This window comes from Hippopotamus amphibius, chromosome 11, assembly GCF_030028045.1.
Source record: "Hippopotamus amphibius kiboko isolate mHipAmp2 chromosome 11, mHipAmp2.hap2, whole genome shotgun sequence".
NCBI lineage: Eukaryota > Metazoa > Chordata > Mammalia > Artiodactyla > Hippopotamidae > Hippopotamus > Hippopotamus amphibius.
In genome coordinates, this window is record NC_080196.1 from 37,922,957 (window position 1) to 38,390,132 (window position 467,176).

The window sequence follows — 467,176 nt, forward strand, 5'->3', positions numbered from 1 at the left end:
AACGAAGACCCAACGCAGCCAAAAACAAAAAAAAAGGGGGAGACCCTCTTGGCAATACTAGGTCTGGTAACTTGACCAGGCAGGGCTACTGGAGGGGTTGGGATCCAGACTAAGCCTGCAAGGATTGTATCGCTGAGCAAAAACACCGTTGACACACAGGATACTGTGCCTGATTGAAGCCAACACAGGAAGGAGTCTAAGGCCTTCCAGAAATTCCCCGCCCCCAGTGCAGGGGAGGAGGTGACTTCACACAGGATGTCCAGGGTCCCAGTCAAAAGTGGATGCTGCTGCAGAGGTCCAGTGCCCCCCCAGCCCCACCCCAGAATCCGCCCAGCAGCAGTCCTCAGTGAGCCAGCCGTGGGCTGGCCCCGCTGTGAGCCGCATATGGGGCTGTTCCTCTGACAGCCACCACTTGCTCTGTGCTGGGACTTGACAAGGGGACCCGGGGAAAAGGCTCCTCTTCCTTTGTTTGATTCCATACCCATCCTCGGGGTGTGTGTTGGCGACAGGAGGTGGAAGGAGAGTCAGTAGGGTTGGAGTGAGGGGGTCCACCATGACCCACATGGAACTGCCACGTGTTAGTCCAGGTTCTTCAAGAAGCAGATACCACGGCTGGATTAAGCCAGAAAGGACTATGTTAGGGGAAACATCTGTGAGAGGCTGGAAGCACCATCTGACCAAGATGCAAGTCCCATCCTGAGTGGCTGAGAGGGAGGCGAGGTTGGGTGAAGCCAGCTAGACTGCCCTGCAGGCTGTGGGAGGTTAGGCGAGGCTCGGGTGAGTCCCAGGTCTCCAGGGCATGGACCCACCTCGCTACCCTGCTCTGCTCAGGCACTGGCTGGAGCAGCCCATGGTCTGGGCACAGACTCGGTGAAGGATTTCAGAGGCAGCAGCTGGGGTCATTGGTCAATTACCTCCCTGTAGTTGGAGGTCCGCGGGCGCACTTTCAAAGCCGCCACCACAATTATGGGGGAGCAGAACGTATGCTCACACAGAAGTTAAACAGCAGAGCGCGGAGAATGGAGCAGCTGCACAGAGGAAGGCAGAGGGGCGTGTGTGTCGGGGTGTGGTGTGTGTGGTGTGTGTGTGGTGTGGGCGTGTGTAACATGAAGTCAGACAGAGACAGAGGAAAAGGGACTGAGGGGAACACAAACAATTAGACACAGAAAGAGAAGAATGAACACTGCGGAGAAGACAGCTTTCTAGCCCCCAGTTCCAGACTCTCTATAAGGAAAGCTGGTCCTACCTCTGGATCCCCTTGCTGAATCCTGACCACAGACTTCTCTCTCCATGAGCTAGCTAAAGTGGTCTCTGGTTCTTACCATGTAACATTCGCAATTCTCAACTCCAGACACCCTGACCTGCCATCCCAGGAGAAGCACCCCAAGGTGGCAGTTAATGAGAAGTCACTTCTTCACACCCCTCCACCCCTGGCTGGCCTGGTTCTACGCTAACCTTCCAGAAAGATTCTCTTAGCAGTCCCTGCCTCTCCCAGGTTTTCTGCTCTGCTCTTCTCCACCTGGCAGGTAACTTCACATTTGTGGCTGTTGGCTGTTTTCTAGATTTTTCACAGGTGTCTGTCCCATCTTCCGGATGAGAGGGCAGGGTAGGGTCTGCTTTGGGGCTGCCTCAAATTCCAGGCTCAGCCCTCTCCTAGCTGCGTGACTTTGGGCAAGTCACGTAACCCGTCTGGGCCTCTGTTGTTTCTCAGGAAAGCTGGGAACTATAACCTGCCTCAAAGGTTAGCAGGTGGGGCCTGGGGCCCCCTCCACGTTACTGTCTGTAGGGGTGGCAGGTATGTCATTGTCCTTCTGTTTGTCCCAGGAAACGGCTTGACCATGACTCGCTGAAGTTCCAGGGAGAACTTTGGACAGCTGCCATTTTCCAGGGTAGAACCTGGCAATGTAGTGCCTCCTCTCTACAGCTCCCTCTGGGTGGTGTTAGGCAGTGATAACCTGAGATCTACCTGAGATTAGGCCTCCTGTGAATAATTGTTTATTTACATTCCAACTATTTGTCTCCCTTAATCCTCTCATCAGCCTAGCAAGGAGAACTCTAAATTCCTGGGGGTTTTTGGTTTTTTTGTTTTTTATTTATTTTTAAAGCTCTTTATTGGAGTATAATTGCTTTACACTGTTGTGCCAGTTTTTGCTGTACAACAAAGGGAATCAGCTGTGTTTATACATATATCCCCATATCCCCTCCCTCCGATGACTTCTTCTCACCCTCCCTATCCCACCCCCCTAAATCACCACCAATCCTCAGTTGATCTCCCTGTGTTATACAGCAGCTTCCCACTAGCTGTCTATTTTACATTTGGTGGTGTATATATGTCAGTGCTACTCTCTTACTTCATCCCAGCTTCCCCTTCGCCCCCCACCCCATGTCCTCAAGTCTGTTCTCTACATCTACAAATTCCTGTTTTGCATGGAAAATCTTGTGGTTCATTGACTTGCCCAAGGTCATAGAGCTGGGCTGGTCTTCGGATTCCCCAAGATTTCATCCCCACCAGATTCCCCAAGATTTCATCCCCACCAGGGGGTGGCCCTCCAGCCTCTGGGGCCCCACAGTAGCAGTAAGTACCAAGTGAGTCAGAGGATCCAGCTTGGTCTGTCTCCAATGGACCACTCCTGAGATTCCTCCTTGACTGGCAGTGACCCTCCCTGCAGTGTCTTTCTGTCCCTGGTTCTGTGCAAACTCTTTGAGTCCCACTGGAGCTCCCCAGTGCCCCCAAACCCACCTCTCAACTCAGAATAGAATGTTAGAACTGAAGGGAATTCATTCCTTTAGGGAGACTCTATTGAGCACCTATTGTAAGCCAAGTACCATTTTAGCCATTGAATATTAGTGATAATCTAATGATTAGATTCTAATCCATTGGCTCTCAACCCTGGTTGTATAGTAGAATCGCTGGGGCCCATTCAAAGTATGTTACCCAGATCTTACTCCAACCAATGAAATCAGAATCTCTGTGGAGGGACTTCCGTGGAGGCACAGTGGTTAAGAATCTGCCTGCCAATGCAGGGGACACGGGTTTGATCCCTGGTCCAGGAAGATCCCACATGCCGCGGAGCAACTAAGCCCGTGTGCCACAACTACTGAAGCCTGAGCACCTAGAGCCCGTGCCCCGTAACAAGAGAAGCCACTGCAATGAGAAGCCTGCACACTGTAATGAGGAGTAGCCCTCACTTGCCATGTGTGCAGCAACGAAGACCCAACGCAGCCAATAAATAAATTAATTTAAAAAAAAGAATCTTTGTGGAGGGAGGGAGGGAGGTGAGGCCAACTATCAGAATTTTATTTAAAAACTCTCCAGATGATTATAATGTTCTCCCAGGGTTGAGAACCTCTGATCTAGTTGAAACATAGCCCCCCCTCATGTTACAGAGGAGGGAACTGAGACCCGTAGATGGGCAGTGCTTTGCCCAAAGTCACAAATCTGAGCCTGGTCCCTCTGCCTTCAACCCCCTAGTGCTCTTTTCTGAAGGTAATTGGTAAGAATCTGCTGAAGGCATCCTTGGATGAATGTGGAGTGGGACGGAGAGAAAGGTGGTGAGCGTATTGGATACATTTGAGATGTCTTCCCCACCCACTGTTCTTCCTGAAGATGGACAGCCCAGGTAGCCATCTTTGAACATGTGATTCACCTTGGTAAAGCTGATTGGACTAGGAGAGGAAACCTGAACTGAGATGAACTGATGAGATGGCCTAGCTAGGCATTTGAAATCAGGATATCAAAGGACTAAGACAGTGAGCTATGGGGAGCTGAACCTGGAAGTCAGGGAGGCTTGGGAGTGGTGGCAGGCATTGGGGTCACTTGTGAGCCAGACCGTAGGGAGAGGAAGGAGGTGTACAGAGAGAAGTAGAAGGATAGAGCAGACATCTGGGAGAGAGGCAGAGATAGGGACTGGGCAGGTTCTGTTTCCTCTGAGAGCTGTATCCTTTTACTAAACCTCACCTTTTATAACTAGTGGGTTCTTTGACACTCAAAGGGCCTTGACCAATGTAAGCATGGGGAATGGCTCACGCAAAAGCCTAGAGGCACCAAAGACCCCTATATGCCCCTTATTTTGCCCCCAACCTTTAACAGTGTCCCTCTGAAGCACTGAGTTTCCTTGTCATTCAAAGTATTCAGACCAAGGGTCAATGTCCACCTCTGGGTGATGTTGGCAGGTTGATCTCATATGTCCTACTCAACCACATGATTCTGAATTTCCGAAATGGGTAGGCAGAGAGGTATTTTAAGATTGTTTTCTCTCCTTCTTGGCACCCAGTGCCCCTTGCCTGACACCTGGTCCCTGGCAAGGAAGCCTGTACCCCTGGGGATGGGGGTGGGGCACACAGTAAACAAAGAGCACAAGAAATTTCCTTCGGTCCCCGCCCCCCACATCGGGCGCACACAACCCCCTGGCGGGAGAGTGGCAGGGGTGTGGAAACAATGGGAGCCTATGAGTCATGGGGGTAGGCAGGATAATGTTTCTCCAAAAAGGCTCCCTCTAGCCATGTCCGGAGTTGCTGACGTAGGCAGCTGCCAGGCAGTGACACCTGGAATGACCTTCAGTTCTGGGCAGTCACTTGCCCTGCCCTGCATGACCTGGATTTTCTTTTTATCTTTTAATTCAACTTTTATTTTTAGCAAAGTGATAGATGTATATAAATACTTTTAAAAAGTCAAATAATACTACACAGACTGATGGAAAATAGCAATTGCCTGCCTCACCCTTCCCCATTCCCATTCCCCAGAGGCAACTTCTTTTAGACTTTCCAGCTATTTCTTCTACTTCTTTAAATAACATATAGCTATTTTTTAAAATCCCATTATTATTTTTGTTATCCTACTTAAAAAAATTTATTTATTATTTATTTGTTTATTTATATTTTGGCTGCGTGGTGTCTTTGTTGCTGTGCACAGGCTTTCTCTAGTTGCGGCAAGTGGGGGCTACTCTTCATTGCAGTGGCTTCTTTTGTTGTGGAGCACCAGCTCTAAGCTCACAGGCTTCAGTAGTTGCAGCCCACAGGTTCAGCAGTTGTGGTGCACAGGCTTAGTTGCTGCAAGGCATGTGGGATCTTCCCGGACCAGGGATCAAACCCATGTCCCCTGAATTGGCAGGTGATTCTTAACCACTGTGCCACCAGGGAAGTCCTGTTATCCTACTTTAGTTGGTATAGATTACCATCCTACTAAAAAGATGAGAATTAGCTCCATTCCATCCTCAACACACATACTTCTTTCCCTACCACCCAAAATAGTTAGATCTTAACTCAATGTTAACACTATTATAACTATGTAAATATTCATAATGTACTTGGGTACACTTTTTTCCTTGCATGACATTTTGTTTTTCATGTTTTTTGTTTGCTTGACTTTGTATGTTCCTGTCACTAATTAACTCCCAAACTCCCTGCTATAATTGTAAAACTTTGCTCAGAAGAATAATCTATCAGCCCCATTTGTCTTCCTCTTGCTGAACTGCTTTCAGAGCCAAACATTTTCTGCTCCTGGCTGGATGGTTGCTCTCTAGGACAGCTCACATCCTGAAGTGTCATCATCACAAACTGTTGATTAGGAATTCCCTTTGCCATCTTCTTACATCAGACCCTGTTTTCTGAATCCAATGCCTTCTGTCTTTCTTTGTTTACTTCCTTGGTTGATGGAGCACATCCTTCAATAGCCCTCTGAGAAATGGTGCAAAGGGCAGTAAAAAATGTGAGGCCTTGTATGTCTAAAAATATCTTTATTCTACCTTTATCTTGATTGATAGTTTGGCTGGGTATCTAATTCTAGGGCTGAAATTTTTTTCCTTCAGAATTTTGAGTTTTTCCCCTTTGTCTTCTAGCTTTGGGTGGTTGTGGAGAAGTGTAGTGATATTTTAATTCCTGGGACTCTATATGTGACTGGTATTTTTTTTTTTTTCCCCTCTCTGGAAACTTTTTAGAATCTCTTTATTCCCCAGAGGATTGGTTGGTGTATTTTTTCATTCACAGTGCTGAGTCGTCAGGCTCCCCTTTAATCTAAGGCTCATGCCCTTTGGATCCTCTCTGGGCTTTTTATGTTCTATCTTTTTGAATTAGGCCTCTTGGATTGGTTCTCTGATTTTCTAATCTTTACTTTTGTCACATCCTGCTTTTAAAAGGATTTTTTAAACTTTATCTCCAACCCTCCTATTGATTGAAAAGAAAGTCTCTATTTTTATTTCGTTTCTTTTTCTCCCTAACTTTTTATTAAGAGAATTGCAAGTATACAGAAAAGTTGAAAAAACAGTATACTTAACATTCTTTTCCCTACCGTCTAGGTCAGTGCTGTTCAATAGAAATATAATGTGAGCCACGTATGTAATTTTAAAGTTTATAGTAGCTGCATTAAAATGGTTAAAAGAAACAGGTAAAATTAACTTTAATATTTTACTTATTTCGAAATATCAACTCTACATGCAATCAATATCAAAATTATTGAGACGTTGTTCATTCTTTTTTTTACTAAGTCTTTGAAATTCAGTGTGTATTTTATACTCACAGTATATCTCAATCCAGATGATGTCAAGTGCTTAGAAGCTACATGTGAAAAGTAGCTACTGTATTAGATAGCATAGGATTAGACTGAACAATTGTTATTATATATCTATCTATGAACTGCCTGTATATTTTGGCAGAACTATTTGAAAGAAATTTGTAGACCATATTATACTTGAGTTTTAAATACTTTAGCCTGAAGAGTCTAAAATTAAGGACATTCTGTTACATAATCACACCACCATTATCACACCTAAGAAAATTAATATTAATCCCTCTTTAATATCCTGTGCATATTCAGATTTCCCCAGTTGTGCCCAATTTTTCATTTATAGCTAGTATATGTGAACTAGGATCCTATCTTAACTTTCTTTGGTTGGTAGGTCTCCGTAGTGTTTTTTGTTTTGCTTTTTTTCTTGGCCATGCCGTATGGCTTGCAGGAACTTAGCTCCCTGACCACGGATTGAACCTAGGTCCTTGGCAGTGAAAGTGCTGAGTCCTAACCACTGGACTGCCAGGGAGTTTCCTCCTTAGTCTTTTTAACATCTATAACAGCTTTATCTTTTTGTTTCTCCTACAACATTGACATTTTAAGGATGTAGGCAAGTTGTCTTGTTGAATGCCCTACATTCTGTGTTTGTTTGCTTGTTTCCTCATGATGTCATTTACTTTCATCCTTCTTCCCGCTATATTTACTGGAGACTGGAAGTTAGATCATGGTAAAATTCAGGTTAAATATTTTTTGCAAGGATGCTACATAGGTTGCTATCATATTTCTAATTTTTAAGAGCTATTTCTTATTCTGTGACTGTTACTTTCTTATAGCATCCTATTCTTGTTTCAAAGTTTACACTATTTTTCTTATCTCTGAGAATATTAATTACCTCAAATAGAATATTAATTACCTCAAAAAAAATTCTGCTTTATGCATCATCTCTGAGTTATTTTTTTTATTTTCTTCTTATTTGCTTATTCTGGGTTCTCTTTCTCATAGTGACTCCTCTCTTGCAATCCCCTGTGATCGTTGGTTGTCTATTCATGTTTAAGACTAAGACTCTGATTATATGAGCAGAGCTTGTGCCTAAAGGATTTGGTGACAAGCTGACTTTTTCATTGAGAAACCTTTAAATGCCAGTATCTGTAGGACTCTTCTCTTGGGACAATTTCCCTAAAGAGAATCCCTGGAATTTGCTGGGGGCTATAAACCTGTTTCCAATGTTCTGATGCTGAATGGCGAAGGGCTCATGGAAACTTACCGCTTGGTGTTCAAACTTGCACTTAATCCTCTGCCTCAGCTGTATAATCCTCTCTATTGGTAAACCAGCCAATATTCTGCCAGGGTGGGGAAGGCAGTGTCCAGCTGTGCAAGAACTGAGAGGAGATCTGGTGGTATCACTGCTTCTTAACCCATTTCCAACCAGTGCTCTTTAGCCCCACCCCCAACACCACGCCCCCTTAGAGGGATCAGGCATTTCTAAGCACTGAGATGTTCAAGGCACTCACAGCTTAAAGCAGCCTGCGTTCTGCCCATCCTCCTACCCTAGGCAGTTAAGGTGCAGCTTCTGCCAGGCTAAGTAACTGTTCATCCCTTTTCAGCTTCCAGAATCTTGCTGACTCCTCTACGCCTTCACTCTTCTTGTCCTTGTGGGCTGTGCTTCATCATGACTGTCTTGGTGGGGTTTAGGAGATCGCAGAGATAAAACGTGGTCAGTCCTTCATGCTTTCTCATCGGCAATGGCCCATTCTCTAGAGGTAAAAATGGAGGCTTAGAGAAACTTTAAGGACATCCCACATCCAAATTCCAACCCCATTAAGAAAGCAGCATGGCCAGAGACCTGGGAGAAGCTTGACCCTTAAAAGCTCTGCTCTGTGGTCTGGCTCCTAGGGAGCAGGGAAGCCAGGACCTCGATTTTTACCGATTCGGACATGGCCCCTTTACCCAGTTACATCCAGCACTGTCCTGGGGGTCTGCCTGCCTCCTTCTCGCCCTGCCTTCCAGGGCGTGTCTCTCACTCTGTCTCTCTAAATGTCCCTCTTTTGCTCCTTTTACTTTTTTTTTTTCTGGCCGTTGCCTCATGGCATGCAGGATCTTAGTTCCCCAACCAGGGATGGAACCCATGCCCCCTGCAGTGGAAGTGCAGAGTCCTAACCACTAGACTGCCAGGGAAGTCCCGCTCCTTTTATTTCTTTTCTCTTTTTATCTCATTTTCTTATTCTCAGTATCTCTTCTTCCTTCTTTTTCCCCTTCTCACCCTGTCTCTGTCTTTTCTTTTCCCCCCATTCTTTCTCTCTCCCTCACTCTCCCCATCCATTCCTGACTTCTTCCTTTAGTAAATCAGGGCCTTTTTAATCTACACCAGTGATTAGCAACCAGCGCTGAATTTTACCTGCTCCCCAGGAAACATCTGCAGCTGGGGAGGAGGTTTGTGCTACTGACACCTAGTGAGTAGAGGCCAGGGATGCTACCAAGCATCCTGCGATGTGCAGGGCAGCTCCCACGACGAAGAGTCATCCAGCCCAAAATGCCAGTAGTGCCGAGGCTGAGACATCCCAGTCTCCTCTGACCCCTACTCTACATACCATCTCTAGTTCCTCTCAGAAAAGACAAGAGTGGAGACCAGAGGCCCAGAGGGGGAGCCATTGCCAGCAGCCGGCTGTGCTGTATAGCCCAGGCAGTGGGCGGGATGCAGCTTCAGGAATCTGCTGGTGTTGGTTTTGGCCTTTTTAGGGTCAGACAGTATGGTGGGAAAGCTGTCCTTAGCCACTCTAGCTGCTGCTGCCAGCTGTTTACCTGGCTGTGGGACCATCCCTGGTCCTGGCTCAAGAGCAGTAGTGAAAACACAGCTGGCCTCTCCCACTTCTTCAAGGGCAGAAGGAGTAGACTCCTACATGTGGGAGCAGTGGAAACCTCCCACTTCCTGAGCCTATCCTACCAGTCTGCCAGCAGCCCTCCTAGAATCAGTGTGCCGTGTGATGGGAGGCCAGGCAAGGGCTGGCCCACCTTCCATGCCTGTAACCCTACACTACCAAAGCACCCCCAGGCTGCATGGATTTCCTGAAGTTGGTAGAAATGGGGGAGAATTGTGGGGCAGAATGGAGCCTGGCCTTGATGAACTCAGTGAAGGAGGCCAGGACAGCTCAAGGTCAAGAGGAGAACCCTGGAGAGACTTGGCTGGGTTCCCTGGCTCCAAGTCTATCTTTAGACTCTGGGTCACCCTCTGTGGCCCCTCAATATTCCTTCTCCCATTATTACACAGTAACAGAATTTTTACCCAGGCACATGGCTGCCTAGCCAAAGACTACATTTCCCAGACTCTCTTGCAGCTAGGTGTGGCTACATGGCTAATTTCTGCCCAGTGAGATGTGAGCCAAACATCCTGGTGCAACATCTGGGTCATGCCTTTAAAAGAAGTGTGCAAATGTGATGGCAGGTGCTGGAGCATCCATTTTGGACCATTTGAAGCTATATGTTGATGGTGGCAGAATACCAAGGTAGAAGATGCCTGACTTTCCACCACCGCTGAGCTGCCATGTTAACTCTATATCATCTACTCAGACTTTTACATGAGAGAGAAATGATATCATTTCTTGTTTAAGACACTATATTTTGGGATCTCTTTTTAAGAGCAGCCTAACATGTGTCCTAACTAAAGTAAGTCCTCAGAGAAGTCTTATGTGAGCTACTTCCAGCCTAGGCACCCCAACACTTTTCAGATGAGAAACCCATGATCCAAGTTCACATTTATAGTTAATTTATGATGGAGCTGAGGCTTGAAGCCAGGTTCCAGCACTGGCCTGGATGAAGCCCAAGGTTCTTTCCATTTCTGACATTCTAGGATTCTCTGAAACCATCAAGGGGTATGACAGGCACCAAGGAACTCTGGCTTACCAGAGACTTTTACACCCAGTCTTATCTGATGCAGTGGTCTTTCCCACCCTGTGCCCTCTCCAGCCATACTGATCTTTTTTTTAATTTTTATTTATTTATTTTAGTTTTATTTATCAGCTGTGTTGGGTCTTCGTTACTGCTTGCAGGCTTTCTCTACTTGTAGAGAGCAGGGGCTACTCTTTATTATCATGAGTGGGCTTCTCATTGTGGTGGCTTCTCTTGTTGTGGAGCATGGGCTCTAGGCGTGTAGGCTTCAGTAGTTGCAGCACATGGGCTCATTAGTTGTGGCTCATGGGCTCTAGAGCACAGGCTCAGTAGTTGCGGCACACAGGCTTAGTTGCTCCACAGCATGTGGGATCTTCCCAGACGAGGGCTTGAACCCGTGTCCCCTGCATTGGCAGGCGGATTCTTAACCACTGAGCCACCAGGGATGCCCAGCCATACTGACCTTTAGTTCCTCTAACCAGTCATGCTCCATCTTAACTCAGGGCCTTTGCTTGTGCTATTCCCTCTGCCTGGAATAGGTTTCTCTCCCCTTTTCACCAAGGTCACCTCTTTAAAGCACAAGCGACACTCTTTCAGAAAAGCCTTATCTGTCAGTCCCGCAAGCCTAAAAATTTCAAGAGAGCAGGGACCATGTCTGTTTTTTGCTTATTATCATATCTCAAATGCCTAGCATGGTGCCACAGGAAACAAATGTGAAATGAATGGATAAATCCTTCTGGGAGACTGTAGGTATAGCCATTCCTGTAGTCTGGGAGCCGCCTGCGCTGACCTCACGAGGTGCCTTGCAGACTAAGGAGTGGAATCCACTAAGAGTGATGCTGTCACACATGCTGTGTCTACAAGGAAACCCCCAACTAGGGTCCAGGAAGCTTCTAGAGAAAGGCATCCAGAACTTGAATGTGTAAATAGATGACCAGGCTCTGATTCAGTAGGTCTGGGTTGGACCCAAGATTCTGCATTTCTGAGAAGCCCCCAAGTCATACTTTTGTCCATAAACCACACTTTGAGTGGCAAGGCCCTTGGGGGGGAGGGGGAGAGGTCTCAGCCTCCCTCTAGGAGTCCATCTGTCCATCTGTCCACTCTCCTATTCTATCTCTTCATGGGGCCCCAGAACCTGGCTTCTTCGTCGAGGGAGGCAGGTCCTTTGTCCTTGCAGCCTCCCAAGACAGCATCCAAGATCAAGGCCTTGTCTGTTCACCCCAGAGGTGCCACATCACAGACCTGGCCACCTCACCCTGCAGGCCCTTGTCCTTGCCGTCAGCCACCACCTCCTTCTGTCTCTGGGCCGATTCTCCCTCCTGGCATTGGTGGCTGCTGTGACACCCTTGGACTAGAGCCACCTCTTTAACTCTGTGTTTTGCCAGGGTTAATTGACTTTAAAACACAAAGGCTCTGTGTGTTTGTGTGTGTGTGTGTGTGTGTGTGTGTGTGTGTGTGTGTGTGTGCGCGCGCGCGCATGTGTGTGTGTTTAAGAAGATTAAATCAGAAAAGTGAACACAGCCTTGTCCACAGGGGTCCCCTTGTTGTATGGTGTGTGTATGTGTGTGTGTCCGTCTGTATGTCCTCGGGTCCTTTGGTGCTGATGTCCTGGGCCCATGACTCTAGTGCAGTGCTCTGCATGTGTGGAGTCAGAAGGGGAAGGCAGGAAGGAAAGGCCAGGGCACCAGCAGCTTCATCCCTGGGCCTCCTCCTCTTTCTCCTCCACTGAATAAACATCTTGTTTGTGCACCAGACAGTAGCCCCGGGGCTTACACTCCTCCTCCTGCCCTCCCCAGGGCTCAGGACTGACTAGACCTGCACAGGAAATCTGGCTGAACCATAATCCGGCATGGAAAGTGCCCAGGAGGAAGGCGCCATGCCAGGTCTGTTGACGGACCCGGCAATGCCAAGGCCAGATGTACCTTCATCGCACAGGCTCAGAACGCAGCCTCCCTCCTCCCCACGCCACACCCACCTCCCTGGCGCCACCCAGAGCACAATGGGGCCATTTCAGAGCAAAATCTCATCCCTGAAATCTGTCTTCCCAGTGGAGTTCCCAGACTCAGCCAGGAAGTCTCGGGGGCTCCGAGTAAAATGAAACTCAGTTCCGGTGCCCCATCTTCTTCTTTGCCGGGGCCTGAAATGATCAGGTGCAGGGTGGGGGACCCAGCACCTCACCATCCAAATCCCCTCGCATCAGAGGCATCTAGCAAACGGAAGGGCAAAAGAGAGTAACCTTTGGCTGGGAGATGGGTAGTCTTGCCACTTTGAGCAGCTGGGGTTATAGATGTCAAACTCTTTGTCCCGCTGCCTCCAGGCTAGCTGAACAGAAAGAATACAGGTTTAAAGAGTGCTGAGTTTAAAGAGTCCTAGAAAAGTCACCTTCACAGCCTCTCTGCGTCCCCAGATCACTGGGGACTTCCTCTCCTCCATCTCTCATTTGAACAATGTTAATTCCCAGGCGTACCCTCTAGTTTCCAGGTTTATGAACGAATTCGGGGTGGCCCATTTCTCCGGACAGAAAGTGACTAAGATCGTGCAAGTGAAGAAGAGTGTTTTCCAAATATTATTGTAATTGAACCCCATTCAGGGTCCCTTCCTGCCCACCTCTGGGCCCTCCCTAGCATGGAGACCCAAACAAGGGCCATGGGACACATCCCCGGAAGATGGCAAGGCCTATACTCGCTCCCCTGGGCTCTGGGAGTCAAGGCAGGTGTGTGTGTTGGGGGCTTCTCGGCCTGGTGTCCCGTGGAGAGCTTGGACAGCTGGCGGTCAGCCCCGCTTCTCCCCTCCCACCCTGTCCCTCCGGTGTCTCCCATCACTGTACGGGCTCCTAGGCCTCCCAGGTCCTGCTTCCTCAGCAGCCAGACTGTGTCTCAGGACATGTGAGGCTGGGAAGAGACAGCATCAAGGGAGTGGGGTCACCCCCATCCTGGTCACCACGGAGGACGCCTCCCCCGGTGAGGCTGCCACGCTCAAAGCCTCAGAGGACACAGTGGGATCCAAGGCCCCTGAGTTCCTGCGAGGTCTGGAGCCTCAGCCTCGGCAGCTCCACTGCAGGATTTTCTCCAACTCATCTCTGAGTCTGGGTCTCCACGGCCCTTGGAGTCTGGACTGTGTACTTGGCATTTATTGAGATTTGGTCTTGAGTGTTTTTAAGGCTTCTTCTGAATGCATGGGGGAGTACATGTGTGTTTCTGCATGTGCACACACACGAGAGAGGGAGAAAAATGCAGAGAGGGAGGAAAAGGAGTAGAGGCAGCAAGGCAGTGGCAGGGAGACAGAGGGATGACCTAGCAGAGACCCTTGGAGACCAGAAACTGTTTCTCCCTTCAGACTCCATCCCTCCCCTGAGCAGGGCTGTGTCTCCCCTCAGACCGGGGCTCCCCGAGGGCGGGGCTGTGTCTCCCCTCACACTGGGGCTCCCTGAGAAGCTGACCCGCCTGGAATGAGGAACCACAAGTACTCCCTGTGTGTGTGCCATGAGTGGGGGTGAGGCTCCTTTCTCTAGGTCTTCAGAGGCTTCTGTAGACATGCCCAGGGAATGCCTCTGTTTCTGGCTGGAGTGTAGGGAGCTCCAGCCCGGGGGTCCTCATGGACAGAGACGATGTGGATGCCCTGGTAGGCCTGGGACTCCCCACAGGGCTGCCTGGCCCCCGCCGCTGACTCCTGCCCCGACTCCTATGCCTTCGCTCTGCCCCTCCATCTGCTATGGGCAGAGAGGGTTGGAGTCCGAGATCTGCAGCTCAAGGCAGCCCCTGACCGAGCAGTTCTTCTCCTAGGGTGTCGGCAAACCCAGCTCACAGGCACCGGCGATGGGCCGAGTGGTGGCCTGCTCCAGGCTTGGCACACCCGGACCTCCAGCTTCCTCCCTTCCCAGCCGGCCAGCCTCGTGAGTAGCCCTCTCTGTGTCCATCCCTTGGGCCTGCGTGGATGCAGAAGGGCAGGCCCCTTCTTCCTGCCATGAGGCCTCTTTGCTAGAGGATGAAGAAGACGGATCGGGAACGAAGAAAGACATGAAGGAGAAAGAAAAGGGGTATGAAGAAAACAGAAACAAATCATGACAAGAGTGGTATGCAGGCACAGCAACTATAAAATTGGATGAGATGGGGCGGGTTTGCCATTTTTGCTTTATCGCAGGACAAACAGAGCTCCCACTAGAATTTAAGCTTCTTCATGGCTGGGGTTTTGTTGACAGTTGCATCCTGTGGATCTAGATGCCTGGCACATAGGAGGTGCTCCGTTAATATTTGTTGCCTGAGTGACAGATTCTCAGCCGGTGTGGTTTCATGGACTTTGGGCCCTTATATCGTATATCTGAGGCTCACAAGAGTTTCCTCTGTGCTCCACTCCCACTCCACTCACACATCCCAGGCACCCATGGGGGGCTGTGTCGGGTGGGCCTGGCGGTCAGGAGACCTGGGTTCCAGGGTTGACTCTGCTTCTTTTGAGGTGTGTGATCAGGTAAACCTCTGCTCCCAGGTCTCATTTTTTCCATCTGTGAAATGAGGAGAAGGGTTTAGGTTAGTGGAGGGGACGTCAGTGTGGATTTCATTGTAACCCAATCCCCAGGGAGGCAGGAGTGAGGGGCTCCAGTGATGCTGAGTTGGGGCTGAAGCGGGTGCTTGTGGTGGGAGACGGGGCCCAACATCAAGCCCAGCCCCAGCTCAGGAAACCCTGGAACAACCAATCTGAGTCAAAGTTATGTACCCTGAAAGCCAGTGAGCCTCTCCATGGAGGAGGGAGACTGGGAAGGACCCTGGCAGCAGGGAGCTCTGAGAAGGCAGGGGGGGAAGCACAGCCCCCTCCCCGCCTCTGCAGACCTCAAGAGCAACCTGCCAGCAGAGTATCACTCAGGCGCCACTGCCCCCTTGTGGTCACACCCACAGCACAGCTGAAGAGTCTCTCTCTTGAGATGCTCCAATTACCTGAGGGATGAAGACCTCCTCAAAGCCAGATTCTCTCAGGCCTGGGGAACTCAGGGTATCTCTGCCTCTGGCTTCACTTTCTGCTTCAGGGCAAGCTCCCAGAACAGGAAACACCAGAAACCAAAGCCATGTGGTATGATGTACCCAGCTCTGGGCTAGGAGTCTAGAGATGAAACAGGGGGCTTGAATACTGCTGCATCCAACATGCTGTGTGTCCTGGGGAAGTCAAATAACCTCTCTGAGCCTCCGCATCCTCATTTATAAAATGAGAATGATGACAGGTCCTGTCCTGCCAGCCTCAGGAGCTGTTGCGAGGGCTTGTGAAACACCCTTTGCATAAAGCCCTGGTCAGGTACAAAAGGTCCAGGAGACAACCATGATCAGGAAAGTGGGAGGGGGGAACTCACCCGGGGGTCCCCAGAGACAGGCCTCCAGGATTCCCCACCCCTTTGCCTTCAAGAAACTCATCTTGTCTGCAGAGCCCCTCATACCCCCCGAGTCCCGCCAGGACCCATGGCCTGTCCCTCCAGCCCTCCCCGGGGGAGCCTCATGCTGACCCCACAGCAGGACACCATCATGGGGCCTCTGAGCCCTCATGTTTGCTGAACAATTGATGCAAGGGACCATTGTGCTTATCCTCCCCAGCCATGAGGTACAGAAAACAAGGACCGCCTTTCCTCCAATTTCCAATGACATGTTCTTCATTTCTGTCTGACACCTCACCTTGAACTTTCATCTTCCTAGCAACAGTCTCTTTCACAGCAATCTAGGCTTTTTCTATCATGCACATTCAGACTCTTCCAGCCTCTACCCATTCGTTATCCAGTTCTGAAGCCCTGTCCACATTTTTGGGTACTTGTTCCAGCAGGACCGCAGAACCATCAGAAGTGAGGAGAGAGGCACAGACAGATTCTCCCTCCCAGCCCTCAACCCTGCCCACACTTGCACTTAGACTCCTGGTCTCCAGAACTGTGAGACAATACAGTTCTGTCGTTTGAAGCCAGCCGTTCATGGTTACTGTGTTACGGAAGCCCTAGCAGATGAACACAAACCATCTCATCCTCTACCCGGTTCTGCTCCCGCCCCCAGGACGCCCCTCCTCGAAGGCCTGCCCCTATCCTCTTCTTCTAGCTCTCCAGCTGTCCCATCTACTCCTCTGACCACCATCCTTGCATCTCTGCAGTGGTCCTAAATAGATTCTCAGTCTCCTCAAAGTTCCTTGTGTCAGGTCCCCACTGGTCTCTCTCTCTCTCTTTAATTAATTAATTAATTAATTAATTAATTTTTTATTGGCTGCATTGGGGCTTCATTGCTGCATGCGGGCTCTCTCTAGCTGTGGCAAGCAGGAGCTACTCTTCGTTGTGGTGCATGGACTTCTCATTGCGGTGGCTTCTCTTGTTGTGGAGCACAGGGTCTAGGCGCACAGGCTTCAGTAGTTGTGGTGCATGGGCTTAGCTGCTCGGCAGCATGTGGGATCTTCCCGAACCAGGGCTCGAACCCGTGTCCCCTGCACTGGCAGGCGGATTCTTAACCACTGCACCACCAGGGAAGTCCTGCCACTGGTCTCTTGACAATAATTGTCATAGTTAACATTTCCTGCCCTTATCATGTGCCAGGCTCAGGGGTAGGTGCTTTACTTGCACTCTCTCATTGAATCCTTATGTGAGGTGAGTGCCAACATTTTCCCAGTTTCCAAGGGGAGACTGAGGAAAGACTGTCTTTTTGATCACAGCCATTTTAACAGGTGTGACGTGGTATCTCATTGTGGTTTTGATTTGCATTTCCCTGAAGATTAGTGATGTTGAGTACATTTTCATGTGCCTGTTGGCCATCTGTATGTCTTCTTTGGAATAATGTCTATTTAGATCCTTTGCTCATTTTTTAATTGAATTGTTTGTTTTTTGCTAGTTATGAGTTCTTTATATATTTTTGGGTATTAACCCCTTATCAGATATAAGATTTGCAGATATGTTCTCCCATTCAGTGGGTTGCCTTTTCATTTTGTTGATGGTTTCCTTTGCTGTGAGGAAGCTTTTTATTATTTTTATTTTAATTTAGTTTAATTTAATTTAATTATTTTTTTTTTGGCCACAGTGTGCAGTCTGCAAAATCTTAGTTCCCCCTGAGTGGAAGCGTGGAGTCTTTTTTTCTTTATTTTATAAATTTATTTATTTATTTATGTATTTATTTATTTATTGGCTGTGTTGGGTCTTTGTTGCTGCACACGGGCTTTCTCTAGTTGTGGCGAGCGGGGGCTACTCTGTTGCAGTGCATGGGCTTCTCATTGCTGTGGCCTCTCTTGTTGAGGAGTACGGGCTCTAGGTGCGTGGGCTTCAGTAGTTGCGGCACATGGGCTCAATAGTTGTGGCTCATGGGCTCTAAAGCGCAGGCTCAATAGTTATGGCACACGGGCTTAGTTGCTCTGCAGTATATGGTATCTTCCTGGGGCAGGGCTCGAACCCATGTCCCCTGCATTGGCAGGCAGATTCTTAACCACTGAGCCACCTAGGAAGCCGAAGCGTGGAGTCTTAACCACTGGACCACCAGGGAATTCCCTGCGGGAGCTTTTTAGTTTGATATAGTCCTGCTTGTTTATTTTTGCTTTTACTACCTTGGCTTTTGGTGTCAAATCCAAAAAAATCATCATATTGATATCAAGGAGCTTACCACCTATGGTTTTCTTCTAGGAGTTTTATGATTTCAGGTCTTACATTCAAGTCTTTAACCCAAAGGATCCTCCCACGTCCCAGTCTTCTGTCTTCCTCCACCCTTGTGACACCTTCTTCCTGGTTACACTGGGAGGAGTCACCGTCTCCCATGAGGGCCGGAAGGTTTCCTACTTGGGGTCCTTGTACTTGCTCAGCATGCCTGCCCCCTTGCCCCCACGACTCTCCTCTGATACTTCATATCCTGCCGACTAGTATGTCCAACCAATGTTACTCCCTGAGCATTTTACTAAAGATGCCTGGCAGATGGAAACACATCCTGCAGGACATGATAGGTACACAGGTAGCTGAAATGCTAGGTAATTTATGATAAAGGCCAAGTCATAAGGACTTGGGGATTCAGAGAAGGAAAGACAAATACTTTGGGAGATAATCAGAGAAAGTTTCCTTCAAGGTCTAAGCCGAACTCAACTTTCTCACAGAAGCAGACCTACCCCTGCAAGCAGCCTAAAGAATGATTGTGTGAATGAACTTATTGACGAAACAGAAACAGACTCGCAGACATAGAGGACAAACCTGTGGTTACCAAGGGGAAGGGGGGTGGAGGAGGGAAGGACTGGGAGTTTGGAATTAGCAGATGCAAACTATTATATAGATAATGAATGAACAACAAGGTCCTATGGTATAGTGCAGGGAACTATTCAATATCCTGTGATAAACCATAATGGAAAAGAATATGAAAAAGAATGCGTATATATATGTATAACTGAATCACTTTGCTGTATAGCAAAAATTAACACAGCATTGTAAATCAACTATACTTTAATAAAATAAGTTAGAAAAAAGGAATGAGTGTGTGTGTGTGTGTGTGTGTGTGTGTTGGAGGTAGGTGGGCAGGGTGCATCTAGGAACAACACCTTTAGGTTATGAAGAGAGCTTAGTGAACTCTTTGGTGACTAGTAATGCTTCTTCATCTGTACAATATTTAGCTGGCTTAATAAATAATTATTGTTTTGTTATTCAGATAAAAGGAACTGAACATCATCTCAGAGTTTAAGAAATTCAGGGAGAAAAAAAATGCCAGGAATAGACCAAAAAGTTTTTGTGAAATTAAAGGGAAAGGTAATATAGGTAATCACTAATTGACTCTGAAAGGAAAAATGGTTGAAAGAGTTTCAGGAATGAAAATCTAGCCCCACAATGGCCAATTATTGCTGGGGAAAGTAAAAATAGTAAAACATAGACTCTGATATATCTTCTTTATCTTTGCACCCCCAATACATAGACCAGCAGTAGGCACTTGAGAAGCGAGTATTTGGCTATCTGTATTTGCTCTTGAATTATCAAAAAAGTTGAAAATTATTGATTTCATTTTGGAACATAGAAATATGCACACACGAGCTGACTTGGAAGAGCTATATGACCTCAGTACTGCCACCTTGTGGCAATACCGATAAATTACAAGCTAAACTTCCACAAAGACGTAACTTCCTATAAATCTATTTATATATTTATTTACTGGCTGCATTGGGTCTTCATCGCTTTGTGCGGGCTTTCTCTAGTTGTGGGAGAGTAGGGCCTACTCTTCATTGCCGTGTGTGGGCTTCTCATTGCAGTGGCTTCTTTTGTTGTGGAGCACAGCCTCTAGGCACATGGGCTTCAGTAGTTGTGGCACTTGGGCTCAATAGTTGTGGCTTGTGGGCTCTAGAGCACAGGCTCAGTAGCTGTGGCGCACGGGCTTAGTTGCTCTGCGGCATGTGGGATCTTCACGGACCAGGGCTCAAACCCTGCATTGGCAGGTGGATTCTTAACCACTGTGCCACCAGGGAAGTCCAGGACATAACTTCTTGGATGCTAACGTGTCTTTACAAAGATTTTTTTTTTTTTTTGGCTTCATTGGGTCTTCATTGCTGCACTTAGGCTTTCTCTAATTGTGGTGAGTGGGGACTACTCTTCACTGCAGTGTGTGGGCTTCTGAGTGCAGTGGCTTCTCTTGTTGCACGGGCTCTAGGCGCACGGGCTTCAGTAGCTGTGGGCTCAGTAGTTGTGGCACACAGGCTCTAGAGCGCAGGCCCAGTAGTTGTGGTGCATGGGCTTGGTTGCTCTGCATCATGTGAGATCTTCCCAGACCCAGGATCAAGCCTGTGTCGCCTGCATTGGCAGGTGGATTCTCAACCACTGCACCACCAGGGAAGTCCTGTGTCCTTACAAAGATTGTGCTAGCACTTCCCTGCCACTTTCTTCCCTTCTCCTCAAAGCATCAGTTAGCAGGGCCCCGAATATATCCTCTAAGATGAACCATTTCCAAGCTGTTCCTCAGAATGCAATTGAGGTCTTCAGACTCATTAAAATGCAAAACGGACAGCATTAGGTTTATCATTTAAGTGTCTAGGGTCCTATATAAAATGATTTGCCTTCAAGGCTCTAAAATAGGTGTTTTAAACTTGAGATCCAAGGATGGACTTCAGGGGATGCATGAATCCTTTGAAATTGTTTGTCAAAGTGTGTAAGCATGTGCACATGTGCGTCTTTTCTGAAGGGGGGTCTATATCCTTTGACCAGATTTTCCATAGGATCTGTGACTCCAGAAAGATTACAAAATACCTACTCTGGGGTGACACAGGCCAAGGTGGTTTGTTTGTTTGTTTGTTTTTTTAAAGGCTATTTATTAATTTTAAGGATTTTATTTATTTATTTATTTGGGTCTTCGTTGCTGCGCGCGGGCCTTCTCTAGTTGTGGAGAGCGGGGGCTATTCTTTGTTGCAGTGCTCTGGCTCTCATTGCAGTGGCTTCTCTTGATGCAGAGCACAGGCTTTAGTACTTGCAGCGTGTGGGCTCAATGGTTGTGGTGCATGGGCCTAGTTGCTCTGTGGCATGTGGGATCTTCCCAGACCAGGGATTGAACCCGTGTCCCCTGCATTGGCAGGTGGATTCTTAACCACTGCCCCACCAAGGAAGTCCAGCCAAGGTAATCTTAAAAGGAGGATAGAGACTTGTCTAAATAAATGAGACAGAGAAAGAAGACACTGTTGAATTACTGAACATAGTGAAAGATTTGATCCCTCTTTCTTGTCTCCAACTCTGCTCTTGACACCCCCCAGAACACTCCTTTCTACACCCCACCATGGGGAGTAAGGAGGGGGTTCAAACTTCATGTGCAGATGAGTGACCATCTGTCCTTCCAGAGGTTTATGGAGGAAAGGAAGAATTTTATAGCCTCCTGGGGGGATAGATTAATCCAAACTAGCTCAAGGCAAAGGAATCAGGCTATTCAAGATAACAACATTACAAAAAAAAAAAAAAAGACCAAAACAATTCCCCTATTTGTCTCCAGATCAGGTGCCTGAGCTCTGCACAGGAAGTTGATAAATGATTTAGTTATGTTTTCCGTTTGGGGAAAGCGCCTGCTTTTATCTCTGTGATTGCTTCTTTATTTGGCAAATCACAAACTTATCTGTTTTCCCTAATATAATTGCTTGGCCCCTCTCAGCAGCTTGCAGTAATGTCAGCAGGGCTCTTTTTCCGTTTTCCTCTGGAGTTTAATATTGTTTAAGCAAACTAATTGGACTCTATTTCACTTTGCTTTATTCTCCTGTGCTAGATGTAGCAATTGGCTGTTTGGGTTTTACTTGTTTTGCTCCTTCACCAAGTTTCGCTTGTGAGGTTCCCAAGGATATCGGCATTGCTCCTTCCCCCCTCCTCCATCCTTTCCTTATGTAAACATTTCTCTTCCTCCTGTACTGGGACAGGCACAGCTCTAGATGGGGCAGGATTTACAGAGGTAAATAAGTCTCAGGTCCTGTCCTCAGGGACAAACTTTGCACTTCCCTAGCCAGAGCCGCCAGTGAGAATCATTAAGGTTGTTCACTGGACGAGGGTGCCCAGCCCAGGCGTCAGCAGAGGCTGAAATCTAGCTGCTGCTCTGCTTGCCAAGCCATGTGCCCTGGAGCAGAGCTGCGTCCACGGCGAGGAAGGGACGCCTTTTCTTATACACAAAAAGGTACCATGCGGGCCAGAAGCAGCCCTTCCTTTAGTCTGTGTATTACTTACTAGAGTGAAGGTATATTAACATCCTGGACATCCACTTAGAAGTCTAGAAACCCAGGTTTGGTCCTTCTCTCTGAGCCTCAATTTCCTCATCTGTATAATGAGGGTATTGGACTCAAAGATCTGTGGGGGCCCTTTCACCTAACACTAGTACTTGTCAGATTTAACTAAAATGATTCCATCCATCTGTCCATCCATCTGCTCCATCCATTTCAAGAATACGAGCATCCAGGGGGAAGGATGGGGTTAAGGCATGGTAGGAAAGAAATGTGACCTGGTGAGATCTTTTCCAGCAAAGTGGACTCTCGTGATCTCGAGGGCGAATGATCCTTTCCTTCCCACCTGAGAGTCAAGGTATTTACATGTCCCGCTGCAGCGAGCAGCCGTCATGTCATCATAGATGCAACCAATACAAGCAGCACCTGCAGTCAGCCAAGCAGCGTGGAGAGGCCGGAGTGTGCATGGGTCCATCCACCCACTGCGCCCACCTGAAACATTACCACAGCCGTGGAGGCTAGTGAACATCTCCCTCCCAGCCTGACCCTATGAGGGGTGGTGGGTGATTTTACAATTAAAGCGCCAGCAGCCCAAATGAGAGGCAACAAACAATGATAAATATTGGATCAAATTGAACTTGGGTGCCTGGGGAGGGCACGGAGCCAAGCCAAGCATTATAGCAGGAGCGCGCGGGTGGGGTGCTGAGACAGGACGTGAGAGATGATGGCTCATGGGGGGAGGAGTCAGTCTTCTGGAGGCCCCACCTTGGGTACTAAAAGCAGGCTGCTCCATTGGAACCCCTCCCTTCCATCTGCCTGATTTATTTTCTCTTTTAAACCCAACCCTCTGCCAAAGAGGATTTGCAATGGCTACCAATGAAGACACCTAAAAGTAAACTTAAAATGAGCCAGAGAGCTTTAAAACCTCACTGTAGGGAGTCCTCATTCATTCATTCAGTGGTCCACTTGCTGAGATAACAATTCCCTACATCACAGCCAGCACTGTGCTGGATACTCAGTTTGATTCATATGGTCCTTGTCAGGTAGGAGTTTAGAAGGAGATTGAGGCTCAAGATGTATGTTAAGAAACTGAGGGAACCAGGCACCCTGGTGTAGGGAATCAGGATGGGTGTTAGTCCTCACTCCACTGCTTCTGACTTAGGCAACCTCAGAGCCTCAGCTTCCTCAGCTGTAAAATGGGTAGTGGGACTAGGTGGCCAGTGATTTTTTTTAACCTTCAGTGGGTGTTAGAATTCTCTAGGGAACTTGTTAACGCTGCAGATGCCTGAGATTCACAGAGATTCTGCTTTGAAATAGCTGCAGAGGAGGCTGGAGTCTGTACTTTAATAGTTCCTGGATCCCCATTCTGGGGGGATTCTGGTGTTGGGGGTCTCTGGAAGTATTTTGAAAAACTCTGGGTCAAATATTCTAAACGAAGGTTAGTCTGTGGGGGGGGGGGGGCAGAATTTAATAGTCCAAAGGTAGGCAGAGGATAATGAGAGGGAAAAATAAAAGAGCCAAAGAAGATCCGGTAAGTCAGTGCGTGGGGGCTCCTTAGAGGAGCTGAGGCTCAAACCCCCCTTGTAAGATGTTTGAGGCTCGGCTGCTGCCCATTCGCCTTCCTTCCTTCCATTCCCCAAGGGGAGGAGCTGTGCTTTTTAGCTACTGGTGCCACCTCAAAGAGCAGGTACAGCGTGAACAGTGGACAGATGTTTGGGGGTTGTTATTTGGATTCATCAATAAAGTCATCTTTTACTGTTAGGATGGGCCCGGGGTTTTTTAGAATTTGGAAAATAAAGAGTATTTCAACATATTATATTTTGATAACATTTAAGATTACCCGAACTACAGAAACTAAAACTAAAACAGGTATGTAGCAGGATAATACTTAAGCAATCTTTAGTTGAATAAATACAATTTTTTTTCCCCAGTTACAAAACTGAGGGTTGACTTGCTTGGTGAGGTTAAGGCAAAAAAGAAAAGAACTGGACTTCCCTGGTGGCACCGTGGTTAAGAATCTGCCTGCCAATGAAGGGGACACGGGTTCGATCCCTGGTCTGGGAAGATCTCACATGTCGAGGAGCAACTAAGCCTGTGCACCACAACCACTGAGCCTGCACTCTAGGGCCCGCAAGCCACAACTACTGAGCCCATGTGCTGTAACTACTGAAGCCTGCACGCTTAGAGCCCGTGCTCCACAACAAGAGAAGCCACCACAATGAGAAGCCCAAGCACCACAACAAAGAGTAGCCCCCACTCTCCACAACTAGAGAAAGCCAGCACAGCAACAAAGACCCAATGCAGCCAATAATAAGTAAATAAATAAACTTATTTTAAAAAAAAGAAAACTTTCAAAATGGAAAGCACAAGTTCAATATTCAAAGTAAATGCATATTGCATTTTCAGGCATATGAAATATTCCCCACATTCCATTCAATGACTCAGGCTGGAAGTCCAAGAGCAGCCCCTGGATCGTCCCGGGTATGACACCGAAGGCAAGTGTGTGCACATGTGAGGCCGTGCACGTGGGAACTGTGGAGGCCACTCACTGCACAGCAGTGGGGGCATGAGGGATAGATGAGCACCGGAAGGAATGTTTGATTTTATGCCAAGAAACTAAGGCTCTAGAAGATGGATATCTGTGAACTACTCGAAGGACTTTTATTCTTCATGACAGTCTAGGGAATCCTCTCCTGGTCTGGAATCTGACAAGGAAAATGGGTGCAGGCCCCTATGGTGGCTGGCCACAGGTTAGGAGGTGGTCCAGTAGCCCAGGGCAGTGGCGTCCTCCTACTGGTGAGATTGTGCTGGCACTCCTGGGACAGCATCACCTATGTCATCCATCATGGTTGAAGGAGTGAGGCTTCTAGAACTGGGCAGAGGCTGACTGACAGTCACAAGCTCCCTTCTAGATCCAGATCTCAAGGAAAGAAGGATTCACTCAGGAAGTAAATCGTGACTTGGGAGACAGAGTCCAGACTGACTTTGTGGGCAGGAAAGCTGTGCAGTTGTACAGAGCCTAATGCCCAGACAGGCCGCAGGCTTGCTTTAATGATCTGCTGTTGCCGTCTTGAAATTCTTAAATTGGGACTTCCTAAGTGGCGCAGTGGTTAAGAATCCACCTGCCAATGCAGGGGAAACGGGTTCAATCCCTGCTCCAGGAAGATCCCACATGCTGCAAAGCAACTAAGGCCCTGTGCCACAACTATTGAGCCCAGACGCCACAAGTACTGAAGCCCACGCGCCTGTGCTCTGCAACAGGAAAAGCCACCACAATGAGAAGCCTGTGCACCACAAAGAAGAGTAGCCCCCACTCACTGCAACTAGAGAATGCCCCTATGCAGCAACAAAGACCCAACGCAGCCAACACATACATACATACATATATACATAAATTTATTAAAAACTAATAATAATAAAAAAGAAATTCTTAAATCATTTTCTCTTTGAACTTGGGTTTTGGCTTCATGAGCACAGAATTCCAGTGGATCCATGGTGTGTAGGAGTTAAGTGGCATGAAGTAATACGAGATAAGTGGCTGCTGACAGCCTGGAGAGGCCACACTTTCCATGAGAACCAGAGCTTGCTTTGAACGCAGAAAGAAGGCAATGATGTCCTAAGAACCATGAATGACCAAGGAGCTCCATCAAACCTCTATTCACTCATGCTATGTCCCTGTATTCGCCAACCACTTGCACTGACATAGAAGGAAGGGGAAGAGTGCATAACTCAATAGTGCCTTTTCCCATCAGTCTTTCCTTACTCATAAGTAAGCCAAAGGCAGGGAGTGTTGGTAGAATGAATCAAGAAGCAAAAAGCGTGTGGTTAGTTTTGTGTGGCATTTCCATGTTCTACTAAGAACTACATACACATACATGCATAACCTGCAAGATAAAAATTGTGTAATTTTGGTGATGCTGCCTATGAGATAAATGCTCTCATATTTGCTTTTAAAATTTATTTATTTATTTATTTGTTGGCTGCATTGGGTCTTCATTGCAGTGCACAGGCTTCTCATCATGGTGGCTTCTCTTGTGGAACATGGGCTCTAGGCGTGCAGGCTTCAGTAGTTGTGGCACATGGGCTTAGTTGCTCCTCGGCATGTGGAATCTTCCCAGACCAGGGATCGAACTCATGTCCCCTGCATCGGCAGGCATATTCTTTTTTTTTTTTTTTTTTTTCCAGATTTTTAATTGAATTGAAGAGTTGAAAAAGTAGGGTGCTATTTGCTCTCTTATTCCTCTCCAGATCTACTCTTGGCTTTTCTCTTTCTTGCTGTAAAAGGTTGACCACTTTGGCTGCATCATCTGGGTTCTCTTGTCTCCTGGCTTTCAGCTGGGTTCCATCAACTAGATGAGGTGTTACTGAGATGTCAAGATTCATCCAGGACCGGAGGTTGTGGGGAGGGAAGACAGGGAGAGGGAGGAGGTAATGTCAGGAATTGTTCCCTTGCAGCTGGTATTACTTCGTGACAACTGTTCCTAATGTGGACTCATTTAATAGGAGAGGAAGCATCCAACCTGAAGTCGACCGCCAGCCACCTACACTGGAAGACAGCAGGAAGCATCCACGGACCACATATTTATTGAATGTACTCGTATCCCTCCAACTTGGACACAAGCACAACCTGAGTTGAGACTCCTCGTAATACTTACAGGGCCCTACCTTCCCTAGCACCATCCAAATAGCATAAATGCAAAGCAGAGAACCCTTCATTGCAGTCTTACTTTGCAATAACATGGACATCAGCACTGGGGTTTGTCAGACTGTTCCTAGTGGCAGGCAGATTCTTAACCACTGCACCACCAGGGAAGTCCCTATATTTGCTTTTAAAACTGCCATAGGATAATGTAAATGAACAGTTTGAATGAATTTGTAAAAAAAAAAATGAAAGGTTAAATTCATGCCAATAGTGAAAAATTTTAATTTTTCTTTGCTAAGATTGACATTAAATAACAAATAAAAAACACTATGCCAAGTCAAGTGACCCCAGAAGAAAGGAAAGAAGTATGTATGTGAGTACCTTTAATGGCATTTTTTCCCCTGCTTTTTGATCAAGGGGGCTGAATTTTCACTTTGCGCTGAACCCAGCAAATTATGTAGTCGGCCCTGGGTAGATAACACCTCCACTTCTGGCAGGTGGGCCAGAAGAGCAACTGGGCTCAGACGACCTCTCTGTAGTAAGATTTGATGAGTGTGTCTTCCTGGAGTTATGGTCACTGGTGTTTGAAGCACTGGTGTCTTGGTTTTACTTATATTAATTTCTGTTTCAAGCTGGCAGCTTGCCTCTTCTCTCCAACAAGAGCTCTTTCTCCAGCACCAGTGATGCACCTGCTATCACAGACTTTCTGATCAAAAAGAGCAATTCTGGTTTTATTACATCTTGTTCCCCCTGCCTGACCCTCATAATTCATGTGCTTAAACTCTCTGCTTATAAGCTTTCACTTCCTCTGCAACCGAGGTCCCTCGCTCTCCCTCTCCCCATTCATCCTCCTGCAGAGCCGTGCCTCTGCCTGTCCAGGTCATTAAAGACTTGGGCTTCAGCTGCAAGGCTGTGCATCCATCTTCCGGGTGCACTTTGATGGAACGCTGTGTCCAAGGGTCAGTGTCCAACTTCTTGGTGCTTCCAGCTTAGGCCTAGCTGACACCTTATCGCTCAGTTTGGATTGGAAATGGACTCTGTTTCCTAGCCATTCTTCATTTTGTCCAAGAGGCAGCTGTCGTCTGTCCTCTCTGACATTTTTATTGTCACACTGTGGTCGTCAGTCCAGTGCAATTATTCAAAACGAGAGTTTCATCTGGTTTGTGCACTGGAGATTCTTCTTGGGGCTTCCTGAAAGTTCTGATAGGATTTGATTCATTTACTAAGCTCAGTATTTGATACATTCCAATCTTCTCCTGCTCAAGCAATAATAGTTCCCTGCCAACTGAAGTCTGGAATTCTTTTTCTAGAATGTAATAGTGTACAGGCATCATCTTCTCTTTATCTAAATCATCTTTATTTAATAGGGATTTGTTCCCTCCTCTGAAAGTTTATATAAAATTAGTAGTAAAAATGTATGACCTTTCCATAGAGGTCCAGGTTTCCAATGAATTTTTCATATTCTTCTCTTTCTCAGTTCCCAAAACAGCAAGCACATTTCCTGTGCATTTGAGTTGTAAAGATACAAGTCATCTGATTGTATCTTTAAGGCCAGATACTTCCTTAGGGAGGTGTTTTTTGAGGGTAGGGAGGTCTTGATTTCTCTAAACAATAATCTTTGCTGTTTTGATGTTCAGTTCTTAATTGGATAATTTTTATTTTGGAAAATTCACAACTATAGAAAAATTGAGAGATTAGTGTACTGAACCACCTGTGTACTCCTCACTGAGATTCACTAACTGTTAACATATTGCCGTATTTTTCTTTATGCATGATATAAACTTTTTTTTTGCTCAATAATTTGGAAGCAAATCACAGATATGACACTCCATTCCTAAATATTTGAGCATGTGTCTCCTATGAATAAAAATACTTTCGTACATTAGCCATAATACCGTGCTCACATCTCATAAAATTAATAATTCCGAAATTTAAAATACAGCTTACATTAAGATCTCCTTATTTCTCCCCAAAATGAATCTGATAACTTTAAAATCATTCCCTTTAACTCTACCAAGATCATTTGAAACTACGGTGTAATCTGTTATTCAATCACTTGACATCTTCTACTCTTCATGGAAAGGAGTGTTTCTCCCCAAAGAAACTGTCAAATGCACCACTCTCAAGAAGGCAGTAAAAACACATGCTCCCAGGGCATGTTATAAAATCTAGCTTGGCTGAAGTTCCCCAGGCAGAGTGGCCAGTAGCATTTTGGCATCGCAGCTTAGGGATTCTTCATTTTCATTGCTGTCAGACATGGCTCCTTTTCTACATTTGATTCTTGGTCGTATTCTGAGTCACCAGTGCTTCCAAGCTCAAGTTCCCAGACTCTTTCCACACATAAGTCCTTTTCAGGCACTTCCATTCTAACCGTGGACTCAGTTTCTCTATCACGCAATGCTCCTCGTCTAATTTCTCATTATCTTCCATCCTGGGCGTCATTTGGGTTGTAGATGATCCTCTGGTAGTTTCTTCAGGAAGAGTTCATAGGAATGATCTTCTCTAAATTCTGCATGTCCAAAAAGGTTTGACTTTATATTTTTCAAATATGAAGCTGGGTATAACAATTTTAGATCACATTTTCTTTCTTTTTGAGGAAATTTAGGATTTGTTCCACTGTCTCCTAGCATTGAATGTTGACTTAAGTCTGAAGTCAGTAAGTCAATTATTTTGGTCTTCTTGCTTGACTGCCCCCAAGAATCTTTCTCTCTGAAGCCCAGTAATTTTGCTAGGATATGTCTTAGTGATGAGAATCCTAATTAATTTTTCCTGGAATCAGCTGTCCCTTTTTAATAACTAAATTCAAGTCTTCCTTGATTTCTGAAGTTTTAATGAATTTGTATCTTTAAATATTTGTTCAATTAATTGTTTGATTTGCTCAAAATTAAAAATTTGTGCAGTTTCCTTGGCTTTTCTTGTCTTTTATCTTTTTGGTAGTATTTTTTTGGTAGTATTTCTTGTCTTTTATTTTTTTGTATTTTTTATTGAGGTATAATTATATACAAGAAACTGCACAGGGACTTTCCTGGTGGCACGGTGGTTAAGAATCCCCCTGCCAATGCAGGGGACATGGGTTCGATCCCTGGGCTGGGAAGACCCCACAAGCCGAGGAGCAACTAAGCTCGTGAGCCACAACTGCTGAGCCCATGTGCCACAACTACTGAAGCCCGAGCACCTAGAGCCCATGCTCCTCAACAAGAGAAGCCACTGCAGTGAGAAGCCCACACACTGCAATGAAGAGTAGCCCTTGCTCACCACAGCTAGAGAAAGTCCATATACAGCAATGAAGACCCAACGCAGCCAAAAATCAATTAATTAATTAATTAAACTGCACAGATTTAAGTACATGATTTGATGGTTAAGTTTTGTTTTTTTTTTTTTTTTGATGGTTAAGTTTTAACGTATCTATACACTCGTGAAACCATTGCCACAATTATATACTGAATATATTTATCACCCTCAAAAGTCTCCCTGTACCCTTTATAATCCATCCCTATGTCCTTTCTCGCTGCTTTCCCCATTCCCATGTACCACTGGCTTTTAACTCAGTATGATTATTGAAATTCATCCACGCTGTGGCATGGGTCAGTAGAGGTGGGGAGAGCAGACATCCTTGTCTGATCTTCAGTGGGAATTTTTTCTCGAATCCTTTAGGGGGTTCTTCCTCCATCCCCCACCCCCTCCCTTGGCCTTTCTGGTAGTTTCCTCGCATGCACTTCTCATTCAGCTGAAGACTTGAGAGGGTCCTCGACACATCCCTGGAGCCCTCGCTCTGAAGCTCGTTTCTTCCTGAAAGTTTTCCCTGAAAACTCTGTACCCCTTAGCCTCTCAGGTTTTCCAGCTCCTTCTACTGAAATGAGTCCACCAGGCTCTGACTGGGTACCCCCACCCCCGCCCCGCCCTTGCCGTGATCTAAAAACCCTTTCTAAGCAGTAACCTGGGATAATTGTAGGGCTTGCACATTTATTTCCTGTCTCTCAGGGACCACTGAACATCATTGAAAGATACTCAATATTTTGAACATCTTTGCTTCAAATGCTTTGTCTGCATTTTCAGGGTTTTGTTTTGTTTTGTTGTCTTCAGACGGAGGGTAGATCTGGTCCCTGCTTTTCCATCTTGTTCAGAAGCAGAAGTCACTGTTAACTTAGAATTTTGATGAATAAACTTTGGGTGAGGAGTGTTTTTCCTTAACACTTGCAGGAGTTTCTGCAGGAAGTTAGGTCCCAAAGCAGCAGGAATTTTCCTTATCACCCAGGAATGTAAGTGTGAGTCTTTCCTTGTCTTCAGACAATCAACACAGAAGCCAAGGCCTGGTACTAAAGTAAACCTCTCCTCTTCTCACGTGCACATGGAGGGTTTCCTGCCACATGGCTTGACTGTGTGACTTTTTTTTGTTTTTAGTAAATATAACAGCAAGGTTTTATTTCTATAGCCATTGTGATGTGTTGATTATATATAACTATACACATAGCTTAGAACCACAAACATTCTAGAGCCATTGATTGTCAACATATTTATTGCATTTGATATCTCAATTTATAACTGATATATTACAGAATTAATGTTTTCCTTATACTTTATTTATTTTTACAATAAACTGCATATATTTAAAGTGTATAATTTGATATTTTTTTCTTATTAGTAATGTATATATGGCAATCCCAGTCTCCAAATTCATCCCACCCCAATGTGTGACTTCTTATACCACCCCTACTCCTTCCTCCCTCAGGACCAAACTAGATCCAGGGAAGCTCTGGTTCCTGATCTGGGCACCCAATTCTCACTCTTACAAAGATTTAGGTTTTAAAACTTACAGTGTGGGCATTCCCTAGCGGTCCAGTGGTTAGGACTCTGCGCTTTCACTGCTAGGGGCCTGGGTTTGATCCCTAGTCTGGGAACTAAGATCCCACAAGCTGCGCAGCATGGCAAAAATACAAGCAAACAAACGCTTAAGGTGTGCCCCTCATTTTGGATAAATGTACTTTGCAAACTCTCTGAGATCTGCTGCCTCTATACTCTCTCCTCTTCCCGCCCTTGCTCCTGATCGATTTCTACATCTTTTGACATCTTTCCACCTATTTAGGTTTTTTTTTAAAAGAGTTGTTAAAAATTTTTTTAATTTATTGGCTGCGTTGGGTCTTTGTTGCTGCACATGGGCTTTCTCTAGTTGCACTGAGCAGAGGCCATTCTTTGTTGCGGTGCATGGGCTTCTCACTGCAGTGGCCTCTCTTGTTGTGGAGCACAGGCTCTAGGCTCATGGGCTTCAGTAGTTGTTGTACGTGGGCTCCATACTTGTGGCTCGCGGGATCTAGAGCACAGGTTCGGTAGTTGTGGCTGATGGGCTTAGTTGCTCTGCAGCAGGTGGGATCTTCCCAGACCAGGGCTCTAACCCGTGTCCCCTGCATTGGCAGGTAGATTCTTAACCACTGCACCACCAGGGAAGTCCCTCCATCTATTTAGTTTTAACTGTCTTATAATTTTAACAAAGTTAGAGCTGAATTTCTGTTTCTTATTCTTTTAGGTAATTTCCAGGAGAAGAACAGGGAAACATGAACTTGAGACCATCATCTTCAAAGTGGAAGGTAGGGACTCTGCAGTTACTGTTGCTGTTTTGAATATAATTTCTGCATCCTCACTAAGCCTGACACAGTCTCTGATCTCTCATACTCTATAAATGTTTGAAGAATGGCTATTAAATACAGCAATTCCCCGTAACCTGGGTCTACATATTGAGGCAGGCCATGGCTTCCTTTCCACCTGGGATGCCTGGACATCCTTCCCCTATTGAGTCTGGAGCTCCCCAAGCACTGATAGAGCTGATGAAAGTCCAAGCACATGAGGCTGTCTGAAGTCTGTCTTCCAAGAGCCTGGGCTTGTGAGCTGGACAAACCTGAGCTTGAAACTCAGCTATAACATTTACTATTTGTTGGACCTTGTATTCACCAGCATTCTCCAGAGAAATAGAACCAATAGGATGGATATAGTTAGTGAGATAGATAAGTGATAGATACTAGATACAGATAGATATGGAGACAGATAAGATATAGATGCTATTTATCTAACTATATCAATTCTCTATCTATATTATCTATTATCTATCTATCTATCTATCTATCTATCTATCTATCTATCATCTATTAGGAGAGGGATTTTAAGGAGTTGGCTCATGTGATCATGAAGCCTGGCAAGTCCAAAATCTTTTGGTTTTTAAAGCTATTTATTTATTTATTTATTTATTTATTTATTTATTTATTTATTGGCTGTGTTGGGTCTTTGTTGCTGCACACAGGCTTCTCATTGCAATTGCTTCTCTTGCTGCCGAGCACGGGCTCTAGGTGTGTGGTGCGTGGGCTTAGTTGCTCCGAGGCATGTGGAATCTTCCCGGACCAGGGATTGAACCCATGTCCCCTGCATTGGCAAGCAGATTCTTAACCACTGTGCCACCAGGGAAGTCCAAGTCCAAAATCTTTAGGGCAGGCCAGCAGCTGGAAATTCAGGCAGGAACTGATGTTGCCATCTTGAGCCTGAAGGCAATCAAGAGGCAGAATCCTTCTTCCTGGTGGTGGTGGGAGGGAGGGAGGGAGAAGATAGACCTCAGTCTTTTCTCTTAGGCTTTCAGCTGATTGGATGAGGCCCAACCACATTATGCTGGGCAATCATCTTTACTCAAAGTCTGTTGATTTAAATGCTAATCACATCTAAAATATACCTTCATGGTGGCTTCTAGACTGGTGTTTGACTAAACAACTGGGCAGCAAAGCCTAGCCAAGTTGATATATAAAATTAACCAGCACAGACCTTGAGTAACATATTCAATCTCATTGAGTCTCAGTTCTCTCATCTATAAAATGGGGCTGTTATTATGCCTTTCTCAGAGGACTGTTGTGAAAATAAAACTGAATATGTAAACCACCTAACATAGCGTCTGGCAAATTGTAGGCACTTAAGTAAATGAAAGATACTCTTGTTTTGTCTAGAAGATATGCCTGATGTGGTCTTTTGGAATCTAGTCCACTCTCTTCCACGTCCTCTCACCTCCGTCTGTATTATAAGGAAGTTTCAAAAACCACTTTGCTAGGCTCCCTTGCTGCTAGAGAGTTTAGGCTGAGATAAACTCAAGAAAGATCTGGAAGGAGGAAGCAAGCAGGATTGGGCCGATGTGCCAGCAGCTGCCAGATGCCAAGCTCCAGTTATTGGTCACCAACTTCATGGGTTCACACCATGGTGACAGCCACAGCAATGACAGCAATTGCCTGACCTCTGGCCTGCAGCTATGGAGGTATGACCTTGAACCGTTAGCCTTCAGGTGACCCCGACCCCTATCCTGAAAGCATCTAATTGCTTATATTAGGTCTAATTGCTTTGGGCTTGAAACACCTAGAGTGGTTTCTGTTTCTGCCCTGAGTCCTGACTGCTGCAGAACACTTCACTGAAAGTCACTTCCTCATGCCCTCCTTTCTGCATCCTGGAGGCTCTGCAGGCCAGCACTCTACCCACCAGGTTCAAGAAGGTTCCCTGGCGCCTCCTCAGCAGGCCACATCAGAGAGAGACCAGGCCCTGTAATCAGAGCTGTCATGGTGATATAAGAAATCAGGAAAAGCATGAGCAGCAGCTAGCCCAACCCTGGGCATTTTATTAGCTGCACCGGTGCCCTTGCTTTGCTTTAAGATTTCAGTGTAGAACAGGCAGTTCCACTAACTGGAATCTTCCATTAATATGATGATCTGGCCCTGGATATCGCTCAGCCCAGGGCTGGGCATCTGTCCTCAGCAGCCAGATTTTATTGCATTGTAGTATTTATAGCTATAAACACGTGGGCATATTTAAAGAAATATCACCTTCAAACAAACAAACAAACAAAAAATACAACCAACCCACATTTCCCAAATAAGGACACAGACCACAGACCCTTCATCACTGGTAGCAAAAGGGGCCTCTTAACCTCCCCTGCCCTACTCCCCACTGCAGCTCAGTTTCAGGGGGGTGATATGAAAGAGTAATTTATAAAACAACCCCTAGCATGCTGGGTGAGGACTGCAGAGACATTGTGGGCTAGTGGGTGCTGACTTCATAAATGAGCCCAAAGTTGAGGGTTAAGAAAATAGGGTGAGACAGAGGGCCAGGGAACATGAAGACTGACAGGTTCTGAGGGCAGGAAGGGCTTACAGAGGGGAAATATTTCCTTAAGATTTTTAATAAAAAGAGCTTTTACCTTTATCAAATGCCTACTCTGTACATTCCACTTATGATCTTAGTTAATCCTCACACTCCTATGAGGTAGGATTATTAATCCCATTTTTTTTTTTTTTTTTAGGAATCCCATTTTACTTATGAAAAAACTAAGGTTTAGAGAGATGAAGAGACTTCCTCCAGGACCCCGGTGGAAGCATGATTCAAACCTCAAGTCTGAGCCCAGAGCAAGGCTTATAAATACTATGCTACACTATTGACTCTGAGGATGCTCAGGGAAAGGGATTGAGACCAGTTAGGAAAATAACAAGTTTAGGAAGTTCTCAGTTAACCAGAACAAAATAGGCTGGATGTTTTGTCTGTTTTTATCACAGGACTTATCAGAGCCTTTAACATGCTACTGTAACTGATGGAGAAATAGACCATTAAGAGATGGCCAGGGAGGAAGAAGAAAGAGTCTTGTTTTCGCACATGATTCATAGATAGATCAATATAATTTGCAATTACCTGAAAAAGTATTCTACATCCAAACCCAGACACAATACCAAGCAACTGAAATGGAAAGAAATATGTGTGGACAGCTTTTCAGTGCAGGCAAGAATAAATATGTACACACAGTGACCAGACCACACACTGGGGAGCGACGTCTTGACTAAAGTGGTTATCATTAGGTGAGTTATGCCAATGTGCTTGCAATTTGTGTTTATTTTTATTTTCTATCCTTATGATAGACACATCTGCTGTTTTTATACTGCTGCAGACAGAGCTGGCTACAAAATTTGCGGGCCCTAAAGCAAAATGAAAACGCAGGGCTCCTTGTTCAAAAAGCAGGGAAAAAAATGCTGGTAAATGTACAAAAATAGAGAGTCTTTTTCTTTCTTCTGCGGTTTCTCAACTAATCATGGTGGGTTTTATTTGCTATTTAAAGTCCTCCTAAGTAAAGAAAACTTAAGGTTTTAAATTATGAGCATGAATTTTTACCATTCTTTATATTGTGCAATGCCAGGTTTAAATGCAGTCTATGAAACCAAGAGCAGGGCTCTTCTGAGTACAGGACTCTGTGACTGTACAAGTCATGTGTCCATGAAGCCAGCCTCGGCTGCTAAACAAGAAGAAACGCTTTTGTTTTACAATTTTCAAGCCACTGATTTTATGCACCTAGAGAAAGTACTGTCAGGTTTCTGACATTTACAGTGTTTCTCCTGTGGGAAGTTATGGCACGTTTTTGACCGACAGAGTCTGCCTTTGAAAGACAACAATGACCGCTTCATTGGGGGGGGGGTCAGCAAGAAAAATGTTTCCCTTGCACTTCTCGAAGCTGTAAATGTCACTGCTCATTGTAAGGAAATGCTCCCAGGGCCAGGGCTGATAAACCAATCAGGCGGCCTCAGGTGAAAGCATTTCATAAACATGTTTGGAACTTGCTGGGCAGCTTCAGGGTTGAATGGACTACAGGAGAGGCTGAGAAATGGTTCCCCTGGGAAAGATCTTACAAACTAGGGGGTGGGGGAGGCAGGAGAACTGGACATCACCCGGGAGAGCCTGGTCTTTCTAGAGGCTGCACTGGGGCAAAGTTAAGGCTGCTTGTCCATCACTTCTTGGAGGGATGAGATGCTGGGCTATGTTTACTAAACCTGTGGGTTCCAGCCCCTCAAGCCCAGCTCCAGTCTCATTAGCTGGTGACACCGAGTTGACTACCCTCCAGCACCTGAGCATTCATGGAGGGCGCTCTGGGTCCCGCGTGGCACGAGTTGTTTCTTCCACTTGGTGTTCTCTGCTGGCCACTCTTTCTGCTGCCTCCACTTGGATCTGTTTTTGGTACGAAGATCCCTGCTGCCCGCTGGGGCTGTGGGCTGTCTGCCAATGCCTGCTCCCCCAAGATCTTTCATTTCTCCTGTCCGTAACTGTGGTGGAGACGGTAGCACCAAAGCCTCTCTATCTGGTGAAGGATCTCTTGCTGTTTCTGTCTGTCTCCATCCCTCCGTGGCTGATGACCCAGAGTCCTCTGATGACAGTATTCTCCTTTAAAAAAAAAAATTGAAAAATATCTTGTGTTTTGAAAACCCCCTTGGGGGAATTCCCTGCTGGTTCAGAGGTTAGGACTCTGCGCTCTCACTGCCAGGGGCCCAGGTTCAATCCTTGGTTGGGGAACTAAGATATGATAACACAAGCCAATTGGCATGGCCATAAAAAAAACCCCAAACAAACAAACCAAAAGGCAAAATAAAAAAAATGAAAAAACAAAAACCCCTTGGAACCAGAGGGCCTCAGAAGGGCTCATGTGACTAAAAATCTCATGTGGGCAGCCAAGTTGCTCTATTGTTTGAGCTTTTCTAAGTGTCTCTGCAGAAACTTCTGGATGTCTGCATCACGCTGTTTCACCAGGCGGTTCACCAGGGGCTTTCGTATCATTTCTTGGTCAACTGTTCAGTATGGTCTGGAAAGGCTATCCACAGGGCCATCACTGATAGGGCTGTGCTCTGCACCTGGTCCTCGGGCGTCACCAGGTCCACCACGCCCACCTGGAGGACCTCCACTGGTAGGAACTGCATCTTTCCCTGCCACACAGGATATGGTGCAAGTATGTCGATGTCTTATGCCTTACCTAGAACGAACGTTCCCACCCACTGGTGTCTCTTTTTTGCTTGTTCACAAAGCTAGCACTTATGATCCTCATAACATCTTGTCGATGAAAAAAACTAATCAATAGTCAATCTAATAAAGAAATGGAAAATTTTGTTCAAGCCATCCTGAGGATTATAACCAAAGAGAGAGTCTTTCAGAGAGCTCTGGGGACTGTTCTGCCTGTTAGAGGTCAAAGCACAGTTCTATAAGTTTTTGAGACAAAGGTTATACATCCAAGTAACACACTGACAGTTTACACAGTCCAACAAGGCAAGTAGTAGGCCATCATGACCCTTTACAGGATTGAGAAAGGAATATTATTACCTGAGGAGTTACCTTGTTGGCACCAGGAGAAAATTTCTTCTTCTTCTTCTTCTTCCTCTTCTTCCTCTTCTTCTTCCCCTTCTTCTTCTTCTTCCTCTTCCTCTTCCCCTTCCCCTTCCCCTTCCCCTTCTCCTTCTCCTCCTTCCCCTCCTCCTACTCCTCCTACCCTCCCCCTCCTCCTCCTTCTTTCTTTTTCTTCTTCTCCTCCCCCCTCCCCCTCCTCCTCCTCTTCGTCTTCTTCTTCTTCTTCTCCTTCTTCTTCTCTTCCTTCTCCTTCTTCTTCTTCTTCTTCCTCTTCCTCTTCTTTTTCTTCTTCTTCCTCTTCTTCTTCTCCTTTTTTTTTTACAGGCAAGCATTCCTGTATCTTCTAAGAGGATCTAGTTAATGTATAATACAGATGCACAATGCACACTAAAGGGGAGGGGTAGTGGCTCAAATGTCAGAGATAATTTTAGTTAAATTTTTCTTCTCTTGACTTAAAAATAACTTTACTTCATCAGTCTTTAGGATGCTTAAGTTACTTTCCCCATGTTCCTGGTGAATGAATTTGAAAGGATGATGTGGTTGACACGGGTCACCCAGCCAGAGTGGGCTTCCCTGAGCCTGGAGGCCAGGACTGGCTGGCTTCAAAGTGTGTCCTTGCCCTCAGTATTTCCCTGCCTCTGGGTATCACCTGAGCCCTGGCTTTCTGAAACCAGATACTGGTCCAGCACCACAGTGTTGGCTACAGGTCTATCTGCTGGTCTCCCCGGGGTTGAGGGTTTTACTAAATATCATGTGTATACACACACATTCATATACACACATATAAGCATAGTATATAGTCTGAAGAGAAATCTTTAGAATCTGAGTGCATCCCTTTGAATATCCCTCATGGTAGCAGATCTCTACCTCTGAAAGTATATTTGATTTTTGGAAATGGAAGAAAATCATTTGGAGTCTGTGATATTGTGATGCATAATAAAAAATATGTATTTGGTCCCATCCCCAGTCCCTGACACAGGGCTCCTAAAACCCTTGTAAGTTCCTAAGTGATAAAAGCACTAGGAGCTCTTTTATTCTAATGAGGTGATTGTGGATGGGCTCCTGGGCGGCTGATCACCAAAAAGACCAAGCCATGATTAGAAGCTTGGAAATTTCAGCCCCCCCCCCCTTCTCTAGAGAGGGGAGAGGGGCTAGAAGTGGAGTTCATAATTGATCATGCCTATGTGAGGAACCCGCCATAAAATCCCAATAGTATGGGATTCAGAGAGCTTCCAGGTACGTGAACACATTCACGTACCGGAAGGGTCATGCACCCCAAGTCCATGGAAACAAAAGTTCCTGCGCTTGGGACCTTTCCAGACTTCGCCCTGTGTATCTCTTCCTCTGGCTGCTCATCTGTATCCTTTATCATATACTTTTTTTTAATAACTTTTTGATTATTTATTTATTCTTGGCTGTGTTGGGTCTTCGTTACTGTGCGCAGGCTTTCTCTAGTTGCGGCAAGCGGGAAGTGGGAGGTAGATTTCCTTGCGGTGCACGAGCTCCTCATTGCAGTGGCTTCTTTTGTTGTGGAGCACGGGCTCTAGAGCACAGGCTCAGTAGTTGCGGTGCACAGGCTTAGTTGCTCTGTGGCATGTGGGATCTTCCTGGACCAGGGATCGAACCTGTGTCCCCTGCATTGGCAGGCAGATTCTTAACCACTGCGCCACCAGGGAAGTCTCCTTTATCATATACTTTAATGAACTGGTAAATGTAAGAAAATGTTTCCCTGAGTTCTGTGACCTGCTCTAGCAAACTAATCGAACCCAAGGAGGGGTCATGGGAACCTCTGATTTGTAGCCAACTTGGAGAGGAGTTGTGGGTAACCTGGGGACCTACTACTTGTGATTGGCATCTGAAGTGTGGGGCAGTCTGGTAGGACTGAGCCCTTAATCTATGCAATCTGAAGCAATCTCCAGGCAGATAGTATCAGAATCGAGTTAAACTGTAAAACAGTCAGCTGGTGTCAGAGAATTGCTTGGTGTGGGGAAAACCCCCACACATTTGGTGACCAGAAGTGTCAAAAGTGGAGTAGTCTGTGTGAAAGTAAAGGAGAAAGACATAGGAAGAGAAAGACTCAGATATCTTCAATATAGAGCATGCTGGTTTAGTGGGCTATGAATTTATTTGGTGGATAAACTGGTAAAGTGGGTAGTGATGGTGGGGAAGGAATAACAGACTGAAGGCATGCATGTATGGATGTATTAATATATTCTACTGCCCACCTTAAGCCCAGCATCCTGCCTGGTACTGCCGTCCTGGTGCTTAGCTCATTTACGGACGCGCTTGGATACAATCATCACCATTTTCCAGGGGAGGAAACCAAGGTCAGAAGAGATAAAAAAATCTTCCACGAGTTAATGGAAAAACTGGAACTGGAATCTAATGAGAGTTTCTTGGGGTTAAAATTAAAAGAAACAGAAAGAAAGAAGAATATCATGGCTACAAAGCAATGAGATGATTTTCTAATTTGACTCTAAGAACTGGCTCTGCAGATAATTTTAAACTAATGAATCTGAAAATGTTTTGAGGAATGGCAGCAGCATCATAATAAAACTAAAGTTCCCAAGGAGACCAGCATGATGGGAACAAACACCTCCCTTGCCTGCCTCTGCATTATTTTTGTTTGAAGTCAGAGAACTTCCTAGTCACATCTCCGATACAGTCCTTTAGAACACAGGATCTTGGCACCAGAATGAAGCCCAGAGACCTTCGTCAGCACCCTCATTCCAGGCAAGTGAAGCTCGGCTCCAGAAATGGGGAGTTACTTGCTCAAGTTCACACGATGAATTTGGGCAGAGCTTTGACTAACACCCAGGTGCTTGACAATGCAGTGCTGTCTCCCCACAGCACACTGCTTCCTCCCCACTGTGCCAACCCCTCTGATACATCTCCCTGACAACAATAGTTAACATTAAAAAAAGAAAAAACCAACTTTCTGTGTCAGATACTGAAAGTACATTATCTTATTAAGCCTTCAAGGAAAACTGATACATGAGAAGTATCATTCCCATTTCACAGATAGTAAAACCAAGACCCAAAGAAATTGAATAATAGGGTCAAGTTACAGAATTAGGAAATAGAGGCCCCAGGATTTGAACCCAGGTTTTCCCACCTCCAGGCCCCATGCATTTAACAACACTGGCTCCTTTTGTCCCAGTTCCTTCTCCCTCTTCCTCTGGTGTCCCTCAGGAGCCCAGGATAAGGCACGTTCCACTTAAACTCACCCTCCCTCTGGCTAGTCACTTCCCTTCTTTTCGTGTTTATCAACACAAATAGCCAGTCCTCCTTGCACGTTTGTTTTGTTGGAGGCCTGCCTTGTTCCCTGGGAACCCGGAGGAACAATGAGCTGTGGCCCAAGCCCTCCAGGGCCCCACCCCCATCCTGGACCGCTTCCTCAACTTCCCCTGCTCACGTGTGACCCCAGCAGAGACTGCGTGGAGGCCCCTCCAGCTTGTCTACCAAGTGCGTCAATCACTTGTTTACTTGCTTTTCCTGCCTGGCCCTGGGGGTTCCGCTGGCTATTTCTTCCCTCTGGAGGTTCTCCTGAGGTGAGCTTTGATCTTCAGAGGGGAAGGGACAACAGGAAGATGGTGAGAGATGCTAGGAGTCTGTCAGCATCTGACTCATTCTGTGAAGAAAAAAACCCCCTCTTTTAAAGCAACTTGGAGGATGCTGATGAGAACTGTGCATCCCTGCCAGTGCCTGGATGGAGGTCTTCCTTTTCTCTGGGACAGAGTTGGAAAAGGGATGAAAATTCCACAACTCAGAAGCAAATTCCCTCAGGCCTTTCTATACTTAGCTAGCAGTATAATTCACTGAATAGGAAACTAGTGTGCAACCTTTCCACAAAAAGCCACAGCTGCAGAACCTCCCATTGGAGGGAGATGTTTTTAGGTGTGTATCTTTCCTTAGACAAGTCTGCTTGTAAAAACAACCCATGACACAGTCTAATTTGAGAGCTGGCATGGAAATTCTGCTAGAATACTGCCTGAGACACAAACTATTAGACAGCTACTTATTTGGGCTTTGGAGGGCTTTTTTGGTCCTCAAAATCCATATTAATATGAAAATATCCCACTGGGCAGGGATGTCTAAATATTAAAATATCAGTCAGGGTCCCAGCACAGAAGGGACACTCAAAAAAGTTTAACTGAAGGTTACCAGTTAACTGAAGGTACATTGCTTTGCAGGGTAGCTTTGATGGCTATGTAAATTTTTACCATCAAGTATTTTGTATGCATAGAAGAGTATTTTAAGTATATGTAGAGTTGAAAATATAGTACATTTAACCTATGCACTTACCACAAAAACTGAGAAATAGAACATTAACTGATACCTTACACATTCTCCAAATGCTCCTCTCTAAATAAAACCTCAAACCTCTTCCTCAGACGTAACCACCACGTTGAATTTTGTGCTAATCATTCTCTTGATTTTCGTCATAGTTTTTACTACCTAGGCATATATTCCTAAACAATGTGTATTGAGTAGAAACACAAATCTAGCTAAGGATGACAGCGCAACGTTGCCCCTGTTTGATGAAGTGGTCTGGGAGAGAGATAAACTAAACAGAGTCTCTGGGTCAGTCTGGTTTCCGTTTCTCCAAGAGTTTACAAGAGTCCCTTCTGGGGAAGTAGGTGGACAAGGTCATGAGTGGGTCTTGGGAAACCAGAGTTGGGCATCTGCAGACATCTGGTAGGGCTGCAGTGGAGACCAGGCACCAGGTACCCAGAAGAAATGTGGTCCAAAGCGTGGATTGCTCCGGGTTTTCTGTTTCATTATAGCCTACCTTCAGTTCCTGAAATAGACTAAAGCAGAGCACTTCCATGGGGTGAAATGAGCATTCTTGGTTGATCCAGGAAACAGGATATGCTGCAGGAAAAGCACCAACCTCATCAGAAGTGATTAAGGCAAGTCAAGAACTGATCATCTCAGCGAGACTCACCTGGGAATTCTGTCCTCAAGTTTGAAAAACAAAAAAAGGAACAATAGCAGTGGGGATCTTGATGACAACTCTCAACATATCTATTTCTGAGGCATTCTATTCTAATCTGGACTGGTTGTCCTCTATGCCTGGTACATAACTGTCAATCTGAGATCACTGTTTACCATCCTCTTGGATATTTCTTTCACCCTTCTCAGGTGTTGGAGCTCATGTTTCCTGTATTTAATGCCTTTCTCTTTATTGGCTTACTATCTATTTTTTTTTTGTGGTGCATATACTCTAGTAATTCCCTGAGGAAGGATGCATAGGGACAGAAATTTGTTGAGACTGTACAGGTATAGAAATGTTTTTATTCTATAGTACTTGATTTATAGTTGAGCTAGGTATAGAATTCCAGATGGGAGATAATTTTTCCTTCAGTATTTTGAGGGCACTTCTTCATTGTCTTCTTGCTTCACATATTACTATTGGGAAATCTAAATCCATTCTGATTCCAGATCCGTGGTGTATAAGGGGAATTATTGAAGGTTTGTCTCTTTTTTCCTTCATTTTGGAACTGAGTAAACAATGATCCCTGAGGATTAAATTACCTGACCTGAGGTCAGACAGCTATTAAGTTGCAGAGTTAGGATTCACACCCCAGTCTTTTAATTCCAAAGCTCTTTATTATTTTATTTTAAATGATATTTTTCAGAGTAAATAAATACATGCTATCATAGGTATATTAGAAAACATACAGAATTACAAATAAATTTTAAAAAAAAGATAAGGTCACCAAAACTCTGTGTCCTGTTCATAGGGACTCACCCAAACTTATACTTTATAATAATTTATCATTCATTTATCTGTCTCTTAATTTGAATCATTTGGGTTGGTACACCCATTCTCTTTACACCACATGGCATCAGCCAGAGGCAGCAGGAATGGGCAGGAGTTAGGGTCTGGAAGGAGCAGGGTTCTAAGCAGATCCCTAGGTAGAGAGTTGCTGTTCAGATTGATATGGTTCAGTACCCTGGAGAGCTCCATAGCAGTACTGTGAATTGGAGACTCAGCAGAACAATGGCTTGGAGTTCTTCAGGGTTTTGAACTCCTTTCCAAGAATGGAATGTTATGAGACCATACACAGCTGTGACAGAGGTGCGGGGAGGTGGTCTCTTTGTCTGGTTCATCCTCACATCCCTCCAGTTCAATGAGTTTTGTGAAAGTAAGTCATTATTCTCACCACTATGCCTTTTCTCAGGCTGTCTCCCCAGCTGGGAATGCCTGGCTAATTTCTACTCATCCTTTAATGGTCCATTTAATCATTAATTTCTCCAAAAAGCTTTTTGAGCTCCCTCTGCCTTCTCCCTCAAAACATGTCCCCCCTTTCTTCCTCTGCATCTCTTTTGGCCATTACATATGCCACTCTAGATTATAATTGTCTTTCCTTCTAACTAGCCTATGAGTTCCTTGAGGACAGGCACTGTGTCTCAGTTATCTTTGGTTTTAGTAAACACTCAATAAATAATATTAAATATGTAATAAATGAGTGCATGTTCTGTTGGCAATAGGGAGCTATTGACGGTGGTTCTCAACAATTTCGTGCCCCCCTCCCCCCGCCCCTGCCAAAGAACATTTAGCAATGTCTGAAAATAACTTTTGTTGTTGCAACTTGGTAGCAGAGTGGGGGGGGGGTGCTACTGGCACATAATAGGTAGAGACAGTGATGCTTCCCAACATCCTAGTATGCACAGGACAGCCCCCACAACAAAGAATAATCTGGCCCAAAATGTTATTCGTGCTGAGGTTGGGAAACCCTGTTTTAGAATAATGAAATGGATCTAATCAAACTCTTCTTTAATCAATTTAAGAGTCTTCAGAGAGCAGTGAGTCCAACTGGCTCATTTTACAGATGAAAAACTGAGCTAGTTGGTTGTAGGGTAGGGCAATAACTTGTACAATGGCACCCTTTACACACGGTTACACCTGGCTAATGTTACTTTTTAGCCATCCAGTACTCTGAGTGATGAAGGGATAGAATGGCTTTCTTAATGCATATTATTTGGGACTCATCAGTTAGGTCTGGGGGACAAGGATGAGACTGTTCAGACTGGAGAAAAATTTTTGGCATCACAGAACAGGCCCAGCCAGCCTCTTTTTTCTAGAAAGATGTGCCACAAATCTAGGGCTGAATGAGACGAGTTCTCTCAATGGCTCATTTCTGAACAATTCAGTCTGTTCCAGGAAATGAGAGATTAGTCTGTGGAGGAGTGAATTATTTTTAGCCACTCTACATTAGAACCAATTAAAGCTCTGGAGGTCCCAGCCTGCGACATGAGAATTCAATCTAATTGCTACAAACCAAGGGGATCCAGTATAATTTTCCTCCCATCAGTAAATAATAGCATTTGGGGAGATGAACTCAATCTCCGAGGAAAGCTTTGAATCAAATATGATGGTTATCTCCCTCTTCAAGTGCCTCAGATTTAGAATGCTCTTGATCCCAAAGAGCGCCCCGATTGTACCTCTCAGGAGGCAAATCTGCCATTTTCCCAGCAGTAATCAGAATGCCTGGATTTCTCCCATTCAGCTCTGTTGACTTAGAAAAGCCAAGTGGTTCAGATACAATACACGGTGAATCAGCAAAGGAAGGAAATGTAGAAAAAAAGAATCCATGTGTCATCTTGAATAAAAGTGCCTTCCAATAAATTTGGTGAATTGTCTTCAAGGGAATCAGCTGAATGTGTTAATCATTTATTGTATATCGTAACTGTCTGGCGCATATGTGATTAGCTAGAAATGATATTTATGGGTCCACCGAGGCTCTGAAATGATGCAGCGCGGTAGTTTGTTTCTGTAGAAACAGCTCAACTTTCTTTGCTAAAGTTTGCCTTGGAGCATCAAAGGCTGTTCCGGTGTTTACATGAAAATGTGAAGGGGGGTGGGGACAGAAAAGGACAATAAAGAGCAGGTTCCAACAAGAAAAATCTGTCTCTCCACCTCTATTCCTTCTTCTCTTCCTCTTTCCTGCCCCCCACCATACATGAACACCACAGGGAGGAGTAGTTCAGTAATTCAGAATTTAGACTCAAATAGATCTAAGTTTGAATTCCAGTTCTACTTCTTTTCTGAGGCTTAGATTCTTCACCTATAAATTGGAACTAAGAATGCTAATATACCCAGCTTGTCAAGGGGGTTTACGTGAGATGATGTACATAAAGCATATGGCTCATGAAGGCACTAAAGAAGTGTTCTATTATCATTATTGGGTTCCGTCTCTGTCTGGGTAATTTTCTAAAGACAGAAAGTTTGGTCCAGAAGGCTACTGAGATGAGACTAATGGGATATGGATGGTCAAATGTAAGAAAAAAATCTCTATCAGGGAGCCACTGGAAGTTTTGAGGTCTAATGATTTTCCAAACCTCTTTACAGGATGTAAAATGGTTGGATTTGTGGTTAACCAAACTATTGTGTTTTTAAAAAAATATTTATTATTTTGTTTAATTTCAACTAACCACACCTTTGAATTGCTCAGCTCTGTGTTTAAGTTTCTAGAGAATACATTTGGCACTGAGCAGGCTTGGGGAGTCCAAAACCTTTTGGACATTGCAATAACATAGAGTTTAGAGTTCAGAAAGAATGCCAAACGAGAATCACCCTGCCATGGGTCCAAAGAGAGATCAACGCTTCTACCATGAAAGAAAAAGGGGTTCCACTGGTGAATCTGCAGTTAGTGTAAATATAGAGTGGTGATGGATCTCTTAAGTACAGAGTGGCCACAAGCAGCTCATCATCAGAATAACTAGGAGAATATAGAGATTCCTGAGCCCACTCTGGAGAGTCAAGGGCCATGAAGGGGCTCAGGATCCTGTTTCTTTTCAGTTAAAGTGCCAAGATGATTCTGATGATCAGTCAGCTTTGGAAGCGGCTCAGAAGGTAGATGGGTTAGGCCCGTGGACTCCTGCTTTAGAAGTGGCTCACTTAGTATTAGCATCTCTCCTCCATTTACCTTTGTAAAGATCTGATCCATGTCTCTTCAAAATGATGTAAGAAAGGTTTAGGAGAGTCTGAAGAGGTGCTTGGAGCTGATTCCTATTTCAGAGGCAGTGGTTGTGGACTGTGTGCCTGAGAAATGACACCATCTGACAACAATCATCAGATGTGTTTTGATTCAAGACTAGCATTATAAGACCCAACCTTCAAGATATCAACTCCCAGGACTTCCCTGGTAGTCCAGTGGTTAAGGCCATGCACTCCCAATGCAGGGGCCCAGGTTTGATCCATGGTCAGGAAACTAGATCCCTGACCGATGGTGCAACTAATAGATTCTGCATGCCATAACTAAAGATCCTGTGTGCCACAACTAAAGATCCCACATTGTGGCAACAAAGATCCCGTGTATCACAACTAAGACCTGGAACAGTCAAACAAACAAACAAACAAACAAACATACAAATAAATAAATAAATATTTTAAAAAGGTATCAACTCTCATCAGTCCCCACCAGGCACTCAAAGTGTCTCCCAATACACCTTGGACTTGAAATTTGCTAACTTCTTCATACCCTCCTCTCCCAATCAGCAATGAGCTCAGTTCCACTAATAGATGCAATATGACCTGGTGGTTAAGAGGGTGACTTTGGATTTAAGGCAGGCTGGAATTCTAGTGTGGCTGTGAAGCAACTTGCACTGTGCTGATCAACACCCCAGGGATGCAGAGCAACAAGATAGAAGGGGCCTGGGTCACTGCCCAATGGCACTCTTCAGTGATGCCTACAAGGAAAAGATAAACTTCTATTTTGCTCAAGCCACTAGTATTTTTGGTCATTATTCAAAAATCTGAAACTACATCCTACCAACTTGTAAACCAGCCACTGTAACATAGACAATAAGGGTTGCTAGAGGAGATGCACTTGGTGCTTCGAGAGCATACCTGAGGGAACCAAACCCTACCTGGGAGGCAAAGCCTAAGAGCCTTCCTAGCGAAGGAGATATTTAAGTCAAGTATGTAAGAGGAGTGGCACTTAGGTAGGTGAGGAAGGGAGGAAAGGATGCCCCAGACAAAGAGAAAAAGTGTGAGCACAGTTACAGAGGCAGGAAACGATATGGGATGTCTGGAAAATTGTATTTTAGCATAGCAAAGAATAGGGTTTGAATGGGCAGTGGGAAGTAATGAGGCTGGGACTTGGGAGTGGATTTTGTATGGGAAAAGAAGATGGTGTGGTGACATGATGAAAACTCCAATCAGAGAACCCCTCACCATGGAATCTCTCTCTGTATTTAGCAGCTCCTGGTGAGAAAGGAGACTGAAAGCCAAAGGTAAGTACTATATTGTTTCCCCTGTTATTAACTTCCTAATGGACAGCCCAGATTCACAGAGGGGCTCAGTCCATTGTTCCTACCAGCTGGAATCCCCAGTGTCTCCTACAAACAGACTGTGGGAGGCTGGCTGATTGACGGGCAGGTCAATACCACCTCGAAGCAACCTCAAAGGTCAATGCGTGAGTAAATTTAACCCAAGCCTATCAAGGTAATGGGAGAAAGAGGTTCAAACAAGCTCTGGAGAGTGACCAGAATCAGGAAGAAGGCAGGAGCAAAACTTGTATGTCAGTCTTTTGATATGGAAACAATTTCAATTCAGACCATCTCAGATAAATAGTATCTTCCTTAGTCTAAGAACCTATCAGGGTACCAACTCTCCACATGTATTCCAATTTGTCTGGGTTAGGAAGATCTTCTTTCCTTTCTCTGCTTCTTCCCAGGTCTTCGGTTACCTACCAAGTATGGACCATGCTGGTTTCATATTCTGTTTCCCATGTTAGCTAAGGATCTAGGGTGAGCCAGATACTAGTAGGCACTTCCTATTGGCTCATCTCATCCTGATATCTGCCTGTGAAATATTACCCCTATTTATAGATGAAGAAACAGGGGGACAAGTGCCTTGCTCAAGGCGAAATAAAAATCAGAAGCTGGGGGGTTTTGTTTGTTTTACTTCTGTAGCTCAATGTATTATCACAGCAATCACTCATGGAACCACCACTAAAGTCAAGAGAGAACTTTGTCAACATCCTTTCCCCCTCAAATCACTACCTACTCCTTCCCTACTTCTCTGAAGCCTCTTCTGGTTCCAAACTTCTGCTTTCTCTCTGACTCCATACCCCCTCCCTTAGCCTCCTGGAGCAATAAAGAAAACGAGGGACTTCCCTGTGATTGCACAGGTGTCAGAGCTGGGACTTGAATCTGTGTGTTTGGAGTCCTCTGTAGCCTGGTTGATTTCCTCCTCTCAGCTTACCTAAGTGCTTCCCACCTTTCAAGGCTGATCATGGAGGCTTTTAGAACACCCTTGTCCTCACTGATCTTTTCCTCTACCTGGTGAGTTCCTGACTGTTCCACTGATAGGACACTTAGCAGACAGTGTCTGGCGTTACTCAGCATTTCACATTCTTGTTTCATCTTCCCTGTGAGTTTATAAGCCTTTTTGGAGGCCAGGGGTCACAACTTATACCTGTTTGTATTCATAGAACCTTGAAAGTGGTCTGCACAGAGAAGGAGGCAGAATAAGTGGATTCCTGCGCTCTGGAGTCAGACTCAGGTTCAAATCCTGGTCCTGTTCCTGGCTTGCTGTGTAACATTGAATTAATCTCCATCCACATGCCTTCCTGAAGGGTTGTTGAGAAAATTAAAGTACATAATGATTTTCAGGGTGTAGCATAGTGCCTGGCACACATTAATCATTCTGCAAAGGTCAACTATTAAATGGAACCCAACAAGTATTTACTATTGATAGTGAATTACTCAACTGGTCTTCAGGGTTAAAAAAAGTTTTTTTAAAGAAAGAACTAAGTTAGAACATCTCTTTTCCATAGGATACAAGTCTAGAAAAGCAATACACAAGTTGGAAGGAGGCTGGCTCTTGGGTAGGAATAGCCTCACTTCTCCTCCATCATGTTCACCTTACTACGGAAGCAATAATGGCTCCCTAGTGTGCAGAGCAATGAAATGACTAACGGCTGAGCCGGTGACCGCTAGGCAGAGTCAGGGGCCCTGGCTGTGTTCCTGCTGCTAAGTCATGCAGAAGACGCCAGCTTTACCTCCAAGCCTCAGCAGCAGCTAATGCTGTTAGGATGAAAGATGGGTCCATTTGGGCCCTAAACTTTGGTGTTCAGGTACTCTAGAAGGTCAATGGCTGGAGAGTAAATACAAGGGCTGAAGCAGGAGTTTCCAGGCAAGAGGCTGAGCAGCTGTCAACAATCAGGAAATATACCACTCTGGGTGCATGTGCATGCTTTAACCAAACAGTCCATTTCTTCAAAGGACTTTAAAGGGCAAAAGCTTGCCTTCCTTCCAACTTTACTCCCATACATAACTGCACAGGAGAAAGCTCACCTGAAACACAGCACCTATTGCTTTCTTTATGCCCATTCTCAACTTGCAAAGACATTCTTCTTTAAACACTTTCAGAAAAAAATTAAGGAGAGTTTTGGGATGGGATTTACATAGAGATTATCTTTTCTGTAATTCCGTGAGCTATGTCTGATCACCTGTCCTGCAAGTCATAGGAGGCATTTCTCTGCGCATCACTGCTAAGCACAATAGAACTCAAAACAGAACAAAGTAAGGCACGTCAGTTGGGTGACAAACTGTTATAACCTGAGACTTTGGAAGCTAAGAGGAGTTAAGGAGATGCAGAAGAGGGTAATGAGGAAGCTTCAGATAATGGGATCAGGCAGGACTGACTGAAAAAACAGCAGTGACTGCTGGGCTCTTTTGGACACAAGACCCCTGTAATTGGGTAGGGGGGTGGGGGCACAAGAAGGCAAAACTCAAACCAGCAGTAGATGTCAGGCCAAAGCAAGTTGTGACCATCAAGCCAGGAGTGGGTGGGGCAAAGGGGTCATGTGGCAATACTTTCCAAAGCAAATGCAAAAGATAGTGCTATAAGGAAATGAACTATCACCAGAAATATTTATTTTCTACAGCAATGCCCAGGAATTATACCTCATTGATGTATAAACCTCATCAGCTTACCTCCTCTGGCCTCAGTTTCCCCATATTTAAATCTGAAGAAATCGTACTACTCCCCAGTCTGAGTTAGTGACCCTCATCTGCTCCCTCAGACCTCCATGCGTAGTTGTCTATTAATGAGTCTGCCTCCCCAACTAGGCCTTAAACTCCTAAGGGTAGGTACTGTATTTTATTCCTCTCTGCATCCTTAAAGCCTGGCACAGGGCCTGGCTTATAGCAGGTGTTCAATCAACATTTATCGACTGAACGGTCTCTAAAGTCCTTGGAAGAAAGAATCATAGAATGACTGGATCAGTTGTTCTGATTCTGTCCTCCACAGAGCTCAACATAAAGTATGGGCCAAATCACCTCCCCAGGAGCTGTCCTGGTCAGGCTGCTTCAGTTGAAGCACAGTGGCCTCCCCTCCCCTTCCTTTCTCTTTTTTTAACTTCTTTATTCCCATCTTCAAATGTCATCCTCCTTGGACTGTACCACTCTAAAGCCCTTGTGCTTGCTTCAAACCTCAATACTGGAGGTCTCATAAATGTGAAATGCCAACTAGCCCTCTCATTTACTTGTCTTTCTGCAACCAAGTCCATAGACCTTGCTAAGGTCTTACGTAGTCTGACCTTAGATTCTCTTGAAAGCAGATCCTGAGATAATGATTTGAAAGGAAGAGGCTTACTGGGGAAGTGATTCCAGGGAGCGCTGATAGTGGAGCAGGGAAGTGAGACAGGAAAGGGAAGAAAGGTGACATAGGATGCTTTAATGAGCAGGTACTGCTTGGGCAACTGAGGCTCACTCCTCCTGAAGACCCCTGGAAACTCTGTGGAACGTACCTCAAGTCATGCCTATGAGGAGTGGGGGAGCTGGGGTATTTATCCACCAACTCCCATGCAAAATTGATTGATGGCTGTTTGAGGGTTGGGGGGATTAACCCCCCCCCCCACTGCTAGTGTGCCTCATGCACTAGTTAAACACACTCCTGCAGGCAGAGAAAGCCCCCAGGGGCTTGTAGAAGCAAGTCCTCGGCATGTACAGCAATGGATCTGGCCAGGAGCACCAACACCTTACGCGACACCTTCTAGTCTGATGCCCCAAAGTCTCCCATCTGCTCATGCCAGTTTGCTCTACTTGGAGTAAAACAAAGTTCTCCAGGTGGAAGAGACTTGGTAATCTTCTACATTAACCAAATCCCTCTTCAATGCAGAGTCCTCTCTACAACATTCCTGACAAGTTGTTTGTCAGCCTTGGCTTGAATGCTGCTAGTGTCAGGGAACTCACTGCACTGAAATTATTCCAGCAACTCACTATTTCTGGAATAACTGAGTTGCTGAAAAATCCTCCCTCCCCCCTCCTTTTTTTTTTTTAAAGATTCCACATTTGTCACCTTGTAATTTCCAACTGTTGGCCTTAGTTCTGCCTTTTGTAGCCACACAAAGTGATTCTGCTCCTCCATTCACAATAGCCCTTTTAAGAGTTTCTAAAACTAACTGGTATGTTTTCACTATGACTCTCCTTCTCCAGCCCATATCATCCACTGCCTTTACTACTCTTACTAAAATATGGTCTTGGGACTTCCCTGATGGCGCAGTGATTAAGAACCCACCTGCCAATGTAGGGGATACGAGTTCGATCCCTGGTCTGAGAAGATCCTACATGCCACGGAGCAACTAAGCCCGTGTGCCACAATTACTGAGCCTGAGCTCTATAGCCCTCGAACCACAACTACTAAGCCCAAGTGCTACTACTGAAGCCCGTGCACCTAGAGCCTTTGCCCTGCAACAAGAGAAGCCACCGCAATGAGAAGCCCGTGCACCGCAACAAAGAGTAGCCCCCCGCTCGCTGCAACTAAAGAAAGCCCATGCACAGCAACAAAGACCCAATGCAGCCAAAAAATAATAATAATAATTAATTAATTAAAAAGAATAATAAAATAAAATATGGTTTTTAGACCAGTCATTCTCAACCAGGAGCAAATTTGCCTCCAGTGGGGGGGGGGGGGGGCATTTGGCACTGTCTGGAGACATTTTTGGCTGTTATAACTACCAAGGAGCACTATTCACAAGTACAGGTTGGGGCCAGGGATGTTGCTAAGAATCCTACAAGATACAGGACAGCCCCCACAACAAAGCATTACCTAGCCCAAAATGTCTAAAATACCAAGGCCAAGAAACCCTGCTCTAGAAACATCATTACCCAGGCCACTCTCCTCTGGACATTGCTATGGCTTGTCATATAAAGCACAGTGCTCAGAACTTGACATGTCATACCTGCAGAGACAGAACCAAAGAATGCATGAGAGCATGGGGGTCCTCTCTCACTCTGACAATGGGATTGACTATAGCAGCTGAAGCATCCACTACATATGCCCCTCCTCCCCAGTCTGGGGTCAGGGAAAAGCTCCAAGTCGTATTGAAACAAACTGCTCTCAAGCCAACAATTAGGAAATAAAAACAAAGACATAAAAACATAAATGCAAATCTAGGAGGTAGCGTTTCCTCTGAGCATTTACACAACCCTTTAATCACAACAAGTTGAATCAAATTCGTTTTAGTTTATTTTCTCACCCTAAAGATATAATTGTAGATTTTTCTATAAAATTTTTGTTACCTGAAAATATGATAAATTGTCTTTTATATTTTCATCCATGATGCTCCTAAAAACATCAGACAGGACAGACTGATGATCCATTTCTTTATTCTTTTTGGGTAAGGCTGTGTTGACCAGCTATGAAGTCACTTAATTGTAGCTTACATTTATTTATTTGATCTAAGAAAACACCAGATCTAGATGGTTTTACTACTAAGTCTTATCAAACATTCAAGAACCAGTTAATTCCTATTTTATTCAAACTGTTCTAAAAAATGGGGAGTGTGGGGGAGATGGAGGCTACAGCTTATTTCATAAAGCTAGTATAATCCTAAAACCAAAACCTTTTAAGAAGTGTGTGAAAAAAAACCTATAGGAAAATCTCATCAATGCATGTAGATACAAAATTCCTTAAAGATTACCAAACTGGATCTAGCTTTGAATTTTATATTTTATAAAGTGGCTGAGTTTTGTTTATTCCAGGAATGTAGGATTGTTTAACAGGAAGTCTATTAACATAACTTACTACATTAATAGATTGAAGAGGTGGGGGAGGAGTCAGGAATGAACCACAGGCACACAGAGAAACTTTCTTTTCTTTTCTTTTTTTTTTAAAAGTAGCTCTTTCTGTGTAATAAAACCCACAACATTTCTGTGATATGAAATAAACATTTAGTTTTCATACATCTTGGGTAAGCCGGGGGCAGCTATTTTGGGCTGGGCTCAGCTGGTCAGTGAGTGAGCTGGGTGACCATATCCACAAAACTCTCATTATTCTTGGACCAGCTGGCTAGTTGTTGCAAGTTCATCTCATGGCAGTGCAGAGTATTAAGAGGGCACACTCAATAGGACAAACACATTTCAAGCCCCCCTACTTGTATAATACCTGCCAACACCCATTTGGCAAAAACAACTTACATGGTTGAGTTCAAACTCAAAGAATGGGGACATATACTCTCCATGTCATGAATACTAGGAGGGCATGTGGGTATTTTGGGGGGTATATTTGTAAACTTATAATTTACAAATATGATATATATATACACACATTACATGTATGTTTATTATGTGTCCTATTTATATATATTATACTTGGTATATGCAAAGTATTTCATAATAAAACTCAAATTCACACATTAAGTACACTTCGGGACCCTTCTTACTTACTAGTGTCATAATCTTATCCAAAAAGGAAAAGGAGTTAGTTTGGCAGGAGGCGTTCTTCATGATCATCTCTTTCACCTTCACTTTTTCCCATTCTTTCAGCCTCTTTCGAAAAAGTTTAAAGAGGTTTACAAAGCACTGAGGCAAAATAAATTTATAATCAGAATACAAAGCAAGGGGAAAATAAGGTTACTGAAGCAAGATGGAGCTAAAAATGCCATTAGCACTTGGCTGGATATTCTGTTTGCTCCTTTTATCCTCTTCCCACCCTTCTAACTGTTTAAGGGCTCCTTCATCTCGGGCTTCTCCTACAGCTATAGGTCTCACTGATCTGATGACCACTCTGTTCTCTTGCTGCTTGAGGCCCAGAGGCTGGTAACACTTCCTGTGAACTTCCTGCCTGGCTCCCTTAATCTCGCCACCTCTTTGTAACACAAAGCTCTCCTTACTTAACCTTTTTAAAGTTGCCATATTTCCTGCCAGAGACCCTGATATCAATAGCCCACAAATCCTATGCCTGAAGTCTAAATGCCTACCAGAAGTAGATGACAAATACAGCTCTAAGGTCTCAGTGTGATTATCAAGTGGGAAATACAATCCATGAGTCACCAGTCCCTTCAGTGAAGCAGATCTACTCTGGACACCATGATGGGCAAGAAATGTCTTGTGGCTTCTCAATGTCAGGTCATTGTGGTATAACATCTGCCGAGACCAGCTCGGCGACTCGAGGTGAGTGACGGGTGCTGCAAGCTTGAAGAAGACACAGACACAGACTGAAAAGAAAAGTGGGACCGGGGGTCTCAAGACCTCTCGGATCAAGAGCCCCGCTGACTCATCCCAGGCTGCTTTTATTGAGTTCGTGGGCTAACATTCTCAGGTTACACTCATAAACAATCAAAGGCCTCACATGACTGAGGCAATTATCTTTGTTTACTTCCTGGGTCCGAGTTGAGCAGGTGTGGATTTGAGCTGGGGGTGGAGAGCAAAACAGCCCTGGGGGCAGGAGACCTCTCTCAGATATTGGGGGTCTGTGCCCCACCCGTGTTGGCCCCTCTGCGACTGTGCCTGTCTTAGGTTGTTCCTCCCTTGAGGAATCTTACCCGTCTCTGGCTAACCAGTCATCCTCCAGGGCCAAACACGGTGATATAAGGAAGGTTCTATGCACCACCCCTGTTGGCCCCTCTGCGGCTGTGCCTGTCTTAGGTTGTTCCTCCTCTGAGGAATCTTACCCGTCTTTGGCTAACCAGCCATCCCTCATGACCAAACAGGGTGATATTAGTCTCCACGCCCCGCACCCTCAGCTCCTCCACTGCTCAAGCAGGACATTCTGAATCCCATCGCTCGGCCCACATCAAAAAGGTTCCCGAATGTCTTCCCACAAACATCCCCATCTTTTCTGTCTCACAGACCATCTCTAATTATTCAGGGCTCAGACCTCATATATCTTCTTATCCACATTCACTCCCTAGTTGATCTCATGGCTTTAAATATCACACACATGCTGATGACTCCCAATATGTATCTCCAGTTCTGAATTCCAGTTTTCACTATCCAGTTGCCTACAGTTTGTCCAATAGGCATCTCAAACTCTTGGCATGTCCAAAACAGAACTCGCCAAGTTTGTCAAATAATCCTCTCTTCCTAGTCTTCCTCCATCTCAGTAGAGGACCTTGGCATCTTTCACTTGGTTTGCTCAGGTGTGTGGATTGCTGGGGAGAGGGGCTGGCAGAAATCCATCATCCTTGATTCTGTTTTCTCACACTCCACATCCAATCCAGCTGCACATCATGTTGGCTCAGATATTAAAAAATATGTTCAGAATCTGACCAATTTTCACCACCTCCATCATACCCACTCTAGTTCCAACTGCCCAGACTCTCTTATACTACTGTATTTGCTCCTAACTGGTTTCCCTCCTTCTATACTTGCCTTCTTCCAGGGCCCCACCTCCAGCAGCCAGTGTGATCCTTTAAAAAACATCAGGTCATGTCATCTCCTACTCAGAATCCTCCAGTTGCTTACCATCATGCTCAAAATGCAGTACAAAGTCTCCACCATGGCCTGTATGGCCTTATATGATCTGACCCTTGATGTTCTCTGAGCAGGTCAAGCAAAGTACTTGTGGTCTCAGGACCTTTGCACTTGCTGATTCCTCTGATTGAAACACTCTTCTCCAGATATCTACATACCTCCACCACTCATCTCATTTAGGTCTCTGCTCATATGGCAACTCCTCAGAGAAGCCTTCCCTGGTCATTGGCTCAAAACAGCCCCACCATCCTTATTCCGTACTTTACTTTCCTTCACAGCACAAATCAGTACCTGACATTACATTAAATATAAATATGTAATTTTGCATTTGTCTTCCTATTTAGAACGTTAAGCGCTAGGAAAACAAGGGTTTCTTTCCTTCACCCCAGCATCCCTGGTACGATACTTGACACATAGAGGGCTCTCGATAAATATTTTCTAAGTGAATGAAAGACTCCATTCTAGTTTATCTGGTTTCTTGACTCACACTCAGCAAGATCCACGAAATATCTGTCTCAATTACGTGAGTGGCACTTAGCTAGATGCTTAGAACTTTAAAAACCTAACAGTCCATGACCTGAACTGTGACCTTTTGGGTGAGTAGTGATTGGGAGAAGGCACAAGGGAGCCCTCAGGGTACTAGAATACCCTGAGGTATTGTGTTGCATTTTTCATCTGGGTAGTAGTTATATAGGTGTACACCTAAGTATAGACCTGTTGGGCCAAACACTTCAGATTTGTGTATTTTAAGTTGCACCCCAATAAAGTATTTGTTTTGCTTTGAGTTTCTGGCCTATCTAGACACATCAACAGGTCGTTTCCAACGCGGTAGACCTATGAGAGGTCTGCACAGCCTGCCTGCCATGTGAGCAGTGAGAAAACCACCCTCCAAAGTGCTAAGATTGGCAAACCCGCTACAAGGAAAAGGGTAGGCTGTATCCTGCCTTTCTTCTGACACCAGAACATCCCACGGATCACGGGTCTTCTTTAATGTCCTGGGGCCACTTTCTCAATCTGGTGCTCAAATGCTAGAGGATGCTCCACCAGTTATGGACCAGATCCCTGAAGTGAGATGGAGCACAGCAGAGCTTAGCCCAGGGCAAGAGAGGGGAACAGTGAGGCAGCCTTTATGCTTTAGATTCTTAACCACACAGCTCGAGGGAGTGAACACCGCGTCCACGCGTTTGGAGGGAACACTAACTGTACGCGCAGCCCACAGAACCTCACAAATCCCACGCACGCCCGGCAGGGGGCCCGTGCCCGCATTGCGCACGCGCAGCAAAGAGCCGCCACTACGCAGGCGCACAGCAGCACGGCGCCGGGCAAACGGGGGACTGGGCCCTGCGAGCGGGCGCGCGCCATGGAGCAGCGGTTAGCTGAGTATCGGGCGGCCCGGAAGCGAGCCGGGCAGGCGACTGAACCTGGCACTTCGAGCCAGCGTGCACAAACCTCGAGGGCGAAGGCGGAAGCAGATGAGACGCCAAAGGCGGCCCCAGGCTGGCTAAAACGGTTCCTGGTGTGGAACCCGAGGCCCGCGAGTGGCCAGGCCCAGCCCAGCCTCGTTCAGGTGAGAGGAGGGAGGCCTCGCCCCCGCGTACCCGGCTTCAAAGCTGCCGACGTGGCCTCCCGGGCAATTCCGCTGAGGCCCCGCCCCGCCGCCACGTGGGGGCACGCACCCTCTTCGCCCCCTGCTGCGTCCAGGCGCGGCCGGGCCCGCAGGCCACGCCCCCGCCGCTGGGTCCCCGCGGGGCCTTCGCTGGCGGGGCGGGGCGGGGCTGTGGCTCCTCCCGCCGGCTCGGGGGCGGGGCCGCGCATCTCCTGCCCCGCCTGTGGGCCCTGATAAGCGGCTGCGACGTTTTCCCTCCAGCCAGAGACCCACGCAGCTCCCGCTCCAGGCTTGAAGCGGGGGTCTAGGGTCCTGGAAGAAAGCACCTCCGCCCTTGTATTCTTCACAGCTGGTTGAGTTATTGCTGTGCCCCGGTGGCTTTGGGAAACCTCTCCACAACCGTGTGGGGCCACAGCCCTCTGCTAATGGAGGGTAAAAGGTCTAATTGGATAGTGATAAAAATGGCAGTAATTAAGGCTTCATTTGATTTCGCACCTGGGCCACATGCAGCCAGTCCCCCAAATAGCCCGTGCTTTAGAAATGGCATTTGAATACAAAACTCACGAAAGTGTGGTAGCTGTAACTGCCCGTGGTGGCATGTACTTGTATATCGCTACTGAACTAGCGAAGCACTATTCAAGTTTAACAATGAACGTTCAAGGCGAAAACAATATATAGATTATTATGATAGCCTTTTCACCCTATGAGTCTTCGATAATTTCTTATTCACGCCTCAGTATCTTCGTTTTCACTCATGAGTAAAGTGGCAAGGTGACTTGAGTGTGAGATTGGAGCATCTATGTGGGAATACAGCACAAAACATCGAGGGAATATTTGTGCTGTGAGGCGATCTGTGACATGGCTTTTGTCCCTCCTAAGTGCAATAAGAGCCAAAAATCGCTTTTGAAAATTAAAATGTACCTCACTCCTCTTAAAATTACTTAATTTCATCTATCATTGAACCACATCTGGTTTTAAGGAATTTTTTTTTTAATCAAGGAGAACTTACCATTGCTCAATTTGGATTAGATATGCTGCATGGCCCCCAGGGTTCCAACTGACTTGCAGAAAGAGAGTGCAGCAGGTTCAAACAGTCCATTTCCTTGCACACAGTTTGCCTCAGGATTTTATTGTTGATTAGACCTCACTTAGCACAATTGCTTAGGATTTTAGAATCCATTTCCTCTACCCATTTTCCTTCTCACAGTTACAAAACAGTATCTGGCCCACACAATGAGTTTTTGACTGTGTATCTCATTTCCAAAGGAATATGAGATCATTGAGTTGGATCTAGAGAAGCTGAACTTGGAGAAAGTTTTCATTATTAAAAACCCAAAAGCTAATGGCCTGACAAAGGGATGAGAGGACATGCTGGATCTCCAGTGCTTCTTATTAATTACTCAGTTTTTCATAAGGGACTTTGAAGCTCATTTTCATTGACTCAGTTATCACTCCTGGGTTTGCTCTGGGGTGAAATTCTCATTAAATTGTTTTTTTCTCCCCTAATTTATAATTTATCTCTACCTAATAATTTTGGTGACACACAGTGGCTTGTCAGAGATTTCTTTAGGCTTCTATTTGTAATTACTTCTTTTTGCTGGCCATTGATAAGGAAGCATCTGCCTCCTCTTTCCCTCACTCTCGACTTTAGCTTGGGGAAAAGCAGTCCCCCCAAATAAAATATTTCTTTCTGTGACAAGCATCTACCACATTAGGACAGAAATGCCCATAACTTTTAAAAAATCCTGCCCAGCCCCCCACCCTTCCCCCCTCTCCCTCTCCAGGTCCCCAGTGCACATCTGGCCCCAAGGTCCATTGCCCACACTCATCCTGCAATTCCTACCCTCCAAGTCTTCGCTCAGGTTGGCCCCCTGCTCAAATGCTCTCCGTCTTCGGCGTCACCTGGCCAAGCACAGCCTTTGCATCAACCCCCTCAAATCCAAAAGTCATCTTCTCCCTTTCCAAAGGGAGCATTTGTTCATGTAGTATAATCTCATCATGTGCCCACTATGTTCTAGCTACTTTCCTGTGTCCCAGGAGACAGTGCGATAAAGACAAAGCCCTGCTGTCAGGCCTTGCCTTTGAGTTGAAAGAACAGAATGATGAATGCTACAAAACGGGGGTGGGAACCCAGGGTGCTGTGATAGTGAATCGGGGGTGAGGAATGCAGAGTGCCACTTTAAATTGGGTGGGCAGGGAGGACCTCACTGAGGAGGTGACCTCACCATTTTTGTAAGAAGGAGCCACTCTTGCAGAAACCTGGGACAAGGCCAAGGGCCCATGTGGTGATGTTTTGCTGAGGTTTGTAGAAGAAGCCAGCCAGGGCTTTCCTCTCAGAGGGAACCACAAGTGCAAAGGCCCTGAGGTGGGAAGCAGCTTGGTATTTGAGGAACGGAAGTCCCTTCCCTAAACTGCACCATATGTGTTGTGGTAATGGTGGTGACCACAAATGCTTCCACACACAGCTTTTACAACAGAAGGCATACTGGTTCTAAAACAAATGCCAGATGAGGCAGAGGAATTTCCCTATCCCCCTTCTTCTTTGTTTGTTCCCTTTGCCAGTTCATTTAACACCCCTACCCCACCTCATCTCCTTCTAGCTCTCTAACCCTTCCCCTTACCATCCCCCATAAAGGCTTTGATTTAGTAAAAAGGGCTTTGGAGGGAGCTCATCCTAGGATCCTAGACCAATCTCATCTCTACCTGTCACCAGCTGTGTGACTTTAGGGGAGTTGCTTACATCTCAGCATTTTCTTATCAGTAAATTGGGAATAATACTACTTGCATGCTGGATTACAGGAGCTCAGGCATCTTGAAGGCACTCAGTGGGCATAGCATTATTCTTGTTATACTCCTTCAATAATAAAATAAATTCAGTTTACTGCGAGTTGCCAGTCATACACATTTAAGATGTATTCTGTATCCATCAGTCCATCATTTCTCTCCAACTTCCATGTCACCATCCTAATCTCTGCCTGGTCCTCTCTTGCTGAGCCTCCTGCGTGAGCTACTAACAATTTCCTTTCTTCTACTCTTGCAGTCCATTTTCTGCCTGGCAGTCAGGATAGTCTTAAATATTAATTGGATTATATTAGTTCCCTGCTAAGACCTTCAGTGATTTTCCTATTGTGCACACTGGTTAAATCTGATAGGGACATTTATTTATTAAATAAATGTGTGTGGGGGGGTGTTGATTATATCTTAAGGACCTTTCCAATCTAGTTGAAAAGGTAATAATTACAATATTGATACTAAAAATGAAAGGTTTCATAATATAGAATTTCTGATGCAACATGGATCATATGACCTATATTTTTTATCGAGACCACATAATATTTGTGATCCCTTTTAAATTGCCCCGTGAAGCATAAGGGATATAATTGAAAAAATGAGCTACAAGTCTGCTACGTATTGAGAACTTATGTGTGGGGTACCGTGTTTGGCTCTGGAGACCCCGAAAGATAATAAGTGGTAGCATGGGGCCTCGTGCAACAATCTAGGGACACGTGTGACCTATATTGAAAGAGACACTTGAATGACAAATGGTTCGCTGCTCAGTAAGAAAGAGAGCCATTAGAGCTCTAGGAGGCAGAGGGGGCACCCTCCCTGATGGCCAAGGAGTTCAGGGCATATACAGTTCACCAGCCATGTTTGCCTGGGGGAAGCAAGCTGCCAAGGAATGGAGAGGAAGCCGAGGCTGTTCCTGGCCACAGACGGGCAATGTCTTTGGGTCGTAAGACCGGCTGAACTGGAGTAGAGGGATCATTTATAGAGCAATAGATTGTGGATCATGTTGTTCGGGAAACTTTTTAGACCACCGTTTTACAAACTGTAAGTCATGACTCATTAGTGGGTGGTGAAATCAATTTAGGGGATCTAGTCCTCTGTTAAAACTAAATTTAAAAAATTGAATAGAAAATCAAAGCTTCATATGTAATGAAGGTATTTGTTGATTTCTGATCTCCCCCCCCAGCCCCGAGATATATCTATATAGATATATAGATATATATATATGCTGGGTTGCAGTACAAAATGTATTTCTTATTGTGAGTCATACCCAAAAAAAGTTGGGGAAACACTGGACTGGAGATCAAGCTCCCTAAAGCTCCTTAAACACCTGTGTCTCCCATTAGCACCCAGCGCAGGGGCCTCTGTACTGGCATTTCTGTCCGTTGAGTGAATGCAAGGCCTTGGATTCCAGCCCAAGGAGTTTAAATTTTAACCTGTAGGCAATAAAAATTTGTCAAAGGTTTGTGAGCAGGAGGTTGATGGGTGTTTAGCAGATCCAGTTAGCAGCTGTACATAGGATGGTTTGGGGAGGGAAGAGTTAGGTGGGGAGAACAGGAGATCCTGGGGGCGTGTAGGGTGGTCACAGGGGATGGAAGGTGACAGTGACTTTCTTTTTAATGTGTGGAAGGGATTTTTGTTTCCTGTTTCTGGTATAGTCCTCATTTTAGAATCATGTCACTCAACACAATTTCAGCTTGTCTAGTCAAATCAAACATACATTGATTCTGTGTGCAAAGCATGTGCCTAGCTACTGCCTTATCAATTACGGGGGAGTTTCTGTTCGGAGCCCAGATTAACTCCTGTTAGCAGCAGACTAATCTGAGGAAATGTCTGCCTCAGATGGGAATCCTTCTGAACGCTGTAAGGGTTTCATCGGGTCACATCTCACTGATCGGTTTTGATTCTGTTGGAGTGGCACGTAGAGGGGCTCTATGGAGATGGTTGTCTTGGAGACCCCGGCAAGAAAATAGATGCCAATGAGCCGGAAGCCTTTCCCGAGCAAGGACAGCTGTCTCTCCAGATCGGTGTTGATCCTCCCGGTCCCGCTGCCTTTTGTTCTTACTCTGGTTTGTTTGTGTGTCCTAGGGAGCGGCTCGGCCTGGGGGCCGCGTGTCACAGCCACGGCGGATTCCAGCCGAGCCCCCGCCCGCGCGGCCCCTGCCGCCCCCACCCCCAAGGAACCGGTCTTTCCTGAGCAACATCACCTTCTTGAAGGTGCTCCTCTGGTTGGTCCTGCTGGGGCTGTTTGTGGAACTGGAATTTGGCCTGGCCTATTTTGTCCTGTCCCTCTTCTACTGGATGTACGTGGGGACACGAGGCCCCGAGGAGAAGACGGAGGGGGAGAAGAGCGCGTACTCCGTGTTCAACCCGGGCTGCGAGGCCATCAAGGGCACCCTGACTGCCGAGCAGCTGGAGCGCGAGCTGCACCTGAGACCCCAGCAGGGGAGATAGGACCAGCCCTGCGGTCGGCTGGCCTCCCAGGGTCCTAACCCCTGAGGTGCCAACTTGTGGGCTTGACTGAGGACAGCTTGCGGGTCAGTTCTGTGACCACGCAGCACCACACTCTTTCCCCGATCGCCTGCTGCAGTTTTATATTAGGACTTCTTTTTGGTTTTGGTGAAACTCCCAGAAAGACACTCACTGTGGGTCTGATGCAATTTATAAAAATTACACACTCAAGAAAGGAGACCTGTTTGTCTCTTTGAGAGAGGTGATTTTTTTAGAACACCAGGAGGGCATTGGGGAGATAACTGTTTGAAATATCCAACTGTTCGAAGTAATGGTTTCATACATCAGGACTGTATAAAATAAATATTCTTTTTAAGTCTTTTTTTTAATTATTTTTCGTTGAAATATAGTTGATTTACAATGTTGTGTAGTTTCAGGTGTACAGCAAAGTGATTCAGTTATATATATATATATATATATATTTGTTTTTTTTTCTTCTTCTTCTTCAGATTCTTTTCCCATATAGGTTACTACAAAATATTGAGTAAGTTCCCTGTGCTATACAGTAAGTCCTTGTTGTTTTTCTATTTTATATACAGTAGTATGTATCTGCTAATTCCAAATTCCTAATTTATCCCTCCCCTGCTACCTTTCCCCTTCCATAACCATAAATTTGTTTTCTATGTCTGTGAGACTGTTTCTGTTTTGTAAATAAGTTCATTTGTATCATTTTTTAGATTCCACATATAAGTGATATCATATGGTATTAGTCTTTCTCTTTCTGATTTACTTCACTTAGTGTGATAATCTCTAGGTCCATCCATGTTGCTGCAAATGGCATTCTTTCATTCTTTTTTAATGGGTGAGTGGTATTCTATTATATATATACCACAACTTCTTTATCCAGTCCTCTGTCAGTGGACATTTAGGTTGCTTCCCTGTCTTGGCTATTGTAAATAGTGCTACAATGAAGAGGAGTGGGGTACATGTATCTTTTTGAATTATGGTTTTCTCCAGGTATATGCCCAGGAGTGGGATTGCTGGATCATATTGCATCTCTATTTTTAGGTCTTTGAGGAACCTCCATACTGTTTTAGATAGTGGCTGCACCAGTTTACATTCCCAGCAACAGTGTAGGAGGGTTCCCTTTCCTCTACACCCTCTCCAGCATTTATTATTTGTAGACTTTTTAATGATGGCCATTTTGACTGTTGTGAGGCCATACATCATTGTAGTCTTTTTTTTTTTTTTTTAATAAATTTATTTATTTATTTTATTGGCTGTGCTGGGTCTTTTTTGCTGTGCGCGGGCTTTCTTTTAGTTGTGGTGAATGGGGGCTACTCTTCGTTGTGGTGCGCGGGCTCCTCATTGCCGTGGCTTCTTTTGTTGCAGAGCACGGGCTCTAGGCATGTGGGCTTCAGTAGCTGCAGCACATGGGCTCAGTAGTTGTGGCTCACGGGCTCTAAAGCGCAGGCTCAGTAGTTGTGGCGCACGGGCTTAGTTTCTCCGCGGCATGTGGGATCTTCCTGGAGGAGGGACCAAACCCATGTCCCCTGCGTTGGCAGGCAGATTCTCAACCACTGCGCCACCTAGGAAGCCCCTCATTGTAGTCTTGATTTGTATTTCTCTAATAATTAGCAATGTTGAGCATCTCTTCATGTGCCTTTTGGCCATCTGTGTGTCTTCTCTGGAGAAATGTCTTTTTAGATCTTCAGCCCATTTTTTGATTGGATTGTTTGTTTTTTTGATATTGAGCTGTTTGAGCTGTTTGTAAATTTTGGAGATTAATCCCTTGTCAGTTGCATCATTTGCAAATATTTTCTCCCATTATGAAGGTTGTCTTTTTGTTTTGTTTATAGTTTCCTTTGCTGTGTGAAAGCTTTTAAGTTTAATTAGGTCCTATTTGTTTATTTTTGTTTTCATTTGCATTACTCTAGGAGACATCCGAAAAGATATTGCTACGATTTATGTCAAAGAGTGTCCTGCCTATATTTTCCTCTAGGAGTTTATAGTATCTGGTCTTACATTTAGGTCTTTAATCCATTTTGAGTTTATTTTTGTGTATGGTGTCAGACAGTGTTTTAATTTCACTCTTTTACAAGTAGTTGTCCAGTTTTCCCGGCACCACTTATTGAAGAAACTGTCTATTTTCTGTTGTATATTCTTGTCTTCTTTGTTATAGGTTAATTGACCGTAGGTGTATGGGTTTATTTTGGGGCTATCTATCCTGTTCCATAAAGCTATATTTCTGTTTTTGTGCCACTACCATCCTGTTTTGGTTACCATAGCTGTGTAGTATAGTCTGAAGTCAGGGAGCCTGATTCCTCCAGATTTGTTTTTCTTTCTCAAGATAGCTTTGGTTATTCGGGGTCTTTTGTGTTTGCATACAAGTTTTAAATTTTTTTGCTCTAGTTCTGTGAAAAATGCCATTGGTGATTTGATAGGGATTGCAGTGAATCTGTAGATTGTCATGGGTAGTATGGTCATTTTGACAATATTGATTCTTCCAATCCAAGAACATGGTATATCTTTCCATTTGCTTGTGTCATGTTTGATTTCTTTCTTCAGTGTCTTATAGTTTTCAGAGTACAGGTCTTTTGTCTCATTGGATAGGTTTATTCCTAGATATTTTATTCTTTTTAATGCAATGGTAAATGGAATTGTTTCTTTAATTTCTCTTTCTGATCTTTTGTTGTTAGGGTATAGAAATGCAACAGATTTCTGTGTATTAATTTTGTATCCTGCAACTTTACCAAACTAATTGATGAGCTCTAGTAGTTTTCTGGTAGTGTCTTTAGGATTTTCTGTGTATAGTATCATGTCATCTGCAAACAGTGACAGTTTTACTTCTTCTTTTCTAATTTGGATTCTTTTTATTTCTTTTTATTCTCTGATTGCTCTGGCTAGGACTTCCAGTACTATCTTGAACAAAAGTGGCAAGAGTGGGCATCCTTGTCTTTTTCCTGATCTTAGAGGAAATGCTTTCAGCTTTTCATTGTTGAGTATGATGTTAGCTGTGGGTTTGTCATATATGACCTTTATTATCTTGAGGTAGGTTCCCTCTATGCCTACTATCTGGAGAGTTTTTTTTTTTTTTTTTTTATCATAAATGGATGTTAAATTTTGTCAAAAGCTTTTTCTGCATCTATTGAGATGATCATATGGTATTTATTCTTCAGTTTGTTAATGTGTATAACACTGATTTGCAAATATTGAAAAATCCTTGCATCTCTGGGATAAATCCCGTTTGATTGTGGTGTATGATCCTTTTAATGTATCCTTGGACTTAGTTTGCTACTATTTTGTTGAGGATTTTTGCATCTATGTTTATCAGTGATATTGGCCTGTATTTTCTTTTTTTGTGGTATCTTTGGTTTTGATATCAGGATGATGGTGGCCTCATAGAATGAGTTTGGAAGTGTTCCTTTCTCTGCAGTTTTTTTGAATAGTTCCAGAAGGATAGGTATTAACATTTCTCTAAATGTTTTGTAGAATTCTCCTGTGAAGCCATCTGGTCCTGGACTTTTGTTTGTTGGGAATTTTTAAATCACAGATTCAACTTCAGTACTTGTAATTGGTCTGTTCATATTTTCTGTTTCTTCCTGATTCAGTCTTAACAGATTGTACCTTTCTAAGAATTTGTCCATTTCTTCTAGGTTGTCCATTTTATTGGCATATAGTTGCCTGTAATAGTCTCTTATGGTCCTTTGTGTTTCTGTGGTGTTGGTTGTAACTTCTTTTTCATTTCTAATTTTATTGATTTGGGCCCTCTCCCTTTTTTTCTTGATAAGTCTTGCTAAAGGTTTATCAATTTTGTTTATCTTTTCAAAGAACCATCTTTTAGTTTCATTGATCTTTTCTGTTGTTTTTTTAGACTCTGTTTCATTTATATCTGCTCTGATCTTTATGATTCATTTCCCTATACTAACTTTGGGTTTTGTTTGTTCTTTCCCTAGTTGCTTTAGGTGTAAGGTTAGGTTGTTTATTTGAGACTTTTCTTGTTTCCTGAGGTAAGCTCTATAAACTTCCCTCTTAGAACTGCTTCTGCTGCGTCCCATAGGTTTTGGGTTGTTGTGTTTTCATTTTCATTTGTCTCTAGGTATTTTTTGATTTCCTTTTTGATTTCTTCTGTGATCCATTGGTTGTTTAGTAGCATATTTTTTAGCTTCCACGTGTTTGTGTTTATTGCAGGGTTTTTTTGTGTTTTTTTTTTTGTAGTTGATTTCTAATTTCATAGCACTGTAGTTGAAAAAGATGCTTGATATGACTTCAGTTTTCTTAAATTGACCAAGGCTTACTTTGTGGCCCAGCATGTGATCTATCCTCAAGATGTTCCGTGTGCACTTGAAAAGAATGTGTATTCTGCTGCTTTCAGATGGAACGCTACGTACATATCAATTAAGTCCATCTGACCTAATATGTCATTTAAGGCCTGTGTTTCCGTAATGATTTTATGCCTCGATGATCTATCCATCGATGTAAGTGGGGTGTTAAAGTCTCCCAGGATTTTTCCTTTTATATGTTAAGATTTGCCTTATATATTGAGGTGCTTCTATGTTGGGTGCATATATATTTACAATTGTTATATCTTCTTCTTGGATTGATCCCTTTATCATTATGTAGAGTCCTCTGTCTCTTGTAACAGTCTTTATTTTGAAGTCTTTTTTGTCTGTTATGAGTATTGCTACTTCAGCTTTCTTTTGATTTCCATTTGCATGGAATACCTTTTTCCATCCTGTCACTTTCAGTCTGTGTGTATTTCTAGATCTGAAGTGGGTGTCTTGTAAACAGCATATATACGGGTCTTGTTTTTGTATCCATTCAGCCAGTCTGTCTTTTGGTTGGAGCATTTAATCTGTTTACGTTTAAGGTAATTACTGATATGTATGTTCTTATTGCCATTTTGTTAATTGTCTTGGATTTGTTTTTGTAGGTCTTTTTTCTCCCTTTCCTCTTTTGTTCTCTTCTCTTGTGATTTGATAATTTTTTTTAGTGTTATGTTTGGATTCCTTTTTTGTGTGTATATTATAGATTTTTTGGTTTGCAGTTACCATGAGGTTTTGATATAGAAGTCTCTATAAATAAATGATTGTTTTAAATTGCTCATCTCTTAATTTCAAATATCCTGCATTTGTACTCTCTTCCTCTCATGATTACTGGCTTTGATATCATATTTGCTTGTGAATGATTTCCTGCCTTTACTGTGTGTTTCCCTTTACCAGTGAGCTTTCCCATTTCATAATTTTCTTGTTTCCAGTTGTGGCCTTTTGTTTTCTACCTAGAGAATTTCCTTTAGCATTTGTTGTAAAGCCAGTTTGGTGGTGCTGATTAGCTTTTGCTTGTCTGTAAAGCTCTGAATGAGAGCCTTGCTGGGTAGGGTATTCTTGGTTGTAGGGTTTTTCTTTTTATCACTTTAAATGTATTGTGCCACATCCTTCTGACCTGCAGAGTTTTTGCAGAAAAATTGGCTAATAACCTCATGGGGATTCCTTTGTATGTTATTTGTTGCTTTTCCCTTATTGCTTTTAGTATTTTTTCTTTGTCTAATTTTCATCAGTTTGATTACTGTGTGTCTCAGCATGTTCCTCCTTGGGTTAATCCAGTCTTGGACTCTCTGCACTTCCTGGACTTGGGTGACTGTTTCTTTTCCCTTGTTAGGGAAGTTTTCAGCTCTTATCTAATCAAATATTTTCTCAGGCCCTTTCTCTCTCTCTTCTCCTTCTGGGACCCCTATAACGCGAATGTTGGTACATTTAATGTTATCTCAGAGGTCTCTTAAACTGTCCTCATTTCTTTTCATTCTTTTTACTTTCTTCTGTTCTGTAACAATGATTTCCCCCATTTAGTCTTCCAGCTCACTTATCTGTTCTTCTGCCTCATTTATTCTGACATTGATTCCTTCTAGTATATTTTTCATTTCAGTAATTGTATTCTTCAACTCTGGTTGTACTTTATATTTTCTAATTCTTTGTTAAAATTTTCTTGTAATTTCTCACACTGTACATACATTCTTTTTCCAGGGTCTTGGGTCATTTTTATGATCATGACTCTGAAGTCTTTCTCTGATAGATTGCCTATCTCTACTTCACTTAGTTGTTTTTCTGGGGTTTTATCTTCCTCTCTCACCTGGAACATATTTCTTTGCCATCTCATTTGTTTAAATTTCTGTGTTTGTGGACTCAGTTCAACAAGCTGCCAGATTATAGTATTCTTGCTTCCAGTGTCTGCCCCCTGGTGGGTGAGGCTGGTTTAGCAGCTTGTGCAAGCTTTATGATGGAAGGGGCCGGTGCCTACCCACTGCTGGCTGGAGCTGGGTCTTGGCCCTCTGGGGAGCAGGGCCATGTCAAGGGGAGTGTCTAGATGTGGCTGTGGGTTCAGGAAGTCTTTAGTCAGCCTGTCTGCTGATAGGTGGAGCTGTGTTCCTGCCTTGTTGGTTGTTTGGCCTGAGGTGTCTCAGCCCTGGAGCCTACAGGCTGTTGAGTGGGGCCAGGCCTTGGTGCCAAAATGGTGGCTTCTAGGAGAGCTCACACTAATGAATATTCCCTGGTACCTCTGCCACCAGTGTCCTTGTTCCCACAGTAAGCCACAGCTGCACCCTCCTACCCCATTTCCCCAGGAGACCCTCCAAGACCAGCAGGTAGGTCTGGCCCAGGCTCCTATGAAGTTACTGCCTTTACGCTGGGACCCAGTACGATGAGACCTTGTGTGCACCCTCTAAGAGTGGAGTCTCTGTTTCCCGCAGTCCTGTGGAGGTCCTGCATTCAAGCCCCACTGGCCTTCAAAGCCAAATGCTCTGGGGGCTCCTCCTCCCAATGTTTGACCTTTAGGCTGTAGAACCTGGTGTGGGGCTCAGAGCTCTCACTCCTACTGGAGAACTTCCATGATATAATTATTCTCTAGTCTGTGGGTCACCCACCTGGGTGGTATGGGATTTGATTATATCATGAGGGCACCCTTCCTACCATCTCGTGGTTTCTTCTTTATGTCTTTGGATGTAGAATATCTTTTTTTGGTAGATTCCAGTCTTTTTTATTGATAGTTGTTCAGCAGTTAGTTGTGATTTTGCTGTGCTTGTGAGAGGAGGTAAGCTCAAAGTCCTTCTACTCTGCCATCTTGTCTCTCTCTCTAAGTCTTTTCACATCATATTTGTAGCATTTTTTTTCCTAAAAAGTTTAAGTTGCAAGTTTGGGGAGTTTTTGTTTTGGGGAGTTTTTTTTTCCCTTTCTGTCTTAAGTCTTGCTTTTTTAGTCATTAACACTATTGAAACATCTCAAAAACAGACCCCCATTGCCCATCACCATTTCCCATGCTCCTCAGTTATTCTGCCCCCACGCAGTGAAGGATTAGAGAAGGCAGTGTTCTAAGTGACAGGTGGGGAGAGATTTCACAGAGTCAATATTGGTAGATTTGATAAGTGGCTATTAATGATGAATTCAGCAAGGAAAAAATTCTTGAGTATCTACAAAGGGGAGCTCTGGAAGTAGAACTCCAGACTTACTGACTGCTTGGGTTGTTTCTTATATTCTAAAGATTTTAGAATAAGTAGCGCCTTTGACTGTGGGCCTCTGGTGAGAAATTATGTAAATAGTGGTAATCAGCCATGCTTTGTGTCCTGCCTCTTCCAGTGCGAAGTTAGAGTTTGGGCTCATTAAAATTGGGCAAAGCAAACCACTGAATACTTTTTTTTTTTTTTTTACACTAATCATACTGATTAGTAAGAGGACTAAAACTTTAAAGCAATAGTTTTTCCAGACTTCAGATTTTAAGCAATTAATGACTCCTCAGTAGGTTTTCAACTTCAGAATTCAGTTATGAATTCTTATATTGTAAAAGTAACTTTACTACCTAGGAAATGTTACTAAATAACGGAGGTCTATTTTCTTTTTTTTTCTTGGCTGATTTACTTATAGTAAAATCTTTTTTCTTATTTATTTATTTATTGGCTGCGTTGGGTGTTTGTTGTTGTGGGGCCTTTTTCCAGTTGCGGTGAGAGGGGTCTCTTCTTCGTTGCAGTGCATGGGCTTCTCATTGTGGTGGCTTCTCTTGTTGCAGAGCCTGGGCTCTATGTGCACAGGCTTCAGTAGTTGTGGTGCACAGGCTTAGTTGCTCCATGGCACATAGGATCTTCCCGGACCAGGGATCGAACCCATGCCCCCTGCATTGGCAGGCTGATTCTTAACCACTGTGCCACCAGGAAAGTCCAGTAAAATCTTAATCTAAATTTAACTTTTATTCATTGAATACCAACACTCTACTAGGTGCTTGAGATATAATAATGAAAAAAGCAGGTATTTTCCCAGTTCTTGGAGCATACAGTATAACTGGGAATGGGGTGGTAGACAAAACAAAACAAGCAATGCCAATAATCAAGTGAGATAAGTTTTAGCTGTAGGAGTGCAGAGCAGATGTTCTCATGAATCACACCTTGTAGACAACTAACCCCATGTGTTTCAGCCCATGTTGAAAATTGACATGCATTGCTCCTCTCTCTAGTCCCTTGCCGATTGGGAGTTTGTCCTTCAGAGTCATCCCTTGAGCAGCAGGTTCCTTTAGCTCATAAAGAAGTCTTTTCTTCTGTGACTCCTGTCTGAACCAGACCTATAGAAAGTATGGGAAACAGATGAATCCTTATTAAACATGCAAGTTCCTGTTATATTTAAGATACATGATTTTGTCCCCCGATTTATTTAAGGAAGGCCTTCTTCATCTCTTTGATATTTTACTTGGGCCTTTCCACGTCATAAAAGCCGAATACCAAGAAGAAAAATCCTTCCCTGATCAAAGGTGCCCTGTAAAGTCCCGGACAATAAACATTGTTCTAGGAAAGAATTAATTTGTGTTTTAAAAAATGTATAGTTCAAACTTTTACTTAAAACAAAGTGCCTGTAACTCTGAATTAGGAACATTTGGTCCAATTCGTAATCCCAGCAAAGTAGAAACTTCTCTTAAGCACAGACAAGACTCAATTTAGGAGCAGATGTCATCAGCATTCTTTGAAAATAGCCATTTATAACAAGGCGGAGCCTGGATTGCCTTAAGCACACCTTTCGTGGAATTTCCACTGAGTGTGATTTGTCAACTTTCCTTCCTCACCTCTTCCCAAAGTTTGCACATAATGACAGCATTAACTTCTAGGAAAAGTGGGGTGTGAGCCAATTAAACACTGACAGGGAAGAGAGAAAAGAATGGTATGTATTTGCTGTTCTCATCAGCCCATTAAGCTTTAGGTGCAGTCTCGATTTCCTGAATTTAGAAAGGCCTATTGATCTCAGAATTTCCACTCAGGGCCTGACCATTAGCCCAGCAAGCAACTTCCATTTAAGGCTGCTTCTCTCATCAGGGAACTTGAAATCCCAGAGATATGTTCAGTCCCTGTGATAGCTGTGTGCACGGATGAGGTTGTCTCTGTCCGAGTCTTGTAAGTAAATGTTTTTGCTTTTATTCACATTATCTCATCTTCCCTATTCACAGGGACTGTTAAATGAGCCTCTAACTTATAGGGCTAGAAGAGCCCCCAAAATACCATCAAATGCACCCCCCCCCAACCTTGGGCAGGGCTGCATTTATTGCTGACTAAAATTATTTTCCCTAGTGATCCCTAAAGAAGAATCCAGATACAAGGTTTAGATACTTCTTAGGAAGTTCTTTACTGAAAGAACTTGAGCTGCCCCAGGTTATTTTTTCTTATTCTAATTTCAGTGGGCACAGAGCATCCTTCAGACTGGTAAATCATTACTCAATTCTCTCTTAGTCCTCTCTGTTCTTCGGGCTAAATCATCCAATCGTATCTTTGGGACAGTCACTTTCAGGCTAGCCCTGACCCATTCTACAGGTGCAGGGTCTGGGTGGTGGTGAATGTCCCAGTTGGTGGGTGCAGTGACTTTTCCCAAAATCTCTGGTTTTTTACCTGTGGTGATTTAGGCATGTATGTTTTGTGCTATTAGGATTGTGCTTCGAGTCTAGTGTTTTCCACATTTTCCTTTTGACAGATCTGTGCATTAGGATTAGGCTCACAGGGATTTCCCTGGTGGCACAGTGGTTAAGAATCCCCCTACCAATGCAGGGGACACAGATTCAATCCCTGGGCTGGGAACATCCCACATGCCATGGAGCAACTAAGCCCATGAGCCACAACTACTGAGCCCACAACTACTGAAGCCTGCGCACCTAGAGCCCAGGCTCTGCAACAAGAGAAGCCACCACAATGAGAACCCTGCACATCACAACGAAGAGTAGCCACCATTCACCACAACTAGAGAAAGCCCGAGTGCAGCAAGGAAGACCCAACATAGTCAAAAAAAAAAAAAAAAAGATTAGGCTCACAAAGCTCTGTGCTAAAAAACAAAACAAAACAAAACCTAGGAAGTTACACAATTGGCAGAATCCTCAGTTGGGCAGAAGAAAGTAAAATTCTAACTATGTTTTTGTACCCTGCCACTCACACTGTTAACCTATTTACCAGCAAATATTTGTAGGCGCTCCAAGCCTGGTGCTGCTGGGGACACGTAAATGAGCCTCGCCAGTCTGTGTCCACTTTAAGAGCCAGGGTGCAGGGTGGGGCTGGGATGCCATGGAGCATCATGCCACCAGGGGGTAGCATAGAGCTACCGCTCTAAGTCCTGGGTCCCTTTACCTCACAATTCATGTAATGTACAAAACCCATTGGGATGTTTATCTGAACCACTTGCACTGCTTTTTCAGACTTTCTTTTCACTTTAAGATTCACAGAGGAAAGGGCTCATCAGAGGTCCTGGGAAAGGCACAGAAAGCTACCAGAGTGATTTATACACATACTTTAAAATAAAACATCCGCCCTGTACACTTAGCAGGCAGCATTGCAGTTGAGGTGGTCAGTGCTGTGCTTGTCCACATCTGAGCTTTGTACGGGGAGAAAGACTAGGAACTTATACAGCTAGCAGAGAAACTTGATCCCTAAGCCAAAGGAAGTCAAATTTGAACTGTATGCTTTGGTTTCTGTTACCCATACATTTATTTCACATTGGAGCATTGGGTCGATAAAGACTTGGATCTCACTCTCAAAAAGCTGGAGGGAAGACAAGGGAGTGCACAAAGAACCTCATTATAAGGCATATAATAATAATATATATTTATATATATATTCTCACATGTATGTGTTGCAGGTTTTATCACATGTACTGTATGTATTACATACAGTACATGTGTATAAACACATGTATATGTATTACATATATGTATTATTATATATCACATTATTATTAGTACATAATACAGATGTTTATAAAGGTATAAGTATGTGTGCATGTGTGTTGGGGGAACAGTCATCAGAAGGAGAGACCACTTTCAAATGTGACTTCTACACTACATAGGATTGTCACTTTTATATGAAAAATACTCTGTTTCTTCAAGTCATGAATGAATGTTTTGGAAAGTGTGGTCTGTGGACCACCTGCACTGGAATCTCCTGTGGTAATGTTTTTTGTTGTTGTTGTTTTTGTTTTATTTATTTATTTATTTATTTATTTATTTTATTGGCTGTGTTGGGTCTTTTTTGCTGTGCACAGGCTTTCTTTAGTTGCAGTGAGTGGGGGCTACTCTTCGTTGTGGTGCCTGGGCTCCTCGTTGCCGTGACTTCTCTTGTTGAGGAGCACGGGCTCTAGGTGTGTGGGCTTCAGTAGTTGCAGCACATGGGCTCAATAGTTGTGGCTCACAGGCTCAATAGTTGTGGCGCTCGGGCTTAGTTGCTCCACAGCATGTGGGATCTTCCTGGAGCAGGGATCGAACCCGTGTCCCCTGCATTGGCAGGCAGATTCTTAAGCACTGTGCCACCTAGGAAGCCCTCCTGTGGTAATGTTAAAATGCAGATTCCAGGGCCCCACCCAGACTCATGACTCAGTGTTGGGGGTAGGACCTCAAGAATTTTTATTTCAAATGCCTCCTTGGGGTTATATCCAGCTCACTAAAGATCAAGAGCCAATGATATCAATCATAAATGTTAAAATAGGAAGAAAACTTAGCGATTATGAGAACTAAGCAAAGACAGATGAGTGTCTATTTTAAAAGGGGGCGACAAGGTTGCCATTTTTCAAACTGTTCATTGGAAAGCAAAGCTAGGGAAAAACACACATATGGCTTTTAAACGATTAGGAATTAACTCCCAAGACTATATAATAATTAAAGGTGCTTTATTTTTTGAATTTTTAAAAACAGCTTTTACAAAATGAAGCATGCTTATTTTAGAACACTTTCGAAATATAAAAAAGAATAAAGTATTTAATTTTTGTACTTATATGCGTGTATTCCAGAATTCAAGAGGTCCACGGGATATACAGTGAGAAAGCCACCCTCCCCCCGGTCATGTTTGTTCTTTCTCAAGCCCACAATTGATAACATACTCTACAAATGATTCTGCCCTTTGCTTTCTTTTTTAGGAGTTTGGGTTTGATTTACATGCATTTGAAGTTTTATGTAAGAGAATGGCATGATCCAATTTCCATTTTTAAAAGGTCAACCAAGCTATCATGTGGAGACAGGATTCTCTGTGCCCTTCATTCATCTGTCCATCTGTCCACCCACTTGTCCATCCATCCATTCATTTACAGGGCACCTAAACTTTTTTTTTCTGTTGGTGAAAACATTTACATATGTTTTATTCAGCCATCTTTTAAGATTTTCATAACAAATATTGACATTAAGGCAAAATTATTGGCTTTTGAAGTATGTTCATACATTCTACTTTTATGTTTAAGTGGAAGATTTTTTTTGAGATACTTTTAATTTTATTTAGATAATTTTTTAAAAATTTCATTGCATTATTTTTTTAAAGTGGAAGATTTAATCGGGGAAAACCAATAATATTAATGGTCACAATAATTAAAAAATTAAAGCATAATATCCTAAAAGTCAACACAACAAAAATTACAGATATTTTAGAAAAGGAAACAAGTAAAATCTGTAACCATTTGTTTCTAGAACAAATACATTTATGCATTCATTAACAGTTTTGGACAGCATTTTACTGAATAATTTTTTTTTCTTACCAAATTCATTCTTTCATCTGTGAAAGAATTACAGTCCATAAATGTGACCAAATCAGGCCTAACAACCTACTAATCAGCACCTGCTTTTCAACTTATATGAATCTATAATATCTCTCCTAATCTATTTATCCATCTGACCACCTACCTTCCATTTAGCTATCTGTCTGTCTTCGGGTCATGATTTCTTATGAAGAGAATCAAAAACCTATCACAGTATCTGCTGTGGACTTTGATGGAACACCTAATTTTTGCAGGCCTGGTGGTGGGCTTGAGCACACAGAGATAATGCAGACAAGTCCCTTTTCTCAAGGAGCTCAGTCAAATGGGGGAGGCAGCCAATAATCAGACAGTTACAGTACTGTGTGGTGAGCCCTTTGAGAGTGTGATATCTGAAGAAGGACCAGGGCATAGGAAAGGGATATCAAGACACTTATGGGGCAGGGAGGGCTTCCTGGAGGTGGTGACATGGTGCTGAATTTGAAGGAGCATCAGGTACTCTGCAGGGAATAAGGGAGGGGAAAGGAGGTAGCATTTCAGTCACAAGAAACCACCTGGGAAAAAGGTGATACTCATGAAGGAGAATGGCATGCTTGGGAAAAAGTGATGCATCCTGAGGACTTCCACTATTTCTTCCAACTAGTTGTTACATAAGTATGAAAGCTCTTCATTTTGGTGTATTAATTTTGTACCAGCTCTTGCCCTTTACTAAATTTTCTTATTAATTATAATAGTTTTTCAGTTGATTCTCCTGGACTTTCCACATAAATAATTAGATAATTATTTTCTTTTCAGATAATGAAAACTTTAACTCCTCTTTTCCCAGTTTTTTATACTTCTTGTTTTTTCTCTTTGTCTAATGACATTGGCTAGAACATCCAGAAAAATATTAAATGAGAATAATTGTCAGTGATATCTTGTTCTTGACTTTAATGAGTATGGTTTAGTAGTTTCCCATTAAACATGATGCTGACTTTGGGGTAAGTGGATGGATGGATAGACAGACATATATCTCAAGGAATTATTCATCTGTACTTAGGTTGTTAAAAGTTTCTTTCCTTAAAATAAGAATGGGTGTTGGATTTTAAGAAATTCAATATAGTAGAGATTTGATTATGTGATTTTTCTCTTTGATCAATTAATGTAATCAATTATGTTATAGATTTACTCATATTGAACCATCCTTTTATTTCGAGAATAAATGATCCTTGATTATAATGTACTTCTCTTTTAATGTGCTGATAGGATCTGTTTGCTAATATTTTAATTTATATTTTCATGAAATTTTCAATAATTTTTCTGAGATTATAGTATTTTTGACCAATTTTTGAGATTTTTGAGCAGTTTTCCAAAATTCAGATTTTGGAATACATAAAAGTATATTTTTTAGGTCTTGATTACAGATTATCCCCTTTTACCATTATAAAAAGCCATCTTTGTTTTCTTCATTGCTTTTTGTCTTGAATTCACCCTTATCTGATATTGACGGGTCACCTGCTCTTTTGTTTGCATTTGCTAAGTATGCCTCTGTCCATACTTTGGTTTTCAGCCCGAATTATTTTTAGTAGGTGTGTTGCTTGTATATAGAGAATAATTGGGTTTTGCTTTATCATCCACTATGAGAATATTTTTCTTTTAATAGGTGAGTTTAACTCATTTATATTTATTGAAATCTCATCAATCTCACATGTTATGTTATGCTTTCTGTTTATATTCCTTCCTTTACCATATTTCTCTGTTTTGCTTCCTTTTGTGTGTGTGTTTCTTTTGATAATTTGGAGAGTTTAAATATCTGTTCCAAAGTTATCTTTTAATTTTAAATTAATTACTTAATCCTTCATATTTTAGGCTGTATTTATTAATATCCTATAAAAATTGAATGTAATAAATTTATATTTCCACCTCTCCCTACTTCTCTTCATCTCTCAATAATCAATTATACTGACAGATTGATTTATTTTACATCTTCAAATATAATCTATTACTTGATTTAATAACATTAAATGATATATTTTTATCTGTGGTTATGAAAGATGAGGAAATCATCATACCGACACCTCTTTACTCCTGTCCCTTTTCCTTTCTTTAGTTAAAATTTCTACATTTGATTTAGTATTAGTCCTACCTATAATTTTTTTCTTAATGATAAACTATGAACATAGTCTCATGTTGTTCTTCTATAGTATTGATTCTGACAGCTGTGTAATATTTCTGTATAGATAAATGTATCACCATTTATTTAGCCAATCCCCTATTGTTGAATGTGTAAGTTGTATTCAATTTTCACCAATATGAATAGTATAAACCAGGCTAACCTCTTTGAAATTTAAAATTCTGTATTTCCAATTCTCGGAAAAGAGTAATTAGAGGCCAGTTCCTGTCAGGACAGTGGTCTCAGACCTTAGTGACAATGCAAGTCTCCTGGAGATCTTGTTAAATGCAGGTTCAGATTCTGATACTCAGCCAGAGCCTGAGATTCTGCATTTCATACAAGCTCCCAGGTGATGCTGATGCTGTAGATCTTCAGACCACACTCTGAGTCGCAAGGTCTTTGAATATATTTTATATCTGTGGAATATTGCTTGAATGAAAAAAGTGCAAGGAAACATACTCTGTAGCAGAGATTCTCATTGTTCACATACTCTAAAATATTAGGTTCATATCAAAGTAATTTGTAGCTAATTATCATTATTTGTGAGTGTTCATTTGCAATTTTATTAGTTCACCTGCAAGGTTACCCTCACTTGCCTGGGCTTATCATGGATGTGTCCACAGGAGCCTCTCAGATGTGCACATTGCGGTTAACATGGGGAAAAAAAATTGAGAACCTAGGGACCAGCAATTAAGCAGAAGTCAAGTGACCACCCTGGAATGAGTCCATGAAGAGAAGCCTTCAAACCCCAATTTGTCAATGATGTCTGCACTCCTAACCTTTGGAGATGTGTCTTTTGTTTGGTGGATGGTTGTGTAGGTAGATTTATCCTACCAGGCCCTAAGTGACTGGCCCTGCCTGCCTCTCCCAGTTACATTTGCCTCCTTCATATTCATTCTACACGGGGTTTTGGCATACTTTTTCTGTAAAGGGTCAGACAGTAAATAGTCTTTGTTGGCATACCGGTCCCTGTCATGACTACTCAACTTCACCATTGTGCAGCAAAAGCAGCCACAGAACGTATGTGAACAAATGAGTGTGCCAATAAAACTTTATTTATAAAACCAGGTAGTGGGCCATAGTTTGCTGACTTCTGCTCTAACACACCAAATAGGCTTCTACTTTAGGGTCTCTGCTTAGAACTTACTTTCCCAGATGATCCTAGGATTTGTTCCGCTACTCCGTTCAGGTCTCTTAGATGTTATGTCATCAGAAAGGCCTTCCCTAACCACCCAATCTAAAATAGAACTCTGCTCCCATATCTGCATTTCCCCCCCCACCATGGTAAATACTTCATTTAGTTTTTTTTTACTAATAATATTGATCACATTTTGGTAACTCCTACAGAAAAGCATATGAGTTTATAGACAAAATATTTTTTATACATGTAGCAGTCCATTTACAGTGGACAATCTCTATGGACAGAAATAGCTTTGTTATGCAGAGTTTGTTTTTATTGTATTCCTCTAATGACCTCCCCCCTGAGATTTAGACTGAGTTTGGCAGTGCCGAGTGTATCATATGGTGAATTGGCACAGGGCGATATGAAGGAATTGCTTTGTTCTAGATCCCCATCCATGAAAAAAATAATGTCTTTGGCTCTTTTGGCTCTTCATATAGATTTTAACTTCTGCCCCATATGTAATTTTCAAATAATTTTTTATGGAAAGAGGAGAATTTCCTAGACAATTTGCATGTTTCCCAGAAGCAGAGGAAGCCACAAAGCTGATCAAAGGAAGGTGAGTAGGAGAACTGGGAGATGATAAGATAGGAAATTTATGTCAGGATCTGATGGCTTTGGAGGATGCAGCCCCAGGGAGGAGAGAGAGGTCAGATCCTGAAGAGTATACACTGGGTGCCCGTGCCTCCCTGCTGTAGCCTTAGGAAATCTACACTAGTGTACCACTTTGAATATGGCTGAACAAGGTCTCTCCATGCGGGTGGCTGATGTGGGGAGTGTGTGCCACATGTCATGGAGATGACTCCAGTACTGAAATTTGGGTGGCTTGGCATGGCCTCAAGGGATCTACACCAGGGATGCAAAGTATCCCAAGAGCTGTTGCATTTCTAATGTAAAGAGTAACACCAAAACTAACCCAGTGAAGGCACCTGAAAGGCAAGGGGGACCCATCTGGGTCTTTGTTGCTGACTGCAGGCTTTCTCTAGTTGTGGCGAGCAGGGGGCCACTCTTCATTGTGGTGCACGAGCTCCTCATTTTGGTGGCTTCTCTTGTTGCGGAGCACGGGCTCTAGGTGCAAGGGCTTCAGTAGTTGCGGCACACAGGCTCAATAGTTGTGGCTCGAGGGCTCTAGAGCACAGGCTCAGTAGTGGCACACAGGCCTAGTTGCTCCGTGGCAGGTAGGATCTTCCCAGACCAGGGATTGAACCCGTGTCCCCTGCATTGGCAGGTGGATTCCTAACCACTGTGCCACCTAGGAAGTTCCTAAGATGTCTTTTCATCTGTACTTTTTACTGTCTTTCCAAAGGATTCTGTTGGAAGGACACTGATTTAGCTTAACCAGAGTGAGGTGTCTTTACCTGGGTGTGTGTCTCCTGGTTTTGGTTCTCTACTCTCTTGCTTCCCATACCAGGATTTGAGAGATGAAAGACCTTGAGGATAGTTTCATTGTAAAGTGGCCTCAAATCAGTGGGTACCAGTGGGGTTCAATAAAAATGTAAATTCTATTTCCTAGGGATTTTGAAGGTCCTGAAACTTTCTGGAGGGCAAAAATATATGGCATTAAAACACTTGTCTTTTTAAGCCATAAATGTACATAAATGGTTACAGATTGTTGAAGATTGGACCTAAAAGGCAGAGTAGCCATGGCCTTTTTGTTGTAGCTATTAAACTTGTGCAGTTACGTTCCCAAGTCCTGAACTGTGTTTCTTATTGCATCTTAGGTCACTGGCACTGAAAAGGCTTCTGTAAACATTTACTATTTCAAGTCCTTCTTCTTTCGCCCTAGAGATATAGAAAGTTAAAAACAAACAAACAAAAAAACCCACAACTGCTTGCCATTGCCTTCCAGGTGTTACCAGTCTGCTTCAGCCCCAAAGAGCTTCCCATCCCTTGGCATGGGACTGCTCAGTGTTTATAATTCTCAGCTATTGATTTTATTCTTGGAGGTTGTAACACCAGTAAATTCTGAGGTCTATTGGTCCTACATGAGGAAGAGCCATAGTAATTCATTCTAACTGGAGCCCTGTATCAGTGGGGAAAAACAAATTTATTGGATTTGCTCTAGGCTGTGGGTCTTTTTTTCTCTTTCTAAAATCATTATGTTAGTTAAAATGAGCCTTTGTACCAAAGAAAATAATCTATCACAGCTTGGGATTAGAGAACTCTCCAGGGGAAGAGCTCAGATTTATGGAAGACGGAGTTAATAACACTGACTAGAGATGGGCTCCCAAACTTGGCCTGCTATGGTTCACCACTTGTAATTCTCATTCTCTTTTTTACCTCTGCTATTTGCTCCCCTCTTTTACTACAGCTCTTTTTCACATTTAAACAGCCTGCTGGTTTTCGTCATTCACTTTGCTTATGTTCCGGCCCCTTCATCATCTCTTCCCCACCTATCCTTCCCACCTTTGGGGACACTCAGTTTCTACTCCTTCCTTGTCCCCATACTGAATCTATTTTCCCATCTTCTCCATCTCTCCGGCTACATTTGTCACCTATTCCAGTTTGTACTGCTGGGGTTTTTTTCCCCCACTATTTCTGGTAAGGGAGACCTGTTTTCAGTATTTCTCTTTAGAGAAATGTGTGTGTGAGAGAGAGAGAGAGAGAGAGGGAGGGAAGGAAGGAGGGTGGAGAGAGTTTGAAAGATATTGAATAGCACATGTTTATGGCATAGGCTTTTGAAAGGATAGTGACTGAAGATTCTGGGTTGTGGGGAGATTCCCACCCCTTGGAAATGTCGACACACATGGCATATGAGTGCGATCCTTCACAAATTCTGTGTGGAACTGTCATCCCCACTGGTGGGGCACCAGTTCCTAGAATGTAGCTTTATATCGCATGTGAACAGGGGTGGGCCTGGAGGCCAGGAATTCTCATTTATTTCCTCCATGGCTGGCCCTCAGCAGGGCAGGCAGCTCCGCTTACCCTGTCTTCAGGCTGGAGCTAAGCCCTATTAAGCCACAGTGCACCCTTTTCCCTGCGGTCGCATCTATCTGACCCACACGTCATATAAACGGTGGTCGTTACTGGTTTGGGCAGGTGTTTTCCTGGGGGTGGGGAAGGGAGAAGAAACCTCCTGGCTCCGTCCTGTGCTCCTGCTGAGTGGCAGCGTGAGGACCCAGAAAGGCAAGACTGTCAACGGGGGCGTGAACGCAGCTGAAGGCAGGATGGGTACAGACAAACCAAAATGCAGATGTTCTGTCTGCACATCTCAGGAACTGGCTGTATTTGTAGTTTGCTCTAAAGTAAGAATGATGATTCTTATGTCTGAAAGGGACAATTCCCACAGCTTGTCTAAAAAAGAGGTGTGTTTAAGGAGGCATTCAGGTAAGTACAGTGCTCTTCAAGCAGGGGAGACTGCAGTGGTGGAGGGATTAGGGAGAATCTGCGGTTCCGCTGCTCTTCCTTGAGGGTGAGTCGCAAATCCGGAGAGCGTGCGATTATCAAAACTGGGAGAAAGTTCATTTTTCTGAAGATGAATCTCTTAACGGCAGCTCCGTTCAAATTCTGTGGCTGCTTTGCAAACAAAGTTCGTGCTTTTATGGCATTTTTTACAAGATGGATTTAATGGACTGAGTTCATTTAGACAGGAGATCAAATGAATGAGTGGAATTAGAATACACATCCATTTGGCTGCCAGTCATTGTGAAAGCCACTCGACCACCTGACTTCTCTAATTAAATGACAGTGCAGTCCCCGCACAACGGCTGCAATGGATAAATTAGTACTTGGTAAGTGCTTTGAAGATGAAAATCACGATATGAGTAATGAGCAAGGATCCGTCCGTTCCCCCCCCCTCCCCACCCCGGTTGGGCTGGAAACGGCATCTTTTGTGTTTTCCCCCTGCACCATGAGTCACCTGGGTCCACACTGCAGAAACCTCCTTCCCCCAAGGAAGAGGGGGAAGGACACAGTAATGACAGGCTTTTATTTGACTTATGAGGCAAATTAGGAAAGAGCCTGAATCCATTCACATCTGTACAAGGAATTATACACCATGCATACTTGCTACCTATAGATGCAGGTCATATTTTACATGAATTTATACATTAAGAAACCGCATGAAGATGATCCTGTTTAAACATTCATGAAGCACAAACATCCCCCAAGAGCACTGAAGATAGAAATGCAGCCTTGTCCCTCCTGAGAGCTTGGCTCACCTCTCTCTTGGTGCATCTAAGCTCTGCAGCAACCCCCCCCTCCAAAACTCATGTTCAGGTTTATCTGCTCTGAGGGTGTGATTATTTTTAGTGGGAGGAGCTTAGAGGAACTGCAGATTTGGAAGTAAATCGTGAACCATTTGGCAAGATCCAGCGCTGTCTGTCTGTTGGTCTGCTGAGAATCTTGCCCCTTCCTGGCCACCCCCACTGGCTCCCCTGGCACAGACACCTAGACCCTAACTTGTTATATGTTCCAAACTTTGCTGGGAACTCCTTTTTTTTCTTTTTTTCTTTTTTTTCCTGCCAAACCCAAACATTCTCATTTATATATGTTTTTCTTCTCCTGGGCTGCCCTGACACAGAGATAATGAGCCCAGGTTGACTGACAACTGATGGTTTCGACAGGCCTCATCGGAAAGGCTGCATAACCCCAGTGTGAGTTAGGGTCCACGCTGCTGGCTGCAACGCGCCCCCCCACACCAGAGTGTGGCATGTGGGGTGTCACTTCAGCCCTGGCAGCGCCTCACTCTCAGCTGCACCCCAACACTGGTCACAGCCGAGAGCACAGCATTCCCAGCACAGCTGGCAGGGTCACTTCTTACTGAGACAGCCAGGGGAGAAGTGTGGGAAGCCCACCGCAGGGATGGGAGGTGTGAGGGGGTAAACGTGGGGCTGGGAGGAGGTCGGATGTCTCGGGGGGAAAATGCACCCCTGCTAGATAAGATCCCCCAAAAACTGGCTTGAATGGCAGAAGGGGAAGAGAGAGAACTCTCCTCTGATAGAGTCAGATATAGGCCAAGTCCAAAAGACTTTGGGGAGTTAAATGGAAAACATTTATGCTTATCTGCTTCCTGCCAATCTGTATCCACGGACAGAGCAGAAGTAATTATAGATGCTGTGGGCACATGGTGGCATTAAGTGTTTGAAATCATACTGCTTAACAATGCTTCCTTGGTATGGTCCTCGGCGTGGGGCCAGGGAGCTGGTTTGAGGCAGCAGGTAACACTGTAGGGGCACGGTGATGTTGTTTGCAGAAGTTTCTCACATTGTGTCATTCTCCCCACCCCCACCCCAAGAAGATTCGTTGCAGCCGTGAAAAGGGAAAAAACAAGACTAGATACTAATTTGGTTTCTGCTGAATGTTTAGCCTGTCGTTCATATAGCTGTCTTAGCAGAGGAAGCTGACATATTTTTTATAGAGTTTGGCTTCTCGTAAGAGCCAAAAGCAGGGTCAGCGCTGTAGATTAGAATCAATTCAGTGGAGGGAAAATAAACCTTTGGAGTATATTTTGCCTTCCCTGAGCACGTCGCAGGCATTAGCAATAATGGGAGCCCTGTCTGCGCATGAAGAGAAAGCATCTATCGCTCAGGCTCCCACCCATCCTCGCCCCAGGCTGTGCGGTCCCCTGACCTTCACAGTGGGTGGGAGGATTCTGCATTCATCATCTCCTAACTTTATGCTGCTATGCACAGGACAACACACACACACACACACACACACACATATACACACACACATGAGTGTTCTTTGCTTCTGGAAGAAACAGAGGAGGAAATACGGACAGGAGCTGATGAAACACGACCCACACTGATGAGGAGACCAAGCCTTTTGGGACGTGGATGTGAACTGACTCTCTGTCTGCCCTCGGTGGTGGCCGTGCCCTCTTTGCAAAGCTAAAGTTGTCCAGTTTGCTAGTCTTTTCCAGAGGGTCAGGTTTTTAGGTTCTTTTAGTCCACTCTGTGCAGCCATCAGTACTTCTCAAACAAGCACAGATGCATCAGAAAAGCATTAAGCCAACCCATTAAAAGAGCTGGATTTGCTATCCAAAATGGCTCACTTGCTGTTTCTGTGTCTACATGTGCTCTGATGCATTTCATTTCTTAATTTTAAGACAAGGATGAATGAGGTCCCAGAGTAGATAATAAAGCACATCCTCCTCCCCCTCTTCTCAGCGGTATAAATCATTGAGGAGATGGCACCTGTGCCATCTGACTTGTCTATTTTTGCTGCTGTGTTTTCTCTTTAACTGAAACTCCAGATAACACTGCCAGCTTTCACTTAGAGTGTCCTGAATGGTCATTTATATTTTTCACCTGTCCTTTCCTGAGGCTTCACTGGACTGGGAAGCAGAAGTTGGTCTGGGTCTTAGCCCAGCTCAGCCACCATCTAGCACTGTGACCTTGGGCAAATCACCTCTGCAAGCATCCCTCAATTCTCTGGATCAGAGCAGAGAGACCTCCAATATCTTTCCCTGCTCTGAGTCTCTGAGAACTTCATTGCTGTAGTTTTCAGCATAAACTGCACTGAGGCAATTGCAAATCATGCCTGCAAATCAGGAAAGTTTTTTTAAAGGGAAGGCCACTTTGCAGAGTAAGTGGTTTGTCTCAATTCTGTGATTTAGCTGCTCCAAAGATTCACATGAAAAGATAAGTTGACATGATTTAAGCCCCTCACAAGTTCAGAGGGGAGCTGGCCAGAGTGCTGAACTCAGCCTCTGTTCATGACAGTCATGAGACCTGGCTGCACAGCTCACACACACACACCACCTAATCCTGCTGGTCAGTGATAGCACCCCCAGGACAGAGGCAAGCAAGAGTGTTCTCGGCAAGCTCCAGACTTATGGCACCGGGCATGGAAACAGCTAGCGGAATTTCTGAGTACATGCCTTCGATAGTTCCCAGATCTGTTAGAACGCTATATTTAGCTTAGGAGAGTTTGGGAATAGCTTTGGAGGGAGAGCACTGCCACTCGAATGTTAATAGTGTGGGTCTTAGAGCAAAGAAAATATGTCTTCAATTCAGCATCTGTTACGTATCTGAGAAGGAAAATGTTCCTCGGTGTTAAAAGGCTTGGGGGTGTGATGAGCATTCTGAAACCAGGAATCGGCACCAATTGGGAAAAGAACTTACAGTGTAAACCAAATTGTCTGAGCTTCCCAAGTGCCTAACTAAATGCCTTCTCCCCACAACTCTTCCCCTCAAAGATTTATTTCTTGAAGATAATATCAATCTGTCTCTTTCTTTGTTGCTGTGTAGCATATTAATGACTCGCAAAAATCTTCCAGTTTATCCGAAATGGAAACACTTGCATCAGAGCTGTATCCCCCGACACCCCAATCAACCCGCCAGCACTCTTCTCCCCCGACTTGCCACTCCAAAGAGAAAAGCAAATGCACGATGCCTACGGAGTTTTCCCTTATTCTGGGGAGGCAGGACTGTCCCCATTCCTGCCTCTCTACATTTTCTCAGTCAAGGAGGCAGTTGCACAAATCCTTTCCTTAGCCTGAGGTTCAGCTTCCCTATTAACATAAGACACCACCCTCCACTGAAGCCGGAGTGTAAGAAATTTTCTGCTTGGTGTGTTTTATGTCGCATTATTATTTTCCCTGCACATCACATGCCTCTCTGAGGGGCAGAGGAGAATGTGTCTGGCACAAGGCTTTGAGGGAGGGTCCCTGCCACTCACAAAGAAGGAGGGAAAGATCAATTCATAAAGGAATTCATCCGAAGACGCTCCCTCTGCCCTCGCAGAAGGTCTGGACTCCCAAGAGTCTGGATCTGAACTCTGGATCCCAAGAGTCTGGACTCTCCTGATCTGAACTCAATTGCCAACCTCCATGGTATGTCTGTTCCCCTTTTGTCTCGGTCTCTGCAGTGGTGCTATATGTCTGCTATTCCCCCGTGGCTGGGGCAGGATTGAGAGGTTTTCCCCGTCCAGCCTCTCTGATGCTCATTGCTTATGGGATGAGACTGGAGGCAGGGCAAACATTAAATCGCTCAAAGCATGGATGGGTCAAATCAATAACTACCCCACCGCCCCAAACAACATCACAACCACCGCAAGGATTTAATACCTAGTGGGAGAAATCAGAATTGCACATTTGCACATACAGACTGTTCACAGCAAGAGAGAGAAAAATGAGCAAAGCATATACAAGCTCCCAAGTGGGGGAGTTGCAAAGGGAAGACACCAAGGGCAGGGAAGCCTGTCTCCATGGTCATAGTGGGGACTGGTAGAGTCTCCAGAAGAGTCTCTTCTTGGTCACATCCCCTAAAGTTAAGAGGGTGCACCCAAAAACCCATGCAAGATACCTAACCTGTTCACAAGTAAAAAACATTTCCATGGAGAGATGGAAGCAATCTCTCTCTGTCCTCTGGGTTCCCAACAATAAATAGCAAGTCATCTACACCCCCAGCATCGACTTCCGAAAGGCCCCTAGATGAGTCTCATGGGATTCTTGAGCATCTCTAGAAAAGAATTCAGAGCTCCTACCCAGGGCTGGACTCCTCAGCAGTGGGCCTGCCCTGGTTCCCTGGGCGTGATGGGAGCAGGCACCAAAGCAACTCAAATACCCAGGGAAGAAGTGGGGACCAGAAAGGAAACTTTCAGGCACCTTCTCAATGTTCATTCTCAACACTACCCACAGCCATTTCTAGAAATTGCTGCTGGGGGTAGAGGGATGGTGAGATGAGGGGGCCAGATGAGGGAAACAAGCACCCCAGACGTGTGCCCAGCGTCCCTTAAAGAGGCGGCAGATGGGGGTGGTGACCCCGACCGGAGGCAGGCAGAGGTGGCTGGCATTACCCAAGCTCTGTGTTTGGCTGAGGTTATATCCACCACCACAGAACCATGTCCTCTTACAAGCCCCAATCCCACTAATAAGCCATTGACCTTGAGTCTGAGTCTGGGGCTGATTTGCTGCTCTGTCTGGGGGAACCCCAGGGGCCTTGTGACTTAACAGGAAGAAATCCTCCTCGTTTTAGCAGAAATTGTTTTTTCCTCTCCACCCGCCACAGTGATCAAATTAACAGGCTGCTTCTCCTCAGAGAAAATGTGTCCACGGGTCCCAGGAGGCACTGCCCATTTGCCTGTCTGATGGGCTTGGAGAGGGAAAGCAGGGACGTGTGTGTGTGTGTGTGTGTGTGTGTGTGTGTGTGTGTGTGTGTGTGTGTGTGTGCATTTGTAGCTCCCCCTGCCACCCCCCAGCCCCCGGGAGGGCTTCTCCCACCTGGGATGGCCGCCTGGTCAGCAGTGAGACCACAGGGAGGGCAGGTGCCAGAGTCTCAGCTGCAGGAGGTCTGGCAGGAGGCTGTGTACACACTGCTACCCACTGTGCCCCCGCAGCTCAGGCTGCTGGTGGGACACTTGAAGGGCTTCATGCTGCTGTCCCTCTGGACGTGCAGGTGCTCAAGCCGCCAGCGCTCCCAGCTCCTCCGGAACTCCATCTGGACCTTCCATGGGAGAAGGAGGGAAGCAAAAGCCATCATGCAAACCAACTGCCCACACAGTGGCCCCATTATTACATTAGTAGGGAAGGGAAGAAATCCACGGCATTATATTAAGAGACACAAGTCAAGGCCTTCGGGCACCTAAATTAATATCCCAATAAAATCGTTTATTGTTGTTTCCTATTTTCTGCCTCTTCTCGGGAGAGAGTTGGGCTTGATGATCTAATTGGTCTCTTCCATCTCTAAACTCTGTGACTCAGCTAAGTACCGTTTACAATCCATCAGTATTATTTAACAGAAGAGGAGGAGTGACGGAGGTGCGGGGAGACGGAAGATGGGAGAGAGAAGAAAAGAGAATCTGACTTCAGAGCACTCTCCCGATTTCAGTTTGGATGACTGAGAAGAGGGACAGCCTGCCCTGCCCCTCATGGTGTCCACACCAGACCCTTCTAAACTCCCGAGGGCTTTTAGCCAGGCCCCAGTGCCTCATGCGGGAGGAAGAGGAGATGGGGAGAATGAGGCTGGGACTAGTAGCAGCAGTGAAGAGGGGGCTGTGGACAAGGTCTTCTCAGCCTGGATTTGAACTAATCCCATCCAGGAGCTGGGCTCAACCCTCCCCATCAGGAAAAGCCTTCTCAAGAGGGCTGATGCTTGGGGAACAGGTTGTGGGAGCAGAAAGGTACAAATCCAAGTAACACTGCAGAGCCCTTATCACTTGAGGGCTTGTGGCAATGCTGTGGCTCCTTGTGATGGCCCGTGATTCTGGTCCCCCAGACGGGCTGCTGGAACCTGCACAGCCAGCCCAGGGCATCTGGAGCACCCTGCCAGGGGATGTGCCCATATGTTTGCTTTCCAGAGCTTCTCTGATGCCCCCCACACTGGCCACCAGGCCTCCCCACACGAGAGTGTCTGGGGCCTGGCCTCTCCCTCTCAGGCCCCAGCCACCAGGATGGTCAGCTGCCAGCAGCTGTGGGTAAGTGGCTTACTGCCAACGCCCCATCAGTCCCTGTGCAAACACCCCTCTTCTCTTCCTGCAGGGCTGCCATCCATCTAGCTAAGCCCAGCAAGGTGCCTGGCGTGGCTGCATGCCATCCCTTAAAAGAACTTTCTCTGCACTGAGTGAAGCTGAGATGGCCCAGAGCCTGCCTGCCAGGATAGCCCCAGTATCCCAGGCAGCGTCACCAAGCCCAGGCTTGGGTGAGGGAGGGAGGCTGAGCAGACACCACCCATGGCCCCTCCCCCACTCCACACCAGCTCAATACCTGGCTGAGTGTGTGTGACGCTTGTGTTGACAGCTGGGATGAGGACGCCCAAGGCCACCAGTGGCCTCTGCCTTGCAGCAGCAGGAAGGCCAGTCTTGTGGCACATCCCTTAACTTGGGAGGTGGGGAGAGAGACGATAAACTGAGGCACATTCAGGGGAAGCCACCTCAGGGACTGGAGAGGTCTCACGGATTCAGGAAATCGGACAGGACAGGGACTGTGTCCCCTTCTGCCTCCCTCTCCCGCAGCACTTTTCCTGAACCTCTGGTATGGCCCCCATAATGACCACTGTCATTAGAAACCACGGGGAGCTTACTATATGCCCAGCACGTGCCACAGATTATTAACTTTCACAGCAACCCTGTGAGGCAGCTCCTGTCAGTCCCGCTTAAAGGTAGGGAAACTGAGGTACAGAGATTCAAGTATTTCTCCCAGTCTCAGCCAGGATCTGAACCTAGATCTGGGCTGACTCCAAAGCCGCTCTCCTAAGCCTTGGTCTCCTGCTGTCCGTGACATTTTTTTTTGGCCGTGCCCTGTGGCTTGTGGGATCTTAGTTCCCTGACCAGGGATTGAACCTACACCCCCTGCACTGGAAGCACGGAGTCTTAACCCACCGGACCGCAAGGGAGGTCCCCACCTATGACTCTTTCAGCCATGCTTGTTTCTGGCCATGTCTTCTCACCACTTGGTAGGTGCACCATGAGGGCCAGGACCACATCTTCCTTCCTTGCCCTCACACAGCACCCAGCATACAGCAGGTACTTGATACAGGCTTTTTTTAAAATGAGCCGAATGAATAAATGACTAACTAAACAAGCACCTGACATTGGGTGCCTTCTGTTATTGAGCTCTTACAGTGAAACAACAAAGAAGACAACACGAATCCCAGACGCCCGACCTAGCACTCCTGTCAGCGCACTTCCTCACCTACAGTTTACCTTCATTCCTGCCTCTGTGGTCCTCAGCTGGGCACCATGCCAGGCTCTGGGATCTGGGATGAGTTGGTAAAGCTCACTCACCTGCCTTTACACTTGGGGAGAGAAGCAGTGACCGCCTGGGTCACACAGCTGGGTTGGAGCAGACCTGGGATCAGCACTCAGGCTCCTGAGTCACAAGAGCCACAGCAAAGCCTCCCCAGGCCTCCCCTCCCCTGTGCTCACTGCCCGCTCACTGCCCGCCCACTGGAAGCTGGCGCGGGCCTTGGCAGCCACGCAGGACCAATGCCAGGGCCATCTTTTCTCCTCAGGTCACAAGTACCTGGCATTACCATGGCAACCCTGGGTCTGGAGAACAGTTCTTATGGACAGAGGTCTCAGCCCAGGAGCCACATGTGTTTTTGTGCCCCAGAGATGGTGACATGTCTATCCGTGTGCCTGGAGGAGCCAGGGCCTGAGGCGTCTGGGGAGGGTTGAAAGGAACCTGAACAAGTGCACCTGAACAAGGCAGGCTCTCTGGGTGCTCTAAGCCAGGTCTCCTGGACCCCATGGCACAGGCCTGGGAGAGCCCCAGGGGGAGAGGCCAGCAGGGGATCTGCTCAGCAAGAACCCCCTCCTCCCACCGCAGCCACCAGGAAGCCACGGGAGGCAAGCATCCCTTTCCCGTGGTGGGCGGGGCTCTTGCCTGCGCACACAGAAGGGTGCCTTCTCCTTCCAGTCAGAATTCGTTTCAGCCCCGACTCTGCACTATTTCCAGGCTGAACCTGGGGCATGTGTCTGACTCTCTCTGATCTCCAACGTTCACACATGTTGAGAAATGGGGATATCAAAACCAGAATTTCAGCAGGGATGTTTTAGGGGGGAGACAGGGACAAGTAAATGAGATGGTGATTTTTAAAGCCTCAAGTCTGTGACTTGTAACAGTCACCACCACCTGTTCACTCAAGACCCCCTTAAGGTGAGGCTGGGTCTTCCCCAAGCTCAAGTATGGTTAGGGCATCCTGCACACGTACGAGAGTGTGTGTGTGTGTGTGTGTGTGTGTGTGTGTGTGTGAGTGAGAGAGAGAGAGGGAGCTGGAGAGACCCAGGCACAGGAAACTACAGGGACAAGATGCCTCCTCAATTCTAGTGCCTCAGTGGGGCAAGTAGGGATTCCAGCTGAAAAGACTGAACAGCCCCATTGCACAACCCCAGGACAGCCAAGGGCAGCAGCCCACCAGGGTCTTACCTCATTGTTGACAAAGCAGTACAAGATGGCCACCATCAGCCCCTGGAAACAAGAGTCACATCAGCAGGAGGAAGGGGAGGGGGATGTCCTGCAGGCAGGCCTAGTCTGAAGCTCCTTGGTGCTCCAGCCCCAGCATCCCTCTCCTTAGACTGGGCAGTCCAGGCAGGCCCAGAAATGGGGGTGGTAGCTTGCTTCTCCTTTCCTTTCTGGAGGAATGAGAAGGCCCCTTGCTCAGAAACTGCAGAAGTTCTTCAACCAACTGCTCCTGGAGGAGGCCTGAGCTGAGAAAGTACACCTCTGATGACACAGAATTTTCCCTGCCCGGCCCCATTCATTCACTCAGGAGCCCCAGTGCGCCAGACCCATGACCTACCTGTGCGTGTGCACGTGTGTAAGTGCACACGTGTGGGCCCGCGTGCTTGTGGCCATCCCACAAGACATCTGAGGAGCTGGGGCCAGTTTCTTATATTCCTACACCCGCCACTGACATATGCACCCCTCAGCATCATCTAATACTAGCAGAGAGGCTCAATTCTTGGCTTTGGAAGCTACGTGACCTGGCAAATCTCGTTTTAACATCTCTGAGCCTCAGTTTCCTCCTCTGTAAAATGGGATAATCCTGCACACCTCCTGGGATTCTGTGAGGATTAACTGCATGATTTCTGTAAAGCACCTGGAAGAGTACCTGCCACCAGCTAGCAGCCCAGTGGATGGCAGTGGCCATGCCAGGCTGGGTGCCCATGGCGACATCTGGGAAGACTTGTTGTCCAAAGTGCTTATAGAGAAGACTGTCCCGGGTGTCAGGATACCTGGGGACTCTGGCCCTGCTCCAACCATATAACCTGGATGAGGGCCACTTTCCCCGCAGGCCTCAGGCTGCCCATCTGCACGCTGCCAGCTCGTCTCCGCCCCACCCCACCCTGGGCCTTCTCGAGGGAGGGCCCTAGCCCTGAGGGCACCTGGAAGGAGGTGAAGGAGAGCTCTGTGAACAGCTTGATGAAGCGCAGCGTCCCCCGGGCGTGCTCGTCCATCACGAAGGCGAAGATGACCTCGTGGGTCCCCAGCAGAGGGATGAGCGTTAGCGTGGACTTGGCGAGCCTGGGGGCGGGTGGAGACGGCACTCTGGACCCCTCCCAGGGACTCTTCTCCCCTTTCTGTGCCCCGAACCCCCGCCAAGGCCTGGCATCTGGGTCACAGAACCCTCCCCCACCAAATACCCTGGGACAGGCTGGCTGTAGGGGAAGAAGCAGAGGTGGAGACCCCCAGAAGCCCAAGAGCTGCCCAGGTACAGGAGTGAGGGCAAAACTTGGAGTCCCAGGCCAGGCCTCGGTGGAGGAAGAAAGGTCACGTAGGGATCCAAGCTCAGCACCCCATGATCTCTGTCTCTGCCAGAAGAAAGGGCTGAGGGAGCCCAGCAAAGGCAGCTCAGTTACGTCACCTGCACTTGGTGTCCGTCTTGCACATGAGGTTGGCCTTCAGTTTGGACACCACAATGCAGATGACCCGGACAAAGATGAGGAAGTTCACCTGCAGGACAGAGGGGAGGACAGATGGAGGCCCTCTCAAGACGCCCTCTCTCCCCCGTGCTCCCCCCAGCGCCCCCCAGGCCCACAGCAGCTCCCACTCCCACCCCCACGGCATCACTCACCCCAATGGCGAAGAGAATGGGCAGCCGGATGATGAGCCAGTAATTCATGTTGGAGTTCCTGGTCCAGCAGCTGGAGAGGAGACGCGCGCCCGCTGGGCACAGAGCCCCCAGCTCCCAGTGCAGGCACAGGGCACACAAAGACACGGGGGCATGCAAAGTGACACACACGGAGCCACACACACTGCCACTGGGGGCCACCCAACAACCAGTCCCAGGAACCACCCCCTCCCACACACACACAGAGATGCGCACAGCCCCTTCATGAACCTACAGTCACACTCGTGTGTGTACTCAGCACCATACACACGTAACAGAAACATTTCACTCACAGTTATTACAGAAACACCTGCAGGGGCGCACCTCATATCCCACAAAGCCAGCACCCTTTGTCATCATACAATCCGGGGAGGGGCAAGGAGGGGGATTACAGAACTAAATTAATGTTTTTAGCTCCTGGTCCCCTCGGTTTACCCTCCCAACAAGCAGTAGCTGCACACCCTGGGGGCCAAGGAATCCCATGGGGTTCGAGGATGGGGACCTCCGCACACCCCTCACCTCCTCAGAGCAGGACACTCACCCCTCGTCCTCATAGAGGTACTTGACAATGCCCCAGGGGATAACAAACAGCAGGGGAACACCTAAGAGGAGGGAGGGAAAGAGAGAGAGGGGAGAGGGGCTGGCAGGCCAGAGCCACCGCCAGGCACACCCGGAGGCCTCTCCTCCCCGGGCCTCTCCTGCCTCCAGCCCCTCTCCTTGCCTGGCCCCAAGCCACGCTTCCTAGCAGGTATGAAACTAGGCTGGGCTGGTGCTTCGGAGAAGAGGCAGCAGGAACCACCCACCCCAACTCCCTGAACTCTTCCTTAGAGAGAGGTCCCTACCACACTGGGGCTATGTCACAGTCCTCACAGTCCGCCCCCTCCTGTGGGCCAGGCACACGGTCAGGGCTGGGCCCCAGGGTCCTGGCTGACACACAAGGACAGAGACACCCAAGTAGTGAGAGATGGGGCCATGGAGTGGGGAGGAAGCAGGAACAGGCCAACTCTCTGATGCCACCCACCTTCACCTCAGCCCACCTGCCCATCTCAGTCAACTCCTCTAGGCACTGGAAGCCCCTCCAGGCACCTGCTCCTACCCCCATGCACCTGCACATGGCTGGGCGGAAGCCTGGAGCAGAGACAGGAGCCCTGTCCTTGACACCAACAGCCCAACTGACCGTGCACAGAGGCCACAGTAACGACAGCTGCCACAACACTGCCCACGTGGCGGAGGCTGGACAGTGTGGCCGGCAGCCTCTAGGATGGCCTCCAACCACCCCACTCCTGGTATTCACACCCAGGTGTGGTCCACTTGGTATCCAGATTGGTCGGTGTGACTAATAACATATGGCAAAAGTGATGGCATGTCACTTCTGAGATTAGGTTATAAAAGACAGTCTTCAAAGGTTATAAAAGGCATGACTTGGGCTCTTTCTCCCTTAATCTGATCACTTGCCTTGGGGGATACCAGTTGCTGTGTCATGAGGCACTCAGAAAGCCCCCTGTGGCGAGGAATGGAGGCCTCCAGCCAACAGCAAGCCTGGACCTCAGCTTCCTGCCAACAACCTCAAGAGGGAGCTTGGAAGTGGATTCTCCAACCTCTTAAGCCTTGAGAAGACAGCTACCCTGGCTGACAGCTGAAATGCACCTCTCTTACAGATCCTGAGCCCAAGGCACACAGCTCAGTTGAACCCAGAATTCTGACCATAGAAACTATGAGATATAATTGTTGTTTTAAGCAGCTAAGTGTGGGGTCATTTGTTATGCAGCAATAGGTAACTAATACACTGGTTTCCAGTTCCTTGAGGACAGAGCTTCATTCATCTGCAAAGCCTCAGCACCCATCTCACCCTGGGAGCTTAGTATGTGTTTGTTTACTTAAAATTGGATTGTCCATCCTCATGTGACAGATAAGGAGGTGGATGAGCAGCTTTGGAGGACACAGGTGGGACTGGAACACAGGATTGCCATCCCACCACCCTCAATGGCATTCTGCATCAACTCTCTCCATGCCTGTCTCTTTCCGGGCCTTGGGAATGGAGATGTGGGTGTCTGAGAATAGTAAGAGTGGGCATATTAAGGTGTGTGGACACGATGTGTGTGTGGTAGTGGGGGGTCCATGTATATACATGTGTGGCTTCAGGGGTCTCCCCCAGGAGCACATTCCCAGGGCAGAACTCACTTCATCACCTTTCCCGTCACCATCATCCACATCCTCAGTACATGGATGTCCACCCAATAGCAGCTACGGAGCAGCTCGTATGCCTGGAGCTTCTGTGCTTGATGGTGCAGATGGCCAAGGACGGAGCAAGCAGAGCAGCTCATGGATGACCAGCATTGTCATCAGATAGCTCTCCCCTTGGCCATTTATTTTTACACAACCCCAACATCTCAGCAACCATGATGCTTTAGTAATACGCCTTCATGAGACTAGACAAGAGGCACATAGTGCAGAGCCTGCCACATAGAAGATGCCCAGTGAGGACTTCCACGGTCTGGGAAGATCCCACATGCCGTGAAGCAACTAAGCCCGTGCACCACAACTACTGAAGTCTGCACGCCTAGTGTCCATGCTTTGCAACAGAGAAGCCACTGCAATGAGAAGCCCACACACTGCAATGAAGAGTAGCCCCTGCTCGCCACAACTAGAGAAAGCCTGCACACAGCAACGAAGATCCAAATGCAGCCAAAAATAAATAAATAAAAAATAAAGTGCCTTTACAATTAAAAAAAAAAAAAAAGAAGAAGAAGTTGCCCAGTGAGAAGAGAAAGCATGAATGAGCGAGTGAGTCAGTGTATCAATGAGACACGGGAAGCTTTCCGGGCAAGAACATGTCAATGCCCTGAGCCACACACATATCCGGAAGCCTCAGTCTTGGGAATCCCTAGCCACCTCTGGCCTTTCTCTGAGACCCCACTCCAGGACTGGGAGATGCACTCATCTTATCAGCCAGACCTGGTGAACTTCACTCACTCATCAGCATCTCCTTAACAAAGTCTTTAAAAATGCAGGCACAGCTCTGCCACCTGCAAACATGATACACTCCCTGCTGGCTTCATCTTTCTCCCATTTAGAGAATCAGCAAGACAGGCTGGAGAAAAAAGCTTGAATTAAGACACACAGAACCATCTCTGAGAAGTAATGATTCCCTCGTCCATCACTTGCCTCCCTCCTGGGAAGCCTCCTTGTGGTGGGTTATGGGGGCACCCGGCCACCCGTGGACAACAGCAGAAGCTGACATGTCTTTTGGGGACTCCCCCAATGTGTCAGAGTCCTGGTTTTAATTCTTATATTTGCATATGAAGCTAAAAGTTGTTTCCCAAGCATCCCAACTTGCGCCAAGCCTCTTGGCATCACAACAGAGTTCTGGTCTCTCTGTGAATCTCTCTCTGTCCTTCTGTCTTTGTCCCTCTGTCTCTCTCTGTATCTCCCCATCCCAATTCCTCAAGAAAAGGATGTTCTGATTGGGAAGGTGGTGATGGGGTCCCCTGGGTCCTGCCCTTCTGCCTCCTCAGATTCTGAGCCCAGAGCTGGGGCATGAGGTGATGGGAAAGGACTGGTACCCCCTTCCCCACTTCCCAGTCAGAGACCTCCAGGACAATGTGTGTCCCCCCACAACCCTCCACCAACCTCTGTCCCCCCCACACGCTTCGGCACACATCACGCGGTCCCTTTGATTGTTCCGGCCCTCAGGTCACCATGGTGACAGCACTACAGTGCTGATACTATTTCCCAGAATGGACAGACACAGTCCCCAACCCTGAGGACAGCCTTCCCAGCGCTCTCCTCTGTGGCCTAACTCTGCACCCACCTCTAGTTAGCTGCAGGGCTCTCCAGCTGCCCACTTCCTGTTTGATGCCCTAGCAGGATGAAGAGGCTTGGGAGGGGAGGAAGGCCAAGCCAGGAAGGGCTGGGCCCTGGCGGAGGAGGGAGAAAGGGCAGCAGGGAGGTGTGTGCAGAGGCCAGGCCCACCTGCCCACCTGTGCAGAGGCCTGAGCTTCCTCGGTCACGCCCTCAGGGGCTAAAGAGATGGCGTGCAGGCCAGAGAATCTTGCGTGACAGGCAGTGGGGCCCAGGACCTGGGAGTCAGGAGGCCTGGTTCCAATGCCTGCTCTCTCTGTAAGGCCCTGCCCTCAGGACACTGATCACATTAAAGCCCCTTTCATGGTACTCTAAATGGGGCCATACAGAATGAAGTAGCCTAAGAGCATCAGCAACAAGGGATGAAGTGTGAAGACAGAGGCAGGGAGGCTGAGAGGGCCAGACAGAGCGCAAAGCCAGGGGCCAGGCAACCCGAGGCAGCTTCCCGAGGAGGCGGGCTGGACTGGCGCAGCCTTGCAGAGGCTCAGGGCAGGAGCCAGTATGGGAAGGGGGACATGAAGGGAGGAGCGTGGAAGTCCCCGGAGGTCGGGGCAGCCCACAGCAGGCAAGTATAGGAACCAGAGGAGTGAGTGAACGAGTGGCAAGCGGGAGGAGGGCGGGTCCTGTGGTGTGGGAGGCCCAGAGACGGTGCTCCTGGCTCCATCCTGGTGGGCGCCTGTGGGCCCCTCCAGAGGAAGCGCTGTTGCATCTGTTTCCGGGGTAGAGGGTAGAGGTGGGGGGGGGTGGTGCTAGGGTGGGTGCTTCAGCCCCTGCCCCATCCCACCCTGTTCTCACCGGAATCCCATGTGGCGAGAGGCAGAAGCACAACCAGAAATGTTCCAGCAAAAAAAAAGACACAATGGTTCTTGGCAAACTTTTTTGGCTAGAACATTTCCAGCTGGGCTCCAGGCACATCCGGGGTCCACCCTTTCCTCAGCTGGCTTCCGGCTGACCCCCCTGCCTTACTCGGCTCTCCTCTGAGCCCTCCTCTTTATCCTCATGTGACAGAGCCAAGCCCCTCAGCCCCCACCCCCAGGGACCACCTCCCCACCAACCCTGAGGCCCAGGACCCTCCATTTCCCTAAGGGGCTGTGTTGCCCAGCATGGGGTGTGGGGGTCTATCCCCAAAGGGCTCTCTCCCAGATCAGGTGAGAGTCTCCGCTTCCATTAAGGGAGGAGAGTCATGCAAAGGTGGGTGGGGTGGGGGAGGGTAGACAAGCCCCCCTGGCAGCAAGTCCTGTGCCCAGGAAGGGGGTCTCCAGTGGGCCCCACACCTTGGCCCAGCAGTGTGTTCTGAGTACCAAGTTGGCCTCCTGGGGTAGCCTGAAGGCAATTCCAAGTCAGGGTCTCCCATCCGCCATGCTCGGTCAGGGTAGCGGGGTGAGGTGAATGACGGCGGGCCTTACCCCAGCCTATGCTCACGTAGAGCCTGAAGATGCGCTGCTCGGAGAAGACGGAGAGCGCCAGCAGCGTGTACAGGTACACCCCCTCCACCAGGAGCCAGTAGTAGTTGGCCGCCACGCAGTACTGCATGAGCAGGAACACCAGGCGGCAGCTCAGGGAGTCCTGGGGGCAGAGGAAGGGTCCCCAGGGCACATCAGCTCTGCCCTTGCCTCTCTTGATCCCCGTGCCCGGGCCTGCCCTATCTGCTACCCTGCTGTGGAGAATGCAGGGTGACAGAGCTGGCGCCTTCCGGCCAGGGCCGGTGCTAAGAACGTGACCTGCTTTAGCTCATCAGACCCTCACTAGCCTGGATGGAGGAAACTATACTATCCCCGTACAGGTGAGGAAACTGGAGCTCGGAGAAGTTAAATCACTTGCCTAAAAATTAGCTGGTAAGTGGCAGACCTGGAATTCAAACCCAGGTCTGTCTCCAAAAACCATTCCCCTGAGTCAAACAGAACTCCCTAAGGGCAGGGCAGTAACTCCCTCCTTAGACTGGAGGTTCCCCAGGGTGAACTGCCTCTTCCATCAGACTGGGGGCTCCCCAGGGTGGATAGCCTCTCCCATCACACTGAAGGCTCCCTGAGGACCAGGCCTGGGAAGCTCTTGCCTTTCTTTGTACCAGGCCTGGGTGGGGTGGGGGAGACTGTCTTTCATGGACGGTCCACTCCCTCCCCAGGCCCTCCCTGGACACACCACACACCTGGTAGGAGAGGAGCCCATCCCACTGGTGCTGCTGGGCGGCCGTGCTGTACATCCACTTGAGGACCGCGTCCTTGATGAAGACGGACAGTGCTCGGAGGATGAAGGATGCAAACAGGTTCAGGTGAATGTAGTTTCGGGTACAGTGCAGGTGTCTGCAGGGGAAAGCAGGGCCTCCCCTAGCACAAGGGCTGACAGTCGTGCTCCACAACCTCTGGTTCTCAGGCTAAAGCACACCTCAGGCATATGTCCAGCCCTGGGACCGTGCTCCTGTCTTTCTTCCTCTGGATGCCCTTCTTCCCCATAACCTTGAAAATCCTTTGGGTCCAACTCAAGTCCTGCCTGTCCGTTACTGCCACCCCCACCCCCATCCACATCCTATCCTTTTCTCTGCTGCATCTTCTCTTTTACAAAATCATGTGTAACCCAATGGGTTACACTTTCCCCACTGGGGACTTAGTTGGCTTCTTGATAACAGCCCATGTCTAACATGCTTCCAGGCTGCCTTACAGAGGCAGAGTGGGGCTAAGCACGTGGCAGGAATTCAAAAAGCACTGGATACAACTTCACCAACCTTTCACGTAAAAATGCATAGCAAACTGGAAATACAAGGGCATTTCTTAACCCAATAAGGGCTATCTAGCCAAACAAGGAGCAAACATCATTCTTAACTGAGAAATTTTAGAAAGAGTCCCTTTAAAATCGGGAACAAAATAAGGATTATCTAGCTGTAAGATCTACTTACATCACTTCTACTCAACTTTGTACTATAGATCCTAGCCACTGTAAGAAGGCAAGGAGGAAAATGTATAAGAATTGGAAATAAAGACACAAAAATTGTCATTATTTGTAGATGACAGACGATCTTCATAGGAAAGAATCAACCACAAATTATTAGAACTAATCAGTTCATTCAACAAGGCTGCTGCTACGTATGTTTACGTACATCAGCAATAAACAATTAAAAAGTAAATTTAAAAAATTCATTTGCACTATTTTTAATTGGCTACCTAGAAATAAGTCTAACAGAAGATGGCATGATTTCCATGGAGATTACAGTAAAACTTGCTTAAAATTATTAAAGAAGACTCAAATTAATGGAAGATTCACCAGATTCATGGATAGAAAGACTATCTTGAAAGTGTCCATTCTCCTCACAATAACCAATAAATTCAATAAAGCTATAATAAAAATTCCAACAGTTTTTTGATGGAAATTTTAAAAACATAAAGAAGAGCCAAGGGCCAAGAATAGTCCAGACACTCCTAAAGAACCACAGTGTAGGAGCCCTTGCTTTAAGAAAACCAAGATTTTTTTCCCCCCACACTGAGTAGCATGCAGGATCTTAGTTCCTTGACCAGGGATTGAACCCATGCCCCCTGCAGTGGAAGAGCGGAGTCTTAACTACTGGACCACCAGGGAAGTCCCAAGAAAATCAAGATTTCTGATGAATCTATCGTAGTTAAGGCACCATGGCATTGGCCAAGGGACAGATAACTAGACCAATGGAAAACAATCCAGATGACAGAGACCCACCCAGGTGTCGCTGATACTCGCTGCATGGCAGAGCAGGCATTGCAAACCAGGGGGATAGGTGGGCTATCAGAAAGTGGTCTGGATGCAATTAATTATATGTATACATGGAAAAATGAAAGTATCAATAAATCTCTTGTTTTCATTATAGACAAAAATAAATTCCAGGTTCACCAAAGAGCCATGAGGGATGTGCAAAGCTTATGACCCTGTGATAAGGAAAGGTTTCTTAAACAAGACCAGAAAGAAATTTGGCCTTTGGGGGAAAAAAATTGATAATATTTTTTATCAATTGGAAAAATGAATTTTTGTCAATTGATAATACTTACTATTAAATTTTGTTTATCAATAAAATCAGATATGTTGATATATTGTGTTCTATTATAATTAAGGATTTCTGTGCATAAAAGGCACTAGAAAGCGAGTGAAAAAATAAACCACAGGCTGAGAGGATATATCCTGGATTACTATCCAGAATATATAAGCATTGCCTAAAAGAAAAAGAAAAAGCCAAATAAGCCAGTAAAAAAGTAAGCATCCGATATGAACAAGCAATTCACAGAACGAAACAGAAAAAGTATGCTAGATGTCTCTAAGAATCAGTGATATGCAAATTAAGATCCTAATGAGAGATTTCACACACTTCAGATTAGCTGCAATTAGGTCTGCAAATAGGAAATACTGGTGAGGATGTGAAGCCGAGGGAACTCTCATGTATTACCGGTAAGAGGGCAAACTGGCATGACCACTTTGGAGAACAACTTCACAGCACCTAATAAAGTTGCAACAGCACGTCATATTCAGACCAGGCAATTCTACGCAGAGGCACGTGCCCCTGGAGAAAAGCACAAGGGCTCACGGGTAAGAATGTTCATCGTAGCAAGGTTTATAATTCAGAGAAGAAGAAAAAAGGAGAAATACCTCAAATGTCCATTAAAAGGATAACAAATAAACTGATATATCATACAGCAGAGTGACAGTTAAAATGAATGAAACAGAACCACCTGTATCGATGTGAATGAACCTCACAAAAACATAATGTCAGGCCAAAAATAACTGCCGAAGAATACGTCCAACATGCCAGTAAAATATGCAAAGCCCACACTATATATTTTTACAGATACTTAGAAATGTGGTAAAAGTATAGAGAGATGCATGGGAATTATAAGCGGCCCCTCAAGGGTTCCCTCTGGTGGGGCAGGAGGGTTACTCGGGGAAGCTTAACCACGTGGTGGGCTTTAGTTCCTGGGCTGGATGGAGCGTGTGCAGAGCTGATCATAGTATCAGACACTATATTTTCAGATCTCTGAACATTTCATAACAAAAGGGGAGAATATTCTTGACTGAATGCATTTATTGAGCACTGACTGTGTGCCCAGCCCTGACTGTGCCAGAGCCATGGGGACCACAGGAGGAATGTCACCTCTCCTGTTCCTGCTGGCTGGTGTTCTGAGCTCCCTGCCCTCGGAATCCCTCCTGCCCTTGAACCCAGCCCTCCTGGCCCACCGCCATCAGTGCAGAGGGCATGGGAAGAGCCTGGTACTAGGGAAGAAATTTTCCTCATGAGCTGACAAGCTCCAAAGGGAGCAGAATCTCTCACCCCCCTGAGGTCTTGTCTAAACTCATACTGAATTCCTGATTACGTGTTACACATACTCATCACAGGGAACTTCCCCTACACCTGTCATCCACTGTTAAACATGTGCTTTGTGTGTGCGTATACAGTGTTTGTTTTTCCTCTCTTGTAGTACCATACGCACATATTTACACGGTACAGATTAGGCTAAGTATAAAGTGTCGTAGCCTGTGTCCTCAGCCTCACAGCCTATGGCGTGGGCTCTCTGGACATCTCTTAGGAGAGGACACTGGGGCTTAGGTGCTTCGGCTTGGTGCCGCCTCCCCTGTTTGGGGACAGAGCAGTGGGCAGGCTGAAGTGGTCCCCTTACCTGAAGCCCAGGAGGATGGCCGAAGCGACGACCAGTGCGGAGAAGGAGAGTGCGTAGCCCACAGTGTAGATGACGTAAAGGGACAGGAGCTGCTGCTCCGGGGAGCTCTGTGTGCACACAGGGGATAGAGTGTACAAGGGGTGGCCTACAACCCTCCTCTCCCACATTCTTCTTTCCCATGGGACAGGGGCAGAGGTGGGGCGCCAGCTCAGCCCCACTGGGATCCTAGAACTAAGAGAGAACAACCTATGGTGATGGTCCTCAGATTTCTAGGGCACTATTATTCCAAAGCCAGAGAGGTGAACACACACCACCTCTGCCCAGAGAGCATGGTGTACAAAGCCCCAGAGGCAGGGGGATGGGCAGATGGCCACAGACCAACTTGCCAGATGCCCATGTCCCTGCTCCCATGAGGCTGGCACCCTGCTGCCCCCTTGCTCGCCGGCTCAACTCACTCGGTCCCCTCGCTTGGACTCCTCGCACTCGGACAGGTCCCTCCAGGGCAGGCTTGAGTTGTCCTTGTGTAGCCACAGGCCATCGGTGGTGCAGAACCGGTACACGTGACCCTGCAGCACTGGGGCGGGGACACGCGGGAGCTGAGCCTCGGCCCAAGGCCACCTGCCCCTCACCCCGCCTCACCCTGGGGGTCGGCCCTGCTGCCCCAGAACTGACCCCTCTACACACACACACACACACGCACACACTTGGGCCTTCCTCTCCTGCCACATGCCCATTTGGCCCAGGGACACCCTCAGCCTTTCCTCTCGGCCACCTGGGAATGCAGCTTGACGAATTCACACTTTGAGATGAGACCACACTAGCCCATTTCCACGTCCCTTTCTCAAATCGCACTACAGGAAAGGTTTGGTGGCCCCAACAGATCCAGAGCCACCCATTGTGAGTTTTAGTTCTCGGAACTCAGGGCCCACCTTCTTGGGCAGAGCAGACCCCAGGAACAAAGTGGGCATAGAGCTCCTGAGAAAAAGAAAGAGACCCAGCCCCGCCCTCGGGGAGCCCAGTCTGAGGGGAGACCCAGCCCTGCTTTCAGGGAGCCTCAATTTGAGGAGGAGACATTGCCCTGTCCTTAAGAAGTTCTAATCCTCTAGAGGAGACCCAGTCCTAGTCTCAACGATCACCTGATTTAAAAAGAATACATAGTCAATGGCAGAGACACAGCCCTAAAAGACCCTCTGTTCAAAGGCGTGGGGGGGTGGGGGTGGGGGTGGAGACCAGCTCCTCCCTTCAAGTAGCTCAAAGGAGCTGGAGACGGAGACTGTCCTTGGGGAGCCCCCAGCCTGAGAGTGGAGAGACATCCAGCCCCTGCCCTCAAGGAGGCCCCGGTCTGAAAGAGGAAGGAAGCACAGTCCCTGGCTTCAGAGAATCAAGACTCACAGAAAACCAAAAAAACCAAAAAGTGCAGAAAGGAGTAGCACAGATGCAAACCGAGAGAGATCAGACACAGGCCCCGCAGAGCTGGGGGCAGGACGTCCCTGTGCCCACTCATGAACCATCTGGGCACCGGGCACTGAGGCAACCACCCTGCCATGCCTCACTGTCCACCCGCCCAGGGAGGGGGGTGCCTTGTGGCCCCAAGTTTGCAGTGAGGTCGCAAGAGGGGACGGGGCTTACGTGTGTCTGAGAGGAAATATAAGCCTGACCCCAGGGCCAGGAAACCGGGGACGCACGCGGGGAGAGGTTTAGCACAGGGGGATCACGGAGGGGAGCTGAAGCCAGGACGAATTTTAAAAGACCTGAAAATCCTAAAGGACAAAAGATTCTAAAGACCAGCTTCCCCAGCTGTGGGAAGAAGCCTCCGCGTGAGGGAGGGAGGGAACATGGAGACGCCCGAGGCCCTGGCTGGCAGTGGCTTCTCAGAAGTTCCCAAGGGGAGAGGCAGCAGTAAGGACAGGTCTATGGAAGAGGCTCGTTAACTCACGCGCGTGCCTGACGGCAGAGACGCCAGGCCCAGGGCCCACCCCGCCGGGGCCCTGGAGGGACGCGCTGTCTAGGACAGGGCTGTGTTTCACAGGTCACAAACTGTCAACCAGACACCTTCACTTTAGGGGCCAGGGACAGCCTGCACGGTCAGGCACAGGCAGGGCCTGTCATTGGGACCCTTGTCCTCCCTGAGCCGGTCTGCAGCTCCCAGCTCAATCTCTCCTTTCTCCACTCCCTTTCAGAGACCCTGACCCACTTCAGGAGACAGAAGTTATCTGGTAATACCATGGGGTAAGTAAGCTTGCGGCATCACTGCTTCTAGAAGAAGCTGCATTTTAAGAGACTTTCCCAGGAAGAGAAACAAAATCTGGAAAATCTAATGGTGGGACTTCCAGCAGCGGGAGCAGCAGCAGTGTCCCAACAGCCCCCTGGCACACTTATGAACAAAATCAGGAGAGGACAAAAGCAGAGAGGGGGAGGCACCCAGTCTGATTTTAAGCAACTGGAAGGGCCCCCAAATGTCTCTTTTATCTGATACATGGATGCTTGGAATTCTTTACCAGGGGCTGAATCTTCTGATGTAAGAGCAAAACCAGTCTTTAGGGGTAGATGACCCCAGAGCAGTGAAGGGGATCTGGGCTGACTTCATAGAGAGTGAGACTGATGTCAGAACCTTCTCTGGAAGCCCGTTTAGATGGGAGGAAGTGGGGAGAAAAGAGGAGGCAGAGGGGCCAAGGGAAGGAAGAGGACACCGCAATGGGGCCCAAACCATCGAAGCACCATTCACGCAGGACGCAGCCCACAGCAGTGTGACCCTAATAACACCCACTTGCCACAGCTGGCACACAGTCTGGCATTCAGGAGGCATTCAAACTGTTTTCCTTTCTACATGCTCCTTTCAAACCCTCTCTGCAGGCTGCACACCTGCTGTATGCCTGACACCTTTGAACATCACAACCACCTTACAATGTAGGCACAGCAAATCCCATTTTACAGATGAAGAAACTGAGCCTCTGAGAGGCCAAGTGATTTGCCCAAGATCATCGAGACAGGAAGTGGCAGAATCAGATCGCAGCCACCAGCTCTTGGCCTCTAGAGGCCAAAAGTTAGCAGCCAAAGTCACTGGTGACAGTCAACAACGGCCATGTGCCATTTCTCTGCCCTTCCTCCAAGCTGGGACTTGCCAACATTCAGCATCCTCCCAGCAGGTCCTCTTGCCAGTGTGGGCCCCCGGCACCCCGCCACTCCTCGGACCTCTGCTCAGGGCGAGCTGGGAGGGTGGGCAGGCAGCGTGTGCACAGATGTGTGTGTTACTGGCACAGTGTCAAGGGATCACTGCGTCCTTGCGAGGCTCAGTGAGCCTATGCGAGTGCGTCTGTCAATTATCCTTCATTAGCAGCAAATATTAAAAGCCAGGGCTGGTTCCTGGCCGGGCTGTGGTCCCCAGGCGCCCATCTTGGCTGGAGATGGGGTGGGTCTGGGCACAGCCCGGCTTATCAGCCCAGCTTTATCTGGCCCAAGAGCTGCTGGTAAATCAGAGCCAGAGGCTTGGCTCTGGTCTTGTCAACACCAGGAGGCAGCCAGCCGCATGCCAGGAGGCCTAGGGATATTTCATTAAGTCAGACCCTGGTGCTGGAAATAAAACCCCCAATTAAACACTTCCCCTCCCGGAAACCGCAGCGGCGTCTGTAATCAAGCTAACAGCCGCCCTTCCACGTGGATGCGGGCACTCAGGGCTGTGGAGAGCCGCTCATGAATCCATTAACTCCTGCACCCTGGCAACAGCGGCGGCCAGCACGGACTCCTGGGCCCCCATCTCCCGGGCCAGGAAGCCGAGATTCAAAGCGGGCAGTCATGGGCCCTCCCCAGAGTGCTGGAATGAGGGTCAAAGGCAGGACTCGAAATGAAGGCGTCCCCTTGGGGTGGGGGTGAGAGGCAATGCATCACATCACGGCCTAGGAGAAGGAGCTCGGGTTATGAATGACAGACCCAAGGTCAAATCCTGGTTCTGCCCTCAACCAGCTATGGGACCTTGGGCAGACCTCCTGGGTCTCGGTTTCCTCGTCTGTAAAATGGGAACCACGATAACGTCCCAGGTCTGTGGTGTGAGGATTAGAGCATAAAGCATGTGAAGTGCCTGGTACCTGGTTGGCCTTCAAAACAGAGTCACAGTGAAAGCCCTGCTTCTGCCCCACCTCCACCAATTCCTCAAAAAAGCACCCATTCACCGGGGCTGGGCTGGAGCTCAGGACACCACCTCAGCCGGAACTCCTCCAGGACCAAGCTGGGGCCTCAGTTTCCCTCCGGCCACCACGGCCTGCTGTAAAAGCTCCTCAAGGGAGGCACCTGTCAGAGTTTCCAAGAACTGTGAGTTACGGGCTATTTTTAAAGCATTTTATGACTCTCCTATAATTAGAACCAAGCTAACAAGCAGGTAGGGATCAGGAGGGGGTGCAGCTAATGAGACTGGAATGATTTATAGTGAGTAGATCAGCTGTTTGTGGGTAAACAAGGTTGCTGGAGGGCCCTCAGGTGGCAACAGGCTCGCTGAAGCCTCTCCGGCCTTCTGGTTTACGGAGAAAATCTCACGGACACAAGGCATCTCCTTTAACACCTTCCTTCCCTGACTAACCTGCTCCCACCCTCTCCATGCAATCCCCAACTCTGAATTAGGGGGCTCAGAATTCAAGGACTTGGCTGGCTTCCCTGGGACGTTTTATAGCTCTGAGGCCTGGCCTGGTCCCATCCCCGAGCCTGACATCTTCCCTCCCTGGAGGGTCCTCTTTCTCCCTTCTCCATCTGCCTGTTCTTTCAGGCCTGGCCCCAATATCACCTCCCTCTGGAAGCCTTCCTGATGCCACACCCCAGGCAGAAGAGGTGGCTCTGATCTCCCTCAGCACCACTTCCCAAGCCCCTGAGCTAACCTCTTCAGCCCCATGGGGAAGGTCACCCCTTCTCCCCAACCCTCACACACCCCTAAATTCTCACGGACATCCCCAGCTCCTGACACAGACCTGGGTAATTGTTTTGAATTTAAACAATTCCTCTGCCCTGCTCTGTGCCCTAGAAGGCTGACCCCTGTGGACAGTATTGCTTGGGCTCCTGCCTTCTGCTGGGTTTGGCCAATGGGAGGCACCAGCAGAAGGTAGGAGGGTGGAAGGAGAGAGAGGCTGGGGTATTTCTCCCTTGCTGCCTTCTTGCCTCGATTCTGAGGTTCTGGCCATGGCTTTGCCCCTTGGTGGCCAAGGCCCTGCCCTGCTAGTGGCCTCTCCATCACCATTACCTCCAGCTGTTCCTGCCCCACTCAGGTCTAGGGATGCTAAAGCTTCCCACTGTTATGGTCCTTGATGCTTTATGTACCTTATTGGCCCCTTAGCCCTGCCCAGCCTCTGAAGTGGCCCCTCCATTACATTCTTTTCACATTCCCAGCTGAGTGTGTTTTCTGCCAGGACCCTGCCTGAGACCTGTCCCCCTTCCTTCTTCCCATCTCTAACTCCCACTATGGTGTTTTTCTACAGTCTACCCCCTTAATCAGCCCAAGAAAGTTCCAGAACTTCCCCCTCCCTGGGAGGGGGTGAGGGAAGCCCCTAGTGCCAGCGTCTGCCAAGGGGACAGCCAGGACAGGCCGGAGGAGCCCAGAGTGGGTGTCTCTGCAGGTCCCTAACTCAGAGAGGGGGGAGAGGGAAGCAGAGTCTGTGATCCCGAGTGTCAAAAAAGGGAGTGAATTAGCTTGGTGAGTCAGGGGAGGGGGTGGAGGCTGGCAGGGGGCCTGCGCAGTGGCCGTTATCTTCATGGAGAAAGCAATAAAACCGTGTTCGCTCATAAACGGGCACCACCAGGACCTATTTCCTGCTCAAATAAAATTAAAGGTGATGGATGGAGCCGCGAGCGGCAGGCAGAGCTGGGGGCGGCTTAGTGCTGAGTGATGGGCCCTGTCCTGCACCCGGCTCCCTGGGGTCTAGAGGCCCAGCCCTGGCTGGACAGGCAGCCGGTCCCAAACCTTTGGGGAGCAGGGAGGGTATGTATATTGTGAGAAGTGGAGGAGGTAGGTTGGGTAGGTGGAAAAAAATTAACAGCACCCATTTTTCAAGAACCTGCAATCCTCCCAACACCCCCATCACTTGGCTTTATTCCATCCCCCACATGGCAAACTGAGGCACAGAGAGGTCTAGAAATTCACTCAAGCTCACACAGCCACTCAGAACAGCAACAGGCAGGACCATAAGATTGTAGGACTCAATTTTTTCATCTCCAGGGAGAGGGCAGGCGGCTCACTGCCCGCCCTCAGGGTGTGCCCGGCCCACAGAGGCCCAGGCTGCACACGCAGGAACATGCGCATGTGCACATATGTGCCCACACACTGCAGGAAGCCTGGTGCAGCAATGACACACACCTACTCTACGCCAGACTCCTGGACTGATTCCTGGGTCTGCTGCCCACTTGCTGTGTGAGCCTGGAAAAGTCACTTAGCATCTCTGTGCCTCAGTTTCCTCCTCTGTGAAAGGGAAGGGTCATCAGAGTACTTGCCTCGCAGGGTTACTGTGGGGATTAAACGAGCGTAGGTATGTGAAGTGCTTACAGCTGCCCGCAGAAGTGCTGCACGAAGGGCACTGACCGGCTCTGTGTCCTACCCAGGTGCCTGCCTCTTTCCAGGTCCAGGCTCTCCCTGCGCACCTCGGGGCGGGGTGGGTGTTCCAGGAGGGAACAGTAGGAGAGTCTCCTCAGGACTCCTGCCTGGGCTTCATCTGACTTCGGTCCTGTGTTCTGAGGTGAAGCTCACGCCAGACCCCGCCATGTGCCCTGACGTTCCACTAAGGGGCCACCTCCTCCAGGAAGCCCGCTGGCTTCCCATAGTATGTCTCAATCTCACACTTGCTTCTGGGCCAGTTTCTGCTTGGTCCCAGGCCCCTTCAACGCACTGTAATTAAGAGCACAGGCTGGCTTCAAATCCTGGCCCTGCTATTTACCACGTCACCTGGAGTCAGTGGCTTAATCTTTCTGGGGCCTCAGTTTCCCTATCTGTATAAAACAAGCACACCCATGGGGTTGTTGTACCGATTAAACGAATACTCGGCTTTTAGGGCAGGACTGGGCACACAGCAGGCACTCAATCAACATCATTATTATGAGGTAGTGTCTCTTCTCCCTTCCTGAGACGGTGAGCTCTCTGAGGCAAGGGGCCTTGTCTCCTGTTAGCCCCCCTGGTGCCTGGGACAGATGGGTGGGGGTTTCATTACCTCCCCCTCCACTCAGAGATCCCCCTGCAGCCTCTGTACGTTTCTGTACCCCAAAGACCCTCTCACCTACCCAGTCACGCCCTTCCCACCACAGCGTGTCCCCTGCAGGCAGGAGTGAGCTGGGGAGGACCCGGGGGACAACCCACCAAGGCCCTGACCACTGCGCCTGTCTGGGTTCATCTGAGCAGTGAACCCCTGAAGAGTCAGGAGGTGGCTACAGGCCATTACTATGTAGGGGGCACCTATAAACACACATTACACACACACACATCAGAGCAATGACACCTCTGAGTAACCACACTCTGCCCCAAATGCCCAGAAAATGTCCCTACCCGACTCCTTTCCTGACTACTAGATGCAGGGTGGGTGCGGGGTGCTCACGCTTCTTTGTTAAGTCAGACCCCATGCTTTCCCCATAGACCCCACCTGCCAGCACTGGCCTCAGGCTCAGGCTACACCTGATACCACCCCCTACTGCTCCCACCCCCAAGGAAAGACAGGTAGACCACCACGAGGAGGCCTAAAGACTTCCTAAAGGGCTGTGTCTCAGCAGAAAGGAAGCAGCACACACCCCACCCCAACTCCACCCCAACCCCAGCCTCCTGGACACAGGGTGGGGGAGGTCCACGCTGGGGAGGGAACTCACCACTGCTGGCCCAGGGCAGGTACCAGGGGCAGCTGACGTTCACGAAGGAACCCGGAGGCCCATCCGGCCAGCAGGCGTAGTCATCGAAGGTCCGGTTGCAAAACAGACCTGGAGCAGGGGGACGATGGCGTCCGAGTCCCAGCCTGGCCGGGGCACTTCCCCCCACCCGGTTCCCCAGCAGGGAGGCTGCCCAGCAGAAACCTGTGCTCAGCTCACCTCTGCTGAGGCTTCCTACCTGCCCAGCACATTCCCATCCAGCAGGTGCCACGTATCAGCAGTGGGACTTTGAGCAAAGTACTTAAGGTCTCTGTTTTCTCACCTGTAAAATGGGGTTGACCCCCAGCCCACAGGGCTTTGTGGGGACAAACAGCATAGGTAGCATAGATATCTGAGCGTCGTAAGTGCTCAATAAATGATCCTTGTTGGCTTATTCGGAAACTACACACCACAGGTGAGGGGGATGGTAGCTCTCCAGGCTGAGGTAAACCTCAGGTGTCTGGGTCACGACCGCAGGTCAGGACTAGAACACAGGCCCATCTGGCTTCAATCCTCTGCTCTTTAGACCACCCCACACACTCCCCCTAAACGTTTACTACTATAGGTACATGGGTTGGGCTTCCTGCCCTGGCACAGGCTGGGAAGTGCTGAGGACACAGAATGGGAAGGCCAGGTGTCGGCTCCTGCGGGGCCCCGGCCAGGGGCACAGGGAAATAGGGCAGCAAGGCCGCACCCCAAGGCACCCGGTACACGTGGGGTCGCAGAGAGGCAAACGATGCCCAGCCAGGCTTGGGGGCCTCCCAAGGCTCTGGGGAGCTGGTTGGGTGGACGCACCTGTGGCTGGGGGCGGAGCCTCAGTCAGGAAGCGCTGGCACTGTCGCCGGTATTCTCGCCATTTCTGCACTGTCTCCGAGAGGGACACCGTGGCACCCTGGGGAGAAGCAAGGAAAGGGCATCCCTTGGGTACCACCAACCTCTCTTTTACTTCCCACCCCCCCTCCCCCAGTACATTTGATGTCTTGGTTTCCAGGGGACTTTAGAGCCCCAAACCCCACAGGCTTTGGCCATCTCTGAAAGGGCATGGCAACCCAAAGAGAGGCCTCCAGGTGGATGTTTCTACATCTTTATCCCTCCCAGGGCAGAGCTTGAGGTATAGTAAGTGTCCAGCCAGTGGCTACTGAAAGGACGCTGCTGGGGATGAGGGCGGGAAGGGGGAGGGGAGAACGTGTGTCTCACTCATGGTTTCATCTGCTCTCACCCAGCAGACAGAGTGTCCGAGGGCCCTGGGCTTCATGATTGTCGCCGGCTCCTTTCTAGCACCCAGTCAGCCTGCCTACGAGGTTCTCACACGTTCATCCATCATTCTAGAAGGGGACATGCAGGCCCAGAGAGGGAGAAGGACTCAGTCAAGGTCACACAGCACCCCCAAGGAGCAGCGCTAAGGCTAGGACACGGCCCAGATCAGTGACTGTGATGGAGCAGTGGAGGGCACGGGCCCAGGTGGAATTCAATGCTGCAGGCCCTGGTAATGCTTCCTAGCATCACTCCTACAAAATGCAATCCTGTAACCTGGGAGGCCAACGTAACCCTCCACTGTCTCCTTCCAGCATGACAACACAGATCAAGTATTCAGCTCTATGGACTGGAGAAGGAGAAGTCTTGAGGACATGAAGTAAAGGGGCCAGAAAAGTTCCAGCACACAGAGCCGGCAATGGGAGGGGTCCCCCATCTGTGAGTAGGGGGCTCTGAAGCTCCATTTCCAGATGAAGTAACAGAACTAGCTTTTTAGCAAAGACCCAAGCAGATGCACCCAAGTGAGAATTGTCCATTTCCAGGCATTTTAGTGTCCTTCCTTTAGATATGTCTTGGGACTATGTTTCTTTTTTATTTGTATTTTTTTCCTGAACGGGCTTAAGATTATAAATATTCCTCAGTTAGAGGCTGCAAACACATAAATGACCAGGGAGCCCCTTGTATAAAATTTAGGACCTATACATAATTTAAAACAAAATTTCACTTTTTGAAATCACAAAAACATACATGTGTGCTGAAATTAAAACAGCTTCTTTTTGGGAGCTTGCACCCTTGACTGGTGGTACCCTACGCATGCTGGATCTGGTTTCTGGGTAATTATGCCCAGATTTAAGCTGAGTGGTGGTTGGTAAGACACCTCCCATAAAACACAGGTTGTCTTGGGCTCATCCCTGGCGGCACAGGAAGCCCTCGGGAGGGGACCATGCCTGCTTGAGCCCCAGCCACATTCTGGGAGTAAGTGTGCTGGGGCCACCGGTGTTGCTATCTAACAGACAGTGCTCTTCTGAGGGCAAAGGTCAATTGTATTTGATAAACAAACAAACAAACAAGGAATCAAACCCAACAGTGAAGGCAGTGTCACGATTTTAGCTACAACTCAGGGGTTGGCACAGTTTCACCAAAGCCAGTCCTGGTGGATTCACCGCCCGACCTCCACCCCCTTTCCTTCTCCTCCAGCCCCTGAATGCAGCAGCAGCTGGTGGTTGGGGCAGGGAGACTAGAGAGAAATCCCACTTGATCTCTCTTTCTAGGAGGAAAGCAGGTGGGAACCAAGGTCACTGCTGGGAACTGGGGCAGAAGGTGTGTCTGGGGCAGGGAGTAGGGACAAGGAGCTCACGGAAACCAGAAGGCTCAGGTGGGGTGGGGGTGGGGTCAAAGGCTAAGGACAGCACCAGGAAGGCCCGCCTGAACACCCACAGCCCAGGGAGCTCCGGGACAGAGGCAGCCCTGTCACCGGCTCTGAGCAGAGCTTCGGACATGAAACGGTCCTCAGACTGGGGCTCCCTGAGGGCAGGGCTGCGTCCCCCATCAGATAGAGAGCCTCCTGATGATAGGGGTCCGCTGTATTCTTCCTGCACCCGCTGCAGTTCTCCAAATACTTCCCACTGCACCATCCCCCCCACCTCCAAACACAGAAACCACCAGACCTCTGGCTTCTCCCCATCTGGTGTCTATGGAAGTAATATTGTGCCAAGCTCTGGGTGGGGGGGATGGATGGGGGGACACGGGGAACACAAAGATGAAGGACAGAGCCCTGGCCTGAGAGAGTCCCTAGGCTACTCGGGCACGGGTGGGGGCAAATGCTCTTCAGGACACAAGAGAGAAGGCAGTGGTGAAAGTGCTCAGGGAGTGGTTGGGGCAGGGCTTGGTGCAGAATCGAGAGCCCTGGGGGACTCTGGGGGGGTGTGAGCTGGGGTTAAGCAGGGGCTGTGTGGGGAGAGACTGGGCCCAGCAAGGGCAGAGGGTGGGCATTTCAGCAGGAGGGCCCAGCAGGAACCAAGGGGCCGAGGTAGGGACATTAGTGAGCAAGTAGAGGAAAGCCTTGGACTGATGTTCAAGAGAATTTTCTGGGCCAGAGAGAGAACAGTGGGCAGGACCTGGGACAGATGTGAGGCTCTAGTCTGGAACACGCCTGGGGTTGCCTGGTGCAGCAGGGCCCAGGGGCTCAGGGGAGCACAGTGACACGGAGAAGCGTGAACAGCCCTGGCTTTGGCTCAAAGCCAGGCCTGACCCTGGCTCTCCCATAAATTAAGTTTGTGACCTTGTGGAAGAGTTCTAACTTTTAGCCTGCGCTCACACCTGCACAAATTGGGCATAACAATAGTCCCTACCTCCCCGTGAGCATTAAGTGAGTTAATGCTTAGAAGGGCCCCAGCACGTGGAAAACCTGCAGTCAACGGCAGCTGTCCTTGATTTCTGCTGTTTATGGGAGAGGGCAGAGCAGACCGGGCAGCCAGGCGTCCCAGGGAGTCAGGGTCCCACTCCTCCCTCATTTCAAAGATCAACAAACTCCCAGCAAGAGGAAACGAACATATTTGCGTGCCAAGGACCCATCATTCTGCTTAATTTGTAGCATCTTCCAGCTGCAAACACAGCCGGTAGCAAGGCCTCCACGCCCGCCTGAGGGCAAGGCCCTGCCCACCAGCCCCCGCCCCATTTCATCCCCCTGTGACTTGAGTCCCTGCTCCAGGCCTGGTGAGGATGGGCTGGGGGTGCTGGGTGTTGGGGAGGATGCAGTGGTGGAGGCCCCTGCCGCTCACAGGCAGCACAGCTGGCCGGGAGATCAGGGCAGCAGTGGGGGGCCCAATGGACCAGGGTGAGGGCCGGTTGGCAATTTTTAGAATCAGGTCTCACCAGGCACCATGGGAGCTCTCTGAGGGGGTGGTGAAGGCAAATGGGGACAATGCCTGGAGTGGATGTTACAGTAAGGAAGGGATATCTTTCAGATTGAGGAGTTTGGGAAGGAAGCAGGAGGTGAGAAAGAATATACCAGGAGGGAGTGGTGAGCAGGAGTGAGCACTGGACAGTCCCACATGCTTGGTTTAAATCTCAGCTAGGTCTGTTAAAGTGGGACTGATGGGACAAATTTTAATCTTCTGGGACCTCAGTTTTCTCATCTGTAAAATGGGCGTATCATTCTTTTCAAAGAGTTCCTCTATAGATCCAGCATCATAAAGTAGTGAAAACCTTTAGGAATTATCCAGCCCTGTACAAGTGGCCAGTGTTCTAAGGAAGAAGAGCAGGAAGAGAAGGATGTGGAGGGGGTGGCCGCTCTTGAGGTGAGGGGCTTTCCCACACCCTAGGAAGGCACACCTTCTCCAAACACTGGCTGCTAACCTGAAGAATTCCTCCCACAGTTTCATTTCTCAGTGTGAATAGTGCATCAGATTCTTTCCATTTCCGGGAAACTTTTTGATTGAGAGGAAGGAGGAAAGAGAGGCCACTGAGGTGGGAAAAATGGGAGAGGGCCTCCCCAAAGGAAAAAGAGGGTTCCAGTGACAACTCTGGGGTCTCCCAACAGATGCAGCCCTGCATCTTCCCCGCAGCTCCTCCCAGGACCCCTGCCTCCTTTTCTGTGCAACTTCCAGAGCCCAACCATCACTGATGGCCCCCAAGACCTGGAGGGCTGCTGGACCCCGGGCTCTCAGCAACTTTTTTTTCCCCTTATAGACTCCAGATACGTGAGCAGAAGGGCAGGGAAAGGAAGAGCACACACATATTCTCACATGCACAAACCCCTCACATGGATACACTGTCACACACATTATCACGCATGCGTGTGGAGCACATACTTACATACTAAGACATGACATGGAGTCTCTCTCCCACACGTGAACACACAGACTGTCAGGTCCACACACACACACACACAGACCCCTTGACTGACATATACTCAAGTCACACTGTCACACGCGTAGATACAGAGAAACAGCCACACAGCCTATCACAAGCACACTATTTCTCACCCACACACGGACACACACTGGCAGACACCCATTCACACTCTAAGATGTCTCTCTCTCTCTCTCTCTCACACACACACAGACCTTCCCATAGATGCAGGATCACACTTGGAGTCACAAACATACACACTGTCAGACACACAATGACAAGCTGAGACGTTTCATACACAGGGACTCTCAGGCAGGCTGTCACACACACGGTCGTGTACAAGTACAGAGGAGAAATGGGTTCAGAAGCCCACACCCCTCTCCCCCGGTCCCTCTCTCTTTGTGTCTCTCTCTACCTGTCTCTGTCCTGTATCTCTGTATCTCTATATCTCTCTAACTCTCTCACACACACAGGAATCTGCTCAGGGGCAGACTGCAGGTAAGGAGGCACCTTGTTTTTCCTCAGAGCGAGGCATCCGAGGGCAGGATGTGGTTTCTTGGTCACTCCTGCCCTGGCCCCCACCAGACTCCATGCCTGTGAGGGAACCCAGCTCAGAACAAAGTCCACGCTGACTGCCGCGCACCCTGGACTCCATCCGCCCTTCACTAGAACAGAGGCATAGGGCCTCCAACAGCCCCCCTCCCATCCCTATTTCACTGCCCTGGAGAAGGCTTCCAGATTCCCGAGGACAAGCAGGTCAGATCCCCCAAGTGACTAAAGCTGCTATTGCAGGGTGCAAGCGTCCCAATCCTCCTCATAACCCCATGGGGGCAGGTCTTATGATCCCTATTTACAGATGAGGAAACTGAGATTCCGGAAGGTCAGGTGTCCTGCCCAAGATCACTAGCTAACCGCAGACCCGATGTTTGAACCCATTTTTGTCTGGTTCTAATTTTGGGTGTCAAAGCCTTGCCTGTCTCCTCAGTAGACCAGCTCCTTCACAGGGATCTTGGGGAGGAAAGGTATAGGGGTGGGGGTGGTCCTTCCCAGCCACAATGAAGGAGTAGCGTAAGTCTCCTTCTTCAGAGGTCAGCTCAGCCACCCCCTGCCTGCACCCCCTCCAGCCTGGCCAGCCTGACTGTGGGCATCTCACTCTGTTTTCCCTTCGGTCCCACCTGGGTGAGCAGGTATTAGGAACCAGCCCAGCCCCGCACCCCTTTGTCCTCTCTGTTCCTGAACTGCTGGGTTCACCTTACACAGGGAACCCTCCTTTTCTGAGATTTGTCCCCCTAGCAGTGACATGGAGGGAGCGACCTAGTCTTGCTGATCTCAAGAACAGAAAATCGAATGCAAAATTCACCATTGTTACCATTGTTTAGAGTCACATGCGGGCATGAGGTTGTGTCGCAATTACTGCAGTCTGACCTCAAAGCCCGTCGCTCAGATCTCCATGGGCCAGGGATGCTCACAGCAGGATACCCCCCAAAGCTCCCCCTCTCTGCTCAGATCCTGGCTCATCCTGCCCTCCTCTGTCACCCCAGCACTGTTATGGTCCCAGGATATTGGGCTTTTGGCCCAGGGCTGAGGAATGAGGGGTCAGAAGAAAGGGCAGTTTCAAGGAGCCCGACTCCTCTGGGCAAAGGAACTTTGGGGAGAAAACAGGCAGCCTCCAGAACCTCTCCTCTTCCCTTAATCCAAACCGGGTCTGCAAATGGCCTGGAGCAGGATGGGGCCTGGAGCAGGATGGGACCCGGCAGCAGAGCCTTCCACCCCAACCCTGTTCCAGCCAGAGGAGGCTGTAAAGGTGAGAGAGAAGTAGTACATAGTGGGTCTGCAGTCCTGGCTCACAAAAGATCCCATGCACACCAGGGAAGCCAAAGTCTGGTTGAGGGTGGGGGAGACAGTGCCGTGGAGGAAGGTATCTTCTGCAGCTAGCGGCAGTAGTTGGGCTGGGGACAGGGAGAGGGAGTGAATGAGTCTGGAAAAAAAGTGGGGGCTGAAGAAGGGCTGGCACCTTAGCTGGGAGGCACATCTCTCCACATCTGGATTCTCAGCCAGGGGAGGAGTCGGCCCTCACCAAAGACCCCTCCTCCTGCCTCCCACTTGCGCTGGGATAAATTTCAAGGCCTGTGCAAGCCCTCTCCCCAAAGCTCCTCGGTCTGGGGGTAAGAGTGGGAGGTCATGGGAAGAGACCGCTCTCTGGCACAGGACAGGCCACCCAAGACTGCACCTCCTCCTTGCTCAAGCATCTCTGGACAACTCTTCTCTCCTAAAGCAGGCTGACCATGGCCCCCAGCCCAGGAGCGTGGAGGCAGGAAAGGAAGAAAGGGGCTCCAGGGGTCCACTTGTGGTCAGCTCTCCAAGGGCATCCAGGAGGCCAAGGTGTCTCCATGTGTCCCAGTGTGAGCTCTGGCACGTGTTAACCACCAAGGGGTCAAAACGGGGGCATCAAAGCGAGTGTGTGAGAGGGGCCTGCCTGCTTCTAGAGGAGCAGGGAGCCTTCTAGTGTTTGCGGGGTTTGGGGGGTGGGGGTGGCTCTCAAGTTCCATCCCGGAGGTCAGGGGGGAGGACAGCAAGCTGCCACCGCAGGGTTCCTGGCGCTATGAGCCAAAGGCTGTGCTGCGGGGCTGGTGGGGGGTGGGAATGGAGCTGGGGGTCCACACCCTGGCCTCTCTGCCTTCCCAGAGGGTCTCTGAGCGGGGGCGGGTGGGGGCGCAGGCACGGCGGGGAAGGGTCTGGGCACCGTGGGAGAGGGGAGCTCCGGCTGCGGCCACGGGTTTGGGGGGAGACGGAGTTGGGAATGTGGTCGGGGGAGATGCGGCGCAGAAGTCAGCGCAGGGCGGCCGCGGGACATCTGGTGGCCCGGGCGGCCAGGAAGGGGGCGCCTGGCCGGGGCTGGGGATGTCGTCTGCCGTCCGAGCCCCCACCTCCGCCACGCAACCCAGGGCGCCCAACTCTCCAGGCCCCACTCCTCCGGTGCTTGGGTCCCCGCCGCCCGCGGTCGCGGAGTTTCGCTCAAGTCGCGGCAGCTGCTGCCCGGACGCCGCACCCGCAGCAGCCACGCCGCCGCCTCCCCCGCCCCGGGGCCCGCGGGTCTCACCTGGGGGCGGGGGCCGGCCCTGCCCACCGCCCCGAGCAGCAGCAGCGCCAGGCGGAGCGGCCCGGGGGCGCCGGCCATGGCGGGGCGCTCAGGACTGGGCCATCGCTGCCACCTGCGGCACGGCGCGCGCCACTGAGCCCGGGCGGCGCGGGCGCGGGGGAGGAGCCGGCGCGGGGCCGCCCCGCCCGCAGGAGGGGCCGGGCGGGTCCCGGCTCTCCGCCCCGGCCCGCCGAGGCCCCTGGGCCGGCCCGTCTCAGGACGGCCGATCCCGGGCACTGAGCTCCGGGCGCGCACCGCTCGGCTTCGGGCAGCGCAGGAGCCGGGCCGCCCCCACCCCGCACCCGGACTTCCTCTCGCATCCTCCCGCTAAGAAAAGCCGCCCCCCACCCGCAGGCTGTCCGGGGTACCCCGAAGGGAGCTGAGGCGGAGGAGCGCACGGGACTTGGCCAAGGTCACACCGCCCGTCAAACCCCTTCCGGAAAGTGTAACCCCAAGAGCTGTGAGTGGCTACTGAGACAGATCCACCCAGCGGGGTCACCCTGTCCCCAGGTCCTCTCCTCGTTCCCGGGTTCTGTCCCGAAGGCAGCCCTGGGACAACCAAGGTTGGGGGGACGATGACAAATGGATCACTGGAACTCTGCCGGTGGGGAGGGTCTAGCGGTTTCCCCGACTCCCGCAGCCCCCACGGCCCCTGCTCCGAATCACTGGGCTCCTAACCCCTGTGTCCCTGTGATAACGTGCCCAAGGCTGTCCTCTCTGCCTCCGGTGTCTTTGTCTCCCCGCTTCATGGGGACTCTGTATCTTACCTGCCTTTGTATCTCCCCCTCACCCCCCCAACACAGGTCACGGAGCAGGCGCGGGTGACGCACAGATTCACCCTCACCCAGGCTGTGGAAGACGGTGCTAAGAAGACACTGACTTTATGTTCCCTAAAGCCAGTGCGGAGTGCCAGTGGGAAAGGGGAATTACACCCTGTCCCCCAAAAGAACTTTGATGTCACTATTAGGAAGGGGGGCGGCAGCAGCACTCGGCCTTGACCTACCATGGGGCGTGTCTGGACCATTCCAAAGGGAAAGGGAGTCCGCTGGAGCAGCTGCTACTCAGGGAGAGAACTGAACTTCCCACTCCCAGAGGGAGGAGGAGGGGAGGAGGGGAGGAGGGGAGGTGGGGAGGAGGGGGGGAGGGGGGGAGGGGGGAGGGGGGGAGGAGGCCTCCAGTGGGAGGAACCAGGGGCTCCCATCCACCAGGAGAGATCTTCCTCTCCTGCAGGCTCAGCCTCCACTACCTGAGAGTCATTTATTCCCTCTTCTACCCAGAAGTCAGTCTGTCACCCTATGTGCCACTTAAGATTAGCTCGTTGGGCTGCAAGTGACAGAAAACCCCTAAAACAGTGGCATAACCAAGGGCTCTGTTATATAAAGCAAGGCCAGAGGTTCAGCCCAGGGCTGGAGCAAAGGCTCCCTGACCATCAGGGTCTCCAGCTCTTTCAGTTTCCACCATTCTCATGGTTCAGGGCTTCAACCTAATGACCCAAGGTGGCTGCTCCCACTCCTGCCATGATATTCAAATTCCAGCCAGCGGGAAGGAGGGAAGGGAAGATGGGTGCACCTCCACCAGTAAGGACACATCCTGAAAGAGGCAGCTGTCCATCCCACACCCCATGGTCAGCACTCAGACACATGGGCACACTTAGCTTTGAAGGAGGCTGGGAGAGTACCCTTTATTCCAGTCACTGGCAAGCTTAAATATTAGGGCTTTTATTACTCTAGAAGAAGACAAGATATGTAGATACATAGATAGATGATAGATAGATAGATAGATAGATAGATAGATAGATAGATAATAGATAGGCAAACAACTTGTAGGCTCTGCTATATCAGGGTTGGGGGTTGGGGAGAAGAGGAGAGGCAAGAGGAAAATAAGGGGCTAGAGAAAGTATCCAGACAGAACTGAGTCTTTACCATGAACTTATCAACCTTCCATGAGCCACACACTTAACTAGGTCCTAGGCATAAACTGGTGATGCAGTCTGTATCCTCAGAGGGATTATATTCTAGTGCAGGAGGGAGACATTAAATAAGTAATTATTGGATCCATTTACATTAGAAATGTGATTGGCACTCTTGTGAAAAGCAGATGCTATTGAAGTCCTACCTTCAGTACTTGAAAGACCATCTTTTCTCTGCTGGGGCTGGAGGGGGGTGTGAAGGGGGGAGTGGAGAGTGAGGGGATGTGCGGGAGAGGGTAGGATTTTCTCTGGCTGGGAGGAGAGTTTTGTGTTCAGCCAGTGCAGGGTAGGCACTGCTAGGAGCCCAAGCACGGATGGGCAAGAGCGGATGGAGAAATAGCCCAGCGTCTCACCCCTTGGATTCAACAGCTCAGAGGTGTATGCCACATTCTCCCAGAGGTCCCAGTGCGATGGAGCCCCAGCCTCCCAGAGCGGCACCGGTGCTCAATAATGCACCCACTTCCCTGGTCTGTCTCACTTGCCACCAGTAGGGAACTAGTGCTTCCTGAGGGCACTTCCCAAATGAAATAAACTACTTGTCCTTAAATCCTCGCTGGGAGAGCCCAGCTGAAGACAGTGGGCAGATGAGAGTACCCAGGGGTGGGGGGCCAGCCCCCTGAGCCCAAGGGCATTTGGGTGACAGATTACTCACCTCTCCTTTGAAAGACCTCTCCTTTGAAAACCTCTGAGTTTGCTCTGATGCTACCTCTCGTCTCAGCATGTACCACCCTGGATTCTATCTGTCTCTCCAGTAGACGGAGGCTCCGGGAGGGCCATCACGCTGCATTTCAGCACTGGGTTTAAGTGCTCAGCATTGGCAGAACACCCTCTTCCTGCCTCGGAACTGTCTCTGGGTGTGATGGGTGATACCAGGTGCTGCGCCCTGGTGCTTCCATGGGTGTGCCCTGCAGCTGCTGGAAGGTTTTGTATTGGACGCGGGGAGGATTTGTCTCAACTTGTAAGCAAATTTCAGAGTAAGCCCACAGTCGGATTCCCCCTCCCCCTCCCCCCCCCCCGCTTTTTTTTAACAACTTAACTTCTCTCCCTCCCTCCCTCCTTACCCAGTCCCCTAGAGGATTAGCTTTCTCACATCCTTATCTAACCTCATCCCTGAGCCTGTCCATTGGCTCCCCATCACTCAGGACCAAGTCTTCCAACTTGTTAGCATCTAAGAAAGCTGCTTGGATTGCCCTCAGCTTACCTCCCAACTGGACCTCTTTGCTTTCACACAAGCCATCTCTTCTGAAGTGTCCTCACCCACCTTGTGTGCATGGGATCCTACTCACGCTTCAGGACCCAGCTCAGGCAGCCCCCTCTAAGAAACCTCCCCTCATCCCTGCCCCTCAGCACCCCTTTGAGGCAGCATAGATGCTCTTACAAGCAGCAAGAGCCTTGGAAGGCTCCCCAAACATGGTTGTCCTCCAGGATTCCCCAACTTCTGCCCACGCTTACAGCTTCAGTGAAGGAGTCACCCTCACCTGGAAGTTCCATGATCTCCCCCAGTTCCTCGGGGTCCTGTCCCTTGTGCTTGTGGGGGCCCTGAGCATTTTGGAACCCTTTTCAATGTTGCTAGTTAATTTCTTAGTTTCCCCATAGACTCTGAGTCCCTGGAGGGCAGGGGTCTCGTTTCACTCATCTCTACACCCACGGCACCCAGCTCAGTGACTCTGGTTTAAAATAGCACATGAAATGCATTGAAGCACTTACTGTGTTCTGTCACTGTCCTTATTTTGACTTTCCCTCAGTAGGCTGTGAGCTTCTTGAGGGAAAGGATGTTCCCTTGTTCATCTCTGCATATCCAACATCAGCACAGCCCCCGGCACATAGTAGGTGCACAATAATGTTTGTTGCAATTCAAACAAGTCAGTCCAAGTGTCCAGTACATAGTAGGTGCTCGAAAACTTATCATGAGAAGGATGCGCTGGGAGAGAGGGCAGATGATATGCTGGGGAGTACTGCCCTCTCCTCCCACCACACTGTTATCAGGCCCCTTGCTCAGGCTCTGCCATGGGCTGTGTCCCCCACATTCATATGTTGAAATCTTAACCCCCAAGGTGGTGATATTTAGAGGTGGGGCCTTTGGGAGGTGATTAGGTCACGACAGCAGAGCCCTCATGAGTGGCATGACCCCAGAGGACCCCCTTCCCCCTTCCATCCCGTGAGGACACAGAGAAAATGGTCGTCGATGAACCAGGAAGTGGGCTCTCACCAGAGCAAATCCACCAGTGCCATGATCTTGGGCTTCTAGCCTCCAGAACCATGAGAAATAAACGTGGTTTATCAGCCACCACATCTATGACACTTTGTTATAGTACCCCAAATGGACTAAGACAAGCCCTCTAGAACAGAGGGCAGGCTGAGCTCCCTAAGCACAGGGATTGGAAGGGATGGAATACCACTGGCTAGACTAACACTAACCATGAACAAAAGCAATAGCCACCGTGTATTGAGTCCCCACTCTGGGCCAGGCACTGCCAAATGCTTGGTGTGCCCTGATCTCGAGTCTGATGAGCAAGTACTATTATACCCGTTTTATGGATGAGGAGACTGAGGCTCAGGGATGACAAGCGAGCTGCTCAGAGAGCAATGCTGGCATTCCCCCCAGAGCCACCTGCCCCCAAGGCTGGTGCAGGAGAGGGGACAGGCTCCACCTCTGCCAGCCCGTCTTGGGAGCACCTCCCCTGTGGCTCCTTCCTCCTCAGTCCAGAGCTTGGGTCTGGCTCCTAACCCCCACATCCAAAGTTTCTCCCGTGGCCCTAAAGAGGGGTACCCTCAGCTTCCACTAAGAGAACTTGGTTTTCAGATTATCTTTAGAAATGGGGATGGGAGCAACTGATGGGAGCACCTGAAGAAAAGATGCTGAAAGGCCCTGGACCTGTGGAGACAGACTCCAGAGCAGGCCCCCCCACCTCCTTTGTTCCTGGATGAGGGGACCCTCTCCTCAGTGGGAAGACCTGGCCAGTGGGCGGAAAGGAGTCTTTCACTTGGGGGAAATTGAGCAGGGAGGGAGGCGGAAGCAGAGGGGAAAAAGGGGGATAGGGAGAGAAGAAAGAACTGCTAAGGAGGACAGGTGTCTCGTCCATACAGTTCAGGTTCCTTTCCAAGCTCCAGGTCCCTAAGAAGCTTGTTTATTTTCCAAAGCTCAAGACCACATCCCTGTTCTGGTGGACCAGATGAGGAAAGAGCCAACATCGTCTAGCCAAGTATAAATACACGTACACACACACACACACACACACACACACACACATCTTAGGCTCTGTTAGTCCTAGGTTCAAATCCAGCTCAATCACTCACTGAACGTCTCTGAGCCTTGGTCTTTCAGTCTGTAAAATGCGGATAATAATAAAGGCCAACGTTTACTGAGCACTTACTTGAGCCGGGCAGTGTTCCAGAAGGCTTGTGAGTGTTATTCCATTTCATGCTCACGGTCGTCCTCGCCCTGGTCATCACCCCGAGTCTGAAGATCTGCTGCTAGGAGGAGGTAGAGCTGGCAGGAGCGGGCCCAGGAATCTGTCTTCTGCCAGGAGCCAGGGGAATGTGGCTGCCAGCAGCTCCCGGGGGTGAAGGATTATGTCACCAGGGGATGCCAAAGAGGCGAGCGCTCCACCCCTCCACTTCCTGCTTCTCTTCTTGGGACCCTGTCCTCTGCTCCCTGACCTGGCGCTTCTGGGAGAAACTCTGGATTGTGAAGTGGGATCATTTTTATCCCCATTTTACAAAGGAGGACCCCAAAGTGCAAAGCAGTGCAGTAACAAGATAGGTCAAAGAGAGTCTGGATTCAACTCACCCAGACCCCGCACACTGACTGCACAACCACAATCACACCTGGCAGGATTGTTGGACGATCAGAAGCAGCACTTGTCCAGAATCTGGCACTCATAAGTCCTCGGTAAATGGCTGCGTTAACACTGCCACCACTGTTATTCCCCACAGCCCTCCATCTTCCCAGCTGTCACTGCACCAGCTGTGCCAGGTCTCAGCAAGGCAGCAGGTACGGCTGCTAATGCCCAGGGCTCCAGCTCAGTCCATCCCTTCCCGGGCCAGGTGGCTGCAGGCCAAGCCCCCAGGTTTGGGGGAGGGAAGAGGCTGGCTAGACCCCAGAGGCCCTTCCCCTGTGCAGTGCCTCTATCGCTGACCCCCAGCCTCCAATCCAGCCGAGCTTCCCAGGTGCTGGGTCCTCTTCAGCTCTGGGCAGTCAGCTGGGGAGGATTTATAGCCTCTTGAGCTACAGTGATTACTGCTGTCTTGGGTGGAGGCAGCACAAAGCGTCACAGCATCAGTTTCCTAACCGACTCCTCTGTTGAGAGAGAAGTCAGTGTGATCACTCCCACTTTACAGGGAGGGAAACTGAGTCCCACAAGAGTCAGGGGATTTGCTTGAGGTCACTTAGCAAGGTGCGGGCAGGGTTTGTGTACCTGTAGAGCAAGGAAGAGGACAAAAAAATGAGGTAAGAACAGCAAAATTCTCCTCTTCTCCACATGGGGACTCCAGACAGAAATAACCGGGGCTCCCTTTGTCTCCCCTGCAAGGGATTAGTGTCAGCAGTGGGGAGAAGGTGAGAGAAAACCCAGGGGAGGGAGGGAGTTGTAGGGAGATGGGCTTGGTGAGAGTGGTAGAACCAGTAACGGAGGCAGGTGTTGCCCTAAGAGTCATCTGTCCTCTTCCCTTTAACAAGAAGGTTACGTAGCAGAGCTGGCTGAATGCTCCCCAAATCTGGCATGTGTTTGTTTCCTGGGGCTGCTATAACAAAGTACCACAAACTAGGTGGCTTAAACAACAGAAATGTATTCTCACAATTCTGGAGGCTTGAAGTCTGAAATCAAGGTGTCATCAGGGTTGGTTCCTTCTGAGAGTTCAGAGGGAGAACCTGCTACAGACCTCTCTCCCAGCTTCTGGTAGCCTCAGGCATCCTTGGCTTGTAGATGGCATTTTCCTTGTGTCTTCACATAGTCTTCCCTATGTGTACGTCTCTCTGTGTCCAAATTTCCCTTTCATATAAGGATGCCGGTCATATTGGATTAGGGTCTACCTTAATGACCTCATTTTAAATTGATTATCTCTGTAAAGATCCTATTTCCAAACAAGGTCACATTCTAAGGTACTGAGAGTTAGGACTTTAAGATATCTTTCGTGGGAGGACACAATTCAACCTATAACACACAGAGACCACATTTTCCAGTCTCCCTTGATGTTTAGTGTGGCCTCGGCATTGCAGAGGAAAGTGGTACAGGCCCCCTGCAGGCTTGGCGCATAAAACTTCCCACACAATCCTCCACACTCTCTCCTCCATCAACCAGCTGGGCACAGATGATCCAGTGAACTGCAAGGCCCACAAGACAGAAGGATCCCGGGTCCCTGGGTGACGGCATGAAGCAGAGTTTCCTGCTGACCTGCCCTGGATTGCATCGTGTTAAGCCGCTGAGATTGGGGCGCTGTCTGTCCCTGCAGTTAATCTACCCCGACAGACACAGCCGGCATGTGCCCTGGGGGCAGGGCTGGTCAGTCCAGGCAGAGGCCTTCCAGAGGTGCCCTCTGTGTTGCTGCGAGTGGGTGAATGAGACCTCTCACTCTGGGCCTGTCTCCGCCTCCCCTTCGTCAGTAGACAGCAGCGCCGCAAAGGGGATGCTGGACGGTGTGGCCGTGGCTCCCATTTGTCCTCATCCCCCTGGCCCCTCTCTATTCTTCACCCCCAGCCGTTCCCACCTGTTTGCCTTTTCTCTGAAGAAAAGGTGGGGGCGGGGAGCGTTGTGACAGAGCCCACACTGTCCCTTCACAGAATTAAAGCTCTGCAGGAAAAGAGGAAACACGCCAAATTTCACACATTTGGAAATCAAGTGAAAAGGAAGCATCACACGCGAGTTTTCACTGTAGCCTTTCAGTGCCTTGTCCTCATGGCTGAGAAACCCACTGTGACCAAAATGAGAAATGAAACCATCAACCCAGGTCTAAAATAAGAGGTGTCCCCAGACTGACAGGCTAACTAGCCCACCGGCAACAGCTTCTTTCTTAGAAACTCTCCCAGCTGTTCCCCTCCCGTAACATCCTTCAGACCAGCCAGTCATAGGCCTCACAGGCCGGGGCAGGAAATGTTCTGTGGAGGGACCTGCAGGCCCCAGAAGTTCTCTCTGAAAAGAATGGCTCCCAGCTGCGGGTGGGGACGCTGTCACTGACTTTTAGGAGCCAGGATCACCTCCAGGGCTGAGTCAAGGTCACCCTAAAGTCGGCAGAGTCCCCCAAGGCAGGGAAGGAAGAGCAATAGCCTGACTCTTGCCTGGAGCCTTCTGGGTCGCACCCTCTCTGTCACACTCAGTCTGGACAAAATCATCTCCCTTGGTTTTGCATGAAAGGAATGTGGTACCCACCCACTCCCTTCTCCTGAATAATAGAAAGCAAAAGCAAAAAGGGAAAACCCAAAAGTCTCTGGGCCAGCTCCTCCCAGCAACCCACACCACCATGCCTTGACTCTCCAAGTGCAGACTCAGTGAGCCCACCGCCTCGGACCTCACAGGTCACACCTGGGATCTAGCTGAAAGCGGCTGCAGCCATCTCGGCCTGTAGGACTGTAGGACCTCTGACCCTGCAGATGTCTCCTGCACCTCTGCAGGATCACAGCCCAGAAATTTCTGCTCCCATTTCTGGTCGTTTCTCTCAGTTCTGACTAGTGACATGATAACGCTTCAGAATTTGAGACTGGCTCAAACTGGAGTTGGAGGAAGCTCAGAGTCTCCCTTTGTTGTTGTGGCTTGACCTCCAGACCCGGCCTCAAGTGGACCTACAGCTTTGCCCAGCAGGTGACATTTTCTGAGGACCCAGTCAATTTCATTTTTTCCCTCCCAAGGCCAAGAGTCACTTCCTTCCCTGTTCTGAAAGCTCTCACCCTCCGTGCACTCAATGATGCTCTGGTTTCTGGCTCATTTGCCAAACGGGATGGCAAACAAAGCTGATGAGCCTACCTGGCACCTAATGGCTTGGATATCCAATCCTCCACCACCCAGGTGCTCTCAGGGGGAGCTCCACTCCCTCCCCGGGGCGGGGGGGCTCACAGAATTAATGCCAAGCATGGCAGTTTTGCCATATAAAAGGTCACAAACACTTCTCTGAGACAAAAGCTCATGCTGGTGCTGTGGGAGGGGCTGGAGGGCCCAGGGGTCCTGGAAAGGGGGGCCGTGGAGGCTTTGGCAGCAGCTGGGCTGGGGTCTCAGCTATGGTCAACAACAGAGCTGAGGCCCCTAGCCTGTGGCGGCAAATCAAGGACAAGGAGTGTGTCCCCATCATGAAGCCAGGTTGCCTGGGTCCAGGACACAAAGATCAAGTCTCTTCTCTCTGCCCGTCAAGGAGTTTGAGATCATTGACACTTTTCTGGGGATGCCCCTCAAGAACAAGGTTCTAAAGATCATGCTTGTGCAAAAGCAGACCTAGGCTGCCCAGCAGACCAGGTTCAAGGTGACTGTGACCATCAGACACTACAGCAGTCATGTCAGTCTGGATGTCAGGTGGCCCGTGCCATCCACGGCGCCTTCATCCTGACCAGAGTTTTTGCAATCCCGGTGCTCGGGGAATGCTGGGGAACGAGATCAGCACACCCCACACGGTGACATGCAGCCCTGCGGCTCTGTGCTAAGGAACCTCATCCCCACCCCCGCCCCACCCCGCCCCGCCCAGGGCACTGTCTCGGCCCCTGTGCCCAGCAAGCTGCTGCTGATGGCAGCAGGTCTTTGCCAGCTCTTCCAGCTTTGCTGAGGCCACTCCAATATCACATCCAAGACCCCTAGCTGTGACCTCTGGAAAGAGACTGATCCCTACGTCTCCCAATCAGGAACTCGCCTACCCACGCCAGTGTATCTGGGGGTGGCCACCCCCTGGTGATTTTACACAAGAAAAATCAGTGAACTAAACAAATGAAAGTCCCACAAACACAGAGTACGGGTGGGTACTAAGGAGCAAGTTCTCTCACAGGCTGTTAGTACCTGGTTTAGGAGAAAAGCCCTGGTCAGGTGTGGGAAGACCTGGGCTCTCACTCTGGTTCTTTTGCTATTTTCCTTTGCCCCCTAAAGCCAATCACCTCAACTTTCTGAGTCTCAGTTTCCTCATCTGTATAATCACCCCTGCATTGTCTGCCTACATGACTGTTGTGAAGATCAAATGAGAGGATGCATGTGTTAACAGTGTTGGAAACTGCAAAGCCTAGACATGAGGAGAATTCATGGTCATTCCCACAAAGTTCTCGACACCCCCAGTCCTCCCAGCGGTCCCCAAGCGTCCTGTGCTGCAGCCGACCCGGGCTTGTCGTCATGGCTGTTGTCACGTTGTTGACCTGCCTTTATCCACGTCTGGCCTTTGCTCCTGCTGTGCCTTCCCCCTAAAACGCTTTTCTCCTCTAATTTCCTTTGGTCAAATGCCATCCATTCTTCATGGCTCAGCCTAAATTCTACTTCCTCTAAGGGCCTTGCCTGACCCTCGACTTGAAAAGTCCAGTCTCTCTCCTCTGCGCTCCCATGCCCAGTTCATCTTTAACCATGGTCACTCTCTAGCTTGCATCGTGGCTATTCCTGTGTAGAGTTTGTGTTTTCTGCTGCGGCACACGCCTGACAACAGGGGCCCTCTTGCATCTTAGCTGAGGGTTAGTAGCATGGAGCTTGTGCACAAAAGTTACTCAAAATCATCATATTAATTTGCAATGAGTCGAGAAGGACCTCAAGAGGTAACCAATGTCTTTGGGGCCTGGAGGCAGAAGATGAGCAGCCAGGCTCCAGGGAGAAGGTCCATAAACATCTTTTGACAGAAAAGCCCAAATTCAAAGCCTGACAATTTTAGTTTATATTTGCATGGAAGGCCTTTAAAATAGCAAAACTTTAGATTCATGTCTCTGTGAACAGATGTGGAAGGGAAAATCAGTTCCTCATAGGATTGGCTTATTTGGTTTTTTATTTTTATCGCAGTGCTAAATATTATGCACCAAGTGACAAATTAATACATAAATGGACCTAGAGATGCATACTCTAACTCCCTTGGATGAGTATGGAGTGAGGACTTGCAGGACCTCCTCATGGCTGGACGCAGCGGATTATCCGCACATCATGTGTCTGTCAAGTTGGAGTTTCCCAAAAAGATGCTGGAGGCAAAGACGACTCTCATCAAGGCAACTCTAAAAAAGCCCACAGTTTTCCCCAGAAGAGGGGAAATGCTCATATCATTTGTCTCGGGACATGATGTGGAAGGCTGGTGCCACTTGCCATGGGCTCCAGAGCCTTTCTGGGGCTCCTAGAAGATGTCAGGAGAAGAGCTTGCCAGCACCCTGGCTCCTTCCCACCCATGCCCTCCTCCAGGAAGAGAGGAAAAGACAGACGGGAGAGCCATGTCTTCTGGGGCTGGCAGGGGTCTCGTGCCCCAAGCAACCGCCTGCTCTCCCAGGCATGGCCCACGGAGCAGGGACGGTGAGCAGACTGAGTGTGAAGCACCACCTTCCTCCTGAGGGCGGCAGGCCCTGCCCTCCAAGGAGCCTGGGAGGCAAAGCAGACGCGTGAGAGGCAAGGGCAAGGCCAGATGAGGAAATGCATCTGCTCATCCCCCAGGGCCAGCTGTCCCACAGGGTTCCGTGAGCAGGGGAGGGAGCTGGGGTGCTGCGGGATCCGGAATCCACCAGGGAACACCACTGGTTGTGCCAGCTGACTGCCGGCAGCCAAGGGCTGGCTGGGGCTTCTAGAGAAAGCAGACCAGGCAGAAAGAGCAAGTCAATCCTTTAAAATAAATTCCATAAACATGGAAAAAAACTAAAAGTGACTGCTTTCCCCAAGAGAGGGGATGACACATAAGGCAAAGCTTCTGACGTGGTCTAGCTAAATGCCTCACAGTCGGTTTTAACCTCTGGAGAGAAAGGAGGAGAGAGAGAAAGGGAAAAAGAGGGAGGGAGCGAAGGACTATTAGGAGTATTTTCTATTTGTCTGGCAACCTCCCATTCAGGTTCTCATCATGATGGACACTGGACGTCCTTTGAGGGGACAACAGAAGAGGAACTGTAGAAAGAGGGAGGATTTGCAGAACCAGGGAGGAAGACGTGGAAACCACAAATGACAGACGGATGTCCTTACCCCTCAGACCCGGGTTGAAGTCCCCAATCACGTCTGGAGGGGCTGGGGTCCCAGTGACAAAAACACCCGTGAATCTGTCAGTTGGGAGACGGGAAAAGAGCCCCACTCTCATAAACCCCATCTTGAAGAGGCTATGGAGGTGCCAGGAAATTAGAGGGCTTAAGCATCGAATATCTGCACCAGGTCAGATGAGGATTTTGCCTGGAAATGGAGAGGAGGTGCTTCAATTAATCAGTCCCAGCCTGAGTGAAAATGAGAGGAGAGGCAGCTTCTGTCAGGAAAGGCAGGGAGCTGCCAGCGCTACACATGTGTGAAGAGAAGAGGAATTTCCCTGCTCCCCAAGGACACCTGTTCAAGTAAAACTGTTTATAAAGAAACAACTGTAACCCTGTCAGCTTGCCACATCCCACACTCCCAAGAAGCGCGGTTATACAAGCACCAGGGGATGGAGCAGTATGAGTCCTGCTGTTCCCTGACTCCTTTCAGGGTGGGGGGAGAAGGGGAAGGAACAGGTTGGGAGAATCTGCTGTCAACGAACAGCTTCTAAGGAACTGGTATTGATTCAAGGTAGACGCAGAACATTTTCATTTCTTGAGCTTGACTCCAAAGTGTTTATATTCATCTCAGAAGGTTGTATGTAAATCAAGACTTGAGTGTTCAAAGAATACTGTTTCTTTTTGCAGTCAAAGCCGGATGCCAGAAGAGAGAAGCAATGGAGTGGACTTTTATCCACGTGGTTAAGGCACAAAAGTCATCTTTTTCTAAGACCAAATACAGTTCTCTCTTTCAAAAATTCTTAGAAATTTAAGGCTGTGAGCAAAATAGTCATGAAGAATGGATGCTTTCAGTTGTCAGTTGTTTTTGTGTTTTGAGGGTTTTTCAATATCTGTCCGGTGGCTCCACTCAGCCCCTGGGGGGCTCCCTCAGGCAGGGACCCCTCTTCCCCAGCTGCCCAGAAGGGACAGGACTCACACCCCCTCAGGTCTCTTCCGCACCACTCCAGGCCCTCGGAAAGCTCACTGCATTTCAGGGAAGTGGAGTTGGCACGCAGATGTCAGAAATACTCTTGCTGAAGTTGTTAAGATTCTTAGAGAAGAACATAAAGAGGAAACCAGAGAAAACATGTTCATGATTTGTTTTCAAATTAAAGGAGGTGGAGAAAGAGGACAACAGGAGAAAAGCAAGAGTGTGGAAGAAGAAAGGTAGTCCATGGACGCTGTTCGCCTCCCAGGTCCCGCTCAGGTCCCAGGCTCTCCTCCCCCAGCTGCCAAGAATGTGGTCTGCAAATGCTTAATCTGCCCAGTCCCCCTGACCCCCCCCACCCCACCCCCCACCCCGCCACGGGGCCACCTGCAGGGCCATCCCTGCCCCACAGCCCCCGCGGGGTGGCTGAGGTCTTTGCTGTGACTGCATTGCCGCTCAGCTTCTCCCTCTACCCAATCCCGCCTCCTTCCTTCCCCCAACAGATGCTCCCAAGGGCTCTTCCCAGGAAACCTATACTCAGATCTCTAGCTCAGCGTCTGTTTCCAGAGAACCTGACCTAAGACAGGGAGGGAGCAAAATGTTTAGTGTTTCTAATGGGTGGACATGTTTTTATCAAATGCAGAAAAGGCTCATAAAGCCAATGTCTGTACAGCCTTGGATAACCCTTAGTGGATTCCTTATCCATTCAATATGAGGCATGTTTTTGGATGTATGCCACAGGTGCTAACTTTTCCCAGAGTGTTGTCCTGTGACATCTTTTTATATCTAAGGCAGGATCATTTTTTAAAATCTTAAAAAACATTAGAGGTTCTATTAGGCACCTAGGATTAAGTCAGTGAATTACTTCAACTGTGAGTGGCTTTTTGGCTAAAATGGAAAGGATCGCCATAGTTCCCTGTTTAGGATAGTGAATTATATTTCATATTTTGCTCTCTTTCACCCTTTGCTGAACTGTGTCCTTTAAAATAACATCTTATGCTCAACATTGCTAACTATTAGAGAAATGCAAATCAAAACTAGCCTCACACCAGTCAGAATGGCCATGATTAAAAAGCTTATAGATAACAAATGCTGGAGAGAGTGTGGAGAAAAGGGAACCCTCCTACACTGTTGCTGGGAAGCTAAGTTGGTGCAGCCACTATGGAGAACAGTATGGAGTTTCCTCAGAAAACTAAAAACAGAATTACCATATGATCCAGGAATCCCACTCCTGAGCATATATCCAGACAAAACTATAATTCAAAATGATACATGCACCTCTATGTTCACAGCAACACTATTCACGATAGCCAAGACATGGAAACAACCTAAATGTCCATCGACAGGTGAATGGATAAAGAAGACGTGGTACTTATATATATAATGAAATACTACTCAGCCATAAAAAAGAACGAAATAATGCCTTTTGCAGTAACATGGATACAACTAGAGATTATCATACTAAATGAGGTAAGTCAGAAAGAGAAAGACAAATAACATATCACTTATATATGGAATCTAAAATATAACATAAATGTACTTATCTACAAAGCAGAAACAGACTCACAGATGTAGAGAACAGACCTGTGGTTGCCAAGGAGGACGGGAGTGGGGGAGGGATGGACTGGGAGTTTGGGGTTAGTAGATGCAAACTATTACATACAGACTGGATAAAAAACAGGGTCCTACTGGGAACAGGAAACACTATTCAATGTACTGGGATAAACCGTAATGGAAACAAATATAAAGAAGAATGTGCATGTGTATATATGTGTATATATATGTATATACATCTGTGTATATATATGTATATACATCTGTGTATATTTATGTATATACATATGTGTATATTTATGTATATATGTATATATACATAAATATATATCTGAATCACTTTGCTGTACAGCAGAAATTAACACAACATTGTAAATCATCTATTTCTATACTTCAGTAAAAACAAAACAAAATAAAATAAAATAACATCTTACTTTTTCATCTTTTGCATGTGGACAAGGAAGCTGCCCTACAGGGAGCCAGCCTGTGTCCCGGGACCAGACCTTGAGCCTTCTCACTTGGAATCTAGAGCTAATTCCTCTAGCTCCTTCCTGTTAGCAATGCACCTGCTGGTCTAGAGTGCTCAAGAAAGCCCAGAAAGAGCATGTTAAATGAACCTACTAATTCCCTTCAAAATTCCTGAATTTTAAATGTACATTTGCTTGCACACCACACATATGCTGATATTTGCCTAATAATCTCTCTTATATGCACATTATCCTTTCCATCCAATCAAAGCTGCTCAAATTAACAAGTCAGAGAAGCACAGGTGTTCTATTTTCTATGTACAATATGAATTTTAGAGGTTTATGCTTTTAGACTCTGGCTTTTTTTTTTTTTAAATACAATACTGCCTTGCAAAGTTCATTAGAGCATATACTGGAACCATTCAGCCTGGGTTCAAATCCCAGCTCTGTCACTTTACTAGCTGGGAGAATTTGGGCAAATCATTTAGCTTCTCTGGGCCTCAGTTTCCTCATCTGTGAAATGGGGATGATAATATCAGACCTCATAGGGTTGATAAAAAGGTTACATAAGTTAATTTATGTCAAGTGCTTAGACCAGTGCCTGGGACACAGTAGCATGGTGCTATTAAGTCACAGACCTCATCTTGAGCAACGATGAGCACACAGATCTTTGAGTTTTTCTTCAGAGACCCTGGCAGATATTTATAAGCACTTGGCTAGGAAAACAGCTCTTTTTCCCAAATCAGAAGAAACATCCAATCAGACTCTCCAGGCTATAAATGGCTATATCTTTCTTTTTTTTTTCTCCATTATGGTTTATTACAGGAAATATAGTTCCCTGTGCTATACAGTAGGACCTAGTTGTTTATCCAGTCTATATGTAATAGTTTGCATCTGCTAATCCCAAACTCCCTCCCCTGCCCCCCTCCCCATTGGCAATCACAAGTCTGTTCTGTATACCTGTGAGTCTGTTTCTGCTTCGTAGAGAAGTACACTTGTGTCATATTTTAGATTCCACATATAAGTGATATCATATGGTATTTGTCTTTCTCCTCATGACTTACTTCGTTTAGTATGATCATGTCTAGGTCCATCCATGTAGCTGCAAATGGCATCATTTCATTCTTTTTTATGGCTGAGTAATATTCCATTGTATATATGTACCACATCTTTATCCATTCATCTGTCAACAGACTTTTAGGTTTAAACTGCCATATCTTTCAACCATTCCTGCTTACTATTCATGTTATCAGCTTAGTTTCTGAATGCCCCAATTTGGCCTCCATATCATCTTTCACATGACTTGTCTTACTTCCATTCTAGTGGTCTCTCTTGTTCAGTGCTCACTTCACCTTGTTGGGTATAGAGCAACAGCCTCCCCACTGACCTATTCACTTCCATCCCTGTATCAGTCCAGAACCATCAGTGGTTCCCCACTGTCCTTCCATCATATTCCCAACACTCCTCTCCCCCCGCCCCCGACGTGCCCTCCTTCCCCATCGTTTGCCTACACTTACCAGTCAAATGGGTCACTTGCTGTTCATTCCTTCTTGCATTCAGTCAACACTTATTGGGGTGCCAAAACCCCAGATTCTGCTTTCAATAAGCTTGCTATAGAATGAGGAGACAGAGACACATGTTATTAATCCTTAGGGTGAAAAATCCCTAAATTCAGTTGCAATCAGAGTGCAGAAGGAGCAATAAATCCTACCTTGGGGAGTGGACAGGGGTCATGGAGGTCCTCATGGAGGGTGAAGAAAGGATCAAGTGGTATAGGGAGAACTTTTCTTTACAGCTTTATTGAGGTATAATCGAGGTACAATAAACTGCACACGTTCAAAATGTACAATTTGGCACATTTTGACATGTATGAAATCATCATCACAATCAAGAGAATGAACACGTCTCTCACCCCCCCAGAGTTTCCTCCTGATCCTTTGCAATCTCTTTCTCCTGCCTTCCCCCAACTCCCTACCCCATGCAACCGCAGATCTGTTGTCACTATAGATTAGTTTGCATTCTCTAGAATTTTGTATATAAATGGGGCTATACATTATGCACTCTCTTTTGTCTGGCTTTTTCCACTCAGCATAATTATTTTGAGATTCATCCATGTCTATTCATCAATAGCTTGTTCTGTGTTACTGCTGAGCAGTATTCCACAGAATGGGTGTACATAGTCTGTTTATCCATCCAGCTGTCCATGGACATTTGAGTTGTTTCCAGTTGTTGGCTATTACAAATAAAATTTCTATGAACATTCATGGGTAAGTCTTTGTAGGCACAATGCTTTTATTTCTTTTGGGAAAATGTCTAGGAGTGTAATGCCTGGGTCATATGTCCAACTTTTAAGAAACTGTTCAACTGTTTTCCAAAGTGGTTGTGCCATTTTACATTGTCTCTGGCAGTATATGAAAGTTCCGATTGTTCCACATGGAAAGTTTTTCTTGATAAGGGAACAACATGAGGATGAAAATATGTGTGACGTTCAGGGAACATCAAACAGTTCTAATGCAAGGAACTGAGCAAGTAGGGGTGGGTGACAGGCAGAATTTTTATTTTAGCTCTTGGAGGGCTTTGGTGTTTGGAGTATACATTCCAGGAGATGGAAATTTTTTGATGGCTGTTGAGGAGGACTTTATATGGTCTGGTCTCTGTCTCTGTCCAGAGACATTCCATGTAGTTTCCCATCTTTATACTGTTTTTTTCCCTCACACTGTTCCCTTCCTTAGAATATATCCATCTACTGTCTTGGTACCATCTTGGTACCATCTATGGAAAGATCAAGACCCAACTGAAAAGCTACCTTGTCTTCAAGTTCATCCCTCATCCTTGAGTTTAACCACTCCTTTGTACTTCACCCATGGCCCTGAGTCACACCCCTATTACAGGCAATTCCCCTATTAGCCTGCGGGTCTCTTTGAAAGAAGAGAGTGCGGCTTGTTCATGCAACATCGCCCTCAAGACTGGTCCCTCCCACAAGATATATCTTGAGACACTTCTCTTTCTTATTTTTATGCAAAGTCCAAACTAAAATAACATTTTAAATCAACAAAGGTATAAATCTTGTTGCTCATTTTGCCAAGACCAAAATGAAAATATGTGGACTGACTCCAAGGAGGAACAAAAAATTACTTTTTTCTCTCTCCCAGCTTCAGCCGGCTTAACCATCTAGTCCCTGATCCTTTGCTCTTTTATGCTCACCAGGTCTCCCTCACTCAAGTGTGGCAAATTATGTCATTAGTAAAAGAGCAACAATTTTTCGGAGAAAATGGTTATGTGCTTATGCAAGTTCAATGGCTCAAGACATCTACGGAAACCATTTAGCAAGCCTGGAGAAAGCAAGCAGACCTGGGCCCCAGCCAGCTTTGCAGAACTAGGGCGAGCTGAGAGGTACCCACCATGAGGAAGACCATTTTTTGAGGCACCACTTGGAAACCAGGTGCCCATCCCTGAGGAAGCCTCAGCACCCATCTCTCTCCCCTCTGTGTTGACAGGGAACAGAATCATCAGCAATAGTGGAGAGTTCCCAGGAAAGGCTAAGTGCATGGCTTTAAACAGCTGATCCATGATCTTTGCCAGATTCACATCCTTCCCATCTTTTCCCAAATTTTCCATAGGACATTCAAGTCATTAGAAAACATCCAACCTAACTGTTATTCTCTGAAAACCTGCCGTGACATCCAGGGGTTTAGACTCTGCAATTTGCCTTCAATGATTTTGGCAACTGGATGGGGATATGAATGTGTTTTATTTGAGAACCTGTAGTTTGGTTCACTATGGTGTGTTTTGCTTCCACTCTGCTCACCCAGACAGGCAGTTGCTTCCAGATTCTAGCTCCCGTTCAGGACATTCTTTCAGAGGATGCCATCTTTTCCTTTAGTGTGACTGCAGGCTGAGGAAAGTGCCAAAACACTTGGGCCAGGGGCTCAGTTACTTGATTTTCTTTTTCCTTTTTCTTTCTTTCTTTTTTTTTTTTTTTTTTGACTGCACCACACAGCTTGCAGGATCTTAATTCCCCAACCAGGAATTGAACCTGGGCCACCTCAGTGAAAGCACCAAGTCCTAACCACTGGGCAACCAGGGAATTCCCTGGTTCCTTGATTTTTTTTCTTTTTTTTAAACTGCCCTGGAAAGTTCTGTGGCTTTGACATTGAATCAGTATTAGGAGCACACCAGAGGTCATGGCTACAATTTGCATCCTATAATATATTTTCTACTCTTTGAAAGTACACTAGACTGTGGTGGAATTTCTTCTGGGTTCTTCCCTGTACACCTCACCTGGGCTATTGCTCGGCCATCTCTGATTGGGGTGACACAAGGATGAGAGGGGAGCAAGGCAACTTGAAACACCCCCCTCATTCAGAATAGACAGAGGGAATGAAGCTTGTGGATTTAGCTGGAGGCAGGCAAGAGGATTCTGGATGGGAAGACCAGTAGAGACGCTTCTTCACTATACAGAAGCTGCATGAACATTCAATATAAGGCCCCATCTGTTTTGTTAAATTGACAATTTCCTTTAGCAGGAAATAAAGGTTCATATCGGGTTTCAGACTAGCACAGAGTAAGAAATAGCTTCACTTTTTAAAGACTTTGCTTTTTAAGGCATTCAGCATGTAACCTAATTTCATTTGATGGAGTTTGTTTTTCCTTCTCCATTTGCTGCCTAGAAATGTGTGCTTCATTATCTCCCGTGGGGCTGGGGTTGGGAGGGGAGAGCTGGAGACTCAGAGCTCCCTGGGCCTCAAAAGCACTTAAAAAGATAACATTAAGTAAAATTAAAATAAGTTGCAAGAGTAGCTGTCCCAGTGGATTTTCTGTTTCAAATACTTCACAGTACCAGCTATAACTCCTAAGGGGCTTCGGACTGGACCCCTCCAGTTTCCATTTCACGAACAGGGAGAGAAGACCAAGCTCAAATGAGCAAAGAATAACACATTAGCACAAACTCAGACATGGGTTGATTTTATTCAAGGGAAAAGTGGGTTATATTTGAGAGAGACGATTGCATCTACCAGACTCCTTTTAGGATGGAACAAATTAATACTTTTAGTTTTTTAAAATTCAAACTTTCTAAAGTGTTCTAACATGAAGATAGGACTTTATCTTAAAAATAATTATAATGGAATATGATTGCCTGGAATAAAAAACCTTACTTTAGAACTGTCTTTTTAAATATTGATATGAGGCTAAATGGCCATCGACATGTGAATGGATAAAGAAGATGTGGTACATATATACGATGGAATATTATTCAGCCATAAAAAAGAACAAAATTGGGTCATTTGTAGAGATGTGGATGGACCTAGGGTCTGTCATACAGAGTGAAGTAAGTCAGAAAGAGGAAAACAAATATATATTAATGCATATATGTGGAATCTAGAAAAGTGGTACAGATGAACTATCTGCAGGGCAGGAATAGAGACACAGATGTAGAGAATGGACGGGTGGACACAGAGGGAGAAGGGGAGGGTGGGATGAATTGGGAGATTGGGATTGACATACATACACTACTGTGTGTAAAACAGATAGCCAGTGGGAACCTGCTGTATTGCACAGGGAGCTCAGCTCAGTACTCTGTGATGACCTAGATGCGTGGGATGGGGGGGTGGGTGGGAGGGAGGTCCAGGAGGGAGGTCTGGGAGGGAGGTCCAAGTGGGAGAGGATATATGTATACATATAGCTGATTCACTTCATTGTACAGCAGAAACTAACACAACATTGTGAAGCAATTATATTCCAATAAAAATTAATAATAAATAAATAAATAAATAAATAAATAAATAAATAAATAAATAAATAAATACTGATATCAGGGAAAACATACACATACACAAGAAATTGTAGGATATCAACTTTTTAATTTAGAAAGTAATCAAGCAATTATCAGGGAGAAAAGACATGCCTCACCGAGTCTCTCAATAGCACTGGCCGCCCACCTGGCTCCTGTGCTCTCAGCAAGTGGAAATGAACTTACTTGATGTCACACAAAAGGGCCACACCTCTCAGGATCCAGTGATCTGGGGACTGGACTGTTCGCAAATACACCACGGTGATGAAGGTCAAGTCAGTTCGCCTTGGTTTCTTGTAAATAGGACACACGTACAGCTTGGGGTCCTTGGGCGCCGTGGAATTAACGGCAAAGATGTGCAGCACGGGCAGCTGCGTGAAGAGCACCTTGGGGGTGGATTCTGTGAGCTTCCCATTCCGTCTGTCCCAGGCTGCTCCGTCCATGTACAGCCCATAAATATACACACCTTCCTGGAAGACCCAAGTGTAAGGTAACAGGAATTTTTTTTTAAATTAGGTGCTGTGAGATGGGCATCCAATACTGTAATAAAGGTCATCAGTTTGGGAAGAAAAAGTATACCTATCTTAAACGCTACCAAAAGAAGAAAACACCACTGGATGCATTCCGTTAGCAAAGTGCTGAGCCTGGTGTTTCCCTGCAGCTACGAGTGCTGTCAAAATGTTCCTATTGCCGGAGATTTGAGCCTGGGGGTGGCCTGCCAGGGACTGCAGACTTAGCCAGCAGCACCAAATCGCCTCTGCAGGGAGACAAAAGTCTCTGACAAGGGTGGTCTGAGTCGGTGTAGGGTGGGAGCACGGAAGAGGATCAGGAGCTGGGTGCTACCTGGGATATCAGCCTGCACGGGCCAAGCCAACATGTGGCTCTAACTTCATCTTGGCTGCTCAAAGATCTACTGAGACTTGAGCAGCCAGGTCTGATAAGCAGGGGTTCGCACACCCCCAGAGAGTGTGGCAGAGCGAGAGCGGGCGTGATGGCTGGGGGGGCGGGGTAGAATTGGTCCAAGAGTGGCTGACCACATCGTGTGTCTCTGTCATTCACACAGTAGGACCTGCCCTTGAGGTCCTCACCATTAAATCAGGACACAAGACACACACACACACACACACACACAGAACAAAATGTAAAAGCCATGACTTGAATAGCAGCACACAGTGGTTAGAGGGGCTACCTGATGAACAGCACTGACTGAGGCTAAGTGCAGTGACTTGAGGTGAAAGGTCAGTGAGGGCTGGAGTGCTTGGGGACCCTTGCGGAGGAGATGGCATTGAAGGGTGGGCTGCATTTGGAACAATGGAGGAGAGGGGTGGGCATTCCAGGGAGGAGCACTACTACTCAGAAAGGCAGGATAGGCAGGAAAGCCCAAGCATTATAATATTTAGCAGCAGGTTCAATGGTTATAAAAATAAGTTAGGGCTTAACCGTGGAAGAGTGTAGATGCCAGACTGAAGAGCTTGAACTTTATCTTGCAGGCAGCAGGGAGCCATAGAACATGTACTCGGTAATAAAAAAAGTCTAAAGGGAATCACGGTACAGACTCCAATAACCACGTAAGCTCATAATATATACTTATGTAGAAGATGGTGACCATTTTTCCATTTCCAGTGAGGATTGGGTAAGGAGAGGTAGATGTAGATTATAATAAAAGAGAGGGAGATTAGCTGCAAAGTGTTTTCAGGAATCCCTCATGTGGGCTAACAGTATAAGAACCATACTTTTTGAATCAAAACCTGAAGTACATGATTTGACAGTAAAACCATGGGCAATCCCAGAAAATCAGGACACATGATACCATCATTAAATCAGTAGGCGACAACCGCTACATGAAAATACAACCACTTAGGCATCATCCGACGGTAAATTGTACCCTTTTAGGCTCCTTTCAATCTCAGAACTTTACAAAGTCATAGTCAAAAGGTGTTGTGGATTGAATAGTCTCTTGCAAAAACTCATATCCACCTAGAACCTCAGTATGTGACTATTTGGAAATAGAACCTTTGCAGATGTAATTAGTTAAGATCATAGTGGATAAGTACATGACTGGAGTTCTTATAAGAAGAGGAGAGGGTACACAGAGACACACACAGGGAAGGAGGCCATGTGATGAGGAAAGCAGGGGTTGGGGTGACACAGCACCCCAAGGTTTCCCAGCAGCCACCAGAAGCTAGGAAAGGGGCAACAGGCAGATTCTCCCTCAGAGCCTTTAGAAGAAACCAACCTTGCCTTGATTTTGGACTACGGGCCTCCTAAACTCTGAGAAAATAAATTCCTGTTGTTTTAAGTCACCCAGTTTGTGGTACTTTGTTACAACAGCCTTAGGAAACTAATACAGATCTTGGTACCAGGAAATGGGATGCTGCTGTAACAAACATCTGAAAATCTGAAAGTGACTTTGAAACTACATAATAGGAAAAAGCTGGGAGAATTCTGAAGGCATAATTGAAAAAGCCTAGGTTTCCTTGAATCTAGAGATTGTTGGTGGAAATATGGAGGTTAAAGGTGCTTCTTCTGGTGGGATCTCAGACAGAAATAAGGACCATGCTATTGGAAACTGGAAGAATGGTAATCCTTGTTATAAAGTGGCAGAAAGTGCTAGAACTTGGAAATCATCTGGTCCAGACCCCCTGATTTGACAACTGAGTGAATAAAAGTCAGAGAAAGGCAAAAGGGAACTAAGATTTATTGAATATCTATGTGGGGCTGGTACCAAGCCTAAATGATCCCATTGAACTCTCATAGCTAATCTTTACTGAGGTTACATTATCATCCTCATTTTACAGATGAAGTAGTTGAGGCTTAAAAGAGTTAAAGAACTAGCCTGAGTTCAAAAGGCAGGTAAGTGTCCAAGCCGTGGCTCCCAGTGGTGTCTGCTTATCTCAGAGCCCCTGCCCTTCCCCCACCCAGGTGTCCTTCCACCCGGGGTCTGCAGCTAAGCAGGGACACAGCTGGAACTGACCCCAGAGCTCAGGACAGCTAGTCCTATTAGTCTCTACTGCCCTTGACACCCGTCAATTCCGTGAGTACCCCACAGCAATGGATGGAGATGTGTGGGAAATCCTTCTTAGCAAACACAAGTGTAACTTGTAATGACAAAGAAATGCAGTCTGGGGAGTTCCCAGTGCTTGTCATTCATTCCCACTCCCCAAATGCAGGAGGCGTTGGCATTAAGGTCTCCTGGTTATGACTGAGGAAACCCTAGCTGCAAAGCCAAAGGACTCAACGGAGACACTCACAGGTCAGTGCTGACCAGAACTTGAACTTTGAGCCCTGTCTCCAGAACTGTTCCTGCTGTTGCCCATAGGAACCTACCGCAGGGGGTGACGTGATCTCCTCTTTGGTCTGCCGCAGAACTTCGTTGTGGATGGTCACCGAGTCCAGGGCCCAGCCTTTGTGGGCGCGGGTCACTTCTTGTCTCATTGCCGTGAGGAAGCCTTAAAAAAAGAAGAAGAAATGATTTTGATGCCTTGATGCAGTCCACTCTAGAAACAAGAAGGGGGGTCGTGTTGTTAATTGCTTATCCATCTCCAGACGTGTGCAACATCTCCATCCGAGAGAAGTTGAAATCAAACCTCAGGGGGGATATTTCTTTCAGTGTTTTGTTTCAATGAGCTAAATACGTCTTGCTAGCTGACAGCAGGAAAGCAGCACCATCTCTGCCTCAGACAAGGTCTTGGTTTGAAATTCTCCTGGGATTTCAACCACTCAAGTCTTCTAAAGGGTTGTAACCCAGTGCTAGCTTATATTCTCTGTTTGAAGATCCAGTATCTAGGAATAAGACTGGGATGGTAAAATATTCTGAGAACAGCATTCCAATTAAAACTTGAATCAAACCATTATCAAGCATCTATTTGCTATAATGGAACAATTTCATTTAGTCTAAGGAAATAAGGCATAATGCCAAAATAGAAAGCCCGACTTTCAATTTGATCAAACAAAGCAATCACACCGGAAAGGAAAGCTCCATGTTTTAATGTGCGTAATGCAGTTATTTTAAGACAATACGTGGTTCTGTATATTGTGGCCTTTCTTTAAACTTAATATTTGCAATTCATGCCATTCAATTCAATAAGAGAAGTCTTGCATGGAAAGTAGCATTTGATATTTAAAAACTATACCTTAAACTTCAAAATGGACTTCAAAATCTTAGGAAAGTTTATCTGTGACCTATATATTACATTTTGGCCTCTGTGTTAATATTGGAAATCATGAGGCCCTTTACTCATAATCAAGAGTAAGTTTTGGAACGTGTGTATCCCTACTGCTCCTAGATTAGTGAGCTCAGAACTTTAATGCACAAACCAACACATAAGTGATAATATTTCATCAGGTGTGAATGGGAGTGGAAAGAAGAGGAGAAGTTACAAGGCATAATGGTAGGCAGTGAGTTACTATCCCTCGGAATTAGAAAGAAAGAACAGGACCCTAGCCTGCCTAGGGAGAAAGTCAAGTTCTTTCCATTCTCAAGTCCCTCCCTCATTATTAAATTAGACACTTGGGCAGTCACTCCATTCATTCATTCATTCGTTAAATCTCTTAGAAGTGGCCACCATGTACCAGGTACTGCTCTAGGTGAGATGCCCACAACGATGAAGAGGCCCTCCGTGGACCCTGCATTCAAGGAGCTCAGTTTAAAGCGAAAGTAGAGGGAGGCGGGACATACAACACGATGTCATTACAAGTAAAGATGTGAGAACAAAGTGGACCATTCAGGAAGACGGCTCAGGAAAGGCTGAACTGAGAAGATGAAGTTGAAGATGAGTCTTGAAAGGATACATAGGAGTTTTCCAGATGGGACAATTCCAGTTAGAGGAACAGCATGTGCAAAGGCATGGAGGTCTAGGCTAAAAGTGAGGCAACGATGGCAGATGAGGTTAGAACAAAGGTAGAGGCCAAGGTTTTTCAAGGTCAGAGTTTGGACCTGGTGACCTTGTGGATGGTGTGGAATATCTGAAGCAGGTAAATAATTTGGTTGTATCTGCATCTTAGAAAGTTTACTCAGAGCTCTCACCAAAACGGGAATTGGGGTGCTCAAGAAGAACCCTTGCATTAATCCAAAAGAAAAGTTGGTCAATCAACTAGAGTAGCTGATTGAGGACTTTTATTAGTGGTTCTTATGAAGTTGTAGTTTCATAAAACTGACAGGGCCTAGTAGGAAAGAATGATTTTATGGCACAAAATGTTAACTGTAAGGAGTAGAAAACATGGTGGAAGTCTGCCTGGCAGCAAGTGCTGGTCAAGGCCCATCCATACACTACGGGTGGGGTCACTTGAGGCGATCTGATCAGTGTGTGATTATGTCGACTTCCACTATAAATACTGGGGACCCCACTCTTTACTAGTAAACACGTTGTGTGTTTGGTAGTCAGGTATATATGACCACAATAATAAAATCTGATTCTCCCATCTAAGTGACTCCGTGAAAATGTCATTTTCATCACTCAACATTAAGCTTGCATTCATGTGGAGTATCAGACACTGTGTATCCAAGTAGAGGACTTGGAATTAAATTGACCCCATTTTGTGATATTTTAAAATTCATCACTGATCTATGAATCCACAAGGTCCTAATGCACAAGGCATTGAATCTTGGTCTTAACCATCCATCGGCACTAGTTGAATAACTGAATTTTTCTATTATATTTTAAGTTTCAATGATCTATTCCCCATCCCAAGGCAAGCATGAATAAAATTCTCACTGTGTATAAGAATTTGTATTTTAGAGGTGCTTGATCTATCTACAAAGAAAAATTAGGAATTACTTTATTATAAAGTGCTCCTAGAAGTCTTAATTGTGTTTATTTTCAAATATATTGCGAATTTGACCTCACTCCATATAGCACTCAGGACGATGCCATAGGTACCAGGGGAGGGATGAGAGGGATTCTCTTTATGCAACACACTCAAGACAAAGGCTTCAGTCATTGGTGGAGAGCTCTGCAAAACTCTAGTGCAGTTAAGGAGAGACCATCTTCTCTTTTCTCCCTACTGGGGAACATGCATGATGTTGTCTGGCTGACTTCAATAATTAGCCTCCTAATGTTTAGGAAGCACTCTTGGCACACCAGTAGATGAAATCTAGAATACATGTTCCCTTGAGCTATTAAGAAAGGAAAATATTAAATAAATAATTTGAGGCCTGAGAGTGGAGGGTAGGAAACTGTTCCATGGGTCATCCCCACTCAGAACATGGGGAAAATACATTTTTTTTTCAAGTCTTGATAGCTTTTTTTGGCCTCCTAAAAAGAAGAACATGATCTTGCAGAATTCAAACCGTAGTGAATCCACCGAATTGCTCTTTATTGAATTTAAAAAATGAATGACCATCTTTCTTGTAGACTGATATCAAGTCTAATGGAATCAAAATCTCTTGTTTTCTGAAGCCTATATAATTTTAAAAGACTATTGATATATTTTTCTTTATAAAAGCTTGAAAAGTGGTACTTTTGTCTTGGCACTGATTTAATTTTAATAATTCTTAAAGCAAATTTCAATCATCATTGATGGAAAAGTGATTCAGACGTTCATGTGTTTGACTCAGAAGTGAGAAACAAAAACTTGGGGAAAGTCCTCAACAAAAATAACCTATTCTTCATGAGAATTAACCACTCACATGAAAATGGGTAATTTAACTACTCAAACATCTGAGTGACATGGGCTAACTGGGGTGCTTTAAAAATTTTTTTTGCCTTCCAACTCATACAGCGCAATGAATGCTTGTCAAGCTTGTTCTTTTTAAAAAATGCACTTTTAAGCTTGGAAACTCAGGTCTAAAATAACGCTTGTTATATATTAATTCCTATAATAGTCCTGACCCAACATTTCAGCAAACAAATTACTGTTGTTTGACATGTGCAATCAGTTGGCTTGAAGAAAGCCATAGAAAGCTTTCGGTATCAATTCAAACAAGGTCTTGGAAGAGACAAAAGAAATAACTAATCAGGAAGGTTGTTCTCGATTTTACAAGGAGTTAGTAGGTATTTTGTAATGATGGCCCTATAGGCAACGCTTTTTTTTGGGGGGGGGGGTACACCAAGTTCAATCATCTGTTTTTATACACATATCCCCATATTCCCTCCCTCTCTTGACTCCCCCCACCCTCCCTCGAGTCCCCCCCACCCTTCCCATCCCAGTCCTCTAAGGCATCTTCCATCCTCGAGTTGAACGCCCTTTGTTATACAACAACTTCCCACAGGCTATCTATTTTTTCTTTAACAAATGAACCAGTCCTTATGCAATGAGCCTTCGGTTGTCCAGTATTTCCTGTCTTATCAGTTACTAAGCCTCCCGTTAACATCTTGGAAGATGAAGAGAAATGATGTTCCTGCCATAAGTTTATGACAGGCAGTTTTTTCCCCCAAATGAGAAGCAAATGCAGTTCATTGGTAAGTTAAATAAAAGGTCAGAAATCATTAAACAAAGATGGGGATGATCCACCCAGTTGAACAAAAATGCCCCGGGCACCTTTCCTGCCACTTTGCTTGATGCTATAAGGCAGGAACCTTAAATTTGGCTGAAAATGAGAAATACCTGGGAAGCCTTTAAAACTCCCGATTCCCAGGTCCTAGCCCAGATCAATAAAATCAGAATCTCTAGAGGTGGGACCAGGCTTCACTGCTGCTTTAAGGCAGGCTTCTCAAATGTTACTGTCCATAGTTATCACCCGCGGAAGGAACACATTAACATGCTAGTTCTGATTTGGTAGGTAGGTTAAGAGTAGGTCCTGAGGTTCTGCATTTCTATCAAGCTTCCAAGTGATAGCGCTGCTGATAGCCGGTGGACCACATACTGGGAAGATATGGTCTAAGGCCCAGGTTTCTCACACATAAGAACAACCAAAGGAGCTTTTAAAATTAATTGTACAGTCTAGAGGTCTCATCCCCAGAGGTTCCGATGTCATTGGTCTGGGGTTCCAGGGATTAGCATGTATTAAAATCTCCCCAGGTGATTCAACTGTACGGGCAGGGCTGAGGACCTCTGCTCTGTGAAAAAGAACTGCATGACAAGTCAGTGAGAGATCACGGACCCATTTTTGTTTTCAGAACAAGGTTGACAAGTGGGAAGAGAAATGCCCTATGATACAAGCAAAATATTAGGAAGGCTGACAGTAATACCAGCTGACGTTTTCCAGAGTGCCCTGAGATGCGTGTATCCTCTGAAATGTCGTTAATCCAGGGTTGGCTCCAGCAAAACCTGAGTACAAGCCAGAGAGCTGGGCTAACTCTCTCAGCCAGGCTGGGATCAGCTAACCCTGCGGTGTCTCCTATGCCAAAATGTAATTCCCTGCGCCGCTCTGACTTCTCTGTCCCTTCTCTGCTACTTTATGCTTCCTCTCCCTCGACCTCATACCCCTCCCCTCCCTCCCAGCCTTTCCACTGCTCCCTCTGGAGTGATTCTGTGGTTAACAGACTCTCCCATATTTTCTACCTCTTTACAGAACATTCTCTCCATCTTCTTGCCCATACTGGAACCTGGCTCAACTCTGAAGAAACTGTCTTCCCCAACTGTCCCTCCACCCTTGATGAGAATCTCTGCAGCTTTGACGAGCACACCCTCTGGCCATATGCACCTCCCCTCACTGTCCCTGCCAGGTGCCCATCTGCCCCCATTCACTGAGCCTCCTGCTGCCTTCTGGGTCTCTTCAGTATCCCACTCAGCATCTTGACCTCTCAGTTCCCTGACTGCATCATTTCTGAGGAACTTCTCCTCAACTCCACTCCCTTTTCTTCATTTCCTTCCCCATTTAGTCTAGACCCATCCTTTTCATCACTTGCCCGGCAAAACCCCAGTGCTAAATAAATCCAAATGTCCTCCTTCTTATACATATTCCAGGCTACTGAGACCATCACACAGTTGCCACCATGGTTTAGCCATCACCAACATCAAAGGGATTATCAAAGGCACCCAGCAATCCTTTCCTCCTTAGCCCTCTTTCTCAAACTTCTGCCACTCTCCTTAAATCTCTCCTCCAACACCTCCTTGCTCCTGAGATCACTTTGCCTCCTTAGTCAAAGAGAAAAATAGAGAGCATCAGATGGGAATTCCCTCAACTTCTTGCCACCAAACAAACTCACTTGCATCTACGTTCATTCCTTCCTTGTTAGCCTTAGTACAGTGGGTGAGGTGTCCCTCCTCCTGCTTGGATTGTATCTCTCCACTTAGGAGCCATCCCGTCCTGCCTCTTTTACCCCTCTCTGGTATCTTTGTGCTCGCTCTCTCTCTCCTGGCTCCTTCCCACCAGGCTCGAGCCTGTCCTATCATTAAGAAAAGAAGGAAGAAGATGTTTTCTTCTTACAACTGCTCCTCCAACTTGCTTCTCCTCTTCCAAGCCAAATTTCTTGAGAGGATTAGCCATGTTGTCCATCCTTACTCTCTCTCTCCACTTCCTGGTTTTTTACTCACCCTGAAATTCGACTCCTCCACCTCCCCACCCACTCCACTGAGACTTCTCTTGCCAACAGTCTCCTTATTAGATAAAGCCATCTGACCATTTTGGGCTCTATCTTACTTGCCCTCTGGCAGCATCTGTCACTCCTTTCTCCCCTCCCCTCTCATCTTCCACCACACTATGCATTCCTGGTTTCCCTTTTTCAAGCTGTTAGGATGTGAGGGGACTATTTACAAGAGTCAGGGTGATCTGGAGGGTGGTGATGCACAAGCAAATATAGCAGAATCCTGGTGAGGATGGTTTGTGAGGAAGACAAACAGATGGTAGTACTGGTGAGGTTCACAGGAGGATGGAATATTCTATGATGGCAGCTGGAAGTAAGAAGCAGAAGCTAACACTGGGATTTACGATGAGTCAGTCATAAGTAGAGACAAACAGTTGCCTCTGTGAGAATGGCTGAGGTCATCAATGAAGGGACCAAGGCCAAGGGCAGAACTTGCCTGAGAAGAGCCCACAGAGTGGGCTGAGAAGCAGCCTACTGAGAGGTGGGTGGAGAACTGAGGAAGGTGACGGATGGAAGCCAAGGTATGAAGTGAAGTTAGCACTAGAATTGGTGGCATTGGAGAGAGCAGTTTCAGTATAGTGATGAAGCTGGCCAGATTACAACGGACTAAAGGGTAGGTAAGGAAGGTAACCTTTCAGGCAGAGACTAGAATTACAAGGGATGTGGCTGAGACTGAAGCCAGTGCATCTAAGCATCTCCCCCATAAAGGCAAGAAGGATGGGTTGTTATTCACTTGGAGGCATTTCTAAGGTGTCCACAGTTCTCCTCTGGTTCTGGGATTCGGGGTCAGGGTGGTAAGTGCTATCACCCAAACTGAGGTTTGGAACCCTGAGGTCCCTTCACCCAGATTCCGTCAGACATCAGAGGCAGTGCTGGTTCAGCAAAGGGCAGCTCTGGGCCATGCTTAGGATTGTTACGAGATTAGAAGAAAGCCCCAGTCCCTTCCAATCCTAAAGTTCTATCAATAACCCTGGTGCACTCTTCTGCCCTGCAAACATCAGGCTTCTATAACCATCCTCAAGACAAGCATTCAGAATTGCTGGTAGCTGCCGATGCTGCCCTGAAAACAAATACACAGGCAAGAGGTTGTAAGTGATTTTTACATGAACAAAAGATAACAGGTCAAAAATTATCCATTTCCTTGGTTCAGTAAAATCCCCTCTGACTGAAAATCTTGACTTGTAGTAGTGAGTACTAAGTTGTTGCTGATTTCTGCTACCACAGACCGGCATGGCTTGTCAAGACGCTGAGGAACAAACAGAAAAACGAGCGCAGTCTGGCATCCAAATGGCATCAAGCTCCAGACTGAGTTAAACGTTTGGAAAATAATGATACTGCACAGTTGAATCTAACATTGAGATGTGGGACCTCGAGAGCACGTCCAGCCTCTGCCTCCCTTTCATTAGCAGCACCTGGGAGTCATGCTGAACATCGAATGGCAAAGCGACGTTATCAATTAAGAGGTTCTGGAAGGCAGGCAATCCCCTGGCTTGAAGTCAAGCTCATGACCACTCATAATCTTTGAGTTTAAACACATCTCTACCTATGACACAGACACACACAAATAAGAATCTAAATTATGTGTACATAATTTCCATGATGCTCTGGAAAGCTACACCTGTGGGAACAAGGGACCAAATAAATTCTCTGAGAAGCACAGTCTTAAAGCATATGTGAATGTGTGTGCCAGTGACTTCTGGGAAGCCCCAGTGGAGCACAAAGATTCTCCTGGGTCTGAGTAATCTGTTGTGAAGCAAATTCATGCACAGCCCAAAGCTGTGCTATTGAACAAACGTTATAGGGTCATGGGTACAGAGAGCTTGACCACTTTAATAATCAAATCTAGGGACTTCCCTGGTGATGCAGTGGTTGAGAGTCCGCCTGCCAGTGCAGGAGACAACGGTTCGAGTCCTGGTCCAGGGAGATCCCACATGCCGCGGAGCAACTAAGCCCGTGCACCATGACTACCGAGCCTGCACTCTAGAGCCCGTGAGCCACAACTACTGAAGCCCGCGCACCTACTGTGCTCTGCAACAAGAGAAGCCACCACAATAAGGAGCCCATGCACCGCAATGAAGAGTAGCCCTCACTCTCTACAACTACCGAAAGCCTGCGCACACGCACAGCAATGAAGACCCAAAGCAGTCAATAAATAAAAAATTAATTATTAATTAGTTTTAAAAATAATCAAATCTAGCTGCCACCTGGTTGAGCTCATCAATTGCCACAGAAATGATTGTGAAGGGGGCTGAACCCGCCAGATTAGTTCCAGGGTGGCTGGCTGACTCAGCCTCTTCGATATGACAAAATATCAGACCACTAAGGTGACGGAGCAGTGCTACAAATAGTGTGAGCTCAGACACAGGCCTGTCACGTGTCCCTGCAGCGGGTGGGCCTCAAAGTCACGTAGGCCTGAGGGGCACTCACCAGAAGCATGACGGAAAATACACATCAGACAGTATTGGATGCCACATAACATTATAAGAACACAAAACAAATGGTCATAGATGAAGAAAACATTTTCAAATGTTTTATAGTCTAGGTGATTTTGACTATACATATTTGTGTTGAAACTATGGCCTCTTTCCAAACTGCATTGTGTTCTACTTAAACATGGTTTTTTTTAATTAAATAATTTTCTTAAATGTTTTGCACCAAAAAAATTATTCAATAGAAGGGAACTGGGTTAGAAGATACAACACCCAGGAGACACATCATGATGAGAAATCAATCGCTGGTGTCAAACAGTGACCAGAGAGGCTTCTGACTAGAGAGGACTTTATCTGCTTACACACTGCCTGTGAACATGCATGGGGTTGTTATAGTCTCTATGTTTTCCAGATTCAGCCAGGTGATATGGAACAGAAAGGATTTGTCTCTCATGTCAAGAGAAGGGAAAGGGAGCAGAGAAGTGAGTAGTATGCAGGGAAAGTTGACTTCCACTCTTCTGTGCTACAAACAGAATGCAATCACGGATAAGGGTGTGTGTCTGGATGCTCAAGGTAGGATGCTTGAATAAGTCCAAGACTTTCCGAGATATGGAGAGCCATGAGAGAAAGAGTCAAAGTTCACTTAAAAACAGAAATGAAGAAAAAAGAAAGGATTAGTTTTATTAACAAGTAAAGATAAATAAGAAAACTGATTTGTATTTATATTCTTTAAATGTTGCTCTGGTTTGTAATATTTCTTAACAAATAGTAACAAAGATTAGTTCATATTAATATTTTGCTATCGAAAGTCACATTTCTAATGGAAAAAAGCAATCACCCAAAGAGATTGTGTGTTATGATATACGACATCTGTTTCTATGGAAAGCCAGGGAAGAACCAACCCCACTCCCTTGGCTTCTAAATATCAAAAATACACCTAATGATCTCACTTTTTTTTTAAATCACTGATCCTTATCCCTCTGCCTTACCCCAAGTCTGCCAACACATCTCCCCACCTGGCTGTCCCATTAACACAAGCTGACAAATCCAGGGCTCCCTGCCTTTCCTCCCAGCCAGCTCCTCTACCAACGCTCTGCTCCCTGTCTTGTACCTGGTCTTCAGCCTCAGTCATTGCCACTCCTCGCTCTCTCAAAGATCCCCATTTAGTCCCTCCACCAAATCTGCCTCTTCCCCTGCACCTGCTTAAGGTCTCAGACTCTCTCCCTTGGACCCGGTAAAGTCTCATTGCTGTGGATGTCCTTCTTTCAGTCTACACTCTACCTCTACCTGGAGTTAAGATCTTTGGTGACTTCCTGTTGCCTTTATGATGCAGCCCAAACTCCCCCAAAAGACTTCACACCCCAGCCTCATTCCCCAGCACCCCTGCTCCTGGTCTTCCTTCCCTGGACATGTCTTGTCTATGTTCAGGCCTCTGCCTGGGCTGCTCTTGTCTCCAGTCCCTGCCTCTGCAAACTCTGCTCACTGCTTCCTGTGTGAAGCTCTTCTCAAGCCTAACCTCGGCAGAAATGATTTCTGTGTCCTCTGTGCCAGTGTGGCACTTTGTCCTCACTCAGGTGGAGCGTTTATCACATTACGTTAAAGTTGCTAATGTTTCTGTCCTACCAACCAGATTATGGGCTCCTTTAGGGCAGGAATCGGGTCTCAGATTTCTCTCTATTGAAAGCACCTAGCAGAGGGGCTGGCAAACGAAAGGTGGTTGAACAATCCTAATTAAGTTAAATGCTATTTCTTCAGGCTCTCGAGCCAGGAATTACCTGGTGACAACTTACTCAAATTGAGGGTTGGTAAAGAGGAAAGACTCATAAGTAGACACACAAAATCTGAGAACCATAATAAAAAATTTTCCTCCCAAATCTCAATGGAAATTCTGGGAGAAAAATAGATAAGTGAAATCTGGGGGTTGCCCTTCACAAATCTGAAGTCTATTGACATAATAATACACCATGTATAATTTGTTAAGTTCATAAAAACCACCATGGTTAGTGCTTTAAATTTAGAAAATATTAAGGCATTTGAAAATGCATGAAGTGAGTGAAGGTATGTACACAGAGGATGAATTAATGTCTACTATTTATTGAAGTATTATTTATGCAAAGAAAAGTGCGCAAATCATATGTATACAGCTTGATGAATTTTCACCAAGGGAATACAGCCCTGTAACCAAGATCCAGATCAAGAAGCAGAACATTCCCACACCCCCAGAAGCCCCCTTGTGCTCTTTTGCAATCACTGCCCTCTCCCACAAGGGTTACCATTATTCTGACTTTTAAGATCTATTTTGCCTGTTTTGATTCCTTGTGTAAATGGAATCATATATACATACATTACAATGTATACCGCATATATACATTACAATGTGTTCTGTTTGACTTCCTTCACTTAATATTGTTTTATGAGATTCAACCATACTGCCGTGAGTAACAGTAAGACACCCTAAATCTGTAAGTAATGAAAGCTTGTACTAATGGAGCTATAAGGTGGTGAACCGTAAGGAACCCAGCCTTTCTTCTTTCTGGCCAAGGATTACTTGACAAAACTATCACATTGTAATAAGACAAAAAAATTGTTGTGTTTCTGAAATTTTATGAACTCTATGAGATCTAGTCAGAAACTTATTCAGTAAATATTTCTAGAATGAAATGAAGGAATATATGCAGTGGGATCACAAAGCACTTTTTCAGGAGAGAAAAAAATAGCTGAGCAGGGATAGACTCGGGAAGTTCACTGAATAAAACTTTTGCCACATGACGATTTTTAAATCAGTCTAATTTTCTGAACTCTAGGAACATTTTTTGGCATATTTTGGTGCTTCACTTTTGTCATTATCATAAACATTTAAAAACAGGTTTTGGACAAAATTTTTTCACTATTTCACATTGTCCTAACCACAGACTTGCTTGCGGAAGTGGGTGAGGAAAAAAAATGGAGTTTTGCCCCCATATTGTGGAAGCAATATGGTAGAAAGAATTTCAGATTGAATTTGTAAAACAAATATAGCGGGATCATCTGTTGGTCTTCAACTCTGAAAGCATAGGTCCAGCAAGCGGCAAGCTGTGCCTCTATATTGTTTTGTGTGATACACATTTATTGCACAGTGCTAATATACAGCTATCCACAACTTCCAAGTTTGCCTACTCTCTTATGAGCACCTACCTTGGGGGTTAAAGAAACCAGTCATCCAAAACACATTGGGCCTCCCTTCAAATATCCAGGTGGAAAACTGAGCATTTCTTTCCAACAATTCAGTAAACCAGAAGCCCAGTGTGGATGAATCCCAGGACACTCTTTTCCAGATCTGAGGTATACGAGCATCATACATGTTATCCAGAGCATCTCTCAAGTTCTGGAAAAAAGATAAAGTTAAAATCTGAGAATAAGAAAAATCAACAAAAGAGGGAAACAGCTATTGGGATAATAACAGCTCACCTCACTCATAATGATCGTTCCTTCAATGGCCAATTTTAGATCACTCAGGCTACTGTGAAGTATTGAGATGACTTTTTGCATTCTGTCAATTTCTTGTCTAAGAAATATGTTCATTGAATTAAGATGTCCCATCTTCATCAAACGAGCTTTCACCTAACACAAAGCATACAATACAATAACGGAGATTTAAAAAAATTCATCTGCCACTTCTTTTCTAATGACCTCTCCTTTCTCTGTTCTTTTTCTTCCCCTGGATGTATCTCTACAAGCCCAAATGAACTGTAAAATATTTCTTGCAGAACCAAATCTGCCATTAAATTCCCCATTTTCTGGGCTTCAAAAACTACTGTTCAACTAAAATGATTTTTATTTCTAACTGATTGTACTTAGTTGATAATTGGAAATGTACTTTGAAAACCTGAAATAAAATTGTACTTTTTTTCCCCCTTCAAATGATTAAGTACTGTGTCGGTTAAATATTCTTTTGCAATCTAACCTTTATAAGAGCACAGTTTGGAATACTTTTTTCCATAGCACTTGCAGAATCGTTATTAGAAATGTCACAGAAAGTTAATACAGCCAAAATCTTTACAGAACAGTTGCCAATAAATATGATTGGCTGCAGTTTCCTAAGATCATTGTTGCCCTGGCTAGGGCGACCAAAGAGAGCCTTTCCTAATCTAATCAATGAAAATATTTGACTTCGTGGGAGGGCCATTAAGCACCTGTCATTTGTTCCTTCTGGTGTATAATTTATTGGCCATTTTGAAGAGATCAATATAAAAGCATCTGGTTGTGGGAACAATAAAATATAACAGTTATTGAGAAATAAGCCTATATATATATATATACACACACACACACACATATACACATATATATATACACACACACTTCAATTCAGGGACATATGCCCAAGAAAAGATTGACTACGAATACTGGCAAGAACTCATAAAGAGATCTGAACTTTCTACCGGCCACAACTGAAGATATGCCAGAATAGGAGGGGTAAGGATAGATACATGGAGTGGGAAAAAATTTGGAGTGAGGTACCAGTCTACAGAATCACCAGAAAGCCAGTAAACTGCAGCATTCTCTGCTAGAGATGCCCACTGCCTCCTCTTGAGTCATGGAACATGGGCTTCAGGCTTATCTGGGCCATCCTCCTCGTTTTACAGAACGGGTTTTCTGGCATGGTGCTGATGTTTCCTACTTGGCAACAGACACCTCTGTTTAACTGCAGCTGGACCACTTCTAGTGTGTGAGGGATGAGAGGGAAGCAGTGATGTAAAACTGAACACCTGGATGGGACTACCTGCACAGGTAGAGCAAATGATCTAAAAATCCCAGTCAAACATGCCAGTGGAAGCCCCTAACCCAGTTTGCCACACCAACCTTCAGGTTAATTAACAAGCAAACATCTGGGAGGTTCAAGAGGTAGAAAATTATTGCCATCTAAACCGGGGAGTGAATTCATGTGAATGGCCTGCCTTACTATTACCTGGCTGAAAGGACTGAAAGAATGAAAAGTATGGAGGGCAAAAGACTGAAAAAAAGGGCTAAATTTAAATAATGGACAAAGCAGGCTTGGGTAAGAGAGTTGGGGAGAGATTCCCAGCCCAGAGGGTTAAGATATGTGGAGACTCAAAGACAGAGGAAGCTAAAGATGGGAAAAGGGTACAGGAAAGGCAATTGAGAGAGAAAGTGGAGTAGAAAAGAAAAGTGTGGATTGTAATTTTGCAAGATGCTCGAGCAAGGGTGATAAAGAGAAGATCAAAAGGTAAAAAAGAAGGATTGAGCAGAGAGAGGAAGGGACTGAAACATACTGTCCCAGGATGGTGCTCAGCCTTGTGGAACCCAAAGACAGCCCTGTGTGCCAGGGGGAAAGGGTATCTTACCTCGTGTGGAATGTAATCAGGAGGCAGCTTGCTCAGCATATCTTCAGATAACCTGTAAACTATGGCTTCCCGGGTCTCTCCCATGCCGCCTCCACTCTCTTTGGGTTGAATGTTGGTAATTGTTTCAAGAACAGCAGAAGCAGTGTTACTCTGATACCTGACAAAAAGAACTGAACTGTTCAGAATATAACACGGAAATGTACCTTCAGAGATAATTATCAATACAAAATGAAATTATGAATAACTTAAATCAAATCCAGCCAAAAAAAAGGGGGGAAAAGGAAAACTTTACCATCAACCTACAGGAATGAAAAAACTAGAGATCCACTCTACTTCGTTCTATTAGGACATCAAGAACAACACTGAAATGAAACCTCTCCATCTTCAGGGAAAGAGATTCCACAAATGTCCTTAATAATCCAAAGCAGTGCTAGCCAATCTTGCTTGTAGCTAACCTCACGCTGGACAAGGAGCCTGCCTTCTTTTATTTTCCCCTGCTCATGGACTGGTCCTAAGAATCTGCCACTATGTGACAATTTGTTAGCTTCAAGAGCACTTCTCATATTTGTTCACTGAATTATAAATTATTAAAATTTCCTTGGTCTTTTCTGTTTTGTTTGCTTACTTCCCCACTTGCTTTATGATTTCCAAAGTGTTCTATTGGCACCACTTGCCTAAATGCAGCTACCAATCTTTAAAATTCATATATTCAGTAAAGATTTACAACGCACCAGGCACTGAGCTAGGTGTTAGGATGTCCCTTTCTCTATAATACCGTTGTAATAAGTGCTATGGAAAAGAAGAATGGGATGCTTTAAAATAGTATAGTCTGTCTCTCTCTCATTCTCACTCTCTAGCTCTTTTTTTGAATTGACCAGATGCTCTGAGGTGTACAAACTTAGCTTTTGTCCCAAAGTTGCTGGGTTGACCAGCAGTCTGAACACACAGATATGGGGTATGTGTGTGTGTGTGTGTGGCAATTTACTCTAGATGATCGAGGAAGTTCTCTCTTAAAATGTCATATGTAAGCTGAGATCTGATGAATAAGCAGGTCAGCCAGGCAAAATAGAGTGGAAGTGGGAGGCAAGAGAGGACGTTCAGATAAGAGGTAAAGCCTGGAGGTGAGAAGGACTTCACTGCATTTGAGTTAATAGAGACAAGGCCAGAGAGGCTGGAGCCAGTGACCTAGAGGAAGAGATGAGGATGGAGATGAGGCCAGGGCCAGACCATGCAGGGTCACGTGGGCTGCCTTAGGCAACCAGAGAAGACTTCCCAAGCAGGGGTGCAGCATGACCAGATTTAAATTTTTCTGTCTTTCTTGAACTCCTAATTTACCATCTATAAACATCTCACAATTAAACTGTTTTGAGTTACTGTTTTGTTTTGTTTATAAATTTTGTCTCTTGTCCAGATATAAACCACATTTACATTTAGTGGTTTGTTTTTCTATTTCATTTCCTTGGACATAAAATATACCTTTGTAATATGGCTATATGTATAAAAAATTTAATGTGCATACCTTTTATCTAGCAATTCTACATCTAATAATTCATCCTAAAGAGAAAATCAGACATTTTAATTTTTGACAGTACAGTGCAATTGTTACCCTGAACAATTCTCCTGAAAATAGCTAAAAATGCTCGATAAGATATGAAAAACATTACTGAATGTGCAAGAAACTAAGAAATCCTCAGGGTCAAACAAAATATAGAATGAAAGCTGGAACCCAGAAAAAGAAGCCAGATTTTACCTTGGGGGCATCAACGAAGCCCTGGGGTTCTTAAGTGTCTATTGGGATGGTGCAGTGAGAGAAGAAGTAAGCCCTGTGCCCAAGGAAGAAAATCTAAAAGGAAACTCCTACATTAATCTGGGACTTCACAGGGCTAATCACTCAGTATAAGGGTCAACTAGAAATAATCCCCCTGTCAGAAGGGGATGGTAGGTAAATTGTTCTACCTAGCTTGGTGGGAAAAAAAAAAAAAACTTTCCTAAGAATTCTTAATTTGTGATATTAATTAACATTCATTCATGTTACTTGTGTGATTTGAAAAACCTCATACCAGAAATTTATTTTAAGGTGGTCCCAGGAAGTCTCAGGCGGCACCTGGCGGAAGTGAACATAAATATTTCCTAAAACAATATACCTTTGACCCAAGTCTCAAAGAATACAACAGTTGATTTCCAATAAACATGAGCTCACAGTCAGAAGTTAAAAAACTCATGGAGAAACAGGCACTGTGAGCAAGAGCCAACTAAACAAAAGGAAGCAGAACCAGACCTGCAAAGACTTCACATAGTGAATTTTCGGATACACATTATGTTTTTACTATATTGAAGAATAAAAAGGTGATTGGAAATACAAGTATCAAACAGGAAACTATAAATATGAATAGCATATCTGAAAAAGAGCCAACTAGAACTTATGAAAGTTTTAAAAATTAAAAATTAAAACCTGCATTAGTTTTTTTTTATTGCTGCTGTAACGAATTACCACAAAACAAGTGGCTTAAAACAACATAAATGTATTATTTCACAGTTTTGTAGTTAATAAGTCTGATACAGGTCTCACTGGGCTAAAATCAAGGTGAACAAGTTGGGTTCCTGTCTGCAAGCTGTTGGGAAAGATCCAATTCCTTGCTCATCTGAGTCGTTGACAGAATTCACTTTCTTGCAGTTGTAGGACAACGGTACCCAATTCCTTGCTGGCTGTCAGGTGAGGACCCTTCCTAGCTTCTAGGGTCCATCTGCATTCCTTGGTTCATGGGCCCCTTCTCACATTTAATTAATTAATTAATTAATTTAGTTATTATTTTTTATGGCTGCACCAAGCAGCAAGTGAGATCTTAGCTCCCCTACTAGGGATAGAACCTGCACTCCCTGCATTGGAAGCATGGAGTCTTAACCACAGAACCACCAGGGAAGTCCCCCTTTCTACATTTTAAAAGCCAGCAATAGCAGGTTAAGTCCCTCTCTTTGAATCTTTCCTCCTTGTACCATTTCATCTCCCCTCCTTCCACTAAGAGCTCGTGTGGTTAAATTGGGCCCACTTGGATAACTTAGGATAACATCCCCATCTCAAGGTCCTTAACCTTAATAACATCTGTAAAGTCCTATCTGTCATATAAGATAACATATCTGAGGATTAGGATGTGGACATCTTTGGGGAGGTGTCTACCTAGTAGCAGTTAATGATGGCTTAAACAGCAGATTAGACATAGCCAAAGAAGTCATTAGAAAACTGGAAAATAGATCTGAAGACACTATCTAGAATGCTGCAGGGGAGAAAATAAATGGGAAATATAAAGAAGAGGTTAAGAGTCATGTAGTCTAAAGTGGTAAGCTCTAACATACATCTCAAAAACATTTCAGAAAGTTAGAAGAGGGAGAACAAAAAAGAGGTAATAACTGAAAAAAATAATGACTGAAAACTGATGAAAGATTTGAATCCTCAAGTTCAGGAAACAATGCATACTAAATAGGAAAAACAAACAAATAAGTAAATAGAAATCCATATGTAGACATATCACCATGAAACTGTTGAACATCAAAAACAAAGACAGTATCTTAAAAACAGTCAAAGAGAAAAACAAATTATCTAGAAGAAAATGACAATTATACAGACAACCAACTCCTCAACAGCAGCAATGAAAGCCAGAAGAAAACAGAATAGCATATTTTGTGTGCTAGGATGAGATAACTGTAAATCTAGAATTGTATACCAAACAAAATTATCTTTCATGAATTAGGGCAAGGCTAAAGATTTGAATAGACATTTCACCAAATAAGGTAGCTATACTTATGGCCAATTGTATATGAAAAGATGCTCAACCTTATTATTTACTAGGAAAATGCAAACTAAAACCACTATGAGATACCACTTCACATTTACAAGAACGGTTATAATAAAAAAACCAGATAATAACAAGTGTTGACAAGGATGTGGAGAAACCTAAGCCCTCCTACATTGCTGGAGGGTGCTGTAAAATGGTGCAGGCTCTTTGGAAAACAATTTAGCACTTTCCTAAAATGTTAGGGATAGATTAACCATATGACCCAATAATTACATTCCTAGTTATCTATTCAAGAGAAATGAAAAGACATGTCCACACAGAGACTTGTCTGTGAATGTTCTAATAGCATTATTCATAGTAGCCCCAAAGTGGAAACTACCCAAGTATCCATTAACTGGTGAATGGATAAACAAAATATGTTATATTCATATATTGGAATATTATCCAATAATCAAAAGCAATGAAATACTGACACATGCTGCAATATGGATGAACTTCAAAAACATTATGCTAAGTTATAGAATCCATACACAAAAGACCACATAGTATATGACTCAAGGTATAGGAAATGTCCAGAAAAGGCAAATCTATAGAAACAGAAAATAGATTAGTGTTGGCCTGAGGCTGGGGATGGGAGTGTGAGTTGATTACAAATGGGCTCAGGAATTCTTTGGGGGTAACAGAAATATTCTGAAATTAGAGAACTGTATGCTTAATAAAAATGAATTTATGATAGGCAAAGTATACCTCAGTAAAGCTGTTTTTGAAAAAAGGAGGGCAAAATAAGGCATTTTCAGATAAGAACAAAAGCGTTTACAATCAACAGGCCCTCAGTGAAGGAAATGCTAAAGTGTATACTTCAGAAAGGTGGATAATTATTCTGGTGGAAGATTTGAGGTGTAGAAAAGAATGGATCAACGTATGGGTAAACATTATGGGATAAAACAATAATTATATGTCTCATTGTGGGGTTAAAAAGGAAACAAGATAAAATTAAAACCCTGAAATGCCAGGAGAGGTGTAATGTAGTTAAAGTTGCCTAAGAGTTTTGAGAAGAGGGTAAAGATGTTCATTTTGGGTTTAATTAAAAGTGGATGTTAAAATTTCTAGTGGAACTAGTAAAATAACAGAAACATAGTACATAACTTCCAAACTAGCCAAGGGGGAAAATACAATGAGAAAAATTCATTTTCAGCAACAGGTCAAAAAGGAAGAAGAAGAAACAAAACACAGAAACAGCGGTTCAAAAAAGGCAAGGTTTTATATTTATTCTTTGTATTTTATATGTTATAAATGCTCTTGTATTCAACATTTAATAAATCAGTTTAAAAAATAATCAAATATACAAAGATGTATGTACAAGACTGTCCATAACAGTATTTATAATAATAAATCATGAACAAGCTCTATAAAAATCTATACATCCAGTAAAAATGGTAATGTAGCCCTTATTAATTGATAAGGTGGAGTTATTGAATTGAGATTATTCAGAGAAATAGCATGGTGCAAAATCATATGGTATGATCTAATTTTTTGTTGATAATATTGTACGTATAGTCATAGAAAAAAATCTAGAAGAGTATTTTGATTGTGGGATTTTGGTATGATGTGTTTTGGCTGTGATTATTAATTTTTCTTTCTATTTTCTGTATTATTAATTTTTCTCAATGAAAAAGTATGATTTTTATAATAAAGAGCATTAAAACCATTTTCATTTTGAAAACAAGGAAAAAAAAAAAAAAGCCCCCAGACGCAAAGCCCACCACAAGTGTCAAGAACTCAACAGAGATGAATCAGTGAGAAATGTTTTAGGTTCCTTGAAACACATCTTACAAATTCCTAGTAACATTTATGACCCACAAAAAGGCCCCCATTCTGCCTTTTCTTACAGCATATGGAATGAGAGTATTACACCTTTCTCTCTCTTCATCTCTAGGTGTGAATTAAACAAGCTTTTGCGCAAATCACCCTCCTAACAGGCAGAATCTTAGTGAGTTACAGCTAAAATTACCCAGGCTTCTTTGTTTATGAAAAAATTGCATTTTTGTGAAAAAAAGGGAATTATATTCAGCTGGCCTTTAATTTATTTAGGAAACCAGTGGAAGAATGGAGGAAATGCTTCTGTCTTCAGCATTTGTACTGACTGATTGGCAGGCAAAATCATTTTTATTGACTGATTGGCATCAGGACTCAAACCTGCATGTCCAAACAACCTCATCCTTTCCAAAAGTCCTAGCTAAGGTAACAGCAACTGCCAGCAGGATTTACCTGCTGGATTTTGAGTCAGATATGGTGATTATGAGGGTCCTATGTCAGACCAGTAAATGTCTGTAACCCAACCAGAGTTGGGCTATTAACTCCCCATGACCTTTAAACATATGAATTACACAATAAGGGCAATAAAGCAAAAGGTGATTTTTAACAAACGAAAATTGAAATCTAGAAACAATAAATGCTGGAGAGGGTGTGGAGAAAAGGGAACCCTCCTGCACTGTTGGTGGAAATGTAAAGTGATACAGCCACTATGGAAAACAGTATGGAGGTGCCTCAAAAAACTAAAAATAGAACTACCATATGACCCAGCAATTCCACTCCTGGGCATATACCATGAGAAAACCATAATCCAAAAAGAAACATGTACCACAATGTTCATTACAGCACTATTTACAATAGCCAGGACATGGAAGCAACCTAAATGCCTATCAACAGAGGAATGGATAAAGAAGATGTGGCACATATATAGAATGGAATATTACTCAGCCATAAAAAGGAATGAAATTGAGTTATTTGTAGTGAGGTGGATGGACCTAGAGACTGTCATAGAGAGTGAAGTAAGCCAGAAAGAGAAAAACAAATACCGTATGCTAACTCACATATATGGAATCTAAAAAAAATGGTACTGATGAACCCAGTGACAGGGCAAGAATAAAGATGCAGATGTAGAGAAGAGACTTGAGGACATGGGGGGGGGTGGTGGTGAAGGGAAGCTGGGATGAAGTGAGAGAGTAGCGCTGACATATATACACTACCAAATGTAAAATAGATAGCTAGTGGGAAGCTGTTGCATAGCACAGGGAGATCAACTCGATGATGGGTGATGACTTAGAGGGCTGGGACAGGGTGGCTGGGAAGGAGTCTCAGGAGGGAGGGGATGTGGGGATATATGTATAAATACAGCTGATTCACTTTGTTGTACAGCAGAAACAGGCACAACAGTGTAAAGCAATTATATTCCAAAAAAGAGCTTAAAAAAAAAACGACTGAAAATTGATTTTGTGTAATTTTACATATAACTTAAATTTTTAAATTTTGGTGAGTAACCTTTATTCAGATGTTGGGGTTTTATATCCCCAAAGACATTTGTTTTAAAAGTTGAAAAATGAACATGTCAACCACACACACAATTGAACATATGAATAGAGAGCAAAACATTCTGGTAAAATGGCACCAAAGGCACTTTGCAACCCATTCCTGAATTTTGAAGTATGGTGTCATCCCAGTTTTAAAAAGTCATACAAAGTGTAAGAAAAATACAAATAACTCTAAGGGGGGGAAATCCTATGAAAATAGCTGATGGGACAACAAAATTAAGTTGTAAAAAGTGAAGGATCCACATGATATTACATGCATTTTTTCAGAAACCTAAATTTCTATGCGATTCATAATATTCCATGATCTCATTGTAGCTTTAGATACAGTGAAGATAGACTACGTGGGTGAATTGCTGTATTAGACAAGATGTAGATGTCACTGTCACTGACATCTTACTGAGTGTCATGAAATACAACATTAAATCTCTGACTTTATCATGAACTCCACATGCCCACATTTCCATTGACTCCTAGGGCTCTTTGTTTCCTAAGTCAAACAAACCCCAAGCCCAACTCATTGTTTTAATTCTTTCTTTCCCTTCACCTGAACTGTTTCTCCCTTAACAATATTAATGTCTTCACCCATCTGCCCAACCTACAAATTCAGAGATAGCCTCCTCCTGATGTCGTATTCCCCAGTGCTTCTTGGTTTCCAAGTCCTACTTCCAAATCATTTCCAGCATCCATCTAGAAAATTCCAGCATCTTCATTCAGCCTTCAGAACGGCCCCCAAACTCTTTCACATGACACCCAAAAGCCAGTGCCTGTATTTGCATCAGCCTTGAGGTCAGGTGATGCCTCTCTTCAAGCTCCTCCGCCACCATGCTTTAGGCACATTGGACTCGGTTCCCCACACACATCATACACTTTTACATCTTCACACCCTTCCTTGGATTGTCTTTTTGTGTAGGTGCCCTAATCTATGTCTTTTTTTCTCACTGAGCTTCAGTGTTTTGTTTATTTTTAATTGTACATATTGCAGGTGTACAACTTGATGATTCAATATATATATACATCCTTCCTGCTCATTATCCTCCTCTGCCCTTGCACTCTGTCCTTCTTGCTGCCGCCTCGCCTCCACCCACCATACTGCAGTCACTTCCTCCCCACCCCTTCTCTAGCCTGAGAACTTCTGCACATCCTTTAAGGTACAACTCAGATGTGGACGGTCTCACTAGCTTACTTTGGTCCGTAAATTGGAATTTATTGCTCCTTTACCTTTGCTCTCATAGCAAAGGGTAAATACCTCCTGATTTTAGAGTTTACCACATCGCATTACATAACTATTTGTCACTCATCTAGCTTCCCTAATAAACAATGAGCTCCAAGGGCAGGGACTGTGTCTTACTGATCTTTGTATCCCCAAGCTGGCTAGAGAGTATGTTCTCAATAAATATTTCTTTATTGAATTGAAGCCAACTGGCTTGGATTTTATTAAACCTCAGATATAAAGGAAAGCAATTCTCCAATATTTAAAGGGTATGAAAATTTAATTATTTGTTCCTTCTTATGGTAAAAGTATAGTATATTATCATTACTATCCATTTCCTGGCACCTTTCCACATACAAAGGGATATATATATATATATATATATATACATACACACACACATACATACATACACTCCTCAAAACAGAAAAATCAGGTAGATATAATTTAAATACGACTATATCTAAACACAGATCTTTATTAAAGTTTAAAGAGAGGAAAAGGACAGTAAATTTCCATTCATACTAAGAAAATCCTAGATCATTCTTCCTACCTGTTCTAGCTACAAATGAAAAAGGGGAAAGACCCCATCTCTGGGATTCTCAGGAGCTCTCTTGGCTCACCTCCAGCTTGAATCCTTTCTGGAAACACGCTCTGCACCAGTGGCTGGCTGCCAATGGTGCACACCAGCGCCAACACGACCCGCTTGCTTTTGGCTGGCACTGATCATGTTCACCAGCGCTCTGGGGCGGGGGTGCTGATAGGGAAATGCTGCTGCTAGATTTCACGTAAGAAATCACTTTCCTGTGGGTGATTTTATTTTTTTATGAAGTGATCTGAAAACGGTCCTCAAGCTATGGACAGGGGGACGAAGCCCTGAAAAGCTGACCCATCTTGCGTAAGAGCTGGACAATCTCTCCAGATCGTGTCCCCGCCATACATTTTTATTAGGCACAGAATGCCAGGGCTGTACAGCTTACATTTCTTTTTTCCACAAGGTGGTTTTCTGTTTGCAAAGTTAGGAAAGGCAGAAGCCTAGTTAGCTAGCCATAATGGAGAATGGTGAATATCTCCATATGCCTCAAAGCCCAAGGGCTTTCAAGAGAACAGTCCCCATAAATGCTCTCAGATGAAGAATGGGAACTGTAACACTCCATGAGTTTTGGTCCCAAGTTTCTTCCAGAAGGAAATCTCTCTTTGGAGTAAATTTGGGAAGTGGCTCATATTGGACTTGCAGTTTTGTGGTTTTGGGGAGATGTCTAAGTCATCTCTGTTGGATGGGATAGTTGGGGTCATGAATAATAAAATGAAAAATAAAAAACAGAACAGTCTATAAAATAAACAATTAAGCATCTAATGAGATATTAGCACACTATCATATCCAAACCAGCCTAGATTTATATACCTCTTCACACATGAAATATCAGTAAGCATAAATTTTTAGATAAAAATTTGAAGCTCAAAAGTCAGCTAATACTAAAAGGAATACAATTAAATTCATCCTGCATAGAGATGAATATAAAAGTTGTAGTAAGACACTTGCTAAATTTCAGAAGGTAGAAAAATATGCATAACTGCTAATGACTAAAAGTGAAAATAAATAACTGCTTTTGACATTGAGATAGTTGAATGTGCAGAGTCCTTGGTACCTTATAAATCTAGATAATAAAATGTGAATAAACTATGCGTTTTTATGGTTCCTGTCACCAAGGTATCTAAGCTCTTGGGAGAGATTTTACTCATTTTAAAGCATTTATTCAGCTGGATTCCCCCCTTTACTTTAGGGATGCTGCATTCTTAAGTGAGGATCTATAAGGACCTGTGGCCCCCTTCCCCAAATCTCCCTCTTCTCTCAAATTTATGGATGCTAAATTCAGAGTGCAGATTCTGAGCAGCAGGGACAGGGGGTTCTCCACCACAGCCCAGTTACAGCTGGTGGGCCTGTCTGGAAGCCGGAGTGCTGTTGAATGGGGTGGACAGTCAGGAAAATCAATAAGGATTCCTCTAGCCGGGGACATCCACACAGATTTAGCCAGTGAATCTTAAAGAGGTCACCCCCTCTCTGGCTTCATTTGTGTTATCTCTGCACAAATGCACTCAAACCTCTCACCTGGACTCCAGTCCACGTGATACACTCTCTCCCCACTCAGATACATCCCACTGTCTTTCCCAACTCAACGCCCCAAATGGGACTCTGTAATTCCCCCTCAAAGGCACGCCTGTCCCCAACTCCTCCACCATCCCAGCTCCCAGGCAAAGAATAGCAGGGAATTCTTTACTTCTTTCATTTCACACAGAATTTGGAGAGTCACTTCTCCCTGGAGTGGGAAGGGTATAGTTGGGAGGAGACCAGGGGTAGGTTTTCGCTGGGAATGTTCATCCATTATTGCTTACTGCCTCCTGGTGGCCAGTGGGGGAACAGCGAGGTGTTGGAGCACAGCCCTCCAAGAAGGCAGGCTCAACTGCCAGGCAGAGGGAGGCTAGGATTACATATTTGGGAGACCAGAGGAAAGAAGAATCAAACCTAGGACAAAGCTCACTCAGAGGCTAAGAAAATGACCAAATGTGGAGCTTCTGAACAGAGCCTACTACCTGAGCAGGAACCAGAAATGGGCCAACGTCCCTGGAAAGAGGGGGACCCTTTGGAAGACCCTAGGACAGACCAAGGGGGAAGTTAAGAATGAAGAAAGATCAGAGGAGGGTCACAGTTCTTACAGGCCAGCTAGTTATTTCTAGCTGAAGTAATCCTCCGTCTGAGGCAGAGGTACAGCACTTTTTACTTGACCTCACTGGGTGTGATGAGAGAGCACAAGATCCTGACACACTACTTCGGGAAAAGACAGCCTATGGCATCTGTAGCATGCCTACCAGTGATGGCATGTAAGTCTTTGGACAGAGCTGTGAAGAGAGACTTGCCAAAAGACAAAGAAGGCTCACTGTTCCCTCTCTATCCAGCAGGCAGCAACAACAAATAGATGAAAACCACAGCAGATTCTCAGCCATTGCTCTATACTCACTAAAGCCTGTCAGTCCCTTTGTGAGACTGGTCCTGTAGCTTCCGTCTACTCTCTCCACCCCATCATCATCCCTAATCTCTGCCGGTATCAGTGCACAGCTGGGTTTATTCACAAGGTCTCCAAGATGGTCTCTTAGTCCAAACAGCCCTTAAGTATAGGGAAATGTGCTCAATTTCACTTAAAATAAAAGGAAATAAGTTAAAACTATGCCGAGCTGTCATTCCTCACTTGTTATATTGGTGAAAAATAAGCTTCACCAACACTCTGTTGATGAGACGGTGAATCATATTGTTGATTGTGTGACACTGTCCGTGTCACATTGTTGGTGCGAGTGCAAAACAGCACAGCCCTCTGTAAGGGAAATTGGAAATATTCATTAATCCTTGATCTTGCAATCCCAGTCATAGCAATTTACCCTGAAAAATACATCTCCAACAATATGAGAAACCACAAGCATGAGATTATTAGCCAAGGAATTAGTGGAGATAGCAAAATATTGGAACCAACCTACATGCCCATCCACAGGAGAGAGGATGAGTAAACGATGATACACATGAACAATGGAGGAGCATGCAGCTGTAAAACAAAAAAAATTCAGGCATACCTTGTTTCATTGTGCTTTGGTTTTATTGCACTTCAAAGATACTAAAATTTTTACCAATTGAACGTTTATGGCAGCGCTGTGTCAATCAAGTCTATTGGCACCATTTTTTCCAATAGCATTTGCTCATTTCATATCTCGGTGTCCCATTTTGATAATGCTCACATTATTTTTAACTTTATTAGTAGTATTATATTTGTTATGGTGATCTGTGATCCGTGACCTTTGATGTTACTGTTGTGACTCACTGAAGGCTCAGATGGTGGTCAGCATTTTTTGGCAATGAAGTGTTCTAAATTAAGATATGTACCTTTTTTTAGACATGATGATATGGCACACTTAATAAGCCTACAGCATAGTGTAAAAATAACTTTTATATGCACTGGGAAACTAAAAATATCACGTGGATCGCTTTATTGTGATATTCACTTTATGGTGAGCCAGCGATATCTTTGAGGTGTGCCTTTAATGAGGAAGATACCGATACACATATAGATGATTATAGGATACACTGTTAAGTGAAAACATTGAGACACAAAATTATATATACATATAGTATGGAAATTTTGTATCAGAGAGAAAGGATAATAAGAATATATGTGGTACTTATGTATGGGCAAAAAGAAACATAGGGGAGATAAACCGGAGGCTAATGCATTGGGTTGCCTGTAAAAGAAGGGGAAATGGGTTGGGACGGCGTGAGGCTTCTCCAAGAACCTTATTGTCTAGTTGTGGTTTTCGAGCCATGTTCACGGTTCACATATTTAAAGCAATCAACCAAATTTTTAAAAAAATCTAAAATGTAATACAAACAGAAACAAATGAATGTACCTATACATCAACTGATAGCATAACCTCACAGAAAAAAACAATCTGAGTAACTTTTAAACATAGTGCTCTGTACACCCTCAGTGGGATATATTCTAGGGACAAAAAGAACTGCAAAGAAATCTTGACCTCCACTTAGTACATTTGTTGTTGGTCATGGTATTGGTGGTGAAATGGAGCAGGACCCTATGGTCCTTGCCCCCCATGTCCTCAGCCTGTCTTTTGTCTGTGGAAAAACTTTAGCCAAAGAATAAGTTTAATCAGAGCAGTGAGAAAATGCAGAAACAAAGGAAAACAGCCCCAAAAGACTAAATAATAATAGTCAGTAAGCATAGTCAAGGACCTTTAGTTCCTCCTCAAGGGCTGTAGATAATATTTGGAGCAACAGCCTGTGAGCTGTCTTATAGCTACTGCAACCCCCATCAGGTGGAAGAAGTTAACTATATGGTGACCAGACTGTAGCCATGATATAAGCTGCCACAATTCCGAGAATCAGCCTCAAGGAAATGGGAACAAACCGACCCTGGAACTGAAGATTAAGTGTACCTAAAACAATCAAGATGATGCTGGTCAGACAACCGCATGGCCAGTTTCAAGATGACTAACAGAGCTGACTGTGCTGTTTTTGCATGTAGCCCCCTCCCTCCGTCTATAAAAGCTCTTGCCCACTGATTGTCAGTGGTGGGAGTCGGCCTTTGGACAGGAGTCGGCCCTCCCTACGGGTTGCCAGCATCCAGAATAAAGCAAACTTTCCTTTCCACCGACTTGCCTCTTTACTGGCTTTTGAGCGGTGAGCAGCTGGACCCCACGTTCGGTAACAGCAGGGTAATGTGGAGCAAATGAGTAAACATCCTGAAGCTGCTAGGAACCAGATTTCTCCCCGGGGGAGAAAGGAGGTCACACTATGAAATGAGGGAAGACAAGGAAGAGCCTTGAGGTGTACAATTGGTACTGGAGTTACAGTATGAGCTCATGATGTAAAAAAAAAATACGTATTTCCTAGCTCTGTCTGCTCAGAGGGTCTATAAGAACACACACACACACACACACACACACACACACACACACACACACAAATAGCTATAGATGTATAAATATACAGAGATGTAAATATAGAACAAGAAACAGCGAATGGAACAAAATGCTGACAACCAGCGAACCAGGGTAAAGGGTATACGGGTGTTCCCTGTACTTTCAACTCTTCTGAAGGTTTACAATAGTTCAAGATAAAAGTCAACGGAAAAAAAGAGTTTGCCTTTATCATTGCCTCCCATCTGGATTGCAAGTTGGTTGCCCTTCTCTGGACTTTTTCTAGCTCTGGTTTATCTCTCTTGAGAGCCGGTGACCAAAACTGCCTACAGTAACCCAGGCACAGAAACGCCATCCCTGTAAGTCAGGGAGAGATGCTTTCGACCTTGTTTCATATACTCCTTGGTAGGATCCTGTAGTACCTGTCAGGATCAGATTCTCTAGGTACCAGCTATCATGACCCCTCAGGCTCTTGCCAAGGATGGAATTAAAGTTTAGAGCCCTCACATGCGAACCACTGCAATTGCTAATTTACTAGTGTGTTAAAACTTATTGGGCATTTTTCTGCCCACTCGCGTGAACCCATTAGATCTTTCTACAGACTCTCCCCATTTACCAGGTTGGCCACAGCCTAGGAGAATTTAGTATTGCTGATGCATCCACAAATATTCCCTGAGCATCAGGCATTATTTAGCACTGGAGATACAGTAGCGAAAAAGACACATTTCAGACATAATGGAGCTTCTGTTAATGATGTAGATAGACGATAGCAAATAAATAGGGAAAGAGCTGGTGATACAATCGATAGGATAAAAGCAGGCAAGCAGGATGGAGTCTGAGGTTGGGGTTTGGGGGGTGGTTTGCAATTTTTAAATAAGACAGCCAGGGAAGGCGTCATGGAAAAGGTGACATTTAAGCAAAGACTAGAAAAGGTGAAAAGGCAAGCCACAGTGATATCTAGGGGAAGGATGTTCCAGGAAGTGCAGGTGTCCTGTGGTGGGCACCATCTGGCCTGTCTGAGTAACAGGAAGCTGGCGGAAGCTGGAGCTGAGTGGCAAGAGTAAGGGCGAGGGCAGAAGGAGACCAGGCCAAGAGGTGGGGGGCAGATGGTATTACTGGGCCTTGCAGGTCACCTGTAGGTTGTTGTCAGCTTTTGCCCTTGACATGGAGTGACCAGGAGAGAGGCTCAACACACTCTTCTCAGTTGTCACAGCTTAGAATCTGCCACAGGAGTCTTGGTTGCTCCCATTTCCTGAAACCAGCCATTCCACTGGACATAAACTTTGTGGTCTTTGGTCAGTGAACCCAAGGCATGAGCAACAAGAGAGATTCTCAGCTGGGGCTTCTTGGAGCCCTCCCTGTGGAGCTGGGTGGTCTTGTGTTCAGGTAGGGGTCTCTGGAGAGATGAGGGGTGAGATCTCATTCAAAGGTCAGGTCCAAGAAGGGGCCTAGGCCTCGGATGCATGTCATCTCTTCCCTCACTGCCTCTTACCACAGTGACCAGAGCAGGGACATCATGCTGAGCCTTTCCTCCTGGGCTCTGCATCTGTATCCTGTGCTCACTGCATCGTGCCTTCCAGGGGCAGCTATTTACAGAAGGATGCAGGTGAGCAAGTGAGGGAAGAGGAAACATCAAAGAGAGGATCAAGCAGAAATACAGGTCCTCCTGCCCCACCTCTCTCTATCCTACTGGCCCTTTTACATTCTGTTTAGGACCATTATTTGTAATAGATTTTTTTGAGGTAAAAGGCAAAGAACTGGGAGGCTACTGTCCTACCAGACCAATGGCATCAAGAACAATAACACCAACTGGTTTTGTGACACAACAGAGGAGAGGTAATCAATGCATAAATTAGAGCTTAACATTGTCATAAACTCTGGAGCAGCAGGATTTAGTGACAGGTGAGCTGGCCAAGATATGACAAAATTGTAATTGGGAGACAGGAAGTGACGCTGTTTTTCACAGTAAAATAAAAAGAAGGGAAAGGAGAGAGATTAAGAGGGGAAAATGAAATGCACAGCCTTTGCTAGGCTGGGTTACAAACAATCCCTTCAAATTAAAAAATGCCAGGAACTTACGTGATATCGGCATTAGGGTGAAGCCCAAAGACTTCGGGGTTATCTAGGGATGGCAATGATTGGATGTATTCAAAATACTGGTCCAAGGTTTTGCACACAGGGATTTTATAACCGGTATAAAAACAGAACGATGGTTCAAACATCTTCTCACTGAACCAGACCTATATGGGAGAAAAAACGAGAAATAAAATTGATGAACATCTAAATGAAAACCCCAAACTGCCACTATCAAGGAGATAGGGTCACCTTATTTCCATTTTAATCATTTTTTATATAGGGTTTGGAAGTACCTTTACAAAACCACTGATAGTATAATTAGACATAGATTAAGAAAAGAGAGAGGCCACAACATAAAAACAATGAAACCTCGTCTCTGTTTAACACCAAAGAAGATACTTTCTAAGGGTGAGGAGGAGGGAGCTAGCCTTGCAAGCCCATCCTCTGCTGAAGTAATCTGACGACCCTTGAGCTCACTTTAAAGAGGTGTGGGAACGTATTGCAGAAGCAATAACCACACACACCAGAGGGTATCTGGGCATTTTCACTGCCTCCCCTCTCCCCTAAACAGGGCTCATGCCTGGGGGCTATGCTTGTGCTCAGCGTGGCCTTGAGCACTGCGTACAGCCAGAAAAACTTCTTACAAACGTCTCCCCTCCCACCCCGAGCTGGAGCGCTCCCTCCATTAATTAAGTTATGTCCCTGAACCAAATAGATCCAACCCATCTTATTGTTCGCCTTAAGACATCTTTTTCTCATTCCACTGATTATCTGTAAGGTAACAGCGAGAGAACAAATATATACTTGGTGTGAATAGACTTATTCTGAATAGAAAAAAAAAAATGCTAAATGCTTGTGGGCCTGATTTGAGGCAATGACGTCTGTTTCTAACAGAGTGATTTTCCCAGTAAGGAGGTAAATAATGGGATGATGGGAGGAGCATAAATGCAGGCAGGATGTCCGAATCACTCAGAGGACCCCATGTGAAAAGACATGGGGATTGTGCCTTCCTTCGGTTGGTCACACTTTCTCTAGTATCTTCTCTCCATATCCTTCTTCTTCCAGCTTTTTTTAGGTGCAGTAATTGCTCAGAAATACCCTGTGTACTGGTTCTCCCTTTTTTACGCATCACAGTTCTATCCAACTCCTGTCCACAGGCATTGAGCTTAGAACAGGAACAGAGTGCAAAGATGAGACACACACAGTTCTTTCCTTCAAGAAGCTTGTGACCCAGTAGAGACATAAGCCAGTTACATAATAACCACAATACAAAGTGGGCTAAGGTAAGAGACAGGAAATAAAAATAAGCAAAGTACTAAGGAGGCTTAAAGCCAAGAAGAAAGAATAGGCAGATGGATGTCAGGTAAAGCTTTATCTAGGAGGTGATTTTGGCCTTGAAGGATAGGATTTTGACAGAGGAACTTGTGATTGAGGACACCACACATGCAAAAAAAAAAAAAACCCGATGCAACAATGTGAGGCAGGTTGCATAAATGATGAAGTCACTGTATTTACCCTAAGGTAAATATAATGTAGTGGTAAGAGATCGGACAGGAGAAGTGAAGTGAGGTCATATTATGGACGACTATGGATGTCAGGGTGAGGACTAGTGCTTAACTTAAAAAATGGGAAGCAGTTGAAAGTCATTAAAGAAAACAGTGTTGTGATTATGGTCATTATTTAGAAAGATGAGGTTTTTAGTGATGTGGATGACAGTGGTGGTAAAGGCCACAGGGTCTTCAGCATACAGACAACAAATGACCACACCGACTTCTGTGTTGCCAGGTGACATATGTGTATGAAAACAAAATGATGTTTCCTCTTGTTTTTCCACTACTTTATTTATAAAGTACAAAAGTATAAAGTATAAATCCACAAACAACTAGATTCAAAAACACAAAAGTAGTTGAGTTTCATCAAATTTGGAGGACGGTGTTGGTATAATCAAAATACAGAATTTGAAAAACATGGAATTACTCTGGGAGACTCTAGGAGGTACCCTACAAAAATAAGCAGTCATCCTCCAAAGACAATGAATAAGGTTCTACAATTATCCGTTTTAAGGGAGACACGCCATAAGATGCTGAGAACAGAGAAAACAAACAAGAGGTCAAAGATAAGCCCCAAACTGAAAGTCATAGGGACAGAGGATCCAATCTGAGGGCACTGGTTTACGACTGAAGTGATTTTCACTTAGGCAACTCTGGATAACATGGTCAGGGTAAAGTGGCAGCAGAGGACAGGCCTTTTCCTCCCTAGTCATTCCCATTCTATGTCTATTTGAAGAAATTTATTAAGCTGTTTATGTTTTTCTGTATTGGGCTATCATGTATTTTTTTTAAAGTAGGTTAAGAATTTTGTTTAACTTATCAGGCAAATACTAAGGAAAGGTCAATTCCCTTTCCTCCTCTTCCTTGACCTCTCACAGTTGACATTTCTTCTTTCTCAATACATTGAAGTACTCAGGGCCTTAACCCTAGCTGCTTCTTTTTTTTTTCTTCCCTTTCTCTTTTTTTTCCTTCATCTTTCTTCTTAGATGATGATCTCACCTAATATCTTGACTTTAAATGCCATCTATATGAGACAAATTCCAAATCTTTTTCTCCAGCCCTGAGCTCTCTCCTGAGCTCCACGCCTGTAAATCCAACTGCCTTGTTTATCTTCATCCATTCTCTTATTCAACATATATTTATTGAGCGCCTATTATGTGAGAAATTCTTTTCCAGGTGCTGGGAATTTGGCAGTGATGTAAACAGGCAAAGTGCCTGCTGCTATGGAGCTTACAGTCTTAGATAACTGCACTTGGATGTCCAGTAGGCAACTCAAAGGTTACAGCCAACAAAACTCTTTTTCCCTGCAGTTGTTTCCCTTCTATGTAAATGGTCCCATTCTCCATCTAGTTGCTTAGGTCAAAACTAGGAGTGATCCTTGGCCTCCACCCCCACCCCTGCCCAGCCCCGCCGCCTTCCTTCCCCATCAGCATTCTGCTGGTAGTATCGGTTCAATATATCCAGAATCTAACCACTTCTCACAATCTCCCCTGCCAAAACTCCAATTTTAGTGCTTTTGTATAATTATTCAAACACAAAGGTATGCTTATTAAGACATCTTTTTTTTTTTTTTGGGGGGGGGTACACCAGGTTCAATCATCTGTTTTTATACACATATCCCCGTATTCCCTCCCTTCCTTGACTCCCCCACCTCGAGTGCCCCCCACCCTCCCCGCCCCAGTCCTCTAAGGCATCTTCCATCCTCGAGTTGGACTCCCTTTGTTATACAACAACTTCCCACTGACTATTTTACAGTTGGTAGTATATATATGTCTGTGCTACTCTCTCGCTTCGTCTCAGTTTCCCCTTCACCCCCCGCCCCCTCCCATACCCCGAGTTCTCCAGTCCATTCTCTGTATCTGCATCCTTGTTCTTGTCACTGAGTTCATCAGTACCATTTTTAGATTCCGTATATGTGAGTTAGCATACAATATTTGTCCTTCTCTTTCTGACTTACTTCACTATGTATGACAGATTGTAGTTCTAGCCACCTCATGACATATAGCTCCATCTCATCCCTTTTTATAGCTGAGTAATATTCCATTGTATATATATGCCACATCTTCTGTATCCATTCATTTGTTGATGGGCATTTCGGTTGCTTCCATGTCCTGGCTATTGTAAATAGTGCTGCAATAAACATTATGGTACAAGTTTCTTTTGGGATTGTGGTTTTCTTTGGGTATATGCCCAGTAGTGGGGTTACTGGATTTTTTCCTCTTTTGAACCTCAGATACAGAGGTGAGTTTATCATACTCCTGTATTCTATTATTCTCATGACTCTAGACCCTTTTTATTTTAGTTTTTCCCTCTCCAGCACTGATATCCACTCCCAGTCTCCTTCCCTTTGAGAGCTTCTATTTAAATATACTTGATATACATCCTTGAATTCGTGTATTTATTTTAGAAATATACACATATCACCTTACAGATCTCATTTGATTTTTTAAAGCTCTGCACTCAACACTGTGTTCCTAAGATCTATGCATGATGTCATACAGATCATTTCTTCTAAGTGCTGCACTGTATTCCATGATAGGCATCTATAACATTTAACTCATCTATTCCTCTGTGACAGACTCTCAGGTTGCTTTCAACTCCCCACTATCCCAAACAATACTATGAATAATAGAATTCCTCTGGGACATACACTCAGGAGTGGGATTCTGGTTCAGAGGGTAGTCAAATCATATGAGCTTTTTTGTTTTAAATCTTAGTTTGGCCACGCCACGTGGCATGCAGGATCTTAGTTTCCCGACCAGGGATTAAACCTGTGCCCACCCTGCAGTAGAAGTCTTAACCACTGAACTGCCAGGGAAGTCCCCATACATGCTTGATATGACTAAGTGTCACCAGATTGCTCCCTTGAGGGATATGCAATAATATTACATGTGCTCACTCACTACTGCTTATCTATTCTCTTAGGCTTATCCAGCCTCACAGTGATGCACTACCAGATCCTTCTCCAGGACCCAGGCACTTGCTCACCCAGTTGTCTGGAGTACTGGCTACTGAGGGCTCACAACATTGTCCCTCCCAGGAATTGCCCTTGACTAAAGGGAGCGGCCTCAACCAAGGTCACACCCTGGGGGAAGGGAGGACCCACAAGCAGATCTCCAACTCAGAGTCTGTTTCTGGAGAACCCAACCTGTGATGATCGCCTGCAGCTCCACGCACAATATTGCCATGGCGTTTTTACACATATCCATTTGTGGACTTTTTCTAGAAATGTTCTGGGATGCATCTACCTACGATACTTAAGTTCAGTGAGTTTTGCCCAACTGTTTTCCAGGAGATCTGTACCAGATCTGCCTCCACACACCCTTACCAACAATTATCATCCATCTTTCTCCAAATACAGCTTTAAGAAAAACTTGCAAATATTAGTAAGGGTTGAAAAAAAATTCAGATTTCTGGTCAATCTCCAGTTTACCAAAATATCCTCAAAGCTTATGCCTCAAAGCTTAATTTTGTTAAAGGGGGGAAAAATCAAAGAATTAACAACTTCAATCTTAATATAAAGAACTCAGATAACCATAATATACTCCTATATCTGATTTTTTTCTGCTTAGGTAATGTATTTTGCTTCTTTAACATATAAAAGTTTTAGGAATAATTTGAGTCTGGTAGATGTACTTATACTATTCACCCTTGATATGAAAACCAGAATTGCTGAGATAGTATTCACTAGAAAATGTTTACCCACATGATATATGCAAATTTTTACTGGGCACAGAGGAAAAAATGAACACTCCATCATTTTTCAATTGTCTGTCCTAATGGAAAAAGATGAGAAAACTCAAATTTTGACTCATTCTCCAATCACTTATCTTGGGGCTTGAAATTGCCCTGAAGACTTGCAATCAGAGGAAAAGGCAGAGATATTATGTCTAGTATATTTACAGGAGGGGAGGTGGGGAGAGACCCTGGACATGAGCAGCTAATCTTATACAGGAGAAGATTCGTACACCACTGAGAGTTGACCTTTGTTCTGTTCTGGACCACAAGTAGATTGCTAGTTCATTTGATTTTGGTTTTGGTTTTGGTTTGGTTTGGTTGGCTGATTCTTTTCAGTAGCTCTGGTCTGTATTTTTTTTTTCCCCTTTAAGTTTGACTTACCTATTACAAATGAAAAATATTCTTGTTTAATAGGAAGGTGCATTGAGATGTATATACATGCTTTCTTTTTTTTTCTAAATTGACTTACTCTAGCAAAGCAATTAAGCAGACGTTTATCAAAGTCATCGGTGACTCTGCCCCCATATTGTACTTCTCCAATCATGTACCGAACCGTACTCCACGACACGCCCTTTATTAAAAATAGAAAAGAATTATTCATTGTCAACCCAAACAAATAATTCTAAACATTTCGGATCTTTCCCTAAAAGAAAGGTCTGGAAAAGGAAGCACTCGATAGACTGCATTTAAAATTACTCATTATCTTATATTAATAACTCTTTTGCTCTTATATAACTGGAACTGTTATGGTTTGTTCACCAAAGAAAAATCTACAATACTAAACTTTGGTGAATATATTGCTCATTGATTATTTAAAATAGAGGGAAAAGAAGACTGTTTTTCAGTCTGTGGATGTAATTACCTGTAATACTCATTATAGTAATGCCAAGCTGTTAGAGAAGAAAAAAGTCACGTTTAGCGAAGAAAAGAGAAAAATCAAGTAATCTATGCATTCTTAGTAATACATTTTCTGAAACAGTATGAGAACAACTAGAAAATTATTCATACGATTTTTCTACAACGTGATTCTTTCCTGTCTCATTATGTGAGCTATGACTACATCAAAGTATTTATTAATTTCCATAGCAATCTTACACTAGCAATACATTTCAAATATTAATATTTTTTTATTTAAAAAATGTTTCAATACATTTGGGTTAGGAGAAGTAAGGATGCTTGATTTTTATTTACTTTCTCGTGGTTAAAATTTTATTTTTCAGCTTCATTGCCCTTCAAAGCAACTGTTTCAAGGTAACTGTCATTTGTATATACAAAAAGATAAACAATCCCAGAATATGAACCCGTAGGATATAATTTTTCATCAAAATGTCATACTCAATTTGAAATCCCTTTGTAATTTCTAGGAAAAATGATGGTTTGATTCTAGATTTCCCCCCTACTTAGATAATAATTCATCATAGCTCACCATCATCATACTGATACTGCAGAATCTATGATTATCTTCAAGATCTACTATGAGAAGGAAGAGAGGGAGAGACAATAGGAAACTCGTATTTACTGAGCCCATAAAAACTCTTATTTATGCACCATACACTGTGCTTTCACAAACACTAACCCATTTATTCCTTACGGAAACCATGGCCATTTTATCAATGAGGAAAAAGGCTGTGAGAGGCTCATAAACTTCCTTAAGATCATGGAGAAAACAGATTTCCAAATCCTTGCAACACATGTGTGAAAGGACAAACAGGTTTGTGTTCTTAGCTCGATGACCTTGAGGAAGTTCTTTGTCTTCGTTTGTCTAGTGCCTCATCAGTAAAATGGGGGTCATAGTAATGCCTTTGGTATCTTCCTCACCGAGATGTGAAAAAATGAGACCCTGCACGCACGAGCACTTTGAAGACTGTGAAGTGCTATACAATGATCAGTGACCATGATTACAAATCATTGCTATTTATCTGCAAAAGCTTAAGCGTCTGTTAAGATGTGACTTAAGTTGCAAAAGGACTTTCACATGGGCTGGGAAATAACAGTCTCACCTCTGAGGAAGTGTGAGTTAGATAAAGGAAGAAAAGTCTGATTTAAGGTATATGTTCTCTTGAAGTGCACTGTGGCACCTGGATGTGACATGAAGAAGGCTGTGGTGTTTCTCAACACAATGAGTTCCTTCATCAGGGCTCTGCCTTTGTTGTGTATGTGCTCAGCAGAGAGAGGTTGGGGCGGGGGACACAAGTGTGAGATGGAAAGTCCCAGCGTGTTCCTCCTGGGCTCCTAATCTAGGGGTGTGAGTGGAAATGGCTGGACCAGTGAACAGGTGACTGGAATGACTGGTCCCTTTGGGGGGAGCTGGGCAGAATCTCAGCAAGACTGCTGTATACCCCAGACCGGGAATGTCTGTAGAACTTTGACTTAAGGACAGCAATGAAAACAGAAACAAGAAACAATTTCACTTACTTTCTTAATATCGCATTCATCAAGATGATTCTGAATGAACTGAATGCTGGCTGAAAAGTCAGCGGAATTGAATTCATAAGGAATATTCCATCCTAAGGGACCAAATTTGCGTCGCTCCTTAAAAGAAAGAGACAGAATTGAATTCATAAGGAATATTCCATCCTAAGGGACCAAAGAAAAGTAAGTATTGAGTGAGAATTGTAAATTGTATTGCAGCTGATTTCTTGTTTTTATTATTATAACATAAAGTACAGTAAAATTAAGGCATGATATTGAAATAAGTTGATGTTGTAAAAGAACAGTATATGATTTTGGATATAGTAACCATCAGAAATATTATTCCTTGGCTCAGGATATACAATGGAGAAAAGACAGTCTCTTCAATAAGTGGTACTGGGAAAACTGGACGACTACATGCAAAAGAATGAAATTGGAACACTGCCTAACACCATACACAAAAATAAACTCAAAATGGATTAAAGACCTAAATGTGAGGCCAGACACTATAAAACTCTTAGAGGAAAACACAGGCAGAACACTCTATGACATAAATCATAGCAAGATCTTTTTTGACTCACCTCCTAGAGTAATGGAAATAAAAACAAAAATAAGTGGGACCTAATGAAACTTAAAAGTTTTTGCACAGCAAAGGAAACTATAAGCAAGATGAAAAGACAACATTCAGAATGGAAGAAAATATTTGCAAATGAATCAACAGACAAAGGATTAATCTCCAAAATATATAAACAGTTCATGCAGCTCAATATCAAAAAAACAAACAACCCAATCAAAAAATGGGCAGAAGATCTAAATAGGCATTTCTCCAAAGAAGACATACGGATGGCCAAGAGGGACATGAAAAGCTGCCCAACATCACTAATTCTTAGAGAAATGCAAATCAAAACTACTATGAGGTATCACCTCACACTGGTCAGAATGGGCATCATCAGAAAATCGACAAACAGTAAATGCTGGAGAGGGTGTGGAGAAAAGGGAACCCTCTTGCACTGTTGGTGGGAATGTAAATTGATACAGCCACTATGGAGAACAGTATGGAGGGGTTCCTTGAAAAACTAAAAATAGAATTACCATATGACCCAGCAATCCCACTACTGGGCATATACCCAGAGAACACCATAATTCAAAAAGACACATGCACCCCAATATTCACTGCAGCACTATTTACAATAGCCAGGTCATGGAAGCAACCTAAATGTCCATCAACAGACGAATGGATAAAGAAGATGTGGTACATATATACAATGGAATATTACTCAGCCGTAAAAAGGAATGAATTGGGACATTTGTAGAGACATGGATGGACCTAGAGACTGTCATACAGAGTGAAGTAAGTCAGAAAGAGAAAAACAAATATCGTATAATAACACAAAAATGCGGAATCTAGAAAAATGGTACAGATCAACTGGTTTGCAAGGCAGAAATAGAGACACAGATGTAGAGAACACACATATGGACACCAAGTGGGGAAAGCGGGGGTTGGGGGCGTGGGGGTGGGACGAATTGGGAGATTGGGATTGCCATATATACATTACTAATAAGAAAAAAAATCAAATTGTACACTTTAAATACATGCAGCTTATTGTATGTCAATTATATCTCAATAAAAGTTCTTAAAAAAAAGAAATATTATTCCTTGGCTCTAGATAGCTTACATAAGCAAATCTCCAAATATTTGCCAAATTGGAGTTCTTGGGTTTAAAAAGTCTAGGCCTCCACTGTCAACTCAAAAAAGTACAGTAGGTGCTCAATAAATATCTGCTGAATGAATTCATTTATTCTAAATTGGACTCTTGAAAGTTTCAAATGTTAAGTGTAAGGGTTTGAATTCTTTTTTTCAAGTTGAATAACTTAAGCACCTAAGGGCATTTAGACTCCCTGCTAGTTTCACTTTGTAATCTTGCAGTCTCAGATTTTGAAAACTAAACATTTTCTATTGTAAAACATGACATATCTCTCTTAAAACATTCATATTGGGGCTTCCTTAGTGGCACAAAGGTTAAGAATCTGCCTGCCAATGCAGGGGACACGGGTTCAATCCCTGGGCTGGGAAGATCCCACATGCCGCGGAGCAACTAAGCCCATGCACCACAGCTACTGAGCCTGTGCTCAAGGGCCCAAGAGCCACAATTACTAAGCCCATGTGCCGCAACTACTGAAGACTGCATGCCTAGAGCCAGTGCTCTGCAACAAGAGAAGCCACCGCAATGAGAAGCCTGAGAACCTCAACGAAGAGTAGCCCCTGCTTGCCACAACTAGAGAAAGCCTGTGCCCAGCAGTAATGCAGTAAAAAATAAATAAACAAATAAACAAAAACAAATGAATAAAATTGCAGAACTTATTAAAAAATGTTTTAAAAAAACATTCATATTGCCCTCGTTTCTTCTCTCCTGTCAAACAGTGGCTAACCATTTCAAATCCCCAAATTACTTGTAAATAATCAAATGGGACTGGGGTCAAATGACTCAATTGCTTTGATATTCTGGAGACCATTTTAAAGGTATGTGAGTATTAGACCTGATATTTCCAGGCTCTGATCACCTAGCAAACAACACAGATTAACTCGAACATTACCATACCATCAGCTTTCCCTGCCTCAGCACACATTCAGTCTCTCTAGGAAAGGTCCAATTATTTACTCAGGTTAGCTCCTTTGAGCCCAGTGCCTCCCCATGTGGAGAACAGAATCCTGATACATCTATGGGAAGATGTAATTCTACTTCTCTACCTCTAAATGTATACTAACTTTTCTTTCTCTCTTTTGCCTTCCCTAACCCAACACACACACACACACACACACACACACACACACACACACACACATTGTTTTCACAAGCCATTCCAATACTTCTTCCTGCAGCTGTTCCATGCTTTAGATCTGAATTTAAAGGAATCTAAATGAATTGCTGTTTGGACAAATTCATGGACAAGTCAGAGAAGAAACTGAGAAAGTGAGAAGATTTAATTACTGATTTTTAGGATATGCTTCTAAAATATTAAATAAACCATAAAAATTATTAAATTATTTTGGGTTCAGATGTCCTGGTCCTGGGAGATCAGACTGAGGGCAAACATATAAATTTTAAATACATTTAAAAATGTAAACTACTACCATTATTTCTAGAGCTGTTCTTCTCTAGGTTGTCAGGTGTTAGACATTTGTATGGTGTCACTCCCCACTTCTTAGCTAATTAGACCAAAGGTAAACAACCAGCCCAAGAAAAACCAACAATATCCTTTCTCCCAGGAATTTGGACTTAGAGTTCGGAATTGGTATTCGGAGTCTGTCCTAGTCAGAGCTTAAACTAGAGAGGTTTGTAAATGCGGGAGCTGTGAAGCACCGTTCCACCTGGAACACAGAGAAGATGAGGAGGAGCAGCAGGGTCAGGAGGAGGCCTTGACCGGAGGCGACATGTCTCCCATTTTTGTCTCCCCTTTTGCACATGCACCTTGGGAAAAGGGTCATGGTTGTCTGATACACAACCATGTTAGCTGATTGTTATCAGAATGAAAGGCACTCTCTCTCACTCTCCAGAGGGTCAATTAGGAGGCTGACATATAGTTTTGAATTTCTCGAATGGATCTCGAAAAGCACTGAGGTGAGCCTCCTCCAGGTTGCTTTAGGAGCAAGGGTGGCTTGGAGGATCTTTGGGATATTAACACGAAAATGCATTCAGCCAACCCTTGAGTCTCTGGAATGTCTTCCATCTTGAGGACTTCAAAGAGAAGAATGCCAACCACTTACAAATCAAATGCAAATCTTCTTCCATTTTTTAAAAAAGGAGAATCAACTCTAAAATAGTTTTACCCATTTTGACTTATTTTTTAAAATTTACTGTTCAATTAGATAGGAGACTGAATGAAGAACAATTCTTCCTTTCCAATTACTGCAGCTGCTTAAATTGGTTCTGTGGAAACATTCCCATTTACATGCACTGAGCAATTGCAATTGCTCCTTAAAATGTGATCTTTGAAAATTGTTCTAATGCTGAGATTTGCTTCATTTTATGTTACTTACTATCAATTTTTATTTTTAAAAAGTTCACTTTTTAGGTGGCTTCACTGAAGTCACAGACTATTTTAACTCCTCTTGGGGAAAAAAAGACAAAATATAGCGCCTTTTCCTTTACAAATGAGGTCATTTAACTTCCTTGCTATTTTTTTGTACTCACTGATCCCTATAAGTGACAATAAAGAAAAAACAACCCCTAAGTATCGCCTTGGAATAATATCAGGATGAACTCAAACCACTGGGACCTAAGGACTTACTTGGAAGCTCAAAACCAAAGGACTTTGCTAGAATTTGGAATATTTGGAATCTCTCCAATCCAATTAGTATTTTTGAAACTACAGGACGTAATATAATAGAAAAATATTAGAATCAGTGTATTTTCAAGAAGTTTTAATCTAGTTGAGAAAATAAGACCTAAAGACAAGGAAAGGATAACATGGTAGTAAGTATAATTAACTGTCAAAATTTCACAGATGATAAGCTTGAAGAAGACATTCAGTCAAGGGCTCCTGGTAAGAATGAAACTGAAGCTGGTCTTTGAAAAGAAAGGAGAAAAGAATCCTGGGCTTGGCGAAGGTCAGGAGCAAAGGCAGGCGTGCAGATCTCATGATTCATCCAGAAGGAGGCTGCAGCGCTGTGGCACTGTTGCAGCAGAGGACAGTCTCTGGTGAGCAGCTGGAACCACATCCCTACGTGATGATTCAGGGACGAAACGTAGACAGATTTGAATGTCAGGGGAAAGAGCTAAAGCTTGACTCAACAGAAGAGAGCTATTATCCATTACTAAGCTGGAGAGTGATGATTTTAGGAAGACTAGTCTGCTCCCTGCTGAAGTGAACCAATACGGTTCCTTCCTTTTATTCCAAAGAATACATAAAACACAACTACTAGTGAGATATGGAAAATCTGGAATCCTCCTTAGAACACCGAAGAGAAGTTGTTCAATGCAGTCATTACTTTAATGATGTCAAAGCTATTTCCGGTTTTATGTTAGAATCTACCTCAGTCCAATGATTCCCGCCTCCCTCAGTCCAGTGCAGAATCACTTCAGTCCCATTTTCAAAAGTTCTCTTTGGAGCATCACACCCTATTTGTTTAATAACTGGAGCTAACATAAAATGAAAAATACAATCTATATAGGACCATATAAGGGAAACTTCAATAGGTAAAAATAATTAACAGAAATGGTCAGAAACACTACAGAGGAATGTATAAAAGAGCTTTTTAAAAATCTATATCATGTTACTGTAATTATTTTGAAGAGATTTGTATTAAGAACTTTATAATCACGCCTCCTCAAAGTGAGAACTGGTATACAGACTTAAATTTGAAGGGAGTGTCTGTCAAGGCTTAAACCTAAAAAAAAAAGCCAGAGAAGTAAATACTTCTCTGAATGAAGGACTGTTAACAGTGGTACTCCCTGAGCCCCACAGATATGGCCATTTTTATTAAATATTAATAAATATTTATTTTATTAATATTTAAGAGCCATGGTAAAATTTCCAAGTTTGCAACTGCCACTGCAGGCCCTTAGAGCTCCTAATCAAAGCCTCTTGCAGTAAACCTCACAAAGTTGTGTATAAGCCATAAGAAATGTCCCAAATGTGGGCCTCAATGTGGGCGAGCCAAGGGGAGGGGGGGAAATATGAAACCATGAAAAGGACAAAAAGTGATTAGACTCCTCCCTTAAGGGCAGTGACTCTTTGGAAGTTATTCTCCACTCTCATTGCATAATAGAATCACTTGGGAAGTTTTAAAAAGGTCTGAGCACTTGACTCTGATGCCTCCTCCAGGGGACTCTGGGGCCCAGGCGATGGCTGAGGACCACTGCTTAAGAAGTTCACGGGTCCAATGTGCTGCACCACAAGGGGCAGTACACTGACCATCAATAGGAACAAAACAGGAAACATTATTGTGACCTGCAGGAGGTGTTGGGAGGAGACTACAAATGGAATTGTTGAGTTTCAAAAGACCAAGACTTTGGAGGAAGGTATATTTAAAATTAAAATCCTGAAGAGTGAATGGGGCTTGCTCTGAAGCCCACAACAGTGCTACAATGGAGTTTCTGGCAAGATGTTGAGAGAGAATATTGAGGCCAGAAGGAAGTTTCCCTCAAGAGTCATCTTCACGAGGATGCAGAAAGGTTCTCTGGAAGTAGTGGCCAAATAAACAGAGGCATGCACCATGGTGCTGGGGATGAAAGGCTCCCCCAGGGAGGGCAGGAGGGCTGGCTGGCCCAGGCAGAGACATCAGCCAACTGCAGTGAGAGTGGCGCTGCTCCAGTAACCTCCCCCGGCCAATGTGGATGCAAGTTCCTGGAGGAGAGGGGAGGGAAGCCAGGGGAGTGGGGAGCAAGCAGAGCTTAGTGCAGGACTGGCTGGTGCATCTATGCAGGTTCCCAGGGCAGCACCCAGGGCATCTCCTCCTACTGGGTAAGCCTGCTACCATCCTAAGACACCCTCCACCACTCTTCTACCCACAAAAGTTGTCCTTGACCAGCCAAATCTACTTCCCTTCCTTATGATGGATGCTCAGAATGAGGGATGCTTGTTTTGTCCTCTGCAACAAGATTTAGGGTCTGCATAACACACAGTGCCTTTGAGTTGGGGTGAGTTGATAGCATGATGCCAAACCATGACTCGGTAAGAGAAACACACTGGAGGGCAGGCGGGGTTGGCTATTTTACCACTAGGTCCTGCATTCTCATGTATGATGGACTCCAGCATGAACCCCTTGTAACTGAGCAGGACCCTATGAGGCTTTCTCAGAATAGACTCCCCCATGTCCCCTGCCTTCCTTTTGTCTGTAGGAAAACTTTAGTCAAAGAATAAATTTAATCAGAGAGGTGAGAAAATACAAAAAGAAAAAAAAAAGACAATAATAATACGTTAGTCATTAAACAAAGTCAAGGACCTTTAGTTCTTCCTTAAGGACTATAGATAATATTCTGAGCCATGTCCTTTGAGCTGTTTTACAGATACTGAAACACCCACCAGGTGGAAGAAATTAACTGTATACTGCCCACAAGCACATAGACCAGCTGCAACGATTGATGATGTTGACTTTCGATTACCTCACCACCAACCAACCAGAAGAATGTCCATGAGCTGACCATGCCCTGCTCCTTGAACACTATAAGACTCCTCACTACCCCCTCCAGGGTGGTACACATAGTTTTGAGGGCATTAGCCCAGTGTGGTCCCCTCTGCCTGACAAAGCAATAAAGCTATTCATTTCTTCTTCACACAAAACTCTGCATTTCTATTCGGCACCAAGTAGAACAGAGGCCAAGTTTCAGCAAAACCCTCCCCAGCCCAGAAGCTTCAGATTATGTGACATGAACCAGTTCCCTCTTCTTTTTTTCAGTCTCTGCAAGGACAAAAGTATATACATCATGAATGCATAAAGCAAGGGATATATGGGTAAATTTGGAGGAATCAATTCACAGATTAACAAATCAGGTACTTGGCTATTATGTCCAACCCTAGAAAAATATAACCCACAACCTGTCTATTCAGAACAGCCCTTCCTATAACAGTTGTGTCTTAAACTCTACTGTGCACATGAATCACTTGGGCATCTTATCACAATGCAGATTCTGATTCAGCAGGCTTTGGGTGGGGCCTGAGATTCATCTCTTACAAGTTCCTGGGTGATACAGATGTTGCTGACCCAGGACCACAAGCCTCTAAAGAATTCTGGATTTTTCTATCAAGCTGGCTCTATCCTAACCAAGAAAAGAATATGTTTAGGCAATGTCATAGTAAACATTTCTGAAACTGATAAAACTAGAACAGAGGGAAAAATGTGTCAATTATCTACACTCCTTGTATAGTCATAGAACTGGACAACAAAATGTTAGAAACGGAAAAAGTCTTGAAAGATCACCTCCTTCTGCCTCTAAACACACAGATGGGGAAACAGAGGCCCCGGAAGGGACATAACTTGACCAACCTTACATAGCTAATTGATGTTGCAATGAGCTTCAAGTCCAGGCCTCCTGACTCTCCATGAAGTGCTCTTTCTAACACAATATGATTGAATTTTAAGAGATCTTCACAACCTTTTTTTTCATAGACACGCCCTAGCAATGGAGATTTCTTTTTTTCTGTTTTAACCCAAATACAAGTCACTTTAAGTACAAGCACACTTTGGCCCCATGACTGGCCTGTGGTCCTGTTCTTCTTTTCAGCCCTTGGATAATGGCCACTAAAAACACAGGTTACCATGTGGACCATATGGAAAATATTCCCCAATCGTTTGTCTGTGATAAGCACAGTGGAAGAGTTGAATCATCACTACTAGGAAAAGAATCATAAAATTTATTATTTGTGAATTGGGCATTAAATAACAGAGTTTAAAGCAATATTTGCATTAGAGTGTGATAAGGTCTAGCAAACCCAACAATTCCCAGATAAGAATGTATGAAATCGGCTTCAGTGACTTGAAAGATGTAATTTACAATCAATTCAAAGGCCACAATGGAACTTAGTAAAAATAACCACCCTCAAAGTGTTTAACCTGATTTTAACTCTCTCAGGGTTGGGGGACAGATAAACACTAGCTGTCCCCTCTATACAGCCCTCTCTGTCTGTCGGGCAGCATGAAACCCAATAAAATGGTGGGGACAAGGAACCTGTGGGTAAATACGCCCCGTATTTTCTGGGGTGGGCACCAAATTTCCCTCCACCTTTGGGCAGGGTGGAGAGAGATGAGGCCAAGGTCTGCTGGCCACTGTGCGCAGCTGAACCGTGACTCCTGGTTTAAGCCAGTGGATTCATTTTGTCCTCACTCCAACCTTAGGGAAAGAAGAAACGTAGGAAAGAGTTAAAGGAGCCCCTGTATTCCTCTGTGAAATCAAGGAGCGAATCAAGTACATTAAAATTATACAGCTTTCAAATATAGAACAAAATACAAAAGTCAAATATAAAAGAAAATAGCAAAATGAAAAAAAATTACCATAGAGGTGTTGCTGGGCAGCCATAAAATTATTAAATGACTATATAAATACACAGTAAAAGCAAATAACAAACAACCTGGAGAAGAAATGTGACCCCTGTGACTCCTCTTCCCAACACTACTGCCACTGTCACCGGCGGGAGGAGGGTTGAAACGTACTTGCATCCAGGGCAGGCAGCATGGGGTCTGACTCCTAGATCTACCGTTTAGGAAGGAACTTAACCTCTCTGAGTCTCAATTTCCTCATGTTTAAGATGGTGATAAATCCTACCTTGAGAGGTGGTTGCTAGTTTTACATGAGATAGTGTATGTAACATTCCTGGCCAGCATAGGCACTTTCAAGACCTATCACAGTAATCTGTTTGTTCATCCCACAAATATTTATTGAGCTCTGGCAATGCCCCAGCTGCTGCCGTGACGGGGGGGAGACCCAGCAGTTGCAACAGTACAAAGTCACTGCCCTGGAGAATCTTATACTCTAGGTGCCAAGGCAGGGGGTGGAGACAGGAGGACACATAAGTACATAAACAAACATGCATATCCTGTGCCAGGTGGGCAAAAGTGCCACGAAGGAAAAAGAAAGCAAGGTGAGGAGGGCAGACAGTGCAGCAGAGAGGCAAACATAATATCATTAGCATCCTCTAAAGGTGCAAACTGCTCTCAGAAGTTACCTGCACGGTGGAGTGTAAAAATGCTACAGTGTAAAGCATGGGCTTCCACATGGGTAAATTACTGATATCCAGAAGGTCTTGATTAATTCCGGCAAATGTTCTTTTCAAACCTGCACGAACACCTTGGGGTGGCTCATTAGTGAATTTGAGAGAAGTCTGTCATAAAAAGCAAAGAGTAGTTTTGTTTCTATAAATTACTGTGAAGACTAAAATAGAAATTACAACACATCAGACAACAATATGCTGATGGTACATAAATGGGCACCGTGTAAGCTAGCTACACTGATCAGAGCTAAAACCCAATAAATTAATACTGAGTCTTACAATGCTTCTGTGGGAATATTTACCATATAATCTTGATAATTATAGTCAAGATGTTGATGATAATGGCATAAGATTTTGAAATGCAGCCTTTACTGGACCAAAAAGGCCTGTTATGTTTGCCATCTTTCCATAATGACAATTGTGCCATCTTTATTTGTTTAACTCTCAAGGAAAGGACACTCATCTCACAGTCACAAACCTGAAGCAATGTAATGGGAAACCGATTGTGGGGCTCGGTAGTTATCCACACGCGGAAAGTATCATCGCTCGCATCAGTGGTAGTTAATGTCTCTAGCAATTCTTCCATGAATTCCAGGCCAAGGTGACAATTCTGCAGTAATACCCAGCCACCCTGTATTCAAAAAGGATTTCATATTAACTCCTTATAACTTTTTGGCTATGATTTTAATAAAACAAAATATACAAGCAATTTTTAAAAAAAAAACTTTTGCTCAGAGCATGTGAATACTCTGCTTTGAGCACATATATTTTAAAGAAATTATTATATGTCAATACAATCATTTTTTTTTCCTGCTAGTTGTAAAGCTGGTTACTTGGAATCAAGTGGTTCAAAATGACTGTATTCTGCCACCCCTGGTTTAGAAAGGAAACAGAAGTTAAAACTTGAAGTCAGACTTCTTTAAGTACAGTGTGTGCACCATCTAATGGTGGAAATGGGTATTTTGGAATTTGTAACTTAAATTGTCCTGCCTAAGGTAAATCAAAAGGGACCCACCCCCAAACCAAGTTGTCCATTGTCACAAAGACGTGTTACCTCACGAAAGTTGGAGGTGTCGACAAGAATTCATTAACAATCAAGTTAGGAAGAAAAGAGAGAATTTTATTTGAGCCAAACTGAGGATTATAGCCTGGGAGACAGACTCAGAAGCTCTGAGAACTGTCCTGCCTGTTCGAAGTCAAAGGCACAGTCATGTGTTTTCGAGACAAAGGATTCTATGTATCAAAATGACATGCTGTTCACATGAAGTTCACCAATGATACACAGTCCAGCTAAGCACATACAAAGCCATGACCCCCTGCAGAGTTGGAAGAGAATGCTAATCTTTTAAGAAGTTACACAGCTAGCGCCAGAAGAAAGGAAAAAAAGTTGATCTTTGTGTTGGAGCAGGCATTCCCATCTTTGAGGAGGTCTGGTTAATGCATAATGCAGATGCAAACTGTACACTAAAAGGGGAGGGAGGCGGCCCAAACAAGCCTTAAAATACAAATTTTATTTCACCAGAGGCGATACATTTGGTGACATTTGCTACCATAATACTAAACCTTATTCTTTGTCACCACTCCTCCCAGATATTCCTGAAACCACAAAACATACAAGCACTATCTAAATACTTGATAAAACCTTCTTTAACAATATGCTACATAACCAGCACAGTTCCATAAGAGTATAGTTTATTAGCCAGACAATATTCTGATATACTTACATAATGAGATCAGCTAAATACAGCTACAAATTACTGAGCTAAGTATATATATGGTAAGGCTTGTATTATGCCTTCTACTGCAAGAGAAAATAGACCTCAGCCTGGTTTAAGCAGCAAAGGGGACTTGTGGGTCTAGACAACCAGGGTGTCTAGAGGAAGATGGACTTTGTGGTTGGTTTGTGTGATCATGGATCCAGTTACTCTCTGATTCCCTCCTTTGCATTCCATCATATCAGCTTTATCCTCAAACTTTCCTGGCAATGTGGCTGTAGCTATTCATGGGTTATTGTTTGTTTGGTTTTTTTGATAATGCTGTTATTATCAATATTTATCCCACCTTGAGACACAGAACATGGAAGTTATAAAAAGCTAATATTCCAAAGAAGGTTAATGTGAATGCTGTATTCAAATTTAAAAGTTTCTCACTCATGGAAACTAAAGAAATTATTTAAGGCCCAAAGTCAAATTGTCAAATCACTCAATACAATGGATCATTTGACCCGAGTAAAAATAATTATGTATAATTGCTTTGATATATATATTAAATACAATATATTATTGAATTTAATTAAGTGGTAAAGATTAAGGCTTAGGGCACTTGAGAATTAATGACCAGCCTGAAAATTTGATGAACCAAGCAGAGTTTTAGCCCATTAACCCTCTCCAGTCATTAATTCCCCGGGGAAAAGCTGCACCAAAGTTGCTACGGACATTATGAGGTCAAAAGCTTAAAAATAAACCAAGATCTTATTTTACTTTTATAAATGGTGCAATTTCTTATTGCTGCTGAAAGTGCTATCTACCAACCATTTCTACAAAATTAATGTCCTGTGTATTTATTAGGTGTGATGAAAAATATTTCTCAACATTCCATCCAGCTTGCAATTTTCAATAAAAACCATTATCAATATTTAAACATAACACTCGCAAATATTTTTTATTTGCCTGAAACTATCTATTAATGAAAAATGAAAGTCTCACTTTAACTGAAAATTGAAATTTGACTGTCTCAATCTGTCACTTCTTAAGCACTATGTATTAATATTGATCATGACATTCCAAGACTGCTGGAGCTGCATCTTTTAGGAATCAGAAAGTGTGTCTGCCGAATTATCAAAAAATACTTAGTGAAAATAAAATGGAGCGTATACTATAGAAAATGGAACAAGTATTCTGTGGTGATATCAGGAGCAAACTAGCTGGAGGTTTAATAGGTAATCAAAGGTTTACTCTATACACATAAATAAAAATGGAAGATAATGACTGAGCATCATAAGCAGAACACTTTACCCATCACTGTGGTGGTCCTAGGAAGACCAGATGGCCAGAGGAATAATATCAAAAATGTTGCATGAAGAGTAGTTGTTCTTTGCTTACATACCTGCTGCATTGACATCTGAATCAGTTTTCGAGCATGTACTTCTTGTCCTTGTCCCATTGAGATAGTTCTGCATTCTGTAACACAGAAGGATCACTATGATAAAACATAAATTTTATAACAGGATTGGGACAAAATATTAATTTCTGCATGGTCATAGTCTCCCTCCCTCCATGGCTTCTAAGGAGACTTTGTTATTCAAACAAGTCTGGCTTTTGGTTGTATTGATGAGAGAAATGAGTGGAGCAGAAACTGGAAAGAGAAGGACAAGGAGAGAAAGACAAAAGGCACAAAGGCAGGGCTTTTAGAGAGTTCTGGGGTCTTTGGAGATAAAGAGGAGATAGACTGATGGGGGGAGAGGCAGCTATAATGCTATCATAGGCATTCAGAAGGAAAAAGAGTTTTTGAGTTTTGCTCAATTTTTTAAAATTAATTATTATTGGAGTATAGTTGCTTTACAATGTTGTGTTAGTTTCTGCTGTACAGCAAAGTGAATCAGTTATACATATACATATACCCACTCTTTTTTATATTTCCTTCCCATTTAGGTCACCACAGAGCACTGAGTATAGTTCCCTGTTCTATGTTTTGGTTAGAATTTTTTTTCAGTGTTTTAGCAGATGTTTAAGTAAAGATTTAATTGGCTTTTTATTCTTTTAGGATGTAAGCTTGCAGTGTTTTGTCTGTCTGTTTGGGTTTTGTTTGCATATTTCTCCATTTTCCAAGATGGAACTTGTGGCAGCTAAGCCTCTTGAGGGCTACATTCAGGGCTAACTGCTCCTCAGGATTAAATCACCATCTTGGAACTGAGCGTGAAGAAAAAGTGGAGACCACTCCAAGATTAGAGGTGTGATTATAATTCAGCAGAATATACACGATTTAGGCTTAATAGTGAATTTGATGTCTCAGGCAGAGAACCACACTTGTACCTGTCATATGAATTTACTAAATTGCAGAAGTCTCTGGATCATGCTTGTGAAACTAGAATTGGAAATTAATTTTTAAGCAGGTCTTTGTGGACCCAGGTCTTCTTGAATTGTAGAGGCATGATCTCTAGAGGCACAGGGAAAGGAGGTCAGTGGAGACATTGTGAAGCAGAGTATAGTTTTGCCCTACTCTACTGGAGGAGCCTGAATCCTCAGAAAAAAATGGCTGCTATGGTTGGGCAAACAATGAGGCTGATTTGGAAACTGCTGGTAGAAGCTACAGAGGATGAGAGAAATTCATGGGGTGGAGCTTGAAGTACGTCAGGAACCAGAGAAGAAGTTGCCAAGGCACACCATTTAAAATATAGCACCATGGGATTAATGGCCAGAGATTCTATGAGGGTTCACAGGGTGCAGCATTAGGAGTAATTGTGGACTCAGGGTCACAGGGTGAAACTCTGCAGTGGTTGCCTGAGAGAGGATGGCAGAGCCCTGCTTGAAGAACTGGGAACTGCAATTGTCCAAAGGACACTGAACAAAACTGGATTTTCCCACCAAAGCCCTCATGAATGTCTCCTGCTCAAGGGGAACCAGGCACTCTAAAAAGAATCCACACACCCTATAAAAGGAGAAGAAAGGGGAGGTGGAACTTGAGTGGACTCCAAATTGTACAAAGAGATACTGAGCCCCTCTTGTTTCAGAAGAACCCACAAATGTTAGGTAGGTCAATGGAGGAAGGTTTCATAAGGACAAAACGTATTAACACATGAGCATGAGCCACAATCTATCTCCCTTGTCCTTCCAACTCTTCTGAAATACACCTTTTAAAAGGAAGAACTGGTTTTTGTTCAGGTGGCCTGAGTTTCTTATCTTGACCAGGGTAAGTGGTCAAGAGGAGACTTAGACGTATTCCTTCAAAACAGACCCAGAATCTGACCACTTCTGGACATCTACACTTTTATTCCTAGGTCCATCACCTGTTGCCTGTATTCTTACAGTAACCTACTAACTGATTACCTCTCTCTCATTCTTTCCCCTACTAGCTATTCAGCAGACAGAGGAATTCTGTCGATTACTAAATCAGATTACGTCCAACCTCTGCTCAGAAACATCCAATGGCTTCTCATTTCATTCTGCACAAAATTCAGAATCCAATTCAAATTCTTACCTCTAAGACCCTACCCAAGTGGCTCCCACTGCTGCCGCACTCTGCACATACACACACACACACACACACTTTTAGGATCTTACCACCATTCAGTCACTCTTCTCCAGCTGCACTGCCCTCCTCCCTCCTCCCCAGGCACACTCCAGCCTCACCTGTATTCCCTCTGCCTGAAGTGTGTCTCCTCGAGCGCTCCACTGACTTAATTCCTTACATCTCAGGCCTTCCTTACCTTCTAAACAAGGCCTTCCCTGACTGTCTGATCTACTACAGCATACCTACCCCTGTCACTCTGTCCCTTATCCTACTTTTTCTTAGCATATTATATACTTTTTAGCATACTATATATACTCACTTGTTATTAATTATTGTCTGTTTTTCCCCCACACTAGAACATCAGCTCCAAAAGGGACTTGCACCATGGTGGCTTATCCAGCACCTAGATAGTGCATGGCACTCAGCAGATGCTCAATAAATACTTTCTTAAACTTTAAAAATTGAGATATAATTCACATATCATAAAATTTACCCCTTTAAAGTCGACAATTCAATGTCTTTTTTAGAATATTTATGGAGTTGTGGAACTATTACTACTGTCCAATTTCAGATCATTTTCATCAACCCCCAAAGAAACTTCACATCCATTAGCAGTCCCATCACTCCCTCCCACTCTAGCAACCACTAATCTACTTTCTATCTCTATTCTAGACATTTCATATAAATGGAATTACAGAATATGCGACCTTTCGTGTCTGTCTTCTTTTACTTAGCATAATGTTTTCAAGGTTCATCCATACTGCAGCATGTATCACAATTTCATTCCTTTTTGTGGCTGAGAATTTGGCAGTGATGTACAGATATACTATATTTTGTTTATCCATTCATCAGCTGATGGACATTTGGGTTGTTTCCACCTTTTGGCTACTATGAATAAAGCTGCTATGAACATTCACGTATAAGCCTTTGTGTGGATATGTTGTCAATTCTCTTAGACTTAGCAGTAGAATTGCTGGCTCTTATTGCAATTCTATGTTTAACTTTTTGAGGAAATGCCAGGCTGTTTTCCAAAGCAGCTGTACCACTTTACAGTCCCATCAACAACGTATAAAGGTTCTAATTTTTCCACATCCTTGCCAACACTTGCTAATGTCCATCTTTTTCCTTATAGTCATCTTAATGGAAATGAAGTGGTAATTCACTGTAGTTTTGATATCCATTTCCCTAATGACTAATGATGTTGAGTATCTTTTCATGTGCTTATTGGCCATTTGTATATCTTCGTTGGAGAAATGTCTATTCAATTACATGGCTCATTTTTTAATTGGGTTATTTCACTCTTTACTGTTGCATTGTAAGAGTTCTTTACATATGGTGGATACCAGATCCTTATCAGATATATGATTTGCAAATATCTTCTCTCATATTGTATTAATAGGTTGTCTTTTTCACTTTCTTGATGCTTTTCGTTGAAGTGCAAAAGTTTTCAATTTTGTTGAAGTCCAATTTATCTATTTTCTCTTCTCTTTCCCACGTTTTTAGTGTCATATCTAGAAAATTACTGCCTAATCCAAAGTCACAAAGATTTACTCCTACATTTTCCTCTGAGTTTGATAGTTTTAGCTCTTACGCTTATGTCTCTGATAATTTTGAGTTAATTTTTGTATATGGTGTGAAATAAAGCTCAAACTTTATTCTTTTGAAATTATTGATAGGTATTACTTTTTCCAGCACCATTTGTTTAAGAGGCTTTCCTTTCTCCATTGAATAGTCTGGCACCGTTGTTGAGAATCAATTGACCAAAAATGAGGGTTATTTCTGGACCCCCAATTCTATTCCATATATATATGGAATTCCAGATATATATATCTCCTTATGCCAGTACCATTCTGTTTGATTACTGTAGCTTTGTAGTAGGTTTTGAAAATCAGGAAGTGTGAGTCAATTTCCACCAAAAAAAAGGTAGCTGGGATTTTGAGAGGGGTTGCTTTAAACCTGTTAGATCAATTTGGAGAGTATTGTTATCTTACCAGTTTAAAGTCTTCCAGGAATTCCCTGTCAGTCCAGTGGCTAAGACTCAACACTTTCACTGTCCTGCCCCAGGTTCAGTCCCTGGTCAGGGAAATAAGATCCTACAAATCACGTAGCACAGCCATGAAAAACAAAAGAAAAAAAAAAAAGCCTCTTTCTATGCATGAACATGGGATGTCTTTCTATTTTTATTAATATCATCATCATCATTATATCTTTTTAATTTTTTCAACTATGTTTTGTAGTTTTCAACACATGTTTTGCACTTGTTAAATTTATTCCTAAGTATTTTTTATGATATTGTAAATGAAATTACATTCATAATTTAATTTTTGGTTTGTTTTTGCTAGCATGTAGAAAAACAATGGATTTTCAAATGGGTTTTCAAAACTGTGTTCTGCAATCTTGTTGAACTTGTTTATTAGCCCTAGTAGCCTTTTGTTGTACTTCTTAGGATTTTCTATATACAAAATCATGTCATCATCAAACTGAGATAGTTTTACTTCTTCTTTTCTAGTGTGAATGCCATTTATTTCTTCTTCTGGTCTGACTAAAACCTCCAATACAGTGCTGAGTAGAAGTACAAGTAGACATTCTTCTCTTGCTCCTGATGTTTGGGGGAAAATATTCAATCTTTCAACATTAAGTATGATGTTATCTGTGGGTTTTTGTAGTCGCCCTCATCAGATTAAAGAAGTTCCCTTTTACTCCTAGTCTTTTGAGTGCTTTCATCATGAAAGAGTGTTGGATTTCTTCAATGTTTTTTCTGCAACTATTGAGATAACCATGTGGTTTTTGTCCTTTATTAATATGGTGTACTACATTGATTAGTTTTCGTATGTTTAACCAACCTTGCAATCTTGGGATAAATCCACTTGGTCATGGTGTATAATCCTTTTTATATGGTGCTGGATTTGGTTTGATAGTATTTTGTTGAGAATTCTTGCTTTTATATTCAAATAGGATATTGGTTTCAGAGTAATATGGTCTCATAGAATGAGTTGGGAAGTATTCTCTCCTCTTTTATTTTTTGGAAAAATTTGTGAAGAATTGGTGTTATTCATTAAACATTTGGTAGAATTCACCAGTGAAAGCATCTAGTCCTGGTATTTCCTTTGTGGGAAGTTTTTGGTTACTGAATCAATCTTTTTACTTCTTATAGATCTATTCAGGTTATCTATTTCTTCTTGAGTCAGTTTCAGTAGTTGTCTCTTTCTAATAATTTGTCCATTTTATCTAGGTTATATCATTTGTTGGCATGATTGTTCACAGTATTATGTTACAATCTTTTTTATTTTTGTCAGGTCAATAGTGATGTCCCCGATAAAAGAAATTTTCACATATTAAGATACGGGAAAGTCATTCTGGCTTTTAGATGTTTACTTGAATTTTATGCTAACTAAAACAGTCTGTTTGTGGCCTATCAAACATACATTGTACATCTGCTCTAATTATCAGAGAGAAGGACACGTTGACCAGAATTAAAGAATATCTATATTAAAAATAAAGATTTTATAAATGCTTCTCTTCCTGGGATGCCAGTACTCCTTAGATGATAAGACTCCCTTCCCAGGTGCCAAAGCCATACTGACTCATTATGCACTTGCTGATCTGCTTTTCTTGAAACCTTGAAGGAATGTATCCCTGACTTGTTTGATGTTCTCTGTTTTGACAAGACATAAAACTGTGCTGAAAACCATGCTTCCCTGGAGCAATTCCTCTGAGTTATATGAGAGGCTGTCTTCTGGGTTGAGTCCTCAGTTTGGCTCAAATACAACTCTTCTATTCTTATTATAGATTGTTTATTGATTATTTTCATGACACCCCTCTTTCACTTCTGATTTTAGTTATCTTAGTCTTCTCTCCTTTATTCTTGGTCAGTCAAAACAAAAGTTTGCCAATTTTGTTGATCTTTTCAAAGAAGATACTTTTGGTTGGACAACTCTCTATTGTCTTTTAATTCCTCTTGCATTTTTTTCACTCAAATATTTATTTCCCTTTGATTGTTTTGGGTTTGGTTTGCTCTTCTTTTCCTAGTTTCTTAAGGTGGAAGGTTAAGTTATTGATCTGCAATCTTTCTTCATTTTTAATACAGGTTGATAAATATTTGATAAATCTCTGAATAGTCTGGAAACACTAGATTGACTGACATTGGAAAAGTGAGGAAGCTTTGCACTTGAAGAAGGAAAGAATCCCAAAGGACAAAAGCCAGTGAGATAGGAAGCAGTGCAGGCTGAATTTCCAAAGAGGGTGAGGAAAGTTGCCAGAACATCATGATAGGGACTACCAAGAAAAGGAAGGATGCAGAGTGTGTTGCAGGAACTATTTTGCAGGTAATGCAGCATAAGTATTCTTTAGTGGTATGCGATTTTTTTTTTCTGTTTTGGGGTTTTTTTTTTTTTTATTTTTATTTTTTGACTGGTTGGTTGCATTTGAGAGACTTTAATAAGATTTCAACTGCCTTTCTGTATCTTCCCAAAATTAGGCTTGAGTGTCTTTCATTTTTCCTCTTTCTTTTTAAAACTTTAAAAAATCTACTTAAATAACATATGCTTATAGTGAAAGCTTTGTTAAATACAGAAGACTATAGAGAAGGAAATTAAAATCACCAATATCCTTCCATAGAGATCTTCATTCTCATCTTTTTAGTATGCACAATCCACAACCACTTACCCTTTCAGAATTCAAAACACTCTGAAAACTGGCAGTTTTGCCACAAAATCACTTTGGTGGCAAAAGCGGACCAGAATGGGTATGAGCCTATTTATAGTCTTTATTTATCTCTATCTTTATGAATATTAATACTTTCATCTGCAATGTATTATATATGCAATATTACCTTTCTAAATGCTGGAAAATTCTGATTTCTGCAACATATCTGACCCCAAGGGCTTTGAATAAGAGGTTGTAGACCTATCCATATTAAAAATTTTATACACACATAATAATACATATGTCATTTTATATCTCTATTTCTTTAATAATATATTGTATTTTATTGTCATTAAATATTATTGGGAAACAGTTTTTAATGGTGGCACAATGTTCCATCATGCTGATGCATTCTTGTCAATTCAGCCACTACCCTTTTGTATATTTAAGACACTTCCAATTTTTCAATATTATAAAGAGTGCTAGATTAAACATCCTTGTATATGAATGTTGATGTATATCTTTCAGTTTGTTTTTATGATAAATTTGTACATGTAGACTAGTTGGGACAAAGCATACAAGCATTTTAAAAATTCATGATACATATTAAAAAAGGACTGCCAGTGTCTTCAGCTGAAATACAATGCTGTAATTCCCAATCCACATTCCATTTTTTTTTTTTTTGAAACCAAGCAGGGCTTCATAGGGCCCTCCCAGGTACAAAAGTCTTTCCCTGTCCCCCATTTCTTGTCTGTAGGAAAAAGGCTTCAGTCTTCTAGACCTTCCCTGAGTTCCAAAGGGCAAATTCAGTTACTAATTAAGGAAGTGAGAGAATGCAGAAAAAAAAGAAAAGCAGTCAAGAAACAATAGTGCAGTGATAAAGAGTCCTAGTTCTGGGACTTGCCTGGTGGCACAGTGGTTAAGAATCTGCCTGCCAATGCAGGGGACACAGGTTCGATCCCTGGGCTGGAAAGATCCCACTTGCCATGGAGCAACTAAGCCCGTGTGCCACAACTACTGAGCGTGTACTCTAGAGTCCGCGAGGCACAACTACTGAGCCCACGTGCCACAACTACTGAAGCCCATGCACCTAGAGCCCATGCTCTGCAACAAGAGAAGCCACCACAAAAAGAAGACCACTCACCACAACAAAGAGTAGCCCCCACTTGCCACAACTAGAGAAAGCCTGCACGCAGCAACAAAGACCCAACACAGCCAATAAATAAATAAATAAATAAATAAATAAATAAATAAATAAATTTATTTTTAAAACAAAGAGTCCTAGTTCCTCCTAAATGGGTACACATTACACTATATCTTTGAGTTCTTACAGAAACTAATGCCCCTACCAAAGTGAAGGATGTTAACTTCAGGGTGAGCACAACATTCTTGGAACACCACCATGTTACTTCACCACTAACCTATCATAAGTAAGTCCCACATCCTCCAGCCCTCACCCCAAATTTTGCCTTTAAAAACTCTTCCCCCAAAACCATCAGGAAGTTTGGGTCTTTGAGCATGAGCCTCCCATACTCCTCGTTTGGTCCTTGCAATAAACCTTTCTCTGCTCCAAACTCTGACATTTCAGTTTCTTTGGCTTTACTGTGCATTGGGCACACTAACTTGAATTAGACAGCAATTTGTGTTTTAATTTTATTTATGACATACAGAAGTTTTAAAACCTCATCCAGTCAAACTATCTTTTCCTCTGGTTTTGGATTCTGGTATTGTGATTAAGAAAATCTTAGCCACCCCAATAGTATCAATACACTCTTTTTATTCTTTTATAGTTTAAACCATTTAAAACCTTAATCAACTTAGAATGTAGTTTAGAGTTTAATGTGAGGTAAAGTTCTTTCTTTCTTCTGAAGTTAACCTGCTATGCCAACACTTTATTGACTAATTCATTTTTCTTCCACTGATTTAAAATGTGAATCTTATCACAGGCTAAGCTACTGTATATACTAGAGTCTAATTTGGGGCCTTCCATTTTGTTCTATTGATCTGTTTATCTACTCTGAGCCAGTTCTACACTGATTAAATTATTGCCATTTGACAAAGTTTTAAAAATCTGATTGGGCTTGTTCCACATTACTCTTTTTCCTTTTCAAGCTTTCTTGGCTATTGTTGTCCATTTATTGCTCTAGACGATCTAAGATCCCTCTACTATCCAATTAGGGGGAAAATGCTATTGGAATTTCAATTAGACGTACATTCAATTTATAGATTAATTTAGAGACTATTGGCATCTTTACAATATTGAATCTTTATACTGGGAATGTGTTTTAACTCTCCATTTATTCTATTCTACTTTCACGTCTCTAAGAAAGTTTTATAGTTTTCTTCTAATAGGTATTTTAAAGATTATTTCTCAGTTTTTTTATTGAGATAGTAAATAAGATTTTTACATTTTATTTTACAAGAATGCTCCATTGATTTTTTAATATATATTTATTTTGTGACCAGCCACCTTACTGAAATATCCTGTTAAATCTAATAGTTTTCCAGTTGATTTATTTGTGTTCTTTAGACAATTACACTATCTGAGAATAATGATGATTTTTGTCCCTCTTTTCCAGTAGTTACATCTTTTATTTATGATTCTTACATTAGCTATATCCTCCACAGCAATACTAAACCAAAGTGGTGATAGCTTCATCTTGTTTCTGACTTGAATGGGCAAGTCTCTAGCTGTTCACCAAAAGGCATGAAGTTGTTTGAAGTCATATTCATTATCATATTATTATAATATTCTTCTATTCCCATTTTTTAAAAGCCATACAAATGTTGAATTTTTATAAAATGCCTTTTTAGCATTTATTGAGGTAACAATGTGATAGCTTAAGGAAAAGTTGTTCATTTACTGTTGTGATGAGATTTCTTAATACTGTATCTTTCTCAGATTTGTCCATGCATCCTACTAGGTCAAGGCACGTTATCAATTTCTGCATGTTATTTTAATGTTACACAGAATTCTTCCTGCTTGCACTTTGGTTAAGGGCCTTATATTTATACTGATAAGTAGGATCAATCTGTGGTTTTCTTTCTTTTATACAGTGACAATCTTGGTCTGTTTTTGATATCAGGATAATGTTATAAAGAGGAAAATGTACCCTCTTTTTCTGTGTTATGGAATGGAATGCAGCAGTTAAAGTTTTAAAGGACTTGGCAAAAAAATCACCCAAGCCCAGTGTCTTTGCTGAGGTAATAATTTTAAAACTTCTACTTTTTCTCATCTTGATTATTTGTCTATTCAGGTTTTTCAACCTTTCCTGAGAAAACTTTGTAAATTTATATTTTTCTACAAACGTCCATTTTAATGAGATTTTAAAACTTTATTACCATAATTATATACCATTATCTTTTTATTTAACTTTTTTCATCTGTATACTTTGTTATACCCATTTTCTCATCCCTACTTTTGTATATTTGTGGGTTTATATTTTGTTTGTTCTCTTTCACTCACGTTTGGATTCTATTTTCAAATCCATCCTTCACTGGGACCCTTTTCTCCTTCACCCAAGCTCCTAGTAGGATTTTCTCATGCTAAATCCATCTGTATTCTCCCTCTTTCCCTGGCACCTGGTGCTTTTGTGCAGAATTTATCTTCTCTGAATCTCTCACCATAGAGCCTGACAGGTCCCACAGTGAGAAGTTTTCTTTCTTCTCTTTTCTACAAAATTTTATTTGATTTGGTCCCATCCCTTCAAGTTGCTGTCAGGTAACTGGTTAATTAATCCACTAAGGGCAGTGAGAAGGGATAAAAGAGAAAGACCACTAAGTAGGATTTGGAAGCCCTCAGATTAAGTCCTGAATTGAATATGCCACCAACTAGCTCTCTGGCCTTATCTCCAGACCTTACTTTCCCCAGCTGTAAAATAAGGTACTTAGATTTTAGGATTTTCAGAATCCTATTCACCTGGAGCATTCTATGATTACCCATTATCCAGTTATCCAAATAAAATATCTCTAGATGAGACTAGATTAACATGTCATTCTGTCTACATAATAGTTTTCATTTTCACAGCTATGTGGGGGATCTCTTAACCCAAAGCAGTGAACAGTATGATGCTTCCTAACATTCCTAAAACATGAGCAAAGAGTTCTTTATAAAAATCATTGGATCCTTCATTGTCAAAATTAAATCTGGACTTCCTAGGTGGCGCAGTGGTAAAGAATCTGCCTGCCAGTGCAGGGAACACGGATTCGAGCCCTGCTCTGGGAAGATTCCACATGCCACGGAGCAACTAAGCCCGTGCGCCACAACTATTGAGCCTGTGCTCTAGAGCCTGTGAGCCACAACTATTGAGCCCATGTGCCGCAACTACTGACGCCCACGCGCCTAGGGCCCGTGCTCCACAACAAGAGAAGCCACTACAATGAGGAGCCTGCGCACCACAATGAAGAGTAGCCCCCACTCGCAGCAACTAGAGAAAGCCCGTGTGCAGCAACGAAGACCCAATGCAGCCAATTAGTAAATAAATAAATTTATAAAAAAAAAAATTAAATCTACTGTGTTTCCTAACAAAGCAACCAACAGAAGCTTGAACAATTGTTGGAAAAACTAAATTAGTACCAAGAAATGGAATCACCAAATTGCCAAGCAAAGCAGTATGATAACATGTAATAATACTACGTGATAGCACCATTCTGGCCTTATGTATTTATTTAAAGTTATAGTTATAATTTCTCCCAAAGGAGCCCTTTAATAAATTTCTTAATTGCATTCTTAAATCAATTGTAGTGGGAACTGCCCTTTCTTCTAGGAACAATATCCCTTTCTCAGAAATGCCCTCCACTCTAGCTCCATATCTGTGGTTCTTGCTATGAACCCACTTACACAGCAACAGTTCACTGACTGGCCCAGAAAGGAGCACATGACCAAAACAAAACCAATGAACTTCTTCCTTGGATATTTGGATCTGAGACCATGAGAATAAGGGGAATTTCCCAGGTGAAACCAAGCAGGATCCTGCAGGGCCATCCCAGGCACAAAAGCCCCTTTGTGTTCCCTGTTTCCTGAAAAATGCTTTAGTCTCAGGTCTTCCCTGAGTTCCAAAAAGCAGACTCAAGCAGTTACTAATTAGGGAAGGGAGGGAATACAGAAACAAAGCAAAAGCAGTTAAGCAAGAAATGTAATGACAGCTTAAACAACAGTCAGTGATAAAACAAAGCCCTAGGTCCTCCTCAAGGAATATACATAACAATCTGATGCATATCTTTGAGTTGTTAGGAGGAAACTAAGACCCTCGCCCCCACCCCACCCAGATGCAGGATGGTGACTACATGCAGATCGCAAGCTTGGAGACCTCAGACTGGTTGGAACCAGAAAGTTGATGGTTAAGATTCCTGGAACACCACCCTGTTACCTCACTACCAACCAATAAGAAGAAAGTCATGCACCTTCAGTTCTCACCCTAGATGTTGCCTTAAAAACCCTTCCCTCAAAGCCTTTTGAGCATGAACTGTCTATTCTCCTTGTTTGGCACCAGCAATAAACACGGTACTTTCCTTTACCACAGCCTGGGTCAGTAAATTGGCTTTGCTACATGGTGGGTGATTAGACCCAAGTTTGGTTCAGTAATACTGGGAGGGCTGAACTTACCGAGCATATAAGTAGTGAAGCCCATGAGCCACCAGAAGTCCTGAGTTCTGTCACATGGAGATTGGCTTGTGACAAGATAGAAAAAAGGAATCTATATACAGAGAGAAGTGGGGCATAGAAGCAGCTGGAGAAAGAATCCATGGAGGAGCAGATCTCAGAGAGATGTGCAAACCATAAGGCTCTGAGAGAAGCAGCACTCTTAGACTAATGCAGATGACTGGCATGCTGCAGTGAATACCAGAGCAAAACAGCCTACTTTAAAGGGGGTTAATGAGACTTAACCATGAGTACTTGCCAACACAACCTGGGAGCTCTCTGTATTGGGTGTCAGTGTTCAGACAGAAGAAAGCGGCCATTCAAATATGGGATTCATAATCAATCACTTTAATAATCTTTAGAAAGACATAAATGAATAAACCCTACAAGGTATAGTTATAGAGACCTGAACTGGATGATCCCAAATGGTAATTCCAACAACATTCAGATTTTCAGAGTATTAAGAGTAAACCGCCTGCCTATAAACAGCCATCCTAGAAGAGGCTGCCTCAATCATATAAGTAAGATTGCACTCTGCATCATTCAGGTCCTTGTTCTTTAGTCCTGCTGACCCACAATTTACATGTTTATAACTCCTTGCCCTACCTCCTCCCCTCAGGAATAACTTTCCTTCTCTCCTTCACCACCCCCCAATTTTTATCTATTTTTTAGATACTATTCAAAATATCATCAATATGATGCTTTCCTCTACACCCCATGCAGCCTGGGTAGCTCTGGATATTATAATCAGGCATTTCTATATAACTCTGTTACAGCAGTTAGTCACATTGTCTCCTATTACCTATTTATACATCTGTCTTTCCCAGCTATGTTGTATTCATCTCTGTACTCTCTGAATCTAGCACACTGCCTACACTAAGGGGTTACTGAATGAAAGCATGAATGAATGAATCCCTAAATTACTATGCATTACAATAAAATGGTTACATTTTCCAATTTGTGACAAAATAGGTTTTGTTATAAATCTATATAGACATGGCAATAAAATTTGCTCCTGAATGTTCATTCTTGCTAGTCTGCTATCCATGTAGTATAGACATCTGCTTGTAACTTAAAAAAAAAATCAGTGTATGGTAGATGAGTGTGTTCCTCTCTGCACAAAGATATCTATATCACACCCTCACTCCAGGAAATCTGAAAGGGGAGGAAAGAAGGAGTTTAATATTTTTTATAACTCAGTTTTATGAATATATTTATAAGAATTGGCTATAAAATTATGCAAGGCAAAATTTGAGGCAAAAATATGGAGGTTTTGCTAAATTTCATAGATTGCTGATCATACCCAGCTTCAGTTTCTTGGCCAATGCGTCTATTTGAATTGTGGGATCGGATCCCATGGATAGAAAACATATCAGAGGTGTTCGTGTATCACTTTCTTCCCAAGTTTTCTCCAGATTTAAGATAACTGGTTCTGTGTACTTTTCCTCCAAAGAATCTGCAATATACTTTCTTGCTTGAAAAACAGTACGGTCTGGGCACCAAGACCTAGAAATGCACACAGGTTAGAGGAAATAAATTCAGGTTTTTAAAATTCTATCTAATGCTAAGCACAAAAAGAACATATAGTTAATTAGCAAAAGGATAAAGAGCTAATCCTCCTTTATGCAGATATGTGCAAGATGGATGACAAGCTTTTCTATCCTTGGATGATTGCAAGTTTAATTATGTGGTTCTGATGCTGGCATTGGCAAGGAGTAGGGCAGAGCCAGCTCTGTGCTAATCTAGAAGGAAATTTAGAAGTCAACTGATGCAAAAGTCTCATTTTCAGAGGAAGCAGCAGCTACTCTGAAGCTTTAGTTATTTTTTTTTTTTAAAAACACATCAATGATTATCCCTAGTAACGAGGCTCTCAGCTTCAGGTAAGCAATTCCTCATTCATACTAGTATATAGGAACACATTCATTCTTTGACAAATATTTATGGAGTGAATACTATACATCAGGCCCTACTCTTGGTGCCTGAGACTCAGCAGGGATACAGGGGGAGGTGTCCTCTGCCAGCTCTAGTACATGGTGGGGGCCAGCTTGCTGCATACTCAAGGTTCCGCAGTCTTCAGAGGGAGATAACATGTCAATGGTGGCAGAAGTAGCTTGATCAGCAAGCACTTATTTAATACCACCTGTGTAGGCTACACTGTAGCAGATTCTACACACAGTGACACATTAAATAAATGTCATTTGATATTTTTAGATCACAGACAAGCTCTATGGATTCTTACTTGTTAGTAGATTGCATCATTCATTTCACATAGATTCAATTTTAAAATGATGGCTAAAAGATAGACACATCTATTCTAATAAAAACAAATAGCCTTTTTGCAGTCTGCACATCCTGAGGTCACCACTGCTGACAGCTCTAATCACTCTCAAAGAGTGACAACATCCAGGAAACAACTTTTTGTAAGAAAAGTCCAAAATAACCAGACATCTTTTTGTTATTCTTTTGGTGGTTTCATCTCCCCCAGCTCCACTTCTGCCTTGTCCACCACACACACACACACACACACATACACACACACCTTCCAATATAGAATCCTTCTTTGAGCTATTGCATATTGAGAAAACATGAAAAATGAGAAGGAAAAGAAAAGGAAGAATGTTCTTCCTCAACATCAATTTCAAACTTTTGCCTCCATTTTAATAGCCAAAACATCATTTATATGTTTCAATAGCACAACAGTCTTGGTTTTAGCTTAAAAACTAACTGGCTTGTAACTTTGTGAGATCTATTCTTTTACAGAAGTAAATTCAAAAATATATGATTCACTCAATGGTAAATGATGACCAAAGTGAATAGTAAAAACATGTTTCTCATGTATGTTTTGCTAAAAGCACTACCATTAATATGTTGTAATAACATACTTTTCACCATTTTATGTGCCATCCAAAACTTCTGGAAGCACATGCATCTACTACAGTAAATACTGGGACACAGTGAAGTAAACTCACTGAGGTGGGATCTGTAATTTGACACTATGATGAGTGATGCTTCTAAGGTCTGATAATACCTATTTCTCACCTGATAAGTAAAAGTTTGTGGCAGGTATCTAGTGAGTCATTATATCCATCAGGGATGATTTCCTCTTCTGGAGCATCTTTATCAAACCAGCTTTTCCATCCCTTCTCATTACGAGATATCTAAAATAAACAAGCTAATTAGCAAGCCTCAGGAATATATGCAATTAAAATTGAATAACGTAAGAAGGTCATTCTTTACAGGCAGATAACTTTTTAAACATAACCACACTGTTTACATTTTTCTTCAGAGCCCATGATTCAAATAGGTTGGATATATTACTATTCTCTTTCAGTTTTTCCATTACTTTTGTACATTATTCACTAAAATTAGGACCATGTATCAATTACACTAAACGACTGGGCAGGAAAAAACACAGATCAGGGTTTCTCAACCTCAGCATTATGGGTATTTAAGGCCAGATTAATTTAGTGTTGAGAGAAGCTGCCCTGTGCATTGTAGGATGTTTAGTGGCATCCCTGGCTCTACCAGGAGTCACCAGGAGCAACTCTGCCCTAGATTCATGGCAATAAAAAAGGTCTCCAGAATTGTCAAATACGCTCTGGGTGTGGCACCAGGCTGCCCTTGGTAAGAACCACTGACATAGACCACTTTGATACCCAAACCACTACATGCTGACTTCTACTTAAACTAGTGATAGATGACAAAAATCAAAACTTTTATTTTCCTAGTCATCCCCCCACCTTGAGATCTTAAGCCTAAGAATGGATGAAGTCTCTCCAAAAGCTGGTCTCAAACACCTGTCCTTTCAGAAGCATGGAGAGAACTACAGGTTTTCAGAGACATTAAAGGACGTACCCTGAAGTCCGAGTGCTGTCAAAACTAATTACAGAAACTATAGACTGGTGAGCCTGACGCTGCTCCTCAGCAACAATAAGGCAGGATTATTTAGACAGGGTCCGAAGCATGTTTGAAAAGCCATGGTAAGTACTAATAGCAAGTATTTATACAGCAGATACTATGTGCCAGACCCAAGGACAGTACTTTTACTTCTATTATCCCCACTTTTTACTGAGGCACAGAGAGGTTAAATAACAGCCCCAAATCCACACCATACAAGCAATTCATCATCTAAGATACAGACAAGGTGCAAGTTAATAACAAAACAATTGCTCTGTAACTCAGTTGCTCCAACTTTGTCCCTGGGACACTAAAAGATGGAGGAGGGTTTCTGAACGTTTCACAGCTGCCATCTTTCTCTGAAGATTGCAGTGGCTCTCCCTAGTTGGCTGCTGCCAAAAGAATCTGCCTGGCATAGGGCTTGGAGGGCCCCAGTGCTGCTGCAGCCCCACCCTACTGCACTGGTACCTGGGCTCGGCTAGGAAGAGCGCCCCCTGCAGGCCTCCTCCACACTGGCTGCTAAAGAGGAGGAGGCCCAAGAGCAAAGAGGGTGCGTATTTCCAGCCTACTGGCCTTCCATCCGCTCATTTTGACTCTATCATATAGAGCTTCCAGGGCGAGCTGCATCTGTGATGGGATAACTCCCAGTCCCTTGCTCCTCCATTTCCCTTTCCTGGCCCTCCCTGCTAGCAAAACTACCTCCAGGTGTTAAACCGTTTGGCCTGGGATGCCAAGGCAGGGCAGCTGCTATTTGAGGCTATTTTTGTTTCAATTTCTGACACTCACTCAGCTGGGAGATTGATCTCCTATTTCCTCCCTTCCTCCCACAGACAGGACAAACTCTGAACCACCTGATGGCAGATCCCCCTGATGGCAAACTTCTGCAAGTTTCTGGAGAACTCCTCCTCTTCGCTTCTGGCCCATGCAATGGCGTAAAAGAAGTTGGAGAGAAAAAACTCATGATGTCAAAGAAAGAGCATAAGGTCAAATTACAGCTCTGCCATTTATGGGTGACATGACCTTGGGCAAGTGCTTAACCTCTTTGAATCTCAGGTATCTCATCTATAAATCAGGTCAATAATACTCCCCTTGCACGGTTATTATTGCTGCAAAGTAGTTATCCACAGTAAGCAGTAGTAGCCACTAGATTCTACACCAGGCATACTTAAAATCTAATTGACAGAGGCAAATGATAATATGTATCCTTATATTAATATAACTCGTCAGCAGAGGGTGATTTTTTCTAGTGCTCGTAGGCTGCCTTTACCCAGTCTCGGACCAGACCCAGACCATTTTTTTTTCAAAGTATTTGTTTGGGCTTGAAAGACTCAGCTGTGGCTGTACTACAAAACAAAGCTTACTGTCCACCACAGATGTAATCCAAGGACTTTGTCCAACTGACTCTGACCCGACCATGGTGAATGGGTAAAGAGTCTACGTAATATTCCAGAAGTACCACTAAACAGACACACCTAGGGTACTCTCGGGTGGGGGACTGGGTATGTGTGAAGGGGAGGGAATCCCATGGACAGTGAGAGGCTTCTGCCACTACCAATCACCTGCTCTGTCCATCACCAGCAAGCTCAAAAGGAGATGATCATCAGCACTGACACTGGAAAACTGCAGGCCCTCCACTGGTGACACGTAGTTGTAACCAGCAGACCCCGGTGATAAACAACTGTCTTTATTCTGAGTTGCATAATTGTTTTCCCATGAGAGCTGAATCAACAACTAATCCACAATAACCAATTTACGTTTTCAAATAAGAAAAACAACAGGTAAATCAGGGCCTCTTTCACCATGTTCACCATTACAACTTCACAATTTTATAAATATTTTTACCACTGAAATGACTGATTTTTTAAAAAAGGACCTCAACCTCTTGACTTGCACAAATTATTTACTCATAGGCAGAGGAAGTAAAAAAGGTGAAAACATCAAGAGTCTACAATAAAAGGATCCACCCACCCAGAAGAAAAGGGTTCTGATTCCGACAGCAACTCAAGCAGATTATAAATGATCCATGCCCACCACACAGAAGGAAAAGACAGGTGCCTGCACCTGTGAAAAGGTTCCTTGGGATATTCTTCTGTCCACTGCCTACCCACCAGGCCCCCCCAGGAGAGCCACAGTGCCCTAAAACTGCACTACTGTTGTGTCAACTCTTCCAGGTGAAGGGTTTTTCACCAGGAGGCCCCAGTTTAAATGGGCCAGGTGTGTTTGGGTTTACACATCCGTACTTTTTTCCAGCGCTTTATTACCTGGTTCATAATTTCTGCAAATTGGGGAAGTTTACTCAGTTCCACAAGATTCAGCCATGTCATATCAAGGATCCAGCGAAACGGTTTGGGAGGGCAGGCTTTGAGATCCAGAGCTGCTCCCCCTGGGGAAAGGCGTCAGAGGGAATCAGGTCAGCTTGTGCCCCATTCTTTAGAAATTTATTTTCCAAATAATAAAAAACTAGATAATCATATCACACACAAAAATGGGAGAATTGAAAAATAATCACATTACGGAAAATGTGGTTATCTTTTTTGGGTACAGTTCCTTCAAGTCTTAGTGATTTATACCATCTTATACACATAGCAACTCCCCGTCATTTTTCCCTATAAAGAATTTTTCTCAGGTGGTTGCAGATGTTTGCCTTTTTGTTGTTTAACTACCTGAAATTTATAATTTTGATATCAGTGAATAGGTTGATCTTTTCATGTGTGATTTTAAAAATCACTTCTTAGTCATCACTCCTCCAGAACTTTGATATTCAATACTACTGAAATATTTTTTATCAGGTCAAAAAGATGGATAAATGGATAGATGAAGGGAGGAAGGGAAAGAGGAAGAGAGGAGTATGCTACATCTGTGGGTTTTTAAGGGGGTAATTAATGTTCAAATCATTTATTCATTCATTTATTCAACAAATATTCACTGAGCCACCTCTATGTATCCGGCATATTCCAGGCACTGGGGATAAAGCAGAGGAAACCAAAGAAGACTCCTGCTTTCACCAAGTCTAGTGGAGAATGTGAGTGATAGCACTGGATCATACTTTGAAGCAAATCACAAGTCAAATGAGCACATTCAATGTGACAGTCTCCACCAAGATGTGTGATTATACTTGCAGTTTCAAAATTCCTCTAATGCATGTCTTTAGCAGTGTCTTATCATAATAATTTCAGCTCTGTTGTTTAATCCATATGTATGCAAAACAGTGGTTCTTGAACTTTTAAATCCTATAATCCCTCTGAAGAACTCATCAAATCCCTCCACTTCACTTATCAACCTGGGGACAAAAACAGGGGAGGTGGCGAGTGGAGGGGACTACAGGTCTCCGCTCTCCCATCCAGCACCTTCCTGAGAAGGTGAACAAGCTGAAGTACACCTTTCGTGTAAACCCCTTTGCCCCACCGTGGAGTCAGGGGCTCTGAGTGCCACAACACCTTTAGAACCTATAGACCTTCCTCCCACTCCCCTCCTACAGCAACCAGACAGAAGAGAAAAACTTATTCTAGCATCATTTCTGCTAACACTGAGTTTACCATAGCAGAAGCAAGCCCTAGAGAAAGTCATCTGCAGATTTATGGGATTCTCTCCTTTAACATGGAGATAGATGGGCACCTTTTCTTCCTGGCTGTTTCCCCACAAAAAATGATTTCATGTAACCATATACCTCAAAGACATCAGGAGAAGACATTTAAGCTACATCAGTGTTTCCAACATATCACGCACCTACACTAACCCAGAACAATCACAGCCCATCCTATTCCCCCAAATATCCTGGCTCTGCCACTTGCTAGCTGCATAAATTTGGACGAAGAACTCAATTTCCCTCAGTTCTCTCTTCAGTCAAATGAGTGTAATAGTAGAATCCATCAGATTGATTGCTGTAAAGATTAAATAAATTAATGTATGTAGAAAGCTAACAACAGTCGTGGCCCAAAGTAAGCACTGTGCAATCATTAGCTATTATTTTGACATTAACACTCTGTTTTGGAAGGCTCAGGTCCAATCCAACCTGGAAGGCAAGAGAAGACCCCCTAAGGTGTCTTTTTGTCCATGGTTTACAACAGAAGAAAGATGATATCTTTCTAAAGTAACCAGGCAGGGGAAACAGGTATATCAATTACTCTACAATGCAGGATTGCCCCTGGTATCTGTTTCATTTTTCAAAGTGTTCTGACATTCTCGGTTGAAGAAGAAAGTCAAAGGCACTTTCAAATATTGCAGAAAACAAGTAGGATTTAATACAAAGGAACGGTTACTCTTGGGAAATCAAACATTTCTCCTATAATAAATGTCTTTCTTCTTTCCCCCTAAGTATTGACTTCAAAACGATAAAAATATCAATGATCTAAGGGCCATATTTGTTAACTTTGTAAAAAAAAAAACATTAAAAACAAAGTCCTGCCATCTTTTAAAAAATAATTTGGTCAAACTGTAAGCCAGTTCGAAACTAATACAAACTGTACAATCAACCAGTTTTGATTTTTTTTAACTCTTTTTACTGTGCTGTGCTGACTGTACTTCTGACAATCCACCTATCATAAAATCCCAAATTAATCATCTAAAGCATTGTTCTTTTCATGCTACTTCCCTGCTCATAAAACATTTGATGGCTCCCTATCGCCAACTAAACTAAATCCAAACTCCTCGTACTGACTCTCCTGACCCTATACAATCTGGTTCTCCATGAGTCTCTGGTTTTACGAAATGGGGTCACAGATGTGCTCTAACCACAGCTCAGATGTACAGCCTTTTTTATTTTGCTGTGACAAATCAAATCCTCCTCACAAATTCCCTCCCCACTGTGTTGCTGTGTTTCTCGGTCTCCTCTTATTTAAAGACTTTGTCTGGAAGAATCAGGTCTATTTCAGGGAATAGCTCTGGCTTGGCTGGGTGTGCTAGGCAGGGAGAGGTGAGGTGGAGTGGGTTTGTGTCTTGCTGGGGAGGATGCCTCAGAACTACATGCTTCCGCCTGAGTTTCAACTGTCTCAGTTGCAGGCTGGGATCCTCTGAGCCATGACAAGTCCTGTCTGATCGATGGGGGCATGAGGCTGCTGTCCACAGAGGCTGGTAATCTATCGCTAGTTGCAAAGTTCCCTGTCCAGAAACTTCTTGGTTTGAACCCCAGGCCCCCGCTGTGCACCAGCCCTCTCCACTTTTTCACGTCCACATTCCTGCCTGCCAAACCTCAGCTTATCCATCTATCCACTACCTTCCACCAATGCTATGATGCAGCTTCCATGCTGGACGTGGCTCTGGACAGAACGCACTTGCCTGCTGTCTCTGAATTTAGATGTGGCCATGCATCTTACTTTGGCTAATGAAATAGGAGCCTGACACGTGTCACTTGTGGGGTAACCTTTAAAAGCCAGCACACAATTTGCCACATCCCGTCCCTCTTCCATAGTGATTATGGAAGCAATTTGGATTCCTGGGTGACCATGACAACCAGGTCGGATAGAGAGTAAAGGAGAAGTATACTTTTGTTGTGCTGAAATTTGGGGATTGTTTTTATGGCAACAAAACCTGATCTATCCTGACTAAAACTAGGTCCCCAAATCACATTCATTATGCCCTGACTCTGACACTTCTCAAACTAGCTCCTCTTTTAACCATCTAGACCAGAAACCTTTGCACAGAACACAAATCTTAGACTAATTTCTGACCCTCTCTTGGCTCTTACACCCAGTCCTTTGCCATTTTACTTTCATGATCTTTCATATCTGTGTCCTCCTTTATATTCCCACTGTCTTCACCCTAGGATGGGAATGCACTTCCTGTGGTTGGGAAGCTTATAACAGACTCCCTCGAACCACTCTTCTCTAATCCTACACATCTGCCAAGGTAACCTTCCTAAAAAACAATAAAAGGATCACATCACCACCTTACACAACTCTTTATTTCTTACCAGATCAAGAAATCCTTCCTCTAGGAACCAAGGCTCACCAATTTACATACTCCACTCATTTCTTTTCCATCTGTTCTGTCTTAGCATGGAAGTTTTCTTCATTTCTACCTACCATTCAAGGTCCATTTCAAATGCCACTTTCTTCTTTGGGGGGAGAAGGGCAGCCAGAAGATGATTTATTTAACTACTTATAAAGAGCAAAAAAGAAAGAAAGAAAGAAAGAAAGAAAGAGAGAGAGAGAGAGAGGGAGGGAGGGAGGGAGGGAGGGAGGGAGGGAGGGAGGAAGGAAGGAAGGAAGGAAGGAAGGAAGGAAGGAAGGAAGGAGGGAAGGAGGGAAGGAGAAAAGAAAAAGATTGGACCATTTTCCCCATGTATCAAACAACCTGAAAAGTTCATTGCTTAACCTACAAAGGCATATCTTCCAAGGAGGTTTTCTTGATCTCACCAACCACATGTAATCTCTGCCTCTCCCTCCTTTTAGACATAACACTTTGTTTTCAGCTCTCTTATAATACAGATTATTCTGCCTTATTTTGCAGTTTTTTTTAAATTATCTGAATTATGAGACATTTCTTTTAAATCAATATCTGGTTTATCCTTGTATTTCAACCACCAGTATGGCAGGTTTACATAGTATGTGCTCAACAAATACCTGTTTAACTGAATTGAATGAAAGTACCACTCTTTTCTCTCTTTAATTATACTTTTAACATGGAGATAAACAATGAATAGGGTTCACTTCAAATATAAAATACAAGTGTGCTTTTTCTTACAGTCTTAAATGTCATTATAAGCCCTTGCTTAAGGAATTGCTCTCTTGCAGTAGAAAGCTCGTCACCTGAATCACTATCCTCCCCTTTGGCATTTGGGTCGCCTAATCATGAGCAACAATGCTCAGATGTAATGTAATTACATAACTAAGAAATCACAGAGTTAACACAGACCAGAAATAAATCATCTTGAGTAACCAGAGCAAAATGAATGGAAACCGGGGGGTGGGGGTGGGTGGGAGGAGAGGTATAAATAAAGAACTTCACTTCCATTAGAACGTAATTCCTCTGTGTATTATAAGAATAGGTCTACAGGACATCAAAGAGCTTATCTAAAGCAATCTCATTTACATAGCACATCCATATACCAAACCCCTCACCTTTAATGAGAGCCTGAAACTCCCTGTGCTTCACTGTTCCTCTCTGAAGATCGATCTTTAAGGTCATGAGGAGTACAAAGAGGAACTTGTGGTTCTCGTACAAGCCTCTGACAGAATATGTAAAAACTTCATATGTCAGATACTCAATAATATTTGTAATTCTCTTTTGAGGCAGTGGAGACTTCTCAGACCTGTAACAGGTTTTAAAAATCAAAGAAGTAAAAGTCCACTTCTAAGAGAGTAGGAATACACACAAAATTTTGTGGGGAAGGTAGTGAGGCCCCACCTGGCCATGGACTGGTCAAATAACTTCAAGAACTGGGCCAGAGAGGTCTGGTACATGATGTTGACCATGCTCATCTCTGTGATGAGAAAGTAGAGGATGCTGCCGCGGGTGGCCGCGGGCCGGAACTCCTCCTGGGCCGTGTTAATCTTGATCTCTGTTTCCGCCGCCACGTGTAGTTTTTCACTTACTTCAGCGGCTGTCTGCTTGGTGGTGTGGAGGACACCGATGAGAGATTCGTCATCTACCAAGGAACCTAAAAACCAAACAGGAAAGCTGTGGAACACAAGGCAGGAAAACTGCAAAGCAAGATGCATCACTTCTGAAATCACCCCTTAATTTTCAACTTGACTTCTTCAAAGCGCACAGGGTGGAAGGGCAGAATCTTAAGACACTGAAAGCCTTCTAGTCCAACAAGGCACCCATCCGATGCCTGAATCCGTTCTAAACGTTCCTGCCAAGGGGTTATCCCCCACTCTGCCTGAAAACCTTCAAAAGGCGATTCTCAAGATAGCCCACAAGTCTGGTCCTCAAACATCGGAACAAAATTCACATCTTCCTCCATCCCAGTGGTTTCAGCTGTTCCTATGTGACGTGGCTTTCACATCCATTATCATCATGATGCTTCTCCTCCTGGTATCACGGGCTTTTCCTTCCCACTTGTCTCACAGTGCAAATTCACCCGAATGTTACACACCAGCTTGCAGGTGAATCGTACTTTCTCTATTTCTGCTTTAGTTCAACAGTCCTTGACACTGAGAACTCTGGTCCTTCTATGTCTCTAACAAGTTAGGAGACAGCAGAAGTGTCTAACCAGGAATAAAAATCCTAATTTTATTTTTAGTTTTACCCATCATTATTGTTTTTAACAGACATAACATGTCTATGACAGTACACTCAATTTTAAGGTAGAAAGATGCTCTGGAGGTGCTGAGCTAATAGCAAGGTATCTGCCGGGAGCGGTGCTCTGGCCTACCTAGAAGCAGGTGGATGCTACTGGAAGGTGCTGAGTTAGTTGCTCTGATGGGCACGCTAATCTGCTAGGGAAGTCCAAATTGTGACTAACCCCACATTCTTGGCTGGATCGGGGGGGAGCCCTCAGTCAGTCCTCCTTGGTAATATTTACAATGCCTAGAGGTATCCAAATGGCTGGAACAAGTCACGGACCAAGAGACAGACAACTTTGTCAGCAGAGCAGTGCAATTAAGGCAGATAAAAGGCCTTTTCCAGGAGGTCACCTTAAACTGCTAGAGACTGATGTGAGAGTAACACTAAATGTACCTCTGGGAGTTTAAGTTTTGTGAGGTTTTTGTTTGTTTGTTTGTTTTTGTATCCAAGGGTTAAAGTGCTTTTGGGACGCACTCATTATTAGATTGCTAATGGGTGGTACAATTTAGGTTGCTGTAATTTGCCTACTACAGAAAAATATATCCCCAAATCAGGGGGTGGTACAATGATCTGACTGCCCAGAGGAGAACCTATTACTGAGTTCTAAGGGGGAGATCAAGTCAAGGCCAGAGTTGACTAAGCCTTGGCTGTTCAAGTGTCTCTGACAAGATTACACATATCATAACCCATTGTGGCAACTGCATTTCAACACCACATCAAAGAGTCGGTCTAAAAAACAAAAAATAGATTGAGCACATTAGTTTCCTTTGAGCAAGCAAATTAGCCTATTATGAGTTACCTAGCTCTATCGGGAGCCCTTATTTTTCTCAGGAGAGAGCAATTACATCAAGAAAACTGTGTTATTATCAAATGCTCAGATGCCGGTTGGTAACTCAAAAATCAGATTCTCTGCGGTCCCTCTGTAATGTCTAGAAGGAAATTGCCTCGCTTGTTTTTGCACTGATAACTCAACTGTTTCCTAACACCTGTAATCATGAGAGCACTGAAAAGAGAGTACAAGAAATCCTTATTCACAATCCATTATGGGATTATTTCTTAATAACACAACACCTTTTGTAGCACTTAATTTGAAGAGTAGGTTATCCTCAAGTTCCTTCATCTTGCGCTTATTAAAAGTCACATCCTCCAAAAGTTTAACCCTCTCAGACTCTAGCTCCTGTTATTAAAAACAAAAACAAAAAAATAACATCAGAACTGTAATTACAGTTATTATGGCAAATTCAACCTACTAGTGTTTATTATTCATTTTTAAAAGTTTAAACCAAAGCGCCATTCAGATGACACTATTGTTAGTCAAATCTATCTATCTGTATTTTTGTTTCTCTGGACCGTTTAAAAAAAATTACAGCCACTAGCATTGTTTCCATAGCACGTACACTGGCATGCATGAGGTAACCCTGCTAAAATAATTTTGCCCAGCTCTCATCCCAGCTCTAAATTTATTTAAATTAGAATGTCCCATTCGCTTGGCCCCGTTCCCACACACTGCCTTGGTGAGAAATGCGAACTTCTTGATTTGCAGTCAGAAGGGGTAGAAACAAAGAGGCATTAATATCGAGAAATTGAGGGGCTCTTCAAGCCAAATGGAGCTCCTGAGTTGGGACCTGACTGTAGGAACACCAGGTACCTGGCTGGACATAGTCAGTTGCCAATATAAATCCACTTTTCCATTGTTTTGCATCTCCTTCTACCAGAGGAGCTAAACTGGATGTTTGGAAGGTATATTTTTTCCTACATAAATGATGTATTCTCAAAATCATACTTTGAAAAAAATTTCAAACTTTCAGAAAAGTTGTAAGACTGGTACAATGAACTCACATATACCCCTCGCCTAGATTCATCAAATGACATTTTGCTTTACCACTATTTCTCTATATATAATACTTATTATCAGTATTGTTATTATCATTACTGCTGAACTGTTTGCAGGTGTCACGATCCTTTGTAAAAACTTTTAACACATCTCCTGGGCAACAGGACATTCTCTTTATACAACCATAGTGCAATTTTCAACTTCAGAAAATTTATCAATAACATGGATATAATACTCTTGCTAAATGCAGAGTAAGTTAAATACTCTCAAAAGCATTCTTTACAAGATTCTTTTTCGATCTTATACAGAATCACACAGTGCTTAGAACTGTATTTTAAAATGTGTTTTTAAACTAATTATTTGAGAAAGTTTCTTGAAAAACTGCTACAGAAACAGCACCACTTTCAGGAAGTCTTCCTAAACCAATTTGTCAATTAAAACCCACAGCACAACATTCATCTGAACATCTACTATGACTTGCATCACAATCTATGTGTAGGCTATATCCCTCCAACTAGATTCTGTGCATCTACAGGGCAAGAACTTGTCCTATTCATTTTTTAAAATTGAAGTGTAGTTGATTTACAATGTTGTGTTAATTACTGTTGTACAGCAAAGTGATTCAGTTATACATATGTATACATTCTTTTTTATATTCTTTTCCATTATGGTTTATCGTAGGGTATTGAATATAGTTCTCTGCTATACAGTATGACCTTGTTGTTTATCTCCTATTCATTTTTGTATTCTTTTTTAAAAATTATTTATTTATTTATTTGGCTGCATCAGGTCTTAGTTGCGGCATGTGTGATCTTCGTTAAGGCATGCGGGCTCTTCGTTGCGGTGCACAGCCTTCTCTCTAGTTGTGGCGCGAAGGTTTTCTCATCCCTAGTTGTGGCACGTGGCTCCAGGGTGCATGGGCTCTGTAGTTTGCAGCACTCAGGCTCTCTAGTTGAGGTACAAGAGTTCTGTAGTTGTGACCTGCAGGCTTAGTTGTCCCTAGGCATGTGGGATCTTAGTTCCCTGACCAGGGATCAAACCTGTATCCCCTGGATGAAGCTGGATTCCTTACCACTGGACCACCAGGGAAGTCCCATTTTTGTATTCTTTTTTTTTTAATTAATTAATTATTTTTTATTTATTGGCTGCATTAAGTCTTTTTTCTTGGTGCACTAACTTAGTTGCTCCTCAGCATGTGGGATCTTCCTGCAGCAGGGATCAAACCCAAGTCCCTTGCATTGACAGGTGGATTCTTAACCACTGTACCACCTCGGAAGTCCCCATTTTTGTATTCTTGACAGCACTTATCTTGAAGCTTTGCAGAGAAGGGATTCAACCTAATAAATATTTGTTAAATTGAACTGTACTGAATTTAGTTCAACAACTTCATTTTACATCTGGGGAAACAGGACTCAGAACTATTAACTACAAATAACAGCGCAATATAATACACACAGCTAGTTTCTAGCAGAGACGAGACTAATACTCTTGTCCCCCAACTCTAAGACTAGTATACTGCCATTGTACTAGCAGTTTGCAGTATTTGATGGGGTAGTAGTGAAGATCATGACTGTATTTGCAGCAAATAGCTAATGAACTGCCTTCATTAAAACAGTCACCCCTGGGTGGCAGTACAGAAATACGTGGACACAGTGAAATCATGTTAGCATCCTTTTCAGTATGATATGCAAAAACAAGCATCATGGCAGAGTGGACACCTGTGAGTTTTACAGCATGACCTATAGAGCTTATCTGCAAGGCTTGGCAAGATGAAAAGTCCATGTGCTCTTATGGGTTAAGACCTTATTCTCCCTCGTCTCCATTTGTTCATCTGTAAAATGGGGGTGTAAGAGCAGGATTGTTAGGAGGGTTAAAGCAGGATGTCCTCCTGCAGACTAAGTATGCATTTTGTATTCTCCAGCAAGGCTGGTGTTAGCATCCTAGCACATCTCTTGAAGAGGAAGCTAAGGCCTAGAAGAGTGGGCATAGGGCCCATTCGGGGAACGTGGAGTGTACCTTAGATGGTGGTGTGGCCTGCCTTACGGAAGTTAGTGTAGCCTGCATGGGGGATCTAGACCAACGAGTACCATCTCAGAACAGACTAACAGCATCAGGGAGATCAAGTAGGAGGGACTAATTTTTAACGGTTGACACCATGTGGCCCTAAGAGGTGATGGAGGCAGTGAATTGAGGGGTTCATGCTCTCTGCCAGACTGTGGAAGAGAGATGATTCCCTTTCTGGATTGCATAAGAAATCTGGGCAGTTTGCTGAAAACTAAGATCAAACAGCTAATGAGGGTAGAAGCTGGAAATGGGCCCCTTTCACCCCACCAGACTGGCTGCCTTTCAAGGGCCTACCCCAAGTTAGCCATTTCTTATTAACCAGGTAGCATTTTACTTCTTATTTTATTGAGCTCTCTATTTCTTTGGTGTTAGTATCATTTCTCTTTCCTTTTTTGAATCTTTCCTCTGTATTTGTAGCCATCTGTTCATATCTGTTCCTTTCCTCTTTCCTTAAGTCTTCTTCTGCCATTTTTTTTTCTCACCCTCCCATTTTAAGCATCTCTGGTCTTATTATTTCTAACCTTGTCTTTTCCTTGAAATCTTAATACTAAAGTTAATTATATTCTAGCAAATATAAACTTTCTCAGACTTTATGTAAATATACTTTATACAATGCAAATATATAAAATTATATTTTGGGACTTCCCTGGTGGCGCAGTGGTTAAGTCTCCGTGCTCCTAATGCAGGGGGCCCTGGTTCGATCTTTGGTCAGGGAACGAGATCCCACATGCATGCCACAACTAAGAATATGCATGCCACAACTAAGGTGCCCACATGCCGCAATTAAAGAGCCCACCTGCCACAATTAAGACCCGGTGCAACCAAATAAACAAGTTAATTAATTTAAAAAAATAAATAAAATTATATTTTATACATAAAATTTAATGTTTTCTGAGCTTTATCTTAAAACTTAGTTTAATCTTCTATCAGTCTCTAAAAATCTTCTAGCCTTAAGTTTTTCCGTTTTATCAGAAACCTCAATTACACTTAACTTCTCTGCTTCAACGCAAATTTCATTTAATTAAAAGTATGGCTCCCTATATCATTAGCTTATTAAATAGTTGTATTATCAATTATAATCAAGTACTATCAATTACTATTGCAGTGTAGTAGTTGAAACTACTACAGTTGTAATAATATTCATTCAGAGCAATTTCTTTTTTTCCAGGATCATTATTTTATTGACTTTTCCAGGTGTATCCAAGACTATTCATCCATAGGGCTATAGATATAAAAGTCAACATACCCAAAGTTTTAAAGCTAGAATTATAAAGAGTGGTGTGTGTGTGCATGTGTGCTTTTAGGGTTGGAGGAGAGGTGAGTTACATGATTTCTCAATAGGACTTGATACTACAAAACAAATATTTATGCTAACAAAGGTAAATACGATTTGCTTAATTTTTTCTTTTCCATATACTCAACAGTTTCTCAATACATTTAAAACATTTGTTATAATTTATTTTAAGTAGAAGTTCTTTACCTCGAGAATTTATTACCTGTTTCTCTGTTAGAATTACCCTCCTTAGTAACTGGTTCTCAAGTCCTTTCATGGTCACAGTAAAATCAATGACTGACGTTTTAGCATTGATCTCAGGGGTAAAGGCAGGGTTTGGTAACTTTGTCGTAATATAAAGTTTAAATGTATCCATGATATCACATTCCTTATCACCGACTTTCACCTACATCAATTCAAATATTAAATTACAAACAGCTTAAAGAACAAGACAAGGAATTTGGGTTCAGTTTAGGAGAGAATTTACCAAAGGTCAATGCAGTGAAACTTGAACGAATTACAACAATCAGTTGTAAAATTTTAATCACTGATCTTAAATAATAAAGCCTATTTCTTTAGAATAATTTAGACTTGTGGCCCTGCCTAAAAATGTTTTTAGCCATGACACCAAGCAAACTAAATGAAAAATTTATCCAAAATAAATGCTGAAAAAAGGAAAACTCAGACGTGTCTCATAGTTGACTGTTGTTTCCCACCTGAGGAAATTGTTTCCTGCTATGGAAATCTCTTGTGTTTATAAGAAGTGTTATTTATTTTTGCATTTCACAGTCATACCTGAAGCACATTTGACAAGAGAAAGGGTTAATGAAATTTTCAGAGGAAAAAATGCCAACTCCCCCCCCCCAAAATAACACGTCTTAAACACTACAATTTTCAGTATGCTAACTCATATATATGGAATCTTAAAAAAAAAAAAATGGTACTGATGAACCCAGTGACAGGGCAAGAATAAGGATGCAGATGCAGAGAATGGACTGGAGGACATGGGGTTGGGGGGGCGGGGGGCGAAGGGGAAGCTGGGATGAAGTGAGAGTAGCATAGACATATATACACTACCAACTGTAAAACAGATAGCTAGTGGGAAGTTGCTGTGTAACAAAGGGAGATGAACTCGATGATGGGTGATGTCTTAGAGGGCCAGGACAGGGAGAGTGGGAGGGAGTCACGGGAGGGAGGGGATATGGGGATATATGTATAAATACAGCTGATTCACTTTGGTGTACCTCAAAAGCTGGTATAAAAGTGTAAAGCAATTATATTCCAATAAAGAGCTTAAAAAAATAGAAAACAACTGGGGGGACTTCCCTGGTGGTCAAGACTTCACCTTCCAATGCAGTGGGTGTAGGTTCGATCCCTGGTCGGGGAGCTAAGATCCCACATGCCTCATGGCCAAAAAACCAAAACATAAAAAAAACAGAAGCAATACTGTAACAAATTCAATAAAGACTGTAAAAATGGTCATCAAAAAAATCTTAAGAAAAACACAACTGGGTATGCTATCTAAAACTCAGGCGGAAATTATAACATTTTTAAATGACAAATTTTTTAAATAAATTTATTTATTTATTTATTTATTTTTATTTTTGGCTTCGGAGCTTTGTTGCTGCACTCAGGCTTCCTCTAGTTGCCGCTAGTGGGGGCTACTCTCCGTTGCAATGCTCAAGTTTTCTCATTGCGGTAGCTTCTCTTGTTGCAGAGCATGGGCTCCAGCTATGCGGGCTTCAGTAGTTGTGGCACAAGGGCTTCAGTAGCTGTGGCTCGAGGGCTGTAGAGCACAGGCTCAGTAGTTGTGGCGCACGGGCTTAGTTGCTCCATGGCATGTGGGATCTTCCTGGATCAGGGATAGAACCTGTGTCCTCTGCATTGGCAGGCAGATTCTCAACCACTGTGCCACCAGGGAAGTCCCTAAATGACTTAAATTTTTAATTAATCATAACCCTGCATGTGATTGAAAACCATATCACTAAGGCACCAAGGCCTTCACATCGCAGATAAGAATCTGGGTCTTCTAACAGGCCTTCAGGAATGGAGATATGACACAACCTTTGGCATATTAAATATGGCATATAAAGTAATTCACATTGTGAAGAAAATTTTTCTAAATAAATCTCTTTGTTTAAGGAGAAAAGTGGCATTCTTATTCACTGATGTTCATGAAATTAAGTTGTCCAAAGTGAAAAATCTCAATCAGAAATGCTGTCCTTCAATAAAGCCAAAGAAGCCTAAAAGTAAAAAATGAAACCAATTAAAAAAGAAACACTTATATTGAAAACAATTCATGTTATCACTGATGATCGGGAACCGTACTCTACTGCTTCCAGCAAAGTCTGTGAGTTTGGATTGAAAGTTAATAAAGAGAGAAATAAAATCAATGTCCATAGACTTTACTAAAAATGTCATTTTATCCAGTGAGGAAACTCAGGTTTTATTGTATAGATGTATACATGGCTTAAAAACCAGCTTTCTCAGAGCTGTTAAAATGTACATATTTTGTGTGTAACACTAATACATTATTATTTTGATCAGATGCCTTTCCTTAAAATGTTATTTAGTTTCAGATAAATAACAATTGCTACCAAGATACTCTTCTCCCCTTGTATTTTTTTATATACTATTTTTTTTAAAAAAAGGAAACACTGAATATGAGTTTGGAAATAATTTTTTCCAGTGTATCAAATACTACCACCTGAAGGAAAATGTCTTCGCTGCTATGCTCAAAAAGATAAGTAGATGTCACCATTGTTCTTTTATTTTCTTCCGTTTCTTTTTCCTTTTTCTTTTTTTGAAGCTCACCTTGAAAGTGGTGCCTGACTTAATGAAATTCTTTTCTAATACATTATCCAGGGCTGGATCCAGCTCTTCACGAATGTCCTCAATGAGAAGGGGTCGGCCCAAGGAAAGACTGTCCTCCAAGTGTGTGCGGAAATATTTATGGTTCAGAGAGGTTACCTAAAAATAAAGAGTTCATTGCTATATAAATGTTACAAGGAATGTGCCTGTTCCTGAGTGGAAACCAGAGATATGTTGGACAAGTGACTAAGAATTCTAGGGACTGTATAGGAAGCCTTACTTATATATATAAAAAAAGTAGCGAACAAAAATTAATTTTCAAAACTTGGTAGGTCATGACTTTGTAGAAGCCCTGGGTATGTAATGGGGGTCTCTCAGATCAAAAGGGGAGAATCAAGCGGCATTCCTTAGATGGAAGGTCAGAGTTCTGCTCCAGCAGATGGAAGAGAAGTGATCAAGGATTAATCCTTTAAACTTAATAGCCATGATCATTCAGAGAAAGCAAACTAACTTGCGTTTTTGTGATACTCACTTATCTTCTCAGGATCCCTATGAGATGAATAAGTGATTAAAAAATAAGCATAGGAATGTCAGAAATGATATATTGAGTCAAACCAAGGATCTATCCATGTATTGTCTTTAATAGTACAGCATAATGTAATATGATACTTTGCATAAAATCAACCTAAAAGACTATATGTTAACTATTTATATTCTTACATTTTTAAAAAATTAGAATTCTGAATGCTTGGTGGGGTGCCCCAATTTTAGATCAATGTTTGTTATTAGTTAAAACAGACACACTGTCCTCAACTCCCTACTTTCTTATACTCTATTCTCTGAATTCAACTATTGCCTTTATGCTACTGTGAGTGCTGGTCTTAAGACGCAAAGAAGGGAATTCGATGGCAGTCCAGTAGTTAGGACTCTGTGTTTCCATGGCAGGGGACATGGGTTCGATCCCTGGTTAGAGAACTGAGATCCCACAAGCTATGGGACGCGGCCAAAAAAAAAAAAAAAAAAGATGCAAGGAAGATCCACTGGGACAACAAGTGATTAGGAAAGTGAAATTAAATATTATTTCTCACTTGCAAAGAAAAAGATGTGGAATTGAAAAATTAAATAAGTCTATCTTTGTCCTGTTTTGGTTAAAAAGGAGATAACAAAACAAAAAGTCTTGCACATGAAGGAATTTTTTTCCCCGGATTGATAGCTTTATTTATATAAATGATGTGCTGTGAAAGACCTTACTGTGAGTTGATAAGGTAAATGAATCTAAACAAAGAGTTTTAACTAGCTTATTTAAACAAGATGAAACGAAGTCCCAAGAAGACTAGGTGTAATTGTCCTGCTCTATTCCCCAAAAAGCAAACTCTATTTTTGTGATGTCCTTCCCAAGTGTGATGGTTAATTTTTTTTAGATTTATTTTATTCTATTTTTTATCTTTGGCTGTGTTAGGTCTTCGTTGCTGCGCATGGGCTTTCTCTAGTTGCAGAGAGTGGGGGCTATTCTTCGTTGCAGTGCACGGGTTTCTCATTGTGGTGGCTTCTCTTGTTGCAGAGCACTGGCTCTACACACCAGGGTTTCAGTAGTTGTGGCTCACAGGCTCTAGGGCGCAGGCTCAGCAGATGTGGTGCACGGGCTTAGTTGCTCTGCGGCATGTGGGATCTTCCTGGCCCAGGGCTCGAACCTATGTCCCCTGCATTGGCAGGCGGATTCTTAAACACTGTGGCACCAGGGAAGCCCTGTGATGGTTAACTTTATGTGTCAACCTGACTGGACTAAGGGATGACTATATAGATGGCAAACATTATTTTAAGGTGTGTTGGTGAAGTTGTTTCTGGAAGAGATTAGCATTTGAGCCTGTAGACTGAGTAAAGAAGATGACCCTCACCCATATAGGTGGGCATCATCCAACCCACTAAGGACCTGAATAGAACAAAAAGGTGGAGGAAGGACCAATTTCCTCTCTGCTTAGGCTGGGACATTCATCTTCTCCTGCCCTTGGACATCAGCTCCTGACTCTCAGGACTTCAGACTTGGACTGGGACTTACACTGTTGGCTCCCATGGTTCTCAGGCCTCCAGGGTTTGGACTGGAACTATACCACCGGCTTTCCTGGGGCTCCTGCTTGTAGATAGCAGATCTGGGACTTCTCAGCCTCCATAATCCCATGAGCCAATCCCTCATAATACATCTCTTTCTATATGTCTAAGTCTAGATATCCTTTCAGCTCTGTTTCTCTGGAAAACCCTGACTAATACACGTAAAGAAATAATTTTCAATTGTCAACTTATTAAAGATTACCTTTAACCCACCTTCAACATCTTTTGTAAACTTGAAATAATATCTTGGAGTCATAATTTCAGGTTTAATTCACTTGATTTTTCTCATGGAGGAATGCTACATGGTAGCCACCACTAAGCCTACATCACCTGCGCAGATATTCTGAAGCTGGGTCTTTACAAGGTGGTTAGTGAATTCTTTAAGGGGAATTAAGTGAACACTCTTTCTAGAAGTCAGAGCTGTAGGTGCTGGATATGGCATTGAAGATGGCCTTGGTAAAGTTGCCGAGGTGGAATGTAGCCCTGGACATATAAAATACGTTTTTTCATTTGTAAAGCGTTTCGTTTTCATTTTGCCTTCCTCCCTAAGCACAGAAATAACAGTTTTGTTTCATTTTCTCTTCATTTTTGTGGGTCTGTGCATGTGCTTATCCACATATTCAGAAAAACAATGCTTTCTGAGTAAAAAGGATGCAGTTCAATTTGCTTACATCCCAGAAGTTGATGGTTTTTAAAATAAGGAAATGTCTCTGGCATATTTCTGTTACTTCCTCAAGAAGTTTTTGGGGATGGGGTTGCATCAGGAAGGACATGACTGAAGGTTATCAATGAGTTTAATGCCGAAATGGAGAGGTAAAGCCACGATCAGGAAAAATAAGAATAAGATGAGCAGGCAGATCAACAGCCAGGGGAGACAAGAGGAGTGAGGAAGGAAGCAAGGGACAAGTCATAGCTGAGCTGGATCCAGGTTGCTAAGTTCAGGAGCAGGAATGCTCCGGTACACGCCACTCGTGCACCTCTGTGTACATAGCTCCGCAGGAGCTGCGTTCCCGTCAACCCCATATCCCTTCACTCTTCCCCTCCATTTACACTCTCTGATCCTTCCCAGGATTTCTCTGGGTTTTCTAAGTAAACATAGACTGGAGTCTTAATGAGGTGGGAGCATCTTGAGGTGCTCCAGAGCGCTAGGCAGTGTCCACGTGCCTGCAAAGCCCTGATCTCAGAAGGAACTCTTTCAACATTTCACCATTAAATATGGTGTTTCTTGTAGGCTTTTTGTAAGTACTCTTTATCTGATTAAGGAAGATCTCTCCTAATCTTAGTTGGCCGGAAGTTTTATCATGAATAGCTGTTAAGTTTTACCAACTGCTTTTTCTGCATTTATCAAGATGACCGCATGATTTTTCTGGGTTTGTCTGTTTTCCTGTAATGATGACACACTTTGATTAATTCATTTAATTCAATAAATATCAGAATTACTACCCTACATAAAGAGCTGTGCAGAAAATATAAAGATGGTGTAAAACCATAAACTTGGCTAACAAGAAGCTTATTATACAGTAGAGATAAAAGACAAACACGTAAAGAACAATAATTTAAGGCAGACTCCTAGTTCACAACAGAAATACAAGATGTGTGAGGAGTCAGGACAGGCTATATTAAGCTGGGGACTCAGGCAAGTCTGGGTAAAAGTAGCATTGGATGTGGACTTTGAATAATGTTTAAGATTTTCATCTGGGATGGAAGTAAAGTGGGCAGTTGGATGGAGAAGACATTCTGGTTAACAGACACAGTACAAGCAAAACTATGCATCCAGAAGGCTTGGAGCTGAGAACAGTGTCTAGGAAACAATGAATAGTCCATATTGTAATACTGAATTGAAACATCAATGTAACAACATCTCCAAAGGAGCCAGGAATGTTGGAATCCTGCCCTTGTCTACCTGTAGCTTAGGATTAACACCTTGGCAGAATCCAACTCCAACACTGGACTCTAGTATGCTATGTGGTTCTACCAAGTGCCTGAGCTAGGTTGGAGCAAATGGCCTTAAACTGAGGAATCACAAGTCCTACTTTTGTCACCTTCTTACAAGCCCAAACTCAAGGCCCAGAATAAAGGCCACATCCAACACTGGCAAAAGCAATAGAGCCAGAGAAATGGACAGAGAGAAGGAGAGTGAGATCAAGAGAGAGCACAAAAAAGAAAATACTCAGAGCATTTGCCCCAAATCACTGTTACAGAACTCAAGGGTGTTAATCAGCAAACAAGGATCATAGTGATGACAACTTTACGACTGACAGATTCAACTGAAATTGTGGGAAAACATCATGGTTTCAAGATTACTTTCCCATGCACCAAATGGTACATACCTGCAAGTCATTTTCTTTTTCCTTTGATTTAATCCAAGTTTTGCCTTGAGTTTGTGGGTCTATAAGGAGTGGATATCTGGTGGCCTTTGTCACAATGATGCCATTCTGAATTGAGAGGTCATCTCCTGGTAATCCCTGCAGCCCCCACTCACCAATCTGAATAACAGGAAATGGATGTGGCCATTCAAAGGAAAACAAGAAGGCTTTCATTAATTAACAGTGCCACGATATAAAACAATTTAAAATTTGGACACATTTTTTCCATTGAGACTAAGTAACAGGTACCTAGAAAAAAAACCAAGTCTGTAAATGTGAATGGAACGACATCAAATTAAAAGAAACAAATTTATCATCTAATAAATCTTTTCTCTAGTAACCCAGGTTTAGTCCTTTATATTGTGTTTTCATATTTAGGAAATAGTCTAAATTGATTGCATACTAAACCTGATTTGGGGATTTTGAAGCATGGTTGCCGAACCTTCAGGGAACAACAGGGACTTAAAATATGGTGAGACTGGGTGGGTGGTGGCATCCAGGTGGGCTGGAGGTAGCGAAGAGAATAAATACTCTGAGAAGTCAGAGTAGGTAAACCCTAAGGGTGAAGCCTCTGAAACTTCCCCTTGCTGCCCTCTGGTTCTGCTTACATGGGGGAACGGGCATTGCATAGCTGGAGGCAGAGAAATTAGGGGAGATGAAATATTATATTGACAGGAACTCATCAATGACATTTTTCTTAATATTTCCATTCAAAATCAAGAGGGAATTGCCAGCCTGGCTCCACGTGGTCAACAAAATCACCCAAGATCCAATGAGCCAACCAACCTCCACCTTCATTAAATTATCCCAGCTCCTCCAAAGGCCACAATCGATAAAGAATATCCTGGCCCACTTCACCTCGCTGGTGTCCAGTGCACCTCCAATACATTTCTCTTCCCTGGAAGGACCAATTGAATGCTGTTTGAATTGGAAAGGATTATTTTTTTGACTTTTAAATAGAGATAACTTGAAATTAATAGTGTGGCTTCCCTAAGGAAACTGCAACTGGGGAACATATTTACAAAGCAAAAAGCAGCTTGTGAATACAAATTGCCTGGAAAGCACTTAATACCACAGGAGCTCTGCAAGATATACTGAAAATTGACAGGGGCATCAAATTCCCAGCAAGGAAGGGTAGTGCAGCAGTGCAAGCTATTACTCAGTGATGCTAGATCGTGCTATTGTATTACACTGTTGTACATTATGAAAAGATGGTTAACGTTCAAAAGAAAGTTAATAATACCAGTACTTACAGCCTAGCTAACACCTACATTTTCCTAGAATGTGTGTAAGAGAATGTGATTTAATAGGACTGGTATAATGATGGAGGGTTATAAGAAGAGCTCAGTATTAGCAAGCCTAAACTACAAATGATCTTTTCACTCATAGCAGTGCAATTGGTATTAATTTGAAAGCAAGATTTCTTAAAATGCAAAGGAACTTTTCTACCACAAAGAAAAAAAATTGTAACACTTTAGCATTTTCAAAACAATCTTTTCAATTAAATGCAAAAAGAAAAGGTTAGGTGTACCTTGATTTCTTAGTGAGTAGGAAACAAAGTGAAATTCAAATAATGCTATAAGGAAACTAACACTTACTGTTGGAGGATCTACCAACATTGAAATAAGATTCAGGTTTTCAGTGAAAGGAATCTTCCGTGCTTTCAACTCTATCTCCCATTGATCTTTAAGCAAATAGTTCCTAAATATCTGATTGAAAGGACCAAGGTAGGAAAGGAATCCAGTGCACAACAGAATATCACCTACGAGTCTGTTAAGAAAAAACAAAGCGAATCACTAACACATTTTAAGTTCTCTCAGTAAGGACTGTGAAAGGCCACTGGGCAGTTCTGTCACTAGATGAAGTCCTTCTCTGCTCCCTGTTTAACAGTTGGCAGCCAAACATGGAGAGACCATGCAAAAAGGAGCCTAAAGGCCCAAAACACAGTAGGAGTGGCCTCATTCAGGCTAAGTCAGGAAGCAAGAAAGAAGGCTCCTTCCTGAAGCCTACAGGTCCTGAAGCTTGACTTCCAGATAAGGAAAGCATCCTCTTCCCATCCCCTGCCCTGGTCTTCTTCAGACTGTCTTGATTAAACTACTATTTCTTCTTCATCCTCTTTATTTTTTTGCCATTCTCCTACTCTTCTCTCATTCCCTCTCTTTCAGTTTTCAGAAGACATCAGTCCAAGATACCTTTCCATTTAGAACAAACTGTTGATCCACACTTTCAAAACCCTTGAGGTGAAGAGCATAGAACTGGAAACCAGTATCTAGATTGTTCTGGCAAAGCCAGGCAATATTAGAAGCATTCTCACACTGAAAACCCACACTGCTGAACCAAAATTGAGATTAAAAATGTTTCATCAAATTTTCTCCCTCTCGGTTTTACTGAGAGGGTGGGACTCAAGCTCTGAGCACTTTCTTAGATGATGGGATTCTGAGATGGGGATATGGAAACAGAGGAGAAAAGACTTCAAAGAATCTGACTTTATGTTCCTCCATAAAGAGGTGGCCCTTGGGGTGATGACTAAGAAGAACAGCAATTATAGCAAAGACCAAAATTTATACCTATTAATCTGAGCTTTGAACTCTTTGCTTTGCTGAGTCCATCGGACTTTTTCTCCACTCAGTCCATCGATGAGGGTGGAAGCTGCCTGCATCTTTTTCCGGCACATGTCAGCATCATTAAGCAAATCCTACATTCATAAAGGAAGAATGTCTCAAAGAGCTTTTTAAATTGCTTAATCAAACATTCATTACACTCATACATAAAAATATGTGGAGGAATTTCTTAATTTACAAGATAAATATAATCTAAACATAAAGTGTTGGTAAAATTTTACATATTAAGTTCTTGTAATTCATTCATAATATAGTTATTTTACCTTACAAAATTTCAGAAGAGCCATTTTGTAAGAGAGAATCCAAATCACATAAATAGTATTTCTATTGAATATTTTCAAAACATAATCAAATCAATAAAATATACCATTTTAAGTCTTGGATTTAACAATAATTCTGAGTTCTTTGCAGTTTATTAAGGATTTTTTTTCCCCTGAAAAATCCTGTAAGACAGTAGTATGCTGCGGCCAGCATGTATTAGCTCAAAAGAGCCAACTGTTAAATTTTCAGAAAATCTGTGAGCTGGTGTTAAACACAGCCATTATTAAAAATTAAATTACATAAACTTACAATTAAATCATATTAAAGAAAAAGTAATAATCAAAATTCATCAATTCCTAATTATTTACTACATTTTCATATTATCTATACTCTTGAGGTTAAGTTCATTGTGTCTGCAAGGTGGAAATAGTACACAATGGCATGCCGTGTCTTTTCCCATATCTGTGTCGTCTTGTCACATTGATAGCTTAAAATTGACAGTGGTGGGGTGGGGGGTATCTAAACCACAGAAATAAGCAAACACTGCAAATCAAGGCTTTCTTCTCCCCCTGGCCCCTGCTCTCACAAGCTGATTGTTGAATGTTTACCAGACCACCAGTGCTTACAACCTATCCATGAGGTCATACTAGGATCCCCACTTGACAGATAAAGTTAGTCAATCACCTCCAACTGCACAATCCATAAGTGTCTGAACCGGATCTCAAACCCAGCTTTCTAACTCTAAAGTCAGTACTCTTGGAAAGGACATCACAGCTTCTTCTTATAGAAAATAATTACTAAAAACAGAAAAAAGAATGTGGAGTGTTGAAGATCCAAAATAAGGAGGCACAGCCAGTGAGTAAGGGCATTCAGGTAAATATTTTTTCAGTGTAAACATCTACCTGATTTCTAAACACAACACGCACTTGTGTGTAACATTTCAGTACGTTGTAATAGTACTTTCTGTGTATTTAATCTCACCATTTTCTCATTCATTGCGGCATCAAATTTGGCTTGCACTTTATCCAGCTCAGCTTGTTTCTCATCCAGCAGTGCCTGGGCCTTCCCCAGTTCAGCATTCGCAACTGCTAAACGACCCTCCTGTTTGGCCAGGTTAGCCTTAAAAGGAAGAAGATGTGATTAGTGTGGAGGTGTATTAGTGCTACAAAACATTATTTACATTGGTAAATAATAACATAAGTTACTACATAATTTTTGCCCTATTTGGAAGTCATCCATTTTGTTGTCTTCAGCTGGGGAAGCAGAGAAATTTCATTAAAGTTCATTTTTTTCCTTTTAATAATTAATGTTCAATATGGAAAAGGCAGAAATGTATGGGAAGGAGAGAAAAAAAATTACTCATGATTTTACCCAGAATCTGAGTATTGTGTCAAGAACTAGCATTTTGATTTTTTTTTCACTTAGAGTAGTATAATCATCTCCTCACATCCTTAAACACTTTTTCATGAACATTAGTTATATGGCTGCATAATATCCCACAATTTGGATATATCATAATTTTTGCCCTACTTTTAGACATTTCTTTTCCCTCCTCCCCCCCATTTTAAACTGTTATTAAATAATACTGTTATAAGTACTATTGGGTATGTAAACATTTAGGATTGCATTCTTGGTAAAGAATTTTTGGAGTGAAATTACTATAAGAGTAGTTTTTCATCTTTCTCTAAGTCCTACAGCATGATAATTATTTGTTTCTTATAAATTTGAAGTAATTAATGAGTGAAGTAATATAGTGCTACAGCCTTTTGAGGTAGAAGTTCCTTGATAACTTTCTCATTTTCTTTCTCACTATTTGGTTTTTTGAAATTAGCTCTTTTTTCTCAGGAAATTTTCATTTCATTTAGGTTTTCTAATGTATTTACAAATAACTGTAAATTTTTCTTTTTAATTACTTAAATCTACAATCTGCAATTATATGGATTTATCTTTTACATTCATTTCTTTTTGTGCATTTTCTTATTGATTAGATTTTCCATACATATCTCTTATATATTGATATATAGTTTTTGCAAAGCACCAATTCTTTAGTTTTGCTACTTTTTCTAATTTTTAATATTATTTTTATTAGTTCTTTCTACTTTCCTTAAACTGTGTGTGGGTGTGTGTGCGCACGCGGGCACTTACAAGTGAATATATAATGGAGTGCTTAGTTTCTTTGAGTCACTTAAGGGTTAAGAAGGTAGCATTTTGGCCACCTCAAAAAGCTTTCATAACTAGCTTTTTGTCATCATCTTCTAAATAGAAATAACTGGCTTTTTAATTTTTTAAAATGTGTTCTAATTTCATTGCATATAATCAGAGAATGAGGTCTCAGCAATTTTTGCTTTCGGGAATTGAATCAAAGTCTTCTTTTAGAATTGAATATGATCAATTTTTGTAAATGTTTCTTGGACACTAGAAATAACTTCATATTCTTTGTTCATATTGAAGAAAGTTCAATGTAGCTATTCAAACAAAAATAATACAGTGCAAAATCTCTATATATTTATTAATTTATGCCTACTCAGGACTGGCTACATAAAAGTGCAAAATGAAAATGCAGAGCTCCTTGTTTAAAAATTATTAAGGACATCAAGAGGGTGACAGCAGAGCATTAAGCCACCATGGTCCTTTCTTAAGCAGCCCTCTGCCTACCAGACCTGTCGTGGATTGATGGTATATGCCACAGTATCCAATTACAGGATTTTTTTTGTTAAAAAACTCCACTTAAAATATTAATGGATTTTGCCCTATGTAATTTGATGCTATTTTATTTATTGTTTAAGAATTATTACAATTAAGCCTCACTGTGGATCATAATTTTTGTCAACAAAAATAGCTTGTATGTAAAATAGATGGCTAGTGGGAAGCTACTACAGAGCACAGGGAGATCAGCTTGATGCTTTGTGAAGACCTAAAGCGGTGGGATAGAGAGGTTGGGAGGGAGGGCCAGAGGGAGGGGATATGGGGATATATGTATACATGTGGCTGATTCACTTTGTTGTACAGCAGAAACTGACACAATACATAAAACAATTATACTCCAATAAAGATTTTAAAAATAGCTTCTATTATGTTTTTTTTTCTTGAATTCTACGAGGGTGAGTCAACCATCATCCGCACTCTGCTTATATTAAAACTTCTATAAATTCTACACCCAGAGTGCAGATAATGGTTGACTCATCCTCATACATTTATAGTAACATTTCTCTCTTGTTATTTTTTGTTTGGGTGTGTTTGGTATATTTGCTCATCATTTCTCTTTGTTAAAACTTTCTTATTTTTAATTTACTTTCTATTTTTCTCAAAGTTACCTGTGTGCAGAGTTTAAAGAGGCAGCTATTTCTATAAGGCTTATTATGAAAACAGTAACCCCCTGACCACCTACTCACCACTTTCCATTCCACAGAGCAACCACTTCCAACTCTTAGCTTTATGGGACCGGCTGGGGGACAAGGAGTGGGGGTAATGTGTGTCTGGGCGGTATATTTTGTGGATCCTTTGCACTCCTGAGAATGTATTTCTGTTCTCTCAGATGTAAAGGACAATTTGGCCCAGTATAGATGGGTGTGTGTGTGTGTGTGCGCGCGCGCGCGTGTGAGAGACAGAAAATGTGTGTTTATCCCTCAATGCTGAAATCGCATCTTTGAGAATGTCTTTTTGTTCCCTCATATATTAAGGGCAACTTGGTCAGTGACTGAATTCCTGGACACCAGTAATTTCCTCCTCAGTGTTATGCATATATTTTTCCAATATTTTCTAGTATTTAGGGTTGTGGCAAGTCTGTGACATCCTAATTTCTCTTCTTTTGTAAGCAACCTTTTAAATCTTGTTTCTTAGATGCCTATAAGGTTTTCTTCCTGTCTTTGAAATTTAAAGCATTTCTAGGTGTTGATCCTAATTTTTATAAATTTTGTTTCGAATATAGTAATCAAATTCAGTCTCCAAACCTAACCTCCAAACTTTAAAGATATGGCCAGTTTTCTTTCATGATGGCTTATTATTCCCAATAAGTTCACTTCTTGCTTAAGTTAACAAGTTGGCTTTGGTTTCTTGTCTGTGAAACATGTAACAGATATAAAAAGAATGAGAAACTGTGAGAGGACATACAGAGAAAAAGAAAAATTTGGTAACAGAGAAAGCTAAATTAGACTAATTTATTAGTCTAAATTATGCTTTGTCTTTTAATGGCAGTAATATTGATGAATGACTTTATTAAACATTGGTTTACTGGGAGAAGGAGAGAAACTTTTACCTTCAGAGGCAACACTTCTCTGTTGACACCATAAAATGTTGCCATAGCAAGTGTCCAAGACAGCAGACCAGCTACATTCCCACAGACTTTTTTGGCACTTTCGAAAGTGTAATCATCCATGTTAAAATATGGCTGTAGTAACTCAACAGTCTCTTCATTTATTGTGTCCTTGGGAAACTGCTGAAGGCTCCACAGGAATCCTGTTGCACTCATCAACTGAAAAACAGTATTACAACCTATAAGCGCTGGAAGAAAAAACATACTTTCTTCCTGAGTTAGTATGTACCTCTAAATTGAATTTTTTCAAAGAAGTAATAATTGATTTGCTCTAAAGATACAAATCAAGACTATGGCAGTATTCAACCCAAAGCTGTAAATTGCAAGTTGTCTTCCTGTTTCCATGGTGAAGAGCAAAGAAGAAAAACAATGTAAGTTTCCCATCTAGTGAGTGCATCTAAATGCCACCAACCACACAAGCCCACTTTTGGAGACTGGGTTGGGTTGACATCAAGACTGTGCCAATACTAGCTATGGGTTCCGGACAGATTTTATAAAAATAGGTCATTCAGCTTTAAAATCTTTCCCTACTTACATTTTGGGAGATGCAATTCAAGATAAACTCTTCAGTACACAATGATCGATTATTGTCTGCCAGTGTGTCTGGTCTATATTGAGTGTCCTGGGATGTGGACACCTGGTACATCTCACAGGACTTATAGAGACAGATTTTACTTACTTTTAATGACTCTCCCCATGACGGCTTGCAGCAAGGTTTTTCTGGATCCATAGTGACAGGGTCAATTTTCTTTTGAAATAGTAACAGAACACAGTCCATGATTCTCATAATAAGATGAGGGGGCTTTGCAAGTTTCCTGACTGTGGCAATATCATTTGGCTTGATAGTCTGTATTTGGGGTTAGGGATCAGAATATTTTTTGTTTAATATTCCTAGTCATATGGAAATCTCACACTTTAAAATAAAGTGGAAAACTTTAAAACATATTTTCTCCCCAATCCCTGACATTATCTCCTCAAGGGTTTGCATTCCAAGATTCTCACATCATGACCTTTCATTGTTAAGTTGGGATTTCTGTTTCTTTGTTTTCATTTTTTTCCCCTGTAGCCCTCAACAAATTTCTTTAGAAAATCACTACCATTCATTGCCCATCACCCTAGACCCCTGTTAGTAACAAATGTGATTAATGTGTAACATTTAGATAACGTGCATCTTCAAAGCACGGAGTCTATATTACATACGGATGTTAAAAGAGGGGCAAACCTCACCTTCAGTTTTCATTGTGAGGGCTGCCCTGTCCGTGGAAGGGAGAGGAATTACGAGGAGACAAGAAAAGTTATTGTAACATATGGCTCATGAAAATATTTTTGAAAGTTTCTATCTGTGAGCTGGGTTTGACATATGATATTACCTGACATTCAAGTCAAGAAGGATTGGGACATCATATGATCAATAAAAAACTCCTAAGATCACTGTTTGGTTCAGTGATTACTCTCTTGTATGTTATCATAGGATCCACAAAGGGAGTGAGGGTGGAGAATGTGTCCTGGTCATTATCACAATTTTATTATATGATGATCCTAAATCTATTCATTTATTTAACAACTACAGGCATTCTCCCATATAAAACAAAAGCAAAACAAAAATAACACTGTCCTCAGAATCTTCCAAGGAAGAGAGAGAAAACACAATTACCCTAAACTACAATTATCTGCCATGATAGAAGTAGAGGAGCGACAGGAAAATAAAGCAGGTCCAGAAAAATTGAAAACTCTCTGAAAGGTATGAGATCTAAGCTTGGTCTTGAAGATTGACTCTTATCAGTTAGTGAAAGTTAGTAAAAGTAGAAAGCATTCCTGGCAGAGGGAGAGACCCATTTAAAGGTAACAGACCATGATTACTGCAGAAGCCTGTAGGTGCTTCTGTATGGCTGGATCATATTGTGTGCAGGGACAAAATCACATGAGATAAACTTGAAGGGGTAGACAGGAGCCAGGTTATCACAGCAGTAGCACTAATATTTATTGAGTACTTCCTATGTGCCCAGCAAACTATTCATTACTTTTAATGCTTATATTGATCCTTCAAGAATCAATGAAGACTGAGAATCTTGATGGAGACTCAAGAGAGTTAAGTAAATTTTTACTCCAGGTCATCCATCGTGTGGTCATGAGAGGCAAATGGAGATCTGCTTACCTCTGAAGCTGTCCCTTCTTGCCTCACAGCTGTGGATATCTATCTAGTTTGGAACTTTAATCCTAAGAGCAATGGCAACAACAGGGGATTTTTTTAAATGTTAAAGGGTGCATGACATAACCTATTCGGGATGCTGAAGGAACTGAGAAGGCTCTCTATATAATCTGAATCCCTTAGGCTACAGTTTAAGCCAGTAATCACTAGCATTATTCCTCAGTTCTCATGGAAAGCTGATTTGAGGAATGAAAATAAGTTACAGGCAGTAAAGACTTAAAAAAGATAGAACTTAGGAAATGTAAGCAACAGAAACATCTGTTTCAAGACTCAGAGATTATAAATCATATTAAGAATTCAATTCAGTTTTCTGATTACAAAAATCCCACAGTTAATTTCATGTAACAAAACATGGCGCCTGCTAGGACTTGTGTTGTGAGGGATAACAATGCACTGCTCACATTCAGGGCTGCTTCTGCTTCTTCCAGTGCAGGTCTAGCTGCCTCGAGCTTGGTCTCAGCTATTACTTTTTCACTGTCAATTTCATCCACTATTTTTTGGGCTTTGTCTTTTACTTCCTGCACTTCATTTTTTACTTTGGCTGAAGCCTGAGCACTTACTGTGACTTCTGCTAATACCTGTTAAATTGAGGAAACATATGAGGGTAAATAGAAACATTTTCAGCACAATTTACTGATTTGAGTAGTGAGGGAATATTTATTCAATATAATGTAAAACAAGAATAAGAGCAAATTTATTCCCCATCTAAGTTTGTCTATATTTTAAGGTGTATTAAAGTAACTCCTTTGAGCAGTTTTGCAGTCTTCTATTTCCTAAGCTTCTCTCAGGCATGAACTACATAAATAAATATTTTAAGCTTTCAGAAAAATGACATTTCTACTCTAGATAATTTCTAGAAAATTAATTAAAACTATTCAACGTCAATGCAATAGAATATGGTTAGAGACAATATTAAGTCTCATGTAATAATGAAAAATAGCTAATGTTTGTTGAGTGCCTACCATATGTTAGGGTGCTAAGTGCCTACCATATGTCATATACTACATGCCTCTCCTATGCTTTCTCATTTTAGTAACCGGCTAAGGGCCAAGACTTAAGTATCCATTCTTAACTGACTCTCAGTGAGTGGAAGCTAAAAGCAGTCTAAGACTGAGGGGAGGAGTTGTAGATAAAGGAGCAGCACATATATATCTGTATTGCCTTGGGAAGAGTATCTTAAAAAAAAAACTCAACTAACTCTTCTTTTTATCCTTTTCCTTCCTTGATACAAACTTCAGATGGGACTTGGGCTATCCCAGAAACCTAGAGCATGCAGAAACCTTAAAGAGAAGACCAAATATAACTTACAGTCAAGCAGAAATTTCCTAAACAGATGACAGACAACAAGAGAGATGGACAGAGCCAGGGAAGAAAAAATAGTCTTAGACCAAGTAGAGGATGTAATAGGTTAGGTATGTCTTGGTATTACTTAAACAAAAATATCTTATGGTCTTTGTAAACATTATCTTACCAGAAATAGTCTATAGGTTTATACTCTGTTTACTTTTTACAACATTTTTAGACAATTTTTTTTAATATGGAAAAGTATTCCTCACACTAGTGATAAAATAAATGCCAACTCACTTCATCTGCTTTTACGGAAGCCACTGCCAATTCCTTCTCCTTTACTGCAAGATCCTGAGAGAGTTTTGCAACAGATTCACTTGCCTCCATCAGCTTATCAAGGCCTTTACAAATACACACATATACATGTTTGCTGAGTATATGACTATCCCCTCATCATTTATTCAATATTTACTATTTATAAGGCACCATAACATGTACTATAACAAACACAAAATAATTATGGAGAAAATGCTTTAAAAATACACATATTTTAGGAACAACAATACTGACCATATTTCTGAGAGTTTCAGCAGGAAATGCAGAAAATAGCTCTGACTGAAGAATATCATCTAGTTACATTTACGGGAAAGTCACGTTGCTATAATGAGTAAGATGAAGTTAGCCAGGAAACTTACTTGATAAGCTTATGCTCTCCTTGGCTTTGCAAACAGTTTGAAACTATCATTTTTTGCCTTTGAATCATATTGCAGCTGAGATGGCAAATGAGACAGATAATATATTGACATTTTTTTGTGGTTCTCTGCTATAAAAGTGAAAATAACTGCTAAAATCTCTGCAACTGGCTCTGGGACTCTCAGTGTGCTAGAGAAAAATAACTGGTTGAGTGCATTTCTCACATTCCGACTAGGCTCTAGATGGAGGTGTGTTGGTAAATATTCAGCATCTTGGTCTGGGATGAGGGCACTCATTTGTATGGTTTCCAGTTTCTATGGTGTAAATACTCCCACCACGTCTGATTTCAAGTTAGGAAGAGGTTCTCAGTAATATGCCATTACTCTCAATATCTACCACACAGATAGAACAGAAATAATAATGTTCCTCAAGAACATTAATAATAGTAAAATAAAGTCAAAATAACTGAGGTAATGAGTTTTAAGTATTTATTGCCCTCATTTTTTACTTATTAAGTTGTAAGTCTATTAATTTTTAATAAAGGCTGTGTTTAGCAACCAGACCATAAAATTCCTAATTTAACCATTAGTTCTCATGAGCCAGTACAAGTAGCTTCAGCATACCCCTGAGTATACAGCATCACATAGAAAAGCTGCAAGAAGGTGAGCCATTGGAAAGAGAACAGAAGACAGTTTCTCTCATCACCATAACTTCACAGACCCTTACGGTTTGTGACCACATTCTGTGTAGAAGTGAAAAAACAGCATTACAGTGTTTTGGATTATTTGGGTCAAATGCTTTCTGGACATAAAATCTGTTCCCATTTACACTTTTCCTACTTATACTACCTGTACTGGACACTCAGAAAACCATTGCTCACATAAACTCTCTTTTTGTTTTTATTTGTTCATTTTTGTTTCTGTTTTGTCTTTTTCTTTGTTAGAAATTTGAGAGGCATTAACACGGCAAAGTTTACACAAATTGAGGGAAATTGTAATCAAACCAAAAACTGAAATTGTGGTCAGTTCCCAAGAGCTGGCTTTTCCCCATCTGCAAGCAGCAGCTCAATGACTATGGTGACTCACTGGCCAACAAGGAGGACCCAGAATTGAAAAAGCTGGATGAAACAGTTCTGGAAGAAAAACAGGTCACCTCTGTTTAGATTTTTTTCTGCCCAGAGTTTCTTGACAGGCCAAAAGACCCATAAGGTATCCCTCAAAATAATTTATTACTAACAATAAAATCAACATTTCATTTTCAAACACAAAAATATCCACCAAACAAAATACTGGGATCCCTATCAGACAAGCCTTAAAAGATAAGATTCTATTCCACTTACCAATGTTCATACGTTCAGCTTGTTCATTGATATATTTCACTTTTTCAGCATAAATGTTTTTATAACCATTTATAAATGAGAGGTAAGATTTGGGAGTCACGTGTGCTCTTCGGCGGTATCTGAAAGTAGAACAGAAAGATGATCTTCAGCTCTATCATTTTGGTGCACTCTCCTAAAATATCAATAGAGACACTTCTCACTGTGAAATCAGTGTAAGTTCTGGGGAGTGATTCACTAGCAAGAAGGCAGGCATTGTGAATGGAAACTTAGAGGTGAGGCAGAAAGAACACTAAATCTCTGACTGATATTTTGATTTGACCCTTATTTCCATTCTGGGCTTCTGTTTCCTCATCTGGAAAGCTGAGAAAAGGATCACTGACCTACACCTCCCAGGATTTTGTGAAGATCAAAAAATAAAACAGCATATGTAAACACACTTTGTAAACTTTAAGGTTCTCTACAAATATTAGGGATAAGTGGTTGAAATGAATTTGTGCTGAGATCTGTTTTCATTCCCGTTTTTTTTTTTTTTTGCTACACACCTCTTCCCTGCTAGAAACCCAGCTGAGTGGGCTTAAAAAGGTAAAAACCAATCTCTCCTGATTCACTGAATCATCCTTGAAATTAGGGAGCATGCGATTCAAACATTCAACTCACTACGGGCTTTAGTACAATAATTATATTTAAAAATAGAAATAAAAGGAATAATTTTATACAGGAGAGACTTGAGTCAAAGAAGAGAACTTCACATACTATAAAATCATATTTTTTATATTAAATTAAATTTTATGGAAGTTTTCACTTTTGGAGTTCTGAAGATTTTTAACATTAAAAAAAATTTTAAGGACTTTGGCCTATATGTGACTATTTTTAAAGCATTATATAAATATTCCATTTAGAATAAACTTCTACAACCTAAGCGGATATAAAAACTTTGGAAAATACACCAAAATTTTCAAAAATAAAGACATAGGTTTTTGTAGTTGTACAAAGGTAAAAATTCCTCTCCACAGTTGATGGAATAAGGGTGGAGTTCAAGTTAAGCAGAAAGCAAATCTTCCCAATAGAGAGAATTAATACACACGGATTTACCAAGAGAACCTGGGAGATTATCTAGAATTATTTAAGAGGCTGGTGGGGTTTTGTTTGTTTGTTTGTTTTTGGTTGTGGTTTGGTTTTTTTGGTTGCACCAAGTGGCTTGCAGGATCTTAGTGATAGTTCCCTGGCCAGGGATTGAACGCAGGCCCTGGCAGTGAAAGCGCCAAATCCTAATACTGGACCGCCAGGGAATTCCCCCAGGAATGGTTTTAAGTAAAGAAAACAATACAGGATAAACAAACTTTTGTGAGATAGGACACCCTCCCACCTTGAAAATTAATTGAAGTGTCACCCAAACTCTCTATGCAGAAAAATAGGCCTAGTCTTTCTGGGAGGCTCTGCACCCCCTGACCTGGTGCCCAACCATAAACCCTGATGAAGAAGCCCACTGTTCGAGAGACCCATGTTGGCCCACCTTTATTCACAACAATTGTACGCGGTGACTATTATGCTTTGGGAAAAAATGCTGTAATTTTGAACTGTCAACACCAGCTTTCACATCATGAGCACCATTTCTGCTTTTAGGGACTGGACTCTTCTACTGTCAATTAAACTTTAGTTTCATAATTAATTGGCATGAAAACATGGATAAGATTAAGTGATGCAAGTACAAAACCTAAATGCTCGCTTAGCATAAGGCAATAATGAAACTTTAGGACAGTGGACTTCTTTAATCAAAATAAATAATGCACTTGAATAAGAAACTAATTTTAAACAGTTTATAATGAATTAAGTTACTTCCAAAAAAGTAAATAAATAAATTAAGCAAATGAAATAAAATGCTCCATTAAGCATCTGTTACTTTGAGGCCTGGAGGGAAAGAGGTACTTAAGTATGGATACTAGTTAATTTTTAAATCTCACTTATTTATCATCGTTTCAATACATAATCACTAGAAAATCAAAGCAAGGAAAAAATCTAAGTACAGCTGGGATTTCGAGCTCAATCACTATGACAAGTCTCTTTCTGGATGTTACATTTTAATTCCTCTCTGGAGTGAGTGAACTTTGTGTTTCTATAGCTATCACACTTACGCAATGTCACTTACCTTTGGAAATAACTTTCACAGCTCTCTGAAACCATGTCGTGAAAGAGGCCCATTGTTTCCACAACTTGTCTTTTTGTGTCGCCAGAGCAGACGATATTATAGCCTGAAACAAAATAGGTGGCCACGGCAACCAGAGCCTCCTTGGGCCAGCGACTGAACCAGTCCATGGTGCAGCCTGATATCAAACCAGGAAATTTCAAAGAACGGGCACGGAACTTCTCACCAACCTATCGACAGTAAAGTCAAAAAGTATTACAAACACAGAGGGATTCTAAGTCGGGCAGAGAGATGTTTATACATTCTGAGCCAATAGTGTATGACAACACAAATTTTTTTTAGAAACCTGCTGGGCTGCATTAATACGTAAATTAAGTTCCCAGATGAAAGGATGTAATATTTCCACACTCTTCCCTTTCCTAAGACTACTTCTGTTCGATTCTAGGAGCTACTTTTAAGTGGAAACGGACAAACTAAACCTCTTCTAGAGAGCGATGACCAGCACAGTGAAAGGCCCGGACCCTAGGGCAAGTGAGAATAGCAGAAGGAACGGGAGGTGTTTAGTCTGAAAAAGAAATGACTAGGGAGTCTGCAAAAACTTTCTCCAACTATCTGAAGAGCTGTATGTGGGAAAGGGATTGGATTGGCTATTAGACTATTTAAAAATTAAGCAAGTTACCTTATAAGTTAGTGAGACACCTCCCCCACCCTCCGAGAGCAGAGCTGCCCATCTGTGATGATGGAAATGTTCTATATGTGTGCTTTCCAGTATGCGTGCTCAATACCACATGTAGCTACTGAGCACCTGAAATGCAACTAGTGTGACTGAGAAACTGGATTTTTGTGTTTAATTAATTTTAATTCATCAAAATTTAAATGGCCACACATGGCTAATAGTTACTATATTGGATGGCACAGTGGTAGAGCTGGACAAGACTACATCCCCAAATCCCTTACAAATCAAATAATCTCTGTCTCTACGTAATGAAAGTTGTAGGCTATGCAATAATTGCTAATAAGATGAATATTTTAAAATTTCACACTTTGGCATGAGATGTTGGCCAGTGGAGACTGGTGGCAGTAAAGAGTTAATTTTAATTCAATGTAACAAGTGTTCATTTCTGAGCAAATCATCTCATCAGAGAAGGTAAGCTAAGTACATTCAAAGAAATAACTCCTCCTACATAGCAATAGATCAAGTAAAGACTCACTGGAGAAAAGCAGAGAACAACGTGCAAATTCTTCCTGGATCTTGAAATGAAGTACTCATACAGATTATCAAAGGTGGGAGGATGGCGAGGTAGCTCCCTTTTCATCGCCGGTATCAGCCCTTGGGTGATTTCATCCATCTCATCCCGTGCAAACAAACTGGAGATCTTTGAGGAGCAGACGAGCGTGTTCAGTATTGTAAGAGCTCCCACAGCCCGTGCACTGCCAGACTCTGGTGCTTGTGCACCCCCACCCCCCCAACCCCACGTCATTTCTTTCCATATTTTTTCCTGCATCTCCACAATCAAATCCCTAGTTTGCCAGAGATTACAACGGTGCAAATTTTTATTCAGCAGCTTAACCAGGAGCAAATTATATCTCCTTTTGCTCAAATAGTTATCACCAGAAAGCCATCTCCTCTACCATTCCAATCACCACTTTAAATGTGCAGTGATACCCTCTGTTCTGATTCACAGTCAGTCTCAACTCTGGTTCCAAAACAGTTAACCAGATCATGCACCAGTAAGCATCAATACACACCACTGTGAAGGAAAGAGTTCACGTGGAAGGTCTGACCTTGAAAAGGGTGTGCTTGCACGGCTGGCCATTGCCTGGCATCTGGGAACTGGGCTTTGGGAATGTCTCCTCCATTACTAATTGATAAGGTTGTTCCACTGTACCTAGACTATTTACACAAACATTGGGATATATGGCGAACATCTGCTTTCCTTCTGGGTGTCTGGAATTTTGGCAGTTGTGGCTAGTCAGAGAGTGACTACACAACCAGCCCCCAAGAAGACCTTGAATTCTGAGTCTCAAATGGGCTTCCCTGAACAGAAACAGTGCATGTGTCTGCACTTTACTTCATGTGGATGGAAAACACATTCTGTATGGGCCCTTTAGTGAGAACATAGGAAGCACACACATGGATCTCTCCACACTCCCCCGATGTGTCTTTTTCTTTACTGATCCAGCTGTGAATCCTTACTGTGTTGCTGCAATAAATCTCGGCCATAAGTCCAACTATATGCTGAGTCCTGTGTGTCCTTCTAATGAAGTACCAAGCATGTGGGTGGTCACAGAAGTGCTGATATAAGTGGTGTCAGCAGTGGTGACACAAACATCTACTTACAGTTAGTGGAACTCTTTCAACCATTCTATACTCCTGACTATTAGATAGGTAAATGGTAGAGAGAGACAGACAGACAGACAGACAGACAGATAGATAGAGATAAACTTTGCTTCTCCTAAAATAAATTATAGGATCAAACTGAAGATTGAAGAGACAGGTAAGAAATCATATTTAAAATGGAAGAAAGCATATAAAACATCTGGAGGTGAGCAGCATTAATTTCACAGAAGCTTCAAAAAATCTACTGAACCTCATACGTTAATCATCTCTAAAATCAAAAATGTGTGCCAAATGGCCTCACTTCTGAAGGGTTGCTGCTTTTTCTATTCAAATTTACGTTTTTTAAATATAAGCTCTTTCTCTACTTTCGAGACGTACCTCCCCTGAAGAAAGCAGGTTGTTGAGATATTCGAGAAATGCCTCATCTTTTATTTCATTGTCAGTAAAGATAAAAGTGATGCCTTTGCCATCAGCACCAGCAACTTTGTACAAACCTTTTAAATCCTCTGTTAGATTACTCACATTATAAGACCTGAAAATAGAAGTGGCAAAAAGTTTTAAATTAAAAAATATATATAATCATAATTTATCTCAAAACACAATACAATCCATGATAATTAGAGCACAATCTGCACCTGTTCCAATAGATACTAAGTAATAGTGCTGTTAGGAAACAGAGCTGAATAGCTATATGTCACCACTCTAAATAAATAGGTTTTATTTAGCTTGAGAAGTGAGAAGTGGGGAATTTACCAGAAGTGATTCAGCAAGAATAACTGGGAAGAGGAAATGAACTTTTATTTCCTACAATTTGACAGTCCTCAGCAACAGATTTTTTTGCCCAAGTAGTATATGTATAATACTTAAAACTAATCTGAAATGTGGGTGAGCTTGGATTGGTAAGAAAGTAGAGATAAATTATAAATAAAATTAGTGATAAATTACGTATAGTGGTAATTTGCACGTCTTACTAAGTGGCTGGATTCAGAGAAAGCCTTCAGAAAAAGATGCATTATGCCATGTGATATAAATAATAGAAATGTTATAATTATGTGGTTACAGATTATGAAAAGAAGATCTTGGTCGTTTTTTTTGTTTGTTTACTCTGTTTCCTGCTAAAGGTATGTGCTACCGGAAGCGATGTGATGTGTAAAAATAAAGAAGATATTTTCTTAAGTGTTGCATATAAATCCTTGCGGGTAGATCTATGAAAGGGATGACAAAGAAACCCTTATTTGAAGGAGGTTTCACAGTGCAAGTAATAGGGAGTTTCGTGTAAGCCATAGGGTCTAATGGAAAGACTACGGGCATTGAAACCAGAAAAACCAGGGTTCAAATCCCTGCTCTGCAGCTTTAGAAAAGTTCCTTCACGTTTCTCAACTTGTTTCCTCATCTGCAAAATGAAGATAATTATTTATTTGTAAAGGTTGTTTTGGGCATTAGAGATGATGTAGCATAAATACATTTAAATGAATAAATAGCTTATTTTTAAACTAGGAGTGCCAGAGAAGTCCTTCTGGATGGCACTGTGGTTAAAAACCTTGTAGACCTTGGCAAAAGGAATGCCATCAAAAAGAGACCATATGTCCTCTCCAAATAATTCCCAAGGGGGAGAATTCATTTAAAAAGGAAACTGGTAAGTTGGTTTGCTGAGAAGTAGCTGCAACACAGCCCACATACTTCCTCAGAGGTGGTGTGTCCTGCTGCTGTTAGAGTAACCCTCTCACTGACCAATTAAGTCACAAAGCCATTTTGCTCATTTTTAAAAATTAAACTGATTGTTAGGTATTGCTTTTGCAATATATAGACATGGTCACAGCACACCCCTCTCTAGGTCCTGACCTCTCTCGCTTCTTTCTTTCATAGCTAAGCTTCCTGAGGAGTTTCTAAACTTGCTATCTCTGCTTCTTCACTTCCTTAATGCAGTGTGGCTTCGGCCCCCACCCAATGCACTGAAAGTTTTGACACACTAGTCACCACTTTTCATGCTTTAATTTAATCCACATTTTCAGGCTAATTCTCTACCTCCTGGGTTTCTGGAAACCACTCCAGATTTCTCCCTCTGTCTTGTTTCTTCTCACTCCTCCTTGCATGGTTATACCCAGCACTTCTATCTCTAGGAGTATACTCAGATATGTACAAGAATTTTCAATAACAGCTGTATTTGCAAAAGGAAAACCCTACAAATGTTTATCAACAGTACAATGGATAAACAAATTGTGGTAATATGTGATAAAATGAAAGGCTCCTCAGCAATAAAAATGAACAAATTACTGCTACTTGTAGTATTATGGATGAATCACAAACATAGTGCGAGCATCAGAAACTGGACACAAAAGAGTAAATCCCATGTGAATTGATTGACATAAAGCTAAAAAATAGGCAAAATCAGTCAACGGGCTTAGAAGTCAGAATATGATTCCTGCTGGGAGGGTAGTGACTGGGACAAGACCTGAGAGGTACTTCTGGGTGCTAGGGATGTTTAATTTCTTTATCTGTGAGCTAACTACATAGGTGTACTTACTTTTTGACACCCATGATTTGTGTACATTTCTATATGTATGTTATACCCAAATAAAAAGTTTACTTGAAGAAATACACCAAATTGTTGTAATTTTTTAAGTAAACATTTTACTCCAGTGAAACTAACTATAGAGAAACACATATTGGCATGTTTCATTTTATCTTACCTGGTTAATGTTATCTGGAATATTTGATACCCAGCTATAAAAGAGGCCAATCTTGAAAGACTTTGTTTTCCTGAACCACCGACACCCACCAGCAATGCATTTCCGCATGATGTTCGGATTATTCGTGAAATCTGTTTTGAAATAAAATAGTATATATTTGAAAATTGAATTCAACTGTTTACATTTGCTTGTACTACATGGGTCCAAGGATGCTTTTAGACTACATTAGACTTTTTCCTTTAATGCAAAAGGTTTCATATTGATTTATTCAATTCCAATTCTTTCCCTGCCCATCTATATTTACATCATGGAAAAGAGTACAAGTTGGCTTTCCTATCTCCTATTTCAGAACTATTTTCTCTGTGTGTGCATGTGTGTGTGTGTATAATTTTATTATATTCAGACTCAACAGATAATGGAACTGCTCTTCCCAATCTGCAGAAAGAAGTTTAGAATTGTTTGCTTATTATCATCGGTCTAACACACTGACTTATGTAGACACCTAGCTCTACAACAAATACTTCTTCTATCATATCTCTGCCAATGAAAACAATTTTAAAGTATCAAAATTCTACTTAAAATAGGGGCAGGAAGACAGTCATAGAAAGAAAACTTAGGCAAGTAGGCTTTAGCTTTGTGTTGCTTTTCTATGGTTGATTCCCTCAAACTGTGGTTTGACGCGGATGCTGGCCAATTGAAGATGCTGTTAAAAGCTGTCTTTTACATTAATGTCACTGATTAGGAAGGAAGTCGAGACGGGTCACTAAATTCATTACCACCACTGCAGAGAATTTTTTTTTAATTTAGGTTTTACAGATGGCAGACACCTCGACATATATCAATTCCACTACTAAAAATATGTTAACCACTTATGTGGTTTTGCACCTAGAACAGGGTTCCAGGCCCCTGAGACCTACCCACAGTGGGCACTCAATAGTTACTTGTTGAGTAGATGAATGTGAAACAGTTCTAGAGCATCTGGAAATTCACTAGTTTTGCAGAAAACGATTCTATAATAAATACAGAGTTAACTGTCTCCTCTTTATGAAACCTCCCTAACTCCACTTTGTTGGAGAAACGCCTTTTTGATCTATAAATTACACAAATAAATGACTCCTTCTTGATGCCTTTCATACTCAGATCCAAGCCGTGCTCCTTTTTTGGTGATGCCTCTAGTTGGTTTCTATTTTTTTTTATCAGTCCTGTACACCTACACTTACCCTTTCCTCAACAGTTTGCCCGTAATCTGTAAGCCAATCATGAAATTGACATTTTTTAAAGCATCAGCTTTTCCCCCATGGGGAACAGGAGGAAAAGTAATTTGAGGAGGAAATATTTTTTTCACGGGGTTCTCTAGCTTACTGTCTTGGAAGGAAGGTAAAACTCTGGCTCATTGAGTCAAAAGCTCTGAACACAAAACCCATCAGTTTGCCCTTGAAAAACATTTGCCATCCTGCAGGTGGATTCAAATAAGGGGTTCCTGATTAAGCCTTTGTTTTGTGAGACAGTGAACTGACTCAACCTATAGACTCTTTTCTATAAACTACCCGATACCATCTATTCTCTGAAAAAGTTCATCTGTGAAATTTACTAAGCTTTTACATGATATATTTATATCAGTAAAGAGTCAATGGTTAGAACCTTAATAAGATGAGTCATTGCATCTTTAAAAAACACCAAATCAAGAGATGTTCCTCTAATGATTTCATTGAACTGTCTCTGGTAAAACTGGAGTTTTTCAGACAGAAATTCAAAGGACGGTACCTATGAGTGGGGAGAGAGTGAGAAAAATCATATTTAAGATCCAAAATTTAGGAAAGCAACAGTTGTAAAGACATTCAAAAGTAATTCTAAAAAAAAGAAAAATTTTTTAACCTAAGGGATTTCCAAAAATTTGTCGTGGATTAGTCAACTTTTAGTTATTTCAATTTTCAGAGGCCTGAAACCTAACTGGTTGGTTTCCAATGTGAAATCATTCCTGACCCTTTCCTTCAAGAACCCCAGCACCAACTCCTATCCGTGGTAATTAAGGTTATAATATAACAAATTTGTTTCTCAGTTTTTATTTGCATCTTAATATTGCTTATGGAGCTTTAAAAACGTACAGAAGTTTTACATTGTTTATGTAGTCAAATTATTCTGAAGTCAATATTCACGTAGTCGTTTTGTAAATTGTTTCTCTCCTTTTAATTCCTTGACCTACATGCACTTCAGAATTACTGTCTTATGTGACCCTGTTTTAAAAAAAAAATCTCTCTGTAATCTTGCTTCAAGCTTCATTAAAACTATACATTAATTTAGAGAAAACAATGTGCTGCCATGTAACCAAGTAAAGTTTTATCACGTTTATTCCTAGATATTTTACATATTTGTTTCTGTTGAATGAAATACTTTTATGTTGTATTTCCTATCTTGGGACTGTTGGCAAGTGATGGCAATCTTTTTCTGTAAAGGGCAAGACAGTAAATATTTTAGGCTTTGTGACACATGTGGTCATTTAACTCCACCACTGCAGTGCAAAAGCAGTCGTAGACAGTATATAAACAAATGGGCTTGACTGTATTCCAATACAACTCGACTTATGAACACTGAAATTCGAATTCCATATAAATGTCACACGTCACACAATATTAGTATTCTTTTGATTTTTTTCTACCCATTTAAAAATGCAAAAACCTTTCTTAGCTCACAAATATAACAAAAAAACAGGCAGTAGGCTGGATTTCGCCCATTGGCTGTGATTTGCCAACCTCTGATATAGTGGATATTCAGTTTTATATTTATATCACACTTGGTCATCTAACTGAACTCTCAGTAGTTGAAACAGATTTTAAATTCTCTTGGATTATATTAAGAGATAATCATATCATCTGCAAATAATGATACTTTTGTTTTCTGCTACCTGATAATTGCATCTATTTTCTTTTTTGTCATTTTGTTGCACTGCCTAGAACTTTCAAAGCAATATTAAATCACTGTGATAACTGTACACATACTTGTCTTATATCTGACTTTAAGGGGATTCCTGCTAAATTTCATTGAAATTAATATTTTACTTAATATATGATGACATGAATCACAACACACAACTATTGTAGAAGTTATAGCAACTCCAAAGTGGACTCTCTTGCAGGGAGAAATATCTAATTAGGTGAGTGATCCAAAAAGCTGAAAATAAATACCAATTCATAGATTTTGGGCACTTCAAACACAGTGTCTTCAGGTTCATCTCCAGTTGGTTCAGGCATCTCACGGAGAAAATCTACAAAGTATGGTTCAGGAAGAATGTATGATCCCACATCTGGGCTAACATTTTCTTCAACTGCACGAATAAGATGTGCATTAAACCACTGCTCATCATCAGGAGTTATAAATCTGAAAGAAAAATACAGGAGTAAAAATGCAAAATAGGAAGGCATCTTTTCTAACTGAACACGGTTTTAACCCCTCTTCACCTCCTCTCAGCCCTCATCCTGTATCTCCATTACCTCAGAACAGGGAAACAATATGTTTTGCCTTCTGACCAGAAGCAGATGTAACTCCTTCCAAGACAGTTATAACATTGACAGTATTACTTACAGAAAATACTGACAAAGAGTCTCTCCTTGGCCAAACTCAGGCTCCTCTGAATTCTATTCCCAATTAAGCCCAAACTTTTGGACTTCCATGTCTTTCTTTGCACCATCCAATTTTAGTAAGAATCCTTTTGGATCAGTTTAGCTAAAATCCTCCCATACCCTCCTTACTTCCTCTTAGTAATTTCCCATCCACCAAACTCCTCCATCCTGTCCCTCAGTTATGAATTCCCACTTTTTCCTTGTTGTATTCAGAGTTGAGCCCAATTTCTCACCCTTACTGCAAAACCACACTGTACAGACCCTATACCTATCACAATAGCCTTGAATAAAATATGAGAGTCTTACTGTTTTAACAAGTGTCACAATAACTTTTTTCTTTAACAATACAGATGAGTCCCTTGGGTGAAGTCCAGGGTCCATAAAACTTGCAATAGAAGTGCAGAATTGACAGTCAGTAGTGGGTAAGCATCCTCTTACTGGGTTTGTGAGCACACAGGGTACAAAGGTCCTTTTCAGACTTCTAACTTCAGAGGGGGAAGGGAGGAAGGAGTGGGACTAACATCTGACAGATACCACTTACCTGGGACATTGCGGTAGGCCCTTTACAGCTTTGTAAGACCAGCATTACTATCCATGCTTTAGAGGAGGGAACAGAGGCTCAGAAAGATGAATAAGCTTATGTACCAGATGTCACCAAGCAACAGAGCTCTCACTATATAGACCTCAAACTTTTTAGAAACTATACATAACTAAAATTTTCCTTTGAATGTTATCAATGCTCTGATAATGCAGTTATTTTTTAAAATGTCCTGCTGAAATAATACTCAAGGAAATTGGCAGAGCATTTCTTTAAGGTGACCAGCAGGTGGGAAATGACATCCATGCTTTACAAGCCCCAGAGCAATTTAAGATAACACTCCTTACTCTATTTGAGCAGATAATGCAGGAATTAATCTGATAGTATAAACTATTTACACAGTACATTTAAATTCAAGCGCTGTAATATACACCTGTCTGCAATTACTCTGTTGCACTCGTGTTTGAAAAGTGACAGGAGAACGGGAATTGAATCACACTCCTCAGCTTTTATGGTTAACATTCCTTGCCAAATTCTGGAAAGATCTCGCAGATTGAAAATGTAATGAAATTTAGAAGGAGTAGGCAGCATCTTCACCTGGAGTTGGAAAAAAAATGTAATACTCTCAATTTACTTTTCAGATAAAACCAAAAGCACAACTGCTTTTAGAATGATTTTATTTCACAGTTCCTATTTTAAATAAAATAGCTGAGTAAATAAACTAAGATTAAGTTTATATTTCTGTCACAGCACTGATGGAAAAAAAAAACACATCATAAATAGACCAGCACAGAATTTAAAAGACCCTAAGACCTTGAACAGGATGGACTCAAGAATAATGCACTAGATGTAGATTCCAACTCTTGTTCTACCACAAGTTGGCTTTGAACAAGTGACTGTCCCCTGAATTCTTGAAAACGATGTGAATTGTAGGAATAACCATTCCTAATCATTATTAACCTTAGTGTGTATATGGAAATATGTCATAACAAAAAACTGTGTGTGAGCTGGTTGTCATGCAGTTAAGAATAATGAATGTTCACATCTAAAGTCAATAATGATCATCTTCTATAGATGGTTCTGATTCTGAATGCATTTGGATTTCCAGAAATACAATTGTTTATCATAATCTAGTTTTCACTTATGGATCCAAATTCAGTCAACATGCTTTCGTATATATCTGTATATCTTCAACAAACTGGCAGGCAATTCTGACATACTGCTATTACTACTTGGTGGTTTTTGTGAGTTCTGCTTGCCTGAACACTAATTTACTTATTATTTCTACCCACTTTTAGAATTCAAGCAGGCGAAGCTATAACACGACACAGTCCACATTCTTATGCAGAGAGATACCAGTTAAGGGATAAATTTGAGGTGTTAGGTGTGGGAAGAATTGCTGGCCAAGTGTAAAGACTGTAATTGATAGTATCAGCATCATTTTTGAAAGTGAAACAATGATAACTCTGGAGATACAAAGCAGACTCCCTACACGATTAATCGAGGAAAGCAAATGCTTTCTTTAGTACCTATTCATGGAATATGCCCTTTCTACATTGAAAAAGTACCCTATTGAGTTTGTGGAGTAATTTCTACAGGCTAATTCACAGTGGAGGTGAAAACAGCAGGTAGCAAGGGGAGATAGAATACAGAGAAGTGTTATGTTAGCGATCACCTTTCAATTTCCCTCTTTGCTCTCAGTTCCATTCCAAGCTAAAATGTTCATTCTACTCATCAAAATGTAAAGCACGCACTTATATTACAAATATGCAAAACTATAAGGCTATGTGAATACAGCTTTTTTCTTTCCTGTAAAAGACTGCAGCTAAGATGGCAGCTGTTGGCAACTGAAACAATTATTAAGGAGAATTAAAGTCCCTTCTTTCCCCTTTCTTCTCATTTATTAACCTGCTTCTTTCCTTATCTTCCATCATTTCCTTTTAACTTTTGTCATCTTCTTTCTCACCTGCTTGTGCTTTAAAGCTACGTAAAGTAATATAAAGGTAAAGTGATATACAAGGTATGAGTGGATTAAAAGAGTGCTTTGTGAAAATGAGAAATCTGAAGAAAAAATACAAAGAAGGCTGCTTATTTGGGGTTGGGGAAAGGAGGAAGATTCATTCATTTTTGAATGAATGACTGAGCACCTCCCACTACCCTTACCAAGATACCATAGTAAATAGGAGAGCTAAATCTGTTACCAACAGTGACCTTCTATTTAAGTGGGAGGGCCTGACAATAAATAAGAAATAAACATACTGATAAACAAAGAGACAGACAAATAATAATGATAAAAGTCATGGTTAGAAAAAATGAAGTAGAGTCAGCAGACAGATAATGCTTGTGACAGGGTAATGGTTAGTTATTTTAGAAAAAAGGATCTGAGAAAGCCCCTCTGAAGGTAAGAATGGTGAGAATGATGCAAACAAAATATAATGGCTCAGAGGTATGAAAAACTTGGGGGTGTTCAAGGAACAGTGAGAAGGGCAGCATGGCTGAGGCAGAAAGATGGAAGGGAAGAAGGGTAAGCAGGGGTCAACTCAGGTTGAGTTTCAAAGGCCAGAGCTAGGCGATGTGTTGCACTGCAGGTGTAACTGGGAATATACTGATGGTTTTAAGAAGGAATAATGATCTCTGATGTGCTTTTTAAAAAGCATTTTAGGACTGTGTAAAGAACAGATTCTAGGAGGGCAAGAAGAAAGCAAGGAGATTGGTTAGGAAGTCACTGCATCGTCCAGAGGGCAGGTGATGGAAACATCTATCTGGTTGATCAACAGTAAGACGGCAAAAAGTGATCAGCTTCTGGATGTATTTTGAAAGTCTGGTCACTGAGACTTGCTGATGGACTGGATGTAAGGGATGAGAGAGATGAATCAAGGATGGAGCCCCCTATTTTAGCCTGAGAAGCAGGATAATTAAGATACAAAAGTCTGAGGGAGGATCACATCTAAGGACATGTTAACCTTGAGGTGGTTATTAGACATCAAAACAGTGATGTCTACGAAGCTGTTAGAAACAAGTCTGGAGATGGGCAGAGAGGCTTGCGATGGAGGTATTGATTTTGAAGTCATCAGCACAGAGATGGTGTTTAAAGCCATGAAGCTGGATGAGGCTACCTGAGTAAGAATGGAGGTGGAGGTGAGGTTCCAGCGTGGAGATCAGGTGCACTCCAGTATTGAGAGGAGGGGAAAGAGTGGGGACTTAGAAAAAGCAGCCAGTGAGGTAGGAAGAAAACCAAGAGCATGAGGCCCTTCTGAAGCCAAGTGAAGAAAGTGCTTAGAGAGAGCATTTACTTCAAATGCTGCTAAAGAGTCAGGTCAGAGGAAAAAGAAATCAACCTTTGGATTTGGCAAGACTGAGGTCTTTGGTGACCTTGATGAGAGCAGTGGAAATGAAAACTTGTGCAAAACGGGTTAAAGAGGTAAAGAAAGGTGAGGAAGCGGAGCTGATAAATATTCATAAAACAAAAGAAGCTTTGATGGAAGGATACCAGGAAGGCCAAAGCTTTCCAGAAAAATATGCATGTGGGCACATTAAATTGAACAATAGCTCCACTGGAAAATAGATAGACCTTACCACAGAAAATTACCTCAGACACTCAGACCTTCTGAAACTGCATTCTGGAGTTTCTTTAAGAGAAGCAGAACAGTGTGTGCAAAGACCCTGTGTTGGCAAGAAGGCCCCCTGCAAGGAACTGGTTACTGCAGGGGGCTGGAAGGAAGAGCATTTCATAAGAAACACCCCCTTGGAAGTTTGCTGTTAGCTTACTAAAGCACCCAAAAGCACCTTAAAAACAAACAAACAAACACCCAATCCTCTTCTGACAATTCTTTTTTTTTTAATTTACTTTTTGGCTGCATTGGGTCTTCGTTGCTTCTCTTGTGGGCTTTCTCTAGCTGTGGTGAGCAAGGGCTACTCTTCATCGCGGTGCACGGGCTTCTAATTGCGGTGGCTTCTCCTGTTGCAGAGCATGGGCTCTAGGCCCCCGGGGTTCAGTGGTTGTGGCTCGCAGGCTCTAGAGTGCAGGCTCAGTAGTTGTGGCGCACTGACTTATTTGCTCTGCGGCATGTAGGATATTCCCGGACCAAGGATCGAAACTGTCCCCTGCATTGGCAGGCAGATTCTTAACCACTGTGCCACCAGGGAAGTCCCCTCTTCAAACAATTCTGTATCTAGAAATCCCCCAGTCTGTGCAGGAATCTGAAATCCTGGCACACTTCAGGTGTCCCCAGGACATAAGTTTCTGCCCAGATGTGTGTAAGTGGCCAAATGAATGTATATAGCGAACTATGACAATAAATCCTCATCTCCTTCACCACTTTTTTTTTAGCAAATATATCAACCTTGTTTTTTTTTGTTTGTGTGTTTGTCTTGTTTTGTTTTGTTTTTTTCTTCAAATCTCAGACCTATCCTTAATTGCTTTTTCATGATTCTGCCTTCAGACATCTGGTGACAGCCTCAACACTTACGGAGTTTTATTTAGGGCATTGACCTCTGTATTAAAATCTAGACTATTTTGTTGAGTACATTCCAGCCATTTACTAATTCATGCTCCACCTCAGAGAAATCCACAAGTTGGACTTTAAGTCTTGGTTAGCTAAGAATATCTGGAAATCCATGTATTCCCTCAGTCAGTGAACATGTGAGTGTCTGACATAGTTGGGTTTTGGCAGCAGGTAGGGCAGACAGACATACAAAGAATTACAAATCAGAGTAACAAGTGGAAAAGCAGTGTTCTCATTTCAGCAAAACTCTACTTTATCTTGGATGCCGTGTCTGGTTTACAGTAATATCTTATACATATGGAAAGCATCATTCAGTCAGAATATTTGCTCTCTGGAAGGAAAAGGTGTCACAAATCTATTTGAGCACCTAATTTGTCTTTTCCAGAAAAACAGTACTACCATGATGTGATGATAACTTCATAAACCACGAGGTGAGAACTAGGCTGAATAATTGTTGACCTTTTTTTTTCTGATTATTGACAACGGACGATTCTGTACCTTAGTCCACTGCCACAGCACTCTGCTCGCTGAAACCAAATTCACAATCACCTCACATATTTCGGGCTTGAACTTTCTGCAAGGATCAAAATACCCACAGCCAATAACTCCTGAAAAATAAACAAGATTGGAGGTACGAGCTTACTAAAAGATCACAAGGTACATGTTTATCTCAGTGAATAAATCATTACAAGATGACTAAGCTGAGTGATGTGAAGAATTTCTCTCAAGGAATCAGCTAAGACTGGGAGTCAGCAGTGGGGCCAGCAAAGCTTAGTATGCAGGGAAAGCATTTAATATGTATTAACTCCTTTAATCCTCCCAACATCCTATGGGAAAGAATCCAAGGTAGATATTATTATTATCCCATTTTACTTATTTTTCTTTATTAAAGTATAGTCAGCATACAATATTTTGGTATTTTCAGGTGTACAACATAGTGATTCAACATTTAAAACATCACACTGGTCAGGATGGCCATCATCAAAAAGTCTACAAGTAATAAATGCTGGAGAGGGTGTAGAGGAAAAGAAACCCTCTTATACTGTTGGTGGGAATGTAAACTGGTACAGCCACTATGGAGAAATATATGGAGGTTCCATAAAAAACTAAAAAATGGAGTTACCATATGATTCATCATTCCCACTCCTGGGCATATATCCAGGGAAAACCATAATTCAAAAAGATACATGCACCCCAATGTTCATAGCAGGACTATTTATAACAGCCAAGACAAGGAGGCAACCTAAAGGACCATCAACAGAGGAATAGATAAAGAAGATATGGTACATATATACAATGGAATATTACTCAGCCCTTGAAAAGAATGAAATAATGCCATTTGCAGCAACATGGATGGAACTAGAGATTATCATACTAAGTGAAGTAAGCCAGACAAAGACAAAATATATGATATCACTTATATATGGAATCTAAAAAAAAATTATACAAATGAACTTATATACAAAACAGAAATAGACCCACACACATAGAAAACAAACTTAAGGTTACCAGGGGGGAAAAGGGAGAGAAGGATATATTGGGAGACTTGGACTGACATATACACACTATTGTATATAAAACAGATAACTAATAAGGACCTACTGTACAGCATAGGGAACTATACTCAACATTTTGTAATAACCTAAAAGGGAAAAGAAACCGAAAAAAAAAAAGATATATATGTATAACTGAATCACTTTGCTGTACATCTGAAACTAAAACAACATTGCAAATCAACTATACCTCAATTAAAGAAATGATCACCACAGTACGTCTAATGGCCATCTGTCACCATACAAAATTATTACTATATTATTGACTACATTCCTAATTCTGTATATTATATTCCTGTGACTTTTTTATTTTATAACTAGAAATTTATTCCTCTGAATCCCCTTCACCTATTTCACTCAATTTTTCCATTCTCCTCCCCTCTGGCAAACACCAGTTTGCTCTCTGTATCTATGAGTCTGTTTCTATTTTGTTTTGTTTGTTCATTTGTTTTGTTGTCCAGATTCCACGTATAAGTGAAACCACAGATGTTTGCCTTTCTCTGTCTGACATGACTTGCTATTTGTGACAACATGGATGGACCTAGAGGTTACTATCATTCTCATCTTATTATGAGTTTAATAACTTGCCCAAGGTCACCCAGATGTGTGTGGGTGAATCTGAGGTTTGAACCCGGGAAACCTGGCTCTGGAACCTGTAAAACAGCCCTCAGTCTGAAGAGCAGAAGAGCTGGAAAAGAACAATCTCCTTACAGATAAGGACACCGAGCACAGACAAGTAAAGCAAACTATGGAAGGTCACATGGGCTGGTTGTGACAAAAGTGGAATCAAGACCCCCATCTCCTGACCTGCAGTCAGCCAACACCCTGGTCTGGGTGGTGACGTAACGGTTCCTAGGAAATGCCCAGCACAGTGACAATCCGACATAATCACCCTCAGGAACAAAAACAGATTTAACTCTACTTTGTGCCTGTGAGACTACATGTTGAGTGGTATGTTTAGTTCTGAGCCTGGTATTTTCAGAGGAAAATGAATAGGAATATCTGCTCAGAGATGCATAGCAGGTTTATGAAGGGTGGAGCAGCTAAAGAAACTGGGCTTTGTTCATGCAGACCAAATAAGAGCAGCCTTGAGGGAACATGAAATTGTCCAAAGTCATGGTTGGTTGTGCTAGCCGCCTGTAAGGCCTTTTTGCCTCCTGAAATCCCATGATTCTAGACCTCCAGCTTCCTGTGGCACAAATGTGTTATATATGAAGCATGAGACGTGGAATCAGAAAACAGAATCAGCACCACACGTCTGCCATGCACTAGCTATATGGCCTTAATTGGGCAGTTATTTTACTTCTCTGAGGCTCAGTTTCTGGTTTGTTTCCACATCCCATTTTCAATATTAATCATATCAAAGAGTGTACAAAATAGCTTAACAAATAAGCAAACACTCATGTGCAGACCACTGGGCTGAGGAATACAATACTGCCCGAGTATATTAGAAGCTTCTTCTGTCCAATCCCCATTCCCTCCAGAGGTAGCCACGGCTCTGACTTGGTGACAATCAGTAACTCGCTTTTCCAAAGAAAGGCTTTGGCGCTCATGTTGTTGAACTTTACCCTTTTTTGTTGAACTTTAATTTTTGAAATTTAATCTAAAGGAATCATGTTATATGTTCCTTTGTGACTTGCTTTTTTCCCTTAACCTTGTATTTCTGGGCTTCATCCACATGGAAGCATGTAGCTGTGTTTGTTCACATTCACTGTTGCAGAGCATTACAGGTGCACCCACGCTATAATGTATTTATTCGACTTTACTGTCAATACATATTTGGGTTACTTCAAGGTTTCTGCTGTCAGGAATGCTGTTCTATGAACCTTCTTATACAAGTTTTTTGGTGCACATGTTAATCCATCCAACTACACATGCATGAAGGACTCAAAATACGGCAGGCAAAACTATATAACATCTGGAAGGAAACATAGGCAAATACCTGTATGACCTCAGGGTAGGAAAGGACTTCTTAACTGAGACTCATAAAGCACAACCATAAAGGAAGAAAATGGTGAACTGGTAAATACTTGGAAGTGGAACGGTGGTGGGTGTGCACATGTTCTACCACCAGCAATAATGTCCAGTCATTTTCAAGGGATCGTAGCAATTTATACTCCCACCAGCAGGGGAAAAAGTCTCAGTTGCTTCACATTTTCACCAATGCCTGATTTTTTGTCAGAATTTTTCATTTTTGCAAATCTAGTGGTTATAAAATGGGTTTTTTTTCCTGCTGTTTTAAATTTCCATATTCCTGAATTCTGATGTTTAGCACCTTTACATTTATTAGTCATCCAGTTTTCTCTTCTTAAAGTGCCTGGCTTTTGGTCCATTTTTATATTAGGATATTTGCTTTTTAATCTGATTTATTCATAGAATTTCTTCAAGTATTCAGATTACTGAGTTTTTTGCTTTGTTACATGCATTGAAATTTTTTTCTTCCACTTTGGGACTTGTCTTTTTTACACTCTTTTAATATTGCTTTTTATTTTTTATTATTTTTTATTATTTTTTGGGGGGGTACACCAGGTTCAATCATCTGTTTTTATACACATATCCCCGTATTCCCTCCCTTCCTTGACTGCCCCCCCTCGAGTCCCCCCCACCCTCCCTGCCCCTAATATTGCTTTTTAAATGAACAAAAGCTCTTAACTTTTTTTTTTAATTTATTTTATTTTTTGGCTGCATTGTGTTTTCATTACTACATGAGGGCTTTCTCTACTTGTGGCAAGCGGGGGCTACTCTTCATTGCAGTGGGTGGGCTTCTCATTGTGGTGGCTTCTCTTGTTGCAGAGCACAGGCTCTATGCACATGGGCTTCAGTGTTGTGGCACATGGGCTCAGTAGTTGTGGCTCACGGGCTCTAGAGTGCAGGCTCAGTAGTTGTGGTGCACAGGCTTAGTTGTTCTGCGGCATGTGGGATCTTCCAGGACCAGGGCTTGAACCCGTGTCCCCTGCATTGGCAGGCAGATTCTTAACCACTGCACCACCAGGAAAGCCCAAAAGCTCTTAATTTTAATCTAGTCAAATGTATCATTTTCTTCCTTTATGGTCTATGCTTTCTGAGTCTCACTTGAGAAGTTCTTTCTTACCCAGAGATCATTCAAATATTTTCCTATATTTTCTTCCAAATGTTTTATAGCTTTGCCTTCCATATTTAAATCTTTAATTCTTCTGTGTTGATTTTATGCTTGGTGTGAGGTAGGGGTCCAATTTAAATTATTTTCACATAAGAATTACTAAATGTCCCAGTACCATTTATTTAAAGTCTGACTTTTTCTTCTGATCTACAGTACTTGCTATGTCAAATAATTAATGACCATATATGCATGGGTCAGTTTTTCTTATATGTCTTCAGGTACATAATTTTAATGGAATGGTTTATGTGAGTCTAAATTTGGTGTCAAAATATTTTCATTAACATAGTAAAGTGCTACATTTGACTTCGTATATTATATTGTTAGCCTATGATCAATGTGCTATCATTCATTAGCCCAAATTTCTCTCATTAATCGTGTCAAGAAAACCAAAACACAAAGGTTTCCTTACCTCTAAAGCCAACCTGCAACAGGATATTTCTAAATATTCCTGAGTCTTACAATGGGCTACAAACATGAGTCTTCTTAGTATTTAGTCCCTAATTTTTAGCTCTCCATTTTGGATACTTAATCCCTACTTCACACAGAGCCTTTTTATCTCTTAAACTAGGTTTTGCATGGTTTATGTCCATCATGTAATACAATAAAAAATTAAACACCAAGAACAGTCATACCAAAAATTTTGTCTATTGAAGCATTTGAAGGCAATGTGCAATTAAACACAGTAAATTGTCTTTTTAAACGTTGTGGAATATCATTTCGACCGCCTCCAGGGTGAATCATTGCTGCTATGAGCTGTACATCAACAATAGTAGTGAAATCTCCAGGCTTATCCAAGCTGTACATTCCTTCCATTTCCATCATTTGTCGCACAATCTCGTTAGTTACCTGGAATTTTATACAGTAATATTCTAGTAACATATCACTATCATTTTCCTCCAAAGCTCCTATAAAATAGTACAGATGAGATCAGAAGAAAACGCTCAACTCCTATCAATGAAGTGTTTGTGAATATTGCCATCAAGGCAATTTGACTTAAATTGATACCACCCATGAACTCTAAACCGTAAGTTAAATATGCCTGGTGAAAATCCAATGCAATCCTTACCACGCTGACACATTTAGATAGGAGAGTTACAGAATATTTGGTACAATTACAAGAGTTCTCAGAGTTACAAGTTTTACTATAGATATCTTTCACACTCCATATTCAACTCTTCAAAATACCTTAAATCAGAATATTGGATAGTTTTACTTCTGAATGCTTTGGTATTGGATTTTACATCCTCATCTTTCTTCCCTGTAGCCTCTACCACTGCTAACATTCCCCCCGTATTGAAAATTTTTCCTCTTTTGGTTTTAGAGGCTCAATTCTTTCCAGGCTCATCTTGAGACCCTGGATCACTTCCCGAGGCATTCTTTCACCACTTATCCCTCAAATGTAACTGTTCTACAGGGTTCCATCCTTGGCTCTTTTCTATTTCAGGGGATGCCATCTCAACCCTATATCCTAAAGAATCTCAACTCTAACTGTAGCTTCAGATTCTCTTCTAAACTCCACACCTGCATATCCAAATTCCTATTGGACATCTTTGAGCAGATGACACACAAGCCCCTCAAATATGAACTCTTTCGTTCAACAAACATTTAATGAATGGCTACTCTCTGCCTGGATCTGTTGTAACACAGACAAAAATCCCTGTCTTCACAGAGCATATGTTCTTGTAGTGGGAGACAAAATGTTCACGTACATGCCTGTATGTATATATGTATATAAATAAAATGGTATAAGTCCTTTGGAGAAAGAAAAGCAGAGAAAGGAAACAGGCAGTGCTCAGGGATGCAACTGAATATGGAAGCAGGAAATATGGAAGCAGGAAGTTCATCTCACATGACATATAACCAGAGACTTGAAGGAAGTGAGAAAGCAAACAATTCAGATATCTAGGGAGAAAAGCATTCCAGGCAGAGGAAACAGCAAATGAAGAGGCTTTGAGTGAACATTATACCCAGTGTGTACAAAAATCAGTAAATGTGGTTGGAGGAGAATCATGGGGAGATGAGATCAAACGGTGTAGGGTCTTTGGATCACAGGAAGGATTTTGGTGTTTATATGCTACATGTCTCATGGGAGGATTTTGAGCAGAGGAGTGTGTCACCATCGGATACATGTTTTAATTGGTTGCTGATATGAGGATAGATTGAGGGGGCAAGGGAAATGGGGAGACAATTAGGAGGCATGTGTAATGAACAAGAAGAGAGATGGTGGCTCGCACCAGGTGTTAGCAATGGAGTGATGAGCAGTCATTGAACCTTGGATATAGTTTGAAGATGAGCCAGCATGATTTCCTAACAGGCTGAATGAGGAACTGCTATTTCTTGAGATAGAGAAGACTTGCGATGGAGGAGCAGGTTTAGGGAGTAAGAAGAATTTAGTGTTGGACATGTTAAGTTTGAGATCCAACTAGACATCCATAATTGGATTAAAAAAAGTCTGAATTCAGGAACTCTTCATCTTATAGATGATACCTAAATATACCTCCTCTCTCCTCACCTTACAAGAACTGCTGAGAGGTCTATCTGTCCTGGATCCCTACTGAATGGGAGAGGAAAAGGGAAAGAAAAAAGAAAAAGAAGTCTTCCCTGGGAGATTGTAGCCTCAGAATGACACTTGCACAGACTTGTACCATGGGTATGCCTAAGTGGGCCAGAGACTTCCAAATACTAACCCTGCTTTGAGATGATCCAGACTGAATAAGCACTCAAGGATTTGGCAAAAGAAAACTCAAAACCTGTCTGGTTGAGGGTACATTCATCCTAGGCTTTAAGAAACAGCCACAGGTAATTTTTTCAAGGGCAATGACCTGGCAAGCAGTCAAAGATACTTACAGAAAACAAGACAGTTTGAACACGAACAAGAACTATTAAAACAGAGAGCAGAAACAGACTCATATAGACTTCAGATGCTGAAATTAACAGACATAGATTTTAAAACAACTATGCTCAACATGTTTAAAGAAGTAGACAGTGATTTAAAAATATATGCAAGGAATAAAAACTATAAAAATGACAACACATTTGAAAGAAAAAAGAATCAAATAGTAACTGAAATGAAAACTCAGTGGATGAATTTGACAGCAGACTGAACAAAGCAGAGAAGAAAATAAGTGAGATGGATGACAGAAGGGGAGAAATTATCTAGACTGTAAGTATTGGGGAGAGAAAAAGTTGGGAAGTACAGAAAAGGGACAGAAACATAGAGGGCAAAGAAGAAAGTCTAATATACATTTGGAGTCTGATAAGAGGGGGAGAGAGTGAGGCAGAGGCAATATTTGTAGAGATAAGAACTGGGAATGTTCTAGAACTGACAAAAGAGACTAAACCACAGATTCATGAGTCCCAGTGAATCCCAACTAAATAAATACAAATAAATCTACACCAAGGAACATAATTCAAAAAAGAAAAAATTATAGAAAAGTGAGGCAGCAAATGAAAAAAAGCAGATTAACTTCAGAGGTGCAATGATTAAATGGTAGTTGACTTCTCAACAGCAACAAGGAAAACAGAAGACAGGAAGCATATATTGGGCTGGCCAAAAAGTTCGTTCAGGTCTTACATCTTATGGAAAACCCAAATGAACTTTTTGGCCAACCCAATATTTAAAGTGATAAAAGAAAATAACTGCCAACCTACATTTTTATATCCAACAACAATGTCTTTCAAATTAAGAGGACGAAATAAAGACTTCTGCAGAACAAAAAAACAAGCAAAACAAGAGTTTGTCATTAGAAGATTTTCTCCTAAGGAGGTTCTAAAAGCAGAAGAAACATGATACCAGATGGGAGGCCCAAGAAGTAAGAATGAATAAAGAGTAAAAAAAGTGGTAAAGAAGTGTGTAATGCAAACAAAGAGTGAATATATAAAACAGTAAAAATAATGTCTCATGGGAGTTTGCTTTAAAAATAGAGATACAGGGGCTTCCCTGGCAGCGCAGTGGTTAAGAATCCACCTGCCAATGCAGGGGACACAGACGGGTTCGAGCCCTGGTCCTGGAAGATCCAAGCTGCAGAGCAACTAGGCCCACGTGCCACAACTACTGAACCTGTGCTCTAGAGCCCCTGAGCCACAACTACTGAGCCCAAGCGCCACAACTACTGAAGCCTTTGCTCCTAGAGGCCGTGCTCCACAACAAGAGAAGCCACCACAATAAGAAGCCTGCACACTGCAATGAAGAGTAGCCCCCACTCTCCGCAACTACAGAAAGCCCAAACAAGCAGCAATGAAGACCCAAAGCAGCCAATAAATTAATTAATTAATTTTTTAAAATAAATAAAATAAATTAACATTGATGCTTAACATCTTCAACAAAGATGATTACCTTTATAAATAAGTGGGAAAATGGTATCTTTAAAAAATAATAATAAAAAATAGACATATATATGATCAAAATGCACATGAAAAGATGCTCAACATCCCTAATTATTAGAGAAATGCAAACCAAAACTACAGTGAGGCATCATCTCACACCAGTCAGAATGCCCATCATCAAAAAATCTACAAACAATAAATGCTGGAGAGGGTGTGAAGAAAAGGGAACCCTCCTACACTGTTGGTGAGAATATAAACTGGTACACCCAATACGCAGAACAGCACGGAGGTTCCTCAAAAAACTAAAAATAGAGCTACCATATGATCCTGCAATCCCACTCCTGGGCATATATCCCGAGAAAACCATAATTTGAAAAGATACATGCACCCCTATGTTCACTGCAGCGCTGTTTACAATAGCCAGCACATGGAAGCAACCTAAATGTCCATCAACAGAGGAATGCATAAAGAAGATGTGGTACATATATACAAAATGTTACTCAGCCATAAAAGAGAATGAAATAATGCCATTTGCAGCAACATGGATGGACTGAGAGATCATCATGCTGAGTGAAGTCAGAAAGAGAAAGACAAATATATGGTACCACTTCTTTGCAGAATCTAAAAAAAATGATACAAATAGGGGACTTCCATGGTGGTGCAAGGGTTAAGAATCTGCCTGCCAACGCAGAGGACATGGATTTGATCCCTGGGCGGGGAAGATCCCACATGCCACGCAGCAAGTAAGGCTGTGAGCCACAACTACCGACCCTGTGCTCTAGAGCCTGTGAGCCACAACTACTGAGCCCGTGTGTCGCAACTGCTGAAGCCCGAAAGCCTAGAGCCCGTGCTCCACAACAAGAGAAGCCACTGCAATGAGAAACCCTTGCACCACAATGAAGAGTAGCCCCTGCTTGCCACAACTAGAGAAAGCCTGTGTGCAGCAATGAAGACCCAACACAGCCAAAAATAAAATAAATAATAAATAATAATAAAAATGATACAAATGAACTTATTTACAAATCAGAAATAGGGTCACAGATGTAGAAAACAAACTTATGGTTACCAGGGAGAAATGGGGGGGAGGGATAAATTGGGAGATTGGGATTGACATATACACACTACCATATGTAAAATAGATAACTAATAAGGACCTACTGTATAGCACAGGGAACTCTGCTCAATACTCTGTAATGACCTATATAGGATAAGAATCTAAAAAAGAGTGGATGTATGTATATGTATAACTGATTCACTTTGCTGTACACCTGAAACTAACACAACATTGTAAATCAACTATACTCCAATAAAAATTAAAAAAAAATAAAACTGGCATTACACAATATAAAGGTGAGCAATATAATTTATGCTAATAAAAAATAAAAATAAAAATAGCAATATAGACTTAAAGTCTTAAAATAAGTCAACAATAAAATTGTAAGTCAGGAGAAAGATAAAGGAAATTAAAGTGTTCAAAGGTCACTGGATATAAAAAATGGAAAAGAAGGGTTAGATTATCTTTATTTTTGATTATGTATGCAGAATGTACTATCTAGGGTAACCACTAGAACATACAAACTGACTGCAGTAAATGGATAATAAAAAAAATAAAAGGGAAAAAAATCAATGTCCCCATTGGAGTAGGAAGAAGGCTGTAGCACTTAATCGTCAGCTGAGGGCAAGGAAATGAAGGTGTCCAAGGTCTGAGAAAAAGACGGTATGAAAGGAGCCCGAATGTAAATGCAGGACACGAATAGACAGGATGAAGATATATAACACGAAACATGCAGGATAATTGTCGGGCAGCATTAAGAGCTCAGTTGAGGTCCATAATCATGATTTTAAAGTGATTTTAAGCAGTACTGCATGTTTTTCTCCAACCAAGTGTGGCTGTGTAGGTGCAGATGGGTGGTGAGCAGAGAATTAACAAGGATTTAATGTGGTTAAGGCTTTCACAGATGAGTAGAGGGTACATGCTCCCATGATTGTAATGATGGATTATGGAATTTTAGCCAGAAAGGAAGTGAGGAAATGACAAGAAATGAAGGAGAGTTTAATGATGGTAGGAACAATGGCTGGTAGCTCCATCTGGAGCCTGGGTAGTAGAGGGAATGAGCTACAGAGTATGGACATGGTGATCGGAGAATAAATGTTTGAAACTGAGATAATGAAGGGATCACAGTTACCGATAATGACAAGGTGTAGGGTATGACTGCATGAATGAGTAATTCCAATGGAGTGGAAGACATGATCATTGGAGGAGTCAAGGTCAAGGAACTAAGAAGCCAAGATCATGTATGTAGATATTGGTTGGTATCTCTGAGAATTATGACAGGTAGGACTGGCTGCATAATTTGTGGGCTCCACGACAAAATGAAAATCCAAGTTTCTTTGTTCAAAAATCATTATTAGGAATTTCAAGACAGTGATAGAAGAGCATTAAACCATGTGCAAGGTCCTATGGAGTGCAAGACCCTCTGTGAGGACACACTGTACACAGTATGCAGCTGGCCCTGGCGACTGGGGCAGCCCTGGAGAGAGTAACAGCGATCCAGGGAGGGACTGAAACCTTCTGGGGGGGTGGGGGCGGGCAGTGGCTGGGGCTGTGACCCGAGGGTCTGAGATGACTGCAACAACATGGGGGTGTGAGGTCAGAATGATAGGTTTTCAGGGAAGAGGGCAATGAGAACTGAGAAGGCTATCCCCCTCACCTCCAGGTGAGAAGTCTGCAGGGAAAGCAGCATCTTGGGTTTCCATTAGTGCAAGAAGGTGAGGGAAAGCTCAGAGAAGTTGAATTTACAGGGGATTTTGTAGAGGAACCATGGCTTCCAAGGACACACAGAAAGTTTTCAGGAGTGGGGACCGTAGGAGAGGGGGTCAGAGAAGGGTCAAGCAGAACTGATGGGGATTAGTCTCAGGGTGAGCACAGACAGACCTGGGAGTCCTAACCTCCTGGTGATGCCTGAGGTGAACAGGATAAAGAGTGGAAGGGACATGACTGGTCCTGGTGGGCTCTAGGGGGATGGTGTTGATGAGGCAGTGGACAGCAGTGGGAGGAGGTGTTGGGGATCCCACCAGGAACATGCAGAACCCTGGCAGCAACTGTGAGGTCCTCTTAGGCAGGGGTCCCCAACCCCCAGGCCATAGACCAGTACCAGTCTGTGGCCTGTTGGGAACCAGGCCACACAGCAGGAGGTGAGCGGTGGGTGAGCGAGCACTCCCCATCACTGTATTTACAGTTGCTACCCATTGCTCACATTACTGCCTGAGCTCCACCTCCTGTCAACATTATGGTGAGTTGTATAATTATTTCATTATATATTACAATGTACTAATAATAGAAATAAAGTGCAAAATAAATGTAATGAACTTGAATCATCCTGAAACCATCCTCCGCCCCATCCCTGGAAAAATCGTCTTCCACAAAACCGGTCCCTGGTGCCAAAAAGGTTGGGGACCGATGCTCTAAGAGGAGTGAGTCTGGGGTTGACAGACAATCACAAGTAGGACAGTGGTGTATGGCAGAGCTGTTTTTGTTTTTTTAAGTGTTGGGAATTCAATGGTGGTCCAGTGGTTAGGACTCCTCACTTCTACTGCAGCGGGCACGGGTTTGATCCCTGGTCAGGGAACAAAGCTCCTGGATGCTGCATCGGGCAGCCAAAAAAAAAAAGGTATTTTCTAAACATTGGATACTTCTGGGAGAGAGTACGTAGAGTGAGAAATAAGAGAACAAAGATAAAACCCTGGGGAAGGGAAGAAAGAAGCCAGAAAGCACATTGAAATCAAGCAGCCAGAGAGACAGAAGGGAGCGTTGGGGAGAAGCACATAGGGATTTCAAGAAGGAAGAATGTCATCTATAACCAAGAAGTCAAAAAATTGTTAGTAGGCTTAATAAAGTGATGAGTATTGATCTTTTTACATACAACTAAGAATACTGATTAAATATCATCTACGTGAGCTATTTTAGTCATACCTGATCTCCCCATTCATTAATCACGGGCATATTAATATCATCAATAAATATAGTCATTTTTCTGCCTCCAGGTGGCCCATACGTGCTTCCCATACGCTTATCCACATAGCTTTCAATTGTTCTCTAGAGAAAAAGAAATGGTCTGTCTTATGCATTACATTTCAATCCATTTCTAAAAATGGTGAGCATGTTTTTCAGAGTAGAATATAGTTGACTTATTTATTTAATTATGTGTAAATATTATTATTCAAATAAATACTATGAACTTTAAAAAATAAGTTGTTGGAATGTTAATCATTAATTTATATTAAAAGACACTCTAATGTTCAGCTTTAGCCTCAATATTAGCCTCAAATATATGCTATTTGGATTTGGCTTCAATGTCAGTCTTAGGAAGGTTAAATAGCTGAATGCCAACTTCAACATCAATTCTTTTGAGATACATTTACAGTCTGCCCTTAGTATCCATGGCTTCCACATTCTTGGATTCAACCAACCTGCATCAAAAGTATTTGGAAAAAAAATTCCAGCAAGTTCCAAAAAGCAAAACTTGAATTTGCTTCACACTGGAAACTATTTAGATAGCACTTACATTGCACTTACAACTATTTACATAGAATTTACATTGTACTAGGTATTATAAGTAATCTAGAGATTATTTTTGAGTATATGGGAGGATGTGCACAGGTTATATGCAAACACTACCCATTTTCTATAACGGACTAGAGCATCCACAGATTTCGGTACCTGAAGGGGTCCTAGCACTAATCCCCAATGGATACCAAGGGACAACTATATATATATAAAATAAAACATTGATATACAACATTGTATATCAATGTTTTATTTTAATATACATTTTATTGTATCAACCACTTACTATATTTAATATGTTAATGACTACAGCAAATGATGAGTTTTACCTGAAACATCATTGGTTCTGTGGCAGATGAAAAGTTTAGACTTTTAGATAACTGTATTTCGGGGTCATATTTTTTCAAATAGGCCTTAATCATTACAGTTTTTGCAGTTCCCTGCTCCCCTGTGAGTAAAACAGCCTGCAATCGTAGGATAATCATGTTAAAAGCTGTTATAAGATGTTTAGTTTTAAATATATTAAGGTTCTAGTAGCCATTCTTTCATTCTATAAATTAATAAACTAATTTTTAATTACTTTTAAGATTTAGACCAACATCAAAAAAAAATCCTAGTGGAATTAAGACTTAAATGTAAAAATATGCTATAAAAGTGCTGGGAGAAAATGTGGGTGAGCAGTCACGTGACCATGGGAAGGCCTTTGTAAGCAGATACCCACTTCCCTTAGCAAGCTGAAAGTCAGCAGTTCAGAGAAGATTGAGTTAGAGCAAATCTTGGGACCTAGAGTTCATTTGCCCAACAGCTTTCCCTGAAATGACACTGCCTTTAGCCCCTTTTACATTAATTTTTCCACCTATAGTTGTAATTGGTTTGCAATCATCTAAGAAACTGAGAACTAAAATATTACATGCCATATCAGTAAACAAGGATGTTGCAGCCATCAAGCCATTACATTACAACCACTCAGACCGTGCACCCTGAGGAAACTCAGGATGAGAAAACACAGGACACTGGCGCCAGATAGCTGAGGTGCATATCAAAGGGATGATTTAAGTAAGCCCAGACTCATGCATCTTCCCATACACAGAAAAGTGCTAAATTTCTTAACTTTAGACATCTGTTTTTTTTTTTTTTTTCATTAACAGTAATTCTTTGATGTTCCAACTACCTGGTCTTTTGTTGCAAAAACTTCTATATACCCTGGCTTCCCCCACCCCCCTTGCTTCTTTGGAATGTTTTTCTTAGTACTATCTGAGATGCTGTGTCCCAGGCTTGAAGTCCTAAGTCTGCCAAATAAAACATAATTCTCAACTTTTAGATTATGCATTTTTTTTGACAAAACTATCAAACTTACTTTATGCTGTTTTGCAATAGTGTCTATTAAAAAATTTGTTCTAACATTATCAACATTTGGAACCAAAATTGATGAATATTCCGGAACACTGTCAGCTGGATAATAATATGGCTGAAGTTTCTTACTCCAATGCTCCCAATCACCTATACAATAATTAAAACTGTCCTTAATAAAACTTCATTCTTCAAAAGTTATCTTGGAGTACAAAACACAAGTGCTATAAACAATCAACAAAAATATAGAAACATTTAAAACATTTTTGTAAAACACATTAATGTAAGAGGGTTCTATACAAACCCCCTCCCCTAGAAAAGAAAGTCTTTGAGTTTGGGGCCAGAAGCAAGGGTGGGAGAGGCAGCCCCACAGGGTTAGTGCACCATGATCAGGTTGGTTTGGTTTGTCTTTGTGTCTTTTTTTTTTTTTTTTTAAACAATCACCAGTGAGATTTTTTTCAGCCACCAGTGTTGGCCGTGAAGCAGAGGGCTGCAGCCCTTAGTATTTGTAAGATAAGAAGGAATACACAGTGTGGCTGTGGTTGGGTTTTTTTTCCCTCCTTTGAGAATTTCCTTTTGTAAAAGCAAAATTAAATACTTTTTTAAAACTGAAATCTGTGGATGAAATAGAAGCTGGAGCCCTCCTCTTGGAATATTCAGCCTAAGAACCTCATGGGACTATGAATTGACCCAAAATTTTCATTTGCCATCAGGCCGAGCTTTTAAAGAAAACTTGTTCTCTAACCAGGATTGTAACAAAAGTGTAAATACTATTTCAGAGTTGAAAGTTGATGGTGCAAATATGTATATAACGTACTGTATTTTTACAATGATCGTTGCATGACTATCCCGCCCCTTTTTGTACTCCATATCTGTCTTCCAGAAACGTCACCTGCCCTTTCTCCTGTGGCCTCTTCATCCAATAATTGTATTACTGCCATTAAAGGATGCAGTTATTTAAAAAAAAAAAAAACACATTAATGTATCTGCTTATCTAAAGTGTGGTATTTGATAATTTAATTTGTTTTTTGCCTCTTTACAAAGTCAGTTTTAAATTGCTAATTATTTATCTAGAGAGATCTGGCCTGAAATGGAATTATAACCAGTGACATGTTTTATATCTAGTAGGAAAACCATATTAATTAAAAGGATGGGAAAGACCAAAAAAGGAATAATAGATTACTGGACACAGGATGTTTGCCATGAGAAATGGGAAAAAATCAACCTGGCCCTAAAACTAGTGTAACAGAGTGTCCAGATTCTTTACTTATAGTCACTACTAATGTACTCACTGATATTATTGTTATAATAATGATTATAAATGCATTTCATCAATTCTAAGAAAAATATTTTATTTATACTTTAGCACCTCTGGAATGCACCTTTCAATCTATGATGTCAGAATTGCTGCTGGCTATGCAAACTTGGTCAGAGATGTTCAGACTGCTGTCATTTAAATTGAATGACTTGCATTGCTGGTATTGCATTCTTGAATTTAACTGCCATCTTAAAGACCTTCCAAAAGATACCATGATTCAGAATTGTACCAAAAAGTTACTGTGTACACAGAAGGCATGGAAAGAGAGCAGAGGAGCACACGCTTTGATAGTAGCATAACAAATAGGCATCATTGGAGGAATAACCTTGATTTCAACTTTCCTTGCAAATTATGGAGTTCTGTGGTAAGTGCATGTTTAACTTTTAAGAAATTGCCAAAGTGTTTTCCAAAGTGGCCGTATATTGGGTACCACTGTGTAGTTAGCAATGTAAACATACTATTGGATGTGAGACCTCCATTTGTTCCACATTCTTGCCAATATTTGGTATTATTAACCTTTTAATTTTAGCCATTAAATTAATTAGAACTTATTCTAGTGGCTGTGTAATGATATCCCACTGTAATTTTAATTTGCATTTCCCTGATGACCAATCATGTTGAATATCTTTTCATGTGCTTTTTTCACCATTCATAAATCTTCTTTGCTGTAGCAACTATTTAAAATTATTGCCCATTTAAAAAACTTGAATTGGCTGTCCACTTGTTATTATTGAATTGCAAGAGTTCTTTATGTATTCTGGACAAAATTCTTCTATCAGATATATATTTTTCAAACATTTCTTCCCATTCTGTGGTGGGAGGGAAACTTTATTTTCATAGTGACTTTTAAATAGATTTTAATTTTAATGAAATCAGGTTGTATGCATGTTCCAACTTTGTTTTTTAAGAACTGATTTGGTTATTCTAAGTCCTTTGCATTTCCATAAAATTTTATGATTCATTTATAAATTTCAACCAAAAAAAGTCTATTGGGATTTTCACTATGATTGCACTGAATCCACAGATCAATCTGGAGAGAAATAACATCTTAACAATACTGAGTTTTCTGATTTGTAAACATGACTTACCTATTCATTTATTTAGGACTCCTTTAATTTCTCACAGCAGTTTTGTGGTTTTCAGTACACAGATCTTACACATACTTCATTAAATTTATCCCTATGTGTTTCATTTTTTGGATGCCATTTGAAATGGTATATTAGACTTTCAATTTCCAATGTGTTGTGAGCATATAGAAATATAAATTACTATATATTGTTCTTTCATTCTGTGACCTTGCTAAACTCATTTACTAGTTCTATTTTTTTGAGGATGGTTATATTATCTGCAGATAGAGATTTACTTGTTCTTTTCCAATCTGTAGGTATTTCATTTGTTTGTGTTTATTTACTGTCTTACTGCACTGGCTATAACCTCTAGTACAATGTCTAATAGAAGTGGTGAGAAAGAATATTCTTGTCTTGTTCCTGATCTTGGGAAGGAAGTATTCACTCTTTCACCATTAAGCATTATGTTAGCTTTTTTGTACATGTTCTTTATCAGAATGATAAAGTTTCTTTTTTATATATAAATTTATTTATTTTTTTATTTATTTTATTGTCTGTGTTGGGCCTTTTTTGCTGTGCACAGGCTTTTTAGTTGTGGTGAGTGGGGGCTACTCTTCGTTGTGGTGCGCCGGCTCCTCATTGCCATGGCTTCTCTTGTTGCGGAGTATGGGCTCTAGGCACGTGGGCTTCAGTAGTTGCAGCACATGTGGCTCACAGGCTCTAAGGCGCAGGCTCAGTAGTTGTGGTGCACGGGCTTAGTTGCTCCACGGCATGTGGGGTCTTCCTGGAACAGGGCTCGAACCCAAGTCCCCTGCATTGGCAGGCGGATTCTCAGCCACTTCGCCACCTAGGAAGCCCAGAATGATAAAGTTTCTATTCCTAGTGTACTAAGTTTTATCATGGAAGGATGTTAAATTTCATCAAATGTTCTTTCTACATCTATTTAGAGGACTATATAATTTGTTTGGTTTTTAATATGGTGAATTACATTGACTGGTTTTTAAATGTTAATCCAACCTTCCATCCCTAGAATAAATACCCACTGGGACTTAATATTATCCTTTTATACACTATTGAATTTCATTTGCTAAAATTGTAATAAGAAATGTGTGTCAATGTTCCTGAGGGATAATGGTCTACAGTTTTCTTGCAATGTCTTTTTGGGTATCAGGACAACACTTAACAAACCCTAAAAAGTGGGATGGGAAGTGTTTCTTCCTTACATTTTCTACATTTTGGAAGAGTTTATGTAGAATGAACTGGTATCATTTCTTCCTTAAGTATCTAATTTACTTTACCAGCAAAGTCATCTGGGCCTGGAGTTTTCTCTGTGGGAAGCTTTTTAAAATACAAATAAAAAATTTTTAGTAGATAGAGGGATATTTAGGATATCTATTTCTTCTTGATGAGGTTTGACCATTTGTGTCTTTCAAAGAATTTATCCACTTCATCTACATTGTCAAATGTATTTTCATAACATGGTTTCTAATATTCACTTCTTATTTTTTAATGTCTTTAGGGTCTATAGCAATGTTCCCTCTTTCATTCTGGATCATGGTAATTTATGTCTTCTCTTTTTTTCCTGATATCTCTGGTAAGAGATTTACCAATTTTATTGATCTTTTCAAAGAACTATCTTTGGATTGGCTCTGGATTCTAAGTGAATTCATATCTAGATTTAAGGATGCATTTAATTGTTAGTTTCTTTCAGGGAGAGGTGAGCTGGGCCCTGCCACACATGGGAGGCTGGGGGGCTAAGGTGACAGCTCTGGACTTGGCCGAGTCTGCTACGTGTAACTAGGATCCCATCTGCTTGGTTCATTCTCTGCTTATTCTTGTGTTTCTAGCAGAGAAGTTCTAAGACTGATCTGTCATGTGCATTACCATGCTTTGCATATGAAGAATCTGTGTTCTCTATACTGCTGCCCTTCCTCCTGAAGCAAGAGAAAATAGATGCTGTAAGAGGTATTGCTAACTTATTTATGTCAGATTTCACTTAGACCACTGCAAAAGAAGTCGAGAGCCTCTATAACTGTTCCCAGCATGGCCCATATGCAAAATCCTACTATTCCTTACACATATCCCCTTTAAAAATGGTATTAGCAATTATGTTATTCATAATTAGTTTAATATTTCCCCACAGAAAAGTTTATGGAGTTTATCTTTTTTCCATTTAAAAAAGTCATTTCATTTCAGGTATAAGTCACTGTGCTTACCATAATCAGTAACATAAAACTCATACATGGTTTGATTCGTGCCCTTAGGTATTTCTGGTAAGTTTAACTTGCTTTCATGATTTCGTAAAAAGGCTTCAAGCTTGTCTCTGCTTTCCAATTCTAGAAGGGCTCCTAAACTCCACATTAGAGCAAACACAAATAATTTATGAAGATGTTCAACACATGAAATGCCACCTTCTTCTTTGGAGGGAATTAAACCTTCCAGAAGATTGAGAGACTGAAAATATTCAAAATATAATAAAGTTTTATATTTAGATTTTTTAAAATAAACATTTAAAAATGCTAATAAATTTAAAAGAAGGAGAGAAAGAGAGAAGAAAACAAATGTATCTCCAGCTATTGCTTGACCAGTATGCTACGGCCAGCAGCATTTAGAAGAAAGGCCATTCTGCTTTAGGCAGGCTGCATGACCTAGCAGAAAGGACACCAAACTGGGAATTTGGAGGTATGGTTTCTACCCCCAGCTCATGCCACTAAGGTCTCTGAGTCTCAGTTTCCTGATCTGAAAAGCAAAAGGCCTAGACTAGATGTTTCCTTAGGTAGTTTCTAAAGTTTGGTTATTCCAAATTTTATAGATCAAAGGTTTTATTTATTTTTAACATGGGGAAACTGTGGCTCCAGGGACTAGCCACCTGTTTGGCAAATAAAGTTTCACTGAAACACAGTCACACTCATTCACTGTGTCTGGCTGCCTTTGCAATGCAACAGCAGAGCTGAGGGATTGAGATGGAAAGTTGTGCAAAGGGTAAAACACTTACTATTTGCCCCTTTATGAAAAAGTGTGCCAACCCCCATAGGGTATCAGAAAGAAATGTATCTACAGTAGGACATCCTTTGTCTTTCAAGACAAAATTATTTCAAGGTAAGATTTTCGCTTACATTTGGGCCTCCCGTACTATTTCTAAGCTACCCACCCTCCCTGACTGACATCCCTCGCACTAAGAGAGAATCAAAACACTAGAATGGATAATGAGAGATCATCTATGGACTAGAATCAGGAGAGCCTTTGAAAAATTTACGATTACTTCTGTTTCTTCCAAAGACTAATAAGAAAAACTGGGTGGGGGGGGGCATAATTCTACAAACTACTCAGAGAATTGTTTAAAGGTTTTCCCTATCTAGTATACATACTAAATTTGCAAAGCCAAGACCGCCACCCAAATTTTCCTGCATGCCACCAGCTCCTTGTGTGCTTTTCTGTAGAACTGCTAGCTTTATTTATTTAGTCTATTCTCATTTTTGGACACTCTTTCTGGGAAGGTTATACTAAGCTTGACGACGAGAAAGATAGTTCATTCCTCTTCCCCTGACAATACCGCCCTGGAGAGTGAAATGAAGAGATGGCAGTAAGAGCATCAATAAGATCTTTAATAGGAATCAAGCTTCTCAGAGCCTTCACCGCCACACCACAAAAAGATTTTGATGGACTGCGTGAATTTTCCATTTCAGATACCTCTAAACTGCAACTGAGTGGGGTGGGGGGAGGAATCTCAAATCTAAGTAGTGAATGTACAAAAAAAAATCTTACTTGCACAATATAGTTGCACTCTAAGAGTTGCATTTTTGGATTGAGGTTCAGTTTCATAAATGTATGTATATCCTCAAATATTTTATCATACAGAGTCAGGAATACAGAAGCTTCCTGTGTAGTACGCTTCTTCAACCATGCCTGCAGCAAAGAAAGAGAATCTCTGTTTATAAGAGAGTGAGACATGGAAAAACATTGAACGTGTTTTTGTGGGTCTCTCATCCCCACCTGCAGTATTGGCCTCCAGCTGAGAGCAGAGCTGCTGATGTAGACCATGCCCATTCTAGAAACTGTGGCTGGAGAGGCGTTCTCAATATTGTGGACTTCAAACAAAAGCTTACAATTAGGGGCCATGGGGATGCGATCTCCATTAGCCAGCGTGAGGGTTTTATTGTCATCCAACACAGAATTTAAGTTCTCGATCCAAATGGCATCCACTGGGCCATCTAAAACCAGGAAAATGTTTTCACCTGCCAATAATGAAAACAGAAAATCACTTTTCACCTGCAGATAAGCAAAACAGAAAATTAAAACAAATACTGTGCTATTGATAAACTGGCAGTGAGAAAGAATGACCACCAGAAAAGAGTTTATGTGTACCTTTTTTAGCTTTTAATGTTTTTCTCCACAGAGTAGAAAAAATCCCATCTGTCCAGTCATTGGTTGCCGTGTCCAGTCTGCCAAACATCTGAGGAGCCGTAATAGCTTTTGGATTCATTCGCATTTCCCTGTGAGGCCGTCCGCATTCTGTTAGTGCCTTCATTAGGATTGTTATTACGGTTGTCTTCCCAGAACCACTGGGCCCAAGGGTCATCAAACCATGACGTACCAGAGACGTCTCATATAACTGCACAATGAGATAATCAATTGAAAAATGTAACTTATGAGTCTCTTGCTGACATTCATAGAAGTCGTGTGCAGAAATTTAAAAGCTTAAAATAGGCACTTCATTGAAGTAACTCGTTCACTATTAAAAAGATAAGAACATGCCAAAAAATTTTTTTGTTTGTTTTACAAGAGGTGGATAGCAAATGTGCTGCACATTATAAAAAGATATGTGAAAAATAAACTCAAAATGGATTAAAGACCTAAATGTAAGGCTAGACACTACAAAACTCTTAGAGGAAAACATATGCAGAAAACTCTATGACATAAATCACAGTAAGATCCTTTTTGACCCACCTCCTAGAATAATGGAAATAAAATAAAAAATAAACAAATGGGATCTAACGAAACTTAAAAGCTTTTGCACAGCAAAAGAAATCATAAACAAGACAAGAAGACAATCCTCAGAATGGGAGAAAATACTGGCCAATGAAGCAACAGACAAAGGATTAATCTCCAAAATATACAAGTAGCTCATACAGCTTAATATCGAAAAAGCAAATAACCCAATCCAAAAATGGGCAGAAGACCTAAATAGACATTTCTCCAATGAAGACATGCAGATGGCTAACAAACACATGAAAAGATGCTCAACATCACTCATCATTAGAGAAATGCAAGTCAAAGCCACCATGAAGTATCACCTCACACCAGTCAGAATAGCCATCATCAAAAAATCTACAAACAATAAATGCTGGAGAGGGTGTGGAGAAAAGGGAACCCTCCTGCACTGTTGGTGGGAATCGAAATTGGTACAGCCACAATGGAGAACAGTATGGAGGTTCCTCAAAAAACTAAAAATAGAACTACCATATGACCCAGCAATTCCACTCCTGGGCATATACCATGAGAAAACCATAATCCCAAAAGAAACATGTACCACAATGTTCATTACAGCACTATTTACAATAGCCAGGACATGGAAGCAACCTAAATGCCTATCAACAGAGGAATGGATAAAGAAGATGTGGCACATATATAGAATGGAATATTTCTCAGCCATAAAAAGGAATGAAATTGAGTTATTTGTAGTGAGGTGGATGGACCTAGAGTCTGTCATACAGAGCAAAGTGAGTCAGAAAGAGAAAAACAAATATCATATGTTAACACATATATGCAGAATATAGAAAAATGGTACTGATGAACCCAGTGACAGGGGCAAGAATAAAGATGCAGATGTAGAGAACGGACTTGAGGACAAGGGGTGGGGGGTGAGGGGAAGGGGAAGCCGGGACAAAGTGAGAGAGTAGCATTGACGTATATACACTACCGAATGTAAAATAGATAGCTAGTGGGAAGCTGCTGCATAACACAGGGAGATCAATACGATGATGGGTGATGACTTAGAGGGCTAGGATAGGGAAGGTGGGAAGGAATCATGGGAGGGAGGGAATATCGAGATATATGTATAAATACAGCTGATTCACTTTGTTGTACAGCAAAAACTGGCACAACAGTGCAAAGCAATTATATTCCAATAAAGAGCTAAAAAAAAAAGATATGTAAGAAAGTAATGACAATGTGGAACTTTAATTACATTTTGGAAGTAATTAATTCAGAATCTAGTTTTTGCATATCAAACTACCGTTCCTTGTGATTTCAGTTTGCTAATACATAAGGAGCAGCTTTTCCACGAACAAGCTTTGTCTGTATCCAATATGGTGATATCGCCCCCGGGTGGTGGAAGGCAGCAATACAAACCAGCTCAGCCAAGACCCAAGTTACAAATCAGCCTGCTGGTTCCCCAGAAGCACAGCTGGAGGTGAGGATTCCTGTGCAAGCAAGTGCTCATCAGGGAAACTTTTAGTGGATAAGGGAAGCAGTACAGGAATGGAGAGAGGTCAAACAAAGTGTGATTGAGGACAAAATCCTATAGAGGGCAGACTTAAGACTGGCCCTGAGGGGCACTTTGGAACATAAATTACACCTCTGTGTTTGTTCCACCTGGAAGCAGGAGAGCTTGACTTTCCTACTGCATCACCCAAAAGTCCTTAACTAAGGAACCGTTGTTTTGGGAGCGGGGAAGAATAAACTCCCACGCACTGCCTGCATTCTGTGCCGGCCGAAAAAAGTGGCACCAACCTTCCTGCAGGGAGTGGTATATGTGGGATTGGAATCACAGTTCTAGAAGCCGGGAAAGGGGCACATGGATATGGCAAAAGAGAGTCAAGGAGACATACTAAGAACACGGACAGTGTCTGTTACAATAGGGGTCCCCAACCGCGACCTGTTAGGAACTAGGCTGCACAGCAGGAGGTGAGCGGTGGGCGAGTGAGAGAAGCTTCATCTGCCGCTCCCCATTGCTGGCATTACCACCTGAAACATCCCCATTCCCCCACCGTCCATGGAAAAACTGTCTTCCATGAAACCTGTCCCTGGTGCCAAAAAGGTTGGGGACTGCTGTGTTACAATATCCTGTCTATTGTTTTCTTACTGAAAATAATAATTCAATAATAATTCAGCTGATCGGAGGTAAAATTTGAGTTATTCTAACATTTTAGATAGAAATGCATTGCCTCTGTAATCCCTAGTTTAAAAGCAACAGAGGTACTGGCCATATTATATTCAACAGTAATGTGTTTGACATTAAATAAGAACACAATATTCTAGCCCCCACCAGCTGAGATGACTAAGATTTCAGCACTCAGTATATTGTATGTATACTGCATGTAAAATGTTTTCCCAGAAATTTTTTTTTAAAAAATGTTTAATGGTTTCCAATAAATAGATGAGGAAAAATACTTTGATTTGTCCCCCCCATATGCTTCCTTGTAAGATTTGGATCCGTCTCATACACTTGCACTGCTTACCATCTGGCAAGAAGAGTAAGTTAAAAAAAAGAATCGCTATTTTTCAAATGCGATTTTTAACTCTCCACAATTTTGGCTCCTTCATTTTCCAAAAGCCCTGGAAAATACCCCCAACGCATCAAGCTCGTAGGGATTTAATTCAGCATCTCTGCTAGACCTTCTTGGCTCTGCTTGATAAAATCATTGGTAGATTGTCACAAGGATGAAATGTGATGGACAGAAACACATCAAGAGACACAGGCAAAAGATTTAATTTAGGTGTGAACATGCCCACACATAAAGCAGGAGCAAAGTACCACCTCCAGATTCCTCAAGCTCCATGCCCTATGGAGGCCCCTGCCTATGGGTGATGCTGCCTGACTGGCACGAGAGCCAGCTGGGTCATTCCCTTTCCCTGCATTTTTTATAACCTACTATCCCCTCGCAACTATTCTCGAGATTCTGGTTACCACCTAACCTCATCAGGTGTAAGCAACTTCAGTAAATGCTTGATTAATGTGAAGCAGGGTAAATCCACACTAAAACACCTAGGACCAACACCTCTCCCTGAGGACTCTTCATGCAATGATGTGTTTTAATTTAGTCTCCACATTTACATCAAATAAGACTAACATCACAAGTTCTTCTCTTCAAATGACAGTCTTTAACAATACCCATTAATCATCATACTGATAACATTAAAAATGTTTTACCTGCACAAGTTTGAGATTCCAGGGTGGATGATTAATCAAACCTTCCAGGTGAACCTGGTTGGCTACTGCAGCTTGGAGTTCCACATAAGTATTACTATCTAGTTGTAATCCTGGAAACAGGTCATTGATTAAGCTGAGGAACAGGGGTTCATCTTCATCAATCTAAGGTGACACAGAATAAATTTACTGAGTCAGTCAACAATGTAGCTCGAAGCAGAAGCTCATAGCACTTGTCACTTTATGCCCAAAGAACCATTTTATTACTCTCTCAGCCACACTCGTATGCTCTAGTACTTTCTCCCAAACAGCACCACTGAATCCACATTACCTATAGTACTGCACCCAAAGTTCCCTGGCATTCAAGGTCTTCTTCCAATCTATTGCTCAAAGGTTTGATCTCATTTATCACATGAATGTTCTGCTTCCCACAGACAGGTATATGCACTAACCTCAAAAACATACAAGTAACAGTCCCAATCCCATGTGAGTAGAGTATTAATATTTCACTTAAATTAGGAAAATATCTGTAACCCTGTATGACTAGCTCATTCAACATTGGCTGGAAAACTCCATCAGAGCAGTTTTCTTTCTTAAAAGGAGTAGGTTTGAGTAAATGGACTCCAATCCTTATTTACCACATCTTTAATATCTGGCACAAAAGATCACCCCATTCCCAACTGCTAACTCCCTCTAAATATTTCCTTATTCTCCAGGGGGTTCCCCGATGCTTTCTGGAATTCTTGTCTAGAAGTTTCAAGAATACCATTACTAATGGAGGGAGCAGTGTCTCTAGCAGCAGAAAGTCTCGTGGATTTTTGTTCCAGCTTCTCAACTGACTGTGACTGTGAGTGAGTCCCACAAACGTGACTCCCCCATAAGGAAAATGGCGATAAGCACACTGCTATCCATGTCCCCTAGAGTGGTTGTGAGACTCAAACAAGACAACACTCCTGAAAAGATTTTGTAATAGTCATTAACTACACAGATGTTAGTTGTTAGTTTTGTAACTGAATGCCAACTTCCTAAGATCCATTTCTTCCTCAGCCTTGTACTCCCAGGGCATGGACATGATCTGTACCACATAGAAGCCCCTGAATAAAAGCCACATGAACCTGTCCATCAGCCAGTTCAAAACAACCTGGCTGTAACTGTGACAAGCATGAAGGCAGTGAAATAATTATTGTCATCTCCACAACAAACTTTTAATGCATATTTGGAAAATAGAAATGGTGTTGATGTTTTGGGAGAGACATAGCTAAGCTAGTCACATACACAGAAAGCAAAAAACGCTTCCATGGTTCCCTATGAACCCAGATTTTCATGTTTAGAATCTGTGTTACGTTATAATGGACTGACATTTGGGGGCTGGAGCCCACTGATGAAGCCTGAATTATGGCACACAACAGATAAAAGGATATATTTCCAGCCCATGTTGGTCATAAAAAGCCATGGCTTTTATTTGGAGGGGGGTTGCCTCCTTCTGAAATCAGTGGTAACTTCCCTGCAATGTTTGTTTGGTTTTTTTTTTCTTTTCCATGCCTGTGTGGCATGTGGGATCTTAGTTCCCCAACAAGGGGTTCAACCCGGGCCCCCTGCAGTGGAAGCTTGGAGTTCTAACCACTGGAAGCCCCACTTCCCTGCAATTCTTAATGTTAACAGCTTCACATGAGCCAACCCCAGTTGTCAGCCAGGTCAAAATCTTGAAAGAGAAATTAATTCAGAGAAGAAAGATACCAGTTTAGAAAGGTTCATATCTCTCAGTCCTCTCATGACCGTGCTTAATTCACTATCCTCTGGTCTGGCTCTTTTCTGAGATCCAAGTGTCCTCAATACAGATAGAATATTTCTCAACCCAAAGTCATAATGAACCTAAGATGAGAAAAGAAAGAAAAAAGATTATTCAATTGAAAAATTCTAAATGTAGACTCACTATGTATTACATATAGATAGATATTCTGATACTTATATACTGTAGTTTTGGAGTGGCTGAGCGGCAAAGTTTTATTTGCTCAATCTCCCACCTTTCCTTTGACTGAAAAATGATCACTCCACTGGAAAGATCAAGCTGTATGATGCAGCGTTCACCACTTAAATATCTTTTGAGAACAATACAGTCTGATAGTCTGAGTGGCAGTCACTTAAAATGTACGGCCAATAGGTTACATACTATGTGATTCCCTTTATGTCATATTTTTGAAATAACAAAATTATAGAGATGTAGATAAGATTAGGGCTACAAAGGGCTATAGGCATTTGGGAGAGAGGTGGGCGTGGCTATAAACTGGTAGCAGGAGGGAACCTTGTGGTGATAAACAGTTCTGTATGTTGACTGTGGTGGTGGTTACATGCATACACGTTTGCATAGGATTACACACACACACAACACACAAACACACACACACAGAAGCACATGAAAAATTGGGTGAAGTCTTAGTAATCTCTGTTTATTGTACCAATGTCAATCTTCTGATTTTGTTATTGTACTATAAGATGTCAACACTGAGAAGCAGGGTGAAGAGTGCACTTCTTTGCAACTTTCTATGAGTCTAGAATTATTTTAAATTAAGAAAGTTTTAAAAACATAATTAATAGGCCAAATTAATTATAAGTATATTTTAGAAAATAGTCAAGGAATTTTTTAACTCCCTAATTAGCATTTATCAAGGTAAAATTATAAAGTTAAAAACAAGTTTTTAGCTAGGGGAAAAATAGATATACAAAGTTACCTGTTTAGTCAGTTGCTCCTCACAGAGTTTGTAAAGTACATAAAACTTTTGAGCCAAGATAACATTTTCAAGAAAACCACAGCTTGCAAGTTTAACTCGCATAATGATCTGAAAATTAATATAGTGAAATTTTTCAACTTTAGTGAAAAACAAGAACATAAATTGTATTATGTTTTTAAATCCTGATTGCATACCTGTCTATCAGGAACCATCATAGCAACAGTTCTAAACTGAATTTTTAAGTTCTCTGGTAGTTCCTGGCGCCCAGCATATCCAGGGTTCTAAAAATTAAAATTATTTAATTTTAATTGTTGATATAATTTTCATTTCATGAATAAAAATACATTTCAAATCCCTAAGTCAGATTTTAAGAGGGTCCTGAAAAATATTAGATTCATAAAATGTCCCTCTTTTCACAAAAATGTGTATTGGACCATCCATATTTTTTATTAATGTCACATCACTCCCTCTTACATGTTTCCATTTTCATTACACTAATAAAGTCTCACACACACACACAAACACACCACTCTATGTAGCAAAAATTAAGTATCTGTGCACCTATTTATTAAGATAATAGAAAAGAAAATGAAAGAAAACTGAATAAATACTGGGATAATTATGCTCTAAAATATGTTATCGGAAGAGAAAGAAAATTCAGGATTTCATACTAATCAGTTTACTTAGGTAATTTTTATTTCATCTCTTCCATTATCCTTCGCAGTCAGAATTATAGAGTTCTGTGGCTGACAAAGTACCATTAAAAAAAAATGGGGATGAAGGGAAATAAAGATGGGAATGATGAGAAAAACACTGAAAAGCACAAAAGTAGAGGTGGAAAGAAAGCTAATAAGAAGCAAAAGTCTGAGGATAGGTCAGAATCAAAAGTCCCAAGGGAAGGGCTAGGTGGTTCAAAGACAAGTAAGGCAGAGAGGAGGCAGTTATTTTAGTAAAGTGAATGAAGAAAGCTTCAGTCCTTGAGCATTTACCAGGCTCTGTCAATAGGCCAAATAACTTGCTAGGTGCTGGGAATACAAAGGTTGCTGGCTGCCTCTCAATATTCCTTTTTTCATCCTTAGTCACAGAACCCCAGTTGCAAGCTGGGTGCATCACCACCCATATTTAAAACCACATTTCCCAGCCTGTCTTGCAGCTGGTGTGATTAAATTCTACACTGGGAGTCACAAAAGATGCAGTGTATGAAATAAACTTGATGTCTGTCTGAAGACAGTTGATTTAATCAATTGGCTGTAACAGATGCTTCTGTAGCATCTTGGGTTATAAAGTGACCTTGAAGATGGAAACCATGATGGTGCAGCAACACTGAAGGATCTTAAGAGAATACATCCTTAGATGTTAAGCCACTATGTTTCACATCTCAGTTATTCACAGCCTAATACAATATCTAATTGATATTTCCAATATTATCCTTAATTCAAAGGGAACATTAAGCTTCTTTTAAATTCTTCTGAGCCACAGTATCACACTGAGTAAATTTCTTCATCTAATTTCCTGAGTTATAACTGATCACTTCAGGATTATTAATATTTACCCCCAATTGCCTTACTGGTTGTTTGCTTACATTAAAGCTTATCAGAAAATTTTCTGATTTTTCTTCCTCCAATTTATCTCTATCCACTCCGGACACTTAAAACTCAGAGTACTTGTGTTATCTTGTGACTTAGAGACTTAACAGAATACAGATCATTTAAAACCATTAAGTAAAACCGGTTCAACATTAACTTACTTCCCCAATTTATAAACTCCTTTGTTTATTCATGCCTTTGGCTTTCTGTCTTTACTACACTGTATCACAAAGGTCTGCCCTCAATAACATGGTAGCTGAATTTGTTACAATTCTTTGGTATAGGATCTTGCTGACTTATTTTGGAAATTTGAAATCATTTCCATCATCCTTTATTAAGTGTCAGAGAAATGCCAAGTGTAGAGGTTAAGTAGTCAGGTTTGGATGTTAGACAGACAATAACATCTTTCTCTAACTGGCTGTGTGACTTGAGCAAGTTTTTTCTAACTTCCCTAAGCCTTGGGTGTCTTGGTTATAAAATATCCACCATACAAAATACTACAGGACTATACCTCCCTGACCCTTCAAAGTTAGGTGTGGCCACATAAACTGCTTTAACCAATAGTTGTGATTTGTGTCACTTATGGACTGAAACCCTAAGAACCAGAATATAATTCTTCTTGTTCTATTTTTTCCTTTGCTACAACAACCAATAATGACTGAGACAGTGCAACAGTAAGGACATGTAAAGCATCCCCTGCTCTCTCCACCCTGACACCATCAACCCAAAGAGGACAAGGGGCATGAGAGAGTAATAAATCTTTGAGGTTTTTAAACTACTGAAATTTGGAGATTGTTATTGTAGCTTCCCTGTCTGATACAATATATAAAATATTTAGCCCATCACTTTACACAAAATTAGTACTCAGTAAACAGTAGCTATTTTTATCATTAACACATCACTATTTTATCTTCTGCCTGGAGTATTTTTACTACTCAAAAAAAAAATCATATAACAGGGACTATCCTCTGACCCCTGGATTGTCAGTCATTTACCCACATACTTACTTTTATTTAAGTCTATAACAATTAAAACAATAAATTGCATTTCAAACCTATGTTCTTCAATCCCTTTTAAAATCACATCAAAAAGTATAAAATACTTAGGAATAAACCTAACTGAGAAGGTGAAAAGAATGAAATAATGCTGTTTGCAGCAACATGGATGGACCCAGAGATAATCATACTAAGTGAAGTAAATCAGACAAAGACAAATATTATATATCACTTATATGTGGAATCTAAAATATGATAGAAATGAACTTATTTACAAAACAGAAAGAGACTCACACAGACACAGAAAATAAACTTATGGTTACCAAAGGGGAAAGGGAGTGGGGGAGGGATAAATTAGGAGTTTGGGATTAGCAGATACAAACTACTATATATAAAATAGATAAAAACAAGGTCCTAGGATATCACAGGGAACTATATTCAATGTCTTATAATAAGCTATAAGGGAAAAGAATATGAAAAAGAATATATATATCTGAATCATCGTGCTGTACACCAGAAACTAATACAACTTTGTAAATCAACTATGCTACTTCAATTAAAAACTTAAAAATATATAAAACCTATGTTCTCACCATTGTTAAGAAGATTCCAAATTCTGGATTTAAATCAACACAATCACCATCAGAAAAAATGAACTGTTTTTTTCTCTCTTTTCTTGCTGTCAAGACAATGTAAATTTGTTGGGCTGCCACTGATAATACCGGCAATTCAATTCTGTTAAACTCATCAAAACAGCCCCAAGAACCTGACTGTGCAAGACCTGGTGTGTGAAAAACAGTTAATTTGATAAGTTTTACTTTGTAATATACCTTCTTGATAGCAATTATTTCTCCAAAGCACTCTCAAACAATAATATATTGAAATACAACTTATATAAATTTCATATCTGGCTGTTTATAAAGACATATTTAATTCCAGTGATATAGAGAGGTTTAATTATTTGTACATCATCACCAAAACAGTGAAAATAGTACACTGCCAAAATGAAAAGTATAGACACATCATTACACCAGGGATGGTGAAGGGTTTTGATAAAAATATGATTCAGTCTGGATGTGCCACCTCTAGTGGGGATGGAGGTAAAGTAGCCATAATGTTTGGGGAAATTAACAAAATAAGGGATGCTCCATCTGGATCAGATTACTCTGTTCCTTTCTTACTGCAATGAGATAAATGCCAGGAAGCTAGGAGAGACAGAGAATGGTCAAAAGGATGTTTATTTATTCCTTACAAAACCCAGCACAAAGGAAGACCTGGATATTGGGAACATTGCTCCTGTCTAATCTCTAAGGATGAAAACCTTCATTATCTTCAACTGCACAAAATGCTCTTCTTTCTTTTATTATTATTGCTTCCCCCCACCTACCCCCAACTTTTTCTTCTTTATCCTTTGGGAACTTTCATTACATGGATATTGGAACTTATATATCTATCCCTATGGCTCTAAATTTTTCTTTCAAACTTTCTATTTCTTTTTGCAATGTACTCTCCTGGCTAGATATTCCAACTCAAAAGAGGTTTTGTTTTGTTTTTTCAATTTTTATTTTCAATTTCTGATTATTCCAATTGTTATTCCTTTCATAGCAGCCTATTTTTTCTTTAATTGGTTATATGTGACAAATTCTTGAATCTCTCTGAAGCCATTAATTTTAGTTACTTTTGCATTTTCTTTGGTTTCCTCTATTAATCAGTTAAGTGGTCAGCAGGTCTCTTTGCTGTTTGGGCGTGCCTCCTTAATGTCTTCAAATATTTTATGATACTTGGTTATCTCTTCATCTGTGTGTATTTCCTCATTCCAAATGCAAATTCCTGTTTGCAGGATGCATGGCTGCCTCCGGCAATTTGGGGGAAGGGATGAGAGAGGCAGGAGAGCTTACCCTCTGGGTCTGGAACTTGAGATCTGACCTGGTGCAGTGCTTGCCTCTCTGGCACAAGCCTCCACCTGGTGTTGATCTTTGTCAGGACTCCCACTTCAGAGCTTTTACATGGAGGAAAAAATACTGCAGACACCCACTTCCTTTTCTTTTTCTCTGCTTTCTGCTATGGTTTTGGCATTCTAGGATTTACCTAGTGCTCTAGTTTGCTTCTCCCCAACCATCTTCAACCCTTAAGTCACGAGTGATCCACAAAAGAACTTTCTCTTTGATTAAAAAGTGATTCTTTGGGTTTAAAAAAAATTTTAAAGGACAGGCAATTATAATAAACAATACAATGAATACCCACGTACCCACCTATCAAATCTTAACAATTTTGCTTCAGAGTTGATCCTAAAGAATAAACTATTAGAACTATGGTTCAAGTTCATGTATGTCTCTCTTGGATCCACACCCCCTCTCTCTTCAGAGGTAACCTCTATCCTGAATTTGATGTCAGTGGTTCCTATGCATGTTTTGTGTGTGTGTGTGTGTGTGTAACAGTTTATTTTTTTTAAATAAATTTATTTATTTATTGGCTATGTTGGGTTTTCAAAGCTGCACACAGGCTTTCTCTAGTTGTGGTGAGCGAGGGCTATTCTTCATTGTGGTGCATGGGCTCCTCATTGCAGTGGCTTCTCTTGCTGCGGAGCATGGGCTCTAGGCAGGTGGGTCTCAGTAGTTGTGGCACACAGGCTCAATAGTTGTGGCTCACGGGCTCAGTTGCTCTGTGGTATGTGGGATCTTCCTGGAGGGATCGAACCCCTGTCCCCTGCATTGGCAGGCGGGTTCTTAACCACTATGCAACCTAGGAAGTCCCCTTATGCATGTTTTTAAACTACTGCTCTTATGCATGTATTCACAAACACTACATACTCTGCTTGTTCAAAATTTGTTGTGTGTATATCTATTTTTCTATATATCTATAAAATACTGTACATATACAGTATAAATACATACAGTATATAATCAAATTAATATATAATTAAATTTATTTGCTGTTCTCTGAAGCAGTGGTATCCACTTACACACACAGAAGAAGTACTAAGAGTTACAGTTTCTATACACCCTTACCAACAGTGATTTGTCAGACTTTTCCATTCTTACCAATTGGCAAGATTGAGAATGGTATCCCATTATTGTTTTGTATTTAATAATGATTTGAAGAAAATCTTTCTTTTTTTTCTTCTGGCACCATGGCATGTGGGATCTTAGTTCCTCAGCCAGGGATCAAACCCGTGCCCTCTGCAGTGGAAGCACAGAGTCTTAACTACTGGACCACCAGTGAAGTCTGAGGAAAATCTTTCTTAATGATGGATATTAATCTTTTGTCAGCTGTACATGTTCAAATATCTTCTCCCAGTCCTTATTTTTTTCCTCCTTCTTAAATGGAGACATACCACAAAAGACTATAAAATTACACACACACACACACAGACATGACCCTTGAATAATGCAGGGGTTAAGGGCGTGGACACTACACGCAGTTGAAAATCCATATATAACTTTGCAGTCAGCCCTCCCTTATCCACAGTTCCACATCTAGGGATTCAACCAACCTGAGATCATGTAGTACTGTAATAGGCATTTAGTTTTTAAAAAATCTGTGTATAAGTGGACCTGCACAGTTCAAACCTGAGTTGTTCAATGTATATATTTCCAACAGCAAGGTAACTAAAGATAAAGAGCTGGATGAGCAATCCCATAGTATCTATTACAGGGATATTCTCTTACCCCAGTTAAATGTATCAATTTTTTTTTATGGCCTGTGATTTTTGTATTAAAAAGTCCCTTTCTACTCTGAGAACAAAGATATTTGCCTTTATTACCTTCTAAAAGCTATACAGGTTTTGCCTACCACATTCACGCATTTAATCCCCAGAACTGATTTTTACACGTTATAGGGATCCAATTTCCCTTGTTAAATATTAATCATCTATTGTACCAGAATAATTAATAACAAAGTCTATCTCTTCATCACTGATTTTCTTTTATATAGTCTTTTTTAAAATATTTATTTTATTTTATTTATTTATTTTGGCTGCATCGGGTCTTAGTTGCCGCACACGGGATCTTTGTTGTGGCGAGCGGGCTTCTCTCTAGTTGTGGCGTTCAGGCTTAGGTGCTCCATGGCATGTGGGATCTTATTTCCCCAACCAAGGATTGAACCTGTGTCCCCTGCATTGGAAGGCTGATTCTTTACTACTGGACCACCAAGGAAGTCCCATCTTCATCACTGATTTTGAATACCAGCTTTTCCATATGTCAAGTGTCCCTGGCCTATTTCTGCATTCTCTACTACATTCCATGAGTCTATTTATCAGCCCCTGCACCAATACCACGCTCTCTTAATTATGTATTAAATGATATCTTTCTGAAATTTTCATTTTCTAACTGCTTTTTGGTGGTTAGTTGAAATAAAATTTATTTTGTGTGTTGATTTCATATTCAAGTAAAGCTGCTAAATTCGACTTTCTATAGCTTTGTTGAATTTTCTTTACAGTCTACCATGTCATTTGTAAACAATGACATTTTGTACTTCTTCCTTGCCAGGCTTTGTATTTTTGTTGTTGCTGTTGTTGTTCCTTACTGTACTGGGTAGGATACAGAATACAATTATGAATAGAAGTAATAGTAACGGAAATCCTCATCTTATACCTCATCTCAAAGAAAATGCTTTCAAAGAATAAAGATGCAGATGCAGAGAACAGACTTGAGGACATGGGGTGGGGGGTGAAGGGGAAGCTGGGACGAAGTGAGAGAGTAGCATTGACATATATACACTACCAACTGTAAAATAGATAGCTAGTGGGAGGCTGCTGCATAACACAGGGAGATCAACTCAATGACTGGTGATGACAGAGAGCTGAGATAGGGAGGGTGGGAAGGAGTCGCGGGAGGGATGGGATATGGGGATATATGTATAAGTACAGCTGATTCACTTTGTTGTACAGCAGAAACTGGCACAACAGTGTAAAGCAATTATACTCCAATAAAAAGCTTACAAAAAAAGAGAACACTTTCAAATTGTCAGCAGTATGATGTCTGCTGTGGATGCCCTTTATCAAGTGAGCTACATGGATGGATATCTATCTGGGGGGGAGAATCTAAGGATCAGCAAGCATAAGGAGGGGGGAATGTGTTTTGGGATGTTTGAGAAACATCACAGAGGTCAATGGGGCCACAGTAGAGAGAGTGAGGGGACAGTATCAGGAGATGAGGTCAGAGGTCAGAGCAATGCAATGGGGAAGGAGCAGGTATGATTGTATAAAACAATATAGAACCATTGTAAGGATTTCGGCTCTTATTCTCAGTGAAGCCAGTGCCCATCTTTCAGCAGGAGAGGGTCACGATCTGACTTACAAGTAGAAGATCTAGTTTTGAGATTAAACTGGAGAGCACAAGGGTAAACTCAGGGAGACCAAGTAGGAGGCTTATTGGAGTAGCACTGGTGACAGATGATGATTGGCTTGAACTAGGATGACAGCAGCGGGGATAATAAAAGGCAGCTGGTGTTGGATGTATTTTGAAGGTAGAGCTAATAGTGTTTGCTGACACTTGGATGTGAGTATGAGAGCAAGAGAGGTGTAAAGGATAGGTCAAAGATTTTTGTGTAAGTATCTGGAAGAATGGAGTGGGTATTTAGTGTGTCGGGAAAGGCTGAGGAAGAAGTAGATACGCAGAGGGAGGACTGGGAGTTTGGGTTTGGATATAGTGAGTTTGGACCTGTTAGATATTAAAGTGGCTATGTCAAGGAGTAGATATCAGTTGTATTATGCGAATCCAGAGTTTCAAGGGAAAGTCCGAGCTAAAGATGTAAATTTGATCATTTAGATAGTATGTAAAGTTTGGGTCTGCATGAGATCACGAAGAGAATACCACCAAGCACGGAGTCCTGAGACTGAAGTGCTCTCTAATCTTTTTTCTTTGTCCATCTAAACCACCTGCTATCTTTCCAGATTTTCTCAAAATTTCCTACCTGCTAGTGCCTTCCCCCGCCCCTGCCGCCCCCGCTGCCCCACTTCTTCTTTTCTAGTGTTACCATCCTTTTAAAAATCTTTCAGGAATTCCCTGGCAGTCCAGTGGTTAGGATTCTGTGCTCTCACTGCCAAGGGCCTGGGTTCGATCCCTGGTCAGCGAACTAAAATTCCATAAGCCATGCAGCAAGGCCAAAAATAAATAAATAAATAACAAATAAAAATCTTTCATTTCAGTGGGATTTAATGCAGGAAGAGAAGTCATATGTGTCATCAGTTTGCTACCCTAATCTTATCTCCTCCACCATTGTTCCAGGCAAATTGATTCCATTTTCATAATCCAATACACATTCAACTCATGAACTGTAATGCCAGCAACAGTATTGAACAATATTAAATCGATGACATCCAGCCATTTCTGAGTGAGAAAAATGGCAATATCATATGCATCAACCTATATTAATTTTGGTTATGTGGGATACTATCATTTTAGACTTCTATCAGAAAATAATATTTAATTGCAGTAAAAATAAATTCACCAAAAATAACTTAACAGTGATTGGCACTTGCCTTTAAAAATCCTTCCTAGCCCTCTGAAATCCATTTGATCTGAGCAGTTAAACACGACCACATATTTTCCCAAACATCTTCCCATGTCTTTCGTAGTTTCTGTTTTGCCGGTGCCCGCAGGTCCTGCTGGAGCCCCTCCCATATTCATTCCCAAAGCCTGTGCCAAAGTGATATAGCATCTGCAAGTGTGAATGAGATAAAGCATCGTGAATACAGGATAACACATGTTACAGTGAAGCAAAAGCAGAAGTCCAAAGTGATTCGAATGAGCCTGTTTGTTTTAGAGTCTGAGCAGCCCACATAAAAGACAAGCAAGCAAACAAGGCTGGAGTATCTGATATTCATTAGACAAATTACAGTGTTTGCAAAAACACTCAACTCTGACATAAAATTTGCAGGCCTTCCTTCCATTGTGGTCAGGATAAATCCTAAGTCAGAGAACCAAATAAGCAGCGGTATGCTGGCAGATGTTTAACAATGGGCTCTCTAGCAAAAAAAAAAAAAAAAAAAACAAACCTGATTTTTTTTTTTGGCCATGCCACATGGCTCGTGGGCTCTTAGTTCCCTAACCAGGGATCAAACCTGTGCCCTCTGCAGTGGAAGTGTAAAGTCCTACCACTAGACTGCCAAGGGATTCCCTAAATCTGATTTTTATGTCTGCTGATTTCTGTTACATAAATACTTCCACCATGGCTGATGACAAGCTACCAATGTAATAGCACAAAACTGGAAAGAGATGCATGACATTGGCTCTTGCAAGCTGGTACAGCCAGCTCCAGCACATCACTGGAAGTAAATTCTTTTACTATGAAATGTTTCACTCATTTAGACACACGCAAAGAACAATATAATGAATCTCCTTGTATCCATAATCCAGCTTCAGTTATATTTATTCCAGATCTAAGCAAACAGTAAAGCTTCATGAGACATGAAGCTTTATATGTAAACATCGATTGAAGGGAAAACACCCTGAAAATTTTAGGTTGCAATGGGACTGGGCATATAAAGGGAGGTTGGATGAGTCTAGAGAAGGCTGAAGATACAATTTGGCTGTATCATAATTTTACCTGGAGGCAGCTGTATTTAAAGTAATAGCAGAATTAATTGTTCTAGGACCCAATTTAAGTTGATTCTACAAACATTTATTGTCTTCTAGGCATAGCATCTTGAACTTGGTGTTGGGGGGTATACAAAGATGAAAAAGAATCAGTTTTTTTTTTAATAAATTTATTTACTTATTTATTTATTGGCTGTGTTGGGTCTTTGTTGCTGCACGTGGACTTTCTCTGGCAGTGGAGAGCGGGAGCTGTTCTGTTGCAGTGCATGGGCTTCTCATTGCGGTGACTTCTCTTGTTGCAGAGCATGGGCTCTAGACATACAGGCTTCAGTAGTTGTGGCATATGGGGTCAATAGTTGTGGCTTGTGGGCTCTAGAGCGCAGGCTCAGTAGTTGTGGTGCAGGGGCTTAAGTTGCTCCATGGCATGTGGGATCTTCCCAGACCAGGGCTCAAACCCGTGTCCCCTGCATTGGCAGGCACATTAACCACTGTGCCACCAGGGAAGTCCCAAGACCCAGTTCTTATCTAGTGTCTGATACTGGAAACAATGGTGAGAGGATCTGCCATTGACTGATTACTCAGACCTGACCAAGAAACATTACTTTAGCTATTAATTTCCACACTTGAAAAATCAATACACTAATAAGCTAGACTATCTCCAAGGTCCCTTCCTTCCTTGCAATTCTAATGACCCCTTTATGGTTCTAGAAACATTTGTCCATCTTGCAATCTAAACTTCATTAGTAAAAGTCTCATAGTCAACATTCAAGCATCCTTTTATTCTTTCATCTTTTTCTATCTCATAAAATTTTAACATATATGTGCCTTTAAGTAACAGCGATGGTTATTTCATTGTTAGACTCTGACGAGCTAGCACAGACCTGACATGACAGCAATATGCTTTTGTTAATATTTTACATGCAATTTCAAAACAATTTTCAGCACATGATTTAATTACAAAAATGGAATAACAAAAAGGGAGTTTCCTACCTATCTGTCAATGGAGTTATAACAAGACGATCAGTGCATCCCAGAAATTCATTTTGGTAAATAAAATCAACATCTGTAATAGACACCACTGTTTGATCCAAATCTTCCTTAAAGTAAAATCTACTCTGTTTTAGCCATTCAAAATCAGTAACTGATTTGATATGCATTTTTACCTTAAAAACATGAAATACAAAGAGATTACATAGGGAATTGCAACAGCATAAAACACAAACATATGGGCAGTTTTTATCCACTCTTTTATGAATTAATTCTCATTCTTTTAACATATATTTACTGAGTCCCCTCCTTGGGCCTGATACTGTGCTTGAACAAAGACAGACATGGTTCCTGCCTTTTGAAGCTGACAGAAAAGGACAAAAGACAATCAGATAAACAAGTAATTGCAATAAAGTAGGAAAGGAAACTCAGGGTCATGAAATTATGTAGCAAGAAGGCCCCATCTAGTCTAGGAGGTCTGACAGGGATACTCGGAGAAAGAAATATCTAAACTAAACCCTGCAAAAAATAGCAGGAATTAGCCACGGAAATAAAAGAGAAGGTGTGATGGAGGTGTAGGAGGGCAAACCATTCTAGATGAAGACCCAGAAGATCTGGTTGGCATGTTCAAGAAACTGAAAGAAGTTCAGTACAGCTGAGGCATCCAGAACTCTGGAGAAAGAGTGAGAGCTGAGGTTTCATAGGGCAGGGGAAAGAGGTTGGGCACTGTTCTCAAAGCAGTGCGAAGCCACCGAAGAAGCAGAGAAACACGTGTTCATATATGCACACATGCCTTCTTGCAACAGCACTGTGGCCAAACCAATCAATCTGCCCAGTCATCAGGTCACACGCATGGGGCAAGAGGTACTGAGCTCCCACCACCATGGATAGAAACCAGGTGAGCGTGTTTAGGAACAACATCCCACCACAACCACATTCTATGGTGCTTCATGGCTTTGCGTCAGCAAACTTGGACAAACCCCAGTCCTGCCCACTCAGGGGCATCAACACAGGAAGTAGCAATGGTCCCCTTTACTGCTCCTCAACCCAGGGCCCACCTCCAGGTTATTCAGCTGACACTAAAAACTCTGGTAACTGTACAATGCTCAGTTCTCCATCTAATCAAGTCTTCATGCTATTTATGGTCTTGCTTTTTGTTGTCGTTTCGTGTTTGTGATATCCCTTCCCCCTCCAGGTAAGAATTCTGTCTTCCCTCTTAAAGCACAGTTTATATTCATCATCTTAAAAGAGCTACTTTCCGGTAACATAGTCCAGTGCCACTCGCAGGGACCCTGTTCTGTAACACAGGACTCTCAGCCTTGGAGATGCAATCAGCTAGCTACTTTGAACAATCCAATAAGACGGTTAACAGGGGGTGGAGGAGGAAAAAGTAAAGAATAGCTAATGTTTATTGAGTTGTTACTGTATATCAGGCTATTGTAAGCATTACACATGGAAAAATAAAATGCATATATGCTGGCCATGAGATCCCATTTTACTTGGAATGCAAACTGACCATGAGTTCAGTAGCAATTAAGACAAAAAGAAAACAGTTTCATAGTTTTAATTGTGTGTATGTTTTTAAAAATCCATTCTGTATGGAAAGTAAAGCTGTGCTCAGCATTCCGATTTTAAAAAGAAATTTCTTCCATGAGACTTCAGCTTTAAGAGTCAGTGAGGGACTTCCCTTGTGGCACAGTGGCTAAGAATCCGCCTGCCAATGCAGGGGACACGGGCTTGAACCCTAGTCCGAGAAGATCCCACATGCCACAGAGCAACTAAACCCGTTCGCCACAAATACTGAGCCTGTGCTCTAAGGCCCATGAGCCACAACTATTGAGCCCACGTGTTACAACTACTGAAGCCCACGTGCCTAGAGCCAGTGCTCCATAAGAGAAGCCACCGCAATGAGAAGCCCGTGTACCACAACGAAGAGTAGCCTCTGCTCGCTGCAACTAGAGAAAGCCTGCACACAGCAAGAAGACCCAATGCGGCCAATAAATAAATAAATAAATTTATAAAAAAGAGTCAGTGAGAGATGTTATAGATAGCCTCAATAGTACACTCTTAGCAGGTACAGTAAAGGACTCCACATGAATGTTTCTCGAAGTGGACTTCAAGGAAAACCAAAGAATAACAGTAATTGATTCAGTGAAAGCACATCTATAGAAGGCCAAAGGAATATGGTCTAAGTATGCGGCTTCTTGATGTTTAACTTAAAACAGAGAAATCCAAGAGCAGTGTTTCCTGAACTTTAATATACACATGAGTCACCTGGAAACCACAGTGAAATGCAGATTATGATTCAGTAGGTCTGCAGTGGGTATGATGGGGAGGCTGAAGTTTCTGCTTTTCTAATGAGCTCCTACATGAGGCCAATGCAACTGGTTGTCATATAACACTTTGAGAAAGAAGGATCTAGATTACAGGGGAATAGACGGGCTACATGCCCTTCAACCTTCAATAAATACAACTTATCTGATCAGAACTTTTGATACAAGTTTGAAACAAGTAGCCTGGAATCACAGTCTCTAAAAAACGTCCCAAGTTGCAATGAATTATGCGTCTCTGATGAAGGAAAAAGATGCCTTAAAGACAGATCAAATCAAATAGAATAAAGCAGTGGTAGTTAAAGACGAAGATAGTCAAAATGGTCGAGTATCAAAACCACCTGGGGCCCCTACCCCATAACAGACAGCTACTGCTCAAGACCACTAGTTAGGGTTCTATTTCCGAAGGGAATTCAAATATACCTCTTATTCCCACTCTGAAGAACCTCGCCCAAATCAAACCCATGATGCCCTGTTGGACGTTATCAATTGAATAGCCATGAGAGTTCCCTGAAGCTTGGTTCTATTCAACCTGGACTTCTTTCACAATTGGCTCATCTGTTGGAAGAGGTAATCTAGAAGACATGACCTCAGGTGGACCCACAAAACTGGAAGGACCCAGGCAACTGGAGGCTCCTCACTGCCTTCCCTGTTCTTGGAATGGGTGTTCTGCCCACTGTTCCCACAGTGGGGCTGTTTTCAAAGACTCAGCCTTGAGACAGCAATGGGTTGTTGAGACCATCTAGATGGTGTATGTAACAGTTAAGGCCTCTATATAAGCTTATAAAATTCTGGCAGACAAATGCAGAGATCTACGCCTCTTGTGGCTGCCCAAGACAAGCCACGCGAGTAAATTTCCTTGCTTATTAAAATTTCCACCTACCAATCTGGAGCAGCATACCTCTCTCTTCAGGCTCTCCTTGCCCTCTGAGTACAGGGGCCAAGTTTTGAACAAACATCATCATAACTCATGACCAAGGCCACCTAAATTATATCCCATCCCTGGTTATTGGTTTAATGAACAATTAGCTTGAATCACATCAGTTGATTCCAGACTTTCAGAATGCCAAATGTGAATATACACATATGATTGTTAAAACTTCCAAATATAGATATTTGTAGACATTTTATAGGCAAAGATAGTTGTGAAAAAGGACCAAGCAGATGGAAGGTTCATTTAAGTTAAGAAATATGTATAATACTTAGCTGTTTATTATTAGAAGCACTAACTTATTAACTAGTACACTAAATTATTTTAAATTTTTTAAAAAATGATACTTTACCAAGTCATCAAAAATATCTCTCTGATGCACATGGATGGTAATTAGAGTTTCAAATTTCACTCTATCAAACTTGCTCAGGTCATGTGTTGTCTGACTAATTAGAGTATTTAGAATATCCAAAAATTTCTGATTGGTCACTTGCATGATTTTCCTGTCATCTTTTGCATTATTTAAAGCCTCTTCTGAATCATGTGTCCACAACATCTGAATTCCTAGAAGCCCAACCTACAAATCCAGAAGACAAATAAATTTACCAAATATTTAAAGCACATCTTCAATAAAATTTAGTGGTCACTTATTCACATAAAAGCGAACAGTGTTACTGATTTTAAACTTAAAAAGGGACATGCATTTCTCCACTCCCAAAGGGGAAAAGCATTTAAAGTTCTAACTATTGATTACTTAATTGTTTCAATGTAGATAGATAAATAATAATTTAAACAACTGCTATGATTTATGGAATTGTATGTGCATTAATGGAAGATGCTTGGGAAATTTTTCTATAGAGGGCCTGAGACCCACATACCTTCACACAGTGATTTTTCTTTCTCAAGAAAAGAAACGGAATTAGTAGACTATCGTGTATTTTTCTTCAGTAGGGTTTCCAATCTTCTTCACATCGTCTAAAAAGGATATGCTGCCTATCTCTTTTCTTAATCTCACTCTCTCTCTAATTCCATAGCTTTACCTACATCTACTTCTCTGTCTATATACTTATCCATGAGAGAGAGAGAGAGAGAGAGAGAGAGAGAGAGAGAGAGAGAGAAAATGAGAAGGGGAAAAGCTTGTCCTTTGTCTCCTGATGAAGGCATAAGGAAATTGTGAGTAGACTGTCACCTTACCTATAATTTCTGCCCGAGGAAAGGAAATAAAAGTGGTCTTCAAAACATGCAACCGTCACCCCCTGACTGCAACAACTGTCCCTTTGGGAACTTTTGTTCATCCCCAGAGTCAAGCAACAGACCCAAGATTATTTGGACCAAAAAGGAACTCCACATCTGGTAGAGGAAGGAAAGTGTGGGAGGGCACGTGGGTACTGCAGGCACAACATTCAATGTAGGTAAACCAGGAATAAAACCCTTTCCTTTTCCCTGCTTCCTCTGGAACTTCAATAATTTTCCTGCTAGAGCAGTGGCCAGTCCTAGGGTCTGAAGGTGAAGATAAGTGAAGCACCTGGCTGAGAGGAGCAATGGGATGTGGAGGAAATAGCGGCTGTCAGGAAGCTCCCCAAAGCAAGCAGATTCTCTTTGCACAAAGCAAAGAGAAACAATACAGAAACAGCAGTGTAAGGCTGTCTGATTTAAAGACCAAACAGGCCTGCAGACGCTGCAAAATCACTACATAATGGTACATTCTAAACGCTGGTCTTAAAATGACTATCCTGGGGACTTCCCTGGTGGTGCCTGCCAATAGTTGAGAGTCTGCCTGCCAATGCAGGGGACAGGGCTTCTATCCCTGGTCCAGGAAGATCCCACATGCCATAGAGAAACTAAGCCCATGTGCCACAACTACTGAGCCTGCGCACCACAGCTACTGAAGCCCTCGCACCTAGAGCCCATGCTCCTCAACAAAGAGTAGTCCCCGGTCACCACAACTAGAGAAAGCCCAAAGCAACAGAGACCTAAAAATAAATTTAAAAAATTTTTAAATGGTCCACATCAAAAAAAAAAATCTTAAAATGACTATCCTGAGTCACCAAGAAAAGACTAAATTATGTTTTTTACTAGGTTTAAGAAGGCAGGGGACTTCATGGTGAAAACTGGAGGATGTTTCATTACAATAAAAAACAAAATAAGAATGTTCGTTCTCATCAATATTATTTGATGTCTATAATAAGCACATTAAAAAATACTGAAAGGGAATACATGAAAATGTAAACAGTCATCATTTCCTGGTGGTGGAAATATGGGGAACTTTTATTTTCACTTTCATATTTTTCAAATTTTCCCCAAATTTTGCAGCAAGGATCCATTGTGTTCATAACCTTAAGAATATATTTGAGGGACTTCCTAGGTGGCGCAGTGGTTAAGAATCTGCCTGCCAATGCGGGGGACAGGGGTTCGAGCCCTGGGCCAGGAAGATCCCACATGTCACGGAGCAACTAAGCCCGTGTGCCACAACTACTGAGCCTGCACTCTAGAATCCATGAGCCACAACTATTGAGCCTGTGTGCCACAACCACTGAAGCCCGAGAGCCTAGAGCCTGTGCTCCACAATGAGAGAAGCCACTGCAATGAGAAGTCTGCGCACCGCAACAAAGAGTAGCCCCTGCTTGCCACAACTAAAGAAAGCCCATGTGCAGCAATGAAGACCCAACACAGGCAATAAATAAATAATAAATAGATAAGTAAATAAATGTATAAAAAATAAGTTAAAAAAAGAATATGTTTGAAGAGAAAACAGAAGTGAAATTTTAAGCAGTTTTAGACAAAAAATTAACATTGTAATGGGCAAATTTACTTGGGAAAACTGCCTTTTTTTAAAAATTAATTTATTTATCTATTTTTTGGGGGGTACACCAAGTTCAATCATCTGTTTTTATACACATATCCCCGTATTCCCTTCCTCCCTCGACTCCCCCCCCCACCCTCCCTTGAGTCCCCCCCACCCTCCCCATCCCAGTCCTCCAAGGCATCGTCCATCCTTGAGTTAAACTCCCTTTGTTATACCACAACTTCCCACTGGCTATCTATTTTACAGTTGGTAGTATACATATGCCTGTGCTACTCTCTCGCTTCGTCTCAGCTTCCCCTTCACCCCCCAAACCTCGAGTTCTCCAGTCCATTCTCTGCATCTGCGTCCTTGTTCTTGTCACTGGGTTCATCAGTACCATTTTTAGATTCCGTATATGTGAGTTAGCATACAATATTTGTCTTTCTCTTTCTGACTTACTTCACTCTGTATGACAGACTCTAGGTCTATCCACCTCATGACATATAGCTCCATCTCATCCCTTTTTATAGCTGAGTAATATTCCATTGTATATATATGCCATATCTTCTGTATCCATTCATTTGTTGATGGGCATTTAGGTTGCTTCCATGTCCTGGCTATTGTAAATAGTGCTGCAATAAACATTATGCTACTTGTTTCTTTTGGGATTATGGTTTTCTTTGGGTATATGCCCAGTAGTGGGATTACTGGATCATATGGTAGTTCTATTTGTAGTTTTTTAAGGAACCTCCAAATTGTTTTCCATAGTGGCTGTACCAACTTACATTCCCACCAACAGTGCAGGAGAGTTCCCTTTTCTCCACACCCTCTCCAACATTTGTTGTTTCCAGATTTTGTGATGATGGCCATTCTGATCAGTGTGAGGTGATACCTCATTGTGGCTTTGACTTGCATTTCTCTGATGATGAGTGATGTTGAGCATCTTTTCATGTGTTTGTTGGCCATCTGGATGTCTTCTTTGAAGAAATGTCTATTTAGGTCTTCCACCCATTTGTGGATTGGGTTATTTGCTTTTTTGATATTGAGCTGCATGAGCTGCTTGTATATTTTGGAGGTTAATCCTTTGTCCGTTGTTTCATAGGCAAATGGAATTTAAAGAGTAATATACAGATGACATGATACTATACATAGAAAATCCTAAAGATGCCACCAGAAAACTACTTGAGCTAATCAATGAATGTGGTAAAGTTGCAGTATACAAAACTAACAGACAGACTTCAGGACATGGGGAGGGGAGGCCAAAGGGGAAGCTGGGACGAAGTGAGAGAGTAGCATTGACATACATACACTACCAAATGTAAAATAGATAGCTAGTGGGAAGCTGCTGCATAATACAAGGAGACCAACTCACTGATGGGTGATGACTTAGAGGGCAGGGATAGGGAGGGTGGGAGGGAGCCACAGGAGGGAGGGGATATAGGGATACATGTGTAAGTACAGCTGATTCACTTTGTTGTACAGCAGAAACTGGCACAACACTGTAAAGCAATTATACTCCAATAAATATCTGAAGGGAAAAAATGGAAAAAAAAAAACCAAAAGCACAATCTTATTTTCTAGTCCCTAGCTGTTAAAAAAAAAAGGGTAATGTATATATTGAATTAATATATTGAATTAATATACAAAGAATGAATATATATATATATTCATTACTTTTTAAAGCAATTTTTCCAGAAAACTGAAATATGCCCACTACAATGTTAAGATTTTTATCTAAAAATCTTTGTGTGTGTGTGTATATATATACACACACACACATACACACACACATACATTAAATAAAGTCCTAAAAGTTAGTCAACTTTCCTACTATATCCTGTTCAACTTTACCACTGCTTTAAATTTACTTTTCAAATTTTCCAACTTTAATCCTGTATCTCCTTCAGAGTATAAAGGGTGATCAAGCTTTCCCGAGAAAGGGAAAGTATGTTGATTTAGTCTAAGGAGCTATTTTTCTCAGCTTATCAAGTAAGGTATTTTATAAAGCTTTATGACAAAGGTAATAATGCTAATAAGAATACTAAAGTTTGCCAAGGATATTATATGATGTAAAAACAACATTAAAATATTCTCTCCAATGAAGGTTGATTTTATGTCTGTACTTGTGGTGTTTGAATAATTTTATATCATTTCAGCTGTCTCCACTGTGTGTACAGTAATACAGGATTTGGAGTTCGGGTTGGGAGGAGCAGCTGGGGAAGCAAAACCTGCCTATATTTTCCTTGGATAGCTCTTGCCTTCTATTCCACACTGTCTCTGACCCAGATCACAAATTATCACTTTTCATTTATCTTGCTGAAAATGTAATGAAACCATTAGCTCTTCATTTTCTATGTCCAGTTTTAATAATACCTGGCACATGACAATGCAATTCTAAGAGCCAAACGGCAGGAGAACTGTTCAAGAGAACACCTGCTCCAGCCTCTTCAAGGTCTTCTCTCTTTAAAAACTTAGTCGCATTTAACAGATTATGCCAATTTGTAATTACTTGAAGTGAAAATAAACAAAAGGCAAGATGGGTTTCATTTCAGGAAAAGATATGCACCTTCCTTTTATATATTCCATATCCATATCTATATTTGTGTCTATAATTAGTTATGTATAAATAGATATAGACAGATGTTTTATACATAGATAGGTGTCTGTTATACATAACATTTCCAATTAGTGCTTTAGTCTCAGTGAATATCCTCGATGGTGGAAGAACAGTGGCAAATCCTCTTCTAGGGGACGGGATGGGCTGGCCTAGAATGGTGTGGGTGGACAAACAGATGGACCAGCAGGTGGTTGGGGGCTGAGGGTGGGTGGGTCTCTGTAACTAGCTGAAAGCTAGAACAGCCTCCACATCACCAGGCTAACTGCCTCCTGAATATCTTTCCCCCTTATTTTGCTATTTAAATGTCATGTATTCTCACCTGTGCTGGAAAGTGATGGAGAAAAGGTAAGAGTTGAAATCCTGAATCACTGATTTGATAGAATGCAGATCTAATTATATTATGTAATGACGACATCTGCATTTTTAACAGGTCCAAAAGCCAAATCTCCACGGGACCTTTGGCCATAACAGGATTATCCAACTAAAAAATATATTACAAATATATTACAAATTCATAATAATTTAGTATTTTTACAAATGTCATAAATCATAGTACCTCAAGGCAAAGCAAACAATTTCACACAAAATATTTAAAACATGAGTAAAATCAACTAATACTATATGTGGAAAGAACTATAAAGGCCATCTGGTCTAAAACTTTCATTGTACAGATGATAAAGTGAGTCTCAGAGAAGTTGAATGAGTTATCCAAACTAGTCTGGGGCTACAGAACTAGAACCCGACTCCAAACCACCCCCCCCCCACTTCTTTCATAAGAGAAATGCATTCTCCTTAAATCTAAATTTTTAAAGAAATCCTAATAAAATTTTAACCAAGTTAGATTACAATAATTTTTTCTCCTTCTCTTGATACGACAGCCATGATACGATCGTAGTCTTTTGCATGAAAGGTCACCTCATTTATGTTGTCAGACACCGCAGGGAGATGTGGCTATAGGAAAGCATAAGACAGAGCAAACACATCATACGTGAGGTTAAACACAAAAGCCACTGAGACGTTTTTAGAAGCTTTAGTATTTTTTACATTTGTAAAAGATTAAGAATTTACTTCATTGTCTCCAAAAAAAAAAAAAAAAACCAAAACCAAAAACAAACTCTTCTTTGACCCTTGACTAACTTGGAAGCCCACTTATTAAAATCCAGCCCTAGAGAATGGTTCCTCCAAGACCTACAAATGCCCCTCTTACATTATGGAGATTAGACTAGTAACTGTGGCCTTCCTCCCGACGGACACTGAACCGCATGGTCCCTGCCCTCTTGCATCCCAGGGACAGCTCAGTCCTTCTCTCTTGGCTCTATGTCTGCCTTACACAGCTTCTGCTTTCCTCCTTTCCTTTCTCATCCCCGCAACTCCATGGAAACCAACAAGGAAGGTATTATTAGCTGTTTTCCAGATTCCCAAACCAGAAACAACCCTGAGTTGGGTGTTTCAGTGCCTCCCACACCCAGTTCTCCATAGTTTTTCTCTTCTTTCTGGAAGTATTGCCCTTGGAAATGGCAATAAAAGCTTTTGAAAAGCCTTCAGGACAAAAAAAAAAGGACAAATTCAAATCACAATCCCTATTTGATCTAAGAATATTTAGATTAAAATACTCATAATAATGAATTACATTTTGTGAGCACATACTGTGTGTCCAGCACTTTTCAATGAATTATCTCGTGTAATCCTTATGACAATCCCATGAGGCGGAAATGATTAATATCCTGATTTTACAGACAAGGAAACTGAGGCACAGGAAAATTTAGAAGCTAGCCAAGGTCACCCAGCTGTTGAGTTGCATAATCGGTGACTCTTGCCTCAGGCTGATGGGCTCCGAATACAAAGGAAATAAGATATTTATAACCAATGCAATTTTTAATACTCTTCTTTCCTCACTGCACTTTTAAGACGTTAACTTCATTTTTATTTTTTTTAATACATGGACTGTGGAAAAAAGGGATTTAGGTAATAGATATTTAAATTACCTACTTGTATGGTATGAGAATCACTGGCTTGTCCAAGAATTTCCAGGAGAACTGGATCAGATACAAAGAAGAATCTTGGAAATAATAATCGCTTCTTCTCCAAATACCTTTAAATAAAATCACATTACCAAATGATTTTCTTCTGAATTATTAATTTTGGGGTTTTTTAGCCAAGACACAATCACTAACATCAATAAGATAGCAGCAAAAACCTACAGCCATTTCCCATTTGCCTCTGAAATGTCTGGTTAGAATGAAAGTCCTGCTGCACAATAGATGGCATTTGGGAAAACAAGTGGAAACAAGAAAGAGATTCAGAGCAAGACTGCCCCGTCATCTACTGTCTTCTTTCTCATCAAGAGCCCACCTGCAACCTTTCTAAGAGTACTGCGAACCTCATGGTTTAAACCCAGGGCAAACACATAATTTATCTCCAAACCAGGATATTTTTATAGTGAAAGGGGGGACAAATAGCCATTCAGCCAGGACAGAGACATAAATTTGGACAAACCAAGATATACTGTCACCCTATTTCAAGTAGAAATTGAGAATGAACTGCCTCTTAAGAAAATTATCTGTGAATTTGTCTGGTTAATTGTCCTCTGAGTGCACATCTCTACTCCATGCCTGTAGTGTGTTGACTGGCAGCCCCCAAAAGACATCCTATTCCCTGGAATCTGTGCACATGGCCTCATCTGGAAAAAGGGTCTTTGCAAACATACTGAAGTTAAGGATCTCAAGAAGAGATCACCTTGGATTATCCAGATGAACCCTAAATCCAATGACAAGTGTCCTCATAAGAGACACACAGGAAGAAGAGAAGAACATATAAAGACAGAGACAGATTGGAGTTATGCAGCCACAAGCCAAAGATAATCCTAGAGTCACCAGAACCCGGAAAAGGCAAGAAAAGATTCTCCCTACAGCCCTCAGAAGGTGCTGCTACCTTGATTTCAGACTTCTGGCCTCCAGAAGGGTGAGAAAATAAATTTCTGTTGTCTTAAGCCACCCAGTTCGTGGTACAACCCTACAAAACTAATACAATGCCGTAACTCACCCACCATCAACTTGAAGGTGTCTTTTTTTGCAGAGAAATTAAATTTATGTGAAATGTTAAATTCCTAACACCACCTCAACCACCACACCAAACCAGAAATGCAGTCAATTCTATTAACTTGTTTGGGATAAAACACCATCACATATAAAATGACAGGTAATTAAAAAATTAAACTCTTACCCTGTAAGTGACTTCTGACAGACTTCTAACTGTTCGTGTAAATGAGGTAAAAGCTGCCCCATGGTTTCATCTCCAACACAGCAGCTGATCACATTGGGGTTCTCATGAGCTCGCTGCATTATCTTTATCCATGACTTGTCAATGTTCTGAAAACGTTTTGCTTCCTAAAAACAAACCTGTAGTCAGTAAAAGTTGGCATGTGGATAATTGAATGAGGCAAAGTCTTCACTTTGGCATCTCCTATAGTTCTTCAAACCAGCCTATTAGTCTCAGGCTACATAATTTAAAGGGGCAATTTTTTTTCATCTGAATTAACTCTGAACAACAGAAACCCAAAGCCATAAAACTGCTTGTTGGAATGCTGCTCTGTCACAATGGGGTTTATTACTGACTTGTTTCCTTCCATTTGATACATTTTTCAAAGTGCCACATGATTAATTTGCAGAGCTATCAACTTAACTTGTAAACCTAGTCCTTTAGCACCCCAGGTGTTTTGGTTTGATGAGCAAACTGAAGAAGCATGAAAATAATTTGATCTTAGTATCTTTGGAATAATTACAGCTTAATAGTACCCAGGAAAAAGAAAAACAGTAAAAATCCAAAACAAAGCTTCATTTACATTTTTGCAAATGAAAATTTTCTATTTACCATGGATGATATTAAGCTTTGCATTCAATTGCAAAAATGCCTTCAGAAATTGGCATAATCTTGCCTCTATTAAAACTTTTAAGTGCACTTTTAAAAAATAAAACTTTCTGATTAAAAAAGAAAAGATTTATGTCTTAAAAATGTTACAAAGGGAAACCAGCTATTTTCAAAATGCCTCTACCCTTGATTTTTAATTTATAGATATGCCATAGGCATGGAAATTCAAAAGAGTAAGCCTAATTTTACGAGAGGAAAATTACCTTCATAGAATGAAGTTATTAGTAAGTTACCAGCATTAATTTAAAAGGTCCCATAAAGCTGTTTTAAAGAATTTGTTACAGGCTTCTAAGGCTAAGTTTCCTTGCCTCATGTTTCTGATCTATTAGTTAACTTACTAATAGCTAATCTGTGCTTACAGAATACAGATTATTCTAACTTCTGCTCTCAGAGGACTATTAGAAGTCTAATTTTTAGGAGAGATGAACTATTATAATTTAATAGTATCATATTCTAATGTGCCTCACCTCCTCAGACAACCTGGAGATTTGAAAATTATGTGAGTTTCTTCTTTCTACTAATGTAAATCAAAGGTCAGCACTTTTCTTTTAAACTTTTTGTAAAGGGCAAGATACTAAATATTTTAGGCTTTGTAGGCCATGTGGTCTCTGTTACAACTATTCAACTCCGCTGCTGTAATGCTAAAGCAGCCACAGACAGAACATAAATGAATGGACGTAGCTGTATTCCAATAAAACCGTATTTACACAAACAGGTAAGTTGGCCATAGTTTGCAAACGCCTGGTGCAAATAACCAAGACATGACCATACGTCTTTCTGAAGAGTTTTACAGATAGAGATAACATACACCAAATTATTCTGTTAGCAGTTATAAAAACCATATTTACCTGAGGTAGCTGTTTGGCAATATCCCCACCTACAAAGACAGCTTCAAGATAAACCCAAAGGTTCTGGACTACTAGCCACTCTTCAATTATATCTGAGGAAGTGGACAACTTATACACCCAATTCTGGATATTTTTTTTAAACGGAGCATTATATCTAAAAAGTGAGAACGGAAAGATATTACATTTTAAGGAAGATTCAGAAAATAGTATGGCTTAGCAAAGTAAATTATAGGAGAAACATTCCTTTGACAATGAACATTTTTTCCTAAAAAAAAAAAAAAAGGAAGCTCCTATTAAATTTCATACAGTTAATGAGATGTTTGCATTTTTATGAATAAAGCATACAATTATAGTAATTTCACTTATTGTTCCCATGTATCAGTAACAAACTAAAAAATTCCCCAAGTTTTAAGCCACAGAGGTCCAAAAAAGGAAGTGTGCTGGTTGCTCCTCGGAGTAAAGGGAAAATGAGGAATAAGATGGCTTTCCAAGACTTCTGTGAACCAAATCCAAGTGGTGACTGCCATAAGAATAACATATAGGGCACTGTTGTTACTGGTCTATATGCAACTACTACCACAAGGCCAGGGTCAAGCTTGGGGCCCGATGTCCACTACAGATGTGCTCTTCCCACCCACAGATGGCTAATTTCACCAGGTGCTGTGCCTAGATTCCACTACCCCTCAAAAGCCTGGTTCCTGTTTTTCCACCATCAGGGCTAGATGAAGCATTCATGAGAATACAAGGCTTCCAGAAAGCTGGGCACAACTAAGAAAGACAAGAAGTAGAATGGATGCCATGAGGAAGTGACAGGAAGATACTGGGTAAAAAACTAATTAACTACAGTTGAATTAAGAAGCTGACTTCAGTTTGTGGCAATGGCAAGTAGCTTTGAAGCTGTGTAGTGGAATTCCCCAGTGAGTAGCATTTGTTGAGTACAGTCTTAAAAGTTTTCTTGATTCAGGACAGGATGACTTTGAAGGGGCTCACATAAAGAATGGGGTTCTTCTGGGTATAATATGATGTCTGAGTGTAACCCTTCATGTCTATGGAAGCCTATGTTATACACGGAGGTATAAAGGGGTTGTACAAAAACTGTCCCAAGGAGGTAGATGCATTGATCTGGCAGCAAGAGGCATTTTTCTCAACACCCAATTTATGGTGTCCATCTGGCCATCAGTCTAGAGCTGAAAGGCAGTCAATACGCCAAACAAAACAAAACAAAACAAAAAACCCCTTCAAAATCAATACACAAAGACAAAGATGGTATGGATGGGCATTTCAGGGAGTTGAAGCACATAGATATTTGGAGCCAAAAATAATTTTGCACAGAATTAAAAAAAAAGTCATCTTTGATGGTGTATAACTTCCCAAAAAGAAAAAAGGAGATCTGAAATAAAATCACTAATGACCAGTTTTTGTTGTTTGGCCAGGTACCTGCATTGCACAACTTTGTGTGCTGGAACCTGTTCATGACAGACAGGAAGGCCCATGGAACCCCAGGGAATCAGGGACCCACCTGGAAAGTGTCACAATCCAGGCATCCAGGTGAGTCAAGTCTCACCCATGTAGATACACAATTTCCTTCTCACATCTCTAGGGTAGCCATAGAGATGCAGCTGGCACTGCCTGCTACAAGATCAGTCTGTGGCTGGCTCTGGAAGAGGCTTTCTGGGTCAATTTGGTGCTGCAAAGTTCTCTAGGAGGAGAATCTCCCAGAGTATTGTGACTTCTTAGATATCCTTGTACTTCTAGCAGGGCCTCAACATTGAGTTTACTAGTACCATAAATAAGTACTATACTATTCAGGTTATACGCAAGTTAAGAATGAAATTAAGAAAGGCTTCAAGTCCTGAATTCCTGGGCCACACACCAGGTTCAGGTGAATTTACTGCCCTTCTTCAAGAGGTCATCATTCAGGGAATCAAGATGGCAAAATCTGCAGTGAACCATGGGGAAGTAGCAGCCTGTGAAGTCTAGGAACCACTGAATGGCCTATGGTCACCTTTGCCAGGTGATTTAGATTCCCTGAAAGCAGAGGATGCACCCTAGGAGTTTAACCCCAAAAATTTCAACCCAGAACTCCCAGAACTAGGAGATTTGTGAGTTAGTGCATTATCCAAATAAAAGACTGCCTCTGGGCCAGAGGTCATGCAGGATGTCATTCATTAAACAGTGATCCCAACCTGGAGATAGGGTATTAGAATTCACATGGACACGGACCTCTGTTAATGACCTCTGAAATAATGTGACATATTTCTTAGGTGTGTTAGGGTAAAGACCAGTTAAGAATTACGCGATAGGCAGTTAGGGGATTAGAGGTTGCTAATGCCCAGACCTGACAGTATACTTAATCTGACTGGATCCCATTTCCTAAAGCTGCACTTGAGATCACAGTCACTTTCAAGCTGGCTCAGTAGTCCAATGATGGACAGGTTACCTCATTTAGGCTGCAGTGGACCCAACACCAATACAGTCACTTTCACCATAAAAAATCCAAGTGGGTAAGTGTCAAGCCCCTAACTATATCCTTCATGGGTTGACAGATTCCTTTCCTGGGCCTTTGGGTGAACACTTGAGCAGGTCTAGCCAAGGAGGGCAATGGTGAAAAATCACAGAATGAAAGAGAAAGAAGATACAATGAAGATGTCATCTTGGTGAGGAGTCAAGATGTTCAGGAGATGAGCTTCCAATTTGGGGGAGAATAATTATGATGGGGCCCACCAGGAAAAATAGGAAGGGGAGGTGAGTACCATTAAATAGGAGATCGAGGCCATGATTACTAGAGAAATTAGGCAATTTATGTAAGAACAAACAAGAGTCAACACTTTGGGCCAGAATCTTGTGTTGTGCCACAGTTACAAAATTGAGCTTTTATCTAAAATTATATAACCCTAAGTACTAAATCAAAACCTTCCCTTACAAATTATAAAATTACCTGTTGCTTAGTAAGGAACCTAGGACCATTAAACTATCCTCCATCAAGGTGATAATCTCTCCCGATTCAGTTCCTTTGAGCAGGAGCTCTCCCTTTCCCTTAAATGCTGCAAAACTCAGGTTCTGGTTGGTCCAATTCTCAATCACTTGAGTCAGCTTGGCTTCAATATCCTTCTCCTTGATGGCAGATATGCAAATATCCTTCAGAGGAAAATCAAAGAATATGTCATGACATTTTCAATTACAAATTAAGTGCATTTAAAATCATAGAATTTTTTTAGCTTGGCCCTAGTAGTCACTGGGTCATTTTATGGCCAAGAAAACCAAGGCTCAAGATGATTGTGTTGCAAGTTCAAACGAGAACCTTCTGACACTCTGACTACTAATTATTTTACTGTACCACCTACATGAGATAATGAAACTTAAATCATGTTTCTTGTTTATATTTTTAACTGGCATTTTTCAGCCAAAATGGATATAATCACAGCTGCTCTATCTCAGCAGCTTGCTATGAGAAGCAAATGAAAATATATGTGCGACTCTTTTGAACTCTTTAAAGTAACATATAAACATTGCTATGTTCCTGCCTGTTCTGACCCTAATATGAATATCTCACTTGATTAAAAGTTAATTCTATTTTTAAGGAGTTTTCCTATTTTTCTGAGAATCTTTGATATGAAAGTCTCACAGGGAAAATGAAAGTAAGGTATTCTCCTGAACATGCCTCAATTGATTTTCCTACTTGGAATCACAGAATCTCAGAGATGGGAAGGAATATAAAGGTACAAGGAATTTACACAAATGATCATAATACAAATTAGTGTGTAGTAAGTATAATAAGAGTGGTGTGAACTGTTGTGAGCTCTGAGGAGGGAGAAATGACTTTTGCCAGTAGTCAGGAGGAAAGGCTTCACTGAGGAGGGAGTATCTGAGAATAAGTGGGATTCCAATAGGGGGAGGGAGAGGACATTTTATAGGAAGGCAATAGGCTTCCTTCAGAGGTAGTGAATGAAGTAGCAGTAGGAATCCAGCCAGGCTAATAGCCAGACATATGGGGCAAAGAGAACAGAATGTACCAGTGTAGACAACACTGAGAATCTGTTTTGGGGTGCAAATAGTTAATAGCTGAATCCTAAAATTCCTTGGACTTACAAAGTCAAGCTTTCAAAAAGCACAGCCTATGAATAGCTATACTCTTTTTAAAAAATATTTATCTTCTTTATTTTCTTTATTTTTTTTGGCTGCTTCGGGTCTTAGTTGTGGCACACGGGATCTTCGTTGAGGCACGCAGGATCTTTCATTGCAGTGTGCTGGCTCTTTGTTGTGTCGCTTGGGCTTCTTTCTAGTTGTGGTGTGCGGCTTTTTCTTTCTCTAGTTGTGGCGCGCGGGCTCCAGGGCATGTGGGCTCTGTAGCGTGGCACGCAGGCTCCAGAGCGCATGGGCTCTGTATTTTGCAGCACATGGGCTCTCTCATTGAGGCGCAAGAGCTCAGTAGTTGTGGCACATGGGCTTAGTTGCACTGTGGCGTGTGGGATCTTAGTTCCCCAACCAGGGACTGAACCGCATCCCCTGCATTGGAAGGTGGAGTCTTTACCACTGGACCACCAGGGAAGTCCCTGAATAACTATACTCAAGTGTAAAAACCTACTTGTAAGAATAAGGTGGTCACCAAAGTTTTTTTTAACTCTTTGATTGTTTCCCTTAATAGTATTTGAATAACATTTATAAATAGGGCAAAAATGCTTTGAAAACACAACTTTTGGCATATATATGTTGTTAAAAAGAGGCAGCCCCTCAGAATTCAGGGCTTATGTCTATGAGACCCACAAAGTCATAATGAACTGAGAAATAGTTCTTAAATGGCTTGCTTGTATTCACCCAACCCAGGGCCCAGCACAAAGGCAGCCAGCTAAAAAGCACCCAGTCTTTCTGTAAAAAAAAAGAAAAAGGCCTATTTGCTTAATACACAGATACAGAAAGAGACTCACAACAAAACACATAATTAAAGTGTCAAAAGTTAAAGACAAGGAGAGATCTTAAAATTGACAAAAGAAAAATAACTTGTTAGGTACAAGGGAACCCCCATGAGACAGCAGATTTCAGCAGAAACTTTGCAGGACAAAAGGGAGTAGCACAACATATTCAGTGCTGAAAGAAAAAAACTGCCACCAAGTATACTGTACATGGTGAAGTTGTCCTTCAGAACTGAAAGAGAAATAGTTTTTCAGACAAGCAAAAGACTAAAGTTCATCACCACTAAGTGAGTCTTACGAGAAATGTTAAAAGGACTTCTTTAAGCTAAAATGAAAGGGAGCTAATTAGTAACTCACTAGTAAAGGGAAATAAATAGTAAAGTTCAGAATAATCTAATGTTGTAAAAGGTGGTGGGTTAATCACTTATAAATCTAGTATGAAGTTTAAAAGACAAAATTAGTAAAAATAACTGTAACTATGATAATTTGTTAATGGATACACAATATAAAAAGATGTAAATTGTGACGCCAAAACCAAAATGTGGCGGGGGAAGTAAAAATGTAGAACTTTAGAATCTAGCACTGCAACTTCAGTAGTTAGCAATTTAAAACAGACTGTTGTAAATATAAGTTGTTACATGTAAGCCTTATGGTAATCACAAAGCAAAAACCTATAGTAGATACACAAAAGATCAAGAGAAAGAGATCTAAGCATATCACTGCAGAAAAATCATCAAATAACAAAGGAAGAGAGCAAGAGAAGAAGAAACAAAGGAATTACAAAACACCCAGAAAACAACTAGTAAAATGACAAGTACATAACCATAATAATTACTGTAAATGTAAACTGACTAAATTTTCCAATCAAAAGACAGAGAGTGGCTGAATGGATAAAAAAAAACAAGACCCATCTATCTGCTGCCTACAAGAGACTCACTTCAGATGTACAACACATATAGACTGAAAGCAAAGGGATGTCAAAAGATATACCAAATGGAAACCAAAAGAAAGCTGGAGTAACTATACTTATATCAGACAAACCAGTCTTTAAGACAAAAACTATAATGAGATAAAAATGGTCATTATATAACAATAAAGGGGTCAATCCAAGAAGAGGATATAACACTTGTCATATTTATGTACCCTACATAGGAGAACTGAAATATATAAAGCAAACATTAACAGACCTAAAAGAAGAAATAGATAGCAATACAATCACAGTAGGGGACTTTAATGCCCCACTTTCATCAATGGATAGATCATTCAGACAGAAAATCAATAAGGAAACATTGGCCTTAAACAAGTTAGATCTGATGAGCTTAACAGATGTATACAAAACATTCCATCTAAAAGCAACAGAATACACATTCTTCTCAAGCACACATGCAACATTCTCAAGGATACAGCACATGTTAGGTCACAAAACAAGTCCTAATAAATTTAAGAAGATTGAAATCATGTTAGTATCTTTTCTGACCACAATTGTATGAAACTAGAAATCAGTTACAAGAAGAAAATTGAAAAATTCACAAATATGTAAAGATTAACTACATATTTGGTTATGAACAACCAATGGTTCAAAGAAGAAGTCAAAAGAGAAATAGAAAAAAATACCTTGGGACAAATACAAATGGAAATACAGCATACCAAAACTTAAAGGGATGCAGCAAAAGCAGTTCTAAAAAGGAAATTCATAAAGATAAATCTCACATTAAGAAACAAGAGAGATCTGAAATAAACAACCTAACTTTATACTTTAAGGAATTAGAAAAAGAACAACAAACAAAGCTCAAAGTTAGTAGATGGAAATAACAAAGATCAGAGTGGAAATAAATGAAACACAGACTAAAAAGACAATAGAAAAGATCAAGGAAACTAAGAGCTAGTATTTTAAAAGATAAACAAAAGAGACAAACCTTTAGCTAGACTCACCAAGAAAAAGAGAGAAAGAACTCAACTAAATAAAATCAGAAATGAAAGAGGAGGCATCACAATTGATACCATGCAAATGCAAAAGGATCATAAAAGACTACTATGAACAATTATACACACACGAATTTGACAATCTAGAAGAAATGGATAAGTTCCTAGAAACATACCACCCACCAAGAATGAATTATGAAGAAACAGAAAATCTGAACAGACTGATTAGTAGTAAGGAGATTGACTCAGTTACCAAAACCTCCCAACAACAAAAAAATGTCCAGGATCAGATAGCTTCACTGGTGAATTCTACCAAACATTTAAAGAATTAATACCAGTCTTCTTAAACTCTTCTAAAAATAGGAGAAAATACTTCTAACACATTTTATAAGGTCAGCATTATCTTCATACCAAAACCAGACAAGGACACCACAAGAAAGGAAAATTATAGGTCAGTACCCTGATGAACAAAGATGCAAAGATTCTCAACAAAATATTAGCAAGCTGAATTAAACAATACATTAAAATTATACACCATGATCAAGTGGGATATACTCCATGAATGCAAGAATGTTTCAATACCCACAAATCAATCAATGTGATGATTAACACAATGATGCATAAAAATCATATGATCATCTCAACAGATGCAGAAACAGCTTTTGACAAAATTCAACATCCACTCATGATAAAACCTCTCAACAAAGCAGATATAGAGGGACCATACCTCAACATAGTAAAGGCCATATATGACAAACCCACAGCTAACATCATACTCACTGGTGAAAAGCTGAAAGCTTTTTCTCTAAGATCAGAACAAGGCAAGGATGCACACTTTCGCCACCTTTATTCAATATGGTATCTAAAGACCTAACCAGAGCAATCAGGCAAGAAAGAAATAAAAAGCATCCAAATTGGAATAGAAAAAAGTAAAAATGCCACTATTTGCAGATGACATGATGACATATTATATATAGAAAACCTTAAAGATGCCACCAAAAACTGCTAGAACTAATAAATGAATTTGGTAACGCTGCAGGATTTAAAATCAATATACAAAAATCAATTGCATTTTTATGCACTAATAAGGAAATATCAAAAGAAAAATTGAGAAAACTATTCCATTTACAACTGCATAAAAAAGAATAAAATATCTAGGAATAAATTTAACAAAAAGGTAAAATACCTGTACACCAAAAATATAATACACTCATTAAAGAAACTGAAGAAGGCACAGGTAAATGGAAAGACAATCCACATTCATGGACTGGAAGAATTAATATCATTAAAATGTCTACACTACCCAAAGCAATCTAAAGTTTCAAAGCAACCCCTATCAAAATTCCAATGACATTTTCCAAGAAGTATAACAAAAAATTTTAAAAATTTTATGAAAACACAAAAGACCCCATTTAGCCAAAAAAATCTTGAGGAAAAAGAACAAAGGTGGAGACATAATGCTTTCTGATTTCAAACTATATCAAAGCTATAGTAATCAAAATTGTATGGTATTGGCATAATTTAAAATTAAATAAATAAATTTATTTTAAAAATCTTGGAAAGGAAAAAATATAATAATTTAAAATATTTAACAGACTAGTAGTAAAATGTATAGAATTAGAAGTTTGGAAAATGTTCTGAGGAATTCACCAAAAACACAATACAGAAATAAAATAGAGTTTTTAAATGGAAGTATAGTTACAGGACAAGGAGGATAGATTGAGGAAATCCAAAGCTAAAATATTTCATATAATCATCTTATCTCCTTGAGTTAGCATTATTTTGCAAAACCAAGGAATATTCAGGATCACTCCAAATTTTGAGGGTGCATTTATATAGGGCAATTAGTACACCCTTGAATAAAATGTTTATTTGTACGATCTTCAGAAAAGAAAAAGGAGACATTCTTCACCAGACCATGTGTAAGACCTTATAATCTTATGTACCTCAATGTCATCCTTATTTTTAAGGAGTGGTGCTTCCATGATATTTCTAAGACAAAAAGAATCAGATTCCACATCAAATGGGGTTCCAGTTAACTCGGAGATTCGATCCCAGTGTCTCTGTTTCATTGCCTTATTGGTCATCATTTCTAGTAGAGGACATGACTCACTGAAATCATCAACTCTTCTTTTCAGATCCAAAAAAGCTTGCCAGTCTTTAAGTCCTTTTGGCAGTTTACGACATCTTTCAGAAAAAAAGAAAAAATTATTTCATCTACACATTTCTTTGAAGAAGGTGTTATGAACATAGAGGAATATATCAGAGGATAAGTTCATTTGTGAAATACCTATAGGATCCTAAGACATCACTATAAACAGGTAAATTTAATTCAGTTGAAACTCACCTGTTTTGAAACTCCTGCAGTTCTGCATTAATTTTTTCAATGTCTACATCTCCCCAAAGTATTTCATAATAACCACTAATATTGCCCATGACAGTATCATACAGTCCATATAGCTTCTGCAGCAAGTTGAGTTCCTTTCTGGGAAACCAAATAATTAAATCATTATATTAAAAAAATAAATTCCATTATTGGATAGGCAGAATTCATCTAATCAAATCTTTCATACATAATGTATATAATGTCTTATATATACCAACATGCAAACAACCCTGTCAGTTTCCAAAGACTTTATTAAAGCTCCATCAATTAGGTCAAAGTTTACAGCTCTCAAATATCCCAAATTATGCTATGACGTGACATTAGCAAACAGTTGGATTATTACCACCATACCAATCATTGCAAACAATGTGACCAAAATTTGCTAACAAGATCAAAGCTAAGGCTAGGTTTTATTTGATTTTTTTCTTTCAAATGCAAGCTGGATTTTCATGATTATGTCTGCCTTTAAGTCTGACTTTAAACATCACTTTCCTACCAGAAGCTTTCCCTCATGTGCCCAGATGGAGTTATATCCAAAACAAGAAGAAAGGAGGGATTCCGGGTCTGAGTAAAGGAAAACTACTTCATTGCGTAAAACAGCAAAAATTGACCACTCAACAGAGTTTGTGGATTCTCCTAGGAATACCTCAACGCTTAGTGTACCATGAGGGTTCACTGAATCCGATTTTAGTTTTTTATTTCTTGAGTAGTTCTAATTATTTGTAAGGATTGAGAATTATAATTTTATTATTTATTATAGATAATCAAAGACCAAAGATAAAATTTTCTTACGGTTTTGATGGAGTAAAACTCATTCTACCTTGTGTTAACCTAAAACAAACAGATTGCCAGTTATTTCTCCAGAAAAAAAAATGAGTTTATTCAGGATCAGCAGAAAGTTGCAATTTGGGGTCTGCAACCATGGCAAGCAATGTGCAAGTCCCCAAATGGCAAGAGAAGGAGAACTCTTTTATAGAGGGACATAGGAGGTTGGGGGGCTATAGTAAACAAAGAATCCATGGCTTTTCATCGGCTGAGTTGTTGCCAGGAAAGAAGAGGAGTCTTTCTACTTGTTGGGCTCTGCTAATATTGCCGGGCATGAGAGCTCCCCCTTTTTGTCTCCTGACTCTATTTAATTGAGGTTTCTACTTATTAATTTTTTTACACTTGCAATTACCAAGGTGCACTGAACCCTTTTATAAATCTAAGATACATTCTGGAATCTTAGTTATTTTTTTTCCAATCCTTGTTTCATTTTTCTAATTCATCATCCTAGACATTATTTCATTATTAATCACCGATTATTCCCAATTATACTAAAAGTGACTAAAATAATAAGAAAAGCAAATGATGAATCTCCTATAAGGATGATGCAACAGTGAAAAAATAATCACTACTGCATTATCCTTAAAATTTCTTACTGTGTTACCAAAATATTGCATCATCTTTCAAATAAGTATAAAAAAGAACTCTGCAGATACCACTTTTGTAGTCTTTTGATTTTTATTTACCTTTCACTTAATACAGTTAAGAATTCAGTACTTTTCATTTTCTACCTAAAAGAATAAAACTGACAAAGGAAGGTGTCTCCCAACTATTAAACAGAAAAAAGACGGAAAGCAACACTCTAGACTCTAATTTTGATAGTGAAACTGATTGTGCAAGTGAAATCTCAGACTTTGGAGTCTTTAGATGAACCTAGATCATCTCATTTTGTGAAAAAGATAAGTGAGAGTGTCCTTTCATTATTTATGATGTTTATGTAAATTTTATTTGATACATTCCACAAGAAGACAGATGTTGAAAGGAGATATGTATTCAAAGGAAATAGATAATGCAGAAATGAAAAATTTAGTTGATTGTTCAAATGTAAAAGTAAAGATTTTTGTATTTGTAGTGCAAAAAAGATGGTGATCCCCTCTTCAACAAAATTATGGGTCTGAGTTTTCAATAGTTTTGAGTTTTAACAATGCAAGCACAAGAATAACCATAAGTAATAATAAGCTAGAGTTCTTGAAGATGGATTTGAAACCTGGAATCAGTCTTTACGGGATGGATATGCTCTAGGTTCATGCATGACATCTAATGAGCTGCATTCAAAACTCGGTCTCCATTTTGTGTACATACGTCTTCAAACCAGGACATTATGGAGCAAAAGTTTGGGTTTTCTCTGCTTAAATTCTTATTAAGTTTTCTAATAAAACTGCTTTTCACCATTCCTTTATTCTTACTTCTGAAAATTATTCACAATTACTTAAAAACATGAAAAATTAAAAGGGTCCGTTGGTCTAGATGGTAAATGAGAATGATTGGCTTTCCTAGAATACTGCAGGTCAAAATAAAACACTGATTCTCAGACTGAGAGTGCAAAAGAATTAACTAAAGAGTTTATAAAGATGCAGAATTGCTAGGACCCAATTCCAGAGATTCTGATTCAATAAGTCAGGGAAAAGGACTAGACATCTGCAATTCTAAACAATTAGTTACTGGATTAAGCTTAGCAAATGACTATTTTTAGGAAAAAAATACAAACCATCTACCCTAAACGGCTGAAGAATTCACTTATCTTCAGACAACTTTATGTATGTTTTGCCATGACATTTTCATGCTGGGACTTTGAAACAAGTCAACATCAAGTTCTAAAGCCAAGATCCTAATAAACTAATACCACTGTTTTAATTTTGCCTTTGAGGAAAGTTATATTTTTCTATTAAAGCATACTTGTTTACATCCTAGATCCACTGTTTAAAAGCAATTGTTACTGTTTAAAATCAATTAAGTCCCTTGGCCTTCAGTCTCAATGAATTCTATGCCTACCCAATGGGGAAAAGCGCTTAGCATAAATGCAGTAAGAAGGAAGCAAGAGCCGAGGACAGCTATTCCTCTAAGTAAATGAAAGTTATCCAAAACTGCAGTGCTTCTGCACAACTACAGACACTATTCAAAATCATGAAAAGAAAAGAAAATAAAGCACAGGCTAAATATAGACCATTAATGCCCAGAATTTTTGCAATGTATTTTCTACTCCCCTAGAACATTTTGTATAAGTAGACTGTGTATCCAATGGGTCAGGAATAGCCCGGAATGAGGGGACCAGTTTTTCAAGCCAGACTCTTTTCTGCGTGATGGATTTAATGACGACATGATTCTTCTCATGGACAATTAATTATTTATAATAAACTTGTCCAATTTCTAAACTTACCTAGTTTTGTGTAAAACCTCATAGTCAGTCACAGGCAACCCAAAAAGTTGTTCACCAGATGAATACGTAACGAATTTCCTCCACAGATCATCAAAATTGGCCTATAAAAGGTTTTCAAATTATAGTAAGATGTAATTAATTCAAAGCTAGTGGGAAGCTGCTGCATAACACAGGGAGATCAACTTGATGACTGGTGGTGATTTAGCGGGGTGGGATAGGGAGATGGGAAGGAGTCGCAGGAGGGAGGGGATATGGGGATATATGTATAAATACAGCTGATTCACTTTGTTGTACAGCAGAAACTGGCACAACAGTGTAAAACAATTATACTCCAATAAAGAGCTTAAAAAAAAAAGACCATTAAAGCAGAATTTATTATAATCGGAATAAAAGCTACATTGAAGTTTATTTAATATTATCTATGAAACAAGGATTTGTGAAGCAAATTTATGCTGATACCAGGCTATCAGAGGAAAAGTTAAGCACTTAGGAAAATTAACTTCCAAGCATTCCGAAAGTAATCATTTTATATAAAATTATTTCTTTAATAAATAAAGTGGTCCCCAGACATATATTTCAAGCTCCCATAAATACATCTAAAAGTAATGAAATTGCATTTTTAAAATTCTATAATTCAGACTTTTCTACTATTAGACTGGTCATCTCTGCTACAGGATTCAATTAAGTGAAGCATTAGTAAAATCCATTCAACCTTGTTTTCTCTACAAGAAATAGTCTATAAAATAAAGGATTCCTGTTTAACACCATTTTAAATAACTAATAGTTTAAATCAGCAAAGTTAATGCACAGGTCTTTTGAACTGGAATTTGAACCTCCTAGACTTAGAATGCTAAACGTGAACAGTGTTTAAAGCACAAAAGCAAACAGAAATAATTCACTTGTGACAAGAGCACACAGTGCTCTACGTAAACGGTGTAACATCTCAATTAGGATCCTAAATTCCCAATCCTGAAAACTGTCTGGCATCGGACCTCACAGTGCTCAGATAATGATACAGATGTGATAGATACATTAGCACATTTTACAGGAGCCAAATCAGGAAGGTATGGAGATGCAGGAGGAACTCCAGTGAACTCTTAGTTCCTAGAGGGGAAGAAGCTTTTTGCACTTTTTATATTCCTTGGTGGTTAGTATGGTGGTTACTCAATACATGTACTGAATGAAAAGTCCATAGGACTATGTGGACATTAGGAGAGGAGAAATGAAAACTTCCAAGTTAGCATACATTTAAAGGATGAGATTTAAATCTTGTTAATGTGGTGAAGACTACTGATGAATGCCAGCCCGCGCCCTTTTTTCCGCTCAGGTCCTAAATAATTAAAAAAAGCCTCACACCACCAGCCAAACAGGGAACAAAATGTCAGCTTTGTCAGCAGGCTAGCCAAGTACCCACTAACTCCCCAAATCAGAGTCAAGTTGCATCAGAAAACAACACTGGGACCTGAGATGAGGTTTCTGCTTCTTTCCCAGATCTAGATCTTGGTACCTGCTTTGGGGTAGTGGGGAGAACGCCTGCTTTTGAGAAGCGTTAGGTCTGCAAATCTGACCCTCAGCCATATACCCAGCCAGATGCCTGGAAAACTGCTCAGCTTACAAGCCCATGCACAGTCAGAACAGGAGGTACAAGGAGGCAAGAGATTGGCCCTACATTTGCCTTTTCAATGAAGTGAACACTCCCCTGGTATGGGTGGCTCATTAAAGTCCCAGTTGCTGACCAATAAATTGAGAACTCCTGAGGGAAAAACAAGGACATGGGTCTATCTTCAAACTATACCCAGGCTTCAACCACTTATCATCAACTCCAACATCATCACTCTGGTCCAAGTTACTACCACCCTCCCTGGAATACTGCAATAGCCTCCTAATTAGTCTCCCTGCTTTTAGCCTTAACTGCCAATAATCTACTCTCAACACAGGAGTCAGGGTGGCCCATGAAAACATCAGTAAAATCATGTCACACTTCTCACTCAGAGTCAAAGCAAAAATTATAGAAACTAAAGCAAAAATTACAGAAAGCCTTCACATGGCTAGATTTGCTGCAAAACTTGGGTATTCCTAGTAAAGAAGAAAACACTGGTTTTTGGACAACAGCCTTATATTTCCTAGTGGGATGACCATAGGATCCACCTAAGTATAAATGCAGGGAATGTCAATGTAACCAAAAAAATGTAGTTTTACCTGAAATATCTGTAGCCTGTTGCTAGCTTCTTGGGGTGGTATATTTGGAACCATGGGTCCCTCCTGTAATGAATAATATAATCTGCATTTTAATTCCAAATCAATTTATTAGGTTTATCTATTATTTCCTTTTAGACAAATAAACATGATTTTTATATTACATGATCTAATTTTGTCCTGTACATGAAGCTTTCATTTATTTTTGGCAACAGTTTTATTGAGATATAATTCACATATTATACAATCCACTCATTTAAAATGTACAATTCAACAGTTTTTATTATATTCACAGACTATGATCACAATCAATTTTAGTTCATTTGCATCACTCTAACTTCCATTCATTTTTTAAGGACCTTGACATAGCTAATAAAAATGTGATTAAATTATACCTTATATGAAGCTCATAACACAAGAGCTCTGTTTCATTTCATTTATGATTATCAATGATGATGTTGTGGTTGTGCATTAGAATAACTGGTATAGAGTTCTGAGAAGAACCTCCTTTCACTAATAGTCCAGCCCAATATGGAAACAGAGACACACATAGATTGAATACTTGGAAGAAGCAGAAGGCGGTTTCTGGTGGCCATGAGCCACAAAAGAGTTGCAAAAAAGATCCCAAATGGTCTGTACAATCATGAATATTATGGATATGCTAAATAATACCTCAGATTGCCAGTATAATAGAATAATAGAGCAATAAAATGTCAACTAATCAAACCTAAAAGAGATGTTCAGTACATGTTTAAAAAATGTATTATAGGGCTTCCTAGGTGGCGCAGTGGTTGAGAATCCGCCTGCCAATTCAGGGGACACGGGTTCCATCCCTGCTCCAGGAAGATCCCACATGCCGTGGAGCAACTGGGCCCGTGCACCACATCTACTGAGCCTGTGCTTTAGAACCCGTGAGCCACAACTATTGAGCCCATGTGCTGCAACTACTGAAGCCCACGTGCCTAGAGCCCGTGCTCCACAACAAGAGAAGCCACGGCAATGAGGAGCCCACGCACCACAATGAAGAGTAGCCCCCACTGACCACAGCTAAGGAAAAGAAAGCCCACGCACAGCAAAAAAGACCCAACACAGCCAATAAAATAAATTCATACCAAAAAAAAACAAACAAACAAGAAAAAACTAAAAGACATTTTTTTTAAAATGTATTATGAAAGTAGTGCCAAGGGCTTAAATTATTTTATGATTTCAGAACTATTGTGGCCACTAAAAGAAAGTAAAATATGTTAGGGGACTATATCCAACTTCTGAGTTTAACTTCAAAGAGGTTGACCACTAATCAGTTATTATACCAGACTGAACAGTCTGTGGGACTGACCAAGGATGACACTTATTAATTATGTTCAGTGACCCTTTTGGTTCTCTAAGAGTTCGTGGAAATAAAAATCAGTTGCATAACACCCTGGCATTAGGGCATTTATAGTTTTTTACAGCCTTCCAACAGTTGCATTACATTTTTAATTATGAGTATTCTGGTCTGAGAAAGGACATAAGCAGACTCTTTGTTCCTTCCACAATTTCCAAAGTTGTTGCTCCTTTTACCAGTTTAATCTTCTCTCTTCCTACATGAAACATGCTTAAAGGACCAGCTATCCCCCCTTTTTGATAGCTGCAAATATGAAAAGACAGCCTCTTACATACAATGTACAAATCACAGTATATTTTTCAGGGTCCATTACTTTTATCTCATATAAACATACCACCAAATATCTTAACACACAGCATGGAACACTTAAATTACCGTCTCATATGCTTCTGCAAAGTTCATTACATCCTCACGAAAAACTTCCACGGATTCAAGTAGACTACTTTTAAACTTTGGCTGCACTTGAACTAGTTCATCTTGTACAGAAACCTAGAATTTAAAAAAAAATTCAATGAGGGTGTGAAAGTAATGTATTTAAATGAAAACTATAATTCTACTCCAGCAAGTTTGTTATCTCACAGATGTACTGTATCAACAAGGATGTCTCTGCAACGTTGTTAAAAAAACAAAAACAAAAACAAAACCCCAAAAAAATAGACCAACAAGAGACTCAAATCATTCTAGTTCATGAACCAAGAGGCAAAGCTCAAATCATTCTAGTTCATGAACCAAGAGGCAAAGCTATTTAACTGCAGTTAGGAAAACATTTTCTGGCTGACCCAGTTCAGGCCAAGGAAAGAGTTACTACTATGGGCCCAGTCTGGGTCACTTGCTGTCTCTGAGACCAGGCCATGGTCTGGGATTAGAAATCTCTCGTAGGTTCACATGGTTGCAGTAATTGGAGCTCTTCCCTGTAAGAAAATGTTATTACTCTAGGTATAAAAATGTAGCAAATGTCTTCCACAATGATCTTCAAAGCTTCTGCTTAAAACTGCAATCATAATAGATAACACTTAATTCATGTTTTCTATCTGCCAGGCTCTTTACATATGTTAACTCATTTAATCCTCATAACTACCCTGTGTGGTAAATACTAATATTATACTCATTTTATAAGCGAAAAAAATCAAGGCACACAGAGACTAACTTCCTCAAGGTCCGAGCACCAGTATGAAACAAGGTCAAGATTCAGAACCTGGCAGTGTGGTTCCAGGACTCTTGCTCCTAACTGCTCTCAACAACGGCATCTTTCTCGGTTGGAACATAAACTGCTTTAAGCTTAATGGTGATTGTAGTAAAGAATGGGTCAGTACGTTTAACATTAACAAAGAAAAGGGAGGAAAATCCAAGTGAATCTTCTAAAATAAATAATAGAAAATTGGGCTTCGCTAAATCTCAACAGAGGGTTCCCCTTTCCTTTCTAAGACTCATTGTCTAGACTAACCGGCAAGTGCTTTTCAACATAAGTGATTAGTCAATATTGAACATGAACTTAAAGAGAAATGAGTATTAAAAAAAGCTTCTAAAATATTTCTAAAGGACCGTATGAAGAAACTGAGAAACAAAGGTTATTAACTTGCATAAGATCACCCAACTGGCTGGTGGCAGAGCTAGAATCGCAAGTCATGACCCCAATTTCAGGTCTGTGTCCTTGCTACTTTGCCTTGCTTCAATCTCAGTGACAAATCTTTCCATAAACAGGAAATCTGAAGCCGACATTAATTAATTAATATTCAATAAGATCTTTTAGTATAATTAAAGAATCTGGACCCTCCCTTGGGATTCACTTTTAATGTCTAAATATTTACCAACTTCAAAAACGTTTAGAGGACTTCCTAAGTGGCGCAGTGGTAAAGAATCTGCTTGCCAATGCAGGGGACATGGGTGCGAGCCCTGCCCTGGGAAGATTCCACATGCCGCGGAGCAACTAAGCCGGTGCGCCACAACTATTGAGCCTGTGCTCTAGAGCCCGTGAGCCACAACTACTGAGCCCACATACCGCAACCACTGAAGCCCACGCACCTAGGGCCTGTGCTCCACAACAAGAGAAGGCACTACAACGAGGAGCCTGTGCACCACAATGAAGAGCAGCCCCCGCTCGCAGCAACTAGAGAAAGCCCACGTGCAACAACAAAGACCCAACGCAGCCAATAAATAAATAAAATAAATAATTTTAAAAAATGCTTAGAGAGAGATTTATAGCTATAAATGCCAACATTAAAGGAAAAAAAGACCTCAAATCAGTAATGTAACCATCCACCTTAACAAACTAGATGAAGAAGAACAAACTAAACCCAAAGCAAGTGGAAGGAAGAAAATAATTTTAAAAGGGCACAAATAAATGATATAGAGACTATGAAAACAATAGAGAGAATCAACAAACTAAAAGTTTCTTCTTTGAAAAGAGCAACCGAAGTGACAAAACTTTACCTAGTCTACCCAAGAATAAAGGAGAAAGGACTCAAATTACTAAAATTAGGGAAGAAAGAAGAGACATAACTACTTACTTCACAGAAATAAAAAGAATTACAAAGACACAGTCAACAGAGTGAGCAGGCACCCTACAGACTGGGAGAAAATATTTGCTAATCATATATCTGATAAGAATTTGCTTATCATATATCTGAATGAGTCAAATATTTGTTAATCATATATCCAGCATATATAAAGAACTTCCACCACTCAGCAACAATAAAAAACAAACAATCCAACTTAAACTAGTCAAGGAGCCTGAATAAACATTTCTCCAAAGAAGATATACAAATGGCCAACAAGCATACGAAAAGATGCTCCATATCACTTTTCCTTAGGGAAATGCAAATCAAAACCACAAGGAGATACCATCTCACCCATTAGGTTGTCTACTATAAAGGACACAGAAAATAACAAGTGTTGGTGAGCATGTGGAGAAATTGGAACCCTTGTGCACCGTTAGTGGCAATGTAAAATGGTATGACTGCTTTGGAAAACAGTACGGCAGTCCTAAAAATTACAAATAGAATTACTATATGATCCAGCAATTCTATTTCTGGGTATATATCCAAAAGAACTGAAAGCAGGGTCTCAAAGAGATATCTGTACACTCATGTCCATAGTATCATTATTCACAACAGCCAAAAGGTGGGAGGAACACAAGTGTCCACTGATGGATGAATGAATAAACAAAATGTGGTATATGCATATGATGGAATATTATTCAGCACTGAAAAGGAAGGAAATTCTGACATATGCTACAACATGGATAAACCTTGAGGACATCATGCTAACTGAAATAAATCAGTTACAAAAAGACAAATATTGTTCATACAGTATTCCACTTATACGACGTACCTGAAGTGGTCAAATTCATAGAGACAAAGTAGAATGGTAGTTTCTAGGAACAGGGGGAAGGGAGAAATGGGGAGTTGTTTAACAGGTAGTTTCAGTTTTGCAATATGAAAAAGTTCTGGAGATTGGCTGCACAGCAACGTGAACACACAACACTACTGAACTCTACACTTAAAAACGATTAGGATGGTAAATTTTAGGTTATGTGTATTTTACCACAATTTTTTTAACCTTAGTACAAAGCTGCTATAATCAAGATTGGCATAGGAGTAGATATATGGACCAACAGAATAGAACTGAGAGTCTGGAAATAAACCCTTACATTTATGGTTAATTGATTTTCTCCAGGGTGCCAAGACAACTCATTGGTGAAAGGATAGTCATTACATAAATGGCACTCAGACAATAGGATATCCACAGAGTCTTACATGACGCCAAACCCCTAACTCACACCACATACAAAAATTAACTCAAAATGTATCAAAGACCTAAGTATAAGGGTAAAATTATAAAACTCTCATAAGAAAACACAGTGGTGGCTCTTCATGACTCTGGATTAGGCAATGGTTTCCTACATACAATACCAAAACACAAGCAACGAAAGAAAATATAGACAAATTGAACTTTACCAAATTTGAAAACTTTTTGTACTTCAAAAAGACACCATCAAGAAAGTAAAAAAAATGAGAGAAAATATTTGCAAATCGTTTGATTAAGGGACTTACATCCAGAATACATAAAGAACCCTTACAACTCAAAGAAACAAATAACCCAATTTAAAAAACATGGAAAGGATTTAAATCCACCTTTCTTCAAAGAAGATATACAAATGGCCAATAAGTACATGTAAAGATGCTAAGAATTATTAACCATGAGGAAAATGAAGACAATATGGAAAATTAGACAATGTGGATAAATCTTGACAACATTATTCGAAGTGAAAGAAGCCAGTCACAAAAGACTACGTATTATGTGATTCTCTCTATATTAAGTGTCCAGAAAAGGCAAATCCATAGAGACAAAAAGTAGATTAGTGATTGCCAGGGGCTGGGGTGAGGAGGAAAATGACGAGTGATTACTAATGGATATGGGGTTGCTTTTGGGGTGAAGCAAATGTTCTAAAATTAGATAATGATGGCTGTTGTGCAACTCTGTGCATATATTAACAATCACAGAACTGTATACTCTGAAATGGTAAATGTTATAGTATGTGGATTATATCTCCATAAAGCTATTACTATATACGGAGCTTTTTAAAAGTTTGAGTATTTTTTTTCTGGAGATAGTGACTTCATAAAAAAGTAAGAATTAAATTTGTACTTACAGCCTTACTCTGCAATTTGTTGAAAGAATATCTCAAGGTATCAACTGCTTCTGATTCTTCTTTGGTTACTTCAACTTCAAATCTGTTTAAAATAGCATAGGCTTCCTGTGGAGTGGGGGTAGAGTTCAGATACATCACGAGGAATATAACTGCCAAATGACTTAGATGCCTTCTAAAAACACATTGCTATGTCTTCAAAGACTAGAAGAATGGTTCCCCAAATTGAACATGTATAGAAAGCTCCTTTAGATTATCGCTGACATCAGATATTGACTCTAGATCCCAGGCCCTGAAAACTGAATTTAATAAGCACCAAGGTGATTCTGGTGGAGACTAGGCAAATCATTTTGAGATACTGTCCTAGGAAAACTCCCCTAGAATAGTTTTCTGCCTCTCTCCTCCTTGATCTTGTGACAACCTCATGCAAAATGTTTTCTCATACTCTATTAAAATATGGGTTGGCTATGTAAGGAATGGAATGAAATGATGATGTGGGAGATATTCTGAAGAACAGACACTAATGAACAAACAAAACAAAACAAAAACAAATGCACAGATACAGAGAACAAACTGGTGGTAACCAGAGAGAAAGGGGGTTGAGGGGATGGTGAAATGGGTGAAGGGGATCAACTATATGGTGATGGATGGTAATGAGACTTAAAGGTGGTGATCACTTTGTAGTGCATACAAATATTGAATTATAATGTTCCACACCTGAAATATGTATAATGTTATATACCAATTCTGCCTAATTTATTTTATTTTTTTAATAAATTTATTTATTTATTTATTTATTTATTTATGGCTGAGTTGGATCTTTGTTGTTGCGCACAGGCTTTCTCTAGTTGCGGCTAGCAGGGGCTACTCTTTGTTGCGGTGCGTGGGTGGTGGCTTCTCTTGTTGCAGAGCATGGGCTCTAGGCATGTGGGCTTCAGTAGTTGTAGCATGTGTGCTCAGCAGTTGTGGCTCATGGGCTCTAGAGTGCAGGCTCAGTAGTTGTGGATCACAGGCTTAGCTGCTCCATGGCATGTGGGATCTTTCCGGACCAGGGATCGAACCTGTGTCTCCTGAATTGGCAGGCAGATTCTTAATCACTGCACCACCAAGGAAGTCCCAATTTTGCCTAATTTCTTTTAAGTGATGAAGTGGCAATTGGCTTTACCAAAAGAATTTATGCTGAAAAACTGAGCTTCAGGAAAAACTGATATGATAATTTGTTAAATCTTGAGGAGTGAGTGGTCAGCATTCAAAATACCCAAATACTAAGATTTAAATAAGTAGTAAAGGTATGAAGTTCATTAGCTACCAGAGTATAAACTCTAAATGGGTTCAAGAAAGCAATGCTAAAAAAAAAAAAAAAGAAAAAGAAAGAAAGCAATGCTCAGTCATGAAAAGGAGGCAGTGGGAGTGCCAACTGCCCAGGTTTGCAGGCAATAAGGGAGTGCACTGTCCATAGAGAATTAAAAAAAAAAAGTGATAAATTGAATTGTCTGATTTTTATTATCACCATGAGCCAGAAATTCTAAATATTAGTCATAAATACTTGTGGTAGACAGAATAACAGCCTCCCCAAATGTTATCCACACCCTAATCTCCAGAACCTGTGAATATGTCACCTTACGTGGCAAAAGGGACTTTGCAGATGTGATTAGTAAAAGAATCTGAGATGGGGAGATTATCCTGGATTAACCATGTGGGCCCAACGTAATCAAAAAGGTCCATTTAAGAGAAAGAGGGAAGCAGGAGATTCAGAGTCAGAGATGTGATGACAGAAGCAGGGGTAGGAGTGGTGCCACTGCTGGAAGGGAGCCAGAAGCCAAGGAATGCAAGCAGCCTCTGGAAATTGATAAGGCAAAGAAAGGATTCTTCCCTAGAGCCCCTGCTGACATGTTGATTTTAGCCCCATAAGACCCATTTTCATACTTCTGACCTCTAAAACTATAAAATAATAAATTTGTGTTGTTTTAAGCCATTAAGTTTATGGTCATTTGTTATAGAAGCAATAGGAAACTAAAACACTACTCTTCCCTAAAAACATCTCTTGTTGATCTAAATTCCAACAGTTTACTACTGAGTCTAAGTGGACCACTCCCACCACCTGCCCATGGTATGCCGCTGGTCATAGGTGAGACACATAACTGAGACACATAAAGCCAAAGATATTTGGGGAACTTGCTTAACATGTCAGGACTGAAGTGAGAGAATAGAACCATTCTTTCCTGTTAAATGTGGGTGCCAACATAAAAAACTGAACACTGTCTAGACCAGTACAGAATTATCAACATATTAATATTCCTTTGTATACTGTTCACTGTTGATAACTGTCAAAATCCCTCCAAGGACATCAACTTCAGAGAGGAAAAACAGGCAGACTATGCCATAAAATAGATGAAGAAATCAACTTTTCAGTGTTTCTCTATTTTTTAAAACAATAACATTTCAAGAAAGAAAAATGCAATCATTTCTTACTTCAATTGGTCCCAAAGTCATGTCCATTTGAATTTCATTATCGCGGATACAAGACAAGGCTTCCATTGCAAACCTGACATCATCTAAGTCACGAATAGGTCTAGATAACTTTTTCAAATATTCATTGATAAATGTTATCATGTCTGACATTTTCTTTTTGTATTCTTCATTCAAATATCGACAGAGTAGCATCTTCCATGCCTTAGCCTCAATTGATAAGGCCAATTTCATTGGCTCTGGTGAAGACAAGAGAAGGTCAAAATAAAACACAACTGACATTCTAAAGCGATTCACTTTCTGTGTGACCTAACCATCTATATAACTGCACTGTCCATTTGAGAGCCAACAGCCACACTGAGCACTTGAAATGTAGTTAGTCTGTAGTTAGTCTAAATTAAATGTTCTGTAAGGTTGCTCAATTTTGAAGACCTAATTCCTATCCTGGTGGAGTATGTCAAGCTGTTCACGAGAAGAACACCAAAGTCTATGGAGAAGAATTTTGGAAATTAGTTCTAGCACTATCCAATGTGAACCCTGCTCTGTTTCCAGCCATCCCATGAGGAGCCTTCACTCACTCCCCCAATTTTCTCTAGGTAACCCCTATATGAGACCAGCAGTGCCTGTCCAGCATAGCTCTCCCTCACTATGGTCAGCAATAGAGTCAGCTTGGGCTTTCGATTTCAGACATTAAGTGGTTGTTTCATCAACCTCTGATACTCTAACCCCAACTGGACTAAATTCTCAGGAGACCTCAAACTGTTTTGATTCTTATCCTGGGTATACAACCCCCTCCTTGCAGTAGCCTGCAGTTCCAGCTGTAGTTTTAGTTGCTTGAATGCCAATTTAGTATTAAGTACATTAAGCTACTTGGTGTAATATTATATATACACAATATGTGATTATATATAACATATATAACATATATATGAACAATACTGGTGGTCCAGAAATATTTAATATTTATAATATTGTGCCAAAGTAGCTTAGTAACTGCTTTCTAAATGAAGTAACATTTCATGTGAAAATACAGATACTTAACATAATATTTTTTAAATACCTGTATGCAGTTCAAGTGCTCCTACAACTATAACAGGTTTCAACTCATCAATCTCCTGTTCAAAAGTAGCATAGTGTAGAATTTTGGATCTAATTTCAGTCAGAGAGGGATTGTTAGCCAAAAATTCCTGTAGCAAGGAAAGAATCAACATTTTCTTCAGCTTTTTGACAATGTAAATCTTACACCTCTAATAGTTGAATTAGATGAGATTGGGCGCATTCAGGGTGGTATGATCGTAGACTAATAGTTGAATTAGAAAACTGCATCTGCTTATTATATATTTTTCCTCTTGTATGTGCTATCAGGCCAGCGGCTCGGTACAGAAAGGAATGAACATTTAGTACTGGAAGAGGAGGCTATGTGAGAGAATTTCACATTTCTGAATGGTTATTCAGAGTCTAAAGTTTCTTTGAGTCTAACCAAATATACAGTTGAGCCGATGTAAGCTGGACACACCCTTGAATACCGGACCTCTGGGCATGTCTCATGTCTCGAACATAGTTAGTACTCAATTGTTTAAGTGAATTAAACAAAATCTGCCGGGGCCTCATTATTATCAATTGCCCCAGTGTCAATGTGAGAATTACACAAGACATAGTGTTTTAGGTGCGTGGCATTTACAGGTTCTCAGCCTCTGTTCTTGAGCTCTCATCATTATCACTGACGTTTTCCCAGTCCTCCCACAGGAGTTAGAGATAAACAATGAAAACTCAAACTGCATCACAAGTAGCGGAAACACACCTTCACTTTTACATCTCGGTCCTCTGTCCAGAGCGTCTTGTACTTTTGAAAGTCCTGCAGGGCCTCATGAGCCACCTTTCTGAGAGAATTTACAGAGGAAGAGAGGAGGAGGACCAGCTTGGAAATATCCTTGTGCTCTGCCACACCCGGATAAAAATTCTTCAGCTTCCGTGCAGGAATAATTTCTTCAAAAGATCCTGAAAACAGACATTTTTATTCTATAGATAACTCCTATATTGAACTTTAAATACTATTAATTGTAATATTTATAGGCTTTTAAAACTTTATTTTCTTTAAGACCCACCCCACCCCCTCCCATTCCAAGTAATTAAGAGCTATTCTCTCACTAGCTTCACTTATTCTTATTAAACTATTGTGTCGAATTTTGAGGTCTAGGTTTCTTTAAAGTGGGGAAACTACTATTCAGAGGAGAGAACTGAAAGACACTGATTAACCACTCCCCCAAAACAAAACATCTTCCAAGGAAAGATTAGAAGAGTTGAAATTGCTACACTAGGCAGAACAGCCTTGTGGTTAAAGGAGAGGCGCTACATTTACTACCCAAATCACCTTAAGCCAATTATTTAATCTTCATGGAAATACTTGTGAGGATTAAATGAGACAACATATACTTGTCTTCAACTCTGCATCTGGTATATAGAGATCACACAACCACTATTAACCACCACCATAAACATCTTGCTGAAACCTAGTCATGTCACTGCCTTGACTTTCTGAAATTCTCAAGTATTCTCCATCAAGCAGAGACCATACAGATACTTTTGTTTGGCCCGAAGAGTTCCTTACTTTTTTTAAAGCAGCTGTTAGCAATTAAAGAATTATGCGATTTCATGAAAAACTCCAGATTTCCACCTTCTCTTTTAAAATGGTTTAATCTGGGAATTCCCTGGTGGTGCAGTGGTTCAGAATCCGCCTGTTGGTGCAGGGGATGCAGGTTTGACCCCTGATCCGGGAAGATCCCACATGCCACGGAGCAACTAAGCCCGTGCGCCACAACTACTGAAGCCCACGTGCCTAGAGCCCATGCTCCACAACAAGGGAAGCGACTGCAGTGAGAAGCCTGGGCACTGAAACGAAGAGTAGCCCCCACTCGCCATAACTAGAGAAAGCCTGAGTGGAGCAACGAAGACCAAATGCAGCCAAAAATAATAAATAAATAAATAAATTAATTAATTAATTAATTAATTAATTTTAAAAAAGTAAAATGGTTTAATTTGATATTCCTGCATGGCAAAAGTTAACTGAAGTATGCATAAATGATACTAATTTGGGGTGGAGTGGAAGAAAAGGGGAGATGTTGATCAAAGGGTATAAACTTTCACTAATAGGGTGAATAAATTCTGGAAATGTATAGTATGGTGACTATAGTTAATAATAATGTATACTTGAAATTTGTTGAGAGTAGACCTCAAGTATTCTCACCACACACACACAAAACCATTAACTATGGGAGGTGATGAATATATTACTTACTTTGATTGTGGCAACCACTTCAAAAATGGATACATATACCATAACATCATGCTGCACATCTCAAATAAGTACAACTTTTGTCAAAAATAAATAAATAAAAAATTTAATGTGACAGAACAGCAAAAAAGAAGGGAAGAAAGAAAAAAAAAAAAGAGTTTGGCTTTCTATACAAGAAAGTATCCAAAAATGTCCACAGAATTTTGGGTCAGTGTCCTATCACACTCATAATTATTTAAGGGAATAGCTTACATGTACTTTATGTACAAAGCACACATGACCCAGGTTTTCTAAGCACCATGTTCTAGCAAACTAAGTTTATCATACCAAATACAATGCTGAAAATAGAATTAGTTCTAAGGTTTATTTTCATTTTTAAGTTTGAATCTGAGACTGTGATAGTAGAAGAGTGATAAATATCCTTGTTCACCCACGACCAAAATCTGAAATGTGTGCATGCTATGTTTAAGATGGAAAATGGAGAACACTAGTTTTTTTAATGCACAATTTAACCAATACACATATAAAAATGACTTTAAAAATATCTATATGCTGTCATACTCAGGAAGAATCACAAAGATCATTTACTAACTGTTATAGTTCTAAGACTCTATTCATCAGAGATTGGTTTTAATATTCTTACTGTCTTCCTTCTTCAATTGCTTTCCTGCGCTCGGATGGGCCCCATCAGTAGTGGTACGGGAGGGACTGCTAATGACAGTCTTGGTGTGACGGGTCTGCTGTTGCCCCCAGTGAGCCACCCCTCTGCTGACCTCCAGGGTTAACTGGATCATACGGTTAATGGCTTGCTGAATGTCATCCAAGCTAGGAACCATTACCTGTGAAAAGAAGACACAAGTTCCCGGTGCTGCCAACACATACAAATCCATCCCTCTGATTCTCACCACCCTGTTTCCCACTGAGCAGAGAAAGCCTCCGCTGGCCCAGCAGAAGGCTGCTTCAACGAGAGGGATGTTAGAGGAAGGTAGTCTCCAGACTTTATCGATCTTCAAGTTTTCCCATTCTACTGTTCCTGCAGGCAGAAAGGTAAAACTATAGTACTTGTCATCCTTTCCCTGTGAGGGTGACTGCATGAGACAAATACTGTGGGCATGTGTTGGATGCCCATGAAGCAGAGCAACTGAAGAAGCTATACTGTCAAGATTCTGAACTCAGTTCTTTGAAATGTGCCAAATAAGCAAAGCAGTTGTCCTCCAGGGGGCCAGACTGTGTGGATATAGTGTTAGGTGAGCCACAGATTGTTCCTGCCTGGCCTTAGCACTTGGCTTGTCACAGAGTGCATCTCAGCCATCCTGTATGGCTTGGTGTTCCAGATGCTAAGAGGCAGCAGGAGGGGTGGCAGAGAAAAGTGCCCTGAGAAGGAACAAGGGACCCATGAACTCAGGGCACAGGCTCTCTCTTTCTTTCTTTCTGCTGTGGGTTGCCTCACAGTTGGGTGTTCAGGATAGGGATTTGGACTTCTGATATGGTCTTATTTAGATAACTTAATGTCTGAAGTAAGAAAAAGCAAGACGATTTGTAGGGTACTTGCTAACTGATGGCCCAACAGACACTTAACTCTTGCACCCACCTTCAGTATACCAAGAGCTCTGCAGAAGTAATTTTTATAATAGATATAAATGACACACTGATTTTTGTTAAATACTGAGGTGAAGTCAAAAAGCACATAGGAACAAGAGATTAGATAAAAGTACAGTTCAAATGCTATGTTTCTTAAATACATTACCAAAATATCACTGTATTAACTTGAATCTTTAATAATACTTACCACATTAGGAATAGCAAGATGTACTTCAGATTTTATAAAGGAAATAACATCATCTGACCGCTTTCGTCCATAAGGGCTGTAATAAGATGGACATTTAACTTATAAACCTTAACCTAAAATTTCATAAATAACTTCGTTATGCTACAACTTTCAACCCTAAAAAATAAAAATAATTTTCAAAATACTGAATTAATAAAGAGAATGCTATTTACAATGGAACCATAAATTTCATGAACTAGTTCATAAACTAAGAAAACTGAATGATTTAATATTCTTTGAGGTGAAATACTAGTCTCCTACCCATTTTCTAGTAATTTAACGTTGCTTTCTCTCAGAAAGTACCACCTAATAATGTTTACTAAAAGCACTCCTTCTTCCCAGCCCCACAACAGATGCTGAAAATCACCAACAAAAAGCATGTACCTTCATATACTTTTTTTTTGTGCGCAAGATTAAACAGGAGGTTTCTAGTCAAAGTCTTCCAAAAACTGCCTTTTAAAACAATATCAGTTATGCTCAGACAGAAGTACAGACATACAGACAGACACATCAGTGCAATTAATGAATGATATACATCAGCACGGCAAATTAGTTTGGTTATCTCCCTCTGCCTGACCTCTGTCCCCATCCCAGACAAAATTATAATAAATGTAAACTTTCCATAGCAAGAAATGTTATCATTACTGAAAAACTACACCAAGGGTCATGTGGAGGCAAAAGTGAAACTCCTAGATAGGGAGGGAAGGAGAGAGAGACACATAAAAACAAAACAAAAAACCTCTCACTCAAGGAGGGTCTATAAACTAAAATCTCAATATGCATGCATAAATCTAACAGTAAGAGGACAAAAGATACCAATAATTGAAACAAAAATTCACTCCAGATAAAGTTCAATGTATAGAAGCATGACAAACTCTAAAATAAATATACTGAGAATATTCAAAGAAACAAATGAAAGCCATCTTCTAAAAAAATAAATTGCTACATGAAAAAGGCAGGAGTGATAAAGTATCTGGAGGATAAGGAAAAAACTATTAACTGAAATATTTAAAATGTAGTAGATGAGATCACCTTTAGACTAGATAAAGAGATACTTGCCCATAACGTAACCCAGAAAGGCAAAAAGATGAAACATATGACAGATTAGTCAGGAGACAGGAAAGACAGACTGAGATGCTGCAACATCTGAGATGGCCACACGTCCATGGTGCCCAGCACAGTTATGGTTTAAGTCCATCCTGACACTTCATCTGGATAGTGCCTCTTCACTCAAAAGAGTGTCTTAGATGGAACAACAGATTATGTGGTCAACTTATTCAACGTTCAACTTCAGGAGTTCCATAACAAGAGAATGAAGAGAATGTCTCAGAAGCAATAACTGAAAAGGAAATTGCTGAGGATTTTCCAGGATTAAGGAACACTATATGCCCTCAAATAGAAAGTGTGTCCTGAGAACAAGGCATAATTAAATAAATACAAATCCACACCAGGAAAGGCAACTGCAGAATATCAAGGATAAAAACCAAATTTCAGTTAGACTCACTGCAGACTTCTTATCAGCAACAATACAGGTCAGGGAAAAAAATGAAGAAATACTTTGAAAGTGCTGAGAGACAAAAGTTTTTTATCCAGTCAAATCATTTCAGACTTAAAATGAAGAATAAGAGAGTTTACACCTCATATACCCTCCTTGAGAAGCCACGGATATAAAGTAAATACACAAGAACCTGGAGATTTTAATAAAATATAGCAGTAAATAAATTATTTTTGAGTGTTCAGAAACAGGTAAAAAGTAAAACACCAAACAACAATTATAAAGTAAGTACAGTTCATGTCAAGGCCCTTGTAGTTAGAAATGAGAAAACTGAAAAACTATAGATAGTACTTTTTAAAAAGTAGAGCTAAATATAGGTATTCTAAATTTGAAGGTAACTGGAGAACTGAAGTATAAGAAAGAGAATAAAAGGGGGAAATTATCCATTCCAAAGATAACACATAATAAATGAACAAAAGAAGTAAGAAACTTCAGATTAAGCCGATTAAACTCTATTAAAAGGCAGGGAAAATCAGATTAAATAAAAATATCAGATATAAGACTCACAGACATAGAGAACAGACTTATGGTTGCCAACGGGGAGGCAGGGAGGTGGTGAAGGATGGACTGGGAGTTTGGGGTTGGTAGATGCAAACTATTTATGTTTAGAATGGAAAAACAACAAGGTTCTAATGTATAGCACAGGGAACTATATTCAATATCCTGCAATACACCATAATGGAAAAGAATATAAAAAAAGGATGTGTGTGTGTATATATATATACACATACATATGTGTGTGTATGTGTGTGTGTGAATAACTGAGTCACTCTGCTGTACAACAGAGATTGGCACAATGTTGTACATTAACTCTACGTCAATTAAAAAATATATCAGGTATATAATGCTTTCAAAAGATAAAACAAAAAAACTTCACAGGAAAAATTAAATGGATAGAAAAAGATATACCAAAAAATCTGGGAAAGTAAAATTAATGACAGACTAAAAAGAATTTGAGAAATCAGGATTAGTACGGATAAAGAGGTTCATCAAATAAAAATAAAATACCAAGTGGGGAAAGTGGCAGGGGGGATGGGGGGCAGCACCAGAATGAATTGGGAGATTGGGATTGCCATATATACATTACTAATAAGAAAAAAAAATATCAAATTGTACCATAATGTTTATTGCAGCACTATTTACAATAGCCAGGACATGGAAGCAACCTAAATGCCCATCAACAAATGAATGGATAAAGAAGATGTGGCATATATATACAATGGAATATTACTCAGCTATAAAAAGGGATGAGATGGAGCTATATGCAATGAGGTGGATAGAACTACAGTCTGTCATACAGAGTGAAGTAAGTCAGAAAGAGAAAGACAAATATTGTATGCTAACTCACATATACGGAATCTAAAAATGGTACTGATGAACTCAGTGACAAGAACAAGGACGGAGATACAGAGAACAGATTGGAGAACTCGAGGTTTGGGAGGGGGTGGGGGGTGAAGGGGAAGCTGAGACGAAGCGAGAGAGTGGCACAGACATATATATACTACCAACTGTAAAATAGATAGTCAGTGGGAAGGTGTTGTATAACAAAGGGAGTCCAACTCGAGGATGGAAGATGCCTTAGAGGACTGGGGCGGGGAGGGTGGGGGGGACTCGAGGTGGGGGAGTCAAGGAAGGGAGGGAATACGGGGATATGTGTATAAAAACAGATGATTGAACTTGGTGTACCCCCCCAAAAAAAAAAACTATAGAATGTTAGAGAGTAAATAAAAAAAAATATATCAAACTGTATGCTTTAAATATATGCAGTTTATTGTATGTCAATTGTATCTCAATAAAAGTTCTTAAAAAATAATAAAATAAATAAATAAATAAATAAAATAAACAATGTTCTAAGCAGACCTAACTATATGACATCACATGCACCTAACAACATAGCCTTAAAGATATAAAACAACTGACCAAAACAGAAGGAAAATTTGACAACTTCACTATCACACTGGGAGATTTTAATAATGCAATTAAAATAAAGTTCAGCAATGAATAACTAAGGAATAAACCTAACAAAAATGCACAAGACTTTTACACAGAGAATTATAAAACTTCATTGAGAAATAATAAAGAAGACAAATAAATGGAGAGGTAATCCGTGATTCTGAATGGAAGACTCAATATTGTAAAGATGCTAACTAATTCTCTCCAAATTTACCTATAGATTCAATGTAATTTAAATAACCATCCCAAAAGAAAAATTAATTATCTTTTTTTTTGTGAAAATTACAATGTTTTATTTCTGTATAAAAAAATGTATTGAGTAGTCTGGAAAGTGCTTGCTTTCTTCTCATTATGTAACTTGTAATATGGAGTGAGCATCTTATCTATGCCTTGGCAAACTGTCATACTCCTTTCTAAGTTTGAATCAGCTTCCAAATTTTTATCTTAGGTGCTGTCAATGTCATGAAACATCTCTGAAAGTTCCTTCAATGTGAATAACTTTCTTTTAACTAATTAACCATATGGAAAAAAATATACTGGTGTCCTACCTCACACTAAACACAAAAATAAATACCATGTGGATTAAACCCCTAACTGTAAAAGATAAAACTTTAAAACTCTTAGAAGACATTGTGAAGTAGAGAAAGATTTCTTTTAAAAGACATAAAAATCACAAATTACTAAGGAAAAGATTGATAGATTTAAATATTTTTAAACTTAGCAAAGAATACCATAAATAGAATAAAAAGGCACAATTGAGAGAAGCTATCTGCTATATTATCATCAACAAAGTAATATATTGAGACTATCCATGAATAAATCCAATCCAACAGGAAAACACGCAGAAGGAAGGAAGAAATGAGGGACGGAAAGAGGAAGAGGGAGGGAGGAAGGGGGGGAAAGGAAGGGAAGGGAAGGGAAGATAAATTTTTAGAAAGAGAAAGCACAAATGGCTCATAAACATGAAACCAAGAGTATAAAATAAACGCAAGAGAACCTGGAGATTAACCTCATAAATAACCAGGAAAATGATCATTTAAATTCCAGTGAGATGCCATTTCACACCTTATATGCTGGCAACAATTTTTTAATTGAATGACACCAACTGTGTGCAAGGATGAGGAGCCATGGGCACTCTCGTGCTGGGCACTGCCTGGTAAAGTGAGGCATGCACACCTCCCAGGGCCCAGCATTTCACTCTTAGCAGGTGCAGCAGGAGACACGCACAAGAATGCTCACAATAGCCCAAACTGCAAACAACCCAAAAGATCACCACCAGTAGAACTGATAAAACAGATTAGGTATACTTCAGCTATACGGAAGTGAAAATAAATTACACCAGCATAGATGCATCTCAAAAACAATACCGAACAGAGTTCAAATACGGGCAACCTTAAATGATACAAACATGGGGTAAACTGTAAGGCAAACCAAGACAATGATAAACATCAAGTCCACGATAGTGGTTACCTTTAGGTGAGCAGAGAAAGTACCAGTAAAGGGACTGGTAGTGCTCAGTGTTCTTTGTCTTGGCCTGGGTGCTAGGAACATGGTTACTCATTTATCACTGTTCTTGCGGTATTACACACTTATTTTCATACAGCCTTTTCATAAATGTCACGATTTAAATTTTATAATTTTTAAAATTAATTAACAAAAATAAAAAGTGCTTTAGCATTCTGTTGTGATAGTATTACCAGACGTATTTAGCATATTTTCAACTTGCCTGGCAACAAATATTCTTCTTTTCATTGTGTCCAAAGATAACCGTGTAGCTTTTTGAAGGCTGTCTAGTAATTGATGAGAGAAAAAAGCATAGACCTCTTTACATTCCTGTAATGAGAAATCATATTACATGTGGTACAAAAAATAAAACGTCTAACACACCCAAAGCAATAATACAATATTAGAAGTGACATGTGAAAGATGAAAAATAATAAACTATACAATTTCAATTATATCGTAGAAATAAATTCAATCTTAAATTACTTGGGTTTTTTTTTTAAACAAATAAGAATATATGAAAAGTGTGCTTTCATAAACAACCTAGCAAATTATAAGGCCTTACTCAAAAGCCTAAATTCAAAAACAGCTAATTGAAAATCATCCTGGTTTGCTCAATATTCAGTAATTCACTCAACAAAACTGAAGCACTTAAGTGTGGTGCACTTCTCAATGCTTACAGGTGTGGGCACAAGAGGATATTTAGTCTCCAACCTCAAAAATCTCAGCTTGGTGGATAAACATTTTAAAATATATGATACCAAAATATGTGGGATGAAACTTCCACTGTCCTGGCACAGTTTGTTCCTCTCTGCAAGCCCTTCTTTCCCTCCAGAGAAGTAGCCACGCTTATTGGTCAGAGAACAGGATAAATACTGATCCTGGACAGGGATCTGGGCACCACGTCCTGCTTGCACAGTGAGTCACACACGTCCAGGGCCAGGCTCTGGCCACGCTGTTCCTCTCCACCCTACACTCTGCCCCTCTGAGACTAAGTGGGCCAGTCAGGTTGAGCTGGATCAGAAGGGAGGCTCATCAGGTGTGAACAAAATGGAATATGATTGGGGTTGGTCAACTCCCAGGGTAAAGTGCAGGCATGACATAATCAGATGTTTACGTTAGACCCCTGTGGAAGCCATGTGGAAGATGGATTTGAGAGGCAGAGGCTGTTTAGGAGGTTTCTGCACTGATGCAGCTCTAAGTGATCCCCAGTTCGAGAGGCTGTGATGGTAGTCAGTCTTGCTCTAAGGACCTCAGCCACTGTCAAAGGGAATGCAATTGGAAGCGAAGGACTCTCCAGCTGACTCCCACCAACTGATAGTGGCTGCCTGGTGCATGGTACTGAATAGCAATCTACAGCTAAAGTCTAGACTGAGCAGGAAAGTGTTGCCCGATCAATTAGTGATACCATCCTCGAGCCAGAAGGTGAAAGTGAAACAAATGTGTGCTGTTTATTTCCAGAAGTGTGTTAGAGTGTGGGTTAGAGTGTAAAAGAATGTAAAATGGAGAAAGAATGAAAAGATGAGTACGGAGGATTAAAAGAAAACTGACAGGAGCAGGAGAAAGCAGGAACTAGTACAAATGTGGGAGTGGCATTCGGAGTTGATGCACGACCAGAAGGCCTAAGGCCTAAGAAGGATGAAGAATCCCCGCTGTCTCCTCCTCAACTTTCATTCTCAACACATCTCAGCATAATGCGAAAATCTGTCCACCAGGGATTTCTCCTGCAGAAAGTCCACAGGCTGTCCACAGTGCTAATAAAAAATGCAGATCCCTAGACCCCAAGTGAATCAAAATCCGGTTTTGCAATATAGGTAACTCTATTAAAAACAATAACTGAGAACAAAGTTCTCCACTCTGAGTCAAATGGATTGGCACTGCAATCCCAGATGTGACATTTACTACGTAAGAAAACATGGTCAGTCACAATATAGAGTATAACTATATAAACTGTAATTGACAGAATCACATTAGAAGTTGACAATGCTGGGGAAAACTGTAAGGATCGCTGTATCTTGTCAGATGCTACAGTGTACAATTGAAAATTATATTTTCTGGATTTTGTTATAAATCCACACAGATTGGCTGCAGAACAGCCTGGAAAAACACCATTTGGGGATATCTACAATCCTATGAGCCATAATTCTGTGAAACTGCATAAGGTTGTATTACAATAAATACCTTTTTAAATTCATCTTCTTTATCATTAACATCAACCTCAGGCACAATATTACTCTCATAATCAGCGCTTTCACCCTCTTCTGTTTCACTTCCAAAAACAACATGTTTTCTCTGTTCTATAGAAAAAAGATAAAACAAAAATACAACATTTAATACTTAGTATTTGGTTTATTCTATATAACCAAACTTTCTTATGAAGCTCCTTCTTAAAAAAATTCTTAATTTAAAAATTAAAAATTTGTTCCTGTGGGAATCACCCTTGAATTCAATTTAAATCACCCATTTCAACAGAATCGACATTCTACTAAGAAATACACTCCTTAAATATACTGTACTCTGTCTTAGTATGTAGAATTAAGAAACATTTAAAGAGGGTTTTTCTTTTTCTTTCATGTGATGTTTCTAAAATACCTGTTTACCTCTTGGGTTTGCTAGCTATTTATTTATTTACCTACTTACTTACTTACTTACTTATTTATTTATTTATTTACACCATGCTGGGTCCCAGTTGCGGCATGCAGGGTCTTTTTATTTGCAGCATGCAGGATCTTTTTTCTTTTTATTTGCAGCATGCAGACTCTTAGTTGTGGCACATGGACTACTTAGGTGCGGCACATGGACTACTTAGGTGCGGCATGCATGCAGGATCCAGTTCCCCAAGCAGGGATGGAAACCAGGAGTCCCGCATTGGGAGCACAGAGTCCCACCCACTGGATCACCAGGGAAGTCCCTGGGTTTGCTATCCTAACTAACTGATATGTTTGTGCTTTTGATACTTCTGATGAAACCTACTTAAACTAAGTGGAAAACCTCTCAGAGAAAGAAGGCACACTGTGGATACTTCTTCAAGCTTGGAGTTTCTCGACCTCAGCTCTACTGACATTCTTTGCTATTGGGGGTTGTCCTGTGCCATGGAGGATGCTCAGCAGCATCCCTGGCCTCTGCTCACTAGATTCCACCCCCACACAGTGTAACAACCCTCATGGCAGAATGCTGTACAAAAAAACAAGTTAACATAGCAGGCCAGAGACTGCTATCCATGGAAAGGCCTGCTTGCAAGGTTGGTCTTCAGTAGACATCTGGGAACTTGGATTTCAGAGGGGTGCCCACCATTCCCTAACTCATAAAAAGGGCTCACTGTGCCTAAACCGTGCAAATGGTGTGGTTCATGCTGAACACCTGCTCTCCTTCTGGAAGTCTGGCATTTTGGTGCCTGCGAAGCACAAGATGCCTACTTAAGAATGTATCTGTAACACCTGTGATTCAAATGTTAAAACCAGCCACATTACCTGGTAAGTGTTTTGCTGTTTTCCCACTGTACTTAACTTCATATATAGTCTCAAATATTGATATAAGTTCTTTGACAGCTTCTTCCACATGCTTACTTTTGTGGTTTAGAACCTCAGCCCATTCTTTTGTGTATGTCTATTAAATAAGGAAATGACTATTAATTTCCAGATATTTAAAAATACTGCGAAGTTTATTAATATGACTTCAATTTATCAAACTCTAATTAATGCCACCTGAAAATACCTAGCTGTAGTGGCCAACGGCATAATGTTTTGGACCCCAAATTTCAATAGCTAAAAGCAGCTTGAGACAGCTGTTAAGTCTCAAGCAAAGAAAGAGGAGAAGGAAAAATTCAAAGTCTTTGACCTTATCTGACTCAATTACACACAGAGCTCTACATTCGCATTCACATGGGCAAAAAAAAAGAAGCCTTGAAGGTGTAGAGATGAAGGTGTCAAAAGCGGAACATGAGAAATGGCTTTAAAAAGTGTTGTTTTGAGATCCAAATAAGATAAATTTGGGGGTGGGGGGGTTGTTTTTTGGTTTTTGGTTTTTTTTTCTGGCTGCATTGGGTCTTTGTTGTGGTGTGTGGACTTCTCGGTGCAGTGGCTTCTCTTGTGGAGCACGGGCTTTAGTTGCACAGGCTTCAGTAGTTGCAGCACGCAGGCTCAGTAGTTGTGCGCATGGGCTTAGTTGCTCCGGGGCATGTGGGATCTTCCCAGACCAGGGACCAAACCCGTGTCTCCTGCATTGACAGGTGGATTCTTAACCACTGCACCACCAGGGAAGTCCCAAGATAAGGTTTTTAACTGAGCATGACATTGTATGCCAGGCATCAATTTAAGAGCTTTATGTGTATGAAGTCGTTTAATTAAATGACAACCTCTTAGGATAGGTAATGTTATGGTCCCCATTTCACAGATGAGAAAAATGAGTCAGAGTAAAAAATTTGCCCAAGCTCACACAGTGGGTGTTAAGAACAGGGGTTTGAAACCAGCTTTGTGTAATTCTAAAAGCCTGTGCTTTTTGCCTTTTGAACTTTTCTAATAGTCAGCAAAGGCTTTGGGAAGAAGTTGAGAACTAGGTAAATTCAGAAAAGGAAACTGGCTTATAAACTTGAATAGGCCTTTTGATGTACAATGCCCATGCATTTTAGGAAAGAGAAATGTAAATGGTAGCAGCCAACTTGGACCTTCAAAATCACCTCTGCAAAGGAACCTGAGCCTTATCTCCCCAGATAAGTTTTGGGAGAGCCCATATCCCCTGTGTACTGCTCTCATGTGTTCATTCCTTGGTTACTAGATGAGAGAGAGAGACTTCTAAGTTTGTCCCTCTGATTTATACCACCTCATCTGTATTTGAACCCATCTTCATCTTTTCTCAGTCTTCTCCTCTCACCTGAAGACAGTTTCTGATCCTCCCCACCCCCACCAACTCTTCAGACCTTGCTCTACCATTCATTCACTCCATCTTTTCTAATTTATTCAACGCAGTGTTAAACTTTGGAATGACAATGGTGGTTGAAAGCCACTTCAGTCAGCAGGGAAAACAAGTGTTAAGCAAGTGGACACTGCCAGCTGATCATGGAAGATTGGACATGTGTTTATTTACACACCCCCCTCCACATATCCCCTGACATCTCTGGAAACCTCGACAAAATAACAGAAAGTCAGCTTTTATGTTAAAAGAACATGGCCACAAGAATAAATGGGAAGATGCCACATAAATTCTTCTGTATAATTATTATTAAATAAAGTTAAAGGAATTCAACAATTGGTGCTAGGACCACTGAATATCCACTTGCAAAATAATGAAACTAGATCCTTAGGCCGTACACAAAAACTAACTCAAAATGAAGCATAGATTTAAATGTAAGGGCCAAAACTATAAAACTTCTTAAAAACTATAAGCATGGATCCTCATGAACTTGGATTAGGCAATTTTTTCTTAGATATGACATAAGTATATGGCCCAATAATTCCACTCCTAAATATACACCCAAGAGAAATGAAAACACGTCCTTGCAAAAACTTGTATATTTATGTTCACAGCAGCATTATTCATAATGGCCAAAAAGTGGAAACAACACATGTGTCCATCAACTGATGAATGGATAACTAAGATGTGGTCCATCCACACAGTGACTATTATTCAGCAGTAAAAAGGAATGTAGTACTGATACATGGGACAATATGAATGAACTTTGAAGACACTGTGCTAAGTGAAAAAAGCCAGTCACAAAATACCACATAGTATATGATTCCCTTTGTATGAAATGCCTACAAAGGCAAATCTATAGAGGTAGAAGGTAGATCAGTGGTTGCCTAGAGCCAGGAAGGTTGAGAGGAAATTGGTAATGATTGCTAATGAATATGGGATTTCTTGGGGGTATGTCGAACAGTTCTAAAATCGACTGTGGTGATAGTTGCACAACTCTGTGAGTATATTAAAACCACTGAATTATATACTTTAAATAATTATACAGTAGGTGAATTACATCACCATAAAGTTGTCACAAATAATAGCTAGTGCCAGAAATAATTTGAAGCAGGAATTGATGGGGCAGTGGGGGGAAATGGAGCAGGGAAATGAGATATGGAAAAGTGAGGGCAGCATGTATGAGCATTTGGAGAAGTTTAGTTGTGAATGAGAAGTGAAGGGAGGTGTGGGAAGGTTTTTGTTTGTTGGCAAGGTAAAGAGGAAGAGTATATTAGACTTCTGGTGGGAGGGGTCCCGTAGAGAGGACAAAACTGGAGACCTAGAAGAGGGAGGAAGACTGATGGAGTAAGGTTGCCAAGAAGGCAAGAAGGCGTGGAATCTAGAGCCCATGTGGAAGACCTCGATTATGAAAAGAGGTGGGAACTTCCTCCAACCAGAAGGAAGGCAGAGTTGGATGCAGAAGCAGTCAGCAATGTACCAAGAGCTCTGACTCTGCAAATTATTTATATGACTTTAATTCAGAAAACTATAAATAATCCCTGTAACTCTGTCAAGGTCATCTTGCAAGACACTCCAGTTGCTGGTTATTCTCTGTGTGCCCCCAGCAACCCATTCTCAGCTCTTCCCTGCCTTGCTCTGAGCAGAGGGAAGCTGCTTCTGGGGCTCCCTTATTCTCCGACTTCCAGTTGGGTTTGACCCAATGGGAAGCACCAGCAGAAGATAGGAGAGCTGGGCGGGGCGGGGGGGAGGCAGTAACTCTCACTCCCTCCTTGGTAGGGGAGGGGAGGGCTGCATCTCTGGTAGAGGCTGTGTCTCTTCACAAATTCAGCTCCTATGGGATGAGCCCTTCCACACGGTTCCAGCTTTTACTGGATTCTGAAAGCACTATTTCCTTCTTTGGTACCTTCAGCCCCAGCAGTGCTGAGGACTTTCACCCCTGCGACTCCTGATGTGTCTTACCTTGCTAGGATCTTCACTGGCACTGTCCCATACACAATATTCCCAGTTCCATCCTAGTGCCTGAACCGTGATCAAAGAACTCACATTTGATCCCTGGTGAATTAGATCATCTCAGATAACCATGACAACTCACACTGCCATAAAAGCCAGGAGTAAGAAACTTAGATGTGCACATTCTACTGCTAAGAAATTTCCTGTCTCAGCTGGCGACCCAGTGGCCCAGCCATCCTCTTTTAACAAGTGGCAAAACAATGCCATGGCACAACAGACTGCAAAAACTGCCTCTATAAGGTGTCACTACCAGTTGGGGCCACACAAAGGAAAGCAACTCTTCTCAGGAAGACTAGTCATTGAAGATTAATAAGACCATTCTTACAACTCAGTGAAGAATGAACAGCAATGCTGAGGAGCAGGTCAGGGATGGACTGGAACACAGCCAAATTGATTTTATGGGTGGGAGCGTTTCCTGCTTTTAAAAATTGAGATATAATTCATACAACACAAATTTACCCTTGTAAAGTGCACAATTAACTGGTTTTTAATATATTCACAGAGCTGGGCAATCATCACTGCTATCTAATTCCAGAACATTTTCATCATCCCAAAAGAATCCCTGTACCCATTAGCAGTCACTCCCCACTCCCCCATCTCCACCACCCTGGCAACCACTAATCCACTTTCTGTCTCCATGGAGCCAGGTTGATTTTGGTGATAGAATTTTTAATACCCTTTCATGCATTTCCTGGTGTTTTCCTATCATAACTTGGATCCTAATATTTCCCTGAATTTTCTATTCCATTTGTATATCTACCAATATACAGATATGTTAATCAGGGTCCAACAAGGAAAACAGATGCCACACCAGCTATTGTAACAGACCGAGTAAGAGAATTTAATTGCTTAAACAACTATTAAAGGACCAAAAAGGCAAAGAGGGAACAGAGGTCACAGAGAGATAGTAACTGCAGGAAGCACCTCCCATCCCAGGGTGTGAGGGAGCCCAGGGAAGAGGGTGAAGTTATTGGAACCTGGAGTTGGGAAGTGAGGGAGGTGCCTGGCTAGCACTGCTGCCTCAGAAGCTCAGAGAGAAACCTCCTGATGCTGGTACATCTGAGAGGCACACGAGGCTGATTCTGGGAAGGCTGGAAAAAGCTAGGGCCTTGGTCTAACAGCCACTGCCAGGGTAAAAAGCTGTAGCTCATGTAAGGGCATCACATGTAATGAGGCAAAACAGGAAATGGTGCCACATGTAATGAGGCAAAACAGGAAAGAGCAAGCCCATTCTCTCTCCTCCAGCCTCCTTCTACCACCCACACTGCAAAGCTTAACTGGAAACCAGCTGGCCAAAGATCAATGTAATTTGCAGAGTCCCAGCCCCAGCAGCATAGAGTAGAAGGACCAATTGGAGGTTAACAGAAGATAGCTTTTTAATCATTAACATAATCTGTCCTACAACCACAATTAGATGCTCCAAGATAAGGAATACTTGCCCTTACTGCAAATAGCCCTGGTTCCCAGTACGGTCTGAAATCACTGGCTTGTGCAAATTAACCTCAGCCCAAAAAATTAGCATTATGTATGGCATGTTTCCAAAACCAATTTCTGCCCAAAGTATTATCCAACTTGCTTTTCATTACAAATGTTATTCTGTCTTCACTATAATGGTCCACCTAGTAATAGGTTTGTGGGAAGGCAGCTCACGTGTTACTAGATCTTACATCACTCTAGGGCAAGTGACTGGGGCATACTGATTGACAAAGATGTTCTTCAAAGTTCCATCTCCTGGATCTTGACTTGTGCTATCAATGTAACCACCACATTCACACTTGGTCACCCTTAATCTATCCTAACTTTCCTCGTTTGTGTGATTTATTTCTCTTTCTATGCACATGAAAGTTCTTTGTTCATATGTTCAAAGTAAATTTTCTTTGGTAGTGCGAATTTCACCCCACTGAGCAGTGGACAGTGTCAGAACAGTTATACGCACGTACCGATAGAAATGATTTTCATTATAAAGGGAACAAAGTGAAGGAAATCAATGTAGAAATTTCCCTATTTCTTTGTATGCTGTTTGTGTGTAAGTAAGACCTGGTATGAAATACATACAGATTTTAGAATGAGCGAGAAGAAAATGACAAGCAGGAAATTACCCCTCATCCCCATGCAAGAAACAGGAGACTTCTTTGGAAAATTTCAATTGCTGAAAAGAGACCCATACAGCATTCGAAGGGCTCTCCCTCCTAGAATAACATGGAGCCCACAAAACAGAGCAGACTCTATTTGCCTACTCAAGAAATAGTACCCCAAGTAAATTAGTTAGAGATGCAGAAACAACACTATAAAAATAGCTATAAGTTAAAAATGAGTGCCTTTCCTAACACCTAGTTTGTGATCTCCAAATACCATTTCCACCAGTAACACTGAAAGGAATGAGGGCTGACTGGAAAAATGAGCCATCCTAGATCTGGGGTTAGGCAATGTACAAGATGAGCCTAAGATTTCCTATGGTTCCAGGAAGCAAGAAAGCTTTCAAAGACTACTGGAGTCATATCAAAGACATAGAAGCCAGCCTGAAGAATTCCAATGGACAAAGATGAGAAAATTTGAACATAAAAAAGAATAATGGGGACTTCCCAGGTGGCGCACTGGTTAAGAATGCAGGGGACACAGGTTCGATCCCTGCCACAAAAAGATCCCACATACCATGGAGCAACTAAGCCCACGCTCTGCAACAAGAGAAGCCACTGCAATGAGGAGCCGGCACACCACAATGAAGAGTAGCCCCTGCTCACTGCAACTAGGGAAAGCCTGTGTGCAGCAATGAAGACCCAACACAGCCAATAAATAAATAAATAAATTTATATATAAAAAAAAAGAACTAAAAAAAAAGAATAATGACTGCAATGGACTGAATCCCTCAAATATATAATAATTCATATGTTCATAATGATCTTTAAATAATTTAAACCTCAATGGGTATTTTAGAAGTTGGTAGTGAGCCAGCCCATTATTTTGAAAACTGGTATATAAAAGAAAAACTGAAGCACTGAACTTGACTTTTCTGTACAAACGTTATTTCACAGTAACCAAGCAGTTAATGAGGGAAATTTCTTCTTTATAGAAATATTTTATCCATAAATGGTAGAGACTTTGCAATCTCTAGACAACAATAATGGCTCTAGGCAATAATAATCAAAGGCTGCTAAACTCTTCAGGTGAAAAGCTGGTGAGAAACTTTATAATGATGGATAAAGCTGACTGTACCTGAGCGCACTAATTAATCTTAATATCACGAAAAGGGAAACAGCCTAATAAAATGTGCCTCCTGATGTGATGCAATAGGAAGTACACAGTGTTACCTGTGAACTATTCTGTCAGGAAAAGAAAAAGTAATTGAACCTGAACTGAATCAATCCTGCAGAGCTAATTAAAATATATAGGAAACTCAGGGGATACAAGAATATGTTAATATGTTAAATCATACTACTAGGATATGATCAGCAAGATTTAGAACACAGAAAATTCTATGGGACAAATGATCCCATTTCTTCAACAAATAAAGAGAATTAAAAGGAAGATGACAAAAAAAAAAACTTGAATAGACATTTCTCCAAAGAAATATACAAATGGCCAATAAACACATGAAAAGATGTTCAACGTCAGTGGTCATTAGGAAAAGGCAAATCAAAGCCACGAGACTTGACATGACACCCACTAAGATTATTACAAAAAAATGCTTTAATTATTAAAAATGGAAAATAACGACTGTCAGCAAGCAGGTGGAGAAACTGGAACCTTTGTTGTGCATTGTTGGTGGAAAGGTAAAATGGTATGGCCACCACGGAAAAATATTTGGTAATTTCTCAAAAGCTAAACATAGAATTACCATATGATCCAGTAATTCCACTTGGAGTATATACCCAAGAGAATTGAAAAGTAGGGACTCAAACAGATAATTACACACTAGTGCTCATAATAGCTTAATTCACAATAGCTAAAAAAGGTGGTAACAACCCAAATGTCCACCAACAAATGAAAAGATAAACACAATGTGGCATATCCACACAACGGGACATTATCCACCTCTAAAAAGGAATCAAATTCTGATACATGCTATGGATTAACCCTGAACACATTATGCTAAGTGAAATAAGGCAGACACAAATAGACAATATTGTATGATTTCACTTACATGACATAGTATAGAATAGGCAAATGTATAAAGACAGAAAGTAGAATAGAGGTCACCAGGGGCTGGGGCAGAGGAGAGGGAAATGGGAAATTACTGTTTAACAGCTACAGAGTTCCTGCGTAGATGATTAAAAAAAGTTCTGGAAGCAGATGGTGGTAATGGTTACAGAACACTGTGAATATACTTAATGCCACTGAACTATACAGTAAAAAGTGGTTAAAATTATAAATTTTGTGTTATGTATATTTTACTGCAATAAAAAAGTTGCAAGCAAAGAAAGGGGAGATGATAAAAAGAAACTTAAAAGATATATGAATCAAATGCAATGTGTGAACCTGTTTAGTTCCTAATTCAAACATACCAACTCTACAAAGAAAGTTTCTACAAAAGCTAAAAAAGCTAAATATATTCATAAACTATGACTATGACCCAGCAATTTCACTTATGGGAATATACCCACTAAAATAAGTGCTTACGTTCACATACACACACAAAAAAAACATGTACAAGAATGCTCAGTGTATAATCAAAAGCTATGAACTATCCAAATGCCCTCAACAGTAGAATAGATACATAAATTGTAATAAACTCAGAAACTGAGTCAGCAATGAATGAAAATGAAAGAACTACTGTCTCACACAACTACACAGATGAATCTCACAGACCCGGAGCAAAAAAAAGCCAGACATAAAGAATATATGCTGCATGATTCCATTTATGTGAAATTCAAAAACAGGTAAAGCTAATACACAGTGATAAAAGCCAGAACAGTGATTACTTCAGGGTGGCGGATGTTAGTTGCCTGGAGTGGAGCAGGAGGGAATCCTTTGCAGTGAAGGAAATGTTCAATATCTTGCTCTTGGAGAAGGTTACAAGGGTGTGTCATATGCAAACATTCACTGAATAGCGCACTTAAGATTTGTGCACTTTGCCTTATATACACATTACATCTCAATTAAAAAAAAAAAAAAAAAAAAGACATGGGCCTAAAATGAAAAGTAAGCTGAAGCTACAGCTTTTATGGGGACTTTTTTCCCCCATAACCAAAAAACCAAATGAGGCCTACCATTCCCCTTCCCCCACATGTCATCAGGTAAAATAAGGGCTACGCTCTCAAGGACAATTAGCGATCATGGGTGAGGCTCAGGGGTGGACAGACAATGTCTCCCTTGAAAATTTACAAGCACTAGCTCACCTTCACACAGGTTTAGGACTTGAGATTACACTACCTTGGAGTTCTGGAAATTCTATCATCTGAGAAACTAATATAAAGTTGTCCTGAGTTGGTAAAACTCCTAGGTACCACACAGAAGCAAATAAAAAGGGACAGGTTCTCAACTAAACAGATGTGCACCTTAGCTCACAATCCAAAATATTAAAAACATGAAGACACAAGCCATCCTGAGCAAGATTTGGCAGAAACAGCAAAGAGCAGAATTAGACCCTCCAATTTCTTCAAATAATGGGATTGTTACAAAATATATTTTAAATGTCAAAAAGAAGAAATAGAATTTAAAAAAGAGAAAGGAAGAAGATTATATAAAAAGATGAGGTATATTTGAAAAAGAACAAAAAGTAACTTCCAGAAATAAGTAAATTTGGGTAAACAGAAAATTTAAAGTAAAAGGGTAGAAAGTAGAAGTATACCCAAATATATTGATAGTTAGGATAAATGTGAATAGACTAAAATTACAGAGATTTTTAAAAACAGAGATTTTTCAGAGTATATTAAAAACAAAATCCAGCTAAATGTTCTTTACAAGAGAAAACCTAAAATAAGAGAACCCAGAAAGGTTGAAAATAACAGAATAGAAAAAGATATATCTGGAAAATAATAACAAAAAAAAGCTGGTGTAACTACACTGATATCAAACAAAATAGACTTCAAGGATAAAAAGCTTAATAATGATAAAAGAGAAAAATGGCCAGGAAGATATAATCATTTGAACTTGCATGCTCTGAACACAGCATGTTAAAATCGGTCATTCAGCACTGTCTCCATTACAGCCAAGGCTCCAATGCTGAGAACAAATGATTTTAAGATCTTACACATTATGAAAAAGGCAGTTATTAAAAGGTAGCAAGGGAGGTAACCCTCAGCACATTGCCTATCTTGAGGTTATAGAAGGAAAGCTTGATCATTGGTAGAGATTTGGTAGAAATAAGTGAAGGAAACTTCAGAAGAACTACTCAGAGACCTTGATCCATGACCTCTACAATCTGGAGATGGAGGGGCTTCCCCATGCCTGAATAGTCCTGAAGGAAGAGGCCAGCTGGCTATTCTAACTCCAAAAGGCACAGAAAGGTGTTCTGAGAAGAAGCCACATTTCCACAGAAAGAGAGGTAAAGGTACCTGTTTCCCATGAACTAAGTTAGATCCCTTAAGATGAAGCCATCCTTGGCTGTCTTGCAAAGGACACAAGCGAGGTCACCCAAACCAGCAAGATGGGTTTAGCAGAAGCACAAGGCAGTCAAGAAAGAAAAAAGGGTTCAGAGCTCAAGACATAAAGTGAGCACTTTTGAGAAAGACTGTGTTATGTGCCAGGCCTCAAAATGATTAGACATGATTAGACAGGATTCCTGCCTTTGCACTTTTGAGCCAATGGAGGATAAACAGGTATTCAAATAGGTTCAATAAAATATGATGCTGAGGAGGTTAGGTGGGTGCCACTGCCACTGAAGGATTTAAGCTGGGGAGTTTCTACAATCAGCTTTGGTGGCAAGGTGGAGGATGATGGATATGATGGGGACAAATATGGGGGCAGAGAGACCAGTTAGATCACAACATCAAATGCTAAACTTGAGCATTAAAAGCCTGATCTGGAGTTTAGGCTTTTTGAGCACAAGCTACACGTTTTTTTTGCGCGGCCCTTGCAATAACCCTGTCTCTGGTAGTTAAAAAGAAAAGAAAAGAAAGAGAGAGAGAGAAAGGAAGGAAGGGAGGGAGGGAAGAAGAAAAGAAAAGAAAAATCCTGACTAAGAAAAGGGTAGCAGGAATGGAAAAGAAGAGGCAATTCAAGCAGAATCTTAGAAAGAGGCAAACCCTGGCTAAGCCCTAAAAGACTGACTGGGTTTGGGGATGGGAGTGAGGAAAGGAGTCCAGATGACACCAGGTGTACTGATGACTTAAGGGGAAAGTATGTGGTAGTTAAAACCATGAGTGCAGATGATATTGCCGTGGGAGCATGCATGGAGGAAGAAAAGCAGTGAATGCTGACAGGACCCCAGGGGACTTCAGCATGAGGCTGAGGACATTATTAAGATAATGTCTAAGGTGCAACCCTGGGCTTGAGCTGTTGACACCTGATAAGTCTTTGGAGCTGAGGATGTCCAAAAAAAAACACCCCAGAATGTCTAAATGCCACAGACACAGATTTCTACTTTTAGATAGCAAATTCACATTTTAGTTTATGAGCCAGTATTTCTATGAATAAAATATAATACATAAATGCATACCTCATTGAGGGTCAACATATCTTCTACTTTGGTAGTGCCGCTTTCAGGCAGGGAAATTAACACCGTTTTGGCTATCTCCTTTAGAACCGTATCAATACGCATTTCACACAAGTCATTGATCTACCAATGAGAAAACACGCATAAGAAAATTCCTCTTTCATCCAAAACACACTTGAGTTATAAACTAATCTAGAGAGCTATATCTGGAAACTTGTATCCTGAGCCAAGCATAATTCAGTGGGAATTTGAGGAGTACATCTCTGCTTGACATGGAACTGAAGGTTTATTGAGCAGCAACTGTTATAACCTCATATGCGTTATTTCCTTCAGTCCTCATTCCAGCCCATGAATCATTACTACCCCAGTTTTACAGCTACAGAAACCAAGGCTCAGAGAAGTCAAGTAACCCAGGGAGAAACACACAGCTAGTGAAAGTCAAAGAATCCTACCGAGGTTTATCTGATTCCCAAGCCCCATGGTTTTGTCTATTACACCATGCTGCCACCACAGACACACTAGCACACCTAAGAAGATACACATTTCATGTAGCAAACATGTCAGAAATCAGTAGTCTCCAATTAGATGACCACCTCATCTAATTAACATTAGATGCATTAAAATTTAAGCACTCCTTTCTGTCATCTTCCACAGTCTACAACTATCCCATTTTCTAAACTACACTGTGGAGTTGAACTATCATTTTAACATATTAAAGGCAAGGTAATTGGGGACAAGAACAAGGCAATCCTAAATGAAAAGGACCCAAATCAATTAAAGAAGCATAAGGCTTTTTTTTAATGTAATAAATGTCCTTCTAGTTAAAAGTCACACCCCTTAAAGAGCTTTCATAGATAATCAAACTATTACCTATAGCCTGAGTATTAATGTATGTAGTTTTTAAAATATGTGTCCATCATACCTTCTTTAAGAGTTGATTGAACATATCCAAAACTGAGTCAGCTTCCTGAAAAAAGCTTTCTAGTGTTAAAGATGACCATGTCAATATTGTCAGCCCTTGCCTCAACACAGATTCCACCTAGAAAAAGAGAAAAAGTTTCCATTATTTAAAAGGATCACCTGCATTTATTCACCAAAAAAAAGGCTGCCTTTTATTACCTAGAAATATTATAGGTTGCATTTCCTTAATTCTATTTCCCCTCCATTATACCTAGTAAAGGTGACTTTTTGTTTTTAATCATCTTTGGCTGTCCATGAAGCAATAATCATGGATTCTTAGAAAGTGCTCATTATTTAGATTTATTTGTTTTTCAAAGGCAACATAGACAAGAAATCATTCTGCAGGGAAAATAGAGCTATAAAGTTGAAATAGAAAGAGGGTTTTGGCAAGAATAGATGTTCTAAAATCCATAACATACAGAACTGGAATCTAATTTTAAATGACAGAGAAATCAATATAAACCTTCAACATTACCAACCTTCTTCATTTTAGGGGTCATCAGATTGACAAACACAGGAGGTACTTCCTGACATAACTCATCATAATACTGCAGAAGGCCCTGTTAAAAGTCAAAACGGCATGTTTTACTTTATTTCAAAGCAACAGTCATATTTTGATTCATACCAAGAAGGTTTCATTTCACCCGTTTCCTCACAGCTCTGAAAGATGGAGGCTGATTATTTATACAAATTTGCTGTAGTTTTTCCTCACCTGTAAACTACCTGAGCATCCCCTTTAAACAGTAACTCACTGGAGCGTCCTAGATTTTCATTTTTCATAATGATTATTTAATCGTCTTTCTAGATTTATGCTATTTTAAATGGTTTGGACAATTATCTTTTCCTGATGTCTGTCATTACACACTTTCACCCTTTCTGTTCTCTGTCTTCTGACATATTTCAGCATACTTATCACTGCTGCCACACTTGTTTTCTTGAATCAAATAAACATACACACAAAGCTTTTCTATTTTCTTTTAGGTATTTTTTAGAGATGAACCATGATGACTAATTTTCAACCATTTTGTAACCTATTGCACTCTGTGATGGGAGATGTGGTTTCAGGTTAATTCCTCCCCAAATTAATAATATTAATCTGTTTCAATGTTTACTTAAGAGTTTCAAAGTTATTAATTCCTTTCCTCCTTTTCTCTTACTTGTAGTTGAACTTTTATGTACACTTGACACTTGGCAAAGGACTTTGACTTTCATAATATCATTCAATACTAACCAAATCCTGAAAGATTCAGTGCACGTGATATTCACCTCAATTTATAACAGTACTTTGACACTCAGTCCTCTAAAGTCACAACTAACCAGTATGAAAACCTAGGGCTTTTAATGATGAAGCCAAAACTTCCACAATGCCAACTCTGATGTATATGTATATATATATATATAATATTTTGATTAAGAGCTAAAACTATTAAACTCCAGAACAAATGCCTAGCTCTTGTCCATTTTTATTTTATTTTTTTATTATTTTATTTTTTTGGGGGTACACCAAGTTCAATCTGTTTTTATACACATATCCCCGTATTCCCTCCCTTCCTTGACTCCCCACCCCTCCAGTCCCCCCCACCCTCCCCGCCCCAGTCCTCTAAGCCATCTTTCATCTTCGAGTTGGACTCCCTTTGTTATACAACACCTTCCCACTGACTATCTATTTTACAGTTGGTAGTATATATATGTCTGTGCTACTCTCTCGCTTTGTCTCAGCTTCCCCTTCACCCCCCACCCCCTCCCATACCTCGAGTTCTCCAGTCCATTCTCTATATCTGCATCCTTGTTCTTGTCACTGAGTTCATCAGTACCATTTTTAGATTCCGTATATGTGAGTTAGCATACAATATTTGTCTTTCTCTTTCTGACTTACTTCACTCTGTATGACAGACTAGTTCTATCCACCTCATTACATATAGCTCCATCTCATCCCTTTTTAATAGCTGAGTAATATTCCATTGTGTATATATGCCACATCTTCTGTATCCATTCATTTGTTGATGGGCATTTAGGTTGCTTCCATGTCCTGGCTATTGTAAATAGTGCTGCAATAAACATTATGGTACAAGTTTCTTTTGGGATTATGGTTTTCTTTGGGTATATGCCCAGGAGTGGGATTACTGGATCATATGGTAGTTCTATTTGTAGTTTTTTAAGGAACCTCCAAATTGTTTTCCATAGTGGCTGTACCAACTTACATTCCCACCAACAGTGCAGGAGAGTTCCCTTTTCTCCACACCCTCTCCAACATTTGTGGTTTCCAGATTTTGTGATGATGGCCATTCTGATCAGTGTGAGGTGATACCTCATTGTGGCTTTGACTTGCATTTCTCTGATGATGAGTGATGTTGAGCATCTTTTCATGTGTTTGTTGGCCATCTGTAGGTCTTCTTTGGAGAAATGTCTATTTAGGTCTTCTGCCCATTTGTGGATTGGGTTATTTGCTTTTTTGGTATGAAGCTGCATGGGCTGCTTGTATATTTTGGAGCTTAATCCTTTGTCCGTTGTTTCATAGGCAATTATTTTTTCCCATTCGGAGGGTTGCCTTTTAGTCTTGTTTATGGTTTCTTTCACTGTGCAAAAGCTTTTAAGTTTCATGAGGTCCCATTTGTTTATTCTCAATTTTACTTCCATGATTCTAGGAGGTGGGTCAAAAAGGATCTTGCTTTGATGGATGTCATAGAGTGTTCTGCCTATGTTTTCCTCTAGGAGTTTGATAGTGTCTGGCCTTACATGTAGGTCTTTAATCCATTTGGAGTTGATTTTTGTGTATGGTGTTAGGAAGTGTTCTAATTTCATTCTTTGACATGTTGCTGTCCAATTTTCCCAGCACCACTTATTGAAGAGGCTGTCTTTTTTCCATTGTATACTCGTGCCTCCTTTGTCAAAGATAAGGTGCCCATATGTGTTTGGGCTTACTTCTGAGTTCTCTATTCTATTCCATTGATCTTCCTTTCTATTTTTGTGCCAGTACCATACTGTCTTGATCACTATGGCCTTGTAGTATAGTTTGAAGTCAGGAAGCCTGATTCCACCAACTCCATTTTTCCTTCTCAAGATTGCTTTGGCTATTCGGGGTCTTTGCGTTTCCATACAAATCGTAAGATTTCTTGCTCTAGTTCTGTGAAAAATGCCACTGCTAATTTGATCGGGATTGCATTGAATCTGTAAACTGCTTTGGGTAGTACAGTCATTTTCACGATGTTGATTCCTCCAATCCAGGAACATGGTATGTCCCTCCATCTGTTTGTGTCTTATTTGATTTCTTTCATCAATGTCTTAAAGTTTTCTGCATACACATCTTTTGCCTCCTTAGGCAGGTTTATTCCTAGGTATTTTATTCTTTTGGTTGCAATGGTGAATGGGAGAGTTTCCTTAATTTCTCTTTCTGCTCTTCCGTTGTTAGTGTATAGGAATGCAAGAGATTTCTGTGCATTAATTTTGTATCCTGCTACTTTACTAAACTCATCAATTAGTGCTAGCAGTTTTCTGGTAGAGTCTTTAGGGTTTTCTATATATAATATCATGTCATCTGTAAAGAGTGACAATTTTACTTCTTTTCCAATTCATATTCCTTTTATTGCTTTTTCTTCTCTGATTGCTGTGGCTAAAACTTCCAAAACTATGTTGAATAATAGTGGTGAGAGTGGACACCCTTGTCTTGTTCCTGTTCTTAGAGGGAATGCTTCCAGTTTTTCCCCATTTAGAACGATGTTGGCTTTTGGTTTCTCATATATGGCTTTTATTATGTTGAGGTAATTTCCTTCTATGCCCATTTTCTGGAGAGCTTTGATCATAAATGGATGTTGAACTTTGTCAAAAGCTTTTTCTGCATCTATTGAGATGATCATATGGTTTTTATCCTTCAATTTGTTGATATGATGTATCACGTTGATTGATTTGCGTATATTGAAGAATCCTTGCATCCCAGGGATAAACCCCACTTGATCATAGTGGATGATTGTTTTAATGTGCTGTTGGAGTCTGTTAGCTAGTATTTTGTTGAGGATTTTTGCATCTATATTCATCAGTGATATTGGTCTGTAGTTTTCATTTTTTGTGACATCTTTGCCTGGTTTGGGGATCAGGGTGATGGTAGCCTCGTAGAATGAGTTTGGGAGTGTTCCGCCTTCTGCAATATTTTGGAAGAGTTTGAGAAGGATAGGTGTTAACTCTTCTGGAAATGTTTGATAGAATTCGCCCGTGAACCCATCTGGTCCTGGGCTTTTGTGTGTTGGGAGATTTTTAATCACTGCCTCAATATCCATACTTGTGATTGGTCTGTTCATGGTTTCTATTTCTTCCTGGTTCAGTCTTGGAAGATTGTATTTTTCTAAGAATGTATCCATTTCTTCCAGGTTATCCAATTGATTGGCATATAGTTGCTTGTAGTAGTCTCTCATGATCTTTTGTATTTCGGAGGTGTCCGTTGTGACTTCTCCTTTTTCATTTCTAATTCTGTTGATTTGCATCTTCTCCCTTTTTTTCTTGATGAGTCTGGCTAATGGTTTATCAATTTTGTTAATCTTCTCAAAGAACCAGCTTTTCGTTTTATTTATTTTTCTTATGGTTTCTTTCCTTTCTTTTTCATTTATTTCTGCTCTGATCTTTATGATTTCTTTCCTTCTGCTCACTTTGGGGTTTCTTTGTTCTTCTTTCTCTAGTTGTTTGAGGTGTAAGGTTAGGTTGTTTATTCGATCATTTTCTTGTTTCTTAAGGTAGGACTGTATTGCTATAAACTTCCTTCTTAGAACTGCTTTTGCTGCGTCCCACAGGTTTTGGGTTGTTGTGTTTTCGTTGTCATTTGTTTCTAGATATTTTTTGATTTCCTCTTTGATTTCTTTAGTGACTCCTTGGTTGTTTAAGAGTGAATTGTTTAGCCTCCATGTGTTTGTATTTTTTGCAGTTTTTTTCCTGTAATTGATATCTAGTCTCATGGCGTTGTGGTCTGAGAAGATGCTTGATATGATTTCAATTTTCTTGAATTTGCCAAGGTTTGATTTGTGACCCAAGATGTGATCTATCCTGGAAAATGTTCCGTGTGCACTTGAGAAGAAAGTGTAGCCTGTCGTTTTTGGATGGAATGTCCTACAAATATCAATTAAGTCGAGATGGTCTAATGTGTCATTTAAAGCTTGTGTGTCTTTATTTATTTTCTGTTTGGATGATCTGTCCATTGATGTAAGTGGGGTGTTCAAGTCTCCCACTATTATTGTGTTCCTGTCGATGTCCTCTTTTATAGCTGTTAGCATTTGCCTTATGTACTGAGGTGCTCCTATATTGGGGGCATAGATATTTACCATTCTTGAATGGATCCCTTGATCATTATGTAGTGTCCTTCCTTGTCTCTTTTAATAGTCTTTACTTTCAAGTCTAATTTGTCTGATATGAGTATTGCTACTCCAGCTTTCTTTTGACTTCCATTTGCATGGAATATCTTTTTCCATCCCTTTACTTTCAGTCTATATGTATCCCTTGGTCTGAAGTGGGTTTCTTGTAGACAGCATATAGAAGGGTCTTGTTTTTGTATCCATTCAGCCATCCTGTGTCTTTTGGTTGGAGCATTTAATCCATTTACATTTAAGGTGATTATTGACATGTGTGTTCCAATTACCATTTTCTTAATTGTTTTGGGTTTGTTTTTGTAGGTGTTTTCCTTTTCTTGTGTTTCCTACTTAGAGAAGTTCCTTTAGCACTTGTTGTAAGGCTGGTTTGGTGGTGCTGAATTCTCTTCACTTTTGCTTGTCTGGAAAGCTTTTGATTTCTCCCTCAAATCTGAATGAGATTCTTGCTGGGTAGAGTATTCTTGGCTGTAGGTTTCTCTCTTTCAGGACTTTGAGTATATCCTGCCATTCCCTTCTGGCCTGCAGAGTTTCTGTAGAAAGGTCAGCTGTTATCCTGATGGGTTTTCCCTTATATGTTGTTTGTTGCTTTTCTCTTGCTGCTTTTAATATTTTTTTGTGTGTTTAATTGTCACTAGTTTGATTAATATGTGTCTTGGTGTATTTCTCCTTGGGTTTATTCTGTATGGGACTCTCTGTGCTTCTTGGACTTGGTTAATTATTTCCTTTCCCATGTTGGGGAAGTTTTCCACTAGAACCTCTTCAAATATTTTCTCAGACCCTTTCTTGTTTTCTTCTTCTTCAGGGATGCCTATAATTCGAATGTTGGTATGCTTAATGTTATCACTGAGGTCTCTGAGACTGTCTTCTATTCTTTTTATTCTTTTTTCTTTTTCCTGCTCTGTGGCAGTTATTTCTCCCATTCTATCTTCCAACTCACATATTCGTTCTTCTGCCTCAGTCATTCTGCTGGTTATAGCATCCAGAGTATTTTTAATTTCAGTTATTTTGTTATCCATTGCTGTTTGTTTTTCTGAGTTCTTATGAACTGTTTCTTGTACTTTATTTTGTTATCGAGATTTTGTATCATTTTTACTATCATTACTCTAAATTCTTTTTCAGGCATTTTTCCTATTTCCTCCTCATTTATTTGGTCTTGTGGGTTTTTTTCCTGCTCCTTTGCCTGCATGGGGTTTCTTTGTTTCCTCATGGTTGTCCAAGCTTTTGGGGTTGCTTGTCCTGGTGATAGAGGTGTTTATAGAAGACTGTCCAAGCCTCAGACTAATGTCCAAGTATTGGATTAAACAAATATTAAGTCTAGGAAACACATACATGTATAAGACACACAACTACTGAATCCGTTAGGACATAAGGCTCTAGAAAGACCTCACAGAACCCCAGTGTGCTATCAGATATTCAAAGAGAAACCCAACAGAAATTGACAACTGAAACAGAACAAATCAGAGACAAAAGCAAAAGCAAACAAACAAATAACACCTTACACATACAAACATTAATCCAGGGAGATTTTGTAAGCTAGGATCCAACATAGAAAAGAGCCAGATTACCACCAGAGAGAATGGAGATTCTCAGAATGTAATTAGACAACTGTACTAAGAACTAAGATAAAGACAAAAGCCTAATATTAAATACCACGGCAGTGCATCACCTGGAGAATAGAGCAAGGAGTCTGAGCAGATCGATAGTGTTGCTTATAAGTATGTTAAGATAAAATAAACTTAAAAAGGCTGCAAGAAAGGGGAACAGAAGAGCGTAATGTGGTTGGAAATATGCAAATAAAAAGAAAGGAATAGAAATGTATAAAAGATAAGGATGAAAGGAAAGTATGAAAGATATATTGTCCGTACTACCAAAAACTTAGCTAGATATAGAAGTATATAAAAAGGCAAAAAAAAAAAAAAGAATAAAAAATATCATTGAAAAATTATGTTATAAAACTTGTAGATCCCTTAGGGCTAAGATCATATTTAATAAAAAAAAAAAAAGAGAGAGAGAGAAAAAGAAAAAAAAAATCCAGAACTGATCCCAGAATGGACCAGTTCAATAGGTATTGATACTACTATTTCTGTTTCCTTAGCGTCTCAGCTGTAAGTGTCCTCCTTGCCTTGGGTTTTTTTGCATTATTCTGTGACCAGCAGAGGTTCCTTTATTGTTCGTCTGTAAGCGTCGGTGTGTGGGGAGGGAGAGGGTACAATAAGGGCTCCTTCTCCTGGGAGTGAGTGAGCAGTGGCTCACTGTTGTTTCAGTTGGGCTTGGAGGTGCCTGTTGCAGAGGGACGCTGGTGGCTCAGGTGTAAACAGAAAGTCTTAGAGTTGGGCCTCTCTTGGGGTTTTTTTTGTTTTTTTGTTTCTCTCGGCAGCCTCCCTGCTGCTGGCGTTGCAAGGGGTTTTAATCTAGCCCTGTCTGAGTGCCTGAGGGTGCTTGTTATCCCTGAGTGCCTTAGGTGGCCTGCAGGACGTCTCTCCACTGCCTGTTGCAGAGGTGCCGAAAGAGAGAGAGAGGCTATGCGCGCAGCTCCTCCCCCCTGCGCGTGAGCCTGCAGCCTCCAGCAGCCATCATGGCCGGGCAGCTCTCAGGGACGGGCACTCCTCTCCGCGGACCTCCTCCCTCCTGTCCTCTCGGTCTGTCACCCTACCGGCAACAATGTTTCTCACCCTGAACCAGCTCTCCGGTTCCCACGCTCCCGCTCCCGGACCCTCTGTTCAGCCGCGGATCGACCTCTCGGTCTGGGAACGCTGAGCTGCGCTGCGGACCCTCCGTATGTTTCTCACTCCTTCCCGTCTGCCACAGCTCCGCCGCTTCACACTCTTTGAGCCGTCGTAGATGCCTCCCTACCGACTATGTCGGGCTCCCCACGGTCCTTTCTGGTGTCCGAGGCTGTCTGCTGGTGTTCAGCTGGTTCTCTGTGGGAATTACTGCATCCTTCCGTGCATTCCCAATGCATCTATGGAGAGGGATGCACTCCACGTCCCTCTGCTTCGCCGCCATCTTTTCCCCCTCTTGTCCATTTTTAAAACTGGGTTATCTTTCTTTTTTTTTTTTTAATTTATTTATTTATTCATTTATTTTTTTGGCTGCATTGGGTCTTTACTGCTGCACACGGGCTTTCTCTAGTTGTGGAGAGCGGGGGATCTCTTCATTGCGATGTGCAGGCTTCTCATTTCAGGGGCTTCTCTTGTTGCAGAGCACTGGCTCTAGGGCACACGGGCTTCAGTAGTTGTGGCTCAAGGGCTCAATAGTTGCAGCTCTCGGGCTCTAGAACACAGGCTCAGTAGTTGTGGCACACAGGCTTAGTTGCTCCGTGGCATGTGGGATCTTCCCGGCCCAGGGATCAAACCCTTGTCCCCTGCATTGGCAGGCAGATTCTTAGCCACTGCACTACCAGGGAAGTCCCCAAATTTTTAAATGTTTGTGCTTCAAAGGATACTATCAAGAAAATGAAGACAACCCACAGAACAGGAGAAACTATCTGCAAATCATTTACCTGGCAAGGGATTTGAATGTATGATGTATTCTTACAACTCAATAGCAAAAAAGACAAATAACTCAATTTTTAAATAGGCAAGATTTGAATAGACACTCTGCCAAAGATCTACAAATTGCCAATATGCACATGAAAACGTCCTCAGCATCAATAGCCACGAAGAAATGCAAATAAAAGCCACATGGAAATACCACTTCACATCCAAATGATGTTCAAATGAAAAATACAGATAGTAACAACTGTTGGCAAGGATGTGGAGAAAGTAGAACCATCATACACTGCTGGTGGGAATATAAAATAATGCAGCCTTGTTGGAAAACAGTGTGTGTCAGTTATTCAGAAGGTTAAACATAGAGTTACCAAGTTACTGAAACTCAGCAATTTCACTCCTAGGTATATCCCTAAGAGAATGAAAACATATGTCCACATAAATGCTCATATACAAATGTTCACAGTAGCATTACTCATAATGCAAAAAAAAGTGGAAACAACCCAAATGTCCATCAACTGATGAATGGATAGCTAAAATGTGGTATAACCACACAATGGAATACTATTTAGCCATTAAAAAGAATGAGGTACTGATACATGCAATAAGAATAAACTTTGAAAACACTGTGCTAGGTTAAAGAAGCAAATCACAAAACACCACATATTGAATGATTCCATTTGTATGAAATGCCCAGAATAGGCAAATACATAGAGACAGTAAGTAGATTAGTGGTTGCCAGGGGAAGATGTGGAAAGAGTTGGGGGAAAACGGGGAAGTGATTGCTAATGGATATGGGGTTTCTTTCGGGAATGATGAGAATGTTCTAAAATTGATAATGGTGATGGTTGTATAACTTTATGAATATACTAAAACCACCAAATTGTATACTTAAAATGGAAGAATTTTATGGTATGTGTGTTATATCTCAATAAGCCTGTTATTTTCAAAAACTGGTTTTGAGAATCTTTATTCTAATACTCTGATCTTTTTTGTTGTTGCTCCATTTTACTCCACAATGTTGAGAATCGTTTTCCACTCATGTCATTTTATAGTCATACTACTTCATTAATTTATATCTTACTAGTATCCTTAATTAAACATGTTATAAAATATAGCATAATCTATAAATTATAATATTAAGAATTTTTTAAACTCACTATTCATCATCATTATCCAGAAGTCTAAATCTGGTTTCTTTTACTTTTTTTTTTTAAGCACTTTATTGGAATATAATTACTTTACACTGTTGTGCCAGGTTTTGCCGTACAACAAAGTGAATCAGCTGCATCTACACATATATCCCCATTTCCCCTCCCTCCTGCAACTACTTTCCACCTTCCCTATCCCAGCCCTCTAAGTCATCACCCATCATTGAGTTGATCTCCCTGTGTTATGCAGCAGCTTCCCACTAGCTATCTATTTTACATTTGGTAGTGTATATATGCCAATGCTACTCTCTCACTTCATCTCAGCTTCCTCTTCACCCCTCCTCCACTCCCATGTCTTCAAGTCCATTCTCTACATCTCCATCTTTATTCTTGCCCTGTCACTGGGTTCATCAGAACCATTTTTTTAGATTCCATATATATTATGAGTTAGCATACAGTATTTGTTTTTCTTTTTCTGGCTTACTTCGCTCTGTATGACAGACTCTAGGTCCATCCACCTCACTACAAATAACTCAATTTCATTCCTTTTTATGGCCAAGTAATATTCCATTGTATATATATGCCACATCTTCTTTATCCATTCACCTGTTGATGGACATTAGGTTGCTTCCATGTCCTGGCTATTGTAAATAGTGCTGCAGTGAACACTGTGGTACATCTTTCTTTGGGGATTATGGTCCTCTTAGGATACATGCCCAGGACTGGGATTGCTGGGTCATATGGTAGTTCTATTTTTAGTTTTTTGAGGAACCTCCATACTGTTTTCCACAGTGGCTGTACCAATTTCCATTCCCACCAACAGTGAAGGAGGGATCCCTTTTCTCTGCACCTTCTCCAGCATTTATGGTTTCTAGATTTTTTGATGATGGCCATTCTGACTGGTGTGAGGTGATACCTCATTGTGGCTTTGACTTGCATTTCTCTAATGATTAGTGATGTTGAGCATCTTTTCATGTGTTTGTTAGCCATCTGCATGTCTTCTTTGGAGAAATGTCTATTTAGGTCTTCCACCCATTTCTGGATTGGGTTATTTGCTTTTTTGATATTGAGCTGCATGAGCTGCTTATATATTTTGGAGATTAATCCTTTGTCAGTAGCTTCGTTGGCAAATATTTTCTCTCATTCTGAGGGTTGTCTCCTTGTCTTGTTTATGGTTTCTTTTGCTGTGCATAAATCTGATTTCTGATAATCCTTTCACTTTCTTCTTTCCAACTCCAATCTTTCGTTTGCACGTCAGTATTTTAATGCTATCAAGAATGACAGTGGCATGGAATAGAGCCCAGAAATAAACCAATGCATATATCATCAATTCACTTACAAAGAACCAAGGAGTCAAAGTACTCAGGGGTGAAAGGATAGTCTCTTCAATAAATGATGTTGGGAAAAATGGACAGCCACACACAAAAGAATGAAACTGGACCACTCTTTTATACTATACACAAAAATAAACTCAAAATGGACTAAAGCCTTAAATTTAAGACCTGAAACCATAAAACTCCTAGAAGTAAGCACAGGGGGTAAATTCCTTGACACCAGTCTTGGCCATGATTTTTTTGGATTTAACACCAAAAGCACAAATAACAAAAGCAAAAATAAATGAGACTACATCAAACTAAAAAACTTACATACAGCAAAGGAAACCGTCAAGAAAATGAAAAGACTACCTATGAAATGGGAGAAAATATTTACAAATCATATATCTGATAAGGGGTGAATACTAAAATATATTGGTTGGGCCAAAAGGTTCCTTCAGTTTTTAAGTAAAATATAAAAGACACAGTTTTCATTTTCACCAAGAACTTTATCGAGTAACATATTCACCCTTTTGTTCCACTATCTTCTGCCATTTTTCAGGCCACTTCATAATTACATCTTCCCAAAACTTTTAATCTTTTTGAGCAAAGAACTGCTCCAAGTGCCTTTTACAGTCCTCCAGGGAGTTGAATTTTTTTCCATTCAGAGAATTTTGTAAAGACCGAAAATGGAAATCTGAAGGTACAGTGTCAGCTGAAAACGGCAGATAAATCAGAACTTCCCAGCCAAGCTGTAACAGTTGTCACCTGGCCATCAAAGAAACGTTCAATCTTGCATTATCCTGATGGAAGACTACATGTTTTCTGTTGACTAATTCCGGATGCTTTCGTTGAGTGCTGCTTTCAGTTGGTCTAATTGGGAGCAATACTTGTTGGAATTAATTGTTTGATCTTCCGGGAGTTCACAGTTGAAGACTCCCTCCCAATCCCACCATATACACAACATCACCATCTTTGGATGAAGACCGGCCTTTGGTGTGGTTGGTGGTGGTCCACTCCACTTGCCCCATGATCTCCTCCGTTCCACATTATTGTACAGTATCCACTTTTCATCGCTGTCACAATTTGTTTTAAAAACAGAACGTTTTCATTACATTTCAGTAGAGAATCTCATGTGGAGATACAGTCAAGAAGGTTTTTTTCACCTTACTTATGGAACCCAAACATCAACGCGATTAACATAACCAAGCTGGTGCAAATGATTTTCAGCGTTTGCTTTGGATATTTTGAGTGGGTCAGCTATCTCCTACATGGTATAATGTTGATTGTTCTCAATTAATGTCTCGATTTGATTGCTGTCAACTTCAACTGGTCTACCCAACCGTGCAGCATCATACAGTGAGAAATCTCCGGCATGAAACTTCACAAACCACTTTTGACACATTCCATCAGTCACAACACCTTCACCATACACTGCACAGATCTTTTTTTGCATTTCAGTTGGGTTTTTACCTTTCTTGAAATAATAAAGCATAATATGCCAAAAATGTTGTTTTTCTTCCATCTTCAATATTAAAATGGCTATACAGAAATTCACCAATTTTTGAGAAGTTTTTTTTTAAAGCACACTGATATGACAGCTGTCACAATACAATCTAACAAAATTGTTTTGAATGAAGTTAAAGACAAGTGCTACCAGAGCCAGTGTACGGAAAAAACCAAACGAACTTTTTGGCCAAGCCAATATAAAGAACTCACACAACTCAATAGCAAACAATTCAGTTAAAACATGGGCAAAGGAACTGAATAGATAGATGTTTTTCTAAAGAAGACATAAAAACGGCCAATAGGGACATGAAAAAGTGTTCAACATCACTAACCACCAGGGAAATGCAAATCAAAACCACAATGAGATACCACCTCACACCTATCAGAATAGCTATTATCAAAATAAGAATAACAAATAACAAATGCTGGCAAGGATGTGGAGAATAAGGAGCCCTCAGACACCCTTGATGGGAATGTAAATTGAAGCAACCATTATGGAAAACAGTATGGAGGTTCCTCAAAAACCAAAGCAGAACTACCACATGATCCAGCAATTCCACTTCTTTTAGGAATTTATTCAAAGAATATGAAAACACTATATGCACTCCAATGTTCATCACACAATTATTCAAAATAGCCAAAATATGGAAACAACCATCCATCAATGGGTGAAGGGATAAAGAAGAGGTGGTATATATACAAAGGAATATTAATTTGACCATGAGAAAGAAGGACATTCTGCCATTTGTGACAACATGAATGGGATTTTAGGGCATTCTGCTAAATAAAATAAGTCAGACAAAGGAAGATAAATACTGTAAAATATCACTTATATGTGAAATCTAAAAAATCCAAACTTGTAAAAAGAGAAAGTAGAAAAGTAATTGTCAGGAGTAGGGGAAATAGGGAGATATTGGTTAAAAGGGTACAAACTTTCAGCTGTAAGATAAATAAGGTTTGAGGATCTAATGTATACCATGGTGACTTTGATACTATCATATCGTATAATTGAAATTTGTTAAGTAAGTACAACTTAAATGTTTATATATATACAAACATTTAAATGTTATATATGTATAAACACTCTCTCTCTCTCTATATATATATATAGTGATGGATGTGTTAGTTAACTGACTAGATGGAAGGACTCCTTTCACCATATATTTGTATATCAAATCATCATGATGTACACTTTAATTATCTTATAATTTGTAAATTATACCTCAATGAGGCTGAAAAAAATTAAAAGAATCAACATAACAAATTTCTCCCCAATGCTGTGTCAGCACGCTGCAAAGATATCTTTTTCTTTAAAAAAAAAATACAGATACCACCTCACACCTATCAGAATAGCTATTACCAAAAAAAATATAACAAACAACAAATGCTGGCAAGGATGTATAAGGAGCCCTCAGGCTCCACTGGTGGGAATGTAAATTGATGCAACCATTATGGAAAACAGTATGGCACGGTGGTTAAGAATCCGCCTTCCAACGCAGGGGCACAGGTCTGATCCCTGGTTAGAGAACTAAGATTCCACATGCCACAGGGCAACTAAGCCCGTGCACAGCAGCTACTGAGCCTGTGGCCACAACTACAGAGCCCACGCTCTCCGGAGCCCACGAGCCACAACTAGAGAGAAGCCTGCGCGCCACAGAGGAGAATCCCACATGCCGCAACTAAGATCCAATGCGGCCAAAAATAAAAAAAACCTTTTTTTAACACACAAAAAAAATACCTCTTTCAAAAAATTAGAAAACAGAATCTATCTTACCTGCAAGTACAATTTATCTCCTTTCAATTTACTTTCCAATTTTAGCAATCTCTTTGCCTGTTCTGGTACGTCCAGCTTCATTTTTATCATGCACTTAGTTTCCCGAACAACTTCCAAAATTTTGGGATCAAAATTAACCAGCAACTTCCCTGTTTCTGGATGTCGCACAAAAAGTGTGGTTTGCAAAGCTACAAATAAACAATTTTTGACATTACTTATTCTAGATTTCTGCTTCCAGTCCTGTTTACCTGCCTGTCTTCCCTACTGGACTACTGACTTAAGAGCAGAACAACAGTTTTGAATATCCCAGGTGCTAAGGCACAGTATATGACACATGGTCAGTGCTCAAAACTTAGATAAATTAATGCAGCATGTCTGCAAACCATAAAAGCAGATCCAGAGAAATAAATATGGACCAAGAATGGTTAGTCTTTGTGCTATGAACTGCAATACTTTTCTGAGTGGGTCTAAAAGGGCTGTCATACGATGTTAGTTTATTTTTATAGATTGTGATTTAATCTCTGGGAGAGAAAGCTGGAAGATATGCCCAACTACAAAATATGACACACCTCACAGATTTCAAACCCTTTCCTATAACTAACCCCAAACTGGCTTCTTTAAGGAAGTTTATCTGATTTAAATCAATAACTAGGCTCAATATCAGTTAAGAAATATTTATTAATGCACCATTGAGATGTGAACTCCTAGCACGTAGAGGAAGATTTTTTATGCCTACATCTGAGTTACTACATGAACATCATTCACATAAATAGGCACTTTCAGATATACCTTTTATTAAGAATTGAAATACATAATCCCAAACGGTTCATGTTGAACAGCCTTAGATCATTTGTTATCCTAACATGAATTACTTCTAGAGGCATAATAATAGCACACTTATAGACTAATATGTGCAAGCTTCAGTTACATCTTATACTGACAAACACCCCTAACATGAGAATTTCACATGTATCTCCCACGCCTCACATTACTTCATAGAATATGGCTGCATCAAATTTCTAGTAAAACAAAATAGATTGTACATCCCTTTCAAGTTAGTTGACTTTTACTCAACAGATAAAATTAGTCTTGATGTGATTCTTAACGATGCTAGTTTCATGAGGATTTCAACAAAAAACTTTACCCATTTCATTTGGAATCTTTTTAAAATCCGGCTAGAAATCATTTACCCTCCCAAGTAAACTCCAAAATAACCTTGGAACATTCATGTAATGAAATTTGTCTTCCTTAAGGCAGTACTGAGCTTTCTTGAAAGGACAAAATGGTCAGCAAGACCACTAAGAATAATGAGAGCCAGGAAGTCTGCTCTAGGACTGAGTGAACATTCTATGTGAATCATCATTAGAGAAACTTTATAGAGCAAATCAAAAGGAGGGCAATACCAGGTCTCCAATTATTATTCCAAGTTTCTATATGGTTAAAATAGTTACATCAATATAACAACAAGAAGGCTTCCAGAGCAATTCATTTCCACTAGCCTGTGTTCACATGAAAGGCAGGTTTGAGTTCTGGTTCTGCCACTTCCTAGCTCTGCGATCTAGGGCAAGTAACTTAACTTCTCAGTACCTCAGCTTCCTCTTCTGTAAAATAAGGATAATAATAATTCCTCAGAGGGTTGCCATGAGAATTAAAGGAGACTGTATATGTAAAGCACTCAGACACAGCCTGGCATGTGGTAAGTACTGTGCAAACGTTAGCTGTGACTGTTATTTAAAGGACACAAAGATGAAACAGACACAGAGAGTCTTCCTGGAGTGTGTAGGGGAGACAAGACAGGCCTATAAAGCAGCAGATGTCTGCATGATAAAGAATGTGCAGGCCTCTGGGGGAGGAATACATTATTATCTGCCAGGATGAATAAGGGAGGGCTTTTTGCATCAGGTGACTGGAGAACTTGTTATGAAATGTGTGCAGATGTGAAGAAAAACCAGCACGACAAAAAAAAAAAAAAGAAAAAAAGAAAGGTGCTGGTATTATAGCAGCAAAATGGTACACGTTCCATATTTCAATTGTTAAAAATTCTCTCTGTCCTTTTCCATAGTGTGAATTTTAACCTTCTTTTAATGCTCCTTTGAGATCGCTGCTCCATTAGCACGCTTTCATTAGGATCCATAGGGTCCTACCATACACATGACCCAGAAACAGCTGGCCTGACAGAAGTGGTGTATTTAAGGCTTAACAAGGTGCCAGTTGGGAAGACATCTAGCAGGGCTGAAGTCCTGTCCTCCAGGATGCAGTCATGCGGTGGATCAAGGGCCTGAATATACTGTTGTGGCCCCAACAGCTAAAATACATGGATCTGGAACTAAGGGGCAGAACTAGGAGTGGCCCCTCTCACCATCACTCCCAGTGACCCAACCTCCAAATTTGTGCTTCCTATGCCTGCTGAAGTAGAGATCCTGGCATGGGAGAGAGAAACCTTCCTACCAGGGGATACTGTCAGGGTTCCACCAAGGTTATAGATAAGAGATTAAGGTAAATATGAGACAAAGCAGGAACCTGAACTGACCAACAACTGGGTCCACACAATAACAACAACTTCCCAGGTGATGCTAGCATAGGTTGATGGTGGCTTAAAACCATCCATCCCCCACCTCACACTTAACTCTTCCCAACACCTCGGTACCCCTCAGAGGTACTTAGACACAGCCCTAATACTCTTAATCTCCAGTAAAATTTACTGGAGATCAGAAATGAAGTTAAAATCAGTTATAGTAACAGAAAGAAAGGGATGGAGGGAGGAAGAGAGGAGAGAAAAAAAGGAAGGGAGAGAAGAAAGGAGGGAGCAAGGGAGAAAGGGAGGGGAAGGAGAAAGGGACCAAGGAAGGAAGACAAGCAAGCTGCAATTCCTTCTCCTCTGATTGGGACTGAGATTTGAATCTATAGCATGGTAAAACTGAATATAAAAACCTTCCCAAATCTATGGAGAAATATCAATAAAGAGTCTTGATATTTACTTTTAAATACTGTTTTTCAGGGGAAAGTCATAATCTTAGTATATCAACTTTAAGGTCATGACAATTTCTACTTATAAAATCAGAGTATTATTAACTATAAAGAAATAAATAATTGTATCATTCCCAAATCTAAATTTAACCATCATAGTTATATAAAAAGATTTAAAAATTCTCCAGAACCACAGACTCATTCAAAATCACCTAACACCCACTCTGTAGTGTCATCGCAGTCTTACACACACCGTACTGTAACTGTGAGATCTCTCTGATCCAGGCTGTGTGATAGACCACCTCGAATTCCACCAGAACATAGGAAATTTTATTATACTGACGAATGACAGCTTTGCCTTCTGCACTTGACAAAATTTCCGAGTTTTTCTGTTTTTTAAGGGAAAAACAAAGATTTATTTTTAAAAGTCTGCTGATTGTTTTCTTATCCAAGCCGTAAAGCTACTTATATTTTAAATAACATTAAAAAATGATGCTATCCATTTAGATTTTGCCTCAGAAAAAAATCAGAGATGAGGAAGGCCAGACAAGCTAGAGATGGAGGCAGGGAAACATTATTGGTAGAAAGGGGAAACTGGGAAAGGAAATAAAGGATTTAAAAAGAGAGGTCTCTCGGCCTACAGCCGTCCCCAGACATTTAAAGTCTCCACCTCCAATTCTCTGTTTCCTCCCCACTTTTCTGGGCAAGATGCAATGAAATGATTTTCTTTGAACTATGAATATCAGGGCAAATTCCTAAATGCCAGTACCAAAAAGAAAGTAAGTGTAGATTCCCTCCCTCCCTCCCTCTTTCTCTCTCTCTTTCTCCCCCTCCCTCCTCGCCAAATTGAAAAAAAAAAAGTAAATGTATATCAAAGAACAAAAAACAAATTTCTTTATGTAAAAATGGTGAACTTTTTGCTTGTTTTGATTCACGCATATCAAAAACAGGGCAAAAAAAAAAAGGAGGCAATCTCTGCTCTGTCACTATAAAGTCAAAAAGGGCAATCTCTGCTCTGTCAGTATAAAGTCAATAAACAATTGAGTTCCCATCCTGGACTCTGGCCTAAGGCCACAGTTTTATTTTTTTTTTTAATATTGAGAACAGTAAAATAAATGATAGCAGCAGAACGGAAACAACAAAAACTTAGTTTTTGATAATGCTTAAATAATAAAATTATTTGCAAGACTATTGTTTTGTAGCTATTTTCTTCTATATTTAGGCATAAGACATAACACCAGGGAAGCCAACTCTGCTTTGCTACTCTGTCTCTTTAAAAAGAACAAAGCAAAAAACAAACAGGGGGGAAAAAAAGAGACAGACGATAAACTGGCAATTTCAGAATGCCAACAAGGTTTAAGACTATCCTGGTGTTCTTCAGAAATCTAAGAGTCTTAAGGACACAGAGGATGAATGTACTCTATTATACTCTGCTCTTGGTCTCAGTCCTACACACAGGAATATGTTCTTAGTGCATCCTAACCTTCACTAATGTATATCAGTGAACTATCCATCCACGCATAGAAGTAAGTTTCAGTACTAGGCCTGTGCTCTATTATCTTCAAAACAATTATTTTACAAAAGCCTTTATAAAGTGTCCTGTACTATTAAAAGTCATAAATTTTTAAGATTCACCCCTTTAGAGATTAACTGTAATTAAATGGGCTTATCTACCAAACATGAAAGAATTGGCTTAGTCTCTCTCAAGAATATTTGTAAACTAAATTTTCTTTGCCCAGTAAAAGAATTAGCTCTAGCTACTTTACTGCACACAAATGTTACAGGATAGAATATATTTCTTGTATTAAAAACCACCACGATCCACATAATGTAAATTTAACTATTGGCTTACAAAAAAATAGTTGATGGGCTCACTTATCCGGCGATAGAGCTGCCTCACCCAAAGGATTTTTCCTGCTATAGGGGGCATGTTGCGAGCAAGAGGGGGGTCATCTTTTTGAGAATGATAAAGCTGTAATTAAAGGTCAGGCATTAATGTTTGAAATTCAATACAATGGAAAAGGCAAAAAATATATACCGGTATATTTGTATTGATGTTTTACCATTATTCACATGTTTTATACACAAGACGCAGTCAATAAATATGTAAATGCACTCCAGAGAGAACAACCTGAGGCTCAGAAACTATGATGATTACAATATACAACATTTAATTCTCTCTTAACCCTTACTTCACATTACATGTATACTTTTTTTCTGCCTTTTATCCCCAGTTTTAAGGATGTATTCAAAAGCAGGAGCTTGAGGTCGACAAATACACACTACTAATATATAAAATAAATAAGGGACTTCCCTGGTGGCTCAGTGGTTAAGAATCCACCTGCCAGTGCAGGGGACATGGGTTGATCCCTGGTCTGGGAAGATCTCACGTGGTGCAGAGCAACTAAGCTCGCATGTCACAACTACTGAGCTCACGTGTCGCAATTACTGAAGCCCTCAAACCTAGAGCCTGTGCACTACAACGAAGAGTAGCCCCTGCTCTCCACAACTAGAGAAAGCCCGTGTGCAGCAACAAAGACTCAACGCAGCCAAAAATAAATAAATAAAGTAAATAAATTTATCAACAACAAAAAAAGAAGAAATCAATTACAGGAAAAAAACTGTAAAATACACAAACACATGGAGGCTAAACAATATGCTACTAAATAACCAACAGATCACTAAAGAAATCAAAGAAGAAATCAAAAATTACCTAGAGACAAATGACAATGAAAACACAATGATCCAAAACCTATGGGATACAGCAAAGGCAGTTCTAAGAGGGAAGTTTATAGCAATACAATCCTACCTCAAGAAACAAGAAAAATCCCAAATAAACAATCTAACCTTACACCTAAAGAAACTAGAGAAAGAAGAACAAACAAAACCCAAAGTTAGTAGAAGGGAAGAAATCATAAAAATCAGAGCAGAAATAAATGAAATAGAAACAAAGAAAACAATAGCAGAGATCAAAAATCTAAAAGCTGGTTCTTTGAGAAGATAAACAAAATGGATAAACCTTTAGCAAAACTCATCAAGAAAAAGAGGGAGAGGACTCAAACCAATAAAATTAGAAACGAAACAGAAGTTACAACAGACACCACAGAAATAAAAAGCATCATAAGAGACTGCTACAAGCAACTATATGCCAATAAAATGGACAACCTGGAAGAAATGGACAAATTCTTAGAAAGGTATAACCTTCCAAGACTGAATTAGGAAGAAACAGAAAATATGAACAGACCAATCACAAGCAATGAAATTGAAAATGTGATTTAAAATCTTCCAACAAACTAAAGTCCAGGACCAGGTGGCTGCACAGGTGAATTCTATCAAACATTTAGAGAAGAGCTAACACCCATCCTTCTCAAACTCCTCCAAAAAACTGCAGAGAGGAACACTCCCAAACTCATTCTACGAGGACATCACCACCCTGATACCAAAACCAGACAAAGATACTACAAAAAAAGAAAATTACAGACCAATATCACTGATGAATTTAGATGCAAAAATCCTCAAGAAAATACTTGCAAACAGAATCCAACAACACATTAAAAGGGTTATACACCGTGATCAAGTAGGGCTTATCCCTGGAATGCAAGGATTAGTCAGTATATGCAAAGCAATCAATGTGATACACCATATTAACAAACTGAAGGATAAAAACCATATGATCGTCTCAACAGATGCAGAAAAAGCTTTTGACAAAATTCACCACCATTTATGATAAAAACTCTCCAGAAAGTGGGCACAGAGGGAACCTACCTCAACATAACAAAGGCCATATACGACAAACCCACAAAAAATTAATTAATTAATTAATTAATAGGGACTTCCCTAGTGGTCCAGTGGGTAAGACTCCATGCTCCCAATGCAAGGGGTCCAGATTCGATCCTTGATCAGGGAACTAGATCTCGCATGCAAACTGCAACTAAGAGTTCTCATGCCACAACTAAGAGTCTCCATGCTGCAACTAAGAAGTCCACATGCCACAATGAAGATCCCACATGCCGCAACTAAGACTTGGTGCAGCTAAAATAAATAAATAATAAAAGAAAATAAATAAAAGTAAAATAGATAACTAGTAAGAACCTGCTATATAGCATAGAGATCTCTACTCAATACTCTGTAGTGGCCTATGTGGGAAAAGAATCTAAAAAGAAAAAAAGAATAGATACATGTATATGTATAACTGATTCACTTTGCTGTACATCTGAAACTAATACAATATTGTAAATCAACTATACCCCAATAAAAAAAAATTTTCAAGTAAAATTTTTTAAAAAATGAGGAAGAAGGTGGTCCTCCCCCCTCCCCACTCTTCCTTTGATTATAAAACCGCTGCCCGCTAAGTTCTCGGTGTGTGGCACCCTCTTGCCTGCCCACTTGTAAGCTTCACAAGCGTCCTATTCTAATAAATCACTTCTTATCTTAAAAAAAAAAAGCAGGACCACACAGCTACTTTATATATTATATTCTTCAGAGCCCATATTTTTGACACACAAAAATATTAACTTAAATGAGCTTTCCCATACACACATGAATGCTGTCATAAAAAGACAGTTCTTAAGAGTAAAGGGGTGTAATCTGGCTGTCCAGGGACACATACTGTAACCACCTTCCCCCATAGAGAGAGGAGCATCAAAGATACTCAGCAGTGAGAGGATCTGCCTGAAAAGCCTGGCACAAGATAATGCTGGCAAATACTTCCAGAATATTTTTCTTTCTGTACTGAAGTACCATTCTATTTATAAACATGATACTTGCCTTCTTAGTAGCTTCAAGTTCAGCCACATAATACTGAAGAATACGCTCAATGGTGTGGTTTATTTCTAACTGAAGACAGGGAATGTTCAGTTTCTGGAATCTAAAAGCAAGTGAGGGTAAGTAATTAAAAAGTAAATTAGAAACACACTTAAGAATTGCCGCAGTCCTTAAAATCCATTCACTCGTTTGACAAATATTCACACCAGGCCTCATGCATTTGCCCTAGGATACAGTGATGTACAAGACAGGTGTGGTTCCAGCTCTCTTGGAGCCAGCAATTATTTTATGGAAAAGGTAGAGATTGGTCACAAGTGACATAAATAATTATTTAAATTACAAGGGTGCCAGAAATGCATGTAACAGGGGAACCCAGCCAAGTCTGGAGAGTCAAGAAAGACTTTCCTGAGAAAGTGACATCTGAACTCAGATTAAAAAGATGAGTGGAGAGTTGTCTTAGCAAAGATGGAGGGGAGTTCACCAACCGTCCCCCTGCCGATATTACTGCTCACGTCATCCCAAATAGCCATAATGATATAATGATTTTGTTGGCCAAATGTCACTTCCACCAAGAGACTAAGTGATGCATAGGAAGTACTAGAACCATAATGTTCTGATAATAAAAGGAGCTGACACCACCATACCATAAGTAAAAAGAGACAAAGACAGAAAGAGAAATTGCCAAGAATATGGTACTGCCATCTGTCTGTACAGTACTGTCACTCATCAAAATCATTTTGTGTCTGTTTTGATTCTTATGATAGTCTCATGAGGTAAGATTTCACAGGTATGATCCATCATTAGAGAGATGGCAAAGCCAGGCCCAAACCCAAAGTCAGACCCAAACCCAGATCCACTGGCTCTCAGGGGAGAATTTGAAAAGGGTCTCTGACACAGGTAGTGAGACCCCGCTGAGCTGGAAGAAAATGGCTTCTGGTCCAGCCTGTCCCTCTAATCCAGGCTTTCCTACCCTTTAGGGGAACACTGCTGTCAGGACTAGAAGGAAAGGAAGCTGCAGGAATGTTTAAGAGGGAAAACAGAAAGTTTGGGGACCTACTACTCTTAGATAATTTCACTGTTAGAAATCCTTGCAGTATGCAGAATTAAACATTATTTGTTCCCTTTCCAGTAACACTTATGAAATTAATCTTAACATATTACATGGCTGGGGGAAAATGTGAAATCATTTCTTTATTGAAAGACTTTCCGCTACAAAAAAATGCAATGAAAAATATCACACTATATTGCAAATTTTCACCAATCTATTTAATGGTAATTGGAAGATTACTGTTTACAAGTTTTAAAGTTTACATAGGAGAGAGTTCCAAAATTTTTTGGAAATTGTTATTTTTCAGATATAAAGTTATCCCACCTAGAAACTATACTGCTTGATGCATTATAAATACCTTTGAAGCAGCTGAAGAGCCTGCTGAGAAGATAAAATTTTTCCAAAAGTACTGTTCATAAATGCCTGTATTTGTACCTGAAATACAATATTAATGTTTGAATGATTTTTTGAATTAAGGAGAAGATTAGTTTCATTTAACAATAATGAATGATTCTCCTACAAAATCAAAATACCAGCGTTAAACACATCTACCATCTAAGCATCTAGAATTGCACTGTCCGGTATGGTGACCACTGGCCACATGTTTCTACTGAGCACTTGAAATGTCACTACTTGGAAGTGAGACGTGCTGTAAATGTAAAATACACACAAAACTTCAAAGACTTAGTATAAAAAAAAGAATATAAAATATCTCATAATGGTTTTTATTAGTGACATGTTAAAATGATAATATTTTGAATATGTTGGGTTGAATAAAGTATATCATTAAAATACTTCTTATTACTTTTATGCATGTGGCTACTAAAAAATTAAAATTATATATGTGGTTTGCAATTTGCCACTCATTATTTATTGGCTGTTGACCTGGAGAATTTATGAAAGGAGTGAAAGTCCCTTACCAAGCATGTTTTTGGGGGGAGATTTAGGATTTCTTAGCTTGTCATTAGAGCAATGTAACACTATAGTCACTATAGATACCCAGCATAAACAAATGTCATCTTCCAATACTGCTGCTCTCAGAAACCTCTTTGTCATGCTGAGGAGGCATAAGAAGCAGAAAATATTCTTCCAAGACTCCCACCATCCCTAGCAGTGAACTCCAAACTCCTGGTGCCCAACTGATGGAACTGAAGCACTCTGCAAATCACTTTCATTTACAGGTTATATTGGTACTGTCTACAAATATATACCACACCCATTAATCCAGCACTGGAAAAGGAAGATAAGTTAAAACACTGACATCTCCTTTTTAATACTAAAAACTTAATATTGCCTCTAAATTTACTGAACACTATATTTGTATCTAAGACCACAGTAAAGGCTTTATAACATATCTTTATTAATGAATCATAGAAATAATATAAGCAATAAGTTTTTTAAAAAACACAAAGTCCCACTGCCATAAAGATACAACTCTCAAAACCAAACACGAAAAGTAAAAAGTAAAATGTATTTTCATAACAGAGTCTAACTTTCAAAAACTGAAAGGAAATCTGTGTCAAAAAGAAAAGGTTAGAATTTTAGGATCTTTTAAATTTATACTGCACAAATTACATATAATGTCACTTTTAAGGAATCTTTAAAAATAAATGGGAAAAAAATACATCATTTTCCTCACCTTCTTGGCAAGAATTTAAGACTCAGGAAGTGGACAGGGTGTATTCTTGCCCCTCTCTGTGTCTCCAGGACATTCTGCAGCAAAGAAGAAACCATTCCCTGGGGCCACACCTGGGTTAACAGTTTTCAGTAAGAGAGTAACTGGGGTCATATAAGCCCAAAAGGTGAGAAAGAAATATGTTACAGTCTCAACCCTCTGGTGTCCCTTCAGCTCTGTCAGACAGGATGAGGGCCTTTTCAGAGCTGTCCTCTAAGCTGCAGAGAGAATGTGGCCATAAAGTGCCATGCCAAAGAAAGAGTGATCCATCTTCCTAATCTGTTCTCAAATCTTCTCACACTTAACAAAGAACAGGCTTACAAATTCTCTTCTAGACTGCAAGAGTGATACTGGTCCTTGGCACAACAAAAATCAAATATAATTTTTAATGCAAATTAAAAATAAAACCTAGCTACAATAAGCCCTTTGGGCTTCTGGTTAATTACTGATATCTTTTACTGAATAAGCTCATTTTTCATTTAAAAAAAAAAAAGGAAAATATTTTGTGGACTAGTTAGAAAATTATTCACACTGGCAAATATTTTTGACCAATTTGGAAGAGTAATTTGTAATAAATAGTAAATGTGAATTTGAGTACTATTGATTACATTTCAGCTTTTCTAAAAAGTAGAAGTATGTATAATTACCTACCTCTAAAGCATTGATTTTTGCCATGAAATCTAAGAAATCTGTGTCAAATTCCGTCCTTCTTGGATCCAGAATGTCATACTGCTTTTTCTTAACCCCTTGATATATATTTTTGAATTTTATTGCCATAATATCTATTCCCTCTATGGTAGAATTGCTCAAGGCTGAATACGTTTGCACAATAGTTATCATTTCTGTAATCTTAAGAAGACAAGTGTTACTTTATCTTAAAAATTAGAAATTAGCACCCTTCCCTGGAATAAACTCAACGAATCAATGATTTTAAAAAAACAAACCAATAAACAAGCTTTAGAATCATTTAGGTAAAACCAACCAGAGGAGATAAAATAGAAGACAAATCTCTGTTCCAGTCATTACTACTATTTAAGACAGAAGATGTTTTGCCATAAGCAGAGGGAATTTACAGCCTTTCTCAGAATCTGATCACTTTGTATTTCAAAAGGAGGTGCAATGGAGAGGGACAGTGAGCAAAAGCCTTTGCAGATGTCTAAACAGCTTTGGCTTTTTGTTCCTGAGAACTTTCTGAAAATCATTTCACTGGATCACTGGATTCAAAAGCATTTACCATTCTCCTTGGCCCTCACCATAGTTCTGATACATAACACTAGCATAAATCCACGTTCAGGTAGAGCAAAGGTCCCACAATCCTGAAAGATGACTGCAGTCACTTCTGATCCTTAAAGAACCCTGGGAAAGCCTCACAATGAACTTTATTTCAGAAACGGCTGCCTCCATCTCAATGTACCAACACCACCTACTCCACCAAAAAAAAGGTCTTTCATGTCCACAGTCTACTCAGTTCCTTACTATTCATCAGTAATTCCCCATTTTGATTCTGCTCTGGAAAACAATGCTCAAAGCTTCCCATCCCTTCTCTTCTCCTCCACAAATGTTCAGGGTGAGAATTAAAAAAAAATAAAGAGCGAGTTCTGGGAAACACCAATTTTCACCAAAAATTTACATGGCAGGAAGAGGAAGAAGAAACAAAGGATACTGTACACATTTAATTCTGGTTCTTTAGGGCAGACTAACACTTGATGCACCATCAAGCCTCTACCTACCAAATAAGGTGCATTTCAGGCACCCTGAGCTGACACACTAGCACTTTCCTCACTTGTTCCTTAAAGATCCCCAACATCTCTACTCAACTGTGAGGTCCTGGCTCTCCAACCCCAAGCTCAATCCGGTCTGTCCTTTGACTTTGGCACTTGGTCATCCTGACATCTGAATCTCAGCTTTCCCTACCAGGCTCTGGCTTAGCCTGCCCTCCTCTTCCTCCTCTTCAACTATTTAAGAGCTCACAGGAGTAGTCCAACAGTGGTCCCCACTGTGCCCCACTCAGCAGGGGAAGCCCACCAAGGCAGCTCAGTAACCACCTCTAGAGGATTATAAAAATTCTGGCCATATTTCAGGATAACTTTAAGAATCTGGACACCAACATCCACCAATTACACCTGGGAGAGATGCCAGTCAGTCAAAGGATTCTTAGCACAGGGGAGCTGGAATAACCTAGTAACTAGGATGCTGTTGCTAGGCCCTAGGGAGTCTGCGTTGACTCTGACTGCTGTGCCTTTGTGGCATGAAGTCGTATCCTTAAGACTATAGGCAGGGCTTCTCCAGAGGGAGGGCAGGGGGAGTAGTTTATGTAGCTGGCCATTATTCCCCACTCCCTCTAGCATCAGGAGTGCTTGGGCTGCTACCTTACAGATGGATGTTCATTATGCCCAGCATTATATCTGCCACCAAAGATCTTTACTGCACACGGGCTAACAATTAAGGTCCAGCCCTGAAACTCTAAAAAGCATAAAACTGCACCCAAGTTGGTAAGGGCCCCTGTTTCTGGAAAAATTAAGAGTAACCAGGACTCACCTCCAGGTTTACATTCTAGTGGTTACAGAAATGCTAAACATCTCTGTAGAACAGGTCCTGACCAATGGGCTCATTTATTCATTTGACCCATGCCTGTATCATTCTAATTGGACATTTTGTCCCCAAGAAATCCCCACTGTTCACAAAACAGTCTCACACAACATTTTCCCAGGTATGGCACCAAAAGCACAAGCAACAAAAGAAACACTCGATAAACTGGACTTCATCAAAATTTAAAACTTTCTGTTTCAAAGAACGCAAAGTGAAAAGATAACCCGCAGAAAGAGAGAAAATATTTGAAAACCATAGCAGATAAAGGACTTAAGAATCCAGAACTCTTATAAACTCAACTACAAAAGACACAAATAACTAAATTTAAAATGTGCAAAGAATTCAAACAGAAATTTCTCCAAAAAAAGAAATATGAATGGACAATAAGCACTTGAAAAGATGCTCAACACCATTAGTCATCAGGGAAATGCAAATCAAAACCACAATGAGATATCACTTCACACCCACTAGGATGGCTAAATTCAAAAAGACAGACGATAACAAGTATTTCAAGGATGTAGAGAAACTGGAACCCTCATACATTGCTTATGAGACTATAAAATGATGCAACTACTTTGAAAAACAGTTTGGCGCTTCCTCCAAAAAGGTAAACATGGAGTTATCACATGACCCAGCAATTCCACTCCTAAGCATATCCTCAAGAAAAATGACAACATATGTTCACACAAAAACACATACAGAAATGTTCAAAGCAGCACTAGTCATAACAGCCAAAAAGTGGAAAAACCCAAACGTCCATCAACCAATGAATGGATAAATAAAATACAGTATATCCACATGACGGAACATTATTGAGCAATGAAAAGGAATGCTACAACATAGACAAACCTTGAAAATATTATATTAAGTGAAAGAAGACAATCACAAAAGACCATTTATTATATGATTCCATTTAGACAAAATGTCCAGAATAGGCAAATCTGTAGAAACAGAAAGTAGATTAGCAGTTGCTTAGAGCTGGGTAGAGGGGAGAATGGGGTATCATTGCTAATGGGCACAGGGTTTCTTTTAGTGGGAATGAAAATGGTTTAAAATTAGATGGTGGTAATGGTTGTACAATTCTGTGAATATACTGATGTACACTTCGAATAAATTATATGGTATGTGAAGTATATCTCAGTAAAGCTGCTAAAGAAACAAACAAAAAACAGCCCCACAGAAGTATGTACAAAGGACCCCACTCAGTTCATCACCCATATTTTCCTATCCTGGTACATGTAGCAAATTCCCTTCAACTTGCGTAATGCCTCCAACAATTTCCAACAAATAATGAGCAGGCTCCTAACTACTACCAGGACCTAGGGAGTAGGCAGAATGGTGGGGCTGTGGGGAGGGTGGTACCTAGCTGATATCTTTGTAGGCTTTCCAAAGGTTAACTCCAATAAGCCTCTGATATGGGCTCCCTTGTATCCCCTGGAAAAACATCACTCCTCTGCAGCCAGTCCTAATCAATGGATGAATCAAAGGTGCTCCATAGGCAAAGACAGAACTGAGGTCTCAAGAGAAGTGAAAGTCTGCAATAGCTTTTGTGTGACTGGCAGAAGAGAGTAATTAGGAATGAAAAAATAAGTTAGAATAAAATGCAATAATCTATGAGTAATACCAGATGAGTCAGATCAACAGTAAGACAAGAAATGTGGAACAATAATTCTCAATGATGCTACATAGTATGAAATAACTGGAAAAGTATGGTTGGTAGTGGGAACTGTGGTTGCATGATGCTTACCTTCTCCAGTCTTTTGCAGAAAGCTTCAAATTTTCCAAATATATACATTTCTGAAACCTCAAAAGATTTTTCCCCTGAGGATTCTAAAATCTGTTTTCTTGTTTTGTGGAAAGATGTCTGATATTCCTTGAATAGAAAAATGCAGTCCTACGAAAGATTTAAAAGAGAAATAATATGTAGTGAGTGAAAAATTCAAAAATTCTATCCTCAACAGGGGCTCCTGTTGTTAACATTAAAAATTCAAGTTCTCTGCCCACGTATTGAAAGGTCTGTGAAAATCAATACTTTTTTCTTCTATTTTACAACATATTCTCATCTTCTTTATTCTCATTATTTCCCCTTAACTCTTATCCTTATCAAAGTATGACATATACACTATTTGTTGTCACATTTTCATGGCTAATAAGAACTCCCAGGGGCCAAAAATTATTTATCAATTCTGTCTATTATCAATTACCTATCTATTCAGTTGGCATCTTTTAATCAGTGTTACTCACATACAGGTATAAAAAACATTAAGACTGTGCAATACTAATTTATCATCCAACTGTCATTTCTCCATGAGATCATAAAGCCTTTGACGGGTACATTGCTGAAATCCTAATATGTGACTACATCTGTACCAGTCCAGTTCAACCAGGCTAAAAAAAGAGGACATTGTCACCAGGCTCCAGTAGGAATTCACTGTCATGTCAAGCTAATCAAGCCAATTAAAAAAAAAAATGTTAAACTTTTTCAAAGCCACCAATGGTCAGTCAAATCTTTAACATAAGGCCAGCTCCCTGGTTCTGACTCTTCCATCTCCCTCCTCTCTGTGAGGACCTTTGTGATTACATTCGGCCCACTTAGATAATACAGGATAATCTTCCCATCCTTAATTCCTCCTGTAACTTAATTCCCCCTTGACATTTAATATAACATATTCACAAATTCCAGGGATTAGGATGTGGACATCTCTATTCTGCCTACCTCAGGCACTAAATCAGAATTTTCTGTGAGTGAGATTCAGGAATCCATGTTTTCAACCAGTTTCCCAGGTGATTCCTATAAACATTCAGGTTTATACAACTAGTCTCATATCTACTTCTAGCAATGATACACCTTCCCGCATCTCAATCTCTAAAACAAAATCATTACTCTCTTCGAGGTCACTGATTATTTTTCACTTATTAAACAAGTTTAGGGACTTCCCTAGTGGTCCAGTGGTTAAGGCTCTGTGCTCCCAATGCAGGGGGCCCAGGTTTGATCCCTGGTCAGGGAACTAGATCCCACGTGCCGCAACTAAGAGCACGCATGCAGCAACAAAGATGCCGCGTGCCGCAAATAAGACCCGGCGCAGCCAAATAAATAAACAAATATTAAAAAAAAAAAGTTTATCTGTGCCTATCATATGTTAGGAACTCCTTGAGATGCTAGGAATATAGATAAGATCCCTACCCTCCTGAAATATGCCATCTAATAGGAATTACTTTATATTACTTCCTCTTCACCAACCAATTCCTTCACATTGGACAGGTAATGTCCTGGATAACAATTCTTCTCATTGCTTCCTCCAACTCATCTGAAAATTATTCCCCCAAACTATACAATAAAAGTTTCCTGAAAAAAATTCAGATGTAATAGAAAGTGGATTAAAACTAGAATTAAGAAAACCAAGCTTCCATTTCTAATTCAGTAAGTAAATGGTTAGTGACTTGGTGACTTGAAGTATATTAAAACAACTATGAGAATAAATTGCTAAGTTCTACGTCAAGAGTTCTGGTTCCTGCTAATTGGTCAATTTTGTGGGGGATGATTTCTGACTCCCACTCCCAAAATTAACCCTGGAGAAACACGGAATCCAGCAGAAGTGATAAAATCCTGGGAGGAGGATGGGTTTTTTGAATCTGAGGATTGAGTGTGCAAGAGTGATTAAGAAAACAAAGAGATGGAAGATAAATAATATTGTTCAGGAATAAGGGGACATATTACATAACAAGGCAAAGATCAGTAAGAGAATATTATCAACATTATGCCAATAAATTACAAATTTTAGAAAAATTGAAGAAATTCCTCAAAAATATAAACTTACCAAAACTGACTCAAGAAGAAATAGAAAGAATAGTCAAATAACTAGTTTTTTTTAATGAAGCAAAATGTATTTATGAAACATATATAAGGGATTAATATCTAGAATATATGAGGAACTCCTCCAAGTCAACAAAAACAGAACCCAGTTCAAAAATGAGTAAAGGACTTGAATAGACATTTCTCCAAAGAAGATATGCTAATGGCCAATAAGCACATAAAAAGATGCTCGACCATCACTAGCCATTAAGAAAATGCAAATCAAAACACAGTAAGATACCATTTCACATGCATTAGGATACCTATTACCAAAAAACAAGAAAATGACAAGCATTGGCACAGATGTGGAGAAACTGGAACACTTATGCACTGCTGGTGAGAATGTGAAATAGAAGAGCTGCTATGAAAAACAGTTTGGTGGTTCTGCAAAAAGTTAAATATAAAATTGCCATATGATCCAGCAACTTTGCTTCTAGGTATATACCCAAAATAATTGAAAGCAGAGACTCAAAGAGATCATTGCACAGCAACGTTCATAGCACCATTATTCACAATAGTCAGAAGGTGGTAACAATCCAAATGTCTATCACAAGATTAATGGATAGGGACTTCCCTGGTGGTACAGTGGTTAAGAATCCGCCTGCCAATGCAGGGGACACGGGTTTGATCCTTGGTCTGGGAAAATCCCACATGCCACAGAGCAACGAAGCCCGTGTGCCACAACTACTGAGCCCACGCTCCACAGCTGCTGAAGCCTGTGTGCTTAGAGCCCGTGCTCTGCAACAAGAGAAGCCACTGCAATGAGAAGCCCTCACACCACAACAAAGAGTAGCCCCCGCTCTCTGGAACTAGAGAAAGCCCGTGCACAGCAACGAAGACCCAACACAGACAAAAATCAACTAAATTTAAAAAAAATTTTTTTAAGGTGGATTTAAAAAATTGTGGTACATCCATACAATGGAATATTACTCAGCCATAAAAAGAAATGAAATTCTGATATACTACAACATGGATAAACCTCGAAAACATTATGTATGCTAGGAAAGGGCCAGACAAAAAAGGACAAATACTGCATGATTCCACTTATATGAAATATAGAACAGACAGATCCATGGAGGCAGAAAGTAGAACTGAGATTACCAGGGGCTGGCAGCCAGGAAATATGGAGATATTTTGAATGAGTACAGACTTTCAGTTTGTGAAGATGGAAACATTCTAGAAATGGATAGTGGTAATGGTTGCACAATATTGTGAATGTGCTTAAAGCCAATGAACCATACACCTAAAAATGGTTAAATGGTAAATTTTGTTATGTATACTTTATCACAATTTTTAAAAATTTAATTATAAGAAAAGGAAACAGTAATTTAAAAATCTTCCCAGAAAAAAAAAAAAAAAAACCCATCAAGCTCAAGTGACTTAGATGAGTTTTATCAGACTTTTTTTTTGTACAGTACTTTCAGTTCTATTTTTTAAATGCACACACAACAAATTGTCATTCAGTCATTTTGAGGCCCTACTTGAATTCAGCACTTGTTCTTGAGCACCGTTCTTTGCTTTTGCCACCTCAGCAAGTTTCGTATGTCATTTCAGGTGGTCCTTTTTGTCCTGCCAGTTACTGCTTCTGCTATTTCCCCCCATCTTTCAGGTGTATTTACTGGATACATTTTCAAAGCTCCTTCCAAAAGCTTTTGTTCTTCTCTTGTCAAGAGGTGAAATCTGCACATGGATTTTCAACTTGTTCTGAAGGTGTTGTATTGACAGGTGGAGGCTCTAGTCCACACAGTCATCTTTTTGATGAAGGCCAAGTTTTTGGAGACTCTTCTTTGTCAATAAAATCTTTGGCAGTTCTCCTGACTCTCAGAAGTAGAATGTGTGTTTGTGTATTTGGCAAAGACTTCCCATCTTGAATTTGTCCCAGCACGGAAGAGGCTTTGCAGATTTAATCAACAATTGCAGATCAGTTCTCTTCTGACCAATTTTTACCGCCATTTTTGCCTTCAACAGTTGATGTCTCCGCATTCTTAGATACTTGGCACATACGAGCCTCAACCTCCTTTTTCTCTTTTCTACTTTGTTCATTAATTTCTTTTGCTTTGCCAGAGCAGCAATTCCTATTTCTTTTGTAGGTGATGTGAGTGTTTCATTTAAGTACAGTAAGCTTGCAAGTTCGAGCCTATCACAAAGTTTTTTTTTTCCACTTTTTCCATCATCTTTACTGGCTTTATCTCATCAGAAAAGTGATTCCAAGTCTTCCATGAATTTTGAAGTTTTTGCTGCCTTTGTCCTTTCTTATTTAATTGACATGTAACATTATACGAGTTGCAGCTCTACAACATAATGATTCAATATTGCTTTTCCCTCTTAACAGCTTTTTTTCCTGCCTATCTTTTTTCTTCTTTGCCAGTAATGCCTTTTGTGTAACTTCCTCTTTTCTCCATAGCTATCCAAGCAGCTCCTAAAGCACTTCATCTGTTTTTTCTTTAGCTTCTTTCTTCTTCAATTTTCCTTTTGCTTTTCCTTTTTTCTCTGCTTCTTTCTTGGCTTTTTCTTTTACTTTGAATTTTTTAAATTCTTGCATCACAGTTATTTGCATTATCAACTAACATTCAGTTCTTTTCTTCTTTTTTCTTTGTGCCCTCGTTGCTTTGTGCTGCTTTTCAATCTCTCTTCTTTCATCATGACATTCTGCTTTTTTCTCTTCATTTAAATAAGAAAATTCCCTCCAAGGATAAAAATTATACCAGCAGGAATACAATGCTTCTACATCGTCAAACGATGAATTCATATCACCAAGTTTTAAGGAACTTCTTTTTCACCACCTGTAATGCATTTCAAACACTCGGGAAAACACTTAGAAGAAATTGTCCTTTGCTTCACCTTTCAAAACTTTCAAAAGCAAGATCTACACCGTTACTTTCTCCTTTTTTCACTCAATCAGACATTTCATAAGCTTTAGTTATGCAAGTGAAGTTGTCATTACCTCCTTCTTTAGCTGATTCACCAGCTGCTTTTGGTCCTGTTTAGAACCACTGCTTTGGTCTGTCTTTTTGTAACTTTGTATTTTATGTGAACAAATCCAAGAACTGCATAATGATTCTGGTTCTTCCAGTCTTTAAGACCAAGCGTTTTCAGGAAGAGAAACTATCCTAACTGAAATTCCTCATCTTCTGTTCCCTCTAACAACCCTTCTTATCCTCCAGTTCCAGAGGTCAGAGTGTGATGATGACAGCGCTCAGGGTCAACCCTGCGAACACAGCAGTTCACACCCTAGGTGGAGGGCACTGAGCATCCTTTCTTGCTGTACCACCCAGTCCCAGCCACCAACCTTGGCTCTACAAAGCCCAGGAACCAGCACATGAAGAAAGCCAATAACCACTTCCAGATGGAGACTTCCTGGTATGCCCATTTATTTCAGACTTTCAAAATAACACATCACTTTGATTTTCTACAAATTCTTCCAGAGACTAGAAAAGACGGGAGTACTTCCTTCCCCCGCTCCAGTCGTACTCACTCTGACACCTTAGTGCCAGAAACACTGACAAGGACACTATGAGAAAGGAAAAATTACAGCCTATAGTTGCAAAAAAATCCTTAAGAAAATTGTGGCAAAGTGAATTTAAGAATGTTTTTAGAAAGATAATTACCCCATGACTAAGTTGGTTTATCCATAGAGATATTAGAATAGTTTCAGTTTAGAAAACCTAAAAATGTCATCTATCACATTAACAGATTGATGAGGAAAATCTTGTAAGCTCCTCAAAAAATATATGCAAAAATATTTTTCAAAACCCATTCATAACTTTTTTTAAAATTTATTTTAAGAACTTTTATTGAGATACATTTTCTTTCTTTTTTTTTTTTAACTCTTTATTGGAATATATTTGCTTTACACTCTGGTACCCATCTCTGAGGTACACCAAAGTGAATCAGCTGCATCTACACACATATCCCCATAGCCCCTCCCTCCCGTGCCTCCCACCCACCCACCCCGTCCTGGCCCTCCAAGGCATCTCCCATGAAGTTGATCTCCTTTTGTTATACAGCATCTTCCCACTAGCTATCTAATTTACAGCTAGTAGTGTAAATATGTCTATGCTACTCTCTCACCTCATCCCAACTTCCCCTTTGCCCCTCACCCAAGTCCCGTGTCCTCAAGTCCATTTTCTACTTCTGTATCTCCACTCTTGCCTGTCACTGGGTTCATCAGTACCATTACTTCAGATTCCATATATATGTGTTAGCATACAGTATTTGTTTTTCTCTTTCTGACTTACTTCACTCTGTATGACACACTCTAGGTCTATCCACCTCATGACATATAGTTCAATTTCATTCCTTTTTATGGCTGAGTAATATTCCATTGTATATATATGCCACATCTTCTTTATCCATTCATCTGTTGATGGGCATCTAGGTTGTTTCCATGTCCTGGCTATTGTAAATAGTGCTGCAATGAACATTATGCTACTTGTTTCTTTTTGGATCATGGTTTTTCTCTGGGCATATGCCCAGTAGTGGGATTACTGGGTCATATGGTAGTTCTATTTGTAGTTTTTTAAGGAACCTCCAAACTGTTTTCCATAGTGGCTGTACCAACTTACAATCCCACCAACAGTGAAGGAGAGTTTCCTTTTTTCCACATCCTCTCCAACATTTATTGTCTCTAGATTTTTTGATGATGGCCATTCTGATCGGTGTGAGGTGATACCTCATTGTGGCTTTGACCTGCATTTCTCTAATAATTAGGGATGTTGAGCATCTTTTCATGTATTTGTTGGCCATCTGTATGTCTTCTTTGGAGAAATGTCTATTTAGGTCTTCTGCCCATTTGTGGATTGGGTTATTTGCTTTTTTGGTATTAAGCTGTATGAGCTGCTTGTATATTTTGGAGATTAATCCTTTGTCCGTTGCTTCGTTGGTAAGTATTTTCTCCCATTCTGAGCATTGTCTTCTTGTCTTGTTTATGGGTTCTTTCGCTGTACAAAAGCTTTTAAGTTTCATTAGGTCCCATTTGTTTATTCTTGATTTTATTTCCATGATTCTAGGAGGTGGGTCAAAAAGGATCTTGCTTTGATGGATGTCATAGATTGTTCTGCCTATGTTTTCCTCTAGGAGTTTTATATTGTCTGGCCTTACATGTAGGTCTTTAATCCATTTGGAATTTATTTTTGTGTATGGTGTTAGGAAGTGTTCTAACTTCATTCTTTTACATGTAGCTGTCCAATTTTCCCAGCACCACTTATTGAAGAGGCTGTCTTTTTTTCTATTGTATATTCTTGCCTCCTTTGTCAAAGATAAGCTGCCCATATGTGCTTGGGTTTATCTCTGAGTTCTCTATTCTGTTCCATTGATCTTCCTTTCTATTTCTGTGCCAGTACCATACTGTCTTGATCACTGTGGCCTTATAGCATAGTTTGAAGTCAGGAAGCCTAATTCCACCAACTCCATCTTCCCTTCTCAAGACTGCTCTGGCTATTCGGGGTCTTTTGCGTTTCCATACAAATAGTAAGATTTCTTGTTCTAGTTCTGTGAAAAATGCCATTGGTAATTTGATAGGGGTAGTAGTTTCTCATGATCTTTTATATTTCTGCAGTATCCGTTGTTACTTCTCCTTTTTCATTTCTAATTCTGTTGATTTGCATCTTCTCCCTTTATTTCCTGATAAGTTTGGCTAATGGTTTATCAATTTTGTTTATCTTCTCAAAGAACCAGCTTTTAGTTTTATTGATCTTTGCTATTGTTTCCTTCACTTCTTTTTCATTTATTTCTGATCTGATCTTTATGATTTCTTTCCTTCTGCTCACTTTGGGGTTTTTTTTTGTTCTTCTTTCTCTAGTTGTTTTAGGTGTAAGGTTAGGTTGTTTATTTGATATTTTTCTTGTTTCTTGAGGTAGGACTGTATTGCTATAAACTTCCCTCTTAGAACTGCTTTTGCTGCATCCCATAAGTTTTGGGTCGCTGTGTTTTCACTGTCATTTGTTTCTTGTAATAGTCTTTATTTTAAAGTCTAATTTGTCTGATATGAGTATTGCTACTCCAGCTTTCTTTTGACTTCCATTTGCATGGAATATCTTTTTCCATCCCTTTACTTTCAGTCTATATGTGTCCCTTGGTCTGAAGTGGGTTTCTTCTAGGCAGCATATAGAAGGGTCTTGTTTTTGTATCCATTCAGCCAGTCTGTGTCTTTTGGTTGGAGCATTTAATCCATTTACATTTAAGGTGATTATTGACATGTGTGTTCCGATTACCATTTTCTTAATTGTTTTGGGTTTGTTTTTGTAGGTGTTTTCCTTTTCTTGTGTGTCCTACTTAGAGAAGTTCCTTTAGCACTTGTTGTAAGGCTGGTTTGGTGGTGCTGAATTCTCTTCACTTTTGCTTGTCTGGAAAGCTTTTGATTTCTCCCTCAAATCTGAATGAGATTCTTGCTTGGTAGAGTACTCTTGGCTGTAGGTTTTTCTCTCTCAGGACTTTCAATATATCCTGCCATTCCCTTCTGGCCTGCAGAGTTTCTGTAGAAAGATCAGCTGTTATCCTGATGGGTTTTCCCTTATATGTTATTTGCTGCTTTTCTCTTGCTGCTTTTAATATTTTTTCTTTGTGTTTAATTGTCGTTAGTTTGATTAATATGTGCCTCGGTGTATTTCTCCTTGGGTTTATTCTGTATGGGACTCTCTGTGCTTCTTGGACTTGATTATTTCCTTTCCCATGCTGGGGAAGTTTTCCACTAGAACCTCTTCAAATATTTTCTCAGACCCTTTCTTGTTTTCTTCTTCTTCTGGGATGCCTATGATTCGAATGTTGGTGTGCTTAATGTTATCACCAAGGTCTCTGAGACTGTTTTCCATTCTTTTTATTCTTTTTTCTTTTTCATGTTCTGTGGCAGTTATTTCCCCCATTCTATCTTCTAACTCACTTATTCGTTCTTCTGCCTCAGTTATTCTGCTGTTTATACCATCTAGAGTATTTTTAATTTCAGTTATTTTGTTACCTAGTACTGTTTGTTTGTTCTTTAGTTCTTCTGATTCCTTTTTAACTGTTTCTTGTAGATTTTGGATCATCTTTACTATCATAACTCTGAATTCTTTTTCAGGCAATTTTCCTATTTCCTCTTCATTTATTTGGTCTTTTGTATTTTTACCTTGTTCCTTCATCTGTGGCATACTTTTTTTCGTCTCATTTTCCCCACACTTTGGATGGGCGGGATTGTGTTCCTGCTGGGTCTTGGTGTTAAGTTGAGAACCTCTGGGAGACCTCACGGTAAAGAATATTTCCTGGGAACTGGGTTTCCCTGTTAGTCCAATGTTTTGGCCTCAGAGCTCCCACCTCAGGAATGCAGGCCTGACTCTGGGCTTGTGTATCAAGATCCCACAAGCTGTGTGGAGCAGGGAAAACGAAAAAAAAAAGAAAAAAAAAAGGTAGGAGAACAGGAGAACAATAGCAAGCTAAAAAATACAATAGTAGGAAACTAACAGATGTGTTAGAAAAAATTTTGTAAAAAAATGATGGAGCAACAACTGGATCATAAAACAACTGCAATATCCTAAGTGAGGGGGTGGGAAAAAAAAAAAAAGAAAGAAAGAAAAAGGAAAAATAAAGAGAAAAAAAAGAAAAAAGCCAGAAAAGGCCTTGGCTGTGGGGACAGGGCTTAGACAAGGGGGTGGGGGGAGTTAGGCAATGGGCAGAGCCTACCCTTAGAGAAGGCCCTGGGGGTGGTGGGGAATGGGGCTTAGGTTCGATTAGGTAGAAGGGCCCAGAAATGCCTCTGGTCCTGGGAGCAAAGGACCAGGTCAAGTTACCCAGTGGGCTCCCTGGGCCCAAGTTGGTGGGAGAGATGCAAGCACCTCCCCTAGTCCCGGAGGGCCCCTCCCCCTTGGATTCTCTTTTTTCCCACCCCCTCTCTCCTATTCCCCTAGAACCCTTACAGCTGCAGAGGGCACTGAAAGGCAGGAGACCAGACTCTGATGCCCAACAGGCTTCCCAGGGCCAACTGGGCTAGGGTAACACCTGCCGCACTTCCCCAGATCTCCCAGTCTGGTAGGGTCCCTATCTGCCTTTCTTCCTCTACCACACCCCCCACTCTCCTAGGTTCTAAGCAGCTGGAGGGGACCCAGAGAATGAAGGACCAGGTCCGGCAGCCCAGTCGGCCGCCCTGGCCAAGAGAGCAGGCGAAACGCCCTCCAGCCTCCCCCGGCCCCTAATCTCAAAGCTCCCACCTCCTCCTGCCTGCCTCTCCACCTCCTCCCTCCCTCCCACACCCCCAGGACCCAGGCAGCCCGGAGGGGGCCTTGGAGGGTGGAGGGCCTGGCTGGGGAACCCAGCAGGCCCCCAACCCGGGGAGCTCAGCAGGCCTCCTGGCCGGGAGAAATCCAATCGCGGTTTCCCCGATCTCCCCAGCCCCCAGCAGTCCCTCCAGGCAGGAACTTCTCCCCTCCCCCAGCCACCCCCCAGGGCGCTGGTCCGGTCAGGCTTCCCCTTCCCCGCTCCCCTGACTTCTCCCAGGTCCTACCTGGTTGCTGCGGGGTTCCTGCGGTCTGCTTGGGCCTCAGGTCCCCCACTGGCTTCCGGTAACTGTTCTATTTGTGGAGAGACGCGATCTCCGCGTCTTCCCACGCCGCCATCTTGACTCCGCCCCATACCTTTTAATAACATCTCCTAGTACGAAAACTAGGAATACAACTTCCTTGAATCTAATCAATGATGTATTAAGGCATCAAACTAAATGGGTAAATGTTAGAAGCATTTTCTTCCAAACGAAGATCAGAATCAGATGCCAACTATCACCAGGCCTATTTAAGGATGTATGGCAGTCCTAGCCAATGCAGAAAGGCAAGAAAATGAAATTAACGGGGGCTGGAGTAAGAGGTGGGGGCCAGAGCACAAGAAATGGCACACGACAGGTGTCTGATGCAGGCGGCCGTGGAGAAGACGAGGATTAAACTGTGCCCTAGTGGAAGCATTAAACATAAAGGGGAGCAGACAATTTTAATGAAGTTCTTTTTATGTGCTCATGCTACTCTGTATGTTTTTTCAGAGTTAACATGCTTTGTCAATGAAAAAAGTAAACAGAATTGGGGCAGGTGTAAAAGCTTTACTTTATGAAAATAAAAGTACTTATACAAACCTGAATTTTCTTTCGTATGACTGGTGTTTCTTGATCCCATACATGGTTAGTTCCCCCATCAGTAATATACGCTTTACATGCTGTCACCATTTGATTTGTTACCTAAAATAAATATAAGTCCAAAATAACTATAGGTAGAGAAAGAAATAAAATTTCAGTTTTTTAAATCATAGCATAAAAATATGATAGAAAACATGGAATGAATGAATTACATAATATAAAAAACAAAGAAATACACATTCCAGGCAAAACAAAGAAAACCCAAAGTCACATTTACCTACTGCATTTAAGTCAATGTCACTGAGGCCATCAATTTCAAAGTCAACTATATTTTCCCTTTGTCTGTTTCTCCTCTAATTAGGTCTTAATCCAGTCCAACTGTGATTCTTCTCCATCTCTCAACATGCAAACTAAATATTAAGTTATCCACCTCTCACACCCCCCAAAATAATGAAGGAAAAAAAAAAAGCAAGATAGCTATTTAAATGATCTGGAAGTTAGATCAAGATGGCAGGCTGATACACAAAAATTCTGGAGAATTCCTAAAATATGGAAAGCACACAGTATCAAATCTACAGAGGGAAAAAAAAAAAGACTAGAGAAAGCCAGAAGCCAGTTCTGGAGGTTACTTGAAGGTGGAACAGTTATGGAAATTTTTCAAGGTGGGAGACAATGTTGAGGTAGGAGACAGATGGGCCCCTGGGCTGAACAGCTGGTGTTTGTCAAGTGGAGCAAAGCTGAAACTTTGTTCTCACTCAGATACTCCAAGACCAAAACTAGTGGCAGAAGCTGAGTTCTGCTAAAGTAAAGAGATAAGGTGCCCACTCCTAAGATCGAGAAAAACTCTTCACATGCACAGGAAGGCTCCTTAAGGGCCAAAAAGGAGGGGGTGCCACCCATATGTGATGCTAAGGCCACCTTACAGGCCTCTGGGCTGGAATCCACCTTAGAAAAAAGTTGTGCATGCATCTTGAGGAGGGTCCCAGGACCAGTCAGATGTGAAAAAAGAAACAAGATAATTGGCCAAATGTAAACAAAGACCCAGAAGAACTGTCCTATATAAGAGACTTAAATCACCTCTTTACTGTGCTCCTCACTCAGGATGCCTGCACTCCTCTTTGGGTGTGTATCTCTGCCTTGCTTCTGTCTTAAATAAACAAACTGCTTCTCTGTGTGCACTGCCATAGGCTGTGCTATGTCTTTAATAATAAACTTTGTACCTGTTTTTACAGTTTCGGCCTCCTTGAAACATTCTTGCTTTCAAATGGGGAAAGAGCTAGGGCCACTTTATTTCTAGCCTCTAGCCCTTGATGGTCTAACTGTTAGGATTCCTGGTTTTCATCCAGGCTACCCAGGTTCAATTCCTGGGCAGGGAACTAAGATCTCTCTTCAGTACTGCTCACTGCTGTCTCTCCGAGATCAATGTGAGCTGACTCTTAGTTGTTACCCTGTACACTGAATCTGGAGCAACTTGTACAGCAGGCAACAGTGACATGTGCGGAAAGGACAAAGCTATGAGTGTGGACCACAGTCTTGGAGAGGTGTGGCTGGGTAGCTACTGGAGCCCCAGGAGGATATATTAGAGAAACAACTACTTCCACTCCCCTCCCAACAGTAAGTTATGCCCCTTACTCACAAGAGACAGACAAAATAAACAGAGCAGGGAGGCAAATCAGGAGTCTCAAATAAAAAGATGGGCAAACAACTAAGAATCACCAAGCAACTGAACAAAACAAACATGGTAACAGAAGCATTAAATTCAACAAAGAATATAAAGAAAAGATATGTAAAATCTTTTAAAATATCTTTTATTAACTAAGTTAGTTTATAAGGAAGATATGAGAGTATTTTTACAGCATGAAAACAGCTAAAGAACTTGGGAACTGAAATTGTTATTGATACACCAACCAGCAATTGGGACATAAATGAAGAGCCAATGAGTGAGCTAAAAGGTCAAAGGACAAAGATGGACTGAAAAAAAGGAAAAGAAAGAAAGCTAAGGAACATGGATTTTAGATTCAGGAGAGAGAATAAATTGAATAGATGGATAAGAATTAATCAGAGGTAAAGAAGAAAACTTCCCAGGAATGAAGAGAGAGGAAAGTCTCTGGAATGAAACAACCCAGCAAGTATAGAACAAGATAAATGTAAAAAGAACCACATCACTTTGAAATTTCAGAAGTTCAAGAATAAAGAAAAAATCCTAAAAGTTTCCTGGGAGACTAAAATAGATTTCTTACAAAGGAAAAACAATCAAATTGGCATCAAATTTCTTATCAACAATTGTGGATAGTATACAACAGTATGAAGATACTGTTCCAGGAAAAAATTATATTGAACTTAAGAATCCCAGTCAAACTAACTTTTGAGTGGTAAGACAAAATGGAGTGATTTTCAGATGTGCAGCAATTCAGGGGGTTCAGCACAGAACTACTTAAGAATTTTTTTTCAGCAAAAGAAATAATAAATCCAAGGCAGAGGAAGATGTGGAAATCACAAAACACAGGGGATCAAAAAAAACTGTCAATACTTAGATTTTAGTCTAAATATATGCTGATTCTTAGTGTTGAAAATAGTAACAATATGGAATTAGAAATCTCAATGTGGAACATGTAACAAAGAGGAAGACAAATGACAGGGAAGAATCCTAAGATTCTTGCCTTGTTTGGGACATAGATGATTAAATCTATCACTTGATTTAAAAAAAAAAAAAAGTTGAACTGTGACTGTTATGTTCTGCTTGAATCATTTATAAATAAAATCTATTCATGATGGGAAAGGAAATAATTAACCAAGTCCAAGAAGCACAGAGAGTCCCATACAGAATAAACCCAAGGAGAAATACACCGAGACACATATTAATCAAACTAACGACAACTAAACACAAAGAAAAAATATTAAAAGCAGCAAGAGAAAAGCAACAAACAACATATAAGGGAAAACCCATGAGGATAACAGCTGACCTTTGCACAGAAACTCTGCAGGCCAGAAGGGAATGGCAGGATATCCTGAAAGTCCTGAAAGAGAGAAACCTACAGCCAAGAATACTCTACCCAGCAAGAATCTCATTCAGATTTGAGGGAGAAATCAAAAGCTTTCCAGACAAGCAAAAGTGAAGAGAATTCAGCACCACCAAACCAGCCTTACAACAAGTGCTAAAGGAACTTCTCTAAGTAGGAAACACAAGAAAAGGAAAACACCTACAAAAACAAACCCAAAACAATTAAGAAAATGGTAATTGGAACACACATGTCAATACTCACCTTAAATGTAAATGGATTAAATGCTCCAACCAAAAGACACAGACTGGCTGAATGGATACAAAAACAAGACCCTTCTATATGCTGCCTACAAGAAACCCACTTCAGACCAAGGGATACATATAGACTGAAAGTAAAGGGATGGAAAAAGATATTCCATGCAAATGGAAGTCAAAAGAAAGCTGGAGTAGCAATACTCATATCAGACAAATTAGACTTGAAAGTAAAGACTATTAAAAGAGACAAGGAAGGACACTACATAATGATCAAGGGATCCATCCAAGAAGAACATATCACAATGGTAAATATCTATGCCCCCAATATAGGAGCACCTCAATACATAAGGCAAATGCTAACAGCTATAAAAGGGGACATCGACAGGAACACAATAATAGTGGGAGACTTGAACACCCCACTTACATCAATGGACAGATCATCCAAACAGAAAATAAATAAAGACACACAAGCTTTAAATGACACATTAGACCATCTCGACTTCATTGATATTTATAGGACATTCCATCCAAAAACGACAGAATACACATTCTTCTCAAGTGCACACGGAACATTTTCCAGGATAGATCACATCTTGGGTCACAAATCAAACCTCAGCAAATTCAAGAAAATTGAAATCATATCAAGCATCTTCTCAGACCACAACGCCATGAGACTAGATATCAATTACAGGAAAAAAACTGCAAAAAAGACAAACACATGGAGGCTAAACAATTCACTCTTAAACAACCAAGGAATCACTAAAGAAATCAAAGAGGAAATCAAAAAATATCTAGAAACAAATGACAACGAAAACACAACAACCCAAAACCTATGGGATGCAGCAAAAGCAGTTCTAAGGGGGAAGTTTATAGCAATACAGTCCTACCTTAAGAAACAAGAAAATGATCGAATAAACAACCTAACCTTACACCTCAAACAACTAGAGAAAGAAGAACAAAGAAACCCTAAAGTGAGCAGAAGAAAAGAAATCATAAAGATCAGAGCAGAAATAAATGAAAAAGAAAGGAAAGAAACCATAAGAAAAATAAATAAAACTAAAAGCTGGTTCTTTGAGAAGATTAACAAAATTGATAAACCATTAGCCAGACTCATCAAGAAAAAAAGGGAGAAGATGCAAATCAACAGAATTAGAAATGAAAAAGGAGAAGTCACAACGGACACCTCCGAAATACAAAAGATCATGAGAGACTACTACAAGCAACTATATGCCAATCAATTGGATAACCTGGAAGAAATGGATACATTCTTAGAAAAATACAATCTTCCAAGACTGAACCAGGAAGAAATAGAAACTATGAACAGACCAATCACAAGTACGGAAATTGAGGCAGTGATTAAAAATCTCCCAACACACAAAAGCCCAGGACCAGATGGGTTCACGGGTGAATTCTATCAAACATTTCCAGAAGAGCTAACACCTATCCTGCTCAAACTCTTCCAAAATATTGCAGAAGGCGGAGCACTCCCAAACTCATTCTACGAGGCTACCATCACCCTGATACCAAAACCAGGCAAAGATGTCACAAAAAAAGAAAACTATAGACCAATATCACTGATGAATATAGATGCAAAAATCCTCAACAAAATACTAGCTAACAGACTGCAACAGCGCATTAAAAAAATCATACACCATGATCAAGTGGGGTTTATCCCTGGGATGCAAGGATTCTTCAATATACGCAAATCAATCAATGTGATACATCATATCAACAAATTGAAGGATAAAAACCATATGATCATTTCAATAGATGCAGAAAAAGCTTTTGACAAAGTTCAACATCCATTTATGATAAAAGCTCTCCAGAAAATGGGCATAGAAGGAAATTACCTCAACATAATAAAAGCCATATATGAGAAACCAAAAGCCAACATTGTTCTCAATGGAGAAAAACTGGAAGAATTCCCCCTAAAAACAGGAACAAGACAAGGGTGTCCACTCTCACCACTATTATTCAACATAGTTTTGGAAGTTTTAGCCACAGCCATCAGAGAAGAAAAAGAAATCAAAGGAATACAAATTGGAAAAGAAGAAGTAAAATTGTCACTCTTTGCAGATGACATGATATTATATATAGAAAACCCTAAAGACTCTACCAGAAAACTGCTAGCACTAATTGATGAGTTTAGTAAAGTAGCAGGATACAAAATTAATGCACAGAAATCTCTTGCATTCCTATACACTAACAACGGAAGAGCAGAAAGAGAAATGAAGGAAACTCTCCCATTCACCATTGCAACCAAAAGAATAAAATACCTAGGAATAAACCTGCCTAAGGAGGCAAAAGATCTGTATGCAGAAAACTTTAAGACATTGATGAAAGAAATCAAAGACGACACAAACAGATGGAGGGACATACCATGTTCCTGGATTGGAAGAATCAACATTGTGAAAATGTCTGTACTACCCAAAGCAATTTACAGATTCAATGCAATCCCGATCAAATTACCAATGGCATTTTTCACAGAACTAGAGCAAGAAATCTTACAATTTGTATGGAAAGGCAAAAGACCCCGAATAGCCAAAGCAATCTTGAGAAGGAAAAATGGAGTTGATGGAATCAGGCTTCCTGACTTCAAACTATACTACAAGGCCATAGTGATCAAGACAGTATGGTACTGGCACAAAAATAGAAAGGAAGATCAATGGAATAGAATAGAGAACTCAGAAGTAAGCCCAAACACATATGGGCACCTTATCTTTGACAAAGGAGGCAAGAATATACAATGGAAAAAAGACAGCCTCTTCCATAAGTGGTGCTGGGAGAACTGGGCAGCAACATGCAAAAGAATGAAATTAGAACACTTCCTAACACCATACACAAAAGTAAACTCCAAATGGATTAAAGACCTACATGTAAGGCCAGACACTATCAAACTCCTAGAGGAAAACATAGGCAGAACACTATATGACATCCATCAAAGCGCCATCCTTTTTGACCCACCTCCTAGAATCATGGAAATAAAATCAAGAATAAATGAATGGGACCTCATGAAACTTAAAAGCTTTTGCACAGCAAAAGAAACCATAAACAAGACTAAAAGGCAACCCTCAGAGTGGGAAAAAATAATTGCCTATGAAACAACGGACAAAGGATTAACCTCCAAAATATACAAGCAGCTCATGAAGCTTAATACCAAAAAAGCAAATAACCCAATCCACAAATGGGCAGAAGACCTAAATAGACATTTCTCCAAAGAAGACATCCAGATGGCCAACAAACACATGAAAAGATGCTCAACATCACTCATCATCAGAGAAATGCAAGTCAAAGCCACAATGAGGTATCACCTCACACCAGTCAGAATGGCCATCATCACAAAGTCTGGAAACCACAAATGTTGGAGAGGGTGTGGAGAAAAAGGAACTCTCCTGCACTGTTGGTGGGACTGTAAATTGGTACAGCCACTATGGAAAACAATTTGGAGGTTCCTTAAAAAACTACAAATAGAACTACCATATGATCCAGTAATCCCACTCCTGGGCATATACCCAAAGAAAACCACAATCCCAAAAGAAACTTGTACCATAATGTTTATTGCAGCACTATTTACAATAGCCAGGACATGGAAGCAACCTAAATGCCCATCAACAAATGAATGGATACAGAAGATGTGGCATATATATACAATGGAATATTACTCAGCTATAAAAAGGGATGAGATGGAGCTATATGTAATGAGGTGGATAGAACTACAGTCTGTCATACAGAGTGAAGTAAGTCAGAAAGAGAAGGACAAATATTGTATGCTAACTCACATATACGGAATCTAAAAATGGTACTGTTGGACTCAGTGACCAGAACAAGGATGCAGATACAGAGAATGGACTGGAGAACTCGAGGTATGGGAGGGGGCGGGGGGTGAAGGGGAAACTGAGACGAAGCGAGAGAGTAACACAGACATATATAAACTACCAACTGTAAAATAGTCAGTGGAAGTTGTTGTATAACAAAGGGAGTCCAACTCGAGGATGGAAGATGCCTTTGAGGACTGGGGCGGGGAGGGTGGGGGGGGCTTGGGGGGGGGCGTCAAGGAAGGGAGGGAAGATGGGGATATGTGTATAAAAACGGATGATTGAACCTGGTGTACCCCCCCAAAAAATAAATAAATAAATAAATAAATAAATAAAAAGAAATTTAAAAAAAAATAATCTATTCATGTGTTTTTTGGGTGATTTTTCCAATTACTTAAAATAATTACTCACATGGCACTACAAGGGAAGATTTTACATAAACCACAGTGTGAGTTGGAATAGCTAAAGAAGCATTGTTTTTCCATTGATCATTATATAATGTCCTTCTCTGTTTCTTATAACAGTCTACACACAATTCTTAGCTCTTACGCAAAATTATTTGGAACGGATAAATTAGAAGATCACCAGTTACAAACATTTAAACAAAAAACCTGGGGGCTTACCTCTGACAAGCAGAAAGGTCCCCCCTCAGTTAAGTACAACTGACTCCAGGCAACACCTTTCTATCTTTTTCCATGAAGTACAAAAATCCAGAACTCTGAGAGGCAGGCACACAAAGTTCCCATTTCCCTTCCCTGGCCCTGATGGAAAGCATTGTTAACTTTCTCACGGGGTTACAATCTGATTTCTTCCCTTGGAAATTTACCTTAATAAACAATGAGGTCATTCTCTCCGAAGTATTATAATACCTTGACACACTGTGAATCATTCTGATGGCATTTATCAAATTTTGTATTCCATGTGCCATGGAAACCTAAAATTGAAATATATTAAGCATACATTTATATTTTTAATAACCCATGTCCTATAATATTCAAAACTCTAAACATATATAAAATACCGTAACATTTTAATCTTAAAAGTCAAATTTTACTAAATGCAATGTGGTATCCTCAACTGGTTACTGAAACACAGAAACGACATCAGTTTTGACAAATGTACCAAGGTAATGCAAGATGTTAACAGGAGAAATTAGGCGAAGAGAATTCTGTACTATCACTGCAACTTTTCTGTACCTGTAAACTTAAAATTTTATTTAAAGATAAAATTGTGGAAGTGAAAGTGATTTTAATCGTTAATAGCTCAAGTTGCTCTTTTTAAAGATGAAGAAATGGATATCTTGAAGGGTAAAGTGACTAATGTATGGCCAGAAAGCTGGTTAGAAACAAAGATCAGACTAGAACTCATTTCCATTTACTCAATTCAATTCACCTTTCAGCAAACCTACTAAGTGCCACCAGGTTCTGAGACTATTGGAAGAATTCCAAATATAAAGACACTATCCCAGAGGATGTCAAGGCTGGGTGGAAGAGACACACACAAGTGAAACAAGTAAAACAACATAGAGTAAAGCAGAGCAAGTGCACCTGAAATATCAAACTATTGCTAATGTATATTGAATAGTTACTATGTGTCAGGCACTAGGTGAAGAGCTTCACATATTATCTTAATTTCTGCTGTCAATGACCATTTAAGGTAGGTTTGATTTCATAAGATTTAAAACATCACTGATTGTAAGACTGCACTACTGCTTTATATGCTACTAAGGAAGGGAAAAAATGCTCAAGATAGGGAGGCCAGCTCCCACAAAAACTAAGCCGCCAAACTATGCATGAAATTAACGAGCCATGGAGAAAAAGATAGGAACAAAGCTTACGTGTCCCAATCCTGCTCCTTCAGGAGGGACAGAAAATAAACTCTTCTGAGAATTTGTTCCACAAGCTGGTGCTCACTCACTGCAGTCTGAATTCACACCAATGGTACCAAAAACAAAAACAAACAAAAAAGCAAACACTACACCCCAAGGAAAGAACTAATAAACTCAGATGATATCAGGTCACCTTCACAATGATTCATAAAACTTGACTGTAAGATGTGCTGTGGGTATAGAGATGTTAGAATGTGAAAAAGAAATGTCATAAAATCTATAAAATAAAGTGTTATGATTATTCCCATTTTGCAAATGAGAAAATAGAGATGTAGAGAAGTACCTTGTGCAAGGCCCAGAGCTGTAACATAACCACAGCTATGTGCCTAGGACTTTGAGATCCTTCTTTTAATCTTCATGCAGATCATTATATGGATTTGCTATCACTATGGCATTCCCACCCTCAAGGAGCTAGCCTTTTAATTGCTAGGACAATTTAAAATATAGAAAGGGACTTCCCTGGTGGTCCAGTGGAGAAGAAGCTGCCTTCCACTGCAGGGGATGCAGGTTCCATCCCTGATCGGGGAACTAAGATTCCACATGCTGCAAAGCAGCTAAGCCCGCGCACCACAACTACTGAGCTTGCGTGCACCTCAACTACGGAACCCATGCACCCTGGAGCCAAAGTGCCACAACTGGAGAAGAGAAAATCCGCACACCACAACTAGAGAGAAGCCCGCACACTGCAACGAAGCTCCCACATGCTGCAATTAAGACCTGATGTGACAAATTAATTACTTTTAAAAAAATATATATGTAAAAAGTTTTTTCAATGGCGGTGGAATAATTAAAACCAGGAAGATCAACTACTGATGAGTGCACTGTATGTTCTAGGTATGAGGTGTAACCATGACATAATTAAATCAAATTTATGTGGCTTATGGAAATTAGTATCACCACTTTGTAGTTAACATTGTGTGTCAGAATTCATATTATTATATGTGTTATCTGTAGATCAAAAAGATTCTAGACACTTCCCTGGTGGTCCAGTGGTAAAGAATCCGCCTTCCAATTGCAGGGGATGTGGGTTCGATCCCTGGTCAGGGAACTAAGATCCTAGATGCCATGGGGCAACTCAGCCCGCGCATGCCACAACTACTGAGCTGGCACGCCTCAACCAGAGAGAAAAAACCTGCACGCCACAACTAGAGAGAAGCCCACACACCACAACGAAATGCACACATGCTGCAATGAAGGTCCCGCGTGCCACAATGAAGGTCCCACATGCCGCTACTAAGACCTGATGCAGCCCAAAATTTAAAAATTAAACAAATAATAAATACTTTTTAAAAAAGGTTCTAATAATAATATGCCTAGAAGGAGTCTCTTCCACCCTCAATAAGGCAACTCTATAAAGAATGAAAAAGCCTTAGGGACAGTATCAAATGGGTCCACCAGGAAAATGGCCTTCATGTGAATTTTAAACATCATTACTTATGACAGTAGCTCCTTGAGTGCACAGTTCTTATCTAAACATAGCGTTCAGACATTTCATACATAAAACATGTAATAGTCGACATGTCTATAGCACAATACCAAGGTGATAAAATGAAATATGAAACACAAAATTCATAAAATTTTATCAACAAGAAATGAAAGCATGAGTCCTCTACACTTTTCCTGCTCAACTGACAGTTACAAACGAAACAGTATCTGCTGGTTTATTTTAATGAGAATAAAGAAAATGAGAATAAAGGAATATTTGAAACTACAGAAATAGTTGATGTATGAGGGGAAGAAATTATGAGACAATACTAATAGTACTTCTCTAAATTTGAAAGATAACATCAGAAACATTCCTACCTCAGAGAATGTAAAAAGCTTGCTAATAATAAAATGATAACAACAATAATAAAGTACATCCATGACTAGAACAATTGAACAAAGGTTTCTTAAATTACTAGGATGAAAAGAACAACCAAAACTAAAGGATTTGAAAATTATATGAAATTAAGTCTTTTAAGTTGAAATTAGTATACCTTAAAATTTATAGGTCTTAATAACAATAAAAAACATTTTATCTTTCTTCCAAGTTTACTTTTTATAGTGAAAAGCTTTAAATATAGAAAAAAGTAAACAGAATATTATAATATTCATATATATTCTTTTTTGCATGTTTATTTTTATTTTATTTTTTATACAATTTTTAAAGGGTATTTATTCTTTTACTATGTTGAAGTACATTCCTTCTATACTCAATTTATTTAGAAGTTTTATCATGAAAGGATGTTGTATTTTGTCAAATGCTTTTTCTGCATTTATTGAAATAATCATATGATTTTTATCTTAAATTTTTTATTTTTTGGCTGCATCAGGTCTTAGTTGTGGCACACGGAATCTTCATTGGGGCATGCAGGACCCTTTGTTACAGTGCACAGGCTTCTCTCCAGTTGCAGCATACGGGCTCAGTAGTTGTGGCACGAGGGCCTAGTTGCCCCACAGCATGTGGGATCTTAGCTACTGGAACAGGGATGGAATCCAAATCCCCTGCATTGGAAGGCGGATTCTTAACCACTGGACCACCAGGGAAGCCTCTAGAGGGGATGTGGATGGTGGTAGGTGAAGAAGAAGAAGAAAGACTTCCCTGACTGGGAATCAAACCCGGACTGCAGCGGTGAGACCACCAAATCTTAACGACTAGATGACCAGGGAGTCAGTATCTTTCATTCTATTAATGTGATGTATCACATTTATCGATTTACATTTGTTGAACCATCTTTGCAACTCAGGAATAAATCCCCTTTGATCATAGTGTGTGATCCTTTTACTGCACTGTGGAATTTGGTTTGCTACTGTTTTGTTGAGAGTTTCTGCACCTATATTCATCAGGGATATTGACCTGTAATTTCATTTTCTTGACGTGTCCTTATCCGGCTTTGGTATCAGGGTAATGCTAGTTGGGCACTCTCTCTTGCTCACTCTTGGGTCACTCATTTTAGGGGAAGCGAGTTGTCCTGTGTAAAAGCCCATGTGGTGTGCAACAGAAATGGACCCTCCCCTGTTAGCGTCCCCTTCAGAAGAGACCACATCCCCAGCCAGCAGCTTGTCTGCCGCCTCATGAAAAACCCTGAAGCAGAGGCACTCAGCTATGCTGTGCCTGAATTCCTGACCTACAAAAACTGTGATATAATAAATTACCCCAGAATGGAGTAATTTGTTATGAAACAATAACTAACTAATATATTTGTCTTGCTCAATTCACAAATAAGGTCATAGTTATGATAATGCTATCCACTGAAATGTGGGTTAAAATAATAATGTAGTTTATAATTCATTACAGATTTATAATAGGAAAAGATATGTTTTATTTTCTTAAAGCTATTTATTGGAATATAACTGCTGTACACTGCTATGCCAATTTTTGAGGTACACCAAAGTGAATTATCCGTATTTATACGTATATCCCCATATCCCCTCCCTCCTGCGACTCCTTCCCACGCTCCCTATCCTGGCCCTCTAAGTCATCACCCATCATCGAGTTTATCTCCCTATCTATTTTACATTTGGTAGCATATATATGTCAATGCTACTCTCTCACTTCATCCCAGCTTCCCCTTTGCTCCCCCCACCCACCCTGTATCCTCAAGCCCGTTCTCTACATCTGCATCTAGGAAAAGATATCTTTTATATGACTTTTTTGCAGTATAAGTTTTTCCTAATACACACATATTAAATTAATTTTATGCACTAATTTTTAAAACTTCACTTCAAAAAGAATACTTACTAGATCATAGTTATAGAGAGGCTGACATACTTTTTCTAGAGTGTACAAATATCTGACATTATCTTTTGATTCATTTGCTGTATCTGTGATTCTTGCATCCAAATCACGCCAATTCTAAGAAAACAAAGTTTAAGAGTCCTATGAAACATCTAAATATATCACTGTGCTAAGGTTTAATCAAGAAATTCAAGCTGTCTTCCCTAATCATACATATACTAAAAGAGTAGATACTTAAATGTGATTCATATATCTTTTTCTTATATTAAAACTTAAAGTTATTATAAACACCTTAAGTGCCTTACTAAAACTGAAGACACATTCCATTTGTAATTAACATTCTGTCTGTAGACCTGCTTCTACCTGGAGTGACTTTTCTAGGTTAGTTGTTTGTGACATTACATTATTCTGGGTCTTTGAGAATGGGTCAAGTTATTAAAGGAGAACATTATTCTAAGAAAACATTGTCATCAGCAAAGTGAACCTTTCATGTCCAGCAATAATGTGCAGAGATGCTCAGGGGCCATGGCAGATTGCCTCAACCATATATCAATCAATTACAACAATTGATTAATAGCCACAGTAACAAAGAACTACTAGAATCAGAACAAAATAATATCTGAAACTTTCTGAATAGGGAAAAGATAAAAACAAACAATTCACAGGAGAATAAATGGGAACAGCCAATAAACTTTAAAAGATGCTCAACTTCACTATTAGTAAGGAAAAGGCAAAATACAACAAGCCATTTTCCACATGTTGGACAGGCAAAAAAATTTTTTAACTGATAGTAAGTATTAAGAAATTTGTAGAGTATACACCCTAGGGACATACTTGCTCATAGGCACATAGAAGCTTTAACTGTAGTAATGTTTGTGAACACACAGAAAAGGAACAATTTTCCTCAAAAAGTTAAACACAGAGTTACCATTTGACCCAGAAATTCCACTCCCAGGTATATTCAAGAAAAATGACAACATATGTCCACACAAGAACTGTACAAGAATGTTCACAGCAGCATTATTCACAATAGCCAAAAAGTAGAGAGAATGCAAATATCCATAAACTGATAAACAAAATGTGGCATTATCTATAAAATGGGATATTATCCAGCTGTGAAAAGAAATAAGTACTGATACATGCTACAACATGGATAAACCTTAAAAACATTATGCCAAGTGAAAGAAACCAGTGACAAAAGACCACATATATGATTCCATTCATATGAGATGTCCAAAACAAGTAAATCTATAGATAAGAAGCAGACTGCTGGTTACTTAGGGCTAGAATGAGGGGAAGGAGACAGGTGGAGATGGGAGATGATAGCTAGAGTACAGGGTTTCTTTTTGAGGTGATAAAATGTTCTAAAACTGATTGTCGTGATGACTGTATAACTGTTGAATATACTAAAAACCACTGAATTTTGCTCCTTAAATGGCAGAAATGAATAATATGTGAATTATATCTCAAGACTGTCAAAAAAAGAAAGGAAACAAGTTGACTATCTAAAAACAGGAAAATGATTAGATAAAACCTGGTGCATTAACATTCCGGAAAACTACACAGCTTGATCTGATAGGCATAACTCTCTAAGATATGCTGTTGGAAGACCAAGGAGTTAAAGAAAAATACAGTATAACACTATGTAATTTTTAAAAAATAGAAACATAAAACAAATATAATACACACACACACACACACACATATATATATTTTAAAGGAAAAAACAGAAAAGGACCTGGAAAGAACCAAACCAAACTGCTAATAAATATGACCTCTAGGAAAGGAGGTGGAATAGTGGGGATGAGATGTAGGATAGAGGATATTTTTGCCTTTGACTTTCTATGTAGTTCTCTAATTCAATGAGCCTCCATTGATTTACAATTTCAAAAACAATTTAAAAATAAATAGCAATCACCCCATAGTACTCTCAAAATTGGTGTATGAAATGTTGAGAAATAAATCTTCACTTCTATACTTCCTTTTCCTCTTCTGGAAGTAATGATGGTATATGAGAAAGCCTTACTCAAAGTTTTAACACCTCTAAACACATGATGCGAAGCACATGATGTGAAGCAGCAGTTCAAGAAGGGTAACATTCCAGTTGGTTGTTCTGAAGTCTACCAAACTTTAAAATACAAGGCCTTTTACCTTTAAGAGTTTGGAGTGTGCAACATTAAGCACATTTATAACAGCCTTACAACCTGGCCCTTTAATCTGTTCAATGATATAATTGAATTTGGCTGACACGCGTTTCCAGTGTTCCAATTCAGTGAGTGGACCTGAGTCATCAGCTTCTTTTCTCATCTGCTCACTCTCAATAAGTACCTGCAATCAAAAAAGTTCAGAGTATAGAAATTTTACTTTCTTCTTTTAAAAATTCATTATTTGCACCTTTCAAAGAAAGTTAAAAGTATAAATAACATTCAACACTGAATAATAAGAACTCTTAGCAAACTAAGACTAGAAGAGAATTTCTTTACCATGTTAATGAGTATCTACCAAAAATCTACAGCAAACATCATACTTAAAAATGAAATTTTAGAAAATACCACTTTAGGGACTTCCCTGGTGGTGCAGTGTTTAAGAAGCCACCTGCCAATGCAGGGGATACAGGTTCGATCCCTGGTCCAGGAAGATCCTACATGCCGTGGAGCAACTAAGCCCATGCACTGCAACTACTGAGCCTGCACTCTAGAGCCCACAAGCCACAACTACTGAGCCCACATGCCACAACTACTGAGCCCTCATGCCACTACTACTAAAGCCCACGTGCCTAGAGCCCATGCTTGGCAACAAGGGAGGCCACCACAATGAAAAGCCCGCACACTGCAGTGAAGAGTAGCCCCTGCTTGCCACAACTAGAAAAAGCCTGCGTGCAGCAACAAAGACTCAATGTACCCAATAAATAAATAAATTTAAAAAAATAATAATAATACATTTAAAAAAAAAGAAAATACCACTTTAAAACCAAGGACAAGACAATTTTGCCACTGTCACCACCTACTTCTATTCAACCTGGTCATGGAGATCATATAACAAGAAAAGGAAAGTAAATAAAAGGTATAAGAATTGGAAATAAAAAAACAGAAATGGCATAATCACAGAGGGAATGGTTGGCCACATTTTAAAAATTCAAGAATATCTAAAGACAAAATTTTACAATTAATAAAAGTGAACAATTCAGTAAGGTTTGGGGCTATACATATAAATACCAGTAGCATTTCTTCACAAGCCATCTAGCAATCTGAAAATGTAATTTCTAAAATAACATTTGCCATAACAAATAATAACAATGTAAGATATCTAGAGATTAACAGAAGATGTGCAAGATCTTTTTGGAGAAAATTAGAAAACTTACTTACAGCACACAAAAGAAGACCTAAATCAATGGAGAAATACACCATGCTTATGGACTGAAAAATTCAACAATATAAAGGTGGCAATTTTCTCTAAATTAATGTATACATTCAATGAAATTCCCATCAAAATCTCAACAAGGTTTTTTTCATGATACTTAACAAATCAGTCTTAAAATTAATTTGGAAGAACAATTAACCAGAAATAATCAATGCAATTTTGAAGAAAACTAATGAAAGGGACTTGCTATACCAAATGCTGATTTAGTAAAAAGCAACAGAAATGAAAGCAGTTATGGTATGAGTGCAAAAAATACATAAGTAGACAAGTGGGATAAATAAAGGGGTCTAGAAACTTGATAGATACTACAAATTTGTTAGGAAAGAATGGACTACTAAATACAGTTCTGGGACAACTGGCCAACCATATGCAAAAAGGCAAAGTTAGATTCCTACCTCACATTATACACACACGAAAATAATTTCAGATAGATTAAAAACCTACATGTTAAAAACAAAATGGTAAAACCTTCAAAGAAAATATAGGAGGATGGGGGTAACCTACAAAGAAAAACATGGAACTGAACATCATAATTGTCAAGAAAATGGTTACCACTAGGGAGAAGAACAAGGAGTTAAAACTGGGAAGAGAAATGCATGGAGACTGCAAGGTTCTGGTAATGCCCTACTTCTTAACTTGTGCAAAAGTTACACAGGTGTTAACTTTACAATAATTTGTTTATTTTATTGTTAATTTTTATTATTATTCATTTGTTGTTCAGTTTTATATATTTCAGCATTTAAAATAACTAAATAATTTAGGAGAATATCTTCACAACACTGGAGTAGGAAAGTGTTTCCTAAATAAAATACAAAAAGCACAAAGCTTCTAGTCACTGGAGGCAGCTAAATGGAGGCTGGATTACTATTATAACTAATACATTTACATTAAACTGTAAAACTTCCACATAACTAAAGACATCAATACAAACTGAAAATGCAGGACACAATGGGGACTTACAAAAGATTAACAGCCAGGAAATATTATTCAAACTCCAACAATTCAGTTACGATATCAACAAGTAATCGGAAAGGAAACTAGGTAAAGGATATGAACAGACAATTCCACAAGGAGGAAATCTAAATAGCCATTAAACATGCACAGCCTCAACAGTGTTCAGGGTAATGCAAAAGAAATCAAGATACCATTTCACACCCAATATACTGGCATCCATCAGAAATCCAACAATCCCAAGTGTAACGAAAGATATGAAGACACAGGAACTCTCATTTACTTCCCTAAAAAAAATAAGTTAATATAACCACTACTTGGAAGGCTCTGTAGTACCCAATAAAAAAATCCATGTACTACTTCTCTCAGCCATTCCCTGGGAAACTGTTCAAAAGAGACCTGTTCAAATGCGACCTGAATAAAGATATTCATTGAAGATGTATTATTATTGTTTGTAACAGGAAAAAAAGTAGAAACAACTGTCTTTCTGAGGGAATGGATGACTGCTCTACCTCGTTCAACAGAGGATACTAGGCATAATTTGAATGTCTCCTAAATGTCTGGAAATCTATATAATAAACAGATTCCTTCATAGAGGAATACCAGACAACAGTTAAGTGAAGGAATTAAATTTCCCTGTACCAACATGGATGAAAGAGAATGTTAAATGAGGAAGAAAAAGCTGTAAAAGGATACTTAATGTTATTATATCATTCATGTAAAGATTTTAAACACAAATATATAATCTCTATTTTCATATATATAATTCATTGATATATAATATAAAGCTTATAAATATGCAAATGCAATAAAAGTATAAAACTTTCAGGGGAATGGAGGAGACAATAACATCAGAATAGTGGTAATATACAGGGAGGGAGAGGAAAGGGTTAGAGGATTTAGTGAAAATAAAAGATCTGAAGCAAAAATAGCAAAGGGTTAGTATCTGTTCAACCTCAGTGGTAGTTACAGAGGTGTTTGTTATATTATTTTCTGTACTTTTTTATGTTTATAACTTCTTGTAACTACAATCATGGTGGAGTTAAAAATACAAATGAGGCAAAATACACAGCTGATTTTTCAAATGCATGAAGCTTTTCTCTTTAACCCATGAAATGCTTTTAATTTTAAATCACGGTTTATGGAACTCTTTCCTAATCTTATTATAAGCTTCTCCGCCTCCTTAAATAGAGGATACTAGATATAATTTAAACTTTTCTTAGTAGCTGAAAGTCTATATAATTTGAATCACTGAATTAAAGAATGAAAATGGACCTTAAAATTAACTAAAGCAAACAACCCTTTTGATATTTAATTCCTGCTACAACACTATTCATAGACGGTAATCCAATCTCAAATCGGATTCGGGGATGTAAAACATTCCATTTTCAGGGGAGCGGGGGAAGTTCTGTAAGAAAGTTATCCTAATAAAACCTTCCCCCTTATATCATCACACATTGCTCTTAATTCTGCCTCTTAGAGCCATTACAATACAAGTTTAATTCCACATGAAATACCACCAAATATTTGAAGATACCATGTCTCCACCTAGGTCCCCTTCTTTTCCCAGGTCAAACATCTCCATGTACTTTTCTTGAATGACATTGTTCATACCCTTGACCAATTTTTGTCTGAACTGCCTATTTCTTAATGATTTATAGATGTTCTTTACATATTATGGATACTCACTCTTTGTTACATATGCTGTTAACATTTTCTCCCTGAAGGTCAATTATCTTTTAAGGTTGCTTACGGTAATTTCTGCCACATGGATCTTACTTTAATTTTTTTATATAATCAAATATGTCAGATTCTTCTTTCATGGCTTCTAGATTTTGTATCTGTCTTAATAAGATATTAATATAGTCCTACATTGTGGGAAACCAAAGAGGACGCAGAGGACAGTAACTTGCAGAAACCTGCGGAGGGTGCATGATGGCTGCGTGACTGTAAACATGTTCTGAGAGCAGAGCCAGTCTCAAAGGAAAACCGACTGAGAGAAGGCAGTCACGTAGCCAGATGGTGCCAGCTCTGGGTTGAAGCTTAGCTATCCTCCCTAGTAGTCATAATATACACAAGGCGTTCTGTTTTGGCTCTTCTAAAGTCTTATGCCTTGTGTTATTCATTATTTTGTTTTATAACTTGGTTTCTGCTAGAATGCTTTTGATCTTTCTCAATAAATATGCCATGGGAATCAGAACTCAGGGCTCTTGACTGACTTGGTCTTGAGTCCCCTGACTGCATGCTTTCCTATACTCTTGTGTCAATTTTCTTAATTCCACCATGCCACTCACATTCAGGTTCGTTCGTGTGGATGTTACCTCCACACTACATTATGTTCTGATTCAAGTATGGTTTTTGTTCTGTTTTTCACATTACTTTTTTAAAGCTGGATTTGTTCACTCAACATGTTTTTGAGATTCATCCATGTTGCTGAATGCATCTCTTCTTTTAGTTTTAGCTTTCATGTTTCTATGATCCATCTTGAACTAAATTTCATATACGACAAGAGGTCAAGGTTTATTTTAGATGTACTTTTAAAGATCTCTCCTGTTTATTGCACTGATTCTGCTTAACTGGAGACCATTTGCTGCAATTGCCCAACTTTTTAACGTATAAATTTTTTTTATTTTTGGCTGCGTCGGGTCTTAGCTGTGGCACACGGGATCTTCGTTTTGGCATGCAGTGTCTTTTATTATGGTGCACATGCAGGCTCTTTGTTGTGGCACATGGGCTTCTCTCTAGCTGTCGTGTGCGAGTTTTCGCTCTAATGGTAGACTGGCTCCAGAGCTCATGGGGTCTGTAGTTGCGTTGCACAGGCTCCAGAGCATGTGGACTCTGTAGTCTGTGGCACACAGGCTCTCTAGCTGAGGTTCATGGGCTCAGTGGTTGTAGCACGTGGGCTTAGTTGCCCCTCAGCATGTGGATCTTAGTTCCCTAATCAGGGATCAAACCCGCATCAGATTCTTTACCACTGGACCACCAGGGAAGTCCCTGCAATTGGCCAACTTGATTTTCCTCCTTTTTTTTTTTTCAGGCTGCATGGCTTGTGGGATCTTATTTCTTAGTGCCCCAACCAGGGATTGAACCCATGCCCTCAACAGTGAAAGTACAGAGTCCTAACCACTGGACCACCAGGGAACTCCCCCCGAATTGATTTCTTGTTTCAAATTGCCTAATCTCCTTATGTTAAGCTATTTTCTTTTGCTTGGTCATTTTTATAAAGATCTGTTTTGACTGATCATGATAATTGGAGGAGATCTCCTCAGCCACTGTGTAGGACAGAGCTTGAATTCCACAATGGCTTATAACTCCCTCTTCCTCAGTGGCACAGTAGGCAGCTGCAGGAGTCCTTACATGGACAATTATTCACTTCGATTACCTAGTGACACCTGGAAGCAAATTCTGTGGCCAGCACTCCAGGCCTTGATGGAGTTTCCAAAGTCTTCCAATTTTTCTACTCCAACTCCCTCCTTCTAACAGCTCTAGAGAGGTAAAATCAGAAATGCTTGCACAAGATTTTTCTCCCCTAGTCCTCCTTCAACTGAAGATTTTCTTCTCCAGTTCCACTGTCCTGTGCTCATGAACTAGAGATCTGTGAGTTGGCTTCAGTAGTCCTCTTTCTGTTTGGAGCAATTACCTCGTATCTGGTTTGGGGCAACATTTGTAATGTAAGTTGGCACCTCTCAGAATGTTGACATATACCCATTCCTATCACTGGCTTTTCTTACTGCCAGGGAAAATTTATTTGGCCAGAGAGTTGCAGACTTGCCACTGTAGTAGATAGGAATGAGCCTCGTTTGAACCTCTCTGTCAACACAGACAATTCCATTGACCGACCAAGAGGTATTTATAAAGTGTCTATAGTCTCTTCATGTGTCCTTTTCCTCTCTCTCTAATGAAGAGCATAAACAATATATAAAGTATTAGAGATAAATGCTAGCTATTCCTGTTTCTTCATTATTTCATTCTCAAGCCATGCTGTTATGGTTTCCTCCTTAAAGTGGGAAATATCTTAAAGTCGATTTTAAGTGGTCCAAAGAGAACAATGATTTTGCACTAGAATCAAGAATAGGCTGAATTTCATAGTAGAATCTGGAAGGCTCCTCTTCCCTTTAGTTTTAGGGACAAAATGCAGTGACTAGGACCCAGATGAGAACTACAACTCCTACCTGATGAAATCACTCAGGTCAGCTCACCTGTTCAATCTGTTTGTACCATATCATCAGCACATCCTCTAGCTGACGAACAGTTTCTGGATTGCTAGCTGCAAGTGTCACGTCTTCAAAGGTATGCAGTTTGGAAAAATCAACATTGTCTATCTTCTTTAACTTAACTGTTCCCTCAATACTTATTCTAGCACCTAAAAGGGAAAAAAATAATATTGAGAAGAGGTGTTTAATGTCAAAGTGTTAAATGTCAATGTATGGTTTCAAGCTGTAATTACTAAAATGTTAGAGATCTAATACTTTATAGAAATACAATTCTAGTTGATTATTAGATTGTGAGTATGATTTATTAATTAAAATAGTATATTTTAACAACATGAAATAAAATAATTTATATTTTAAAAAGAGTTCATAATAAAGTATATGTTTTTAAATATGGTAAAAATTTTCACAAATAACACAGGAAGAGAATCCTCCTTCCAAAACAGAAAATATAAAAGAAAATGTATATTATGGCGTCAGAGATCCCTGGAAAGAAAGGTTCTAATGATTTGATATCTTATCGCTAGGTCTCAGAACTGCTTTGATTAACATCTTCTTTTTTTTTTTTAGAACTTTTATTGAGATACAGTTAACATACAATAAACTGCATATATTTAGAGTGTACAATTTAGTATCCCAATCTCCCAACTGATTAACATTTTCTTTTAAGATGGAAATGTTTTCTCTAATGCTTATTTTTAATTACATATCTTATAGTTAATTTGCTCATTTGTAGTAATTTAGTAAACATTAATTATTATACTTACCATCTAAAAATGAAAGGTATCTGTTGATGGTTTCAGTGAAAATGTGTTTTTCAGATTCTCCTTGCTGGGACTGATTTAAAGCACCCCAATTATTTGTCACAAGAATAGCTGGTAGAAATATATTTGCCAGCATATTCCTAATCCCAACTAGGAGTCCTTCTGATGCATCCAGAACAGTAAATAGCACTTCCTGAAAGGGGAGTGTTCAAATGTTATTTTATATGCTTAACCCATTAAAGAGTTGAAAATCATAACCTATTTTACATTGCAGTAAGTATAGATAATACATCTTACAAACTATTAGGAAAACTTACGTGGTGAATATTAGGGTCTTAAAATCAACAAACATATTCTGCCTTCATTTAACCATTCACATGCTTGCTCATCAAATAAACACTTTCCCTGGTGCTTTAATTTCTGCATAGGGAAGGAGATATGGCCTGGAGCCTACACAACGTGAGGGAAATGAAACTGAGCTTTCTACATAAAGAAAGTTCTAGGTTGACAGTTGTCCTGTCCATGAAAAGGGAGTCAGAAAAACCCTGTCAATCTAGGTAAAGAGCAATGGAACTAGCCCTTTGCCCAGAAATTTGGATGGAAAAACATTGGTCAAAGGGTACAAACTGTCAGTTATAAGATGAATAAGTTCTGGGGATCTAATGTACAGCATGGTGACTATAGTTGATGATACTGTATTATATACTTAACAGTTGCTAAGGGAGTAGATCTTAAATATCATTACCAAAAAAGAAAGGCAATTATGTGAGGCAGTGGAGGTGTTAGCCAATGCTATGGTGGTAATCATTTCACAATGTGTTAAAACAATTCTTTGTATGTCTTAAACTTACATAATGTTATATGTCAATTATATCTCAACAAAGCCAGCAAAAATGTTTAACCATATATTTGAAAAAAACATAAACATACTTCCTGAATATTTTTAGTATTTATAGGGACATCATTGCGACAGCGAGCAAAAAATACACACAGTCCTTTTAGTTTCTCTGGGGCTGCGTTGTCTATATATAACCTCATCATTTTTGCCCCTTTGGTTGCTCCAGCAATAGTTCGACCACATTCTGAAAACAAAAGTCAAGAACAGCATACAATCACGTAGCAGATCAATACGAAAAATTACTGTGGATCTTACACCCTTGTTCCTTGCTTTATTATAAGAAGTTTTCAACATAACTATGGAATAAAATTTTTTGTCTACAAAAATAGGTCAGTAATTGCAAACCTTAAACTGCAGCCTCCTTGGGTGCCCTTCCCTGAGTTCTGCACTTTGCTCCTTTTGGCCTAACCTCAGGCAGGGCTTTCATGCAAGCCCTTCTCTTATCCCATTCTCTCACTAATCTTTCATATCTCAGCCAAAATGCCACCTCTCAAGGAAACCTTCACTGACTCCCCCAAGATCCTGTCCCCTACTGAATACACTCGTAGCTCCCAATTTATATTAAATCCTTCCTTGAACTAATTTCAATGAAAATGTACCATCTAATTAGAAATCTTTCTTCAATGTTTAAAAACTATTAATAATAGAAGGATTCTGAATTCAGACTTAGATGGCTGGCTGCAATATTAATATAAAAAAATTAACAGTCTTCCTATTCACAACCATAACCAATTTGAAACATAATCAAAGAAAATTTTACATCCCTATCACAAAACCATAAACATCTTTTGTCTGCCCAGCCCTCCTTCCTTTAGGTTTGGGGAATTTCTCCCATCCTGTGATTTTGGAGGACACCAGTCTCAGAGCCGTGCAGGAATATGCATGTAAAAACTAGACTAATAGACTCTCTTCAAGGCTGTAAATCTTGGAAACACACAAAGATAAAAGGGGATTTGAGCAAGGTCAATCTACTAAAGAATCCAAAGAAACTGCCCTGAAATCCAGGGAAATGCTCTATTCCTGTTTTTCCCAAGGCCTGATTGTTCAACTAGTTCTAAATTTTGTGAACTACCCAAACGTTCTAATTTTTTTGTTCACCTAAGCCAGAGTTTGTATCTTGCTTGCAGCCAAAGACCCCTGAGACATGGTATGTAGCAATGTAGAGCTTAAATGCTCATTCATGGAGGTTGGCACACCTTTATCCTTAATATTCTCCCCTTCTTCCTCGATAAGAGAACCTGAATTTGACCCATTTAGCAATCTGCATGTTCCCAGGAAGACAACTACTTTCTCAGCCTCCCTAGCCGCTAAGGTAGTCATGTGACATAAGAAGCTTGGGCTTTCCTGATAAAGGGGAGAGGTGTGACAAGTAGGGCCCTTTCCTGAATGATCAAAACCTGAACATGATGTCTAGAGCTTCATCTTGCAACCATGTAGAACAAATATGAACACAAAGCAATGTGTTAAGAATGGCAGAATAGAAAGAAAAAAAGAATCTGGGTTTCTGATGGAGTTGCTGAGCGCTTGAACCGCTGCTAGCCACTGCCTCCCCAGTGATGAGAGAAAAATAGACTCCCTATTTGTTTATGCTACTGTTAGGATTTCCATTACTCACAGCTGAACATATTCCTGGCTGACAGAATCAACCAATTCTGGCTTCTCAAAATCCAAATGCAGCTGCACTATAGAATACTATACAGCATCTTTTAAATAAGATAAATCTGTATTTAATAACATAAAAAATGTTCAGGTTATACTGTCAAGTGCAAAAAGTAAGTCAAGAATAAAACGTGTTGGGACTTCCCTGGTGGTGCAGTAGTTAAGAAACCACTAGTGAAAATGTGTATGCCCAGGAGAGGTCAGTGACTTCTATAAGAACGCTTTCTTTTTCGATCCTTATAACAATAGTGTAAGCTCCTGGTAAATTTTCTTTATAAACACAGGATTGTCTATGTATAAGAGAAAAGATATGCTGCACTTTAACATTCATTCATGAATAGCTGGCACATTACCCTTGTAAAACATCCTTACCAAGACCAGGTACATCTCCTTCCTGGTACAGAAATTTCAATGTCTTACAACCATCTTTCATAAAGAAAAGAGTAAATGCTTCCAGCTGTTAAATAAAAGAGAAAATGATCATCAATAAAATGACTTGGAAATTATAATAAAATCAACCAAGCCCTGTGCTAGGCATTTTACATACCTTAGTCCTTATAGTTTTGTAAATACAGAAAACGAGGCTCAAAGAGTTTATTCAAGGCACACAGAGCAGGTACATCAGAGGCAGGATCAGAACCCAAACTAATTTAACTCCAAAATTACCATGGAATATAGGGTGAATTCTATTTCCAAACCTTCATGAATGATCTACATATACAGGTGGACAGCCACTTACCTAACCCTGTCTCACAGCATCTGGTAGGGGTAAATAGGTGAGTCCAACTGGCAGTAAATATTACTACTAAGAAAAACTACACTTACGGTTTTTTTTTTTTTTGGCTGTACCTCGCCACTTGCAGGATCTTAGTTCCTCAACCAGGGATTACCTGTGCCCTTGGCAGTGAAAGCATGGAGTCCAAACCACTGGATCCACAGGGAATTCCCAAGAGAAACTATTCTTAATAGTTGACTTGTGGGACTTCCTAGGCGGTGCAGTGGCTAAGAATCTGCCTGCCAATGCAGGGGACACAGGTTTGACCCCTGCTCCAGGAAGATCCCACACGCCTCAGAGCAACTAAGCCCGAGCGCTACAACTATTGAGCCTATGTGCCACAACTACTGAAGCCCACACGCCTAGAGCCTGTGCTCCACAACAAGAGAAGCTGCCTCGATAAGGAGCCCATGCACCACAATGAAGAGTAGCCCCACCTCAACACAACTAGGGAAAGCCCGTGTGCAGCAACGAAGACCCAATGCAGCAAATAAATTAAAAAAAAAAAAAACTATCAAAGTGAAAAAAAAAAAAAGTTGACTTGTGGAACAGTAAAGTTTGCCTTATTAACTAATTGTTTTGTTTGACCATTTATTTGAGTAATTATATTTTCAGCAATTATAATTTGACCTATACTGTAGCCAAACTAATATAAAAACAAATTAACATGTCTTTCATATTTATGAGCATGAATTTAATTACTTATGAGTCAGCATAATTATCTTAGTAAGGAGATATCTAGGTCATGTAAACAAAAACTCTCACACATCAGTAGGGAAACACAAACTTTCTCTTCACTTACTGACCAATTCCTGCAAGACCTATCTCAGGTCTGGCAAAGTCTCTCAGCCTCGGACAATGGTTCTCAAAGTTTGGTATGCATCAGAGAAGCACCTAGGGAGCTTCTTAAAAATACAGAACACTGGGCCTAAGGATCTGCATTTCTAAAAAGTTCCAGGTGCTGCTGCTTCTGCTGGTCCTGGCACCATGTTTGGGAACCACCACCCTGGGAGATGAAATGGAGAGATGCATAAAATTCTAGCCCTTCATTTCCTACTCTTCCACCTCACACATAAACTTGACTCTCTTGCATAATCACAACCTGAAAGCTACAAAAGCTGTCAGCACAGCTATTCTTGCCCGGTTCCATACTTTTGTGCTGTATGTGACTTTTATGACCCATCAGCTTTGAAGGCATCCAAATTCTCAAAGGTAGACCACATTACTGTGCTAAAAAGACATCTCAAAATCAAACATAATGAATTCTTGTTTTTTAGACATGTTGTACTCCTGAAAGTTGTCATGAGCCGAAATCATTATTGCAGATTAAAAGTTCACTTATAATACATAGTATTTTATCTATAGTTCATCTGAGTTTCACCACAACCTTGCACTAGGTAAGGTGGCATTATTATGCCCCTCTTGCGCAAAAGAAAATTAAAGCTAAAAAGAATTTGAGGATTTCCTTGGTGGTTCAGTGGTTAAGACTCTGCACTTCCACTGCAGGGGGCACAGGTTCAATCCCTGGTCGGGGAACTAAGATTCCATGTGCCGCGTGGTGCGGCCAAAATAACAACAACAACAACAACAACAATAATAAAATTAAAAATAAATTAAAAATAAATAAAAATAAAAATTTGAGTGAAGGACCCAAAAACACATAACCACAAGTGCAGAACCCGGGACACCAGATCTGCTCTCTTTCCACAGAACTGTGCCGCTGCTGTTTTGACTTTGGAAAACACTATCACGTAAGCCAGGAAAGCAATGTCTGTGGCTATCATGAGCAGCAGTGAATGAAAGAAGCAGGAACACATGAAGTAGCAAACGCTTGAACACCAGTGGAGTAGAAACCTCGGTACTGGTTAGGGTCCTGGCAACCAAAGGAGTTACAAGAAAGAGATTTTGAAGAAATCTTATGATAAAGAGGCTACTTCTAGAGGCCAGAGCAGGGTAACGGAAGCTGTGGCACCAGCAGCAACAACAGGACTAACAACGGAAGAAAACCAGCACCACCTCAAGGCCTTAGTAGGGTGGGCATGGGCTTGCGGGAAGCAGGCTGAGAGCTGGAGCTGGGGGAGAGGGACTGCTCAGGTGGACACAGCCAGAAACATGGCCAAGTGGGGAGGGATCAGGCTTCTTTCCCTTCTGCCCTCCTGCTGGTGACTCCCAGAAACTGAGCCACATGGAGACCAGAGCGCGAAGGTGCCCACGTGGTGCATTCCAGAGAGGTCAGCCTTCCCGGCCACAGAACAAGGTGGAGCACAGTGGAGGATCGAACTGAAGACAAAATAACCACCACACCTTCTGCTGTTGATCCTTTTGTGGCACCTTTAACGAACTGTTTTTGCTCAGGATTGTACACCAGGCCTCACTTAAAAGGAAAACTTTTCCATACACTCAGTTACCTAAACAACCACAACAAAACACACCACCCCTTGCTTCTTGTTCCATCTTCTTACTCACTCATCCACTAAGTTTGATGCCAATTTACTACATGTCCTTGCTTTGTCCATGTAACCAAATAAGCACTCTAATCTTTCCCAGATTTTGACATTGGTTTCTATCCTGGCTATACTATCTTCCCACCACTATGGCTTTCAATTCACAAGGAACTCTTAACAAAACACCTTTCCTGGCTTGACTCTTCGCTTAATCCTAGATTCCCATTCCTTGCAGCCTAAACAATGTCTGGCCTGGTCCCTGATATTCTTAAAGGAAGAACCTAACCACATCGACCCAAAGTTGAAGACATGACCCAGGAATGACAAATGGAAGGGTCTGCAGGCATTGGGTGCTCCCACTTCCTGACCAGCAGGCTAGACAGTGAGAGGTGGCACAGGGGTTAAGAATCCGCCTGCCAGTGCAGGGGACATGGGTTCCATCCCTGCTCCTGGAAAATCCCACATGCCGCAGAGCAACTAAGCCCATGTGCCACAGCTATTGAGCCTGCGCTCTAGAGCCTGTGAGCCACAACTATTCAGCCCATGTGCCACAACTACTGAAACTCACACACGTAGAGCCCGTGCTCCTCAACAAGAGAAGCCACAGCAATGAGGAGCCTGCACACCACAATGAAGAGTAGCTCCCATTTACCACAACTAGAGAAAGCCCGCATGCAGCAATGAAGACCCAACACAGCCAATAAATAAATTTATATTAGAAAAAAAAAGATGGCAACAGGAGACCATTAATCCAAGTGCAGGGTCCTTCAGCCTGGGGGGCCTACTCGGCTAACAGCCCCCTTGTCCTTGAAGCCATCCTTGGCCACATGCATATTCCCACAGGGAACTTCAATGACCTGGGAAACCATCCTACTTCCAGTTGCTGGCTGTGGCACCTCTTGTTTTATGTACACATCTCCATGCATTTGTCTATCCTTTGCCATTAAAATAACTCAGAGCTATTGATCTCTCTGCATCAGTCACATACCCATGTCACTGTAACACACTAAGGGAGCAAGAAAATAATCAATCCCATTCAACTGTCAGGGGTTTGCCAGTTCTAAAGCTTTATAAGGATCCTGGAAGACATGAAGGACAGACAGCTTTCAGAGCTCGGTGACATACTGCATTAAGCAAGAGAGAGGCTCTTTTAGGAACCATTCCACAGAATCTTGGCTCCTAGATCAAGCTAAAGAGTTTTGCCCAAATTCACAGATCCCTGTAAAAGCAGGGAGTATGGACCCTGATAATGGCAACCTCACCACAATGCCACCCCAACCCAACTCTCTCACCCTTGCATTCAGTGGGACAACTGGCTCACCACCAGCATGTACTGGCTCACTGGTCTTGCAGAAGCTCCAGCCCAGGCCACTGCTAGATGACAAAAAGTTCAAGCAGCTAATAGTAATTTTATTGAAAATTAATTTAGAACCTGAGCTATAAAGAAACTATGGCACTGCTTCTGGAAGCTGCTATGAAAGTCATAGTTTATCATATATTACTATAATTAGGGTAACCATATAAATACATCATCCAAAACTGGGACCCTTTTTGGAGTAAAAGGAGAAACTGTTAATAATTATGCCAGAAAAGTAGGCATAATCCAGGACTGTCCCTGGAACACAGAGACATGTGTAATCGCCTCGTTGCTTTTGAATACATCCATGCAATAGTCACTGTTCCCTAGCTCTGTTTCTGCAGTTTGTTTTTCTATCCAAATAATTTGCAACGTGTAGTTCATATAACCTGTACTTTTAAAATATCACTCTACTTGTGCTTGACTATCCCTCTAACTTCTGAAGCCATTGTGAGTGAGCATCTTACCTCAACTCTAGTTGCCAACTCTTCTCTTTCCTTCCTACACAATAGTAGGCCAAACTAGAAATATCACCCAATTGGCTATAATTATGTAAAATAAAGCTTCTTCTCTAGTCAGTTAAATCCCAACCTTCTCTTTCTAAATGTTTTGTTGTTCACAATGATTCAAGTTTCTTAAATCAATCACTTCTCAAAGAGCAATTAAAAAATAATGAGACTTAAACTTACAGGGACTTCCCTGGTGGTCCAGTGGGTAAGACTCCCAGCTACCAATGCAGGGGGCCGGGGTTCAACCCCTGGTCAGGCAACTAGATCCCACATGCATGCCGAAACTAAGACCTCACACAGCAAAAATAAATAACTAAATTTTATTTAACACTTCTTAATCATTCTAATTATTAAAAAAAAGAGACAAACTTACAGATGGGCAATCCAAAATTAATTCTTCAATAGTTGCTACGTCCAGGCCAAGCTTCTCTGATAGAATTTCAAATATGTATTTGTATGAAGGGTCAATTTTCATTTTTCGGTTTTCCCTTGCATCTCTAAATCTTGCCTAAAGAATGAAAACCATGTGTAAAAATTGTAATTATGAGGAAAAATCACCAAAATATTTGAGACAAAAGTGACACGTATGAAAAATGGTATTATAAGCAAAACCTGTCTCTCTTTTAATGTTTCCTGTAGATTTGGAATGCCACTCATACTTCGGTGATATCTGGATGATCTGTGGGAAGACTGAGAGAGCACATCAGAAAGCATTGATTGAACCATTCGGGGCGCTGGCCTAGGTCGAACGCTGCTCGGATCCTGGTCATCATCATCTGGCATAACTATCCTTTCATCAGAAGGAATGAGATTCATATAATCACTTAAAGAGGAAGTAGGACCTTTTTCGGAAAGAGAGATAGTATCTTCTTCATACGCCTCTTCCGGAAGGGGTGGGGCCTCTTCTCTGGAAGGAGGAGGCGCCTCTTCTTCCTGAGGGGGCTGAGCCTCGTCTTCCGGATCCGGAGGGGCAACATCTTCTGAACTAGGAGGTGCTACCTCTCCCGAAGAGGGAGGGGCTTCCTCTTCTGGAGGAGGTGGGTCACCTTCTTCAGCACTCATCTTATCCACTCCTTCCACCTGTGGACCACCTTAAAACTTCAAAACCTAGGATTATAAAATGTTTTCTTTTAAAACTATTCACTACATTGAGTGTGATGTGTTAATTTATTCCTCCCACATACTGCATTATCTAAAGAAACTAAGTTTACAGAGCTAGAATGAGAATTTTTTTAGTGGGACAGCGTGCATGGGCACACACACACACACACACACCCCTCTCCACGCACACACACACCCCTCTCTAGGGGCTTTTTTAAACTATAAGTGCTCCTCTAGATTATGATATGACCCAGGGGACTGCTGCTCCACACACATCCCATCCCTGTCATAGTAACCACTGCAGTTGATGGGAGGACACCTGTCCTCAGGTATGGAAAAAGGGCTGAAAAAAGATTGAGAGCCACTCAAGGACCAACTGGTGATCAACGCCAGGATACTTACTCATCCAAGAGACCAGACAAAGAACTACAAGAACTGAAATATTCCTTGCTTGGGGGAACTCTGCAACTATACAATTCACCAATCAGACACTCAACTGTCCAGCCATCTCATCTATGTGAGCAAAACCAGGACTTCCCAAAAAGCATAAAACATCCTCTGGGCAGCCAAAATGAATATCTCAAGCCCAAACAAAAAATTCATGCTAAAATGCGATCGTGACTACTTACTGAAGCAATGGTATCATATAAAATATAAATCCAACCTAGTCAATCAGAAAAGCTCTAATTATAAAGGAGTGTGGAAGTTAGCATGAGCACATAACCAGGAAAATTAGGGGATACCAGTGGGATGGAAGAAAATGTTAGTTACAGAAACAAAATCATATTTAGAACAATGATCAAGCGCCCATCAAAATAAACAGGCGTTCGGGGTATGGCTAAGATCCAGAAACCAGAATAACAGTAAATACTTGAAGAACAAAAGAATAAATTCCAAAGCAGACAGTTCCAAAGAAGAAAATAAAGAGGCTTTCTAGCGAGAAATTCTGAGGACACTGGTGCAGAGCTGGCCTAAGTCAGATAGTGCTTCATGAAGGGACACTAGCAGCCCTCCATCAGACACAGAGAGAGCCGGGAACCTGCACCTGACATCTGCCCCTCCAGGTTTTCCTGGACCCATAAACAGCTGAAATTGTTTTCTTTGATATGCTAGGTTGGTCTATTCAAGAACAGAAAGACCCAAACTGACCTTTTAGCTGCCAGCTAACCAGTTTACCCATCCACAAACAAGAACCAATGTTCTCAAACTGCCTGAAGTATTTTTTTTTCTCATCCCTTTGTCCTCTCTGTTTTATAAATCCTGGTTTTTGTCTTTGATCTTTGACCACAATCTAATGTCTAGCTTTTTCACACAAGAGTAAATTTGCTTGGATAGTAACTAAATATCTCTGACTTCTTATTGGACACAACAAAGATCTTCAATACCCAGGAGCTGTGTGTGCATAATACTCTCACACTTGAAACTGGCCTAGTGGAGTTGCTCGTGCCATCTATAATAACTCAAGAACAAGTATGATGATACACATTAGTGAAGTCATATCAACTACCTGTCACTCTGCTCGAATGTATGCTTTTGAATTCTGCAAAACAATTCACTTTACTCAGTAAGAGAATCATGCCTTCTCTCAAAGGATATTGACAGGCATTGTTGTCTGGTTTCTGAAACCAGAGGAAAATTTAATTTCAATAAATGGTAAAATACATGTGCTGACTGAGCTCAGGAGGGCCAGAGAGCTTCTCCATGGATAATCAATGCTCTTTCTAGAGACACACAGTTATTAAAGCCAGTATAGAGCCACTATTATTTAAGCCATCAGGAAAGGCTAAAATTGAATCATGACATTTTGTTTAAGAAATCAAGAAAGTTTTACTGTAAATCTTAATGAGTTTCCCATCTAAAAATGCAACTATGTCTTAAGTGCTGGCACAGATTTACAGATCAAATTTTCAGTAAATGTTATTACCCAATACAATTAATTCCCTGGAGATTCCAGATAGTTAAGATTCACAGCACAGAATTTCAGAACTAGAAAATCAACCTTAGAAATCACCTAGTTTAACTCTCCCTTTTCACTGATAACGAAACTAAGATTCAGAGAAGTTACAGATCTTATCCAGTTACACAGCCAATTGATCTTTCTAAACTTCAGATCATATATCACGGCCCTATTTAGTTTTGCCCCCTTGTTCACCCAGCCTTTTGTAATCTTGCAATGATAGGATATTAAAAGCTAAAAACACTTAAGTTAGTCCTGAATACCACCAGTTAGGTTAAACAGTATCTATCACTAAGGTCAGGCTAAATTGATAGGCTTGGAGAAGGAAAACTGAAAGCAAGTAAAAAGGAAAGGGAAAAAGAAGGAAAGAAAGCTGAGAGGAAGACAGTGTAATGAGAAGAAAAAACAAGCAAACACACCTAGGAAATCCTCTCCCTCCATTTCTGTGCCACAGCCGCCATTCAAAGTACTGTGAATAACTGACACGTGCCCAGGGATACCACATTCACTCTGGGAGACAGAAAACAAATTCTTGTCCTCCAGAATTCACAATCTTACTGGGGAGATAAAGTAATCTTTGCGAATCAACCAAGAGTGTAAAATTGTAGAGTTCTACTGGAAAAGGAAATTAGAAAAGGAAAAAATTAGTGTGAACAAAATAGACAAAGATGATTTCATGCAGGATTTGGACGTAAGTCGGCCTTGAAGGAAAAGAAGGATTCAGTAAGAAGCAAAAAGAAAAAAATCTAGAGAAAGAAGTAAAGAGGTAAAGCCATGAAAAATTATGGAGAGGTCAGAAGGGGGAGAATTTGCTTGGGGGGGGAAGTGCTTAGAATTATGCCATATTGTATTTATTCTTTCAAAAGACCACAAATAGCAAGGATTCAGAAGCAGTTAAAATAAATAAATAATAAAATGTGGTTTTCATACAAACACAGATTTGTAATGTTAACATGTTAAGGAACAGGCTCAGTTCTACTCAGACCTTTTTTTCTAGCACTCCTAGGTCATGTTTGAAAATCTCCTCATCAAGAATTCCCCAAGATGAAAATAAAATACACTGAAAGAAGTCATTGTGAGTTACTCTTCTCCTACAGTAATCTAATAAAGATACTCTACAGCCTAAATTCAGGTAAACACATTTAAATATAACATACATATACTTTCCACCTCTATGTGTGTCTCCTTATCTGTTTCCTAAGGAATTATGTGAAGCTATTTAAGGGGGAAAAAAAAAACAAACCAGCATTTAATTTCTGAAACTTATTAGAATACTCCTCTCAGAATACATGTTTTATGAAAAAAGTTTAATTTATGCTCTATGAATTGAGTGCTGACATATAAATCTCAAGCTAAGGACAGGATAAGCTCTTATTTTGTGAAGATAGAAGTCTTTATGGTCAGTCTGTACACACTGACAATAAGGAATGACAATGATAACCAGGTATTAAAGGCTATCATGACTGAGGAACAAGTAACTTCTAAGTAATTTGTTATAGTTTACGTTTTTAAGGTAAATCATATATCTGAGATGCTCTAAATAAATAAATAAATAAATAATTTACCACCACCATTTTGGGGAGATTTTGCTCAGGGAAGCTGTAGAAGTCTTCCTGTAATGAAATCATTTGAGATGCTTTTCCTACATGGTTTTCAAATGTCAAATCATACTTGGCATATAATGAACTCTAAATATAAAATAGCAGTTGACCACTCCCAAAGACTGATGCAATTATTTAATTATAACTTAGAAAATGTACACAACTGTTTTATATTGAATTCCTAAAAACTGTAGCAAAAATTTTAACAGGTTACATAGTTGAAATAGAAAAATTTTTAGGAAATATAAACTAGCTTACTATATATACACATCCATATACTTGTATGTATGCATCATGTTTGCAACAGCAAAAAGAAGCAAGAAAACAAATACACTTCCTGGAAACAACCAAAATGTTCCTTAATAAAGGACCCATTAATTGTTCCGTAGTACTCCGTTCAATAAAGTTTTGACATTAGCAATGAAAATAATGAGGTAAAGCTATATATACAGATATAGAAATATCTCAAACACACATTGTCACATGGAGAAAAAAAGCAAGGTAGTACAGTGCATTGTATACCAATTGTATACATTTTTAACGTGTACGTATGCATATACATGGTATTTCATCTACTCTAAGATGCACACTTTAAGAAGGTTTAATTGGCAACCTTTTTTCCTTGCCTCACATTTTTTCCTTTATGCTGCTACATATAATATGTAATTTCCATTTATGTAACTGCATAAGATTATAATCAGTAATAGTTTAGATTTGATAAAATATATTAAAAGCTTTCCAGGAAAGATACACAACGAATTATGAACAATGATTACTTTGAAAAAGGCTGGATGAGAGAAGTAGAGGAAGAGTTGTACTTAACATAACTTTGTTTTTCTAAACATTATAATCATGTGCATATTTTACTTGTATTATATGTTTCTATATTATATACAATAACACACAATATGTGTTTACATTTTTCCCCTATATATCGTAGGACTTAAAATTTAGAACCTATATTTCCCTAGGAATTTTAGGATTTAACAAGATGACTTCGGCAACGAAGAAGCAGGTCTTTACTCCAAATATTCACACTCTGCTAGCTATAAGCGCACAGAGGGGATGCAGGATAAACACCTTTTCATCTTCTCCTACTCCTCCTCCTGCGTGCCCCCCAGACAACTTGCTGCCACACGCAATCATTTTCAATTCCCACCACCCCTTCTCTTCCATCTTGGAGGTTCACTGGAGGTCCACAAAGTCATCCCTAGTCAGTTCCAGGGGCAAGTTGCCATTTCAGCCACACCCCTTTCTCTTGTGCCCATCTCTGTACCCCATCCCTTCAAGATGACTAAGGGTCTTTGCGTGCTTGGCCGCTGTGGCGACACATACAACCGAGAAGCCCCTCCAAAGCAAAACGCACCAGTGGGGGAGGGGACAGGCTGTTAAACACACACCGGGTGGTCAACGTCAAGAAAAAGGGAATGAACCAAGGGCTGAAAGAGACGACAAGGGAAAAAAGCTTCTGGAAAAAAAAACCTGACAGGGATTTTGACACTGACTTGAGCCGGAAGAGCCGTCAGGAGAGGACGGGGGAGGGGGAGTATTCTAGCAAGAAAGCCGGAAGAGTCTTAGCTTGCTTGGGAAGAGTGGCAAATTTAGTGATGAGATTTTCGGGGTGTGCGTGCTGAGGAGGAGAGAGAAGATAAGCCTGAAGGGATAGGCATTCTGTTTGTCTTTTGAATTCTTAAAAGAGGGAACTGGGTGTGGCGTCTCTCAGACGTTCAGCGAAGAGACCGGGATTCACCAAGGGCAGGGGCTCCGGTGGGGTTGTAGGGGGCCAGACCTGGGCAGGTCGGGAGGAAGAGAGGGGACGTGCGGGCCAGGGGGAGGCAAGCAGGCCCGGCCTCAGCGGGGTGGGGAGTGCGTCTCAACGCGCCTCCGCCAGGCGCACTCACCCGCCGCTCAGCTCAGCCTGGCGGCCCCCAGCGACGCGGCAGCGGCTCCTGCTCGGCCTCCTCGGCCACCGAGGCTAGGCCGTTGGGAGTCCGGGGCCAGCTCGCTCCCCCGCGCCCCGCGCGGGCTGCTCCGCGGAGGGGGGTGGGGACGCTGCTCCGCGGAGTGTGTGGGCTGGGGCGCTGCGGCGCGGGGGGCGCTGCTCCGCGGGGGGCGCGGGCTTTCCCCACCCCCATCCCGGGGCCACGCGCTCACAGGCCGGGACACTCACCCCACGAGCCCGAGAAGTGAAACGTTGTTTAGGGGCAGCTGCCTAGAGGTGGAATATTTGAGGGGGTGGGGGCTTTGGGAGGATTCCAAGGTGTGCTTTGAGGGGATTGGCACGGAAATGCAGTGATGTATAAAACAACGTTTTCTATGACTTTTACATTTTCCGAAGTTACTTCGTGTCTCACTAGAGAACAGTAAATATTTTCTTCTGAATTTGTTTGCTCAGAAACCTATGACTGGTAATATCGAGAGCAGAAGGACGGAAGACAACTGACTACTTTTCAGAGTTTATCCCCCCTCGCTTTCCAGTACGTTTCTGCTTTTACCCGTGACGAGGCGTGATGGGTCTCCATTTTAACTGGGTGTTAAAGTCAATCTTTGAATGTAGAGAGGATCAATCTAAAATGAGGACTGGAAGATCTGCTAACTGAAAATATATATATATGTATATGTAGGTATATCTCACAAGTAAAGTTAAATAAGCCATGGTCCATTCATATTAAGAAATACTGCAGCGATTATACAGTATGAGGTTGGTTATGGGGCGAGGAGGTCCCCGTGGGTCCGCAGGGTCCCTGTCCATCTTGCTGAGAAAGCCAAACTGCAAGACCTGTCTTTTGACCCTAAACTGTTTCCTTAGCTAGTGTGTAGGCAATTAAGCAACCGTGCAGCGACCGTGGTGTGACCGAGGAGCAACTGCTCACTTCCCCAGGGAGGAGGACTAGCTTGTTTATTGCTTGCTACAAAAGATGCTGAGTCCTTAGCCCCAAATTCTTAACTGCCTGACAATCCACTGCCTACATCTGGGCCCACACTGTTGCCCAGCACTGGCCTCTCATGTGATACTGCTGTCCTTTGTTGTGCTGTCTCTCTCTGGTCCATCTTTGTCTCAACATCCTTGTTTTTGTTTTTGTTTTCGTTTTTTGTTTTGGCTATGTTGGGTCTTCGTTACTGCCTCCCCCCCCCCCCTTCTCTAGTTGCAGGGAGTGGGGGCTACTCTTCCTTGCTGTGGGTGGGCTTCTCATTGCGGTGGCTTCTCTTGTGGAGCACCTGCTCTAGGCGCACACGGGCTTCAGTAGCTGTGGCTCACAGGCTCTAGAGCGCAGGCTCAGTAGTTGTGGCGCTCGGGCTTAGCTGCTCTATGGCATGTGGGATCTTCCTGGACCAGGGATTGAACCCATGTCCCCTGTGTTGGCAGGTGGATTCCTAACTGCTGAATCAGCAGGGAAGTCCTGTCATCATCTATTTTTGACACTTTTGGATTTGTGGCAGGTTTAATCCTTGCCATCTTCCCAGTCAGAAATATACCTATATATTTGGATATAGTCAAAAATAAATGACAGAATATCATATCCCTTAAAGAGCCTTAAATGTATCCATATGTCTTAACCTATGAATTCTTGTTTTCAAAATACATTCTAAAGAAATAATACTAAATATGGACAGAGCTTTTGTTCTAAAGATGTAGATCACGGCATTAGGTTTGTTAGCACTGCAGTCCATGCAATAGTCTCATTAACTCTGGCAGAAAACTAGGTTCATGGAATCTGTCAAGTGATAGCACTCCTGAGGATGCCTGAGATATGGGAAAAGTATACCTTCCATAGGGTTTTCTTGAGGCTTAATAGAAAGAAAAGGCCATGTAGCATATATAAAACATTGAATGGTTAGACTGTCCAAGACCCTAAGAATTAAATGTCCCTGAAAATACAGTGAGGGAATGTATATAAAAACATTTAGCAGTAGCACATGGTAATGGCTTAATCAATGCCAATTATTAGTATTAGTGTATGTAGTAAGGAAAAAAAGTACTAAAGTGGTAATTAGGGGACCTGAATTTTAGTCCTGGGACTGTGCTACCCAATAACTCAACAAATTAGTTCTGAAACTCAGATAGTGAACGTGTTCTAGTCCTGGGTGTCCTCATGTATACAGTGAAATTCAGGAGATGAAATAATCTGTAAGTTCCCCTCTTGTTCCAAAAATCTATACCTGCATGATGTTTGCTTTCAAGCCTCATTGACCGAAAGATGATACTGTCGACAGAAATAAAAACATCAAGACAACCAACTGGAAATGTCTAGATGTTGTACGGAATATGCAATTAAAGTACACAAATCGTCAATATTTGTTGTTATAATTGTCCTAACATAACCACATGATCTTATTACCAGATAACAATTTAAGTAGCCAGCCATAAAAGTAAAACATATATAAATATTGAGTAACTATCCACAGTTCATTCTTTGAGCTTTTCTTCCAGAATTATTGGTTTCTGGCTGAAACAGCACACCTATACCCTGTTTAGTTGTCCATCCTATTTAGTCTGAAAAAAGAAGAGACTGACAGTAGGGACCTAGGCAACTAATAAAACAATGTTCATTAAGGAAAATTAACTCTACCATTAAAGAATTTTAAACATACTCTGAATAGATTTCTTAATCTTAATTTTACTAACAACAACAACAAAGAAAACAAAAAACAAACAAACAAACGAGGTGGGCTTCCCTGATGGCACAGTGGTTAAGAATCTGCCTGCCAATGCAGGGGACATAGGTTCAGTCCCTGGGCCAGGAAGATCCCACATGCCTCGGAACAACTAAACCCATGAGCCACAACTACTGAGCCTGTGCTCTAGAGCCCTTGAACCACAGCTGTTGAGTCCACATGCCACGACTACTGAAGCCCATGTGCCTAGAGCCCAAGCTTCACAACAAGAGAAGCCACAGCAATGAGAAGCCAGCGCACTGCAACGAAGAGAAGCCCCTGCTCCCTGCAAACAGAGAAAGCCTGTGCACAGCAACAAAGACCCAACACAGCCATAAATAAATAAATAAATAAATAAATAAATAAATAAATAAATAAATAAATAAATAAAATTTTTAGAAAACAACAACAGGTATGTGCACCTGACAGTGGGTTGAATTGTGTCCCTCTAAAATAGGTCCAAGTCTTAAATCTTGGTACCTGTCTGTGAATGTGACATTATTTGGAAATAGTGTCTTTGCAAATAAACTTAAGGATCTCAGAGTGAGATCACCCTGAATCTATAGAGGGCCCTTAATCCTATGACTGGTGTCCTTAGAATAGAAACAGGAGAAAGATTTCTGACACAGGGAAGAAGACCATGTGAAGACCCAGGCAGAGACTAAAGTTATGCTGCCACAAACCAAGGAACACATGGAAGAGGTAAGGAAGGATTCTCCCCTAGAGATTTAGAGAGAGTATAGGTCTGCCAAAAACTTGATTTCACTTCTAGCTTCCCGAATTGTGAAAGAATAAAGTTTTGTTGTTCTAAGCCACCAAGTTTTTGGTGATTTGTAACAGCAGCTCTAGGAAGCTAATATCCCTTCTACCAAAAAGGAACTTTGGAATTTGTGTTTTCTAAAATAGTGACTATTCTGAGCTATTCCTTCCCCACTATTGCCGTCTTTCGTTTTGTTTCTGTATGTGGTGCTTATTACTTTTAAGCTTTTGGAAAGTATATCATATATATTTAAGAGATACAGAGAAGTATAAAGAATAATACAACTATCCATTTACCCAGCATCCAGCTTAAGTTATGAAACAACATCAAAACATTTAATCTCCAGTATATCCCTCCCCTTTGGCTTTTTCCATTGCTGCTTAGAGGAAATCATTTTTCTTGGGTTTGGACTTGTTTTTTCCCCAGGCCCTTCCTGATGCCATTACTGGATGTGTATTTAAGCCTAAACAATACATTACATTTTTGCAGAGTTTAAAATTTTTTTAAAAGTTGTGTTGGTCATGTGAATTCTTCTGCAACTTTTAATTATTTAATTTCTATTTGTGAGATTTATCAATGTTGGAATATGTTCCTCAGATTCATTCATTTTCACTTATGTACATTATTCCACTGTATGAGAATAACACCATTTATTTTCTCACAGCAGGACATTTAAGTTTTATTTTTTTTTCTATTCAAACCTCGTCTGTTAGAGTGTAGGCACAATAATCCTCTGGATATGCACTTGGTAGGATGTACAGTCTTTAACTTCTTAGATACTATCAAATTATTTTCCAAAGTGTTTGTAATACTTTAGGTTTCCACCAGCAAATGTTGCTCCTCATTCACACCAACACTTGATACTGATAGACTACAAATTAAGTTTGTGTCAATCTGAAGCATATGAAAGGAACCTCATTTTTATATTAAATTGCATTTCTCTTTTCCAGTGAGTTAGAGCATTTTCTCATGTGCCTATTAGTTACTTGTGTTTCCTCTTTCGTAAACTGCCTATTTTTCTCTTTTGCCATTGTTTTCTATTGAGTTGCCTTTTCCTCACTGATTTGTAAGGGTTTTTACGTATTATGGATTCTGATCCTTTGTTCGTTATATGTTTTGCCCATACCTCCTCCCACTTTGAGGTTTGTCTTTTTACATTTTTATGGTGTGTTTTAGTTAAGATACTTTTTTCTTTTATATTTTGCACTTTTACATCTCACTAAGAAATTCCCACCATAAATTCATAAAGATATTCTCTGATATTTTATTCCTTACATGTTTAAGCTTTGCCTTTCCACTTTTACATCTTTAATACGATTGGTCTTCTGTTTTTCTATATCGTATGCAATGGAGAAATCTACCTTTTTTTTTTTCCACATAGATAAATGATGGTGTCCTAGCACCGTTCATTGAAAAAGTCATCCTTTTCCCTATTGATCTGCAGTACTCGCTCTGATCTAAATCAAGTTTTCATGTGTGTGCATGTATGTGTTAGTTGTGTGTTGCTGCACAAAAAATCACCCCAAAACTTAGCAGCTAAAAACAGCAAACATTTATTATAGTTTCTGTGGGTTAAGAATCTGGGAGTGGTCTAGCCGGGTAGTTCTGGCTCAAGGTTTCACACAAGATCAAAATGAAGGGGTCAACTGGGGCAGCAGTCCTGTCAAAGTTCTCCTGGGAGAAGACCCACTTCCAAGCTCACTCACGAGGCTGTTGGCAAGCCTCAGGTCCTCACTGGCTGCTGACGGGGGACATCAGTTCCTTGCTACATGAGTCTCTCCATAGTGTTGCTTACAACGTGGCAGCTTGCTTACCCTCTGAGTGAGAGACTGGAGAAAAAGAAAGTGAGAAAGAGAGAGATCCCAAGACAAGAATCACAGTCTTTACATAGTCTAACTCAGAAGTGACATCCCATCACTTCTGCCATATTCTGTTCCTTAGAAGTGAGTCACTAAATCCATATTCAAGGGGAGGGGTTAACACAAGAGCATAAATACCAGGAGGTGAGGGTTATTGGGGCTGTTTTAGTTGGATGGGTAAGTTCCCCTACGTTTTTTTTTTTTTCTTCTTTCTTTCTGTTTTTTTTTTTTTTGGCTTTGCCTCACAGCTTGCAGGATCTCATTTCCCCACCCAGGGATTGAACCACGGCCACAGCAGTGAAAGCGCCAAATCCTAACCAGTAAAGCACCAGGGAACTCCCCTTAGTTATTTATTCTTCAAATATGTCTTGTCTATTTGGGGCTTTAAAATTAGAATCTACAATCAGCTTATTCAGTTCATTGAAAAACCCATTAGGATTTTTATTGGAATTGCATTACATTAATGTGCTAATTTCTAAATGATTCAGTATTTTATGATATTGAGTCTTCCTATCCATTTACTTGGTTTATCTCTCACATATTCTGGAAAACTCACCAGAGGGGTCAGAAGAAAAACACAGTTGGAGATGTCTTTTCAATACAATATTTCAGACATATTTATTTTGTCTGGGCTTCCTATGCAAAAATTCAGTGGTAATGCACAGTGTGTTGAAGGTTAGTATATTGCCTCAATTCCTTGGTTTAGCAGCTTTAAGGTCTATCTGCATGTCCAAGTTCTGTAGTTCTAGTATATTGAGTTTTGACTAGATATTCCTCAATAAGTTAGTACCAGGTATGCACAAAATTTCTGTTGAAATTCTATGTTTCAGTTTGCCCAGGAACTTTCTCCTTATAAGAAAAGCATCTCTCTTCATTTGGGGAACTATTTTCCCCCCTGTCTTCCAACCAGGTGGTTCTAATTCAGGCTGTCAATCAAATGCCCTGACCACAGGAGTAAGCACAGGTTCTAGCCTAGGCCAATCAGATGCTCCTCCCTGGATTTTATCAAAAGTGGAATTCAGGGAAGAGATTCACTCTCTCTCTCTGGTGAGAGGCTGAGAGCTCCAGGTCTCTAGACTAGTGGAGGAGGTATGTCTGACAAAATGAAGCTGAGATCAAGAAAGATGCTGAGATGAGAGATGTCTCCGTCTTGGTGGTGGCCAGGTGCCTGGTGCTAGATACCTGCTGCCAGATGCCTCCTTGCCCTGCTTCAGTTTGATTGGGTGAGCCAATAAGTTCCCGTTTTGCCCAGCTCCCTACCGTCAGGAGTGCTGACATCCATGCATCTTTTTCCTAATTTATCCTAATTTACATACACCCTCCTACTGAGTTAAAAACACTGTCAACTCTCATTCCTGACTGATTTATTAACATAAAGTCCTTTCCTAAATTATGTTTACACTGATCATGATCATTTAGTCTTTTAACAACAGGAACGATTTACTGAGAATCTACCATGTTAGTCATCAAAGAACACAGGGATGACCAAGTATTCTACTAAACACAGTTAAAACAGGTGCCTTAGCAAAATTAACATAAAACACACTGCAACTTATAGACATTTACGTAAGTAGTGAACCCATAACTTAAATCTCGTTTGATCCTCACCAAAATCCTTCAAGGAATCTCAGAGAAGGGTCAGTAATTACTCCAAGCTTCTAGAGCTAATAAGTGGTGGAACCAAAACTTGATCCTAGGTTTTTGACTAAGTCAGGGTTGTTTTAATGTTTATTATCCCGTGCTGCTTAAACTGAGAAAATAGTTTTGGATCCTTATAATTTAAAAATTATAACTCCCAATTCTCTTTGCATCAGATTCGTATTTCCTACCACGTTGCAGCCCTGAGGTATGGGTGGTTACTGAACTTTAACAGTTAAACAGAAACAAAATTAGGTCATCAAGCAACACAGAGAAACCACGCGTTCAAGCTGGCAGGTTTGGTTTTTCGGTTTTTTTTTTTTAACTTCAAAGTGACCCCCCCCACCATACGCAAGGCACATTGGGAATTGTAGTCTTGGGTGTAGAGCGCTGTGGTCGGAGGCGTTGACTCACTGGGACCCAATCAACACACAGCCAACTTGCTCTCCGCGCAGCGATTGGCTGGAAGTCAGCGGCGCCCGCCCCGCGGCGCCATTGCACCCGGCGCTGGTGAAGGGAGCTTTGTGGCCAGCTGAGTGCGGGTGGCTGCTGCGTTCCCGTGTACCGTCGTCCGCGATACAGCAGTGCGGCCATGGCAGAACCGCAGCCCGCGTCCGGCGGTCTCACCGACGAGGCCGCCCTCGGCTGCTGCTCCGACCCGGACCCCAGCACCAAGGTGGGCGCAGAACCTAATTCTCTGGAGTCGGGGCCCGCCCTGCGTGGCGCGACTGGAGCCCCAGGAGGGAGCGTTCCCCCGGGCTCAGCTAGGCTTGGCTTGGGCTGGATGATTCGAACTCTGGATTCGAACCCCATCAGGCCAGCATTGCAGCTCCGCCCGCCTTAGGCGGACCGGAGTGGGCTGGGAAGAGGGCCAGCGGTGTCCAGTGGGGGAATTTGTGAGAGGGTCCGTTGTTTTCGAGTTGACTGCGATCGTGCTTGCTTTAACTTGTTTGATTTGGAACGGTAACGGAAAACCATGGCTAACCCAGGGTCAGAGCCCTTGTCTGTGGGTGTGTCTGTTCCTCAGGTCAGTAGCGGTGGCGGATAAGAAAAGCAGTTTGGGAACTCAGGTCTACGCGCCGGCTCCTCCCAGCCGGGATCATTTTTCTGTAACTGCTCTGGCTCCGGGTTTAACTCCTCCAAACCAGTCCGATGGCTCCAGACTTTAGCCACTCCCAGAATTTCGCCTTGGCTTGGCCTTTGCAGTAGCTCGCGGCCACACTTCTGCCCTCCCTGTGCTTGGTGACCCCAGGAGAGGTGATAGAATCGTGGAGCTTAGATCAGAAGGGAATCTTGGAAATTCTTTCCCCTACCCTCTCATTGCAGCCGAGCCCCAGTACGAAGAATGACAGGTTGCGTATATAGGCTCTCATCCCTTCAGCTTGCTTAACATGTCTGTACTGGGAGTCACTGTAACTCACTGAGGTGTGGTGCCTCCGGGCACTGTCAAGATCAGAGGTGGCTGCCGCTCCGGGGTTTACTCCAGTGTACTCAGCACTGTCAGTAAACGCCTTTCTATGTATTCAGTTGACTGAGAAAGTTCTAAATTCTTTGAAGGTTGAGTATGTGCTTTGTACAGACCTCTAAGACCGGACAGTGACTTTAGTCTTTGCTTGCTCTTTGCTTTCATTGTGAGGAATCAGACACTTCTATTTGCTAAAGCCTTTGACTAACACCTGGTAGTACTTAGCTTAGGAAAAATGTGTCACTACAATATTGAAGGGGGAAGAAATATATACATTTTCTCTCACACTTATTTTTATACTCTTTACTGTTAATACCTCATTATTTCACATAATTTCAGTGTAAATTAATTTCCCAGATTACTGGGCATTTTATGTCCTGGACTATTAAACAAAAGATTTCAAGGAGAGTTTGATAAAATTGATTGAATACAATTCCTTGCATTCTTAATTTACACATTCTTAATTTATGCCAATTTCTCTTGATTTGAAGTAATTTTTTTTTCCTTTGGCCTTGCTGTGAGGCACGTGGGATCTTAGTTCCCTAACCAGGAATGGAACCTGTGTTCCCTGCATTGAGGGCACGGAGTCTTAACCACTGGACTGTTGGGGAAGTCCCAGTAATTATTTTTTGAGATTAGTCATTTTGTGCCCTTGAAGCACCATGTAGGGGACATAAAATGAGTATGTAATAGCATCTGGTATATCTTGAGCGTGCCAGGCCCTGGTTTCTTATTTTAAGTACATCACTTAATTTACTCCTCACAACAACCCTGTGAGGAAGGCATGATTATCTCCATTTTACATGTAAGTAGGCAGTGGCACAGAGGCTTTGAGTAATTTGCCTAGGGAGTAGCCCACACTGCTAGTGTCCACCCTATTCTGCTTCAAAGGATTGACTACAGCAGTAATTTTGGAACTTGACGTGAAGGAAAGTCAAAAACCTAAATGAACTGATTCGGTCTGATCACTGATCATCTGCTATATGTGAAGAGTATGGTAGATATCTTCGGGGATATTGAGATGAACAAGATGAAGTTCCTCCCTTCACCAAAAATACACCAACTGTAACATAAGAGGGAACTGGTATTATGTGCTATTGAAAGTATAAAGCACTGTGGGAGCACAGAAGGTGGAGATTTGCAAAGGTAGCATCTGTGGTATGATGTATACACAGGGTATTTGGAGGCTGAAGACCTATGTTTGAATCCTCAATTCTGTCATTGGCTATAGTGATCTTAGCAGGGCACTTGGTCTGAGATTGTAGAAGCAGCATAAACAAAGCTGCTATAAGGATAAAATGTATCTATGATCTCTAAACTATGAAAAGCAATACAATTCAAGGTTGTATTTCAACTGTGGATATCAAGGAGTGCATCAAGCAGAAGCTGGGGGTGAGCCTAAGCCTTGAAAGATGAATGGGGTCCCAATATCACATGGGAAATGGTTACATGGGAGGGCATTCGAGGTGGAGGAAGCACGTGAGCAAAAATATAGTGAGATGGCAGAGAGATGCAGTGTGGAGCATGTTCTGGAGAAATGAGTTTTGTGTTTTTGGTTCGAGTTCAAGTTATCTAAGCAATGGAGCAGTGGTGGAGAAGACTAGAATGGTAGGTTGGAGCCATATCATGGAGAGAGCTTTGAATGTCACTTCTAAGAAAGTTGGATTTTGTGTAGTTAGTGGGGAATCACTGAGGGATTCAAATCATTCTGTAGAATAGATTGGAGGGATCGAAGCATGGAGGTGATGAGGATACCTAAAGGCTTTTCCAGAAGGTGAGAAAAGTGATGAGGGCCTGCTTTGGAAAGGAGAGAACAGAAGTGATAGAAAGTCAACATGTTTGTTTGTATTTTTGCCATAAAGGCAGACCAAAGAATGTACTGCTGTACCACTGCCTGGGCAGTCTTACTTAGCTAACTTCAAAAGACCAAATGCTTCTTTTCCCAAGCAGCGAGCTGCTGAAATACATTCTTTTTACTCTATCAGTGTTCTTTGATACAGCTGTTTGGGGTCCCTTCCCATCTGGGGTCCCTTCCCATCTGAGCAGAAGATAGTGAAGTCAGGGTGCCACTTAAGCTGGGTTTTACCAAATGCAAAGGAGGTAGCTAGGTAGAGTTGGGTGCAGGGGTTGAGGGAAGAAAGAATGGAAAGGAGGAAGGAAGGTCAATGGCCAGATGGATGAATTACTGTTCTCAGCAGAGAGAACCATGGTATATGTAAAAGCACAGTGACTTCAGAGAACTGATGCAGGGACCTATAGGTATACAATGAGACAAGTTACAGGTAACAGGAGTTAAGGGGAAGGTACACAAAACAATCATTGGGATGCTCAAAGAAAACATGAACATTCTCACTTGGTTCATTTGTTTTTCTCATTCTGTGAAGATTTCTGTTTGTAAATATACTTTTTAGTATGTATGTTTTATTAGTATAGTTATGTGTGTATATAATTAAAATATATATCCATTTATGGTGGGTGCATGCTCTTTTTGTTTTAACTGATAAGGGTGTGAAATCAAAACCATTTAAGATGACCAGTTTAGTGGGGTGGTTAAAAAAAAACCATGAAGTTATAGAAGTATGCAGCAACCATATGTACTTGGTTTGGGGACTTTTTTCTAAAAGCTGTGAGGCACCATTGAAGGATTGATTTTTAACCCAGAAATGACATAATTGGGTTTTTATGATAGAAAGATCAGTCTGGTGGCATGGTAGGAAGACCACTCTGGATTGCATTTGGGTAAGCCTGCAAGAAGCAGAGGGACCAGGGAGGCTTTGACAATTGTCTAGGCAGGAAGTAGTGAGGATATAAGCAAGTGATCATTGGAAAGGCAAGGAGAAAGATTCCAGAGGGATTTGAGCAGTCAGAGTGATGGGACAATTGGATTGGATTGCAGGGGGAGTGGCGAGGAAGGAACCTGGGAAGACTCCAGGTGTCTGACTGGGGCTAACAGGGGATTCTGGAGGCATTCCCTGTGGGGTATGTAGGAGGGAGTGTTTATTTGGGCTGTGATTAACCTGATATTTTGACTCAGGTAGAAATGTTGAGTAGACTGATGGAGATGTAAATCCAGAGCTGAGATTAGAGGTATGGGCTGAGGAATACAGATTTGGGAATCAAAAGCAATAGTTGGTAGTAGAAACTCTGGGGTGTATTTTATAATAATAACAAGAGAAATGATAAGGGAGTAGCTTGCTGTGGGATAGGACTCTGCTAAGCACTTTCATTTTCAGGACTCTGCTAAGCACTATGCATTTTCCCATTTATTTTTCAACTCTGTCCTAAGACTGAAGACTGTAATTATCCCCATTCTAAAGATGTGAAAAGTGAGATTTAAGAAAAGTAATGATTTACTCAAAGTAGCAGTGGTAGAGCCAGCATTTGAACCCTATTGCCTCTGAAGAATGGTGTGTTTTTTCTCCCTTTGCGTGAGATTTGAAAGGCCTCAGGGCTTTCTACTGAGGGCTTCTAGGATTTTCCCATTTCTTTTACCTATTGTAAGACTAGCCTGGCAGGTGTGTTTACTAATACCATAGGTAATTTTTAAAACAAAAAACTTTTCCTTTGTGTCTCCTAGCTATTTCTGTCTCCCGTATCTATAGGATAATTATACTTGCAGTATGTTGTTGGCTGTTGAGCTATAGAATGAGAAGAAGGAAAGAACCACATGAAATCAATTTAGATAAGACAGAATAAATGTAAACGGAGTGGCTGAATTATTTTCTGGAACAGTTGTCACTCTGACATAGGTTGAGTCAGAGAAGTAATACTAAAAGAAAGATAGTAAAGGAAAAAAAATTCTCACCATATTGTACATCAACCGTGTGCTCCAGCTATCATAGTAAGCAGTTTTCTTCCCCTCAGATATGCTTCTTTTCCAAAATGATCTTTCACTGAAGGCAACTGTGATTTTTAAAAGTCAGGAAAAATCAAAACTTTATCCATTTCTGTTTTATAGGAGGTGTGACGCCTAGGGGTAAAAAGTTAATCCCTTTTCCCCAGGATGAGAATCTGACCTTTGGTTAACTCTAGCCCTGTTTCCCAGGAAACAATTAAAAATGGTATTTGTTACTTGGCAATATTGCTCTTGGTAAAAATAACTTGACTGGTAAGTTGCATCTGCAAAGAGAGAATTGTAAATATATAATATAGCTTTGGACCTACCTGAGTGCAGTGACTCTATAACTGTCCCTTGTGAAGATTCTGGAAGCTATACCTATGGGGTTGCTACTAGAGATATTGACTCCTGTGGTACATAGGGCTTCTACACCAGGGTGATTCCCGCTCCTACCCAGTGTGGATCTTCTCCCTGCACCTGAGCAGTATAGACTCCTTTACGGACTCCTGCTGAAGAGGGACACCTAACACCGCTCTGTTGGCAAACTGTGTTTAAATTCATTGGGAGAGAGAGTTGATGGGCTCCAAAGAGAGTTGGCCCTGCTGTTATTAAAACCAAAACACACAATTCAGGCAAAGAAAGGTAAAATTTTCTGAAAGTTTCGCTAATGTAAGATTGAAACTTTTTATAATGAGATTGCAGCTATTCAGTCACATCTTCAAGCTCCACTTCTCATTTTACTTCCTTGTGGTAGGATTTCTACCGCATCCCCAGTTACTTCCTCCACTGAAGTCTTAAACCCCTCAGAGTCATCCAGGAGAGTTGAAATCAACTTCTTCCAAACTCCTGTTAATGTTGATATTCTGACCTCTTCCCATGAATCACGAATGCTCTTAATGACGTCTAGAATGGTGACTCCTTTGCAGAAGTTTTTCAGTTTACTTTGCCCAGGTTTATATAGAGGAATCACCATCTATGACAGCTATAGCCTTATGAAATGTATTTCTTAGAGAACAAGACTTGAAAATCAAAATTACTCCTTGATGTATGGGCTGCAGAATGGATGTTGTGTTAGCAGTTATGCAAACAAAATTAATCTCATTGTACATCTCCATCAGAGCTCTTAGGTGGCCAAATGCATTTTCAATGAACAGTAACAGTTTGAAAGGAATCTTTTTTTTTTTTTTTTTTCCTGAGCAGTAGGTCTCAACAGTGGGCTTAAAATATTCAGTAAACTATGTTGTAAACAGATATGCTGTCATCCAGGCTTTGTTGTTCATTTATAGAGCACAGGCAGAGTAGATTCAGTATAATTCTTAAGAACCCTAGGATTTTCAGAATGGTAATGAGCACTGGCTTCAACTTCACATCACCAGCTGCATTAGCTCCTAGCAAGAGTCAGCATGTCCTTTGAAGCTTTGAAGGCATTGACTTTTCTCTAACTATGAAAGTCCTAGATGGCATCTTCCAGTATAAGGCTGTTTTGTCTACATTGGAAGTCTGTTTTTTAGTGAAGCCACCTTCATTCATTATCTTAGCTAGATCCTATGGATAACTTGCAGCTTCTGCATCAGCACTTGCAGCTTCACCTTGTACTTTTGCGCTATGGAGCTGGCTTCTTTCACTTTTCTTCTGCAGCTTCCTCACCTCTCTTCAGCCTTCAAGAATTGAAGAGAGTTAGGGCTCCGGATTAAGCTTTGGCTTGAGGGAATGTTGTGGCTAGTTTGATCTTCTATCCAGGCCACTAAAACTTCTTCTTCATTGTTAGAGGCAGTTTAGCAAGGTGGTTGAAAGCAAGGACTTTGGAACCAAGCTGTTTGGACTGAAGTTTTTTCTCTGCCACTTACTTTCTCAGCAGTAAAATGGGGATGGTATAATACATATCTCATAGTGTTATTGTGAAGATTATATAAGTTAATTTCCATAAATCATTTAGAACAGTGTCTGGCACATAGTTACTGTGTAAATGTTGTGATGAATGTTTTTATACATAAATCTTTGTTAGAGTTTCTAATTGTTTCCTTAGATTTTCAGAAGGGGAACATTTTGATTGATGAGTATGAACTCTTTAAGACTCTTGAGATCCAAATTGTTTCTTAGAAAGATTGTAGGATAGGGAAGGGAAGGGAAGGGATGGAATGGGATGGGATGGGATGGGAAGGGGTGGGAAGGAAAAGGATAAGGATAGGGATAGGGATAGGGATAGGATAAACAGTGTTGTTGAACTTGTTTTACAGCACTTGGCACAGAATGTATAGAAAAGGAAAAACCACCACCACCAACAAAAACTGTGTGAGTAAGGTACATGGATTGGAGCATAGCCTTTATGGACTGAACAGGAGTACTGAATAATAATAAAGTCATGATGGACTGAGGGGACAAAATTACTTTCTTCTTAAACAGTGTGTTACAATGGTGGACTGTTGGTATCTTGTTATAGAAAGCAAAATTAATGTTGGTAACATAGTAAAAGTTTAATATATATTGTTTAATATATACTGCTTATATACATACTGTTTCCCCTTAGGATTTTCTCTTGCAGCAGACCATGCTGCGAATTAAGGATCCTAAGAAGTCATTGGATTTTTACACTAGAATTCTTGGAATGACGTAAGTAAACTGTTTATTAGTGCCTATAATGTTTAAATACATAGCTTTGCAAATATAGGGAATGTTTTAAGATCCATTTTAAAAATGGGTTAAAGTTTGCTTCAGAGGTCACAGAAGTCCTTTTGGCCAGGAGTCTGGGACTGGCTTGACTGACCAGGGCTCCTGTCAGGTTCCTCTCCTCTATCCCAGCCAGGCTCACTGGGCAACATGACACCAATACTTGCGTTTTCTCTCCCATCTCTCTCTGAGAGCTGCCAGTTAAATTCTTAATGTGTCCAGAGCATTTTGATGTTATGGCCACTTTTAGCCTCTTATTAACTTCAGAAAAGATACAGCTATAAAGATACATTACTTAGAAATGAATGAGTTTACCTAAAACTGGCCATCAATTCCATTTTTATGGGATGTGTTCTCTTTTGCTGAATAGGTAACATTCACTGACCTTATAATCTTTCAGATATGTTTATTTTTCTTGATTTTTTCCCCTAAATAACATGAGGGTTTTTATTTGGTTTTGGCAATATAGATATATAAAGAATAAAACGATCTTTAATTTACTGCCTAGATATACATCTCCATTGACATTGAGAGGAAACTTTAAGTAATACAGTATTTGTCTGTGTTTAGAAAATCTGACCAGTTCTGAGAAATACAAAGTGAAAAGTGACAGCTTCCCTCCCCAAGTCCTCCTCTTCAAAGATAACTGCTGTTAATAGTTTCTTATAATTCTTCCCAGAAAAAGTAGTTTTGCCTGTATTTATGACATATTTAAAGGACAGAATGAAACCAGATTTATTGAACACATGTTGTTATTTCATTGTCTTCACAGTAGGCTTATGAGATAGCTTATATCCCCATTTACATGGAAGGAAGAAACCAAAGCTTAAAGACATTGACTTAATGGCCCCAAATTCCACAGTGGCCACATGGCAGAGCTGGAATTTGAATCCAGGTCTGATTGACTCCAGTGTTGACCTTGTTTTTAAAGAGCCCCTTGACATTATACTGAAAGATATGCTGAGCTGAGAAAAGCAAATTACAACAGGTTACAGTGTTCCAGCTCCCATCTGATTGGTCCATGTGCTTTGGTAGGTGCAGAGATAGTTTTCATAATTGGAGTGCTTGAGGTGTTTGATACTTCATTACAAACATGTTAGAGTAAATCTTATTTGTGATAAGTCAACGTATAGATCTTAGTGGGTCAGGGTGTATTACATAACAGTAATAAGTAAAAGGTTTGGAACAGAACTCTAGAAACTTTCCATTTGCTATGCTGTGACGATTCCCTCTTGTTGATTTTAAATGAGGTCATCTTTGAGCATTTAATCCTCCATAATCTAAAGAAAATTATATTGTGTGTGTCCTCATTTTACCCTACTCCTTGCAAAATAATCTTATACTCTTTAAACTCACGTTAGAGGCCACAACTTCAGTGAATCTTCTTCAAAACCTCAGGATGAGTAATTCATCTCACACTCTCATGATCATTTTCTCCTCTTCCACTGCTCTTTCCCCTCAACCTGCAAAAAAGCTTAAGTCTTCTCTGTTCTAGGATAATTCTTGCCCTCTGCTCTCTTTCCGTCCTTCCCATCATCACTACCATACTGGTAGACCACACTTGCTGTTTCACTTGCTGACCTCCCGTTTTCCAGCTTCTGCTGCCCTGTGCTGCTCTAACTGCCCTCATAGGCCCTTTCCATATCTACTCACCCATTCTCAGATTTAGTCCTGTCTGACCTTTCTGCAGTATTTGATACTGTCAGCCACTTTATTGCTGACATTCATGTCTTCTGTGATATTCATCTGTCCTCTTTTTTTTTTTAATTTTTAAAATTTTTTATTTTTTACAATAAACTGCATATATTTAGAGTGTACTATTTGCTATCCCAATCTCCCAATTCATTCACCACCCCCAACCCTCCCTGCTTTCCCCACTTGGTGTCCATATGTTTGTTCTATACATCTTTGTCTCTATTTCTGCCTTGCAAACCAGTTGATTTGTACCATTTTTCTATAGTCCACATATATGTGTTAATATACAATATTTGTTTTTCTCTTTCTGACTCACTTCACTCTGAATGACAGTCTCTAGGTCCATCCATGTCTCTAGAAATGTCCCAGTTTCATTGCTTTTTACAGCTGAGTAATATTCCATTGTATGTATGTACCACATCTTCTTTATCCATTCACCTGTTGATGGACATTTAGGTTGCTTCCATGTCCTGGCTATTGTAAATAGTGCTGCAGTGAACATTGGAGTGCATGTGTCTTTTTGAATTATGGTGTTCTCTGGGTATATGCCCAGCAGTGGGATTGCTGGGTCATATGGTAGTTCTGTGTTTAGTTTTGCAAGGAACCTCCATACTGTTTTCCATAGTGGCTGTATCAATTTACATTCCCACCAGCAATGCAAGAGCGTTGCCTTTTCTCTACACCCTCTCCAGCATTTACTGTGTGTAGATTTTCTGATGATGCCCATTCTGACCGGTGTGAGGTGATACCTTGTTGTCGTTTTGATTTGCATTTCTCTAATAATTAGTGATGTTGAGCAGCTTTTCATGTGCCTCTTGGCCATCCGTATGTCTTCTTTGGAGAAATGTCTGTTTAGGTCTTCTGCCCATTTTTTGATTGGGTTGTTTGTTTTTTTGATATTGAGCTGGACGGACTGTTTATCTATTTTGGGGATTAATCCTTTGTCTGTTGATTCATTTGCAAATATTTTCTCCCATTCTGAGGGTTGTCTTTTCATCTTGCTTATGGTTTCCTTTGCTGTGCAGAAGCTTTGAAGTTTCATTAGGTCCCACTTATTTACTTTTGTTTTTATTTCCATTGCTCTAGGGGGTGGATCAAAAAAGATCTTGCTGTGATTTACATCGAAGAGTGTTCTTCCTATGTTTTCCTCTAGGAGTTTTATAGTGTCTGGCCTTACATTTAGGTCTTTTATCCACTTTGAGTTTATTTTTGTGTATGGTGTTAGGAAGTGTTCTAATTTCATTCTTTTACACATAGCTGTCCAATTTTCCCAGCACCACTTATTGAAGAGGCTGCCTTTTCTCCATTGTATATCCTTGCCTCCTTTGTCATAGATGAGTTGACCATAGTTTATCTCTGGGCTTTCTATCCTGTTCCATTGATCTATATTTATGTGTTTGTGCCAGTACCATACTGTCTTGATCACTGTAGCCTTGTAGTATAGCCTGAAGTCAGGAAGCCTGAGTCCACCAACTTCGTCTTTCCTTCTCAAGATTGCTTTGGCTATTTGGGGTCTTTTGTGTTTCCATACAAATCGTAAAATTTCTTGTTCTAGTTCTGTGAAAAATGCCATTGGTAATTTGATCGGGATTGCATTGAATCTGTAAATTGCTTTTGATAATATAGTCGTTTTCAAATGTTGATTCTTCCAATCCAAGAACATGGTATGTCCCTCCATCTGTTTGTATCTTCTTTGATTTCTTTCATTAATGTCTTATAGTTTTCTGAGTACAGGTCTTTTAGCTCCTTGGTTAGGTTTATTCCTGGGTATTTTATTCTTTTTGTTGCAATGGTGAATGGGATTGTTTCCTTCATTTCTCTTTCTGATCTTTCATTGTTCATGTATAGAAATGCAAGAGATTTCTGTGTGTTAATTTTGTATCCTGCAACTTTACCGAATTCATTGCTTAGCTCAGGTAGTTTTCTGGTGGCATCTTTAGGATTTTCTATGTATAGTATCATGTCATCTGCGAAGAGTGGCAGTTTTACTTCTTCTTTTCCAATTTGGATTTCTTTTATTTCTTTTTCTTCTCTGATTGCTGTGGCAAGGACTTCCAAAACTATGTTGAATAGTAGTGGCGAGAGTGGACATCCTTGTCTTGTTCCTGATCTTAGAGGGAATGCTTCCAGTTTTTCACCATTGAGGATGATGTTTGCTGTGGGTTTGTCATATATGGCCTTTATTATGTTGAGGTAGGTTCCCTCTATGCCCACCTTCTGGAGGATTTTTATCATAAATGGGTGTTGAATTTTGTCAAAAGCTTTTTCTGCATCTATTGAGATGATCATGTGGTTTTTATCCTTCAATTTGTCAATATGGTGTATCACATTGATTGATTTGCGTATATTGAAGAATCCTTGCATTCCAGGGATGAGCCCAACTTGATCATAGTGTATGATCCTTTTAATGTGTTGTTGGATTCTGTTGGCTAGTATTTTGTTGAGGAGTTTTGCATCTAAATTGATCAGTGATATTGGTCTGTAGTTTTCTTTTTTTGTAGTATCTTTGTCTGGTTTTGGTATCAGGGTGATGGTGGCTTCATAAAATGAGTTTGAGAGTGTTCCTTCCTCTGCAGTTTTTTGGAGGAGTTTGAGAAGGATGGGTGTTAGCTCTTCTCTAAATGTTTGATAAAATTCACCTGTGAATCCATCTGGTCCTGGACTTTTGTTTGTTGGGAGATTTTTAATCACAGTTTCAATTTCATGACTTGTGACTGGTCTGTTCATATTTTCTGTGTCTTCCTGATTCAGTCTTGGAAGCTTATACCTTTCTAAGAATCTGTCCATTTCCTCCAGGTTGTCCATTTTATTGGCATATAGTTGCTTGCAGTAATCTCTTACGGTGCTTTTTATTTCTGTGGTGTCTGTTGTAACTTCTCCGGTTTCATTTCTAATTTTACTGATTTGAGTCTTCTCCTTCTTTTTCTTAATGAGTCTTGCTAGAGGTTTATCGATTTTATTTATCTTCTCAAAGAACCAGTTTTTAGTTTTATTGATTTTTACTATTGTTTTCTTTGTCTCTGTTTCATTTATTTCTGCTCTGATCTTTATGATTTCTCTCCGTCTACTCACTTTGGGTTTTGTTTGCTCCTCTTTCTCTAGTTTCTTTAGCTGTAAGGTTAGATTGTTTATTTGGGATTTTTCTTGTTTCTTGAGGTAGGATTGTATTGCTATAAACTTCCCTCTTAGAACTGCCTTTGCTGTATCCCATAGGTTTTGTTTGGATTGTTGTGTTTTCATTGTCATTTGTCTCTAGGTATTTTTTGATTTCCTCTTTGATTTCTTCAGTGATCTGTTGGTTATTTAGTAGCGTATTGTTTAGCCTCCATGTGTTTGTGTATTTTACATTTTTTTTCCTGTAATTGATTTCTAATCTCATAGCGGTCAGAAAAGATGCTTGATACGATTTCAGTTTTCTTGAATTTACCAAGGCTTGATTTGTGACCCAAAATGTGATCTATCCTGGAGAATGTTCCATGTGCACTTGAGAAGAACGTGCAATCTGCTGCTTTTGAATGTAATGTCCTATAGATATCTATTAAATCAAGCTGATTTATTGTGTCATTTAAAGCATGTGTTTCCTTATTAATTTTCTGTGTGGATGATCTGTCCATTGGTGTAAGTGGGGTGTTAAAGTCCCCCACTATGATTGTGTTACTGTTGATTTCCTCTTTCATAGTTGTTAGCATTTGCCTTATGTATTGAGGTGCTCCTATATGGGGTGCATATATATTTATAATTGTTATCTCTTCTTCTTGGATTGATCCCTTGATCTTTATGTAGTGTCCTTTCTTGTCTCTTGTAACATTTTTTATTTTAAAGTCTATTTTATCTGATATGAGTATCGCTCCTCCAGCTTTCTTTTGATTTCCATTTGCAGGGAATATCTTTTTCCATCCCCTCACTTTCAGTCTGTATGTGTCCCTAGGTCTGAAGTGAGTCTCTTGGAGACAGCATATATATGGGTCTTGTTTTTGTATCCATTCAGCCAGTCTGTGTCTTCTGGTTGGTGCATTTAGTCCATTTACATTCAAGGTAATTATCGATATGTATGTTCCTATTACTGTTTTCTTAATTGTTTGGTTTTTGTTTTTGTAGGTCCTTTTCTTCTCTTATGTTTCCCACTTAGAGGAGTTCCTTTAGCATTTGTTGTAGGGCTGGTTTGGTGGTGCTGAATTCTCTTAGCTGTTGCTTGTCTGTAAAGCTTTTGATTTCTCCGTGGAATCTGAATGAGATCCTTGCTGGGTAGGGTATTCTTGGTTGTAGGGTCTTCCCTTTCATCACTTGAAATATATCATGCCACTCCCTTCTGGCTTGCAGAGTTTCTGCTGAGAAATCAGCTGTTAACCTTATGGGAGTTCCCTTGTATGTTATTTGTCATTTTTCCCTTGTTGCTTTTAATAACTTTTCTCTGTCTTTAACTTTTGTCAGTTTGACTACTATATGTCTTGGCGTGTTTCTCCTTGGGTTTATCCTGCCTGGGACTCTCTGCACTTCCTGGCCTTGGGTAGCTATTTCCTTTCCCATGTTAGGGAAGTTTTCAACTATAATCTCTTCCAGTATTTTCTCAGTTGCTTTCTCTCTCTCTTTTCCTTCTGGGACCCCTATCATGCAAATGTTGGTGCATTTAACATTGTCCCAGAGGTCTCTTAGGCTGTCTTCAGTTCTTTTCATTCTTTTTTCTTTATTCTTTTCTGCATCAGTGATTATCACCATTCTGTCTTCCAGGTCACTTATTCGCCCTTCTGCCTCAGTTAACCTGCTATTGGTTCCTTCTAGTGTATTTTTCATTTCAGTTATTGTGTTGCATATCTCTGTTTGTTTGTTTGTTCTTTATTTCTTCTAGGTCTTTGGTAGACTTTCCTTGCAACTCTTCGATCTTTGCATCCAGTCCTTTTTCAAAGTCCTGGGTCATCTTCACCATCATTATTCTGAATTCTTGTTCTGGAAGAGTGCCTATCTCCTTTTCATTTAGTTGTTTTTCTGGTGTTTTATCTTGTCCCTTCATCTGGTACAAAGTCTGTTGCCTTTTCATTTTCTCTGTCTTTCTGTGACTGTGATTTTTAGTTCCACAAGATGAAATACTGCTGATACTGCTTGATTCTGCTGTCTGCCCTCTTGTGGAGGAAGCTGTCTAGGAGGCTGGTGGGTGCTTCCTGATGGGAGGGACTGATGGTGGGTATGGCTGGGTGGGCGGAGCTTAGTAAAACTTTAATCTAATTTGGTGGGTGCAGCTCAGTGACCCTTTAATCTGCTTGTCTGCCAATGGGTGGGGCTGTGTTCCCACCCTGGTGGTGTTTGGCGTGAGGTGACCCAGCACTGGAGCTTATAGGCTCTTTGGTGGAGCTAATGGTGGACTCTGGAAGGGCTCATGCCAATGAGCACTTCTCAGAACCCCTGCTGCCAGTGCCCCTGTCTCCTCAGTGAGCCACAGCTGCCCCCCACCTCTGCAGGCAACCCTCCAACGCCAGCAGGTAGGTCTGGTTCAGTCTCCTATGGGGCCACTGCTCCTTCCCCCTGGGTCCTGGTGAGCACACTTTTTTGTGTGCCCTCCAAGAGTGGAGTCTCTCTTTCCCCCAGTCCTGTGGAGGTCCTGCAATCAAATCCCACTGGCTTTCAAAGTCTGATTCTCTGGGGATTCCTCCTCCTGTTGCTGGATCCCCAGGTTAGGAAGCCTGATGTGGGGCTCAGAATCCTCTGGACTTCTGCGGTAGAACTGTTCTCCAGCTTGTGAGTCACCCACCCAGCATTTATGGGATTTGATTTTAATGTGATTGTGCCCCTCCTACCGTCTCATTGCAGCTTCTCCTTTGTCTCTGTATGTTGGGTGGTTTTTTTTGGTGAGTTCCAGTGTCTTTCTGTCGATGGTTGTTCAGCAGTTAGTTGTAATTCCGGTGCCCTTGCAGGAGGTAGTGAGCACTCGTCCTCCTACTCCGCCATCTTCATTCTTCCCAACAATGCAGTGAAAATCTGCAAGCTTTTCCTCTAAGATCAGGAACAAGACAAGGATATGTTCTTCTCTCTTAACACCTATCCTCAATTTCTTTTCCTAGGAGGTTTGACATAGTAAGGACTCAATAAGTTTATTTGTATTTAACTCAATGCCATATATCTGAAAGATCAATAAGGTGTGATGTTTCATATTTTCCACTATAAATAAATAAAATTTTCCATTGAAGATACCTTTTGCCATTTATAAGCAAGTACCATAAATGTAGCTAAATTTCATTACATATGAAGAATTGATGAATTAGAAAAGTTTGCCTTTTTAAAAACATTTTTATTTCACTGATATATACAAATGCATAAATTTTTAAAATAAGACTTTTACATTGATTTTCCTTGCTTTTTCTATTAAAAGAGCCTCACCATGTGTAGCTGTTATTCTTAGTAGAACTTGAATGTTGTCATGTTGATTTTAGTATGAATCAGCTCTTTCTGTTAATTGATTCACACCTGTTGTTTAATTTCAGGCTACTCCAAAAATTAGATTTTCCCAGTATGAAATTTTCACTCTATTTCTTGGCTTATGAGGATAAAAATGACATCCCAAAAGATAAAGATGAAAGAATAGCATGGGCATTCTCCAGAAAAGCTACACTTGAACTGACACAGTGAGTATAAGTTTTTATTTTTTTATATATCCTACATTTTTTCAAAGCTTCTTTTCCTAAGCTTTTTTTTTCCCCTAGCGCATCAGCTTAATACAAACCAGGTCTACCTAATCACTTTCAGTTTGTAACAATATGTTTGAGTATTTTATATGGCTCTTATGGTCTTTGTCTTGTTCATGTGACATAGGTAGGGCAAGTGAGATCATTTGCCTTTTAGAGAATATGAGACTGGGATGGCAAAGTGTTTGTCAGAGAGTAGCTAATTAATGTTTAGGTTCTATAACTAAGTTCCTCATAATTTCAACATTTAAGAATGTTGAAATAGGCATTCCCCTTCTTTCTTTTTTATTCTTTATATTGTTTCTGTGCACCCTCTAACAACTAACAAAAGAGCATTTGTTTCAGAGTGTGTGATTTAATGTATCCCCTGATTCAAAACAGCCCTGGAATCAGACAGACCTAAGCATGAGTCTTTGCTCTGATAATAGCTCTATGACCCTAAACAAGTTATATCACCTCCCTAAGTGGCAGTCTCACTTATAAAATGAAGGTACTCAGATCCAGCCCATGGAGCTGTTTTAAGGACTTAATGAAATATAAAGTACTTAGCACAGTAAATGATAGTTGCTATTATTATCATTATTGTTCTTATCCAGATGCCTGGTTTTACTGTCTCCTTAGTCTAGTTAATATCATTCTTTGCCCATTTGTTCTTTCTATAGTTGAAGACTTAATATTTACATTAGCAGAGCTTAGACCAAATACATTAAGTAGCATATATACATGGTAAGATTTCAAAGATTGTTGCAGCTTTCTTTTCAGAATATCTGTTCTCCCAGTCACTTGTAATTATATTTTCCCTCCTTTTATAGCAATTGGGGCACTGAAGATGATGAGACCCAGAGTTACCACAGTGGCAATTCAGACCCTCGGGGATTTGGTATGTTTGCCTATTTGTGTGTAATATACATGGATTTGTGTGGTTTTCCATTGTGTATCTGTTTATGATTGTAAGCAATCTAAAACATTAAGTATAATCGATTTGTTAGGAGTATGGTTGTTTTTATTTTCCACAACTAATTGTTTAATTTCATCATCTCAGTCTAAACTTTACATTTACTCTCGTACAATGATTTTACTTTTCAGTCTCAGTATTATATTTCCAGTAGACTTTTTAATTTAAAAAACAAAGACAAAAATGATGGTTAATAATAATCCTGATTTCTGCTAGCATACACTTCTGCCTAGAAGTAAAATCTCAATCAAAATGACAGGATTACCAGTTTAAAATGGCTGCTATGTAGTCAGTATCAATAATAAGCCTATTAAGCATGAGTAAATGGTTACTGTTTTTTGGTGTAGGTTATTCTTAACAGATTTAACTATTTATAAGCCAATATTGGACTATGTTAAATAATTTATAATTCAGAACAACTAATTAATTTATTATACCCAGCCAGCTAGATTCTTGTTCTTTAATATATTATAGGTTTTGAACCAACTTGATTTGGAAGTCACTTGTGGCACGTGGATACCCTGTTGTAATTTTTCCATCTTTCCCTCTGCCTTGTTTTGGGGGTGGTTACCTAAGGTCACATTGGAATTGCTGTTCCTGATGTTCACGGTGCTTGTAAAAGATTTGAAGAACTGGGAGTCAAATTTGTGAAGAAACCTGATGATGGTGAGTGTGCTACTTGTTTTCTTCAGGCTTCTATTTAGTTATATAACATTTACTGAGCACCCACAGGGGAACCGTTGTAGTAAAATCCTTTTGGTTGCAAGTAACTTTGAGTTTTACTCCCGCCAGCTTAAGGAAAGAAGGGAAATGATTGGAAGAATACCTAGTTATCTTAGGGAACTGAAAGGGAGCACCTTGGGTGGCTTCACATGGTATTAGTCACAGGAACTGGAGAACTATCAAGGCTCCCTCTCCACCCCTCGACTCTACTATTCTCTCTGGCCACCAGCTTTCACTATCTTGGGTATGTCTAGCCACCCAAAAAGTAAGTTACTTAAAGTCTGTTTCATCTGTTGTTAATGTAACTACACCAGGTCTCTTCAGTTAATAATTTCCGAATTTATTCTTTCCATCCTTTTACAACCTTTGCATGTCCTTATGTATTAGGTATGTCTCTTGATACAGTATATATCTGGATTTTGTTGGATTTACATGTATTATAATTATTTTACTTAGATCTGTTTTGCCATTATAAGTTATTATTTTAATTTTCATTGGAAATATTTTAGTTTCATTTCAGTCCTTTTTTTTTTTTCCAGTTAGGAGATTTGATATCCAGATATCCTCCTCCCTCGTCAGGAAAGAACTTGCTCCCTTCTACCTCCATTATGTTACTATTACTCAGGCTGGGCTATTATTGATTTATTTTTCCTTTTTCTTTGGCTTTTTTTTTTTTTTTTTCTTTAAGATAATAAATATAGCAAGGTATATATTTTTTCTCTATATATCCCTCTTGCAGCATCTTTCAGGTTTTTCTGTCCCTTAAGTACCTCAACCAAAACTGTTTTTAAAAGGTTTGTAAGGCAAAACTCTTGAGGTTCTATACGCCCCAGAACCACGCCTTTATATGTATGAATGACAGTTCTGTTGACTATAAAATCTTAGGTTTATTTTCCTTCAATCTTGAAAGTACAGCCATATTGTCTTATTTTTCCCATCCAGTATTGCTGCTGAAAAATCTGCTGATTTGTGTTTTTTCGTATATTTTCTTCTGTTTTGTTCTAGAAGCTTTTTATATTTGTTATTTCTTTGTCCTTGCCTTCCTTCTTGGAGATTTCTTCAAACTGGCATGCCAATTAGCTAATTTTTCCTCAGATGTATCTGTTCTTATATTTATCTTTTGTATTCTCATCTGTTGTATTATTCATTTCAACTATTATAATTTTGATCCCTAATTTTTGCTGGGTTCCTTTAATATTTTCTTCTTCTTGTTTCGTATTTGTTATCTTTAATATTCCTCATTGCTTTTACATGTTTTAATAGTTGTTGGTCCATTGATCTAATATTTGTTCTTCTATTTGAATCTATAATCCATTATTTGTTTTATAGTTATATTCCTCACATTCTTGTTATTTTGGTCTCAGGTTTTTTTGTTGTTGTTGTCGTTTTTGTTTTTTAACTGAAACTATTAGCTATTCCAACCATCAGACAGTGTGTATGTGGGAAGGCCAGACTTCAGTCCTTAAAAATCCAAATGATCTCAGGGAGATGTGCTGGGCAGAGAGAGAAAATAAGAGTTAAACAAATACCTCACAGTCTGTAGTCAGATCCTTTTGCCCTCTTTGTCCCTCATGGAGAAGTAGTATTAGTAGGAAATACTTCTGAGATTGTCTTTCCCTAATCCTGCTTGTGGGGAAAGTGGAACTCTGGGAGATCAATTGGTACCCAACTCTTTGTCTGTCTTTCTTTTTTTTATTTTTATTATTTTTTATAATTTTATTTATTTTTTACAATAAACTGCATATATTTAGAGTGTACAATTTGGTATCCCAATCTCCAGTATTTGTATTGGAGTGTAGTTGCTGTACAATGTTGTGGTAGTTTGTACTGTACAGCAAAGTGAATCAGCTGTATGTATACATATTATACATATATCCCCTCTTTTTGGATTTCCTTCCCATTTAGGTCACCAGAGAGCATTGAGTAGAGCACCTACTGTGTAACGCAGGGAACCCACCTGGTTTTCTGCCTTTATCTATTTCTGAGGACATTTTAACCAGTAGTTTGAACCCCCCACATTGTCGGAGTAGGTGCTTATGCCCAAGGCACTGGGAGGAGCAAGAACCAAACTAAAACTCCTTCTGTTTATTTTCCCACAGCCACGATGGACTGCCTTGTGGTCCAGCCAAAAGTACCCTCTTCCACAAAGGTTAAAACAGTCACCACCCCACCCCCACCATTCCTCTCCCCAGCTATCACCTCAGGGGCATCGTACTTTTTTTGCCCCATTTTTTATCTGTGTTCCTCTGGGGTTGATCTTGAGGAAAGCAGCCAGAGATAGGAGTCAAACTAATTCAGCATCTTAGTAGCAAAATAGATTTCTGAGGTCACAGTTTTTCATTTAAGCAAACAACGCTATTACTAGACCTACTAACCTCTCAATCCCAGTTATGAATTCCTGGGAGAAGGAATCTCATTGGTAGAGCTTGGGTTACATAGAATAGTGTATGACCCAAGCCTCTGGGTCTTTTGGCTGTGTTGGTAAGCCCTGCTACCTGCTCCCTTGAGCACCTATATATTGTCTTTTTCCTTTTTAAAGTAAGACAATTTCTGTGACTACTCAACTAGTAGCATGAAGTGATGTTGTGCTGGTGAAGTAAATATCTGATACCTACAAGATGCAGCCAGTCCTACAGTTTATTTGAAGAGAGTTGGTTTACAGCTATGTGTAGAAGACAAAATGTGTCATTCTGAAAATCTTGCTTCCGGGCAACACTGACAGTAGAATATTTTGAAGTTAAAACCATAAATAAGGGACTTTCTTGATCGTGCAGTGGATAAGACTCTGTGCTCCCAATGCAGGGGGCCCGAGTTCAGTCCCTGGTCAGGGAACTGGATCCCACATGCATGCTACAGCTGAGAGTTTGCATGCCATGCAGTGGTTAAGAATCCACCTGCCAATGCAGGGGACACGGGTTCGATCCCTGGTCTGGGAAGATCCCACATGCCACAGAGCAACTAAGCCCGAGTGCCACAACTACTGAGCCTGCATTCTAGAGCCCGAGAGCCACAGCTACTGAGCTCGAGTGCCACAACTACTGAAACCCTCATGCCTAGAGCCCATGCTCCGCAACAAGAGAAGCCACTGTACTAAGAAGCCTGTGCACTGCAACGAAGATTAGCCCCTGCTCACCGCCTCTAGAGAAGGCCGGAGAGCAGCAATGGAGATCCAACGCAGCCAATTAATTAATTAATTAATTAGTTTTTAAAAATCAATAGTAGTGTTCATTAAAAAAAAAAGTTTGCATGCCATAAGTAAGGAGCCCTCCTGCTGCAATTGAGACCTGGCACAACCAAATAAATAAATATTAAAAAAAAAACCCTGTAAATAAAAATGTAATTAACTATATAAAATACAAATTAAAATTTGAATTAATAAAAAAGTATTTAAAATTTTTAAGTTGTTTTTCTTTTAAAGTCTTTTCAGTAATGAAAATCATTTTGTTTTACAGGCAAAATGAAAGGCCTGGCATTTATTCAAGATCCTGATGGCTATTGGATTGAAATTTTGAATCCTAACAAAATGATAACTATTATTTAGTTCTGTGAGAATGCTGGTTTGAGATTTCAGTGAAGACATTTTGGAAGGTAAAAAAGAAAACAATGTGATTCAAGCTATTCAGATAACAGAAGCTCCTAGGACTGATTGGTCATCATCCCAATTGAAATTATTCTTAAGTCCATTTACCTTTCCTGTTTCAGCTATGCTTTTCACCTAACTATTCAGTCATTCTAAAGTAGTGCTTTGTCTTATGTCCTTGAATATAGTTGTATAACTTTACTTTTTTAGGCAATAATTAGAACAATTCCCTTCAGAGGTTGCATTTGCCTTCTATCTCGTGAAGAGGTACAAGTCTACAAGTCTGCCTTTGAATCATCATTTTCAAAAAGAAAAATGAAAAAAACACTTAACATGTCTTTGTTGTGGTTACCTTTTGGGGTTTAGGCTCTTCAGAAGTAACTTTTCACACTGGGAAGTAAAGAGCCTTGAACAAAAATGAAGCTTCAT

At 41.3% G+C, this 467,176-nt stretch overlaps 4 protein-coding genes, 1 long non-coding RNA gene and 1 pseudogene across 5 annotated transcripts; 3 read left to right on the forward strand and 3 right to left on the reverse strand.

Moving 5' to 3' along the window:
• The first annotated feature begins 26,833 nt into the window (after nucleotides 1–26,833).
• Nucleotides 26,834–35,660, forward strand: LOC130832078 (uncharacterized). Its single transcript, XR_009048180.1, has 3 exons — nucleotides 26,834–27,036; nucleotides 32,185–32,245; nucleotides 34,978–35,660. It is a non-coding gene; the product is annotated as an uncharacterized LOC130832078 (long non-coding RNA).
• A 22,015-nt stretch (nucleotides 35,661–57,675) lies between these two features.
• SAYSD1 (SAYSVFN motif domain containing 1) lies at nucleotides 57,676–64,604 on the forward strand. Its single transcript, XM_057700703.1, has 2 exons — nucleotides 57,676–58,110; nucleotides 63,025–64,604. Exons 1-2 carry the CDS (start codon nucleotides 57,904–57,906, stop codon nucleotides 63,388–63,390), a joined length of 573 nt encoding a protein of 190 aa, XP_057556686.1. The 5' UTR covers nucleotides 57,676–57,903; the 3' UTR covers nucleotides 63,391–64,604.
• A 24,291-nt stretch (nucleotides 64,605–88,895) lies between these two features.
• On the reverse strand, nucleotides 88,896–119,871 carry GLP1R (glucagon like peptide 1 receptor). The gene is made up of 13 exons (XM_057699793.1): nucleotides 119,782–119,871; nucleotides 112,371–112,467; nucleotides 111,540–111,647; nucleotides 104,174–104,292; nucleotides 103,719–103,825; nucleotides 100,241–100,394; nucleotides 99,501–99,660; nucleotides 94,775–94,835; nucleotides 94,198–94,267; nucleotides 93,988–94,076; nucleotides 93,509–93,647; nucleotides 92,550–92,591; nucleotides 88,896–89,127 (listed from the first exon to the last, which is right to left on the reverse strand). Exons 1-13 carry the CDS (start codon nucleotides 119,857–119,859, stop codon nucleotides 88,960–88,962), a joined length of 1,392 nt encoding a protein of 463 aa, XP_057555776.1. The 5' UTR covers nucleotides 119,860–119,871; the 3' UTR covers nucleotides 88,896–88,959.
• Nucleotides 119,872–140,837: 20,966 nt separating this feature from the next.
• On the reverse strand, nucleotides 140,838–432,640 carry DNAH8 (dynein axonemal heavy chain 8). Its single transcript, XM_057698986.1, has 92 exons — nucleotides 432,191–432,640; nucleotides 431,952–432,086; nucleotides 426,866–426,950; nucleotides 424,867–425,018; nucleotides 423,940–424,129; nucleotides 423,161–423,324; nucleotides 416,742–416,918; nucleotides 414,594–414,707; nucleotides 409,808–409,915; nucleotides 401,911–402,012; nucleotides 390,720–390,866; nucleotides 387,035–387,232; nucleotides 385,067–385,143; nucleotides 383,664–383,763; nucleotides 380,749–380,868; nucleotides 379,150–379,285; nucleotides 375,930–376,117; nucleotides 361,823–361,903; nucleotides 361,306–361,422; nucleotides 360,387–360,506; nucleotides 349,339–349,474; nucleotides 348,050–348,165; nucleotides 346,092–346,198; nucleotides 340,819–340,894; nucleotides 339,673–339,868; nucleotides 337,539–337,735; nucleotides 336,798–336,924; nucleotides 335,741–335,976; nucleotides 333,272–333,376; nucleotides 328,996–329,109; nucleotides 327,240–327,302; nucleotides 325,041–325,141; nucleotides 321,800–321,937; nucleotides 321,399–321,639; nucleotides 315,558–315,757; nucleotides 312,620–312,773; nucleotides 311,067–311,230; nucleotides 309,834–309,936; nucleotides 308,691–308,795; nucleotides 308,164–308,325; nucleotides 302,795–303,019; nucleotides 299,185–299,357; nucleotides 297,138–297,316; nucleotides 291,250–291,437; nucleotides 288,270–288,356; nucleotides 288,076–288,183; nucleotides 287,084–287,218; nucleotides 285,350–285,511; nucleotides 281,563–281,809; nucleotides 281,191–281,432; nucleotides 280,963–281,103; nucleotides 279,414–279,651; nucleotides 274,820–274,962; nucleotides 273,792–273,926; nucleotides 272,869–272,991; nucleotides 265,202–265,415; nucleotides 260,376–260,485; nucleotides 255,806–255,969; nucleotides 254,400–254,592; nucleotides 252,859–252,981; nucleotides 251,218–251,348; nucleotides 248,906–249,059; nucleotides 247,398–247,562; nucleotides 246,190–246,416; nucleotides 244,044–244,162; nucleotides 242,309–242,412; nucleotides 241,126–241,302; nucleotides 239,195–239,362; nucleotides 238,459–238,674; nucleotides 235,185–235,322; nucleotides 233,889–234,016; nucleotides 232,920–233,091; nucleotides 231,286–231,441; nucleotides 226,853–227,008; nucleotides 224,262–224,444; nucleotides 219,939–220,044; nucleotides 217,983–218,235; nucleotides 217,697–217,887; nucleotides 212,900–213,021; nucleotides 209,781–209,899; nucleotides 208,045–208,247; nucleotides 194,333–194,406; nucleotides 191,706–191,858; nucleotides 191,183–191,338; nucleotides 181,523–181,639; nucleotides 179,577–179,678; nucleotides 173,823–173,983; nucleotides 157,897–158,053; nucleotides 155,999–156,151; nucleotides 155,726–155,915; nucleotides 143,983–144,104; nucleotides 140,838–141,125 (listed from the first exon to the last, which is right to left on the reverse strand). Exons 1-92 carry the CDS (start codon nucleotides 432,638–432,640, stop codon nucleotides 140,838–140,840), a joined length of 14,193 nt encoding a protein of 4,730 aa, XP_057554969.1.
• LOC130831505 (dnaJ homolog subfamily C member 2-like) lies at nucleotides 394,290–399,940 on the reverse strand (annotated as a pseudogene).
• A 13,006-nt stretch (nucleotides 432,641–445,646) lies between the features above and the next one.
• GLO1 (glyoxalase I) lies at nucleotides 445,647–466,948 on the forward strand. Its single transcript, XM_057698351.1, has 6 exons — nucleotides 445,647–445,826; nucleotides 452,981–453,063; nucleotides 461,289–461,429; nucleotides 462,302–462,369; nucleotides 463,021–463,110; nucleotides 466,620–466,948. Exons 1-6 carry the CDS (start codon nucleotides 445,743–445,745, stop codon nucleotides 466,706–466,708), a joined length of 555 nt encoding a protein of 184 aa, XP_057554334.1. The 5' UTR covers nucleotides 445,647–445,742; the 3' UTR covers nucleotides 466,709–466,948.
• Nucleotides 466,949–467,176: the final 228 nt, after the last annotated feature.

What these genes read in the sequence shown, in the direction of transcription:
- SAYSD1 (XM_057700703.1), top strand. Translation starts at nt 57,904, where the DNA reads ATGGAGCAGCGGTTAGCTGAGTATCGGGCGGCCCGGAAGCGAGCCGGG. An exon ending in CCCAGCCCAGCCTCGTTCAG is followed by an intron (nt 58,111 to 63,024) that starts GTGAGAGGAGGG and finishes TGTGTGTCCTAG; the next exon opens with GGAGCGGCTCGGCCTGGGGG.
- GLP1R (XM_057699793.1), bottom strand. Translation starts at nt 119,859, where the DNA reads ATGGCCGGCGCCCCCGGGCCGCTCCGCCTGGCGCTGCTGCTGCTCGGG. An exon ending in GGGCCGGCCCCCGCCCCCAG is followed by an intron (nt 112,468 to 119,781) that starts GTGAGACCCGCG and finishes GCTTCTCCCCAG; the next exon opens with GGTGCCACGGTGTCCCTCTC. An exon ending in CCTGCCCTGGGCCAGCAGTG is followed by an intron (nt 104,293 to 111,539) that starts GTGAGTTCCCTC and finishes TCCCCGCCCCAG; the next exon opens with TGCTGCAGGGTCACGTGTAC.
- DNAH8 (XM_057698986.1), bottom strand. Translation starts at nt 432,640, where the DNA reads ATGAGTGCTGAAGAAGGTGACCCACCTCCTCCAGAAGAGGAAGCCCCT. An exon ending in TCATACGAAAGAAAATTCAG is followed by an intron (nt 390,867 to 401,910) that starts GTTTGTATAAGT and finishes AATCTTTCGTAG; the next exon opens with GACTGCATTTTTCTATTCAA. An exon ending in ATGAATGCGATATTAAGAAA is followed by an intron (nt 179,679 to 181,522) that starts GTAAGTGAAATT and finishes TTTTTAATAAAG; the next exon opens with GGCGTGTCGTGGAGTACGGT.
- GLO1 (XM_057698351.1), top strand. Translation starts at nt 445,743, where the DNA reads ATGGCAGAACCGCAGCCCGCGTCCGGCGGTCTCACCGACGAGGCCGCC. An exon ending in ACCCGGACCCCAGCACCAAG is followed by an intron (nt 445,827 to 452,980) that starts GTGGGCGCAGAA and finishes GTTTCCCCTTAG; the next exon opens with GATTTTCTCTTGCAGCAGAC. An exon ending in ACTAGAATTCTTGGAATGAC is followed by an intron (nt 453,064 to 461,288) that starts GTAAGTAAACTG and finishes GTTTAATTTCAG; the next exon opens with GCTACTCCAAAAATTAGATT.